Genomic DNA, 576,716 nt, shown 5'->3' with positions numbered 1-576,716 from the left:
TGGCCCGGCCCACTCCACACCTAGGACACTTATTATCAACCCTTTTCCCCCAAGAAAATAACTTTGCTGGTGTACAATAAAGATTAAATATGGTCTTATATAACTGAGCTTTCAAGTTAGAGGATATGAAGATTTCAGCAGATAAATCTAAGCTCCTATAGATGTCTACATCCTGATTATTCAGTTTTGCTGCCCATAATGTCTCATTATTTTCTAAATCGTCCGGCAATGCCGCTAGTAAAAGCCTATATAAGCCTTGAATCCTACAGGAATCCCTTCCAATCTGATCCATCAGAGGAATCCTCTCAATCATCACTCTTGGTCTATAAGCCATAAGGATCTTAATCTGTATGAATTTAAAAAAATGATTAGGGGAAATGCCGAACTGATGTTGTAATTCAGGAAATTCGGGTTGCTGTTTTCCCCCATAAAAGTCTCCATTAGTAATAACCCCTTTATTTTCCCACTCCTCCCCGTAATATCATAGGCATCTCTCGGAATAACCAATACATGCCACAGGGGAGTGTATTGCATAACCCTAGGGATTCCCCTAACCTTTAATACCTGTTTCGAGATATCCCCCAAAAAATTTAAATTTTAAACCGGACTTTCTTGTAATAACTTTGTTCTATTTATTTCAATAGAAGCCCAGAGGCCTCACCTCCTATTACCAGCTCAAACACTGTTGGAATTCCCTCGCTCATACCCTCATCACCATTCCTGTCTATTTTCAGTAAAAAGGCTATTTGATACAGCAAGGTGGCCCAGTAATATAACGTAATATTTGGAGCAGCCAACCCTCCTTGATCCTGCATCAATGTTAGAAACTTCATAGACCTCCTCACCTTCCCATATTGCCATATAAAATTAGAAAACATAGAGTTAAGTATGTGATCCTCCACAGCTAACGGGATTGACCTAAATAAATATAAAAATTTGGGCAAAATAGTCATTTTCAAAATGTTTCCCCTTCCAATAATCGATAAGTGCAGTCCATTAACCCTCTTCAGTTCTGAAGCTATAGTTTTAATAAGTGGATCAAAATTCAATTTAATAATATTATCCACTCTTGCCGTAATACGCACTCCTAAATAGACTGCCTATTCGGCTCGCCTTACATCATCAAAATCAACATTATCTGTACACACAACAATGGTTTTCTCTCTATTCAGACGGTATCCAGATAACATACCAAACTCCTCAGTTATACAGTTAGTTTCATCTAGGGCCTCTTAGGGTCTGATGTTAAGATAGCCACGTCATCGGCATAGGCCAGTATTTTAGTTTGGTATCCCCTTGTGCATATTGGTTTAATTTTATGTGCCTGTAAAAGCTTCTCCACTAATGGGTTAATGTATAACGTGAATAAGATGGGTGAGCAGGGACATCCTTGACGGATTCCCCTTGATATAAAAACCTCGCCTGACTCTCTTCCCATCACTTGTATCCGAGCTTTTGGATTTCGATACATAGCTTTGATTGCTCTAATAAATCCCTGACCAAACGCCTTTAACTCTAGAATCCCCCATACAAATTCCCAGTTCACACGATTGAATGCCTTCTTGGCGTCAAGAAGGATCATGGCCATCTGTCCCCCGTCTCGGATACAATATCAAATAATGAGAGTGCTCTCCGGATGTGGTCTGTTGTTTCTCTACCTGGTATATAACTGTGTTGCCACGGGGAGACCAGATGGCCAATGACTCTTCCCAGCCGAGAAGCTAACACCTTAGAATATATTTTTGTGTTTGTTTAATTAAGGATATTGGTCTATAAGACCCTGGGTTATCTGGGGTCTTACCCTTTTTTGGAAAAATTACAATCCTGGTCTCTCTCCATGACTCTGGGGTATTCCCATTGTACTGAATACCTCTAAAAAGATCTAATAAGAGTGGTATTATTGTCATCCCCAGAACTTTATAAACCTCAAGGGGTATTGCATCGGGGCCTGTGGCCTTTCCTGATGCCATGCTCTGTAAGGCCAATAAAATCTCATCCTGTAAGATTCTGATTCTAGCTCTCACTTTCTAAAGCCTCTCCTAGATCCCCTGCTGTCGCCATCCGGGTAATATCACTCAATGTCATCCTTTCCTCCCTACCCCCTTCTTCAGAATACAGTCTTTGATAATAATGTTGAAAAGTCTGGGCTATATCATCCGGATCCGTACGTACCACTCCTCCCACATGTATAGCTAAAATTTGGTTCTGAGCTGACTTTTGTCTAGTGCGAAGGGCTAGTCTCTTCCCAACTGATTCTCCACTCTCGTACAAACTACTCCGACGTGACTGAAATTCCTTTGCTGTTTTCTGTGCTAGCCACCCGTTAATTTCCGCATTACGAGCCGATATCTGTCCCTCCTTTTGTGTTGTCTCCTTCCCCTGCTTGATAAATAGAGAATGCTCTGCCATTTTGAGTTTGCACATTAGCTCTTGATTTTCCCCAAATGCAGCGCTCGTGCTTTGGCCACATAGCTAATCGTTTCTCCCCTCAAACCCGCCTTGAATGCATCCCAGACAACTATTCTCGAGGTGCTATATCTATTGATATGGAAGTAGTCAACTGTCCATTTTTTAATATGCTCAATATAATCTATATTAACCAGCAATTTTTTTATCAAAAGACCATCTCCCCCTCTCTTTTGTAAAGGCCGGAATTTCCACCCCCAAAAAATAGTCAATTCTAACATACTTTTTATGAGGGAATGAATAATATGTACTTCCTGCATCTGAAGATGTATTTTTAGCCAGCCACATATCCACTAAACCATGGCTCCTATTAAGTGAGGTTAATGCCCTATAGACCCTTGGTATCCGTCCCTGGTACCCCCCTTGATGTTTATGCCCGGCTGTGAATCGAAAGTGATGTTTAAGTCCCCACACACAATTAGTGGCGTCGGCCATGTTGCTAATTCCAGCTCAAGATCTTCAAAAATCTGAGGATCATCATAATTTGACCCATAGATTGAACATATAGTGAAGTCCATCCCAAACTCAACTATTGCCCATCTGCCCAATGGATCAGCTAACATCTGCTTGGGGTGGCCCAAAGATGTTTTAGCTAGAATAGCTACACCTCGGATGTTTGACGTTTGAGATGTAGATGTCAATAGGTAATAGCCCTGAATTGTAATCAAGTGTCTTTTATCCCAGGGGAGATGGGTCTCCTGCAGGCATACAATGTCAAATGAATGCAGCTTTACCAACTCCCCCAATTTACCCCTCTTAATTGGATCATTCAGCCCTGCTATATTAATCGAGCAAATGTTCACCCTCCCCATCTAAATTTGATTTTAACCGTTCCTTGCTCGACAAACAGTTCTTTATTTTTCTCTTCATCCATTTTTTTTGCCACTATGCCATTCACATAGCGCATTCTCTGGGTTACATACATACTTTTTAATTGCCTACTTATTTCACCTTCTACTCTGGGTATGTTTCTTTTTTTGCAATTTACCCCCACCCCCCTCCACCTTCCTGACCCCCCACCCACCACCCCATCCCCTTCGAGAGACACTCAGACATAGGTCTGTGTGTGATGGATGCCTCGCACATAACTAAGAGCCATAGGTAATCTACAATTTTACTTGACAAATGCTGTGTAATTACCATACCCCTTTAATGTTTTAACTATATTAACTGTGCTAAAAAAGAGAAAGGGGGACTAAAAGAAAATACCCCTGAAAAAAAAAAGGGAAAAGAGAAAGATAGAAAAAAAAAAAGGACACCAGGTTCTATTCTCTTATGCTCCCGCTCACCCTGATGTGGGTATCACACTCAATCCTAACAGTGAACAAAAAGTGTTATTACTGGCTAAACCTGAATTATCTACTGATATTTTTGGGTCATTTTCGGAAGTTTTTAGTGACAATTTGGGATTTGAAAAAAAATTTGAACACAAGATCATTTTAAAAAGGTGTGCAGTACCTTTTGTGTCTAAAGTTAGGAGGGTTACTCACATGTTGATGGAACCATTAGAACGTGAAATTAGTAAGCTTCTGGAGAGAGGGGTTATCGAGGAGATAGAGGGTTCTGAATGGTTAGCTCCAGTGGTTTTGGCACCAAAGGATGGAGGAAAGGAAATTCGTCTGTGTGCGGATTTGAGAGGTTTGAATAGATATATCTGGGTTGATAGGCAACCTTTGTCGAATATCACTGAGATTTTGTCGCTTATTAAAGATGCTAAGATTTTTAGTGTAATGGATTTGTCCTCTGTTTACCACCAGGTTAAGTTACATCCAGAGTCTAGGCATTTAACATCATTTTTCACACCGGTGGGACCTTTCCAATTTTTAAGGATGCCTTTTGGACTTGCTTCCGCCACTGCATGTTTTCAGAGAATAATAAAACAGGTTTTACAAGGGTTGGATAAAGTCCTATTTTTTTCAGGATGACATTTTGGTATATGGCAAAGATCTTTGTGAACATGAAGAAATTCTATGGAAGGTGTTAGAGAGATTACGATCTTCAGGATTGGTCATTAAAAAAGAGAAGTGTAAATTCAGAGTGATGTCTGTGACTTATCTTGGTCACACAATCTCCAGTGAAGGGATTAGTCCCAAGTTGAAGTTAGCCAAAAGCATAATTGAAGCTCCTAAACCTACTAACAAAGACCAATTACATTCCTTTCTTGGCTTAGTTGAATGAATGTTGCTCTAAGTTTATACAACTTTGATGTAAACAGGATTCTCAGGTTGTTGATGGTGACTTGAAAGTGATAGCATTTGCTTCAAGAGCTTTGAGGGGAGCAGAGGAGAGGTATTCGTTCATCGAAAGGGAACCATTGGCAGTATTTTGGGCAATCCTTCATTTCAAATTTTTTTTGTGGGGAATACCTTTTGTTGTGCGATCGGATCACAAACCGCTTTCTAAAATTTTCACCTCTAGGGATATTGACAATTTTTCCCAAGAATTTCTCGTTGGGTGGATGGGTTGTCCAATTATAATTTTTATGTTGAATTTGTCCCTGGGTCCAAGAATTGTATGGCAGACTGTATGTCCAGGTTGCCAATTCAATCTGATTTCAACAAGTCAGAAAATGTTGCGATAAGTTGGGTTTGTGAATCTGCAGTCGAGGATAAGGAGTGGACTGTTGCATGTGATAATGATCCTGATTTTACTATTTTGAAAGTATTTATTGTCAATGGCTGGCCAGAGACAAATTCATTGTCCACAGATGTGTCCAACTATTTCTGTGTGAAAGACAAATTGAGCATTCTTGATGATAACATTTTGAGAGGTAAACGTTTAGTTGCTCCTTGTGATCTGAGGTCAAAAATTGGTAATTTAGCTCATGAAGGGCATTTGTGGAGAAACAAAACTAAAGCTAGACTTCGTGAGTGGTATTGGTGGCCAAGGATGGACCATGATGTGGAATGTGTGGTTACGGAATGTTGGCAATGTGCCAATAATGATAAATCTAAAAAAACATTTTCTGCACCAATTTCTCCTGTGAGTATACCTGATGAACCTTGGACTAAATTAGGTATCGATATTGCTGGCCCTTTTGAGTTACTCAATCATTATGAACGTTTTGTTATTCTACTTGTAGACTATACTTCCAAATGGGTAGTAACAAAATGTGTTCCATTAGTTAATTCTAGAGTTGTTATAGAATTTTTGAAAGATGAATTTTCAAGGGAAGGTGTTCCTAAGACCTTGATAAGTGATAATGGTGCACAATTTGTTTCGGATGAAATTAAACAATTTCTTTCAAGTTTAGCTATTATTCATCTCAAAACTGCTCTGTATTCACCACAGGCTAATGGATTAGCAGAGAGCATGAATAAAATTATGAAAGGTTGTGCTCAGAGAGCAATTCTAAACAAGGTGTCTTTGAAAACTAGAGAAACTTTGAGAAAAAGAGAAACTTTGTGGGCACATAGAGTGACACCTAATAGTGTGACGTGTGTGTCACCATTTGCACTGCTCAGAGGCAGGAAACCTCATTGCAAATTAAATCCAGTTTGGATGAAATCTGATATTTCCATACGTGACCAACCAACTCTTTCTGAATTGGCTGCAAAAAGAAGAGATTATCAGAATAAATATAATTATTTTGGGGGTAACACTCTACTAAGCAGGTTGTGTGGAATGTTGGTGATACTGTTCTTGTCCGCAAATCAGGTATTATCAGAAAAGGGCATTCGAGGTTCATGGGTCCTTTTGTATTTTCGGTGTTCAAGAAGAATGTAGTAATTTTGGATTCAGGTGATATTTGGAATACTTCTCGTTTAGTAAAAGTCACAAATAAACACTCTCGACTTTCACAGCGAGTTGCTATCAAATATCATGATAATATTTCTTTGAACTGAAGTTCTGACACAATTTTGAGAAAACCAAGATGGCATGATGATTATTTAATGTAAACTCATTGATCAATTTGTGTGAGTGTTCTAGCTACTAAATTCTTATAAACAACTGTTTTTGTTAATATTGCATATATAGATGCATTGTTTATTTTTTCCATTTATTAATACATAGGGAAGGAGATGTGTTATGGTTAGTAAAGCCTTTAATGATGTAGGTATGTTCTACATTCCAACACTGAATGTATTCTCATCGAATGCGATTTGGCAGTTGGAGCTAGGTAGAGGTCCGTGAGGGTTGTGAATTTAACTCTCTTGAAATAAACTGGATTTAAACCAACCAGAGTCTGGAGAATTCTCTTCTTAACATTTTATTGCCCTTAAGCCCGATCCTCAACATTTATTAACCATCTTACCTTGATTGAGTCTACATCTCTGCCACTTAATCAGTACAAAAGCGTGTGTTGCCCCCCAGAACTACCAGCTCTCAAAAAAGCAAATGCCACATTTCTCCCAACCCTTATACTTAAGTTTCTTCTTATGCTGTACCTTACATCATCCACATTCTTCCTTTCCTTTATTTAACCTATCGATAACCAAACCTAGAACTTAATCAGGCACTGGCCTCAAGTCAACATTACCTAATGTCCACTCTGCTCAACAACCCAGAAACAATATTTGTTGTACTAATAATGATTTAGAAAGAGGGTGCGGTGTGGGTTAGGAGTAAGGTACAGGAAGGGCAAAGCCCCTGAAATGATTATGCATCAATATTTGTCCAAAAAACATTCACGTTGTTAGCTTAATTAGTTATAGTGCATATAAAATCAAATAAATTGTACTGGTTAAATTAATGCACTACATTTTCAGGTTCACCATAACTTTACAGTTTGGTTACATTTTAAATACACATTAACAAACGTTTAACTCCATCAATTTACTTTTAAAATGTTTTCATTTGAATAAATATTTTTATTCTATTTTATTTTACATTATTTTATACTGATTTAGCACACTTGGACCATATCAGTATGCAAGTGGTGATGGATTACATAATAGCAAGTACTATAAATAATGCAAAACAAATCTAGAGCTGCAGAATTACATACTTCAGTGGCCTTATGTAGAAGAATAGAATCTACATTGTGCAACTATACAAACGTGTGACTTCAGCAGGTACTACAATTGAGGCGCTTTTCATACACTCATTAGATAAGCCTGCTGCTTCCATCATAGGCCACCCGGTTCAGAAGGAAGACCCATCAAACAAGGCCATAAGGGGCATAGCCGCTCAGCTGCATCTCACAACATCAAGGCAACTGTGATGGCCATCTGCTGACTGGGGGAGTAGATAGTGCCAGCAATGGTACCAGTCACCTACCAGTCAACAGTCATAGACACCACACCTTCCGCAGGCAACCAAGCCACACTACCCCCGCTCAGTTCCTTCTACACACTCCCACAGACCTCTTACTCCATAAGCTTCCGGGTGGTGTGGAATAAACCTAGGATGACAATTAAAAGAAGTCTGGAGAATTTGGAGGGGTGTTTTTTTTTTTATTAGAATGGGGTGGGTCTGTTCTGGTTGGTGTGAGGGATGTGTTTAATAGGGTTGACAGAGGTGTGGAGCCTGTTGCCGGTGGTTTAGGTGGGATGAGTAGTGTCAGCCACATGATAAAAGGTCACTGTATGTATCTGAAGATCATGCACACATGCCTCAAAATCACAGCAGCAAGCAGTAGCTTTTTGACCCTTGCCTTAGCATCCTTGATAAGTATGCTTGTACATTGAAGTTACTTTTGTGACACAGATGCAGGTCACTCTCCGTACACTACACAGTCCAGCTGTGACTTATAACAAGAAGGTACTATGCACAACAAGGGAATAGAGGGTTGTTTCACAAGAAAGGGGGAACTACCCAGCAACCAACCCCACTCCTTACCATATCAGTCAATTTCCAAGGATTTCCAGTTCCTCAACACCCTACCAAAGGATACCATAGAGGGCGGAGGTCAGGAAGAAAGTCTCACTAAAATTATATTTCAAAGTTATTCGGAATGCAATTGCCTAGGCCTGCAGTTATCAACCTCTGGTCCGGAGACCTGATGGGGTCTGCAACTGCTTAAAAAATATATACTAACAGATAAATATACTACATTTAATTAAAGAAGCAAAATGTACATTGACATTTTTTTAAATGTTCTATATATGTGTAGGAATTTGAAACTAAAAATTAAGTTTGTATCCTCAGATTCATTCTTGAGGGCAGTGCAGGTGCATCAAACAGAATAGAGTATGGACTATAGATGGCCTCAATTTAAGTTAGAAATGCACAACCCTCCCTTTTAAATGAAAATGTTGATCTTTTTATATTTATCTGTGAATAATTAAAGAACGTCTTCAATTATTTGTTTGATAATTGCTTGTTGCTGTACTTTTGTATATTATTTTGCGAATCAAAACATTAAAATTGCTTATGCCAGGGTCTTCAGCTTCAAGTAATAACTCATTAGTGTTCCCCAGATTCCAATAATGATATGGGTTGGGTCGTAAGCTCTGCTCCGCCAGCGGTGTTTGCTCAGTTTTGTCCACTCCACGCTCCACTTGGACCACAGAGTTTGGCAAAAACTCTGGCAACCGCCGCATGGCAGAGTTTTTCCTGCATGCAGCTTAAGGACATTAAGTAGCTGAGCAAGAAGAAACAAGAGCTAGACCACTGCCCGGAGCGACCGCTTGCATTGAGAAATTTGCACCTCACAATGCAAAAACTGCCGCTCGACTAGAAAATCTATTCAAGTGGCAGACAGAAGTGGTGCCATCTGGCATGTAGCATTGTGCTATTTTAGCTCATTCTACAAGACGGGACAAGCTCCTGGTGCAAAAAGTCAGTGCTAGCAACACGATGGACCAGAACTCTGCGGCTCGCAGAACTCTGCGAAATCTCGTGAAATTTTTATGTAACTCAGCGGAAGTACGCAGGATAAAACTCAGCCAGTTCCGCCCACCCCTAATAATGAGTCAATGAAGTCACAGGGTTCCAGTAGGGAATACATGGCAGTCTACAGTAGTCAAAAAACCGCTGGCCTAGTCTACATCCCACAATAGCTATAAAAAGTAACAGTGTTCACTACTTTTATTTGTTGCTGATGCATTTATGTACAGAATTAGTTTGTGTGTGTGACCTAAATAAAGTGCTTTTCTTTGAAAAGGATGATACACACTGCACATTCCATTATTAATTTGTCTTTGTTGGTGTTAGGAACAATAACACTTTATGTATCATCTACTGTCAACCTAGGAGAGGATTCTTTAATGGGGCCAAAGTAGATGGGTAATGGTTCCACTGCAGCTAGGCCATGATTTGTACATATGTTCTCCTAAATTCTATGCCTCCACTGCATTCTTCTACTTTTGGCACCTTTTGAGATATATATGAATTGGTGTAGAATCCTGCAAGATGTGTCATTCTGTGTGCCCAGTCTAAGATGGTGGATGACTCAATGAGACTCTGCTGTTTGAACATTTCCTTGCTTACAAGTTGCTATTATTAACTTGAATTGATGAATGGGTTGTGAAGTCAATAACCTTCCTTCTAATGGTCTTATGAACATGGACAATAGGTTGTGCTGTTAGTAACCTTTCCATTTATTTAATCTACCTGTTAAAAAGAATATGGTACATTGCAATGGGGTGTTACATTGCGTGCTTTTACAACGCGGTTGTTACAACAACCGCTTTTTAGTATGCGATGCATTTACATCGCAAATCATTACAACGACTTGAACTGGGGGCACGCTGGTTTTAGGAATAGTATTAATTACTATTCCTAATCCAGTTTGCGCAACAGCAGGGTAGGTGTTGGAATTCATTTCCAATGCCTCAGTGCCCCCTAGTGCAAGTAGTTGTAATGACTTGCAATGTAAATGCATCACGTACTAACAACGTGGTCATTGTAATGACCGCGTTGTAATGGTACAGCGATCTAATGACAGCATTGTAAATGCTGTTTCCCGTTAAAAACAACTGCTTGCTATACATATCCTTTACATTATCAAGTAGCAGACACATGTAAAAGTACATACTACACATTAAAAAAACTGAGAGACATTTTTGGATTGAGATTGATTCTTGCATTATATACTATTGGGAAAATATGTATATCTATATAGAGCATACTTAGCTACAGAGTAGTTGCCCAGTTCATAAGATATAGAATTACCCAATATTTCAAGAGATAAATAATGAGATAGGTTTCTAAGTAAATGTTGTCCAGTTTGCCTTTTAGGACCTTGTATCTTACAGAAAATTAGTGGAAGAAGCCACATCAGGTCCAGTTTAGAATTCCAAGGATCACATTTCTCTTCCTATTCTTCTTCCACCATGTCCTCAGGATTTTGCTTTGAAATAGCAGAGTCTATAGAGCAAAGTGGGTGATAAGGAGGAGAATTGAAGTCCTGATATTCCTGCAAAGGAATTGTGACTCTAACATTTGGTGTATCGAGTTCTGAGTCTCTTCCGCCACACCCTGAGTAAGCCTCGTACTGAATGAATTCACTACCTTGATGGTCTAGTGCTAAAGGGTTATACTTTGTGCTCATGTTTTTCTAAAGGGGTGTACTTGGGTCTACTTTTTTGGCTCAATTGCAAGTTAAGGCCTCAGTGCACCAGTAATAAAAGACTCTGAATAGAACAATCAGAGCCAAGTAATCCTTGTCTGTCCTGGAACCCCTTGTAAAATGTTCATTTTGAGGATGTCCTTTGTGAGGATACACCCAATTCAGGCCTCCATTCTTCTGTAATCAATGTTGGAAATCTGACCATACCTGTGGCCCTCCTTCATGATGTGCTACTGGAGTCCCCTACCATTAAAAATAGCTGTGTATTTCCTTCCCCATTTGAAGTCACACCTACTTAGTAGTTATAGAATAGATGGCACAATATACCACTGTTTCCCGAACAAGAACAGCAGACAACTTCCAAATACCAGTGAGTTGCTTCAAGGGGTTCACTCAAAAGATCAATTGGCCTTTCTAATATAAGGAAGTTGCCATTGGAAACAAGGTTTGTTATTTTGAGTGAGGAAGATGAATTAGCAAAATAATCCTTCAAAATAAAACAAGACTAAGGACCTGATTTAAATTTCAGCGGACATGTACTACGTCACAACAGTGACAGTTATGCAGTTCGCCGAAATATAAATCCTGGATTATCCTATGGGATTCACATTTGGACGAAAGGTTCCTCCATCAACATGTGACAGATATCCCATTTGCAGATATATAAATCTCATAATATCCTACGGGATTTATATTTTGGCAGACAGGTTACTCCATCACGCTGTAATGGAGTTACCGTTCGCCGACATCTAAATCAGGCCCTACGTGGCAAACAGAGGCCAGCATAAATCAATACAGTACTCTTAAAACCGTGATAGATACAATGTCACGCATCCAGTATTGTGCTATTGCAAAAGCAGTCCAAATACTAAGTGTATATGAGTTATATATAAATTATTGGCAAAGCAGAGATTATTACAAAGCGTTGTACAAGAGAGGATATTTTGGAAAATGGATTCTAAATTAATGGAACTAGATTAGGAAAATAAAAGAAACAATGGCCAACCTGCCCTGAGTCTTTTCAGCATTAGTATGTATCATGAGTAGGGTAGGAGGGGAAGTTGGGTGAGATCTATTTATGGTGGAAAAGAATACTTTAAATAGGTCTCACACTTGGGTGGAAGAGGATTAGAAAATCAATCAACATGTGTGAAGGGGAAATAGAGAAACGTTGGGAGCGGTATTAAGAAACACCCCATGGGCATGACACACCTGCCATGGAAGGCGGATGACAATTATGTTAACACAATTTTTAGCAGTCCCCAGATAATAAAGTTAGCTACTTAGGCTAGAAAAGAAAAGTGGGTGGACACCTAACATTCAAAATCTTTTATAATAGACAAAAGTGATACTGAATAAAAAGAGTGTCACTGCAGTCTGTTATTTTTCACGGAGCAGAAGTGTGCTGAAGGTGCCTTGCAGAAGAGAAGACCTGTTGAGTAAAACAAGAAAAGAGCAAAATTTGAGAGTTAAGGCAAATGAGGTGAGTGAGGTCTCAGAGTGAGGAGCAAATGCTGGCCTAAGTGCTAGATTGACTAATGTTCTATATAGAGCCATCCCAGATAACTAGCTGCAAATACCTTGAATAATTGATCGAGATATGTACGACTCACCAATGTGCGACTCGCAAATTGCGTCGCATTTGCGACTCACAAATTAGGATGTAGAACAGTGTCTCTGACACTGTTTGCTATTCCTAATGTGGTCCCAAATGGCATGCCTCATTAATATTAAAGAGGCAGGCACAATTTGATACCCAATTAGTAATAGCTAGCACTCACATGTATGGTGCAACCATTCTGTGGCTGCTTTTAAATAAAGCAAACACAAGGAGATGATGGACAGAGCACTGAAACTTTTCAGACACTCACCTCCAGTCACAGATCTGGTTTGACTCCATCATTGTTCTTTAGCTCACTTTGTCACCGCAGTTCAGACACAGCTATATGCAAATCAGTCTTGACCCTGTGCCTCATGGGAACAGTGCAGCCCGAACTGCCAAGCCATGTCTTTCCTGGACCGGAAACAAGCATCCTGGGACCGGATTCGGGGTAACACCCCTCTTCAGCCAGGTTAGCTTGAAGCCAGTGGCAAAGTGAGCAAGGGACCCACATCTGGGCATACTGTGTAAACATAGGCCAACAAAGCAAACACAAGGAGATGAAGGATGGAGCGCTGAAACTTTTCAGACACTCACCCCCAGTTGTTGTGTTTCGAGTTAGACACCCGTGCATAGGTTTTTCCGAATCATGCCTTTATACAGGCACAACTAACATTGCCCTTATTTAGGCATAGTATCCCAGTCCTTATTTAGGCATCAGCCACGTCACAACGACTTCTTAGAAACCAGACCCTTAAGCCATTGGGACTTTCCCTGCTTGGATTATTGATTTCTCCAAGAACTCATTTATTATGCATGAACAACTATTCCTTAGGGGTTCATTCATGACTTCTTCCTCTGCCCGACTTTACGTCAATGCTAGCATTCCTAGGCACCTTCCAGGTATAAATATACCTTCACTTACCATGGCAAACCATGGCTTAGCTACACAGCTCGATACAGCTCGCCACTGCAAGTTCGGAAGGAATTCGAGTCCCCGCCTGACGGACTGACCAGAGAATCCAGCTTCCAGTGTCTTGACTCCCTTCGCGGGGTGTTAGGGATTGAGATCCGTAAAGAGATTCCCACCTCTCTCATTCTAAGGTATGGAGCAGACTAGAACCTAGAGGGACTCTTGGCATACAAAAGCAATACAAACTATAGCATACCTTACTATTGAAAACAGCACTTACTTCTTACCTCGTACTACACTTAGGTTAGGTACACTGGGGTAGAACTATTTAGAAGCACTAGACTAGTATTCACATTTTAGCCTGTGTTATTTATGTATGTTTATATGAATATATGTTATACCTAAAAGACAATGCTTATTGCAGTATAATTTCTTCTTACTGCTTACGCTGTACGTATTATATTTCACATACTGTCTTGCGATTGTAACAGCTCATGTCTCTTGCACGAGAAATAAGACTGTTCAATAAATCCTTTTATTGAAAAGCCTGTCTATCTATTTCTGTGTAAACTCTGAAGAAACTAAGCATGCACGATTGACTGAGTGAAATTGTTATCTATTGTTTCCACGATTCTGAGAACTGTTCCGATCATAAGGGAAACAAAGTTGTTATGTTTATACGGTTGTCAGAAACTACTCCCTTCTTGTTTATTAGAGAAGTTTCCAGTGACCTCTGAGTTAGCTGGCACACAAAGTAATGAAGTTTAATGTACTCGATAGAGGCATACTGACCTCAGTCTTATGCAAAAACTATAGTGTATATTATTCCAATGCGCAGAGCCTAGCACTACATGGTGTCCAACGGTTTGGTAAGGCACTCATTTAACGCTAGATACTGAAGTAACTCAGTCGTGATTTTCTCAGAGACCCCTACTCATAATATTCCATAAGACGTCTGGAGTGGGCAGGGTTAATATCCGCCATAGCTAAGTAGGACGAAAATCCTATGTATTAGCTGTTTGGTTTGTTCAACGTTGAAGGATACAGTGTTCCAAAATATTGTGCACCTTATCTTTGTTTCCTTGCAACTTGTTCTGCATTTTTCATTAAACAATGTCCCAAACAGGGATATTAATACCCTAACCTGTGAGAATGTGACTAACCCAGTCACAACAGCTTTTAATCATACAGGTTTTAATGAAACCGATGAGGGTGTTATAAATATCCATCCATATTTAAGGAAAGCCATCACTCTAAAACGTATAAAACATGGCCTAACACCAAGAGGTGGTAGAGCGGTTTTCGTGATAGAGGCACATGAATCTTTTCAGACAGAAGTATTCTATCCATGGATAGTAGTCCCAGAATCAAATCCAGTAATAAAAGTGTTTCACTTCTACAAAGAAGATGAACCACCTGAGGAATATATTCCTTTCGAGGATGTTGAAATTCCACTCACAAACCAGGAGCATAATCTCTGGTTTAAAGGCGCCCTATAACATTACAATCCCATCACCAGGCTCGGTCCACTAGGTAGACCAGGAGCAACATGGCCGATTCTATCCGGCTACATACCTCATCCTGACATTGAAGCAATGTCAGACAAGGAATTACTTAATCAAAAACAAAAATGTATAGAATTACACAGTTAAACCACAACTGTCTGGAGTTCCTGAAAAGGACTCTATTACACACAATCCTACATCTTCTAAAAAGAAGTGGGAAAATAACACACAACATTCAAAAGAGAAACGTTCTCAATCACGAGGTAGGTCTCCTTAAAAGGAGCACTCTGAAAAGAGGTATAACCTCAGGAATAGGGATATTTCGAAAAAACCTGACAGGTATCAAGATAGTGATACACATTCCTCTCATACCTTTCAGATATCGTCACAGACATCCAAAAGAAGAGGACGGTCAGATCACAAAGAAGAAAGCGTGAAGTCCAAAGACATTCAAAACGTTCAGAAAAACAAACCAAAGCCTCAATTCTCCAAGAAGAAGGTAGCAGGTCTGAAGATCAGACATGCCGAGAATTCTGAGAACACAACTCAAGAACGGAGAATGGGCTCAGACAATGCTGGACAGTGCAGCAGAAGTAACAATAGCTCGCCAGAACCTGAAGGAACTTCAGGAGACAGTGGACTTGAATGAGTACATACAAGTAGAGGCTGTAGACACCAGGGTTAGTTCTCCACAAACGTTATATGAAATAACACTCCGGATGGAGGAAGACATACCAAGAAAAGTGAAAGCACTCTTTTGCGAGAGACTTTCAAAGGGTTATGATATACTTCTAGCAGAACAGGACTGGCCACCAGAATTTGTCAGGGAGTGCCCACATGGGGAAGACATCTTATGCCAGCCTTCTCCAACCATGTTCCGGTACATTTCAATTATACCTATGCCAGGAAATGGGCAGTTGCCCAAGCCCCAGCATTATATACAAATCATGTAGGATAGGAAGAGGACTCACCTCACCACAAGATCCAGTTAAAAAATCAACCTACTGCACAAAGGCAGTATCCAATTAAGCGGGAAGCTAAAAAACAGGTCAGGGTAATCTTAGATCAACTTGAATACCAAGGGGTGATTGAAACATGCACCTCCTCAATGAACAATACTTTGTTCCCTGTTCCCAAACCTGACAACACACATCGTCTAGTTTTGGATTACAGACACCTGAACACTTGTTCAAAGACATTTGCAGTGCAAAATGCACATAGTACAGCATTAATGAATAACATTGTGCGTAAAAAAATATAAAATCACATTAGACAATTCAAATGGGTTCTTTGTTAAAACATAGCACCTGAAAGTAGGTATTTGACAGCTTTCTCAATAATGGGGACACATCATCACTTTTGTCGAATCCCACTAGGGTTCTAGAACAGCCCAGGGTTATTCTCAGCAAGAGTAACAGAGTTACTACAAATTTATGATGACGAGGTATTCTCATATGTCGATTACATCTATCTGACAAGAGTAACAGAGTTACTACATTTATGATGACAAGGCATTGTCATATGTTGATTACATCTATCTGACAGACGATGACCTGGATAGGCACTTGAACAGGGTGAATACCATTATACTGGGGTTCACCTCAGAGGGCTACAAATTCAATTTCAAGAAATCAAGAATTGCTCACCTCAATGTCCTTTTTCTAGGATATGAGCTTTCAAGTGAAGGTAAAAGCCTGGCAGCTAACTTTTTTGAAAAGTGTGCGCTGCTCCAACCTTCAAAAACGCTAAAAAACTTACAGTCGATTCTAGGTTTCCTAAATTTTGGAAGAACTTACATTCTAAATTACGCAGAAAGGGTTAAACCTTTCTATGAATTAATCAAACCCGATTTCAAAATTGGACACAGGAACACACAGATATCATGCGTTCACTTCAAGCTGACATGTTAGCAACAAATCGCTTACAAACACGCGCAAACGTATGCAAGTTAGTGATCCGAATCATTCTAGGTCAATGCGAATTCACCTACTTAACTTTTAATGAAGGTGAGAAAGTAGAAATGAGCTTTACATCAACAGAAAAAATTCTGACAGCAGTTCAAACCGCTGTACCAAAAGAAAGAGCTCTAGCTCATGGGGAAAGGCATAATTGTTGTGACTCCAGTACCAGCCTTAGAGGCAGTTACCAAAGCGAGCATTCCAAATGCAAAAGCTTCACATCCAAGATGGATACAATGGGTTAATTCTCTTGCTGCAACAGTTGTTGATTATGTTTTTGATCCTTATTTAAAAACACAAGCATTCCCGTAATACGAACACGAGTGTTCTCTGCCCACTAAGATTCTCCCTCTTGATCAGTACAAATTTATAATTTATAGTGACGGATCTGCACAACCCGCTAGGGGGAGTAAACAAGCTTACAGTGCAGCATGCGCGATCGGTAAAGGTCATATGCGCGATGGTAAATTCCGACCGATGGTCACAAAAACACAATCCCTAGGAGATTGTACAGCTCAGCAAACTGAACTACAAGCATTCAAATTGGCACTTGAAAATGTGGATTGCGAATTCCCCACACTTATTGTGTGCGATTATTTTTACTGTGTTCAATCATATAATGAATATTTACAGAATTGGCTTCAAAATGGTTTCAAAGATGCAAAAGGTGGCACAATCAAGCATAAAACGCTTTGGGAAAAAGTAGTTCAGTTGCGAAAAGGACTACAAAACACTCACGTGATACACACGCTGAGTCATCAATGTGATGACGTTCACGTTGCAGGGAATTCATTGGCTGATGAAGCCGCGAAGGGGGCTGTGCAAATGGCTACCGTAGCTGGCGAGTCCCAGGGCGGCAAACCTTTTCTTTCGAGGCCGTGAGGGCAACGGCCAGGCAGCCAAATCCACCAGCGCTTTCCCCAGCCATGAGGGGAACGGCCGCGCTGACACCCGCGACCCGGACTACTATTCCCAGCTACCCCAGGGGACCGGCGCACCGCTGACGCTCCCGCTGCGCCAGGAGGCGCCTCAAGAGAGCGGAGCATCGAGCGTCCCCTGCGAGTCCCAGGACGGCGAACCTTTTCTTCTCGAGGCCGTGAGGGCAACGGCCAGGCAGCCAAATCCACCAGCGCTTTCCCCAGCCGTGAGGGGAATGGCCACGCTGACACCCGCGACCCGGATTACTATTCCCAGCTACCCCAGGGGACCGGCGCACTGCTGACGCTCCCGCTGCGCCAGGAGGCGCCTCAAGAGAGCGGAACATCTCCCGCCCCACGGGACGCACGCGGGCGGTTGCTGGGCTAAGCCCGGGCAAAGGGCGGGCCGTCTGTGGCCGTCCGGGGCAGGAGGAGGCAGGGCTGGGCCATTCCCCCCTCATTTTGTCATCCAAGGTACTGTGCACTCATTGCTTCTTGTCCCAGATTCATTTGTTTTATCAATGGGGAAAAGGAAAACCACAGAGGACGCGAACGAGGCTGTTGGTGGGGTGGCTAAGGGAGGGAAAAAAGCCAAGAGGCCGAAGGTTAAGACTCAGAAAAAGCATCTGCCTCATGCGGGTAGCAGTTGTGTCATGGACCAGGTTGATAGATTGGTGCAAGACTGTGAGGACCTATTGACTTCTGCTCCGGACACAAATGAGATGGTTTCAGAGGGTGGGAGTAATGCGTCTATCAGTGTAGGAAAGGCCCAAAAGAGGGGCATAGCGGTCATTCCAGAAATGTTTTTGAGTAAACCTAGTGCAGGGAGCATGACCAAACCTGTGATTTCTGAGGAGGGGGGCCTTAATCCAGTCCTAGATCAGCCCCATTCAGCTCCTGCTCGTAGTCCCGACGATGTAATTACTTTGCCATGCAGTAATAGGTTCTCAATTCTGGCCCAAATAGAAACCCGCTATCCCGAAACCAGTTCAGAAGGGCTTATGACAGTTCCTCCCCTAAACGAAGGTGTACTCCATGTGCCCGGTTCTTCTGAGGCTCATCGGCAAATGGAGATTAATGCTAATCCATTGGCCGAAGTTGTAAAGCACCTCTGTGACCTGGTTGAAGGAATGCAGGCCAAAATTGAGCGGTTGACAGATGTGGTAAATAGCTTGAGGGCAGATCCAGGCTCAGGATATTGTTCAAAAGGTTTTGTAATGACTCAATCCTCTGGCTCAAATTAATTGCAGGTGGGAGATCGTATCAAGACTATTCCTGCCCTCCCAACTCCTACGGGTGTTTTTCAACCTCGAAGCACCCCTCTTAGTGAGCTGGTTAGATCAGGAAGAGGAGTTCCCCATACTAATCATGAATGTAAAGGGAGTGGTGTAGTAATCTCAGGAAGTAAGCCAGCTGGGAAAGTGGGCCGTGTTTATACTACTACAGCGAGACCTGTTGAACAAAAACCAGCAATATCCCAACAGGCCACCAAACCAGTTCCGCCTAGTACGTATGCTGCCCATTGTAATTCCAACCCAAATAAGCCACCTATGGTGTACCTGGTTAATACACCCAAGTTGAGTCTAGGCAGCGGCCACAAATCCACTGAATCTCTAATCAACAGAGCTATTCTTTGGATTAGGTATGTCAGAGGCTCTAGGTCTGTCATTAGGGAGGATATCAGCAGTGCCGAGAGGCTTAGCTTCCCGGGGGATATATATAACTGTATTGGATTAACTTTCAAAAATCCTAGGTTGGTAGGAGACTTAATCAACCTAGAATTCAGAACATGCTCCCCGGATCATTCCAGGATCCAACTGAGATCCACCCCCCCCCAGATCTGGCTGACTAAAAATCTAAAGTGTACTGTGGCCAATCCCGGGGCGAGCTCTAATTTGGATTGTAATGATTGACTATTGCCAGAAGTTGTACAAGTGGAAGATAGAGTTGCAATTAATAGTGAAAAATCTGCCCCAGGTAGAACTACCCTTCCAGGTATCTCGTTTCCTTTACCACTTTTATCATTTTCTATGCCCTCCTCGCCGATCATACCATTTAATATTCTAGATATAACACTAAATGATGCCTCTGTATCTGACTCTGGGAACCCAGGATCAATCATCTCGTGGAATATAGCTGGCCTGAAATCTAAATTAGACTCTCCGGAATGGGCAACATTCATCAGTAAGTATGAAATATGCCTATTCCAGGAGACTTGGTTGCTGGATACATTGCACTTTTCTGGCTATCTGAATTATAGTATCCCAGCCGACAAGAGAGGGAGAGGCCGCCCGTCTGGAGGCCTGTCAATATGGGTCAGGCAGGACCTTGATGTTATAATCAAGCCCCTGCCTACTAATCATAAGGATTTACAGATTTTGAGGAGCGAGTCCCCTAACAAGAAGCCCGTCTATATCTATAATCTGTACGCCCGAAGTACTGGGGGGAAGAAATCTGAAGTACTAGCCCTCCTGGAAGACCTGATAGAACGACACTCGCCCAATGCTAACATAATTATTGGAGGAGATTTTAATGTAACCTTTGAGCCTCTTTCATGTGACAACTGGAACATATCCGATGAAGAAGACAGGGAATGGGGTGTACCCAAACTTGATCTGGAGCCAATTAAAAGGTGGACAGAAATAGTGACTCAAATCAACTCAATCTGTCTAAACAAAGGCTTAAGATCAACTAATGGTAGAACCGCTGGAGATAAACTAGGGGCCAACACGTTCAGGAGTGGGCCACGTCAGAGTAGAATAGACTATATCCTGGTCAGTCTGGGTCTATGGCGATATCTTAAAGATATATCAATTGTTGATAGGGTTGAAAGTGATCACAATCCCCTATGTATGACGCTGACTTACAGGTAAATGTGCCTGCCAGCGACGGAGGGGAGGTGGGTACTAACTCTCCCATTGATATCGCCATTTCAAATGATATGCGCCACGTCCGTTAGTCAAAGGTTTCGACTATTGAGGAGAATATTAATTTTATATCAATCAAGCTAGCTCAAGCAACAAGTGATTTGGGTGTAATATCCAAAGAGGGCCTACTGGCTCCTGCATTAGAAAAGGGCACTAGGATCCATGAGTTTTTCTTTGAAGAGTTAAGAAGTTTATTTGTTAGGCCTTCTAAACCAAATGGACCACGCATCCCCCAGCCACCACGAAGGAATTCAGGGCATTGTAGGCAGGTCCGCTTAGAACTGGGTATTGCTATTAAAAGCGTATCAAGCGGGAATATTCGTCTCGCAAGGGCCTCGTATAAGAGTGCTGTCTCTAGATCCAAACGTGCCTGGGACAAACAGAGATGGCAAGACCTAAAGGAGGCCGGATCTAAGAAAGATTCGCGTAGGTTCTGGAACGTTTTCAAATGGGGAAGTGAGGGCAACCCGGATAAGCCACAGAACTGGGTCCCCCAAGACTAATGGGTAGCCTACTTCAAACCGCAATATGCAAAGGGTGAGGCTCTAAATCCAATCATGGAGTTACCATTCATACCTTTTTTGGAAGATCCATTCACCCTTGGAGATGTGTATCGTGCCCTAGACCTAGTCATCTCTGGTAGAGCGCCAGGTATTGATGGCATACCAGCGGACTTATTTCTGCAGGACAAGGAATCCTGGGATACATACATACTCCTCTTGGCTAATGTGGTTGCGAGGGGCGCTCCCATTCCTTATTCTTGGAACGGGGCCAAAATTATTCCTGTATCTAAAAAAGGGGATAAATCCTTACCGGGTAATTATCGGCCCATCAGCCTAATTGATACCATCCAAAAAATCTTTGGCAGGCTGCTCCTCAACAAAGTATTGGAGTGGGAGCAGGAACAGAACATCTTATCCCATTTGCAGGCTGGCTTCGGAATTTCAATCAGCACAGTCGACCAGGTCTTGCATTTTGCTATGCTGTACTGGAAGACTGTGGTGATTGGAAGGGGTAGTCTATATGCTGCCTTTATTGATCTTAGAGCAGCATTTGACCTGGTTCCCCGCTCGACTTTATGGAGTGTTCTTAATGATATGGGCATGCATGGGCCCCTACTTTCTCTGATCAAGAAACTCCATGAGGAGAATTTTGCTCACATCAGGTGGGGTAGTCCTGGCAATGTCACAACCCAGTTCCCTGTAGAAACCGGAGTGCGCTAAGGCTGTGTTTTGGCGCCAACCCTTTTCTCTATGTACATTAATGACGTGGCCAAGCTACTGATTGACTCTAATGTTGATGCGCCCTCCCTTGCATGAGCCAAAGTCCCCATTTTAATGTTTGCTGACGATTGACTGATAGTATCCAAAACCCCGAGTGGGTTGCAAAGGGCTTTGGTGGTTTTTTAAACGTTTTGTACCGCTCGAGGTTTGGAAGTAAACGTTTTAAAATCTAAGTTCATGTCTTTTAACGCGTCAAAATCTTTTAAGGGCACTGTAAGAATGAATGAATTACCTCTTGAGAAGGTCCAGGCTTTTAGCTATCTGGGAGTTTATATCCAGCACGACCTAACGTGGAAACACCAGGTTGAACTGGCTACCTTAAAACACCGCCAGCTCGCAGGAGCTCTAAGCTTGGAACACTCAAGGTCCCTTACTAAGCCGATAGCCCCTGTTTTATCAGTTTATAACGGTAAAGTAGTCAGTTCTGCTCTCTATGGAGTAGAAATATGAGAGTCTGAAGATTTAAGGGGGATTACAGCCTCTGAAAATCGTTTTTTAAGGAACCTAATTAAATTACCTCAGAGCACCCCTATGAGCCCTTTATTTTACGATTTGGGTCTGTGCCCAATAGCCCTTATCGCGTCTTTGCGCCCAGTTTTATACTGGAGGCGGCTTTAGGCCACGCCCGAATTGGAAGTATATACTAGGGGTTTGCTGGATGTAATAAAAAGCGATACTTCCCAAAAAATCAAGTGGTTAGGACACATCCGGGGTGCATTAAGGGATCTAGGTCTTGGGGAACTGTGGGATGATTCAGGAAATGTTAGGTTTCCTTCGAAGAAGGTTCTCAAAGACCTGTACTGGAAGTCTGTGGCTTTGAAAACTTTTAGGAACTCAGCTCCCCTTTCCCTGACTGGCATGTTCCTGGACTTCAAAGACGGGTCAAATTTTGAAGCCTTCTGGGATGTTATCCCAAAACCCCTAGACAGGAAGCTTTACTTCCAACTGAGAATTGGAAGTTTACCAGTAAGGGCGTTCACTAACAGGTGGACTAGTGGGGGCATGACTGCTTGTCCAGCCTGTTCGGCCACCATGGAAACTATTAGCCATCTATTGTTTGAGTGCCCTGTGTATCTAGCTCCCCGAAGGATCTGGTTACGCCCAGTGTGTAGGTTACTGGGCACAAGGAGCGGGCTCCTTGCTGTTAGATTAATCCGTACCTGTGTTCACACGCCTCTATACATAACTGTGGCCAAATATTTAGGCTGGGCATGGACAATTCGGAAGAGACTGTTGGAAGCTTAAATTTTAACTTTGGGGCGAAAAAAACTTTCTGATTCTGACTTCATATTGGCAGTCGTACCAATGATGTTTTTTAATGAAATTGTAAATTTTATCACTATTTATTATATTTTTAAGGACAAATTTTATATGTACTATATGCTTTTATGACATTCGTCGAATAAAGCTTGCTTGATTTGATTTGGCTACCGTAGCTGTGATCACACGTTCAAAAATGAGAATAGATAGTGAAATATTATTGGCTGTCAATCCTTCAAGCAAAGGTAGCGGTGCAGCGTTACCTAAAAAGTTACCACTCAAATACTCGTATATAATTGATGCAAACAACGTTTTGTTTGCTAGAATCCCTGGAGTGGGGGATAGGGTAATTCCAAACATGGAACATAGATTAGGACCAAACATAGCAGCACATAAAGGGATAGCCTCTGCCCATGCAGGTGTTTCCGTCACAGTATCATTATTACAACAGAGATATTGGTGGCCCGGCATTAGGAAACAGACCAAAAACTACGTTTTGGAATGTAAAATAGGCCAGAAGATGAAAGCCTCAACAGTGAAATGCTCTGCGTAGACGCCCCTGTTCATTTCAGATAAACCATTAGCGTGTATTTACCTGGACCACTGCGGTGCCTCGCAAAGGGATGGTAACAATAAATATATCATGGTCACAGTGGATTCGTGCTCAAGGTTCCTATGGATGTGGCCTCAGTGCTCGGCTGATGCTCGAACTGTTATAAAATATTTGCAAGTCTTTATCGGCACATATGCATAGGCACACTACACTCTGACGAGGGCCCTGTATTTAGCTCTCGAGCTTACAAAGAAGCCATGGCCACTTTGGGCATGGCATTGTGGTACTCCTCTCCATTCCATCCTGAAGGAATTTCTGTTGTGGAAAGGAAAAACCGGGACATAAAGTGGCCTATAACAGCTAGAGTATTAGGTTTGGGTGGTGGGTGGATCAAACATCTTTAGGGGGTCCAAAGCTCATTAAACAATTTGGCAAGAAGTTCTCTAGGGGGTGTCACTCCGTATGAGGTCCTGTTTGGGACAAGAATGTGGGTCTCAGATCTCGATTACAAAGGCACAGTGGTGGAAAATAAACCTTTTGACATCAAAGATCGTTTGGCTGTTTTACAGGACTTAAATGAAGTAAGATCGAAACAAAACAACGTGTTCCTGAAACCAACCACCACTGAGGAAAATCCAGCCGTCCAGCAAGGCCTGTCTGGATCTCAAAGCTTGGGGATCTAGTCAGAGAGAAGATCGCGGATAAGAAGGAATTTGGGCCTTCTTACAGACAACCAGTACCTGTCCTAGCCATCCACGGATCAAGAACAGTACTTCTGCCGCCCCTTGCTGGAAAAAAGGAGAAAAGATTTGTGTCCATCGACCTCATCAAACCACACTATGTGGCCAATACAAAGCAGTAGGCCATGTGGACTCCGACCAAGTAGCAGACGCACTCCTCTAGCTACTATCCAAGAGGTTCAAAATGAAAGACTTGTCACCTTCGAAGAGTAAGAAGTGAGAAATTAAGGACTGAGCAACAATGCTATGGAATTTATTCCTCTTGAAACCCAAATAACAGTTCGTCCTGATACACCTGTCTACACCAATGTAACACGTGATCAACTGGTTCCAGCGATTTCAATGAATCCTGATGCAATTCCAACTATTGACAGAACTGCCTCTGGTTATTTAATTAATTTTGATATGTTTTCTGAGGATCCCAGCGAACCTGAACCAACGCCAGCACAAAGAACTTTCAAAGAACAAGCAAAAGACTATTTTCATCTCCTGAAAAAGGCTTGTTTCTGAAATACTTTTCTTTCTGCTTTGGCTAGTTTTAGTATTGACTATGAGTATGCTGATAAATGGAAGATATATTTAAATGGACACAGCAAGTAAAAAAGTGAACTTACTTCTGAAACCACACAAATTATCCCATCGTGAAGCAAGAGACTTGTCATCAGTTAACATCACAGCCGTTCCTATAAAAGATGGTATAGTTTGGGACAAAACTGAATATGGCATATTCGGGCTGTCTGAACTTTTGAAGAGTCCACACTTATTTAAAATTTCATAAAGTGACTCTATTTCCTCTAGTACCTTTTCTGATGATTGGGACTTCGAGACTGTTAATAACCTGATGTCTGATCTAGAAAAATCAGCAGCATTCTCTAATCATGATTATTTAGTGGGTTCATCAGACTATGAACAGCGTTCTTGTTACAACCACTATGGTCATCATTTATTGCATAAATCTGCAACACTCAGAAATGTATTTATGTATAACCAATGGGAACATTGTCCTACACCACCAAAGGGTAGCTCAAAAACATTTGCAATGAAGTTTCCATATTTTTCAGGGTTCAACATATCCAATCCAGAAACGTTTTATTTAAAAAATGTGAACAAAACAGGAATGAAAAATATGTTAACCAACACAAAACAGATTTATTTTGCAGCCCTTATTACCCAATTGTCTAGACAGGGTTTCAACTTTTGTAAAGACACAATTGACACAAAATCTGCCTGGGGTACAAAAGATTGGCAAGTGCAGGGATTAGAAGCTTTCTTTAGAGTCTGTCCAACAAAAGTCTTGCCTTGGGTTAGCCAAGATCAAAGACATGAACACTCCGTCCATACCTGCACCTGCAAGTAATAGCACTACACAGGGGGACGTACATACTATTTTACATCACAACAGATCAGATCATGAATGGGAAAAATGGTTGCTCTGGCCCACAGACACAAACATCTGTCAAGAACGATTCCTGAACAAAACAAAGGGTTTCACTATCAATAGGCCAGACCCTCACTATGTTCAAAGACAGCATCCAGGGGTAGTAACAACATACAGTGTAGGAAAAATGTGCCTTGTTTGGCTCGAGAAATGTACACTAGAGGATGTAAAACGACACTTATCTTTACTTAAAGAAGGCGCAGACCTTAGGGATTTCTTGCTAGGTCCAAGAAAACCACGTCACAAACGTTTCATATATGCCAGTATCTATGTTGCTTATAATGAAATATGGAAGATAACACAAGCAGACGCTGCAGGAAGAATACAAGTAATTGATCGCATTAATTTTGAGAAATCTCTTGCTGTAGTCGACAATGGGTTAACGACTCTGTCATCCAGGATATATTCATTGGGCAACATTGTATCCTCTGCCATAGACATTATGGAACAAGATTTGGTCATGTGCGACAAGGCCAGTCTCAACTACGTTCTATTAGACTGAACACTACAAAACTTGCGTGCAGGTTATCTGCCATGGCTTTTTATCAACACAACATCTTTGTTTTCAGAATTCAATCTCACTGATAAACAGATCGAACTAGCACAAAGGAGAGCAAAGTATACAGTGCTGAGCATTGACAAACACATAGGGCCTCATTACGACGTCAGTTGCAAAGCATTCCGACCAACTCTTTGTCGCAACCTGTTCCGACCGACTCGGGTTCGCCGAGTCCGACCGACTGATTACAATGTTTCTGAAAAACGTTTGGTCGAACTCCCATTGACTTCAATGGAAGCCTGTGTTCTGACCGACAACACAGCCTCCCATTACAAAAAGGGGGTGGTTGCGGAAAACCCTGCACCTATGGTGCCTGCTACATTGTGCATGGATGTAGAGAGGGGTCCCATGGGTGGCCCCACGGACCCCAACCCAAGGCCTCCGGGTGAAGGAGGACCTGCTACGGGTCCCCAAAGTCAGTTTCCAACAGCTGTTCTGTGTTGGACAAACCGATTCGGAAAGGCTGCCCGAATCCGATATCATAATACGTCAGTGGGAAACGCGGTCCGTGGAGCTGTACGATTCAGCTCCAACTGACTCAGAGTCTCCAAATCGAATTGGAAACGAGTTGGAAGTACCTAATGATTGCCTTCTATCGTAACTGGTTGTTCGGAAATGTTTCCAAGTTGGTCAGAAACATGGGTTCCGACACGGGTTAGGTAAATCCGAATGCCATTCAGAGCCTTTCCGACAGTTATCGTAATGAGGCCCATAGTCTTAAGATTAACAACAGGCACACATGGCTGTAGTGAAATGAATGGACTGCAAAGTGCTCTCCGTCATAGCGTTAGCAACATATCACACTACTTCGTGATGCAGCTGAAGCACATCGATAGTTAAGATATGCCTGACTTAGCCCAGCCCATTTTGGAAACAAGCCCTCCAAAATTCCAGAAACCCATCTCCTTCCACCAATGAAAATGGGAGGAGGTCACTCTCCATAATGTTCGCCATTTGGACTAAATAGACAAGATTATGGGTTTGGTGGTAAGATGCATCCCTTTTAAAAATAGCCATGATAGTGATTTTTTTTACAAAGCTGACAATACACTTAATGTGATTTCTGTGGAGGTGAGTTGCTTGAAAGCTTTGAGGTGACTACAATAACCTAGTTTCCATTGGGCAAGCAGAGTTTGATGTTGGTGCTGAATTCACATTAAAAGTGGCAGGGCTCCTTCTCCTGACTATGACATCTTCATCATTATCAAAACCTTCTTCTATCAGATCACATTCTTCACGCTCATGAACAGCCATCTTTTAAGCAGCTGTTCCAATAGAATTGGATGTTTGCATTTCATGAGTACATTGCCCCCTCTACCATGATGTCTGCCTTTCCTCATGCAACACACTAAATTGCAGCAAACTGTGCAATCTGCAATATGTTGCTCTTGTAGCCTTACTGCAAAGAAACCCATGACCGAATTGGAGGCCTTCCTTACATCACCAAGTCCAGAAGAACTTCTGGTGGCGCTGGACTGGGTTGGCTTTTGCATTGGAATGGTTAGGACTATGGTGGGGAATGTTGATAAGGTGGAGGATGGAGGTGGTGGTGGTACAGGGCCTGGTTCATCTTGCTCACTGCCAGCTATGCTTTCTGAAACTTTCTTTGAACGTGTCTCCCTTGGCAGGGATCAGGAGTCCACGCCATCACATTCATCAAAAAGGATGCTTGGAGAAGATATTGGAGTTGGCCTTCATTTCCTTAGAGGAGGAGGATGTGAATATGATATGTTTGGTGAAAAAGCAGGCACCACATCCTGCTATGCTGTTGCACCACACCATGCAATGCTGCAAGCCCAACCTTCCTGCTCTGCTCCTACCTCAGGAAGACCCAGTATATGAAGGATCCTGTTCCTGTTCAGTTCTCCCGATTTGGTGGACTCAGCCTTGGCTGCCGTCACTGCAACAAAGCAAGACTGATTTGGTTTTGGTGATGGTGTTAGTACCATTGGTCCAGGGATGATACAAATGATGTCCTCCCCAGAAGAGGGTGGTGAAAGCACAAAATGTTGTGCACATTGTTGGAAAAAGGTGGAGAGACTGATTCCAGTAGTCTTTCCAGTTGTAGTGAGAGATTTCTACTTTCTGTATACTTTCTTGGCAGCATCTTAGAGGGTGTCATCTCCTTGACTTCATGTCAGTTAACTCTTAGGAGAGAGGTCTCCAAACACCAGCGTCAGCTAATTCACATACTTGTCTCTGTCTTAGTTTGGTCCAAATTGCAAGGAATATGAAGTAAAAAGGAGGACTATCAGTCATGATCATTCTAGTGAATGCAATGCAAGTCACCATAACATATAAATACTGATGGCCTGATTTTGGAGATGGTGCCATCATCACAACTGCAATGAAGTTCCCTCTCCTCCAAACTTAAGGACTGCCCGCTGCCTGATTTAAAATTTGGTGTACCTTTAATTGTCAGAAACTACCCCGCCTCCAAAGCCAACATACTTCTCTGATGGCCCGAAGGAATGATTTGAAATGGGCAGTCAAAAAGCCAGATTACACTGCCCATCACTGCCAGGTAAAACCTGTTGATAAGGGGCAGTGAAAACTGTAAAATGACCCTCACACCATGAGAGAAAACTCTGATTGTGTGGGAGTAATTTGTTTTTCTATTTTCAAGAACAAAATCTCGCTAAGTGCACTAAGTTAGACAAAAATCAATGAAAAGCTGATATTACAGAAATGTTCAAAAACCTTCAACACTAAAACTGCCTTTATGCTGACAGTTGACACAATGAGTCAGGCATAACATGGCTACAAAACCCAAAAGACCTATGTTAAAGAGAAAACAATAAAAAAAATACCCAGACCCGGATTTGCTAAAAAGTAACACCACAAAGAGCAGAAACTAAAGTGCTGAATAGCGTGAAAGGAAAAGAGCATAACGGTGTCATATCTACTAAGGTGCGGTGCTGTTTTCCTCTCTTACTGCGCTGGCACACTTTTTGCTTGCCATGTACAAATGCACATGCCCTCACAAGATGATTCGTGTTCTGTAGTGAATCGTTTTTGTACCGGAATGGGACACTTACGGTACAAAAACTACCCTTTAGCACTTATTACAAAGCAGCGGAGAAATGAAAACCATATATATATATATATATATATATATATATATATATATATATATATATATATATATATATATATATATATTCCCTCGCGCTATGCCTCGTCGCAGGGGGAGCTCGTTTACATAAATATGTATATATATTACCTATTGGGGGTCGCCAGTAGGTAGTTATAGTTAGGACCACGTTTCCATAGGAAGTGCATTTTTTGTTTTGCTTATAACTTTGGCGTCGTTTGATGAATCCTCATGAAATTTTTCAAACTAATTCTTTGTTCATATCAGCTCCTATGTTGAACTTTTTGGGGTGATTCATCAAGGGGGGCCAAGAAAACAGAGGGGTCTCAAAACATGTTTTCTGCATGCAATTTTCATAGGAAACTTTAGACACAGCTACAGGTCGAACGGGTGAACGGCATTACCCCAAATTTGGCAGGGAGAAGGGTTTGGTCTAGAAAGCACGCTTTTGTTTATTTGGTGTATATTCGTTCAGTAGTTTGGGAGAAATATCAAAATTTACAGATATCAATATTTGGGAATTCTGCCATCTGATTGGCTGAGGCGTTACAAGCACGAGCTTGCTGCTTATTGGCTGGAAACGGTTGCAACTAGGAAGTGTTGGCAGCCATTTTGTGTTTCCGTTGAAGCGAATAAGGAGAAAAAAGGGTGAAAAAAGTAGGAAAGAGGAGGATAAGAGCGCTGTGAGCTCGGTGGGGTGGTTAGGGTGTGCTATACAGGGAGTGTGAAGCGAAGTATTTACTCCTACCGGTGTGAAAGTGCTGTTTTGCCCAGAGTGAGATGATGCTGAGATGAGGTGCCGGTACACTTGGGGATGAAAGCGTGCGCCTAAACCGTGAGCTAAGTGCTGTAAACTGATGTGCTCTGGGTGCTGTAGCATACTGGCCGAAGCAAAGTATTTACCCCTACCAGTGTGAAAGTGCTGTTTTGCCCAGACTGAGATGGTGCTGAGGTGAGGTGCCGGTACACTCCGGGATGAAAGCGTGCGCCTAAACCATGAGCTGAGTGGTGTAAACTGATGTGCTCTGGGCGCTGTAGCATACTGGCCGAAGCGAAGTATTTACCCCAACTGGTGTGAAAGTGCTGGTTTGCCCACAGTGAGATGGTGCTGAGATGAGGTGCTGGTATACTCGGGGATGAAAGCGTGCACCTAAACCGTGAGCTGAGTGCTGTAAACTGATGTGCTCTTGGCGCTGTAGCATACTGGCCCCTGTAGCATAGCTGTGCAGGTGGTGTTAGTATGTGTTTAGAGTATAGCAGGAGTGCGAAGCAAACTACTCACTGGTACCGGTCTGAAGACTCGGGGATGGAACCGTGAGCCTAAGTCGTGAGCTGATTGCTGTAAAGTGATGTGCTGTGGGCGCTGTAGGATACTGGCCACTGTAGCATACCTTTGTAAGTACTGTTAGTATGCGTTTATGCTATACAGGGAGTGGGAAGCGAACTACTCACCACTACTGGTCTGAAGAATCGAATGCAGTGTTTTAGCAAGCAGGAATAAAGAAATAATCATGAAGAATATAATGCAGAATGTTGCAATGCCACAGAAGAGAAATGGTGAAATCAGGTGTGTCTAAGAAAGTGGCTGTGTGTAATAAAGCAATGGAGTTTGAAAGTTATATAAAAAGTATCTTTATTTAAGTGCCCTAAATGGACCCACTGGTGCAAGAGCTAAGGCATCCAGCTGAGGCAAACTTTAACCGCTTCTGCAGTATTCACACGTAAGCTCCTGCATCAGGCAATTCCACATTACAAGTTACAATTCCATGTGACATAAACAATACCTATTAGACTTGAATGACTCTAAATTCTATAATGAAAATAAAGATAGGATACGATTACCACATGTATCCCTTAAGAAAACAAACAAAAAAAAATTATACAATGTATTCATCAAACTTCTTAGGTACCCTGGTACTCCTTTTTTGTAACACAAAATTATCAAGAGTAGAACAGTCAGCAAAATCTATTGTATAGTAGATTTATTCTGGTGCATGTCAGAATTGGTAATAGTTCTACCCACATCGGAACTTTGAGGAGGAACACAAACATTGCGCTTCTGAGAAGCACATTCGGTACCCTTCTGGTCAAACCATACATTATTGTCTTCAGCTCTTTTAAAAAAAAACATTCTTGTGCAAAGAGCTAAGGCATCGAGCTGAGGCAAACTCCAACCGCTTCTGCTGTATTCAAATCGAAGCTCCTGCGTCAGTGAATTACACATTACATGTTACAGTTCCATGTGACATAAACAATAGCTATTAGACATGAATGACTAAATTCTATATTGAAAATAAAGGTAGGATACGATTACCACACTGTGCCAACCAGTTCATAAACAATGTTGTGTTTTTTTATCTTGATCACCAGCTTGTGAGCAGAGCCTGAGACTGAGTAAATTTGTGTGAAAGGGCTTCATGGATAACAGGCAGGCAGAGAGACGTGTGCACAAAGAATAGACATGGTTTTAAAATGGATGTTGGGTTTAGGCTAATTTTATCAAGTAAATAGTGTATTTGCATAGGCCATACATCACCCATCGCTGGTTAGACTGGAGACGAAAGGGGCAATAATGAAAACAGAGTTCAAATACCTGAGCATACTTAGAACGTTATTATATGAAAGTAGTTCAATTGAAGTGTAATAAAAAAAATTAAAGTAAAAAAAGTTGGAAAAGATCAATCCAAGAATAACGTGAATTTCTTACAAGTCTTGGAGATTGCAGTCTGGAAGTTCTTCAGCAGCTTGAGATGCGTAATGTTCCAAGAGGTCATTGTTGCCATCGTGTGAGAAAAGCGAAGCGCTTCACTTGATATCCTCGAAGCTACAGTAATGTTCCTTGAATGCTGGAGCGGCAATTTGAATTGGCAGGCAATCTGCGATGTTGTCAAAGGTCGCACGTTGCAGGAGATCTTTCGCAGCTGCGCAGAAATCCCATTCCGCCACAATACCTTTTTGCGTTGCATCTGTCATTGCTCCACTGCCTGAACAATCAAGTTCATGGTTTTCAAGATACTCCATTACCGCTGGAAATTGGGAGCGATTGTTGGGATGTTGGCAAGGCATAGATCCAATCACCAGTCAAATGGGCAAGTTTTGCAATATAAAGATGGTTGCACACAGATTGCATATGTGTAAATAAATGTCATGTTGTAACTGGCTCCGATAATAGAGGCAGGCAGCCGAAAAGTTGCTCCATTTTTTCACGGTATTGATGTAGCTTCGCATAGAATCATAGTCTGTCGGACATGGTTGTTACCACAGGGGGCACAGCCATTTTTTACAAACAAAAATAGTAGTAGGATGGCCGCAAAGAGAGCGAGAATTATGGGCATTCTTCCTGTTATTCTAGAGATGATCGAATGAATGAGGTCTGGTATTATACCAAAAACAGTTTCAAAGCCTGTGACAAGGCCGGAGGAGACTGAGTTAAAAAAGTGTGCCAGACCTTGAGTGTGAGATGTGTTGAAAATTGTGTAACAATTCACAAAGTGTAATGGGAGGTTCGTATTTAAAAGGGACTGTATTTTACTTGAAGTTCGTGCTATCTGCAGTCAATAAATTTCTTTTGCAGAAGTGAGGGACACTTCTGTTCTGAACAAAAGCGCTTTCAGTTTGGTTAGTTTAATGAAATCTGTTTTCAAAGTAGGGATTGAAGGCCAAGTTCAAGTTTGGGAGTTACTTTGTGCGGGTGGGAATAGACATTTCCACAGGAAGTTCCTCGGTTTGAAACAGTAAGGACATACGGTATGCCAGCTCACATTCCGTAGTAGTGCATGTTATTGAGAAGCAGATAACTGCGGTTAAAAAGCTGTGTGAATGTTGGTCTGATTGTGGGAGTTGGCGTGCTTTTAAGGAAGCACGCAAGATTGGGTGCGCTAGCTTAGAAGTGCTGTGCACTTGGACATTGTTGGATAGTAATGAATGACTGCCATTGTGGTCGCACTTGTCACCTGTGAGAAAAACTTCTGTATCCTCTTTAAAACAGCGATATGTAAATGGGAGAAACCACTGCTTGTGAATAAACGTGCTACCTTGTATAATCACAAACAACATGACACCTAGCAGACACAACAACACTATGTACTGTGGGAGCCGTGGCTAGCCATGTACACAAACCAAACATGGCATGGCACCTCTGTCACACATTTCAGAATGCGGGGAGCGATGGGAGCAAAGTGTGTGCGAAGGTGGCAAGTGATTCTCGATTATAAAAGTATACAATGCAAAGTGTTGAGGGGATGTGCCGGACAGACTTGAGTATGCAGAGCACAGACATGTACATGTCAACATACACTGATGGTCTATTGAGTGAAGTAGACAGTGGACGCAACCATGATAGTACGGTCAGTAGCGAAAATTACGGAAACATAGCGCATATGTGCCCCCTCCAACCCCCCAAATCTTTAGCATAGTGGGCTGGCTCGGCGTACGCAAGGCTAGCGTAGGGGTATGAATAAAAAGCACGTTTCTCTGGGTGTGGTTTTGTTCCAGAATGGTGAACGTGTCTGCCAGGTCTGCACAGGTTACACCGCCACGAGGTTGACCCCATGAGCGAAGGTGGCTGCGTAAATAATGCTCTCAGCCTGCTGGTAATCAGAAACCGTCATGACCGCTGTGACGCATATATGCCGCACAGTTCACCTTTCGACACCGCCGTATGTGAAAGAGGGCCCACCACGTGCCGGCGGAAGCTAATAGGCCATGGTCTGCGAGCTCAGAAGGCTCCTGAAATCAACGCTGGCTACCGCGACACAGGCACACAGCGCTCAGACTGAGGCCCAGCAGCGTGGAGTGCTCTGTATACTACTAACACAGTAGTCGAACAGGTACCAATAGTGGAACAGTGTCTTGATCCCACAATGGACGATGTTAGAACTGCATCTGAGAGTTGAGATGAAGGTACTCCCTTCGACCAGGTGCAACCTACTCTGGGTCCCAACAGTGGAACGGTGTCTTGATCCCACAATGGACGATGTCCGATATTACTTGCTGCTTGGTTTTAGACAACTCCCTTAGTTGAGGTACATCAGACTCTGTGCTTCCGTAGCTAACTGCTGCACATGATTGTTGTGCTTAGTTGATACCAGTCGGTGGAATACACCGGGGTACAGCAGATCCGAACAGTGAAACGGGGTCTTGATTCTATGATTGAAGATGTCAGAAGTCTGTGATTATTTCAGGTGCAACCAACTCTGTGCTTTTGAATCCAACGGCACGTGGCTGTGACGCGTTAATGACCACTGCCTCTGGTCTACACTGTGGTCAGCAGGGCTCACAATTCAGATCGAGTGGTGATTGTTTAATTACAGAATCCAGTAGTCAAGTAACTACAACGTCTATTGAAATATACACAATATCCTTTTAGTATACTTGCTTGAAGAACTTTTTTTAGATGAGTTATAGGTTTAGTAAAATGACCAAATACTTCTTGGTAGTGGAAAAGAACACTGAATAACAATCAACACTGTGGACAGCAGAGATCACAATTCAAATTGTTTTGATTTATTTATTGCAGAGTTTTCTGTAATTTATGTTGTTGTATTTTGTGAAGAGGAAGTGAGAAAACGTGTTCATGGATGTCTGTGTGACTACTGCCTTCAATTTACACTTCAGAAAGCAGTGTTCACAATTCAGATGGAGTCCCTATTGTAGATGACGCAGTCCTGTAGGAAAAGACATTGCTCCAGTGCGCTCTGTCCGCACCATGCATACGCATCATTGCAGGCTTCGCACATGCTTTTTGTTGCTTCTTGTATGACAAACTGGGCAGCTCAAGTCCACGTTACGTGGCTGTGGGCCCTTGCTGACCGCTCTCTCTGGCCTACACTGCAGACAGCAGTGTTCACAATTCAGATTGAGTCGCTATTGCAGATGATGCAGTGTTGATGGCAACAGACATTGCTCCTAGTACGGCCCGCCCGCAGCACGTATCATCGCTGGCTGTGCACATGCTGAATGCTTTTGATGTGGCTATCTGAGTGCACTAGCACTGATGGACCCTTTATGATACAATCTTTTTGTGCATTATTTCAGATCTATTGCTTGTGTCTCAGTATACCACAAGTTGTGGTTCTTTTACGATAGAATTTTTACTATATTGTTTCCCATCTACAGTCCCTACCTTACTGAAGCACAAACTATTGACTCTTTTATTATTGAATCTCTGTGTGTGATCCAATGATTACTGTTGTAGTTGATGCTAGCAGCAACCATTCTCTAAGGGCTGGTTTACACTCACCCCACATGCATCCAGCACGTGCCTGTACCCACTTCCACTATCTATCTGTGTCCGTGTGTTCATTATCTATGCATGATACTGCCACTGTCCACATTACAGTGTGCTGTGGACAGCTTATGCAACCATGTTACCTCTGGCAGTGGGAAAAACTTCGGTTATGTAACTTTTAGGTGCATGGCTATCGCAGTTGGAAGGCTATTTACAGACCATGAATTTTGATGAAGATGATGGTTGCATGTTGTGTGTAGTGTAAGATATGTGTACATAGCAAAATGTTTTCAAAAAAGCTCTCTAAGCAGAAGAGGTGTGTCTCATCAAATACTGTAGAGAGAATGACTAAAATGGGTGGCGTTTTCCAACTGCTACAATGGGAAATGTTATGAACTAATCAAATGCTTTTTTTTAAGGTCACATGTCAATCGCGCACCCAGCGTAGAAGGAGACCGCACCCGACGTGATTTTGAGAAAATATACTTACTATAATATAAGTTTATTACAGTTAGAAATATATAAATGTTTAAAATATTTTAGATTATTGCTTGCTCTCATATACACTGTAAAGTTATTTAGATATAGTTTTGAGACATTAAAAAAAATGAGGGAATGGCGTACCCAGCGTGACACCATATGTCTATGATGTAACATAGGGCCTGGCAGCGTGCACTTGTCGCATACGCAACGCGCAGCGGGCGTGACCCCATACGTACATGACGTAACGCGCAGCTTGGTACTGCGTACCCGTCGCATACCAAAGTAGCAGCTGGCGCGACCTCATAAATATATGTTGTTACGCAGGACGTGGTGCCACAAACCCGTTAGATACGAAATGCACATCATTTACAAGTTTAGCAGTATGGCGGATAGGATTCGCGTGCTGATGTAGCTTGGTAGACTACTGGTACGGGACTCTAGTTTTCTCAAAAAAATAAAAAGAATGATATACATTTTTTTTTAATATATAAAACATTAAATCATTTTTAAAGTTAAAAAAGGATAATAGAGTTCCAAAATATTATTAAAAACATTAGAAAAAATATAGGTTTTATAAATATTAAAATATGAAATTAACATTTAAAAAACCTTGGAAATTCACTGAAAAAACATAGGTTTTACAGACGTCATAGTTAGGAAATAGCATTTAAAAAACCTTAGAAAATCACTGAAAAAAACATAGGTTTCAGGGTTGTTATAGTTAGTTGGACATTTCAGTCATAGAAAACCATAGAAATTCCCCTGTTATAGTTAGTTGAGCTAACTATAATGCGTGCCCCCGCAATGCACTGCTGATGATATCACATATTACATCATTCATGACATGGTCAGTGACATCACTGATGACATCACTGATGATATCTCAAATGACATCACTGATGACATCATCCATGTGACAATCTGATGCACCTCATCAGACCCTAATATAACACTTGATACACCCACTCTAAAATACAGACTATAATTTTCGAAACCATGAACACACCAATACCAGTTAGTACATATCCACTAACTAATTCCTAGGTCTACACACACATCCATTCATTCACCCATACAGTCACTCATAGATACAGTCTTCCATCAATACAGTATTATCATATCCAGTCACATATTTATACAGACACTCAGACACCGCCTCTCATTCATAGATTTATTCACACACCTAGTCAGTAATGGAAAAATGAATCACACTTTTATTTACTCACCTGTACAGTTATACACATACCACATCACTTATTTAAACGTATACTAACACATACTTACACTCTAATACAATAACTAATACAATCACTCACTGATCCATACAGGCACTCTCACAATCACTTACTCTCACATATAGTCATTTATACAGTCCAACACTCATATATACTGCCTTTCACACATGCAGTTACTCACACATGTACCACTGAGACATCCATTCACTCACCAAGACACTCATACATACACTCACCCAGCCATAAAGCCCTTCACAGATACAGACTTGAACACATATACCCATTGAATTATCCACTCACACATCTATGCACAGTCACCCACCCCACCCACCCACACAGACACTCCGACACCCATACAGGTACTTAGACAAGCAATCAATAGCTCATATTGATCCTCATTTAGCTGCTAACCAAACCATGCAACTGCTTACCCACCAACTGACAACCTAAACTGTGTGAATGTCTGTATCAGTCGCTAACACATGCATTAAGCAAGACACAATTAATCACTCACTTATACAGTCAGTCACACACCTACTTAATCATACACCCATTCATTCTTCAATACCTTGGCATATATATATATAAAACATATTTACATTTTAAAGAAACACACATTCACTGGATGATGTCATCAGTGATATCCTCAGTGATGTCATTAGCGATGTCACTGACCAAGTCATGAATGATTTATATTGGACGTCATCAGTAGTGCATTGCAGGGGCACGAGTTATAGTTAGCTCAACTAACTATTACAGGGGAATTTCTATGGTTTTCAATGAGTGAAATGTCCAACTAACTATAACGTCCCTGAAACCTATGGTGTTTTCAGTGAGTATATATATAATAATAATAATATCCACATTTGTAAAGCGCACAATCACCCGTTAGGGTCTCTAGGCGCTGGGGGCCGTCGGGAAGATTAAGCAAGCTATTGCCCAGAGTCACATGGTGCTGGGCTAATCTGCCGCCGGTGCCGGGGATCGAACCGTGATCCACAGATTCCGGAGTCAGTCGCCCTGGCCGCGGCGCCACACCTCTTCCACATATACTATACTATATATATACTATGTGAAGAGAAAATATAAAAAATAAATAAGTGTACCTGAGATAACAATTTCTGGTTTGCCTGAGTTCTTGGGATTGGAACTTTGAAGCTGGTCGGAGTGACGGGAGGTGAGGTTCCATACACATACAAACACACATTCCACCAACTCGGCTCCACTTACAGTGCGCTTGACATGGTTGGTGTCGGCGTTCCGGGCAGAACCATGCCCTGTAATTATTTCTTACCAAGAGGTTTTACGCCGCACTTCAGGAGTTGATTATGCAGTAAGATTTATTTAGTGGCCATCCATTGCCCCACAGCACACCATCACCAACGTGTTCCGACGAACAAGTCTTGATCATGGTTAAGTGAATCCCTCTCTAGTTTCTCCATTTATACAAAATTCCCACTTGGCTCACCCAGAAGCATTGTGAAATATGTCGTTTCAAAGACCGTGATATATTAAAAACGAATTGTACAGATTATACATCTTATACAAATGTTACCACTTACCTTGCTTCATACATACAGCTGGTGTGAATTATTCTCATACCCAATTATATGTCAGTGTCTGACATCAGATGTCAGATGTATATGTTAGAAGTTCTCATATGACTTTCTTGGACTGAGTGCTATAGTTTTATGTCAGGCTAGGTGTCAGGGTGTGTTGATGTTTCACTTTACTTATAACCATGTCTGTTTTCTCTGAGAATACATTTCCTACTATTCTTAATAAAGGGAGAGGTTAATCCTACTTACTTCTCCATAATATCCTCTCTTCTCAGAGTTTGTGAGCGCAATTTGCTCCTTACTCGATCTTATTATGTGGTTGTAAGGTATCAATTTAGCTTCTGTTGGGCTAAGTGCCCCCATCCCATTCTGCCCTTATTGGGGGATCAAGGGAGTGGTTGGAACAACGCACTTTTTTATAACATCCACTCTTCTCAGAATTTTCATTCGTGAGCTCAGTTTGCTTCTTGATCTGTCTTATTGTATGGTTATGAGGTGTCAATTTAATGTGCTGGGCTAGGTGCCACCTCCCATTCAACCACTGTTTAACCTGATTTTTGAGGGGTTCTCCCCTGTATTTTCAAACCAGTTAATTTTCATATGTTTCACACCATCAATATCTGGCTCATGTATTGACAACAGCTAACCAAGGTAATACCATATTTACAATTAATATTGGATCAAATGGTTTAATAAGTTCCAATTTCTTTGTATTCATAGGTGTGTATGAAGTTCTTCGTCCTCGTTTAGTCCATATTGATACATAGCACTGAATCTTATGATGAGATGAGATTCTAACCATATCAATCTCAAAGTTCTGTTGCCTCCTCTTGTATTTCTGGGCATGCTGGCTATTCCATAGTATCTCTTGCTGTTGTCAGTCATACCCAGGAAGTATTTCCAAATGTTTTTCATTGCATAGTTCATGTCCTTATTCTGTACTGTTGTACATATGTTCCAATATTCTCTTCTTTAAGGGTCAGATAGTACTGCCCATGTGTAAGAAAGTGGCTCTGTATATACCGGACCAAAGTAAGGTACAGTGTGCACAGAGTCCACAGTCCCCAGAGGACCGGCAGAGGCTAAAGTTTGATATAGTCGTAACAAGAGAGGAAGGGAACGGATTCAACGCTCCTACTCCCCTCGGAAGAAATCAAAGAAACAACTAAGGAGCGTCATGCCAAAGGCAAAAAATGAGCAAGCATGTACTAGTAACCCACGTTCAGGATCACCTGTGTGGAAAACCTCTTTAGGTTATTCAGAAGGCCCTCACTCACCAACCTGGTTGGTGACATGCTTCATCATGTCACCAACCAACGCAAGCCACAACCGCAACAACGCCACCCACCACCACCCTCCGCACCTGGACCCCGATCAGCACCGAAGACACCATCCGCACAATGAACTCCATCCATTCCGGATCTCCGACTGACCCCTGCCCTCACCACGTCTTCAACAAGGCCGACGCTGTCATCGCACCCCACCTGCGGGACATCATCAACACCTCCTTCGACACCGCCACCTTCCCTGAGAGCTGGAAGCACGCCGAACTCAGCGCTCTACTAAAGAAACCAACAGCGGACCCCACCGACCTCAAGAACTACCGTCCCATCTCGCTCCTCCCGTTCCCGGCCAAAGTCATCGAGAAGACCGTCAACAAACAGCTGGCCGCCTTCCTCGAGACGAATGGATCCCTCGACCCCTCACAGTCGGGCTTCCGAGCGAACCACAGCACCGAGACCGCCCTCATCGCTGCCACCGATGACTTACGAACTCTGATGGACAACGGAGAAACAGCGGCCCTCATCCTCCTGGACCTCTCCGCGGCTTTCGACACTGTCTGCCACCGCACCCTAGTACAGCGCCTCGGCAACATCGGAATCCAGGACAAGGCTCTGGAATGGATCAGCTCCTTCCTCGACGGAAGAACACAGAGAGTCCGCCTACCACCGTACAAGTCAGAAGCCACCAAAGTCATTTGCGGCGTCCCTCAAGGATCCTCACTGAGCCCCACCCTCTTCAACGTCTACATGAGCCCCCTCACGGCCATCGCACGCCAACACAACCTCAACATAATCTCCTACGCCGACGACACCCAGCTGATCCTCTCCCTGATCCTCTCCCTGACCAACGACCCCGCCACCGCCAGAGCCAACCTGCACGAAGGGATGAGAGAGGTAGCCGAATGGATGACGACCAGCCGCCTGAAACTGAACTCGGACAAGACGGAGGTCCTCATCCTGGGCTCCTCGCCCTCCGCCTGGGACGACTCCTGGTGGCCCCCCGCCCTGGGCACCGCACCTAAACCAACGGACCACGCACGCAACCTGGGCTTCATCCTGGACTCCTCCCTCTCCATGACCAGACAAGTAAACGCCGTCTCCTCGTCTTGCTTCAACATCCTGCGCATGCTACGTAAGATCTTCCGGTGGATCCCCACCGAGACGAGGAAGACGGTCACCCAGGCCCTCGTCACCAGCCGACTGGACTACGGCAACGCCCTCTACGCCGGAACCACCGCCAAGCTCCAGAAGAGACTCCAGCGGATCCAGAACGCCTCGGCCAGACTCATCCTCGACATCCCCCGACGCAGCCACATCTCCGGACACCTGAGAGATCTGCATTGGCTCCCGGTCAACAAGAGAATCACCTTCCGTCTCCTCACCCACGCGCACAAAGCCCTACACGACCAAGGCCCGAGCTACCTCAACAACCGGATCAACTTCTACACTCCCAAGCGCCTCCTCAGATCAACCAGCCACGCCCTCGCCGCCGTCCCCCGCATCCGAAGAGCGACAACAGGAGGAAGGTCCTTCTCCTACCTGGCCGCCAATACCTGGAACTCACTCCCAACCGACCTGCGCCTGACCCAAGACCACCTCTCCTTCAGGAAGAAGCTCAAGACCTGGCTGTTCGAGCAGTAGCGGCACCCCCCCCCCCCACCCAGCGCCTTGAGACCCAACGGGTGAGTAGTGCGCTCTACAAATGACCTGATTGATTGATTGATTGATCATTGGGCCCCACCAGGAGTGGCCGAGTGCCACCCTGGTGTGCTGCAACGCCAGGTTACTGCGGAGCTGTTTTTTTGGATGTGTGCAATGTGAATAGAGTGATATAAAAATATCCAAATTGTGTCAAAAAAAGTTTTATTCGTTTTGCCAATTGGATATGTGTGTGTAATACTTTATTCGATATATTCATATCATAAAAGTACAAACATTTCTAAACATCAAACCAGATTTAAAAGAGTATTACATCCATTTGAACATAACAAGAATAAAATGCTATGTACAATTAAAAAGCCCAGTTAAAAATGCATTCACAATAATATTAATATGGCTGGATATAGAAAGGAGGTTTAGATTTTGTTATCATTTAACAGTCTTGTGCGTATAAACCAAGCACTTGCATGGTACTTTGCAACCCCACAAACAATGAACAAGGATGTGTATAAAAGATGTGTAGGGTGAAGGACCTAAATTAGAAGTCCAGATTTACCCATTGTGAGGTCAACATGTTTCAGCCTATGTGAAGGTAATTATCCAGGCATTCGTCAGGACCAGTGAGAAAAAAAGTGTGGTGAAGGACCTCGGCGGTATGGGTGCACTAAGGCCTACCCTAACCTGGGATCACTAGTGTTAAAAAGGAATTATCCTATGTAAAAACACTGTATCAAGATTCCGTCGCAATGAAGTGGAACTGAGTTTATCTTAACACACAAAGACATACACAATGACATACAACAGACAGGACAAGGAAAAAACAAAAGACAGTTTAGATATATCCATATCCATTGTTGAAGAATAACATGCTCAAGTGCTCGAAATGTGTGCTCATAGCCATACCAATCGCACGAGTGAGTAGGTAATGCTGACATCGTGCGCATACGGGAATAGCTTTAGACCTGTGACTGTTGAAGGGAACGAGTTCCCTGCAAAAGTATTGTAGCGTGGCTATAAAAAATCACGTAGAATGGCGTAAGTATGCCCACATAATGCTAATAATTAACATGTGTCATGAATAATACAAACGACGGTCAGGCATGATGCCTCAGTGTTATTGGGCAAAATAGGCTAATTAAAAAAGGGCAAAACCATCCTTACTGGGGGCGCTAATGTTACAAGCACCATGGGTCTCGGGAGGGGGGGTGGTAGCGAAAATGGCACACCCTATGAAAAAAAGAGTTTACAAATTCAATGCGAGGAAAATAGCAAAAAAAGGGGAGAACAAAGTACTTATCTCAGAAGAGCCGCACTCACGCCCTTGAAGCTAGGCACCCGCTTAGCACCTGCGTATCCCTCGTTATACTGGACACCGTAGAACAACGCACTCGCGGTGTTCAGTGTAAATAAAGGGTAGGACGCCGCCTCTGTCAGCGAGTGGGTCACGGGCGTGGGGTGTGTTCGATATAACCTTACTCTCTAAAGTGGTGGCTTGGTGGAGCAGTAAGGCAGTATCAGAGGACAGTGCAAAGCATTTGTTGTACACACTCAGTCAGCAAATGGTCTCACACACTCAAGAACTGAACTCTAGGCCAATTGTTTGTATAAAAAATATATAGTTGTTTTATTTTAGAACTAACAAGGTATCAAAATATACTTTCTCAGAATGAGATACTTTAGTTAAGTACTTTTCAAATAGGCAATAGACTTTTGAATACAATAGTTACAGTTGTTGCAATAGGCAACACAATTTCAAACACCATGTTACATTGAGCTCAATGGGAATTTCTAGCTGAATGCAATTAATTACTTTAAGGATTACTTTTCTTACGACAGGACTGGATCCTAGATTCAGTCCGGGGACATCTCCTGTAAACAGTTGAGTAAAAGCGTTTTGGTTACAGTTGTGATTTTTAAGGAATATTATTGTATAAAAAGTTGACACTTGGAAAAATGTTCACATAGAATCACCAATGTTATCCTATGGGAGGAAATTCACTTAGCAGGTAAGTAGTCTTAACGTTACTTTTTCTTACTCAGTGTTGGATCCTGGATCCAGCACTGGTGCATCTCTTGTAAACAATTGAAAGAATGTGTTTATGTCATATAGGTGATTTTTAAGGAATATTTATAAGTTTGGAAATTGGACACAGAAGATTTTCTTGTGGAAACCAAACAATAGATTCCTAGGGAGGAAAATTGAGTTAACAGTAAATCACGGTTATAATTTCTTTTCAGGTTCAGTGCTGGGCTGAAAGATACAGCACTGGGATATCTCCTGATAACAGGTGAGTAATTCAGAATTCAATATTCGGCTGATTTTAGATGAATATTTTAAAGTTTCAAAACTCCACACTTAGAAGAATTGCCAAGTAAAACCAGTCAATGTTAACCTATGGAAGAAAAGTGAGTTATCGGCTTTTGGGTAAATACTCGACTGGCAGAGTTAAGGTTCTGGGCATAGACTCAGGGGTCTCCCAAGGTCAGGTAGGTACCGTTGGTACACCCTCTGCGGCTCAGGGGCAGCCGGGTGCAGAGAGAGTTATGCCCAATGTTAGCCTATGGGTAGCAGGGGGCCTTTGGTTGGTGGCTGCTGGCAAGCAGGCCACGTGGCTGTGGGAGCTGGGCTCCTGGTCCTCTACCCCCTTTTGTACCACTTTTGGCCGCCATAAGTGTGGCAGGGTATGCTCAGACGTGAGTCCCTTGCTCACTTTGCCACTGGATTCAAGCAAGCCGGGCTGAAGAAGGCTGTAATGCCAGAAACCGGTCCTCGGAAGCTTGTTTCCGGTCCAGGGAAGGCATGGCTTGGCAGTTCGGGCTGGACTGTTTCCATGAGGCACAGGGTCAGACTGATTTGCATATAGCCATGTCTGAACTGGGGTGGCAGAGTGGGCTAAAGAACGTGATGGATTCAACCCAGATCTTTTGACTGTGTGTGAGTGTTTGATTGGTTTGGATGCTCTGTCCATCACCACCCCCTTTTGTACCGCTTTTGGCCGCCATAAGTGTGGCCGGGTATGCTCAGACGTGAGTCCCTTTCTCACTTTGCCACTGGATTCAAGCAAGCCAGGCCGAAGACGGCTGTAATGCCAGAAGCCGGTCCTCGGAAGCTTGTTTCCGGTCCAGGGAAGGCATGGCTTGGCAGTTCGGGCTGGACTGTTCCCATGAGGCACAGGGTCAGACTGATTTGCATATAGCCATGTCTGAACTGGGGTGGCAGAGTGGGCTTAAGAATGGTGATGGATTCAACCCAGATCTTTTGACTGGGTGTGAGTGTTTGATTGGTTCAGATGCTCTGTCCATCACCACCCCCTTTTGTACCGCTTTCGGGCGCCATAAGTGTGGCAGGGTATGCTCAGACGTGAGTCCCTTGCTCACTTTGCCACTGGATTCAAGCAAGCCGGGCTGAAGACGGCTGTAATGCCAGAAACCGGTCCTCGGAAGCTTCTTTCCGGTCCAGGGAAGGCATGGCTTGGCAGTTCGGGCTGGACTGTTCCCATGAGGCACAGGGTCAGACTGATTTGCAGATAGCCATGTCTGAACTGGGGTGGCAGAGTGGGCTAAAGAACGGTGATGGATTCAACCCAGATCTTTTGACTGGGTGTGAGTGTTTGATTGGTTCGGATGCTCTGTCCATCACCACCCCCTTTTGTACCGCTTTTGGCCGCCATAAGTGTGGCTGGGTATGCTCAGACGTGAGTCCCTTGCTCACTTTGCCACTGGATTCAAGCAAGCCGGGCTGAAGACGGCTGTAATGCCAGAAACCGGTCCTCGGAAGCTTGTTTCCGGTCCAGGGAAGGCATGGCTTAGCAGTTCGGGCTGCACTGTTCCCATGAGGCACAGGGTCAGACTGATTTGCATATAGCCATGTCTGAACTGGGGTGGCAGAGTGGGCTAAAGAACGGTGATGGATTCAACCCAGATCTTTTGATTGGGTGTGAGTGTTTGATTGGTTCGGATGCTCTGTCCATCACCCCCCCTTTTGTACCGCGGGCTGAAGGATACAGCACTGGGATCTCTCCTGATAACAGGTGAGTAATTCAGAATTCAATATTCAGCTGATTTTAGATGAATATTTTAAAGTTTCAAAACTCCACACTTAGAAGAATTGCCAAGTAAAACCAGTCAATGTTAACCTATAGAAGAAAAGTGAGTTATCGGCTTTTGTGTAAATACTCGACTGGCAGAGTTAAGGTTCTGGGCCTAGACTCAGGGGTCTCCCAAGGTCAGGTAGGTACCGTTGGTACACAATCTGCGGCTCAGGGGCAGCCGGGTGCAGAGAGAGTTAAGCCCAATGTTAGCCTATGGGCGGCAGGGGGCCTTTGGTTGGTGGCTGCTGGCAAGCAGGCCACGTGGCTGTGGGAACTGGGCTCCTGGTCACTTGCTCAGGGCAAATGAGGAAGTAGATTAGGACAAAGGTTGCACTCCCAGGGGCACTCGGGCGGCTGGGTGAAGGGTGCTTTTGAGCTGTCGGGCGCTCAATGTTATTCAACGGGAGTCTTGGAAGTTGAACAAAGGCTGCAGGCTCGGGGACGGAGATTCTTCAGGTGCGACCACCACTTCGAGAGGTAGGTCGGGATCTTGGAGGATAGGTAGGTACCGAGGAATTGGGCTCAGGGGGCCGTGTGGCGCCGGGTGCAGGGTATCTTACCCTCAGCTGGACGCAGTTGGAGGGGTTCCTGTTTGTGAGGCTGCAGGCGTCGTCTGAGTCATCAAGGAGGGTCCTTGTGTACTGGATTCGTGGTCACAATCGCTGGGGGGGATGTCCTCTGGGTCTTTGTCCACTTAGGCACAGGCCGGGCTGGGCGGGTGCAGAGTGTGCTGGATTTGCGGTTCCTGGCTGGCACCAGGGGTGCTGCTGTTCGAGCAGAACCACTGCTCATGGGAGTCCCAGTCTTTTTAGATGAGCAAGGCAGGCAGGTCCTCCAGTGTTTTCGAGGTTGCTGTCCGCAGGAGACGCTGGGGTTTAGCAGTAGCAGGTTCAAGGATCAACAGGCCGGTAGGGCTAGGGCCAAGTCAGTTGGCATCGTCCTCTTGTTAGCAGCTGCACGGCAGGTCGTCCTTCTTCTTGTTCTTCTTTCTTGTTTCAAATCGGGATCTGCTGAAAGAATACCACTAAATACTAAATGTAGGGGCGTTTCAGGTAGGGTAACAGAAGGGACCTGTCCTGGGGTGAGTACACCCCCTATCCTGCTCCTCTCCTGTGGGAGGGGGGCAGGAGCCTATCTCTGATTGGGCAGGGCTCCCCATCCTCAAGATGGCGGGAGCCCGGAGTTATGCTTCACCTCGCCTCTCCCACCTGAGAGGTGGGGTTGGCAGAGGCTGGCACATCCCCTTCCCTTCCTTTGTTTTTCCCCCACGTCTTCCCGCCAGAGTGGGGGGTCAGAATCGGTGGGGGCCAGTTGCTGAGTACAGCAAGTGGCCTGGAGAAGCTCACAAAGGCAGCATGCCTTTGAAGCTCCCCCTGCCCATCCTGGGGGAGGAGACCTAGCAACCTCATCCCAGGATGTGCATTGTTGCAGGCCTAGGTGAGCGGATGGCCCTCTACCCAGGAGTCCAGGAACATGTGTGCTGTGGGGCAGCCTAGGCAGACTCTCAGTCAGGACACTGGTAGTTGGTTAGGTTTCAGGGGGCATCTCTAAGATGCCCTCTTTAGAGCCTTTTACATTAAATCCCACACTGGCATCAGTGTGGGATTTTATTCACCAAAGTTGGTGCCCGGGTCATGGACTCTGCTTATTTCTTTCCTTCTTTGATGTCAGTTGGTTTGTATCCCCTTTGTAGGAATTTCCGTTCTGTTTCTAGTTACTATTCATTCATATCACAGCAGTTGCGTTTCATTCTAATGAAATCTCCATAAGGAATAAAAAAATTAGAGACTTCAGGTGGAAGCTGGACGCATGTAGTATGCTATTGGTAGATGTTGGTTTCCGATAGACAGTTGTTTGTATTTTTCTTGAATGTAGATCTTCATGTCCAGGAATTATACTGCTGTTGTACTTGTATTGCAGGTGAATGATATTTCACTGAGTTTAATCCCAAATCATGGTTAATGGATGTGCATAGACACATAACATTGATTGTGAATAATAAATAGCCTTCCTACCATCCTGCATCTAAAAGGATCCTCAAGAAGTCCCCTGTATCTTTCACGTAGGAGCCTAATGATGTCACCAATGGAACTAAGAAGTGATCAACATATGTGGATACGTTTTACCGAGAGAGACCCACAAATGGATATCATGGGTCTCCCTGGAGGGGTGTCCAATGTCTTGTGTACTTTTTTGGGGGCAGTATATTGTTGGAATAATCAAACTTTCATTCCTTAAAAATCTTGCTTCTTCCTCACTCAACAGGTCCTTCGCTTGCCATCTTTTTATATTGTCATTAAGGGTCACTGGGAGCTCATTTATAGGGTGCTGACTCAATCTCATATAGTTGGTTGCCAGATATATTTGTCTTATTACCTCCTTCATGTATTGTGATTTATTCATGATTACTATAGCCCCCCCTTTATCTGCCAGTTTTATTTTGATCATTTCATTCTCCATTAGATCCTGCAGCGCTTTGCGCTCCTCCAAAGTTAGGTTTGGTAAATGTAGACCCGCAAGGTTGTGCCGGGGAAGACAGGCACTGCCAATACAAAGAGCGCCATTCGCTCAGTTGGGACCAAAACGGCATAGATATATATGTATATATATATATATATATTCACTGAAAAAACCATAGGTTTCAGGCCTTATATAGTTAGGAATTAGCATTAAAAAACCTTTGAAATTCACTGAAAAAACCATAGGTTTCAGGCCTTATATAGATAGGAATTAACATTTAAAAAACCTTGCAAATTCACTGAAAAAACCATAGGTTTCAGGCCTTATATAGTTAGGAATTAGCATTTAAAAAACCTTTGAAATTAACTCCAAAAACTATCATTTTTAGGGGTGTTATAGTTAGCTGGACATTTCACTCATACAAAACCATTGAAATTGCTCCTATATAGTTAGTTGTACTAACTATATTTCGCGCACCCGCAATCCACTGCTGATGATGTCACATATTACATCATTCATGACATGGTCAGTGACATCACTGATGACATCTCAAATGACATAACTGATGACATCACTGATGACATCATCCACGTGACAATCACATACACCTTTTCATACACTAGTAAAATCTTTCATCACTCTTTGTAAAATACAGAATATCATATTTGAATCCATTGACACAGCAATACAAGTATCTAAAAATCTACTAAGAGATTCCTAGATTTTAACACACATCTAATCACTTACCTGTAGATTCACTCATACATGCTGCCAATGAACAATAGAACACTTTCAAAAATACTTATACACCTATATCGACATTACACACCAGCACACAACCTATTCACATATGAAGTTATGCTACTCATTTATGTATTCAATGGATCATACTTACATACTTACTTAGCTACACAGTTATACAAACACCAGTACATCTATTCATTTAGATAGTAAGTCATACTTAGTGTATTATAAAATCAATATTATAAGTATACAGTTTTCCATATAGTCATTCACAAAATCATTGAGTGTTATGTATACTTATTTATATACAACAACTGACACATACACTGCCTTTTATTTTTCTAGTTTGTTGGACATTTACCATTGAGAAATATATTTGCTCATCACCACACCCATAAAGATATTCACTCACCCAAACAACTGTTAGAACATGTAGTTTTAACTTCATATATCTTATATCATATATCTTATATATTCATATATCTTATATCATATATCTTCATATATCTACTGAATCAACTATTCACACTTCTTTGGGCAGTCCCCCCCCTCCCCCCCCACCGAACCACACACTCATTCACTCTCCCATACAAATACTCAGTTAACTAAACAATAACTAAAATAGACTTTCACATAGCTAGTAACCAACTGGAGAACCAGTTTACACAACAACTGACAAAGTGATACAGATATTCACGCAGTTTAATCACTATCCACTATATTTAGTGAGACACTATAAATTGGCAAAGTAAACAGTCAATTACACTGCTACTAAATCCTCATCCAAAAATATATATTTTTTATGTATCCACTCATTCTTCAATGCAAATTGCTATATATATATATAATGCATATTTAAATAACGAAGCAAACCACATTCACTTATGAGTGAAATGTCAAGCTACTATAAAACCCCTAAAAATTATAGTTTTTTGAGTGAATTTCATAGGTTTTTTAAATGCTAATTCCTAACTATATAAGGCCCGAAACCTATGGTTTTTTCAGTGAATTTGCAAGGTTTTTTAAATGTTAATTCCTAACTATATAAGGCCAGAAACCTATGGTTTTTTCAGTGAATTTCAAAGGTTTTTTTTAAATGCTAATTCCTAACTATATAAGGCCTGAAACCTATAGTTTTTTCAGTGAATTTGCAAGGTTTTTTAAATGCTAATTCCTAACTATAACGTGTGTGAAACCTATGGTTTTTTCAGTGAATTTGCAAGGTTTTTTAAATGCTAATTCCTAACTATAACGTGTGCAAAACCTATGGATTTTTCAGTGAATTTGCAAGGTTTTTTAAACACTAATTTCTAACTATATGTGGTCTGAAACATATGTTTTTTTCAGTGAATTTCAAAAGTTTTTAACATGGTCATTATAGTATCAATTTTTATTATTGCATATATATTTATTTTTCACAAACTGCCTTTGTATATTATAATGGATTGACTATATCCAGTAATATGCAGTGGCACAACAACTTTTTATGATTTGCTTAAAGTTGAACAGTATAGTCTACAACTTCAAACAACAAATAGCAGTCATAGTTGTTATTTACCTTTTTTTCTGGGGTTTTTCAGCGTGCGCGCACCATGCGTGCACCCGCAATTTGTTTAAAAAAAAAATGTTGGGCCTGCAGGGGTCCTTCAGAGTCAGGGAGTGTCTTCACTGCCTCTTTTACCACGCTCTCCACCATTGTTTTTTACTCACTTTTGCCTTGGGGTGCTTGCACCATGCGCGCACCTCGCGTTTTAAAAAAATATATATATTTTTGTTTTGGGCCTTTAGGGCTCCTTCAGTGACCCTCTGAGAAGGCCTAGGAGGTCAGGGAGTCTCTTAACTGCCTCCTTTACCACGTTCTCCATTATTTTAAGACAGACCCTATCCTCAGGAAGATATAGTCTAAAGAGGACCTGCTATCGATCCAGCCTGGTGGTAAGTCCCAAATCTGTATCACCCTCTACCCCAGGACGTATGTAAACAATATAGTATGTCCCTCCTGACTATTTTCTTCCAATCTCCTAAATTATGAGAACCCCTCATTAAAATTAAACTCTAATAAGCAGCAACAAGCCCGCCCCTTCAGGTGTATCCTCGTTAACACAAAGTCATTAATAAAAAACTGTGACAAATTTAAAGACCTCATTGACCGATACAATATTGACCTAGCGTTTGTAACATAAAAATGGTCAAATGCTTCGGCAGGACCTGACTTAGCCATAGCCACTCCACCTGGCTATACAATTCATAGACATGATCACATTAATCACAGAGGCGGAGGTATTTGTCTTTCTCACAACTCTGAATGCAAAGTGTTTGCTTTCAAGATAAAGGGAGACAATAGTTGTTATTTACCGTTTTTTTATTTGTGATTTTTTTCAGCGTGCACGCACCGTGCGCGCACCCGCAATTTTCGTTTTAAAACAAAAACATTTTTGGGGCCTTCAGGGGTCCTTCAGGGACCCCCTGAAAAGGCCTAGGGGGTCAGGGAGTGTCTTCACTGCCTCTTTTACCACGTTCTCAACTATTGTTTTTTTCTCACTTTTTCCTTGGGGTTCTTGCACCGTGCGCGGGCTTTTTTTTAATAAAAAAACCTTTTTTTGGCCTTTAGAGGTCTTTCAGGGACCCTCTGAGAAGGCCTACGGGGTCAGGGAGTCTCTTCACTGCCTCCTTTACCACGTTCTTCACTATTGTTTTTAACACACTTTTGCTTCGGGGTGCGTGCACCGTGCGCGCACCTTGCGATTTTTTAATGAAAAAAATGTTGGGGTTTTTTGCCCATCGGAGTCTTTCAGGGACCCCCTGAGAAATCCTAGGGGGTCAGGGAGTGTCTGCCCTGCCGTCCTTTTGTGTTTTGAAACTTTTTGTGAAATCGGGCAAAACGCCATTTTGAAGCGGCGTGCGTGCACCGTGCGTGCATGCGTGCGGGCACGTTGCGCGCACGTAAAATCATGTGACTTGAAAATACCACTTTTGATTGCTTCATAGCAGTTACTGTACTAGAATCTTCAAACACCCCACCCACTTCCCTCACTATCTCTTTCACTTTGTTAGGAGAAGGACCTCCTCAGACATCCTCCATTCAACTCTTAACATGGCAGAAGACTCATCATCGGACAGTGATGTGCAAACCTTAGTTGTGGAGCCACCAAAGGACAAAAAGAAAATATTGTTTATTTGGCAATTCTTCACAATTCCAGAGGGGCAAACAAAGGTGAATGCCCCCAAAGTCACCTGTGTGCTCTGTGGGTCTGTTTTGTTGAGAGGAGACCCGGTAAAAAAATATACAGCTTTAGCATCTATACATTGATTAGGCACATCAAGAAAGTGCATCCTATCAGCTATGCTCGTGCGGCAACCAGAGCTAAAGCTATGGAGCTTCCACCTGCTGTGCCGAGCACATCTTCAGGAGTTCAATCTCCTACTTCTCGACAACTGGACATAAATACCAATTTTTTAAAAGTGCACATTTCGTGCAATGACTGCAATAAAATCATTTGTTATGGAGAACAAAGTGTCAACCTAATTGACATTAGGATTGCAGAACATAAATGCACCTAAACTTTTTTATTTTAATTTTGTTGCAGTTATACCATTTTTTGTTACCTGTTTACTGTTTTTGTTTAAAAAAAAAACAAAAAAAATATAAAATTGTTTACAAACTAAAAAAGTGAACAAAAAAGACAAAAAAACAGTTCTTTTCAGAACTAACCTCACTTCTCAAAGAAGAGCTATATCTTATATATACTGTGTCACACTTTTTTTGAATGAAAGTGTAGAGTATAAATGAATGACTGAAATGACTGAGTGAAAAGGAGGAAAGGACTAATGGAATGAGTGAGGGAAGGGTAGTATGGTGAGTGAGAAAAGGGGAGTGAAAGAGTGACTAAAGCAAGGAGACTAAGGGTAGGGAAGTGAGGTAAGTGGAAAGAAAGAGTAAGGGAAGAGCAGTAAGAAAAACAAAAGTGAGAGATGAGGAGTGAGAAAAGGGGAGCATGGAATAGAGACAGAGAAGGTAAGTAAGGGATGGAAAGGAAGAAGTAGAGCAGAGTGAAGGGAGTAAAAATAAGAGAAGTAGAGTGACGGAGAGAAAAGGGGTATGAGAGTGAGGGAAGGGGGTAATGGAAAGTGGGAGATGGGGAGTGAGGGAGAGAGAAGTGGAGTGAGGGGATGGAGGAACTTAGAAAGGGGGAGTGAGAGAAGGGGAGTAAATAATGGAGTGACAGACGGAGAGCGAGGGGGTGTGAGAAAAAGGGAACGGGAAAGTGAAAGGGTGAAAAATACAGACAAGAGGAAGGGGAGTGGAAAAGGGTAGTGACGGTGAGTGAAAGACAGTGACACTTAGGGAAGGTGTATGAGGGTGAGGAAAGGAGAAAAAGAGAGAAGGAAAGAGATTAAAAGAGAGAAAAGGGGACTGAGGGATAAAGTAGGAGTGAAGGGAAAAAAAGAGAGAGACAGGAAGAGTGAAGGAGAGAGAGAGTGAGAAACAAAGAGAGGGAAAGTGAGTGACTGAGAGGTAGTAAGGCGGATAGACTGAGTATGATAGAGGGAGAGAGGGAGACACAAATAGAGTGAAGGAGAATGGAAGAGTAAAAAAACGTAATCAACTGACTCAGATGTGCAGTTTATTGAAGAGCAGCCACGTAGTAAGAAGACCAAGCGTGAGTGAGACAGAGGGAGATAGGGAGAGAAAAATGAATGAAAAAAAGTGAGTGAGGGAGTAAACGAAAGGGAGTAAGTAAGATGGAGTTATGGTGTGATGAAAGAGGAGTAAAGGAAGGAAAATGAGAGAACGGGAGTGACAGAAGCAGAGTGAGGGGGTGTAAGGAAAAAGGAGTGGGAAAGTAAAGTGGTGAAAAACACAGACAGGATGAAGTGCAGAGAGAGAAAGTGAATGATGGTAAGTAAACAACAGTGATAGTTAGGGAAGTAGTAAGTGGAAAGATGAGTGAGGGAGAAGGAACACAATTAAGAGACAGGGAATGTGACTGAGGAATAGAATAGGAGTGATAGAAAGAGAGAGGATAGGACTTTAAGGGTATAGGAGAGAGAAGGATAGAGTGAGAGACAGGGAGAGGGAGAGCAAAGAACTGAGAAGGAGTGAGCCAGAGAGACTGAGTGACACAGAGAGAAACAGGGAAAGAAAAATGGATGACAGAAGGAATAAGTGAAGGGGAGTAAGGGTAAGGGAGTGAGTTAAGGGGATTGAACAAGTAAGGGAAGGGCAGTAAGGAAAGGAGAGTGAGGGAGGCGGAGTGAGAGAAGTGGAGCAGGGGCGGAGACAGGCAAGGGGAGTAAAGGACGTAGAGGGGGAAATAGAGTAGAGTAAGGTGAGTGAAGGTAAGAGAAGTGGAGTGATGGCGAGTGAACGGGTATGAGGATGATAAAAAGTAGGTAAGTGAAAGTGAGAAGTGGGGAGTGAGGTAGAGAGAAATTGAGTGAGGGAATGGAGGGACTTAGGAAAGCGTAGTGAGGGAAGGGGACTGAGGATTTAAATGAGTGAAGAAAAGTGAGGTAGAGTGAGGGAATGAGAGTGGAAAAGACAAGAGGGGTGAGATAGAGACAGGAGAAAATGTAGTGGGGAAAAGGGAGTGACGGTGAGTAAACAGCAATGACAGTTAGGGAAAGGGTATAAGGGTGAGGGAAGGAAAATGAAGGAGAAAGAGAAGGAGAGCAAGTGAGTGAGAGGGAGTGAGGCGGTTAGACTGAGTGACACAGAAGAAGAGAGGGAGAGAAAAATGGAGTGAAGGGGAGTGGGGAAGTAAACAAATGGGAGTTAGCAAAAGTGAATGAGGAAAGTGAAGTAAGGGAAGAGGATTGACAGATGGAGTGGGGGAAAGAGAGTAAGAGGGAGTGAGAGAATAGAAACAGCTGAAAGAGAATAGGAGTGATGCTCAGAGATGAGAATATGAAGTAGGAGAAGATGAGTGAGAGTTAGTGAAGGGCAGTGACAGGGAGGGAAAAATAAGCATATTAAGAGAGAGGAAACAGTAGTGAGTGAGAGAGAAGGATTTATGGAAAGAGAGAGGAAAGAAAAGAAAGAGTGGTGGAGAGATAGGGAGACAGTGAGAGAGACAAACAGAGGGAGAGTGAAGAAGTGTGAAGGAGTAAATCAGTTATACTGACTGAGACAGAGGAAGAGACTTAGAGACAGATGAAGGAAAGGAGAATGAGGGAGAAAATAAAGGAAGGAGAGTGAGCAAAAGGGAGTGAAATAGTGAGAGAAGGGGAGTGAGTGAAGGTCAGTGATGGAAGATGTAATAGAAAGAGAGTAAGGGGGGAGTCACAACAGATTGAGCGATACAGCAACAGAAAATAATGATTGAAGAAGATAGGAAAGAAAAGTGAGAGACAGACAGTGGAAAGACAGAGTTATACAAGGTCAGTTATGGTGAGAGAAGAGTACTTTTGGTGAGAAAAGGAGTGTAGAGTTGAATGAAGAGCACTAATCACAATGAGAAAAGGTGAGTAACATGAGTATAGGAAGGTTAGTAAGAGAGAGATTAAAGAATGGGAAAGACACAAAGAAAAGTAAGTGAGTGATGAAAAAGTATTTTTTGTTTGTCAAACTTACCTTAAAAATAATAACAACTTTATAGTATATTTTAAAAAAAATTATACTATCTGTGGAAGAAAAGAAAAAAATTTGTTATAATATATATTTCGGAATAGAAAAAAAAGTAGAAGTCAAAGAAACAGAAACGGAAAGTGAGGAAGGGTGAGGGAGAGAGAAAGAGAGAGAGAAAGTGAGAGAGAAAGAGAGGGAGAGCAAGTGACTTACAGGAAATGAAGTAATTAGACTGAGTGAAACAAAGGGAAAGAGAGAGAAATGAAGTGAAAGAAGTGAGACACTAAAGGAAAGGGAGTTAGCAAACGTAAATGAGGAAAGAGGAGTAAGGGAAAGGGACTGACGGATGGAGTGAGGGAAAGAGAGTGAGAGGGAGTACGAAAAGTGGAGTGAATGAAAGAGACTGAGGGAAATTATGAAGAAAAATCAGTAAGGAGAGGGAACGAATTAAGGAAGAGAATTGAGCTAAAGGGAGTGAGGGAGTGAGAAAAATGGAGTGAGTGAAGATCAGTGAGGGTTAATGTTATGGAAAGAGAGTAAGGAGGGAGTGAGAAGAGACTAAATGATACAGTAACACAAAGGTAGTGATGTAGGAACATAGGAAGGAGAAGTGAGACAGACATGGGAAAGAGGGAGTTGGACAAGGTGAGTGACGGAAAAGAGAGAGTACTGAGTCACAGAAAGACTATAAAAGTGAATGAAGAGAAGGAGAGTAAAATGAGTAGAGGAAGAAGAGTAAGGAGAGATTAAAGAATAGGAAAGAAAGAAACACAAGTAAGAGAGTGAAGAAAAAGTATTTTCTGTTTGTTATACTTTCTTTATAAATAATGACAACTTAATAGAATTCTTTTGTTATAAATATAGTTATAAATATAGTATATGTGGAAGACAAGAAAAAAACGAGTTACAATATATTTTTCATAATACATAAGAAAGTAGAAGTGAAAAAAAAACAGAAAGGGAAAGAAAGGAGGGGTGAGGGAGAAACACAGAGGAAGAAAGGAACTGAGTAATGGACTGAAAGGAGTAAAAGACTAAAGGAATGAGAGATACTAAAATGGATTGAGGAAACGAGATTAATGGAAGGGAATTGACGGAATAGGTGCAAGAGAATAGGAATGAGAGTAATGCAGAGAGAAGAGAACATGAAGTAGAGGAAGAAGATTGAGTGAAGGGCAGGGATAGTGAGGGAAGGGATATAAGACTGTAGGAAGGGGAGTGATGGAAAAAGAAGCATATTAAAAGAAAGGAAAAAGAAGTAAGTGAGAGAGAAGGATTTATGTAAAGAGACAGAAAACAAAAGGAAGACTAGTCGAGAGAAAAGGAGACAGTAAAAGAGAGAAACAGAGGGAAAGTGACGGACTGTGAAGTAGTAAATCAGTAATACTGACTGATACTGAAAAACAGACTTAGACACAAATAGAGAAAACGGCAGTGAGCGAAAGGGAGTGAGGAAGTGAAAGAAGTGGAGTGAGTGAAGGTCACTCAGTGATCATATGAAAGAAAGAGAATAAGGGATCAGTGACAAGAGACTAATCGATACAGCAAGACAAGGGTAGTGATGGAGGAAGATAGGAAAGAGAAGTAAGGAACAGAAAGAGGAAAGAGGGAGTTGGACAAGATGAGTGAGGGTGAAAGAAGAGTACTAATGGTGAGAGAAGCAGAATAAAGGTGAATGAACGGGAGTAAGTAGAATGAGGGAAGAGGAGTAAGATGAGGGAAAGTAAAAAAGTAAGTGATACAGTGAAGAAAGGATAGAGAGAAATAGAAGTAAAAAAGTAATGAAAAAGTATGTTTTTGTTTGTTGTACTTACCTAATATATAATATCTGTGGAAGAGAAGAAACAATTGAGTTATAATATATTTTTCACAATACAAAATAGAAAATAATTTGTACAATATATTATATATTTTATTTTGCTGTTCTCAAAATATATTGAATTTCACTAAAAACAGTGAGTTCAATACAACTCATCATATGACAGCGGGCAAAAAAACACAATCAAAAAAATTGTGTTTAAAAAACCCATTCAACATTTTCATTGACAATGTAACAATTAGAAAAAAAATATCTTAAATGTCTTTTTCAAACAGCAATTTCTGATGTGAGTAAAGAATGTGAAAAACATTCACAAAGTAAAAAAACAATACTACTTCTTTCTTATTCACTCTAAATAAAGTAACGTCCAAACATATGCTAATAATATTAACCCGAAATAGTCATTTGTTTGTGATACTATTCCTCATGGCCAAATAGTATCTGCAAAATCCTTCGTTCGGAAGGTACTTAATAGTACTCTTAAGCATCCGTCTACCGATCTTCTGAAACAAAAGCACCCACATCTTTTGGACCATCTAACAATGGTTATATCTCCACCCGATAGTATTTATCATGAACATAGAACCTTAAACAAAATAGCATTCTATCAGAACCTCAACATCATCTGGTATGCTGATCACACTCTGCTCATCCTTTATTTCACCAAGGAGCTGTATACCATTAAAAGAACCCTCTACAAGGGAATAAAAAATGTCACCAACATCTCCAACAACTACAACAAATCTAAAACACCACTGCCTCACTCATGATCAACATTTCCTGTAATACTCATATTACTCACCGCCCACCCCAGCCGCAGCGCGCCCGGAGGCGCTTAAAAGAACGGAAGCTCCCTTGGAGGAGCGGAGACAGCATTTCTTGGATAAGGGGCAGAGCGGACTCACCTTCTTTTCGCCGCCAGCAAGCTTTCTGGGACCCTGACGCTGCCTGTTTCCCCCGCAGCTGCTGCTTGTTACACCGCATGGCTTGGAGGGGGGAAACTACAGCTCCCAGCAGGCTCAGCGGTCAGCACCGCCCACCCCAGCCGCAACGCGCCCGAAGGCACTTACAACAACGGAAGCTCCCTTGGAGGAGCGGAGAAAGCATTTCTTGGATAAGGGGCAAAGCGGACTCACCTTCTTTTCGCCGCCAGCATTCTTTCTGGGACCCTGACGCTGCCTGTTTCCCCCGCAGCCGCTGCTTGTGACTCCGCACGGCTTGGAGGGGGGAAACTACAGCTCCCAGCAGGCTCAGCGGTCAGCACCGCCCACCCCAGCCGCAGCGCGTCCGGAGGCACTTAAAACAACGGAAGCTCCCCCAGCGTCGCGGACGCGCGCGCGGTCGGCGCCGGGCAAAGGGCGGGCAGTCTGTGGCAGTCCGGGGCAGAACGAGGCAGGGCTGGGCCAGGGACTTCGGCTAACAGACATCGAGGCGGCCCTCTACTCTACATATATAAAGTGAGACTTTTCAGTATACCTGGGTTGTGTTTGACTGCAGTGACATTCATAAATACGTGTGCTACTAAGTGACAGTTGTGGGTATAGCGTACATTGTGTAATTCATGAGAGCCTAATTTGATCATCCATATTGTAGTACGACCAGTTCCTAAATATGTCTAAACACATCGCTCCACCTGCCCTTGGAACTATGGACAGCTACTTAGTTAAGGTGGTCAACAAAATTAACAGCGAAAGGCGACAGTCATTGGGACTAAGCAGTAACCCTTTACCTTCATTTACGTGCTCTTCCCCCGCTGTACTGGTGCAGGGCGACTGTAGCAATCCCAATAACCTCGACGCTTCTGATAGGGAATTGCCTGAGCAGTTTACCTCCACTCAAGTTGAGAATGTTTCTATAGACTCTATGGCACAGCACCCTCCAAACCCCTGTGTCCAGAGCGGTTAGAGCATGTAGAAAACAGCAGACTAAACGCGGGGGCACCCGTACCATCAGAAAAAAAGTAGTCACACCCCATAAAAATCCAGAAAAGGAAGATGATGCATTAGTGGAAGCTGGCACTGTAAAACTGGACGATGAACAACTCAAACATTTGGTTAGCATCATTGATTTAAAGATCAAGGGTATTATTAAACCTTTAGTGGCAAAACTTGACCGGATGTCTCTGGAGGTTAATAGATTGGGTGGACTTTTGAATAAGTATATGGATGCAGCAGGCAGCTTAACTGCCCCAAATAAGAAAAGCAGTGAAATTCAGGATGTACCCCCTGGGTCTGTTGTTAGTGTTATAGAGAAACCGGTACCCTTAGTGACTTCTCAGGGCATAGCACCAAGTATTCCTACCTTGGTGTCAAAAGTCACTGGAGCCACCCTGGGAGAGAAACAGGGTCCTCGGGGCCCAGTAGGGAGATTAAGCCCGCAGACACAGCTCCCTAAGAGAGAATTACCATTACACCTACCAGTAGAGGCATGCCCCTATACGATAATCCTTTCAAATGTCCCCAAAATCAAGGGTGGTCAAAATGAACATTGGACCTCACTAAGAAACAAAACCCTCCATTATCTGTCAAGTAAAACAGTCTTGGGTGAACACTTGGACAATAATTTTAAGATGATTCGAAGGGTGCCATGGGTGGGTAAGACTAAGAAAAGTTTAGAGGGTGACTGTGTTGTCATAAGCTTTAGATCCCCCAGGCTGGTTGATGACATATTGAGACAGGCTGGGTCTGCCAGAATTTAGAATGAGTATGTAAATGTACTCCCATTAGGCTTCTTTTATCCCCCGTATCAGAGTAGACAAATGCACAGTGATTCTTTTAAAGTGAGAGGCGCCAACGACTTTTCGGTTCCAGTTTTCAACAGATTTGATATTTTTTCAAATCTGGGAGAAAACGAATGACTAGGGACTCAAAAAGCTACTATTACCCCTGTTATTCCAGTTATTCCAGCTAGTGCCCCTAATGTAGTCACAACGGCAAGAGTTCAAGGGCCCCGGGGAACATCCATAAAGCTGGTAACTTGGAACATTGCTGGCCTTAAAAATAAAATAGATGATCCAGCATGGAGAGAATGCATTAGTGTGGGTGATATTATAGGATTGCAAGAAACTTGGGATATAGATAACATTCTGAGTATGGATGGCTATTCGTGCTATTTTACCCCTGCGGTTCAATCTAGAATGGGGAGACCGAAGGGTGGCCTGGTTATTTTAATCTCAGCTACCATTCCTGGTACCCACACCCAACTAGATACTGGTTCACGCTATAGCATGGCAGTACAAATCTCTTTGAATGGAGTGGGAACAATTTTAATTGTTAATTTTTATAATTCATTTGATAGAGTCACCACGACCGATCATCTGGCCACACAAAATTTCTTTTTGGCAGAATACAAGGAGGTCAATAAAAATCAATGCTTCATCATAGTTATGGGAGATTTCAATATTCATAGTTGCTCGGATAAATGTCTGTCATTAGACCTATTAGGTCCTGTAGAGCGGGGGACACTCATTTTGAACATTCTGCACAGGGAGGTCTCCTTGAAACAATTTTGGCAGATAATGGTCTGATGCTTCCACCCATGTTGGATGAGGAGATACCTACCATTAAGGGGAATGGTCGTCAATCAGTTATTGACTATATCTTCATTAGTCATAAATCATAAGGTGGGGAGAAGGAAAAAAGAGTTGGATCCAACCACTTTCCTTGGAACGTAATATTATGAATCAATTGTGCGGGAGGTTGGATCACTTGTCCTGCTAACCTAGGTTTTCAGGTTGCTGGGATGTCCCTTGGTAAAAAACCCTCATACACGTGAGTGGGTATTGTTGTTGGTAGCGGAATATCTTCGTTCTCCGCTATTGCTCTCTCGTGTCTGCATAATCACGGGGTTAGTTGGTATGCATCCTCCGCCAGGAGGTAGTAACCCGAGGTTAAAAGCAGTAGTGTCCAGTGACAAGTGGTGAATGTGAAGTTAAAATAACTCGGACAGCCAGAGTGAATATTTATTATTCCGGATTTGAGTTAGTGGTGAAAATATAAACAGATATGCGTAGGGAGAATTATTAGGGTTCTCACGCTATCAATTTTCGTAAAGTTAAAAGGTCGACTAGTTTCAGCCCTAGTTGCCTGGGAGGTCGGTGGGCTTTCTTCAGGACCGGGTGATGTATGTGTGGCAAAGCGACACATTAGTCCTTTGCTGGTTGAAGGTCAATGTTGTGCCTGTGAATATAAACAATAAGGGTGACCTCGGTGAGGGTGATGGGACTATTATACAGTACGTACTGTGCAATTAAAAACGATCAATACTTGTTCGCTTACAAATTACTGCTGGCAGTTGCCACATACTCCTGTACCTGGTAACTAGTCTGTAGTTTTGTCATGCCTTGTTTGTTATTTAAAACCGGGTCTTTAAATTGCTAGAGTCGCAGAGGGTTAACACACGGTTCATTTTTACGTTTTAAGTGCCGATTATATCTACGAGGTGTCTATGGTAGCATACATGTGTGGTTATTCTGTGACATTCATTCGATACTTTCACATACCTCCGCGCACTCCGATATGCGCTTCCACGGGTTACAGGGAATTTGGGGGAAAAGGGCTCTTTCTAAAAATAGTAATAATGAGGGGTAACAGATTAGTTTATGGGGGTGTACTTATCTGTAGGCGCCATTAGAGCTCCGTTCACGATGTTACCTTTAGCTCCACGCTTCTCGCACAACTTGTGCTGACTCTGCCGTCCTGTACCCGGTAGAGTTAGTTTACTTCCGGGATTATTTATTCATCTCTTGTAAGTATAGAGCTGGAAAAAAGACTCTGCTACTCTCTCCTGCGTTAGTGGGTATGTTTAAGGAGAAAATATTCAAGGAGAAAATATTTGTCGGCAATTCCCATCAATAAATTTAAATTAATCGCATAAGTTCTCTTCATGTCATGAAGTTCTTTAGTTCAAAACGGTCGACGTTTGACTTCAGTACTATGTATGGATTCATCTGTTCATGCTGGCCCATGGAATATTATCGTTCAGACCTTGCACATCAGTCCCTAGTGTGTGTACCCACCTCTGTTCTTTTTCGAACAGTATTCGTTCCGCATTGTGGTCCTTGATTTTTAAGGTTTCGAGAATAATCCATTGCAGATCATTCACTGTATGACCTTGTTCTAGATAATGTGTTGCCATCTTAGTTGTTGTCTTACGACATTTGACATTGCTGCGGTGCTCGCAGATTCTCTGTTTTGCTTTTCGGCATGTCATGCCTATGTAATTGAGATTACACGGACATGTGATCATGTAAATTGCATGGCTTGTATTGCAATTGGTTCCTCAATGTCCATTTTAGGTGCGGGAGGAGTTGTATTTCTTTTGTTGGTCTGGTTAATGGGCAGACCGAGCATGAACCGCATGGGAAATGTCCTGAGATGGGCCGGAGATTCCAAAGGGCACTTTGATTCTGTGATGTAGTCAGTCTAGGTCTGGTGTGGACTAGGAGGTCTTTCAGATTTCTGGTTTGCTTATTGGCAAATCGCGGTTTGGGCCAGGAGATGCTCGCAGAAGTCAAGATGCGCCAGTGTTTGTTTATTATTTTCTTTATTTTGTTTGAGGCTGGGCTGTATGTTGTGACGCATGTGAGCAGATCTTCTTCAGTGGCCCTGTTGGTTGTTTCTAACAATGCCTCCCGATTTTGGTTTCTGGCTCTCTTTTTACATTTATTGATCACCTTTTTGGGTATTGTCGTGCCTCCAGTTTCTTATAGAGGTCATTTGCTTGTGCCTTATAGTCATTGGTCTTCCTGCAGTTCCTCCGTATATGGAGAAACTGACTGTACGGCAGATTCTCCCTCAGGGGACGTGGATGGTAACTGTTAAAGGATAAGAGACTGTTCTTTGCAGTAGGTTTAAAGAAAGTTCTGGTATGAAGGTGGTCATGCTCAACGTAGATGGTTATGTCCAGAAAGTCTAGGTTTTTCTTATCCGCAGTGTATGTAAATTTTAACCATTCATCCTGTGCGTTCAGCCATGCGTGGAAATTTGACAGACTCTCCATGTCGCCTTCCCAAATGAGGAGTATGTCGTCTATATAACGCTTCCAGAAATGGATTTGATGTTGGTAAGGGTTATCTATGTTGTTGATGACCATTTTCTCGAAGTTGCTGACATGGAGCCCTGCCACGCTTGGGGCAAATGTACTGCCCATTGAGGTCCCATGGATTTGTCTGTACAAGGTTGTCTCATATTCGAAATAATTTTCGGTCAGTGCAAGTCTGCAGCACTCCAGGACAAAGTGGCGGGGGGTTTTGAAATGCCAATCCATGTTGAAAAGTAGGTTCTCTAGGGTATTCAATGTCTTCTCTTGTGGCAAACTTGTGTAGAGACTTTCTACATCAATCCCTACAAGGATCATGGTACTTTCCGAGTAGGTTACTTGTGTTAAGTGATTTAGAAGGTCTCTAGTATCCTTCAAGTAGGTTGGAATTTTTTGTACGAGGGGTTTCAAATACTCGTCGGCAAATTGAGAAAGAGGTTCCAGGACGGACCCTATGCCGGAAACAATGGGTCTGCCTGGTGGTGGGAGACGCGCTTTGTGCGTCTTAGGTAGAGAGTAGAAATAAGGTGTTCTGGGTGTCTTGGTCACCAGGAACTCACCCTCTTTTTTTGAAATCCAACCGTTGATTTCGGCTTCCTCTACCATCAAGGCAACTGTTCGTTGTAGCCTTGGTGTTGGGTGAGTTGTTATGATCTGGTAGAATTTCTGGTCTGCTAAGAGATCCTGGCATTGTTTATGATACCCTTCTTTCGTGAGGAGAACTACCCCTCCCCCTTTGTCTGCCAGTTTGATCACGATTTCATCATCGTTCTTCAATTCGTACAGGGCTTTTTGTTCTGCCTTAGTCATGTTCTGGAAAGGTTTTTCTGTTTGTTCGCCCAAGTTGTCTAGTTCCTTCATTACAGCCTGCTCGAATGTTATGATTTCTATTGGTACTTGAGAGTTCATGGGACAGAATTTCGATTTGTGCCTAAGTGATGTATCACCATCTGCTATTGGTTGTACTTGGTCCTAGAAAAAGGCTTTTAGTTTCAATTTTCGGCAGAATTCCGATATTTCACATTTTGTCCTAAAAGTGTCTAGACTGGGTGTAGGTACATAGCCCAAGCCTTTGTTCAGGACTTGTATTTGGTCTTGGGATAGTGCTTTTTCTGTTAAGTTGACAATGAGGGAGTTGTGCTCGGTCCTGCCTTCGCTTTTGTGACACTCCTGGTCTCTACCTGTCTTGTCTGGTCTGACCATGTTACCCCTCTTCGTCTTTGTTTCTGGAGTGCACGCCCCCCCTAAAAAAGGAGGTCATTGGTTGAAATTTTGTCCTGATTTTTGCTGAGGCTGGTGTGTCATTGGAGGTGGCCCATGGAAAAAGGGATTCATCCACCCTTGGAAGTGGGAGTTGAATTGTTGAAAAGGGATTCCCGGTGGGCCCATCTGGTAGTGTGGCCACATCTGGCGTCCTCTACGGTTTCCCCTTCTGTTCTGATTTCCCCTCCTAGTGAAGTTGGGGTATTCATCCCCACTTGAGTCATTACTGTCTCTTGACGAGCCATTGTTGGTACCGTAATTGGAGGCATTGTAATTTCTCTTAAAATCTTTGCTACTATACGGGTGGATCCGTTCAATAGAGAATTATTTTAGTTCTTTGGCTAGTTTCTGTAATTTAGACTGTGTGAGGAACTCTTGTGTGTCACTCATCTCTTTGTTTATTTCGTCCAGCTTTTTTTAAAGACTGTGATATATACCATATTATTTAGTTGGGATTCAATCACTTGTATCTTAATAGTTAGTTCATCTGTGAGTCTAGTGGCCGTTTTGATGATGAGTACTAGGTAATCTCTGGTGCATTTCCACGATATTGCAGACCAGTCTTTGCGGAATGCTAGATCTTTGAGAAAAATGTGTGGTGAATTGGTCACCCAGAGGCCTCTCGGTGCCGCATTGACCCTCAGGTACTCTGTCATGATTATCCCATGCACTGCTGTTCTGACCTGTTCTTTCTTTAGTTCAGATAGTTTGTCCCATTCATCGGTGTTAGCCAGGGTTTGAGTCAGGTTACTGTCTGCCAATAAAGGTGGTCTTGCAAATATTGCGTCAATTTCTTCTATAGAGTAGCTGAGGCCGAGGTTTATTATTATTTATTATATTATTATTGGGACATTTGTAGAGCGCTGCGTTACGCACACCGGCGTGTCCACGCGCTGAAAGAGGAAGAGGCAGCAGGCAGGGATCACAAAGACAGAGCCGACCATTATTTTGTGAAGAGGAATGCTTTCAGTCTCGCTCGGAACCTGGCTTCCTCCGGCTCCAAGCGCAGGTCCACTGGTAGTTTGTTCCAGTTATTGGCCGCCAAGCATCTGAAGGACCTGCCTCCCATACGGGCTTTCTTGACTCTAGGGATCCTAAGGAGACCGGCCCCTGCGGATCGAAGCGCACGTGTTGGTTGATACACTTCGATCAGTTTATTCAGAGGGCCGGGTGCCCTGCCATTCAAAATTCGATGACAGGTACAGAGGGCTTTAAACTCCACTCTTCTCCTTACAGGGAGCCAGTGTAGCTTCTGAAGCGCCACCTTAGAAGGCGCCCTTTTGGGCAGCCTAAGAATCAAACGAGCTGCCGCATTCTGCAGCACTTGCAGGCGTGCCATGCTTTTCTCCGAAGCCCCCAGGTACAGCAGGTTCCCATAATCCAACCTAGCTGTCACCAGGGCATGAACCAGGGTTTAACGGGCGCTAATCGGGAGCAGGTCGAGGACCTTTCTCAACTTCTTCAAAATCCCGAAGCAGACTCCTACCACCCGATTAATCTGGGGGCCAAAAGTAAGATCCGCATCAAACCACACCCCGAGATTGCGTGCCTCTTGACAGGGGGTCGGGGTTGGTCCAAGACAAGGAGGCCACCATGCCGACGACCAAGCAGACTGGGCTCTCCCCACCACCAGCACCTCTGTCTTGTTGCCATTAAGCTTCAAACAATTGATAGCCATCCACTCGGCAAGATCTTTCATGCACGAGCGGAAGCCATCGGCAGCAAGACAGGGCGCGTGCGATAGGGAGATCACCAGCTGCGTATCATCGGCATACGAGACCAATTGGAGACCATGACTCTCCACAATCGAGGCAACCGGCGCGACATACATATTAAAAAGGGTCGGGCTCAATGACGAGCCCTGCGGTACGCCTTGGCCCAAGGGAACCCCCTTTGAATAGCAGTCTCCCTGCCTAACTCGGAAGCTTCTCCCCATGAGGAAGTCCTGGATCCATCTCAGCGCGGTGCCAGAGATGCCACCTCTGTTCAGACACTGTAGCAGGATGTTATGAGCTACAGTGTCGAACGCCGCGCTGAGGTCCAACAAGATCAGGGCCATAGTTTGGCCTGCATCCACCCCCTCCCTCAGATGTTCCGTTGCCATAAGGAGGGCAGACTCGGTGGAATGGCGTGGCCTGAAGCCAAACTGTGTCGCGTGGAGCAATCCCGTCTCTTCCACGTGCTTCATAATTTGAGAATTAACCACCTTTTCTGCCACTTTGGACAGAAACGGCAGGAGGGAGATGGGCCTCAGATTCTCTAATACCTCGAAGCCTAGGTGGGGTTTCTTTCGGAGCGGGAGCACCACCGCCTGTTTCCATCCCTCAGGGAGCTTCCCCGCACTGAAGGAGATGTCCAGGACATGCCTCATATAAGGTTCCAAAACTTCAAGGCTTTCCGCCAGGCGTTTGGGAGACACTGGGTCCCACGGGGACCCTGATTTAACAGAGCGGCACACCACTACTAAGTCCTCAGGTGGAGGGGTGTAGAAGTTAGTGAGGTGCCCTGCCGACTCCGTGTCCGCAAAGGCTGCTGCGAGGTCAATCCCTGTTGTCGGGTTGGGGAAAGTCGAGTAGATCTTCTCGACTTTAGTTGAAAAATATTCGGCAATACGGTCACAAGACTCCGTAGAGGAACTCTCCGGCTCAGTAGATGATTTTACCGTGGTCAAAGACTTGTAAATACCGAAGAGTTCTTTGGCCGAATTCTTCGACCCCAGGATTTGTCCAGCATAGTAGGCCGCCTTAGACTTTTTGATCAGCCTATGGTGCAGGCGCCTTTTTTCCAAGAACAATTCTCTGGCCTGATTGTCATACGCCACCCTCCATGCTCTTTCAGCTCGCCTACAGTCTGCCTTTGTTAACCTCAGTTCACTACTATACCATGGGGCAGAGCGTTCTTTCCGAGCACCCATGGCAGTGCGGCAGAGAGGGGCTGTCTGGTCAAGCGCTTCAATAATGCGCTGATTCAGATTTAAGACCACTGTTTCAATGTCTTCGCCACCCGGCTGGCCACCCTTACTTAAAGCTTGGTTGAAATCTTTCACCGAGAATTTGGCCCACTTCCTCCTGAGATAGTTGGGGGGTGCCTGACTAGCTTTGTTGGATTTTAAGCTCTGTATGGAGAATGCCACCAGAAAGTGGTCTGTCCAAGGGATAGGCTCTATACCGGACACCTCCACACCTCCCCAGTTAGCATAAACTGGGTCCAGCAGGTGTCCCTGGCGGTGCGTGGGGTCCGATAGCTTCAATTCAAGTTGAAGAGCTAGCATATCCCGGCAGAAGTCCTTAGCCCTTGTATCCTCAGGGCAATTTAAGTGAATGTTCAGGTCTCCTAAAAGGAGGAATTTATCCCTGCGTAGGGTGGCCTCCATAAGATTTTCAAGCAGGCTCTCTCTGAACTTAGTACAGGCCCCTGGCGGCCGATATATCAGGCAGCCTTTAATCGTTGTGCCCCCGTTGATTTGGATCGTTAAAACTCCCGCCTCACTCTCCACAATCATCATGCGCTCCAAACAACAGCCCAAAGTATTCCTAAAAATAATAGCAATCCCCCCTCCCACCCCCTCAGGCCTATCCTGCCTAACCCAAGAATAGTTCTCCGGCGTGGCCTCAATAATATCTGAGTCGGAAAACTGGTCTAACCAAGTTTCCGTAAGAAACATTAGGTCAAACTTTTTATCAAGGATCATCTCATAGACATCAAGTCTATGTTTGCGTAATGATCTTACATTAAGGAGGCCACAAGAAAGTGCTTGCTCCGTAGTGTCCCGCAACAAGGTAGAAAAGCAGTAGCCGCATTGAGGACAATCCCTATCATCACTCGTCATACCATGCATGCATTTGGATTTAGTGCGCGGTCGGAAGCCAAGGAGCTGCTCCTTAGACCAGCGGATCTTACGACCAGGGGTCGTCACCCTAGCCCGCAACCGGCCGCGGACGGGCGCAGACGGGCTCGACTTTGGCGACACTTCGGCGCGCCTTCGTCGCGCCCGCTGCGCACGTCCGCTGCGCTCCCGGTATGACATCCTCCTTTTAAAGCCCTCAGCCCGTCTGTCTCACCGCGACTAGACCGCTAACCGGCCACTCGCAGGCGGAAACGGAAGTGACTGTCTCTCACCTCCACGCCCTCCGCTCAACGGTGCTAGCCACCCTGTCGGACCGAGGCGTGGAGGAGGGAAGACAAGACTGCCATGGTTGTGTTGGTTACAGGTACTCTATGATGTGTTATTAAAATACCTATCGAAATAGTGTACGGGAAGCTCCCACTGCTGTTCGCAGCTAATTACTCATAAATCATAAGGTGGGGAGAAGGAAAAAAGAGTTGGATCCAACCACTTTCCTTTACAACGTAATATTATGAATCAATCAAATCAAATCAAATCAACTTTATTCGGTTTTTCATAATAATAGAAATACCATAAAAGTTCATACAATACATTTTACACATTTACTCAATTTATAAAAACAGTTAAAAGACAGAGATTAATTATTTCTGTTCTGTTAAAAAAAAGACAAAGAAGATAAAGTAACAGTTTATATAAAAAGGACAATTCCTAGGGTCTTGGCTATGACACATCATTTTTATACTAAGTTCATCAAATCTTGATTAAGCCAATATTAGGGCTCATCAGTATCAAAAATGTAAGCGATGGCGTATGCAAAATTTAAGAAAGCGTGCAATCGCTTTTGCTATTAGTTCGTTTTCAAGATATTGAAGCGCCAAGTATGCTGGGCGGCATTGACGTAGACCCCAGTTTTTTAATATGGGCAATAACCAGTGCTTCCGAGGTGCAATAAAAAATTTACAAAATAATATTGTATGTATAGTTGATTGTTTTGACAGGGAATCACAAGGGCATGGTGATAGTTTTGATGACCAATCATTCTGAATGGGAAAGGAAACCATTAGGTGGAACATGTTAAACCTAAAACGTGTCAGCAGCAGTTTTTGGAATTGGGTTAGTCTGTACGTCAGATAAGGTTCTAGAGAGAACACAGTTTGTACTAATAGACCCTGTTGAACAGAAGGTTTCTGTATCTCTTTTAACAGACGTACCTGACGCAGATGTACAAGGCATGCTTTCTTTAAATCTGCCTTTGAGATATCATTTAAGGATAATGGCTCTGTGAAAATTTTTTCGTATCCCAAGTCTGTTAGAAGGGCTTTAACGTAGGCTAGCCATTTTATCCTTCTGCAATGATCAAGTGTCTGAATGTCTTGTACAATTGATCTTGTTAGCTGACATTGTTCAGTTACCCAGATTCTACGCCACAACATTACTGGCTGGGCTTTTATAATGTCTTCTAAATAATCTAGGCCCAACTCTAAGTGGCAGGCATATGTTGAAGAATTTTTCGGCACTCCAAGTAAATATCTTAAGAAAGAATTTTCTATTTTTTGTAGTTCATTCAGATTTACGAGGCCCCATATCCCTGCCCCGTAAGTGGCGATACTGACACATTTGGCATTGTATATTTTTAGCATTTCTGGCAGTGGTTTCTGGCCCAGTTTTTGTGCAAAGGATCTTAATGCCGTGGTTGCTCTTAAAAAGATAATTTCCTGGCATTAATCGCTGCCTTCCACCTAAAGTTTTCGTCGATTACAATTCCCAGATATTGGTATATTGGTGTTCTTTCCAGTGCTTCACCTTTCACAAATAGTCTTTTGAGTTTTGCACTTTTTCTCCCCGCGTGCATAGTAAAAGTTTTTTTTACATTTAGGGTTAGATTTAAACTCAACATGAAGTCACAATGTTTGTCCAGTGCTCGCTGTAATTCCACAGAAGTTCTGGCTAAAATGACCGCGTCGTTGGCATATAACAAGGCAGGTATCTGTCGACGACCAACTGAGGGGAGATCTTTACTTCCTTCCAGCATGGCGGCCTCAAGTCCATTTGTATAAAGGGTGAATAAAAAGGGGGCCAGGACGCATCCCTGTCTGACCCCCTTTTCCACTCTAAAACTTTCTGTGAGTTGGCCCTTGGTCCCAAATCTCACTCTACCTGTTTTTCCGGTGTATAGTTCCCGAAGGAAGTCCACGATGGGAGGGTCAACTCCCATTGTTAGAATGATTTTCCACAGCCTCGAGTGTATAACACAATCGAAGGCTGCGGACAAATCTACGTACACCATATGGAGTGCTGTCCCCTTAGCCTCCACATACTTTCCTGCCAGTAAAGACAGGTTTAATGCTTGGTCCACAGTACCTAGCCCTTCTCGGAATCCATACTGTATTTTCGATATAATGTTCTTCATAGCTGATCACTCCTGTAGTCTCTCGAGAATGATCCGACCGGCGACCTTCCCGAGAGAGTCCAGGAGTGAAATGGGCCTATAACAAGTCGGGCAGTTTCGGTCCCCCTTTTTGAAAATCGGGACAAGTGTCGATGTTTTCCATGATTTTAGCAGGCCCTCTTCTACGGTAGCATTTAAGACATTCGTCAGGAGCGGGGACCAGAGATCTTCCTCATATTTAAAAATGTCAACAGGAACCCCGTCCGGCCCTGGGGCTTTGCCTGTTTTCGAGGACTTTAATGCTTTTTTTACCTCATCGTGTGAGAAGTGCAAATTTAGTGGATAGGTGATTTGATTCAATGAATCTATATAATCAATGCCTTGTTGTTTCCCTATACTAAAAACTTTAGAGAAGTGATTTACCCATTCATTGTTAGTAATTGCGATATCAATGGATGGTAGATCCTCTTTGTCTGTAAGATATGGGGACCTTACTATTTGCCAAAACTCTGCGCTGTCTTTAAGTTCCGAACTTTTCCTAAGACGCTCCCATAATTCAGTTTTTATCTCTTGTTTTCTAGCTTTTAGAGCTAGAGCGTATTCTTTTCTCATGGTGGTGACCTCCCCTCTGTCTCTTTTATCCCTCCCTAATGCTTTCTTTAACCTTGAGTATGCTTTAGCGCAGGCTGGACTAAACCAGCCTTTCTTCACCTGATTTTTTTGTTTGTGGGTTCTGGTGAGTGCCTTCTTTATATTTTGTGAAATTGCGTTGAAGCTAGTTATGACATCTCTACATTTTGTCTCACACTCTAGACAAGTTAAGATGTCTGCTTTGCATTCAATAACTATTTCTGCAGTTGTGACTTTTTTATCAATGTTTCCCCATTTTAAGGTGTAACCATTCAAAGATCCTAGCTCAAGATTTTGTTGGTCTAATATTGTCATTATGTCGGGTTCTCTTTGGTTTTTTGAATCACGCAGGGCAATGATAATTGGGAAGTGGTCGCTTAGCGGGTTTTTAACTACTTCAAATAGTTCAATATTTGGGCCTTTGTGTGCTGAGATCAGAACGTAGTCTATCAGACTCGTTAACCCCCTACCGTTAAATGTTGGTGTGAAGGGTACTCGGGAGGACCTCAGTTCATTTGCAAAGCCCAGTTCTAATTCTGTTATGACCTCGTTCATTTTTTCGCCCTCAATCGAATGTATGAAGTGAGTTATTCTGTTACCATCATCCTCCTCAATTCCACACTTATCAGTGTTATTATTTCCGCATAGGTGGAAGTTAAAGTCGCCGCCCCAGAGTATTATGCATGATTTATTGACATATTGCGCCTTAAGGTCTTGGAGGACTAGGGAAATCTCTGAGAGAAGGTTGGTCAGGTCATCTGCTTTCACATTGTTATAGAAGTTTACTATAACATATATCCTCTGTTTATTTCTCTTTAGTATGATTATTTGATAGTTCTCTTTTAATTTCAGAGGTAAAATTTCCTCATTGCATAATGTATTTGCAATGTAGATGGCTAGACCACCACTACTTCTTCCAGATGGAGATTTTTTAGCTGCAGAAAAGAAGGTCTTATATCCTATTATATGTATTGGATCGATAGTCCAAGTTTCCTGGAGGCAGATAATACTGCTCGTGTTAACTTGGCTCAGGAAGTTGGAGTTCGTTGATTTAGCCAACAGACCGGCTATATTCCAAAATGTCAGATGTATTAGGGAGGTGGGTGGATTATAACTAGAGGGGATAGGTTTTGTTGCTAATTTCTCTGCTAAGGCAGTATCAATTTTTATTTGTAATGGATTAGCCACATTGACCGATCCAGTTCGCATAGAAGCAATGAGAGTGTATTTGTCAGAAACAGTTACTATGTCCTTTTCCTCTCTATCTAGGATGTTATCTGTAGCCTGCCCCTCTGAAGTCGATGTATGGATAGTAGTCCCTTTGGACTGGTCGATCTTTTGTCAATCATTAAAGTCCAGAGTAGACAGTGCATTAAACCTATTTTGGATTGGGATGCTATAGGAGTTACCTGGTGCAGCAGCGACTTGGTGCGAACGAGCATCCATGTATTCTTTATGCGGGTTTGTAGACAGATAAGGATGAGTCGTAAAGTTTAAGTGAGTTTGAACTTGATGTCTTTGTACAGGAACACTCGGATAAGTGAATTTAGGATACTGTTGTAAAAAGGGAGAGTTGCTTTCTGTCATCTGGTAATGATCAAAAAAAGGAGTAGCTAAATTGGATCCCATATTCGATTGAGTAGTGATCAGGTGCCTGTAAAAATAGCCCAACGGAAGGAGGGTGGTATTAAATTCCAAAACCGAAGGTTAGGGGGCCCTTGCCAGTGTTTTTTCAGCCCATTGTGGATTCTTGAAACTTATAGTTATACAGTCCCCCTCGAATTTTTTTTCAGGGGGCCTATCCATCCTACTCTCTGGGCATGATTTATTTCTCCTGAGCATTCCATCGGGAAGTTACAGTTTGCTATCAACCAATGCAGGATCTTATTTTTCAAAGAGGAAGAATTTTCCTCCTGGTCATATCTAAGTGTAGGAACGTTAACCAGGACCAGCACATAAGCACCACATTCAGGCGGCAAATTGATTCGTGAAGGAATCTGTCTTGAATTATACGGCGGATCGTGTAACAGCCGAGATTTTTGGAAAGTTGGAAAAATGTCACTTGGTTGGTTAGATGTCTTTGTCACTCCATGGGGTGCTGCTTTCTTCTTCCCTGCATTTGTAGTTGTATCCTGGGTGTTAATGGTTATGCTCGGGTAGATCTGCTTTCTACAGCGTGGTTATTTGTGGAACTTTCTCTGCTTGCAGAAACAACTGTTTTTGATTTTGTTGCAGTATCTACAAGCGGAATAGCTTTCAGTTTGGAAATTATAGATTTGCTGGTGATTGTTTTTGGGCCAGTATTACTTATTATGATGTCGCTAGGAGCTTTTTTATTAAAGGCAATAAGTTCTACTAGTTGTTTTTCAATTCGGGCCAGTCTAGATTCAATTGGTGACATAAAGATGGCCAGAAGATCGCCAACTCTTTCAATTAATTGGTCATTTACTGTAGATGCGTCAGGGTTAGCCGCGCACGCCTGAATGTTCCCCTGGGTATCTTCAGTTATTGTCCCTGTGTGTATGGTTATTCCATTGTCAATAGGATGTTTGATTATGTCTTTACTGAGTTTTGCTTTTGTTATATTGCGTTGTTTTGCAGCAAAAGGGATAGATTTCGTTGTTTGCTGCGTCCGTTTTCATATGGCGCCCTCTTGCCTGGATCTTGCGTGCGACACATTATGTTCTTCTACAGTTTCCGGAGTGTGATCTATATTTAGTTCTGGTGTCTTTTCTAGATCATCACTTGCATCCGAGTCACAGTAAATTAAAGAATCCGTTGCCGATAAATTGATCTCATTAGGAATAGTGTGGAGATCAGGTCGAATTTCTCGGGGGCAACCTGCTTGTAGATCATTATGTTTTACTGGAGTTTTGGCTAATAAGATGCTCCCGAGAGAGGAGCGTTTGGCATTTAATAAGTCTTGGGAGACCCTACGCTTAGCAAATTCTAGGTCTTGTGAGACTCTACGCTCAAGGAGCGAGATACTGAGGTCAATTGCCTCGTTTGTTCTTGTTATGAAGCTATCAATAGGGCCGATCACGGATGCACCGGCCGCAGCTGTCTTGCTTCTACTTCCCCTGGTGGACATTCTAGTATGCATGTAGATACTCTGAATGTAAAATGAGTTCGCTTAATTTCAAAGGTGTTAGGGCGAAATAATACAATACTGAAATACTGGTAGCCCTATACTGATGTTTTCAGCTAATCCATACTGCCAAGGTACAAAGTCAGGTAACCTACTTAATGTTAGGATGATGATGTTAGGGGAGTGCCCCCGACCCGACCTCCTCGACCTCTGAGGGCCTCAGAGGGCCCGCCCTTTGCCCGGGCTTCACCCAGCGTCCCGCGAGATGGGTCTGATGCAGTTTTAAAGCTCCGCCTGGCGCTCCCAGGTGACACGGATCACCGCAAGGGCTTCTGGGGGACGTAGTTCGCCCCTCGCCAGTCTCCTCTCGGCAGCCCCGCTCTAGCTGGAAAAGAGCAGCCGGGCAGCGGGTGACAGGCGGGCGGGTCCGCGGTATCAGCTAGGGGTCTGCAAGAGGTTCAGCAATAAGTTCGTGGCCACAGTAGAACAGCAGCAACAGGGCAATAAGAGTTCCCCCACTCGATGGGTCCGATGCAGTTTTAAAGCGCCGCCTGGCGCTCCCAGGTGACACGGATCACCGCAAGGGCTTCTGGGGGATGTAGTTCGCCCCTCGCCAGTCTCCTCTCGGCGGCCCCGCTCTAGCTGGAAAAGAGCAGCCGGGCAGCGGGAGACAGGCGGGCGGGTCCGCGGTATCAGCTAGGGGTCTGCAAGAGGTTCAGCAATAAGTTGGTGGCCACAGTAGAACAGCAGCAACAGGGCAATAAGAGTTCCCCCACTCGATGGGTCTGATGCAGTTTTAAAGCGCTGCCTGGCGCTCCCAGGTGACACGGATCACCGCAAGGGCTTCTGGGGGATGTAGTTCGCCCCTCGTCAGTCTCCTCTCGGCGGCCCCGCTCTAGCTGGAAAAGAGCAGCCAGGCAGCGGGAGACAGGCGGGCGGGTCCGCGGTATCAGCTAGGGGTCTGCAAGAGGTTAAGCAATAAGTTTGTGGCTACAGTAGAACAGCAGCAACAGGGCAATAAGTTAGTTGGTATGCATCCTCCGCCAGGAGGTAGTAACCCCAGGTTAAAATGTTAACTTCACATTCACCACTTGTCACTGGACACTACTGCTTTTAACCTCGGGTTACTACCTGCTGGCGGAGGATGCATACCAACTAACCCCGTGATTATGCAGACACGAGAGTGAAATAGCGGAGAACCAAGATATACCGCTACCAACAACAATACCCACTCACGTGTATGAGGGTTTTTTACCAAGGGACATCCCAGCAACCTGAAAACCCAGGTTAGCAGGACAAGTGATCCAACCCCCCGCACAATTGATTCATAATATATCTTCATTAGTTCAACACTGGGGGACAAGCTACATGGATACTCACCAGTGTGGTCACATTTTAGTCACCATAACCCAGTTGTCCTCAGTGTTTCGGGCCTGATCATAAAGCCTATGATAGCTCAAAATAGAACGGACAAATCAGATATTCGCCCGACTGATCAGGCCCGTAGACTTAGATGGAGCAGAGTCATACATGGAGACTTTCATACCAACTTAATAACGAAGGTAGGATCTGAGTTGGATGCGTGTTTGAATTTGGAAGCAGGGAATGAGGAGGTTTTAGAGGCCTACTCAATAATTTGCACCCAGGTCTCAGCAGACCTTAGATGTACAGGGAAAGTAAAGGATCCCGCTGAGTTGGGGTGGTTTGATCGAAACTGTTCATCAGCCAACCAAAAATTAAAAGCCGCCCTGAATTGTAAACCAGTGAACAAGGCCACTGTGGCCCTATTAAGAAAAAGGTACAACAAAGCACTGGATACTAGAAGACGGGAGATTAGGGAGGCGGCCTGGGAAGAATTGACCTCCGTAGACATGCTCAGGAATAGTGCTAAATTCTGGGCTGTCGTAAATAAACCCTTTTTCCATGACCCTTGTAATGACCAATTAGATTGTGATATTCAGGAACAGGCGTGGTCTTCCCATTTTAAGTCAGTCTTTGACGGGGAACATCTTGGGGAGGTGACTACACCTATCCCCATTTTAGATCCCTATACTTTAACGGTCACTGAGTTAGAGGTGGCAGACGCCATCGGGAAGATGACGAGTAATAAGGCTCTGGGTCACGATGGCGTTCCTGCGGACCTCTTTAAATCAGATGTCAAGACTTGGTCCATAGTCTTAACAAATGTTTTCAATAGGGTCTGTATGGCAGGTATACCGGACACCTGGTCTAAATCTGTTATCGTACCCATTTCTAAGAAAGGAAATAGAGGGGATCCCAGTTGTTATCGCCCTATCTCCCTCATTGATTCTGCAGTGAAGTAGTGTTAGGGCGAGTGGTCCTAGGTAAAGTAACATCTTGGCTGGAGGACACAGATACCCTCTCATGCCTACAATATGGGTTCAGGAAAGGACGAGGCACTATAGACCAATGCCTCAACCTTCAACTATTAATCGGAAAATACACCATTGCCAAAAGGGGCACGCTGTATTTAGCGTTTATGGATCTTTCCTCGGCCTTTGACCGAGTGAATAGGTCCAAACTCTGGGGACTGCTCCTTAAGCTTGGCATTGATAAAAACATTGTATATTTTCTTGCTGATCTACATAGGGACCTTACGGCCACAGTTAGGTATGATAGTTTAGGCAATAGTACGGGCAAGATTGGGATCATCAACGGGGTTAGACAGGGGTGTATCCTAGCCCCTCTACTTTTTACCCTCTACATTAACGACCTAGGTGCGTGTAAAGATATACCAAAGGCTGGCAAGTTTTCTATTCCGGCATTACTCTATGCTGATGATGCCACTTTAATAGCATGCACAGCAGTGGGGTTGCAATGTCTTTTAAATCTATTTGCCAATTTTATGAAAGCGCTGGATCTAAGTGTAAATTTTTCAAAATCGCATGTTATGATTGTGGGCAGTAAACCCAAAAGAATTAAGACTATGAACTGTGAAGGGAATGTTTTATCTAGGGTCACAAGATTTCCTTACCTGGGGGTTATTCTCGACGATAAGTCGACCTGGTTGCCCCAATTAGTTGCCAAACGTAATGTCTTTGCTAGGTCCATTCTGGCTGTCCTGGATTTCGCACGCAAGTTGGGGGTGAAGCCAATACAGGCAGTGTTGAAAACTTATGACGCCAAATGCACCCCAATAGCGATGTACGGAGCTGACCTGTGGGGGTTTAAAAACGTAAAGGCCTTGCAGGTGGCAGAGGACAAGTTTCTGAAATCTATGCCATGCGTCCACCAGTCAACACCTGGTTACATTGTTCACCAAGAGTGTGTGGTAGAATATTTAGAAGACCGCATAGCTTTAGCCCCGCTATTGAAATGGATTTCAATATGGTTGAACCCTGAATTAGAGCTGAATCATGAGATCCTCAGGGATTGTTTAGCCCTTGAGTATGGCAACTCCATCCCCTGGTTGAACTATGTCAAAAAAATAGCAATTAAACTGGGTCGTCCAGAATTGTTTAACCACCCAAATAAGTTATTGAAGGGGGACGTGAAATGGGCTAAAGACACACACAAACAGTTGGTATATCTAGCTAGAGAAGAAAAGAATTATGTAAACCAACAGTAAGGGCTCACCAGCTGTTAATAACCACCAGTGGTATAGAACCCTATTTGAGAATCGTCAATAATATGAACCATCGATACCTATTGACTAAGTTTAGATTGAACAAATTCCACATTCTCCTTACAGAACGCCCAGGTTGGACTAAGGAGCTGGAATTGGAGATTTGTTCCTGTGACGGATTCTCTATTAACCCCTCCCATGCTCCTGACGGAACCGTTCCGTCACGAGCCTCGGGTGGGCTGTGCTGGTGACGGAACGGTTCCGTCACGGCCCCACCGCCGCGCCTGCGATGCGCTGATTTCGCGCCTGCGTGGTGCGTTCTATTGAGCGGGCGGGGCCGTGACGGAACCGTTCCGTCACAAGCACAGCTCACCTGCGTGCCGTGACGGAGCAGTACCGTCACGAGCACGGGACCGCCACGCCGCCGCCCCGCCCCCTTAGCGCTGCGGCGGAATAGCTGCCGCAGTGAACGGGTTAAAGACACTGCGCACTTTATTTTTTTCTGTAAGCATCTGTGCCCCATTCGTAAAAAATTCATTATTCCTCTTATGGTGGATAAGGGCTTTAGACAAGTTAAACCTGCCCTTTTGTATCTACAGCTATTGTCTAATACCTGGGAGATTTTCAACATAGCGAATTTTTTAACAATAGCAATGAGACTGAGGAGAAAAATTAACTGGGCACATTGTACATAGCGGTATATTACTGAACTGAGCAGCGCTTCATTGTTTTTAAAAAATTGTTTATTGTATTTGTATTACTCTTTTTATCAATATTTATAACACATGTTTTTATAAATATTTATACGTAATTTTAGTGGATGGACTGTAAAACTAATCTATTGTAATTTCTTAATAATTGTCTTGACTTTGATGCATTATGTAGTATACTTTTATGGTTTTTGTTATGAACCGAATAAAGTGTTTTTGACTGACTGACTGAGTCCAGCCTTTTGCACATTTTAAGTAAGCTGTATAATGTCCTGATGTTGTAGAAGAACCATCATAGAAAGTAATTGCTACAGTTACAAAAGTTCTTCCTGAAATTGATATTTGAGAAGCCACAAACTTTTTAATTAAAGTTGTCAATTTTGTTCCATCAGGTCTGCATCGTTGGAGCATTACAATTACATACTGTCCATATCTTTGTATAAATAATGTTGATAACATTTCTGAGTTACATTGGGTACAAACCATGTTTTGATTTACTTCTCTAACTAGATTATTAAAAGTCACTGATTTGCAGTCTGGTAATGTCAAATATATAAATCTTTCTGTGTCTATTTGAGTACTACTTGAAAACGAACAATTATTACAGTCATGTTGCCATTTATAAGAAGCAACGAATATATATTCAATATTTATACCTTCATCTTCCAATACAACAAGCATATACATAAGAAATTCCTGACAATCTTGCTGAATATTCTGTGAAAATTGATTTACTTCAGAACATATGTCTAAAACATTTCGAATATCAGAAACACTTTCTATTTTTGTTTTATCACTTCTACATTTCTCAAAGACAAAATTCAACAAACAACAAAATCTTTGATCCCGATTATCAACAATCTGTTGCTGTAAAGTTTGAAGAAAAAAAACAACATTAACCACTACATTAGCGTAGCAGTTGACACCAGTACTGTTTTCAAACTGAAATCCAACAACCTCTTCAATACTATCCTTTTTCTTTTTCGTTGCAATTACTGGTTCTAGTTTTTTTCTTTTTTCTACAACCACACTACAATTTTTCTCCAATCTTCTTTTCCGACGTACCACAACCTTTTCAAATAAAGGATATTGAGGTAAATTTGGAGCATAATCTCTTCTTAACCTATTATACTCTTTCACACAATTCAGATCTGCACTATTCTTTGTCTCATCAAAATCAATCAAGTATAATCCAGATAAAGTTCTGACTCGGGATAAACCCACATATGCCATACCCTCTTTGAACACAGTGCTTCCAATATTCACCAAAGCACTATCTACACTCAAACCTTGTGATTTATGAATAGTCACCGCATATGCCAAACAAACAGGAAACTGTTTTCGGCGGACATATAAATCTTTTACTAGCAAAAATCGAGTCGAACAACGACTCAATTGTACTTCTTCAATATCATCAAATTTGATTTTCATAATTTCAATCTCATCTCTATTTGGGTAATTCACAAAACCAACAACATGTCCCATTGCTCCATTTACTAAATCTCTTTCCACATGTAAATTACGTAGTAAAATTATCCGACAATTTAAACATACATATAGATTCTTTTCTAAACCAGCCGTTTTAGATATTGATTTCTCTAAAGAATTCAATTTTGACTTTAACTTTTCTGACAAAATAATAGTAGCTCCTTCATGCTCCATTCTGTCAATAGCTTCCAATTTTATAATTTCTTGATTTTCTAACTTCAACATTTTTTCATTGAAGATTGCACATTCTTGCAGAGTTGGCATTAAGCATATCACTGATTTATTTTCAGCAATTTTTCTATATATATTCTCTGCACCAACATTTTCCTTTGGAAACAAACTGGAAAGTAATCATGCCTGTAGAGCTTCTTTGCCATGTTCACTTAGTTTTCCAATTCTTATATCTTGAAGCATACTTTTATAATCAGCATCCTTGGCCTGTCGCATATTTTGAGTGAGTTCTGTATATTTAAAATATACCCATATACTTACATTTCCAATGCTTTCTAGGCACTTTCTGATATCGTCATGTGTAACAGTTTTAAACACTGGTTGTCCTTTCACAGGTGTTAGCTGTAGTAGATCTCCAAAAACAATGATGTGTTTTCCTCCAAACAACACATCATACTGTTTTAAGAATTTGTTGCATTCTTAAATGCACAAAGGCAATCATTGAATTTGATACCATGCTTACCTCATCAATAATGAGAAGTTTAATTTTTTTCAGGACTCTGGAAACTTCACAACAAGCTTCTCAGGATAGCTTGTGGTATTTATTTTCGTGCTCTACTGGCAGCATCAACAAACAATGTAAAGTAATCCCTTTAATGTTATGTGCTGCCAACCCATTTGGAGCGGTAACAACACAAGAGAGTGATGACTCTGTTCTTTTCTGTAGATAAGATGCAATTCCTTTAATTAGAACACTTTTTCCAGTTCCTGCTTGTCCACTCACATACAGTCGGACAGGTTGAAATGATGTACATGAACACTCTTTTTTCTCATGAAGTAAAGCATGCTCAATCTGCTCTGTCACTTCATCATATATTTCTTTTTGCTGAACATTTAGTTGTTTTTCCAATTCTTCTAAGTTTATTACATCCTCCTGAGTTTGTTCCATTGCTCTTTCCACCTCATCCATGGCAGTGGCTGCTTCATTTTGGATAATTGGTCCTCCTAATGGATCCTGACTCAACGAAGCAGAACTTTGACTGTCTTGAGAACTGTCTCTAGCAATCTCTGCTGCAATTGTAGCTTCTTGCTGTATTTCCTCGTTCAACATTTCTAGTTAATTGGTGAAAACAGCACATTCTATAGTATTTTTGGATGCGTTGAATGGATCTTCATAACTGAGAAAATCTCCAAGTAGTTCCTCTTCTGTACGCCATGGTTTAAAGAGTTGCAAAAGAGCTAAATAGTAAAATTCCCTTTTGTCAGAAGTTTCGCAACTCAGTTTTCGATGATTAATCAAATGTCCTTTTCTTCGTTTCACCAGACAACCTTCAGATCCAATCACAACATATACTCCTTTATTGATATCTTCTGTAATGTTCTTCTTAAAAGTATAGCTTTGCAGTACTTCATAGAGACAAACATTCTCAAGATGATTACTTCTAGTTGGATAGTATGTATCCAACATATTTGTCTTCAAAATATCTGTACTGATTGGTTCTCTCTCTGCTAAATACTCACTTTCTTGTACAGATTTCAAACCTCGCTTTCGTGTTCTTGCAAGACCTAAACTCACACAAATGATTGTTCTAGATTTGGCATATAGACTTGCAGATGATAAGCGATCTGAACATTCATATGCTCCGATTTCTCGATGAGACAACATCTTCAAACTGTTGCTGTACAATTTCTTGCTTAAGCTCTTTTCATGAGAAATTTCTTCCCACATTTCCTTTAGTTCTGTCTTTTCAGATTTCGTAATGTAAGAAGTTACATATCGAGCCACAGCAATGGAGTTATCTGCAACATATTAAATAGCCATGTTTGCATTCCACATGGACAAAATGACTGGGTTATAGTCATTTATGTACTTTGACTCTTCATTTCAAGTTATAGGTATTTTTCGGTGATTTTCGTGTCACAGTATGTCGCAAAGATGCCATAAAATTGTTCACTTTTCCTTTTGAAGTCACTGGTCGTGGAAATCCAAAACAACATTTTGTGTAAAACTTGTCTTTTGATTTGTACTTTCGACAACAGTATTTTCCACAACGATGTGTTTGAAACCGCAAGACTTGATGTTTTCAATTCTTTTGTTCTGTGTTTTTTGGAACAGCACATGTAGAATAATGTTCAATAAAAACTCATCACTGTGTCATCCAAATCTGTTCCAAATTTGGGGGCATCTTTGATCCATAGCAGCATATGTATGTGAGGAGCACCTCTTGCTTGATACTCCTTTCTACAAAAGAAATCCAGAACCTCTCCAAGAGGAGGATTTGTTTGGTTTGTTATAAAAGACATCATAGCTACAGATCTATGATTGAAATACCTGCATATATTAACTGGATCCAAAGAGCACAATTCTCCAGGTGTCTTGTATTCTATATTTTCTATGTTTGCATTTGCCTCTCGAAGAAATTGAAGTAAATCTTCCCAAGCATACTCAGCACAGCTTAGAGTAAGGAACCATGTAGGAGTTCCTAAGTTTCTTAGCATACATTTCCATTCCCCATGACGATGGTACCAATACTCGTTAGTCCCACGCTGACATGCCAGGAGATTAATTAGCTGAGATTCCAAAACACTGTCTTTCTCTTGGAATTTATTTATAAAGTCCCTTGCAGAAACATTCTGCAGATGTACTCCACTTTTTAGTATGAGGTTCACTGCATAAGAAAGTCCAGACAAATCACTCTCAAACAGAATGAGAAACAAATATGGAATACATTGTCGGAATCTTGGATCTTCTGCATACAATCTTGATGTGCGGTATTCAGATGCTGGTATCTGCACAGGTCGGTCATCATATCGTCCACCTCAACCTGTTGGAAATAACTAAGGAAAACAACGAGCTTCCAAGCTTTCTTCCCATACACTAATAGGACTTCCTTTTGCTTCTTCCATTTGGAATAACTCAATAGCATTCCCCATTACTTCTTTGGAATGCAGTGGATGAACACTATAATGTTCATAAATTTGTTCACTTCTGGACACATCCACTTTTTCAATTTGTCCAGCTGACAAATCACTGTCTTCTTCTATAGTTGTTTCCTCTTCTTCTACATATACATTTTTGTAGTATTGATTGTTTTTTACCAAATACAACGTTGCCTTTTTGACTTTCCTAACATCCACTAACTCTTGCCAGATTTTCTTACTCTTTGTAGGTACGCCATTAACTAGAATAACTAGAGGTTCCTCTTCCACATTTTCAACATCAATTTTTTCAATATTTTTCTTTAAATTTAGAGGCAAATATACAACTCTTCCCTTTAATCCTCTCTGTAAATCTGAAGGAGGCAATTTCCCTGTCTTAGGCTCCATACGAACAATAGCCTGAAATGGATGCACACATTGAATCAGAATAGACTCATAAATGTTTAAATCCATCAGTTCAGAAGGAATATTTACCAACTCAAGATTATTATGTACAGCTCTAGCTGGCATTTTGTTTTCATTTAATTTATTATAACAATATTTACAAACTTGTTGATCGGAACCCAAATCAAAACAATTCTCTACCAACAAATAAGTTGCAAATATCTTCCACTCATTATTATTCTCCTTTTCACTTTTTAAATATAGATCAACTAAGCTGGTCTGATTTTTATAATGAATTCTTCTACAACAAATACAAGAAAAATTGGGCCTTTCTCCTGAAATGACCTTAAACCTTGTAATTTCTTGTTCATAATTTTCTGTACTAAAACATTGTACAATTTCTTCCACATTTCCTTCTATTACTGTATCAGATTCTGCACTGCCCTCTTTTTCACAAAAGTAACTAACCTCAATTTCTTCACAAATGTTCTTTACATCTAATACAGATCCATGTAAAATTGCACTGTTTAACTGTTTTAGCTTAAGTGCTGGACTTTTTGCAGAATACATCCTTCTCACTAACTTCCTCACTTCAGTATGATGCACTGCTACCATCCTAAAATGGTGAAAAACACTCTGGCATACTTTTTTTAGAAAGACAAGCCAGAGAATGACCTTGCAAACCTGTGTTTTCTCTCACTTGGCAGGGGTCTAATTCTTGCAACATCTTAATATTCTGCTTAATACTTTTCTTAGTATACTTACGTAAGAAATTGCAGAAAAAATCAATTGAATCCTGTCGTACACTACAAATACTACCACAGTTCCAAGTGTACCCTGGACCCTTAGAACGTCTCCCTAAAACTTCATCAGCTAACACCTCTTCTGAATTCCTTGGGACAATTTTCTCTTTTTCAATCGGACAACCATCCTTCACCTCATATGCTCGACCACTGGTGTCAACTGCATGCAACAAATCATTAGTGTGAAAGTAAGCCTCTTCATTAAAAAATGGCTCAGAACTTGAACTATGCTTCCATTCTCCAGAAAAAACATGACAAAAATTAGTTCTATTAATTACTCTTTTCCACTTACTTTTCGCTTCCAAAAGATTAATTGCCTTGTCTAGTGTACGAAGTCTATTGATTATTAAAATAAAGCTGTTTTCCTTTTAGAAGTCTTTCCACTTTTCAATAAATGTAATACTACTCTGTTATAAAACATTCTCTTACGAATTTCAACAAACTGATTTCTGCGTATATTACTAAAGCCATTTTCATCGCCAGACACTTTTGCAACATTTTTCTTTTTTAAGTCCTTCTTCTTTCCTCTTACAGATGTTTTGTTAATCTTTTCCACTTTATCCACATTTCTTTTTCTTGTAGTTAATTTCCTAATAAAATCCTTTGTTGTCTTACCAGGAGCATTCTTCTTTTTCTCTGTACAATGTTGTTTAGATACATCTTGCAATTGTGTTGTCTTGGAAAAGTAAGCCTGTTTATATTTTCTTCTTTTCGCATCCTTGGTAGGCATCTTGGTTTTTCTTTCTGTAGATAATAAAAATCTATTATGAAGAAAAAAAAACATGTTATAGACCACTACTAACATACTACATAGCAATTAGAACAACTATATGATATAAACACTGATTCACTTCATAAGTAAGTTGAAGGTACAGCAACAGTGTCGGAGCAGAGTAGCAAATCATGCAGTGAGTGCTGTTTTTGAGTTTATAGCAGTGCAGTGGTGTTTTAAAATTGTAGGGTAATTTGCTAAGTATGGTGTTTCAGGGTTCAGTACAGTAGTGTTTAGGCAGTGTAGAGAGTCATGGTGGGATAGATATTTCTGACTTTAGAGCCATACAGTCGTGCTTCGGCAGTGTATGGTATCATGCAAGGGCTAGGATTATAAAGCACTGCATGTCCTAAAGTCTAACTCACTCCATGAGTACATGTAGTCACATGTCTTAAAACACATACACCGAGGAAGTGAAATGATTACTACATGCTACGGAGAGAGTTGCTATGGCATTTCTACAACACAGCCAGAATCTTCAGTACACAGCATGGAGACTATTTGCAAATTAAGAGCCCTAACAGACATACTGCATAGCAGTTTCTACTACTACATACCGTAAACCCTAACACACTTCATCAGAACATGTATTCCCATATTTTTTAAACACATCAACGATCCAAATTATTACATTAGTACAAAAAGACTCACTCGAATAATTTTTAATTATAAATTATAAATGTATTCATCAAGCTTTTCGTATTCCAATAAAACCTCCAACATCACTTCATCCGGTATTTCATTTTGATTTTCCTCAATTTCAAAATTTTGATCTTCAAATACAATATCTTCCACTGCTTCCAGAAATTCACTGTCCAACGTCTCATCAAAGAAATCTGTATTTTCTTTATTAATTTCCTCTGCAAAAGGACCATTAACTCCTTTATTAGTTCATTTGAGATGTCAAAATTTAAAGCAAAGTTCTCCTGATGCTGTTCCATTGCACCAATATGATAATTGTGTTGCACCTTGCAAAAAATATAAACACTTAATTATATCATTTTCACTAATAGATAATAGTACATGTATTCACATATTTTTAAACACACTAACTACACAAATTATTCTGCCACATTCCTCTTAAATAAAAGTATACTCACACTGTAAAATGATTACTACAATGAAAGGGAATCTTGCTGGAAATATTCTTTCAGAGTTTACAACACAGCAGTTGTGTTGCAAAAGTGTACAATATTTTTCTAGGAATCGAGTTTCAGGATTTAGGCCAATGAAGTGAATTTAAAGCAGTGTAGTGAGTCAAGGTGTGACTGAGAATGTACAAATGAAATTCACTGAAATGATTACTACATGCTACAGACACAGTTGCTTTTGCATTTCAACAGCACACCAAGCATCTAAATTGCACAGCATAAACACAATTTGAAAATTAAGAGGCCTGAAACACATACTGCATAGGACTTTCTACAACTACATCACCTCTGTGTCTCTACTTCAACTATTTCCCCCTCTCTCTGCACCATCTTTTCTCAGACTGCACCATCTGTCCCTCTGCCTGCAGCCCTACACCATCTATCCTCTAATTGTAACAGTTTACTCTCTGCCTGCATTATCTAATTTTCTGTCTGCACCAACCCTCTCTCACTACCTGCACCCTCTCATATTCATCTACAGAGTCCTATTATGATATGCCTGCTGGTATATATTACGCAGTGCTACCATATTAAGGGGCTCATTAGGATGGCGGACGGAAGTGCGTCCGCAGCCCTGGAGTAAGCGGAAAATGCCTTTTCCGTGTCCGCCTGCCGCGGACACTCCGTCCGCCATATCAGGATAGGAAAGAGTGTCAAAATTCCGTCCGCGACGGAAGAGCACGCACTGCCGCCCAACTACACCCGACCACGCGGCGGACGTAACCAATCCAGAGACTCCGCCGTACGGACTGACGTCTACGACCGTCCCCCGAATCAAGATGGCAGAAAATACACATAAAACCGCTGCGGAAAAACAACCTGTCTGAACACGGCGGATTCCCCACAGCGAAGCTACCATACATAGCAGAGATACCCACCGCAAGCTGCTCGCCACCATGGACCCAGCGCTACACGCTTTCCCGATACTCTTCGCGATCCACCACGTCCAAGTCTTGGCCCACTATCGACGACGCCGCAGGTAAGGCACAAACCAATCGCTGTCTGGAGGGGAATACCTGCAAGGGTCGTGACGTTGGGGAGGGGAGTGTCATGTTACCAAAACCACGGATCACAAGCAAATAAAAATACACAATTATAGTACGCAAGCAGGAATGACTACGACAAACCACGACACATGTTGACTACCTTTATTACACATAATAGGGGTTTAATCACAGTGTATGCGTGAGCATGGGCAAAGTGGGCATCAGAGCATGAACATCAGAGGCAGCACATCAGAGGCCAGAATGCAGTATCAGAGCATCAACAGGGCATTGTGCCCAACAGAGCAGGTACATCAGAGGCAGTAAACAAGAGGGCAGAATGCAGTATCAGAGCATCAACAGGGCATTGTGCCCAACAGAGCAGGTACTTGCAAAAAACAACAAGTGATGGACTGAATGTGGATCAATGTCACACACTCCCCCAGTCAAAAGATCTGGGCCCAAATCCATCGTTTTTTTGCACTCCACACCACCCTGGGTCAGATAATGGCTTTATGCAAATCAGCTCTGACCCTGTTGCCCCATGGGAACAGTCCAGTCCGAACTACAACAGCCATATCTTTCCCAGACCGGAATCAAGCATCCGAGGACCGGACCGGTTTCGAGGTAACACCTCTCTTCAGCCCGGCTAGCTTGACTCCAAGTGGTGTGGAGTGCCTGGGACCCACGTCTGGGCATCCCCAGCGCACTTAGGGCGGCAATTGCAAAAAACAACAAGTGATGGACTGAATGTGGATCAATGTCACACACTCCCCCAGTCAAAAGATCTGGGCCCAAATCCATCGTTTTTTTGCACTCCACACCACCCTGGGTCAGATAATGGCTTTATGCAAATCAGCTCTGACCCTGTTGCCCCATGGGAACAGTCCAGTCCGAACTACAACAGCCATATCTTTCCCAGACCGGAATCAAGCATCCGAGGACCGGACCGGTTTCGAGGTAACACCTCTCTTCAGCCCGGCTAGCTTGACTCCAAGTGGTGTGGAGTGCCTGGGACCCACGTCTGGGCATCCCCAGCGCACTTAGGGCGGCAATTGCAAAAAACAACAAGTGATGGACTGAATGTGGATCAATGTCACACACTCCCCCAGTCAAAAGATCTGGGCCCAAATCCATCGTTTTTTTGCACTCCACACCACCCTGGGTCAGATAATGGCTTTATGCAAATCAGCTCTGACCCTGTTGCCCCATGGGAACAGTCCAGTCCGAACTACAACAGCCATATCTTTCCCAGACCGGAATCAAGCATCCGAGGACCGGACCGGTTTCGAGGTAACACCTCTCTTCAGCCCGGCTAGCTTGACTCCAAGTGGTGTGGAGTGCCTGGGACCCACGTCTGGGCATCCCCAGCGCACTTAGGGCGGCAATTGCAAAAAACAACAAGTGATGGACTGAATGTGGATCAATGTCACACACTCCCCCAGTCAAAAGATCTGGGCCCAAATCCATCGTTTTTTTGCACTCCACACCACCCTGGGTCAGATAATGGCTTTATGCAAATCAGCTCTGACCCTGTTGCCCCATGGGAACAGTCCAGTCCGAACTACAACAGCCATATCTTTCCCAGACCGGAATCAAGCATCCGAGGACCGGACCGGTTTCGAGGTAACACCTCTCTTCAGCCCGGCTAGCTTGACTCCAAGTGGTGTGGAGTGCCTGGGACCCACGTCTGGGCATCCCCAGCGCACTTAGGGCGGCAATTGCAAAAAACAACAAGTGATGGACTGAATGTGGATCAATGTCACACACTCCCCCAGTCAAAAGATCTGGGCCCAAATCCATCGTTTTTTTGCACTCCACACCACCCTGGGTCAGATAATGGCTTTATGCAAATCAGCTCTGACCCTGTTGCCCCATGGGAACAGTCCAGTCCGAACTACAACAGCCATATCTTTCCCAGACCGGAATCAAGCATCCGAGGACCGGACCGGTTTCGAGGTAACACCTCTCTTCAGCCCGGCTAGCTTGACTCCAAGTGGTGTGGAGTGCCTGGGACCCACGTCTGGGCATCCCCAGCGCACTTAGGGCGGCAATTGCAAAAAACAACAAGTGATGGACTGAATGTGGATCAATGTCACACACTCCCCCAGTCAAAAGATCTGGGCCCAAATCCATCGTTTTTTTGCACTCCACACCACCCTGGGTCAGATAATGGCTTTATGCAAATCAGCTCTGACCCTGTTGCCCCATGGGAACAGTCCAGTCCGAACTACAACAGCCATATCTTTCCCAGACCGGAATCAAGCATCCGAGGACCGGACCGGTTTCGAGGTAACACCTCTCTTCAGCCCGGCTAGCTTGACTCCAAGTGGTGTGGAGTGCCTGGGACCCACGTCTGGGCATCCCCAGCGCACTTAGGGCGGCAATTGCAAAAAACAACAAGTGATGGACTGAATGTGGATCAATGTCACACACTCCCCCAGTCAAAAGATCTGGGCCCAAATCCATCGTTTTTTTGCACTCCACACCACCCTGGGTCAGATAATGGCTTTATGCAAATCAGCTCTGACCCTGTTGCCCCATGGGAACAGTCCAGTCCGAACTACAACAGCCATATCTTTCCCAGACCGGAATCAAGCATCCGAGGACCGGACCGGTTTCGAGGTAACACCTCTCTTCAGCCCGGCTAGCTTGACTCCAAGTGGTGTGGAGTGCCTGGGACCCACGTCTGGGCATCCCCAGCGCACTTAGGGCGGCAATTGCAAAAAACAACAAGTGATGGACTGAATGTGGATCAATGTCACACACTCCCCCAGTCAAAAGATCTGGGCCCAAATCCATCGTTTTTTTGCACTCCACACCACCCTGGGTCAGATAATGGCTTTATGCAAATCAGCTCTGACCCTGTTGCCCCATGGGAACAGTCCAGTCCGAACTACAACAGCCATATCTTTCCCAGACCGGAATCAAGCATCCGAGGACCGGACCGGTTTCGAGGTAACACCTCTCTTCAGCCCGGCTAGCTTGACTCCAAGTGGTGTGGAGTGCCTGGGACCCACGTCTGGGCATCCCCAGCGCACTTAGGGCGGCAATTGCAAAAAACAACAAGTGATGGACTGAATGTGGATCAATGTCACACACTCCCCCAGTCAAAAGATCTGGGCCCAAATCCATCGTTTTTTTGCACTCCACACCACCCTGGGTCAGATAATGGCTTTATGCAAATCAGCTCTGACCCTGTTGCCCCATGGGAACAGTCCAGTCCGAACTACAACAGCCATATCTTTCCCAGACCGGAATCAAGCATCCGAGGACCGGACCGGTTTCGAGGTAACACCTCTCTTCAGCCCGGCTAGCTTGACTCCGAATGGTGTGGAGTGCCTGGGACCCACGTCTGGGCATCCCCAGCGCACTTAGGGCGGCAATTGCAAAAAACAACAAGTGATGGACTGAATGTGGATCAATGTCACACACTCCCCCAGTCAAAAGATCTGGGCCCAAATCCATCGTTTTTTTGCACTCCACACCACCCTGGGTCAGATAATGGCTTTATGCAAATCAGCTCTGACCCTGTTGCCCCATGGGAACAGTCCAGTCCGAACTACAACAGCCATATCTTTCCCAGACCGGAATCAAGCATCCGAGGACCGGACCGGTTTCGAGGTAACACCTCTCTTCAGCCCGGCTAGCTTGACTCCAAGTGGTGTGGAGTGCCTGGGACCCACGTCTGGGCATCCCCAGCGCACTTAGGGCGGCAATTGCAAAAAACAACAAGTGATGGACTGAATGTGGATCAATGTCACACACTCCCCCAGTCAAAAGATCTGGGCCCAAATCCATCGTTTTTTTGCACTCCACACCACCCTGGGTCAGATAATGGCTTTATGCAAATATGCTCTGACCCTGTTGCCCCATGGGAACAGTCCAGTCCGAACTACAACAGCCATATCTTTCCCAGACCGGAATCAAGCATCCGAGGACCGGACCGGTTTCGAGGTAACACCTCTCTTCAGCCCGGCTAGCTTGACTCCAAGTGGTGTGGAGTGCCTGGGACCCACGTCTGGGCATCCCCAGCGCACTTAGGGCGGCAATTGCAAAAAACAACAAGTGATGGACTGAATGTGGATCAATGTCACACACTCCCCCAGTCAAAAGATCTGGGCCCAAATCCATCGTTTTTTTGCACTCCACACCACCAGACGTGGGTCCCAGGCACTCCACACCACTTGGAGTCAAGCTAGCCGGGCTGAAGAGAGGTGTTACCTCGAAACCGGTCCGGTCCTCGGATGCTTGATTCCGTTCTGGGAAGGACATGGCTTTTGTAGTTCGGACTGGACTGTTCCCATGGGGCAACAGGGTCAGAGCTGATTTGCATATCGCCATTGTCTAACCCAGGGTGGTGTGGAGTGCAAAAAAACGATGGATTTGGGCCCAGATCTTTTGACTGGGGGAGTGTGTGACATTGATCCACATTCAGTCCATCACTTGTTGTTTTTGCAATTGCCGCCCTAAGTGCGCTGGGGATGCCCAGACGTGGGTCCCAGGCACTCCACACCACTTGGAGTCAAGCTAGCCGGGCTGAAGAGAGGTGTTACCTCGAAACCGGTCCGGTCCTCGGATGCTTGATTCCGTTCTGGGAAGGACATGGCTTTTGTAGTTCGGACTGGACTGTTCCCATGGGGCAACAGGGTCAGAGCTGATTTGCATATCGCCATTGTCTAACCCAGGGTGGTGTGGAGTGCAAAAAAACGATGGATTTGGGCCCAGATCTTTTGACTGGGGGAGTGTGTGACATTGATCCACATTCAGTCCATCACTTGTTGTTTTTGCAATTGCCGCCCCAAGTGCGCTGGGGATGCCCAGACGTGGGTCCCAGGCACTCCACACCACTTGGAGTCAAGCTAGCCGGGCTGAAGAGAGGTGTTACCTCGAAACCGGTCCGGTCCTCGGATGCTTGATTCCGTTCTGGGAAGGACATGGCTTTTGTAGTTCGGACTGGACTGTTCCCATGGGGCAACAGGGTCAGAGCTGATTTGCATATCGCCATTGTCTAACCCAGGGTGGTGTGGAGTGCAAAAAAACGATGGATTTGGGCCCAGATCTTTTGACTGGGGGAGTGTGTGACATTGATCCACATTCAGTCCATCACTTGTTGTTTTTGCAATTGCCGCCCTAAGTGCGCTGGGGATGCCCAGACGTGGGTCCCAGGCACTCCACACCACTTGGAGTCAAGCTAGCCGGGCTGAAGAGAGGTGTTACCTCGAAACCGGTCCGGTCCTCGGATGCTTGATTCCGTTCTGGGAAGGACATGGCTTTTGTAGTTCGGACTGGACTGTTCCCATGGGGCAACAGGGTCAGAGCTGATTTGCATATCGCCATTGTCTAACCCAGGGTGGTGTGGAGTGCAAAAAAACGATGGATTTGGGCCCAGATCTTTTGACTGGGGGAGTGTGTGACATTGATCCACATTCAGTCCATCACTTGTTGTTTTTGCAATTGCCGCCCTAAGTGCGCTGGGGATGCCCAGACGTGGGTCCCAGGCACTCCACACCACTTGGAGTCAAGCTAGCCGGGCTGAAGAGAGGTGTTACCTCGAAACCGGTCCGGTCCTCGGATGCTTGATTCCGTTCTGGGAAGGACATGGCTTTTGTAGTTCGGACTGGACTGTTCCCATGGGGCAACAGGGTCAGAGCTGATTTGCATATCGCCATTGTCTAACCCAGGGTGGTGTGGAGTGCAAAAAAACGATGGATTTGGGCCCAGATCTTTTGACTGGGGGAGTGTGTGACATTGATCCACATTCAGTCCATCACTTGTTGTTTTTGCAATTGCCGCCCTAAGTGCGCTGGGGATGCCCAGACGTGGGTCCCAGGCACTCCACACCACTTGGAGTCAAGCTAGCCGGGCTGAAGAGAGGTGTTACCTCGAAACCGGTCCGGTCCTCGGATGCTTGATTCCGTTCTGGGAAGGACATGGCTTTTGTAGTTCGGACTGGACTGTTCCCATGAGGCAACAGGGTCAGAGCTGATTTGCATATCGCCATTGTCTAACCCAGGGTGGTGTGGAGTGCAAAAAAACGATGGATTTGGGCCCAGATCTTTTGACTGGGGGAGTGTGTGACATTGATCCACATTCAGTCCATCACTTGTTGTTTTTGCAATTGCCGCCCTAAGTGCGCTGGGGATGCCCAGACGTGGGTCCCAGGCACTCCACACCACTTGGAGTCAAGCTAGCCGGGCTGAAGAGAGGTGTTACCTCGAAACCGGTCCGGTCCTCGGATGCTTGATTCCGTTCTGGGAAGGACATGGCTTTTGTAGTTCGGACTGGACTGTTCCCATGGGGCAACAGGGTCAGAGCTGATTTGCATATCGCCATTGTCTAACCCAGGGTGGTGTGGAGTGCAAAAAAACGATGGATTTGGGCCCAGATCTTTTGACTGGGGGAGTGTGTGACATTGATCCACATTCAGTCCATCACTTGTTGTTTTTGCAATTGCCGCCCTAAGTGCGCTGGGGATGCCCAGACGTGGGTCCCAGGCACTCCACACCACTTGGAGTCAAGCTAGCCGGGCTGAAGAGAGGTGTTACCTCGAAACCGGTCCGGTCCTCGGATGCTTGATTCCGTTCTGGGAAGGACATGGCTTTTGTAGTTCGGACTGGACTGTTCCCATGGGGCAACAGGGTCAGAGCTGATTTGCATATATCGCCATTGTCTAACCCAGGGTGGTGTGGAGTGCAAAAAAACGATGGATTTGGGCCCAGATCTTTTGACTGGGGGAGTGTGTGACATTGATCCACATTCAGTCCATCACTTGTTGTTTTTGCAATTGCCGCCCTAAGTGCGCTGGGGATGCCCAGACGTGGGTCCCAGGCACTCCACACCACTTGGAGTCAAGCTAGCCGGGCTGAAGAGAGGTGTTACCTCGAAACCGGTCCGGTCCTCGGATGCTTGATTCCGTTCTGGGAAGGACATGGCTTTTGTAGTTCGGACTGGACTGTTCCCATGGGGCAACAGGGTCAGAGCTGATTTGCATATCGCCATTGTCTAACCCAGGGTGGTGTGGAGTGCAAAAAAACGATGGATTTGGGCCCAGATCTTTTGACTGGGGGAGTGTGTGACATTGATCCACATTCAGTCCATCACTTGTTGTTTTTGCAATTGCCGCCCTAAGTGCGCTGGGGATGCCCAGACGTGGGTCCCAGGCACTCCACACCACTTGGAGTCAAGCTAGCCGGGCTGAAGAGAGGTGTTACCTCGAAACCGGTCCGGTCCTCGGATGCTTGATTCCGTTCTGGGAAGGACATGGCTTTTGTAGTTCGGACTGGACTGTTCCTATGGGGCAACAGGGTCAGAGCTGATTTGCATATCGCCATTGTCTAACCCAGGGTGGTGTGGAGTGCAAAAAAACGATGGATTTGGGCCCAGATCTTTTGACTGGGGGAGTGTGTGACATTGATCCACATTCAGTCCATCACTTGTTGTTTTTGCAATTGCCGCTCTAAGTGCGCTGGGGATGCCCAGACGTGGGTCCCAGGCACTCCACACCACTTGGAGTCAAGCTAGCCGGGCTGAAGAGAGGTGTTACCTCGAAACCGGTCCGGTCCTCGGATGCTTGATTCCGTTCTGGGAAGGACATGGCTTTTGTAGTTCGGACTGGACTGTTCCCATGGGGCAACAGGGTCAGAGCTGATTTGCATATCGCCATTGTCTAACCCAGGGTGGTGTGGAGTGCAAAAAAACGATGGATTTGGGCCCAGATCTTTTGACTGGGGGAGTGTGTGACATTGATCCACATTCAGTCCATCACTTGTTGTTTTTGCAACAGAGCAGGTACATCAGAGTCAGCACGTGAGAGGGCAGAATGCAGTATCAGAGCATCAACAGGGCATTGTGCCCAACAGAGCAGGTACATCAGAGGCAGTAAACGAGAGGGCAGAATGCGGTATCAGAGCATCAACAGGGCATTGTGCCCAACAGAGCAGGTACATCAGAGGCAGTAAACGAGAGGGCAGAATGCAGTATCAGAGCATCAACAGGGCATTGTGCCCAACAGAGCAGGTACATCAGAGGCAGTAAACGAGAGGGCAGAATGCAGTATCAGAGCATCAACAGGGCATTGTGCCCAACAGAGCAGGTACATCAGAGTCAGCACATCAGAGGGCAGAATGCAGTATCAGAGCATCAACAGGGCATTGTGCCCAACAGAGCAGGTACATCAGAGGCAGCACGTGAGAGGGCACAATGCAGTGAACAGCACCTCACATCACAGAATCAGGTGGACTGCGTGAACTACCTGCCTCTGACACACTGCCAGCACCAGAAACAGGAGTGTGAGACACAGCCACAGCCCGAGTGACTGACACATGGGCCACAGACCCAGACACACTGCCAGCACCAGAAACAGGAATGTGAGACACAGCCACAGCCCGAGTGACAGACACATGGGCCACAGACCCAGACACACTGCCAGCACCAGAAACAGGAGTATGAGACACAGCCACAGCCCGAGTGACTGACACATGGGCCACAGACCCAGACACACTGCCAGCACCAGAAACAGGAGTGTGAGACGCAGCCACAGCTCGAGTGACTCACACATGAGCCATAGACCCAGATACACTGCCAGCACCTGAAACAGGAATGTGAGACACAGCCACAGATGTAGTGACTGACACGTGAGCCACAGACCCAGACACACTGCCAGCACCAGAAACAGGAGTGTGAGACACAGCCACAGATCTACTGACTGACACATGAGCCATAGACCCAGATACACTGCCAGCACCTGAAACAGGAGAGGGCACAACTGAGACTGTGCTACTACATGATGCATGACAGCAAACAACAGACACAGTGCCACTATCTGATACATGAGAGTCTACTGCACCAGCGCCACTGGGAACACAGAAATGATGAGCCATAGGGCTGTATGGGCCAGGAGGCAGGGTGGCCCTTGGAGCTGGGGATAGCTGTACTTGAGCGACATCGGGGTGGGCAGGTGTCAATGGTGTGTGTCTGCGTTTCTTAGGGATATGTGAGTGCACCCTGGACAGGACAGGACTGGCAAGTGGTGGGGACTCTAAAGAATTATCACCCACCATAGGTGGAGCATCTGCTGCCGGGGGTCGGCTTTCTGGGGACGTGCTGGAGCCTGCTTGTCGTTTGCTGTGTGCCTGCCACCTGGACTCAGAATCATGTGTAATGGGGGATGCAACAACAGGGGACTCCCTCCTCTGCTTCTGATGGGCCTGGATGGGAGTGGAGGTATGGGGGGACTCCCCCGCGGAGACATCTGTTTTCCGTTCCTTCGACAACATCAGCCTCAGTGCAGCCAGGGGTGATGTATGCCTGTCCTTGATTGCGCCAGTGTCCATGGTAGAAGCCTTGTCCCTAGGATGTGTCTTATCCGTAGGAGGAGTGTTGGCTCTGGACTTTCCCTGTGCCCTGAACGATGCCCTGTTCCTGGCAGCAGACTTGTCGTCTGTGGTGTACCTGTCTCCAGAAGACACCTTCTCCCTGTGTGTGTCCCTGCCCTTGGGAGATGGCCCTTGCTCTGTTGTGTGCCTGCCCTTGGGACTCTCCCTGCTCTTTTGAGGTGCCTTTGTCCTCTGACTGTCCTTGTCCTTGGGAGTGGCCCCTTCCTTAGTATCGTCCTTGTCCTTGGGAGTGTCCCTGCTCCTTTGAGGTGCCGTTGTCCTCTGACTGTCCCTGTCCTTGGGAGTGGCCCCTTCCTTAGTATCGTCCTTGTCCTTGGGAGTGTCCCTGCTCCTTTGAGGTGCCTTTGTCCTCTGACTGTCCCTGTCCTTGGGAGTGGCCCCTTCCTTAGTATCGTCCTTGTCCTTGGGAGTGGCCCTGCTCCTTTGAGGTGCCTTTGTCCTCTGACTGTCCTTGTCCAAGGGAGTGTCCATGGACTTGGGAGTATCCCTTGCCTTGGGAGTACCTTTTGTGTGGAATGCCTGTGTAGCATGTGAAGGCATGTCCCCCAACACCACTTGTGGATCCTGTGTGTGTACTCCAGTGTATCTGACGTTGTCTTTGTGAACAGATTTTGCTGACCTAGGGGATGGTGTCTGTGCCCTCCGTGCCCTGACGTGCTGTCTGACGCTGCTTCTAGTGCAATAACCTGTATTAGAGTCCTGGTCAGAATATTCACTCCCCCCCGAGACCTCCAGTGGTGTAGATGGGGAAACAGAAGTAGGACCCTGTCCATGCGACTGTACAATGGCAGACGACACACTGCTTGCCAATGACTGAACTGTCCTGTGTAGACCAGCAAGATCACCATGCATCCCTTCCATGAATGCCACCACCTACCCCAACTTCCTATCATGGTCTTGGAATTCATTTGTCATATTGGTCTGCCCCACACACAGCTGTCGAAGCAGATCAACAGCCTCAGCACAAAGAGCATTTTGGGTCACCGTGGCAGGGGCAGCGGTGCCTGCACCGAACGCCACTCTGCTCCCCCTACTCCTGCGTGCACGAACAGTACATGGTGCAGTTGGCGGCAGTGTGGGCCCTGTGTGCTGTGTCCCGACCGAAGGTGTTGATTGCCCACTCCCAGTCCGTGACAACAGTGCTGGCTCACCAACACGCTCAGTAGATGAGGACGATGGTGTCTCCACATACGAGTCCTCAGGGACGGTCCTGTCCCCCTCTCCGGCGCTGCCCTCCTCTGTGTCAGTCTGCGTGTGCGCGAAGTCTGATCCGGATGCATTGCCTCCACTCATCTCCGCCGTCTGTGGCTGAGTGCCCTCTGCCAAAGCTGATATGCACAGAAAAGAGGTGTAAGTCATGGGCACACTCACGTACAGAAGGACAAGGAATCCCTAATTCCATTGCTGACAAAGTTCTTCTAGCCCCCATCCTGCACACGGCCCACCTCTACCAGTCATCCTCACATGACATCAGCGTTGTTGGCCGTGACACATGTACAGCATGTGGACAGGGCAGGAGCATGTACATCTGCACACATGTCTTGCCATGGGGCCACGGGCCACTACGGCATGTGCTCAAACACTCAACTACTAAGCAAGTGGCGTGTCAACATGCCGGACCTGGATGTCAAATTACACTCACCCAATGGCACCAACATGGCATCGCTGGGATACATACGCACCACGGAAGTCACTACTGTGCCTGGGCACCAATACATGCATTGCACTCCCAAGTAACATACACAGACAGTCTGCTCACCACTAGTTTGCTGTTGATCCACACTCAGCCGTTCGGACAGGTCAGGATGCGTCACAGCAATGATACGGTGCATGAGAGGGGTCATGGGGGGTCGGGCCAGACGTGGCGTCCTTGGAATCATCCCCAGTGTCACTTCCGCTACATTCTTGCTCAGCCTGGAAATGTCATCCCAGCATTTGTGGCAGTGTGTATGTCGTCTATTGCACACCCCCAATGCCCGTACATCACGTGCTATGCTCCTCCACACGTCCTTGCAAAGGTGCAGCTTGACCTACCATGATGGGAGACAAAAGGGTGCAAGTCAGTGGACAGTTGGCCTGTAACACAGATAGGGGCAACACGTATCTGTCAGCAGCCATGCACATTCCGACAAATATGTCGGGCCCACAGTACACTGCTAAGATTGCAGAAGCCAGGAGTCATTGACCACCTTATGCACACCAACATGTCCCACACTGCACTTACCACCTGTCCGGGTGCACCGTAGAGCTGTCCAAAGTTGCGGAGCACACCGTCCACGAGGACATCAAGCTCCGCGGCGGTGAAGGGACGAGACCGGATCTCTTTGACTCTGGACATGGCAAGATCACGGAGTATGGCACTAGAGCAGCAGTCGGTGGTCAGCTCAGCAGCAGCAGGTCGAGGTGATGGTCACAGGCAGCAGTCGGTGGTCAGCTCAGCAGCAGCAGGTCGAGGTGATGGTCACAGGCAGCAGTCGGTGGTCAGCTCAGCAGCAGCAGGTCGAGGTGAACAGCCAGCACTGGTTCCCAGGGTAGGATGTGTGCTTTTTGACATCACACATATATAGGGCCCTGAGCACATGTCAGTGGTATACGTCGCCAACAATTGGTCAGCCCTGGATGCGTGTTTGTAAAAGGGCCAATGACTGGCCCTGGAGTGGCGGTGCACTGCTTCCGCTACTTTCGATTGGCCATACGCGGCCAGCGTTCCCTCTCCCCATTGGCTGCATGTGCACGGACCGTCACGGTCACACATCGGCAAGGGCATGTGCAAGCTTCCGGGACGGATGTTTCTTTTGCAACAATGTTCTATCACTGGCGCCACTGACGTAGATTGATGGAGCTTGTTGCCTAATTGTCTCCTCATCTGCAGCCACGAAGGACGTATCCTGGTTCCATTACACCCACAGCAAAGGTGATGGCGGCACTACACTTTTTTGCTACTGGCACCTTTCAGTACACAGTTGGACATGCCGGGGGGATGTCACAGTCCATGTTCAGCATGGTACTTCGGGATGTTCTAAAAGCTATGATGCTGTACAAGGATGACTACATCCATTTTCCACGGCCGGCAGAGTTGCCAGCAGTCAAAGCAGACTTCTATGCACTGGGCCAGATACCACACTTAGTGGGTTCCATTGATGGCACACATATCGCTCTCATTCCACCACGGGCACGTGAGCAGGTTTATAGGAATCGGAAGCACTTCCATTCGCTGAACGTGCATGTGGTGTGCAAGATTTCCAGGCTCCGCACATGACGCCCACATCATGCGGAGCAGCATTGTCCCCCAACTGATGGCAAATCTGCATCCCGGTCATGCGTGGCTTGTTGGTGAGTATGCTGTGGGGACTTTAGTGATTTGTGTGTGGCATGGGGTACCCACCAATTCTGGTTGTGATATTTGTGTCTGTCATCCCCCTACATAGGCGACTCGGCGTACCCAAACCGGCCCTGGCTCCTGAGTCCCATACGTAATCCTACTACAGCGGGTGAAATGCGCTACAATGATGCACATGGAAGGACACGTAGAGTGGTGGAACGTACTTTTGGACTGCTAAAGTCTAGGTTTCGGTGCCTGGATAAGACCGGAGGGGCCCTGCCTTACTCACCAGGCAAAGTATGCAGGATCGTGATTGCCTGCTGCATGCTCCACAACCTGGCCGTGCGCAATGACATTGAACTGCTCTTGGACCCTGAAGACCAACAAGTTCCTCGGCCTCCCATCCCACCCATGTCGACTGATGAGGATAGTGGTGAGGAGGAAGGTGTGGACCAGAGGCGCCAGCTCATTGATCGCTACTTCCCTTGAATGTGAGTAACTACCTCTTGTGCCGGTTGACAATGGCTTATGTATGTTTGCTGGTGTTGTGTGGATGTGGTGTGCATCAGCTGGGTGTTCTGCTATGTGATGATTGCATAGGTGTGTGTTCATTTATTTGGACATGCAAGTCTCCATGATGTGTGTCCTCTCATCCAATGATTTTGTGTTGAGTGTGGTTTGTGGAATGTTGCTGTGCTGTGTGTTGTGATGGGTGTGCATATGTTTCTTGACATGTGTTTGCTGTCTCTGAATTTCCCTAGGTCACTCCTGCAGCGGCATGATTTTGTACGACTTGGATCCCTGCACCTGGTTACGTCTGTTTCTGAGGCAATCATGTGATTAAACATGGAGGCAACACATCATTTAGTGTGTAAGTGGTATTTATTTACAGGTTGTGCATTGGTGCTGGTGAATATTTACAAGTAAGTGTGGGGTGGGGGAGTGTGAGTTGAAGGTAATGGCAGATGAAATGTCCGTGCTGACACCACATTGGGTGATGTCAGGCTAGTCCAGCAGACCTGTGCCAATGATTGGCTATGTGGGACAGGATAGTTGCCAGGGTGAATGGCTGGCTCAGGCAGTGTCAGAGTCATTGTCGGCCCCTCTTGGTGCGTGTGGATGGAGCACCCCCACTGCTCTCACCCACTTCCAGCCTCGGACGGCCCCTCCGTCTTTGAGGTGGAACGGAGTCAGCTGGGGGGGCAGGTTGCTGAGGGGCCACATCCGTCGCCAGGGGCACAGGTGGCGGTGGTGTTGCTGGCCGTGGCGTCTGGACACTTGGTTGAGGGGGGGTGGGGTTGTTGTGGGCTATCCATTCCCTCCACATTGTTGTCTGCTGGCCCATGATGTCCACTATCTGGCCAAGGCTGCCCGCAATGTCCCGCAACATGTTTGTGTTGTCCACCGAGTCCTGGTGGGCATGATCTGCCTGTTCCTGGCTACGGTCGTAGGAAGCCTGGCACCTGGCTAGGGCTTCAAGTGACTCTGCCACAGGATGGGGTGGGTGGCCTTCCTCAGCGCGACGGTGTGTGGATCTCCTGATTGGCTGATGTGGCCTCTCCTCTCTCCTGTCTGGCCACTCTCCCTGCTTGGGTGGGAGGCCGATGGCCCTGCGTCGTGCGGTGGGTTAGGCAGGGTGGCACAGGCAGGAGTGGTGGTACTGGTGGTGGTGGTGGTGGTGGTGGTGGTGGTGAGTCTGCAGCTCACTGTGGCCGGTGTAGCAGGAGTTACACAGGCGACGGTTGTAGGGGCCGGGATTTCCTGTGAGCCAGATGGCCCTGGCAGTCTGCTTGGGCCCGCACCATCCTCCGCCCCGGAGCTGGCTGTGGCATCTTCCCCAGAGAGTCTGGTATGGGTGTGAGGCGAGTCTTGCGGCCGGTTGCTGGTTCCACCAGTCAGATTACGATCACCTGAGGGACAAGATTGTGCAGATCAGTACTGTGGACATTAGATGTTCATATCAATTTGATTACATTTCAGTGTCCTGTCGCACACACCCCACCCACCTCTCACACACACCCTGTGGACATGGGGGCCTGTTGGGAGTTGTAGTGGTGAGCTCTCACACACCCCACCCACCACCACCGCCCTCCCTGTGGACATGGGGGCCTGTTGGGAGTTGTAGTGGTGAGCTCTCACACACCCCACCCACCACCACCGCCCTCCCTGTGGACATGGGGGCCTGTTGGGAGTTGTAGTGCTGTGCTCTCACACACCCCAGCCACCTCTCACACACACCCTGTGGACATGGGGGCCTGTTGGGAGTTGTAGTGCTGTGCTCTCACACACCCCACCCACCTCTCACACACACCCTGTGGACATGGGGGCCTGTTGGGAGTTGTAGTGCTGTGCTCTCACACACCCCACCCACCTCTCACACACACCCTGTGGACATGGGGGCCTGTTGGGAGTTGTAGTGGTGAGCTCTCACACACCCCACACACCTCTCACACACACCCTGTGCACATGGGGGCCTGTTGGGAGTTGTAGTGCTGGTCTCTCACACACCCCACACAACTCTCACACACACCCTGTGGACATGGGGGCCTGTTGGGAGTTGTAGTGGTGAGCTCTCACACACCCCACCCACCTCTCACACACACCCTGTGGACATGGGGGCCTGTTGGGAGTTGTAGTGGTGAGCACTCACACACCCCACCCACCACCACCACCCTCCCTGTGGACATGGGGGCCTGTTGGGAGTTGTAGTGCTGTGCTCTCACACACCCCACCCACCTCTCACACACACCCTGTGGACACGGGGGCCTGTTGGGAGTTGTAGTGCTGGTCTCACACACCCCACCCACCACCACCGCCCTCCCTGTGGACATGGGGGCCTGTTGGGAGTTGTAGTGCTGTGCTCTCACACACCCCACACACCTCTCACACACACCCTGTGGACATGGGGGCCTGTTGGGAGTTGTAGTGCTGGTCTCTCACACACCCCACCCACCACCACCACCCTCCCTGTGGACATGGGGGCCTGTTGGGAGTTGTAGTGGTGAGCTCTCACACACCCCACCCACCACCACCACCCTCCCTATGGACATGGGGGCCTGTTGGGAGTTGTAGTGCTGTGCTCTCACACACCCCACCTACCTCTCACACACACCCTGTGGACATGGGGGCCTGTTGGGAGTTGTAGTGCTGGTCTCACACACCCCACCCACCACCACCGCCCTCCCTGTGGACATGGGGGCCTGTTGGGAGTTGTAGTGCTGTGCTCTCACACACCCCACCCACCTCTCACACACACCCTGTGGACATGGGGGCCTGTTGGGAGTTGTAGTGCTGGTCTCTCACATACCCCACCAACCACCACTGCCCTCCCTGTGGACATGGGGGCCTGTTGGGAGTTGTAGTGCTGTGCTCTCACACACCCCACCCACCTCTCACACACACCCTGTGGACATGGGGGCCTGTTGGGAGTTGTAGTGCTGGTCTCTCACACACCCCACCCACCACCACCGCCCTCCCTGTGGACATGGGGGCCTGTTGGGAGTTGTAGTGGTGAGCTCTCACACACCCCACCCACCACCACCGCCCTCCTTGTGGACATGGGGGCCTGTTGGTAGCCATTTACATTTTGGTGAGTATGTGGCCCACGTGCATGGGTTGGGGCCTGGGAGATGTGTCTTCTCTGTTGTGTGAGGCTGACCATGTTGTTCTGATCGTGGTGCTTGGTTAGTACTTACCGGCCTCTTCTCCTTCCTCAAGTCCTTCCAGGCTCTCTGGGTGCAGTATGCCCAGCACCTTTTCCTCCCAATCAGTGTAGGGTATGGGCTCCGGGGGTGTGCCGCCGCCAGTGTGATTAGCTCTCACATTGGTTTTGGCACGGATGCCTTTTACCCTGGTTTTCAGGTCATGCCACCGCCTCTGTATCTCGTGCTTTGTCCTTGGCACGGTCCCTGGCGCATTCACCCGACTGACGATCCTGTCCCACATGTGATTTTTTTGCGCCACGGTGGTCTGCTGGACTAGGGCCCCGAATATGTGGGGCTCAACACGGATAATTTCATCCACCATTACCTTCAACTCCGTCTCCGTGAATTTAGGTTTTTTTTTAGTGCCATGGTGTGTGGTGCTCAGGGTGTGGGTTGAGTGAGTTGGGGGGTGCAGGTGTGTGTTGTGTGGTGTGTAGGAATGGTGTGGTGGGTGTTTGTGTGGTGGGTGTGGTAGGGTGGTGGTTGAGTGTCTTCAATTGGTGTATGCTGTCGCTCGTATTGGGCCTCTTGCTAGCAGCTATGCTGTGATGCAAAGGATTGTGGTAGTGGGTGTGTGTCATTTTTTAGTCGTGTCTCAATGGTTGTTGGCAGTCAGGTGGTAGGTGGGTGTGTTGACTAGTGTGCATTATTGGGTACATGGGGGGTGTCATTGTGGCTTGTGATTGGTGTTGGTGTTTCAGGTGGGGGGTAGTCCTTTTTCGTGTGTTAGCAATTTACTTCCGTCACACTTTTTGACATTGGTTTGATGGTAGGGATGTTGTTCGTGTTGGGCTTCCGCTGTGATGCACTGTTTCTCGTTGCATTCTTTCCGCCGCAGACGTGGATGGTGGTGCGTACCGGGGTACAGGCGGCGTTATCCTAATCGCGGACACGGAGCCTTCGCAGGTATGGCGGTGGAGGTGGCTGTTCCCGCGTTCATGTGCGTCCGCGGCGGACGGGGTTTGGTCGGTTCCGTCCGCTTGCGGCGGGCTCTGGTGTACTCCGTCCGCCGCGGTCCGGAGTATCTTGCCCGCTTCCTTGGCGGACGGGACACGTTTCCGTCCACAATCCTAATTGGCCTCTAAATCTTTCCCTTCACTGCCTGTAGTGTCACACCATGTCTGAGTCTGCTTGCACTATCTGTGTCTCTGCTTGAACCATGTCACCCTCTCTCTGCACCATCTTTCCTGTGACTGCACCATCTGTCCCTCTGCCTGCAGCCCTACACCATCTATCCTCTGATTGTACCAGTTTAATCTCTGTCTGCATTATCTTATTTTTTGTCTGCACCAACCCTCTCTCACTGCCTGCACCCTCTCATCTACATCTGCACAGGCCTATTAAGATATGGCTGATGGTGTGTATTACACAGCACTACCATGTTAAATCCTTTCCTTCTCTGCCTGTAGTCTCATACCCCCTGCATGTACCATGTCATCACTGTCTTCACTATTTCCCCCTATGTGCTAAATTAGACTCTGCATGTAACATTTCTCAAACTGTTTCCAGCATTTCTTCTCTGTTGGACCATTCTATCCTCTGTGTGTACCATGTCTGTGTCTGCGTGCACTATCTGTGTCTCTGCTTGAACCATTTCACCCTCTCTCTGCACCATCTTTTCTATGACTGCACCATCTCTCCCTCTGCCTGCAGTCCTACACAATCTACCCTCTGTATGTACCATGCCTGTGTCTGCTTGCACTATCTGTCCCTCTGCCTGCAGCCCTACACCATCTATCCTCTGTGTGTACCATGTCTGTGTCTGCTTCCACTATGTATATCTTTGCTTGAACCATCTCATCCTCTGTCTGCACCATCTTTTCTGTGACTGCACCATCTGTCCCTCTGCCTGCAGCCCTACACCATCTATCCTCTCTATGTACCATGTCTGTGTCTGCTTGCACTATCGCTCCCTTTGCCTACAGCCCTCCATCTTCTATCCTCTATGTGTACCATGTCTGTCTCTGCTTGCACTATCTGTGTCTCTGCTTGAACCATCTCACCCTCCCTCTGCACCATCTTTTCTATGACTGCACCGTCTGTCCCTCTGCCTGCAGCCCTACACCATCTATCCTCTGTGTGTACCATGTCTGCCTCTGCTTGCACTATCTGTGTCTGTGCTTGAACCATCTCACCCTCTCTCTGCACCATCTTTTCCAATTTACAGCACTATTTCTATACCACCATTTAATCAAAACACTGCAGTTGTGTTGCAAGAGTTTTGAATATTTTTCTAGGAATGGAGTTTCAGGGTTTAGGACAATGAAGTGAACGTAAACCAGTGTAGTGAGTTAAAGTGAGACTGAGAATGTACAAATCAAATTCACAGAAATAATCACTATATGCTACAGACACAGTTGATTTAGCATCTCAACAGCACACCCAGCATCTAAATTGCACAGCTTACACACAATTGGAAAATTAAGAGGCCTGAAACACATACTGCATAGGACTTTCTACACCAACATCATCTAAACCATGACTCAGGTCATGATTTAGGTGATTTAGCACACAGAGGGAGACAAAGTACAAACAGAAACAAAATGGTACATACAGAGGGTGCGAGACTAGAGGCAGAGAAGGAAAAGATTTAGCATGTAAGCGCTGTCTAACACACACCAGCAGCCATATCATAATAGGCCTCTGCGGATGCACATGAAAGGGTGCAGGCAGTGGGAGAGGGTTGGTGCAGACAGAAAATGAGATACTGCAGGCAGTGAGTAAACTGGTACAATCAAAGGATAGATGATGCAGGGCTACAGGCAGAGGAAGAGATGGTGCAGTCACAGAAAAGGTGGTGCGGAGAAAGGGTAAGATGGTTCAAGCAGAGACACGGACAGTGCAAGCAGACACAGACATGGTACACAGAGGATAAAATGGTACAACAGAGTAGAAATACAGGAAACAGTAAAAGAAATGTTACATGCAGAGACTAATTGGAGCACAGAGAGGGAGAGATAGAGAAGACACAGATCATACGAAACACACAGAGAGTGCGAGACTACAGGCAGAGAAGGAAAAGATTTAACATGTAAGCACTGTCTAACACACACCAGCAGCCATATCGTAATAGGCCTCTACAGAAGCACATCAGAGGATGCAGGCAGTGGGAGAGGGTTGGTGCAGACAGAAAATGAGATAAGCAGAGAGAGCCAGACTGTGAGGAGAGACAGGGGAGATTATACAAAAAGGTGCAAATATAATTCTTTAATTTACACAGACACTCAGTGTGATCCTGGACAAAAACTTTAAAACCATGCATTTCACCAAAATACATTTACCACACGAAAAACCTTTAAGAGACAGAACAGTATCCCTTTCAATTCAGTAAAATGAGTACTACAATGAAAGGGAGTCTTACTGGGAATATTTTTTTAGGATTTACAACTCTGCAGTTGTGTTGCAAGAGTTTTGAATATTTTTCTAGGAATGGAGTTTCAGGGTTTAGGACAATGAAGTGAACTTAAACCAGTGTAGTGAGTTAAGGTGAGACTGAGAATGTACGAATCAAATTCACTGAAATAATTACTACATGCTACAGACACAGTTGTTTTAGCATCTCAACAGCACACCCAGCATCTAAATTGCACAGCTTACACACAATTGAAAAATTAAGAGGCCTGAAACACATACTGAATAGGACTTTCTACAACTACATCACCTAAACCATGACTCAGTTCATGATTTAGGTGATTTAGCACACAGAGGGAGACAAAGTACAAGCAGAGACAAAATGGTACACACAGAGTGTGCGAGATTACAGGCAGAGAAGGTAAAGATTTAACATGTAAGCGCTGTCTAACACACACCAGCAGCCATATCATAATAGGTCTCTGCAGATGCACATGAAAGGGTGCAGGCAGTGGGAGAGGGTTGGTGCAGACAGAAAATGAGATACTGCAGGCAGAGAGTAAACTGGTACAATCAAAGGATAGATGATGCAGGGCTACAGGCAGAGGAAGAGATGGTGCAGTCACAGAAAAGGTGGTGCAGAGAAAGGGTGAGATGGTTCAAGCAGAGACACAGACAGTGCAAGCAGACACAGACATGGTACACACAGAGGATACAATGGTACAACAGAGAATACAGGAAACAGTAAATGAAATATTACATGCAGAGACTAATTGCAGCACAGAGAGGGAGAGATAATGAAGACAGAGGTAAAACGAAACACACAGAGAGTGCGAGACTACAGGCAGAGAAGGAAAAGATTTAACATGTAAACGCTGTCTAACACACACCAGCAGCCATTTCATAATAGGCCACTACAGAAGCACATCAGAGGATGCAGGCAGTGGGAGAGGGTTGGTGCAGACAGAAAATGAGATAAGCAGAGAGAGGCAGACTGTGAGGAGAGACAGGGGAGATTATACAAAAAGGTGAAAATATAATTCTTTAATTTACACAGACACTCAGTGTGATTCTGGACAAAAACTTTAAAACCATACATTTTACCAAAACACATTTACCACACGAAAAAGTTTAAGAGACAGAACACAGCCTATCTATTTCTGAACTACAATACAGTGCAGAAATCTGAGTCATTTTCAAAATACATTTCCAATTTACAGCATTACTTTTTTGACAGCATTACATCCAAACATGAGACTCACACTGTGACCTTAGGCACATAACAGAAATCCTTGCAATTCAGTTAAATGATTACTACAGTGAAAGGGGGGAGGAGGGGACCTTCCTAGTAGTGATGTATAAAGAGAGCAAAGGTGAAGGAAACAGAAAGAGAGAGAAAATTAGAGGGAAGAAATAAACAAAAGGAAGTAAATCAGATGGAGAGAAGCAGTTAGAAAACAGGAGTGAAATAAAGGGATATGAGGGTAAGAAAAGGAGAGTGAGAGAAAAAAAAGCATATTAAGAAAAAGGAAAAAGGTGTAAGTAAAACAAAAGGATTTATAGAGAAACTGAAGAAGGAAAAAGAATAGTGTTGGAAAGAAAGGAACACAGTGAGGAAGAGTGCAAGAGCAGGAGCGTGACTAACTTCCACATTGCAACTCATTTTTATAATTAACTTAAAATGCACCATATATATCCCCTCACAAATTAATAACTCACCTTTAAAAATGCTTTTGAAGATTAAGAACAGTTTCAATCGCACACCAGATTTTCTTAAGCGGAATCTCTGAAATGTACCCCAGACACTGCAACCACAAATGGCCCTGATTCCCTCTCATTAAACACACATATCTCTGTACATGCCCAATGAAATTTCTTCCCACACAAATTCAAAACCAAACTAACATTTTAATTGGTTGTACATTTCAACACTTTCAAACTCACATAATGTTCAACCTTCCCCCACTGCTCTCTCTGCCTGTTACCATAGTAACTCTCCATACACCACCTAACTGAAGTCAAAAGGTGAAAAGTTCATCTCTCAATGTTGCAAACCAAAGCAGCAAGTGTGTTTGACTTCTCAATATTCCAGCTTATCCTGTGCAATGTTATTTTCAATGACTTTTTCTAAACCATTAGTATTATTCCTTTTAGAAATCAGTAGTATGCACCCTAGTTTTCAATGTTAAATAATCAGAAACCACCAATCATTTCTTGTTTTTCAAGTGCACTGAATCTCAACCACATTTTTTTCTAAACTCCTATTTTTCAAACTGCCATTTCATCTGCAGAGCCCATCTGAGTACAACCAGATCTGCCTTCAAGATTCTTCAAGTATGGATTGAAGGACATAGCTATATTTTCTGGAGTGAAAGGTATGCAGCAAATAGATGCTTTCTCAACCTTGATTTACCAAATGTGGATATTATGTGGATTGGCCAGAGAGGATTGAGATGTCACCAATTGATGCCATTGGTAAAATCCTTTTTGCATCTCCCACACCCTGGCCTCATAATTGTACACTGTGGTGGCAATGACCTAGGCACTTTGACTGGGGTAGGTCTGGAAAGGCTTTTAAAGGACACCTTTCGGCAATTGATGTCACTTTTTCCACAAACTGCCTTGGTATATTCTAATATATGCCAAAGGCAAAAATGGAACTGGTCCAGCCAATATTGTCCAGAGATTGAGAAAGCAAGGAAACATGTGAATAAGTCTATTTCTGCTTTCCTCAGAGACTATGGTATGGGTTCTATATATCACAACAACTTGCGTTACAACATGCAAGGCATCTATAGGAGAGATGGTGTACATTTCACAGATGAGGGGAATAGAGTCCTCTTTTTAAACTTTAGACTCTGCATCGGTACTTACTTATAGGTACAAAAAACACTCAGTGAACACAACGGCTCTTTTTAGGGCCAACCAACATCTAAACACTCTAACTTGTTATTTAACTGTATTTTTTTTTTGTTTTCTTTCTGACGTGCGCGCACCTCGCAATTTTTGTAAAACAAAATGTTTTTTTGCCCTTCGGGGTCCTTCAGGGACCCCCCTCAGAAGGCCTAGGGGGTCAGGAAGACTCTACCCTGCCTCCTTTTCACGTTCTCCACTTTTATTTGTCACTCTCTTTTAAAACTACGCCAAATGGCGGCTATAGGGTGCGAGCACCGTGCGCGCACCTCCCGATTTAAAAAATAAATAAATAAATAAAGTTTGGCCTTCAGGGGTCCTTCAGGGACCCCTGAGAAAGCCTAGGGGGTCAGGAAGACTCTACCCTGCCTCCTTTACCACGTTCTCCGCTTTCGTTGTTCACTCTCTTCTGAAACTACACAAATTGGCGGCTATAGGGTGCGAGCACCGTGCGCGCACCTCGCCATTAAAAAAAAAAAAATTTAGGGCCTTCAGGGGTCCTTCAGGGACCCCCTGAGAAAGCCTAGGGGGTCAGGGAGACTCTACCCTGCCCCCTTTTCATGTTATCCACTTTTCTTTTCAAGTTATTTGTGCCTCGCTGATGCGCGCACGGTGCGCGCACGTCAAGACATGTGACTTGAACAAAAAGTCATGTGACTCTAAAACAACACTTTTAATTGGTTTACAATAGTTTCTTTTGCAACTATTGAAAGACCCCACCCATTTCCCTCACTTTGCCTTTGTTGAGAGCAACACCTCCACTGACATTCTGCTTGCTTTTGGACCCTGTTTCCTGGTGAAAATGTCTGCTGCTGCTCCTCCTTCATCGTCTGACTCAGACATTGACCTTGTGTCTGAGCAGCCACCTCAGAAGAAAGTAAAGGAGAGTGTCGTTTGGCAATTTTTTACGTATCCTCAAGGACAAAAAAAAGTAAATGCGGCGAAAGTCACATGCAGGATCTGCGAAACCACATTGAGCAGAGGGAATCCCTCAAAGCATTATAGCTTTGGAATTGCCAGCCTCACCCGCCACATGGAAAAAATGCACCCCAACAACTATGCACGGGCGTGCACAAGGGATCTTGCAGGAAATCGTGGATCTGCTGGCCCCAGCACATCAACTGTAACACCGGGTACATCTTCTGGTGCATCCTCATCTCTGGTGCCCAACATCCAGCCAGAGTTTGCCAACGTGAAAATTGTATGAAAAAAAATGTAATGAGCTCCTTTGCTATGGGGAGCACAGCATTGAACTCATCGTGCGGAAGAAGCAGGCACACTGCTGCTCAACCCAGCAGTAATTTTTCCCCATTTTTTTGCTCCTATTATTATTATGCGTTCGCTGACCCCTCATGGCCTGAACCACAGTGAGGAACTGTATATTTATTTATAAGGGACAATGTTTGTGAAAGTCTGATTCAAAAGAAGTTTAAAAGACTATAGCCCCTTTTAATTAGTTTTAGTGGCTTAAACTGAAAAACATGTTAACCCTTTTTTAGGATCCAAAAGGAACTATTTTGTTATTCACACTTTACACATGTATACAAAAAACAAAATGAAAGTAATGAAAATGATGGGATAAGAATGTAATGATTTTTTATTAGCCATGATCTGCAACTCCACTGGAGGAAGGACATTTTGACAGGTCATGTTTCTTATATATCCACTAGAGGACAGTATTTTTTGGACTGATAATATACTTTGATAAAATAATTTGTTGCGAATAAGTGCTAAAGCAGAAAGTTATGCATTGTATAGAAAATCATAAATATGAAATGATAAGGGTGACTCGATAACATCTTCAACATGTGAATATTGGAAATATTTAAGGTAATAATGCACACTACAACTACCATAATGCCCTCCTAAACAAAACAGGAAATGATGTTGAGTAAGGTTTAAAACTGTGTTGGAGGACGCAAGGTCAGTTGAGACCGAAACGTTGGTGGTTTGTTTGCTTGCTAAAAGAAAAAGTTTGTTTAATAAATATCTGCAAGACAGAACTAAGGAAAACAGAGTGCGACCTAATTTATTCGTCTTTGGGGAAGTGTGTGTAAAATATATATATATATATATATATATATATATATATATATATATATATATATTACCTACTGGCGGTCGCCAGTAGGTATATATAGTTAGGATTTTTTCTCTATGGGTTTTTTGAAAATTCTATGTCTAATAACTTTGGCGTTTGTGGACGGAATCGGCTGAAATTTTCAGGAAAATGGCACATTTTGTTTCTGAGCAGCCCTTGAAAATTTGGGGGGGGTTCGTCCAGTGGGGGCCGAGAAAAAAGGGGGGTCCCAAAACGTGTTTTTAACATTGAGTTTTCCATAGGGCGGTTGGCCTCACTTTTAGCCCGAACGGCTGAATGGATTTGCACGAAACTTGGCAAAATTGTAGGGACTGGTAGCCCGATGTGCCTTTTGTAGGTCTCAATATATGTGCTCCAGTGGATTTTGAGAAATTAACGTTTAAAAAAAGATATATATCTGTAACAGCGGACCGGGCAGCGTCCCAGGACGCGTACTTTTCGCGCAACGGAGCTTTGTGAAGCGAAGCTGATTGGTTCTCCGGCGTCTGTCAACATTCCAAACAGTCCGTAGCGGCCGCCATCTTGTCTCTCGGTAGGATCGAGAGACAAGAGGAGGTCAAAACAAAGGGGGAAATAACTATAAGGGGGCATAGTAGATCCTCGCTGACCCCCTAGGTTTGATGTGGAGGTTTTAAAAGGGCCCCGCGGGGCAAAAAAAAATAATAATAATAATAATCGAACGGCTGAATGGATTTGCACGAAACTTGGCAAAATTGTAGGGACTGGTAGCCCGATGTGCCTTTGCTAGGTCTCAATATATGTGCTTCAGTGGATTTTGAGAAATTAACGTTCAAAAAAAGATATATATCTGTAACAGCGCACCGCTTCGCGTACTTTTCGCGTTACGGAGCTTTGCGAAACGAAGCTGATTGGCTCTCCGGTGTCTGTAAACATTCCAAACAGTACGTAGCGGCCGCCATCTTGTCTCTCGGTAGGATCGAGAGACAAGAGGAGGCCAAAGCGAAGGGGCAAATGACCATAAGGGGGCATAGTAGATCCTCGCTGACCCCCTAGGTTTGATGTGGAGGTTTTAAAAGGGCCCCGCGGGGCAAAAAAAATAATAATAATAATAATCGAACGACTGATGACCATAAGGGGGCATAGTAGATCCTCGCTGACCCCCTAGGTTTGATGTGGAGGTTTTAAAAGGGCCCCGCGGGGCAAAAAAAAATAATAATAATAATAATCGAACGGCTGAATGGATTTGCACGAAACTTGGTAAAATATTAGGGACTGGTAGCCCGATGTGCCTTTGCTATGTCTCAATATATGTGCTTCAGTGCATTTTGAGAAATTAACGTTCAAAAACAAGATATATATCTGTAACAGCGCTCCGCTTCGCGGAGATAAAATTATATGTGTATTACCTAGCTGTTGCTAACACCAGTTAGCGACGGCTAGTAGGAGATAGCGACCATCTTGGGTCCCACTTTGCATGTGAGTGATATTTATCACTAATGACATGCAAAGTGGGCATGCCAAGATGTTAGCGACTGGAAACAGTCGCTAACATCGCTATCTCCTATTATCAACTTTTGGAAATATTCGAGATAAGCGCGAATATCTCCAAAAAGTAACAGCTGCCCTGAGCAGTTCTTAGCCATGTTATCCAATGGGAGGTGGATAACATGGCTAAGAGCATTAGCTCGGTAATGCATGAATATCGCGGAGTTTTCAGCGACATTAATGCATTGCGCTCGTTTTTTATCGTATTTGCGATAAACCTTGATAATAGCAAGGTTTATCTGCGATAATTTCTGACGGTAAAAAAATCGTTGCTAAGCATCGTTAGGGATAAATATCGCTTAACCTTGGTAATATGCCCCAACGTCTGTTAACGTTCGATTCGAAGGAAATCAGGAATTGTTGAAAAACATTGTGTGCGCCATCTTGTCTTTTTTCAAATGCCACACTTTTGTCGTGCACGGCAGCCATTTTAGATGCCTTGACCAGATCCACTCTGTGAACGCTGTCGATCCTTAGCATGGCTCCCCACCCTCGCAAGCATCTCCCCCAGGCAGTGGTCACCCCCGCTCTCTGTTTTATGCATGGGTAATAAACCTCCCCCCATCTGCGCTGTTCTTCCCTGAGAATCACACCCTGTGCCCGCCCGACACCTCCCTTTCGCCCTATTCACTACCGCACCCTCTGACACTCCTTTTCCTCTGTGTCCGATTGTCCAGGCCGGTCCTAGGCTATCAGCTAGCCCTGCAGATGTAGTTTATGGCCACAGCTGTAAAGAATCACCCGTCTTCAAAGGAGTTATAGTAGATCAAGGCCCACACTCGATGAGATCCGTCACAGCAGAAGCGTTGCTATTATCTGAAAACCATTCTGTATTGTGATTGGGGAGGGGACCGAGCGTGAAGCGGAAGATTCCAGGGATGACTCTTTGTACATCAAAGTTTTTACAATTATGTGTCACATTAAAAATATATAGCACTCCGACAAAGTAGTAAGATTATAAAACTTTAATAATTTATAAATATATACAAGAAAACAAAAATAGTAATAACATATAAACATTTTTAGAGAAAAACAACGAAGTAGCGGTCGGCTGTGCGAATAGTCCCAACGCAGCACAACGTCCAGATTTCCGGCGTGGGGCGTCGCGGGGGGTGGGTGATCAGTAGCAAACTGTTGTGCGAATAGTTCCAAGGCAGCAGAACGCGCCGAAATCTAGATGACACAAAAGTGATGTCTAGTAAGTTGCCACCCAGCAAATAACGGCGTGGGGCGTCGCGGGGGGTGGGTCATCAGTAGCAAACTGTTGTGCGAATAGTTCCAAGGCAGCAGAACGATGGCACCAAGGTGATGTCCAGTAAGTTGCCGCACTGGTTTTGGTATCCTACAATGCTGCTCCGAATAACGGCGTGGGGCGCCCCGGGGGAGGCGGCGTGAACGGGCCTCTCCAGGTGGAGTCTCGTCTGTTGTAGTGGGGCGCCCCTTTACCGTTTCAGTTGCCATTCCGTCCGCTTTTGGTCCACTGTGTCAAAATCCGCCATTCAGCTGAGTTGCGCCCACTCTTGCGGTGCAGCGATAGGCGGCTGTCACAGGACTCTCAAAATGGCGGCAGGCTGTTTCCTTTTTGGGCCTGGTCCACTGAAATGGCCCTGGGACACCTTGGAAATCGGACGCTTGTCTGCTAGGTCTTGGACCCCATTCTCGAAAGCGTCCCCTCCGCCTTGAGAATTCATCAAAAGTTTTGGGGGCCCCGACTCCTGCAGGCTTCTGGTGGGGAGCGGCTGCCATGATTGCTCGCGGAATGACCACGACGGAGCCACGAGATGGTGGTGCTTTCATGCTGACGCCAGCTTCAGTCTGAAACATCCAGAAACAAGGTGGGGCTTTCATCGTTTGGGGGAAAAAAAAAGTTTTCATCCAATGAAAAGTGTTGTTTTTAGGTCATATGATCAAGCCTTCCATCATTAGGAAACCAAAAGTAAAATGAACCAATGAAAAGTTTTATAAACAAGTCACATGACCTGTTATGCGGCATAGGGTATAAAATGCGGAGAAAATACGTTGGCACGTGAGGCGGCGTCAGTAGCGGACCGATGTGCGAATAGGCCGAAGGCAATACAACGCGCCAAGATCCGGATGGCATCGAGGTGGTGTCATAGTTGAGAGTTCTGAGCAGCGGTTGTAACACTGTCTGAAGCTTATTTGCAGCTGCTGCAGCTTCACTACGCGCCAAGATCCGGATGGCACCGAGGTGGTGTGTAGGAAGTTGCCGCACTGGTGTGGCCATCCTACAATGCTGAAAGTCGGCGTGGGGCGCCCCGTTGGCCTGTGAGTTTGCGTCAGTAGCGGACCGATGTGCGAATAGGCCGAAGGCAGCACAACGCGCCAAGATCCGGATGGCACCGAGGTGGTGTCTAGTAAGTTGTCGCACTTCTGTGGCCATCCTACAATGTTGAAAGTCGGCGTGGGGCGCCCCGTTGGCCTGTGAGATGGTGTCAGTAGCGGACTGATGTGTGAATGGGGCCAAAGGCAGCGCAACAATATTTTCTACTATATTTCCGGTGTAGAAGAGACCACAAGGCGCTGAGATGCCAAGATCCGGATGGCACCGAGGTGGTGTCTTGCAAGTTGTGGTACTGGTGTGGCCATCCTACAATGCTGAAAGTCGGCGTGGGGCGCCCCGTTGGCCTGTGAGATGGCGTCAGTAGCGGACCGATGTGCGAATAGGCCGAAGGCAGCACAACAATATTTTCTGACTGACACCACAAGGCGCTGAGATGCCAAGATCCGGATGGCACCGAGGTGATGTCTAAGTTGCGGACTGATGTGCGAATGGGGCCAAAGGCAGCGTAACAATATTTTTTGTATGGAAGATACCACTAGGCGTTGAGATGCCAAGATTCGGATGGCACTGAGGTGATGTCTAGCAAGTTGGTGTGGTCATCCTACAATGCTGAAACTCGGCGTGGGTCACCCCATTAGCCTGTGAGATGGCGTCAGTAGCGGACCGATGTGCGAATAGGCCGAAGGCAGCACAACGCGCCAAGATCCGGATGTCACCGTGGTGGTTTCATAGTTGAGAGGCACTTCATCTGCAGTGGGGCGCCGAGATCCGGATGGCACCGAGGTGATGTCTAGCAAGTTGCTGTACTGGTGTGGTCATCCTACAATGCTGAAACTCGGCGTGGGTCGCCCCATTAGCCTGTGAGATGGCGTCAGTAGCGGACCGATGTGCGAATAGGCCGAAGGCAGCACAACGCGCCAAGATCCGGATGTCACCGTGGTGGTTTCATAGTTGAGAGGCACTTCATCTGCAGTGGGGCGCCGAGATCCGGATGGCACCGAGGTGATGTCTAGCAAGTTGCTGTACTGGTGTGGTCATCCTACAATGCTGAAACTCGGCGTGGGTCGCCCCATTAGCCTGTGAGATGGCGTCAGTAGCGGACCGATGTGCGAATAGGCCGAAGGCAGCACAACGCGCCAAGATCCGGATGTCACCGTGGTGGTTTCATAGTTGAGAGGCACTTCATCTGCAGTGGGGCGCCGAGATCCGGATGGCACCGAGGTGATGTCTAGCAAGTTGCTGTACTGGTGTGGTCATCCTACAATGCTGAAACTCGGCGTGGGTCGCCCCATTAGCCTGTGAGATGGCGTCAGTAGCGGACCGATGTGCGAATAGGCCGAAGGCAGCACAACGCGCCAAGATCCGGATGTCACCGTGGTGGTTTCATAGTTGAGAGGCACTTCATCTGCAGTGGGGCGCCGAGATCCGGATGGCACCGAGGTGATGTCTAGCAAGTTGCTGTACTTGTGTGGTCATCCTACAATGCTGAAACTCGGCGTGGGTCGCCCCATTAGCCTGTGAGATAGCAGTTCTTTGGATTTGGGCCTGGCTCGTCTGCTGTAGTGGGGCGCCCCTTTACCGTTTCAGTTGCCATTCAGCTGAGTTTCGGCTGCTCTTGATGCTACAGCGACAGGCGGCTGCAACAGGACTCTCAAAATGGCGGCCTGTTCTTTGGATTTGGGCCTGGTCCACTAAAATGGCCCTGGGACACCTTAGAACTCGGACGCTCGATTTTTTTTTCCTTTCCTGTACATGCAAAAAAAGGTAAATGCCCGGTACGTTACACGCTTCATCTGCCACGATGAACTCTCTAGAGGAACCGAAAAAAAATATAGTTGTGGTAACTATACCATGCATTGTCATATGGAGAGGTGGCACCAATTAATTATAGTGCTGCATAAAAGAGATTTGGAGGAGAACCCCTGACCTGCTAGTACATTCATCAAAGAAGTGGCACTGAGAGCTTCAGAGGCAAGGGAAACGGTCCCAAATATTTAGAAGAACTTTGGAAAGATTAAAATAACATGTTTAGATTGTGGCAAATTTATTTCATGTGGACATCTGAGTGTTACTCTAATAAATATAGTATATGAACATCATCATAGTCGATGGTTGGTAGAGACATTTTGACTATATCCTGGACCTGCCCGTCCTCGCCCAAAATGGCGCCAGAATAAATGGGACTCGTAACTCCTTGTTGTGTACTGGTTGCAGAACCTTGAAATCACGAGATACGTATGCAGTTTTGAAGCACATGGCGGGCGGGGACGAGAATTGATTGAATATTTCGACATCCCTATTGATATTAAGTTCTGATGTGTTATTGATTACTGTACTGTTGAAAGTTCGAATTAACGTCACCCATGGTACTTGCCCGCAAATGTATATCTAGATAATTTTATTGTAACTGGCCCTGTCGTATTTTAATTATAAAATGTACGTCCACCGATTCCGTAACTGTTAGACACCTTAGTTCTTGCAACCTAATGGCCCGCCCGTTACGTTCCTCTACAGTGTAAATGTCTATTTATCATATACGATTACAGTTTGCTCCGTGGCCGGCCCACGTGGTTATAGGCTCGTATTTGTATAATGAAATTTTCACAATAAAGGTTTTTAAAAGAAAACATGGTAGTAGTATATACATTGGTAAAGTTTTTAATAATAGTCACTGTTTTAGAATCATTAAAAGGCAAGTGAAATAAAGCAGACCAATTACATGAAGGGTAAAAGGTATAATACGAAGGAACGCAGTAAAGATAAATGGTCAAGGGCTGTTGTGTTTTCTATTCCTGCAACATAAAGTGATCGATAAGAATCTCATATTCAGGCGTATCGGCGACTAAGACAGCAGGTCGACCCTCTTTTGCTCAACGGCTCCGTCATGGGACGAAGAAACGCTCTTTTTCTCGAAAAAAGAATATATTTTACTTGCAGGACAGTTGTAAAATTTCCGGGAAAGTACATTAGCCTGGAACATTATAACATATATTTAAGAAAAAATAATGTTCGGAAGTAATGAAAAGCGTAATTTTTAGGTCATATGACCAAGCCTTTCATCATTACAATAAGAAAAGTAAAATGAACCAATGAAAAGTTTTATTAACAAGTCACATGACTTGTTATGCTTACGTTACGCGCTGCGCGCCCCGGATGACTTCCGGATGCGCTAACGCGGCGCGTCATATGACGCATTACGCGACAACGCAGGTACAGAATATAGTCAAAATGTCTCCACCAACCAGCGGTCGGAACACAACCCCTTTCAGCAGGCTAAATAGTTCTGTTAAATGACAACAGAAGGGACAGGCAACAAGAACCATCAGTCAAAGAGGGGAGGGCTAGTTCTTCTCTACCGGGTTACATTGGGGCGCTACCGGAACTGATCGAATTGGTAGTCTACAGTGTTTCTGGATGTTTCAGACTGAAGCTGGGGTTAGCATGAGAGCAGCACCATTTCGTAGCTCCGTCGTGGTCATTCCGCAACCAATCATGGCAGCCGTTCTTTATCGTTATTTTGGGCGGGGTGGGTGGCGGAGCAGAGCTGTTTTGCAGCCATCATTGTGTGGAGTTCAGTTCATCTCACTAGTTTTGTATTTGTCATGAGGGGTTGTTCCTAATGTTTCTATTTTAGCGAGGTCAAAAAGAGATCCCATTAGTGGCCTACTGATTTTGCTCGATTCCTTTTCTTTTTTTTTACATGATTTTTCGTTATCTGCAAAGACTAAACAGAGTATTGCGACTCTGTGTTTGTTTGTAAATAGAGAATGAACCAAAGAGAACTAATTCTAAAACAGTAAATACTTGGATAACAATGAATCAAATGGAGAGAGAAGCAGGCACGACGGATTACAATGGGGGCAAAGACCTGCGTTAACTACCTTTCACTATCTGCAAAGAGAGAGTACTCCTAATAGAAATGAGGGGGGGGGGCACCATTCAAAGCAGATCAGTGTGCATAAACACGAAAATGTTTTCACTTACCACGTACTTGACATTCGACAGCTTATGATATTTGCTATTAAAAAACCATTGAAATTCACTGAAAAAACCATAGGTTATAGACCATATATAGTTAGGAATTAGCATTTACAAAACCTTGAAAATTCACTGAAAAAACCATAGGTTATAGACCATATATAGTTAGGAATTAGCATTTAAAAAACCTTATTTTACTCACACAAAACCATTGAAATTCCATATATAGTTAGTTGCACTAACTATATATCGCGCACCTGCAATCCACTGCTGATGATGTCACATATTACATCATTCATGACATGGTCAGTGACATCACTGATGACATCACTGATGACATCTCAAATGACATCACTGATGACATCACTGATGACAACATCCAGTGACTGTATGTTTCTGTAAAGTTAAAATGTGTCTTACATATTGAAGAATGAGTGGAAGTATAAGTGTCTGGACAAAGGATTTAGTAGGTGCATGACTGAATGCATGAGTGAGTGATTAAATGTGTCTCACTGAGTGCATGGGTTAGTGACTAAAGTGTCTTAATTTGTGCATCATTATGTCTGTTGTTCTGTAAACTGCTGCATGTTTTGATCAGTAGCTATATGATTAACTATATGGGTTATTGATTGATTGCCCAAGTATTTGCATGGGAGACTGAGTGTGTGTGTGGCTGGATGGGAGGTGTGTGACTCTGTACAGATCAATGTGTACTTGTATCAATGATTGTATAAGAGAGTAAGTATGTGTTAGTATATGGTTGAAAACGTAAGGTGCTCTATGTTTAACTGTATAGAGTAGAAAATGGAAGTGTGATTGATTCTTTACAGGACTGACTAGGTGTGTGAGTAACTCCATGGATGAGTGGCAGAGTGTGAGTGTCTGTATAGGTGTATGAGTGCATATGATTGTGTTGTAAACATGAGTGATTGTATGTATGAATGATTGTATGGGTGAATGAGTGAATGTGTGTGTAGACGTAGGAATCAGTGAGTACGTATGTAGTAACTAGTATTGGTGTGTCAATGGTTTCAAAAATTATACTCTGTTTTTAACACTGGGTGAAACAGAGGTTATATTAAAATGTGAGGAGATGCATTGTATTGTCACATGAATGATATCATCAGTGATGTGATCATTGATGTCAAGTGAGATGTCATCAGTGATGTCATTTGAGATGTCATCAGTGATGTCATCAGTGATGTCACTGACCATGTCATGAATGATGTAATATGTGACATCATCAGCAGTGGATTGCAGGTGCGCGATATATAGTTAGTGCAACTAACTATATATGGAATTTCAATGGTTTTGTGTGAGTAAAATAAGGTTTTTTAAATGCTAATTCCTAACTATATATGGTCTATAACCTATGGTTTTTTCAGTGAATTTTCAAGGTTTTGTAAATGCTAATTCCTAACTATATATGGTCTATAACCTATGGTTTTTTCAGTGAATATATATATATATATATATATATATATATATATATATATATATGAGCAGAATCCTCTCTGAAGCAAAGAAGGAGAGAGACCACACAGGGGAGTCTGCGGAGGATGATCTTTATTTGCCAAATTAAACCAAATGTCAGGGCGGATGCATTTCGGCATGGGTTTGCCTTCGTCAGCGCCAAATGGTTTCACAGGAGGCAGACAGTGTGAACGGTTTAAATACCTTTCCTCCTCCTGCTCGATGAAAAGGTAGCTCCTTTTTATATATATATATATGGAGAAAAAAATATCCAAAATATCTGTGAGTTTCTACAAGGTCATGACATACACTGCTGTTGTGTAGTTCCTACATTACCCATGCAGGACTTGCGCGTTTGGATAAAATAAACTGTGGGATTAGTGGCAGACTGGTTCCGTGCACCCCCACTGAGAATGTTAGCCTGTTTGCATTAGCTAGCTCACAGTGCCACTAGGATCTCCTCTTATTGGGGAGAGAAAAGTTTCTGGCAACCTCAGAACATGACAACCCTGATCCCAGTCACTTGTGTTCACTTATTCGGTCTCAAAGAGTTACACAGAAGAAACAGTTGTTCATGTTACAATAAGGATTTATTGCACAGTTGTTCTTCTCGTGTAAAATAGATGTGCTGCGACAATTGTTAGACAGTCGTAGATGTATATGATTGGCAGTACAGTGAATATAAAAGGATAGTACAGTTCTACGATCTTGCAATAATCATGGATACATACATGAATATAAAATGCATGATAAAAGTGTGCGTACTCCTACGATGCCTATCTAGCTGTACCTAAGTGTCCCTAGCATGTGAGTAGGTGTGAAGCCAGGAATCCCTCCCGGATTTAGTCTAACCCCATTACCTGAAGTTAGAGAGTGTGGGACCCCGTCCTGGTCTCGAGTTGGACACCCTGAAAAGGATGTGTTAGACCATTGTCAGCTGGAGCGTGCATGCAGGAGCCTCAGTGTCTCTGGTTAGTGTGTTGGCCTGGAAGTCTCGGTTCCCTCTACCAACCCTAGCAAGATGTGCTATATTTGTACAGAAAGTATCTAGGGTTTCTTTGTCCCTTGTTTCTTGTATTAGCCATTGTTAGACTTGAGGATGGCGTATGAGATGAACCTTGTATGTAGATAATATGCAGGTGGTGTGTAGCCCCTGCCTGGATTCCAAGAACCCTCATGAATATTCATTCATACTGTTTGAGTCCATTGATGAAGTTATTGGACGCTGTTGTTCAGGAAAACCCCTACTTATGCACACAGGACTAGAACTAGGTAAAGGTTCAATCCGAAAGGCTTGTTACTGTGTAGTATAAGGGAGAAAATGTAGGTGAAGGTGTATGATATTACTCAGGCCTATATTAGGGTACCTATATGAAACATAACACCGCTTTTAAAAGTTTAAGAAAATTGTTAATAATCAACCATCAGATACACACACACTAGTTTCACAAGATGGTGGATGAGGACATGGTTAGACAAGGAAGGAGAATGCATGCAGAAAAGAGAAAATAGCTGCCTAACAGATGCACACTGGTTTTACAAAATGGTGGTTGGGCATATAGCAATGGGCGTCTGCCATTGAGCTCCTCACGCCACCCAGAGCAAACAAACACTTGCAGCACTGCAGGGCAAGGATATATCCAAAATGTGCCTAGACCTACACAAAGACCCCTACACCACAGGAAAGCAACAGCGAGAAAGAAAATAAAAACAATTAAAATTCAAAATGAAACAGCACAGTAACATCAAAACGAACAAAAAACAATTAAAATACATTTATAAAATGCCATAAACAGGCTGGGGCAACAATTATCCTAGACACATATTTTACTGAAAAACACATCAACCAGCAATCAGACATGCACACACAAAATGGTGGAGAGAAAATGGCAAGAGAAAAAGAGAAGCTGAGAAAAAAGGAAAATGGCTAGTTGCCTGCACTTGGAGCCCGCCCTTCAACCACCACCAGGCACACTCTGGAAAATGTACTATAACAGTGGCTTGATTCTAAGGCCATCCACATGTTCCTTACGCCTTTCTAGCACAGCAGGAGCTAGAATGTGTAAAATTCATAAACTATCTGAGAAAAACATTGAAGGTCTATTGCAGTCTAGACCCTAAACATACCCAGGGCTCCACCACCAGAAACGCCCATTGCCCGTCTCCTCATGTTCCTTAATCACTACATTTGCCTGCCCTGTATTCCCAATTTCAGATTTCAGGCCCTGCAGCCAAAAATATACACAATAGAAAACAAATCAAAAAAGAAGAAAAATATGGTGTGTCTTTTCTTCCCCAATCATCAGCATATCAGAAAAATGTTTTAGACAAGTGCTGAACGCAATTTGATTAATGATTTTCCCCAAAAATGTAAAACATCCAAGAGTGGGTAATGGGACAGAAATTGTAGACAGAGAATGGTCTGGCAAAATAAACCTATTGTTAGGCCCAAACTCCCTTTTTAGTACATAGAAGTCATTCCTAGGGAAGGCCCTCCACAGCCCAGTGGGCTGGGCACAGTGTATTTAAAAGGTTGGGCATGTAAATTTAAGTTTTACATATCCTGGTAGTGAAAAATTCCTAAATTCGTTTTTTCACTACTGAGAGGCCTTCCGCTCCTATAGGAAATCATTGGGTTCCCTTATTACATACAATAGGTGGTGACTATCAATTGGTAGCAAGTAGTGCTACAGCGGAACTCCAAAAATCATTTCTAATCAGCACTTACCATTTCCCTGAAACCTCCGAACACACACTCATTTGTCAGTGGGGCCCATAACACTGCACATTTACTCTGTTCACTTAATTTGGCTTCAAGAATTTTGGTGAAAACACAAAGGAGTAATGCTGTAACATTTGGTGGAGTGTCTAAACCTATTTAATCAGTTACTATTTACACCTACAGTTTTATACACTTTACCATGGTTTAATCAAAACATGAATTTTTATTCAGACACACCACCATAGTGGCAATGGATCTGCTAGAAAGAAAAGTAGGCGTGGGAAAATCACAAGGCCAGCTTTAACATTCCATTTTCCCAATTTTATTAAAAGCAAAACTTTAATATGTCTGACACTTAGGCATTGATTAATTCTTTATTAAGTAAAAATCTGAATCTTTATTTTAAAATGATCATTTTATTCAGAGCTCAGGAAACAGTCATTTATTTAGAAGTCAGTTAAAAATTTAGCAAAGAACAGATAGTTCCAAATTCATTCTCTCCTAACATCCCTAACTAACACCCTCATCTTATCCTTCAGTCCTGCAAAGCAAACAAGAAATATTATCAAAGTATCTTACATCCAGGAATCGATCTGCAATCCGACAGCACTTCGAGAGGAAATCGAAAGAGCGACTACCTCTAAGCAAAATCAGGGGTTTTTATACACAAATTTCCTAACTTAATCTATCTAAAAAGTATCTAACATCACCAATTCGGGTTCTGATTGGACAATTTGGGGTGGGTGAGCATATCCTCACCATTACAACATCATATTCATGGTGAATCAGTGAAATCATAATGGGTTATTGTTTAAGACAGTCTTTGGCCTGGTCACTTCCTTGACTCGCAACGTTGACTTGCTTTCCCACGTTTGGAACACTCGACTGTCCATATTTTGGCAATCATCCTGACTTCAGGGCAAAGCAGGCTTGAACTTCCCATCCGAGTAGAGGCAGCTTACTCTCGCTGGCATGCTTTCGGCACGCATACGCAGTCCAGTACTTGCTCACAGTTAGCCAGAGAGACCATATTTCATAGGCCTCAGAGGCCATTTTTGGAACTATCATAGAAACAAATACAAATTCATGTTAAATATGGAACTAAAGCCCTTCTGTTTACCTCCCACCATACTAATGTTTCCCTATTAGTTATTACCTAGCAGGTAAGCCACATAAATGCGTTTCATACTTACATATCCGATGACTTTTAGCACAATAACGTGTACAATAAGCACATTCACATTGCATTTATTTATTTTTAACCTGTGCATTAGTTCACAACACAATAACAACACAAATTAGTTAGTTATATTGCTTCATGCAGGCAAAATTAGTATTCCCACATGCTCATGTATGTGCATCTTATACTATTGTTGATTAATACACCACAACACACCATTAGTGAATGTTAATGTTATGGAACATTGACTTCACAAGGGGTACACAAAATTTTGTTTTGCCACCTTGCTCCCTCAAATCCCTCATCTGGTGATTTTATCACCAAATATCTCTAAACATTTTGGAAAATTTAGCAGAACATGTTTTAAATTCCTCATTTTAGTACCATCTACACTCTAGTATCTTTCTCTTTTGAATCCTTAAAAATCTTCTCTCTGATTTCTTCCATTTCTATTTCATTCTTTTCTCTTTCCCTGGCATTTCGGTCTTGAATTGTCTTCTTTATTGCCTTTCTAAAATCTCTCCTTCCTTTGCATATACAGCATAATCTTATCAGGTAAATCACTATTACTAAAATTGTTATTGAATTAGTATTTTACCTATAATTGAACTACCTATTTCTTGGAACCAATGCTTAATTGCTGACACCTTCAACCTCCAGTGGTTCAATTTCTTTATGTAAATCTGTAATATTTATAATATACTTTTTAAGATTCTGACTTGTATCTGGGATATAAGTACAACAATGTTGCACTTTTAAAATCCCACAGACTCCTCGCTCTTTTGCTAAAATTATATCAAGGGCAAGTCGATTTTGCATTACCATAGCTCTCATAGCAACCATTTCAGTATTAACCATCAGGAATCCTCCTGCGGTGTCTGTTGACAATCGATCAATTATTGTGGACAATTTTCTGATTCTATTTGCATTAAACGAAATTCCCACTGCTGGGATCAGTGCTCCAAATACATCACCTATTATTTCTAATACACTCTCTCTTCTTTTTCGACTTAAGACTTTACCTATCTCATGCTTTCCATTAGTACCTCTATCTACATGAACATTTTTAGGAAAGACCAAGCCCACGTAACAGGTCCCATACCAGTGGTTAGACAACCTATAGTAATCTCTATTCCCACAAATAAAATAAATTCCCGGAAAAACAGGATCATCTCCTCCTTTAAATCCCCAACCCCCTATAATTCTATAGGTGTCTTTGCAATGACTTGCACCCACAAAATAATTGCCATACATTGAATTATCTCTTCTAATACAAAATTTCCCTAACATTGACGTATCTATGTTTATGGCTACATTCACATTTTTATCCTCAAGATTCTCATCATCAAATGTCCAGTATTTAGATTTTGCATGTATCATTTTCTCATTTCTTTTGTAAACAATCCTTCTTTCCTCAACCATATTAAAAAATGCTTTCTCTTCAATTCTCATTTTACATGTCAGGTTATTGTTAAAAGCATACTCATGTGTCAGCTCATCTAATTCTATGATATGATATGATATGATAAAAAGGATTTGTATAGCGCTCGTTCACCAACGGTTTCTTGGCGCTAGGATAGATAGATATTTCGTCTACATTGGAATAATGATATTCCAATTTCCCAGTCTGATAAAACAAACTTGCAATTACACTACAAGTCACTCCATATGTGAGAGGAAGGTGGTGATAGATCACCCCTTCTGACACTGATGCTGGCAATTTTACACAAACATAACAATCATCAACATTCATAGTTTTAATATACTCAAGAAACAACTTTTAAAATGTATTCTTTGTGTAGTCACTAATTGACCTATCTTGATGCAACTCTGGTTTGTACACATGAGTCTCATGAACTTTTTCTTTCTCACTTGGCTTATTTAGACTCACATTTGGTTTCAATTTCGTTAGACTATCTTGAAAAGGAATAACAATAGCTAAAATTACCCATAATATTATCAACAATCCCATACATATTGAGCAACATCTACACCATTTTCTAAAAATAGAACATTTTGTCTTGTGGTTACTGATTGCCATATTTCTCTAACACAATTTATTCGACCTTATGTCACCTACAAGTTGTACACCACTCAATTCACTAACAAGTTTTCTTCGACCTTGTGTCAATCCTATTCTAAATTATACTATAGTTAAGTTTTTCTAACAAGTTTTCTTCAACCTTATGTCAACTCTAACCTCTTCTATATTTACATATCCATCTCACAGGACTTCAGAATTTTTACTTAATATCATATACTTTGAGCACCTATCTCTTTTCTCTTAGTTGACTTCTTTACTCACTTTTTCCAATTGTCTTTGGGTTGTACAAGTTTTCCTGACTGCTATTAACTTCATCAATGGGTGGTAGGACAATATATGTCCACTCAGGTGATTTATACCTCTGGTTTGGTCGTCTTACTCTTTTTGGTCTTTGGACAATTTCTATTTTCTTACCCAAGGTTTCTTTCTGACTAGTGATCTTGTTCACTTGCTCTTCTGGCTCTTTAGTTTTGTTCACTAATTTAAATCTCAATCCACCAGTTTCTTTAGGCCAATTGTCCCCTTTGCAGACTTTCTTAGTCTTTGGCTCTACTGTATTAGGCTCCACTCTCCAAGCTCTTTTTCTTGAGCTTTTTCTGAATGGAGTTTCATCTGCACTGTCATCAGTTTCACTTTCAGTATCTTCAACTGTATAATTGATTATGATTTTCACAATGTCTTTGTCTTCATCAGACTCAGCTTTCTCTTCTGTTACTCTGTTAGGAACACCTTCATAACTGGTACTTGGAATCTCATCCTTATCGTGAGTTACTTCCTCTTCCCCAGTTTCAGGATTTCCGTTCCTGCTTTCAGAGTTTTCAGATTGCTCTTCAGTTTCCTCCTCTTTGTCTTCACTTTCTTTTGCGTCTTTACTGGTGTCTGTCTTTACCAATTCTCGATCTTCAGATTGATCTTCTGAATCTGGTTTTTCCACAACCTCCCTTTCACCTTCACCTTCAGATGCAGAACTGGCTTCTGATACTTCCAGATGTCGACGTTCCTGTCGATCTTCAGTATCTGGAGTTTTTTCTGGTTCAGCTTCAGAGTCAGAGTCAGTTGTACTTTCACCGTCGTATGGGTATTCAGGTGCAGGCACACAAATGGTGTGGCTGGTATGCACCCACCTCTTCAATCCAGCACACTTGACTGCAGTAGTGCTGACCAAGATAACGTGTCGTGGTTTCTGCCACCAAGGTACCAAGCATTTTCTCCTGCGATGCACTTTCACTCGAACCCAGTCTCCAGGGACTAGATCATGAGCTGGATTTTTCTCTTTGGAATTTGACTCAGTTCCCACCTGGTGGAGCACAGAAGTTACCACATCAGACAGATTTTTGCAGTAATCCAGTATGATGTCATCATTAGTTGTCAACAACTTATCAACAGGTACGGTACATAGGCCTGCCTCATCACCCTGCCCATCAGAATCTCATGTGGACTTAGTCCAGTTTTCCTGTCAGGTATGCTTCTTAGTGTGATTAAGACAAGCGGCAAGGCATCGGGCCACTTAAGTCCTGTTGCCAGACACATTTTTGCAATTCTGTTTTTAATTGTTCCATTCACCTGTTCCACTACTCCTGAAGCCTCAGGTCTGTAAGCACAATGCAGCTTCTGGCGAATGTCCAGAGCTTCACAAATCATCTGCATAAGTTCATTTTGGAAATGAGGGCCTCGGTCTGACTCAATCGTCACCGGGAACCCGAAACGTGGTATTATCTCACGTAAAAACACTTTAGGAACAGGCAACCCATCGTTTCTTCTCGTGGGGAAAGCTTCCACCCAATCGGGAGAACAAACAGATTATTACAAGAATGCATCTAAGTCTGTTGCATGGAGGCAGCTCAACAAAATCCATCTGAACCCTTGTAAATGGGCCACCCTCCCATACTATGGTTCCCAAACTTACAACAGTTCTCCTGTTTGGATTGAATTGCTGACATACCAAACATCTTTGGCACAGACTTTCGACAATCATTCTGAATTTAGGATTATACCAAGTCTGTCTGGAAAGACGAATCATAGCATCTCTACCAATGTGGGCCTGACCATGGTACATTCAGGCCATGTCTGAGATCATGCTATCGGGCATTACTGGTCTTTCATCTTTGTAAACCCAAATTTCATCTTCCTCTCTTTGTCTGCATCCTGATTTTAGCCAAATATCTTTTTCCTCTGCTTCTGCCTCTTCCTGTATCTGTTTCACTTCCTGCCAAGTCTCAACTACAGTGGTTAGCATTAAAGGACTGGGAACATGTTCTTTTAACTTTTCTCGATTGATTGAAATTTGATTTTTAGCACAATGCTTTGCAATTGCATCTACGTAATTGTTTCCACGGGTAATGTAATCCTCACTCTTTTTATGGGCTGAACATTTTACAACTGCTATTTTCTCAGGTAGATGAATCACATCTATTAGTGTTTTCACAAATTCATCATTTCAAATAGATGTTCCTGCAGAGGTCAAATAACCTCTTTGGGACCAGAGCTGTCCATAATCATGAACAACACATAACCATATTGACTATCAGTCACTATGGTTACTGTCACCTCTTTTCCCAACTCACTTGCTCGTATCAAAGCAATCAACTCCGCTACTTGAGCAGAATGAATTCCTTTCAGACAAGATGCTTCCAACACTTCTGCCACTGTACAAACAGCATATGCAGCACTTAGAACACCACTCTCTGTTCTCAGGCATGATCCATCCACAAACATCACAAAATCTGATTCAGGTAAAGGTTTATCTCTGATATCTGGTCGGGGCTTTGTACAATATTCCAGAACATCCAAACATTTGTGATCAAGCTCACCTTTTACTTCTGCTTCAATGGTATCAGGTAACAATGTAGAAGGATTAACATTTACACATCTGGTTACTGTCACATTCTCAGCTCCCAAAATTATTTTCTCATATCGGGTCATTCTGCTGTTGGTCATATATTGTCAGGCTCCACCTTCCGTTATCTTCAGGATTGCGCTGATGCTATATGGGCTCCACCTCTCGACGGCCCCAGAGTCCGAAGTAATGAACACACAGACTGCCGGGATAGTCGAGCGAGGGAAGGAAAGGAAGGGGACAGCAGGGAGGGAGACCTGAAATGACAACTAAAGGTACAAAGAACACACATTAAGTATTCATATATATATATGTGGACTATTTATGTCCCTCCCTCACTTTATGACATATATCATGCCAACACTCCTACCTGTAAAGGAAAATAATGATGCCTCAAAATATAGGAAGAGATTAGGATGATATCAGGGGTTTACCAACTGTAAAGGGAAACAAAAGAACACATTGGAACCTTTGAATCTATGCCTACTGTGTCATTCTATTCGACAGATTCTTCAACATACCAAACACAGCCTGTGTTATCTTCTGTAGTTAGCTAAATCTCACCGATAATTCACCCTCTATGTCTCTTTTCTGTGATTGGATTTAAATGAAAAGGTTGTGGAGAAACATCACACATAAACAGCAGACATGATTAATAACTCATTAAGACGTCTGCTTCCCTGGGAAGTTACTGAAGTTCAAACGTGTCCCGCAGCCACTCGCGAGGACTACGTCTTCAATTATTCCAAGGAAAGATCCAAGAAGCAGTTTGAGCCCAAACCGCCCTTTGTGCTGAGACTACAACTGCACCACAAGAGACCATAAGTCTAGTCTCCTCAAACAGGGAAGTTGTTTGTACTTTGATATTTTCCCCGCATCAAGACGGTGGAAATGCCAGACTCAGGCCAACGGGGAAAATGTGCGTTCTCCGCCGAGAAAGCCCAATGATCAAAATGCAAACTGTTACTACACCCAGATGAGCCAGATCCACGCTCGCGAAGTGCTCCGATCGGCACCACAGAGTAAAGTGTACCCAACCCAAAACGGGGTACAGCTGCATCATAACAAGAGACCTTACTGTCTTCCCGATAAATGCCAACAGTGCAGCCTCACCAGCTGTGACGTGCTTCACGGGCATGCTGGGAAATGTAGTCTTTGTTGCCATACACCTCCGTGCACAGCGCAAGGAAAGTCAGCACGTGTTGCAGGCTCAAGTTGTGACAGTACATCCCCCCTCACAAAGGGTTCCGATCGGCAGCCGGCTTATCAGGATATAAGCGGTGGAACCTAGCCACCAACCAAGGAGCATGCACCGCCCCCGCTTGCTCCCTAGAGTTTTCCTCCGGGCCATAACCCTTCCAGGAAAGCAGATACTGCAACCGCCCCCTCATCAGCTTAGAGTCCAGTACACTCTGAACTTCATACTCCTGGTCCTGCTGTACCCAAATAGGCATAGGAGCACGTCCTACCGGGCTATGGGAGGGCTTCAAGAGGGACACATGAAAAACTGGGTGTATCCTGAGGTACGCTGGCAAGCGCAACTTCACGGCCACCGGGCCAACATGTTTCATGACACGATAAGGCCCTATGAACCTGGGGTTAAATACACTGTGCTTCTTGAACCTGATGTGTTTTGTAGATAACCACACCAGATCACCCTTTTTATACACAGGACAAGGCCAATGGTGTTTATCTGCCTGTGTTTTGTACCTAACCTTGGCTTGTAGTAGGTTCCCACATGTGGCAAGAAGAATCTTGCGGACACGCAACAACCTCTCCTTGACGTCCGGCAACCTGGCGTTAGAACTCAGGAGCAACAGTGGGTTGAATCTAGGATGGTGTCCATAGGAACAGAAAAAGGGAGCGTGGAGTGTGGAGGAATGTTGTGTGCTATTGTAAGCAATTTCCGCCACCCATAACCAGTCCACCCATGCCTCAGTGTTGTCTTGTACGTAACAACGCAAGAACTGCTTAAGCATCTGGTTTAGCCTCTCTGTCTGTCCGTCTGTTTGGGGGTAAAAACTAGTTGAAAGGGAAGAAGTTATCTGTAGTGCAGAACACCATGTTTTCCAAAAACGCGCCGTGAATTGGGCCCCTCGGTCTGACACTATAACCCTTGGGAGTCCATGTAAATGGACTATGTTTACCAAAAGGATGTGTGCTAACTACCCCGCCGTGGGAACCTGGTTGCATGCTATGAAGTGGTCCATTTTCGTAAGATAGTCTATAACCATGACTATAGCTGTTTTCCCTTGGTCTTTGGGGAGTCCGACTATGAAATCCACAGAAAACCTTTCCCATGGATTTTCCGGAGTAGGCATAGGTTGCAACAACCCTTGGGGTTGTTGTCGATCGGATTTCATCTGGGCACATGTAGCACATTCTTTCACCCATTGACGTAAGTCAGGACGGATGGAGGGCCACCAGAACTGTCTTATCGCCTTTTCCAGTGTTTTAGCATATCCCATGTGACTAGCACAAGGTGAGTCGCGACACCAGGAAAAGACGGCTCTTCGTAATGGTTTAGTAGGTACTAGCACTTGGGATCTTTTCACGGGTATTCCTTGTTTCATCTCTCATTCTTTATGATGTCTAAACAAGGTTCTCTATACACATGTTTGTACTCCTATTTTCACACCCAGCACGAAATCCCCTGTTTGTGTAACACACAAGACCTTTGCGGGTTCGATGATAGCTCTGTTTGGTGTCACAGCGTGCATAGTCGGGTTTTCCTGTCGCGTCAAAGCATCCGCCTTCTTGTTATTCACACCTGGCCGATAGGTGACTATGAACCGGAATTCCTCAAAGGACAGCATCCATAGTAATTGACGCGGGGTAAGATGACGAGCTGCTCTCATAAATTGCAAGTTACGATGGTCTGTATAGACCGTCACATGGTGCTTCGCTCCCAAGAGCCAATGCCTCCATTCCAGGAATGCATCCCTGATAGCCAGAAGCTCCTTCTCGGCGATTGTATAATTTGTTTCAGCAGGATACAACTTCCGAGACATAAATGCTATCGGATGTAGGTGTCCCGTGTTTTCGTGTCTTTGGGACAGGACTGCTCCTAGAGCAACTTCGGAGGCGTCAGCTTCCACTAAGAAAGGTAACTCGGGGTTGGCGTGTGTGAGGACCGGAGCTGTAGAGAACGCTGTTTTCAATTGATCGAATGCTCCCTGTGTAGTTTGGTCCCACACAAAGAGAGTGTTTTTCCGTGTGAGCCGGGTTAACGGCGTCACCATAGCGGAGAACCCCGAATGAACCGCCTGTAAAAGTTGGCGAAACCCAACAGGCTTTGTATATCTTTGACGTTGCAGAGACGAGGCCACTCCTTCACTGCCTTGACTTTTCTTTCTACCATGACCTGACCCGACAGTGTGAGCATCACTCCCAAGAATTCTACCATGGTGACATGAAACTCACACTTGGTGATCTTGCAGTACAGATGGTTGTCTTGTACTGCCTGTAAAACCTGGCTCACATGTCCCACGTGTTCTTCAGTCGTGGAGGAATATATCAAAATGTCGTCAATATAAACCACTACGTATAGGTCAAGATGGTCCCTCAATACTTCGATTAGGAAGAATTGAAATGCGGCCGGGGCATTACAAAGCCCAAAGGGCATTACCATTTATACGAAAAGCCCATAATGCGTTTTAAAGGCCGTCTTCCACTCATTGCCCTGACGTATACAAACAAGGTGATAGGCGCCCCGTAGATCAAGCTTGGTGTATATTTTAGCCACACGTACTTGTTCCAATAGTACAGGAATTAGTGGCAATGGATATTGGTTCTTCACCGTAATGGTATTGAGAGCTCTGTAGTCGATGCAGCATCTTTTCTCACCGTTTGCCTTCGGGATGAAAAACAGAGGGGATGCCGCCGGGGATCGTGAAGGTCGTATGTACCCCGCCGCAAGGTATTTATCCAGATATGCACGCAGGATTTCATTCTCAGGCACAGTAAGGGCACAGATCCGTCCTTTAGGGTCCACCGCTCCAGGGAGAAGGTCTATTCTGCAGTAATATTCCCTATGAGGCGGGAGGACCTCTGCCTGCGTATCACTGAACACTGCTTCGTACTTCTTATAGACAGTCGGCAGGGCTACCTCGTTTTCTGCAGCAGTAGCAACATGTTGTATCAAGGCTAACTTCCGGGAGGAACTACCTAGTTTCTGGTTGCAATGATCCATACAATATGGAGATGTAAATTGTATGGTTCTGGAGGTCCAATGTATGGAGGGTTCATGTTTTTGTAACCACGGAAGACCCAGTATGACTCTGTATTGTGGTGCATTAATGATGTTGACCGACAGCCGCTCATGATGATAGCCATCATAGGTAAGGTCGTACTCAGGGGTGTTGTATTTAATGGGTCCTGCTTCTAGTTCCTTCCCGTCTACTGCGTACAAGGTATCCGGTTGACTCTTGGTGATAAGGAGCACTCCTAAACATATAGCTTCATTAAAATCCATGAAGCATCCTGTGGCTCCAGAATCCACCATGGCGCTTATGTTTTTTTCTTCGGGGTTTATAAGCATAGACATTTCAAGGAACAGGTGGTTCGCCTTCTTTATACAACCCGGAGTTATTGAAGGGATGATGTTCTTGCTTGAGGGTTCCCCTTCACCCGCCTTCAAGCTTTGGAGTTTTCCGCCCTTTTATCTGTGATTCCCGCTGCTACTTGTTCGTTTCTAAACCTTCCTGGCTTAGGCTTCACGGGACAGTCACGTAGGTAGTGCCCTTTCTTGCCACAATAAAGGCACAAACCTTGTTTTCGACGGTGATCCCTTTCACTCAGTGTCAATGAGGCCCTCATGGCTCCTATTTCCATGGGTTCGTGTGACGTTGCTGGCTTCCCCCCTTGCCCAGTACGTTCATATGGCTGGACAGAACGGTCTCTTTTTTGTGGTCTCCTTTCAGCTCCTTCATCCTGTGATAAAGGCGTTAGGTAAGTTTGATGAGAGCGGAACAGGTGCGAGGCTGGGAGTCAATGTGTGCCAACACGTCCTTCAATTCGTCGGTGAGACCCCGATAAAAGATAGCAGACTGTTTGGACTCAGGCCAATCGGTTTCCGCCACCAATCGGCGAAAGCTATTGAGGTATGTTACCAGATCAAAAGTACCTTGTCTCAGTTCCAATAGATCACTATCAGCCGAAAATGTTTCTGCTCTCCAGTCAAATGTTTTCTCAAATTCTACACGGAATTCATCCCAATCGTAAAGCAAAGGGTCATCACGTCTAACTACAGGAACTGCCCATTGTACTGCCTCACCCCCTAAATATGAAATCAAAAAAGCCACTCTGGCCTGGTTTGTAGTGAACATTTTGGGTTTACACATGAAATGCAGTAACACCTGGGTCATGAAGACCTGTACTTTTTTGTTACCCCCGTAAAACCTCTCAGGGGGAGCCAACGGTTGTTGAGTGGGCATCTCAACGACTACAGAAGTGGAAGGGGAGGATTCCCTCCTGCATTGAAGGGATTGCCCTGCATCCTATCTACCCTGGCCTGTAGCTGCGCGGTTTCTACTCTCGATGCGGCGACCTCTTGTCTAGAGGCTGCTAACTCCGTTTGCACCAACGCCAGAGCTGCCATTACGTCTTCTAAGGTAGCAATTTGTATATCACAGCGCAATCAGGAAGAGAAAGCAATCTTGGGCTGATTATTCTGTCAGGCTCCACCTTCCGTTATCTTCAGGATTGCGCTGATGCTATATGGGCTCCATCTCTCGACGGCCCCAGAGTCTGAAGTAATGAACACACAGACTGCCGGGATAGTCGAGCGAGGGAAGGAAAGGAAGGGGACAGCAGGGAGGGAGATCTGAAATGACAACCAAAGGTACAAAGAACACACAATAAGTATTCATATATATATATGGACTATTTATGTCCCTCCCTCACTTTATGACATATATAATGCCCACACTCCTACCTGTAAAGGAAAATAATGATGCCTCAAAATATAGGAGGAGATTAGGATGATATCAGGGGTTTACCAACTGTAAAGGGAAACAAAAGAACACATTGGAACCTTTGAATCTATGCCTACTGTGTCATTCTATGCGCCAGATTCTTTAACATACCAAACACAGCCTGTGTTATCTTCTGTAGTTAGCTAAATCCCACCGATAATTCACCCTCTATGTCTCTTTCCTGTGATTGGATTTAAATGAAAAGGTTGTGGAGAAACATCACACATAAACAACAGACATGATTAATAACTCATTAAGACGTCTGCTTCCCTGGGAAGTTACTGAAGTTCAAACGTGACCCGCAGCCACTCGGGAGGACTACGTCTTCAATCAAATCAAATCAAATCAAATCAAGCTTTATTCGGGTGTAAGTAACAACATCCATAAAAGCACAGTATAATATGTGAACAAAATTTCTAATAAAACACTTTTTAAAAATGACCATGGATAAAAACAGTTAAAAGCATAATAAAAAAAATATTCACAGTTATGCAGTTTTGTGCCGCAAACGATTTACAATAATTAACAATCAGGGAACGCCGCTAGCATGGAAGGGGATCAGCCCTTATTCAATCCAAATTCTGCCTATGTTTAATAACTAACTTCAGGAATGTTGCTACCAATCTTGCAAAGGGTTCAGCGTCTAGGAACTGCAGGGCAAGATAAGCTGGGCGGCACCTTCGTAGGCCCATGACCTTAAGAATTGGCAAGAGGCAATGGTATCTCAGTTCCTGATAAAATCTGCAGAACAATATAATGTGCATTGTCAATTGGGTAGAGCTGTCATCACAAGGACAAGTCTGAAGAGGTTTTTTCCAGATGTTGGTTTTTGGGAAAGTAACCAAATGATGGAAAATATTCAGTCTGAACCTGATTAACAAGAATCTTTCATAGCCCATAAAATTATAAGTTAAGTAGGGCTGGACAGTAAATGATGATTGAATCTGCAGTGAGTGCTGGACCGTGACTTTTGAGGTGAGCCAGGCAGATCTTTTTAAACTTCCTCCTCGAGATAGTAGCTATTAAAGTTGGTGAGCTGTAATACTGGATCATGCCAAGGTCGCTAAAGAATTTTCTTATATAGGCGATCCAACCAATCTTCAGTGCCATATCTAGGGAAAGACAGTCCTCTAAGATTTCCCGGCAAAGGGTTGTCTCATTTGAGGTCCATATGCGGTGCCACAGGAGAAGGGGTTGAATCCGAATCAGGTCTAATAGATAGGGCATGCCCACTTCCAAGTGACAGGCATAGGTAGAGGTACCCTGAGGCCCTGCCAGAAGGAATCGTAGAAAAGTGTTTTCCACCTTTTGGACCTCCACGATCCTGGCATGACCCCAGACTCCCGCCCCATAAAGTGCACTAGATGCACATTTAGCCCTGTAGATTTCTAACAGTTCTACCGTGGGCCGCCTGCCCAGTTTATCTAACAGTTCTACCGTGGGCCGCCTGCCCAGTCTTCGATCATTCCAAGAAAAGATCCAAGAAGCAGTTTGAGCCCAAACCGCCCTTTGTACTGAGACTACAACTGCCCCACAAGAGACCATAAGTCTAGTCTCCTCAAACAGGGAAGTTGTTTGTACTTTGATATTTTCCCCGCATCAAGACGGCGGAAATGCCAGACTCGGCCAACAGGCAAAATGTGCGTTCTCCGCCGAGAAAGCCCAATGATCAAAATGCAAACTGTTACTACACCCAGACGAGCCAGATCCATGCTCGCGAAGTGCTCCGATCGGCACCACAGAGTAAAGTGTACCCAACCCAAAACGAGGTAGAGCTGAATCGTAACAAGAGACCTTACCGTCTTCCCGATAAATGCCAACAGTGCAGTCTCATCAGCAGGAATAATCGGCAGCGATGGTTTCCCCGGCCAAGACTTTATTTCCTGCTTCTGCGTGACTCACGCTGCGGGCACGACTTGCTTCACGGGCATGCTGGGAAATGTAGTCTTTGTGTAGTCTTTGTTGCCATACACCTCCGTGCACAGCGCAAGGAAAGTCAGCACGTGTTGCAGGCTTGAGTTGTGACATATATTGTGTTTTAGCTCTAGTGAGGAGAATTTCCACAGAATGAGGTACATACACCCTCACAGGAAATCCCATCACTATTCCTTCACTTTGTTCAAGACTTACACTAGTTGCTGCTACTGCTTTGAGACAACCAGGCAAAGCTTTTGCAACAGGGTCCAAAACAGCTGAGAAAAACGCAATTGGTTTTCTCAGTTGTCCATGTCTTTGAACCAACACTGACAATGCACATCCTTCTCGCTCACTGCAGTACAGTTCAAATTCCTTCTCATAATCAGGCATTCCTAAAGCTGGTGCTTCGCACAGTTTAGTTTTTAGCTGTTCAACTGCTTCCATCTCTGTTTTGGTCAGAACAATGGGGTCTCTGATATCTGCCTTTGTCAGTCTCTGTAATGGTTTTGCAATCAATGAAAATCCACTAATCCACTGTCTATAATAACCTACCATTCCCAAGAACATTCTCACCTGTCTTTGAGTTTTAGGTGGCTGCATTCCTTGTATCATTTTGATTCTTTCTGTTGTGACTTGCCTGATTCCCTTAGCAATCTTGTGACCTAAGTATTGTACTTCATTTTGACAAAACTGCAATTTTGATGGAGACACTTTATGTCCCTCTTCGGCCAAATGATTCAACAATGCTACAGTGTCAGTTACACATGCATCCTTTGTTTTCGATGCAACCAAAACAACATCAGTGTACTGTACTAACACAGACTCTACAGGCATGCTCAGGTTTTCTAACGATTTCTTTAGTAGCTAATTAAAAATCGATGGACTCTCAGTGTACCCTTGCGGAATTCTATACCATGCTGGGATACGATTTTGGAATCGGACGCAAAAATTGGTTGGCTTTCTGGATGCAATGGAACAGTAAAGAACGCATTGCACAGGTCAATCACAGTGTACCATTCTGCATCATGAGGAATTTGGTACAGAATCACTGCCGGATTTGGAACAATCGGACAACATGGGACAACAATTTTATTAACCTTTCTAAGGTCCTGCACAATTCTAAATGTTCCGTTAGGCTTTTTCAATCCCATAATTGGTGAATTACAAGGACTGCTTTCTATTTCTCTCAGTATTCCCTGCTCAATCATTTTGTCAATCACTGGAGTTATTCCTTCAATTACTTCTGTAGTCATCTTATACTGAGGGACAATTTGGGTAACTCGCACCTTCTTTTACTGTAACTTTTACAGGATCAACACCTTTCATTAAACCAATATCTTTTCCAGTGAAATCCCATACTCCTTCTTTCACTGCCTCTTTCAATTCAACAGGAATCTTTTCTTTGTGAAAAACTGGAAATAGATTATCCTGCTCTGACTCAATCATGAGCATTGTCATTTTATACAAACTATCCTCATATGGAGTTTGCAATTCTATGCCATCCGGTGAACAGTATATGGCACAGTTCATCTTGCACAATATATCCCTACCTAACAAATTAACAGGACTGCTATCGCACACCACAAATCGATGCATATCTTTGAAAGTTCCAATTTCTTTTTCAACTGGGTTTGTCAAGGGAGTTTTTATCTGTCTGTTAGCTACACCTACAACTTGGATGAAGATTTTGAACTTCCACTGATCTAACAGTAGAACGGGCAGCACCAGTGTCCACTAAGAAAGTTATTTCCACATCATTCACCTTTCCGCTCACAAATGGACCAGACTGATCTACCTCAAGAGTAGCTCCAAGCACAAACTCTTCTTCCTCTCTCAGGCAACGTCAGAAACTTTCATCCGGCTCACTGCCATCCTCCTCTTGTAACCAATACTGAGGACACGCATTCACTCTCTGCGGTCTTTTTACCTGTTCACCTCCGCTGAATCCTGTCTCTGCACTGTACCTCTGCTGGTTTACACTGTATGGCAGTGGCGGTTGCGGCACCTGACTCTGCTGATTTGCTATCTGCTGTTGTTGCGGTTGCTGTTGATTTACCTCAAACTGCACCTGCGGATTCAATGATGTATTTTCCTCATTAAGTCTTGGCGGACATTTACACTCTTTCTTCCAATGCCCTCACTTGCCGCGATTGAAACATGGGAATTTCTTCTTCAAATCATCAATATTTCCCATTCATTTAGGTTTACCCTTAAAACTTCCTTGATTCCCTACATTCTTGCTCTCCATTTGCGCTACTTGTTGTTCCGCCACCTTCACTTGTGCCCACATGGCTTTCTCTTTCAGCTTTTTCTGTTTTGCATCAATTTCTTCACTGCACTATTTTCCCTGTCTCAGTACTTTATCTACTGAGCTTGACTGCCATCCTATCATGCTGTGTCTGATCATGTCTGAAATTTCTGGTCTCAAACCATATACAAATCTATATATGAAGTGACTCATATCCTTTTCATTCAGCTCCTCATAACCACTATACTGTTTGAAAACTAACAACAATCTTTCATAGAATGAATGTACAGTTTCTTTCGGCTCTTGTGGGGTCCTGTCTATTTTCACGTATTCAGTTTCCTTTGGTGGTATTTTATTTTTCAGCCACACTTTCATTTGTTCGTACTTTCTCATTACATCTGGTGATGGAGCTCCTGTTACTTTGTCTCTGGGAAACTCTACTCTTGGCCAATCTACAGATATTTTGCATTCTGTCCATAGGTCTGCTGGCACCACTATGTCAAACAATCCATCCAAATAAATCCATAAAACCTTTGACACTTTTACAAATCTGTCTACCTGTTGATACCATTCCACTGGTTTCTCTCTCAGCCTAGGGAAATCATTTGTAAATGATAATATATCTTGTCTGCTCCAAGGAACATGTACATATCCTCCTCCAGGTATCTCTCTCATGAGAAACTCAGTTGCCACTGTCTCTTTTTCCCTGATTGGAAAAGATAATGTGGATTTATCACTGATTTCTTCTTTCTTCTTTGCCCACTTAATCCTCCATTTACTTACATCTCCCCATTTTCGCAACAGCACAATCAAATCTTTTATTTGCACTAATCTCCCAGCAGTATTCATGTTCTCAATGTCTCTTTCTGCAAAATCTACTCAATATGTTTTCTGCAATGATTTTATTTTTGAAAATTCTATTCCATTTTCACTTGCCACTTCTTCCAACTGATCATACATTTTTTGGCCTTCCATGTTATGCTTTTACATAAAAACATGAGCTCATCATCCTGATATATTTTTAGTCTGTCTGTTCCAATAGTTCCAATTTTTAATTCTTCCATGTCTACTTTTAATTTGGCCAGATCCAGCACCTTTGATTCCTGCTCTTTTAATTTTAAGGTTTTAATCCAATCACTCAATTCTTTATCTGATGGTCCTACAGGTGTTTGTGTTAAATCTATTTTATCTACACTTCTCTCTGGGGTTGCAGAGTCAGATTCTGCTCCTGTCGGGTATCTACAGGACAAACTTTGATTAAAAGTCAATTCTGGTGGATTTACATTTACATTCCGCCTTATTTCTGACAAATCAGGATAAATATTCTCTTTTACTTTCTGCAGACTCTGTTGTAATGGAATTGTTAAGCTCGGCTCTTTTATTCTTTGATTTTCAAATACTGGTATCACAGGTCCTATTATTAATGGGAGGTAAACATCACTTACAACGAAACTTTTACAACGCACTACCATTACAACGCGGTCATTACAGCGCAAACTATTACAATGCATTGCTCTGGGGGGCACTCTAGGATAGGGAATAGGTTAATTTACTTTCCAATAACCTTCCCTAGTGTCCACGGGGACTGGAGTTGGAATAGTAAATTAAACTATTCACTATTCAGCACCCAAAAGCGCTATGCGTTGTAATGGTATGCAATGTAAAAACCGCGTTGTAAAGGCAGGCGTTGTAATAGCCTGCGTTGTAACGTCATACATCCTTACTGGGACAGTTACGGCTTCCATATTTTTAGTAAGGTTTTAAATCAGTTCATGTGCAGAACATTTATAATCAGAAATATCTGGCTGTACATCATTTTACCTTTCAGCACTTGGCACAGTTGTATGTGAGTTATTACTTTGTACAGGAGTACCTGTAATTCTAGCTTCTCCTATCGGTGTACTTGGGACATATCTTGTTTCTACTCTCTCAGGGAAATCTCAGAAATTTGATGGTTGTTTCAGAGTTTCACTAACTCTCTCATCTGCTATTGGAGCATTTGGGGTAGTCCATAAAGAACCTGGTTGATATGGTGGCGGTCTCCTATTTAATATTTCTTCTAAAACAGCATCCTCTGATTCACTTTCACCATAACTTTGATTCCCTATCTCTGTGTTATTTTTCTTTTCTGTACATTTCTGTCCCTCATATTCTTTGACCAATCTGACTGGATACATGCCATCACACATGTTACCATTTCTCCATCTACGCATTCTACTCTCATGTGTTTCTCCCCACAAATCTCGACCTCTACCTCTTGGTCTGATATGTCTGGTTAACCTCTCGCTTTCCAATTCATGCATCTCGTCTTCCCATTCAACTAATGCCTCAAATTGAGTCGGTCTAGGTCTCGGTTCAAGCTTCATCATTCTGTCTCTCAAATTTCTCAAAATTGCCATATCAAAAGATCCTCCTTCTGGAAAAGCTAACACACCATCATCCTTTTTATACCATACCCAATTCTCCAACCAAACACACATATGGTAACCATATTTTTACCACATCAGAGAAGCAGGCGTTTTTGGCGGAGGAAGTATTTTTCCCTCTGTCGTAACTACTTCTTTATCTTTTACGAACATATTTTTCAACTTTTTAAACCATGAAGGTTTCTTCTTGTCTTCGTCATAATAGTAGTAAGCCATTTTGAACAAATCTTCTGTTTTCAAAAAGATCACGTACTATTCTATTGGTGTTTCCGTAACACCAACCTATCACAGCGCAGTTTGCACTAATGTACCAATTAGAACACGATACAGCAACATAGTGCTTAACGAATAGCTCTTGCTGCTTTTCGTGATGCACCAATCAGCCTCTACTCCGTCTTGGTCACAAGGACCAATCCCAGCGCGACACTTTTGACGTCACCAGCGCTCCGGCTTCTGCAGCGCTAGCTGACCCCTCCTTTACAGGGTTTTTTCAAGAAGCCGTATTTACAAGATATTTTACAAAATCAGTTAGTAACTTACACAAAACAATACCATTTGCCTGTTTCGCTAATAAAGTGATAGATTTCTCAATCATACAATTATTCTGTAACTGGAGTAGACAACGCTTGCCTCCTCAGAATTTTAGACTCGTCGATAAAGTAGCACTACTCTCTACCTTACCCTTCTATCGGGCAATAACGAACTCGTTTCTTCAGGAAAGCACATACAGAGATCTTTTTCACCTCCTTAGAGACAATCCCAGAGTTTCACCAGAACGCGTATTGCAATTTCATTTACACACGTTCATATAGAAATCCCTATTCCTATATACACGAACTCTGTATCACCAGTAGGCAGCGCTTACCTCTAGCCCACCTCAGAATTCCTCTTTCGTTAGTAAAGTAGACGCCACTCCTTTACTCTTCTATCAAGCTCGGGCTAAGTCCTACTACTCTCCCAGCAGTAAGTTTTATTCAGGATACGCAATGATCCCTGTGCTTGAAGGCTAAGATTTCATAGACTGTCCTCACTATACATTTATCCTTTCACACCTAATGTCCCTAAACAGTGATATGCAACAATACCACCGCAGTATACAACGATACTCCTTTTTTGAAACAGATCAATGCGCTGTGCGACTTTACTTGCCACACTTCCTCTGCCTGCAGACAAAGGCACTAGCTTCACGCAACACTTGGAAGCCCTTTCTGAACTACATATAACATAATACGAACTCAACAGATGTTAGTCATAATTCTGTACATCAAATTCTATATAATATTTTATACATAACCCTAGCTACTTTCCTTAGCAACCACTACTCTGCTACCAAGATAGAACTCCAAAAATCATTTCTAATCAGCACTTACCATTTCCCTGAAACCTCCGAACACACACTCATTCGTCATTGGGGCCCATAACACTGCACATTTACTCTGTTCACTTAATTTGGCTTCAAGGATTTTGGTGAAAACACAAAGGAGTAATGCTTTAACATTTGGTGGAGTGTCTAAACCTATTTAATCAGTTACTATTTACACCTACAGTTTTATACACTTTACCATGGTTTAATCAAAACATGAATTTTTATTCAGACACACCACCATAGTGGCAATGGATCTGCTAGAAAGAAAATTAGGCGTAGGAAAATCACAAGACCAGCTTTAATATTCCATTTTCACAATTTTATTAAAAGTAAAACTTTAATATGTCTGACACTTAGGCATTGATTAATTTTTTATTAAGTAAAAATCTTAATCTTTATTTTGAAATGATCATTTTATTCAGAGCTCAGGAAACAGTCATTTATTTAGAAGTCAGTTAAAAATTTAGCAATGAACAGATAGTTCCAAATTCATTCTCTCCTAACATCCCTTACTAACACCCTCATCCTATCCTTCTGTCCTGCAAAGCAAACAAGAAAAATAATCAAAGTATCTTACATCCAGGAATCGATCTGCAATCCGACAGCACTTCGAGAGGAAATCAAAAGAGCGACTACCTCTAAGCAAAATCAGGGGTTTTTATACACTAATTTCCTAACTTAATCTATCTAAAAAGTATCTAACATCACCAATTCGGGTTCTGATTGGACAATTTGGGGTGGGTGAGCATATCCTCACCATTACAACATCATATTCACGGTGAATCAGCGAAATCATAATGGGTTATTGTTTAAGACAGTCTTTGGCCTGGTCACTTCCTTGACTCGCAACGTTGACTTGCTTTCCCACGTTTGGAACACTCGACTGTCCATATTTTGGCAATCATCCTGACTTCAGGGAAAAGCAGCCTTAAACTTCCCATCCGAGTACAGGCAGCTCACTCTCGCTGGCAGGCTTTGGGCACGCATGTGCAGTCCAGCACTTGCTCACAGTTAGCCAGAGCGACCATATTTCATAGGCCTCAGAGGCCATTTTTGGAACTATCATAGACACAAACACAAATTCATGTTAAATATGGAACTAAAGCCCTTCTGTTTACCTCCCACCATACTAATGTTTCCCTATTAGTTATTACCTAGCAGGTAAGCCACATAAATGTGTTTCATACTTACATATCCAACGACTTTTAGCACAATAACGTGTACAATAGGCACATTCACATTGCATTTATTTATTTTTAAGCTGTGCATTAGTTCACAACACAATAACAACACAAATTAGTTAATTATATTGCTTCATGCAGGCAAAATTAGTATTCCCACATGTTCATGTATGTGTATCCTATACTATTGTTGATTTATACACCACAACACACCATTAGTGAATGTTAATGTTATGAAACATTGACTACACAAGGGGTACACAAAATTTTGTTTTGCCACCTTGCTCCATCAGTAGGAATGGTGCATTTGGTGTCTAACAAACTGTACTTTAAACCCCTCTTTAAAGGTACAGTCAGATTTTAAGAAGCAGTTCTGGAAATGCCACTTTTAGAAACTGAAGCAGAGAACCCTGGATGTATATCCAAGGGCTCCAAGTGCACTACTATGAAGTCGCTTAATCCTGAGCATACATAAAGTTACATGTATCTAAATATATATATATGTAATCGATTTAGATATATATTATCAAAAAGAGTCAATTGTGAACTCAATCAACTGCAGTTCAAAGCATATTCTTCAAAACACTCCAAAATGATCAAGCATGGAGAGTGACGAGTAGTGTAATCTGCTTTAATTCAGTCGAATTGCAGATACTCTTCAATGAGAAACACGATGATTTGATGAGCAATTCAAATCGGCAAGATTCATTTTTCCCAATGCATTTCGGGCTATGTAAAACCCTTCTTCAGGGGGTTCTAAAACATGAATAATATGCTTGTCACAAAAAATATGCATGTCTGAACAGCATTGATAAACAATGGAAAGTAACAAAAAATAGTATATAGTAAAGGGCTCAAAAGAGTGAAATAAGAAACGAAGTGGTGCTGAATGTGACTACTTCGAAAATGCGAAAGCATTGTGATGAAGAGTGTAATAAGAAGCGAAGTGGCACTGAAAGTGACTACTTCGAAAACGCGAAAGCATTGTGATGAAGACAGATTAGCAACGGTGGAAAAAAGGAAAGAAGAAAACCATCGATCAAAAGTCTCCCATCGTGTGAAACAGTTGCCGGCAGAATCTAAAAACTTGATGTAAAAACGCAGTAAATGTACCTGCACGTAGCAGCCAAAATAGACCATAAAAAAGATTGTATAAACTCAAAAGCAAAGCGACGGTCTTCTGTCAAAAGGAACAACAGATCCAAATAAGCTTCAAAGATAGCGTGAAACCCAACACCGTGACCAACTGAAATTAGTGAAAGCGTACCTTTCGTACTGTCTGAGAAAACAAAACACGGGGGGAAACATGCCTGTAGGATAAGAAACCATGGGATCACAAATTCCTAAGCATAATATTAATAACTAAGTAAAAATCAGAAACAAAATGCAACCTGGTTCTTATCAGTGCAAAAATATATAGACTTCCATACAGCCTTGGAACCGAATTTTGTGACATAATACCCGTGTTTCAGTCGAGTGTGCAGTTCAGCAAATTTTAAACGCAAGAACGCGATGTGCATGCCCTACGTGAAAGGTAGACATGGAAATGGAAAGAGAACTGTGAAAATAGACGCAGAAATAGAAGAAAGGCAGTGGCAATGCCGAAAAGGAGAAACTACTATGTGGCTCAACTGGAAGGGCAAAGTGTATTAAATGAGGACAAAGTAGGGAAAAATAAATAAAGAAGGGTTTACAATAAAACAGCAAGAGTGTTTATGAATAAAATTAATACTCAAAAATCTCGAAAATCTGCCTGCCTATACAAAACCATTGCCCAAGGAACTACTTATACAAAACTGACATAAAGAGCGCTTGGTGTATGCAATGCGAGGGCCAACCAAAATTACAAAATATATACAAAAGCAGACTCATAATGAGAATTATGGTAATAAATAAACATTGACCGTGAGTAAAATGATACTGTGAAATAAATGTAATAAAATCTGATACTGATTTACAAGAAACAAGACAATTCGAACTTGTCGTTCAACACTCTCGGGTGGAGGGTTTTCAAAAACCAAATCAAATGGGTTTCAGACTGCAATAGAAATCGATTCACATCTGTCTCTGGTCATGGTTTAATGATTTCTACTACGTTAAATCTAAGTTGCGCTATCGAATGATTATGTTCTAGCCAATATTGTGACTATGGTGAAGTTAAGGTTCTGGTCCGTATTCTACTCTTATGTTCTGTGATCCGGGTCCGTAAAGACCTCTCAGTTTTTCCAACATAATAAAGACCACATGGGCCTTTCATGACATAAATAACATGTGAGCTATTGCAATTGGCTGTAAAGTTAAATACTATATCCTTGCCTGATCTAGGATGAGAGATGTGTTTACCCACTATTACATTGTTGCAATAAGAACAATTTAAACACATGGTCATGCCCTTGTGAATACCCTTTATGGTAGGTGAGGGTCATGCCATAATTTCCTTTAGGTTGCGGGAACGTTTGTACACAAACAAAGGGGCATTCGAAAATAAACCCTGAAAATCAGATTCGGATTGGAGTAGTTCCCATCGGTTTAACACTATCTTCTTGATCAAGTGTGAATGAGAAGAAAATGTAGAAACACACACTTCTCTGGGTATGGTTTTCTTATTTGTGGACTTCCTCAGCAAAACACTTCTTTCAACCTGCTGTGCACATGCCTCAACATGATTTACTATGTCAAGAGGATAGCCCCTGGCCAAAAATTGTACTTTGTAAGCCTGTGTTGTCTTGGCACTTAGAACAGGATCTGACGTGATTTGTCTGATTCTAGTGAACTAAGAATACGGAAGATGACGTTTGAGAAACCAGGGATGAAAACTCTGATACAACAAAGCATTGTTTTTATCAGTGCTTTTCCTGAATACACTGGTAGTAATCTGGGAGCCGTTACGTTCTATACAAACGTCCAGGTAAGAAACAGTCTGGGAATCTATAACTGATGTGAACTGGATTTTGGGGTTCTTGTTGTTTAACTCCTTAACCATGCTCTCAAGATCGCTGCATCTGCCATGCTAAATGATCAAAATGTCATCAACGATATGTAATAAATTTGCTCATCCAGTTAGTGTTTGACAAAATGTGTTCAGTTTCAAATGTCATCGTATAAATGTTGGCATAGCTAGGAGCCCCAGAAAAACCTATATAGGTTCCATTAGATTGAAGATAAAAACGATCCTTCCATTTGAAGTAACTGTGGAATAAACAAAAATGCAAAAGTTCAAGCAAAAAGATTTTGTTTGCCCCAGGTACCTCATTTTGCAGTAGGGCCCACTCAATGGCATCTATGCCTTCCATATGAGGGATCGAGGTGTATAAGGCCACCACGTCCACTGTACAAAACCATATCTACAAAACCACATCCGGAATCTGAACCCCATTTAAAATCTGTAGCAAATGAGTCGTGTCTTGAAGATAGGAGTAACTAGCTTGGACTATAAATTGGAAAAAAGTATCTAAATACTGCCCTTTTTTCCACTGTTGCTAATCTGTCTTCATCACAATGCTTTCGTGTTTTCGAAGTAGTCACATTCAGTGCTACTTTGTTTCTTTTTTCACTCTTCATCACAAAGCTTTTGTGTTTTCAAAGTAGTCACATTCAGCGCCACTCTGTTTCTTATTTCACTCTTTTGAGCCCTTTACTATTTACTATTTTTCATTACTTTCCATCGTTTATCGTGTATGAGTCAATGCTTTACATAGCCCGAAATGCATTGGAAAAAATGAGTCTTGCCAGTTTGAATTGCTGATCAAAAGTATCATTGTGTTCCTCATTGAAGAGTATAGGCAATTCGACTGAATTAAAGCAGATTACACTACTCGTCACTCTCCACGCTTGATCATTTTGGAGTGTTTTGAAGCATATGGTTTGAACTGCAGTTGATTAAGTTCACGATTGACTCTTTTTGATTATATATATAAATCGATAACATATATATATTTGGATACATTCAACTTTATGTACGCTCAGGGTTAAGCAACTTCATAGTAGTGCACTTAGAGCCCTTGGGTATCCATGCAGGTTTCTCTGTTTACATTTGTATCAGGAGGCCGAAAGAGCCCCCAACCAGGTGCACACTTTCATTTTGATAAATTTGTAATAAATTGATTATTTTGGTTGAAATAGTTTTTACATTGAGTGCATTCTAGCTGTATTTCTTTTGTTCTTGTAACTTTTAGAAAGTTGTTATTTTCTTGTCTTAAACATTTGGTGCCTGCAGCCGGTATCCTGAGTCACATGACTAGGCGTAGGTTGCAGTTGTTTTTTGTGTGTTGCTCCCAGACAGTGAGGCAAAGGGTGAATATGTGTTGGTAGAATGGGCCATCTCCGACATGATGAGGGGGAGGATGTATTCTACCACACTTGAACTTCACAAAGCCTCTGCCTAAGTACACTCGCAAAGGGTTTGTGCCCCCAATCAAGCTGGTGCCGGAAGAGGGATACAGGAAATTCCAGACACCTCTACAACCCTTTCCTACTTCAAAGCTGGCGCCAGTTATAAAAATTGGACCCTCATACCCAACTCTTCAGTACACCTCTGGACATGCGGAAGACTCAGAAGGACTGCTGTGCCGCTCTGCAATAAGGACTGCTGCTCTGCTGCCCTGCTGCCCTGCCACCTGAGGGAGAAGGACTGGACCTGCATCTTGAACCCTGGACCAACAGAGTGACTCCAAGGGCTAGCTGGAATACCTCCTGATCAGAGCCTCAGGGATACAAAAGGCTCCCACCACCTTGAACCTAACTCCTGGATTCTGCCCTGCTCTAGGTTTCACTCTCTAAGTGGTGCCAATCCAACCCTGGACCCTTGGAAGTGGGCCTGAAGGTGCTCTGCCAGCCTAGCTGTGTTCTCTCGGTCAGAACGATGCAGCGTGATGCATCACCTTTTAGCCCCACATCAGAACTCCCATAGCGAGAGGCATCCCCAAAGCAGGACTCCACTGCTCCTTAGAACCACCACTGTGAAACACATTCTCGACATAGGACCTCACATCCCAGCCCCGCAGCTCCTTGGAACCACTGCTGCGAGAAGCATCCTTGACGCAGGACCCCGCAGCCGCTGCTGCATGACTCATCCTTGTGGTAGGACCTCACAATTCTTCACAACCTTGACTTAGGGTACTTTGTTCAGCGGGCCTAACCTGGTCTCAGTATCTGGCCTGCAATCTATCAAGGTTGGCCTGAATTTGTGACTTTGTTCTGGCCCGGTGCAACCAGATAACCATAGTTGGATTGTTTTGCTTCTAGGCACTATTTTCACATAAACCTTTAAAATTGCAAATCTCCGGTTCTGCCCATTGGACTTTTTTTTAATTTTGGTCTCAAACAATTAAATAAATATCCCTCTATGTTTCTAGATTGATGTGTGATTTTTCTTGTGTTGTGTTTTTACTTTTACTCTTTGCCGTGGTGCATAAACACTTTACACATGGCCTCTAAGTTAAGCCTAACTGCTTCTGTGCCAAGCTACTAGAGGGTTAAGCCTGTGTTTCACCTTGACAGGAATTGTGGCTGCTGCTAGGTAGGGTGTCAATCACCCTCCCGCTCAGTCAGTAAGCCAATGTCCTACAGTCGCCCAATGACAGGATATTTAGAACAAGTGTACTAGTAAATGCTAATCATCCATTTATTATTACACCACTGAGGTGAAATTCCATGTTGCCTCAGTGTAGAATATTTGACAAACGAAAACACATCCTGCTGCCCCAAAGATTGCATGTTAGAAGTACTTTATAACAAAGAATAACACTGCTGATAGTAGGTCTCTTCAATGTGATTTTATTTTACTGCACAAATTTAGACATTTTCATCCTGATTTTGTTTTCGTGTAAATAATGCACATGAAACTACAGCATGACAGAACTGTAGATGCATATATGCATCGAGTAATATGCTTTTTTATTAGCATTCTTGCCCCTTCCCACGCTCATGTTATTATGTCGATAAATAGTTTATTCCACTAGGCACATCTGGATATCTATATTATGTAACAGGCTCCACGTAACGCACCCTAACACTCTGGGGAACAAGCAACGCGGCATATTCTCGTTTGGCTGTGGCCCTTGGAGGCAAGTTTTGAAACCTCTGGGCTGTGGTGCCCCGTCACTTTACCCACCTCCCCGAAATGAATTGCAGCAGGCAATAGAGAGAGAAAGAGAGGGGGGGCAGGAAGATAAAGACAAAGCAATTACAGAGGTAGAAGAGAGACAGGAGAGAAGGAGACAGAAAGCCAGGATAGTTGAAGATAGCTCGAGGAGAAGAAGGGAGGAGGCCGATTTGAGCATTTTTGCCTGGGCTGGTTTAGGTTCCCCAGTCCAGTCCTGGGAATACGTGTGATATATAGAGCTGCAACATAAATAAATACTATACATTCAGTGCTAAACGAAGAGCTGAAGGGATTTACACCAAATAACAAAAAGTATGCTTTCTGAGTAAAGTCCTGACGTTTTTTCCATATTTAGTGTAATTCCATTCGGAGTTCTTTATCGGAAAGCAAACATTCAAGTGGGGATTAACATGAGAAATCATACTTTTGGGACCCCACCCTCCTTCTTGGCCCCCACATCGCAGTTCGACACAAAACTTTCCATTAGGGAGCGAAAGAGGATAAAAAACAAATCGTTAAACGTTGTTGCTGGTTCATCAACCAGCACCAAAGTTACTAAAGAAACAAAGAATGCCTTTCCTATGGAAACTTTGACTTAACTTTAACTACACAGTGGCGCCTGCCACTGTAGAATACATATTTATAAATATGTTTGTGTCTGTGTGTGTTCTAGCCCCTCTGTATTTATCAGGAGAGCCTATGTGCGTGCCTACCTCAACGCCTGTGTTCCTGTTCTGTGTGAATGACTCCACATAATAGCCCAGGTTTAAGAGTTATTCATTAATAGGATGGAATATAAAGTGTTTCCCAGGATGTGGACATAACTTTAATCCATCTAACCAGTGGGAGAGAGAGAGGCCACTTGAGCTGGGAATAAGAGGCAGACAAAAGCCTCTTTTAACTGGGCCGAAAATCTGTTCAGACAAAAAACACAAACAAACCAATAAGTAGGGCCCTTGTTTTTAGCAAGAACTGCTCTGATCCTCCGCGGGGCGCTGTGGAGAACGAGAAGCCTTCTCGCCCCAGCAACGGGAAGGCCTCGGCGGGATATTTGCTTACCCGATAGAAGCAATCATAGCGTGGAGAAGGTACGAGCTTGTGCCTACTAACTTTCGGTTCTTTTCTCTTCCTCTCGCAAAGATTAGCTTAAGACTCCAAACGGCATAGGAGCTGGGGCCCAAGTGGTTGCTGGGACAACAGGCTGTTGAAAAAGGTAGCATGTCTAAGAAAGATGGACTGTATTGCTGGCATGATCCTGCCCAGCCTGGCTTTTCTGATTGCACATTTCTGCTTACTGCCCAGCCCATAGCAGCATAAACTGAGCGTCTGCAGGCCCTGTGGTTCAAGGGGGTCACCCGGTCACTGTGGCTTCCCTGGGCGCCATGCTCACTCCACTTTCTTTGTAAGACTGCATTGTGGCCAGTCTGCGAGATAATTAAAGGGCTCCTCTCCAAATGTGGCAGGTGTTTGTTGCATTACAATATGCGGGTACCAGAATGAAATGAATCCCTAAGGTGAGAATGACTTTACTTTAAAAAAACATTCTGGCTCCTTTAAGCCTCTCTGTGGTTATAAGCGATCAGATATTGCTAGTTATAGTGTGTACTTTCTACCATCCCTGCCTAAAGTTCTAATTTATCAAATTCTGGGGTAAATCACTCCATGGAGGACGGTGATTGGAGTGTAATCTGTGCTGGATGCAAGGACGGGCTCTTCCTAGAGAAGAAGGCTGACACTGGATCTTGATTTAGGCTCTAACTAACCTTGGCAGTGCAAGCCCCACCCAAGCATTGAGAAGTCCTATCCCCTCGGAGGACCAACTACCTCCTGTATTGATGAATGGGGTGCAGGGTTCTGAGCAGGGGCACATCGAACAGTCATAATTCAAAAGGCACCTGAAACAGGAAAATAACACTAGAGTAGTCTAGCATGTGCCCATCTGCCCAATAGTTCTTTCATGTCAGAAAGATGTATCTACTCTCTCTGTCTTCTTCAACTAAAAGGAAAGTGGGGGATATGTATAGGAAGTGGTGGAGCGCGGCATTAGCCTCCTTTGCTTATAGCAGCGCTACGCCACTTCTGAAATGCAAGGCCGCACCATATTTACAAGAATGTGGTGCAGTCCTGTGTATCCCCCTGCGATTGTGATAAGTTTAGCAACTTAGCGTCAACGCAGGCACCCTTGCACTAGGTGTCCACAAGCAGAGGAGGGTTGTTTATGTGTAGGAGGGTGTCACTTCTGCGCATAAACAATCCTAAAATGCCATTCTGTCACTTTCGTGTGTGCTAAAAATGACAAAATGGCATTTTTTAAAGGTTTGCTTATGTACAGGAAGGTGCTTTCCTGTACATAAACAAACCATGGCATCACACATCGAAAAAGCAAAAACGAGGAGAAATAATGCATTTCTCCTTGTTTTGCCAACTTAAGACCAGGATTTACCTGGTCTTAATTTTGGCGCTGCCTCCGATGTATACCACCCTTGTGCATATGGGGCAGCGTCAAAATGAATGGGTGTTGGGGTGGAACGCCCACCGCAACACCCACTGCCTACTCCTTTCACGCCCACCATAGCGTGAAAGGGGCCTTATGTACAAGGCAGCGTTAGGCCACGTGCCTTGTACATAAGCCGAAGACCCTATCGCCACCACAACATCAGTAAAAGTGACATTAAACAATACCCTGAGATTTGGGGCCCGTACCTCCTTATTCTCTTTAATGCCATCTTGGGAGGTATGGAGATCCCCTGTACTTGGCTGGGAGCAGAGATAGTGCCAATCTACAAAAAGGGTTCTCCTCTTCTCCCAGCCAACTACAGGCCGATCAGCCTCATAGATGTTCCCCAAAAACTCTTCTCTCGTCTTCTTTTGGACCACCTCCTTGATTGGATGGAGGCAAATGAAATCCTGAGTCCCCTCCAGGCTGGCTTCAGAAAAAACACGTCCACCATGGACCAGATCTTCCACCTCATCCTCCTGTATTGGAAAACGGTGAGGATTGAGGGGGGGGGAGGCTATACATGGTGTTCGTGGATCTGAGGTCAGCCTTTGACTTGGTCCCTCGTAAACAATTATGGGAGGTCCTAAAGGAGTTGGGTGTTCCAACCCAACTGTTGAACGCCATAATTAGGCTCCATGATGGCAACTATGCGCAGGTCAGGTGCGGGAGGGATGGAGCGCTGTCGTCAAGGTTTCCTGTTCTCAGAGGGGTAAGGCAGGGTTGCGTCCTGGCGCCAACCCTGTTTTGCCTCTTTGTCAACAGCGTTATATCTCACCTTGACAATGTCAAAGACAATGACGCTCCTTTTCTGGCAGGCAGGAGGGTGCCAGCTATTATGTTTGCTGACGACACCCTCCTGCTCTCCAAAACCCCAATGGGGATTCAAAGAATCTTAGATGGATTTGGTCTTTTCTGTAGACAACATGGTCTAGAGATCAACACAGAGAAGACCAAGTTCATGATCTTTAACCCTTCCCCAAAAACCAGACCTAATCCCACTCTGGGTACAGCCAGCCTGGAAAGGGTCACAACCTTCCAATATTTGGGGGTAAAACTACATGAGAATCTATCCTGGGACCCCCAAATAGTAAGATCCCGGCTAAAGTTGTCCCAACTATCTGGTGCAATTTTGAAGGTTGTAAACACTTCAACCTTCAAACCCATAAGTCCAGCACTGGAAATATACAAAACGCAAGCCAAAGCGGCCGCATCTTATGGCTGTGAGCTATGGGGGTACAGAGCAGGTCCAGATCTCGTCAGAGTGGAAAACAACTTTCTCAGACGTCTTCTGGCCCTCCCCCGTGGCACACCTTTGTTTCCCCTAAGACTGGACGTAGGTTTACCCTCTATCGCTGCTGAGCTGGAGTCTAAGCCATTAAGATTCTGGCACAGGCTCTGGTCCACCAGTGAGCTTGCTCACTATAGGAGTGATCGTATCCATGTAATGGACTTGAACCAGCGAGATAGAATTCCCTGGCTGGCTTTTGTCAAGAAAGAACTGTATAGTTTAAAATTGCCTGAGCTTTGGGAGGCTCCAGTACTAGGCTGCCAAAGGCTATCCCGTAAATGATTAGTCCAAATTCACAAGGAAAAAAGCCTCGATCTCCTCCTGACCGCATCCAACAACGGCACCCTAACAGAACGTTTCTTGCAATCCAAAAACTCATATGAATTTGAAGGTTTTATGGACATTATCTTTCCCATTCTAGCCAGGAAACTGTTTATACAGTGGAGGATTGGCACTTTGCCTATTGAAACCTTCACCTGCAAATGGCTACAGCGGGACGATAAAACCTGTCCAGGTTGTAATTCCCATGATGAGGAAGAAACCGATCTTTTCTTCTTTTGTCCTGCATACCATAGACCAAGGAAACACTGGTTGGTCCCCCTTTGTAGGAACCTGGGATTCAGGAGCCATATATATGCTTACAGAGTATTAAGAACTAGAACCCTGCCCCACATTGTCTTTGCAGTGGCGAAATTTATTATGGCTATGTGGCAGATTAGGAAAAAATTGCTAAATGCACAAACACCAAAAATATGAATTTGTTCCTATAATTATGGATTGTGCTTTTTAATCAAGTCATGAAACATTTTTCCTAACTATGAATTGTTTTTCTAATCTTTATCATGTCTGGAACAACCTGGTAATCAATTTTATGCAATGTGTTTTTATAATCGCATCCTCTTTTTAACATGGTTGTATAAATGTATATGCTATGCATCTTTTATGGTCTAAAATGACCGAAATAAAGAATTTTTGGATTGGATTGGATTGGACATTGTGGTCGCGATATGGGCTTGTACATATGCCCCTGTGTTTGCTTATGTGACAGACCCCTTGCAATTAATGATAATAAAATAATTCCACTCTACTTACCTTTTGGGGATGAAAAGTCGACTATATCACCGCCCTATGCCAGTTTGAGCAACGGTGCTTGCTTCACTGTGATAGTGTATTGCAAACAATGGCCTTTTACATGTCTCCATGAATATTGTATAGCCGAGTGAAGCCGGCTCCAATTGTAATGTATTTGATGTCACTACCTTTCTCTTTCACTCCTCCAATCCTTAGAAAGCGCACCCTACTATTTCACCTTTCTTTCCCCCACTTCGTGGGGCACTTGATATTATTCTGATGCTCAATATGATGCTCAATATGATTAAATAATATTGAACGCTTTATTGTGTTGTGTAATTTGAATTAATGCCGGCTGGCATTTAATTACATGTTTTTTTAATTGTAAGACTGGGAATATACTCTTTCTGTACTGTATTCTCCCCAGGTCCCAGGGCTTGTCTAAGTTTACCCTTTTGTGTAACCTAGCCCTCAAATTGAGGCAGCTACCCTGACGCTGAGTGAAAGCAAGACAATCTGCTTGTGAGCCACTCGGGGTCACTTGCGCTCTATCTTGCCTTGTATTGCAGCATTTATATAGCCCTTACTATCCCTGCATGAGGTGCTGAAACTCTTGCCTTCATGGGTAGCATGTTACACTCCTTGGAGTGTGTTATTGGAAGAGTGTTGTATTTGTTTTGATCCTATATGTGAAGAGTGTTTCCATGTTGTGTATGATAACCACAGAGGAATGGTTATTGTGTTATGGGGCACAGAGGATAGCAGTGTGATGGATCAAAAAGTGTGAGAGAGGGGCACACACTTTATGGTTTCAGCAAACTGGAAGCTTGGAGCAGCTCTACAGGTCCCTTTTTGGTGTTTCTTATGATCATAGTCCACATAACGGTTCCTTCATTGAAATGTTCATTCTGAGATATTTTATTTAAAATGTATGATCATGAGCAGGCATTGGTTGGAGGGAGGTAGGGTCGTGAGATCTGCTGGGATGGACTTTGTTAATATCATAGCATATATGATCGCCATTGTGAAGGGTCAAGAAGTTGTTATAGTATCCAGCTAGTTGGGAACCACAGTGGTTAACTAAATTAAAATTCTTCTTTGGACAGAAACATGTTGCAGATTACTTCAGTTTTTAAAGCCTATTCAGTCGGTGATGAGTGGTTATTGCTGTGGAATGGTACACTACTGGGTGATGGACGTGACCCTCAGCAGTTTTATCTTATGTGAGTGAAGAGTGTCAAGCAGTATATGGGAATTATGATGCGGCATGTACGAACTACATTTGGCTACCCGATCACTGACCGTTATGGTATTAATGTTAGTTTACAGCATGAGAATTATATATTGTATCGTAAAGTAGTTGCATTCATATAGTGCCTCGTACTCTTGACAAGGTGTTAAAGCCCTTTATGCTGGGCAGCACGTTTCTCCAATGTTAGTGTTTTTTGTGTGATTATTGTTTGAACATGAGGTCTCTACTTTGAAGTCTGGCCTATCACGCGTTGCTGCCTGGATGCACGACCATCTGCTCAAGCTCAACGGTGATAAGACCGAGGTTGTTATTTTGGGCAAAAATAAAGATCTGTGGGGCCCTCGACATTGGCCCTGCGACATGGGTCCTCTGTCGAATCCAACCCCCGTAGCCCGCAACCTCGGCTTTCTTATTGACGATAAGCTCTCAATGAGACAGCAGGTAACAAAGGTCGCTGCAATCTGTTTCTCCATCTTAAGATGGTTGCAGAAGATCTTATGGATGTTACCTTGCTCTACTCGGAGAACTGTCGTCCAGGCTCTTGTGATCTCCCGCATCGACTATGGAATGTGCTTTATCTTGGGGCCGATAAGGCCACAATAAACAAACTCCAGGTGGTGCAAAATTCATCAGCTCGTTTATTGTGAAATGTACCCCGGAGATCTTCTGCAGCCAAGGCTCTGTGTGACCTTCATTGGCTTAAGGTCCCGAACCGCGTACAATTTAAAACCTTATGTCTTCTTTTTAAAATTCGGCAGGGCTCTGCTCCTAAATACCTGCAGAACTTGGTTCAAGTCTATGAGCCTGTTCGTACTTTAAGATCCTCCACCAGTGGCAATCTCTTGGTCCCTAGAATTAAATTGGCAAAAATGGGCGGCCGCTCGTTTTCCTATCTTGGTCCAAGGATGTGGAATGCTCTTCCGCCGGCTCTGAAGGCCGAGACTGATCTCCTCTTATTTCGGAAAAAATTAAAGACTCTTTTGTTTAATTGATCCGTCTGCACTGTTTGTTCTGTTTGGGCTTTTTGCTTGCTTTCTTCTCTTGTCTGTCCCTGGCGCCGGGAAACCCATTGAGGGTAGCTGTGCGCAATACAAGTTTAGATAAATAAAAAATAAAAAATAACATGGCCTGATATGAAAATAGGCTGCAACATGGACTGCATGTTGGTTGTAAATTAACAATGTTCATAGATTCTTTCATCTTTCCATTCAAAAAGCCCTTACATTTCAAGGGGGTGGTGTATTAAAATGTTGAAATTACATTAGGAAATAGGGATACGAATTGCTTCCAATAACGGTGGTAAATGAGGATTTGAAATATGGGAACGAGAGGTCTCTGATGTGTTCCAGCCTTCTAGAAAGTTACAACACACTCCAGCTCCAAGCATCTGCTGCATTTTAGGTCAGTAATGGCAGTACTACAAGTGGGGCAGTTGGCTTATTGCACAAAACACAGTGAGGCAGTTGTCAAACTGGTGATAAAAGATATAACCTGAATCAGCAGGCGATACAATTTAAAGTACTTCAGTGAACACCCACTAACAAAAGAGGGGCAATAGGACGCACTCTGGTAACCCGGTTAAATGGTCACGACACCAGCACCTAGGACTCTGCACCAGACTATACAGTGACGGGCTAGCCATGCACAATGATGTCCAATGTCAACACAATGGCTTATAAATTATCATCCTCACTGAAACTTGGTTAAATCCCTTTTCCACTCTTATTTTAGACCTCCTAGTACCTCCCACTCACAACATAATTAGGGTAGACAGAGCTCTGAAGTTGGGTGGGGGCCTAGCCTGTACTCATGGAAACAAACTCTCAATCTCTCACTTGGAGACCTCTAAGCCTTCCTCCTGTGAATACCTCCGTCTCAGCATCTCAAGTATGAACCTACTGCTTTGTAAACCTCACACCTTCTACCACCCCTCAGGAGACAATCGACCCTTCTTCGAGCAACTAATGGAAATCATCTCTGTCAATGTTGATTCAGCCATGACCCAAATCTTCCTTGGTGATTTTAACCTTCACTGGTCTAACCCCAACGACCTCACAGTATCTTGCCTTAAATCATTCTTAAATTATCAAGAACTGACTCAACACTGTGACCAACCAACTCATATTAAAGGAGAAACTAGACCTCATTTTCTCAAAAAGGGAAGACCATCACCTTGGACCCCATTACCCCGTTTGACTGGTCCGACCACCACTGCATCCTCTTTTATATTAACAAGGAGGTGTCGATGAGGAAGGCTCAACCAACGAAATCAAAAATATATGGAAAAGGGACCTCAGATCAATAAACTCTGGTGAACTAGCTGCCCAATGTTAATCGGTCCTCACCTCCCAAGCTGACTTGATTGAGGTGCAATCACTCACCAACTCCTACAATTCAACCATCCCCAACATCATGGATGACATTGCTCCAATCCAACAAAAAAATGGTTCAACAAAAATATCCAAACCCTGGTATAATGGTATAATGACACCTTAAACACGAAATGCCGCAACCTTAGGGCAGTTGAATGTTCCTGGCGACCCAATCCCTCCTCGGACCAACTAAAACTCCTAAGAGAGGCTAGGAACCTCTAAAATAAACATATTTAGATCGCTAAGACTGCTACTTCAGACACCAACTGGATCAAGCGGCAAACTGCCCCAAGTATCTTTTCGAATTGGTCAAACAGCAATCAGTAGTACGTCCAAACCACTCTGACCCAGGTGGCAGCCCACCGTCTTGCAACAAGCTTGCTGCTTTCTTCACTGAGAAAGCTAGACTCATCTCCATTGACCTCGCCTCTAAGAAGGCCCTACTACCTTCCCCCAGGGCCGTATCACCCCTTGACCTCTTAGAAAAGCGCAGATCTACTAGCCTGATCACCAAGAACAATGCGTCATGGGGTACCTTTACCCCATTCAGTGAAAAAGACATCAACAAGATCCTTCAGAATATCAATCCATCCAATCACTTCAGTAACCCGTTGCCCCCGGCCATCTTAAAAAAAATCAAGAATATACTCATCTCCTCCTAGACAAGGATTGTAAACGCTTCTATTTCACAAGGCACGGTTCTCGATTGCCTAAAAGCAGCCCAGGTATCACCTATACTAAAACAATGCAGGCAGACAAAGCTGATCTCAATAACGTCCGCCCTATCTCCAACATCCCCACCCTAGCGAAACTCATAGAAAAATGCGTACAATCCCAACTGTGCTCACATAGAGAATTACCAACTCCTTGACCAGCATCAATCCGGCTTTCGGAAGGGGCACAGCACCGAATCTGCGCTCACTCACGTTATGGACAACATTTTAAAAATGCTTGACCAAAACGAATCCTGCCTCCTGATCCTCCTTGACCTTTTCTCCACATTCGACACAGTTAATCATGACAACCTCCTTGCCATTTTGAAAAACAGGATGGGCTTTTCTGGTCAGGTGCTACAATTGTCTCGTCCTTCCTTCACCACAGATCTCAAAGAGTCACTCTCTCTCCCAGCACTCTATAGTTCTCATGGGGGCTCCCCAAGGGTCCCCCCTATCTCCTATCCTCTTCAACCTGTTCTTGGCACCTTTAGCTAACTCATTAAACTCCACTAACATTCTCTTCAATATGTATGTGGACGATACGCAACTCTATTTGAAAATCTCTTCTCCGGAAAACATAATCTCACACAACACTACCCTAACGTCTACTCAAAACTGGTTAACTGAGAATCATCTCCTGCTCAACACCTCCAAAACGGAATTCCTGCTCATGTCCCCTCCGAAGCACATCCCCAAGCTAGACCTATGGCTGAGTCACCTCACTGCCTTCAACTGCACTCCTCTTATCATAGACTCAGCCAAATCTCTCAGAGTCACCATGGACAAGCACCTAAATATGAAAAATAATATCAGCAAGGTGTGTAAGGGAGCAAACCACTTGATGAAGACACTCAGAAATATCAAACCTGTCCTTCCACAAAATGATTTCAAGAAGGTGGTCCAAGCGCTTGTCTTGCCAAGGCTTAACTATGGCAGCGCTACTCTCTGTGGCCTTCCCAAATACACCTGGCTCCACTAAGGGCATCACTGAACACAGCGGCTAGACTGCTTACAGGCACCAAACGAAATGAGCACATATCCCCAGTCCTAAAATCTCTTAAATGGTTGCCCTACGAAGCACAAATTCAGTTAAAGATTGTTGTTCTAGCGCACAAAGCTCTTCACTTCAATACTCCCTGGTACCTTGCGCAAACACTTGAGCTATCTTGTGGTGCAAGAGCCTCAAGAAGGGCCAATACTTTCCTCTTGAAACCACTCATCCATAGCAAAAAGAGAACTTGTCACAGAGCCTTCTCCGGCGCTGCCCCAAAGATATAGAACTCTCTTTCACCGGAAGTACGCAGACTCTCCTCAACGGCTTCATTCTAGAATCCTCTCTCTCAATGTCCAGACAAGTCAACGCCGTATCGTCCTCCTGCTTCAACGTCCTTCGCATCCTCAAAAAGATCTTCCGCTGGATCCCCCTCGAAACAAGAAAGACTGTCACCCATGCACTGGTCACAAGTCGACTGGACTATGGCAACACTCTCTACGCCGGAATTACAACAAAATTGCAGAAAAATCTCCAGCGCATCCAAAACGCATCAGCGAGACTCATATTAGGCATCCCGCGCCAAGAGCACATCACCGGACACTTAAAAAACCTCCACTGGCTTCCCGTCAACAAAAGAATCACTTTCCGCCTTCTTACCCACGCACACAAGGCCCTCTATAATCTAGGACCAGAATGCCTCAACTCCCGACTGTCCTTCTACTATCCCACCCGCCAACTTAGATCATCCAGTCAAGCCCTCGCCGCAGTCCCGCGCATCCGAAAAACCACCATGGGCGGCTGATCCTTCTCCTTCCTGGCTGCCAAGACCTGGAACTCACTCCCCACCCACATCCGCCTTACTCAGAATCACTTCTCCTTCAGAAAAGAATTGAAAACTTGGCTTTTCGATAAACAATGAACCCTTCCCTCTAGCGCCTTGAGACCCTCTGGGTGAGTAGTGCGCTATATAAATGCCCGAACTTGAACTTGAACGACAGTATTGAAATTGGAAGCCACAATATTCCTTATGAATACATTCTTACCCTAATTGGGCTAGGCTCATCTGCTCCAAGACACTGTTTCCCACGTCCATTGTACCATCATTTGTTACTGCTCCTCTTTACCGCATACTGTGACCCCGTTCATTGCTCGCTTAGCACCTTCGAGTCTCATGACGAGCTCAGCTCATCATGAGCCACGGTGCTCGTGTGCTCATGACGAGCTGAGTTCGTCATGACCGTTAGAACGCTCGCATTCTGGGCAAATTCCCCTGCTGTGCGAGCGTTCAAAAGAAACGGGCGTGGTCATGACGAGCTCAGCTCGTCATGAGCACTCGACCACCGTGGCTCATGACGAGCTGAGCTCGTCATGAGCACGGGGGTGCTACGCGCCCCCCCCACCCCCCAGCACAGCAGGGGAATTTGCCCAGCTGAAAATGGGTTAATCCTGTTTATTGTATTACCCTCCATGGTACAATTGTCCTAGAATCTGCGATGAATCCTGTTTTTTGTCTTTTTTACTTCTACTTGTTGCCGATTTTGCACTTATGTCCTTCCTTCCCACCTAATGTAAAGCGCTCTGATATCCTTTGGGATCTTGTTTGCGCTATATAAAACTTTATAATTGAAATAATAGAATAAGCTGGAGTCTCATGCTCCACAGTCCTGGTTTGTAGCCTGTTAGAGAGAAATCCATTGAACAAACACTAAGAACAGCAAGTTGACAATACAATATGGATTTTTTCACAATATTGTAGTAAGGATCAGTCACTACAGGAGAGATCAGTTCACTTCAAAGGAGATGCAACTTGATGTCTCTCCCTTTTGCTAAGAATCAGCTCTATTTATTCTTCCAAACCACTGAGGAAAAGGTCACAAGTTGACAACTGACGTATGCAGAGTTCACACACGACAAACAAGATAGTATCAGTAGATGTAGCAATTTCTCAGAAATAGAAGCACATGTAGGTGGGCCTAGACTCACGTGATGAGCGTGGAACCCCCCTGTGGGTTTCGGTTCTTCAGAATCTAAGCAGAACAAAGATATCTTTGAGGAAGCAGACTCTCATGTGATTGGTGCATTCTGGCCCGTCTCTCTAGCAGATGGACCTTGTGGTAATCTATTTTGTATACTTAAACGCTACTGGTTTCCTGAGTCTGAAGGAAGATATGATCTACGCTTCATGCAGAAGCTTAATTTGCTACCCGCAAGCCATTTCCTGACCTTGCAGTCTATTTCATGACATTTGAACGAACTTTGTGACCTGATAAATTCAGCTAAACACATTGGGCCCCATTAGGATGGCGGGCTGATCGCCAACGCCAGGCTGACGGTAGCCACCGCCGGCCTGGCGGGGGCGATCCTCCCGCCATCTGTGCCCGGAATGACCCCCGCCATATCATCATGGCTGGGGGGTCCGCGGCGGACGGAAAAGGGTTCTACATGGTGGCGGTGTCTATCAGACACTGCGAGCCATATTAGAATGGTCATTTTCCATTGCCGCCACGGAAAGGCATGCGGAGTCTGCTTTGGAGACCCGTTGCGGGCCCCCATGGACTCCGGGGGGTGGGGGGGGTGCACATGGGGAGTACCTATGGTACCCCCCTGCCTTTCAAAGAACAAAGTGGCAGGCACCGTGCGGTGCCTGTCACGTTTTGCTGTGAAATGCACAAGATGTATTTTTAGCATTGTGGCAATGTTAAAAATATGGGATGCGCCCGTCACTGTGGAGGGTGCATCCTAATTGCCCCCATGGGACCCCCGCCCTTATAGCGGGCGGTCCCTTGTACCATGAGGATGGCAGGCGGGCAAAGCCCTTGTCATCCTAATGGGGGCGATTGTCTTTTGTGGCATGGTATTTTTTAACTATTTCTCGCAAGAGGCATGGGGCCTAAAACTGCTTTTAATTTTAAACCTGTGCATGGGAGTTGCAGGCCTCAACTCTGTGTGTGTTTGGATATAATGTGTCCTATTTTTCCCTACATCAAACCTCAGGCAACTATATCCTGCTGGAAATTCCTGTTGACCGGGAAAAATATTGTAACTACTGGATTCACTAGCAGCAGATAGGCTTTTGGGGACTAGACTAAATTTGACGAGCGTAAGAAATGAAGGGCATTATACGATACAACAAAAGACCAGCACGACATAAATATTATTACAAAAGAATTAGAAAAGGGTACTCCAAGGATGGATGTTTGTCTCGAAATTAGGGTTGACATCAACCATTTAATAACATCTCAATAACAGTTAAGCAGATTTGCCCCCCAGTCATGACATAATGATAGATTTGCTAACAATGACTGTTTTATTAACAAATAGTAAGCCTACAAACTCAAATCAGTCAGATTAATCATAAATTAATAATCACCTGAGTATAGCGTAAAGGAATATAATCCAGACAAGTCAAACAGCAAATGTGAAGCCAAAATATTTAACGGCAGAGTAGGCAAATCATAAAACTCAGTTCCCCTGATGAAAAATACTGAACTAAAGTTCTGGCGAAATTCGGGAGATTCATAAGCAGCAGGTGTTAGCAAATATAATGGCTCAAAAAGAACCAAATGAAGGTTCCGATCAAGGAAAAAAGAAATGTGCTTGCTTGAGAGATTCAGTCTATGAGCAGAAATAAAAAGAGCATTAATTCTCATGAGTGGGAAAGAGAATTTGGTCTCTAAAAGTGAACAGATGCAAGACTAACAGTGTAACACATAAGTGCACAATTAAATCATGAAAATGCAACCAGAAGAACACTCCTATGGTTCAGACTGAGAAGGAGCCAAAAAAACTAAACATTAATTTAACTTTCGGTGTCAGTCTTCTTCTTTTAAGTTCAATAGAAGTTTATTAATCATAATATAAGGTAGCAATACATAATACAGCAAAAGAAGTATGTGGGAAACGGGGAGGGAAGGGGAAGCATAGGAAGAAAAATCAGAGTAAACTTTATAGGGAAGGAAACAACAACAAACTTATCATGGGCATTAATGAGTAAAAAGAAAGGGCATATTGATAAACAAGAAAGCAAATGCAAACGAGGATATGCAGGTAATAATGTTGGGAAAAAAAAGGAAATGGCAAGGGTATCAAGGGGGTTTGGAGACTTCCTGCTGAGCAGGTTGGGGACAGAATGAACAAGTTGTACAGTTATCTAAATACATCGTAACAGGAAGCCAGAGATCTGCACGTTTACCTGCCAACTGGGCAGGGAAAACAAAAGAAGTATCAAGCCTGTGATTGTGACATACATTATACCACCATGCGCTGAAAGAAATTTGAGAGGAAGTCTTCCAATTAATAGTAATCTGTTGAAACGCAACAGCTAGTAGCAAATTAACAATACGAAAATGGAGAGCAGTCCCAGCCCAACAAGGGGAAAGACTTCCCAAAAAGAGATGGGTAGGAGACAAGGGAATACAGGTATGGAAAATGATATTAATTTGAGCCCAGACCAGTAACCAAAAATCATGTACATGCTGGAAGAGAAATAACATATAAAACAGGATAGCATTAGGTGAGGAGCAACACCAACAAACATCTGGAGTGGTAGAGAATCGCTTGTTAAGGGCAGAAGGAGTGTGGAGCAGTCGATTGTAGATGAAAAAACATGGATTGCGTCAAGGACGCCGCCCTGGATGTTTTGCGAACCTTTGTCCAACTCTTGTCCCAAAAGGAAACTGGCCATGATGTGGAAAGGTCATGTTCCCATTGCTCCTCCACCTTAGACTTAGGCCTGATAAGTGTGTGTGCATGAAGGTGCCTGTAAAGAATAGAAGCTTTAGGAAAAGCTTGTAGGGTAGAATGAAGCTGGAGAGTAAGGTCAGGAGAAATAGGGGAAGAGGATGCCTGCATGAGTCTTGTGTAAACCTCCATAACCGCTGGTTTGAGTAGGAGGTATTTGGGAGCAAAGGAAGAGGGCAAATCAAATGTGGAACATAGGGTGTGGAAAGGCAGAAAGATGGAGTGTGAGAAGAGTTGCGAGATCCAGAGTAGTCCTTTGGACCTCCAAGAGCATCAGTAAAAGGGTTTACGACGGATTAAAAGGTACTTGTTATGCCAAATAGTGGATGAGAGAAAATCAGCAACAGTCGTAGGGGGGGGGGGGGGGATTAGAGGATAAGAGGAGTTTGACAGTAAATTTATGAATGGGAGTGGGAATCAAGGAGGGTTTGCGTGAAAAAGAGATATATTCAGCGAAGAAAAAAGGGGAGAGGAAGAGGCGCTCAACCTTAGTCCACAGAGTGCATGGGGAAGCAGGGTCTTGTAACCAAAAGGAAGCTTGACATAACAAGAAGGCCTTCTGGTAAGCTGGGAAGTCCGGAAAATTAACTCCACCTTCAGAAGCGGGGCGAATGAGCCTGGAAAGGAACATTCTGGGTCTTTTGTTATGCCATAAGAAGGAGGATAAGACCGATTTGATTTTTTTTTTTAATTTGGCTGGGATAGGGACAGGGATATTAGAGATTGTGTATAAAATAATGGGGGATAGCATCATCTTAATAGTGTCCAAACGACCCCACCAAGACAAGTAAAGAGGGTGCCACCTAGCTGTAAAATCAGATATTTTCTGAATGCCTTTAGTCAGGCATAGGGAGACGGTGTCAGGGATGGAAGGGGTGATGTGCAATCCTAAATACTTAATGTGGGAGGGACTCCAGGCAAAACTGGAGGCACTGAAATCAGGCTTAAAGGTGAACTTTGTCAGGGGTAAAATCTCACACTTATCATTGTTGAGCCTGTAACCAGAAATTGAGGAGTAGTTCCGCACCTCCTCTAGGAATGCAGGGATGGAGACAGTGGGATTCGAGATGAAAAGTAAAATATCATCGGCGTAGGCAGCTAGTTTAATGGAAGACTCCGTGGTCTGAAAGCCGTGGATGTTGGGGTTTTGGCAAAGTTTGGACAGGAAAGGTTCTAAAGCGAGATTGAAAAGGAAAGGTGAAAGGGGGCAGCCTTGGCGAACTCCTCTACCAAGGTCAAATTAGGGGGAGATTTGACCATTTGCATAAACTGCGGCCCGTGGATGAGAGTATAACAGTGAAACTAGGGAAATAAATGTACGGCCAAAGCCAAACCAGTCAAGAGTGTGAAAAAGATAGGGCCACTCGACCCTATCAAACGCCTTCTCGGCATCCAGGGCTATCGCTGCAAGGGAATGTTGAAGATGGGATGGGATGATTTCGACAGTATGTTAAATAAAAGTCTGGTGCTATGGGTGATATAACGACCTTTAACAAAACCAGAGTGCTCTTCGCCTAAGAGATCAGGAAGTAAATGATCTAGCCTAATCGCCAGTGACTATGGGAAGATTTTATAATCAATATTGACAAGGGAGATGGGTCTGTAGTTCTTACAATACTGCACATCTTTTCCGGGCTTGGGTATTAAACAAATGTGTGCGTCGGAAAAGGTCCCTGAGGAAGCACCTAATTCAACAAAAGTATTGAGAAGGAAGTGCAATTTGAGAATCAATAGCTTGGAGAAATGAAGATAGAACTCAACGGTAAAACCGTCTGATCCAGGAGCTTTATTGAGTTTGAGACGCTGGAGCACGATGAGCAATTCTTTCTGTGAGATGTCAATCTCCAAGGAGGAGAGATCGAGAGGGAAATGTTCAGGCTTTTGGATGGACGAGAAGAAATGTGTGAGAGAAGGAAGAGAGGGTTGGGTGTCAGAGGTGTAAAGAGTCTCATAAAAGCGGGAAAATGTAGCAAGGATATCGGTGTCTCTGTGCTGTAAGTGAGCATTGGTGTCAAAAACAGATTCAATATTCATCTAGTTGTGCTTGACCTTTAAGTAATTGGCAAGGATTTTCACAGCTTTATTCCTACCACCATAAAATTTAGCGCTGGACTTTAACAAATATAATGAAGCATCTTCAGTAGACATTCATTAAATTTAATCTTAGCAGTGACCAGAGCTGTCAGACTATCTTGGGAATGTGAAGTGAAATAGGCGTGTTCCAATCGCTTAATGTCATGGAGGAGATTTTTAGTGAATTGGCGAGCAGTCCTGCGTTTCTTTGCGGCATATCCAATAATGAATTGGCGAGCAGCTGCCTTGAAAGCGTCCCATACAGTATGTTTTGAAATGGGTGGAACATCATTAAACAAGAAAAAATCATCAAAAAAGGCAGTAAAGGAAGTGGAGAATTTGGGATCCAAAAGGAGGGAATTGTTGAAACACCATCTCTTGGGCCCATCAACCTTAGGGATCACATCAAGCCTGACTACAACCGGGGCATGATCCAAGAGTAAAATTGGACCAATTGCAGTGAGCGATTGAGCAAGATTATGGGAGACAAAAATGTAGTCAATCCGCGGTTGAGATCGATGAGACAGAGAGTAAAAGGTAAACTCCCGCAAGGTCGGATTGCAAAGTCGCCAAGAGTCAACAAGCTTATGTTGGGATATGGCTTGAGAAAAAAGTTTGTGTGGTTTAGTGGGAACATAGATGACGTCAGAATTCCTGTCAAGGAATGGATCCAGGGGTTGGTTACAATCCCCAGCAAGGATAAAATTGTCATCTATGAATTGGGTGCTGCGTGGAGAAAATTCAGCCCAAAAAAGGGGTTCACCATTGGTGGGACCGTAGACATTAAGAAGAGAGATTGGAACACCTCTAAGCGATAGTCTGACATGTGTCCATCTGCCAGTATCGGACTCTTGGGAAATGATTGTGAAAGGGAGAGATCTGCGGCATAGAATTGCAACCCCATTGTGTTTACCATCACCTTGCGAATAGACAACCTCACCCACCCAACCTCTTTTAAGCTTAGCAGACTCCACGTCAGAAAGATGGGTTTCCTGGAGAAACGCAATATCGACATTTAATTTGGCAAGGTGTGATAAAATGCGTTGACGCTTAATTGTGGAATTTATACCCTTGACATTCCATGAAATTATATTCAAGGACATAGTATGTACAATAATTCAATAAATACAGAGTAAATATAACAAGGAAAGCGACCAATGAATAAAAACAAATAAAGAGAAGAGAAATACGCAATGAAAAATGAGAGGAAAGAAAGAAGGAGAGAATGAACGAGAAAGAAATAGTTTGCAGGAAGAAAGAGTGAAGTAGAAAGTGGAAAGAAATTTACGAAGGTCAAAAGGAGAAGAGAGAGAAGACAAAGATAAAGACAACCTGAAAGAAAAATGTTATGGTTTCTGCACAGCCAAGGAAATTGAAACACAGGAGGAAGGGAAAGAAACAAAACAAAACAAAACAAGAAGAAGAAACAAGGGATGGACATACCTATAGGAGGAAGAAATGAGAAGAAGTCGGGGGGAAGGGACCACAGAGGTAAGGCAACACATCCAAGGTCGGCTAGGCAGGAAGCCGGGGAGACATCATCCGACGGGGAAGAAATCCTGTGGAGACAAGAAGGGGAGACACAAAGTTGATTACAAACCTACATCAAAAGAGAACAGAAAACAATTAAACTGTGCAACTAAGTACAAGTAAACAATCGAAGTACAATCGTGAAAAAGGGAAACAGAAACATGAGCAAACAGAAGCAGTGAAGAACAAGCAGAGTAACAGCTCAACCGGGACGAGATGAGGAAGGTCCAGAGGAGTCCATGGCGGTGGTTTTATTTGCATTGATGAAGCTCTGTAACCTCACCGGATCCTCATAAGTAGTCGTCTTGTTATTGTAGGTGACCTTAAACAAGCAGGGATGGTACAGGCCGTATCTAGCACCCATGGAACGAAGGTCATCTCTCATGCCAAGGAAGGCCTTCTGGCGATTTGCAGTTGCCTTAGCATAGTCCTGAGCAAAGAACAAGGAAGAGCCTGACCACGTTAATTTGGGGGAAGCCTTGGCTGCTGCAAGAACCTTTAAAAGGTCAGTATACTCCAAAAAGTAAAGGAGAACACCTCTTGGTCATTGTGATAAGGAAGTAGAAGCAGGTGGGCGACCCAGGCGATGAGCACGCTCAATATTAGGAGTCGTACCTTCTGGTAAGCGGAGTAACTTGGAGAGGAAGGATTTGAAGAATGTGATTGAGTCCGTGCCCTCAAGACCCTCTGCTAGGCCATAGATGCGGAGATTGTTGCGCCTGTTCCTATTTTGCAACTCCTCCACTTGCCTCTGGAGGGTATCCACCTGTGAGGTTAGATGAGAAACCTTGGTGCGAGTCTCTTGGAAGGAAGCAACGGACTGTTCAACCGAGGAAACTCTTATGTCGATTTGTGACCAACTGTCATTGAGAGCTTGAAGCTTGACATTAGTTTCCTCCATGAAAGGACGTAGAGACCCAATCTACTCCAAAAAGGGGCGGAAAGATCTAATCTCCTCCAACAAGAGTTCCATGGAGACAGGTGGAGGCTGCTTGAGTGGTGAAGGGGGATCCTTCTTTGGTCTCTTGATGGTGGATTTCCCCGATGGTGGTGGAGGAGGATCCATGATAGTATCCGAGCCAGATGAGGTGAGAGAGTATTCTAACTTGGAGAGAGCAGAAAACACTTTGGAATTTTTCACGAAGGCCACCTTTGCAGATGGTTTGGAGGGTGTGTGCAACATAGATTTAAGTCGCCCCATAAAAATCAGATGAGAATGGAGCAGCCTGCGCAACACGTATTATCCACGCGGTAGGATGGAATGATGCAATAAGGCGTGAGAAATCCGCAGAACAGGCTTCTGGAGAGAAGAGGGAGGCAACATTGGTGTGGAGAAGAAGCACGTGGTGAAAATGTCAGGCAAAGTTGAAAGTGGGCGTCAGACAGAGTAGAAGCTGAATAATCCAGATGAAAAAGAAGCTACTACATTGAGTTGGAGGGCTCCATCAATGGGTGCATGGTCAGAAGGAAATAAGCGCAATGAACTAAAAAAGCCGCTAAACATGGATGATCAGCAACCTTCAGGGTGAAACATATGCAGTGAACCATGAGGCATGCACAAAATCGAAGTTTTCATTCACCACGACATCTGCACGGTCAAAGACAGCATTAATTAAAGGCATTAGGCATAAAGCATTGACTGTTGATAAACATACTTAGGCGGTGCCCATTCAGAACAAAACAAATGAGTACAGTCAAAGGCATAGACTGGCCGGCAAAATGGTCAATAAAGCAATAGTAGCCCGTATGAAGCAGAAGCTAAAAGCCAGAGCATGACCAAGTAATGAGGGAAGAATAATGCGCCAATACTCCTCACCCTTGTAGTAAATAAGAATAGTTCAGAGTGAAGGTGGCAGAGCTGACGCGCGTCATAGTGCTGAAGGGCTGAGTATCAAAGCGCCACAAAAATAGGAGGCTTTTAGGCAATGTTCTGCAACAAGTATGAGGTGTGAAAGAAGGGAGGCAACCAGTAGCAATAATGAGCGCTCCTACGCCACTTCGCAGATGAAGCAAGAACTCACAGGAGATGTCGCAAAATGGAGGTCAGGAGGTGAAAAGATGTTGTCACCAGGCACATTAGAACAAAAGTGAGAAGGTAAATTACAGTCCACAGAAAGCCGTAAAGAGCCTCAACACAGCGTATTGGTTCCGATATGGAAGAAAAAGCAGTCACTGAGGGAACCGCATGAGGCAGCCGGGAAAGCTGGAAGCGCGTGGCGTCATGAAATGGCGGCCGCGTCGATACCTGAATCGTAGGAAGTCACTGCGGTGAAGTTCTCCGCGTTAAATCATGGCAGTGCGAAGACAGCGGTCTTGTTGGTCGCCAGGGGTGTTCCGGTGCATGAAGAGAGCCTTCCAGCAGGAAAAGACGGGTTGCAGATGGTAAATCTCCCGTGGCTTCCGCAGAGCCTCACACGGGTGCCGCCATTACCGTCAGGCGCCAAGCCACGCCCCCCCTTGTCAGTCTTCTTCTCATGGGTCATACAATGCAAGATTTCCCTTTGCCGAAGCTGTCATAGATATCAAACAAGAGACGATTCTGACAGCCACTCTGACATACAGGAGCTAAGACCTGCTGTATAAATCATTAAAAAGATACTCTAGATGGCTATCACACATTCAATGAATAAGCGATTGATACTTGGCTCCTGAAATAAGAAAAAGATTATGCACAGCGGGCAGAAACACATTTAATTTCAAATCAAGGCCTACTGCGGCTATTGCTAACTTAACGTGAACACACTCTATGGTAAAACCTTAATGCAAAAGGAACACAATCTAAGGTATGAAATTTCATATGAATATATGTAAGCAAAGATCATACGTATTATTCATTAGGGTGTCATTAAACGCAAATGAAAAATAATTTCACTACGTCACCAATTTCACAAAATCTTACTCTTTGAAGATCGCCATTATATTACTACTTTGCACACCCTTCAGCACTACAATAGGTGAGCTTCGGGGTGTCATCATCTGCAGAAGTGTTACAGGTCGCAATAAAAAAACACTTTGAATGGACTTGTAGGTGTTATCCTCATTTATGCTCAAATTCTAGATGAGCACAACAAAAGGACCCCTTGACACCCTCCATAGGCTGAGAGAAGCAGGGTTGGCTCTGTCCAAAGACATATATGAATTTCTAAAAAGCAGCATCAAATACTTTGTATATATATATATATATATACTCTTCGAAAGGGTTCAGCATAAATCAAAAAAAGGTTGAAGACTCAAAGAAAGCACCGGCACCCCATTTATTCCAAACTCGGCAACCCCTCCATGGCCAAAACATGAAGACACATGCAATGCCCTCAAGGCACCAACTTTGAAAGACACTCCTGGCATGAATTTGATCCACATGAAGATGTCATGTTGGGGGGCTCAATTTTGTCAGCTATTTTGAGTGTGGCCACCTGTTTTTGGTTATGTGAAGAGAATTGGAGTAAACTGTATGTGTGTATTACGGGAGGGAAATGACACCAGATTACCTCTACGTCCACATCATGACAAAACAATTTGGACAACAAGCTCTGCAATTTGTTTTGTCCTGACACGGGCACAAAGGCAATGAAGAGCCATCTGGGTGGATGCAATCAACACTAATTAAATGTAAGATGCACCACGATCTACATGTGTGTGTGTGTAGAAGGCTTTATTTCGATAAAATTTTATCTTAAAAGCATCACAATAAAAACAATCTCACAATACAAATTCCATAAAATAAAACAAATAAGGAATGGTCATACATAGTATAACATCCAGTTATAAAAATTTGGAAAACACATTAAGATTACAGTCTGATTAAACATTTTTATCATTTGTCTTAAGCCTTCTTGCTCTAATAATCCATACCCAGCTAAGAAATTTGGAGATGGCACAAGCGTATATTAGCCGAGTATCTGACATGAGGATTCGTAAGGCCATAGAGTGGGACCCGGTACCCATATTCCTGCACACTGGTTTCAGCCACCTAGATCTCGGAAGTTTATATGCAGTGCATTCAAATAAGATATGGGGCACTGTTTCCAAGATCAGCGGACAGAATGGGCATGAGCTAAGGGTACTTGGGGACACGCTCCAGCGTGCTGTAAACACCACGATCTACATATACTAAAGAATGTATCCTTATGAATAATAATCACCCCTGGGATGGATGAGGCATGCACCACTTACTTATGTGGGAAGGAGCTTTAATATGAAAAGTGATGCAAAGGCTTTTGAATGAAAATTATGGAGACCCTATTGAACTATTTGAACACTCTCACTCTCATGTTTTGAGGGTGTCTCCTTATCGTGTATTTCTCTTCTTGCCTTGATGAAGACCCATGTCAGCGATTTCTGATACAGGTTGTAGTCTTGGGGTCGAAACGTCAATGATCATATCACTCTGCACCATCGAAATCGACTGTTAGTGGAGGACTTTACTTGTGAACACAATGCCACAACGTTTTTGAACATTGTGCAGACAGTTTATTGTAAAATGCTCCAAACAACTATATATGACTGATCGCAGTAGCACACGCACCTTCCTTTGCACAAGCGCTATACACTCACGGAGCACCTTTTGTTAGTTTTAAAATGATCAAGGTACATATTCGGAAATACCTTTCTAAAGATGAGTTTCGTTTGTGTTTTTTGTATCAATAGTGTATCTGCATGCTGCTTTCCCAAGAGTGTTTCTTATAAGTATTTGTGTCAGGTATCTGTTTGAACGAGTGTAAACCTCTGAGGGATTATCTGGGGGCTAAGCAGAGCATGAAGCACAGGGACTCCACTCTCTAATCAGCCAAAGCACCACTCAAGCATTAGAGCTGTGAAGGCAGGAGGTGAGAGGTTTATTTCTGAGTGGGAGGTGCAGTTGGAGCTGGGTAGACTGGGGAGATGTAGGTGTTCTACATTCGGCCTCAGAATTACTTCCAGAGTGCATATTATTAAAAGTGTTTCACTGGACATCACTGGACATCTCTCTTCTTGTGCATGTTCTTGTGTTATGTGTTGGTAATTTTTTAGTGCAAAATCTACAATCGGAGTAGCATCTCTTTTACCGACTGCTATGCTAAATGATTACACACTCCTCATGAATGTTCTCTAGACCTCACACTGCATCAGGAATGCCACGCCGAGCTCATAAGAAAAACTTGGAAAACGTTTCTCAAGATCCATTGCTGCCAAGGTTTCCGATTGCTTATGTGTAACATTTTCATAATTTCAGTGTAATTATGAGTGACATTCAACGAATATAAGTGACACTTTCACGCACACAGAATCATGCAATGAAGACGAGGGAAACTTATAAATATCAGAAATGACACCCATTTCAGCAACGAGATGCATAGGATAACTGTTTGAGCTTTTTTTTAACTCGTTTAACTCTGCTCTTAACATTCACCCTGCTCAGTACACTTCAAGAAATAATGAAGCCTCCGCCTTTTCCGAACAGCTCCTTTCTTACAACTTTAGTGCCGCACATGATCACACGTGGACCCACTTAATGAGGTCACATGCGCACTATTCTACCGTGCCCAGGCCTCTCCTGAAGCCATATTGAAGATCAGAAAAATTACCATTTTCTGTTACCCAGGCCTCCAACCTTTCTAAAATGACTCTGCCCATGATCTTACAGGTGCAGTCAATTATAGATATTGGCCGGTAGCATTTGGGACCTGCCTTATCACCTTTTTTAAAGATGGGAACTATTGTCACGGATCTCCAGGAGTCGGGGGGGGGGGGTCCCTGAGCCACATAACAGCTTAAAATGTTTGTTAGCAGCGGGAGCCACAGGGTATGTTAGGTAAGAACAATTCCGCTGGAATACCGTCAGGGCCAGAGGCCTTATTCTTCACAGTCTGGGTTAAGGCCCTATCCACCTCATCAAGTGTGCCATGGTTATTGACCCATATTTAATATTAATGCAAAAAGCGGGATCATTACCATTTTTATAGAGCCCTGAAAAATCTTCAGGCATAATTGCCACATCAATTTTACCACTATTAGTACCATTAAAGTACTCCTGGTTAACAGTCTGTCAAAAAGGTTTGAAGTCTCCACATACAGTTGTTCCCAAGCTTCATGTCTAAGTTCAAGCTTGCGTTTCTCTAATGCCTGCTTATATTCAAGGCGCGTCTGTTTTACCTAAGATAAAATTTGGGGTTTTGCTATCAGTGTTTTAATTAATTTATTGTGGAAATAGGTGTAATCACCATTAAACCACCTTTTATCGCTCAGTAGGCCAGACCTGGTTTTCCTAATTAATGCAGCATTTATAGTCTCTATTATTGCCTCGAAAGATGTTACCATGACTGTGGGATTTATATTGTATTCCAGACAGTCTAGGACTTGGGTCAAATTTGTTGTTATTATTTGACATAAAACCCGGTCAGGATTTATAGGAGACCACTTCCGCATTAACCTCTTATTCTTATCATATATTAATGGTCCTGATCTGGCGGATGCAGTTTGATCCTCAATTTGGGTCACCAGCTCTAAAAATAAGGTGTAGTGATCACTATAAAAGATTTTATGAATTATAAAAACCAAGGTGTGAGGTTTAAAAGAATCAGTGAGGGCAATACATTCAATTAGAGTGCCTTGTCCTCTCCCAATGTATGTTACTAAGTAATTGCCTGCTGTATTAAAGAGATCTACAGTGAGGAAAAGAGAAAACTTCGACAATATTGTATGGGAGATATTCCAACATGGGTTACGGTTAACATGACAACTGCTGTCCATGACCCAGGCTACTAATTGGCAAGCGTCCTGTTTTGAGAGAGGGCATAAATTGCAATTAAAATTGCCTCCCCAAAGCACTACAAAATCCGTATTTAACTCCTCTATGTGGGTTGACAAAGCATATTCCAGCTCTTGGGCAATACTTGTATTTGTAACATTGAAGTTTTTATGATGAAAACGTACAAGTAGCAGTGTCAAGTTTTGCCTAAGGAAAATATTAATAATCTGGAAATGCGATAAATCAATCTTAATCCTTCCTATTCTGCCATTCATTGTCGTTGAAACAAGTGTCAATAATCCTTCTTTTGCATGATCGCCCGAAAAGCTTTGGCTGGAGTGTGGATAGTAAAAAAAACGTTTTTATGAACAGTATCTCGTGACCATGTTTCCTGGAGGCATACTATGCTGTAATTTTTTATAAAGGCAACCCATTCTTTGATTTCTAGTTTATGCAACAAGCCTGCTGTGTTCCAGAAAAGACTTCCACAGGTGGTCGTATTATTATGACAAATTGGGCCATCCACTGCAGAAGTCGAAAGAGGGACATAGCCGTCTTTGGGTGCCAACGCAATTAATGCCACGGGAAATTCCAGCTCTTCACCCAACATACTGTTTGATGATAATGCAATACTCTCTGTTGATACATAAGAAGTAGAGCTAACTGGGTTTAACATATCTAAGCCGCCAGATTAACATTAGGCTAGTAGGCTTTTCTTCTTGAAATATGACATTAGGGAGTGCTGGAAGAATCCTTGGTAGATTGACACTATCTTTCATGGTTATAATCGTGGATAAACAATTAACCTTTCATGACACCTGGGTATTGGGCAGTGTGTGTAATACGCCACAGTTAACCCCAAGCAAACCCCAAGGCGAGCGATGCAGTCAATCCACATAATCTAAAGGAGAAAAGCAGTTAAAAGTTGAAATAGTAAAAGGAGATGACATATTGACAGCTATAGGTTCAGGTCTAGGACCTCTATTTGTTTGTGGATTGTAAAAGTACCCCAGTGGAATTGCCTCAATGGGGCCCCACGCCTTGCCACTCCAGAAGAGCCTATCCATGAGTCAGTGGACTAGGGACCTGTCCCTAAAATTGACAACCCTACAATGGCCTAGTACTGTTTTTGCCTGAGAGCCCACCCATGAGACCCGTTCAACATTATTTATATTGTAATTCACTTCACTGCTACTTGACCAGTCCACAGCTTTAGCCAACCAATGAACAGTCTTATTCTTAAGCTGCTTCCAGTTCTCTACTTTATTATTTGACAAAGGTGGAACATTTTTAAGAATGATGACACATGGGGGCCGATTCTGATCCTGGATTTTTATTTTCCATACAAATAGGATTTGTATTTTTTTCCATACAAATTGTAAAAGTCCCTTCCAACCCGTGTAGTACGATTCGTATGGGAAAAATACATACAGATCGGCCCGATCCTTACAAATCGGATCGGGAAAAGCTGTACGACACGGACTTGTAAAAAAGACCATACAATTTGTAAAAAGGCTGTCCAACCCGTCAAGTACGATTGGTACCGGGTTGTCAGTATACGATTTGTATGGAAAATGGCCTGTATACGGGGAATGACTCATACCGGGCAACAAAGCGAACTCCTATACGCCTCGTACCCTGGTATGACTCGTTCTGGGGGTACGACTCATACCGGGGTACGGGTCGTATAGGGGTATGAGGCGTACAGGGGTCCCCCCCACATGCGAGGTGTGTGTATGGTGCGTACCCCAACATCGTGCATGTACAGAAAGTACGTACGCGATTTTTGGGGTACTGGTCGTGTACGCACCGTACTCGCACCGTACCCCAAAATCGCGTATGTACGCACCGTACCCCAAAATCGCGTACGTACGCACCGTACCCCAAAACCGCGTACTACGCACCGTACCCCAAAACCGTGTTTTTGGGGTACGGTGCGTACGCACGCTTTTTTGGGGTACGGTGCGCACATACGTGATTTTGGGGTACAGTGCGTACGTACGCGATTTTGGGGTACGGTGCGTACGTAGGCGATTTTGGGGTACGGTGCGTACGTACGCGATTTTGGGGTACGGTGAGTACATACGCGATTTTGGGGTACGGTGCGTTCATATGCGATTTTGGGGTACGGTGCTTGTACGGTGCGTACATGACCAGTACCCCTTCATCGTGTATGTACGCACCGTACCCCACTTTCCAAGCCATCCGTACGCACCGTACATACGCACCGTACCCCTGTATTCATGGGGTGTACAACACGTACATGAGGGGGTCTGTCTCGTACTGTTTTCGGGGCGTAAAAGGTTTTTCCAGCACTTTTTGGCTCTTGTAAAAAAAGAGCTGTATGGAGTGCCGTTTGTACGAATCGTACTTGCCGGGTTGTAAACTGCTGCCGGGAATACATGGGAACGTCGTGTACAGAGGAATCCGAATCGGAATCTCTTGTATATACAAGTTGTATGGGCTTTTTTACAATTTGTATGGAGTGCGTCTATTTGTACGGATCGTACTTCCTAGGTTGTAGGGGCCTCCTTACAAGTACGAGTTGTATGAGGAAAACACTCCATACCACGATTTGTACAGCGTTTTTCCAGGATCGGAATCGGCCCCATGGGGTGGCATCTGGCGGAAGGTGAAGAGATTTTTTTGCATTTTTTCATTACCACTTAAAATAGTGTTTTGTTGCCTCTCTTTAGAGGTGAACCCTCCAGTCTCCTTTTGCATTAATTTTGTACCTGACAGACCGTCACCCAGTGTTTGTACTTCGACTGTCTGCGGTGTTGTTGATTGCAATACAGTCTGAGTGGTGTTGATAGGGCAGTCTTTAACTGGGGGAACTAGATGAGAAGGCATTTCTCTTGATATACCCTGATTTGAATTAGAAGTAAAATTAGGCACGATGCCTGAGCCAGTGGTTAGCTTAGAAATACTTGAGCCAATTAGTATTTTTAAGGATGTGTCAATGCTGTTCAACACTCCCGTTAATGGTTCGAGTAGTGACTTGATGATGACCTCCAGTGTCTTCGTAAGATGTGTCAGTAAGACAGAATACCCTATGGACTTGGTGTTTTTAGGGCCCAGAACAGTATCTAAGACTGTCGTCCTTTTTGCTTTCCATGTAGGGGGCGCCAGGGTTTTCTTTCTTGTTGCCGGGGGCAATGTGTCCTTCTTATATTTACCACATGCCTTGGATTTTTTTGACGGCGGGGGCATAAGGTGTCTAGGAAACCCCCCTGATGTGTAACACTTGTATTAGCTACAATCTTGAGTATATCAGGATCAGTTGGTGCTAGTGCCCCCACAGCTTGATCAATACTCCTTGAACTTGCACCATCCACAATGCACTCCAACCCAAGGTCCTGCTCAGGGTCAAGCTCGGACAATGTGCCGCTATGTAAATCTCTTTGAGTGGGCCCCAGTCTCTCCTTCACAAACTCTATCTCACTTGTTATCGCCCCCATTGCTGTAGTCAAAAAACTAGTAATTGATGTTGTTAATGGGCGATCCTTTGCAGAGGGCATTACAGTTTTACGCTTTCCCATGCTCCTCACCTTAAGGTTAGCTAGTATCACCAGTACGATGTCCCTTCCCTTTTTGCATGAAGCCAGGAGAACTGGCCCAGCCTTGTCCGGTCTTGGACGGGCTCAGACGGGCCCGCCCTTAGCCCGGGCATCGCTCGGGCGCGCCCGCAGGCATCCCGCGCCGCGGGAGTCCCATGGACGATTTAAGCGCCTCCTGGCGCTTGAGTGGCGGCGCTAGCGGCACGCCGGCCACAATGTCCCCTGGGTCTCGTAGGCTCTGCGGGCTCTGGCAGCTGTTCAAAAAGGATAAACAGGATCCCGCACCGGGGTAGACCCATGTATGATTTAAGCGCTTCCTGGCGAGTGTGAGTGACGGCGCTAGCGGCACAGCGGGCGCGATGTCCCCTGGGTCTCGTAGCCTCTGCGTGCTACATGGAGAGGAGAGCTGTCGGAGCAATTCGTGTGTCCCGCAGCAGCAGCCGCCACTGTGCTTGCTTCTCGCTTCCACTGCAATATTCTGTGACAATGCATTTCAGTGAGGTGATGCGGAGCATCACACTGAAATGCTTTAGTCTAACGCCTGATGCGTGGTACTTGGCACAACTGAAGATGACACAATATCATCAAGTGATGAAATGGGGACCCAAAGCAATACTTAGTCACTAGCCCTCATTGCCATCCCCACACGTTATTCACATTCCTTTACAAGGCAAAGTAAAAAGGAGGAGTAAATTGTCTTGTGTGTGTGCATGCTAAAAAGTGCATTACTTTTCATGGAACAGGATTCTAGAGGGCACTGCCTCTTCTAAACTATGTTTATGTTTATAAATATTTTTATATTAACACAAATTATATTCGGTTTTGTAAAATTATTGCATCTGACATGGCCGCACAAATGTCCTTCTTAAGATTTTAAGTATTTTTGCTGGTGTATTCTTATAATGACCCTGAGCAATTCGAAATATTTAAAGGACATCTTGCTCTCCTCAAAATAAGTCTATAAAACAACATTTTTGTCAGCAATTTAGTGCTTTAAAACTCATCATTTTGCTATCTTTTAGGGCAAAATTCCTAATAGACTTCATCAAGGAGATGAGCTTTACTATGATGTTTCGGTGTACAGTATTGCAGTAGAACGTGTACAGCAATTCATCCCCCTATAAGCACCAAATTGCTTTGCAGATGAGTCACATGATGAGTCACATGGTATTCAGTTGATAGTGGTTCGTTGGAATAGGGTGTGTATGTGATGTGGATTATGTGAAGGCAATTTCCTTATTGTATCCGATGATCGGAATCGTGTGAGAACTATGGGGCCCATTATGATGTCGGGCGGATTGCCCCCGCCAGGCTGGCGGTAGCCACCGCCAGTCTGGCGGGGGCAATCCGCCCGACATCCACACTCGTTTTCCCCCTCACCATATTAGTATGGCGGGGGGACCTCGGCGGACGGAAAGACCGTCCCCCGCTTTTCCGCCCCGGTCGCTTTGCCCCCTGCGGGCCCCAAGAGTGAAGTATAGGTGGGGGGTGCACACAGGGGGTACCTGTGGTACCCCCCTTCATTTGCATTAACAAAGCAGCAGGCACTGCGCGGTGCCTGCCGCTTTGTTAATGCAAATGCTGAAATGCATTTTTAGTATTGTGGCGGGCGGTGCAGAGAGCACCGCCCGCCACAATGCTAAAAATGCAGGATGTGCCCGCCACTGTGGCGGGCACATCCTAATACCCCCCACGGGACCCCGCCCTTATGGCCGGCGGTCCCGAATTGCGACAGGATGGCGGGCGGACAAAGTCCGCCCGTCATCCTAATGACCCTCTATGTGTGCAAGTGAGAGATAACTGCCTGTGTTGTCGTATCACTGACAAAATATTGACCTAGAAAATATCGACCTACAGAAATATCGATGCTGAAATATCGAAGGCAAGAATATCGACATCATATCTACAACATGGTAAGTACAAAAATATTGAAATAAAAATATAAATGTTAAAAATATCGATGTTAAAAATATCGTTTTTTTTCTGTAAAAATATAAATGTAAAATAAAGTAAATACCACTAATAAATAAAATAAACATAGTTAAAAATATCTAACAAGGTTTAAAATTAATAAATAATACATATATAATAATAATACATTAATTAAACATATACAGAAAATATATAATATATACGTACTTAAGAATAAGTTTTAATAATTATTTTAATAATTTATAAATTAATAAAAAATAGTATAAATTACAAATACATTTACAAACATAAAACAAAAACATAAATACAAAGTAAATAATTATGTTTAATAAATTAAAAAAATTAAATATACTTTTAATATTTTTAAAATTAATTGTATACTACATTATCTAAAATTATACAAAAAATATTAAATAGCTAAATAAATAAGAATACTATTTAAAATCCATCAGTAAAAAAAAACAGTAATAAAAATTTTGGATAGCATAGAACTTAAAATTACCATTCCCACTCCAGAGAGCGCAACAGTAGAGAAACCATTGGATAGCGTAGGGGTAAAAATTACTATTCCAACTCCAGAGAGCGCAACAGTAGGGAAAGCGTTGGATAGCGTAGGGGTAAAAATTACTATTCCCACTCCAGAGAGTGCAACAGTAGGGAAAGCGTTGGATAGGGTAGGGGTAAAAATTACTATTCCCACACCAGAGAGTGCAACAGTAGGGAAAGCGTTGGATAGCGTAGGGGTAAAAATTACTATTCCCATTCCAGAGAGTGCAACAGTAGGGAAAGCGTTGGATAGCGTAGGGGAAAAAATTACTATTCCAACTCCAGAGAGTGCAACAGTAGGGAAAGCGTTGGATATCGTAGGGGTAAAAATTACTATTCCCACTCCAGAGAGTGCAACAGTAGGGAAAGCGTTGGTTAGCGTAGGGGTAAAAATGATTATTATAACTCCAGAGAGTGCAACAGTAGGGAAAGCGTTGGATAGCGTAGGGGTAAAAATTACTATTCCCACTCCAGAGAGTGCAACAGTAGGGAAAGCGTTGGATAGGGTAGGGGTAAAAATTACTATTCCCACTCCAGAGAGTGCAACAGTAGGGAAAGCGTTGGATAGCGTAGGGGTAAAAATTACTATTCCCACTCCAGAGAGTGCAACAGTAGGGAAAGCGTTGGATAGCGTAGGGGTAAAAATTACTATTCCAACTCCAGAGAGTGCAACAGAAGGGAAAGCATTGGATAGCGTAGGGGTAAAAATTACTATACCAACTCCAAAGAGTGCAACAGTAGGGAAAGCGTTGGATAGCATAGGGGTAAAAATTAATATTCCAACTCCAGTGAGTGCAACAGTAGGGAAAGTGTTGGATAGCGTCGGGGTAAAAATGATTATTATAACTCCAGAGAGTGCAACAGTAGGGAAAGCGTTGGATAGCGTAGGGGTAAAAATTACTATTCCCACTCCAGAGAGTGCAACAGTAGGGAAAGCGTTGGATAGTGTAGTGGTAAAAATTACTATTCCAACTCCAGAGAGTGCAACTGTAGGGAAAGCGTTGGATAGCGTAGGGGTAAAAAATACTATTCCAACTCCAGAGAGTGCAACAGTAGGGAAAGCGTTGGATAGCGTAAAAGTTAAATATAACATACTTATAAATAATTGTTGTAAATAAAATAATTAATACATTTTTAAATAACTCGACATCATTTGCAAATACCCATTAATAATTACTAAAAACATAATTACAATTGAATAATTAATTAACAATAAATTTACAATAAATACCTATAAATATTAATTAATAAATATTAATTACCAAATAATAAATATTGAACACTAAAATATTTTCCAAAACAAAAAACATATTAATAATTAAAAATTGATTAACAATTAAAAAATGGTAAACAATAAATTGATTTTTAAATCAACAAATATTTCTTATGAAAAATATTTACCAATTAATAAAATATAATTTCCAATTATTCAAAAGTTATTAACAATTAAAAATATGAATTACCAGTTAAAAAAAGTAATTACCAATTAAAAAGATGAATTGCCAATTAAAAAATGTAATTGCCAATTACAAACATTATTTACTAATTAAAAAAATTAATTACCAATTAAAATAATTAGTTACCAATTAATAATTAATTAAGAATAAAACAATTATCAATACCAATAAAACGAAAATCATTACTTAATTACAATTACATTACTTCCCATCCAATTCCCCTATAAACCCACAACCCGCTACAGAACTTAAACGAAACAATTCATTAAAATTCATTTTCAATTACTAAAAATTAATAATTAATTTACTATGATTAAATTACTTCCCACCCTATTCCCCTATTAACCCACAACCCGCTCCAGTACTAAAACATAAAATAAATTAAAAATAACATTATTAATATATAAAAAATAGTACACATATAATTTAAAACAAATTAAATACAAACATATAACACATACATATAAAATACATAATAAAATACATAACAACAAACAAATATCGATATTAGTAACATTGAAATTAGTAACATCGATATATTTGATATCGATATTACTAACTTCGATATTACTTACATCGATATAAAAAAAATCGATATTACTTACCTTAGGGTCGATATTCTGTCCAACGATATTCTTGACCTCGATATTCTTCACCTTCGATATTTCCAACTCGATATTACTGTAGGTCGATATTTAGGAATCGATATTTAGACTGTGCACCGTGTTGTCATGTCTACTATCCTTAAAAGAGACATGGTTCCTGCTGTAGGGTGGGTGTGATTGTGTGTCCTGTGTGAGCTATGCTCCTGGATGGCACAGGTTCTGTCTGAGGCGCAATCCTTCATCATCTGGTGGGGAACCACCAGGTTTTCACTGCCTTCCTGATTTCCAGGTTGCCTTCAATGTTTCTTGTCTTTGCCCCAAGAGTTCCATATTTTTATTGCCATTATACAGGAGGACACTCAAGTGATGCACGCATTCTTTTAGGGTAGTGAGTGCAGTTGAATGAGGTACTGGTCGAAAACAAAGGGTTCTGTTGTGTGAGTATCTTGCCGTTTTACTTAGATGAACAATGAGCCCTTTCAGAAAATGCCTGGAGAGCAAAGCAGAATACCTGAAGGTAGACTGTCTGAATGGCCAGTGAAACATGTGGAGGGTTGTTGTAATGTGGTCACGCTGCATTTTGGACTCTGTGCACTCTTCAGAGTAGGATGAGAATGGCCTCTAGGTAACATCCATTTGCGCAGCCTACACAAAACATGACAAGGGGGATGGTGGCCTGTTAATTCTGAAGGAAGCCTAGATAAAAATTAGTTTGTCAAAAGGTTTGTTTGATGTAGAAAGTCCCTCTTGTGATTTAGCATATCGGAAAGCTAGTGATAAACTGGATTCCATGGTCCATCCGCTGCGGTCGGACTTTAGTCCCATTTTCATCCTAATTGCTACGGAGGTTTCTCCGCGGTGCGGTCCGGAGTATCTTGGCCGCTTCCTTGGCGGACGGAACCAGTTTCCGTCCGCAATCCTAATCGGCCCCATAGTTTGCTTTCCCTATGTGCATCAATAATACAAAAGAATGCCTACCTTTCAATAGCTTTTCTAAAGACACTTTTCTTTTTCAAGTTCACATCAAATTAATGAGCAACAGTACTCGAAATCTGTAAAAAACATCATATTGATATGTGAGGTACTTATCCAATATTCCCTGTTATCAATCCATTCATTCTGTTTTAAAATACTATTATTTTACGAGTTAACACTTTGTTGAGACTCACAGCCTTCTTGGATGCTATCATCATTAATATGAAATCCACGTCAGGATCCTGTTCCTGATACAAATAAGTGAATCATCTAAGCATTCCTTATCCACTATAACAATCCCACTTGCAAGTCTTATATTGCATTCAAACAAATGAATTCTTACCTATGCTATATGTCTATTCAGCTGCAGGACCTCAACTTCCCCTTTTAATCTTCAAATGTATCCTATTCTGCACTCTGGGAAGACATGATATAAAGTCCAGCCATTGACTCCTGAATGATACTGCTCACCAACATATACCATTATGCCTCAAGGTGTAAACCTTAATGCAAAAGGAACACAATCTAATTATGAAATTTCACATGAATATATGTAAGCAAAGATCATACGTATTATTCATTAGGGTGTCATTAAACGCAAATGAAAAATAATTTCACTACGTCACTACAATAGGTTGAGCTTCGGGGTGTCATCATCTGCAGAAGTGTTACAGGTCGCAATAAGAAACACTTTGAATGGACTTGTAAGTGTTATCAAGCTGAGCTGGGATATCCTCATTTATGCTCAAATTTTAGATGAGCACAAGAAAAAGGACTCCTTGGCACCCTTCATAGGCTGAGAGAAGCAGGGTTAGCTCTGTCCAAAGACATATATGAATTTCTAAAAAGCAGCATCAAATACTTTGGATATATATATACTCTTCTAAAGGGTTCAGCATAAATCAAAAGAAGGTTGAAGACTCAAAGAAAGCACCGGCACCCCATTTATTCCAAACTCGGCAACCCCTCCATGGCCAAAACATGAAGACACATGCAATGCCCTCAAGGCACCAACTTTGAAAGACACTCCTGGCATGAATTTGATCCACATGAAGATGTCATGTTGGGGGGCTCAATTTTGTCAGCTATTTTGAGTGTGGCCACCTGTTTTTAGTTATGTGAAGAGAATTGGAGTAAACTGTATGTGTGTATTACGGGAGGGAAATGACACCAGATTGCCTCTACGTCTACATCATGACAAAACAATTTGGACGACAAGCTCTGCAATTTGTTTTGTCCTGACATGGGCACAAAGGCAATGAAGAGCCATCTGGGTGGATGCAATCAACAATAATTACATTTAAGATGCACCACGATCTCCATATACTAAAGAATGTATCCTTATGAATAATAATCACCCCTAGGATGGATGAGGCATGCACCACTTATTTATGTGGGAAAGAGCTTTGATCTGAAAAGTGATGCAAAGACTTTTGAATGAAAATTATGGAGACCCTATTGAACACTCTCACTTTCATGTTTTGAGGGTGTCTCCTTATCGTGTATTTCTCTTCTTGCCTTGATGAAGACCCATGTCAGTGATTTCAGATACAGGTTGTAGTCTTGGGGTCGAAACGTCAATGATCATATCACTCTGCACCATCGAAATCGACTGTTAGTGGAGGACTTTACTTGTGAACACAATGCCACAACGTTTTTGAACATTGTGCAGACAGTTTATTGTAAAATGCTCCAAACAACTATATATGACTGATCGCAGTAGCACACGCACCTTCCTTTGCACAAGCGCTATACACTCACGGAGCACCTTTTGTTAGTTTTAAAATGATCAAGGTACATATTCGGAAATACCTTTCTAAAGATGAGTTTCGTTTGTGTTTTTTGTATCAATAGTGTATCTGCATGCTGCTTTCCCAAGAGTGTTTCTTATAAGTATTTGTGTCAGGTATCTGTTTGAACGAGTGTAAACCTCTGAGGGATTATCTGGGGGCTAAGCAGAGCATGAAGCACAGGGACTCCACTCTCTAATCAGCCAAAGCACCACTCAAGCATTAGAGCTGTGAAGGCAGGAGGTGAGAGGTTTATTTCTGAGTGGGAGGTGCAGTTGGAGCTGGGTAGACTGGGAGATGTAGGTGTTCTACATTCGGCCTCAGAATTACTTCCAGAGTGCATATTATTAAAAGTGTTTCACTGGACATCACTGGACATCTCTCTTCTTGTGCATGTTCTTGTGTTATGTGTTGGTAATTTTTTAGTGCAAAATCTACAATCGGAGTAGCATCTCTTTTACCGACTGCTATGCTAAATGATTACACACTCCTCATGAATGTTCTCTAGACCTCACACTGCATCAGGAATGCCACGCCGAGCTCATAAGAAAAACTTGGAAAACGTTTCTCAAGATCCATTGCTGCCAAGGTTTCCGATTGCTTATGTGTAACATTTTCATAATTTCAGTGTAATTATGAGTGACATTCAACGAATATAAGTGACACTTTCACGCACACAGAATCATGCAATGAAGACGAGGGAAACTTATAAATATCAGAAATGACACCCATTTCAGCAACGAGATGCATAGGATAACTGTTTGAGCTTTTTTTTAACTCGTTTAACTCTGCTCTTAACATTCACCCTGCTCAGTACACTTCAAGAAATAATGAAGCCTCCGCCTTTTCCGAACACCTCCTTTCTTACAACTTTAGTGCCGCACATGATCACACGTGGACCCACTTAATGAGGTCACATGCGCACTATTCTACCGTGCCCAGGCCTCTCCTGAAGCCATATTGAAGATCAGAAAAATTACCATTTTCTGTTACCCAGGCCTCCAACCTTTCTAAAATGACTCTGCCCATGATCTTACAGGTGCAGTCAATTATAGATATTGGCCGGTAGCATTTGGGACCTGCCCTATCACCTTTTTTAAAGATGGGAACTATTGTCACGGATCTCCAGGAGTCGGGTGGGGGGGTCCCTGAGCCACATAACAGCTTAAAATGCAGAGAGCACCGCCCGGCACAATGCTAAAAATGCAGGATGTGCCCGCCACTGTGGCGGGCACATCCTAATACCCCCCACGGGACCCCCGCCCTTATGGCGGGCGGTCCCGAATTCCGACAGGATGGCGGGCGGACAAAGTCTGCCCGTCAACCTAATGACCCCCTATGTGTGCAAGTGAGAGATAACTGCCTGTGTTGTCATATCACTGACAAAATATCGACCTAGAAAATATCGACCTACAGAAATATCGATGCTGAAATATCGAAGGCAAGAATATCGGCATCCTATCTACAACATGATAAGTACAAAAATATCGAAATAAAAATATAGATGTTAAAAATATCGATGTTAAAAATATCATTTTTTTTCTGTAAAAATATAAACGTAAAATAAAGTAAATAACACTAATAAATAAAATAAACATAGTTAAAAATATCTAACAAGGTTTAAAATTAATAAATACATATATAATAATAATACATTAATTAAACATATACAGAAAATATATAATATATACGTACTTAACAATAAGTTTTAATAATTATTTTAATAATTTATACATTAATAAAAAATAGTATAAATTACAAATACATTGACAAACATAAAACAAAAACATAAATACAAAGTAAATAATTATGTTTAATAAATAAATAAAAAATATATACTTTTAATATTTTTAAAATTAATTATATACTACATTATCTAAAATTATACAAAAAATATTAAATAGCTAAATAAATAAGAATACTATTCAAAATCCATCAGTAAAAAAAAACAGTAATAAAAATTTTGGATAGCACAGAACTTAAAATTACCATTCCCACTCCAGAGAGCGCAACAGAAGGGAAAGCGTTGGATAGCGTAGGGGAAAAAATTACTATTCCAACTCCAGAGAGTGCAACAGTAGGGAAAGCGTTGGATCGCGTAGGGGTAAAAATTACTATTCCAACTCCAGAGAGTGCAACAGTAGGGAAAGCGTTGGATAGTGTAGGGGTAAAAATTACTATACCAACTCCAAAAAGTGCAACAGTAGGGAAAGCGTTGGATAGCATAGGGGTAAAAATTAATATTCCAACTCCAGAGAGTGCAACAGTACGGAAAGCGTTGGATAGTGTAGGGGTAAACATTACTATTCCCACTCCAGAGAGTGCAACAGTAGGGAAAGCGTGAATAGCGTAGGGGTAAAAATTACTATTCCCACTTCAGAGAGTGCAACAGTAGGGAAAGCGTTGGATAGCGTAGGGGTAAAAATTACTATTCCAACTCCAGAGAGTGCAACAATAGGGAAAGCGTTGGATAGCGTAGGGGTAAAAATTACTATTCCAACTCCAGAGAGTGCAACAGTAGGGAAAGCGTTGGATAGCGTAGAAGTTAAATATAACATACTTATAAATAATTGTTGTAAATAAAATTATTAATACATTTTTAAATAACTCTACATCATTTGCAAATACCCATTAATAATTACTAAAAACATAATTACAATTGAATAATTAATCAACAATAAATGTGCAATAAACACCAATAAATATTAATTAATAAATATTAATTACCAAATAATAAATATTGAACACTAAAATATTTTCCAAAACAAAAAACATATTAATAATTAAAAATTGATTAACAATTAAAAAATTGTAAACAATAAATTTATTTTTAAATCAAAAAATATTTTTTATGAAAAATAATTACCAATTAATAAAATATAATTTCCAATTATTCAAAAGTTATTAACAATTAAAAATATGAATTACCAGTTACAAAAAGTAATTACCAATTACAAAAATGAATTGCCAATTAAAAAATGTAATTGCCAATTACAAACATTATTTACCAATTAAAAAAATTAATTACCAATTAAAATAATTAGTTACCAATTAATAATTAATTAAGAATAAAACAATTATCAATACCAATAAAAAGAAAATCATTACTTAATTACAATTACATTACTTCCCACCCAATTCCCCTATAAACCCACAACACGCTACAGAACCTAAACGCAAAAATTAATTAAAATTAATTTTCAATTACTAAAAATTAATTATTAATTTACTATGATTAAATTACTTCCCACCCTATTCCCCTATTAACCCACAATCCGCTCCAGTACTAAAACATAAAATTAAATTAAAAATAACATTATTAATATATAATAAATAGTACACATAATTAAATACTTAACAAAAACATATAACACATACATATAAAATACATAATAAAATACATAACAACAAACAAATATCGATATTAGTAACATTGAAATCAGTAACATCGATATATTTGATATCGATATTACTAACTTCGATATTACTTACATCGATATAAAAAAAAAAATCGATATTACTTACCTTAGGGTCGATATTCTGTCCAACGATATTCTTGACCTCGATATTCTTCACCTTCGATATTTCCAACTCAATATTACTGTAGGTCGATATTTAGGAATCAATATTTAGACTGTGCACCGTGTTGTCATGTCTACTATCCTTAAAAGAGACATGGTTCCTGCTGAAGGGTGGGTGTGATTCTGTGTCCTGTGTGAGCTATGCTCCTGGATGGAACAGGTTCTGTCTGAGGCGCAATCCTTCATCATCTGGTGGGGAACCACCAGGTTTTCACTGCCTTCCTGTTTTCCAGGTTGCCTTCAATGTTTCTTGTCTTTGCCCCAAGAGTTCCATACTTTTATTGCCATTATACAGGAGGCCGCTCAAGTGATGCACGCATTCTTTTAGGGTAGTGAGTGCAGTTGATTGAGGTACTGGTCTAAAACAAAGGGTTCTGTGGTGTGAATATCTTGCCGTTTTACTTAGATAAACAATGAGCCCTTTCAGAAAATGCCTGGAGAGCAAAGCAGAATACCTGAAGGTAGACCAGTGTTCTTCAATCTGTGGGGCGTGCCCCCCTGGGGGGGCGCGACACCTTCCCAGGGGGGGCGCCACTCCACTTCAATCTGACCTTTGTGCCCTGTAATCGTCCGTCTGCCCGTGCAAGTCTTCTTGAAGCACTCCGGTATGTGGAAGGGGGAGGGAGGGGAGATCCATGGGGCAGGAGGTGCCCCTTCTTTTGTTATGTTTACTCTCCCAGGAGGGGGTTAATCACAGAGCTGACAGCTTCAGCTGCAGTGGGACACGCTTTTGGTTTTAGCAGAGGAGACCCCTCGCCTCCCACTGCACCTGAAGCATGTCAGCTCTGTGAATTAACCCCTTCCTGGGAGAGTTAGCTCTTCCCAGAACGGAGACAAAGTTTCCAGGGACATAATGCTCCTTTTGCTACCTCTTGTATTTGTTTGCTCATGATTGGCACTTTTGCCTCACGTAATTTAGCGTTTGCTTTTGTAATTTGTTCACTTGTAATGTTCTCATGTATCAGTTCTGTTCCTATTGTGAAGCGCTCTGACCCCTTCGGGTAAAGTCTGTGCTATATATAAACGCATAAATAAATAAATAAATAAGGGGTTGGGTGGGGGGGACTGAAAGAGGCAGCTCTATTCTACAGAGTCTTGCCCTCATGACCTCGAATCCTTTTTAAACACAATGTTGTAAATATCGTTTTTCAGTCATTAATTTTTAATGTGTTAAAGTCTATTACATACATTTTGCAGACAAAATGTGTTTATGCGTCATGCGACTTCCATATAAAAAGTTTATTTTAGATCAATACATGACCTCACATATGAGAAATAGAGGTGGTGACACATTATTTACAGTAATATTAGTGAACTGCTGTTGTGTTACATACTGAAAACACACATCACTGTCCCTGAATATCCGATGTACACACATTTAGTATTTGACCAAAGAAGGCATGAAAGAGCTGAGACTAGATCATAAAATCAAAGCTGGTCCGAACAGGGGCCCAAATAATGCATTTGGCCCACAGGCCCCAAAATCCTTAAAACGTCCCGGAAAGTTTATTTTAAAATTACACAGGCAGGCGCGCAAAATGCCAGCCAGCCATGTGTTTAAACAGCTTTCAAATTGCTAAATATGATTATAAATTAGAAGTATGTATTCATTTGTAATGTTAACGAGCTCTCGGTCCCCCTTCTTTTTGTTGATTCATTTGTAATGTGCCTTTTCTATCTTTGTTCCCTTTTATTATCAGTCATGGATCATTCATGCAGCTCTAGAAATCAGTTAAAAGTTCTTTCTATTTATATTTGCTGTTCAAAGTATGCACAGACAAGTGCTGAAAATACAGCTTTAGGTGACTGCTTATTTGTATACCATCTGTGACATCAAAATAATGAGCTGGCAACCGTAATCATAAGACTGGAAGTTTGTTGAGGGATCAGCACATTATTTATTTCCTCCACCCTGATTCCTGGTTACTGCCATAATATCAATAGTTAAACACATTTGAAACCCTACGCTGCCGTCAATAATATGCTGAGTTACTTCAAGTGTCTGGGAATGCACCCTGCATTCAGACCACTCACTCCTCATTCTCGCCCTTCACTTTCACTCTCACCCAGCACTCACACTGACCCCGATGCACTCACGCCATTCACCCACTTACCCTCCATTCACAGCGATCACAATGCACTCACACTGATCACTATGCACTCACACCATTCACCCTGCACTCACACTGATCACCATGTTCTCACACCATTCACCCACTTACCCTCCACTCACAGTGATCACTCTGCACTCACAATGCACTTGCACTTTTCACCCTGTACCTCAGCCTGCAGTCACACAAGCACACTACTCAACCTGCACTCATGACACTTCACTCACCTGTCCCCCTCACTGTTCAATCTGCAATCTCGCTCCAGTAAGCCCACCACTAACCATACATTCATTTGTCCCACTCTGCACTAACCCCCAATTTTATCTTGGAAAGTGGTGTATTGAGCTGTGTAATAAGCCTCTGTCATTTCACCACACCCACCTACTCACAAACCTGCAGTTTACTAAGCACTCCTATTGTATTGAATGTTATTCGCTGAATATGCCCAGAACGTCCGCGTGGCGGTCGAGTCCAGAAATGTCTGTCAGGTGGTGGGGGGCCCAACATCTAAAAAAAATCAGCTGGGGGGGCTCAACCTATAAAAGTTTGAAGACCTCTGAGGTAGACTATCTGAATGGCCAGTGAAACGTGTGGAGGGTTGTTGTAATGTGGTCACGCTGCATTTTGGACTCTGTGCACTCTTCAGAGTAGGATGAGAATGGCCTCTAGGTAACATCCATTTGCGCAGCCTACACAAAACATGACAAGGGGGATGGTGGCCTGTTAATTCTGAAGGAAGCCTAGATAAAAATTAGTTTGTCAAAAGGTTTGTTTGATGTAGAACGTCCCTCTTGTGATTTAGCATATCGGAAAGCTAGTGATAAGCTGGATTCCATGGCCACTTCCAAACTTGATGTTTCAGCTGTTTTCACTTTTAGTGGGCTGAGTTTCAGGAGCCAGATGGTTGTAGGCTGGAGGTTTTTCCATTCCTTGCAAATTAAGATTTCAAATGGTTACATTTAGGTGTTTTCCCATCATTCACCGGTTCATAGCTTGGAGGCCATAAATGACCATTGTCACTTGACAAAAATATGGTGGTTTGTGAACTGGTTAGAGCAGTTGGTGGGGAAGGAAAAGGCGTCCCTGGAGGAGATGCTCAGGAATCGATCCCACACATCGGAGACAACACCTGAATAACTCAGTAATATTGCAGGCCAAAGAGGACTCCAAGTCTGAGATGGAGACCAAGATTTGAGAGGCTGGGGTCAATATGACCCTGCTGAGGCAAGACCTCCGACTGGCTGTAGACCAAGTAACGTAAGTGGAGGGTTGAATCTCCGAACTGGAAGACACAATGCAGAGACTCTCCTCTGAAGTCGCCCACCTTGCTCAGTCCACCAAAACTCTTCACAACTGAGCAGAGGACACTCAAAACAGGGCTCATAATAATAATAATCCTTGGTTTGTCGGGTTCCCGGAGGGGACAGAGGGCTCATCACCAGACACATTTTTGCAGCAGTGGATCCAGTCCTGGCTGGACAATGCTCACCTTTCATCTTGCTTCATCACTGAAAGAGTCAACAGGTCAGTGGCTCAAAAGCCTCTGCCAGGAGTCCCCCATTGACCGATGATTGCCAATTGTTTTGAATACAGGGACAGAGATGTGTTCCTGAAAAAGGTGAAGGGTCACCTAGCGCATCAATCTCTCTGCCTTATGGCCTTCCTGGACTACACTCGCCATGTTCAATTCCATCAAAAAACATACAATCATGTGAAGCAGAATTTTTGAAACATGAACCTATCCTATATGCTCCTTTGTCACACACGGTCGCAGGTGCTTTATGATTCATGGTCATACTTCTTTGATACCCTGGAGAAGGCATGGGTCTGACTTACACAGCAGTGACGTCTCCGAGATGGCAGACAATTACTCCCTCAAAACTGGGGAGGTGGGGACAGGGGGGAACTACTGAGGGAAGATGTTGTAAACTATCCAGATGTTAAAAACAGGAGTCATTGGGCACCACCATTGATGACCAACAACTGCCGACAGGCCAGAGCCCGGGTGGCCATGCTGTACAACTGAATATTGCACACTAGCACTATCATACCCTACTGATGTAATTTTTATATACTGCTCCTCCTGCGGAGCAAAGATGGTTTCATTGTTTTCGCCTCCTAGTTACACCATTCAAGTATGATCTAATTTTAGTTTGGGATTTCGGGCAACAGATACTTCTTCGCTGAGTGAAATATATGGTGGGGAATTTGGGGAGGGGGCGGTGGTTTGTTTTCATTGTCGGGTTATTTTGTCCAATCTTATTGATCACCTGCTCTCACTATAGAGCTCACACTTCACACACCCTCTCAATGCACCCCATCATGGATTTCGCCACTGGGATTACTTTAGTAACATGGGATTCTATGCATCTTCCCCTGCCCCCATCACTATCGGCCACCACTGCCCCCATGCATGCCTTCACAATAAAGACATGGAACAATGATTGACTTCTAGGTCAAATTAAAAAGGGGGCGGTAATGCAGTTCACACACCGGCATGCCCCAGCGAGCCTAATACTCTAAGAGACTCACCTCCAGGGTACTAAGGGCCATATGAAAGAAATTTCCATTTTGCATTTCCTAAATATCGAATCCCAAGAAATCAATATTTAGGAAATGGAAAATTGACTGTACAAAAATAGTGATTCCCTAATAGCAATTCCTATAGAGTAGGAAATCTCTATTAAAGAAATGCTAATCATTTGTTCCTATGGGCCTAAAAAAGCCCATAGGTACGAATAGTTTTGCATTAAAATCGCACATTAGGAAATGCAAAACTAAGGGTGCCTATGGGCCCAAAGCCCCCTTTCATGCACCCCAAAAAAAGTGTTGCACATGTAAAGCGCACAAATGCCCTAGGGTCATGTGTGCTCTACATGGCACTTTAGAAATGCATTTTGGGTGCGTTTATTTTAAATTACACATGGTTACCATGGACCTGGAGTCGATGGTAATTGTATTTCTTAAATGCCCATTTCATATTTAGGAAATGCTTTGTACATTTGCTTAGGAGATCGCAAAGAGCAAATCCCTATTTGCGATTTCCTATTTAGGGAATCACAAAATGAAATTTCTACTGGGTACAAATTGTATTTTGTGATTCCCTATCTGCCTTTGTACATATGGAAAAGCAATTCAACATTTCTTAACGGACCACAATTGCGATTTGATCTGTTAAGAAATGCTAAATCCTTTCATACATATGGCCCTAACTGACCTCATGTACCGCAAATGTTATGACTAAGTGTTCCATTCTGGTTATTCCTGGGGTACGTGCTGCTTCACAAACCTTTGCCCCATGTTCTTTCCAGGATCTTCCAAGATGCATATGAAAGGTTTGTGAACCTTGAAGGCTCCTTGGAAGACACCTCCTGCAATCTGGTATGTGTGTATTTCCCACCTGAAATGCCCAGCCCACACTTGCAATCCTTACGGTGCTCATACTTGCCCTACCACATGGGGTGACGATCATAAGGGGACTTCAATGATATAATGACTGACCAAGACTGACACAGATCTACTAAAGCATCACAGAGGACGGGGAGTTGTTTGTCTTACTGGGCCACTGGATTGGGACTTAGTGACTTGTGAAGAATATGGAATCCTGGGCACTGAGGATATACACGTGCTTCAGCTGCACATGGTTTGCTGTCCAGCATTGACTACCTGTTACTTCTGGTCCCCGGCATCATGCACACAACTGGTTCAAACATGCTCCCAGTGACAGGGTACTTTGGAGCCACTCTAACGGGGGCAAGGACCATATGGAGTCTGAATGCATAGTTTCTTGAAGAAGAGCACTTTTCCTCTTACTTGGCCGAGGAACTAAAGTCATTTCTAGAAATGAAGAAGGACACTGTAGACTCACCTAGTGTGCTGTGAGGACCCTGCAAGGCATCCGTGTGAGCAATTCCCAATCTTATGTTTGAGGTAAGTTACGCGTTAGGCTGGTATGGATCACAGAGCTCAAAACATCCATATTGAATGTAGAGCACGGGCCACCAGATTAAACAAATGCAACATTGCCTGTTCCTAGACAAGGTCTCCCTGTGACTGTTATGCCTATAGGAGGCCCACAGATGCTGTCCACCCTCCAAAAGGCATTGTCTATGAATAAGGGACTAATCCTGTAAACTCCTCTATTGGTTAGCCACAAAAGACACAGAGAACAGAGCAGAGCTCAAAGTGTCCCATGAGGATGGTGTAACAGTGGAGGCAGCCACTGAGATAGCATCTGTCTTTGCACAAAATCATGAGGCCCTATATGGGGTACCACATCATAGCACAATACATTGCATTAGGAGAGTCCAACTGGCTCTGGCCAGTATTAAATCGCTAGGCAGTTCAGCAGCACTTATTTTTACCCATTTCAAGAAAACATTTGATATCCTGCTTGGTCGTTTCTAGGGGGCTTTGGCCCACAGTACTGAGCCCTTATCAGGGTCATGTATACAGCCCCACAGGCTCAGGTGAGAATAAATGGAGGGACACAGGACAGGGATGTCCCCTGTCCTCATCCTGTTTGCCCTAGCTATGAAGCCCCTGGCTGTCTAGGTGTGCTGCTATGAACACGTGTGGGGCTCTGACTGGGGATTGGCGACGGAGAACAGGATTGTCTAATACACGCACCATGCCCTCCTGTTCCTCTCCCAGTCTACCGTAATGGAGGCCTTCATTCAACACATCCTGAATACCTTGTCTCAGCCTTCATACTGAGGGTCAACTTTGATAAATCCTTTTTGGTCCCCCTGCATGGTAACCGACTAAATGAGAACTGGCACCCAGTGATACCCATACATCACTTAGTTTACTATACCTGGGAGTGCACATATCATGGGAACCTGAATTCAAATGGAGCCTGAATCTTCAGCTCTTGCTACGTAGCGTCCCAGTAGAACATTACCCGGTGGGACAAGCTGTCCCTTAATCTTATGGGCAATATTGCCCTATTGAAGATGAAGATACTCTCTCTGCTGCTTTGAGCCCTTCAAAACGTCCCCTTTCACATTCCACAGACCTGGTTTAACACCCTGGCTTCATTTGGTGGTGGTTCCTGTGGACAAATAAGCTCACCAGAGTCACCTTTGGTAAATGTGTCCACGCTGACTATGACAGAGGTCTTGTCATGGTGGATATTCGTCTATATTATTGGGCAGCACACATCCTGATAGTAAATTACTGGTTACACAGGGGCTGGAAATAGCCAGCATATTGGGGAGAAATAGCTATAATTGGTCTGGAGCTCATAACAAATATTCTGTATTGGGCACCAGTACCTGAACTTCTCCTGGAACCAACCAAAGAGGTGCTCTGAGCCTGAGGAGAGGCACTGCATTGCCAGGTTCAGATGAAGGCTTACATTGGAGACTCCCTTGTAGGTGGGCCGCCGGATGGTGCGAGCAGCAGGCATCGAGGGATTCCAAGAATTGGACCGGGTTGGCATTTTGCGCCTGGGATATGTATGGGACAAGGATCACTTTTGTTCCTTGCAGGACCTCCAGACTGAGTTCCACATGCATAAATCCCAATTCTTTTGATACTTACAACTCAGGCACACCCTTTCCAAATACCACAAAGACCTTGGGGACGTCCCGCGGTACAGTCCACCTGAGGTACGTGTACTTATGGGTGCTTTGGGGAAAGGTGGGATTTCAAAAAATCTAAAATGTAAAAAAACTCTGGTGACATACTTTCCTAACCAGATGAGCGGTAAACATCACTTACAACGAAACTTTTACAATGCACTACCATTACAACGCGGTCATTACAACGCAAACCATTACAACGCATTGCGCTGGGGGCGCTCTAGGATAGGGAATAGGTTAATTTACTATCCAATAACCTTCCCTAGTGTCCACGGGGACTGGAGTTGGAATAGTAAATTAAACTATTCACTATCCAGCACCCAAAAGCGCTATGCGTTGTAATGGTATGCGATGTAAAAACCGAGTTGTAAAGGCAGGCGTTGTAATAGCCTGCGTTGTAACGTCATACATCCCAGATGAGCACCTTGTCAGTCAAGTGGACAGACTAGGTGGGCCCCCTGGATGAGATGGACTGGTGGGATGCGAGTATGGCATTTAGACTAAATATCTCCCCAAGCGTAACTCACACCTTACTGCATCTGAATGGCACTGGTGTTTCCTTCACCTACATAACTTAGATTATCAGAGTCAATAGGGAATTTCTTCCACACAGTATGGCCTGTCCTTCCATACCTCAATACTGACCGCACATATTCTCCACACTCCACACAGTGGTGGGATTGCATATTGAGGTAAACCCAATGCTTGCTATATTGAGCATTCTAGAGGATATGGGGGCACTCCATGGGGATGGAACACTGGTGGGGAGGGGTATGTTGCTGGCCAAGAGAGATATAGCAAACACTGGAGTTCCCCTAACGCTCCCTCTATTGCGGTCTAGAGGAAAGATTTTACCTGGTGAGCGAAGAGCCAATATATACTACATGCAGGTGTTCCTACAAGTACGCCAAGATCTGGAGCAAATGATGGGCATTCCATGGTCTGGAGGGACACGGCTGAAAGGGGTGGATGATGTAGCTCCATATTTTACACCTGTCGGACTAATGGGGGAGGCGGTAAAGGAAGCTGGGTTTCTGTTGCAATAACCCCACCACTTTTTGCCAGACTACTGATGCACTTTGACTCTATGTGCCTTGGGTCCCTGCCAATCAGATTCCCAGGGCCGGTGTTCTTTCCCAAAACTGTACCTTGCACCCCCAATTGGCACCTCTCTAGCCACATATCAGCCCCTTGTAAAAGGTACCATGGGTACCAAGGGCACTGTGGCAAGTGGAGGCCTCTAAGGGTTGCAGCACTTACTGTGCCACCCTTAGAGGGCTCTTTTTTCCGCTGGGAAAGTTTTGTCCAAGAAAAGTGTAATAATTCTTTATTGCGTGAGTAACAAAAATCCTTGCACTTAAAACATTATTATCATGGATAAAAAACATTTCTCAAATTCGCCGAATAATAAACAACTGTGCATATAAAAAAAGTTTCGATGGTTACATGCCGCACTAGAACATTGATACCACATCTTCACATCTTTTATCGCAGTTGCTCATTAATCATGAAACGAATAACATATAATGGTCAAGTTCCAAGAAATATACATTAAAAACTATAGACATTACATAACATGATGAAAATAAGCAATAAAGTGCCTAAGTGCAAGAGCTGTTAACATTATGAACCATCATTAGTCATATAACAAATAACATATAATGGTCAGGCTCCCATAAGTATATATAAAAAACTATAGACATTACGTAACCTGGTGCATATAAGCTGTAAAATGCCTAAGTACAAGAGCTGTAATCATTATGTACCATCATGCAAATGAACAATAAAGTGCCCCTATGCTTTCATATAAAATTTAGAGCCTAATTACAGACGTTGCCCAAATACAGAATCATTAGGTCAAACTGCAAGAACTTTCAAAGTGCCAGTAGCCTAAAAACAACGTCCTAATATTTTCGGAACCATTAAGATGTCCCTTGACAATAGTTAAACACAAGGCGATTTAAACCACAGACACCAGCATTTATTCAGCTATTGTTAAAATTGTTATCAGTTGGCATAACAATGCATCCATTCACATGATTGACATAGAATAAGGGCCAGGTGGGCTGATCTTACACCATTCTTAAGAAATAGATGTTTTAATAGTGCACAATGTGTTGTAAGCAGTTTGGGACACACGCACACTATATATAATAAGGTTTCACACGACCACCCTCACAGTCTGCATTCTGAAGTTGGCCTTTGTTTTATCTAGAACGGTGTGCCCTCCTTAGTTGGGTATGTGCCAAATCTTAATTTGAAAAATGTTTCCTTAATATGAGCCAAGAAATAGGCCTTCAAAATAGGGCTGCATTGACAAGGAATGATGCGAGTTAATCGCAGACCAAGCATGTTTTTTGCAACTAAATCATTATGGGGCATATTATCAAGAACAGCGTTAAAAATTAGCGCCGGTTTAGCGGCACAAAACTGCAGCTAAAGCAGCGATAATGGGCTTGATAATATGCCCTTGGGAAGTCCAATAGAAGTCCATGCTCTGGTGTTATTTGTTATTTGACAGTCTTAGGTGGGGACCTGTGCGACCTGCTTTTAGTTGATTTACATAGGACCAGGATGTTTTTCTTACCAGAGCAAGACTAGCCTTGGTAATATTTTCTGGTTAAGCCATAGGTCTTCCAATCCAGTATTGTGAAGGACGTTTGATATATATGCAGACCAGGGTAAAATACAACACTTTTTGTTTTTCATAATGTCAAGTAGGGTATGTTTATAAGGACCAAGCTTCTCCTTGGACCAAACTCTGAACTAGTATTTTACTGATGCTAATGCGATGCAGTGCTCGATTCTAACAATCCCCAAGTCATCTTGCAATGCGTTTGTTGTTGTTCCTCTACCTAGATGCAACAGTTGTCGTAAAAAGATAGTCTCAGTGATTTGAATTGATGGAGTTTTTCTATGCGGTCAGATCTCAGAACATTATGTACAGACAACCCTAGCTTTCATTTGATATCGTTGATATGTCAGGATGGCTGAGCTTGTTGAACGGTATCCACATGATTTTGCGAATCTCAACACCTCACCTGATAGCTGGCCAAAACAGTTTTATTTTTCGATACCTGCGAAGCCGACAATGGTTTGTTTTTCAAACAAAGACCTAGATAGTTGTAGGTAGTCACATGATATAGTGGCTTATTGTAGCACCTAAAGGTTACTTTATAATTGTTTTTGATTAGGGAACATATACTTGGTTTTTCCAGCATTGATAGGCACATAAAGATTCAAAACTAGCCAAAATACATCAATATATGTGTTTGGATTATTAATACTGCATTGTCCATAAAGAGCAGTATTGTATTGGCTCTTTCTTTATTATTGGTATATCTAGATCAAAGTTTATTAGAGTTTTTACAACATCATTTATATATCAATTAAATAAAGTTAGTGATAACATGCAACCTTGCATGACAGCCCATCCTTTTGGGATCTCGGCAGTGAGGTTATCCCTTGTGCTGTATATCAACCGAATAGTAGAATCAGAATGCATTTCAACTAGAAAGCTTAATAACTTTGGGAGTGTGCCATGTTGCTTTAGAATTTGTCATAGAATGAAACGGTTCACCCTGTCAAATGTCGTTTGAAAATCCATAAAAACCAAGTATACCGAGTATAAGGAAGATTTAAAAAAGGGACATTTTAAGCAAATAAGGTTTCATCTCAGTACTTGGTTCACTGTGCTCTGGCCCATCCCGAAACCCACTTGATATGAAGGTAGTAGATCTTTTTCAACCAACTACTGATCTAGGCGAGATAACAACAATTTCCCAAAGATTTTTCCTACTCCATCGAGCAATGAGATTGGTCGATAATTCTCTGGGCGGTCTCTTTGCTCCTTTCTGTATAATGGGACAATTATTGCTTTTTTCCAAGATGACGGCTATATTCGTACTTTCAAGTCCTGAGGAAGACCCATTGTGATGTTTTTCATGCACACGTTGTTCAGAGGGTCGAAATGCTGACAACACGAATAGGTGCTCCGTACCAATACCTTACAAATCCACAGCCAAGAAATATGTCTGTCATATGTAGCACTTGTGTTTTTCTACGATATATAAGTAGAAATATACAGAGAAAGTATATATTTTGTGTCAATGTTGGTTGTTAATTTGTTTAGGAGTTTGCGTGTCACACGATCAGTGGGTAAGTCCCAGTTAATCAGAATAAAAATGATCTACTTTTAAAGAAATTGTGCATCCCTACTGACCCCGTGTTGCTATATAGCAATAATCTCCCAGGTTCAGTAGGACACTGGGTCACCTCATTAGAGATAATGCTGTTATTGGACAGCATTCGGTTTTTCAAGGCTATTGTCAGAGCTATTTTTAGTTTTAAGCACTCCGTGTCATACCAGTCCAGGATATGCATGGACTATTTTCTAGGTGGAACCTGCATGTTACATTTTATGACTACAGCCATCAGTGTCAATAGATTTTCAAATGCTTCCATGTAAAATGTTCTCGTTGTCGTGCTTATGTTGGTAGCCAAGGAATGCAGGGCCACCCATTTAGGACTAGAAGTGAATACCTTCTGATCACAAGTTTCAATGGAACCGAAGATGTTCTTTCAATTTGGTCTGAGAACCGAGGTTCTTTATCCATGCTTTTTGATGATCATAAAAGCTTTAGGGCAGGAGCGCTATAACTAAAAGTAGAGATTCATGGTTGTTTTCTATTCTTTCAAGCACTTTCATGTCAGAAACCAAGTACCATGCTTCAATGTGAAATGCCATATAGTCAGTTACGCTTTGTCTGTTTCTGGATCTAAATGTAGGTTTTGGAGGGTAATTGGAAGGTGTAAGACTATTCAGTGGGCGTAATCCCCTCTCAATTAAGGTTTCAAAGATAGATGTGCCTTTCCTTGTATGAGTGCAGAACTATTTGGATACTGGAGGTTTTGCCATTTGCTATCTTCATCTTTCAACGTTGTGTCCAACAATAGAGGGTGCAGCTCAGAATTAAAGTTGCTACATACTAACAAGCATCCTTTTTTAGAGGGCCAGTGTCCGTCGTTAGTATTTGTTTAGGAGCTCATTCTAGAATCTGCAAACCATAGTGCCATGATTTTTTCTTTAAATAGCCGTATATCTGATTTAACATGAGCCCAAGATCTCAGGAAGGAAATATACATTCAGAATGTTTAATGACCCCTCCTAGTTCCTTAGCTCCACAGTTGTATATTATCATTAGTTATTGTGTGGGTCACTTCTGTATTTGTAACAAAGACGGTTCCTTACTCAGATGATCAAGCCTCCAATGGGTCTGCCTTTTTGTGTTTTTCTTTTCAGGTATATAGTAATATAAATTTGTAGGCATACTGCTGTTCTAATTACTGGGGTGAGGGGACTGGTTTATCCTATAGACGATCCAAAAGTGGGAGCCTTTTTAATGGTGAGAGCTTCCAGGTTCAATTTGTAAGAAGTGATTGCTGTTCTATTTTTATCATTGAAGACGCTGGATGTTTATCTAAAGAACAACTAGACATATAGAATTTCATTTCGATGAGATCGGTTAGCCTTGAGAACGGTTGAAAAAATCCAGCTGCTGCTTTCCAAGTTCGATTTATTCTTCGACTTAGCCTTTGATTGTTTACTAGCGTATTTGATCTTGGTTACTCAAGAAAGACAAAACAAACCGGGGTTCTAAGGGCCAATACTGTGGCAGGCTATCTACAACTTCACAGAGATAAGTCGGTACCTAAGTCACAAATAAGCCAAAAAATAAATAACTCACAACAGAAGAAGAACGCTACAGTGATATGTGGTAGAAACCAAACTCGTATATCTGGATTGCCATCAACTTCTCGTCATGATCAGTATTATCATTTGGGCATCCAGCTAAAGAAATGGTGTGTCTCTTGATCATAGAGATCTCCATTCCTATGGTAATCGGATGTATCACGCCCACATTAACTTATGAAAACACAATGAGCAACTAAGTAGTTGACCACAGAGAAGATAAAGTGCAGTGCAAAACACGAAAATATGTGGTCGGTTAAAATAGGGTGATGTGGCACAAAATAGAATTTTTTTTATTAAGATATAGACACACCCCCTAGTTAAAAACAGAACAGTGCAAAGGGCAGTTTAAACAAATAGCTGCCAAAAAAGGGCCAACATGTTTCAGCCAATCGGGCAGGTAATCCCTAGGCTTTCTTCAGGGCCTCTGCTCTCACAATTGGCTATTGCATAACCACAAGATAATCCAAGCCATTGAACATGTAGGGCAAATCAAAAAAGTGAAACAAAATTCCTGCTATTAATCATGAATGAAATAACACACACATGGTTGGAATGAACCTGTTGTTTACTAATCCTCTGCATCAAGGAATGCAGATGGCATCTACAACAAATGAAATAAAATAAGGTTAAACATATAAATCGTCAGCGTTCTGCTTCCTTGTTAAGTTCGTATAGTGAAATATTAATAAATGCTAAAAACTTTCTTGTGCTCACCCAGCTTGACCGGGGACTGGACCTCACCTCATCTGGACCGTGCTCAGGATTTAGAGGCCCCGCTCTGTAAAAGGTAAGGTAGAAGAGGAAACTGTAGAATAGAGAAATTTAGAGCTGCATAATAATCAGTCCCTCCATTAACTCAATACTCTATTCCCCTCTTCACTAACTCTTCCTCTTCAGAGGGGAGTAAATAAAAGACAGCCGACTGGTACATCATCAAGCACCCAGTATATCACAGCAAAGCACTCAGTATTAAGACTTGCAGATGAACTCATAGTCTTGGATTAAAGGGAACCAGACCCCCACATAATATATGACAGTGAAGGTCTGTATACCCATATATCTTAAATGTCTCATTACAACCTGGCCTGCCTCTGAGGACAGTCTCCCACTCTGGCTTCATAAAGACCTCCAAAAATAAATTCTTCATATGGACACTGCCAAAACCACCTTTGGCTCTCAATTTACAAAACAACTATGCCAAATAGTCGATAATAGCCCCTGTAAGGCGTTCACTGTTAGTAAACTAGCAATACTGCTGTTAAGCTCCCCTGCAACCTACCTGTGAGTCGTTGCCTCGAGACTGTCCTGAGTCTTGGGGGAGGCAACAAACAGATCAGGAGGCTCGTGTAAATAGAGCACTGTGGGGACTATTTGCCTGCCACGCCCACTCTGTAAAAGTCCTTCATGAATAGCGTCCTTACTTTTCGCTGAGTGCGCCTGAAATGGTTTGAATGTCGCGGCCAGGGTAGACAGAGGTAATCTACCATCATCTTCTTGCTCGCAGTTTACAAGCAAACAAACTGACATACTTGGTGGGCGTCACCGCGATAGCGCCCATGTAAATGACTACAGAATGACGTCATAGGTGTGGCGTTTGTAGTTTTATTTTAAAAGACTGGATCGAGTGAGCCATTATTTGCCCACAGCGCTTAAGGAGCCTTCTCAAAAGAATGTAAAAATACCCAGACTTCACTCATTAACCAAAGGGCACCAACATGCTCAGTATGCTACACCGCGGTCTTTGCGGAAATAATGAACTACAAAATGACGTAATTTTACTGACGTTTATAGTTCAGACCCAAAAACCTTATTGAGTTATGCCGCGGTCTTCGAGGAAATAATGAACTACAAAATGATGTCATTTGTAGTTCATACCCGAAAATTTTATTGAGTTAATGCAAGCCACATTCTAAAAGGGGAGAATAAACTTCTAAGAATAGTGGGCTAGATGTAGGTAATTGGAAATTACCGATTTGAAAATACCGAATTTTACTGATTCGGTATTTTTGAATCGGTAATTGCTATGTAGATAAAAATTCGGTAAAAAATACCGAATCGGTAATATTCGGTATTTACCGAATCAGTACGGAGGCCCACAGGAATGAATGTCAATTACCGAATCGATAAATACCGATTCGGTAAAATAGGGAAATAGTCAAGGGTGGCAGGGTGTCACTTTGACACCTTGTTTCACCCCCGAATAGTGCTGGTGTGCACATGTGGCATACATACATGCCCTAAGGGCATGTATGTCTGTCACATGGCACAGGAGTAAATGCACAGATTTGCATTTACTGAGGAATTCCTTATTTACCACCAACCAATAGTTGGTGGTAAATAACGAATCCTTAAAGCACAAAAGCACTCTTTCAAGTGCCTCCTACATCTCATTTACCGATTCGGTAAATACCGAATTGGTAAATGATGATTCGGTAAATACTGAATCGTTAAATGATGATTCGGTAAATACCGAATCAGTAAATATACCACCTACATAGGAAAAGCCTATTCCCGGTCGGTAACCGTCGATTTCGGCTGTTACCGACCGGTAATAGCCTACCTACATCTGGCCCAGTGTATGTACTAAGTAAATGACTACACAGTTATGGATCCCTTATTTGGCAAGTAAAAGTAGGACCAAGTTATTCTCCGCTCAGCCATGCAGCAGTGGGACCCAAACATGGCATAAAGCAAGGGGGCTAGATATTCTACGCTCAGCACGGCAGCAATTGGACTAGAATGTGGCATGTGTCGCTGCTATTCGATAGTTCAATCAGTTGAACTTTCTCAAATAGTCATATTCAAAATAACAGATCATGTATGCCCCCGAAGGTCGCGAGGCAGGAGACGGAACCCACAACCACAGGACCATTGGGATGACCAAACGGGCCCTCCGGAAATGTTTTTGTAGCTCTCTGTGTGGACGAGGTCATCACAGCATCATGGCTCCGCACGCGGCTCCGCATGAAGTCAGCAGAGCCATAAGAAAGCCACGTTGGCGTGATGATGTCAGTTCCACCCACTTTTTTCTGTGCCATAGAGGCAAAACGGATGGACCGACATAGAGACAATGTATACATAGTATACAGAATTCACACAAATACACTCAGTGTATAATGAAAGAAAAAACTTGCATTTCAACAAGACAATAATAAATAGACAGAGGTAACAAAGTCTCGAATACACATAATACGTCAAAACAATGTGAAACCTCAGCTTTTATGGTATAAAAGGGTGGACAAATGGGGAGAAGGGTGCATCAGTGAGGAATCCACAGGCAGATACTGTATCCACCAGAAAAAGTCTTACCGAAGGTAAGTAACTTGTTCTTCTGATGGATACATCTGCCTGTGGATTCCTCACCTTATGAATAGAATCCCACAGTAGTACCTCTCCCGGAGGAGGGTCTCCACCCTCCTATACCAAAAACGTCATGCAAAGCAGTGCATGCAAAATGGCCATCCCTCCTCACTTCGGAATCTAAGCAGTAATGCTTCACAAAAGTGTGGAGGGAGGCCCAAGTTGCGGCCTTAAAGATGTCCAAAACAGGAACACCTCTAGACAATGCAGAAGTAGACAATTTAGACCTGGTGGAATGAGCACAAATGCCTACAGGAAGCTCCTTACCAGCCAGGGAGTAGCATATCTTGATGCACAAGATGATCCACCGTGACAAAGTGCGCTTGTGCACCGCCTTGCCCTTCATTCGACCGCATATCCAACAAAGAGCTGGTCATCCTGGTGGAAGTCCTTTGTCATTTCCAAATAGAAGCTAATCACCCTCTTTGGATCTAAACAATGTAGTCTCTCCTCCTCTTTGGATGGGTGAGGGGGAGGATAGAAAGTAGGAAGGGTAATGGATTGATCTAGGTGAAAGGGAGTCACCACCTTAGGCAGAAAAGCAGCCCTGGTCCTGAGTACCATCCTTTCAGCGTGTATGGTCAGAAGAGGCGGCTTTGAACTCAAAGTCTGGAGTTCACTCACCCTCCTGGCTGAGGTGATAGCCACCAGGAAGACTGTTTTAAAAGTTAAAAGTCTTAAAGGACAACTATGCATAGGTTTGAATTTCAAACCCATTAAAAAAGTTAACACCAAATTCAAGACCCACTGAGGCATAATAAAAGGAGTGGGAGGAAACATGTTTGTCAGCCCCTTAATAAATCTTAAGACTATAGGAGACTTAAATAAAGAAGGCTGATCGGGTAAACACAAAAATGCGGACCAAGCCGACAAATACCCTTTTACAGTGGCCACAGCAAAACCCTGCTGGGCCAAATGAAGAGAAAAACAAAGAACATCAGACTGATGAGCTTTTAAGGGATCAATAGATTTCTCTCCGCACCAGTTAACAAATTTAGACCACCTGTACGAATAGATAGACTTGGTGGAGTGTCGTCTGGCCAATAATATAACATCCACCACGTCAAGCGGGAGAGAAAAAAAACTCACGTTGCCCCGTTCAATCTCCAGGCATGACGATGCAGGCTCTGGAGATGGGGGTGTAGAACTTGCCCCTCCATCTGGGAGAGGAGGTCTGCCCTGAGAGGGAGACAGAGCAGAGGGTACGACGAGAGGCGAAGAAGATCTGTGTACCACACCATGCTTGGCCAATCTGGGGCGATCAATATAACTTGGGCCTAGTCTTGGCGAATCTTCTTCAGAACCCGAGGCTTCAAGGGTATGGGAGGAAACACATAAAGGAGTTGTGTGCTCCAACTCAACTGAAACGCGTCCCCCAACGCTCCCTGCCTCGGAAACATGAGACTGCAGAATGACAGGCAATGCGCGTTATCGAAAGTGGCAAACAGGTCCACCCGAGATGTCGCCCAAGTCTGATAGATGTGCCGAACCACCTCTGGATGAAGCCTCCACTCGTGGTCATCAGAGAACTGCTGACTGAGACTGTCGGCACACATGTTCAGCACCCCGCCAGATGATTTGCCATCAGGCAAATCTGATGGTCCTGAGCCCAGGATCAGAGCCGCAACGCCTCTCTGCAGAGACGGTACGACCCTACTCCTCCCTGCTTGTTGACGTACCACATCGCTGCAGTGTTGTGCGTCAGGATTTAAATCGACTGACCGCTAAGGGAAGGGAGAAAGGCCTTGAGCGCCAAACGTATCGCCCGCAATTCCAAAAAATTGATATGAAACAACCTTTCCTCTGGAGACCAAAGACCTTTGATCTCCATATCCCCAAAATGTGCACCCCACCCTAAGGTAGAGGTATCCGTTATCACTGTGGCCACCAAAGGAGGAAGATGGAAGTGTTTTCCATGAGACAGATTGCCCTCCACACTCCACCAAGACAGATCCACTGCAGCTTCTCTGGAGATCCTCACAGACTCCTTGAGATCTCCGTTGTGCTGATACCACTGCCTGCGGAGACACCACTGAAGCACCCTCATGTGCCAGTGTGCATGGTTGACCAACAGAATGCAGGAAGCAAACAGGCCGAGCAGTCGAAGGACCTTCAGAACTAGAACAACCGCTCCATTGTAAAACAGGGGAATCATTTCCTGTATGTCGAGAATCCTTTGAAGAGGAGGGAATGCTCGAGACACAGTGGTATCCAGTACTGCCCCTATGAACATGTTGTGCTGTGAGGGCATCAGGTAAGACTTGGGTACATTTATTGAAAAAACGAATTTGTACAACAGCTGGGATGTTACCTGCAGATGACGAGACACCAAATCTGGAGACTCTGCCTTCAGAAACCAGTCATCCAGGTATGGGAAAACTGGAATTCCTGACCTTCTGAGATGGGCTGCCACCACTGCCATCACCTTGGTGAAGACTCGAGGTGCAGTAGTAAGACCAAATGGAAGGACCGCAAACTGGTAGTGTTGCAACCCAACCGTGAAACAGAGATACTTCCTGTGCGACTTCAGGATTAGGATGTGGAAATACGCATCCTGCAAGTCGATGGACACCATCCAGTCCTCTTGTTGCAGCACCTGAAGAACCTGCGCTAGGGTGAGCATCTTGAATATCCCATGTTTGAGAAACAGATTCAAGATTCTGAGGTCCAGGATGAGACATAACCTGTCATCCTTCTTGGGGATGAGGAAATACCGGGAGTAGCATCCCTGACCCCTTTCCTGCTCCGGAACCACCTCTATCGCACCTTTCTGTAATAGGGTAAAAACCTCCTTCTGAAGGAGTAGCAAATGATCCTCCGTGCAAAACCCCGACAAGGAGGGTAAGGAGGAGGGAATTCCCTGAGGAGAAGGGCGTACCCATTTTCCACAAGATATAGAACCCGAATGTCCGAAGTTATTAATTTCCAATCTTGTAGGAAATAGGTAAGCTGGCCTCCCACAGGCCCCACATGATCCAGGATGGCGGATCTAGGGATGCTTTCCTGCATTACCGGGAGGGGGAGGAGAGGTAGAAGAGGAGAAAGAAGAGGGATGTTGTCCATCCCCACGAAGGCGACCTCTGCCTTTACCTCTGTAGGATTTTAACAAAGGGTTTTGCTGCTGCTGTTGTTGTTGGTGAGGCTGACGGGAACGAAAGGAAGATTTCCCAAAACCACTGAATCTTCTGTAACCATACCCCCTCGACAGAGACTGTAAAACCAGGGATTTTGCTGTGGCTTTACTGTCCTTAAACCTCTGCAACGCCAAGTCATCTTTTTCCCGAAAGAGCTTAGAATCATCAAAGGGAAGATCCAAAAGAGCAGCTGGCACATCAGACGAAAATCCTGAAGATCGTAACCATGCATGCCTCCTAGTCGCAACAGACGAACCCATCACCCTTTCCACCGAATCGGCAGTGTTCAGACCCGACTGGATTACTTGGCGAGCAGCCGCCTGAGAGTCCGACAAGACCTCACTCAAATTGTTCTGATCCTCCTCCGATAGCTTAGGGAGAATCTGCTTGGCAGAGTCCATAAGGGCGTGAATATATCTGCCCAACAAACAAGTTGCGTTGGTGGACTTCAAAGCCATACTGGCCGATGAAAAAACTTTCTTTGCAGACTGCTCAAGCTTTTTTGAATCTCTGTCAGCCGTGCCTGAGAATTAGGAACCCACAGACTGCTTTGAGCATGAAGCTTGAACCACCAAATTTTGAGGTGACCGGTGAGACGAAAGAAAATCAGGGTCCCGTGGAGCGGGACTATATCTTCTAGAAACAGATCTAGAAACTGCAGGAGCAGAAAGAGGATTACTCCAGACTTCTAATATCGGCTCCGTTAAGGCATCATTCATTTATTTATTTATTTATTTGAAAGATTTATAGAGCGCGGACAAGACCCTTGCGGGTATCAGAGCACTTTACAGTCAATGCTTATAAATATATCAAACATTAAAATTAAGCAGGACCATAAGAATAACATCAGAAAGCTTACCAGAAAGGTAAAAGAGGCTCCACTACAGAATAAGGAGAATGAAGAACCTCTGTCAGAAGATTAGGCTTATATTCAGCCATAGGAAGTTGCAAATCCAACAGTTCAGCTGCCTTCTTGATGACAACATGATAAGGAGCTTCATCCTTAGAAGGTGAAGCTTTCGGCATTGCAATATCCACTTCTGAAGAGACATCCAAACCACTTGCCTTACACAAGTCTTCCAAAAAGTCCTCAGACTCATATATTTCACCTTCCTCCATGTCACCAGCACGGTATCGCTCCTCTTCAATCCGCCTTTGAGCTTCTCTCCTAGAGCGCATCTTCAGCAGCGGCGTCGGCGGCACCAACAACGGCTTTGAAGGAAGCTCCGTGACAGCGACCCGTGTCAAACGAACCTTGGAAGAGGTGATGCCAGACACCTCTTCCAAGGCGTCAACACCCTTGTCTAATGTTGCGTATCACCTTTGGAACGTCCACAGTTTTTCCAGAAGAGGTATGCAGTCTCTTGATAATCCTTGGTTAGGGTTTGACTGTAAGTTCTCTTTTACCACTTCTTTAACTGCGGCCATCCTGCGATCAATGGTCACTTTAGAGATTGTAAATTGCTTACTAAGTTCTAGTTGAACATCAAGTTTTGAGGACTTCAGTGTGATTGCATCAGTGATTGTATCCAAGCTTTTGCACATAACATTCATGATCATCAATTTCATTGAACTGATGATAGATCTTTTGAGTTTTGATCTGCAAGAGGTACAGCCATATCAAAATCCTCGTATATCTGTTGTCCTTTATTGGATAGATCAGAGTCGTTAAGTATTAAGCTGTCCCATTGTGACCCTGTCCCTCTGCTTCCTTACCTAAGCTGCATATTTGGTGTAGTGGAGGAGTACAAAGACTGGACACTACAGTCAAAGAAATAATTTAAATGTTTAACTTATGGACTAGAACCAGGTGGCATCTGTAAGGGGGATTCTTTGATGTGTTCCAGTTGGCAACTTCTCAATAGATTTTCCATATCGAGGTTCAGTCCTGCAGCTGGTAGTAAAATAGGCGGCTTTAGGGATGCTGCATTGACTTCAAGATTCTCCAAGAAGCTGGTTGCTTTTAGTTCCAAGCCTGCCCTATGTTGCAATAAAAGGTCAAGCGAAGTTTTTCATAAGAACTGGTCTTCAGTTGCCTGTGTTGGAGCTTGTTTCTAATCCCTTGCGGCCAGATATGATGTCATTTGTGATAAGCCAGAGGGGTATTCTGACCCTGGTTCTTTTGATGCAATTTTTTGCCACAGTGAACTCTCAGATTGATAGGCTCGGTGGTCCTGATGTAATAAAGCTGACGAGTTGACATAACTCTTACTATAATAGTTTGGTATAGTGTTTACTGAAGCAGGGCTCTTGTGGTAGATGGTAAATGGAACCGTGGCACCGATTTTGTTGGTCCAGCTCTATTTGGACCTTTTTTTATGCAAGGCCTCTTAACATATGCTAATTCCAAAAGCGAATCCAATGGCGAGGTAATGCCCAATTCCCATTTCCCCATTTTTGGGATTTTGTTCTGCATTGATCCTGGAATATCACAAGGTACCATTTGTGTGACATCAGTAAACAGTGCATTTGGGAGCTCAGAGTTAACCTCCAGGTGGTGAGTTGTCAGACAAGGTATATCAATCTTTGCTTTTTTAGTCTTAAGTTTAGCCCTGGTTTCACACATTTTTATCTACTCAAGAGAGGAAGTCGCAGAGGATAATGCAGAGAAGTAACTAGTTTATAATGGTAAAAGTTTCCAATGTATTGCTCTACATCCAGCACGAACTAGGAGCACGCTGACACACCAGATACCCCAAGCCACACCTAACCTAGCTGGGCCACCTCCGTGAATACTAGAGCCTGCCTTGTGCTACAGACCCTAAGCCACAGATCTCCTTCCAGTCGCAAAGTCCCTTGCCGGGAAGCCCTACATCAGAGTAGCTGCTCACTCTCCCCTCGTCAATTGGGACTTCTCCAGCTGGCCACTCTGGCGGCGTCTCTACGAGCAGGAAGCCGATATTTGAGAATGATCTCCTTTCCTGTACATGCCACGACACCCGTAACCAGGCGCTCACTCCTTGAGCAACCCGGTTGGTATCTGATGTGAACACACAGTCTCAATCTCACTTATCACTTGTTGCTTTTGTCACTAATCACTAGAAATACCCCAAATAGAACAACTACTTAATACTTTATGCTCCCACTCATAGAGCGTTTAAGGATAATTAACCAGAGTCTAGGGAAGTTGCAACGGGCAACACTGGAAAACACACTAAAATTGGAAAGTCTCTCAGCTAGGTCACAAAAGGGGGGCACACAGTTCTCAAACACACTTTCTCCATCATGCCCGGCCCCCAACCCTTTTGAGGCTAAGCAAAGGACCACAACTGCTAAAGAACATGGGCTAAAAGAAGGAAGAGTCACTACATCAGGGGGTTCTGGTAACACATACATGGGAGGAGTGGCCAGCAAACATCAGTCAGATAACATCTCAGCAGCCATTCCAACCAGACGCATAGCTAACCCCAATGAAGTATCTAAAAATGTGGTTAAACCTCTGGTTATTGATTTACCCCCGGAATCCACACCGCTGGTACTGGTCTTGGGAAACGCCCCACCCCTCTCCGATGGCACCAAAGAGGACTTTCAACAACTTAAAAACAAGGTTACCCATTGGTTGCACTGTAACACCAGGGAGGGCCCTCTGGCCACGCATGATATCATTATGGTTCGCCGTGTGTCTTGGATAGGCAGCTCACGTGAATCCAGAAACGGCAATTGCATAGTGGTAAACTTCAACAATCCAACTACAGCGGAAATGATCCTTAGAGATGTGGTGAGAGGGGGGTAACCAGAGGGCAGGGGATAGTGATACTGCCCCTAGGTTTCTTTTACAGGGCACCAACACATCTTCAACCCAATATCAGGACCGGGGGCTATTATGATAGGACACCATACTTCAGGGGGCAACAGAAAATGGGGCTACCAATGTTAACATCATCAAGGGTGCCCTGTTGGGGTGGGTATGGGCTCCCTTCACCATTCGAGGCTCCTAATCGTTTTGCAGCCCTTTCAGGCCTCAGTGAATGTGACTGACTACATGGAGACCATTTAACCCATAAACCTCATATTAAAAACATCGTATTTATTTGTAGCTGCCCATTAACTAACACAACGCCTGAGCTTGCACATCCAGTAGATGCACCAGAAGAACCTGCTTATATTCAATCAGACGGGGTTAAGAAAGATAATTACCCCGTTACACCCCTGCCTGACTTATCAGGAGAGGCCACGCAGGATATTATTGAGATACCCCAAAATCATAATGTTCTTAGCTGGAACATAGCGGGGTTAGCAGGGAAAGCCATAGATCCCCTTTTGGTCCAGTTTGTTAGCAAATTCGCGCTTATTTGCCTGCAAGAAACGTGGCTGGTGAATTGTGAAGTCTCACTGGCAGGGTATAGAGCTTTTCTTGTCCCAGCGACTAGAGCTACGAGTGGCAGAGCCAAGGGAGGCCTTGCTATCTTTGCATCATTGGCTTTACGTTGCAGTATTAAGACCGTCCCTACGGCCAACAGAAACATTCAGGCCATTTCCCTGGGTCAGAAGGACAGATCCCTCCTGGTGATTAACTTTTATAACACCATTAATAAGGAAGAGGGTTGTGGGCTAGCAAAACTGAACAGTTTTGTCAAACAAGAATGTGGCTTCCATAAGAAGAATTTGCTTATCGTAGGTGATTTCAACACTCAACCGTGTGATGACCCAAAGTTGAATGCCAGGGTGAAACTGGGATGTCCCCTGATAACGGGTCTCCACTTTGAGCACACCATACAGGGTAATGTTCTAAATGCTTTGCTCATTGACCATGACTTATTCTCTGCAATGAGCTTTGTTGCCCCATTTAGTAACCTTAGGGAGCCCACGTTTAAGGGTCGAGGCTGCGGGACTTTTATAGACCACATATTAATATCCAGATCCATTTTACCCCTTCTTCAGGGTTTTTCCATCATTCCAAGTTCATATAGTGATCATAATCCCGTTTGTGTGACCTTAGGAGGGTGTCTAATGAAGATCAAAGACAAAGTACGCAGCAGTATCAGCTTACAACCCACAGAGGGAGGGCGTCGTATTAAGTGGAGTCAGGTAATCTCATCTACCTTCCATGACTCCCTGTTGGCCGCCTGCGAGGCAGAATTTAGTTGTTGCCACAATTACGAATCTTCACCGGCAGGCATCCTAAAATCATTTGAAGGCATCGCGTCCAAAGTAAGTGGCATGTTACTTGCCCACGGCAAGACCAGTATGCCTCGCGGACCAAAATGGTTCTGTCGCCTCTGCTCTAAAGCAGCGAGTGATCTAAAGGCTGGGCTGAAAAAAATACCTAGAGACAGAGCCCTAATTTGTACCCTTAGGAAAAACTATATACTTGCTCTGGCTAATCGCAAGGCGGTAGTCAAAGAGGAATTATGGAGGGAGCTCTTAAATCCTGTGACCCTATCCAGTAGTTCCAGATTTTGGAGCACCATTAACCGATCACGTTTTTAGCGGAAGGGGTCAGAGAAGTGGTCTCCAATATAACTGAGAATGAATGGGTGTCGCACTTTGCAGAAATATTCAAAAAAACATCGAGCCAGATAGATCCTTCTGTTAAGCCCACGGACAAGGAAATACTGATGTTTTCCGTGAATGAAATTGAGGAGGGTGTTTCTAACTTGGCCAATAAAAAAGCACCAGGCACGGATGGTATCCCCCAGACCTTTTTAAATCTAAACCCTAGTTTTGGGCCGAGATCCTGAGTGCCGTGGGTAATGCTGCAGCCAAAGGAGGATGCCCTGCCTCCTGGGGCGTTTCGGCGATCGTCCCTGTACATAAAAAAGGGGATCGAAACAGCACGCTTAATTACAGGCCAATCTCTTTGATTGACTCTGTTGCTAAGGTCATTGGGGGGGCAATCTTAAAAATATTGTTTACCAGGGCGGAGGATAATAACATCATCTCAGATATCCAGTATGGGTTCGCCCAGGACTCTCTACCATGGCCCAGTGTTTAAACCTCTTTTCCATCATAGGGAAATACACCATGGCCCGCTGTGGTTCCGTCTACAAGGCCTTCATGGACCTCTCATCCGCCTTTGATAGTGTTAATCGTGGTAGGCTGTGGTGGTCCATGGAGGCCCTGGGGGTGGAGCGCGCCCTGGTCGACTTCTTGAGGGACCTTCACAGAGACACTAAGGCCAACATTAGATTTTCCAATGACCTGAGGGTATCTAGGAACTTTGTCATCGAAAGGGGGGTTAGGCAGGAGTGCATATTAGCCCCCTTCCTTTTTAACTTATACATTAATGACTTGGAAGGTTCCTTGCTAGAAACCGGGGCCGATTTCCCGTACGTAGGAAAGCGAGGTCTGCCCGTCCTGCTTTATGCGGACGACGCAGTGCTCTTGGCACAAACCCCCAACGGGCTCAAAACCCTACCTGACGCTTTTCACGATTTTATGGACAAGCGCGATCTGTCCATAAATAACACCAAATCTTATGTGATGCATATGTAGGGCCGTGTCTGAAAAAAGAGTATCCCTTTATGGTAAACGGGGTGCCATATTGCACAACATTCTCCTACCTGGGTGTTCTGTTAGATCATCGGCTTAACTGGGCTGCACTCTTAAACAAAAAAAAGGGTCAGGTAACTAGGGCAAATGCAGCACTTTTTGGCTTTGCTGCCAAAATGGGCAATCGTCCAGTGGCAGCGATGCTAAAAATGTATCGGGCCAAGTGCATATCCATAGCATGTTATGGTAGCGAACTATGGGGATATTGTGGCCCAGAGGGTCTTCAAGTGACAGAAAATAACTTTTTAAAACAACTACTGAGCGTCCCAAAGGGGACCACGAACTTGTCTGTCCATGAAGAAACCGGCACGCCCTATTTAAGTGATACTTTGGCTTTACGGCCGCTCAATTTTTGGTTGCAATACTGGCTCAACAAGCACTTAAACCTCACCCATAATATACTTAAAGAGGCCCTGAGTCTTGATCATATGTTAAATATCCCCTGGTTCAAATATCTAAAAAAACTTTTTATGAGCTGGGACGCTTGGACTTGTTTTTAAATCCTGAAGGTATTAATAGTTTGGACGTCGAGCTCGTAAAGCACTCCTTCACACAAATTAGGAAAATGGAAAGAGAAGAGGAAGAACTATTGAAACCTAGTGTGAGGACACATCTGATACTTAAAACCACCTTAGATATAGAGCCGTATCTATTGTGGCAGTTGCCTGCATATGAGCGATTTATATTAACCAGGTTCAGATTTAACCTCCTTCACCTTTTATTGGCAGTTCCAAGGGGCAGTCATAAAGGGAGTGTGCTGGCACCTTGTGGCTGCGACTCTAAGTCTCCACAGGATTTGCTCCACTTCATGTTTTTTTGTAAATATTATGAAATGCCCATGATTATTTATTTGAAACCTCTTTTAAAAAAGTTAAATTTTGTACAAGTACGTCCCGCCTTGTTTTATTTGCAATTGCTTCAACCTGACTGTATCCCGTTTGTGGCCGGTTTCTTGAAATGTGCAATGAACTACAGAAAATGTTTGGACTTTTAAAATAATTGTGTTTTAACGGATTTTTGATGGTCATCCTGGCTTCCTCCCCGTTTTCGTATCTCTGCTGCCTCTAAATTGTTCTTATCACTGTCAAACATTGTAATAAATTCACTGCTTTTAAAGTCAATGAATGTGTTATATTTTAAATTGTTACTTTTATGGTTTCTATGAAAGAATGCCGAATAAAGTATTTGAACATTTAATCACTAGTCACTTGTGTTACTAGACTACTCTTGCTGCCACCGATTTGGTTAGTTTCTGCCTCCCTGCCTTTGCAGCCTTTCCTTGTTTTTACCTGTCTTTTACTTTGTCTATTGCTTATCAATGGACTAATCTCCCCTTCCCCCACACAGCATGATGACAAAGTCAATCAAAGTGTCTTGCACCGAGCAGGAAGCAGTCTGCAGAAACGTAGGAAAAGTTACCAGCGGGGTGCATGGCGGCTGCATGAAGGTCTAGCTGAATGCTCTCAAAACCTCCCCCTCTGGCTGCAGGCTGAAACTGCGAGCTGGCTCTCACCTTGGGTCAAACAGAGTTTGCTGTGTTTGCCTGTTCCCCATTCATCCTCAGGGTGAACCCCAATGGCAAGCATTCATGCGTGTCCACGTGCTTGAGCTAGGTCAGAGTAATAGGTGCGGAACAAGGGCACCCCAAAGGACAAGGGATGTGGTGAGCAGCAGGGGCCCTTTGGGGTGTAAAGCCATAGACTTCTGTTAGGCCCACGGACAAGGAAATACTGATGTTTTCCATGAATGAAATTGAGGAGGGTGTTTCTAACTTGGCCAATAAAAAAGCACCAGGCCCGGATTGTATCCCCCCGGACCTTTTTAAATCTAAACCCTAGTTTTGGGCCGAGATCCTGAGTGCCGTGGGTAATGCTGCAGCCAAAGGAGGATGCCCTGCCTCCTGGGGCGTTTCGACGATCGTCCCTGTACATAAAAAAGGGGATCGAAACAGCACGCTTAATTACAGGCCAATCTCTTTGATTGACTCTGTTGTTAAGGTCATTGGGGGGGCAATCTTAAAAAGGTTGTTTACCAGGGCGGAGGATAATAACATCATCTCAGATATCCAGTATGGGTTCGCCCAGGACACTCTACCATTGCCCAGTGTTTAAACCTCTATTCCATCATAGGGAAGTACACCAATACCCGCTGTGGTTCCGTCTACATGGTCTTCATGGACCTCTCATCCGCCTTTGATAGTGTTAATCGTGGTAGGCTGTGGTGGTCCATGGAGGCCCTGGGGGTGGAGCGCGCCCTGGTCGACTTCTTGAGGGACCTTCACAGAGACACTAAGGCCAACATTAGATATTCCAATGACCTGAAGGTATCTAGGAACTTTGACATCGAAAGGGGGGTTAGGCAGGGGTGCATATTAGCCCCCTTCCTTTTTAACTTATACATTAATGACTTGGAAGGTTCCTTGCTAGAAACCGGGGCCGATTTCCCGTACGTAGGAAAGCGAGGTCTGCCCGTCCTGCTATATGCAGACGACGCAGTGCTCTTGGCACAAACCCCCAAAGGGCTCAAAACCCTACCCGACGCGTTTCACGATGTTATGGACAAGCGCGATCTGTCCATAAATAACACCAAATCTTATGTGATGCATATGTAGGGCCGTGTCTGAAAAAAGAGTATCCCTTTATGGTAAACGGGGTGCCATAGTGCACAACATTCTCCTACCTGGGTGTTCTGTTAGATCATCGGCTTAACTGGGCTGCACTCTTAAACAAAAAAAAGGGTCAGGTAACTAGGGCAAATGCGGCACTTTTTGGCTTTGCTGCCAAAATGGGCAATCGTCCAGTGGCAGCGATGCTAAAAATGTATCGGGCCAAGTGCATATCCATAGCATGTTATGGTAGCGAACTATGGGGATATTGTGGCCCAGAGGGTCTTCAAGTGACAGAAAATAACTTTTTAAAACAACTACTGAGCGTCCCAAAGGGGACCACAAACTTGTCTGTCCATGAAGAAACCGGCACGCCCTATTTAAGTGATACTTTGGCTTTACGGCCGCTCAATTTGTGGTTGCAATGCTGGCTCAACAAGCACTTAAACCTCACCCATAATATACTTAAAGAGGCCCTGAGTCTTGATCATATGTTAAATATCCCCTGGTTCAAATATCTAAAAAAACGTTTTTATGAGCTGGGACGCTTGGACTTGTTTTTAAATCCTGAAGGTATTAATAGTTTAGACGTCGAGCTCGTAAAGCACTCCTTCACACAAATTAGGAAATGGAAAGAGAAGAGGAAGGACTATTGAAACCTAGTGTGAGGACACATCTGATACTTAAAACCACCTTAGATATAGAGCCGTATTTATTGTGGCGGTTGCCTGCATATGAGCGATTTCTATTAACCAGGTTCAGATTTAACCTCCTTCACCTTTTTTTGGCAGTTCCATGGGGCAGTCATAAAGGGAGTGTGCTGGCATCCTGTGGCTGCGACTCTAAGTCTCCGAAGGATTTGCTCCACTTCATGTTTTTTTGTAAATATTATGAAATGCCCAGGATTATTAAATTTTGTACAAGTACGTCCCGCCTTGTTTTATTTGCCATTGCTTAAACCTGACTGTATCCCGTTTGTGGCCGGTTTCTTGAAATGTGCAATGAACTACAGAAAATGTTTGGACTTTTAAAATAATTGTGTTTTAACGGATTTTTGATGGTCATCCTGGCTTCCTCCCCGTTTTCGTATCTCTGCTGCCTCTAAATTGTTCTTATCACTGTCAAACATTGTAATAAATTCACTGCTTTTAAAGTCATTGAATGTGTTATATTTTCAATTGTTACTTTTATGGTTTCTATGAAAGAATGCCGAATAAAGTATTTGAACATTTAATCACTAGTCACTTGTGTTACTAGACTACTCTTGCTGCCACCGATTTGGTTAGTTTCTGCCTCACTGCTTTGCAGCCTTTCCTTGTTTTTACCTGTCTTTTACTTTGTCTATTGCTTATCAATGGACTAATCTCCCCTTCCCCCACACAGCATGATGACAAAGTCAATCAAAGTGTCTTGCACCGAGCAGGAAGCAGTCTGCAGAAAGGTAGGAAAAGTTACCAGCGGGCTGCATGGCGGCTGCATGAAGGTCTAGCTGAATGCTCTCAAAACCTCCCCCGCTGGCTGCAGGCTGAAACTGCGAGCTGGCTCTCACCTTGGGTCAAACAGAGTTTGCTGTGTTTGCCTGCTCCCCATTCATCCTCAGGGTGAACCCTAATGGCAAGCATTCATGCGTGTCCACGTGCTTGAGCTAGGTCAGAGTAATAGGTGCGGAACAAGGGCAGCCCAAAGGACAAGGGATGTGGTGAGCAGCAGGGGCCCTTTGGGGTGTAAAGCCATAGAGTGCTGGGAGGACTGGAGCTCACCTTGACTCGGCAGCTCAGTGGCTACTGCTGAGAAGAACCCCCCATCTGCTGCTGCCCCAGCTCACCTCTCATTGGTTCACTCACACACTCGCAGCCTCGTGGGGCCTGAATGAAGCAACAACACGCTGCACGTTGTGGGCATTTCTATTCAAAGCAATCGGTAGCTGCTGCTGCCTCTGCCTACTCCTTCTGTTTTGTTTAGTTGATGCTTCCTCCAGTATGGGGGTGATTTGTACATTTTTACCAGGGCCGATTTAGGTTTCCAGTTTGCACATCCTATGCCTCCTCCTCTTCCCCTCATTGACTGAGATTGATACAAAGTCTTCCAACATCACACAGTGAGGGAGAAGTTGTGAACATACCCTGTCTCTGTTGTCTTTCACTGCAGGTTCTTGTCCCATCAACCCTAATGTTGGAAATGAGTCTGCCTGTGTCTGCACATGTGTAGTGTTTAGAATCATCGGAGTGTCAATGTGTCTATGTGATGGAGTGAATGTGTGTTTGCGTGTGTGTGTATAGGTATGTTTACCTGGAGTGTCTTGCATCATGAATTGGCATTCATATCAATTTGGAGACATTGTCACATTCATTGCTGTAGCGTTCTAGTGGTTCCCCCAGGTCTCGGCTGAGACCGGAAGGACTTGCACACTATGTATCACCTTCTGGCCAGGCGTGGCCAGAAGGCTATAAATAAAAGGGCCGGAGTCGCTCGGGACTTCCGGTCCGACTAGCCCACCACTGAGTGTCCATTGCCTCCGCTATTGTATTATCTGCCATCCCGATCCCCTACACTGGCGACGAGGGTAGGATGCACGATAAACGCCACGAGAAACAGAGAAGAAGTACCTGAGGCGGGCGACAAGGCGTCACAGAAAAGTCAGAGAATCGGCGCAGGGTGAAGCGTCCGACACCGCAGGCCCAGCGCAAGGTGAGGCGTTCAACAACGCAAGCAACAGCACCGGTTAGCAGCGTGAGGCGAGAGCTGCGTAGGGGCACCGGTACGGCAAGCGACGGGGAGAAGCGAGCGCCAGCAACAGGCCTGCCTGCAGGAAGGACCGACTGTCAGCTGGGAAGAGGCTCGCATGCGCAGAAGCGGCAAGGCCAGCCCGGGGAAGCGGAATAGCGCGAGCGAATGCGCAGAAGGCCCAACGAAAAAAAAAGGTCAATCAAGCACCTAAGGAGCGAGTGTGAGACAGCTCAGAGGCGCATTAGAAATAAATAAACCCACTGCACACGCGAGAAGGGACAGAAAACAAGCACTGGCAAGCAGGAAAAGGGGAAATGATGATATAAGACACAATACAAGGACACAAACGACAGCGAAGCAGCGCCACAGGGCAGAGCAAAGATAAGAGGCGGTTCCCCACAAACAAGCACTGGCAAAACCAAGAGAGCTGGCAAAGCAAAGAGAGTAGCAACAAACATTCCCGCAGTAAACCTCCAAACGCCAGACGCCACAAAGGAAACGATAAAGAACCAAGCACCCCACAATGTCGAACCCGCCAAATGACGCAGCAGCAGGACAGCAACAAGCAATACCCCCAGCACAACCAGCAGGGCCACCAACGTTTCAGTCAGCACATTCACAAATACAAGCACTACCACCATTTAGCGAGCTGATTGATCCCGCGACAGCGGCCCCAAGATGGGCAGTGTGGGTTGGGCAACTGAACAACTATTTTGTAGCCACCAGAGAGAAGGATAATGAGGTCAAGAGATCGCTGCTGTTACATTTTGGAGGGACTGAAATTTACAAACTATTCGCACATCTCCCAAATACCGGAGCAGCCAACGACTATGACGCCGCAGTTCGAGCGCTAAATGCGCAGTTTGATCCTCAGCTCAATCCACACTATGAGCGATTTAAATTCCGTCAGTCAAGGCAAAGAGAAGGGGAAACGATGGATGCGTTCCATGCGCGTCTGAGAGAATTGGTGAGCACATGTACAGAAGACGACCAGACAAAGGAAGTAACTGCGTAGCTCATTCAAGGATGCCGGAACAAGACACTAAGGACGTTGATAGTGCGTCAACCACGCATCACTCTAGATGAAATACTAATCCTTGCTCGATCGCACGAGCTATCAGATGCCCGATCCACAGCGAGGGAGGCCGTCCTTAATCCTCATGCAGACGCGGGAACCAGCATAAAAACCAAGAGGGTGGACGCCGCCCGCACCCCCGGTAGGAGCAGGCGAGGAAGATGGCTGACCAGAACGCCGCGACGGCCACCATGTGGCTATTGTGGACGGGAAGAACAGAACCAAGATGGCTGCCCTGTGCGAGGTAAGACTTGCTCCAAGTGCAGAGTGCCAAACCACTTCGCAAGTGTATGCCGAGGAGGCTTCCGCGGAAGAAACCAATCAGGAAGGAAGACAGTCACTGGAGCAGTCAGGCAACTAGCCCTCGACGAAGTTCAATCATCATGACCCACAACGACACGACATCACCAACACACCCGCCTAGACGATTCCTCAACGGAAGAGGATGACAAATGCTACTTCGTATCCTTCACAAACGACTTGAAGAGGAGGCGGAGACCCCAAACAAAATGCCAAATCCAGATTGATGGCTCGTCAGTGACTGGAGTAATAGATACTGGCGCCACAGTAAATGTGATGGGCATCCAGCACTACAAGAACCTTAACCCTAAGCCACGACTAGTGCCATCCAAGATTCGAATCCTAACGTATGGAAGCCAAAAGCCCCTTCCTCTACGAGGCAAGATGGTGGTACAGGTCAAATCAGAAGACCGAGAAGTCACCACAACATTTCACGTCGTCGACAAAGAAGCCGATCTGCTCGTCGGGAGCCACACCGCAGAAGATCTCAACCTCATAGCGTTTGCCAACGCCGTCAAAGTACTCCAGACTGAGGACATCCTGCAGCTATTTCCATCACTGTTTGAAGGGCTAGAAACGATCAAACGACAGCCCGTAATTTTGCGCATTGACAAAGCCATTCAACCTATTGCACTGAGGCACCGGAGGATTCCGTTCCACTTGAGAACAGCAGTCGAACAAGAACTAGCCCAACTAGAGAAACAAGGGGTCATCGAAAAAGTGACAGGCCCGACACCATGGGTGTCCCCCATGGTGATAGCAGAGAAACCCCGACAGCCAGGAAAAATAAGAATCTGCATAGACGTGCGAATGCCCAACAAGGCGATAAAGAGGGAGAGACACATCACACCCACAGTCGATGATATCCTAGCGGACTTGAACAGAGCCCAGTGGTTCTCCAAACTAGACCTGAACGCCGGGTACCAACAACTTAGGCTGGCTGAAGAAAGTAGATACATAACAACATTCTCAACGCATCTGCGCCTCAGAAGGTACAAGAGGTTAAATTTCGGAATATCCTCAGCTGCCGAAATATTCCAAAACACCATAAAAGAAGTACTGTCAGGGTTGCAGGGCATGCTAAACGTCAGCGACGATATATTAATACACTCCAAAACCAGCGAGGAACACCATCGGCGACTGAAAGCCACGCTCCAAAGACTAGCCGAACACGGGGTAACACTGCACAAGGACAAATGTAAGTTCTTTCAAAAGTCGATAGAATTCTTTGGCTACATGTTCAACTCAGATGGAGTCAAAATAGACCCCAGAAAGTCCCATGCAATCAGACACGTCCCTGCCCTTACGACGGCATCTGAAGTGAGGAGTTTCTTGGACATGGCCCAATACTGTGCAAGTTTCATCCCGAATTTAGCCACAATCGCTGAGCCCCTACGGAATCTGACGAAGAAGGAGGGTCCATGGACATGGACCAGCACAGAAGAAGAAGCGTTCACCAAGGTCAAGACAGCACTACTGGACGGGACCATCATGGCTTATTTTGACATGTCAAGACACACCGAAATATTGGTGGATGCCAGCCCTGTCGGACTGGGATCCCTGCTCACACAAGAGACAGAACCAGGGGTGTGGGCTCCATTGGCATTCGCGAGCAAGGCGCTCACCGCGACTGAGGCGCGGTATTCCCAAATTGAAAGGGAGGCCCTGGCTGTGAAATGGGCCTGTAACCATTTTCACCTTTATATCACTGGACACCCGTTTCGAATGGTGACAGACCACCAGCCGCTAATACCTTTGCTTAGAGGCACAGCCCCTCATCCACCACCGCGAATTGAGCGATGGGCCATTCAAATACAGCAATATCAAATGGACCTCGTATACAGGCCCGGGGCGAAGAACCCTGCTGATTTCTTATCTCGACACCCAGCCACAGATGCAGCACTAGAGAAAGAACAAGACAGACAAACTGAGTTTGTTTTTGTATTTTATATATATCACAATGGGCATGTCCCCAAGCCCTGTCAGCGGAAATAATTGTGGCCCACTATGCCAATGACGTGGTCCTCCAAAGAGTCATGGACGCAATACGAACAGGATCCTGGGAAGGTTTCTGACGAGATGTCCAAGGGTGGAGTGAAGCAGACCGGCTGTGTTTGGGTCAATTCTGGAAAGTACACAACGAACCTAGCATCGCACAAAATGGGCTCATCCTGAGAGGACCTCGAGTTGTAATTCCGCTAGCGCTGCAAGACCAAGCAACAACGCTAGCCCATGAAGGACACCACGGCACCCGGAGAATGAAAGCCAGAATGCGTGAAAAGGTATGGTTCCCCAACCTTGAGAACAGTGTCGATACAGTAGTGCAGAACTGCCGAGCGTGTCAGCTGACCAGTGTTGCGGAGGTTCCAGCACCCGTCATCACTGAAGACCCCGCACCATCCCCATGGTCGTGGGATAGTTTGGACTTTGGTAGCTTCCCGGATGTGAGAGTTACAGTAGTACTAATGGACAGCTACACGAAATATCCCATTGTGGACCTGGCACAGTCCACTAGCTTTGCGAACATCCAACCAGTCTTGAGCAAGACCTTCGCCATGTTTGGAATCCCGCAAATCCTCAAAACGGACAATGGTCCTCCATTTCAAGGAAGTGATTTCAAGGAATTCCTGCAAGGACTGGGGGTGAGACATCATCGCATCACACCACAGTGGCCCCAGGCCAACGGAGAGGTGGAGTGGTTTATGAGGACTATTAGCAAGACTCTGCGAATAGCCACAGTAGAAGGAACGAACCCCGAGGAGGCACTCCAACACTTCCTCAGAGAATACAGGAGTACACCCCACAGCACGACTCAGAGATCCCCCTGGTCACTCATGCTAGCGGGACCAAGGCGTGATCTGCTCCCCATGGCCGAGAACTGGGTGCCTGACCCATACCTCCCAGAAGACGCTCAAGCACGACGGAGGAGAACCAACGACAGGGTGAGCCGGAGAAGGAGAGCCCAAGACCGAACATTAATTCCTGGAGATTCCGTACTCATTCGAGCGAGAAGACCAGGCGGTAAATTCCGTACCCCATATGAAGCGGTGCCATGGACAATCAAAGCAACAAAAGGCACAGCCGTAACAGCGCAGCGTAATGGAGAAGAAGTGACGAGAAATGTCTTGTGGTTTAAACGAATACCATCTACACCTCTCACTACAGAGCAAGCTGGCGAATCACCGGCAGGAGACAGTACTGCAAGTGGGTAAGAAGAATTTCATCACTCCGATCCACCAACAATCACTCCTGTGACGGTGCCACCATCACCACTCTCACCACAGAGAGCCATCCCGGGAGCATACACCAATGAGGGGAAGACAACAGTATAACCTCAGACCTAACCCCAGGCCTAGCCAGAGACTAGCAGATTTCGCATGTTAATTGTTTTGCCTTTATTTGTTCAAAAGACCAACTTGGGAAGGAATGTAGCATTCTAGTGGTTCCCCCAGGTCTCGGTTGAGACCGGAAGGACTTGCACACTATGTATCACCTTCTGGCCAGGCGTGGCCAGAAGGCTATAAATAAATGGGCCGGAGTCGCTCGGTACTTCCGGTCCGATTAGCCCACCACTGAGTGTCCGTGTGATTTGTACATTGCCCCCCTCTATTGTATTATCTGCCATCCTGATCCCCTACAATTGCCATATTTTGGATACCTGAGATACATTACAGCACTGGTTGGCAGATGTGTGCTATCTTAGGGAGCATTGTTGCATATGAGGATCCCAGTGGACAATTATCTGCCACATGGAGTAATCTGGGCACATGGTCTTGTTAACTGGGATATGATGATGGATACCTGGATACTGTTGCGTTGCTACCCTAAATGGGAACATGGTGGCATAGACTTGCATGAAGGTGATACCTTGGCAAATGTTGCCATTGATTTGTATATGATGGGGAGACCTTGCCAACTGATGGTATGGTAAATGACTACCACTTCAGGGGGTACTTGAATACATGATGGAAATGATTGTTCCATAATGGGCAAAACTAACAACATGATGGCCAAGTAAAGGCATGAACATGTTTACTTAAAATAAAATAATTTAATTATGCACCAAAATTAATGTATTTCTTGTACACTGAATGGTGATGGGTGGGGACAAAATAGATGTGTTTACTAAAAATTAAAGCTGTTACTTGGGGAACAAGTAGAAACTGTTAACAAATGACAAACTGGTGCCTTAAGCATAGGAAACAATGAGTATGTTTAAAAAAAATGGCAAACTGATATTTTGTGGGAAAACGTTGTGCGACTAAATATTCTTGAGTGATATTGTGAGTGATAATTTTTGAACTGTTGATATGTAGATGCTTACTGTGGTCGTTAGGGCATGGTTGCAGAGCACATTTTCATGCTGATGTGGTGGTTGCATGGGAAATGTGCAGGCATTTCATGAGCTATATTTATTGTTTTTTGGCATGCTGTCAGGAAATTAACCCAGTAAGATTGGAGTAACCTAGCAGTGCTCTTTGAGCCCTTAAGATCTGTCTAATCTACGTAATATATTTGCTTCCTAAAGACTTACCACTGACCCCTGCAAGAGGTCGAGTTTGCATCCCTCACTCTGTGCAATTTAGCTTTGGTAGTAAAACCCCCATCTTTGAAACGTTCCCTCCCAGCACCGCTGAGGGTGATTACTCTAGTACAATTCAATTGCTATGACTAGCAGCATATTAAGACATGTTTGTCACACCTTTCGTCAACATATCATTGAGGTTTTCTGATCTTTTTAAGATTTTTTACTCTCCGAATATGATAAAGACATCACACCGACGAGTCCCACACAGGATGAAATAAAAAAGTTATTGAAAACACGGGGTTCTGCATCACTATCATTTATGCTTGTGTCTTAATCAAGGACTGTGTAGTGCACATGTAAGTGCTTACTTCTCACTATGCAAGCACAGCACCACCCTGTGCCAGTGGAGACATGGATTGATGACTCCAGGAATCCCAGCACACCCTCAGTTGGTAGAACAATTCACTGGATTGAATGCCAACTGCAGAGATCTGTGTGTAATCTGTGGGAGTTCCCAGCTGAACTCTTTGACTGGTCTTTCATCCATGGTAGTTTATTAAAAGGAGTAGCGCTGAGATGGGCAAAAATATTACTTAGGTTTTATTACGAGTAGTCTAGTCATTGCGATATTGGTGGTATCTGCAGTTACCACACATATTGCAATTACGAGTTTTGGGATCAATATCAGCAATATCAGCAAGTCAAACTTACCGATTTGTATCAGGGAAAAAATGCCTGGTATTTACTGGGGCATACAGATTTTGCCAGTGGTCGAAGTGGGTGAAAAAAGTAGGGAAACTGCTGGCGGAGAACCAGAGGGCGGGAATAATCTGAGGAATGGATCAGTGAGCGGCATGGCCAGAAAGAGCAAAACATCCAAATTTATAGTATTTGTTTGGCATTTCTCTGATCAGTTGCAGCTTAGTACCGTACTTAATTCAACAAATGGATACACATGTTTATTTAAGGTTTAATATGGTTAATGACATTTAAATACATTCACAAAGTGGGATATTTTTCCAATCACAAAATGTCCCAAACGCATTTGAAAGTGGAATCACAAGCCATTTGTCTATGAGCCATGCAGTTTCTGTCATCAGCATTTCTCCTCCCTTTTTCCACAAAAGCAGTTCAAACATGAATGGCAAAATATCTTAGTCTGCAAATGTTTCCACATAATTATGCCTCTACCATATTTGTCACTATACATCATCAACTGCTTAATCTGATGATTTTAACAAATAAATTGTAGTTCAGACGGATTAAAGGTTACTTAAAAATGTGATGTGTGTTGCTGGAAAGTGGAGGGCCCTTTGCAAAGGTTGACTGGTCACCTTTCTCACTGCTGCATTTGCATATTACACTAGTACTAATAAGTCAAAATTTTTGCAGAGATGAGTAAAAATTTCAAAATAATATAGTTACTGAAAATGTACAGCATTACGCTGCAGACTTACTTTTGCTGCAAAATGTAGTCAACTATGCGACTTCATTTTGTCTTGAATTAATGCTTAAATCCAGTGGCCCCAAAGCAGACAGTACATGATAAAAGTGCTTGTGCATGAAGCAGAGAGGCTGTGACGGGGGCATAACAATAGCCGCCGCAGCCAATGCGGTGCGGGGGGCCAAGATCCAGGGGAATCCCTCTGCCACTATGCACGGGTGGCTGACCCACATCTGAGAGCTCCTGCCTGGGTCCAGAGGGTGGGGGGCCCTGTCTTTGACCATAACAGGGGGCACCCTCAAGTTTTGTTACACCACTGGACTGTGAAGTTTGCAAACTTAGTTTGGTGTGTGAGCGAATCCTGCATTGCCAATCCTTGGTAAGTTCCACTACTACTGCTGAAACAAGGCCAAAGGAGGTACCAATGAGTGAGACGGGCTGGCCTCAAGGGTCCTGTGACCTCAGTGACAGAGTCACTGTCGCTGTAGGGTGTGCTACTTCATAGGCCTGCTCACCAAACTGGAGGTGAACTTCAGTATGGATTGTAGTGGACAGGCCTTCAAGGTTAACCCACACTTGCTGTTGAAAATGGCAATGTATATGCACATAAGCGGCGTTCATTTGTGTTCACTGTACCCCTTGTTGTAAGCAGAACGGATATCGCTAAACACTGACTGTGTTATCCCGGTAGCATAGACCCATGCACACACGTACACGACAGCCATTTTAGGCACCATGGCCTCTCTGCCCGTTTGTTCCCGGCACCCTTCCCCGCGCGCACTGCTCATGCATTGGCCATAAGACCCTCTCCCTCTGCGTGACCCTACCCTAGAAGTAACCCTCCTGCTTGACCCACACCCCCCATTTCCTCCCAAGAACACCCTTCCCCTCAGCTGACGAGCCCCCCCCCCCCAGCTGCACTTGGCCTTTCGACCCGGTCCCAAGTCCTAAGACCAAGTCTCGTGGATGTACACCCCCCCCCTTTTCCTGCCCAGCATAACAAAACCGTGATACACCAGCCGAAGTCCCCGATCTTATCGCCTGCCCAACCTTTGATCTGATCATCCCCTCCTGCCCTCGTGTCCTGTAGGAATGTCCGGCTGAGAGATCACAATCTCTTGTTACATTCAGGAGGGGAGGATGACATCTGAGCGACTGGTATGGGAATAGGCCTGAAGCTGGGATTCCAAGCATGCCTTTTCCTACTTCAAAGCGTCTTTATTGTAATAAGGAATGTTTGTGCATCATAAACATGTGTATAAAAGACGAAGCCTCAGAGAAACTGGTGTGTAGGAAGGAGAGAGCACCTCCTGAAGACACTATGCGAGTGTCCGAAATGACAGGCTCTCCTCATGAGAAATAAAACTCTGTTCTTGTTTTCCTGCTTCCAGCGCCCGTCTCTTTATTTGGTAATTGTTCAAGATGGGAACTAAGAGGCGTCCTGCGCCAGCAGCCTGGGCATCAGGTGTGTTATGGGCTGACTTTTCCACAATTGGCGTCCCAACGCGGGGTCCATCAGCGACATAAGGTCCGGTAAGAGAGGTCCAGACGATGGGGTGAACATCTAAACGATTGGAGTATACCTGCCTTGAGAGGGCCCTCGTCCGGCTGCCGATTGAATGAACTTCACCGATTCCGAACGGACCTCTCTCAAGTGACCTACTGTCCTGACTGGAATCCCACAGGAATGCTGCGGTAAAAACATGGAGAAAGAGAACGATTGGGCGCTGGAAAAGGGAAGGCGAAGAATTGCCCACACGGTCCGGTCCGGGTAAGGTTAAGTAGGACGTCTTTACGTCCGATTGGTAGGATGGCTTTATCCATCTGATTGATTGATTGATTGTACTTGAAGTATTGGTTCTCTTTGAGACATTTTCTATTTGCAAACAGCGATGAATAGGAACGTTCCCCTCTCTTTGCAAATAGTTAAGGATAGGTAATGCAGACGTTTGTCCCCCATTGTAATCCGTCATGCCTATCTTTCTCCCCACTGATTGTTTGTTATCGATTTTTATCGATTATTGCTCTTTGAGATATTCCCTGTCTACAAACAGGGAAGAATAGAAATATTCTGCCCCCTTTGCAGATAGTGAAGGATAGGTAATGCAGATTTTTGTCTCCGTTGTAATCCGTCATGCCTGTTTTTCTCCCCACTGATTGATTGATTGTCTGGACATTTATTGTTCAAGGAATAGTTCTTTTGAAGCATTTTCTGTTTGCAAATAACGTAGAAAAGAAATATTCTGTCTAATCTTTGCAAGTAGTGAAGGGTAGGTAATGCGGACCTTTGTCCCCCGTTGTAATCTCTCGGGCCTATCTACTCCCCACTGATTGGTAAACTAGTTCCACCCGGACCATTTATTAGAGGTAGGTCATCTGGCTCGACCGGAGGGCACCCCTAATAAAAAAGGACATATGCAACAATAACGAAGTAATCACCGTATCCTGTTAACAGAAACTTTAGCATGAAACACGCTAGGAAAAAAAAGGGAAGAAAGAAATAAGAAAGCAAAATCAGTAGGCCACTGATGAGTTTTTTTGATTTCACTACAAATAGGAAAACGTTAGAAATAGCTCACGATAAAACACATGATTTCGCTAGAAATAAGAAATGTTAGAAATAAGCCCGTAATAGGAAACATGAAAATGGTGAAAGAAGCCAAGCTTGACATCGCAATGGCCACGAGGCAACCAGGCTTCGCCACCCCTCACTGCTCCAAACATGTCTGTCCCACCGCCTGCCACGCCCCAATAACGGTAACATGAGATAGATACAAATCAGCAGATACCTACCCCCTTTCTGGAAACTTCCGAAGTGCAACAGGTCCGCGGCTACGCCCATCCGGAAGACGAGATCTTCGGCACGTGTAGGGCGGGTCCTGCTGCCAGCCGTCGGCCGGAGGTCGTCGCGTAAGGTGGGCCAGAAGAGGAGCCGAGGCCGACGGGATCAGGGCGTCCCCTCTTCTTTCTTCAATAATGGCTGCGACATCACGGGGGGGATGTCTTGCTCATGCCACCGACCCCTCCCCCCTCGCATCTCCTGGTCCAGCCACGGCTTGGTAGAAGCTCCCCGTTCGGCCCTGAAGCGGCGCCTTGCAGGCCAACGGGGGGGGGGTGTCTTGCCTATGCCCCCGACCCCCCCCCTCTCCTCGCCTGGTCCGGCCATCATGAATATTAGCGCCGAGAAAAACGGCGTGGGGTGCGCTGGGAGGGAGAGGCGGCGCGAATGAGCCTCTCCCACCTCCCCAGGTGGAGGCCCCCAGCGGCACCCCCAACGCTCCACTCACCCGACGAGGGTTCGTCCACTCGTAAAATGGCGGTCGACCCTACAGGAGCGGGCCCGGCGTGAAGAGATGGCCCGGTTGCTTGTTGATTTAGAAATGAGTCCCACAATCAAAAGTGTTCTCCTCGACTTTGAAGATTCTATAGGAGCCACGGGGGCCCCCGACCCCCGCAGACACCCCCGATGGGGAATGACTGCCATGATTACCCGCGGAACGATGAAAATGTAGCCGCGAGACGTCGGCGCTCCCATGCTGACGCCAGCCTCAGTTCGAATGACTAAAATCCTGCAGACTACAGTTCGGATCAGTTCCTGTGAAAACCCAGTATGACCCAGTAGGAAACAATTGTTGCCTCCCTCCCCCTTTGACTGATGGTTCATACTGCCGATCCTTTCTGTTGCCCTTTAACTGAACTTTTGGACTGCCGAAAGAGGCTCTAGGCCAACCACGAGTTGGTGGAGATTTTGACTATGCCTAGATCTGCCTGGCCGCTCCCAAAATGGCGCTGGTACAAATGAAACTTTCAACTCCTTGTTGTACCCCGATTGCTCAGCCTTGGTGTCATGAAATATGTATGCAGTTTTTAAACACAATGAATTGATATGGGATGGGTACTGATTATGTGTTCGGACAATGAATTGACATGAGATGGGTACTGATTGAACATTCGGACAATGAATTGTTGTAAAGTTTTGGCGCATCATGATTATTGAAAGTTCGAATTTCAACACTTATGATACTCGCTCACACTGAAGTTTCGATATGATTTTATTGCACCTGTCGCACTTTTTATTATGAAATCAACGACCACCGACTCCATTAGGTTTTCCACTAATAAGTATCCCCACATGTCCAGTTCTGGCCGGCCCACGGGGTTGTAGGCCCGTATTTATGCACCGACATTTTTATTAACGATTTTTGGAAAAAGCAAACGTAGTTGTCACGCGTAAATTGGTAAGTTTCGAATAAATGACCACTATTTCCGATATAACTAGATTACAGGTGAAATGGCTCAGCTCGACTAGTTAAGGGTTAAAAAGTATAGTACGCAGAAATATTGCAAATATGAACGGTCCAGGTTTTTGTTGTATGTGTTTTTCATTTTTGTACAGCCTAAAGCAACCGCTAAAGATCCTCGTATTTAGCCTATACTTTATATGCTACCTGTATCAGGAAAGTTGTTTTAAAATGCCCCTAAGTCACCCCGAAGGAGTGCCACCTGACCCCCCTGCACACGATCCGTAATACCACACTTGGGCGACCTATGCTATCCACAGGCTTCCGATAAATCATCTCTCCCACACTAAATGGTCCACCTGGGCTTAAACACCAAGTTGGCAGGGACTGCGTCCAGTGGAGATAGCCCGAGTATGTAGTAAGTAAAAGCCTTTTCGGGTTTATGCGCGCTAATGTGTTTTTTAAATGCTGCCCCCGCCCCCCTTCTTTTTCCCTCTTTCTGCAGGTCACATCGGAAGAAAATGGTGATCTAGCGGACGAAGAGATGGGAAAAAGGGGTGCGATTATGGTGCTTACACACGACGAGCGAACAATGGCTATTTCTCTCCCTGAACTTAGCGCTTGGGAGGACAGCCTGAAGCGGAAACTACAAAATATGACTTCGCTTGGCACCCCGAATAATACAACCAAGAATGACGTGCACTAATGAATAAATTCCCACGTTTGACTAAATAGGGAAAGTTTAAGGAATATTCCGAGGTGAGGTTTACCCAAGTACCCTCCGCTCGGAGGACTAGGAATGTTGCCAGTGTTTAAAATCTACTACCTCCTTTTGCACCCTCATAGACATGAAACTCAAAGCTGCCCCATTGTTCTCCCAACTGACACTCACTGTTGCCTCAGCCTGGAAACACCCTAGCCCGACCAGGTTAGATCTTGACCAATTGCCAAAGGCGTAAGTGTGTGCAACCAAAGCCACCAGTGAAGGCAGCCGACGATAAAAGAGAGGAAAAAGGTAAAAAGAGCTTAGGATGTGCAGCATACAGGAAGAGATCATTTTGGCCAATAACTGTTCTATGTTTTGTCTTGGATTTTTGTATATAATACCAATAACTGTTCTATGTTTTGTCTTGGATTTTTGTATATAATACATGTACTGTCTCCCCCCGTCTGAGTTTGTGTGTACGTAATGTATGATCTACGTCGTCCCTCTGCCTGTGTTTCCGTATTACTTGACCCCTGCTGTTCTGTGTTGTGTGCGCACTAAATGACCTATTATTGTACACGTTTCTCTCTTTCTCTCTCTCTCTCTCTCTCTCTCTCTCTCTCTCTCCATGTCATACGTGTACCGAATGGTTCGTTTAGAGTGCGGACTCTCTCTCTCTCTCTCTCTCTCTCTCTCTCTCTCTCCATGTCATACGTGTACCGAATGGTTCGTTTAGAGTGCGGACTCTCTCTCTCTCTGAGGATCCCCCTGTTCCCTCCTCCCTTGTGTGGTAACGTTGTGCCCCACCGGCACAAACCTAATTGGGTCTCTTCGAACACAAAGGTGTTCGGCAAAATTGACAGGAACCAAAACGATTGTAACTTGCCATATTACTACCTCTCCTTTCTGCAAAACGATAGAACCCGAGTTGGTAATGAAAGAAAGGACAGGTAAGACGACTGATGTCCCCTAATCTGGCCTTTTTATAGGGGGACTATAACGTCAATGGTCTTCTGTGTTTTTCAGTTCGTTAGAAATGCAATCCCCAATGCCCAGATTGCCTCACCCCTCTGCACTTAAGTACGGATGTCCAAAGCGTCCTCGCTTCTCCCGATTGACCCCAGCTCCCTGTCCAAAGCGTCCTCGCTTCAGCCCGATTGACCCCAGCTCCCTGTCCAAAGTGTCCTCGCTTCTCCCGATTGACCCCAGCTCCATATCAGCTATCCCCGAAGCGTAATTGATGACCTTGATTAGCCGTCGCTCCCCAAGAAAAGCATGTTTAACCTCTGCCCCCCTCTCATGATGATAACCCCCCTGCTTGCAAGAGTTTGCCGACCCCGAAGGGAAATGTAAGATTGTCAGTACTTGGGTTAAAGAAAAGGGCGAGTCTCTACCTAAGGACTCGATTTCGAGTTTGATAGAATACACTGTCGATAAGAGTCCGATTTCTCTCCACGTACGTCACGAATGAACGCCAAATAGGCTTACGAATACAGTGGAAATGCCCTCCTACATACTCCATAAGTGATGACTTCTGACTGTGACTGATGAACCTATCCCCCACCTACTTAGGATTGGGGACGGAATTGAGATGTATAAATGTCTTCTCCTGCCAGTTTTTCTAAAACTTGTTTTGTACCCATTCAAAGATACAATCACCGGAGGAGAGGAGATGGACGTGACGCACAGCCTGGCCACAGATCATGTAGCACGTGTGACCGCGACCAAAGGTGGAGTCGCAGAGCAACGAGACGCGGGACGAGGCACCACTCTCAAACTCGGCAGATGAAGGAACGAAGGGCTGCCTTGAAGCCCTCGATTTGCTGACCCACTCGTGCCTGAAGTCCCCGTCCCTTTTGAGCCCGACTGATGGGCCTGCCTGCTCGTCGTCCTTTGCTCCTTTGGTCTCTTGGTGTGTTCAAAGATCTGATCCCACTCCGCCCTCTCTTCCCTCGATTATTCAACAACATCACCCTTTTCGCATAACTTTTGACTCAGAAAAGAAGAGCAGCATTTAGATAGAATAAGGTTTTGCCACGGAAGAAGAAAGACACGCAGGTGCCCAGCATGAGGCACCCCTAAGAAGATCAGTTAGGAAACAGGACTGTGATCTAACAGCAGAGGACTGATCGCACCCTGCAACGCGTAAGGATGAATCCGAGCTGGACCTATAGCTCCACCGCCGGTGCTCAACAGCGCCAACGAAAGAAGACGGACTCTGTTAAAAAGACATTGTGACGAAGACCCCCCTTTCCTGAACTTTCTACCCACCCCTTGACTAATTGCTTGTATCGAACTGAATTCCTCCCTCAACCATTTTGTATTGCTTTCAAAAATGTTTCATCGGTCACTCATGTATTTAGTTTTCCAAAAGTCTCTTATAGCACTGACAAGACCCGAAGGTATCAGAGCACTTTTTACTGTATGTTGATGTCACCGGAGAGAAAGTCAGAACCTGATTCTATAATGTGTCGGAACCTTTTTCTTGATTGACCCCGACTAAGTATAATGCCGATCTCTAGACTTGTATGAATAACCCAACAAATGTAAAATCATATGTACCGCATTCCGCCAATCGTATCGACTGTATAGAAATGAACTAGCTTATGTAAAAAAGCGGCGACTGTTGAAAATGGCAATGTATATGCACATAAGCGGCGTTCATTTGTGTTCACTGTACCCCTTGTTGTAAGCAGAACGGATATCGCTAAACACTGACTGTGTTATCCCGGCAGCATAGACCCATGCACACACGTACACGACAGCCATTTTAGGCACCATGGCCTCTCTGCCCGTTTGTTCCCGGCACCCCTCCCCGCACGCACTGCTCATGCATCGGCCATAAGACCCTCTCCCTCTGCGTGACCCTGCCCTAGAAGTAACCCTCCTGCTTGACCCACACCCCCCATTTCCTCCCAAAAATACCCTTCCCCTCAGCTGACGAGCCCCCCCCCCCCAGCTGCACTTGGCCTTTCGACCCGGTCCCAAGTCCTAAGACCAAGCCTCGTGGATGTACACCCCCCCCTTTTCCTGCCCAGCATAACAAAACCGTGATACACCAGCCGAAGTCCCCGATCTTATCGCCTGCCCAACCTTTGATCTGATCATCCCCTCCTGCCCTCATGTCCTGTAGGAATGTCCGGCTGAGAGATCACAATCTCTTGTTACATTCAGGAGGGGAGGATGACATATGAGCGACTGGTATGGGAATAGGCCTGAAGCTGGGATTCCAAGCATGCCTTTTCCTACTTCAAAGCGTCTTTATTGTAATAAGGAATGTTTGTGCATCATAAACATGTGTATAAAAGACGAAGCCTCAGAGAAACTGGTGTGTAGGAAGGATAGAGCACCTCCTGAAGACACTATGCGAGTGTCCGAAATGACAGGCTCTCCTCATGAGAAATAAAACTCTGTTCTTGTTTTCCTGCTTCCAGCGCCGTCTCTTTATTTGGTAATTGTTCAAGATGGGAACTAAGAGGCGTCCTGCGCCAGCAGCCTGGGCATCAGGTGTGTTATGGGCTGACTTTTCCACAATTTGCCACCACTAGGGTCCACCTGCTGGTGCTTACAGACCATAGGATCTAAGGTGTAGTGGGGCCTTTTAAGGTCTAGCATGGGAATGTGCTCCCTCAGGAGAGCGGTCTGGTGGACTGGTCATGAAGGCTGAACCTGGTTACCCAGTTCCAAATTCGGCAGCTCTGCTGCCCCACTGAGAGAAATTTGCACTGCCTTCAGCTACAACCCAATGTTGCCTGCTATAAACACCTGCTTGCGACTCAATTCAAATTATGCACCAGACAAGAGTAATATCCTGCCTGGAAAAAAATTGAATAAAGTAATAATATCCTGCAAAAAGCAAACGCTCATAGGGAATGCAAGATTAAGTAAAGCATGTGAAGTGTAAGCAAGTTACCTTAACGCTTTTGCACTCATTATTCAGAAATCAATGAGTGTCTTTGCCTGAAAAGTTAAGGGCATGACTACATGGCCGGCAGGGACCCATTGCAATGTCCTTTGCTTATATCCTTACAAAACATAAGCGGTATGGTTTAAAAAGACCACATCCATACACACAGAACCACTGTACACATTTTGTGAACTAAAATAATGAAATCACTGATAAGGATCACTGTTGGACTTGGCTCTTTTTGGCTAAAGTTCCTTAAACTTTTTGTCTTCCTTCTAGAACTTTTACTGACATTATGTTGCCGACTTAGATGCTTTGGACCCTTTGCCACTGCTGATCAGTGTCAAAGTGCAAGTGCTCTCTGTATAAAGTGCTATTGTAATTGGTTGTCCATAACTGGTATGTTTGCCTTACTAGTAAAGTCCCTAGTAATGTGCACTATGCGTGCCAGGGCTGGTAATGCAAATGCTTCTAGTGGGCCTGCAGCACTAATTGTGCCACCCACACAAGTAGCCCTAAGAAGAGATCTCAGGCCTGCCACTGCAGTGCCTGCGCGCAGTTTGTTAACTGCCCTGTTGTCCTGCCAAGTGCACCCACTTGCCAGGCCTTAACTTCCCTTTTTATGCACATCAGACAACCCTATAGTAGGCCCAATGTACCCCCCTGGGCAGGGTGCAGTGTATGTGAAAGGTAGGAGGACATGTACTGAGGTGTGTACCATGTCCTGACAGTGAAATACTGTCAAATTCATTTTCACTGTTGCAAAGCCATCTTGCCTATAGGACAGAATGGGGAATGCTGTGTCCCATGTTTCCAGTATATCTTCCAATAGGCATAAGATGGAGAGATGGAGTTTAGTGTGCCACAAATCAGAATTTAATAACACATCTTTTTGTGAAGAAGGTTTTTGAATTGTGTGCTTAGAAACCACGCTTTTAGAAGTGGCTGGTTTTTTGTCTTAAACCATCCTGTGTGCCTCTGCCTCTTTGTGTCTGCCAAAGAACAGCTGAAGAGACTGAAGAGAAGGACTGCAGGGGTTATCTAAGAGTGTGTCCCTCCTTTCCCTGAGTAGATGCAAGGGTCCCTATTTGGACTAAGGTACCTACCTCAGCCAACTACAGACCCCCAGTTCTAACAATCACATTAAGCATTTTCCATTCCATTCATCAACCAGTTATTGCAGTACCTCAAGGAATGGTGCACTTCCCCATCCGGGGAAAAATGTTGTTCAAAGAAATACTATGTAAATAAAAGGCTATTCCCTTGGTTAAACCACACTAATGGCAGTTGTCTATCTCCTTTGGAGTTATTTCAGTGGGGGGCAGCGAGTTGCACGTTGGAGCGCACTATGACCAGGAGCCACTGGCAAATAGCAGTGGGCGTTTTGTCGCTCCACGGGCAGGAGACAAAGCACGGAGTCTCTCGTCTGTTTCGTCAGGACATAGATTGCCAGTTCAGTGACATCATCTGGGGAGCCCGGAGAGGCAACATATAAAACATCGCGTGGTAAGGGATCAGATTATTTTTCTCTCCACTGCACACCAGTCAACATACCGCATGAACCACCGACTCCCTGAGGAAGGAGGGATTTGAAGAATTTCTTGCAGCAGAAAATGGGGGCTTCCCAAAATTTTGACTGATTTACTGAACTTACACCTTGAAGGGGTGCTATTTTGTGTAGGCACTGGGCAGTCAGGAGGGTGGCCTGGCCTGCTGGTGCTCCTGGACCTCTCTAACCTACCCTGGGATGCCTTGAGGTGAACATTTTCAGGGTTTTGCCTGGTGACGGGTACCCCGGCAGGGACGGAGTGCTATGTGGTACCCTGGTGTATGTGGAACTATGGGTATTGCCCATACCTCTGAATAATGGAGGAGAAGTTGCCACTAAGTTATGCCCTAGATGCCATTGGTTGAGGGAGTGGGCAATGGATATCGAAATGGAGCCTGCTGGCACTTTTGCATTCTGAAGTGTTTCCAACTGTTTTATTGCTTGCACAATCTATTAGCTGGTTTTGCTGATCTTACATCCTGTATTCTCATAAAAATAATGTATGTGACCAATCTTATGTCCTGTATTCTCATAACAATAATGTATGCCTAACTATGGTTATTATTGCTCACTGATGCTATGTCACGATGTGAATAAAAGGCTACGCCCTTGATTAAACGACACTAATGACAGTTGTCTATCTCCTTGGGAGCTGTTTCAGTGGAGGGGAGTGCAGAGAGTTGAACGTTAGAGCGCTATATGTGTTTGGATGTGAGCTAAACCAATCTGGCCACTTTGTGACCACTCTGCCTTGCTTTATTTAGCTATTTTCATATTTTGAACCCTTTTTTCTCTTTTTCCAGAGGCTGCACTTTGGAATACAAAATGTCAGAAAAAGAAATTTCCAGCAAAAGTGTTTCTTTCTTTTTTGATCCATTTCACAGGGGGAACAAATGAACGAAAGGAGAGGAAAGAGAGGGTAAGCACTGTTTCTTTTTTAATTTTAGGAGAATTTTATTGAGCAATTTTACAAAAAACGAAGACTAGAGAAAAAGAGCCATCAGAGAATACAAGGGTCTAATTTAAGATATACAGTTCAAGTGTGTAACATCCTGGAGGGTTGATCGTGACTTTAGGGTCTAAGTTACAAAGCAAAATCCAGGAAACGGATGAGAAATAACTGTACACAACATATGAAGATTCAAGAAAGCCAAAGATGTGTGAGATGGCGTAAAACAAAAAGAGTAAATGAAAGGAGAAAGGAGGAGCACTAGTAGGTATATTGACAGAGCACTTGTAACAGTTTGTAAAATACATTAAGGTCATAGCATATACGAGTGCCGGTGCGTTCCACGTCGTAAGATCCAATCAGACCAAGGGTTCAACCCAGTGTTCTGAAAGGAGTTGGTATCAGTTTTAAGTATCTCTGATAAGCACTGTTTCTTGAAGTCACGGTTATTATTCAGCAAGTGAGGAGGAGTATGACAGGGACAGAGGGAAGATGAGGAAGAGGTAGAAAGAGACAGGGAGAGGAGGGGCAGCTGACCATGGCAGGGCAGGAGAAGAGGACACTGTTCTTGTCTTCTCTGGGCAAGATGGGACAGAGTCCTTTTCCTTCTCATCCCACCCCACCCGTCCCCGAACGGCCACAAACCACAGAGCCTTATCTATAGGCCTTGGCTGTTTCTGCCATCCTGGGATGCATTTTTAAAATAGAGAAGTAGATGAACGGATTTATTCAATTGAAAAATAGGGGCACGCCGAGCCCCGCCAATCCCGCCCGCTTCGACCAAAGGATTTTGGTGCAGTAGGCACCAAAATCCACGTTATTCCCCCAAAACTCATAATTGGATGGTATTTATCACACCCAATATATTCCGACCCCGCAGAGTCGATGTTATCAGATGCAATAAATATCACACCAATTACTTGCCAATCATAAGAGGGCCTTATTGTTTAGGTGTGCTATATCAATTGTTGACGCATCATACATTTACCCAGCGAAATATAACTCCATTTTCAAGAGAGCTGCTTGGGCCTTAAGCTGTTAACCTGCCTCCCCACCTGGTAGGTACTTCTGCCATCACAGAGAGAAGAATAAACGTAGGCCTCGATATCTGATGATCAAATTCGTTATATAGTAATCTCGGTGGTTTACCAAAGCTTTTATTCGGTCTTCCCTAAAATAGGGGGTAACGCTGGTCCCTGCAGCCCATGCGATACAGAGGGGCCCCCACCCTCGACGGTGTCCCATTCAGCCTCAAGACTATATCTCTGATATATGGGAATCTCAGCCCCCCCAAACATTCTGCCTCGGCCCCATGACTTTGTGTTTCGCCAGTGCCAGAAAGAGGCCCTCTCTGTGGCAGACCACCAGAGAGGAGCGGGCCACTGTGTACGTGCGAGTCTCAACATCCGCCTGTCCCGTGGACAGTCAAGACAGCGGAGCTCCTGTATTCGGAGAAGAAACTCTAAGAGCTTGGGAGACAGTCATCTCCGATGAGTCCTGGCTGGGTGCCCCCTCGCTAAAGGTCAGGTGGAATAGCCTGTAATTGCACTAAGCCTCGGTGAATACGGATTAGGGCTCCAGTTCTCACAGCACAAACAAAACCACAAAAAAACAGGGGGAGCCTTGGGGGAAGAGGCGAAAAGAAACACAACGTAGTCCTACATAATGGCCTTGGAATCAAGGGGGCCGAGGGCAGCGTGCGTTTTCCCTGGTAATAAACGTGGAGAGTGGCCTTGCTGTGATGGCGTGAAGCGCAGAACAAGCGGTTTACTGTCATGAATGGCCTCCTCCTCGCGCACACGTCTCCCCCTTATTAATCCAGGGACCCGCTTCATTTCCTTTTTTAATTACAGCGGCTTCCACTTTTAAGAGCTCCCATGGAAAAAAAAGAACAGTCCCCTTAGAAGTGCATGTTTGAAAGGACTCCCCACCCTCTACCTTCTGGAAGTTATTGCTGTTTAAAGAAAGTTCTTTTTTTATGTTAGCCATTTATATAACTCACACCACAACCAGTACGATTGAGGGAGGGGTTATTAATACAACTTGGGGGAGAGGAAGGGTGCAAAATTGCGTTTAAAAAAATCATGAAATTAGAAAAACGTAAAAACATCTATTCAAAGTATGTTTCGAAGGCTGCAAACACATCAAATGCCTATTTTGTGTGAACTTTTATTTGCAAACACGTTTTTTGCTTTTTTGTTTGCTGGAAACCTTTTTTTCAAAATATTTTTCTGTGGTGACACTGTAACAGTTGTTCTCATACTTTGCAGTTTCACAAGTGTTATAAATGTCAGCTTGATGAAGCTTTGCCAGTAGAATTTCAATTTTGTGGCCCAACACAATTGTAATTGGCGTATCAATCGAATAAAGGTCACAGGCTGAATCACCCTGGAGCGATTAAAACCTTCTATCTCCACGACTCACAAAGAGGACAGCAGGAGGCCCTCTACCCCTTGAGTTTGTCACCCAAAATATACAAGACCGTTTTTGAGACAATATACAGCATAAATAATGGACAGTGCAAAAATATTGAAAGTAACAGAGGAGGGAACTGAACAAAATAAGAACAAGGCCGAAAGGCTAGTTACGTTATTATGTTCGGAATCTCTAAAGTGACTTGCAGTAGCCTTTTATAGGGGTAGTTTATTAATTCAGGGGCATGTTAGAGCAACCACTCTTCTCCGACACTCAATACTTGATCTGTTGTTTACTCACACGCAAGGTGGGACTGTTGTAGGCAAGTATCATGCATGTTGAACTTTCATCATGAAATTAAACTAGTACACTACTAGTTATTTGTTGCAAGCACGTTTTTAAGCAGATAAACATCACTGATTTGAAAACTTGCTTTGCGGGGTAAATTGGCTAGCAACCGGTAGGTAGGTCCTTGGTGCTCTTCACTGATCTCCAACACTGCAACAATAAATACGCTATCACTAAGGTCTCCATGTTAGCTAGTTTTAATGAAAAGAAAGTTGCGAAAAGGAGCAAAAATGGCTATCATAATTTTATTTTTTACATGCAATGTTGATGTTCTGAGGAGGGGTTCATTTTCACAGTGACTGATGGCAGCAGACATTGTGACATCAAGAGAAAGTTGTACTTACTTATTACAGCAGGCTGGTCATGTCTCCTCCGTATTACAGGCTAATAGTGATGTCACAGCTGGCACGTAACAAACTGTGGGGCATATTCTGAAGGACCTATCGCCGAGTTATCAGCACTTTATCACAACCAAAGTCACGATAAATTTATCGCCCCATTCACAAGCTGGTCCAAACAGCCGATATCACCAGTTTTCCTGCGACTGCAGCCGCAAGAAACATCGCCACAGATGACCACGGCAACTAATGCCAATGAGATGCAGAGTAGGCATTACCGAGCAAAAACCCGCATCAACACCACTTGGCAACATTCTCAATGACAAGCCAGATCTGCGATAAGATCCCAAAACAGGTGATAAGGCACGTCAGCAGCAGGAAATTAACACATGCTCTGACCTGGTGCAAAGCTGGATGACAACCTGCAGCATAAAGGGAGCACCCACACCTGAAAAACAGCAGATGCCATGGAGCTACTAATCATGCAGCTCGAAGCCCCAACAGGGCACAACACCCACCGCCACCAACCCCAGGACCGCCACCCGCCCCCGGACCCCCAACCCCAGACCGCCACAGAGGCAGCGCAGACATAGACAGAAGACCTTCAGGAAATGCACCAGCCTCATAGACTCAAGACCAGAGTATGTCATTGCCCACTACAGGCTCAAAAGGACAACCATCCTCTGCATACTGAACATCATTCCCCACAGGCTGACAGTACCAACACAGCGGACAACCAACATCCCTCTACAGACAAAGCTGCTGGCTGTGCTGCACCTGTTGGCCTCTGGTACATTCCACCCAACAACTACCAGAGGCGGAGGAGTCTTACAGCCAGCCCTATCCAAGTTCCTCAAACCTGTCCTGGATGTCATCATCAGCTTGGTACCCCAGTACCTATACTTCCCCCACACTGCTCAGGAACAGCTGGAGACCAAGCAAGGCTTCTACCCCATAGCTGGATTCCCCCACGTGTTGGGGGCAATTGACTGAACACATCTCCTAATTGTACCCCCTGCCGACACTGCACACAATTACCGCAACAGAAAGCACACGCATTCCATCAATGTGCAGGCAATAGTGGACCACCGGGGACTCTTCACCAATGTCATCGCCAACTATCCAGGCAGTGTGCATGATTCATACATCTTCCGACAGTCCATCAACCAGCGCTTCCAGGATGGTACCTACGGAAATGCAGTGCTCGTTGGTAAGTACCAAATGAACACACCACACACCTCCAATCCACAATCATGCAACTCACAACTCTGGCAATGCACACGTTACAAAATCACATACAACATGCCAAACAACATGCCCACCCACCAGACACAACAGCACAACTTACTGTGGCAACCTGGGCTAGCCATGTACATGAGCCACCAACGTCATTGCACATCAGCCACACACCAACTGAATGTGGAGGTAGGTGGCAAGCAGGCATGTGCGAAGGAGGCAAGGGACCCATGAAGGAGAATGCACACATTGCCAAGTGTGGCGTGGATGTACAGGACAGACTGCAGTATGCAGACCACAGACATATCCATGTCAACATATAATGCAGGTGTTGGTAGTGTTGTGGACAGTGGACGCAACCATGTCACCCCAGCCAGTGGGGAAGATCATGGAAATGTAGCTTGTTACGTCCCCCCTGCAAGCGTGTGCGGAGTGGGCTTACCCAGCGTACCCCAGGCTAACATAGGGGTGTGAATATAAAGCATGTAGCCCTGGGCGTGGTTCCCTTCCAGAATGGCCAACGTGTCTGCCAGGGCGGCGCCTCTTACCCCGCCACGAGGCAGACGCTGTGTGTGGCATTGCCTGCGATCCTGCGCTCCTGCCACAGCCCGGGCCGCTGCTCCCCGAACCAGTATCGTCTGTCCCGGGGCATCCAGGCCTCACTGCTCACCTGCCGACCCAGGCGTGTCTCCAAGAGTGCCCACCAAGTGCCTGAACGATTCAGAAAAGGGGGTGGTGATGGACAGAGCATCTGAATTAAGCAGAACACTCATACCCAGTCAAAAGATCAGGGCTTGATCCATCACCTTTTTTTAGCTCACTGCACCATCCCAGTTCAGAACCTGGCTACATGCAAAATAGTCTGTCCCTGACCCAGTGCATCATGGGAACAGGGCAGACCAAACTACAAAGCCAATTCTTTACTGGAAAGGAAACAAGCTTCCGGGGACCGGTCTCTGGCATTACAGCCGTCTTCGGCCCGGCTTTTTCGAATCCTGATGGTGCAGTGAGCAAGGGACTCACATCTGAGCATACCCTTCCACGCTTGTGGTGGCCAAAACGATTCAGAAAAGGGGGTGGTGATGGACAGAGCATCTAAATTAAGCAGAACACTCATACCCAGTCAAAAGATCAGGGCTTGATCCATCACCGTTTTTTAGCTCACTGCACCATCCCAGTTCAGAACCTGGCTACATGCAAAATAGTCTGTCCCTGGCCCAGTGCATCATGGGAACAGGGCCGACCAAACTACAAAGCCAATTCTTTACTGGAAAGGAAACAAGCTTCCGGGGACCGGTTTCTGGCATTACAGCCGTCTTCGGCCCGGCTTGCTTGAATCCTGATGGTGCAGTGAGCAAGGGACTCACATCTGAGCATACCCTTCCACGCTTGTGGTGGCCAAACGATTCAGAAAAGGGGGTGGTGATGGACAGAGCATCTGAATTAAGCAGAACACTCATACCCAGTCAAAAGATCAGGGCTTGATCCATCACCGTTTTTTAGCTCACTGCACCATCCCAGTTCAGAACCTGGCTACATGCAAAATAGTCTGTCCCTGGCCCAGTGCATCATGGGAACAGGGCAGACCAAACTACAAAGCCAATTCTTTACTGGAAAGGAAACAAGCTTCCGGGGACCGGTTTCTGGCATTACAGCCGTCTTCGGCCCGGCTTGCTTGAATCCTGATGGTGCAGTGAGCAAGGGACTCACATCTGAGCATACCCTTCCACGCTTGTGGTGGCCAAAACGATTCAGAAAAGGGGGTGGTGATGGACAGAGCATCTGAATTAAGCAGAACACTCATACCCAGTCAAAAGATCAGGGCTTGATCCATCACCATTTTTTAGCTCACTGCACCATCCCAGTTCAGAACCTGGCTACATGCAAAATAGTCTGTCCCTGGCCCAGTGCCTCATGGGAACAGGGCAGACCAAACTACAAAGCCAATTCTTTACTGGAAAGGAAACAAGCTTCCGGGGACCGGTTTCTGGCATTACAGCCGTCTTCGGCCCGGCTTGCTTGAATCCTGATGGTGCAGTGAGCAAGGGACTCACATCTGAGCATACCCTTCCACGCTTGTGGTGGCCAAAACGATTCAGAAAAGGGTGTGGTGATGGACAGAGCATCTGAATTAAGCAGAACACTCATACCCAGTCAAAAGATCAGGGCTTGATCCATCACCGTTTTTTAGCTCACTGCACCATCCCAGTTCAGAACCTGGCTACATGCAAAATAGTCTGTCCCTGGCCCAGTGCATCATGGGAACAGGGCAGACCAAACTACAAAGCCAATTCTTTACTGGAAAGGAAACAAGCTTCCGGGGACCGGTTTCTGGCATTACAGCCGTCTTCGGCCCGGCTTGCTTGAATCCTGATGGTGCAGTGAGCAAGGGACTCACATCTGAGCATACCCTTCCACGCTTGTGGTGGCCAAAACGATTCAGAAAAGGGGGTGGTGATGGACAGAGCATCTGAATTAAGCAGAACACTCATACCCAGTCAAAAGATCAGGGCTTGATCCATCACCGTTTTTTAGCTCACTGCACCATCCCAGTTCAGAACCTGGCTACATGCAAAATAGTCTGTCCCTGGCCCAGTGCATCATGGGAACAGGGCAGACCAAACTACAAAGACAATTCTTTACTGGAAAGGAAACAAGCTTCCGGGGACCAGTTTCTGGCATTACAGCTGTCTTCGGCCCGGCTTGCTTGAATCCTGATGGTGCAGTGAGCAAGGGACTCACATCTGAGCATACCCTTCCACGCTTATGGTGGCCAAAACGATTCAGAAAAGGTGGTGGTGATGGACAGAGCATCTGAATTAAGCAGAACACTCATACCCAGTCAAAAGATCAGGGCTTGATCCATCACCATTTTTTAGCTCACTGCACCATCCCAGTTCAGAACCTGGCTACATGCAAAATAGTCTGTCCCTGGCCCAGTGCATCATGGGAACAGGGCAGACCAAACTACAAAGCCAATTTTTTACTGGAAAGGAAACAAGTGCCTGTGCTAGATCCAAACCAGAGGCACGTGACCGTGGCAACCTCCTCAGACCATCGCGGCCTCTGCGAGCAAGGCCCGCAGTACTCCTTTCCTGTTTACGCACTCCACCGGCATACACAGCGGACAAGTAGGTTACACATTTGGAACTGAGTCTTGATTACACAATGGCAGAGTACATATTCATGGCATCGTTTAAATCCCTGTACTCCCTTTGATGTGGTGCCACCAACTCTGTGCATAGCATTCCAACCACACATGTCTGTGGGCCCTTGTGGACTTCTGCCTTAGGCCTCCACACCAGTCCAGTAGGCCTCAGACAAATCCAATCTAGTCCATCCCAGGCAGGACACGGCATCGTCGCAGGGTGCACACGCGCTCAGCTCTTGTGCCTCCACCTCCGTCAACCGGGAATCTTCTCCACATGTCATTTCAACGCCATCTATTAGAGATCCAGGAGGAGCTGGCTGCACAGCGGTTGCCCCACGCTGACCTCTTCCTCCGGCACACACTGATGTTGAGTAGGACACAGAATTGGAACTGGGTCTTGATTTGTTCATTGCAGAGTTTATATCATTGTACAGGCCTCATCGCAGACTGCATCCCTTTCCAGCTCTGGTGCCACTGACTCTGTGCCACGGGAGTCATGGGCACTCTCCCGTTATGTTATGTTTAACTCTTTTATATAGCGCTCGAATCACCGGGGGGCATCTCGGCACTTTACTCAGAGTAACCCGACGGGTGGACAGCACAGGGGTAGAGAGAATCAGAACAAGAATGCTTTTAACTGTTTTCTAAAGACCAGGTATGAGGATATTACTCGCAAGTATGCTGGGAGACTATTCCAATATTTGGGGGCAAGATAGGAAAAGGCCATTCCCCCAGACCTATGGCGTCTAATGCGGGGCACCTGGAGCAGCTGCAGCGTGCTGGATCTCAAAAGGCGGTTTGGGGTGTATATTTTTAGTTTCTTTTGGAGATACAGGGGACCCTGGCCCTGAAGAGCACAGAAAGTAAGACAGCAGATTTTAAAGAAGGCTCTCTGTTTTATCGGCGGCCAGTGTAATTTTCTCAATAAAGGGCGTGAGGCGGAGCCTGCCGGCATGTTAAGGACCAGCCTGGCCGCCGTGTTTTGGATTACCTGTAATTTCGTCAGAGAGGTAGTTCCAACCTCTGCCAATAAGGCATTCCCGTAATCCATGCGGTTCATAACTAAGGCTTGGGTAAGGGTTTTGCGATGGTCCATGGGGATGAAAGGTAAGATTCTTCGAAGTACCCTGAGCCTATAGTAACAGGCACCCGAAACTGAAACTACATGATCTTGCATGGATAGCGTATAGTTTAACTTTATCCCCAAGTTGTTAACACATTGCTTGGGCATTGGTGACAGGCCTAGTTGTAACGGCCACCAGTCATCCGTCTATACCGCTGCGACTTTCCCTAGGAGCATGACTTCAGTTTTTCCCAGGTTTAACTGTAGACGATTGTCGGTCATCCAGTTAGATATTGCGGCAATTCCAGAGACAAAGCGGAGTCTGTCTGCTTCCAGGTTATGGCTGATGTTAAATAGCAGCTGGGTGTCGTCTGCGTACGAGACTACTTCGAACCCCAGGGCTTCCACCACCTTGGCCAGAGGGGCCATATAGATATTAAAAAGGGTGGGACTAAGACAGGAGCCCTGGGGGACGCCCTTGTCTAATGATGTTTTCCTTGCTTGGTGGGGGCCCATAATGACCGTTTGTGAGCAGTCAGTCAGAAAATGTTGTAACCATTTAAGAGCTGGGCCACCAATGCCGAAGAAGCTTAGCTTCTCCGCGAGCCTTGTATGAGAGATGGTATCAAAGGCCGCGGAGAGGTCAAGCAGAATCAGAATAGCTGAGCCACCCAGATCCACCGTTGTTCTCAGGGAGTCCGTCACTGCTAGTAGGGCCGTTTCTGTACTATAGCCCTGCCGGAATCCGGACTGTGAAGGGTCCAGAATACCGTTTGCTTCCAAGTAGCAATTTAACTGCTTATTAATCATACTTTCCAGTATCTTTCCCAAAAGAGGGAGCAAGGATATTGGGCGGTAGTTGCCCAGCTCCAAGGGGTTTGCCGTGGTTTTTTTAAAAATGGGGCGAACAAACGCTTCTTTCCAAGGTGTGGGAATCACCCCTTCCCTAATAGAGCAATTAAAACAATTTTGCACCATTGGGGCCAAAATATGGGAGAGGAGTGACATAATCTTAGGAGGGCAGAGATCTACCGGGGAGCCTGACTTGGCAGACTCTAGAGCTCTTTGTGTCTCAACTAAGGAGATGGGTCTAAAACTTTCGAGAGAGCAGTCGACCCTTGCCATGGCTGCAGTTGGATTCGAAGTACTGGGTGGATCTGCTAAGTTGGCTTGAGGAAAATTGCAATAGATTTTTTTCTTTTCTTCTGAAAAAATCCGGCCAAAGAATTGCATAGGTCTTTGGACTCGATGGTGGGTTGCATACATACCGCCGGTTCGAAAAAGCATTTTACAATGTCAAATAGAGCTTTGGCAGAATTATCTGAGTTCTTAATTTGATTTCCAATGTATAGGCATCGTGCTGCCTTAGGTTTTGGTGATAGGTCGTCAGGGCTGATTTGAAAAGTTGTTTGGACTGAACGGTTTTATGACGTCTCCACTGTCTTTCCAGTCTTTTACAGGAAGACTTTTCCTGACTTAGTTCGGGAGTAAACCACTTGGCTGACGGTCGATTTCGGGTGGAGCTGGGTTTTCGTTTAATGGGAATAATAACATCCAACGCCTTCCTAATTCCGTCATTAAATCTTACCAACATTAAATCTACGCCCTGTTCATCTGTCTGAGGGATTGACTGGAACACTGCCTCAAAGGCTTGTGGGGAAAGTTTATTCCAAGGTCTCTGCACAATTGTGCGACTTCCGATAGGTAGGCAGTTAGGACCTTGCAGGGGCGGGGGAGATGTAAACTTAATCAAAGAATGATCAGTCCATACAAGGGGCAAACGGAGGATCGTACTCGAATGCATTGATGTTAGTGAAAATTAAATCAAGCGTATGGCCCCCATTATGGGTTGGGCCTAGTATTCTTTGCGGAAGCCCGAGCTGTTCCATATCCATAAGAAGTTTATTCACCTCTGGTAGAGAGCCCAGCTCCCCATGAAAATTAAAGTCCCCTAAAACCAGGAACTTGTTAACCGCAAGGACATGGGTGGCTATCAGGTCTATTAATCTGTCTGTAAAACCGTTTTTTGAGCCCGGCGGCGGATATACTAAGGCTCCTGACCAGCTCTTAGACGCTGAGAATATCACTTTAAAGATACCAATTTGAACTTTGTTGGCATCTTAGTCTATGTGCTTGGGGTTGTCTTCATCATGTAGCTGATACTGACATGGTGGGAAAAAGGAAAAGGAAACTGTAGCATTCAACTCCGCCATAATGGCTGTTCCTGCTTGCTTCTGCCCTCTGCATCATGCCCTGGATGGACACCTTCCACTGTCCCCCGTAACAATCCTCTACATTCTCCTTGGACATCAACAAGGACCCGCTCAGCTCTCGTGGCTCTATATCACTGCACCGCAAGTCGCTGTCCCTTGCGGGTGTGCCTGTGCCAGCCGCAGTGCATCCAGGGCCACTAACTCTGTGCAGCTCAAGTCATGGACTCTTGCTGTTTGTACTTTGAACTTCTGATTGTCTGATCACTGTTGTAGTTCTTGCCAGCACCAACTAAACCCTGAGGGGTTGCTTACACTACCCAACACCCATCCACCATAGGCGTCATTGGACGTGTGACCCTGGCAATAAAACGTGCCGGGCGCAAGTGCCCGTAGCCAGTTCCACAAATCATCTCAGTGTGCCTGTGTGGTCATTATGTATGCATGAGGGCCCCGGGCCACACGAAATCACATTGTGCTGTGTACAGCGTGCAAAACATTGTCACCTCAGGCAGTGGAGTGGACCTGGGACATGTGGCTGTGTCGGACCCCCGTGTGAGCGTAAGTGAGTGGACCGGCGTACGGTAGTACAGCGTAGGGGTGTGATCATTGGACATGTGGCTCTGGGCATGGTTGAGTTTAGGCCTTGACAAAGAGGTAACTGATGTGTGTGTCTCTGGTATAGTGTCTGCGCCACCCATCACACAATGTGCAATGTTGCTATGTAGCATGCCCACGAGTGCGACCTCGTCCAAGGGGTACATGAGGGTGCGCAAGCCCGCCCGGGTTCCGGGATCACACATGACAACTGTTGTGTGTGTCGCTATTTCTGCAACGTAAGCCAAAGGTCTACCCTCAACCGCAGGGCGAGTTCAGCCAGGCATGAACTCTACAGCTGTGTCTGCCCTATCCTTACCATAGGCCTACACACACGTGGCCGCACTCCTTCAGCGCACAACATCACTGTGTTGTTGTCAGGCTTGTGGACATGCGCAGACGGGCATGACAATGGTGTGCTGTAGGGGTGCAAGTGATGCAATGCACTGCACACACTAGTGAATAGGCTCAGGGGGAGGGAGGAGCAGCAGTGAGGCTAGGTAATACTCATTGATGCCGCTCATTTGCAACAAGCAGTACATGTCATACAGTCACACATATCCACACCAATGAACCAGTGAGCCTGCCAACACATCATGCAGAACCAACTATTGACTTATGTCTCTCTGTACTGTCACAGGTGACCAAGGATATGCACTCTGTGTGTGGATGGTGACATCCCTCTGAGCCCCGAACACACAGGCCCAGAGGCAGTACAGTGCAGTCCACAAACACACCAGGGGCCTTGTGGAATGCACATTTGGCATGTTGAAGTCGCGTTTCAGGTGCCTGGACGTCACAGGTGGAAGGCTCCTCTACAGCCCAGACATCATGTGCAAGATGATTGTTGTATGTTGTGTGTTGCACAACATAGGTGTGCGCAGCTAGGAACCATGGATACCAGTTCCAGAGGCACCGGACGATGATGATGAAGATGAGGCAGGTGGACCACACCCCACTGCAGATGCAGCAGGAATGGCCCGCAGGGACACCATCATTGTAAATTTCTTCAGATGAGCATGCCACATTGTGACATACCTTGGCAATCATGGGACAGTATAGAATAACCACAGGCACAGCATGTCCAAATAAATGCATGGCTGGTTTTTGCTGATCTTTTTATCGCGATTGGCGTCATCGCCACTTTTCTTTTGTGTTTCGCATTTTTGTGGCGTCGCGTTAATTTTAGCACGTTCATTTGACACGTTATCATGGGTCTATTGCATGGTGCCACTGGCTTGAGAATACCACGTTAACACAGAGTTATTTTCCCGCAATAGACTGCGTTGTGAAGAGTTGCGTTAAGCTACTTTTTCAGTAGTTATCACATGTTCTTGAGAATATCCCCCAGTATTTTTCTCGTAATTTCTGTTTTCAGGAACTTCCTCCTGTATGGATTATCCTGCTTTATGGTGCAATCCTGTCCCTGCTCGCTACAAAAATCACATTTCAAAACAATGCACTGACTAAAAGTATCTGTGGTCCAGCATGCCCATTTTCGGGCCAAGGGTATTAGAGCCGGCACCTCAGGCAGAGGTCAACAAAGGCTGGTTTATTATAGTTGGGAATTGCCATTTTGCGCCGGTCCAGGGTCGGACTGTGATAGAAAATAGGCCCTGGAATCAAAAGTTTCCCTCATTAGTGAATTTGAAAGCAAAAAAAGGTGGCCCATGTTCGAAAAATGGGCCAATTTTGAATTTGTAAATACATGGCATATACGTGTATTGCAAGGTATTGAAAACTGCATGAATTTGAGCTTGCTACAGGCAATGTTTGATTTAATATCAGTCAAAGAATCAGCAAAAAGCCAGCACAGCAGACCACAAAACAAGTCCACAAACAGCCTGCACACTGACCTGTCATGTCAGTCAATGAGGCATGCCTGACTGCCCTACAAGCCTGTCCGATCCTGACAATTTCTGGGTAATAATACGAGGATTTTCCTGCCAAGACCACATTTCATCCTTGCTATGTAGCTGGCTGTAAATAAATACTAGTCATCTGATACCACAAAACCCCATCCTTGTTTCAAGACCACTTTCTTACATAGTGCATACTAACCTTACAGGTAAAAGGAAGTTTTCTTAGGTCCCAGTGATTAGGTTCTTTCCCACCGTCCTTCCATCCTCGCCATCAGCCTGGAGGTTAGATACCACACAACTATTTAAAAAGGGTTGCTGAGCATCGGTCCACAATGGGCAGGGGTCATGATAGATTTTTAGGCTATGTAAATCATTACATCTAGATTCCTTGCATGTTGTGTGGATAGCTGGAAAATAAGGCGTGGTGTGATCCTTTGTTGGCCAACGAGGAATAGCCATGGTTTACAACATTTTGGGTCTGGGTGTTCAGAGGGAACTGTGGATGTCCTACACATGAATGAATGAATGAATCAATCAATCAATCAATCAATCAGGATTTATAAAGTGTGGCAAATCACACGTGAGGGTCTCAAGGTGCTGTGGAGGCAACAGAGGGACCCTCACTCCTATGCCTGTAGTGGACTATATCTGATATTAAATGATGGTAGTCATGGTGGCAGGGACTCTTACTTTGAGATGGCTGTCATGGGAGGAAATCCTTATGGAGAAGAAGTCTTTTGCAAGAATTTCCCGAGTGGCAAGGTGGCATAGGTGGGTAGGGGGAACTCTCCCCAGATGAATGGTGCATTGAAAGTACTCACCTTTCAAGTGCCCCTGGCATGATGGTAGTCTTTACCTGCACTCCAATTTGCTGTTAGAGAAAGATCACCATATGTTGGGGGCTTTGTTTCAAAGTGATGACACCAATGAACTGGTGATGGGCCAGGAACCCTAGATTTCTGCACCATCTTCAGAGGTGCCACCACCTATTCATAATGGTTCTAAAGGAGCGGGAGGATGTTCCACTATCAGGCACCCATCAGCCTTGAAAGATGGCATTTAAATATCCGGAACAGTGGACATAATTTCCGCTGATTTTAGGCACTGTCTGCTTAGAGTGCCATTGATTGGATCCTAAATTTTGGCAACTATGATGTGTTTGGAGAATAAGGGCCATATGTATGAAGCAAATTCGCATTCGCAAATGCGAATTAGCAAAATGATATGTATGAAGTAAAATCTGGTGCAAAATAAGGAATCGCAAAATTTGCAATTCCTTATTTTGCAATTGCATTTAAGGAATCGATTCCTTAAATGCAATGTATGAAGCCAAAAAAATTAGCAAAATGCCCGTAAGGAATCGCAAATTACCACCAACTTCTAGTTGGTGGTAAGTTGCGATTTCTTTGAAAAATGCACATTTCAGCATTTTTCAAAGTGCTTAGGGCATGTATGTGCGCCACATGTGCATCCATGCATATTTCAGGGGTGCAACAGGGGGTCCTTTGAACACCCCTGCACCCTTGAAATTATTCTCAATTTGCGATTTTCAAATTGCGTATCGCAAAATTGAGAATACCTTCCCATTCATTCCTATGGGCTTCCTGGCCCATATAAATGAATGGGAAAGTATTCCTTAATTGCGATTCGCAATTTGCTAATCTCAATTAAGGAATAATAAGAATTCGCTAAAAAAAGCGAATTTGTACATACATACCAATTTGCGAATCTGAAATAGCGATTTCTTAAAAATCGCTATTTCAGAATCACAAATCGGTACCTTCATACATATGGCCCTAAGTGGCCTACTCATAAAAATGTTGTGCACATATCAGGGACGAAGGATGACAGTGGCATTGATTGCAAGTGCCACCAACAGATCCCAGTTCTCAGAGGCTGGATGCAGACATTTAGGCTCACAGATAAAACTTAGATCATCTGACAGTATGCACTGGGTGGCCAGATTTTCCAGTCGCAAGCTTAGTAATAGAGTGAGGAAAATAAAACTTCCAGGGGAAGGGGGTGACCAGTAGGTGCACTGGAAGACGCACTTACATTTTAAAAACATTTCCCACCTTTAATGCACGTATGATTCTACTGCAGAAATGTTGTATGAAATGTGCATATAGGGTGGGATAGTTCACCATTATCACCCATATTTTTAGGCAATGTAGCCATACGAAATTCTCCATATAGAAATATATTTTCTTGATGACTTCCTAGTTATTTTAAGATCTGGTGCTAAGTGTTTTTTTTCTATGTATTAAAGTAAAACACACTATTATAATTCAAATAAATATTTTCATTTTACAACTGATAACATTTTTGTGAATATAAGTTTGGTGTGTTCGCGTTGTCTCTCATTCGCTCCCCAGGATCTGCCCTTTCATTGCTTTGCCACTTTCTACCAATGTCTTTGAACGGCTGCTTCTTGTTCCCACCATTTAATCTCAAGTGTCTCCCACTCTTGTTTAGAGACCGAAAGGAAAGTGGGTTGGGAACCAAAGGATGTGGCACATTATGGTGTAGACAATGTCTGGAGTGGGAAAAGCGGATGGGTCTAGTGAAGGGACAAAATAAAGTGAGCCTTGATAGACCCATTGAGTGCAATCTGAAGAAGCTGTAGTGCATTTGGTTGTATTGGCCAGTTTACAAAGCCCCTTAGCTTGAAGCAACTTTAATTAGCCAAAGAGGACAAAGCTCCACAAAGAGTAGTCTGTTGCTGCCTTCCATATGAACATGTCATTTACTATGTGGTGTTGAGTTAGAGACCGTTTGTGCTATATCTGACGAGAAAAAGTTGGTTTACGTCAAAGTGCAGCAGCACGTACATCAAAGTTCTCCAATAGTGGTGAATAGTGGCAGGCAACTGGGATGAGAACAATGGGGAGGACTTGGTCCATTTAAAGAGCACTGCCTGTTGTATGCATATGCTCAGTTATTTGTGCCAATTCTACACATTTCCAAGTTAAAGAGTTATTATTTGCAGTGGCCATGACACTCCATCCACTCGACTGTCAATTTGAGTTATAATTGTTAGTCAATCATCCCCTTGCCCAGCCTTTTCAACAGCCTATGCAAAGCCCTGACTCTCTGGTTAAAAGTGGGATAGGCTCCCAAAAATAATCGAAAGGTGCAAAACGCGCTGGTTCTGAGGACTTTTGGCTGGATCCTGTAAACATGGTATATGACAAGCCACACAATGCATGGATCCTTCTCATTGCTAACATGGCACATCTAGGCAGGCGTCAGTTCGGGTTTCAACAGTCATAGTGCTTTACCTTTTGTTTTACCAAATAAAGAAACAAGTTAGCCAGTTTTATAAGTTAACTGTGCCCCAGCAGTGCCTCATGATGCAATAGAAAGACAACAGTAAATAATATCTTGCTCCCTATCCGTTCTACACTAGCTTTCAATTGCGCCTTTACAGCCCTTTCGTCTTCTCACACCTACCCATTCTTTGGATCACTTCATCATTTGATGCCTCCAAATGATGTGCAGCTGGATCCGAACCTTCCCATTGTTTTGGCTGCCTCTGATTACATTGACATGTAGCCCAAAAACACCCAAGTGCGCAGTGCAACCAGGAAGGTACCTGGGCCATGAAGATATACAAGGAAACTGAGAAAGGGCTTAATTCTTCCAATACTTCTTAGATGGAGGAAGCCACATAGGGCAAAAGCAACTGTTGTGTTGCCAGTAAAAAAACAAATTCTTCTCGTATTGAGTAGGGATGGGCTAGGTTAATACTCTTCACTTTTCTTCTCCTTCACCCACCTCCACAGAGTCAGTTTTTTAATGGTTTTAGTGTCAGACAGTTCTGAGCCATTCGATGATTATCAATTAGTTTGAAAGGTTGTACTCTTCCTTTCTCACTTGGTCCTGGCATGAATAGCAGCTGTGTATAATCTGCATAATTATTAAAGGACACACAACGGCTCTTAATTAGAATCATATATACATTCAAAAGAGGCGGCAACAGTGCTGACGGTGGTACTTCGGGTTATAATATGAGGATCTTGGTGCAAGAAGGAGGCAGCAAGATAATATGAATTCCAGGGCTCAATAATTCTAAGAACAGGCGCGTCTTCACCAAGATATTTCAATCTGTACAAAATGGACCATTTCTTTTTTTTTTAAACTTCTTTTTATTAAACAATTGTCAGCAGCAACATGCATTTCAGTATAAACAACTGAAACATTTAATATTTCTGATACGAGGCTTGACAAGCAATAATCAAGAATTGCAGCATTCCTATATAATGTTTTTCACTCGAGTTGGTCAAAATGAGCACTGACAATCGAGCTGGCATCCAAGACACAGTACTTGTAAAAGGCCCTGTGAGTGGACAAAGTGGCTACTTTGTAGTGCATCTCTGGGAAAGCTCCTTTGGGAGGCTGTTGATGTTGCCTAGGCCCAAAAAGCACAAGCAGCATGTTGAGAAAGAGTTCAACTTTAGAAACTGTTGTACGTCTAATAATTTCGCTAGACTGATTCCATGCCCACCGTTCGGATATGTTGGCCGACGCCCTGCTAGCTCACAGTTCACTGTCTGTACCCTTAACTCTATAGGGTAATACATGAATGTGCAACCTCAGAACATGACAACCCTGACTCAACCAAGGAAATTTTGGTAACAGATCTAGAACCCTTTTGCTTAGCTACTTACGCATACCCAAAGAGATACAAAAGAAATACACAGTAAAGCGTCCCTGTAGGGTGATCTAACTCCCCGTTACCTGTGGATAAGTGTCATCAAGCCACCTGCCTTGGTATAGAACTGGACAGCATCCCTCGCATGAGGTAAACAGGAATCAGCTGAGCTGGAATTCTGACATGGATTGACTTCTCAGTGCCAGCAAAATGGTCATCTGTCTAAACAAAGCTTGATGTCGTATATATAATAACGGGAAAAAAAACAATGAGAGAGAAAGGGTATTCTGCAAGGGAATACTCATGGTCCCCTTAAATGATATCGCCAAACATTAGGAGGAGTATACCCAGGAGGCACCTCAATGCCTCCGTGGTATAAAACGAGGTGCACAACAAGGACAGATTAGTCCTTTCTTAGAAGACCCCTCACTCACCAACCTAGTTGGTGACATGCTTCATCATCGGGGTCCCACCCAGATAGCTGAATGCCATCCGGGTGTGCTACGACACCTGATTATAGTGAAGTGGGTCTTTTTCTTTTTCGGGTGCAGGTGAGTGAAAAAAGAAATGAAAAGACCTGCATCGGCACCCCAACGAACCTCCTCGGGGCGCCGATGCGGGTCTTGGATTAGGCACAGCAGTCTTCTTCTGTTCTACACGCAATCATGTAAGGAACAAGCTCCCTGACCCTGGCACCCATGAGGCATGCTATGCTAGCGCCGCAAGTTTTACCTTTCTAGAATTGAAGAAAGGATACCCTACTGTGAGTACATGGTGGGGTCTCATAGTGACCATGGGGAGGGTACACCTTAGTGTGTGTAGACCGCCCTGGTCACAGTCACTGGTCCTGACAAAAAACCTGGAAATTCCTCTATCAGGTTGAAACATGTAGACAACCTTTTATTTTCACTTCATTTCACAACTTGATACCTTAGGTCAATCTAACCACACATGGTATCTCATGAATTTTTCTAACATTGCCCAGTTGCTCCATAATAAAAAGTTTTTGTCTGAGAGAGTTATAACTGGTCAATTTTTAAATCACCTTTTTTCACTCACCTGCACCCGGGAAAGAAAAAAACCCACTCCACTGTAATCAGGTGTCGTAGCACACCCGGATGTCATTCGGCTATCTGGGTGGGACCCCGATGATGAAGCATGTCACCAACTAGGTTGGTGAGTGAGGGGTCTTCTGAGAAAGGACTAATCTGTCCTTGTTGTGCACCTCGTTCTATACCACAGAGGCATTGAGGTGCCTCCTGGATGTACTCCTCCTAATGTTTGGCGGTATATATAATAACATCACCCATATTACCATGCCACAACACAAGTCAGGCCGCTATTATTAATTCTATTGTGATAGCTCTGTAATCGAACAGCCAAAACAAATAACATCTTGCGTGGTGAAGCTAGCCCTTGTACAGAATGTTCAAGGTGTTGTGATAGAGTGCATATAAAGTGGTAGTGTAAGCAAAACTTAGTTTGAAGAATATTATCCAGCATGTGCACGCAAATGAATGTGTATCAAATGTCAGCGTTTAGGGAGAGAAGGCAACTTAAGAATGTGAGCATGTAAAATGGCGTATCTTTACCGGGACTAGAGTAATCACTTGACAATACAAAGTACAAGTTTAGTCATCTGTACATAAATAACAATTTTGTATGTCTCCTTAAGCATCCAAATGAAGTTTGCCATAGAAAAGTAGAGGTTATTACATGTAGTGACTCCAGAAATTATATTTGTTAGATCTGGGGGTCTTTAGTTGGCAATGGTATTCACCTTTGTCCAAATAAGGACCCTTACTTCTAAGTCTGGATAAGGGGATTACACTCCTTAATAAACCCTGCTCACCCCCTTGGTAGACTGGCCCGAGCAGACAGGCTTATTTCAGAGGCAGTGTGTTAAGCATTTGTGAATATACACAGTAATACAGTGAAAACACTACAGATGGACACAACACAGGTTTATAAAAAGAAGTATTCTTTACATAGACTTAACACAAGACCACAAACGACAAAAATCCACAATACTACACTTAAGATTGCTCTAAAGATGATAAAAGTTACTTAGTTCAAGTTGATGATAAATGCGACAAAGTTCTCAACAAAGTACCTGGAAGGGTAACGGCAGAGTAAACAAAAGGCTCGCAAAAGGGTAGATGCGTTGGTTCCGTGATGCAGGGGAAATGATACATCGTGCCTCAATGTTCGCGCAGAGTAGGGGATGCGTCGTGATCCTTAGCGGTGCGGGGTTGCTGCATAGATTCTCGGCCTGCGGGCCCGTTGGGGTGCGCAAGATGGCGCCTTGATGTGATGCGATGATCCGGTTGCGATGCGAGAAGAAGGCACCCTTGATGCGACGATGCAATGATGCTGCAATGATGATGCGCTAGGCGCCCTGGCAGCCTTGCAATGACTCTTTACTTTGGAGCCACGACAGACCCTGCGACATGCTTCTCCGGTGATGCGATGGTGACTCTCTCGATGGCGTCACGCTTCTTCGGTGATGCGACAGCAGGCAGCTTCGATGAACACACGCTTCCAGAGAGATGCGGCAAAGGCTCGCTTTTCCAGCGATGCGACGATTTCAGCTGCGGCGGCGACACACTTCCTCTCGATGCGCAGCTCTTCCAGCTCCCAGCGACATGCAAATGTCTGGAGTTGAGAATTCCCAGCAAGGAAATTCAGGGGGGAGCTGGAGATGAAGTCTTTTGTCCCTGACACTTCAGTAGGAGGCAAGCACAGTTCAAGCCCTTGGAGATTATTCTGTAGATGATGAAAGTCCTTAAAAAGTTCCTTCTCCTTTCCTTGGCAATGAAGCAACCACTGCAGGCCAACCCAGCAAACAGCACACTGGCAGAGGGGCAGTCAAACTCCTGCAGCTTCCTTGGTTCTTCTCCTTGGCAAAAGATTTCTTGTTCCAGAAGTGATCTCATTTCTTGGAATCAGGGTCCCAATATTTATACCCCAAAATCCTTTGTTCTCTGAAGGCAGAGAGGCCTCTGCCGGGGGCGTGGCTAGCAGCCGAGCATGGCGGCAGCCTAGAAGGCGAGCTCCGAGAGTAGGGCGGCCTCTCGAGCAATCCGATCAGTTATCTGTGGAAAGTTCAGGTCTCTGACGGAGAGACCCGAGGCCCAGGACCGGGTGATACGTGCGACGGGAACTCCGGTGCATATCCGAGACCGGACGGTGAAACGGCAGCCGAGTGCGCCAGTGGCCAGCGGACAGATCGGAGGCCAGGGACTCGAGTGATCAAAGGAGCCGGCCGGAAGTGACACCAGGCCAGGAAGGAATCGCCGGAAGCGCCCGATGACCGAGAGGGGACGGTCGCGGCGCCCGACACACTCGAAATACTAGCAGCGGAGGTGCGTGCATGTGGTGGACCCCCACTCCCCAGGCAAGACGAAAAGGCGGCAGCACGGGCTCGGGGCACCAACACCGAGCCGCAGACAGTGAGAAGTGGACAACGAGGCTGGGGAAGAGGCGCTAACGCCATTGCCCGAGTGAGCGGCTGCGGTGGAGTGAGGCTCCTGATTGCATCAGCGGAACGGCGATGCAGGGGAGTGGCGGTGAGGGACCAGTGGCCGCGTTTGCGGTAGGAAGACCCGGGCGCGTCCCCCCCCCTCCATGAGTGCTGCTGACATCGCGGGCACCGTCTCGCAACTGCCGTAACTCGCTATCAAGTCGGAGACAGTAGTGGGACCGCATAACCCTCAAAAGGGCCGGCTACCTCACATGAGACACAGCAGTAGACGCACTGAATTAAAGAAGCAGTGAAAGGTGCCGTAGAGGGGGACACAGTTGCACTACAATAAGCAGATACCTGACAAACCAACAGAACGGTAAATATAAGTAAATAAACACGGAAGGGGAGCCACTAATCAACACTTCGGACCGCAACCTCGATAGAGGAGGTGACGAAGAGGGCCGCCGTAGGGAGCGCCCAGGTCCGATACACCACGGATCTGAAGTGGAGCCTCAGGCAATAATTGAGCAGGGCCAGCCGCCTGGCGGAAGTGGATGAGACGTGGGTGGAGCTACCACCTACCACGACACGACCCACCTAGGTGCCGGGGTGTGCCGAGCGGTACTGGAAAGCAGCGGTCCAAGAGGATACAAAGCCCCGCTCCGAAGTGGGCCCCGAATCAGTTGAACTACCACGGTGTGAGTGGACCTATAATTGCAAATATCATGGCTGGTAAAGGACCTAAAGGCGGCACGACACAGACTCGTATTGAAAGATATACCTGCGACAAGAGTGCCTCTTCCCCCACGGATGGTAAAGGGCAGGCCGCGAGGTCGGCAGATGTAGGTGGAGGGAAGAAAGCGACGTTGGAAGATGTGATGCGGGCACTGGCGCAGGTACAAACCATGGTGGGATCCATCTCTACCGAGATAACCCTTATCAGAGCGGATCTCCTTAAAATGTCCGAGAAGGTGGGGTCGTTGGAACTAGTCACGAAATCACTGGTAGGAGATGTGTCAGACTTGCAGACGGCGATGGAGAAAATGGCGGTCGAAAATAAATTGCTGAAAGAAAAACTGGACGACCAGGAAGGGCGCTCTAGGAGAAACAACATAAGAATCCTTGGGGTTCCGGAATCGGAGGGTACTAGAGCAACTGACCTCTTCGTGGAAGATCTGATCAAAACGAAGCTCCAGCCTAAGGGTCTGTCGACCTTCTTCTCAGTAGAGAGGGCGCATAGAGTGCCGGGGGGCCGGCCGAAAACAGGAGCAACTCCAAGACCTATATTGGCGAGACTCTAACTTTCGCGACAGAGATGCCATCCTGCAAGCAGCGAGGGTGTCCCCTCCAGTTAAGATCCAAAACGCTAACATTGCCTTTTTCCCGGATTATACGGCGGAAGTGGCCCCCCGTCGACGGACGTTTTAGGATGTAAAAAAGGAACTGCGGGCGAGAGAGATCCAGTACTCTATGTGTTTCCCGGCCAAACTACGAGTAGTGGCGGACAACAGGACGTGGTTTTTTGATAATCCGGATGTGGCTCAGGACTGGTTGGAGGGTTGGAGGCCAACATCGCAGCCCCGCCGCTCGAGTAGGAAACCAGGGGATTGACACACGGATGAGCGCACGAACTCCCAGAGGTCGGAACATGAAGAAGAAAGGCGCTCCCCAGCGAGAGACAGCGTTATCGGTGACATACAGACAGAGGAACAATAGTCCGGTGGACACTGAGCACTTCTTGAGGGTGGAACTTGCCGCGTGGGCAGCCATGGACACTGGGCTCCGAAGAGGGTAAGAGGGGTCACTAACTCTTGGGTGTCCTTCGCCCCCAACAAGCAAGTATATTGTGTGTAGGTGTGGGGTGGGGTAGGCACTCTGCTAAATTGGGGTGGCGGGCAGTTCTAAGTCCGTGTAGCAGGGAGGCAGGGAGGGGGGAGTTCAGGGGAGGGCATTTTTGGGATTGTTCAGTTTTTTGACTCAAGGGAACATGACACGACACACTGTTACCATCACTAGGAATCATAGACATGAGAAGGCAAACTGTGACTCTTTGTTTGGGCCGTACGCCTTCTGTGCACTCCAGGCTGGCCGCAACACACCGTACTGTGAAGGGGTGTTTCGGCCCCGGGTAGACCCATCCACGTCCCGAAAGGTAAAGCTACACAAAGTTCTAAATGGCAACTCGACAGCAGGCTGACGCCTTAGAAGGGGGACATCAAATAACTCCAGTAACTCCACTGCAAATCATGTCCTGGAATGTCAGAGGATTGGGTGACAAGATTAAGCGGGGACTGGTAATGCAAGGTATCAAGAGGGTGAGTCCGACGCTGGTTCTTCTCCAAGAAACACACCTAACGGGTACTGCCAGACAAGCATTGGATAGGCGGGGTTACCAGATGATGGCACACTCGGAGTTTACCTCCGGAACGCGTGGGGCGGGCATATTATTGCAGAGATCCTCACAGTTCATACCTCAGACCACCAAAGTAGATGACCAGGGCCGCTTCGCGGTAGTGCATGGACAGTGGGAGGGTAGGCGGCTGACTGTAGTGTCGGTGTATGTTCCGCCGGCACTGCATGCGGTTGCTTTGCCCGACTTGGGGAGGTTCTTACTGGAGCTCCCGGAGGGCGATTTGATCGTGGGAGGGGATTTTAATGCAGTGATACATAATGCACAGGATAGATTCCCGACTAGAGCACAGGCACCTGGTCCCTCCCGGTTCGGTGACTTCCTGGAAGCACAGGGTTTGATTGATATTTGGCGACATATGCACCCAGCTGAGCGGCAGTATACCTACTACTCCGCTACACATAATAGCTTGTCCAGGATTGATTATTTTTTCACCCTGGGCACTGGCCTCCTCACGATAGATGGGGTGCAGATCGGACCAAGAGGTATCTCGGACCACTCACCATTGACATTAACCTTATCCTGTCAGGAAAGGACCCGTAGAAGAGTATACCCGATATATCCTGGGTATCTCAAGGTTCCGTCCGTTAGTAAAGAGTTGAAAAAGTTGACCCGACACTACTTTGCGGAAAATCTGAACTCGGTTGACTCCCCATCGATCCTGTGGGAAGCCTATAAAACGGTCCTGAGGGGACAGGCCATTTCGGCCATATCAGGCCACAAACGCGCGCAAAGGAGGGACTTAGTGGAGCTTGAGCTGGAACTTAACAGAGCAAACGCGGCCCATATGGCGGCCCTATCGGACGATACGTTGCACTCCCTTCAGTTGAGCCAACGACTCTATGATGACCACCTGAGATGCCATACGGTGGCGGATGTCGCGGCGACCGCGCATAGAGTGTACGATATCGGAGATAAGGCAAGTAAACTTTTGGCTTGGCTAGACAGGAAGAAGGGGGCAACAGAACTATATTGCAAATAGCTGATGTGACTGGAACAATGCATATACGCCCGGAAGAAATTGTAGACATACTAGCAGATCATTTCCATGGGGTGTACTCCCCAGCGGTCGAAGTAACAGAGGAAATGGCGAAAGAGGCTCTCCGCGGTGTTCCGACACCGACCCTGTCGACAGACGCAGTAGAAGAACTCGACTCTGACTTGACGATTGAAGAGATTCAGTCGGCCATTGTAGCAACACGAACGGGCAAGGCTCTTGGGCCAAACGGGATACCAATTGAATGGTATAAAATAATGTCGGAATCACTAAGTGAGCCCTTGCTAGCGATGTATGAGGAGAGTCGGGAAGAGGGAATCCTGCCCCTCGATCAACGAATGGCGACTATAGTGGTAATCCCGAAGCCCGGTAAACCGCCTAGTGACTGCACGACCGATTTCGCTTCTTAACACTGAGGCTAAAATACTAGCAAAAGTGTTAGCGACTAGACTGATGCCCTACCTGGGGCAGTTGATCCATCCTGACCAGTCCGGCTTTATGCCGCATAGGAGTACTGCACTCAACCTCCGTAGAGTGCATGGAGCGCTGGCACGAGCGCCTTTGCTGACAGAACCAACGGTTATACTGTCCCTAGATGCCAAAATGGCATTCGACATGGTGGAGTGGCAGTACTTATTCGCGGTCCTGGCCCACATGGGGTTCTGCCCCAAATTCATCTCCTGGGTGCGGCTGCTATACACCAGCCCCGTGGCACGTGTGGTGGCGAACGGACATACCTCACGTGAAATATCACTGGCGAGGGAAACTAGGCAGGGATGCCCACTTTCACCTCTATTATTTGCATTGACTCTGGAGCCGTTGGCTGTTACCATTAGAAAGACCCCGCTACTGAAGGGGATCAACTGGAACGACAATTGGGAAGACAGAGTCTCCCTATATGCAGACGACATGCTGATTTACCTGACAGACCCAGAGAGAGGGGTCCCTAGCCTATTGGGGATATGCGATACTCACGGACGAGCGTCCGGATATACTATAAATTGGGCGAAATCGGTCCTTTACGAACTAAAGGGCCCTTCTCCGACTCTCCCTGACACCTGCCCCTTGACGGTGGCGACAACCTCCTTCAAATACCTAGGGATCTACGTCACCCAAGACGTTACTGAATTCTTTGCGAGCAATCTGCAACCTCCCCTCACTCGGCTGAGAAGCAATGTTAGACACTGGATGGCCCTTCCGTTGACGATGCTGGGCAGAGCAGCATTATTTAAAATGATGGCGCTGCCACGTTTCCTGTATGTGCTCGAAAACACACCGACTCTGATACCTCCAAGCTATTTCCAAAAAGTGACAGCTGCGATTACGGGCTTGCTATGGGGAGACGGCCCAGCTCGCATTGCACACTTAAAACTTAACAGGAGTTGGTACGATGGTGGAATCGCCCTGCCAAATATGCAGTTGTATTATTGGGCAGCACAGCTCAAAATTGTTAATCAGTGGCTGCATGCCCCACAGGATGATCCGGCTTATCTCGCAGACAGGGCACAATTGGGCACGCATAGTCTGCTGGCGCCGCTGTATCACAAGGGATCCGCGGCAAAATTAATGGGACCCACCAAACACACGGTAATGTTGTGGCATAGGGCACAGGTGAAACTGAAATGGGGGGGAGTCATCACGAAGTTAACACCGTTATGGGACACAAAGGCTCTGGGACAGTTACGACAGACTAAAGGGTTCACCCAGTGGGATAATATAGGGATCTCCACGGTGGGGGACATGTGGTCGAGAGAAGGGGTAGTCCCGTTTTCTTATCTTCAGCAGCACTACGACCTAGGTCCCACAGAAACATACCGATATGTTCAAATCAGACACGCCCTGATGGCAGCAATACCGGCAGGCACAACGGTCCCGGAATCCTCTCCGCTTGAGGATCGCCTGCTCACCGATTTTATGCAGGAGGGCGCCACCTCCCTTACTTATCGTAAACTGCTAAATAACCTGCCAGACCCGCTAGAAAAGTTGAGAGAAAAATGGGTTGCAGAGATAGGAGAAATGGATGAAACGGAATGGAATGCAGCCATGGCGTCCCCGCGCGAGGCGGGCATTTCGGCTAGGTTCCGTCTGGTGCAGCTAAAAATCTTGCATAGGATATATTACACAAGGACTACATTACACAGATTACACAGGGCACCACACCCACACTGTCTCAGGGGCTGTGGGGCAGAGGGCAACTTCATACATACCATCTGGGAATGCCCGTCCCTTGTGGGCTTCTGGCGACAGGTGATGCGTACCATCTCGCAAACACTAGAATCTCTCTGTCGCCTGACCCCCGTGTGTGCCTGCTAAATGTATGGGGCGCTAATGATCTAACGCATTATGGTAGACTGTGGGCCACTGTGGGTATTATGACAGCAAAATGAGACATTGCACATAAGTGGGGGGTAGCAGAGGTACCAACCTTGTCACAATGGTGCAGGAACATGGACACACTTATGGTGACAGAGCGGGCGGTTTATAAAATGAGAGCGAACCCTCGAAAATGGAATGCGGTATGGCAGCCTTGGAACACCTACAGGGGGGACCTATGTGAACCTCTAGAGGAAGAGGATATTGATAGCTCAGAGGACGAGATGGATGACAGTTAACTGCCTAGGACCACTGACTAATGATGAGGATGATAGGATGGGTGAGTCCGGGACGTAAAATAGATTAATAGTGTGGGTCGAACTGGGGATGGGGGTGGATGGGTTTATTGTATAGGAATTTGTACATGTTGCAGTGGAAAACAGAATACGGACGACAGGAGATGTTGTTTATTGAACTACTGAGTCATAAGTTAAGGTTATGTTAATATAAATACAAAAGCAAGATGACATCCAGTTTGGAAGATAAAGAGGATTGTCAGTTGGTCGTATATAATATTGATTACGCTGCCGGACTGCTGGTTGTCGGCTAAATAGCTGTGTATTCTTATATCCAGCAAGGGGGGTGAATGATCCAGCCGGCCCCAGGGTTGTAGGCGCACTACTGTATTTTACCGACATTATCAATAAAGTCTTGCAATTAAAAAAAAAAAAAAAAGAGATGCCTCTGCCTAGTTCAAACCAGTTCCTGAGCACTTTGTTTACATGACTCTCTCCTTCCTTTCACTGTGCAGGGCAGAGACATCAGCCGCCCCACAGGAGGTGGAGCCAGCACAGGGGAGGGAAGGCACAGCTCTGGAGCACTTTGTTGACAATATTCCTTCTCTCCTTTCACAGTGCAGGGCAGAGACATCAGACAAGCCACAGGATGTGGAGTCAGCATTGTAGAGGGAAGACCCAGCCCTATTCAGGTCCCAGGTGCAACTCCTCTCTCCCATCTAGATGCAGATCTCTCTATTCACCACTGGGCTGCCCCAGCCTGTCTCCTGGAATCTCCCAGCCCTGTCACTCACAAACCCAGACAAGGAATACATAACCTAGCAGAGGCAGGCCTGGACAGTTAGGCAAGAAAATACCTACTTTCTAAAAGTGGTATTTTCAAACACAGAATATTAAAACCATCTTTACTAAAAAATGTATTTTATCATTCTGAGTTCAGGCATATTAAATTCGAATTTCTACCATATTCCCTGAGTCACTTAGAATTATAAGAATGTAATAATCTAACTGGCCATTCTAGCCTATGGAGAACAGGTAGCCTTGCAATAGTGAAAAACCAAAATGGTTGTAATTCACTATTAGGACATGCTACAGCCACCAGGGCATGTCCTACCTTATACTTACAATGCGCTCTGCCCTTGGGCCTACCATAGGGGTGTCTGATATGAAGTAAAGGGAAGGTTTGGGGACTGGCAAGTGGGTGCACTTGCCAAGTCGACATGGCAGTCCTAGACTGCACACAGGCCTTGCAATGGCAGGCCTGAGATGGCAGGCATGAGACACACTTTACAAGCTGCTTCTGTGGGTGGCACAACCAGTGCTGCAAGCCCACCAGCAGCATTTGATTTACAAGCCCTGGACACACATGGTGAACTGTACTAGGGGCTGACAGGTAAATCAAATAACCCAATCAGGGAATCACCAATTAGTACATCAATTTAACATAGGGAGCACTTGCACTGTGGCACTGAATAGCAGTGGCACAGTGCCCAAAGCATATAACCAGCAAAAACATATCAAAACAGAGGAGGCAATCCGTCTAAAATGGAAGGGAGACTCACGCCAATGATGCCAGGTCTAACAATATTCCTATTTCTCCTCACCCATTTGATGTCAGGCCCCAAACGAAGAATCAGAACTCATTTACACAGTAAAGCTATCTTTCTTAGGTAAACAAAAGCAAGTGCAGGCCTCTCATGTCCAGGTCGTCCAGGTCACACTTGCCTCACATGCCTCCTTGCTTCTGGTGCCTCAATCTTACTCTCCATCTACACCCAAGGGACAGATCAACAGATAGTAGAGTTGAGAACTTGGACACATGGTGTAAACTAAACTGTAGACTATGAGAGTCACATTGATAAGTAACTTGCAGTTACTGGTATGTCCAAAGCCTTGTCCTTCATACTTGTGTGAAGATTATAAGTTAACCAAAAGCCCTCTGAAGGCCTAGCCAAACAGCTTGTGGTTTAAGCCTAAAAAAACACCACCTGATTGAGAGTTCATGTCGAATGCTCATTGTAGGCAAAAGGTAGTTGAGTGCTGTCATAGATGCTGCCTTGTGTATGACATCCAGATGTGGCACTAAAAGACCACAATAACCACATGCACATGAATGCCCATAAGAGAAGGAAGACAATTGCACTGAATAATATCTCAAGAAATTGCACAATGTACTGACCGATAACATTTGTAATTCACAAACTACCTAACTTAGGTCTCCTGGCAAAGGCTTTGCTAAAGTATTGCAGCCCTATGAGCCTAAAGAGACTTCCTGGATGATGAATTGTATTGTATTACAGCATTTATATTGCACCTACAACCCTACGTGGGGCGCCAATGCGCTTGCCTACATGAGTAGCATGCTACACCATGTAGGTAGTGTCGTTGGAAGCATTTTGTTTTTGTGTTGATCCTATGTGGGAAGTGTTTCCATTTTGTGAGTGATGACCACCTAGGTGCGGTTATCGTGTTTTGGGATTCAGTGCATAGCCGTGTGTGGTATGATGAAGTGCAAGAGATAGATGCGCAGTTTTTGGGTTTTCAGTATGCTGTTAGCTTTGAACGGCTCTGTAGGTCCATTTATGGTATTTCATATGATATAGTCTGCCTAGCTAGTGGCTGCACTGGTTTGTCCAGTCGCATATTTTGTGTATAATTTGGTCTTGAGCAGGCATGGTTGGAGGGAGAAGTGAAGAGATTTGTAGGGACTGGCATTTAAGCAATTACCTATGTGTACAACAAAAATTATATATTTTTAAACACTTGTTTTACATTAAATAAAACATCGCTTTGTGGTTTTTGTGGCAACTAGTCTTATACTGTCTGCATTACAATTTTTGAAATCTTGGCTTGTATATTAACAGTTCCCTCTCAGTCGCTGGATGTGACCTCGTAGCACTATAAACACACAAGTGACAATTTCGCAATGCACCAAGCAAGATTTAATTCAGTTTCTCTCTAGGTACACACACTTTCTAAATGTACTTTAAAATGCACCATTTAACACTCTTTTTTCAAACTTTTCTGTAGAGGAACCTCCTAAATAACTAGTGGGGCCGTAACACTCACCCCCAACACAGTCAACGGGAGAGCCAGGTGTTGGAGGGAAGATGGAACACAGACAATGGGAGGCTGGGGGAGCAAAAGGGAACAAGGACAATGGGTGGTGGGAGGGGAAAAAGCATCCAAGGCAAGTGGGCGGGAAATAAGAAACATGGACAAAGCGAGATGGGAGTGGAAGAAGCTACACAGACAAAGGGGGGATGGTGTGGGATGGGAAGAAGCTACATGGTCAATGGAGAGGACGGGAAAAAGCAACATAGACAAGGGTGGGAGGGGTAAGAAGCAACACGAACAAAGGAGGGGTGGACTGGGAAGAAGCAACACTGACCACAGTGTTTGTGAGGGGGTGTGACACAGACAATGCGTGGGGGTGGGAGGGGAAAAAGCAACATGATTATTATTATTAATGAGTTTTGTATCGCGCGTGGTTACCCTTGGGCATCCCAGCGCTTATCCAGAGAGAGCAACCCTAGCAGAGACAACTCATTAAGCAGGGAACAGGTAAGTCTTTAAAAGTTTACGAAATCGTAGGATGCCAGTTTCAGAACGCAGGGCAAGCGGAAGGGAATTCCATAGAACTGCCACATTGACGGAGAATCTTCTACCGCCAGTCCTGGCCATTTTTACTCTCGCGACTTGCAGGAGATGTTGGTGGTCTGAGATGATCAAGAACATAAGCAAGAAGATCTAACAAGAAGACAAGGGAAGAAGAAATAAAAATAGTACATACTCCACATGAAAGATGATAAAGTGAAGCGGCACAAGCTGACAATTAGGAGGCAAAAAATAAGAGTGACATTGAAGCCAGCAAATGGTAAGCAATTGCTGGGCTCCAAACCCCTAGTTGTATACAATATCTCTTGCAGGAAACAGAACATGCGTTGTCTTAGATGAGACCTAAAAATGACCTGATTCACTGTAATTCTACTCCTTTAACGCTGACACTGTAGAGTCAAGAGAGGATGGAAGGATCAACCCTGCTGAAGTCACTGACATGCTTATAAGACTAAGAAACAGACAAACCTACATTCCACTTCCATCCATAAATAATTCTAAATGGCAGTGATAAATAATTACACTTTATGAAAGGGTGTTGAAAAGAACTTTCTGTATCCTAGACAAATGGTTCTAATAGCCATTTCATCAGCTTTTAAAGTACATAGATTTGAAGCTATGGGTTCTAGCATTCTCTGGAACTAACAAGTGGCGACCTACTGACAGGAACACGTGAACTGAGAAATCCCTTGACTTATACTGACTTTATCTTGAGAACAGAAGGCTTTGTATAGAAGAGAATGCCACCAGGGGCCAAAGGCCAGACTGGGAGGAATTTCTCCCATGTAAACCATGTTTACCTTGGGATGCACTAACTACCTCATCATCTTGGCGAAGACTCTGGGCAATGAGCTTAACTTAAAAGGCCTCATTAAACCTGGGATCCCTTGTATGAAGGTGTAAAATACGAATATAAAAACGAATTTAGTGAAATCTTGTGATCACAGCTGTTTCCAAACTGCTGGCCTGCATGGATCTTTCAGAGTGTGCACTTTCTGCCTTTTTAGTGTTTACATTCCACTAGACATGCATTATTACAGGGGCACCAGCATTTGCTAGGTTAACCTTGATTCTTAAATCCTTGTCTAGGTTACCTCTTTGGCTAAAATGCCAATTGGGTTATTGGTTCAAGAAGAAAAGAAAAGAAAAATCCTTAACTTCACTTCCCCAGTGTTTCGTTGTTGAGGGTGAAGCCTCCGGTTCACATCACAGCAAACATCTCTTGGCTTAGCAACAGATCCACCTCAATGGAAATGACAAACTACAGCGAAGGAGGAGGAACTACTTTTAATACCACTCTCCCTAAAGTCCTCAGAGCTCAGATTTTCAAAGCGTATGTCTAAGTAGGCATGCAAGAGTATTCGCTGGGCCTCAAGGGTGGGTCACATATGAATCCATGAAAGATTCCAAGATTGGGGAAATGCAATTACCGGTAAGTACTTTTCTGGTCCAGCATTGGATCTTTCAAGGACTCACATGCTTGAATCGGAAAAGTGAGCAGGACATAAAATAACAGGATGGAGTGAAAGATTGCTCCCTTTATTGAATAAGGCTGTGCAGGTCTGCCTGTCACACAGCATATACTCTCGACCATGCCATACAAAAAATGTGTTTCATAAGTGAGTGGCAACTTTTTCAGGTAGCCATTCTTCAGATATTGATCAAAGGGGCTCTGTACACAGAACCACGGTTGCTGCTACACCTCTGGTAGAGCGTGCCTGATGGGGACCAATGTGCCTTATTCTGTCAATTGAATTGAAGCTGCATTACATCTTGCTAAACCCTGTTTAGACTAGGGTTTTCCTTTCTTTGGGTTATCATCTGTTCCAAAAATTGGTCAAAATCGATTTAAGGATCTGTTCCTGTGATGTAGAATCTTAGACACCTCTTAATGCGTATGGAATGAAGGACAGTCTCTGCTGCATTTAGAGTGTAATGGAATAAAGACTTGTGAACTACTAGCTCTTTGAGGTGGAAATCAGACAGTTGTTTGGAGTAAAAGTAAAAGTTGAGTTGATTCAAATAATGATCTTGTTCGTAGAAAAGTTCATGCATATCTCTTAAATAGTAAGAACTTGTAGTTCGCTGATTCTCCAGGCACATGTTAAAGCGAACAGTAATGCAATCTTCTAAAATCCATACTTTAAATATGCCCTGCGAATTGGCTTGATTGGTCATTACAGGGGCTGGGACAAACCTGTATTGAGAGCTCCCAGTTTTTTCACCAGTGGAAATGTTCTAAAAAATCCTTAGATAAAGTCTTTGCCCAGCCTGGATGACAGTTGTGAGGGTGTGGAACCTGAACGATATCTGAAGAGAGCTACAAGATGAATCCTTATGGATGAGAAAAGCCCTGATTCCGCATATAACAGATACAAAACTATTGATGAGATTGTGCATGGATTTATAGTAGAGTACGCATTTTCAGGTTTTAAAGTCTTTATTTCGATTTTTACATCATAAAAGACAATTAAAAAACAATAAAATAGGATACAGTTCTAAGTTTAAGAACATCATAATTACATGATACAAATCATCATTAAAAGGGAATTAAACAATGTAATAAAGACCATTTATACAAAAACCCATTAAGAATTAAGATGCCTGTAGCTGTTTTGCTCTAATAACCCATGCCCACCCCAGGAATTTAGCAACACCTACAACCACCGGTGGTGGTACGTAGCGCCCACAGCGCCTCAAGACTCCCTCGCACTTTGAGAAGGAGGCAGATGGGCATAATCCATTTGTTTCTAGGTGCATAATAGGCGGGGCAAGCAAATAGAAAGTGACCAATACTCTCATTATGGTTGGTACACCAAGGGCAACGGTCGTTCGAATGGGCAGACCATTTCTTAGTGAAAGACCTTAGAGGCAGAGACCCGACTCAGAACTCATAATACAGTTTTTTGTCTAATGGTTTGGTTATGAGGTCCCAGTAGTTCTCAAAGGAATGGTCTAGTTTATGAGACAGGAATCTCCCAGTTAAACTGGTGGCATCTGAGCTTATAACAGACTCCTGTCGAACACAGGCCCAGTATAATGCTTTGTAGTCTTGCTTGGAGGGAAAGGAAGTAGACTGCGGAGAGACCCACAGCTGGTTACAGCCCATGTCTTCTAAGATTGTTTTTACTTCACGCAGCCAGGGTATATTATTCGACCCCCGAATCGATCTCACTTCCTCTAATTCCCTAGCAAAGAGACTTAGATCTGGAGATGTCCAAATGCGTCTCCACAGGGCTACTAACCGATATCGGGCCATCTCGTTGATTGGGGCACAGCCCATATCCAAACAAAGTGGTTTAGTCGGAGTGGATTGGGGAAGTCCAACCAACTTTCGCAAAAATGTATTTTGAGCCCTAACCAGAGTTGATAGGTCCATAAACCCCCAAAGATCAGCGCCGTATAGAATTGCGGTGCTAATCTTAGCTTCATAGATCCTGAGGGCGGGCTTAACCCGTTTGGTTAGGGACCTTTTTTGCTCCTGCAAAAGACAGCCAGTAAGACGTGCAAATCTTTAAAAAAGTGTGTCAACCTGTGGTTTCCAGCTGAGGCGGTGATCCAAGGTTACTCCTAGATTGGTCATGGCCTCTACTTGTTCTAGATTTACTCCGTTCATGCTCACATGACTTTTAATTGGACGACTTTTATTGTACATCAAGCTGGAAACAATTTCACTTTATAAGTTTGTAGGTGGTGAACACTCTTGCCTGAGTTAAAACGTTTGTACAGTCTGCCACAAAGCCTAGATTGGAGTCATTCTTGTCTTCATGAGGACGACTGTCAAGCAGAATAAATGTAGACCTGGCTGGAGGATTTGGCCTTAATGGCGTGACAGCAGAAACTGACTGGTGCCCAGAGGAATATAATCAATGATGGACAATTGGAGAAATCCGTGAACTGAATGGTCTAGGCCACTCTGGAACCATTTGACATTCATTGACTATGATTTTGGGAACGGCCGAGGGTTGAATAGTAACAGCAGAAATCCATTAAGTATATATTCCTCTCATCTTCATTAAAAATCATCTCGACCTGGAGTAGTTGCCAATGGGTGCTGGCAAAGTACAAACGTTTTCTGTTGTTTTTTACAGCAAACGGATAGAATTGGGGTTTTCCCCGTTTCGTTAATATTTTGTTTACAATTGACTGGTTCACTTCCCATTTGTGGCTTTTTCCCACTGACTTGTTGTGTGTATCTGCCCACTCGCTGCTGCAGTCCAGTAGATATTCCACCTTGAGTGAGATATCATATTGAATTGCCCATGTTAATAAGAGCTGGACCTCTGTGGACAGTGCTTGAGAGTGTATTACTCCCTTTTTATGTTAAACATGAATGTTGTGTCAACCTTAATAATTTGAACTGATGAGTTCCGGATCCTAGAAAGGAACAAATGGAGGCTCAATTCGATGACTCTGAGGTTTTGCATATTTATATGAGGATGATAATCTGCTAGGCTCAATAGTCCTCTCAGTGAAAGCTACTGAAGGTATGCTCCCCAACCTTCCAGGGATGAATCTAGGGTCATATGAAGGAGCATGGTTGTGGTGCAAACGAAGACTTACTACAATGTTGCATTTGATGGTCTACAATTGCAGAGACTACTTTAATAATGCTGAGCCTTTACTGTTATTAAAGAAACTTTCAGACAGTATCAATTAAGCATCCAAGTTCTCCAGTAAAGGCCTTACATGTGGATGGAAATTGAGAGCTGACATAATGCAAGAGGACATCGTTCTGATTATAGATTTCTATGCAAGAACTATTGTGCGTGTATGCTCTGAAATCTTAGGAAGTCTTTATCAAGTATAGGATGCGTTCCTGTGAAGGGAAGGCCTCTCCTTTCCTGGTATTTAGCAGATCTGACAGAAGATCTGTTCAGAATGCTTCCTCAATATCAGAAATCTTGGAGTTCATGCTCTCTGGGGATCATGCCCATTTTTGAAGGGATATGATCACATTTCTCAGACGCCATGATACAAGCTTGCTATGGGCTAGCCTCGGAGACTGCAGCACATAACCTGTGGTGCCTGGGGAGGTAAAGGAGGGTCGATTTCATAGGGTAACATAGATCAACACTTCCAGGATACGGCGGAACCAGCCAGAACAATCCACAAATACTCTAACTTTTTAGAATAGCTGGAGTGTTCTGGACACTTCGGAGTCAGTTCTTAAAGCTGTATGCTCTACTCCTTTCAAACAGTTTGCACTGCTTGAATTTCCTGCATCTCTTTTTTTTGCTCCCCTTCAGTTCCCTAGGATGGTTAGGGTAGCTTAAGTCAACCCTTTTCTCCACAGATACTGACCTTTGCTTGCTACCTTTCCAGAATTCCTGATCCAACTTGAAACACTCCAAGTCCCCTAGGATCTTGGCATTTCTAGTACTGGCGGTGGACCTTCATATTTGATTTCCCAGCTGTATCCTGGTTATCTGGGGACTAGTCACAGCCTCTCCACTTTCATCCCCCGGTAAGCCATTCTACTGTTACTCACAAGACACTGTACCCTGTTGTACACCAGTATATTTGGATTAGGGGTACCTTGTCTTATAGGATTCCAGGGGTTACCAGTAAGCCCATTGCAGACCGAGCCCTTGGCACATGCATTTCATCAGCCTCTGTTCACTTTTTTGTGTACTTTAGTGTGTCCTCCTAAGTGAGATGGGTATGCCCAGATGTTGGTACCCTGCACACTGTGTCACTATAACCAAGCTATACCTGGCTGATGAGCTCTAACTAGGGTAAAAACGGTCCTGGGTTGCTTGTGTTTCGGTTCAGGGAAAACCTGAATTGGCAGTTTGGGCTGGACTGTTCCTATTGGAGCAGGGTCAAGACTGATTTGTATATAACTGGGTCCAAACTGAGGTGGCATAATGTGCAGAAAACGATGGACTGAGGTGTGGCCCAGATTAATTACAAGTGTTTAAGATTAATTCAAGCATTCCATCTATCCCTTTTTTTAATCCCACTTGGAGGAAGACAAAAATGGCTACCTTACCGCCCTGTCAATATACCATAAAAATATCAGACTGGCACGGAAAAACCATATTGCCGCACAACTAACCGAGGCGGGCAACTCCTCCAAGGTGTTGTACCGGATCTTACAATCCTTTACTAAACCAATGGCCTGTGAGAGTCTTGACTTGTCCTCACAACAACTATATGATGACACCTCTCTATTTTTTCCTAATAAAATAGAGATGATCTATGATAAAATCATCAAGACAAACAATCCTATGCGCTGCCCCTCTGTGTCACCGCAGAGCTCTAAGGCCACTGACTCCATCTTGCTTACGACATTTCCGGCAGCTAGTCTAAGCGATCTAGAGACATTAATTGGCCAAATTAAGACAGGATCCCCTTCAGACCTTATTCCTGCCAGAGTTGTTCCCTCCTTGGGCAAGTCTCTCGGCCCTTTGGTCCAGTCCTTGGTTAACCTCTCCCTTTCGGAGGGTCAGGTACCACGGGAGTGGAAGAAAGCTCTGGTGAGACCCATTCGTAAAAACTCCACCATCCCTTGGACTGATTTATCAAACCTCCGACCCATATCTCTCCTCCCGCACCTGAGCAAGATAACTGAAAAACACGTTAACACTCATCTGTCGAACTTTATTGAACTAACTGGCGGCTTGGATTATTCCCAGTCTGGATTCAGGCCCAACTTTGGCACAGAATCAGCGCTCCTCTCTGTGACCGATACCATCAGAATGGCGCAGGATAAGGGGAACCCTATGATTCTGGTGCTGTTGGACCTGTCTGCAGCATTCGACACGATATCGCACGACATCTTGCTCAGTCGCCTGAAGGAGGTGGGGATTGGGGACACGGTACTGTCCTGGATGAGGAGCTTTTTATCTGTCCGCACACAGAGTGTTAGTATGGGCTCTTTCCGTTCTGCACCTGTGGAGCTCACCAAGGGGGTGCCACAGGGCTCATGTTTGAGCCCAACACATTTCAACATATAAGTGGCCCCCCTGGCGGGCCTTATGAGATCTCATGGATTCAACTCTGTGTCATACGCTGATGACACTCCGCTTCTCTTCCCTTTCCAGACACTGACCACGACAGTCCAACAGTCCTTCTCAGAGGGTATGAGGGCTGTATCTCAATGGATGGCTTCAAATTTCCTGCAGTGTAACGTAGGGAAAACGGAGGTAATGCTCTTTGGGGAGGCTACACTCCTGTGGACCCCGGACTGGTGGCCATTAGACCTCGGCCCCATCCCCAGCCCTAAGCAGGTAGTGAAGAACTTGGGTGTCCGATGGACAAGGTCTGTCCCTAAAAGAACATGTCAATCAAACAGCTAGATCCTGCATCCACGTAATTGGACTACTCAGAAGAGTCTTTCCATTACTACCAGACTCCTCCAGAAAAACCCTTGTTCAGGCCCTGGTGCTCAGTCACCTGGACTACTGTGATGGGCTACTAATATCAGCGAACGATAGTTTGATCAGTAGGCTCCAGGTGGTGCAAAACACCGCTGCAAGGTTAGTTTTGAATGCTCCTCCTAGATCTCCCTCACGCCCCCTACTGAACCAGCTTCACTGGCTGCCGATTCAACAACGAGTCAAGTTCAAAACCTGTTGTATCATCCACAAGGGTATACACAACCTGGGGCCCAAGTACTTGGCGGAGAAGTTTGTTCCTTACAACCCAATACGTGTTCTACGCTCCAGTAATCAGTCTCTACTTCAAATCCCCCCTATTAGAAGGGCGAGACTGGGCGGAAAGACCCTCTCCTACCTGGGCCCTTGCCTTTGGAACAAACTGTCGGCCTCCCTCAGGCTTTGTACTAATCATCTGGCATTTAGGAAATTGTTGAAAACTTTCTTGTTTCAAATGTAGCTCCTTTTCTAGATCTTAAGAGCATTACTTTCTACCTGCTAGGTGAACCAAGCGCAGAGATACTCCTTCGGGAGTCGATTCCAGCGCTACATAAGCCTATAAATAAATAAATAATAAATACTTCAGTGTGTTACCCTAAGTGGGACGGGTATGCCCAGACATATGTCCTGTGCACAGTATGTCACAGGAACCAAGTTATACCTGACCGATGAGCCCTAACTAGAGGGAAACCAGTCCTGGATTGTTTGTGGTCCGGTTCAAAGAGGACCTGGCCTGGCAGCTCGGGCTGCACTGTTCCCATTGGAGCAGGGTTAGACTGATTTGCTTATGGCTGGGTCCAAACTGAGGTTGCATGGTGTGCAAAATAAAAATGGACTGGGGTGTGGCCTAAGTAAATACCAGTGGCTGAGATTAATTTAAGCATTCGATCCATCACTTGCATGCAATGTTGCCTCTAATTTTCTTTTTGTTTGTGTGGTAATGAAGGTTCTTTGTGCAGTGCAGCTAAGATTACGTACACCGAAGACATGCATTGTTATACTATGCAAGTGTACAAGCTATGAAAATTTGTGGTTTAGATAGCAGAAAGAGGGAGATATTCCTTAAATCCTCCCCATTTGATTTACAGATCTTTCTACAATGTGTCTCCTTTTTTCATTGTTCTGCTTCCTTCCTGTCTACACTGTGTTTCCTTGCCTTTACACAACTTGCAGTATTCTACTGCTTCGCTCATGTTTCTGATTTTCTGTGCATCTCGTTTCCCACTACTCTCCTCCTCTGTCTTGCCCACTACCTGTTTCCTATCTGCATTCTTTCCTTCTCCTTTTACATGACTTTTACTAGTCTTCTTGTCTTAAATGTCGTCCCCTCTTCAGTTCTCTCTGTTTAAATGCCTCCCACTATCGTGCTACTTTGTCTTACACACTGTACCCTGAACCATTTGCATCATCTATAGGCAATCCTGCAAATTCAGAGCATGAATGCCATTGTGCACAAAAATATGTTCAGGAGAGGGACTATTCAAACTCTGCTCTCATTCAGGGCTTGGCTTCTTAGCTGGGAGAGGGCAACTGTAATGTTGTACCCAAGGCTTCAGAAGTAGGCAGCTTAAAGGCATCAATGCTAAAGATCTGTAATTCTGACTCAAGAAAACGGTGAGCATCAATTTGAAGGTATTGGGAAAGGCTGCGTGTGCCAGGACTGCCTACACCAATTGGTACAGCTGCTGAAAGGTTTGCCAGTGTAGTTTCCCCCAGGACTACAAGGTGCACCCTGGCTAATGGGAGATGCGGTGAAGGCAATATCTGCTTGCTCCATGTTGCTGTTGCTGAGAGTCCACACTTGTATGCCCACTTCTACTGGGCATTTGAAGAACTTACACATTCACCCCAACAGGTTCCCATATGAACCCAGTGCTCCACCCACACAGCTCCATGGAAAAGGAGCACTGACAAATGTGCCTAGTTGTTTTGCTTTGTAATGTAGCATTCATATAGCATTCTTACCCATGAAAAGGCTGCAAATTGCTCAGATTTTCAACAGGATTCCCTTTTGAAGTGCATAGTTAAATAAAACATCAAAAGTAGTATGGCCTAGCTGTTGAGTAAAATGTGTCAGAATTTTGGAATATTGGCTTCGCTGTGCATAGTATTGTATTGTATTGTATTGTATATTGGATTTGTAGAGCGCCTTTTCACCCAGGGGTCTCTAAGCGCTTAGCAGAGGGTGGACACAGTGCTGTTAGGGAGCAAGCTAGATGGTGCCCCATGTCTCCTGAAACAGCACGGTTTTTAGCTTTCTCCTGAAGGGCAGCAGACTTGTTTCTTTGCGCAAGCTCTCTGGCAGTTTATTCCATGCACTGGGAATTGTATAGGAGAAAGTGAAGCCTAAAGTGCTATATATCAGTCACAGTGTGTTAGATGAGCCTCCTCGCTCTCTAAAGACTAAAATACATTGTTAAGATTTGTAAATAAACCTACAGAAGCCTCTTCCCCTGTCCTTGGTTAAAGAAAAAAAAACATGACGCTCATTCATAACCTGAGACTGCTCAAAAATAAATGTAACATTTGAAGCTGAACACGTTCCACTTAGTGTATAGCTTTCAGCCAAAGGGTTGATTGAATAGAATAAGACATGAAGGACCTGTTTCCCTTGCTGCCATTCATGACCTCTGTACTCTGGTACCAGCTGTGCTGCAAAGAGCGAGACCAGCTTTCAAATTGGTCCTGGACTTTGAAGGCATGTAACAGCGTGCGCGCTGGCACTGACTTTGTGTGCCCTGGAAGAGAGAAGGCTGCACGCGCAGACGCACAGTTTACAGGGAACCATTCTTGTCTGTATAATTGTGTTCTTGAGGTCAGCAGGTTGAGATGCCTAGAGAGTTTTCCTCATCAATTCCTCTTTTACCCTAGGACAGTGACTTCAGATTCTGGAATTCATTACAGATCTTATTTGATTGAAAGGGAAAGAAGTGAGGTTAGCATCGGAGTCCTTGGCCTAAATTTCAGTTAAATCCTGACACTTAAACTGTGTTCTCCGCTTTGCTAGCAAATTGCCACAACAAGGAAACATTTGTTGGCCATGACAGCCATCTAATTAGGGCAATATTTAATAGTCATTATGATGCAGGTAAGCTGACAATGAAACCATACACTTTGTGAAGATGAAGAGGAGGACTTGAGACCAAAAGGGCAGAATCTGATGCTTTTAATGGCATCAGGCTACTTGGAAATTAAAATATTTTCTTATCTTCAGATGAATAGGGAAATGATTGAATGGATCCTGCAAATCCAATGATGTCACACATTCTCCTTTGTGTAATAGTAGATGAATCTCTTGAAGGGGGAGCATCTGGAATGATTGATTTTTGATGAACTTGTTCAGGCGATAAACATCCAAAATTGGTTGCATTCTTCAGACGTTTTTTCACAAGGAAGACTCTTGAATATAACCTTTTGGTTTGTTTGTATTTGGGGACAGGTTTCAGAACCCCTTTCCATAACACTGAAAGAATCTGTCTTCAATTGTCGACGATGTTGACGAAGTTCAATCTGAGGCAATATAGTATGCTGTCCCGGTGAGAACTCTAAGGCATTTCCCACTGAATTTGATCTAAAAGCCAATTGTCAAACTTGTTGTTTGCCCATTCTCCGAGTAATGGAAACATGTCAGGTTATCTTCTCTGTGTTTGTATTGTGCTCTATCACCCATTAGTGTATCCTGGTGCTTCCCAGGTATGCGAGGTTAGTCCAGTGAGGGGGACTTAATAGAAGGTCATACCATGCTTTAGGCGAAATGTATGAGAAGGCTGGACCACAGGACCTGCTTCTGTGGATTTGTGTGACGCGTGCTAGTAAGAGTTTGGCTGAGAAAAAAAGTGCTTGGAGGGTTGGAAGACATGTTTTGCAGCTGATCAGATAGGCTGGGTCTGAGTTGTGTAGTGCTTTGCATGTGTGGTTGAGGAGCATTAATTGTGTGCACTAGTGTATCGTGAGCGACCGTAGCTCCTTGGTGTGGTGTGATATGTGCCCTGCATTGAAGATTGAGAACGCGTCTCGTATTCTGGATGGCCTGCAGCTTCTTTGCAAGTTGCTTGGTAACTATAGAGCATAGAGAGAGCACCCATAGTCCAGCCTGCTGGTTTTGAGGGCTTGGGTGATGTTTTTTCTTGTCCTATTTGACAGAACTTAGTACTTCTTTCTCAGCATTGTTAGGGTATGGAAACATGAAATGGTGGCTGCATTGACATAGGCAGACGCAACCAGTTTGCTGCCAATGATAATCCCAAGGTTTCTTGATTGTGTGCTGCAGGTAGGAGATGGTCCAAGGTCTGTAGGACACAAGGTAGAGTCCCATGACGAGGCATCCTTTCCGAAGCTCACCACTTCTACCTCGTCGGTGCTGGGCTTGAGACAGTTAGACGTCATCCAGGTAGCCACTTCAGTCATTCAGGTGGTGAAGTTGTTCTTTGTGCCTAGGGATTTGTCCAAGAGGGACGGTATCAGTTGTGTGTCCTTGGCATAGTATAGTATGTTGATGTTGTGAGTGTGGAGGACGTCAGCCAGTGGGTTATTTAGATGTTTAAAAGTGTGGGGATGAGAGTAGCCTTGAGGTACTTGGTACATGAGTTCCCACACTTCCGAGGAACAAAGTGCCAAGCTGACTGAGTTCTCCTGGTTGGAAAGGTGCAGATCCATTGGAGGGCAGGACCTTGAACGTCAGTCTCATTCAGCGATCTGACCAGGATAGGGTGGGACACCATGTCAAAGGCAGATTAAAGGTCCAGTAGGATAAGGGTTGCGGTTTCTCCTCTGTCCAGAATCTGCAGGGTGCTGTTTAATGTGGCAAAAGGTCGGTCTCCATGCTATGGTTAGGTACAAAGCCTGACTGCGTGGTGCTGAGGAGCTGGTAGTTGGGGAGGTGGTCGGTGAGGAATCGGTTGATGGCTTTTCCTAAGACCTTGACTGGGTACAGAAGGCGTGAGACATTAGGTCGGTAGTTTGTGGCTTTGGTTGAGTTTGGTGAGCGCTTCTTTCGGAGAGCGTTGACAGCTGTGCACTTCTGTGATTACTGTAGTGACGCAGGAGGTGTTGAGGATGAGGGGTTAGGGCTGTGCTGTGGCAGATGAAATCTTTGTTGACGCCATGGTGGGGACAGAGGTCTGATGGGGAAATTGAGTGGATGGTTTTCATGATGGTGGCTGTTTTATCTGTAGTGATGGTGTTCAAAGAGGTCATGGTGTGTTCTCCATTCGAGATCTGTAGACATGTGCTGGGGTCAGGTTGATGGTCGAAGCTTTTGTAATGATTGTGATTTTGCTACTGAAGAAATTCGAGAGGTCATTGCACAGTTCTTGAGATGGGGTGAAGTTGCTGGTGGTGGCCGAGTGCATGGTGAAATCTTTGATAACCAATACGATCTCTATGCTGCTGTTGGAGCTGGCATCGATGCTGTCTGCTAGGGTCTTCCACTTGGTTTCCTGGATTTGCTCGTGGTAGAATCTTAGTGCAGATTTGCAAGTTCCTTTAACTGTGTTTTTGGGGCTTATTGTCCACCTGTGTTCTAGCTGTTTGCAATGTTATTTGGTCGTTCTGAGTTTTTCTGTGTATCAGCTGGCCTGGGTTCATGTTCCTGCCAGTTGTTATTGTTTGTGGGGGGCAATCGTGATGGTGCCGGTGGAGATCCAGGTATTGAATTTCTTGATGTCACTTGGTAGGTTGCCTGTGTGCTCCAGGGGGTCTCGAAGCAGCCGGAAGCCCAGTCCTTCTCTGCCACATTTTTCCAGCATCGTCGAGGTGTGCCTGTGGTGGGTGCTCTTCAGTTGTACGGGATGTTAACTTTGAAACCAATGATGGCGTGGTCGATCCAGGTCACCGTGTGGTTTAACAATTATGACATCGCTGAATTATGTAATGACGGGGTCCAAAATGTGTCCAGTGGCATAGTTGGGATGAGATGCAAGCTGGGTGAGCCCAAGGTTTCAGAAATTCTGAAGCAGCGCAACTGAGTTTGTGTCTATGAGGTTCTCTAGGCTAGGAGAAAGCTGGGGTCTCCTCGGAGAATGTAGACGCTGGGCTCGATCATTAGTGGGGTATTTAAGTCTGCAATGTTGTTGTTGAAGTTCGTGGACAGGCCTGTAGGACTGTAGACCAGGGTGCCATGCACTGTGAAGTTGGCTGTGATTCTGACCTTAAAGGGAGGTGATCTAGTTGGTTTTGTTTTCTGCAAAGGTGGCGCAAAAGATGGTTATTTTATAAATTAGTCCTCCTTTGGGTTAGTGGTCGTGCCTTATGTTCTTGTATCCAGTGGGGTTTGCTGTGGCAATTTCCGGTGCCGAATCTAGGGTTTGCCATTTTTCCATGAGGAAAAGAAGTCTGGACTGGAGTCGTTCAGCAGGTGTCAGATCTCCTTGGGGTATTTTCTGAGTGGGCGGTGGTGAGGAGCGTGCTTGACAGTGAGAGGTGCGTCTAGTTTAAGTGTGCTGGAAAGGTTTGGGTGCTGTTGGTGTGTTTGTGCTGGGTGACTGAGTGGCGAGTGTGGGTGTGGGATGCAGTTGAAATGGCAGTGGGAGCAGAGGAAGGCTCCTTCTGTGTTGTGTGGTGCAGTAGCAGTGCAGTGAGCAGTGTCAGGGGTTGAGGGTGTGGAGGAGTGCAAGTGGGTATTGATGGGTCGGGAAGGTACACTGTTTCTGGTGCCAGGCGTAAGAGGATGGGTCGGGATGGTAGTGTTACTGGTGCCGGGTGTAATCCAGGTGCAGACAGAGACCAACTTCCTTGCCTTTGGCTGCGGCCGTCATTACATAGGAGGTGTTAGGGGCACAGGAGAGCGGAGAAAGGGCCAGCAGCGGGGTGAGGAGAAAAAAGGGCAGGAGACAGCAGGCGCAGGTCACAACAGTGGAAACTCAGACAAGTAGAGAAATGGAGGCAAACAAATGGCAAAACAGGTCAAAATGGTGAGAAAGAATGGCAAAAACAATGGCACAAAATTTGAAAAACTGTGACAAAAAATGACTCAAAACAAATAAAAAGAGTGACAAATATAAGCAAAAAGATGGTCACACTTGAGGACAGCAGAGACAGAGCAAAGGAGACAGTGGATAAGGACAGATACAAGAATAAAGGTCACGAGAAAAGGTGTAGTTGCAAGAGAGCGGATGAAAGAGAGTGCGAGAGGAGCGAGGCATGGGCCTTGAGGAGCTGGATCTCGGTCCAAAATGGCTGTGACCGGTCGGAGGAGTGGTCACAGGTTAGTCTGGGGCAGGGGGGCTAGGGCTAACCACCTGTTTGACCCTCACATGAAAGGGAACGAAAGAAGAGAAGCTGTCAGACATGGTGGGTCGTTCTGGCCCCTAGTATCTTGTTATTTCCAATGTCCGCTTCCATGTTCCTTAAACGCTCTAAGTTGCTGAGATGTGAGAATACATAATCATTGTAAATTGTTATGGTTAATTGTATTTATTTATATATTCCTATATATTTAGTTGTTGTTTTTATACATATAAATATGCACATCACCGTGTGCTGTTTTTAATTGAGGTGAACTGACTTTAGTCTCAATTATGCTTCGTAAGTTTCATGGCCTTATGAGGACTAGAAGCCATTGTATTTAGGGCAGTACATATGTTCATTTGTGCAAACCGTGAGGAGAAAATAAACTTGGGGATGTATATATGATTGATATCTTCTCCTCAAAGACGCCTCGCCCTTCCTACAGGAGAGGAACCTGCCACCTGCTCATTTGACATGGTTTTACTGAAAGTAACATGTTTCTGTCATGTGACTGGATTTTACAGGCTTATACTGATAGGAATTATATATATACACTGTACTAGATTTGGTGTATTTTAGCATTACGTTTCAACTGACCCTTTTCTAGTGAAAGTTCTGGTCAGTTGAAATGGCAATTGTCTTGATTATTTGCTGTTCTGCTTGATATTTTTGCATTGAACGTCTGTTAAATGCAGGACATACCCATCATTTTTTTTATTGTTAACAGAGGGATAGTAAGGCCTTCTGTGATATGGCTGTTATGCTGAAAAAAAACTACTGCATGTCCTTGTAACCCATTAAAAGGTTGTGATCATTGGGCCTGCGTGATATACCCAATAACCTGGCTATCTCAGTGTTTGATGTGGTGGCCAAAACTAGACCTTCCATTAAAATGCAGCTTTGAACTTCTTGATGACAAAGGACTTCACATTTGGCAATCATCACTTCCCATTACCATGAGGAAATAAGCAGCATGGACAGAAGTGGCTGTAAAGATGTCACTTACTTGCCAACGCTTTTGAAAGAACAATGGTTCAAGGTAGGCCTTAAGAGATCCTTAGTGGGGAATAGAACAGAAAAGCGAGTACTTAATAAGTCGCTAGGGAGCAGAGGTAGTAGGTACAGGTAGGAGTATTTTATTTTACTCTTTTTTCTCAAGGATATACATAAATAATTATACTGTATTGCAGGTGCTCAAGTGAATAGTATGGTGCAGGACGTGACATAAGTGATAAAAGTGAACGGACTGTCACACAACAACAACAAGGATAAAAACACAACAATTATGTACAAATAGGGCGAGTGAAATTCCTTGGGTAGGTCGACGGCGTTTCGATCTATATAGCTTTAGATCATCATCAGGACAGATGAGCCTCCTGAAACTATAAGAATTTCAATTATGATCTGTTTCCTACATGTATGCTTAACTGGCATTCCTACATGTGTGCTTTAACTTGCAGATAATTTTGTGCTCCCGGTACAATAGAAATAATTTTTATTATCATAATTGAAATTCTTTTATCACTTATGTCACGTCCTGCACCATACTATTCACTTGAGCACCTGCAATACAGTATAATTATTTATGTATATCCTTGAGAAAAAAGAGTAAAATAAAATACTCCTACCTGTACCTACTACCTCTCCTCCCTAGCGACTTATTAAGTACTCGCTTTTCTGTTCTATTCCCCACTAAGGATCTCTTAAGGCCTACCTTGAACCATTGTTCTTTCAAAAGCATTTCGTTACCCCAGGTTCTACTGTATGGGGTCCCCTTGTTTTTAACAAACACTTACTTGCCAACAGCATCCACGTAACCTCCCTGCATGGTTTTGTCGTGTTACTGGAACATTTCTGTGCTGCTTCAACCACCTCAGAATTTACTTTAGGATAGCTGGTTAAGCAGACTACAGTGTTTATGAAGCTTTATATATTATATATCCAGCCAAGGCACAGTAGCTGGGAGAGAGAAGCGGGTGACTGCTTCAATTTCTTTCCCCCTTGCCAAATGTGATCTACTATTGATATTGGTTTAGGTGACCTTCCAGGTGGATATCTAAAGTCTTGGAGAAAGCACACATTTTCCAAATTAGTAAAGGACTGCAATCTAGTTATGTCGTCCAGGTGAGAGTCCACTGGTGTAGGTTCTGCTTCCTCAAGTCGGTATGTAATATAAATTGTCCCATCCCTGTTGATCATGAGGTTGTGTTGCCTCTAAAAGTTCTAACTCTTCCTATTTAGCCACATAGTCACTCCCTCTATGTTCAACAATTTGAGGAGTAGACAACATTGGCGTGGCAATGGATGCAGAGATAATAGTTGTTGTAGAGGAACAATTAGCATCTATTCTCTTTTGCAGTTTCACATTATGTGAACATGGCTGGAGTGCATTAGAATGCTTTACAAGAGAACCAAGTTCCGTTGCATAATTTTACAGACACAGGGAGATTAAGTAATTTACCCAGATTTACGGGATATTACGTGAGGCCAAGATTTGAATCTGGTCCCCCAGTTCCAAGGTCATCCACTGCAGCCATAGACCACATCTGCTCCCTATCGCTATGTGCGTGAAACTTGGGCTTGAGGAGCGTATTGAAACCTTGCATAATTATTCATCATCATGGACTGGCTATCTCAGTGTTTGATGTGGTGGCCAAAACTAGACCTTCCATTAAAATGCAGCTTTGAACTTCTTGATGACAAAGGACTTCACATTTGGCAATCATCACTTCCCATTACCATGAGGAAATAAGCAGCATGGACAGAAGTGGCTGTAAAGATGTCACTTACTTGCCAACGCTTTTGAAAGAACAATGGTTCAAGGTAGGCCTTAAGAGATCCTTAGTGGGGAATAGAACAGAAAAGCGAGTACTTAATAAGTCGCTAGGGAGCAGAGGTAGTAGGTACAGGTAGGAGTATTTTATTTTACTCTTTTTTCTCAAGGATATACATAAATAATTATACTGTATTGCAGGTGCTCAAGTGAATAGTATGGTGCAGGACGTGACATAAGTGATAAAAGTGAACGGACTGTCACACAACAACAACAAGGATAAAAACACAACAATTATGTACAAATAGGGCGAGTGAAATTCCTTGGGTAGGTCGACGGCGTTTCGATCTATATAGCTTTAGATCATCATCAGGACAGATGAGCCTCCTGAAACTATAAGAATTTCAATTATGATCTGTTTCCTACATGTATGCTTAACTGGCATTCCTACATGTGTGCTTTAACTTGCAGATAATTTTGTGCTCCCGGTACAATAGAAATAATTTTTATTATCATAATTGAAATTCTTTTATCACTTATGTCACGTCCTGCACCATACTATTCACTTGAGCACCTGCAATACAGTATAATTATTTATGTATATCCTTGAGAAAAAAGAGTAAAATAAAATACTCCTACCTGTACCTACTACCTCTGCTCCCTAGCGACTTATTAAGTACTCGCTTTTCTGTTCTATTCCCCACTAAGGATCTCTTAAGGCCTACCTTGAACCATTGTTCTTTCAAAAGCATTTCGTTACCCCAGGTTCTACTGTATGGGGTCCCCTTGTTTTTAACAAACACTTACTTGCCAACAGCATCCACGTAACCTCCCTGCATGGTTTTGTCGTGTTACTGGAACATTTCTGTGCTGCTTCAACCACCTCAGAATTTACTTTAGGATAGCTGGTTAAGCAGACTACAGTGTTTATGAAGCTTTATATATTATATATCCAGCCAAGGCACAGTAGCTGGGAGAGAGGCGGGTGACTGCTTCAATTTCTTTCCCCCTTGCCAAATGTGATCTACTATTGATATTGGTTTAGGTGACCTTCCAGGTGGATATCTAAAGTCTTGGAGAAAGCACACATTTTCCAAATTAGTAAAGGACTGCAATCTAGTTATGTCGTCCAGGTGAGAGTCCACTGGTGTAGGTTCTGCTTCCTCAAGTCGGTATGTAATATAAATTGTCCCATCCCTGTTGATCATGAGGTTGTGTTGCCTCTAAAAGTTCTAACTCTTCCTATTTAGCCACATAGTCACTCCCTCTATGTTCAACAATTTGAGGAGTAGACAACATTGGCGTGGCAATGGATGCAGAGATAATAGTTGTTGTAGAGGAACAATTAGCATCTATTCTCTTTTGCAGTTTCACATTATGTGAACATGGCTGGAGTGCATTAGAATGCTTTACAAGAGAACCAAGTTCCGTTGCATAATTTTACAGACACAGGGAGATTAAGTAATTTACCCAGATTTACGGGATATTACGTGAGGCCAAGATTTGAATCTGGTCCCCCAGTTCCAAGGTCATCCACTGCAGCCATAGACCACATCTGCTCCCTATCGCTATGTGCGTGAAACTTGGGCTTGAGGAGCGTATTGAAACCTTGCATAATTATTCATCATCATGGACTGAAGATCAAATACAAAATCCATAGTCATTTGCATCACAGGAGTTTCTTTTTAAGCAGGGCTCATCAAACATAGGCCATAATATTAATCATAATGTCAATCACAGTGAGACCTACGATAAAGCCATCAGTGGCTTTGTTCATCTTTATGATAAGTTGGTTCTTGGCATTCAGCATCACAAGAATCACCCATTTCAGGATCGCCATCATCGTCCTAGATATCCTGGCACTTTACATGGAGATCACCCAGACTGTAAAGAAGTCCAAAAAGGAAAATGATCAACATCACCTCCCTTCATATCAGTCCCTGAGTTCCTCATAGGAAGTGTAGATGGCACTTTTATGGGCGATAGATGGGCTTATAACTGGTGCTTTGATACTCTAGTAGGTGAAGTATGTGTCCTCAAACAGAGTTTTTTGGTCAACTACAAAAAGATTTTGTTGAAAGGATGCTCGTCGACGGGCTGTGGTCAAAGGGATGGTCAACAACAGATCCTTTGTCAATGTTCATGGCATCGATGGAAGTATCAACGTAGCCATCAACAGTGCTATCACGAAGGAAGTTATCCTAGTTTAAGTGGTCGACAGTGTGGTTCATGTTGTCAAAGTCTTCGTATACAGTATAGTTTCGTTGATGTGGGAAACAGGTTTCTCCATTGAATATTTGTTTTTAGATGAAGGAATCTGGGAACATTTAGATCATGCTGAAGGCTTCATCAATGATTTTGTCAACGATATTTTAGACAAGCAAATTTCTGAGAAAAAATCATGTTAGACATTTTGTCTTTTTTAATCTCAGCTCTGTAGGATTTAGATTATCCATATGTTAAGATTATTAAAACACTGATTGCATTTTATGTACCCTCTTTGAGGGTGATGGTGTGGATTCTGACAGAACTTTGTTTTCTTGTCAGCTATAAGGATTAAACTTTTGCTGTCTTGCAAGGTTTTGGTGAATAATATCCAACACATTTTGCACTCCTGTGGCCAATGTTGTGGATGTAGGCAATAAATATATCTTCAATGGGATCATCAGTGTAAAAACACTTTTTGCCGCGGGCTGCAGAGTTACTGAAGTGCCTGGCATTACGAAGAAAAAACAGCTCCAGGCCCACGAGTCAGGGAATTTTAAACATTGAAGTAATAAAGATTTTCATACATCATAACTCTTTACAAGCTTTGTCTTTGGAATTATCTACCATTGTGTGGAAGGTGAGATCTGAGCACCTGCATTTATTTCTCGTCAACCTTTGTTGTTTATTGTTCATTTACAGCTGTCTATTTCTACATTTTTTAAAAATTCTGATTCACAAATTCATTGCGACGCTACTGAACAGCAGCCAGGCCTGGGACTTTTTATGGATCTCAATAAAATAAAATATAAGCATGTATTATCGTGGGTCACTGGCTGCTGGAACTGCAAGGGGATTGGATGTTGGAAAACATGTATTTCATCACTTTTATGTGGGACCCAGACCTTTTTAGAGCTGGTGGGCTTCCATGATTTATATATATATATATATATATATATGAATTTAAATCTATACTATTGAGCAATATCATTGAAAAGCTTACACTTGACATTCCTAGAGATATTTTCCCATGCACAGAATCATGTATAGATAGGGGAGAAGTTGAAATAACCAAAAACGTACTGTATAGTAATGTCATGTGCTCTTACACAATAATGGAAGAAAGGTGAATTTTCAATTCTCCGCATCGCTTAGCCAGATCAGGCGATGTAAGGATAGAAACACAGACAACCATCATTAACCAACAAGGTGGGACCAACCAAACTTATATGTTTTTGTTGCCCTCGCTGACAACAGAATGAGGACGCAGAGTCAGATCTATAGATGGATGCCTATGCCTAAACAAGACTTTAGGAAGTGTCCTTTCTAAAAAGGTTCAGGACATCTCCGGAGTTGGGCATACTGCATTGGTCACATTCAAAAAGCTTAGGGTGAGTACCAACAACTCTATCAAGAATGGCCTGATGCATACAAATATTCAGGACAACACCACCTGTATAGACATGTAGTATATGTGCATGGAGAAATCTGTGCAGATGGGCCGCACACCTGATAGATGGAACAGTTACTCACTAGTAACAATAGTTAACATGAGTATATTATTTGGAATAAATATGAATATAACTTTATTTAACCTCTTTATAACCCAATTCAAGTCACTATCTTGTATAATCCCATGTTTGCCTTTGTCACCTTTGATTTTTTTAATATAGCACGAATGCTAATACTTGAATTTTCACAGTCAGTCAGTCAAACCACTTTATTCGATTAATTAAAATCATAAAAGTACATATACAAAACACAAGACTATACAATACAAATGGGCAATACATAAATGTAAACAATTTCTACACAAAAATATAGATATTTTAAGGCTAAAAAGAAATATCAGATAAAAAGGATTACGTGATGTTAAAATTCAAAGAAGTTCATAGTTCAATCAACATAGGGAATCTTTCGCTCCTGAGACGAACAGCAGCAACAAGAAAACTGGCGATGTTAAAAATGTTCCAGGTATTATCTAACAGTTGAAGCTACATTAGGGCTGGTCTAACCTGTAAAAAGCTCTTTCCTCTCAGGAGCGGAATTAAAAACTTTTTCCTGATGTCAGTATAAAAATCGCAAAACAATATAAAGTGCATGGTATCCTGATTTGAAAAACTGTCACAGTTGCACGGGGCTGTGCCTTCAGGTTTACATCAATCTGAGAAATTACCCAGTGAAAAGTGGATCAGGTTAAAGTGAAACCTGGTCAGAAGCCAGCGATGGAAGGGCTTTGTCACAATTCTTAAGTAGGGCTCTAATGATGGCGATGAAATTATTAAATAATGAGCCCTTACCAAAGGTTTTCTTATTTCCTGATCCTCCCGTTCTAGCCCCAATATATTCAAGAACTGCAAATTTACCCATTTTAGGTCAGTTTTCTTGATCCCTTCAGGGGCATTATAAATGTCTGGACACCCTAGTTTAATGAACATGCCCTTAACATATGACAACCACTGGATGTTACTAGCTTTATCTAAAACAACACAATCCCTTAAAATCTGGTGGTTCAACGTTAGTTCTGGGTTAAGCCAGGTTTTTATCCAACAAACCAAGGGGGCCAGACTCACCAAGTCAATCACATAACCCATCCCCAGTTCCTGGTGGATAGCGAAAGTTATGGTTGATTGGGGGACAGACAAGAGGGAGAGGAAACATTTATTTTCTGCCATCTGGACCCCTGCCGCTTGCTTGTACACCCAGATAGCTGCACCGTACGTGGCGATAGCCAAACATTTCGACTTGTAAATGGCAAGAATTGCCTCACAGGGCCTGGCTCCCAGTCGCCGTGCAAAACCAAGTAGCGCTGACGATGATCTCACTACTGCATTCTTTTTGGCTTTGAGCTGGGGGACCCATGAGCATCTATCATCAAATACAACCCCCAAATATGTAAAAACTGTCAGTCTGGTCACCTCAGTCCCATTACAATGAAAGGTTTTAGCTATGTTCTTTCGTTGACCCATAGTCAAGACGTGGGATTTAGAAATAATGACCACCAAATCCAGGGAATTCATAAAGGTCCCAAATGCATCAAGGAGTCTCTGGAGACCTAGCGGGTTTCGTGCTAGTAGCATTGCATTGTCCACATTTAGGAGGACCGGAATGGTCCTCTATACCTACGCGCGGGATGTCCAGACGAGCCTTATCCAGAGTTTTATCTAGGGCATTAATATATAGTGTAAAGAGTAAAGGGGCCAATATCCAGCCTTGGCGAACACCTCTGCCAGACTTAAAATGTTGTGTGCATTTGCCCTCCTGAGTGACCCTAACAGCCGCATAAAGATCCCGATGTAGGTCAGCTAAAAAAGAAACCAAACGGGGATCAATCCCTATATCAAGTAAAATGGACCATAGCCTTAATCTGTTCACGAAATCGAAAGCTGACGATAAATCCATAAAGCCCATATATATGGAGCCCTAGGAGGCTACAGTATATCTATTTATCAGTAAGTATAGATTGAGGCACTGGTCCATAGTACTTCTACCTGCTCTAAAACCATACTGAAGATTGGATAAAACCCATTTTCATTTACACAATCAGTGATTTTGACCAAAATCACCTTACCTAAGATTTTAACGGCAGAGTCTATCAGTGAAATGGGCATGTAGCACCTAGGGTCACCTCTCTGCCCCTTTTTAAAAAATGGAATAATAGTGGACTGGGACCATGAAACAGGGAACCCCTGGACAACTGTGGAATTAAAAACATTAGTTAAAATTTTAGCCCAGAGTTTGGCATCACCCTTATAGAGGTCGACAGGGACACCATCAGGGCCAGGTGCCTTATTACTAGATGAATCTATTATTGCCCTCTCAATGTCTTCCTCTTTAAAGGCCAACATAGGTAGGTTGTTACTAGTGTCTAAAACTGAAAAAGACTCATGTAGCTCGTTGACCCGTAAATGCCCTCGAAATGAGATAGCCACTGGTCTTCTGAGATGTTGTTTTCCAGGCTACCATTCTCCTGCCCCGAAAAAAGTGGGTCTATTAACAATGGCCCAAAACTTTTTTTTTTTAAATTTTCAGAGTCAAAAGATGGAAATGACCACGGCAAACTTAAATACTCATTGTGTAATTATACTTCTCCTGCATGTAAGTCCTTTGCTTCTGTTGGTTAGCAGGCTGCAAGTTTTTGAGTATGAGGATCAAACTGAAGAATATGTTTATATGCTTGGGTGTAGGTTGGATAATGTGGGCTTCACTCCCACGGCCAAAGGCCAGACAATTTCAATAATAGACGTATACTGACTTCCCCCTAGCCTTCATCGGATTTTGCCCAATAGGACAATAGTAGAAAACCTGCCAAAACCTGAGAAGGGTCTATTGGATAGTTCTCAACACTATGTCACATAGTGTCGTGTCAGGTCATGATCATCTTCTGGTTTCTTTCAGGGTTCACATTCAGTTTGATATGTAAGATGGCCACATGCCTTGTCTTAGTAAGCCAGCCTGGGGTAAAGAGGTACTATAAGTGAAGTTTGTTCATGGGTGATCAAAACCATTTCTGTATTGATGTCCATGTCACAGGAAATCAAACGTTTAAAGAAAATTCTTCCACACACATATCAAAAATGAAATCTACCAACGAGTCCACAGAGAGAAAATTGGAGAAGTCTATGAATTTATTTTTTTAATCACAAACTGGTCATGGTGAGATGTTATTCATGCTGTTTTGATTTCCACCAGGGTTCTGTGAGTGAGAATTCATTTATATGAAGTTTGAACATGACCATTTACAGTGTCTGCACATGTATCTCTTTGACATCAGAGGTGTTCTGCTGCCATTCTTTGTGTAGAATATTTAGGGGGTTGGTCTGTTTTACATTTGAAGGTCATAACATACTGTGCAGTATCCTGTGCCCCCCGCTTTCTGTATGCAGTACACTGTTATCTGGCTGAAATCGATAGCATGAAGTAGCTTATAGACTAACTTGCTATAAGTGCCAAAAGGTGGATGTGCAGAAATCTCCCTTTAGGTGACCACTGTTGCTGCTGACATCCTGTATAACAAACTCAGTTTTTGCTAATGTCTGAGCTATTCAATTAATGCCAGGAAATTAAGCTCAATAAAAAAGGTAAAACTCAATCAGCATGACAGGTAAACACACAGATAATACATATGTTGTTGTTAATTTATTTATTCGCTTTGCTACTCAACCTTCATATATAAATAAACATATATAGACAGACCAAAATATAAATGTCGATTGTAGCATATTCACCATTACGAAATATCCAATTGTACGCAGACAGTGGATGTAATATAATTCATACACTAAAATGGTATTCAAAATATTTATCACAGGGAAAAGTGTGCATTTGTTGTCGTTTGGTCTTATATGTGACCATCCAATGATTTTGTGCATCTGATGTCAAGAACACTTAACATAATATAAAACCGACATTCCAAGGCTCTGCAAGTACCACCGAGGTAAATGGCCATTAACAAGAATGGGCAGTACAACGATTTATTCCGTTTGTGGACTTAGTATGATGTAACTAGAGTTTACCTACATCGAGATGAATTAGCATAGTCACCGATTCTAAAGCAGTCTTCTTTGTGATGGATGGAATCAAAGATGGCGGATAACTGTGGGTACTCATTGGAGCTTCCCAACCAAACAAGCTGAGAAGATGTCCTGGACCTCATCTCTTGACAAAAGTGATAATACTAGCAACAATAAGTGGTTTGGAAAAAATCCACCGTACACTACCAGAGGTAACACTGGTGCACGAGACAGTAGAATGCAAATAGAAGTCATGTGCAAATGATGTAATGGGCTGGCGTTCTAACAAATCTGCATGGTTGGGCACCACATAAGGATTAAAATTAACATAAAACACGAACTTCTAGTTACAGACCACTAAGCATTATTAGAACTCAGCTAAATTAGAGCTCGCATGCACCTGACTGATATAAACGAATTCTTTAGTACAACCAGATTAAAATTACATGATGTTGTGTAAGGGAGTACATTACTGAGTGATTACCCAAAACCTGGAATGTACATTCTCTAAAGACGGTTTGTCTTGACTGCTATTTAGGATGCTCGTCAACCTCTTCATGGTCCGACTGGAGCTCCCAAACATACAAGCGAAGGCATACATATTGTCAGAACAGACCACAGCAGCACTCGTAAGCATATACAGAGGTTAGGGTCCCAGCAGCTGAATGCACAGTATTGAAAAAGATGGGCAAGTGACCTTTTATCTAAACTGCAACAAACAAGCTACTGCTCTTACGACCAGAGTTCCCACTCATACAGGTTCTGTGGCTTGAGGCAAAGTACAGAATGCTGGTCATGAATGAGCGACAGAGCTGTTCAGTAACTGTGTTTTGGATGGTTCTCACCAGCACCATCATGGGTTGGAGCATGGGCTACTGAAAGAAGAGCTGAACTGCACAGAGGACTGCAAGAGCTAGAAAAAAAGACTCAACAGCAGGAAGCTGCGGGGTGGGACCAATGGCGCTGCAGAGTGTGGTGCTAACCGGAACAGGAGGTAATCAGCAGCTCTGAAAGAGGGTGCTCAACTGTGATACTAAGAACGAGGAAAGTAACACCAGTGTTGTGAGGGAGTGAAGTGGCTGGCACTTGAGCTGAACTTTAAAGGGCAGAGGCATAGGCAATGGAGGGGGGCAATGCTGTATAAGCATAATGAAGCCTAAGAAGTTAATACCATACCATGGAGGCAAAGGGAGGCTTGTGAGGGGTGGAAGCAAACAAAAGTGAGAGCAAGCAACAGCCAGGTAGTCGATGGCAAGGAGTGAAGGAAAGGCAAGCATACTACAAACACTCAATTTAATTTAAATAGTTTCACATTCGGCAGCCTAGACTGGCCACCCTGCTCTTAGTTTTCATATTCACCTACCTAAAGAAATATCACACCCCAAAACACAAACATAACTAGTGTTCCGAAGGGGCATGTCTTCCAGTTAAAATCTCTACAGCTACAACAAATCAGCAGCAACTCTTGTTGTCCTTCAGACAAACTTATAAGCCACTCTTCCTCTTAGCTCCACATCTTCTCCATCACCTAGTGACAGGAGCCGTTTCTACACCAACATCTGGATTCCTGCTACCCACACGTAGCACGTCTACTCCAGACTCCTAAGGGAGGTTGGAGCTCAATTATTTACTGACTATGTGGGCCATGGTTCCGGATACTGTGTGTGTTCTCGTCTTCATTAACTCATTCAATCTGCAACAAATCCATCAATGTTCGATGTCCAGATCTGAGACATGGTACAGAGGTTCTCACTTGGGACCAGGATTACAGTGGAAAGTCATCTCATGCAGAACTCCACATGTGGTCTGGTCGAACATGCTGTACGCAGATGCAGCCAAGGAAGGGCAGTCCATTGTTGGGTGGTGATCGGGGCACTTTCTACCCACTCGGGAGTCCACCATCCAACTGCTTCAGTCACAAGCACTTCTCCATCCTCACTACCTGCCCATGAGGAATACAAACACAGCTGGTGAGAAATGGTAGAGATGGCAACCTCACAAAGTACACTGTCCTTTTTTCTCCACACCGACAGTGTGACATTGGCCTTACACATGTCTGGTAAATGAGTCCTTGGAAGGATTAAGCACCAGGACTTCCAACAGAATATCCCATACACAGAAGACCAGGTGCCTGGTTAGGAAAAAAGAGAACAAGAGATGAAGTAATAACAGTGTATTAAAGTTTAATTAGAGACATCATGAGGAATGAATACAAACAAGACACCTCTAAACCACAAATGTGCTCTGTAAAGCAATTCTTTTTTACAGACTGTAGTGTACAGAACATGAGCACACAACGCACAACACGTACATGAAGGCCTTGGTGAAACTTGAGTCATTTCTGCAAAGGAAATGCCTAAAAAAGTCACGGAATGCCGGTACGACATGTAGCGCTATGACTTAGTATGATCTACTTCCTTCAGAAAATGGGACCAAATCACGCCTAAGACAAACAGTAATCACTTGTGTTGAGCTTAAACAAAATGTCACCCAGGCTTAAACACTTATAGCAAGTTCAATGTCAAGGAGGAATACGGTATGAAAAAAGCTACATGGCTGTATCTGCAGTTGTCAGGGTTGATATGTTTTATAAATTCACGTGCTTAAATTATTAGCGGTCTCCACTCAGGGATTCCATGTATGTGGTATTTGTATGACTAAATAATTGCAGAGCCCCGTGGAAGGGGAGGAGGGTGATTTACACGTGAATAAATTACAAATATCAAAGCTGGGGAACAGTAATTTACAAATATGTAACATTTTCTTCTTCAGTGTTGGATATTTCATATGTTCACAAGCTTCAATAAACACAAAGAAGTAACAGAACAGTAATAGTGGCATGCAGGGATAAGGCTTACCTTAAGCAAAACAGGTTACAAAGTGTTACCTACCCACTCGCAATAGCATGGTGGCATGTTCGTCAAAGCAGTAATACTATGAGAAATAAGTATTGTTGTTCATGCTGACACTTTGTAGGTGTTTTCAAGGGCACTCTGGCAAACCGAGTGATTGTAGGTGCCATGCCTCTAGCAGAGACAGCGATGACCCCAGCAGAGAGCAGGCTACCCACACGAGTGCCAGCTCTAGTAACACAAAAAAGCAATCCATACAAAAAAGCTTTGCTTTAAGACATGGGAGCCTTGCTTTGCAGGGATTTGTCCTTGCTTTTTTTTTTAAGCAGCAGAGTTTGTCTGATTTAGGGAAGCCTCACCCAAGTAGAGTTTTAAACATCTTTTAACGTCCGAAGGGTTCAACAGCAATTCTGCTACAGTGCATGGCGGCACGAAAAGAGAAAACAAATCGATATTCGCTTTACCTTCAAAAACGTACATCAGGAATGAATTTTGAATGAGTTCTGAGAGACATCCTGCTGTTTAAGAAACACATCAAAGTTGTTTGAAAGCGGGAACGCTTTAATCTTACTAAATTGCCTGGCAGTGGTGATGGCGAACATGTACATTTTCTAAAAAAGATGTTGAATTGAAACCCTATGAACAAGTTCAAAAGGATTAGAGATATTAGGTTCTATCATGGGCAAGCATAGTAGAGTGTGGAAACGTTCAGAAATGTTCCTTCACACGTTCCTTTACTATTCTAGAACGTAAAGACAGACGTTTAGATCTTCTGAAACATTTTAAAATGGCAGCCATATGTACCCGAGAGAAGGATATATAATCCCCGATTTGGTTAGATGGAAAAGAAAGGCATAAATTGGTGTGGAGACATTAGGGGCCAGATGTACGACCTTTCCATTTTGTGAGTCGCAAATTGCATGGTTTTGCAACTCACAATTTGAGACTCGCAAAATGGAATGTACCACAGTGTCTCAGACACTGTCATTCCCAATTGTAAAGAATTGTCCGCACACGAGGCTTGTGTAGTAAATTATTTTATTTGAGTAAATACACCAACACAGGCTGCGCGCAGCGGAGCGCCAGGAATGCTGCAGCTCTGCTTGTCATCAGCTGTCCAACTATCAAAACAAACTGACTGCTGGTGACAAGGGTGGTGGTACACTGTCCTCACGGGGACACATGAACGGCGTAAGAACAAACGGTGTCCTCGAAGGGACACACAAGGCAAACATAACACATCCTCCTCCTTTGGAAAGAGTCCTCACGGGGGACACATGAACGGCGTAACAACAAACGGTGTCCTCGAAGGGACACACAAGGCAAACATAACACATCCTCCTCCTTTGCAAAGAGAAAAAGAAGGAAAGGAAGGAGGACACAAGAAAAGAAAGGAAGCACGAATAGCGAGAGAGAAAGTGAGAATGGGAGAGAGAGAGAGAGAGAAAAAGAGAGAGGGAATTAACGAATGGCATAAAACATGTGGTAGCGGCGTGAGTGGGGTTACTCACAAATGTAATCCGCCAGTTTGACGGGAGGTAGCAACCTCCTGCCTGCTCTGCTAGTAGTGGTGGGATGCGAGGTGTCATGCACAAGTGTGGCAGGTAGTTGCCTCCGGGTCTGTTCACAGTGTTTCCATCAGGTAAAACACGCACGGGTGCGATGGCGGGCTGCACGGCTGTGTTGGGTAAGCAGGCATCGGTGGTGCAGGATTCAAAATCAGAGTCATCGTCAGATAAACCTGTGGATTTACATCTGCCATTCCTGGTCGCGGGAGACTCACTGGAATCATTACAGGGCTTCCCGTTGGTGGGCTCCTTCAACGTTTTATTGTAGAAGGAGAGGGCAGAGAAGTGTCACACTTTGCCGTCGCTCAAGAGAACGGAATTGCAGAACACTTCGCGTACAGTTAAAGGTGGGGAGTACCTATCTTGACCTTTGCCTATGTGCCCACTTTTCTTGACCTTGACAGAGTCCCCGATGTTGAGCTCAACAGGTTTGCAGCCATGTTTTAGGTCGTATTTGGCCTTAATACTGGATTGAACCCGTATCAAGCTCTCCTTAATCAGGTTGGCTGACCAGTGTGTTCTTTTCGTGGCCAGGGTCCAACCCACATTATCTTTGGACAACAGTGTCCTTCCCCGCATAAGCTCAAATGGGCTGTGGCCAGTGGAGCCCATGGGTGTTTTGCGATATGCCCAGATCGTTTTAAGAATTTCTTGTCTCCAACTCAGGCCGTTGCTGCAGGCCAGTTGTACTATGCCCTTGAGTACTCTGTTAAAGCGTTCAACGGCACCGTTGCCCACTGGGTGGTAAACAGAGGTAGTTTTGTGTTCAATTTGGTTCCTCATCATATAAGCCTTGAACACTTCTAACATGAATTGAGGTCAATTTCTGCTTTCTTAACAATCTTGAGTGCGAGCCACTTGGAAAAAATGGTCTATGACTACAATGATATACCATTGCTCCATATGCTCTAATATGGGACCCATTATGTCCACCCCATCCTCTCCCAGGGCATACAGGGGCACGGAATGGGGTGAAGTGGTGGTCAGAAGGTGATCTGCGTTTTGTCTGAATTAACACATAGGGTGCAATCTCTGACCATCCTCTCTACTGCCAAACTAATGCCAGGCCACCAATAGCTGTTTTTGACCCTGCTCTTAGTTTTCCCTATGCCTATATGTCCTTTGTGGCACAAGTTCAGTATTTTCCCCCTGAGACTACTGGGAGGGATGGCTCTACCCCCTCTTAATAGCTGACCATTTTTGAGTGAAAGATCATCCTTGACCTCCCAGAAGTGTCGCAGGGGCTCGGATAACTTGCCCTTACATGACCACCCATTATTTAGCATTTTCACCACTTGTTTTAAGTCTTTGTCCTTGTCCAGCTCACTCAACCATACGTCCTTAGAAATACCATCAATTTAACCATCTATGGTGGCTATGCATGACTTATCTGCCTACTTCTGTTTGTCAGTGTCCTTAAGCTCAACTGGCACTCTGCTTAAGAAGTCTGCTACAACATTCTATATGCCTGGCACATATTGAATGTCGTAATCATAGTCAAACAGGCGCACTGATAATATTGCCAGCCTTGGCGACGCCGTGTACAGCCCCTTTGTCGTGAACACTTTAGTTAGGGGTTTGTGGTCGGTGCACAGCGTGACTTTGTTTCACCAAATGAATTGTCTGAAATGTTCCAGAGCCCATACGCACGCATGTACTTCATGCTCAATGACTGAGAATTTCTCCTCTGCGGTGGTCAAGACACGCGATGCAAAAGCTATCGTACACTCCACCCTTTTTGTCTTTTTGGGTGAGTACAGCTCCTATCCCTTTGGAACTTGCATCTGTAGTGACAAATTTCTCTAGAGACGGGTCAAAACCTTGCAATGGTAAGGCGGAGCACATTTCTTCTTTTAATGTACAGAACGCTTGTTGACTCACCTCCCTCCATTGGAACTTGTTTTTCAACTTAAGAAGTTGTCTCAATTCGAATGTCTTGCTTGAAAAGTTTTTTACAAACTACGCATAAAACTCAGCTAGACCCAAAAAGGATCTTCACTCATCCTTGTTGCTTGGCACAGGTGAATTCTTAATTGCATGTAGGAGTTATTTTTTAGGTTTTATACCCACTCCTGTGATTTCATGACCTAGATAGTTCACTGAATTACATGCAAATGTGCACTTCTTGTGCTCTGCTGTTAACCCCTCGGCATCCAGGATATCTAGAACTTGCTTTACTTTCGTATCATGCTCCTTCTCGGTCTTTCTTACCCATTAAAAGGATAGCATCTTGGAACACAAGAATTCCAGAGACTTCTTTGAAGGCGTGATGCATTAGCCTCTAGAACATCATCGCAGCTGAAGCCAAACCGAATGGTACCCTGGTAAACCTGAAACATCCAAAGGGCGTGATGAAGGTAGTAAGGTGTTTGCTGTCGCGATGCAGGGGTACCTGGTGGTAGGCTGACTTCAAATCGGTTGTAGAAAACCACTTAACCCCCTTGGTGCTGGTCAACATCTCGTTTATCCTTGGGAGAGGAAATTGTTCAACGACTATGTTGCTGTTGAGGTCGCGCAGATCGATGCACAACCTCAATTTTCCATTGGGACGTTTGGACACGACCAATGGTGCAACCCACTCCTAGGCCTCTACTCGTTCCATGGTGCCATCTTCAAGCAGCTTGCTCATCTTTGATAGAGAACGGTAGATTTCTTGCTTTGTGTACGACTGGAATCTGGATTTACATGGATTCTATGTTGGTACCCCTTCAGTGCACCTATGTTACCGCTAAAAACCCTCGGGTATTTGTGCAGCATGGATTTGCCATAGTCATCCTTGCTTTGAACTGCCAAAACAGGATCAGACTTGCTGGGGTCGAGTATGATTCCTAGATTACCCTGGTCCATCCTCCCTAGCACTGATGGTCCAACCGCAGCCACATACAGTTTTCCAGTGGATTGCCTTCCCTTGAACTCGAAAACTAGCTTCCTGAAACCACATACATCAATTGGTTCACCTGTGAAGGACCTGATGATGATGCCTGGTCTTTCGAGTTGTCCACCAATCCTAGGCTTGAACTTTTCCTCCCACACTTTGTTGGTGACTATTGTGTATGGCGAACCTGAGTCAGCTACAATACTGATCTCGACCCCCCCCCCCCCCCCCAATGGTCATGTTGCAGACTGGCTTCTTCTTCTTAAGCATGCTGTCGTCATTGATCTTGTTGATCTGATCTTCCTCTATGCTCAGCACAAACATGTTAACATCTTCCTCTCCTGATGTGTCTTGGTATTCTGCTGCCTCCTCATCCACAACTTTGACTGAGCATGCATATTTTTTACGGCATGCTTTTTGAAAATGTCCAAATACTTCACAGTATGAACACTTTACGCTGCGAGCTGGGCATTTCATGTCATCTGCCATGTGGGTAGTGCTTCCACACCTGTAGCAACGCCTCTTGTTGCCCTCAAAAGGTTTGTTGTAAGTACTTTTTGATCCTTTGTTGCTCCACGTTTGTTTGGGATTACGTCTGAATTCTGTTCCTTTATTTACAGTCTCCCCCTCCTTCTTTTCTTTGCTTTCATTTAGAACTGCTTTGGCGCAAAGACGTGTAAGATGTGCTATCCTCGCAATGTCAATGATGTTCTGTAGGGGGTATTCACCTTTGGCCCACAAATTGTCCTGTATGTTGGAATTTGACCCTTGCATGACAATTTGGTCCCTCATGAATTTATCGTGCAGACCTCCAAAACGGAAATTGATAGCAAGGTTTTTTAGTGCTGACACATAGTCTTCAATGGACTCATCCTTCCCTTGCTTCCTGTGGAAGAATTTATACATGTCCACACCTACGCAAACTGTAGGTTTGTAGTAGGTGTTAAGGTCGTCAATTGCATTTAAAAATACATCACCCTCATTCTCCCCTCTGGCTTTCTTATTTATTTTATTGAATACTTTAATACCACCAGCACCTAGACAGGGTAGCAACATTTTGTATGTCTTTTCTGCTTTAAAACTTCGAGATATAGTTTATGAAATATTCCGTCCATTCCTCCCACTTGAGGAATGGTTCACCACCTGTGGGCAGGAATGCTTGAGGGGGTGGTAAGGTCCACAAATACCCAGAAGCCATTTTTTGGTAGGTTAATGTTTTATCTTAAGTACTGTTGTGACTATGTTGCATAAGTATGTTCCAATTGTAAATAGTTCCTGAGGAGGTTTCAGTTGAATGCTTTGCTACTGTTTATTATGCTACCGCCCTTTATTATTTAGGCAAAGCTCTGCTTGGTAACTTTCACTATATAATGTGCTCACCTTTATTGACAGTTCCTCAGATACTTTTCTGTGAGCTGAATAGTACTTAAAGAGTTGCAAGTGTGTTGCTCCTCCTGTGCTCCGGTCAAATTTGTTTACTTTCCTTTTTTTCTGTTGAAGCCTAAGATGGAGACACGTTTACGTGTGGCTGCGTCATTAAATAGGCTGAAACGCTGATTTCTGGTGATTTAAGATGGCCGCCGGTGCGTAACATCAGCACGCTTATCTTATCACCTGTTACAACACCTGCCGCTTCTTACGCACACTCAGCTGACAGTTGATGCCGGTGGTTGATTCTGTTGAACTGTCACACTGAGTCGTTGGTTCTTCACCCAAGACCGATTAACTTCCAGTCGTTTTTCATATGTAGTAAGTTTGTGGTATTACTCAACGGTTGACATCCTGTCACACTTTCATTCCGTTCCTTTACCACAAAGAGTTATGACACTTTTCAATCTTCAATAATTATCATTCAGTTCTCATGCATCGCGTTGGACTTTTCAATATTTCATTGTCCTTTTTCTCTTATTTGACTATTGCTGACTGACCTTTAAAAAAAAAAAAGTATTTTTCTTCTTCTGTATTCAGCTTTGGCAGCATAGTATTTTGCTAAATTCTTTCTTTTTTTTCCTCTGATGAAGTGCCAATAGAACTTGCTTCTGGTGGGTCCGCGTGCTGGTGCTCGTCGCCAATTCTGTAAAGAATTGGCCGCACACGAGGCTTGTGTAGTACATTCTTTTATTCAAGTAAATACACCAACACAGGCTCCACGTAGCGGGGCGCAAGGAATGCTACAGCTCTGCTTGTCATCAGCTGTCCAACTGTCAAAACAAACTGACAGCTGGTGACAAGGGTGGTGGTACACTGTCCTCACGGGGACACATGAACAGCGTAACAACAAACGGTGTCCTCGCAGGGACACACAAGGCAAACATAACACCAATGGGGTCGCAAACAACCTGCCTCATTAATATTCATGAGGCAGGTCGCAATTTGTGACCCCATTGGGAATGGCCAGCACTTAGAGGGATGGTGGCCTGCTGGGTTCAGCAGACCACCATGTCTGTGACTGCTTTTTAAATAAAGCAGTTTAAAAAAAAATGCAGCCTGTTTTCCTTAAAGGAAAACGGGATGCATTTAAAAAAGAAAAATGAAACGATTCTGTTTAATTTATTAAGAGTAGGTAGTGGTCCGTGGGGCCACAGCCTGCTCTTAACAAATATTTTTGTTGCCAGTCACAAAGGGGGAGGGGTCCTCTGAGGACCCCTTTCCATCTAAGAGTGGCTTACCACCTTTTTGAAGTAGGTGGTAAACTGCGCATTTTTTGCGACTGCAATTGTGGTCGCAAAACAATCGTACATAGAAGTGCGATTCGCGGTTAGGAAGGGAAGGAGAGAGCGCTTGTGTTACAAGGGCGTTGGGACTCTAGCCACCACTGCAGTGTTTCTTTTAATTAAGGTGATTCCCCACTACCTGTTGACATTGCATGTTTAGTTTGCTTCATAGAAAAACTTCATTGTGGTCGCAGGAGCACATGCAGCCTATGGGCACCTTGAGTTTTCTAACTAACAAGGCTTGAGTGGAATGAACAGAAGTGGCAAGAAGCATACCTTGTGATTCCTACGGAGCGAAAAACAGACCTTGCCTATGACTGGCAGAGGGGCATCTAGAAAGAATATGTTTCTTGATGGACACAGAATGATTTTTGTGTAATGTACAACGAGATCTAAACTCTTCGCTAAACTCGAGCAGGTTTGGGCAGTGCTGATGGACATGAATGTTGTGCAAGATCCTAAGTGCATAAAGATAAAATACTTATTTTTTTATTTCTTACACTTATTTGCTCCAGTCTGCTGATGTTCAGGCTGCAGGTGTGCACCGAGCCACCGGAGGTGGTGAGCTTGTCAGGCAGATAGGCAGGGGTTCCGGTTGTGATGACATTGTAGATGATGCAACTGATTCTGAAGACTGTGCATGGTGGCCAGGAGAGCTCCATCAGGGACGGGGGAAGTGGTCCTATTTCTTCATGATGAGGCATCCTTCAGAATACAGGATGCCCCTAAAGGAGCCTAAAATGGAAGAGGGGGTCTAAGAGGCTTTGAAACGGGGCGTTCCTACTATTCAGATGACAACGCCAAAGAAACGTCAATCATAGATGTGGTAAACTGCTAGACCCTGTCTTCACTGGTGCAACACCGATGCCACAGAGTTGGTGAAAATGCAGAGAACTGATTTCCATAGGAAAGGCAGTTCTTGAACTGGTAATGCTGTCCATATATCATAAAGTGGAGGTATTCTCTGTGCTGGGAGTGTACAAGGAAATATGAAAATAGGTACACTAAATCAATGGAAACAAGAAGTCACCTTTTTGACGAAAGGATGGAAATCCCGAAGGATGACCTTACAGAAGCGAAGTTTCTACAAGGTCCAGTAAAAGTGGCATTCTCTCGATTTCTTCAGTACTTAGAAAGAACCTGGAATAAAAATCCTGATGTTTCTGTGCTCTGGTTCCAATATCTATGGAGCATTTCAGGAGAACTTCAAAATCTAATCTTTCAATTCCTGTAGGTGTTTGTGGAACTTTTAATTTGGAGACTGTTGGTGTAGTTTTGTATTGCTTTTACGGTGTGCCAATGAATATTTAGCTTCCACTTGTTCCATGTTATGTTATGCCAGTTTAACAGGTTATTATGGATCATGCCTTCCAATTACATAGTTGAGTGGGAAGCAGAACGATCAAATGAAAGGGGTTAGTTTGTTCTAGTGCTGAAAGAGAGAGGACTGCTCCCCTCGTCAACTTTGCTGGATTTGCTGTTCTAACCTCTTTGCTGTTTTTTAGGTAAGTTGAAAGAGATCTGTTATGGTGGTATGATAAAAAAAAACTCCCATTGATGGGTGTGCATGCTGTAGATAGACTAACCCGGACAACACTGAAGAGTATTCTGTAGTTGTTGTGTTAATCTTGATAACTTGCAAGGTGTTGTCCCCTAAGAGGTCATCATCATCATCAACAGACATGTAATTAATTTCTCTTTGGAAATCAGGACGAATAAAGAGCTCTTCTGTTGGACATAATATCTTAGAAAATTCACATTAAGCATCTCCCAAATTTTCGATTCAAAGAGTCCATGAACACTTTAATCAGTGCCAATAGAGTAAATTGAACCTCCTTCATAATGGTTCTGACATGAACCATACCCTCTCCTAGTAAATTCTCATCGAAGAGAGATATTGTGGCACAGCTGCTACTGGTATGTCAACAAAATATGGTGAGGTTGAAATCTTGAATGTAGTGGCATCCAGGCCGTTGACACAATCGCTGGTTGCGACACACCTTCATTATCTGATAGTGCAGTGTGAAGGTAGGATGAATTTCTGGATATATATAGTATAGACGATACTTTGCTGTGGAGCAGTAGCTCTAAACTAAACATACTGCCTGTCATCTCTGTGATGTGGGTAAAGAGGTGTTTTGTGATAGCACTTCCTGCACTTACAAAATCTATGGCATAAAGCCTTTACTTATAATTCCCCAAAAATATAACAGGTGTTTAAATCCATAGCCCCAGTGGCTCTGTGGTTATCTTGAACGTCATCATGCCTGAAGAGAAAGCCAGTCCTTTTTTCGAATATGGCAGGGTCTTATTCCTTATACAAGTCCTAACCCTTTTGCTGTAAAGTCTCATAACCTGATTTGCAAGAGAAGAAAAGTTTGAAAAGCGATAATGCATAAAATATCAAAAAGACTGATGCACATGACGGTAGGACAACCAAAGAGGTTTACCGACGAGATGTGACACAGCCTACTACTGATCAGATCAGATCCAGCAGTATGAAAAGAGATGCAAAACCACTTCAGGTGCTGTCGGGCCCGACACAGTCAATTGGTTAGGAGCCAATGATTGCATCGCAATTGAGAATACAATTGGTGGTGGCAGTTGATGAGTGAGGAACTGATGTTGAAACAACTAGGGTGCCACTGGTGGTGACAGTATAGGTGGGGTTACCATCAACGATGGAGACACAGATCAGACTAATGGCAGTGGTGCCGCAGACTGATGGTGTGCAACAGTCAATGACATGGCAATTGATGCTGTTGACGCATAAAGTCAGTTTAGCAGCCAACAAGACAGTCGTCTGTCTCAGTTAGTTTTTTTTTATAGAAAGTTTGGAAGCAGATGACATTGACTCTTAGATGGAGGTTTATGTGCTCGACTTCAAGTCACAGCTGAAGGGTAAAGCAAAACGAGCGTCACTGATTTTGACCCAGAAGAGGGTGGCGGATCAGTAGTCTGAACCTTATGGGAAGGCTCAGACTGACGTCTCCACTTTAGAAGACTGTGAGGAAGACTCATATTTGCGCTCTTGATGTCATTTTTATGCTTTTGGGGAAGGAATTAATACACAGGCAGTCTTTTCCTCTAGAATGCTTAAGGCTAAAAGCCCTTTAGGTCCTTTAGACTTTTTGCCTGAAATGTGACATAAATGTAACTCACAGTGGGGTCGTAATCTGGGCATAGACATAAAATGACTAGGCTGTGCTGCTGATCAGTTAAGATTTTCTTTGAGGTGGAATTGGATGGTTCAGTCTTCAATTTTCAAAAAGAAAAAAAGTTCTGGCAGAACTATTCCCTCCCTGCAAATGAGGTTTAGGTAGCCTTTTTTTTATATATAGCGCAAACTTGACCCGAATCGGGTATCAGAGCGCTTTACATTGCACCAGTTACGTTACATGAGGAGACACATCATTTTTATTAGGCACAGGGAGATTAAGTGATTTGCCCAGAATCACAGGATATTCAGAGTCATTGCTGAGACTCGAACCCAGTTCCCCAGATTCGAGGTCGACCGCCCTAGCTGTTAGGCCAACTCCTCTACCCAAGAAAGAAAGAAACTTGAAAAAAAGGCAAAAAACCTATCTACTTGCCTTCCATAACACTTTTTTCTGGTCGATATTCTAATTGCAGATTCCCCACACTGTGAATCTCCAAAGGCACCAGAATGGATCCGGAAAACGCTTTGCAATAACTCCCACAGACCAGAATATGGCATAAATCGCCTCAGTCACGGCTCTGTTCCGCCTCCTGACATGATGACATGGAGCAGCAGGTATGTACCGCTGATGGCTGTTTCATGAATTTTCCCCTTCTTTGCTTCTTAGAAGCACACAAAAATGAAATCATACACTCAATGGTTTCTTGTGTGGTCGATGTAAAAGTTCAATGCCTTCTTTTAGGTCAACCCAATGGAGACTAAAATGTTGGCCTACATACATCTGCCACACAGGAACAGCTCCAATGATCCTTGGCATCGGAAAGCTTTTGCTTCAATACATATGAGGACAAACTAAATTATTATGATTTGAACATTTGCTGTTTCTGGGTGGCAGATATATGCAGACCAACTTGTTATTCACCCCAAGAAGGCTTCCACGTATTAATTATCAATGGGAGGGAGGTGGCTCCCCCTTTATCCTGATGAAGACCCATGTTTGAGTTACTGGATGGGTGGAAATGTCGATTAACAAATTGGTTAACTGAACTTTATTATAATTTCATAAAACTGAACACAAATCTTGACTTTTTTTGGTTGAATCACTACACTACGCTGTCACCACCGTTACCAGAATATTGTTCTTTTTTAAGAAACACTGACAGCTTTGAACTTTTGTCACTTGCCACTCTCACTGTGCCATTTCTTCAAGCACCAGTTACATTGTTTTTTTGTATATTGGTTATCATCATGAAGTAATTAAAAAGCCCATTCTAATATACTGAAGAATATCAGTTGTTTTTGGCATATGAGCTTAAGAGGAAAATATTTCTCCCAGGGGAACCATTGTTTCTCTATGAATATATACCCAGATTTGCACTGATACCAGGTTGCCCCATAATAATATTTACTTATTAGTATGTAAGGAAGTCTTGACCTCCGGTATGAAGACCACTCTGGTCCTCAGTACTAGTTTGCACAAAAAAAAGTGGTGCAGCATGGTTGCACCAAAGCTCCAGTTGTTTGCTCAGTTAATGTTCTGACATAATCACCAAGTCATAACCCGCAATGAGGACGATAGTCTTTAGATTAAAGAATCATAAAGAACAGCTGTGATATGGCTTGAAAAGCATACACATGAGCAACATTAAGAACAAGTGGAGGACGCATATGCTTCAGACCCATAGCGCACAGAGTTCCCCACTATGCCTGCCCATGCCCTGTAGTCATAAAGGGACACTGGCAGATGGGATGAGAGAAGCACACTAATAATAATAATAATAATAATAATCCACATTTGTAAAGCGCACAATCACCCGTAAGGGTCTCTAGGCGCTGGGGGCCGTCGGGAAGATTAAGCAAGCTATTGCCGAGAGTCACATGGTGCTGGGCTAATCTGCCGCCGGAGCCGGGGATCGAACAGTGATCCCCAGATTCCAGCGTCAGTCGCCCTGGCCGCGGCGCCACACCTCTCCCTAGCCTCACACTAGCGGCCTCGTGCATGGCCTAAGGTTTCCTAGAGAAGGAATCGATCTTACCGAATGAGAGGAGGCAGTGGGGACACCGCTCAAGCTTTAGACAGCTGAGATGGGGTCATACGTTGTTATGAAGAGTGACCATTGAACAAGCAGGGATCAAGGAGATTATAAAGGACGAAGATTTTCAATTTCACACAATTCTATTTTGAAACTTGTTTGTATGATGAAGTGGACCTTCTGTATAGTATATACATGGCCGAATTAAGTAAATATAATGGAAAATTAATATAGAAAAGGGGGAAAAAACAAAGTACAGATCGTAGTGTGACATAAGAAACAACTTGGGGTTGGAATATAGGAGTTAATCTTTATATGGAACATTTGACATCGGGATGCTTAAACAATGACTGTTGATCAGTAAACACAGAAAGGCTGTAAAGGCTGATAAATAACATTTCAACATGCCCATCACAGATCCTTGCTGGGCTAAGAAAATAACACACATCTGAAAGTTTGGCTTGGAAGGGTTCGGTGTTTCAGGCCTCACACTATGCAACAAATGTGTCCTTGTGTATATTTTATGAAAGGTCACCTGGTCACAAGGATGATACCAACCATTGCAGGTAGCAAGTCAAAAGTATTCAATTGCCACCGCTCAATTTCCATGGATTGGGACGTATGTTGTGGAGACTGTGATGCAGAACCATGACCCGTTGCTTAGACAGGAATTCCGAACGAAGTGGTAGATCGATCTGGAGGTGAATGCTCAGGCTCCGTAGTGCTGGATACCACACCTTCATGGCCCAGTCAGAGGCGATTAAGATGTCTTGGGCGTCGTCTGCCCGGATATTCCACAGAACTCAAGGGAGAGATATTGATCAAAAATTGTACAACAGACCTTTATTCAAGTGGTCGAAGTGTATCAAAATGCCCATACTGTTGGACTGTAGTATGGGCATTTGGAAATAAGTGTCCAGCACTCCAGAAATACCATCCAGACTACTAGTTCTACAGCTGAAAGTGCCTCAGCCAAGGTCGGCATTTTGAACTTGTTCTTCCACAAAAGTCATTAAAGGCGAGGATATCCAAGAGGGGTTGAGACCTCAGTCCGTCACTGGAACGAGGAAACAGAGCAAATAGCATCATTCCCCCTTCTCCGAGTCTGGCACCTTCTCAATGGTACCTTAGGACAAAAGAAGAATGACTTCCTGCATCAGGATTGTGGAGTGCTCCGCTGAAAATCACTCAGGGTGTAAGAGGAAGATAGGGTGGGGAAGAAATGAAAGGCGGGAGTAACCCCTTTCAACAATTTGTAAGACCTATCTATCTGTCATGATAGATCTCACCAGGGAAGGAAATGCTGTATTCTGGCTCCTATGCACCAGGCGTGGGGCTGTAAGGACAAACTAAATTAAATGACTTGCAAGCCTCTGCAACAGAAGAGAAAGAGTTAGCGGAATGCTGCCCCCCTCAGCTGGATCAAAGCTTTCTGGCTGTTGCCACCCTCTAGGCCTCGAAAGGGCTGTGTAGGTTTCTGCAGTACATGTTTGGAAGGCTGGAGCCCCTAAAGTTCTGGTATTGGTGGGAAAATTGTTTAGCTGGTAATAATAGACCCAAGGAACTAGCATTTGGTTGTTAGAAATGGGATCTCTGATTGGCTAAGGCTTGGGCCAAAGCCAGGCAGAGACCACCACTCCAGTCAGGGCAAGGGAGTTGCACGCCAAAGATAACCAATGCTCACCCCCTTGGTAGCTTGGCACAAGCAGTCAGGCTTATCCCGGAGGCAATGTGTAAAGTGTTTGCGCAACACACACACACAACAGCAACACACTGGGCACACCACAAAAGGAACTCCACACAAGGTTATATATAAAAAATAGCCTTTGCATTACGATAAACACATTAGATCATAATCACACAATTTACACTGTGCCAACTGGCACTGGGCAGTATCTACAGGGGATTATATACACCTGACAGGGCCAATTGGGCCACTGTCAGAACAATCATAAATCATTAATTGTAAATGTAGCACAAATAATAAATGTAGAGCACAACCAGTAACTACTGGTAAAAGTTAGGAACTTAGCATGAGGTTCTGCAATGTAAACCACCCTAGGCAATAATCATCACATTAGGCGTAACTCACACAGTGAAACATAACCTCACTAGCATAAACCATAATACGAAAAACAACCTCCTAATCATAAAACACATTCAGAGGTATAAAACAGGACACAAAGGCATTGTGCAGTCAACATCACATTTAGGCATAAATACGGTGTGCCACAAGCGGGGGCACAACACCTGACAACTGGCCCCAGGCCAACTGGCCTTACACTGGGCTCCAATGCCCCATGTCCAGACAGCCAGGGCTCGAGGGGGACCTCTCAAATGACCCCCTGGCTGCCTCAGCAGCAAACACCAAGTGCGCAATTGCGCCAGCCTAAACGTTGCAGCTGGCCACTAATTGCTGGGCAGCTGAGCGGGTAGAAATGTGGGCACTGGCACTCCTGCGCCCTTAGTCCTTCACTGGGACTCGTCCTAACAAATTGCGCACACGTTGCAGCTGCCCACTGCTAACCGGGGCAGCTGGAGAAAAATGAGCCTTTGCACCACTGTGCCTTGTGAGCCCCACTGAGCTCTTTACCCCAATACAGTCACGTTGCAGCTTCCCACTGCCCAATTGGGGCAGCTGGAGAAGAATGCGTGGGCCCACCTGGGGTCCTTTTAGAGCAACCACAGGGGGGGGAGGGCGGCACCAACAATGTGCCCCGACACACCCCCAAGCCAAAAGTAGAATACTGGGCCCCACTCACCGGCAGTCTCCTCGCGCTGCTCCAGGGCTCCGGTCTTCCTCTGTTGATGCCTCGGGCATCCACACGGCGCTGTGGAGCCCCCCCCCTTAACTGGGGGCTCCCTTCTCGCAATGACGTTGAGGCCACGGGAGGGCACCGGCAATATGCCCCGGTAAGCCCGCCTCTCCTCAGCTCTGGGGACGCCTCCCCAGGTGCAGTCTCGCCGGGGAGCTCTCCTGACTGCACCGGGACGTCCTGGGAGGCAGGGAGGCTTCCGTCCTCCCTTTCTCCACCGTCACTTCCTCACGCGGCCCCGCCCACAACCAAGCAGGGCCGCCTGGCTTCCGGGTCGCTACGGCAGCGGCCCGGCAACGTCTGTACCACTCCTGCTGGTGATCCTTCTCTGGGCTTGGCGGCGATGCGGGGTGGGCACCCGCTCGTAACCTAAATAATCAAGGCGTGGCAGGCACCCGCCAAAACCGTGGGGTGGGCACCCGCTTCCTTCAAGTATCCAGGGAGCAGGATGGGCACCTGCTCTTTCTCCTTCCCAAACCGTGGGGTGCGCACCCACCTCTGTCGCAAAGGTATAATGTGGGGTAGGCTCCCGTGCAGCACAGGCCAAATGGGGCTGGGCACCCGCTCCTCTCACGCCCTGGGGGGAATCCCCATGTTGGGTTTCCCTCTGGGACAATCGCAGTCCCAGCACTGCCAAGCCTCGCGCTCCTCTCTCCCCTGGAGAAATCCAAACAACAGCGCTCCCAGGCGCTAGAGGCCACAAAGTCCCTGGCAAGTCTAGAAGGAAGAGTCCTTAGTGCTGGGGAGACGCCAGCAAAGCGCAGCCAGGCAGGCCAGCACACAGGGACCCTCAGGAGGCAGCAGCTGGGTCCCACGGCGGTTCCTCCTGGCAGGGTGTCCCCTCAAGAACACAAGCACAACCACTTCATGGGGTCACAGCTCCTACATTTATATACCCCTTTCCCTTTGGCACACAGCACAGGGCTGGGGGAAAACAAGATGCAACTGGTTTGGGGGGAGCTTTGGAGCACTTTGCTGTGCTCAGCTCCTCTCTCCATTGTCAGGTGGGGGCTAGGTGCTCAGAAGCACCACAGGGGGCGGAGCCAGCATTGTGGAGGGAAGGTACAGCCCTATTCAGGTCCCAGGTGCAACTCCTCACTCCCATCTACATGCAGATCTCCCTATTCACCACCGGGCAGACCCACCCTGGCTCCTGGAGCCAAGCACACAATCCAGCCCCTGTCAATCACAAGCCAGACATGCATTCCACATCAGGCAGGCAGACACACAAAAGAGCCAACTTCTAAAAGTGGCACTTCTCCCCCAGTCACAATAAATCTGCGCACACCATTGCGCAGCATTTATTCTCACGAGTTCGCACATACCAAACTCGCCCCTGCACTCCTCTCACACTAGGAATTACCATGGACACATATCTCCCATGCATTCCTATGGGAGGGCAGGCCAATATCACCACACGCACTCAGATTGCACACATACTTTTTTTTTTTTTTATTTATTTTTTTTTAGTTTCAAACAAACCTTTATTGGTAGTTCACAAAATACACAGCCCTGCGCCTACAACCATTGTGGCTGGCAGCATCGTATTATGTCAAACTGTTCTCGTACTCAAAAAGTGCTAAAAAAATACAAATTAACACAGCAAGTCGCCTACAACCTTTTCAGGCCGGCAGCGTCATAATAAGGAATTTATAGACGTGTCTTTCTGGAAATCAACAGATCACAACATTCAAAAATAAGTGAGACAAAAAGAGAACAAAGGGAAGGCCACCCAGTCCTCAGGGAAGTTATATAGCCCCATCACATTACACTCTCCGTCATCTTCCAACTGACTCTCCTACTCCACCGCTCATACAGATAGGTAAACTCACTCCTCACCAGGGCTCGAGACGGGGTACCACGCGGGTGGAGGGCGTTCTCCCACTTATTTTACCGGGGGGACACCGTCCCCCCTGTCAAACAGCTGGACTTCACTCTTTGGCCTCTCTGGGACGAAGAGCTGGGCACCTTTCGTGACGTCACTTCCTGTCGTGACGTCACTTCCAGTGACAGCGTCCCCCCACTTCTTTTTTTACGACTTGTGCCCTGCTCCTCACGTCTCCTGTCGCAATTATTAACTATGCAACATTTGGGGACATGCACCTCGCATTCTGTACATACTGCACTTAAAGCCAGCAAGAGGCATCTTGCAATAAAGAGTGCATAACCTTGTTCCTATTATCGCGCTAATCATCCCCGCCGTGAGTTGTCGATTGTATGTAAGTCATCAGCGGCGACCATATGTCCCTGGGCCTGGACGAGACAGGCAACAATTCAGCATACAGGGCAGATTGTTCCTGGCAGCCAGTCCAGTCCTTAAACTTAGGTGCCCTCCCCCTGCTCCACCTACAGGCCACACGCCTCTTTGCCATTAGCAATGCCAGCGCCGTGTAATGGCGATGCGCCGGTGGGTTATGTTTGACGTAATTCAATAAGGCAACTACAGGTGTGGCTTCTATAGTTATACCAGTCATGCATTGCAAAGCTGTATACACCTGCCCCCAATATTCGTGTATTACCGGACAAGTCCAGGATAGGTGCAAAAAATCAACCTGAGGGGCATGGCATCTATCACACCTATCGTCATCTCGTAGTTGGTACTTGTGTAGGCTGACTGGGGTGTAGTATAGTCTATGGAGGTATTTATAGTGTATAATCCTCAACCTGCTGCTGGCCAAGATTCTTTCAGTTTGCGAGCAGCAGAATTCCCATTGCTCGTCTGTTATGGGGGTGCCAGGTGCTGCCTCCCATTTTGAGCGGGACGGTGTAGCCTCCGTTTTCTGTTGAGTGCGTATGTTGCGATAGAGCAGGGATACCAGGCGTCTCGGCGATGGCTGTTGTATCAATGTCTGCAGTGGTGCAAGTAGCGGAGGCTCTTCCGGAAAGTTGTCATGCAGGGATCTAACCCCTTGTTTAAGGCGGATGTATAAGAAGGCATCAAGAGGCGTGCACTGCGCATTATGAAACATGCTGTCAGAGGTACGGAACGACCCATTCTCGTACAAGTCTCCCCAATTTTTAATGGATGTGCGATCTTACAGCTTGTGAAATGGGGCCTCCTGCAAGAGGGGCATGTCTGGATGATATACTAGAGGCAGTAGTGGCGAGTATGGTATAGAGGTCTCAAATTGGCGCGCTATACGCTGCCATGCCGTGACCGTGGCATTTACTGTTATCTGAGTGCGTTCTCTGGCAGTTATTGCCATGTATATAGCGCCTTCTATTGGTATTGGATGAACAAGCCAATGTTCTGCTGCTAGCAGCGGCATATATTTGGGCTGGTGTATCCAAAAATATAGATAGTGCGCCTAGGCACAAATATAATATTGTTCAAAATCAGGGACATCGAAGCCCCCTGTCGAGTATGGTCTAATTAATACCGCCCATTGCAGTCTCGCCTGTCTACCACCCCACACTAACCGAATCATCTCAGTTCTAAGGGCCTTGAAGAAGTGACATCCTGGGAAAAAGGGGATATTCAAGAACAGGTATAAAAGCTGAGGTAAGATCACCATTTTGATCAGGGACGCCCTGCCTGCCATGGATAACGGGAGTCTAATCATTTTGGTAACTCTATCTATGATACGAGTGAGTGCCACCCCTTAGTTGAGCCGCATGAGCTCCTCCTTATTTCTGGTAATGCCGATCCCCAAATAACGGAATTCGTCCGTACACCACTCCAGGGGGAAATCTAACGGAAATCGCCCCACAGAGTCAGTCAGGGGGAAAATGCAGGACTTCCCCCAGTTGATTTGCACTCCGGAAAGGTGGCCAAAAACAATATACTCTCGCAAGAGTGTATTCAGATTGTTCTGCGGGTCTTTTACATACAGGGTGATGTCATCCGCATACATGGAGACAAGGATCTGCCGCATGTTGCATTGCAAGGCCATAGCGTTGTGACGCTGGCGCAGACGCGCAGCAAGGGGTTCCGTGGCCAAGGCAAACAAGAGAGGGGACAGAGGGCAGCCCTGGCGTGTCCCTCTCGTGATGGAGAATCTCGATGAGATCCGGCCGTTGACCAGCACCCTGGCCTCCAGCTGATAATACAAAAGGCGAATCCATGACAGGAAGAGAGGTGGAAACCCCATACGACCCATAATTGCAAAAATATAATGCCATTCGACAGAGTCGAAGGCTTTAGTCACATCTAAGAAAATCGCCGCTAAGGGCAGCTCAGGGGCCACATTATTCATAATGGTAAAGAGAGTACGCAGATTATGGGAAGTAGCTCTTCCGGGGACAAACCCGGATTGATCCGGGAGTATGAGGTGTACCAGCAGTAAAGTTAGCCGTTTAGCAATTAATTTCGCCAGAATCTTAGCGTCACAATTGAGCAATGATAGCGGCCTATAGGACCCGCAGATGCGGGCCGGTTTGTCTGGTTTTAGCAGGGATATGATGAGGGCCTCCCTCATTGACGGAGGGAGAGAACCAACCTCCAGAGACTCCTCATAGACTTTGCGCAGGATAGGGGCCATTATGTCAATATACGTTTTGTAAAATTTAACAGGGATGCCATCCATCCCTGTGGCCTTACCTGATTGCATTTCCATTATGGCCTCGTGCACTTCATCCAATTCGAACGGTGCGCTCAAGAATTGACGATGCACATCACTGAGCTATCCTAGGGCCCCATCCCCTAAGTACTCATCAAGCTGTATATTCGGGGTACCAGAAGTGGTATATAATTCTTCGTAATGCCTAGTGAACACTGTCAGTATACCGGCCGTGTCGCAGCAGCGTGTCCCATCAGCCCTTTCCAGTTCTACGACATGATTGGAGTAACGCGGTATTCGGACTATATCTGCCAGCGTTTTGCCCGGCCGTTCCCCTTCGCCGTATCTTCGAGCTCGCCAGTGTTTACCCCTAAAGTGCATCTCCCTCTGTGCTTCCTCTGTATATTTTGTGAGTTTGGCCCTGAATTTCTCCTGTGTTTCCTGATCTGGAGCATGTTTTAGCTGCTCTTCTAGACTTTTTAGGTCTCGTTCTATCTGGTCGAGTGTGTTCATAATATCTCGGAGTACTCCCGCACCTTTGGAGATACAATATCCTCTCAGTGTGACCTTAAAGGCCTCCCAAATGGTTTCCACCTCTTGCACTGAGCCTCTGTTGCGTTCAAAGAAACTTAATATTTCTTCGCGCAGTTCTTCTTGGAAGACTGTGTCCGTTAGCATCTTGGGATTCAATCGCCACGCACTATGCGGTGGTCTGAAATCCGCTGAGGACAGCGCTAATCTGACAGGAGAATGATCAGAGTATGTACGGGGTAAGTGCTGTGCTGAGCAAACGGCAGGCCCAAGTCCTCGAGAAACGAACCAATAATCTAGCCTTGCCCAAGTGGCTGAGTGAGCTGTGAAATGTGTGCCTTCCCGTGTAGAGGGGTGTACGTGCCTCCATGCGTCTAGAAGGTGATGATCCGCTATGATCTCCCTGAGCAGTGCGCCAGCCCTAGTGTGATGATGCGGAGCGGGGTGCGATCTATCGGCAGTCGGAGCACACGTGACATTGAAATCCCCACCCCAAATAATGTGATTCGACCCAATAGCGGTAATCGCCTCCCATAAGGTGAAGTAGAAATCTGGGTCATCCACATTGGGACCATAGCAACACACCAGGGTAACTGATTCCGTGCCTAAACGCCCCCATAGTATTCAGTATCTGCCCCCATCATCACTCCTTGAGCCCACCAGTGAGAAGGGTACCTGTTTCCTAATTAGAATGGCAGTGCCTCTAGCATAACTGGAGTAAGAGGAAAATACCTTGTGTGCCGCCCACCTGGAAGCGAATATGTTTGATTGTTGCGGTAGAAAATGGGTTTCTTGGAACATTGCTATATGCGTGTTGTGTCTGTCCAGATATGCAAGCACCTGCCGCTTCTTTCGAGGATCCCCCAACCCCCTAACGTTCCATGTAATAATGTTTAGTTGTGTACCGCAGTGGTTCCCAAACTTTTTTGACCCGTGGCTCCCTTGACCTAATTGGCAGTGGGCCGTGGCTCCCCATCATTTTTTTAACGGCACACCGGGGTGCCGCAGCGCACACTGTGAACCACCGCAGTAGACCTTTGTACTCTCTACCATTCCTATGTGACTCTTAGAGTTTATCCATTTGTATCTCTTCCTTGAGTGACTTTACAACCTGTGCATTTGCAATTTTTTATATTTGTCTCATCCCTGTGGGACTTTACTACTTGTACATTTGCAATTTATTTCTGTTTATATCTCTTCCCTGTATGACTTTATAATTTGTACATTTGCAATTTTTTACTGCTTGTATCTTTTATGTAACACATGTAATCCTAAATCCTTATGTATCACAACTGGTTCTTATGTAAAGCGCTCTGACACCTCACAGTAATGCTCCTTCCTTGCGAATAAAAACAATTGAGTACCCTTCCCTCAAAAAGTATTTGCCACAAAGAAATATTTGTAAGCTATCCGTTTCTTTGTACACTTGCTATCACATTTATTCGAGGCTGTCCACCTTTATTCCATACATCCAAACAACCTTTGCTGTTTTGACAGCTTTCTCCCACTCTATTTTCTGCCGTGCTGTCAGCCACAAGAACGTGTTCGAAGCTATTTCTGCCTACAATTCATGCAATTCCGATTTATGACACAAGACGCACCCGGCTGGAACTCCGAAGGAAACCATATACAGACGCCGCCACACTCCACGAAAGGGAAAGTAAAATGGAAAGCACCAGAGCTTTGTGTAACTTGTATTTACCATGAACAAAAACGTTCATTCAGGAACAAAGACTACTGCTTTAAACTCTGAAACAAACCATAGAGCAATGTCCACAGCACTCTCCGTAATCGCACCGAGCTCTTAATTGAGCCATTTAAATGCAGAGGGTGAGGGCTGGGATCACCTTCAGCACAAAGGAGCGAAATCCTGGGCATCGCCGCGGCGCCCCTGGCTTCTCATCACGGCGCACCAGGGCGCCGCGGCGCACACTTTGGGAACCACCGGTGTACCGGTATCCTGAGCCACGTGACCACCTCGGAGAAGCAATGAAATAAATCTGTGTCTTTTTTTTTTTTGTGGCATAAGGTGTATATCCGTAATAAGCAAATACATATACAATTCATTGATCCAAATGCAAAAATACAAAATTCTTAATATGCAATAAATTAGTTGGTATTGATCAGTAGTGTAAGACAAGGATAGTCAAGGCTCGAAAAGAAAAAAACTGTTCATACAAGCATTAATAGCATGGCTCACAATTTGATAAAAAGCTGTGCTCCCTCCATTTCTTCAGGGGTGCCCAGATATTTCTGCCCAGTTCCTGAGATTTCTTACCCTTAAATTCGTATAGGCATGACTCTATGTTATGTATGCCCAGTAACCTGGAGAGCCACATCTGGAAGGTCGGGCGGTGGTATCCTTTCACCCTGCAGAAATAAGGATTCGCAGTACCGCAACTGAAATAAACACCAGGGCTTGGGTATCCCTCCCAACCTTAAGTTTGTCATCCGTCCCTATTAGGACCAGGGTAGGGGACAGATCGATGTTAAGACCTAGCAGCCCCCCCAAAACAGATTTATCTCCCTACGAATTAAGGCAAGATTGGGACAATGATAGAACATATGCAAAAGGTCTGCAGGACCGGTGTTGCATTTAGGACATCTGTCATCTTCTCTTACCCCCCATCCATACAGTTTCGCAGGAGTGTGGTAGAGATTAAACAGTCTTATAATGTTGGGCCCTCAGGTTGGAAGACCGAAATACTCTCTTATTAAGGAGTAGGGCCAAGTCTAGATCGACATCAGGGTCCCCCAGCTTCTGCGCCAATGTAACTTCTGTTTTCTCCAGATCATCTCGGAGGCCGAGCAGCAGATGATTGTAGGCTATACTTATCTTTTTACCCCCCCTAATTAAATAATCAACCATTTGGTTACCTGGAGGCAGCATGATCCTTGGTCTAAATGCTAATAGTGTTTGAACAATTTAACCATATAAAAACCATTGATTTTGAGGGATACCAAATTTCTGCTGTATCTCCTCAAAACTAAGGAGGACGTCACCTGCCATAATGTCACCCAGGCAACTTACCCTGCGCTCCCTCCAAACCAAGCAGTTCATATTCTGGCCCAGATGAGGGAAGAGGCTGGATTTCCAAAGATTAGTGTTGACATTAATTCTAGGGATATTTAAGATTTTACCAATGGCCTTCCAAGTCCCCCAAGCCCCTTCAATAATCTTATACCTGGCTTTCCTATAGTACCTTCTATCAACTTCACACATCAGCAGCCCAAAAGCCTTCCTCCCCAACAATAGCTCAAAAATAGAGGGGGGGGCCCTGATTCTCTATTTGACTTTCCAAAGGTAAAGAATCAAATTGGAGCAATATATTCATTTGTGTAAGGAGGCAGGTCCAATGATAGAGTCTGAGGTTCGGCATAGCCAAGCCTCCTCTAGCCAGTGGTAATGATAGATGGTTAATCGAGCGCCTGATCTTGCCATACTGCCAGACAAACCTTACGAAGGTGGCTTCAATTTTCCTGATCAGACTTTCTCCTAGTAGCAATGGGATAGCCCTGAATAGATAAAGTATTTTGGGGAACATAGTCATTTTTAGGACATTCACCCTACCGATCAGTGAGAGGTGAAGCACGTCAATTCTTTTAAAATCAGTTTCAATTGAATCAATAAGGGGTGGGTAATTGTCTGCGATAATCTTCTCCACCGAGGCATTCACCCTCACCCCAATATACACGGCTGAATCTACAAACCTATGGTCCGTCTTAATGATGTTTTTAGTGCAAATAATCTGGATTTTCCCTTCATTCAGCCGGTAACCAGATCTATACCCGAATTCCTTAGCCAGTTGTATCAGGGCAGGCATAGCTTGGTGAGGATCCGCAGTTGTTATTGCCAGATCATCAGCATAAGCAAGCAATTTAGTGGTAAAGCCGTTAAACACAACCGGACTAATCTGACGGGAGGCCAGAATTTTTTGTATAAGGGGATCTTTATATAGAGAAAACAGAATCGGGGAGCAGGGGCAACCCTGACGCGTCCCCCTCTTAATTGCTATTTCATCTGAGCGCTGGCCCACAACGAGGACCTGGGCCACCGGATTAACAAACATAGCTTTAATAGCCCTCAGACATTTGCTACCAAAGCCTCTGCCAGCCAGGATGACCCAAAGAAAATTCCAGACCTCGCGGTCGAACGCTTTCTACGCGTCGAGGAGGATCATGGCCATCTCCCCCCCCCCCCCGTGGCACCATGGGCATAAAATAGCGCTATTGCCCGTCTGGTATGATCCGTCGTGCCTCTGCCCGGCACGTACCCATGCTGCCACTGGGAGACGAGACGACCAATGACCCCCCCAGTCTTTAGCCCAGACCTTAGAGTATAATTTGGTGTCCGCGTTGATTAGCGAAATTGGGCGATAAGGCCCTGGCACCTCCTTGGGTTACCCTTTCTTATGAAATATGATGATGTTAGTCTCCTTCCAAGAGTCCGGTATTATGCCTCACCACAAGATGCCATTAAACAAATCGAGCAAGATTGGGGCGATCTCCTTTTCTAAGCATTTGTAAACCTCCAAGGTGATTCCGTCGGGACATGCAGCCTTGCCTGGGGCTAGTTCCCGTAGGGCATTAGTTATTTCAATAAGAGCCAGGTCTCTATCACGATATTCTCTGCACTGTTCATCTAAGCCGGGACCACCGTCCTCGAAATCCGAGCTTTGCTCATACGTCACCCCCTCCTCATCATACACTTTTTGGTAAAAGTTGTTAAAATCCCTTAGAATATCTTTAGGCTCAGTATACTCGATGCCATCTTCCTGTATATTGGAGATTAGATTCTTGGTCCTCTCTTGTCTTATGCGCAGTGCCAGTGCTCTTCCCGCCTGCTTCCCTGTTTCGTAGCATCTACCCCTGGAGGCCTGGTACTCGCTGGTTTCTTTCCGTGTAACTATTATCTGAATATCTGCTTTAATGGTGGTAATTCTCTTTAAAGACTCCTGTCCATCAGCCCCCAGTCCAATGTCCTTAATATGCTGCTCTTCAGCTACCGCTAAAGCTTCCATGAGATTCTCAATCTCTCTCTTATCCTCTCTCCTCAGCCTAGCTGAACAGCTTATCGTTTCCTCCCCTTAGGGAGGCTTTGAATGCTTCCCAAACACTGTTGCGGGACGTGCTGTATTGGTTAGCGTCGTAAAACTCACCCGCCCATTTACTAAGATGTTCCACAAATCTAACGTCTGTTAATAATTTCCTTTCGAAAGTCCAGCTAGTATGCTTTCTCGCTGCGTTAGCTGCTTCACAAAACAACATCAGGGGGTTATGATCCGAAATTGACTTTGGTAGTTTCTTAATATGAACCTTATTTATCTCTGCGGAGGAGATCAGGAAATAGTCAAGCTTAGTATATCTCTGTTTAGGGCTAGAAAAATAGGTGTAGCCAGGATCTAACGGCTCCTTAGCCCCCCGGACATCCTTAAGCCCATGAGATTTCATCAGGGCGTCCAGTGCGCGAAACACTCTGGGTTTCCGCCCTGAATAACCATCTGACCTATTCCAGTCGACTGAAATATTTAGGTCCCCACAGACTATGATGGGGTTTGGCCAGTTGGCTAGCTCTCCTTCCAGAAAATCATAAACTTCTGGGTCGTCCTGATTAGACCCCTAGACTACACAGAGGGTATAGCCTGAGTTGAGCTCCACTATTGCCCATCTCCCTGCACTATCAGCCTTGTGTCGCTTGGCCCCCCCTAACAAGCGTCTGCCAGGACGGCAACCCCCCTAAATGTCGAGGTTTGGGTTGAACAGGCCAGAAGCTCATACCCCATGATATTCATCAGATTCCTTTTTGCCCATGGGAGATGGGTCTCTTGTAGGCAAAGAATGTCGATATTATTATATTTGATAAAATGTCCCACCCTTTGGCGTTTCCTCCAATCATTTAGCCCACCCACGTTAGCTGTACAAATTTTAATGTTTGGCATATCATTGAGCTAAACTTTCCCGGCAAACCTGGACTATGACAAAAATTTTCAATGAAACCAACAAACCAATATTAATTACCTCAAAACACCTTATCATCTCATTTTTTGCTTTTTTCCCCCATTACCCCCCAACCTCTCCTCCCTGAACCCCCTCCCCTCCTTCCCTTCCCTCCCCCCTTGCCTGCCCCCTATCCCCCCACCCCCTCACTCGTGAGGCGCTCAGACCTAGTCTGTGCATATGATGGTCACAGTTAGAGCAGTGAAGAAGAAAAACAAACCATTCAATGTCAGTATCATATAACCCCTTACATCCTCCTAACTAACTATACTCCGAAGTTGTCCGACCAATCGAACCTTTTACATGACGCTTCAATAACCTAAGCAGGAAAACCCGACATTATAAATATCTTCTACCCCTGAGAATCCAAATACTCTTTAGCTTTAATTTCCGAGGCAAAATAAATTGTTCTTCCTTCATTAATTATTTTTAATTGGGGCGGGTTGATCAAATATGCCTGCATCTTTTTCTCCTGGAATGGTTGGATTAGCTGCCTGAGTCTCCAACAACTCTCCACAGTTGCATGGCAGAAATCCGGACTTACAAAGAATGCAACCCCTTCGATGATCCTCTTTGCGTCCGGTCTTGCCTTTTCCGCAATTCCCTGCCTCAGCACAAAATTGCCCAGGAAAATTAATACTGCCCTAGGTTTATCACCTTCCTTTGCGTTTCTATTCATCTTGAACGGGGTGCGATGCGCACGCTGGATTTCTCCCGCCCAGTTCCAACTTGAGAGCTCCGGAAACGCCTGCTCGAATAGCTTGATGATGTAGGCTCTCACATCGGGGCCTTCTGCTCCCTCAGGCACCCCAAGAATCCGGAGGTTGTTTCGCCTGAGCCAGTTTTCCATGTGCTCCAGTTTCCACTGGATGTCCACGACTTTGGAGCTTTGGGCTTCGACCTTGCTGGTTGCAGCCGCCGCCTCCGGCTCCCTAGAGACTACTCTCTCCTCGAGGTTAGTGACCCGGTCTCCCAGGTTGATACAGGCCTTGGAGAGTTTCCTGACGACACCCTGCATCTTCCTTACCGCAGCTTGAGACTTACGGCTATCCTGCCGGGTTTCCTCTCTGTGGGCGAGAATCTCCTGATGAATAGCTTCCAGGAGCGACATCTGAGCAGCTGCCCCACCGGGGCTCCCCTGCAAGGGCATTGCTGACGAGTGATCCCAACTGAGCTCTCGTTGAGGGGGCTCCCGTCCTTTAGGCCCCATTTGAGATTTGACTGCGGTTGCCGGGGACCCATGCTCAGGGTCGCTGTCCGAGTCAAGATTACTGTCCCTCAGACAGGAGCTATGGTCTTCTTCGTCATCTTCTGACCACTCTCCTCCCTCTGACACGGAGTAAAAGCATTCACTCGGGTCTTTTTCTTTCTCTTTCTCCTTTCGTTCGTCGGATTCTGGGGGGACCACAATATCATCCACATCCCGTTCCCGGAACACTTAGCCTCCAACCTTAATCGCCTCACTGTCAGCCTGATCACGTTCCTGCCCTTCTTGGTCTCCTGCCTTAGTTGCAGCTGAGTCCATGCTCATTACGGTGCCCTGCTTAACACATGCGGGCGCCTCGGCTTCATAATCCCCTAGTTCCTGCAGCCTTTGATCGCTAGCAGTCGCATTTCCCGCAATGATAATAGTATTTAGCTCTGTGCTCCCTGAATTGGCACCATCGACCACATCTGCTATTGTCCGGAGGTTGCTACGGATCTCTGGAGGAACTGCTACTTTATTTCTTTCTTCTGCGATACTCTATGCTGCTGTACTCGGGGGTAAGGGGAGATTTGCCGTTTCTGGCATGCTTGAGGGGGTTACATTGACCCCTGCCTCTGGCTCCGCCCGGCCTCCCTCGCCCGGTAGCGCTGTGAGCTTCAACCCTTTCTCTCTGCCAGTCTTGGTGAAGACATCAGCAATTGGGGCGGTAGCTGTAGCCTGTCTAGTCCTAGCAGCAATCTGCTTCCTTACCGGGGGTGTTTGCATTTTTTGGCAGCCGTCAACCTCACCCGGTATTGTCTCAGCTCCGGTCTTCTTTTTCTTTTCGGCCGCTGATTTTCCTCCTGTGTTAACCTTGGGAGCCATTCCTCCCCGTCGCCTCTCCGTCCCGCTAAGCCAGAGCCTCTTGGAGCTGAAATCCCCGCCGCTTCGTGCTGACTCCACCAGAAGCGCCGCTCTACGCGGAGTTTCACATGCGCCCCGCACCTTTGCTTTGGGATGGGCGCGGAAACCAGCAGAGAGAACGGCGGCGGTCCGCGTCAGTTCCCGCAACAGCCGTACTGCAGAGCCGCGGCAGGTGAGCAAAGAGAGCATTTGTATCGCCAACAAGTTGCTCGGTTCAGATTTTATGCTTCATAGTAACAGGGTCAGATATCTTCGAAGTGGGAGTGGGACATCCCCGCCGTTTTCACTGGGGGTAGAGCCCGATCTCCACTGCTCCGCTGTGCATGGCCACAACTAAGCGGCCGCCATCTTGCATCTCCAGGAAATAAATCTGTTTCGATGCTTCTTGCCTGCCTATCCCAGGTCATTTTTCTGTTGAATCTGACTCGCTGTGCATCTAGCATCACTACAACTCTCTCCAGTAAGGTACCTTGTCTCACCCCACGGCCGTACATTCCTCCCAAGTTGTGAACAGTCATTCCCCAGACATCCGCACTCCCCAGTCCCCCCACCCACTGTAGCATCCCCAACCTGCCAGTAGTATATTCCCACCCCACCCTCCCTGAACAGTTTCCCAACCAAAGACGCAAACTCGTCCCCACCCACTGAAGCAACCCCAACTCGCCAGCATAGTGAACCTTCCCGCCCCTCCATGTCCATCCCATCAAACCAATACAAAGAAAAAAAAACGCCGGCTCTTGTGGCCAGGCGCTGTAAGGGGAACACCCTATGGAGGTCATCTAGGCGGCAGCACGATCCACCCCACACTCTCGGAGCCCGCTTTGAGACACCCGGCCACTCCTGTGAGTAATTGGGGGGCCCAGCGAGACAACCATCAGCAGTCCGGAGGGGGAGCCCCCCATTAGTACTAATACATAGTCCCTTCAGCCTTTATCCCAATATGTGTCAAACGTACTTACAGGATCGATGCATCTACGATTCTAGCATAGTGTGGAGCATCTTACTGTTCTTCTGCCGCTGCCCCCTCTATCGGTGACCGTCGATCCTCATTTTCTCTCTCCGCCGACTGAGCTGTGCGCCGAAGGTGCTTAAGGCACTCGTCCACATGCTGCGGCTTAGTAAAGAAGTATTGGCGACCTTGATGGGTCACTCTCAGCCTTGCTGGGTATAAGAGGGCATAATCAATTTGGGCTTTTCGTAATTTTGCCTTGACGTCCAGGAATTTCCTCCGCTCCTCTTGCACTATCGATGTGAAGTCTGAGAATATCGTGAAGGAGTTACCTTCATAAGATAGTGTCTGTTTGCCTCGGGCTGCCCTCAGTGCAACATCTCGGTCCATGTAGTTTAGCAACTTAGCAATTATGGGCCTCGGGGTCGCCCCCGGTTTGGGTCTAGGTCCCAACGACCTGTGCGCTCGCTCCACAATGAATTGGGAGGAGAAGGCCTCAGCACCCACCGCAGCCAGTAGAAGCCGCTCGACGTACTCTTCCATTCGACTAGTGTCTGTGGATTCCGGAATCCCTAAAATACGTATGTTGTTTCTTCGACTCCTCGCTTCCAAATCTTCATTCTTGGCAGCTATGACGCGGAGTAAGTTTTCCATTCGAGCAAGCTGCAAGTTATGCCGTGCCACCACATCGTCGGAATCCGATATGCGCCTCTCCGCTTCTGTTAGTCGCTCCTCGTGAACATCCATTTTGTGGACAACAGCATCCATGCGGGAGGAGAGCCTGTCGACCTTTATCTGCAATTGTCGCAAACCCCTGGTGCACTTCTCGTAGAATGTCCTGCATTTCTGTGGATTGTGCCACCGTGGCATCGGCCGATTTGTTGGTAGCCTGGGCCGAAGGTTGGTCCTGCCCTGTCCGGACGGTACGCCGGGGCGCCTCAAAGCTGAGCTTAGGCTGTTTTGCATCATTCTTGCCCATAATGGTGTAGAGATGGTCCTGTGTGTCCAGTGCAGGGAATGACAGCCAACTGCTTTTAGTCTCCGAAATGAGGTGGCAGCTCCAGTTCGAAGATGCGGGCCCCGAGCCCAAGGCCCTGTAGCGCTGCCCCTTGTCAAACAGTGCATAAGGCCAGCTGCCGCTGCTCCGGAAGCTCCACGTGGTGCATGGTCGAGGGGTCAGGCAGATACCAATAGCAGCCCCACGTCCCTCGCAGTCCCCCCAGGCACACGAGATCTGGCAGTAGGGGCCCCATAGGGCCAGCAGGGTTTCAGACAGGAGTCTCGTGTGGGGCGTGCGTGAGCTATGCGTGCAGTCCCCCGCCGTGTCCGAGCAGACTCAGAGTAGGGGCATCCCCAGCATATCCATGGGGTCAGCTTCAAATTATCGCCACCTGCCACTCCCCGCACCGTAGTGAGGGCGCAGTGTCAAGAAGGAGGGGGGGGCATCCGCTCGCACCACCAAGGCCCCTGCCGCCCCCCGGGCCACGCAAGGGAAACCGGCAGCACCCACTCTCCTCACCGCATTTGCGTGCGTGATCCTCTTCGGCCTCCGCCCCCTATCCGGGTACGGGGGGAGCCCTCTCCGTGTATGTGGCACTAGCTGTCCGCCACCAATTGGGCACCCGAGGTTGGAAGGCCGCCCCGTGCCACAGCTCCTTATCCTGCCTGTGCGGCCTGTTCGATCCCTCCACGCCGCGATCTCCCGTAGTCAGCAGGGCCGGCCGGATCTCATGCCGCGCTCCGCTATTAGCCGCCGTACACCACACCAAGGAAACAGCAGGGGCTCCGCTGCACCGATCTCCCTGAAACTTGCACACTAGGGTCCGAGTGCCCTAGAAAGGGATCGCTGTTGCTGGGGGCCTCCGGACTGCCATTTGAACAGGATAATTGTCGGATTTTAAACGCCGGGCGGTGAGAGCCTCACGTAGTGGCGGCCATTCACCAGTGCGCCACCTAGCGCCTCCGATTGCGCACGCACTTTACACTGGGACACAGTGCTAAAGTGCGCAGAAGTCAAAAACTACTAGCATCAGGTCACATTTAAAAGCAAAAAGTTTAGGGGTGAACCTGCCAAAAGGGCCAAGTCCAACAGTGGTCCAGCTGCTTTTAGAGTTCTAGCGCAAATCGTCCTTTTCAGCAAATAATCTAGAGCCATCAAAGTCAATGTCCATTATTGATACTTGCATGTCTGGGATACTGGAAGCCGGTGCTTGTCACTTAAACACAGGCTGACTGACCAGAGGGAATAAGCATGACTTGAACAAAGTCACCTTAAGGGCATCTGTGAGGACTTAATTGAAAGGCAGTAATGGCTCAGATGAAGCAGACCCTGGTTGAAGAATCTGTCAACATATTTTTCGTGTCTCATGATATGCCACATGGCCTTTTAGAAAATCACTATCTGCTGCAGGATCAATGACAGCCTGGGAGAATATGTGGTGTTCTGTAACGCATTGCAGGGTGGAGTTGGATTTGGGACACCGAAGGCGTGTGATCTTTAACTTGACACCCTTGTGACTTCTTGCTAGACTTTGAGTGGAAGGATGCAGTAGAGTTCAGCTTGGCAGTCTTGCGCTTATATCTAGACTTCGACTTACTGGAAAACTTTGACTGGGAAATGTACTTTATGCCAGAGCGGCTTTGAGACTGGGACCGTGATTGGGCCTGTGACTTGAAGCGAGAGCTGTGCTTCAATCATGCCTACTTCTTATGTTCAACCACATAGGGCTTCTCCTCCCACTCTCCAATCATCTTTGGTTGCATAAGGGCCCACAACAAACACAATTCATGGAGATCTGTGACTGATATCTGCTTCCTGTGGTCTTGCCACGTCTTCAACCCTGTCATTTTCATGCGGGTCAGTAGGGGGCATGTCCTAGCATAATGTTCTAGAAATTTGGAAGTCATTGGAAAACTGAAAATCTCGCAGCAGAGCTCCAGATCCAAGATAGCCGAAACAAAGGTGGTGAGCAGGGGTGGTGCAGCTTCACTCCTTTATTTCCAGGGTGGTATGGAGCCATCACAGAGCTGCTTGATACTACTTACCAGCAAGTAGGAGTACTGCTATGAAAATCTCATGATCAAGTCTGGCACCTGAGGATATTCTAAAGGAATCTCATTGCAGTATAATAAAGCGGTAACAAGGGAACGCTAAAGGCGTTTTCAAAAACGCAACACAGCAGGTGACTGAAACAAAGAAAGGCTCAGTAGCAAGTCCTCTCGAAGCACAATGCTGAGTTTCAGGAGCCCCCAGTACCAAAACCTTTGCGCTTAGTCTGAGCTAACAAAATTAGCTGACCTTGATCGCTTCTCACCATCAGAGCTTGTGGCAAGGGGGGTGATGCCCAGCTGAGCATCAGAGGCAAAAGGGGCTGAAGCCAATTGGGATGAGCCGACACCCAGGAAAGACCAGACAGCAGATGTCTGGCGGAATCCCCCAACCAATTTGTGGGGTACAAAGGTGCACTGGAGCAATCCAGAACTAATTTGAAAAGTTGGACATTGGTCTCCTTGATTGCAGCAAGCTGCTATGGAGGTGATGATGACCCAGGGATCTTAGGGAGCATTGGTTCCACAACTGGAAGAGTCTCAAAGCCAGGGTGGAACCTGTGAGGCTTCACCCTGGAGCAGAAGTATCAGGGAGACCAAAAGCCTTGGATGCTTTAATTCTTTTTGGACTTGTTTTTGGACTTCATCCCAAACTTTCTGAAGATTGTGAACAGGAACGAACTTTCGACTTGGAGCAGGACCAACCCTGCTCTTGTATTTGTTGTCGTAAGGTTTAGATTGCTGTTCCCTAATGTTCTTTGCATGCGTCAGGGAGCATTTGTCACTGGACTTGGAGTTCTGTTTAGTGCCTAGACACCAAAGGCAGACCCTATGCGGATCTGTAACCAACATCTGCTTGCGACACATGTAGCACTGATTAAACACTGTCTTCTTGGGAGGAGAAACCCCTGCACACTATCAGAAGTTTGAAAACACGTTGGTAAAAAGAAACAAAAATGGTACGAACGGAGGACTGAATGTGGTTCGACGGGTGCTTTAGGGAGGTTTCTAAGGAGAAGAATTAAAACCTGGCTTGTGTGCCAAGGACTAGGTTTGTAACATAAAAAATAAACACGGGACTAGCACATTTAGTCTTATAATGCTGGTAAAAACTTAAGGATCTGTTTTACATTGAGTCCTGTGAAGACACCCTCTATTGGGGGCCCTATGCAAAATGGTATGGCAATTATCTTATATACTATCTTTGCAGATACCGCACTTTTACATTTGAATTCAGACAATCAGTACTACAATCTGAAATACCACCTTCCTTAAATTAGAGTTTACCACCTACCTGTTAATCAAGGGTTGCTGCAGGGACTCTAGAACCAACTCCCAGCTGTCCCGACACTTCTGCACCCCCAGGACCTCCACCAACAAGTCTATAAGCAGAAAAGATATTGTGAAAAAACGACAGATTCACAGAAATATTCTGTAATGAAGAAAGAAATTAGCTTCCTCGTCTTGGAGAGTAAGCATCAATGGAAGCCTTTCCATTAACATGTCCTATTTACAAAGTGCACACTTACAGATGAAAAATTACTCCTTAGCACAACAAGCAAACATTATTACATTAAGATGTGAACTGTTTCTTTAACAATGGGAGGCAGCCTGCCTCTTTATCATCTGTCTGAACAAAACCAGCACAATATGCACAAAAAGTGCTAAGAACAATTTCAAACCTAACATTCTCCCCCAAAACCTAGAAACTCTCATAGCAGATTGGTATTGCTTTTGATAAAAGATGTGCCAAAAAGACAAACTTTTATTCACTATTGATACCTGCCTTTGGTAGAATTTGTTTCACTTAGGCGACCCTACTTGTCCTTCTAATATATACTATTGTAGCCACTTCTCCTAGAGAGATGTACCTCTGCCCAAGACTAAGGATAATCCTCTACAACATTAAGGTGATGATACACACAATGCAGAGGAATCAGAAGGCCTTTGATATCACTTTCACTCAGCTTTAGTCTTGTCTCTAGCGACTTGCCCTCAGCAGTCACTGCCCCTCCTAAGTTGAGAGTCTAGTACTGCATGAGCTGTGCTTGCTGACTGGGCTATCTGGAACAATTCCTTGCTTGCCCTAGTGACCACTGACAATGAAGAGTACTCTGGAGCTCATTAGTTGCTCAGAATGTTGGGAGACCTGCAATAAACTGCTGCACCATTAAGCTACGAAGAAATGGAGTTTGGCCACGACATTAGCAGCCTTCATTTCACTCAACACTCCTATCAATACCAGAGCCTGACACCATTGTAAACATTTTTTTCAAGACTATGCTTCTCAACACCAGATTAGCAGAAAAGCCCATCATAACAGAGAAAAAACTAAAAATATTCTGCCCACATCCTTGCTATCCGTCACTGAATCGTTGTCACTTCCCCAACGCAATCATCTCCCATGTGGATACTTCAAACTCCTTAAAACCAAGGGTTGCAGTGAAGAAGTGACATTGATTTTCCATGAAACCATCCAATTTGAGAGAGCTGGCCCACATCATAAGCTGATAAAACACGTATCTCTGAAGTGCATTGTAACAGCCTTCACTGCTACCTGTGCAATAAATACAACAGCATTCACAAAAAGCCTAAAACGTCTGCCCCTGTAATGATGAAACTACAACTAAACATCTCAAAAGGGCCCACATTCCTTGGCTGTTTGGACATCTGGGCCAACCACCTCTATAAACAATATGCTCGAGAAGGACTGGTGACACGGACAACCTTAGAATTTCCAAATTAAGAAAACACCGCTCATGATGTTGGCTTGAACTGGACAACATATACTCTGAGATGACTAACCTCTTCATCTGATCGAGCCTTCTTCAACTTGTTCACTCATGGTGAACACAACACCTAGGCCTGACATACAATATATAAATCTAGAAACTTGAAAATCAGCAACGATAATATTCTCTTCTCAACCATCAATGACACCCCAAACTCCCTGTCCTACCTCACCATCCGTCACACTCCCTTCTGCTAGAGTGATCCCCATCAAACTCCTCTAGTAATCAATATGAAAAAAACATATTCCACAGCCTTTGCCATGTCTTTTCCTAGGTCTTTCACCAAACACTACATATCTGTGGCTGACAACTCTAGTAAGGTCTTTTCTATGTGTATCTCTCACCTGCAACCTACAATCTAACCTCAGTCAATATGGCACTTTTAAAGGACTGTACATTCCAGTGTCAGTCTTATTCTGAGACAAGTCCAGCACTATCTAGAATTTCTCTCCATGCTTTCACCAATACTTAGTCCTTTTGGAGCGAGGTTGACCACCCTGCAGTTTTCTAGGACTTCTACTTGGTCCAAGAAGAAGCAACTTTTAGGCTCCTCAACAACCACTCCCTTTGGAATATACTGACAAATTAGCATTTGTGTTATCCCCTCAATCCTCTTATTAGATAATCAATGCTATGCACAAAGGGAAACGTCTCCGAGAGCCTAACATACCATTAACCCCCCCAATGCTCAAAAAGTCTAAGGCTGACTTAGATGGCAAGTCCTATTATAGGACTGATGAGCCTCCATTCAAAATACTTCAAGTAATGGTACACTAACAGACTCTTCGTGTATTAAGAACAAAACCTCTTCATCAAGCTTCAGAATTCCATCATTGGAAGTGAACAGAGCGATAATTATGAACATGAGAAGAAACCTGCTCAAAGTCTTGGACCAAGAACAGGTCTTCACTCTGAACCTTTTAGCCCTTTTAGCCCCATTCGACACCATTGACCACAGAATACCTCTGGCTTCATATGTAATAAGCGGAAATACAGTCCGTTGGGTCACCTCTGTTTCAGCCAAAATGACTCAACAAGTCTAAGTGGTATTTACAGTTGTCTCCTTTCACCATCTTCCTCAATGTCAGGCATTGGTCCATCCACTATTCAAGGTCAACAAAAGGCTTTTAGATGGCATCTTCAGGAACTGCAACCGGGGTTGCCAAATGTTTGGCAACTATATCCACATTCAAGTAATTACTTCTAGTAAGGTATCATTAGCAAATCATGAACATTTGCTTCTGCCCAAGAAATATGCAACAGAATAGGTTCTTCCTAAAGTCTGCAAAGATTGAATTCTTGCTCCAGTACTTCGGAGACCCAGCTTCATTGCTACTCCAACACCCTCCTTCCTTGATTTCTCCCATAACTTCTATCCAAAATGCCCAGAATCAACAGTCACTTTGAGAATTACCTTTCCTTTATAACTCAGCCAAATTGTGTTTTCCATTCTACATGGAATCCTGTTTGTGCTGCAACTGCCACATTTACAATGTATTGCTGGTGTCCTCTTGGTGAGGCTTGCCTCACAAATCCACCTGCAACTGGCAGACAACTAGTTTGTATTGTAAAATTTGAATACTGCTTGATACTCCTGGCAAGTTTGCAAAGTCGCCAATTTGCATCAGTATATGGGTGCCCTTCCAGAGTCTATTCTTCAAAGAGATTTGTTTAAGAATGTCTTATGTGGAGAATGTTGTAGAGGTGCGTGAAGGTTCAGATAAATGTTCAAAACATGGTCCAATGCAACACCTAAGCATGTCATATTGTAAAAGGTATTGGATTTTTTTTTTATTACAAAGTTGAAAACAGTCATATTGTTATTGTTTTCTGGAATTTGTATTGCTTTCCAGATTTGGAGATTGTTGTCAATTCTCCTGGATTACAAAGTTTAGTGAATGAATGGAGAAAGATGTTCCATCCATTCAGAAATCTGGACCAGGGTGGTGAAGCATTTTGAAAGCCAAAGATAGATCAAGTAAGATGGGGGCAGCTTCTTCAGTAGCCTGTGGTAGTTTTGAGGTCATTTCAGGTTGCAATCAGTGCCACGTGTAGGTTGGAATTCCTTATGACAGCATGAGAGCAGGTTGTGTTCTGCAAATGTTAATACTTGTTTGAATCAAGATTAGCTATTGGTCAGTAGTTCTTTTGCTCAGTGGGATCCAGTTCACGTTTTTATCATAAGTTCGATGCCTGTCATTTTGAGCTCACTTAGGAAGATTCACCTTGCAAAAGAATGATTGATTAATGCCCTGGTTGGGATGACCATAGCGTTTTTGAAAAAGATATCCTTGAATATATAAACGGGGCAGGCATCCACATATAAGTCACATTCATTAGGTGATTTTTCCCAGTGTTTTAACCTCTTCCATGCTCATGACGAGCTCAGCTCGTCATGCAGTACACTGCTCGTGTGCTCATGACGAGCTGAGCTATAGGGATCTGCAGAGTTCAGCACCAGGGGGGAATTACTGTAGCATAGAAGGTGTTAAAGCTCTTGCTGCCTCACCAAAAAGCAAAGTGTTGAATGTAAACCCTTTTGTTTTTTTCGACTAGGACTCGAATTAGGTGGTGCTTGCCACCTATTGACATGGATGGTACCATACATTCAGCCAGGCACCAAAGTTCAAAAATCCAAAACAGATTCACCATCTGCCTAGTGATAAACATTTTAGGATTAGAACTTACATGTACAAGGTATATCCCTTTGTAAATCCCTACTGCCACACCTTTCTCTCAGGGTAGACCTGCTAAAATTCTGGGGAAAGCCTTACGAGCCTACAATCTAATAGGCCTTTAAGCATTTGTGTTGTGAGGTCTGTGGCATCGCTCCCTGCCCATGCTTTGTATCCCTCATTTAACTAGAACTACAAAGTGGCCTCTTGGCTGAAAAGCCACCATGTAAACACAACAAATGAAATTTGTATTTGTATTGGTTATTTATAGAGCGCAACTATCGCTCCGGAAGGAGCATCTTGGCGCTAGTAAAACAAAGTGCATACAATTGCGGGTATTGGGTTAGATGGCTGTCATTACGTACTCATCTGGAAGACTGAAGATCCAGGTTTTCAGATGTTTCCTGAACTGTTTTTCTTGAGTAAGCAGTCTAAGGTGTTTGGGCATCGCATTCCAGGCCTTGGAGGATAAGAAGGTTAGGGTCTTACCCCCCTTTGTTTTGAGGTTGAATTTGGTCAGTTTAATGAGGTTTTCTCCTGCTGATCGTAATGTCCTAGTTGGAGTGTAATGGGGGAAACGTTTAGTAAGATACTTCGGGCCGACGCCATTGAAAGCTCGAAAGGCAACAATCAAGATTTTGAATAAGATCCTCTTGTGGAGGGGTAGCCAATGTAAGGTTTTTAGGGCAGCTGACGCTGAGGATCTTCTTGGCAATTTAAGGACCAGTATGGCTGCCGCGTGTTGTACACTTTGGAGTTTTTTTAGTGTAGTTTTCTTAACGCCAGCCATCAGGCCATTGCAATAATCCAAACGTGCTAGGATTAGGGCTACAGTGACGGCTTTTCGTGAGTCAATGGGCAGGAAGTCAAAGAATTTCTTTAGGGATTTAATGATGCTAAAGCAACTTCCTGCGACATTCCTCACGTGTTGGTCAAATGAAAGCTCAGTGTCAAATAAAACCCCTAAGTTTCTTGCTGATGTCACAGTTTGTGGGGGAACAGGAGAGTCTTCAGGCCACCATTTGCTGGGACAGAAATATTGGGACTTTCCCATAGGAAGAATCTCTGTTTTACTGACATTGCATTTAAGATGGTTTTTGTCCATCCAGAGAAACACATCCTTCAAACAGTTCTTAAGGTTAAGCTCAGCATTGGTAGAGTTCTTCTCCAGAGGAACAATGAGCTGAGTATCATCGGCATACGATGTTACCAGTATGCCGTATGATTCAATGAGGGAAATGAGAGGGACCATGTAAATATTGAACAGGAGTGGGCTCAGAATAGAGCCCTGGGGAACTCCTGACATGATCTTTTTTTCCTTAGATAGGAAAGGGCCTAGAGCGATAGTTTGTGATCTCTCCGTCAGAAAAGAGGTAATCCATGACAGTACTACCCCTGAGATTCCGATATCTCTAAGTCTCCCTATCAGTATTGTATGGGAGATGGTGTCGAACGCCGCTGTGAGGTCTAATAGGATTAGGACGGCGTTCTTTCCTTGGTCCTGCAGGATTTTTATGGAGTCGGAGAGTTCGATCAAGGCTGTTTCTGTGGAGTGGCTAGGTCTAAAACCCGATTGTTGAGGGTGCAAAATATTGTTGGTCTCCACGTACCTTTTTAGTTCTTTATGTACCATCTGTTCTGTAATCTTGCCCAGAACTGGGAGAAGTGATATTGGGCGTAAGTTGGCCAGCTCTGTGGGGGGTTTGTTGGGTTTCTTCATTAGTGGTTTTACGACTGCCTGTTTCCATTGGCGAGGGACTATGCCTGTATTAAGAGAGGTATTTACAATATTGTTTATCAAAGGGTTGACCACTTCTATTGCCTGATGGAGAATTCGTGGGGGGCACGAATCAGAAGGGGCACCTGATTTGCAGGCGAGAATTACTTCCCTGGTGAGGTCGAGCGATACTGGTGTGAAGGTGTTAAGATTATCAGTTATATTTGCTCCTTGGTGAGAGGGAGTTAAGGGCTGGTCGACTTTAGGAATTGGGAAATCTTTTTGTATAAGATCGATCTTTTCCACAAAGAAGTCTGCAATTTGGTTGCAGAGCTCTAAAGAGGGTGGAATTTCTGGCTGTAGGAATTTTGGGTGCGTAAAGGTCTTTACGATGGAAAATAATGTTTTTTGTTTTTGTTTTGCTTCCCTTATAGCATTAGTGTAGTAATCCTTCTTAGCAATTTTAATAGAGGCTAGGTATATTTTCCTCTGTTGTACATAAAGGATTCTGTGGGCAGAATCATAGGTTTTGCGCCAGTTGCGTTCCCCTTTCTTGCATGCTAAGTGGAGCTCTGCTAGTTCTGGTGTAAACCAGGGGGCACTCTTCTTTCCTCTTTTTTCCATTTTGCGGGGATGTTTTGGTGGAACACGTTGTGTGATCTCTTGCTGCATCCAGTCATGGAAGTGTATTGAGTCTAGTTCTACATTGCCAGACAGGTTAGGAGTCTGATTCTGTATTATGGGTCGAAGTTTAAAACTGTCTTCGACCTTAGTCCAGTTTATACTATTTACTGCCTGTTGATTCAATTTTGATGAGTTAGAGGGGCGTGTAATTTTGATGTTAAAGGGTATCAGACTATGATCTGTCCAAATGCAAATATAAGCTTCCATTTAATTCCTAGGTCTCACCCTTGACTCCCCAAAAGGTTCCTCTGGCTCACTCACACACTGCTGAACCAATGCTGCATATTATGTTTTGCACACACTTTGAAACACTCAACCTGTGGGCCTCAAAAATACTTTGACTCTGATCACTACTTGAAGGATTTGCGCTCCCCATTATTTTCCACAGTAAAAAAACTTTCTGTGATCCCTCCAGCTCTTCAGTAACAAGCGATCTTGTGTTAGATTGATAAACGCTCAAAAGATCTACATGACCTTAGCTCTAGCCAATATGCCTGAAAGACTCTACCAAATTCTCCCATGTGCACCAGGAAGAGATTGTCAGTGTGTGGAAAAGTAAATTTTGCCATGTTCTGTGTCCCTACGTGTTCCCCATCTTATGCTATATGTGCATGATTAATATGCATATGTATTCCCCATGATCGATTAAAGACGCAATTACAGTTGTGTCCATCTCTAGTATGCCAGTTTCCAGTTCTCGTGAAAGCTACGAGCATCAGGCCTATGTAAAGTTACGTTGCCACGTTTCTCAGTGTGCTCGTTATTTCATTGTAAAAATCCCCGTTTCTAGGCCTCAAAAGGGCCCGGACTCAGATTCAGCTCCTGTCTCCTGAACCCTCTCTGAGGAGCGATACAGCCCCCACCTGTATCCCTGACCCTTCACTTACTTCCTGCCTCACAGTGCCCGGCTCGGCCTGGCTCTGCCTGCCAGTCTGCCAAGAGTATGTTATGATTCTAGTTATCAGTCCAGCTCTCCTTCCCTGCATTCCTAAGCTACTGAATCGCATCAATAGTTTCAGTCATCGTCTAGCCTTTACGTCTCCATGTAAGAGAAATACTGTATTTATGGTCATTTAATATTCCTCAACACACACTACATGTAGAATAATGCATGCACCAGTCTTAGTGTCTGTTAGCCTTTGCCCTGATAACTTTTGGATTCTATCAACATGTTCTCTAAACATCAGATACTAGATAGTGTTTAGGTACATGTCGCTCTGACTCTCCAGACTTTCGTCTCTCCTTCTAGCTCAGAAGTCATAGCCCCCAGCTTCTCCCTAGTAACACGTCATTGCCAGCTTGCGCGCACCACTAGGTTAGAGATCCCGGCTCCTTCGGTAGCCCCCTCCATGTTTCCGCCCCATTTGTGACATATTCCGTTACGTTTACATCACATGTCTATGTATACGCCCTGTTCACGCCTCTTGTTACACCTACTTTCTGCCTTATCTTTCGCGACTGCTACAGGCCATGCCCACTGCTACGCCTATTGTATTGAACCTCATGTATTTTGTTTAAGTATATATATGCTTGTGTCCTGTTATTAAAAGTTGTGCAGCGCTGCCATCCTATTCCCGTGCAGGTTGTCCTGTTCCTGTCCTTTATGCTGTATTAAACCTGCAAACTCCAGCTACCTCGAATCTTGACTCTTATTTATTGAGCTATCTGTTATTGTATGTCTAGTCAAAAATAGAGGTATTATTTATTTATTTACCACATAATGGCGCCCGAACAGGGACTTGACCTTTCCCCACGCGCCGGAGAAGCCACGCAGGCCCCCTGATCCTCTGCAGCCGTGACGGAACCATACCGTGCACGTGCAGATATTTCTGCTTCAAGTATCCCTCAGGCCCACGGAGGAGACGGAGGTTGCGGTCCAGCGTCCAGACGAGGCGGTGGAGGAACGCGGCGAGTCCCGACCAGAGCCCAAGCCGAGAGTCCAAGGTCCGAGGTATCCGGAGGCCCACCTGTAACTGAAGTCCGAAGTTCGTCCGTCCGTCGTCGTAGCACTCCAGTCCAGTCCGAGGCCTTCCGTTCTTGCTGCCCGGTGAGTACCGTTGCTGGGGTAGTATCTAGACAGGGTCAATTGCATTGTCTCTGGTCCGTGGGTTTGGGTACACAGATCCAACACGAAGTGTCCACTTAGGTGGATGCGGGTCCTGACGTGTCTCTTTATGAGACCGGTAAGTTTCGTACTGTTTCAGCAGTGCATCTAGTTTCTGTTCTAGTCCGTTCTGTTCTCGAGAAATTCATGTATTCTGTTTTTGGTGTTCCAGGTAGTATTTTGTCCGAACTGTTATTTTTAAATGTCATTCATGTATTTCAATGTCGTGGTATGAAAGTGGTGTATCTTCAGTAATTATCGTGTTCGTTGTGTATCGTATTGTGTCTAGATTACAGCCCAGTCATGCCATTGTTCTCAAAATTACGTCAGTTAAGAACTAGAAAAGGTCTGTTAGAAGAAGCAGTTCCTGTCCCGCCTAGGGACAGTCCAGGTCATTTTATGTATCAAAAGCATGGCATAAGTGCCATATTGTATCTAGATTTATGGATGGAGTACACCAAAAAGTTAGAAGAAAAGTATAGATGGCCCGTATCGGGTACATGGGATGCCGAGTGCATCATGCGAGTAGAAGAAGCATTATGGAAAAAGAAAGCCAGACAGTCACAGAAAGATGCCATCGAGTTATGGCGCAAAGAATCTCATAAAAGAACCGAAAAAGAAATCAGAAAGTCAGAATTAAGTAGAGAATCCTCAGAAAGAGCTCAAGAAAGGGAATTAATCGAAATAGGTGAACGAGTTAAAACCGAACAGTCAGACAGACAGAGGAATGCCCTTATTAAGGGTATGTATCCTCTTCTTGCCGAGGGCTTGCCAAAAGCAACCCCGGAGGCATCCAGTAATTTCCCGCCACCTTTAGTTCCGACCAAGCTACGTCACAAACCGACCGCAGCTGATATTTTTCTCTCGTCCTATTTGGACGACACAGTCCCAGAATATGCAAATCCTGTTCCACCAGCTCCTGTAAATAATGTAATTCATGGTCCTCCAGTCACCGGGGCACCTGTTGCAGTACCTGTTACGGTACCCCCGGTCCAGCCCGTAGTACAAATTCCCGCCACATCAGTCACTCTGCCAGCACGAAGAGTATCAGTCGACAATTCCAGCTTAGGGGCCGCGGGAGGAGGTCCTCCTGGTACCCCGCCGCCAAGTAGACGTCTAGGGCCAGTCGAGTTACATGAACGTGCGTTACAGCGTACGCCTAAATATCAGTCCATTGCAGAAATCAGGCGAGCTCTTACTGAATGCTGTTATGATCCAGTCCCAGGCGAGGATAGTATGGTTATATATTCCGTACGTATAAGGCAGGTGTCCGAGTATTTGGTCACCCTACCGAATATGAAAGAAGATCTAGACAGAATGTATCGTTTCATTCGTACAGGACAAGATCCAGAAAGTATTGGTGAAGTCATGTCTCACAGAAAATCTGAGATCCAGTTCATGTTATTAAAGTTTCTGATCAATTGTTTAATACGGGAACAAGATTCCCCGACTAAAGATCCGACCGAAATGAAAGTTCTGACAAGGTGGAGTGATAATATAGCCGAGGGTAAGCACAAGACACTCAATAGTATAGAGAGTATGTACAAGAAAATACGTAAAGAAATAATAAGGTTACACGAACAACGTAAAGAAGCTCTAGGAAGCGAGAAAGAAAATTACTCTTCTACTGAAGAGGTGGAAGACGAGAATACCGCCAGAATAGCGTATGTAGGTAAATCTAGATTTCCAGACCGACATTTACGCCTAGAACACAAGAAAACTGTTCCTCTTCCAGCACCAGAACAAGGTTCTCTAGAACAAGTATTTCAAGCTACCGATCACATTCTGAAATCACGAATCGGTTATAGTGAGTTAAGTACCATGCATGAACAAGAACTAGCCCGATCAGCAGTCCGATGGATTACTGATTCTACCACTTTTCCAGACGAAATAGTGGCACAAATGTTTCTGAAACTGCCCCCAGCCGAGCAGCGACTGGTGGGTATGTATATGATCCAGCACCTCATTACACTGTATGAGGGTCAACATTCTGATCCAGGTCCGTTACATGATATCCTGAACGAGTTACTCCAGTATAGATGGAAAGGTTTAGGTACCGATTTAATTAGTGTCATTCTAGAACAGCGCCACAAATATAGAACGTTTTTGAACCCACATTTTGTTCATGTCTCACCTCCAGAAAGTAAACCGTTTTACATAGACAGACAGCATCCGTTACGAGAAGTACACCCAGTTAGGACAGCGGGTGGTGAAATGCAACGAGTATTTGTTTACACCCCAGTTACAAAGATGGAACTCTTAGAGATGAAGAAATTAATTCCCTGTCACGACAAAGATCCAGCAGGGTTCCACCGAGAATTAAAAGACATGCTCCGTATGGGAGAATACACGTATCCAGATATTAATAAAATGCTAAAAGTCCTGTTGCCTGCGGGCATATACGAAAAACTCAAGGAAAAAGATTGGGAGGTGGGAGAGAAAAAGATCGATTGGACAGCTCTAGAAGCTGAAGATAAGATACGTGTACCAGGTACCGGTCTTGGAGACAAATGTAAAGAATTACCAGAATTATTGATACAAGTTTTGCCTAGGTTATTAGCCACGAAAAAGGAAGACTGGGATGCAATCTCAGCATGCAAACAGAAACCAGACGAAGATACTAGTGATTTTTATTCTAGATTCGAGAAATGTTTTATCATTAACAGTGGTTTGAGGACAGGTAGCGAGTCATACCCTCATCTTTTTGTTACTAAACTAGTCGAGAATTCAAGCCCACCAGTTAAAAATCGAGTTTTGAAAGTCGAAAGTACTTGGCAAGCTAGTACCCCGTCCCAGATGCTCCAAATGCTCCAGTATCACCAGAATAGAATCGGGGAAGAGCAAGAACACGAAAGGAGACGTATGAAAGACACGAAAATGAAAGTACTAGTTGCACAATCTGTTCCACAAGACAGTCAGAAGAGGGGTCCGAATCAAGCCAGTCATCCTGCAGCTCCCGTTAAAGGGACATGCAACTATTGTAAACAGCCAGGTCATTTCATAAACGAATGTGCAGTTCTGAAACACAACATAGCCACGGGTAAAACTAAAGAAAGACCACGTCCGCCTAGACAAGAGCAAGTTTCACAGACTTCTCAGTCACCACAGAATGCAAAACAGACAGTTCCAGCACCGCAGCCTATAGCTGCAACACAGCATGTCACACAGCAGATGTACCAGTATGCACAGACAGAGTATCCAGAGTATCAAGCGTATTCATGAAACAGCCTAGAGAGGGAGGTAGGCTTGCCTCTCATCGAGATTCCTGTAGATCAAGAAGGTCCCTATGTTCACAGCCAAGTATTAGGGAAAGACAGAAAGTTTTTGATTGATACAGGGGCAAGTAGGACGACTATTAGTCACGACGAGGTTCCAGGGGCTCCGCTCTCAGGCTCTAGAAATGTTTCCCTTGGATTTTCAGGAAAGCCTATTGTAAACGAGATATCAAAGCCAGTTACTCTAGAAGTTGGTCCATTGTCCCGAACTACTGATCTATTACTTACGAAGTCATGCCCAGAAAATTTGTTAGGCATTAAGACATTGAAAGAATTAGGTGCAGTTATTTGTTGTTCCCCAGAGGGAATACGTTTGTTTTTACGTGACTTCAAGGGTCACTATGTTTTACGAGATTTTGATCCAAGATTGTCTAATGTTCCGCAGCATCTATGGGCGCAAGGTCCAACTGATGTTGGTTTTATGCAAATCACACCCCATCGTGTGACTCTCAAGCAAGGTGTAGTGTTACCACGAATCAGACAGTACAGATTGCCACCTGAGGCTGTCGCAGCCTTATCCAAAATTATTGACGAGCTCATTGCTCAAGGAGTAGTTGTAGAAACTGACTCCAATGTATGTAATTCTCCTATCATTCCAGTCATGAAACGTACTGATCCAAATGCACCCCCAGTATATCGATTAGTGATTGACCTTCGAGAACTCAATAAATGTATCATTCCCCAGTACCCAGTTGTTCCAGATATCTCATCTCTGTTGACAGCTATTGATCCTGAGGCAATATTCTTTACCGTAATCGACCTCAAGAATGCATTTTTCAGTGTCCCCATTCATCCAGACAGCCAGTACCTTTTCGGATTCTGTTTAAATGGAAGGAGCTATATATTCACACGAGCTCCTCAAGGTTTCACAGAAAGTCCTAGTATTTACAGTCAAGCACTTAAGAGACAACTAGACAATATTCACATGCCAACTGACACTGCCCTGCTCCAATATGTCGATGATCTACTGATCACAGCCCGTTCTGAACGTGCTTGCGAGCGAGCATCACTTACAGTTCTGTACTTCCTAGCCGAGATGGGGCACAAGGTGTCCCCTTCAAAGCTTCAATTCTGTGTCCAGCAAGTGATCTACTTAGGCCACTTACTGTCCAAGTGGGGTAGGCAGTTGACACCCGACCGTATCCAGTTAATAGCGAGTCTTCCTCAGCCCAAGACCCAGAAGGAGGTACGTGCTTTTATCGGCCTCACTTCTTATTGCCGACAATGGATTCCTCAGTATGCATTTCTAGCCAAACCACTGATACAGTTAACGACACAGGAGGCAGCCGTATCGACTGTTCTCCCTTGGACATCTGAACATACACTTGCTTTTAATGAATTAAAGAAAGCCTTATGCCAAGCTCCTGTTCTAGCAACACCGAACTACAGTAAGCCTTTTACGCTTTTTGTCACAGAACGTAATGGTACAGCATTATCTGTTCTCACACAAGATCAAGCAGGACAATACAAGCCCTGTGCTTATTTTTCGAGCACACTAGATCCAGTAGCCCAGGCTCTGCCTGCGTGCCTCAAGTCAGTTGCAGCCACAGCACTAGCTATTAGACAAAGTGATTCCATAGTGTTAGGACATTCCCTGACAGTACAAGTTCCACACTCCGTGGAAGTTCTTTTAAACCGAACACAGACTCAGCACTTGACAATTGCACGTTTAACAGGTTATGAATTGACACTGTTCCAGCCACACATAGAAATCAGACGCTGCAACGTTCTAAATCCTGCTACACTGTTACCGTCAGTTACTTCAAATCCTGCCACACATGATTGTGTGGAAGTAGTTAACACTATGACAAAGCCAAGACAAGATCTGACAGATATTCCGTTACCAGATCCCGACCTGACACTTTATGTGGATGGTTCATGTATGAGAACAAGTACAGGAGAACTAGTAACCGCGTATGCAGTGACTACTGACACTGAAGTTATTGAAACACACCGTATTGACACCCTGTCTGCTCAGGCAGCAGAGCTAGTTGCTCTGACTCAAGCCTGCATACATGCCAAGAACCTGAAAGTTAATATTTACACAGATTCACGCTACGCATTCGGAGTCGTACACGACTTTGGAGTGCTCTGGCAAGAGAGAGGTTTCATGACTTCTCATGGAACCAAGATTCAGCATGGTCTCCTTATCCAAGCTCTGTTAGATGCAATACATTTACCAACAGCTATCGCTATCATGAAGTGCAAAGCACATACGAAAGTCACTGACATTATTTCCCAAGGTAATGATCTAGCAGATCGAACAGCCAAGCTTACAGCCCAGACTCCAGACATTCCAGTTAACGCAACACTGACACACACTCCAGATCCGACTACATGTATGACAGTTAAGGACCCTACTCAAGATGTCATAGATATCCAGACACATGCTACTCCTGAAGAAATTAAGAAATGGTCCGAACAAGGAGGGGTCCAGACAGATCAGGGATGGGTGACGAAGGGAAAGGCCACATGGTTTCTCCCCAACTCTATGGTTCAAGTCATTATCAATACCGCACATAGTCCAGCACACTTAGGAGAAAAAGCCATGATAGACAGTATCCAGAACATTTGGTTTAACAAGCATTTACGAGCTGCAGCCAAGCAGGAAGTCCGTACCTGTATGATATGTTGCCAGTTCAATCCAGGTAAAAGTGTCCCGGTGGAACAAGGTGGGTTCCAACCCCCTGACCACCCTTTTGAAGTCCTCCAGATGGATTATATTCAGATGGAGCGATGTCGAGGTTTCAAGTATGTCCTTGTAGTTGTATGCGCTTTGTCCAGGTGGACAGAAGCATATCCAGTCCCAGATTATACAGCCGCGACCACTGCCAAGCAGTTGGTTCGTGAATTCCTCCCCCGCTATGGACTCCCTAGGGTCGTGTATTCTGATAACGGCCAGCCATTCTCATCTGAACTCATGAAGCACGTTTCCCTTTTACTAGGGTACCAGTGGAAGTTCCATTGTGTACGCCATCCTGAAGCAGCAGGTCTCGTAGAGAGACATAACCAGACCCTAAAAATCCGCATCGCCAAAGTTTGTAAAGAGAAAGGTGTAGACTGGCTAGTAGCTCTGCCAGTCGCCCTATTTTATATGCGCATGGTCGCACATTCCAGATCAGGTCTGTCCCCTTATGAGGTCGTATTCGGCCGCCCCCCGAATATGTGGGGTACACCTAGACCCCGAAGTATTACAGATGTATCCAGTAATATGCTGACAGATTACCTAGCTTCCTTGATGTCTGCCCTACACTCTTGTCGTTCACAGGTTGCCGCCGCATTTCCAGACAATACCGAGGTGAAACCGCATGAAATCGTTCCAGGAAGTCTAGTGCTTGTCCGGAATTTCGATCGTTCAAGTCCGCTGGAGCCTCGCTGGAAGGAGCCGAAGTTAGTCCTTTTGACCACCCGCACTGCCGTCAAGTTGGAAGGCAGGAAGGGGTGGGTGCACCTGTCGCATGTCAAGAAATTTCACGGACTCCGACTAAAAACTGTTTCCAAGAACATTTCCAAGGATTGTCAAGATTTTAAAGACTGCCAAGATACTATTATCAAGGACTGTCCCGCTATTGACTCTGATTCAAAGGATTCCCTGTTAGAGAAAACTCCACAGCAGGAGTATAAAAGTAAGCTCCGGTCTAGTAAAATAAGGCAGCCAGTTTAATTGTCTAAGTCCCCCTGGGTGAAACGGTTAGACAGGTATCTGACATGTATGAGATAGATCCCCATAGTGAGAGAGTTAGTCAAAACTCTATCCGATGTATCGTTTTTCTAAGTTTTATATTGTTTTTGAGTTTAATGATTACCTGTACAAGTTATGCATTTCATTTATGTTTTCCAATTTCTCATGTAAATAAGTTTTCTAATGCTACAGTAGAGCATACGTTTAGTGATCTGCCTCCTCACGAACTATCCTATCGTCTTGCTATGCGCAACAATACATTTATCCGTATGTTACATTATTCACACCAGACCAGCAATGCCACTAATTGTTGGGTGTGTGGTCGACTCCCCCCTTTCCAGACACCGAAGGGAGTTCTGCCACTGTTTCCTTATCCGTTTTCACATAATGGTTCATGTGGAGCCTGGTCCATGTTAACGTCATCTTCAAATGATATGTCCCTTCTGAACAGTACATGTTTTCCAGACAAGCAAGGTCTTCCCCACAGAACAGGGTTAGATCTAGAAAATGAAGTTTATAATTTGGGTAATTATTCTTAGAATTTCATGGTTCTGAATGTTCAGTCTGATCCTACTCCAGACTTACCTGCTATTTCAGTACTACCAGTCAAAGGCGAATTATGTGTCAGAAATAATGGTTCCGCACATGTAGGACATAGTGATTGTACTACTATTGTCAAGTATAGTGACAGTGGGAAATCTATTTTCAAAGCTTCACGTCATTCTTATTTTGTTTGTGGTCAGACCGCATATGTTCGTCTGCCCCTCGATTGGGAGGGAACCTGTTACATTGCCTTCCTACTGCCACCAGTTTTCCTAGCCCCGTCCGATTATCACAGAAACACACATCTAGTACACATTAGACATAGAAGGGAGATCGAGTCCCCGATTGTCGATCAAACTGAAACTGCTCTAGAACAGTATACAGATTTCAATAAAGGATTCTTCTTCTTTATAGGACCTATCCAGAATAGTAAGTTAATACGTAGGTTAACAAGAACCCTTGAAGCAGTAGTGAATGAGACTGCCTCTGCTCTAGGTAATTTAACCGAAGAGCAATCTGCTATGAGATTTGTCGTGCTCCAAAATCGTCTCGTTCTTGACGTCATACTGGCCGATAGAGGAGGAGCATGTAGAGTCATCGGATCTAGTTGCTGCATTTTCATTCCTAATAACGCGCCGTCTGTTTATTCAGCTATAACCAGACTTCATAAAATTGCCCATCAGTTACACCAGAATCCAGGCACCTGGACATGGTCCGGTTGGTTCTGGAGTATAATTTCTGTCTGGGGATGGAAAGTATTGTCATTTCTAGGTATTGCAGTAGCGATCATATTCAGTTGCTGCCTCTGTATACAATGTGGCCCTGCGATTTGCGGCATTTGTGCTACCTCTTGTATTCCTAGTCCCAAGTCCCGTCCTAGATCCCGTTCCAAGAAATTTCGAGACGAGCAAATGATACTGTATGAAATGATAGATGGTATCATGAATATTGATGTTTCCTGATGGAAACGTAGTGACAAGGAGGGAATGTGGAAAAGTACATTTTGCCATGTTCTGTGTCCCTACGTGTTCCCCATCTTATGCTATATGTGCATGATTAATATGCATATGTATTCCCCATGATCGATTAAAGACGCAATTACAGTTGTGTCCATCTCTAGTATGCCAGTTTCCAGTTCTCGTGAAAGCTACGAGCATCAGGCCTATGTAAAGTTACGTTGCCACGTTTCTCAGTGTGCTCGTTATTTCATTGTAAAAATCCCCGTTTCTAGGCCTCAAAAGGGCCCGGACTCAGATTCAGCTCCTGTCTCCTGAACCCTCTCTGAGGAGCGATACAGCCCCCACCTGTATCCCTGACCCTTCACTTACTTCCTGCCTCACAGTGCCCGGCTCGGCCTGGCTCTGCCTGCCAGTCTGCCAAGAGTATGTTATGATTCTAGTTATCAGTCCAGCTCTCCTTCCCTGCATTCCTAAGCTACTGAATCGCATCAATAGTTTCAGTCATCGTCTAGCCTTTACGTCTCCATGTAAGAGGAATACTGTATTTATGGTCATTTAATATTCCTCAACACACACTACATGTAGAATAATGCATGCACCAGTCTTAGTGTCTGTTAGCCTTTGCCCTGATAACTTTTGGATTCTATCAACATGTTCTCTAAACATCAGATACTAGATAGTGTTTAGGTACATGTCGCTCTGACTCTCCAGACTTTCGTCTCTCCTTCTAGCTCAGAAGTCATAGCCCCCAGCTTCTCCCTAGTAACACGTCATTGCCAGCTTGCGCGCACCACTAGGTTAGAGATCCCGGCTCCTTCGGTAGCCCCCTCCATGTTTCCGCCCCATTTGTGACATATTCCGTTACGTTTACATCACATGTCTATGTATACGCCCTGTTCACGCCTCTTGTTACACCTACTTTCTGCCTTATCTTTCGCGACTGCTACAGGCCATGCCCACTGCTACGCCTATTGTATTGAACCTCATGTATTTTGTTTAAGTATATATATGCTTGTGTCCTGTTATTAAAAGTTGTGCAGCGCTGCCATCCTATTCCCGTGCAGGTTGTCCTGTTCCTGTCCTTTATGCTGTATTAAACCTGCAAACTCCAGCTACCTCGAATCTTGACTCTTATTTATTGAGCTATCTGTTATTGTATGTCTAGTCAAAAATAGAGGTATTATTTATTTATTTACCACAAGTGTCTTCCCTATTGGTTTCCACTGCTACTCCCACCATGGGAACAAAGGTCAACACCCCTAGCTTTGCCTCCACAAAGTCCCATAATATCACCCGCTGATGATAAACACAAAGTATAGCTGTAGCAAAGTCCCCTGTTCGAGGCATGTGTGCTGTAGAAACACATGCTTTGTACCTAGTGTTCAGTACAGAGAATTACAAGTTGTTTTTGTTCGAAGAAGTATCTTCAAATCACAAGGTTGTGTGATCCTGCACATGGGCATTGACTCCAATGTTAGATTGTGTTTTTTTCCGCCAAAAGGTTTGGATGTAATCTTTCACGCTCCAGTTCGGGATTCTTTTAGGGTCACTTCGGTACGCTAATAAATCCTTCAATCGGCGATATTGTCTCGATCGCGTAGTTACTCTTGCGTTCCAATCAAATAACAATTTGTGCATCGGGTTCTTCGACTCGCTTCCAGGGCCTACAGGCCACGCCCGGCTGGGTCTCTAACTTCAACAGTTTCAATCGGAGAATGAGCTGCTAAAGGAACGCACTCGGTCCCGTTTCTGTCTGAAGTGCCATTCCATATACCCTCACACCATCCAACATTCCATTTGCAACTTTTGCCCTTCGCCCGATCATCAAGAGGACACATGTGAGGCCTGCAAATCATTTTGATCCAAAAAGACACTTCGGGATCGACATGCCCATCACCAAAAAATGCATCGCAAACAAGCAGACGACTCATCAGACATCTTCGGTTGACAGGTGGAGGCATCAGCAGCACAAGAGGAATCCTTATCCATCCACGATTCCGATTTAGACATAGAACAAGATTCTGACAGTCTTGAGTCAGCCCAAAAACATTGCACCGTGAGTACAATTACCCCCGATCCAAAGACCAAAAATTAGGCTCCGGATGAAAAAACTGCTCACGGTCTGCCACTGCAGAAAAGCGATGGCGTGCACTGACATACAAACCTGAAAGACCCGCCTTCGGGCTCCGCTCTGAAATTTCAGTTTACAGCAGGGGCCTCCACCTCCTCAAAGTCTAATTCAGCAGTAACTCACTAAACCTTCACTTTGGTTCCGAAAGACAAGGGCCACGGTGCTTCTGTTCCAAGAAACCAGCACCGACACCAAAACATTCTTCCACTCTAAAATGTTATACTTTCGGACCGAAAACTCCACCTGAACCAATCCTCGATGTTATACAGAAAATACTCGATCTGAAGCAAAAAACTCTGTAAATTAAACCCTGAACTAAAAACATTATTCTTCAGCCAGCAAAGTCTCAATCCTAAAAGACAGTTGGCTTTTGAAGAGGCTACAGACATTCCTATACAGCCTCTCACAAAGAAGAATATGGACATTGCTACTAACCCTTTACACATTTCCATTCCTACTTCACCAACACCACCCCCAGCATCCACTTCACCACCTCTTTCACCAAAACAATCTGAAGCAGGCAACTTGTCACCTCACTCACCCATCATAGATGAGGATAATAACATAACAGAAGACACACATCCTGGAGGTGCTTGGGATGCTTATGACATACAGCCACAGCCCGACCTTTATCCCACACGCTCATCACCACCAAATGATGCTTCTGCCTATCAAGACCTAATAGCCAGAGTTGCAGCATTTCATCAAGTGACTTTACATAAAGGATGACTTCCTTTTCGAAAATCTCTCTAAAGCTCAAGGGGGGGGGGTCACAATATTTACCATTCCTTAAGAGAATGCTATGTCATGCAGACAACATTTTAAAAGTCCCTGTAAAGGCATGAATAATGACACCATGAATTGACAAGAATTATAAGCCAGCACCATCTGATCCTATATACATTAGAGGACACTTAACCCCAGACTACCAGGTAGTGGCCAGTGCATGGAAAAGGGCAAACTGCCAAACAACTGGGGATGCACCTCCCCCAGAAATGGAGTCATAACGTACTGATGACTCGAGAAAACAGGTAGCAGCAATGTCTGGTAATCATTGGCGTATTGCCAACTGCCAAGCTCTTTTAGCTTGTTACAACAGGGCTCACTGGGGTAAAATGGAGGGGCGCCTCCGATATCTCCCAGAAGAATACAGAAAAAGGGGGTATGAGATAGTCAATAAGGGGAAGTTAATCATCAATAACTCCATGATATGCTCACTAGATTCTGCGGACACTACAACTAGAAGCACAAACACTAGTATCTTTTGCATGGACATGATTGGCTCCATGACTCTGGATTTAAACTTGAAGGGCAGCAGGCAATTCTTAATCTCCCCTTTGACGAGGAGCACCTCTTTGGCCCCAGGTAGATACAGCACTTGAAAACATGAAAAAGGGCACTGATGTCGCAAAATCAATGGGGCCCCTACAAACTCCCGCCTACTGTGGTTCCTTTTGCCATCCCAATTTCAAACACGGTGCTAGGTCTACCTCCACAGGGTCCTTCTCTAAAAATCAAGGACAATCGGCCACTGCTAAAACCTATCACAGGGGAGCATACAGAGGAAATAATTTTAAAGGACGTGGTCATGGAAATAATATCCGGACCGCAAATACAAACATCAAACAATGACTTCCTAACCATTCTCCCTGACCAGTTACCACCTGTCGGGGAACGTCTTCAACATTTTTTACTGACATGGAAATCCATCTCAACAGACCAATGGGTGTTGGACATTATCCAACATGGTTACTGTCTCGAGCTCATCACAACTCCTCCAAATATTCCACCTCACAAACCCAGACTATCCATGCAATATCAACCTCTACTCAAACAGGAGATATCAGCTCTCTTGCTCAAAGGAGCTTTAGAACCAGTTCAAATACAATATCAAGGAATAGGGGTATATTCATTATACTTCCTCATTCCCAAAAAAGATGGGTCACTTCAACTCATTCTCGACCTCAGATGTCTCAATCACTATATCAATCAGAATACTTCCACACGGTAACTCTATATGAAGAGATACCACTATTACAAAAAGCTTTAGACCTAGAGGACACCCAACTTCCATATACCAATCCAGCCCTCACGCAGAAAATACCTACAGTTTGTCTTTCACAGAAAACATTATCAATTCAAAGTTCTTCCCCTTTGAGTCACCAACGCAGCATGGGTATTCACAAAATGTCTAGAGTAGTGGCAGCACATCTGCACATGGAAAACATCCATGTGTTTCCCTTTTTGGATCATTGGCTAATAAAAGCAAACAGCTCCCGCTTTTACAAACAGCATACAGAACAGACAGTCGCCCTACTTCATCAACTAAGGTTTACTGTCAATCTACAAAAATCGCAACTACAACCATCTCCAATACAACCGTATTTAGGAGCCATACTCAAAGCTCACTTGGGATTAAAATACCCAAATACAGAGGGTATACACAACTTTGTAGCACTAATCCAACACCTTCAAATTGGTACCCAAGTCAAAGTGAAAATACTCATGTGACTTTTGGGCATGATGGCATCCTGCATCTCAATAGTCCACCATGTCAGGTTACATATGAGTCAGCCAACAGAGAATGTTCACAAGGAACTCATTTGAACAATAGATGGATAGACTAAGGTAAGTTCACAGGGACATATGGGTTACTCTTGTTCTTTTTTTAAATAGGTTACATATGAGACTACTGCAAGAATGCCTCTCACGTAAATGGACAGTCACTGGGTCAACTACAAGATCTAGTGTTGGTAGAAAGCCGTACACATCACTCTCTGCAGTGGTGGAATCCACAAAACCTGTCAAAGGAGTGGCCATTTCTCGACCCAGTGCCCAGAGCCATTCTCACAGCAGATGCTTCCCTGATATGTTGGGGAGCTCACCAACAAGATCTTACAATTCAGGATGTATGGGACTCAAAACACAGAGGTCTCCATATCAACTACCTAGAGCTTCAAGCTGTTAACCTAAAACTGAAGTGTTCCTATCTCATTACTACACAAAGGTGTCCTGATCTGAACAGACAACGTGACAACAATGTACTATCTACAAAAACAGGGGTGGGGGGGAGGGCTCTCTCTCTACAATTATCACGCTTTGCCCAAAAGATATGGCGCTTAGCAATACATCACAACATTCATCTCCTGGCAGTACCAGGGACAAGCAATCAAGTTACAGACCTTCTCAGCAGGACGCAGCAACAAGTCCACGAATGGGAACTTCACCCCAAAGTTCTCCTACCATGCTTTCAAAAATGGGGGTTTCCACAAACAGACCTGTTTGCAACCCCAGAAAACACAAAATGCCCAAACTTTGCATCCAGGTTCCCACACCCTCTATCCAAGGGCAATGCTCTATGGACGAATTGGTCAGGGATATTTGCCTATGCTTATATAGCTCTCCCACTACTTCTGTTAGTGGTCCGAAAGCTCAGGCTGATCTTCCTCACCCTAGTGCTCATAGCTCCAACATGGGCTCAACAACAGTGGTTTACCACACTGCTGGAACTCTCCCTAGTCCCACACAAGAAGCTTCCCCTCAAACAGAACATTCTCACACAGAACCATGGCAAACTAAGACATCCCAATCCCAAGGAAATGAACTTTGCAGTAAGGCTCCTGATGTTATAGAATGTGGGTACTTAAACTTACCACAACAATGCATGGCTAGCCTTAAATACGCTTGTAAGCATACCACTAGACAATGCTATGTTGCAATTTGGAAACAATGTGTTCTACACTGCCAGCATCAAAGTATTAACCCAAGAGATGCACAAATACTAGAATCCTTTCTTATTTGTTGCATCTTCAAACCACAGGTCTAGCCAACACTTCAATACGATTACACCTAGCTGCAATTGCAGCCTACTTGCAGAACAGACAACATTTATCTTTGTTCATGTTATTTAAGCGATTATGTAAGGACTTAAACGAATCATTCTCTCTAGACTTCCACCTGCACCAGCATGGAATCTAAATGTTGTGTTAACAAAGCTCATGGGTCCTTCATCTGAGCCGCTACATTCTTGCCAAATCCAATATTTTTCATGGAAAGTGACCTTTTTAATCCCTATCACTTCACAATGTGTCAGTGAGCTCCAGGCATAACCTTATAGAGATAAAGTAGTGCTCAGAAAAAACTCAAGGTTCCTCCTAAAATAGTCTCACTTTTTCACATGAATCAATCAATAGAGTTACCTGTCTTCTTCCTACAACCTGACCTTTGCAGAAAGGGATCTACATACTTTAGATGTTAAAAGAGCTTTAATGTATTACTAGCAGCCCGTCCCGAAGTTGTCCGGGTAGGCTTTGCGAGAGTACTCAGCAGCATCGCAGCTCCTCCCCGCCGCAAAAAAACCCAATCGTAAACTTCTCACCAACATCACGCATTTTAAAATCTGTGCAAAATGTAGTTTATGTGAAAGTAGAGCAGAAACATCGTCACAAACCACGTCCATTCAGGATATTGAGTTCAGCCAGTACTGCGTGACAGAAAACACGTGCACACAACACACAGCTACGATTTCCGTGAGCCACGGCCCACTGGCTTCTTCGGATCCTAAATTTGCTCCATGAGAACCCCACATATTTCCCAGTTGCCTGTCATACTGCGGTGTGCATATGATCGGATGGAGGGAGCCGGGCTGCCTCCTGGGCAGACAGTGTGTGTTTGATTACAGCCTGTCAAGTTCACACCGTGGGCTTAAATAATGCCTTTTTGAAACCCAAGTCCCCTCAAGTTACACCCTAAAGGAGCTCAGGTGTACCAGCTATTGGACAATGTGCAGCCTGCAGGCTGCTGCAGCGATTGACTCCACATCCTCATAACGCATGGGTTTCCTTTCAAACATTTAGCGCGACAGTACTGACCTGCATCGCCGCTCCTCCCCCACCAGCATCGCCGCTCCTCCCCGCGGTGGGCACTCCAGCTATTGGAAAATGTGCAGCCTGCAGCCCGCTGCAGCGAATGACTCCACAGCCTCATAACGCATGGGTTTCCTTTCAAACATTTAGCGCGGCAGTACTGACCAGCATCGCCGCTCCTCCCCGCCGCTCCTCCCCGCGCTGGGCACTCCATCAGCTGGGCACTTGTGTCGGTCCCGCGCTCCTTCCAGCGCTCTGTCCGGACACCTAACGCCACGTTTACGTAACGCCACGCCCACACGCCATTGCGCCTCTGGAACGCCGCGTGCATATCACTGTATGCATACGCCCGGACTACTTTTCCCCTAATGTTCTTTCCACCCCCCTAAATGTATATGGTGTGGTGCTGTATAGCCTATGTCCATCTCCTGGACCTCCCCTTTCCAAAGCTGTATTGGGTGTTGTGATTGGTGGTGTACTTTTCGAGTTTACCCGCCTCAAAGGTTCCCAGTTCTCGCTTTATAATAGTAGTATAGTATAGAAGATATCAACAGAACAAAAACGTTTAGAAAGACTAAGCAATCATTCATTGCTTTTGCATCTCCTCATATTTGAAATGCTATTTCTAAAACTGGGATCACAAACTAGACAGCAAACCTTGCTATGCTAAAGCTAAAAGACAGTTACCTGTTCCCTCTTAAGCTCACTCAACTTTTAAAATAGGGGCTTCTATGGCATTTTTAGGGAACGTTCCTACTGCTGACATTTGCAAAGCGGCAACATGGTCCACACCGCACACCTTCAGAAAACATTGCTGTGGATGTATTAGCACGTCAACAATCCAGTGTTGGCCAAGCAGTACTGTGGACTCTCTTTCAAACTACTGCAACCCCCGCAGGCTAGCCACCGCTTAGGGAGAGGGACTGCTTTACAGTTGATGCAAAGCATGTGTATCTACAGCACACATGCCGCAAACAGATTATGTTACTTACCCTGTCAGCATCTGTTCTTGGCAGGCAGTGCTGTAGATTCACATGTGCCGTCCCTCTTCCCCAGAAGCCTGTGCAGGTCACAGTTTATGTATTTTAATTCACACCATTTGCATGGACATCACATTAAGGATACTTGCAACAACTCCATTCTTACCCACCTGCGGCAAAACAATCAAACAATGGAGTCGATGCCCATGTGAAGTATCACTAATAGGAGGAGTCGCACAACCTTGTGACTCGAAGAAACTTCTTTGCACTAAAACAATTTGTAATCATCCAAGTCCAACACTAGATGACGGACGTATGGAAAGCATGTCAATCTATAGCACTACATGCAAAGAGCAAATTATTACAGGGTAACATAATCCTTTTGTAGTCACCCACCCCCACTTTTTGCTCCAATGCTGATTGTTATGATTATGAAAGTGCAACGGAGCCCGCTGCCCAGAACCCAGTGTAAGCGCTCTCTTCTTAAAACTGATATATGTGAATTGGTAAACCTAAATGGCAAGTACTTTAATCCCCTTATAAGTCCCTAGTATATGGTACCAGTGGTACCTAGGGCATAGGTGTTAAAGGGGTCACGAGGGCCTGACACACTGCTTGTGCCACCCTGAGTGACAAAAGTCAACTACTGTGACGTCGAGAGGCTCCGAGCGCACTGCGCTTGTAAATATAACCTAAATTTCCTCTGTTCAATAACTCCTCTTATAAGTTGAGCGTGCAATCAAAACGGCGCCTCTTGCCTTAGGCGCCCCATAAATAATCCAAAGTTGTGCTTTCCTCTAGACAGGTGAAAGCATCCCTTGATGCACTGCTATAAGATCCTACTGGGGATTACCCAGCGTTCCTCAAAAGTTTCACACAAAGTTTTAACTGTTCATATTCTTTATTTTTTCAAGAAGTTCTTTCTTTTAATGCTTTAATCTTTGTTTAAACATCATAAATGTACATCTGTATTCATTAAGTCAGTCCAATGCATTTCGGTCGCTGTGACCTTCATCTGGGACCATATGAGCTGAAACAAGGCATAACAGTACTATGTATCAGTAATGAAATCATAACATAACAACACAACACATTCATGCATGTCCATAATACTGATTAACTAAAATGCAAAAATGTGATCATAAGTGATGTCACCCAAGTGTAAACATGCTCTGGTGCTACGTTGTGACAAGGAAAACGCCTATTAGGCACTCACTTAGTCTCCTCTTCGTACTACTTGTATTGCATACAAAGCTATATGAGAACATAAACAAGAACGAAATTATTGTAGGAAACCGCTTGTGCAAGAAGTTCCACTCCTATTACTATGTCAACCTGTTCGCATATCCAAGTTACTCACTTCATGAACGTGGAAAACACGTCTTCTCTGTGCTGTTCACTCTTCCAAAAAAAGATGCCGGCATTAGCGCGATGCCGGTCCAATTACTTGAACTTTATCAAAACCTTGCACAAGCCCTTCGGTGTTCCTCGCTCTCATTGGTCACGCCCCCGATCACGTGATCGGGACCGCAGCCAACGGGAGCGAGTCTATCCCTTCTGATGTTATACGATCATACGCGGGAAGAAAATAATGAAACTATCATTGGGGTATCATAAAGAAAGTAGTATACAAAGCGACTAATAAAACTATCACAAGAACGGAATACCCTGTGTCATACCTAAGGGATGTGCTTCTAAGAAAGTAAAATACATGTGACATTATGATTACACAGACCCCATTATGTGTTATTGTGACAAATGACTCGTCCACCCAACAGCATAGGAAAGGCAAAGCGCGCTTGCGTTCAAATGAACTTATTGACAATGTCTAAAGGTAGCATGTGAATTCAACGCGATCATTAAGCCCAAAAGGCTTGTGTGAGTTCAGCATATACATCCAACTGTTTTCTCTCTGGAGGAGAAATCTGTTATTGTCCCGTCCTTCAATTTTCTCAATCACTTCTAAAACTGTGAACTGTAACTGAGACACGTTGTGCTTCTCTTCCTTAAAATGAGCTGCTACGGATGACTTGACGTTACCAGTCCTGATGTTTGATTTGTGTTCGTTTAGTCTTGTCTTTAGCTTGCGGGTGGTTTTTCCTACATAAACCTTCCCGCAAGGACATTTCAACATGTAGATGGCATTAGCCGTGTCACAGGTCGCATTCACACGAAGCTTAATGTTGTGTCCTTTCATTGGATGTGTGATTGCACTTCCTCTGATGATGTTGTTGCAGTGCCCACATTGTAGGCAAGGTCTAGTACCTCGATATATCTCATCTTTCGGTTTCTTTTGTTTTAACAATTCTCCAAGATTTTTGCCTCTGGTGAAAGCAAAAATAGGTTGCTGTTCGAAACTTTTATCAAAGTCACTTTCGGCTCGCAGGATGTTCCAATGAGTTCGTATGATTTTCTTGTATTTATGGCTCATCGTTGAGTATTTAGATACTATGGTCATCCTTTCTTGCTTTGTTTTGACTCGAGTCTTCAATAATTCTGATCTAGAGATGCTTTGGACCTTGTCAATTGATTTGTCAATCAGGGTCGCTGGGTATCCTCTCTTACGAAATCTTTCGCCCATAGTTTCCAATGTGCTTTCCACTTTGTCAGTCTCACAGGTGATTCTTTTTGCTCTCATCATCTGGGATGTTGGTAGGTGAGTTTTTAACGAATCCTGATGAAAACTTTGAAAATGAACGGTGTTGTTTCTGTCAGTGGGTTTCCTATACATCTCCGTTTCTATCCTACCTTGGTGCAGATTCACTCGAACATCCAAAAACGTGATGGAAGATTTAGAGATTTCCCAGGTAAGTTCTATTCTCTCATTTTTTGAGTTCAGTTCAGTTAGTGCCAGTTGAAGTGATTCTTCGCTGTTCTTCCATATGATGAAGACATCATCAATGTAACGAACTAGCATTTTCAGGTTGCTAGTCCATGTGGGATTATTCAAGATGAAATGTTCCTCATACGCCTTCATGTATAGATTAGCATATACAGGGGCGGCGCAATTGCCCATTGAGGTTCCAACCAGTTGTTGGTACCACTTGTTGTTGACCTTGAAGTAGCTATGATAAAGCGTAAAGAAAGGATACCCAGCGACCCTGATTGACAAATCAATTGACAAGGTCCAAAGCATCTCTAGATCAGAACTATTGAAGACTCGAGTCAAAACAAAGCAAGAAAGGATGACCATAGTATCTAAATACTCAACGATGAGCCATAAATACAAGAAAATCATACGAACTCATTGGAACATCCTACGAGCCAAAAGTGACTTTGATAAAAGTTTCGAACAGCAACCTATTTTTGCTTTCACCAGAGGCAAAAATCTTGGAGAATTGTTAAAACAAAAGAAACCGAAAGATGAGATATATTGAGGTACTAGACCTTGCCTACAATGTGGGCACTGCAACAACATCATCAGAGGAAGTGCAATCACACATCCAATGAAAGGACACAACATTAAGCTTCGTGTGAATGCGACCTGTGACACGGCTAATGCCATCTACATGTTGAAATGTCCTTGCGGGAAGGTTTATGTAGGAAAAACCACCCGCAAGCTAAAGACAAGACTAAACGAACACAAATCAAACATCAGGACTGGTAAAGTCAAGTCATCCGTAGCAGCTCATTGTAAGGAAGAGAAGCACAACGTGTCTCAGTTACAGTTCACAGTTTTAGAAGTGATTGAGAAAATTGAAGGACGGGACAATAACAGATTTCTCCTCCAGAGAGAAAACAGTTGGATGTATATGCTGAACTCACACAAGCCTTTTGGGCTTAATGATCGCGTTGAATTCACATGCTACCTTTAGACATTGTCAATAAGTTCATTTGAACGCAAGCGCGCTTTGCCTTTCCTATGCTGTTGGGTAGACGAGTCATTTGTCACAATAACACATAATGGGGTCTGTGTAATCATAATGTCACATGTATTTTACTTTCTTAGAAGCACATCCCTTAGGTATGACACAGGTTATTCCGTTCTTGTGATAGTTTTATTAGTCGCTTTGTATACTACTTCCTATATGATACCCCAATGATAGTTTCATTATTTTCTTCCCGCGTATGATCGTATAACATCAGAAGGGATAGACTCGCTCCCGTTGGCTGCGGTCCCGATCACGTGATCGGGGGCGTGACCAATGAGAGCGAGGAACACCGAAGGGCTTGTGCAAGGTTTTGATAAAGTTCAAGTAATTGGACCGGCATCGCGCTAATGCCGGCATCTTTTTTTGGAAGAGTGAACAGCACAGAGAAGACGTGTTTTCCACGTTCATGAAGTGAGTAACTTGGATATGCGAACAGGTTGACATAGTAATAGGAGTGGAACTTCTTGCACAAGCGGTTTCCTACAATAATTTCGTTCTTGTTTATTTTCTCATATAGCGTTGTATGCAATACGAGTAGTACGAAGAGGAGACTAAGTGAGTGCCTAATAGGCGTTTTCCTTGTCACAACGTAGCACCAGAGCATGTTTACACTTGGGTGACATCACTTATGATCACATTTTTGCATTTTAGTTAATCAGTATTATGGACATGCATGAATGTGTTGTGTTGTTATGTTATGATTTCATTACTGATACATAGTACTGTTATGCCTTGTTTCAGCTCATATGGTCCCAGATGAAGGTCACAGCGACCTTAATGCATTGGACTGACTTAATGAATACAGATGTACATTTATGATGTTTAAACAAAGATTAAAGCATTAAAAGAAAGAACTTCTTGAAAAAATAAAGAATATGAACAGTTAAAACTTTGTGTGAAACTTTTGAGGAACGCTGGGTAATCCCCAGTAGGATCTTATAGCAGTGCATCAAGGGATGCTTTCACCTGTCTAGAGGAAAGCACAACTTTGGATTATTTATGGGGCGCCTAAGGCAAGAGGCGCCGCTTTGATTGCACGCTCAACTTATAAGAGGAGTTATTGAACAGAGGAAATGTAAGTTATATTTACAAGCGCAGTGCGCTCGGAGCCTCTCGACGTCACAGTTCTGTATCCTTCCCTTGCCACTGAGGCGAGCTGCACGCAAATCAAACGAAAGTTGGTCTATCACAATTATTTACAAAAATGCAATATGAAGAGATCTCAAAGAGCACAGAAGCCAGGGCAGACACGTTCGCTTTCCAGGAGGGAGAAGCCTCCAGGATTTATTCTTTAATCCAGGAAGGGATGACTCAGACGTCCTCAATTAGGACCAAGGCACAAAACCTGAAGCAGCTAATCTACATTTCCAAACGTCATGTGAATCAAAAACTACACGCGAGCACACTGATCCGTTATGATAAAGCGCAACGGATACCCAGGGGACTACGAATTGCCCTCAAACCCTCTCTCTGTAAGAATTCAAAGGCCTTTCAAGACAAGTGGTACGCCATTTTGAACAGATGTTCGTTGGATTTAATTTTACTGATTATTGAAGAGCTTTCACTTATCCTGATAGAATTAACGAAGGAGATGGATGAACTCACAGAGGAGCTTTCTAAAATGATGACAGCAGATGAATTAGATGCAGCCTTAAAGGATGCAAAAGAACAAATAGATCGTCACACCCAAGAAGTGAATGAACGAAAAATAAGAAAATTCAAACGAGATACACTCGATTACAAATTAGGGGAAGTGTACACATGGGCAGATGTGTACGCCCAGAGAAGGAGAAACCGCCCCCACACTCCATTCACCGACACCTCGTCATCAGGAAGAGATGCCACAAATCGACCACCGCCCAACAAAAACTATCCACCGAGAAAGGCACCACAGTCTGAACAAACGAGTATATTAACAGTTACAAAAGAGAGAGCAACAGCGGTAGAAAAACCGACAACTTCAGCAGTTATCAACATCACAGACGAGCATTTTTTAGGAGTAGGCCCAGACCTACAAGAAGATCCAGGTGGAGAAAAGGAGGCTCCAAACACAAGAAGTGTAACAACAAAGATAAAGGAGAAAGGGAAAAAAAAAACCACACCCAAGAGCACTTAGTGATCAACATATCCAAGTACAAGTTAACAACACAAGAACTAGCAGTTTTGGAAAAAGGTACTTCTTTTGTTCCGACAACTCCCACTAATTCACTCGAACTCGATATCAGCTTTTTCAAATTGATGCGCAAATTGAGGTTGCGCTATTTCTTTGATCACATAGTCGATAAACCCATCACAACGGAACATGATCAACTTAAAGGGTTACGAGCAAGAAGCACTTACATGGCTCCGATGAGCCACAAGACCTTAGATCTGTTTGAAACTTTGGTTAGGCAAGATCTGAGTAGGCTAAAATTTGATAAAAAGCCCAGAAGAAACCTCACGAACAAGGACTTGGATATCTTAAAAAAACTGGCACACAACAAGGACATTGTGTGCACCAAAGCAGACAAAGGCGGAGGCCTAGTTATAATGGATGCTAGCATGTACCAACAGAAGTTAGAAGAACATCTAGCTGACTCTAACACCTATGCTGAGTTAAATCTGAATCCTGCTCATGAATACGCCAAAAAATTGACAGAACTGGTTGTTCGAGCCAGGGAGAATGGTACCATCAATGATAAAACAAAAAACTTTTTGCTCAAAGAGAATCCCAGTAGCCCGGTTTTTTACATGATACCGAAGGTGCACAAGAACTTATGGGATCCCTCATTGCGCCCCATTGTATCTACGAGAAATAGCATTCATGAAACCACCGGTGAATTCATTGACAAATACATGCAACCGACAGTACAAAACATGACTACATACATCAAGGATTCCACAGACTTTTTAACGAGACTAAACCTCTTGGAAATAGGTGTGAATGAAGAATTACTACTATGTACAGCTGACGTAAAGTCTTTGTACACTTCAATACCCCACGGAGCTGGGATTGAAGCGATGGAGGAAGCAATCTTAACTACAGACTACAATGAACAAATGCAAGTCTTTTTGATGGAGTTGATAATCTTTACGCTTTATCATAGCTACTTCAAGGTCAACAACAAGTGGTACCAACAACTGGTTGGAACCTCAATGGGCAATTGCGCCGCCCCTGTATATGCTAATCTATACATGAAGGCGTATGAGGAACATTTCATCTTGAATAATCCCACATGGACTAGCAACCTGAAAATGCTAGTTCGTTACATTGATGATGTCTTCATCATATGGAAGAACAGCGAAGAATCACTTCAACTGGCACTAACTGAACTGAACTCAAAAAATGAGAGAATAGAACTTACCTGGGAAATCTCTAAATCTTCCATCACGTTTTTGGATGTTCGAGTGAATCTGCACCAAGGTAAGATAGAAACGGAGATGTATAGGAAACACACTGACAGAAACAACACCGTTCATTTTCAAAGTTTTCATCAGGATTCGTTACAAACTCACCTACCAACATCCCAGATGATGAGAGCAAAAAGAATCACCTCTGAGACTGACAAAGTGAAAAGCACATTGGAAACTATGGGCGAAAGATTTCGTAAGAGAGGATACCCAGCGACCCTGATTGACAAATCAATTGACAAGGTCCAAAGCATCTCTAGATCAGAACTATTGAAGACTCGAGTCAAAACAAAGCAAGAAAGGATGACCATAGTATCTAAATACTCAACGATGAGCCATAAATACAAGAAAATCATACAAACTCATTGGAACATCCTACGAGCCGAAAGTGACTTTGATAAAAGTTTCGAACAGCAACCTATTTTTGCTTTCACCGAAGGCAAAAATCTTGGAGAATTGTTAAAACAAAAGAAACCGAAAGATGAGATATATCGAGGTACTAGACCTTGCCTACAATGTGGGCACTGCAACAACATCATCAGAGGAAGTGCAATCACACATCCAATGAAAGGACACAACATTAAGCTTCGTGTGAATGCGACCTGTGACACGGCTAATGCCATCTACATGTTGAAATGTCCTTGCGGGAAGGTTTATGTAGGAAAAACCACCCGCAAGCTAAAGACAAGACTAAACGAACACAAATCAAACATCAGGACTGGTAACGTCAAGTCATCCGTACCAGCTCATTTTAAGGAAGAGAAGCACAACGTGTCTCAGTTACAGTTCACAGTTTTAGAAGTGATTGAGAAAATTGAAGGACGGGACAATAACAGATTTCTCCTCCAGAGAGAAAACAGTTGGATGTATATGCTGAACTCACACAAGCCTTTTGGGCTTAATGATCGCGTTGAATTCACATGCTACCTTTAGACATTGTCAATAAGTTCATTTGAACGCAAGCGCGCTTTGCCTTTCCTATGCTGTTGGGTGGACGAGTCATTTGTCACAATAACACATAATGGGGTCTGTGTAATCATAATGTCACATGTATTTTACTTTCTTAGAAGCACATCCCTTAGGTATGACACAGGTTATTCCGTTCTTGTGATAGTTTTATTAATCGCTTTGTATACTACTTTCTATATGATACCCCAATGATAGTTTCATTATTTTCTTCCCGCGTATGAACGTATAACATCAGAAGGGATAGACTCGCTCCCGTTGGCTGCGGTCCCGATCACGTGATCGGGGGCGTGACCAATGAGAGCGAGGAACACCGAAGGGCTTGTGCAAGGTTTTGATAAAGTTCAAGTAATTGGACCGGCATCGCGCTAATGCTGGCATCTTTTTTTGGAAGAGTGAACAGCACAGAGAAGACGTGTTTTCCACGTTCATGAAGTGAGTAACTTGGATATGCGAACAGGTTGACATAGTAATAGGAGTGGAACTTCTTGCACAAGCGGTTTCCTACAATAATTTCGTTCTTGTTTATTTTCTCATATAGCGTTGTATGCAATACGAGTAGTACGAAGAGGAGACTAAGTGAGTGCCTAATAGGCGTTTTCCTTGTCACAACATAGCACCAGAGCATGTTTACACTTGGGTGACATCACTTATGATCACATTTTTGCATTTTAGTTAATCAGTATTATGGACATGCATGAATGTGTTGTGTTGTTATGTTATGATTTCATTACTGATACATAGTACTGTTATGCCTTGTTTCAGCTCATATGGTCCCAGATGAAGGTCACAGCGACCGAAATGCATTGGACTGACTTAATGAATACAGATGTACATTTATGATGTTTAAACAAAGATTAAAGCATTAAAAGAAAGAACTTCTTGAAAAAATAAAGAATATGAACAGTTAAAACTTTGTGTGAAACTTTTGAGGAACGCTGGGTAAACCCCAGTAGGATCTTATAGCAGTGCATCAAGGGATGCTTTCACCTGTCTAGAGGAAAGCACAACTTTGAAAAGTCAACTACTGGCAGCAGACCTGCTATTGCAGACTGCAGGAGCAGTCCAAACTGCTCGAACTCGACTTTTCCCTCACCATGTGTGGCAAGGTCAAAGCACTATCTTTAATAAATGTTAATCACTGCTCAGGAAGGCCTCCTCGCCCCAGGAGGCAGGATTCATTATATTAAGGGGTCGAGAACATATAAGTGGAAACATATATGAGCTTATACTGGCCCTTTACCATTAAAGGGCACTGTCAGTGATAGACGGTCCATAGGATAACATGGGCTGTCACCCGGGCAAACCTGAGGTTCCAATCTGCATTATGGTACTGCCGAAATAAGTCATGTTTGTATCAAACAAAGTACCTCCTCACCCCTGCCATGAATCTAGTGCCAGAGGAACGGTGGCATGCACTGAGGTGGCTACTTTAGAGGTTGCATCCCTGACTGCCCCAACTTTGATGTCCTCTGGCTGCCAGACGGAACTTGCGGCTGCCAAGACAGGATTCTGACCCTCTACCAGGAGGCATGAACTCAACCAGGAGTCAGGAACAATGGCCTGGATGGGAAGGAGGTCACATCTCCCTCCCTGATAGGCTGGCTATTAAAGTGGCACATCAAAGCAGTGAGCTGCAAAAGCTGCACTGCCTGTGCTATGCAGCCAGGCTGACTACCCAAGGAATAAACAACGATCCCACTGCCCCCAAGCACATATACATCCGGACAGGTGGGAAACTTAGGTAGTCAGGAGGCGTAAACCCCCAGTAGATTATCCACACCTCAGAGTGGACTACATGGCTGTACAGCTGAGGAAGACTTCTGCCATTTTTAAAAGTGGTAGAATAGAAGATTCTGGGTGGAAAAGATGACCTATATCCCCGGATGTGGTCACTTCAGGGGGGATCATCCGCTGGGGCTAGTAGCCCATTGGCCACTTGCACCAGCAACCCTAACACCCCTATATCGAGGATTTAAGGACTACCAATGTTCTGCATCAAAGAGGAGAAAAGAAGAGACCAGAGTCTGTGACCACATGACTTGCACAAACCAAAAGAGGGAGACTCTGCACCTGTGGCAACACTCTTGGAACTACACAATCAATGCTCGTTCTAGGCTAAAGGCCAGTTCCCCAGACAGAGGGATCTCTTTGACGGCCAGAAGCAACTTCATACTCCCCTGGACTAGTGACACTAGTCCACTACAAACAGCAGGTAAAACAGTACTCCGGATCCGAAGAATCACTGGCCATCCGGCCCTCTGAGGGATCGCCCAAATCCAGATGGTCCACTGCATTGTGGAAACAGTAGTCCTACCCTCCTCGAAGTTTCAGGCAGCTACTGTACTTCAGAGGACCTCCAGATATTGAAGTAAGCATCTGATGTGTTTCCCGCTGTCAAGGCTTGGGGATGCCAGGCCAGCAACTGACCCCTTCACTGAACACTGCTTCAAGAGCCAGGAAACCCTTTTGGGTAGCTGTTGTACCTAGATATAAATTTAAATAACATAACATTACATAACAAGAGGGAACTTCAGCCAACTTTTGTCTGATGTCAGCAGCAGCCCCTGTGTAATATTTTGCATTGTGTTCCCCAGCAGCACTGTGTAACTGTAAAAGCAGCTTCCCTGTGGTTCCGCTCAGCACCACGAACAGCCAGGACAACTCTGCACCCGGGCTTCATGGGCAGGTAAAATTGAACTGACTGTCATGGCTTGGGCCTGGGACATGCTCCACCTTGACCTGCAAGTGACCGATTGTCACCAGTGGTTTTTACCATTGACCACAATGATACTGTTTTACTATATTATTTTGCAATGATTTTCTATTGTTTCTATAATCCATAACTTCAGTTCTATAGATCTGATTCCGTTAGTTTTGGCTTCGAAATTAAAGTAAAAATCTGCTATATTTTTATAAATTGGTTTTGGGTTTCTTTAGAGTCCTCTCAATTTCTTATTGTTCATGTTTGTACTTTGAAATGCTTAATAGATGTTCCTCTAGTAAAGCCTGACTGCTCTTTGCTACACTACCCGGGCTGAGCTCAGGATTTATGAGTGTGAATCCAAGGACCATTTTTTGGGTTTGTGATAGTATTACATGCGGAATCATGACCAGCCTCACCACGTAATACTTCACTTTCCTACAATGGCCACCTGCTTTGTATACCTAAAGACCTAATTGTGGGAAGAATCAGCATAATCCTACCAGCTAACACTCAAACAAACACTTCACCAGTGGTAAACATTACGTTGCTTTGTCAAAGTGAACTCACCTGGTAGAATTCCCATGAGGCTTTGCAGAGCCTGCCTCCTAGCAGCCACTTTCTGCTCCTGTGTTCTAACAGGACGGGGCACAGTACGGAGTGCGCCTCCTGGCCAAATTGACTGCTGCAAGAGACGCATGTAAATCACCCAGCGCTGGGTGCAAGTCAGATTCTCCATCTGTACTTCCAGCCACCTAGCGAAGAAAAGAAACAGGTGAGAGAGTTGTGGCCTGCTTATGATTGTCTTGAGGCTATGCTAATGTCATGACCACAGAATCAAGGTAAGACGGCAGATGAGGGATACTTTAAGCCTCTGCAAATGTGAAATGGATGTGTGTAAAAAAAATATGACTTTACCTGGATCTCTTAGGATCAAAGGTAGAGGAGGGAGCATATAAAATACAGGTGTGGGGGCTTTTGATGTGGTTTCCATGTAGCTGAAAAGAGCCTTCATCCTTCTGTTTTGAGTACTTAATTACAACACATTGGGATGGCCATAAGTAAACACACAACATAAGTGAATCTTGTTGAAATTGGCAGTCATAACTTAAGAGCTGTGTATAAGTTTAAAAAATGGCATAGGATTTACAAACCAGACATGCATTTTGTCAATTGTTGTACCTTTAGTCTATACAAAATGAGGCTTACCTTCTCTTCATTTGTACTGTAAATATTTATTTTGGCCCAAGGGCGGCTTGCACAGGGTTGCCTTAGTGTAGCCTCATGTACTTAGTATATTCCTTTCAGGATAGCTTTGTCTGAGACAGCTAGTTCAACTACTTCTGTAATGACTTTTGAAAACTTGCATTACAACTGTGTGTGCCTCACCTATTCTATGTGCTAATGCTGCTTGTGCTGTATCCCTTCAACATGGGAGCGGGCTTGCACTACTGCTGCTCCTGCCTTACCTGGTCTAGGAACATTGAATATGAATACTGTTGCTGCCTTTGTCCTACTTGTTTGGTGTGTCTGAAGAAAGCATGCAAAGCTGCTGCCTGTGGTTTCTCTTGTTGCAGTCTGTGTGGGAAGCTTACATGGCAGTTGTCTGTGAACGACACGGTGTGTGTTGCATGTACTTTTGCTTCTCATCCCATTTTAAGTAATGTACGTTTATACACCTGTTGCCCGTGCTATACTTGTTTTGGGGGTGTGAGGGTGGCATGTATACCCTGCTCATCATGGCTTGTGTTTTTAGAAGCATGCACTATGGAGTACTTGCTTTTTGAGTGCAAGAGAATGGTATACTGTGGCTACAGCTCAGTGGAAACATGTTACTCACTATGGTAACTATAGTGCACTTACCTCTTCAGCCCGTTGAATTCCCAAATAATTGGGATGAATTGGAACAGGTGTACTAACAATTTGGGGAAACAATGCAGAAGCTCAACAAAGCCAGTCAAAACCCTACTTCTAGGGAGCCACTCGAGAAGATGAAGGCTGTTGTATGACTGAAGAACTGAGATCAAAAATATATATCAAATTAATCACCAAGTTCCCACTCCTACTTTTGAGGTCCTTTAGTACTACGCATTCCGAAGCATAATATACAGGGGAGGAGGCAGATAAGAAGTACCATATCAATAAAGTCAAAACAATCTAGCAATAGTGGCTGACTCAAACATCTAAGATGTGATATGTGTACGAACATACCAACATGTCTCTAAGAAGTCAGTTGCCCCGCCTTGGTTCTAGATGTCAGATGCTAAAAGGAGCACCTTAAAAGGATAGCCCGAAAAGCACAGGGTGATCCAAATATTTAAAATAAAGGGAATCCTCTATGTCTAAGAATACACATTTGAAAAGAATGTTGAACAATACACAAATCTCAATAACAGCCTGACTAAACAAACTATTAAGCCAATGGAAACATATCCCTTTGAGGGAAATTACAATTATGAATACTTTTCTCTACAGTCCAAAGGCAAATCTGAAGCCACTTTCTCCTGTAATTTCCATCGTGCTGTTATTTGCTGCTTAAATGTTAAACATCAGGCAGCAGGCACAGAAACATTGGGAAACCAGATGCTCTGAAACCATGCATGCAAGGTCAGCTATTAGGTACAGTAATGGCAAACCGATCACCCTTTTTGGAAAAACGCCCTGCCTATCTGGTTCTTCCTGTCTATCTTTTACACTCATGTCAAAATTCAGCATATTGGCCCAACATAGTGAAACCAAGACCATTATTCAGCGAGTATTAAAACAAGCATTTACAATGCAATTATCTCGGCATTATTAAAGGTAGAGCTATTGGCACTCCTTATACATTTTTAATTTTTTTTAAAAATCATAAATAAATAGCATTGTCATTTATATTGCCAATAGCTTAATCGCTAAATAAATGGCATTGTCATTTACAATGCCAATAGCTTAATCGCTCGCATATGCATGACCTATTGCACTTACACCCACACAGAGCCACACACACACACATACAGAGCCACACACACACACAGAGTCATTCACATAGAGCCACCTACACAGAGCCACCCAGACATAGATCCACCTACAAAAAAAGCTATCTACACAGGAGGAAAAAGTAAGATGGGCAGAAAGAAAGACAAGAATGGAAGGGGAAAGGAAGAGTGAAAGAAGGAAGGAAACTTCGAAACAAAGAAGGAAGAAATGGTGAAGGGTGGAAGGATGGATGGACTTTAGAATAAACCAATTGGAGTGATGGATGGAGAAATGGAACGATGAGTAGCAGAGTAAATTGAGGATTGGTGGAAGGATAGGTGATGGGCTAGTGACTGGATCAATGGTTAAAAAGATAAATGGATGCATGCATATACCGACGAGTGGATGGACAATGAAGGAAGCATGCAAATGTGGATGAATAAAGGGTGAACGTGAGAACCGATGGATGGATGTGTGGGGAGACAGAGGGAAGGAGAGGGAGACCGACCGAGGGAGGGAGACAGAGAGAGCGGGAGACAGAGAGAGGAGGAGACAGAGGGAGGTAGACAGAGGGAGGGAGACAGAGGGAGGGAGGGAGAGAAACAGAGGGAGGGAGACAGAGGAACGGAGACAGAGATAGGGAGACAGAGGGATAGAAACAAAGGGAGACAGAGATAGGGAGACAAAGAGCGGGAGGCAGCGGGAGAGAGGGCGACAGACAGAGGGAGGGAGACAGACAGAGGGATTGAGACAGAGGGAGGAGGGTGACAAAGGGAGCAAAACAGACAGAGAGAGACAGAGTAACTTTCTAGATGCTGGACGGTTGCTGCTTCCGTAACACCTTCGCCTCCTCCAACCACATTATGGAACATTTCAATTTGAGGGGCACCCCTGATAAACCAATACTCACAGACGGTACCCCCTAATAGGCCCTGAAACGGACAGATGGGAGTGATCTGTGAATTACGCCATCCACCCACCTGTCCCTTGCATCTTTCATCACCTCCAAGCGCTGGGTAGAGGCACCTCCAGGAAGAAGGGTCGTGACAAGAGCAATCCCCGCACATGTCATCATCCATTCATTCACCCATTCGCTCTGCCGCACCTCTCTCCCTCCTCCCCGACGTACACCCACACCCTGCGACGCTCACCCCTCTCCAGACCCAGGGGCTCCGCCAAGGCTGCCATGTTCGTTCCAGCGGGATCACGTTCCCCGGTTGTGGATCTGTGAGAGTGCCAGGGTGAGGTGGTGTAAAGAGAGGGACGCTTGCGGCGAGACGAGGCAGGTGTTTCTCGGAGGTTGGAATGGAAAATGGACCACGAGTGTGAGGGGGAGGGGTGGCTACACTCGGGAGGGCAGGTCCCAATGTCAGGGGCAGGCTGTAGGCAGCCAAGAAGAAATGCGCCAAGCCTACACGTGGCGGCTGCCCACTAAGTGCTGGGCAGCTGAATCCAATGGGCAAGTCACGTGGGAGCCTCGCAGGCTCTGGCCAGGAACACTCGTGGCCCTGTAAGCCTCGTGGGCTCGAGCAACCTGCTGCCAACTGTGGGGGGAGCGGCCCGCTGCCAGCTGGGGTCGCTCTACCTCCCTAAATGCACCCTAGATCGTTGGAGTCCCTCGTGGGGGGACTCGAAATAAACAAATGTGCCCCGAGCCTCTCGGGCTCTAAAGAATTCAATGTCCCCGTCGTAGGAGTCTCCCACTGGGGACTCGGAACTCGCAATTGCCCGTGAGCCTAGTGGGCTCCAAGTAAACAAAATGCAGGTACCTCTTTAGCCGGGGGGGGGGGGGGCGGGCACCGGCAATGTGCCTTGACGTCACCCTCTGTACCAAACAACACCGGGCTCCACTCACCGGATGTCTGGGGGACGTCTCCTCCGGTCTGTCTCCTCTGGGGCGGCACTACTCTTTCCGGTGTGAGGCTGACGGAGGTCTCCTGCGCAGCCCGGTCCGTCACGCGCTAGGTAAGCTGCAGGCGGGGAGCGGGGCTCTTTTTACACAGGAGAGCCCCCGCTGGTGCTGATCTCTGGCCTGGTCCGCTCCTGAGACCGGAGCTGCCGCCTAGGGGAAGCGGAAAGGGAGCCCGCGAGGCTCTTCTATGTCCCAGCCGGCCCCGCCCACCGTCAGGCGCGGGCGCCGCCTCCTCTCACCCTCTCTTCTTGCGCTGCAAGGCGGGGTGGCACCCATGTGGGCACGAGAATTGGCACAAGTGCGACGTGGGCAGCCGCGATGAACGGAAAGCGCTCCCTAGCGCTTTGTGGAAATTAAAAGCGCTCCCAAGCGCTAGTGAAGCCCCCAGGAAAGCAAACAAGAAGAACGCAAAATGGCGGCCGCAACTCTGCAAATTTCGGATTCGGGGGCGTGTTTTGGCCGTTCTGAGTGACGTCACAGTCGAAAGAACGCAAAAAAACACGCCCCCGAATCCGAAAGAGATGGGGCTTTATTGGAGTGACGCCAGTCTCCTCCAATGGCTGGCCTCCGTTTAGGAAGCCAGCCAATGGAGGAGAGAGGCGGGTTCAAGCCCCCGTACTGAAACGGACTCAAAATCATTAAATCTCTTCCCGGAGACTGTGCAAGCGCAGCCTTCGGTCCTCGACCTAAAAACAGACAACTTGACAATGAGGTAGGATTTGGTTAGCAAGTATGAAGATGAGCCTGGCCTCATTTCAATGTCAACAATCTCAGCTAGAATGCACAGACTGCTTTCCAAACACAACAGCTGAAACTGAACGTTAGTGTGAGTGAAAATGAAACCATTCTTTAAAGAGCAAGAATTAGTAACTTCAGCTCTAACCAAAGATACCTTTAAAGAGAGTGTGGTTATTGGCTCAGCTGTGGAACACGTGCATCATTGGTCAGGGTAATACTGACGAGCTGAGTGAAGAATATACCCCTCTGCTGCAGGGTGTTTCAGCACACAAGATCTGGGACTCTGCTTTTTAGCAGACTACTCCTGCTTGCAAACAGACAGCCATGTTAAGCACACAAAGGGATAAGTACAAACAACCATTGGAAGCACTGTGCAGAGATGATGCCCTGTGATATAAAAAGAGTCAACTGTCCTGCAGCATTTCATTGGAGGAAAAGTAAATCCGGATGGATTGGACACATTGTGCTGAAACCAGGAGAGGCTAGCTTTGTTTCCCTGAAAGACCGAAATAGAAAAGCACCACCATAACTACGTTCGGGTGGTTCAAAAGCTATTAAATCAGACTAAATTAAGAAATCACATGGGTACATAAAAGGGGGGCACGTCATACTGTGCCAATGCCTTTACAAAATGGAGAACAAAGACAAGTTCACATTACGCACCCTGAATTAGCAGAAGATGCCCCCACAATGAAGACTATAAAGTTGTATTATTTATCTAACTGTCTTATGAAGAACTCCTAAATCAGTGGCTATTGGGATGCCCTGGATAGAACTAGAGTATCAAACACTGCAATAATAACACATTTGAATTGAGCTTGGAACTTCAACAATGTTTTGAGTGGTTGTAAGCAAAAGAGGCATAGAATAACAGTAGAGAAATTTTGAACTAAAGGTCAATTGCAGAGAAATTGCGAGATCCAACAGTGGAAACAACTGAGAAAGCATTAAAATTCTTGAAATCTTTAGTACAGTTGGGGCAGACAAAAAAATGAGTACAGGAATAGAGAAAATAGATGGATTTTAAAATGCTTTCATCAAGTAAAGGTGGAGTCACGCAGTGGGGTCTATCCTGATAGTTCGAGGCAAGGCGTGTCAGCAGTAGTCGCTGCACCAGAGAAGGCTGGGTCTGCACTAGGTATTTTTTGAAGCTGGTGGCCTTGATATGAAGAGACTTGAAAATTCAGAGACTCCTTATGCCGCTGGAGATGGGTAGCAGTTGAGATAGATAAGCACGGTTGTTAGCAGTGTGCAGAATTAAGAAGAGTATCAATATGATCTTCGCAATTATTTTTCAGAATTACCTTGCAAAACCATTATTACTGTGCAGAAATCTGGAATCAAGGTATGCTTTCTACAGTTCACAAGCATATAGTATGGCCTCCTACTGCAAGGAACTGCAAATATGCACAAGCATCATTAACTGTTCTAAAACGAGAAAATGACTGCAATGAAGAGAACCTGGATGGTTGTAGACCCTGCATATGCAGATCATTGACCTTACACTATCTACACATCCTTTAGGAGTCTGGAGGACACTGTTACCATGATCATCAACTATAGAAAACCTTTTGAAGCAACCACATATCTTTACAAATCAGAACGAGTGAGCTACACAAGTCAGTCGAAGGAGTATTTATTAATGCATACCTAATAGCAGGAAAGACCGTCTAACTAAACATTGTAAACCTGTCTAAAACATTTTTACAACAACTGCAGACCGTAAGCCAACAATACTTTATAGCCCAATGTCTGACCTACCTGCCCACTGGTAAAATTCTTGAGACTGTGGTTAAGTAACTACTCTTCGCAAACCTGGAATTCCCACTCGAATTTCTGCAGTGAAAACTCCTCAAAAGGCGAGGACAAAGTTGGAAGCGAGCCACCAATATTGCAAATGAAGGTGCACAAAGAAGGGAACTGATGTCAGTGCACAGGGGCGGCACTTATTTGATGCTCGTTACTTCTGAGGGAGAATGGAGCCCGCGCGGAGCCACATGAAGTCACCTACTGGCGTGCAGGATCATTGCTGTTAAATCTTCCAGATCCAGTCTGGTGCTTGGGGATATTTTAAGGTGAGAACTATGCAGTTAGAAGTATCCATCAGAATCAACCAGCGCAGAAAGAGGGGGTGATCTCTGCATACTCCCTCAGTACTTTCTTCCTTCGTTACCTCTTCATCTTGAGTGGAACTGTAAACATCCCAAGCGGCCTTGAAGCCTTGCCTCTGCAACCAAGAGTAACTAGACACACTAACTCTCTTTCAGTCATTAAGGACAAACTCAGATGCAGATAAGATGTTTCCCTACAATTATATTGATAAAACTCTATGCTTTGTAACTTAAATGAGGAAGAGAAAATGTAGTAGCCACTCACGCTGCAAGCAGCCATCGCCATCAGGACACGCTGTCCTCAGTATCTGTTAAGCTCCTTTGAGTAACGATGCTTCTTGAAGACTCATAGGTCGAAGCATATCTACAGACAACAGCATCTGAATGTAATTGCCTGTTTATGACTTGACAAAGGAGAAGCCTGATTTACAGTAGAAACATTAACTAAAGGCATCATTGTACGTACCCTTATTAGGTCTTGCCTAGTGTTGCAGCGCATGTGCTGCTCGCTCTGCGAGATCTATTGTCCTCGAGTTGATTTTGGAAGTGGAGTGAAAGCTCCACCCATCCTTTCTATTGGCCACCGTCATTCTTTATGGTAAACGCTAGCCTCCGATAGAAAGTGAGGCTTTATGGTGACCGCCCTGTCTCCTTTAGGCCCCGCCTACCCGGACTGGATCTTTTACTCGTCTGTTTCTCGTCATGCGCGCTGCATCTCTTCACTTCTCACCATGCGGTGGGCGGGTCGGCACTTCTTTGCAATGGTCGTCAGCACAGTTTTTCTTTCAGGTAGTGGTGTCTTATTCTGCAAGCAGCCCGCGATAAGAGTAACCTCTGGTTTTGTTCTCGTGTTGGCTACAAGCGTGCGGTGTGTCAGCGCGAGCGCGGTGCCCGCAGGCACGAGCTTTGGGCAGGCTAGAAACTAAACCTAGACAAGAACAGATCTCCCCTGTGATCCCGTGCCGCGGCCTCCACAGCCCATGGGAGGGCAGCTTTCAAGAGACGTCTTGTGGAAAACAAGTCTTCCCCCAGGACCCCGAACAGGCTCCTTTATAGCACAATGTCAGGCGAGGATTGTGCTGGCCAGAGAGAAATGAATTGATGGGCAGAGACAGGAAGCTACTAGTGCTTGCTAGAATGATGCACTGCCTGCAGCAGAGGACAGGTGTTGAGGCACCAGAGGGCTGACAACAGGCCTCTAGATTAATCACTTCCAAAACGGGATACACTCATGGCGTGCGTGTACAGAAAGTGCGCCACAAAACACCAGATCACAGCTTCTCAGAGGATCTAGAAGACATGCAGAAAATACATGTTAACGCGAGTATTATTACATGTTGTAAAGGCTTCTGAATTCGACTGGCTCGTTGCACTAACTATTTGTGTTTGGGAAGGCACCGTGCAAATAAATAAATTAATAAGTGATTGATTGATATCGGTGAAGACCAAAAAACATAAAACATACACATAGTCAAGCTCAATTCAAACGCATTTTCGAGCTTCCCGAAGTTGTGCTGTTCTCAAAAAGCCTCTATGGGTGTCAGTAGGAAATCACATTGTCCTTGAGAGTCAGTACTGTGCTCGCTGGTAAATCATGGATAGTTTTAATACAATTATTTCATCATTCTTAAACTGTAGATAAGTTAGACAAATGTGAATTAAACAAACGTTGCCCACTTTGTGCGAGAAACAAGTTCTGCATATTTCATGCAGCAGAATACACCAGAATGACGACAATTTGCAAAGGTACAAGTCTATAAGTTTGCATAGATTAAATAATGACCGCGAGGGCTACGATCCTGGTGGAAACTAAACCCACAAATAGTCGATTCCTAAATTCTAACATCTGACAATGTGTTATTAGAGGTTTGCCAATTGACTCACATTCTAATGTTTCAAGAAGGACATTAGTAACCCCGGGTAAAAAGCAGGAGAGAGTCTTCCTTGAATAATTTCTGCTGAGCTGTCACCCTTCATGCTGCCATGTTTTTAGGTCACATCTACTAGACAGGCTTACCAAAAACATACAGGGCCTACTCATTTCTCACCATTTGTTGGCTTTCTTGTCACTGATTTGCTTTTTATCCGTGCCTCAGTGTGTCAATCATGTGCGTGACCCACCCATGGAGCATAGCCTCTTCACCATCTCATTTGTTTGGCTGACTTCTATGCTTCTACTACTTGCTTATCAAGCACTATTTCTATGTTTTTGGAATAAGCACTCCATGGGAGTGCATGTGTTTTCCAGTCATCTCCTTCATCTTACTCTCCATCGACTGACTGAGTGCTTCTCCCTGTCCCCATCCATGTTGCGCTCGCTCTCATATGCTTTCCCTGTTGCTTTCTCACCTGTGTTCTTCTCTCTGCCCCCACCATATTGCACGGTCACCCACTGCTTCTCCTCCTTGCCATGGTTTTACTTCTTACTCCTGTGTTGCTCCTCCCCAACTGAGCTTAAAAATGCATTTTTTGTAATGTAGATACGTTTTCAATTACTGGCCCAGTCATAGCCCTCTTTTTAAAGTTTGTTTCTTTTGCCATGCTGCACAGCATCAAGGATGCTGTACAGCACGGCTAAAAACCACTGCAAAGGCAATAGGTCACAAAGGCAAGGCCTCTTGGCTTTGAAAATGCTTGTTGCAAATATTTCATAGAACAGCCAATTTCCAAGAGAAGCTGGTCCTCGCCCTTCCTAAAGAAGCACCTGCCAATCATCTAAGGTCCACAATCTCACATCCTATTGGCCACTCAATTTAGCACTGCTGAGATAAGGAATCTGGTTTGTTGGCTGCTTGTACATCTTTACAGAACTCCAAGGCTGCTTCACAGCGCTGCAGTAGGGTTGACAGTGACAGAAAATATGGTATGAAGTGGGAGTTGACTGCCCGTTTTACTACAGGATGAATTTCTGGCAATACCGATGATTTAACGCAGTCTACATCTGTAGAACCATGTATAAATATGTGTAGGAAAGGGAGGCAAAATCACCAGAAACAACTGAAAAATCATGATTTTTCTTAGACCAATTACAAAAACAATTGGAAAATTAAATGAAGTTACGCGCAGGAAGCAACTGGTGACCTCTGGGAACAAGAGCATGAGTTACATGTCAGCAACTAGAATAACAGAAAAATCATGCTGCAATCATGATATCAACCTGCTTGCATCTTCTCGGGCTGTTTTCGTGACCTCAAAAAAATTACAATTCAATTCACACCCATCATCTCTATTTTTACCCGTTCATCTCTAGACCCTCACATTTTTCACAGCTGAACGCCCCTCTCTTCAGCTCACCGATTCAATTGCCAGTTCCTCCTTCCAAACCTCTTTCCGTCCCTCCCCTTTGCCAATAGAGCTCTCTCCTTGACAACTTTGTCTCATCACCATATCACATTCTCCTGTCATCCTTTTCCCTTCAACTTGCCATTCTATTCCTGAAGCCGTACCTCATGCTAGTGTTCCAGACAGGCCCTGATTACTACTCGAACATCTTGCCTCTCTCTCCCTATGGTGCGAACTGTCTCTGCGTCCCCAGCTTATTCCCCTGAGCCATCCAAAGTATCATCTTCATACACAACCCTTCCTTCTTCTCTTCCTCACCTATGCTCCGTCCGCAAGTATGCTCCCAACCAGACAGTCACAAACTGTTCTTAGTGATTGTGCCTCCACTTCTTCAGCATCCTGCCTCGATATTCTAACTGTTCCAGGACACTGAAACCTTGATCTGTGTTTGATTATGCCTTCTATGATTTTCAACATTCTCTCAATCACTTCTCAGCCACCTTCTCCCATGAGGACCGTGCCCCACCTAGTCCATCACCCTACTAGATACCCGTTCTCCTTATCCCCTGACCCCACCACTACAGCCTTTCTCTCACTAAGGAAACCATCAACTAAAAACAATACACTACCACACAGAAGATTTCTAATCTGAAATCCAGCCTCTTCCTTAATTCTTTTCCCCTCTCCCTTCCGCTTGTTTATGGACCTCCTTACACTTTCTTCATTAACTGCTCCCCTTAATCTTGCTGGAACTCCTTTGGACGTTATCCTGTTTACTCAGACTGGCATACTATTGGTAAATCTGTCAGTGCCAGAAGGAATGTAGAAAAGGTCAGTGTTGGCAGATGATTTTTGGCTGTTTGTGGGCCTGTTTTATGGTCTAGCGGGCAGGTTTTTACTGTTTATTTGCGGATATTACCACTTACATTTCATGCAGCAAGCACAAATACATTCAGCCTCCCATGTTATGCCAAACATCTGTACAGCGGAGTCTTTATTGGCTCAAAACTGCGGCCATTCGCAAACGTGGGACTTTTTTTATGGGGATCCTTTTTAGGTCGAGCCTGGGCATCGCATGCGCTTCTCTGCAGCATGCTGTATTGGAGTATGGAATAGAAGCCCCGCCTACTCTTGGCCCACATCTGTCATTGGTTTGTGTCATTGCCCTTCGTAAATGCTGTGTCCCCTCCTTAGTACTGCTTTGTCTTCCTTTCTAACCTCCCATGAGGACTGGCCCTCCTACTTTGGTTGTTACATGGTACGTCTTTTGTAGTCTGTAAGCACTATTTTCTTTAATGAGTTTCTCCTACTGCAGACACTACTTGCTTTCCAGTAAGATTCAGCATGCCATGTATGATTTCCCTTTCCGAGCAGCCCAGGGCAATGGCGGATGCTTCTTTGAATAGGTCTTGTATTTAGAAGAGTTTGAGCTATTGGCGTTGTAAATTACAATGCATTTTATTTATCTGTTAATTAGCAAAACAAATAAATAAAATGTATTGTTATTTACAATGCCAATAGCTTAAACTCTCGCAAATGCAAGACCTATTGCATTGCAAATGCTTGTTATCTGGAGAGAACAAACGATGATGATATAAATATCATCAATTATTCACCGTTTATTATTTAGATTTTTGGAACGCTCTTCTGGCTTTTCTAATCGCTGCGGATAAAAGATGTTGCTATTATGCTACTTTATGGTACTTAATCTGACCACCTTAGAAGGATGGAAGACTGGATGGGCCCAAATGGGATTCGGACACGGGATCTGCATATTTCAGTGGCCCCTACTCAACTCACTTGGCCATCCTAACATCATGTGGGCTGTACATGAAGCAGTTGATCCTTTGTGCCTGATCCAGATCTATCAAACTATGAAACGCACACAAATAATTTGATTAGACTTGTACTGCACTGTCGGTGGCATCTGTAACACCTAGTCTTCTTGTAAAGGACTGTGACTAGATTCACCATTCTGATTGCAGGCTTCGGTCTTGTTTAGTGGAAATAATTCTTGTCCTTTAAATCTTCCAGAGTGTTTGATCCAGATTAAATGGAACTCCGAGTCTGACCTTGCCATCTGAGGGCTGAAGCTTAAGGAGCTTTTGTGAAGCTATCGGAGGGACACCAAGTGAAAGGGAAGATGTAGGATTGAAAAAAAATCTTGATTGCTCCACCCTGGAATGTCCTGATGGAAGAATACATAATCTGAACCTAGTCACTCCTGTAAATTTCTATTTGCTTAGGCTAATAAATCGAGATGAGATGAGAAAAGGTCTTTGGACTCAGATGGGGCCAAGCTGCTCCCCATTCCCTTCCCCTACAAACCTGAAAAGGAGCAGCCCTCCTTATCACCCTCAATGTTTTGAGGCATAGTTTCATCTGATTGCACTGTCCTCTTTGAGGTCTACACCATTTTAAAAGGAAGACTCCCAGTCTAGTCAGAGGGTCTGGGAACCTTTTGAGTTTTTGATCTGCCTCACAAACTGAACCATGTTATGTCTAGGGGCCTAAAAGCCTAACTTTAAGGCCTTCTGCAGATATATAGTGCTAGCAAGACCAAACTCTTTCTTTGCACTTTGCAAGATTTATCAGTTGGCATAGTGCAGAGAGTCATTATACAGGGCTTTTAGTGGGATGAAAAAACTGGGGGGTCACCCATAGGGGCATGGTCGATGTAATTGAGGGCGTGGCTTAAAACACTTAAGCCAAAAATATGTACTTAGCATAGTGTGCTACTCCATTGGTATTTTGCTGCTTCTGTCCATTCACCCAGATATATATAACACAAGTAAAATTACACCTACAACAAGCCAGGACTATTGGCTTTGCCAATGGTTGTAAATTGCAGAAGATAAATAAGCAACAAATATGACTTTGTTGTATATAATTCTGAAAATGCTTTCGGTCTTATGGATGAGGTTGTGGCTAAGGCTAGAGCACCGACTTTAGAGCTGAGAAAGTTTGGGCTCAACATCCTGTGACTCAAAACATGAACATGGCATTGTGTAATGTAACTGGTGCTCATGTTTGCGCTATATAAAACTGAAAAATGGGTCTCTTTTAACTTACATCAAAAGTAGTGACGGGTTGTACTATTAAGCGCTTCTGTTTTTTTTCCCCTCCCATTCTGAAGGTAAAAATGGAGAGCCCGGTAGCAACCTGTCTCGGCACCTGCTTTTAAAACATGCCGGTAGGACCCCCCTCACTAAAAGCCCTGGCATTATTGCATTTCAAGTACCTTAAAAGGACAGTGTAGTATGTTTATCTAGGGACCTGTATCGATACTCCTATTTCTGACCCTTGTCCGGTTATAATTCACTAATATCCATACAACGGCACAGAATCCCGTTTTCAGATTAAGTCATAGCGCATGCTGTCACATTAAGCAAGCCCTACTCCTCCAGCCCCCTAGAAAGCATACCGAGTTCTCAAAACAAACCAAACCTCCAGCAGACCTAGGAAATCCCCCATAGCTATTGTTTTGATTTCATTCGAGAACTCCTGTAAAGAATGCAAGAACGACCAGTTCTTGTGACATCCTTACTGACGTATTATGTCCATCCTTACGTCAAACACGGCACCTTTCAGGTATAAATATACCAACGCTGCCCTAAGCAACGACACGGTGGTGATGAGCTTGGAGCAGCGCTACTTGCCGGAGAGCCCAGCTGATGCAGGAAGCCCACGGACGCTGCCCCTCCCTATTTGACGCGCTGAGAGAGACGCTGCCTTTTTTCCTGCCGAGAAATCCAGCTTCCAGCGTTTCCAGCCCACCTTCGCGGGTGACTGGGATATCGAGTCCTGAGAGAGAGATACCAGCCCTCCTGCCTTCTAAATCCCAGGTACTGAACTGACTAACCCCTTACAGAGAATTCTTGAGTCAGATTCTTGGCCAAACAAACTTAACTTAAACTGCTACTTACTTACTCCCTCCCACGTATTAGGCTTAGGTCAGGTACACCGGGGTAGGCGTAGTTAGAAGCACCAGTTGAGTACGATTAGTCAATGTATATATGTATGTATATCTTTTATCCATTTTAAAGTATCATATGGCTAAGAAACCATATCAATGCTTTTACAGTATTATTTTATAATCCTGCTTTTACTGTATGCACTTTACTTAACCTTAAGTATTGCAACTGTAGCGATTCATTTCTCTTGTATGAGAAAAAGAGACTGATCAATAAATAACACCTTTTATTGAACACGCCCATCTCTTCTTTGTCTACAAACTGGTGGAACTAAGTATGCACGTACTGACTGAGTAAAATAGCTGTCTTTTGTTTTCACACGACTCTGGATATATACTCTTGATCAGGGAGAGCAAAGTTGTCATGTTCTATGGTTGTCAGAAACTAAATCCCTTCTTGTCTATCCAGGGAGGTTAAACTCCTCCTCGCCTATTCGAGAAAGTTTCTAGTGAACTCTGAGCTAGATGGCACACAAAACTTAAGTCTAATATCGTCAGTAGAAGACCTAGTTAACCTCTGTCCTACGTCTATACTACTGAAGATATTATTCCAATGCGCAGAGCCTATTGGGATAATAGGAACTACACTACATGGCGCCCAACGGTTTGGTAAGGCGATAAAACTAACGCAAGGCATTAGAGTAACTCAGTCGTGCTTTTCCACACAGACCCTTTCTCCCATAAAACTCCAAAGACGTCAGGAGTGGGTCAAAGGTTAAATCCGACAAAACTTAGTAGGAGGAGACTCCTATGTATAGTTTTTGGTTTATTCAACGTTGAAGGATACACTGTTCCAAAACATTGTGCATCTAATCTTTGTTTCCGTGAAAACCTGATCTGCAACAAAAAACCTTCCTGTCAGTAAAATGTCTGACGGTGAAGGAGAGAGGGAGACAGCTAGATTAGCAGCTCAACTCCTAGCGGATGACACAAGTCTCCTACAGCAAGACCCGGATGCAATACTCATCCCGGTCAGCATAAGAAAAACTATAACTTTACAACTTATAGAAAATAGACTGACATCAAGAGGTGGTACAGTCATATTTGTAATTGAGGCACATGAATATCGGCAGACAGAGGTATTCTATTCATGGATAAACTTTCCAGCAGCAAACGCTGTAACAAAGGAGTTCCACTATTACAAAATAGAGGAACCACCGGATGAGTACACCCCTTTCGAGGAGGTGGAAATCCCACTCAAATACCAAGAGCACCTGCTCTGGTTTAAAGGCGCCCTAAAACATAATGATCACATCACCAGGCTCGGTCCACTAGGTAGACCAGGAGCAACGTGGCTGGTTCTAGCCAGCTACACACCACATCCAGACATTGAAAAAAATGTCAGTACCAGAACTATTAGCACAGTTAAAACAACTGATTAAAATACACAGACAATTAGTCCAATATGTAATGCGGACTTCAACAGTCCAAACAGCTATTAAAATTCCACAACTGACCCCTCATCAGGGGAACACAAATAAAATCACACCACAGAACATACAGTCCTGTCTAGGTAAAGTACCCATTAAAAGGGAACAAATTCCATTCTGGTTAGCACAAAAAATCACTCAAATAGAGGCAGTATTCCCGGATACTACCCCTACTGAGAAACACAGAATTCTGACTATCTGTCTTCCAATGGGGATCGCACCACATGTGGAGGACTGTGACACTTGGGGCACAGTCTTTGCTTCCATTTACACAAAAACACATGGTGTTCAGTCCATGGCGGTAACACCATATGTGCTAAGACAGATTCAAAATGAATACGGTCCAGAACCTGCTTTAACTCTGGGTATGAAATTACTGAAAGATTTCAAGCAGGTCTCAGCTTTATTGTTATCTAACATAAAAGGAGAAGCAGCATCTGTGGCGATCCGCCAGAAATTGAAAGAAACAGATATAGCAGAACAGCCATTTGAACTTGCCAGAATCATAGAAAAATCCTATGAAGAACTACGAAGAGATAGTTTGGGTGGAAAACCAGTGAAACCCCAACTAACTGAAAATCCTAAAAAGGTATTTATTAAAAACAATCTAAACACTCCAAAAAAGAGCTGGAATGGGAATAAACAATCCACTCCCAAAGAGAAGAAATTCCAGTCCAGAGGAAGGTCTCCTCGGCGGAGAGAAAGATCTCCAGACAAGGACACAAGTCTCCCCAGAGGGAGCCCTCTGAGAAAAAATACAACCTTAGAAATAGGGATAATTTGAAGAAACCTGATAGATATCAAGATATTGATACACGTCCATCTCGATCTTTTCAGACTTCCTCACAGAAATCGGAAAGAAGAGGACGGTCAGAACACAGGGAAGAGCACGTCAAGTCCAAAGACAAGGAACCTGCTCATCAAAATAAAAGTTTCCAATTTCCAAAGAAGAAGGTAGCCAGTATTAAAGTAATCAAACATGCCGAGGATCCTGAGGACACAGCTGAAAAACGGAGAGTGGGCTCAGACAATGCTAGACAGCGCAGCAGAAGTGAGCATAGCTCGCAAGATCCTGATGAATCATCTGGAGACAGTGGACACAAATGAGTACATTCAGGTGGAAACTGCAGATACCAGAGTTAGCAAACCTCATAAAATATATGAAATAACCTTACGTATAGAGGGAGATAAGACTAGGAAAATAAGGGGTCTATTTTGGGATAACCTCTCCAAAGGCTATGACATCCTTTTAGCTGAAAAAGACTGGCCACCAGAGTTTGTCAGGGAGTGCCCTCATGGCGAAGAAATGATTATGCCTGCCTTCTCAAATCACATTCCAATACATAAAAAATATACACTTGCAAGAAAGTGGGCAGTAGCCCAAGCTCCTGCATTATATAAAAACCACGTAGGATGGGATGAGGACTCACTCCCTCACAAAATCCAGTTAAAATCTCAACCAACTGCACAAAGACAGTACCCAATTAAGCAAGAAGCTAAAAAACAGGTCAGGGAGATCTTAGATCAACTTGAATACCAGGGGGTGATTGAAACATGCACCTCACAAATGAACAATCCTTTGTTTCCTGTCTCCAAACCAGATGATTCATATCGTCTAGTTTTGGACTACAGACACCTTAACTCATGCTGCAAAACGTTTGCAGTGCAAAACTCACACAGTGCCGCACTAATGAATAACATAGTGCGCAAAAAATACAAAACAACATTAGACATCTCTAATGGATTCTTTTGTCAAAATATAGCACCTGAAAGCAGATATTTGACCGCTTTCTCAATAAATGGCTCGCAGAAAAATTTCTGTTGTTTGCCCCAGGGGTTCAAGAACAGCCCAGGATTATTCTCAGCGAGAGTAACAGAGTTACTACAAATATATGATGACGAGGCATTATCTTATGTCGATGACATCTATCTAACAGATGATGACTTGGATACTCACTTGAAAAGAGTGAACACCATAATACTTGGGTTCGCAGCAGAGGGTTACAAATTCAACTTCAAAAAGTCAAGAATTGCCCATCTGACTGTCCTATTTTTAGGATATGAATTATCAAGTGAAGGCAAAAGCCTGGCTGACAATTTCCTGGAGAAATGTGCTGTAATCCAAGCACCAAGAACGCTGAAAAACTTACAATCAATTCCAGGTTTCCTGAATTTCGGAAGAACTTACATTATAAATTACGCAGAGTGGGTTAAACCTCTCTATGACTTAATAAGACCAGATTTTAAAAGAATCAATTGGACTCAAAAACACACAGAAATTTTGAGATCTTTACAAAGAGACATGTTAGTTAAAACAAAACTGCAAACACGCGATAACACACGCAACCTTGTGATTCGGGTCATCCCAGGAAGATGCGGATTCACATACCTAACCTCTAATGAGGGAGAAACGGTACCAATAGCATACAAATCACATTTGTACACAAAAGCTGAAATAAAATTTAGACCAACGGAAAAAATTCTAACCGCGGTACAGACTGCTGTAGCGAAAGAAAAATCCCTAGCACAAGGTAAATAATCATCGTTACACCAATACCAGCCCTAGAGGCGGTAACAAAGGCAAGCATTCCAAATGCTAAAGCATTACATCCGAGATGGATACAGTGGGTTAATTCTCTTGCTGCAACAGACGTGGTATACGAATTTGATCCTAATTTAAAAACACAAGAATTTCTCCAAAATGAATTTGAATGTACTCTGCCGACCGAAATCCTGCCTCTAGAACATTACGGCTGTATAATATATACGGACGGATCAACACAACCCGCAGTTGGGGGAAAACAAGCTTACAGTGCTGCGTGCGCGATTGTTAAAGGTCGTTGGCACAAAGGAAAATTTAAACCACTGGTCACTAAAACGCAATCACTAGGAGACTGTACAGCTCAGCGAGCTGAACTACTAGCATTTAAGATGGCGCTTGAAAATACGGATTGCGAATTCCCCACACTCATAGTGTGTGATTCATATTATTGCGTTCAGTCTTACAATGAATACTTGCAGATCTGGGTTCAAAACGGGTTTAAAGATGCAAAAGGTGGCACAATCAAGCATAAAACGCTTTGGGAACAGGTAGTTCTTTTACAAAAGGAACTACAAAAGACTCACGTGATACATACACTGAGTCATCAACGTGATGGCGTTCACGTTGTAGGGAATTCATTGGCTGATGAGGCAGCAAAGTCAGCTGTCCTAACGGCTTCCGTAGCTGCCATCACCCGGTCAAAAACAAAAATAGACAGCAAAATATTGCAGGCTGTCAGCGCTACAGGAAAAAATGCAATAAAAACACTCCTGAAAGGCTTTCTAGTAAAGTACTCATACATAACTGATGTGAATAACATTCCATTTGCTCGAATCCCTGGAGTGGGGATAGGGCAATTCCAAACATGGAATATAGGTTAGGACTCATTATAGAGGCACACGAAGGGCTTGCTTCTGTACATGCTGGCGTTTCAGCCACAGTATCGTTATTAAAACAGAGATACTGGTGGCCACAAATGAGAAGACAAACTAGGAACAATGTTCTAGAATATGAAATATGTCAAAAAATGAAAGTATCAACAATGAAACGACCAGCACAGACGCCCCTTCTAATCTCAGATAAACCATTAGCCTGTGTTTACCTGGACCACTGCGGTCCCTTACAAAGGGACGGTAACTATAAATATATCATGGTCGCAGTGGATTCATGCACGAGATTCATTTGGATGTGGCCCCAGCGCTCGGCTGACGCCAGAACTGTTATAAAAGATTTGCAAGTCTTTATCGGCACATACGCAATTGGCATGCTACATTCTGACCAGGGTCCTGCGTTTAGCTCTCGAGCTTACAAAGAGGCCATGAACAGCATGGGCATTGCATTGTGGTACTCTTGTCCCTTTCATCCTGAGGGAGACGGAATTGTGGAAAGAAAAAACCGTGACATAAAGCAATCTATAACGGCAAAGGTATTAGGTTCGGGAGCTGGGTGGGTCAAACATTTAATAAGTGTCCAACGTAGTCTTAACAATCTACCAAGAAATTCTCTGAAAGGTCTCAGTCCGTACGAACTATTGTTTGGGACTAGAATGTTAATCCAGGACCTCGACAGTCAAACTTCAGTGGTTAAAGAAAAATGCTTTGATATCAAAGATCGTTTGGCTATTTTACAGGACTTAAACGAAAAGAGAAAAGACCTGAGCAACATAAAGTTGAAGCAACAGCCAACAGCCACTGAAGAGAAACCACCTGTCCCAGCCAGGCCTGTCTGGATTCCAAAAACCGGGGGTCTGGTCAGAGAGAAGATTGCGGTAAAGAAGGAATTTGGGCCTTTTTACAGAAAAGCAGTACCTGTCTTGTCTGTCAACGGGACAAGATCAGTAGTATTACCGCCCCTTGCTGGTAAAAATGAGAACCGAGTTGTATCCATCGACCTGGTTAAACCACAATCATGTGGCCGATAACAAGTAGTAGGCCAAGTGGACTCCCAAGAAGTAGTAGAACACCAAAGTTTGCTACAAATACAGAGGTTCATACTGAGAGACTAATCACAATTGATAAACCTACAGTGAATCAACAAGGACTATGCAACAAAGCAATGAAACTTAAACCTCTTGAAACCCAAATCAAAAACTTACATCAAGAAACACCAGTCTACAATGATGTAACCACAGACTATGCTAATGGAACAAAGAAAATTCAAAAAGCAAAAAAGTATACAGAAGCAATTGAAACAATTGACAGAACAGCATCAGGCTACTTCATCAACTTCGATGATTTTTCTGAAGATCCGAGTGAACATGAGGAAGAACCAACAACAAAAACCTTTAAAAATAAAGTAAAAGAACTCTTTCATCAACTAAAAGAAACCTATCTGATTTCCCCATGGATTGAACTTTGGGTAGCACTAGGAGTATTCATCCTCATACTTTGACTCATCATGGTACTATGCTTGGGACATTTCATTGAGGGAAAATATGTTACAATGGACACAGCAAGTCAGAATATCAACTTGGTCCTGAAACCACACAAGTCTTCACACATCGAGAAAAGGGAACTTTCTTCAGTGAACTTCACAGCAAATCCTATACCAGGTGGTGTAGCATGGGACAAAACTGATTACGAAATCTATGGTCCGGTCGAGATCCTGAAGTATCCTCATCAATTCAAGATTTCATTGAGTGACTTTGTAAAACCAAGCACATTCGCTGATGATTGGGACTTTGAAAGTATTAATGATATGATGTCAGATCTAGTGATGTCAGCTAAATTTACAGGACATGATTATTTACAAGGTTCATCTAATTATGACCAGATGTATTGTTATAACCACTATGGTAACCATTTTCTGCATAAATCTGCTCAACCGAGAAATGTTTTAAATTACAACCAATGGGAACATTGTGCTACTCCACCAAAAGGCAGTTCAAAAACATTCTATGATAAATTTTCATACTTCTCAGGGTTTAACACAAGTGATGCAGAAACGTTTTATTTTAGACTGTTAAATAAGACAGGAATGAAAACCATGCTTACAAACACAAAATTGATCTATTCAGAGACATTTTTTGAAAAAATGAAAATGTTCGGTTTTGATTTCTGGAACAAAAATATTGAAACGAAAACAATCTGGGGTACAAAAAATTGGCAAGTGCAAGGTTTAGAATCATTATTTAGAGCCTGCATGATCCCAGAACAAATTATATTTTTGAATGATACAATTCAACAGACAACCTGTCTTGGCCTAGCCAAAATTAAAGACTTAAACAAACCGTCTATTCCAAAACCAACACCCGGCAGTAATAGCACTACAGATGTTGAGATAGACGTATCACATATTTTAAACCAAAACAGAACACATCCTGATTGGAAGAAATGGTTGATCTGGCCCACAGACACAAATAACTGTCAAGATAGATTCCTGAACAAACAACAGGGGTTCACATTGACCAGGCCAGACCCTAGATACTCCCAGAGACAACATCCAGGGATTGTAACTACTTACAGTGTAGGGAAACTCTGCCTCGAATGGCTACAAACATCCACACTGGCAGAAATTAAGCAACACTTGACTTTACTTAAAGAAGGTGCTGACTTGCGTGATTTCATTATGGGACCACGCAAACAGCGTCAAAAACGTTTCATAGCGGCCTCTATATATGCAGCTTACAATGAAGCTTGGAAAGTAACTCAAATTGAAACAGCAGAGAAAATACGGAAATTGACCGTGTTAATTTGGAAAAATCACTTTCTGTTGTGGACAATGGATTAATGACTCTGTCTTCCAGAATATATTCACTGGACAGTATTGTATCATCTGCAATCGATATAATAGAACAAGACTTACTGATGTTACAACACGGTCAGTCCCAATTGCGTTCTATTGTACAGCTTGGCTGGACGTTACAAAATCTGCGTTCAGGCTACGTGCCTTGGTGTTTAATCAACACAACGTCACTATTCACTATCTTTAACCTTACTGGTACACAAATCAGCTTGGCACAAAAGGGTGCAGAGTATACAATTCTGAGCATTGAAAAACTTGAGAGATTACCATTGACAATGTCAGAGCGACCTGTCATTGAATGGATAATACATGGGATAATAACTATTCCGATAACAACTTTCCAGTTTCGATACTGTCAAAAATATATACAGGCAGGCCAGTATGAAAGGTTGGGTAAAGGATACATTAAGTCAACATGGAACTTACCTTATACACACACATGTTACAGTGATAAGGGACAGAGTGTATTTCTTAGTGGTAACAATTGTGAAAAATCACTAAGTGGTATACTTCTGTGTCAGGGCATAAGTTTACATGGGGCCTGCGAGGGGACTTCAAATAACCTTTCATGCCACCAGCTCGGCACACCTGCAGCACGAATAGAACCATTCTTTAGACGGCTTTTTAACGGGAGCTATATTATAATTGTGGATCACAGATGTTGTGGCTTGCTGCCAGGAAAACCTTATCTAGTAAGCGTGACTTCCATGGTCATTTGCTGTGAGCGAGTATTGTTTCCGAATGACACTCCAGACAGGGAGGGAAAAATTTGGCCGAGTTTGAATATCTCTTCTATTCGCATTGATACTTTAAGCAGAATGAAGACTGTGCTCCTACAGACGCCAGTTCATCTGACGTCATCAAAAGAAACGTATGATCTCCAAGTTGCAAGGACAACGGGTGAGATACATGACTTGTTATCAACAAATTGCCCCCTACACTTCGTAGAAATGCTAAACAAAATCTTAAATATTTCTGATACAAATGGTATCGCGAGTGTATTTAAGACCGTTTTTTCGGGACTGTTAACCCCATTCAAAGCAGTCCCGGGTATTTTTCCAAATTTTAACCATTCCATCTTTGGCGGACTTCCTCTCCTGTTGGGACTCGTAGCAGGCATTTTATTTTTGCTACTCCTGCTTCGTTATGGCAAACCATGTCACAGACAAGACTCCAGCAACAATGGAAGAAACGATCCTAGCTATACGCTACCGGGACCGCATAACTAAAGTCCTTGGATTAGCCCGGCTAAGAGATCTAAATATGACCTGGTTTCTTTCGTTCAGACCCATATGGCAGAATTGTGTCTTACCTGTATTAAGATGCATGCTATGCGGCGAAGAATGCATGTTGGACACCTGTCTTACACTACAATCAGAAGTACCATTGGATGCAGATACTTTTTTGGGTCCAGTAAAGGCTCATGCATTGTGCTGTCCCCAGCGGCTACCTATCCTGATGACGGCATTCGTGGAGACTTCACCACTACGATTGAAGGGTAGTGAAGTACAGGATGAGAGCAGCATCAACCAGGTACGACTTTCTGTAAGCAGTACTGGTCTAAACATCACTGAAAGCGAACATGCGCATGACTGCATGGTAGCGACATTTTCCAACTTGGTCGAACTTTCACCAGAAGCGGTAGACTGTTTTTTCGAGAGTCTGTCTGAAATTATGTTTTCACCAGAACAGAGAGAATGACTTTAAGCAAGATTGCACACAGCGTTCCCTGAACTCTGAATTTGGGCATCAGCTTTAAAAACAAAGCTACTGACAATTTTTTTCCTTCTTCACTGAAAAACGAAAACGTTTTCCCAAACCCAAAATATTTACCTTTTGGCACTTATCTTCTGCTTAAAGTAGAACTATTCTTGGAGAACAGAGCTTCTATTTTTAGGAACTCTAGGGACAATACGTTACCTCAACCTCTAGCTTATGTACAAGTAATTGTATTTATATGTGATGAGATGGTCTCGCACCTTTTTTCTGTATTAAGAGCCATTTCATGTGTAATTTCGCAAATCATTCATGGTAAGATAAATTGTGCATCCTTTTTTGAATGATTACACTGCTTGAATGCATACAGTACCTATACTCATTTTTCGTGTATTTCGAATATGCCTATTTTCAAATGCATAATGTATTTTGGGGTGGTTCGGTATACACATGCACTATTAGTTATGTTTACTATTGCTTAGTTAGTTAATATGGACATGAATTCGTGGAGTGGGTGTAGTATGTTTATCTAGGGACCTGTATCGATACTCCTATTTCTGACCCTTGTCCGGTTATAATTCACTAATATCCATACAACGGCACAGAATGCCGTTTTCAGATTAAGTCATAGTGCATGCTGTCACATTAAGCAAGCCCTACTCCTCCAGCCCCCTAGAAAGCATACCGAGTTCTCAAAACAAACCAAACCTCCAGCAGACCTGGGAAATCCCCCATAGCTATTGTTTTGATTTCATTCGAGAACTCCTGTAAAGAATGCAAGAACGACCAGTTCTTGTGACATCCTTACTGACGTATTATGTCCATCCTTACGTCAAGCACGGCACCTTTCAGGTATAAATATACCAACGCTGCCCTAAGCAACGACACGGTGGTGATGAGCTTGGAGCAGCGCTACTTGCCGGAGAGCCCAGCTGATGCAGGAAGCCCACGGACGCTGCCCCTCCCTATTTGACGCGCTGAGAGAGACGCTGCCTTTTGATATTTGATATTTGATATTTATTGTTTTTTTGTAAAGCGCTTCTTTCGCTCCGGAGGGAGCATCTTGGCGCTAGGCCCACAGCAGATCTACTTGGATAGCATGGATCAGATAGCTGCGAGAACTGAGGAGTCAGATTGAGAGTAAATCCATGTCTTCAGGTATTTCCTGAAAAGGCTTTCTGAGGGGGCATGCCTAAGATTAGGGGGGAGGCGATTCCATGCCCTAACAGCAAGGAATGAAAAGGTCTTTCCACCCTTTGTTTTTAATTTGATTCGGGGTTCAGAGATGAAATTAGCGCCTGATGACCTCAAGGAGCGAGTTGGAGTATAACGCTGAAAGCGCTTGATTAGGTAAGCTGGACCCGTACACTTGTTAGCTTTGAAGACGGTGACTAAAAGCTTAAACAAGATTCTCTTGTGGAGGGGCAGCCAATGGAGTGCGTTAAGGGCTGCAGTGGCCGAAGACCTACGGGGGAGTTTCAGGACGAGCCTGGCCGCTGCGTGTTGAACAGTTTGTAATTTTTTTAGTGAGGACTTCTTAATGCCTGCTAGGAGGCCATTACAATAATCCAGCCGGGAAAGGATGAGCGCAACCGCGACTGATTTCCTGGCTGAAATGGGCAAAAAATTAAAAAATTTCTTTAGTTGCCTGATTAAGCTGAAGCAGCGCCCTGCGGTGATACGCACATGTTCATCGAAGCTGAGGGAAGCATCGAATTGAACTCCCAGATTGCGGGCTGACACAACCGCGCTAGGTGGTGCTTCGGAGTTATGAGGCCACCACTCTTTAGGGGAAAAGAGTGTACCTTTACCGAGGGGTATTATTTCGGTTTTGGCGCTGTTACATTTCAGATGATTCAGGTTGAGCCAGGAGAAGACTTCTGACAGGCAGTTTTGGAATCTGATGGCAGCGTCAGGGATTCTTTTGTCAATAGTGACGACGAGTTGAGTGTCGTCAGCATAGGATGTCACTAGAATCCCATGTGACTCAATCAACGTAAGGAGGGGGGCCATGTATACATTAAAAAAGAGAGGGCTCAGGATGGAACCCTGAGGCACACCTGAGGTAATGGGGCGTTCGCCGGAAAGATAAGGGCCTAAGGAAACCGTTTGAGAGCGGTTGGACAGAAATGAAATTATCCAAGCAAGCGCGGAGCCCGAGACACCAATCTCACGCATCCTATTGATAAGAATAGCATGAGAGATGGTGTCGAAGGCCGCGGTTAGGCCGAGCAAGATGAGGACAGCCTGCCTGCCCTCATCTTGCAGGAACTTGATGGAGTCAGACAACTCAATCAGAGCGGTTTCTGTGGAATGGCCGGGGCGGAAGCCGGATTGCTGTGGGTGCAAGATATGTAAATTTTCCACAAAGTGTTTTAGTTCCTCATGGACTAATTGCTCGGTAATTTTGCCTAGCACTGGGAGAAGGGAAATTGGGCGCATATTAGTCAAATCGGTGGGGGGTTTATTTTGCTTTTTCATAAGGGGCTTGACTATGGCCTCCTGCCGAGAAATCCAGCTTCCAGCGTTTCCAGCCCACCTTCGCGGGTGACTGGGATATCGAGTCCTGAGAGAGAGATACCAGCCCTCCTGCCTTCTAAATCCCAGGTACTGAACTGACTAACCCCTTACAGAGAATTCTTGAGTCAGATTCTTGGCCAAACAAACTTAACTTAAACTGCTACTTACTTACTCCCTCCCACATATTAGGCTTAGGTCAGGTACACCGGGGTAGGCGTAGTTAGAAGCACCAGTTGAGTACGATTAGTCAATGTATATATGTATGTATATCTTTTATCCATTTTAAAGTATCATATGGCTAAGAAACCATATCAATGCTTTTACAGTATTATTTTATAATCCTGCTTTTACTGTATGCACTTTTCTTAACCTTAAGTATTGCAACTGTAGCGATTCATTTCTCTTGTATGAGAAAAAGAGACTGATCAATAAATAACACCTTTTATTGAACACGCCCATCTCTTCTTTCTCTACAAACTGGTGGAACTAAGTATGCACTTACTGACTGAGTAAAATAGCTGTCTTTTGTTTTGACACGACTCTGGAGATATACTCTTGATCAGGGAGAGCAAAGTTGTCATGTTCTATGGTTGTCAGAAACTAAATCCCTTCTTGTCTATCCAGGGAGGTTAAACTCCTCCTCGCCTATTCGAGAAAGTTTCTAGTGAACTCTGAGCTAGCTGGCACACAAAACTTAAGTCTAATATCGTCAGTAGAAGACCTAGTTAACCTCTGTCCTACGTCTATACTACTGAAGATATTATTCCAATGCGCAGAGCCTATTGGGATAATAGGAACTACACTACAACAGCTGCTGTAAAGCAAAAAAAAATGTGGCATTTTGTTCTGCCATAGAGTCGTAAAGGGCATTGTGTGATCCACAGACCACTGCATGCTCACAATATGCTCACAGATGGCATTCACAGGGCAATGCTGCCCCCAATGGATAGCTGCCCTTGTGAAAATAATTAATTGACAAAGGGAGAAAGTAATCTTTCAAAGCTTTGGGAGTGTCACAAAATATTGAAGCATTTCCTTGCAAATCGCCTCTCTGTTGCCCCTTTTACTTGCGATCTGCAAGGATTCTCATTGCTAACACGCTGACCCGCAAAGACATTTGAGACTCACAACGTAATTTTAAATACTGCAAGATTCGATATTTCATCCCTAAAGAGCCTTCTACGTGGCACAGTACTGGTTCTTGCAAGAGAGAAAACAAAAACTTTAATACATCGAGACCAGGCTTAACTACATGAATAAAATCCACATCTTCCTCTCAGCTAAAGCTCGTATATTTTTTGTCAGTTCATTTCTTTTCTGATGAGGTTATCTACAGTGAGGGCTAAGCACAAGTTCAAAGGCACCTGCACTGGCGATAATGCGTACAGAAGAAAGACTCAATGTCACTCAGTGAGAGGTATCCCTAAACATCACAGCACCTTGAGTAAGGAAAACGTAAATCGAACTGCAGGAAGTGTGTCTTCCAATAGCAGACATCGTCAGGCGCTTGCAGGCTCAGGCTCCCTGCCCGCTGGCAGGATGCGCCACCCTGATAGTGAGAGATGATCTGATTACAAACATTCCCCGCCACAGCTCAGGCCGGTGTGTCGTCGGCTCGTGGCCTATAATTAGCATGGAGGGCAAGGCGGCGGTGACAGACGGGGCATTTAGCGAGGTCCAAAGGGGCACGTGGTTCTTATTTCCTAAGCATGACTTCAGTGCTCCTGACCAGCTCGCCTCACATATCATGTTATTGTCCTATCCCCTGTGTCTGAGGGTACGGATGCGTTCGAGGAATTGCCTAAAAGGGTGGGCCGTACGGAGCATCACGAATAGTTTCAGTAACTTGAGAGCCACTTTCAAGGCCCACTGGAAGCTCCGGGCTGGCGTTGAAATGCCAGCCAGGTTCGGTCATTGCCCTGCATGAAAAGCAGCAGCTCATGGGTACAGCAGGACAGTCGTTGAAGCAAAATAAAAGGCCAGTATTAATGCCGGGGCTTAGGGTGGTATTAAGGACGTATGCTCAAGTAGACCAATATCTGAATTGTTAGACATCCAAGAGAGTCTAATGTGATGCCAGCTCGGTGCATACAGGAGGATATTTGAAACGAGGCACAGTGCAATAAATTGGGCAGGCTGTTTAATAATGTTAACTCTTGTCTTGCCGTATAGAAATGTAAGTACAAAGAGCCCTAGTCGCATATACATTCGAAATCATATACTTGTATGTTTTACTTATAAGTTTACGTACAGATTGTCACATTTACGAAACTCTCAGAGAGTTTGAGGAGTACCACTGCAAAACAGTCAATTGCAGACTTTCAGGGGTTCATGCAACCGTAAGCAGTTACACATACGTAATAAACATTGTACAATAGCGTGAAAATATTTGCACTTGTTGACTATTTTTTTGCAGGTTATTATTTTTCCTCTTTGAAAAACAAATCCTTTCCTACACCCCCGCTAATTTAAGGGTCTTCCCTTCTCTATTCCCCCCTGGAAATGGACCTAAAACCAGCCTTGACCTGCTTAAATTGTAGATGGATTTAGGGTGAGATGAAGCCAAGTACCCACACATTTTTAGGAGTACACACAGTTTCCAGGGCATTGCCAATCTGGAACATATACTCCCTGTTCACAGCAGTTCTCCCATGAAATACCACACCATACCAGGGTTACATTATGTTTAAGTAAATACACTTATGAATAAAAAATTCCCAACTCTTGCATAAAAATTAGATTTTCACTTGCAAATAAAGCCCATTTGGAAACGTAAGTTGAACTCACTTACAAATGTCTATGTGACTCCAGCCCTAAACCTTTAAGCAGTACGTAGTCAACAAAGAGGCTGGCCTGCAAGTAAAAAAGTTCTTACCCTGAGACTATCTGTTTGTAGCACTCTAGAATCCCATGCTCTACATACTCATGCCATCTAGTGTTGGGGGTGGGCATTTGCAAACTGTTTTTCTCTTGAGAAGACTTCGAGATAGATAGATATAGATATATATATATATATATATATATATATACACATACAAACATTACATACTGGCGGTCGCCAGTAGGTAGTTTATCCATAGGAAAAGCGTTTTTTGATTTGCCGATATCTTTGACTCCGTTTGACGAATCTTCGCAACATTTTACAAACTAATCACCAGCTCAGGTCAGCTCCTGTCTTGAAAGTTTGGGGGTGATTTGTCAAGTGGGAGCCGAGAAAAGAGGGGGTCCCAAAACGCCTTTTCTCCATAGGAAATTTTGGAACAGGCTACAGCCTGAACTACTGAACGGAATTACACCACACTTGGCAAAAAGGTAGCTCTTGGTTCAGAAAGCAATCTTTTTGGTGTAAATCCGTTCAGTAGTACCTGAGGAATTAAAAAAATAAAAATATCGATATCCAAGCACCGAGGAGGAGCCGCAAATCCTCCTGAGCACGAGCTTCATTCTTATTGGCTGCCAACACTCCAAACCAGAATGTGTTGCAGCCATCTTGTGGCTCGGTACCAAGTCAGAAGAAAAAAGGATTAAAAAAAAGATTAAAAACAAGAAAAGGGAGCAGGGTAGAAACACTCTGACCTCCTAGGGCAGCTCAGGCCCCAAAAAAGCATTACAAAAAGAAGCAAAAGTCTGAATTTGCGCTGGGTGCACGAATCCGGCCGCAAAAATAAAAAAAAACGCTTCGTTATCCTTAAGACCCCGGGTGGGCCAGGTTCCAGGGGCAATATGCAGTTATGTAGCGGGGACCGCGGGGGCCCCAGCAGCCCCGGGGACTGCCACCCCCCCGGGCTAGAATGAAAAATGCGTGGGGGGCTCTAACACCCCCCACGCTGCCCCGGGGACCGACACCTCTCCGGGGCTTCCTTCTTTAAGGAGGGGGCCCCCCAAACCTCGGGGACCACCACCTTCCTGGAGACTTCTTCTTTAATGAGGGGGGTGCCTCGAGGGTACCCGCCCCCAAGCCCCAGAGACCACCACCTCCCCGAGGCTTTGTATTCGTTGGGAGGGGGCCTCCCTCCTGGAGTCCTCAATGGCCCTGGGTACCGCCACGCCCCAGGGCCAGCTCCTGCAATGTCCCGGGGTGCCCACCCCCGGTACATTGCCGTTTGCAAAGACAGGGCGGGAGCTGTGCATCTCCCACCCATTGCAAACACTGCTTTGCTTGTTGGAAGCGAGAGCCCCCCTCCTAAAAAAAAAACAGGTTGGCCAGGCCCCAGAGGATGGGGTCTCCGGAACAGATGTGGCCAAGGGAAGGGGGGCCACGCGGCCCCCCTAATGTACTATTTTATTTAAAAAATAAAATTTAAAAAACGAGGCAATGCCTTGGGGGATGGGGTCATTATAGGCCTTATGAGGGGGGCCACGTGGCCTCCCTCCAAATTAAAAATAAATGCTGGCCAGGTCCGGTTCCCGGGGCCAATAGCGGCCCAGGGAAGGGAGGCCACGCAAGCCCCTGCCCGTTTTTTAATAAAAAAAAAAACGCAGGCCCTGGGGGATGGGGTCCCCTGGGTCCAAAAAATACTAAAAGAAGGGGGGCACACAGCCCAGCTTCTAAAAAGATTTTTTTTTAAAGCAAGCCAGCATCTTGCCAGAGTCCCTACCCCCTCCCGGCACCACACTGCAAACACGCCCCTTGGCGTGTTCTAAGTTGGGGGATTAAGTCCCCTTCATTCCTGAGGGTCCCTGGTGGTTAACTAGCCCACCAGCTACCTCTAGTAAGCCCCTGACTATGGTTACTCCAGATTTTTTGCCTTGTGTTTAGCTGGTTTTCGACTTAGTTGGCCTGGGACTCTGCTAATCAGGGCCCCAGGCTATCTGCTCTCTCTTTAAAATGGACTCCATGTACCCTAGGTGCATAACTAAATTGGTATTGGACACCTTATCAGCCCCTGTACAGTGTACTATAGGTACACAGGGCATAGGTGCATCCAAGGCCTACCAGGGGCTGCAGCATATTTTTTGCCACCCCTGGCTGGCCATCCAAACTGACACAACTGGCTGATCACTCAGCTGGGGCAAGGTTGTGTAATCACCCCTTGCTTAGATGTAGTATAAGTATGTCTAAACCTATATCTGGACACATATGCACCTATAAGTCACTCCTATGGCAGGCCTTTACAATCCTGGAGGCAGAGTGCTTAGTTTTATGTGAGATGGTGCTCTAGCATGAGCTGAGCCTGTCTGCAGTGTTCGGAACCATTTCCTTACTGCTGTTCCAGGGTATTGCCATACCATATACTCTTAAGTGCATTATAATCCTCGCGGTTATTGCTAACATGTCGTGTAAGGTGTCATACACTTTGGAATACTACCCCCTCGCCAGTTCTGGTGACGGGGGTAGCATTCCACCCTTCTATAGGGAGAAGACATGTTACTTTACTTAAACGCAGTTAAACCTAACCAGAGCCTCAGCATCACAAAATGGATGCTGCTGCCCCGACACAAGTCTGCAGGGCCGGACTGACTACCGGGCAGTTTGGAATGCTGCCGAGCTGGGGGCTGATTTAATTGCAGTGGGGCTGATTTTGTTCATGGAGACCTGTGTGTGCTTCGAAATAATTAAAGCAAAACCAATTTTGTTTAGCACACGCAGGTCTCCATGAACGAAATCAGCCCCCAGCTCAGCAGCTTTCCAAACTGCCCGGTAGCCAGTCCGGCCCTGCAAGTCTGACCTCCTGCTGCTGACCGAAACTTGGCAGGGGAGGCCTGGACAAAGGGTTTCCTGTCACAGGGAGGTCTTACACCACCCCAGACAGGAGATAGTGGATTGGAGAAGGGAGGGTTGAAAGAAACTAGACACTGCCTGGGCCACACAAGGTGTCCCATGCAAAATCCAGTCAAACCGGTTTTGAGGCAATCCAGCCCCAGCTCTGGCACGAAAATGGACAAAGGGAAAGGGGTGTAACCACCCCCTTCCTGGGTCCCACCCATAGGAGGGACCTAGCAGGATATCCAGCCCCTTGATTTAGAATAAAGGTAGAAGCTGTGGCACTGCACATCAGATTATCCTGACTGAAACTTTGATACAGAACTCTGGACCCTTCGACATCCCACTCGACGTGGAAGACTGAAGAATCTCCCTTGTGGTCAAGGAGTGACCACCCTGTGCAAACAGGCACCATCCAGCGCATCACCGTTTGCTTTGTTGCAGTTCCCGCCGGAACTCGAGCGACAGAGATCGACAAGACCAGCTTCCCTCGACTTCTAACAGACCGATCCACAGTTCCAGCGAATCTGAGACCCGTGGAGGCGATGTGAAGCGTGGAGCCGGCCACCTTGGAAAAACTACGAAGTGCTGACCGTGCAGTTCCCGAGACTCCCTCGAAGCTGTGCATTGGGGTTTGAGAATCCCCAGCACCGAAGATCTCCCCTCCACACTCTCCGAGTGCTGCGTGGGGCCCTTTTGCATTTTTCTGCTCGACGCGTTGGTCCAGCCGCTTGCCCGTGGGCTAGTGGCCCCAATACCGATGATCCTTTGAATTTACACTGCTGGCCTGGTTGCTCCAGACTGGCCCTCGCTCCCCTGAAAAGGAGCAATCTATCTGACCTTGCTGGTCCGAACAAGAAGTGATCTTCCAATCCTGCGTGGGCTACACTTGCCAAGGCTTGTTAACTCCGATCCGGAAGCCGACACCTCCGACAGCCAGAGCCTTCGTGGGACAGCTCGTGATCCACTCCTGGACATGCTCGATGCCCCAGAGTCCACGTGGCAGCGGAGACAAGCTTCACAACATCACCTGATTGCTTCCCGACATTGCCTGGTTCGTTCCTGGTTCCTTCCTGGTCACTGGCTAGTGACCCAGACTCTGTCCCCTCTGCTTTCAGGTACTCTACATATTCGATCCAACCTTGGATCCAACCGGAGTCTTCTCTAAAGGCCGCCTGCAGCATCTTCATCTCCAGGCTCCACAGATCTACACGACGAAACCCGACACACTTTGGCACCTATGCACCCGCTTCCTGTGGGTGAGGTAACGATCTAATGCCGGTGCTCCTGTAGTGGTTTACACCTCTAGTGTCTAAGTTTAAAGTGTGGTAATTCTATTCCAGTTGGAAGACTCTTAAAACAGTAACTCGATAACTTTTACGCACCATTGACTTTGCATTGGTGCATGTGTGTGCTTTTAGCGCTGCACCCGATTCCCGCGGGCTACTCCCGTCCTAACTGCTGTTAGTCCAGTGTAGTCCCAGCGATTCCCAAGGCCCCAGGCCTTACCACAGTTCGAAAGGTGATACTTATACCACTTTTTTGATATATGGTTTGAGTGGCCACCGGCCCTATCCATAATTGTGCAACTTTCATATGTTATATTGTGCTTTTGTTTAAACGCTTGTGCTCCTATACTCATAAAGAGTTCAGGGGATCATTCTAGTAATAAATACATATATTTTTATAATATATAACTTGTGTGGTGTCCTTTCATTTGATATTACAGGATTGCATATGGTAAAACAGCTGGCTTCACATGCCCTCTTGAGTTAAGCCTTTAGGCTGCTTAGTCCATGCTACCATTAGGATAGCTTGCCTCTTTAAAGGTTGACTTACAACCACCACCATAAGGGATTGTTTGGACTGATACAAGGTACCCCCAGAATTGGAGACATCATACATCAGCCAACTTCTCACAGCCCCACACTCAGTGGGATTGTTAAGAGGTGGTCCGAGGCCATGCCCCTTCCTACACCACTCTGCAAAAGCACCTCTTGGATAACTGCTGGTGGGGTGATGACAAGTGGACTTTGTGAGAAGTTGGCCTGATATATGATGCTCACTAGTTCTAGTGATCACCTTGTATCAGTCCAAACAACCCTTATGGTGATTGGTTGTAAGTCAACCTTATAGACCAGCTATCCTAATGGTAGCATGGACAAAGCAGTCTTAGGCTAAACTCTTTTGGCATGTGAAGCCAGCTGTTTTACCACAATATAACCCCTTGAATACCAGATGAAAGGACACCACACAGGTTGTTATGAAAATAAACAGTATATTTATTAATAACAACACCTCTGAACTCTTTATGAGGTCAGAGGGCTAAGCACATGACAATCTCTTACGAAAAATACGACAAGTTGCACAGAATTACAATGGTGCCCTGGGGCACGACAAACCATATACTAAGTAAGTGGAATGTGAAAGTCGATAGAAGGAATGGAGCTGTCCAGAGGCTGTAGAATCGATGGGACCACGCTACACTAACTCTAGGTAAGTAATAGGAGGCCCACGGAACGCGTGTGCAGAGTGTGAACTCACACGCGAGATGCGTAACAACGTCTATGGACAGGACAATCCTGACTAGTTAGGACAACAACGACTGTGGAATTGGACACTAGGACAGTTAGACTACCCTTGAGCACCGAAATGCTCTCGTTACCTCACCCACGGGCTGCGGGTGCATAGGTGCCAAAGTGTGTCGGGTTCTCGCGTTGAAGTCACTGGAGCCTGAAAGAAAAGATGCTGCAGGCGACCAGGAGGAAGATGTCCGGTGCGATCCAAGGGTGGATCGGTGAAGAAGAGGACCTGAAAGCAGAGGGGACAGTGTTCAAAGTCACTAGCCAGTGACCGGTGTGGAACCAGGAAGGAACCAGATGCTGTTGTCGCGATCAGGTGAAGAGTGGACGCTTGACTCTGCAGCCACGTGGACCAGGAGGTGTCTTCGACGACCAGGATGGAGGCACGAGCTGTCCCACGCAGGCTCTCGCTGTCGGCGGTGTCGGATCCGGGATTGGAGTCAACAGGCCTTGGCAAAGGCAACCCATGCGGTGAGTGGAAAAGACCTCTGGTGCGGACTAGGAGAGTCCGGGGTGCCCCTCTTTTGGAAGGGAGCAAGGGCCAGTCTGGAGCAACCAGACCAGCAGCAAAGATTCAAAGGTTCGTCGTCTAGGAGGTCACTAGCCAGCCGGCAAGTGACCAGACAACGCGTCGAGCAGCAGACAAGCAGAAGGGCCCCACGCAGATCTCGTGGATGCTGGAGGGCTGATCTTCGGTGCAGGGGCTGCTCGGGGTTGGGGCTTCTCAGTCCCCAAAGCACTTGGTCGAGTTTACCTCGGGAGTTGTGCTGGAAGCGAAGTGCAGTTTCTTTCAAGATGGCCGGTCCCACGTGTCTCGTGTCACCCACGGATCTCAGCTGTGCTGCAGATTTAGGTTGAGGTCGGAGAGGTCTGGGAATCCGGGTCTCGTCGGGCTCTGAGGTCTGGATCCTGGAAGGAAGACGACAAAGGGAAGCCGCTGGACGCTTGATGGTGCCTGCAGTTGCAGGGTGGACACTCCTTGCCCACAAGGGAGATTTCTTCAGTCTTCTGTGGAGCAGAACGTCGAAGTCCAGAGTTTCTTCTTGTAGAGTAGTTCAGGATTAATCTAATTTGGAATGGGACCAGCTCCTACCTTTATCCTGCTAAAGGGGGCTGCACTACTGACTAGGTCCCTCCCCTGGGTGGGACCAGGAAGGGGGGTGGTTACACCCCCTCTCCTTTGTCCGGTTTCCCGCCAGAGCTGGGGCTGGAGTGCCCCAGCAACTGGTTTGAACCGGTGTATGCACAGGGCACCTTGTGTGCCCCAGGCATGTCTCATTCCTTTCAGGCCTATCCTACCCAATACACAAAATCCTGTCTTGGGTGGTGCTAGCACCTCCCAAGGCAGGAAATCCTTTGTCCAAGCCGCCCTCGCTGGAAGGACTCCCAGCAGCAGGAGGTCAGAGTTGTTTCTGTGGCGGCAGCATCCATTTTGTGATGCCAAGGCTCGAGTTAACTTTAACCGGGGTTCACAGTTACATACATGTCGTGTCCCTCTAGAAGGGTGGAATGCTACCCCCGTCACCAGAATTGGCGAGGGGGTAGTATTCCAATTCGTATGACACCTTACTCGACATGTTTTGATAATGTTATACCAGAGTTGGCATTTAACCGCGAGGTTGATACTGCACTTAAGAGTATATGGTATAGCGTTATCATGGAAACAGCCAAAGGACTTGGTTCCGAAAGCTGTAGACAGGCTCAGCTCATGCTAGGGCACCATCTCACATAATTCCAAGCACTCTGCCCTCAGGATTGATAAGGCCAGCCATAGGAGTGACTGATAGGAGGATATGTGTCCATTTTAGGGTTAGATATAGGTATACTATATCTACAGCAAAGGGTGTTTACACCACCTTGCCCCAGCTGTCGTGCAGCCAGTTGTGTCAGTTTTAGATGGCCAGCCAGGGGTGGCATAATACATGCTTCAGCCCCTGGTAGGCCCTGGGTACACCTATGCCCTGGATACCTAAGGTATACTGTACAGGGACTGATAAAGGTGGCCCAGTACCAATTGGTAAATGCACCTAAAGTACATGGTTGTCAATTTAGAGAGAGAACAGCTAGGCTGTGGGTCTGATTAGCAGGCCCACAGCCAGGGAAAGTCGTAAACCAGTGAAGCAAAAAGCAAAAATCTGGGGTGACCATAGGATTGCAGACCCCACTCTCCTACAGACTTCATCCCTCGAGCAGCAGTGCACCAGGCCGCGCGTGTGCAGAGTGGTGTAACAAGGGGGCGTGGCCTCGGACCACTCTCAGCAATCCAGCTGTGTGGGGCTTACTGGAGGTACCTGGTGGGCTAGTTGGCTCCCAGGGACCCTCAGGAGGCAAGGGGACTTCATCTCCCAACAAAGAGCGCTCCAGGAGGCGCGTTTCCAGAGTGGTGGAGAAAGGGGGCGTGGCCTGTGTCTACCTCTCAGCAATCCCAATGTGTGGGGCTTACTGGAGGTAAGAGGTAGGCTAGTTGGCCCCAAAAGACGCCCAGCAGCGAAGGTCACTTCAATGCCCATCCAAGAGCGCGCCAGGGAGCGTGTTTGCAGAGTGGTGGGCAATGAGGGCGTAGCCTGCTATGAGAACTTAGCAATCCTGCTGTGTGGGACTTACTGGAGGTACTAGGAGGGGTAGTTGGCCACCAAGGATGTCCTTGGGAGCCAACTACCCCTATTGTTACCTCACAGTAAGTCCCACACAGTGAGATTGCTAAGACGTCTTCTGAAGTAACACCCCCTTTCTCTACCACTCTGCAAACGCGCCTCCTGGCAGACTACTGGATGGGGGATGAAGTCCACTTTACTTCTGAGGAACTTTGGGGGCCAAGAAGCCCTCCTGGTACCTCCTGTAAGTCCTATGCAGCGGAATTCATGAGCGCTGGTCGGAGGCCCAGCACCCTTTCTCTACCACTCTGCAAACGCGACTACTAGTTAAAGAAGCATTTGCAATGTAATAGGTTTCACATTTGCAAGAGTTCGAGCTATTGGCGTAGTAAATGTAAACGTTTTTTTACCAATGTTTTTTGGTGTACAGTGGATGTACGTTGTGTGTAGTGGAATTATGTGGTATGTTGTGCAGTGAAATTATGTGAATAGAAAGTATGTGGTGTTTAGTGTATAGGAATTATGTGGAGTGGGATTATGTGTTTTGGAGAGTAATTAAGTGGTATTGTAGTCTGTGTTGTGGAGTGGTAACCTCAGGTTTAGTCTTCCTCATTTCCATAGAAGCTAAACTATAAACTCAATGAGACAAAAAAAAAAGAAGGAACCACTGAGGAGCACTTCTGGACCTAGTCGGAGGTATGAGAAGGGCCACTGGAATTATGTGACTGTTCGGCTGCACCAATTTTCACATAATTAAACATTTTCCGCATTTTCCTAATATTCCATCATCTGCTGCCTAATCTGCAGATTTAAACAAAAAATGCCTTGTTTCTAGCTCAAACAGCTAAAATGTTCCCAAAAATGTAGCGTCACGTTTTACAGCGAGGTTGAAGGCCCATTGCAAAGCTGGAATGGTCACATGTTACTTATTGCATAATGTGGGTGTTAAACTAGTACTAATGGTGCACAAACCTCTCTTCTTTCTGTGCCTTTCTTGCCTCTTTCTGCATTTCTCTTGCTTCTTTCTGCATCTTTCTTCAATCAATCAATCAATTGTGCATTTCTCTTGCCTGTTTCTACAGTTCCCTTGCCTCTTTCTGTACCTCTCTTGCTTCTTTCTGCACCTCACTTGCCTCTTTCTGCACCTCACTCTCTTCCTTCTGTACCGCTCTTGCCTCTTTCTGCACCTCTCTTGCCTCTTTCTGTCTCTCTTGCCTCTTTCTGCCCCTCAAGTGCCTCTTTCTGCACCTCTTTTGCCTCTTTCTGTACTTTTCTTGCCTCTTTCTGTGTCTCTCTTGCCTCTTTCTGCACCTCACTTGCCACTTTCTGCTCTTCTCTTGCCTTTCTGAACGTCACTCTCTTCTTTCTGCACCACTCTTGCCTCTTTCTGCACTTCACTTGATCTTTCTGCATCTCTCTTGCCTCTTTCTGCACCCGTCTTGTCTCTTTTAGCACCTCTGTTGCTTCTTTCTGCACTTCTCTTCCTTCTTTCTGCACCCTTCGTGCCTCTTTCAGCACCTCCGTTGCTTCTTTCTGCACTTCTCTTCCTTCTTTCTGCACCCCTCTTGCCTCTTTCTGTATCCCTCTTGCCTCTTTGTGCACCTTTACCACCTCTTGCCTCTTTTTGCACCTCTATTGGTTTGCACTGTTCTTGCTTCTTTCTGCATCTCTTTTTCAAATTTCTGCATCCCTATTGCCTCTTTCTGCACTCTCTTCCCTATTTCTCTACCTCTCTTGCTTCTTTCTGCACTTCTGCTTCTTTCTGTACCTATCTTGCAAATTTTTGTACCCTCTTACCTCTTTCTGCACCCCTGTTCCCTCTTTCTGCCCCTTTCTTGCCTGTTACTGCACCTCTCTTGCCTCTTTAGGCACCTCTGTTGCTTCTTCTGCACTTTTCTTGCTTCTTTCTGCACCCCTCTTGCCTCTTTGTATACCCCTTTTGCCTCTTTGTGCACCTCTCCTGCCCCTTCCTGCACCTCTCTTGCCTTTTTCTGCAGTTCTCTTGCCTCTTCCTGCATATCTTTTGCTTCTTTCTGCACCCTTCTACCCTTTTTTGCATCCCTGTTACCCTTTTCGGTTTTCGTGGCATTTTCTGCACCTCTCTTGCCTCTTTCTGCACCTCACTTGCCTCTTTCTGCACTTCTCTTCCTTCTTTCTGCACCTCTCTTGCCTCTTTCTGTACCCCTCTTTCCTCTTTCTGCACCTCTCGTGCCTCTGCACACCTGTTCCCTCTTTTTGCACCCCTTTTTGCCTGTTTCTGCAGCTCCCTTGCCTCTTTATGCAGTTCCCTAGCCTCCTGCTGCACCTCCATTGCCTCTTTTTGCACTTCTATTGCCTATTTCTGCACCTCTATTGCTTCTTTCTGCACCTATTGTCTCTTTCTGCACCCCTGTTGTCTCTTTCTGCACTTGTCTTCCCTTTCTGCACCTCTCTTGCTTCTTTCTGCACTTCTCCTGCTTCTTTATGCACCCTTCTTCTCTTTTTTGCAGCATCCCTCTTGCCTCTTTCTGCTGTTTCCTTGCAATTTTCTGCACCTCTTTTGCCTCTTTCTCCACCTCACTTGCCTCTTTCTGCTGTTTTCTTACCTCTTTCTGCACCTCACTTGCCTCTTTCTGCACTGCTCTTGCTTCTTTCTGCACCTCAGACTTAGAGGTAGTTTTAACCCCCTGCCCTATTATGTACTAGGGCCTTACAGGGGAGGTCATGCCAATCACAAGGGTACCCCAACCCATAGTGTACCCTAGTGTATGTAGATGTGTTCACTGTATTCTAAGTGTCTTTTAGCATAGCACTAGCTCTGGGCCTGGTTAGTCAGAGTCAGTTACCACCAGTGCCAGTGAGCAAAAAGTTGGGGGCCCAGGATGACTTTGCAACACGGCCTCTTTGTGCATCTCTGTTGGTTCTTTCTGCATATCTCTTGCTTCTTTCTGCACCTTTCTTCGTCTTTCTGGACTTCTGTTGCCTCTTTCTGCATTTCTCTTGCTTCTTTCTGCGCATTTCTTCCTCTTTCTGCATATGTCCTACCTATGTAGGCGTAGTTAGAAATTAGCATTTAAAAAACCTTTGAAATTCACTGAAAAACCATAGGTTTCAGGGACGGTATAGTAATTAATTAGCATTTAAAAAACCTTTGAAGATCACTGAAAAAATATAGGTTTTAGGGATGCTATAGTTAGAAATAAGCATTTAAAAAACCTTTGTAATTGACGGAAAAAACGATTGGTTTAAGAGACGTTATAGTTAGTTGGACATTTTAGTTACGCAAAACCAGAGAAATTCAGCAGTTATAGTTAGTTGAGGTAACTATAACTCGTGCCCCTGCAATGCTCCACTAATGACGTCACATATTACATCACTAATGACATGGCAGGGACACCTCTGATGACATCACTATGACATCTCAAATCACATCACTAATAACATCACTGATTACATCATCCACGTGATAATCTGATGCACCTCCTCACACCCTAATATAAACTGTGATACACCAATTCTAAAAAACGAACTACCATTTTCAAAACCAAAGACCAATCACTGATTCCTAGGTCTACACACACATCTACTCATTCACCCATACAGTTACTCATACATGCAGTCACTCATCAATACAGCACTATCATATGCACTCTTACACCTATACACTCAGACACCACCACTCACCCATAGAGTTACCCACACACATAGTCAGTCATGCAAAGAATCAATCACACTCCTTTACTCACATACACAATTATTCACACACCACCTCACTTATTCATACAGGTACTAATACATTCTTACTTTCTTATACAAACAGACACAAGCACACACTCATCCATATAGCGACTCTCACAATCACTCACTCTCACATATAGTCATTTATATAGTCAACACTCACATATACTGCCTTTCACATATGTAGTTACTCACATATGTACCACTGAGACATCTAAACACCAACGCACCCATACACCCATTCACCCAGCCCTTCACAGACTCACTCTTGAACCGATACACCCAGCGAATCGCCCACTCACACATCTATGCACAAAGTCACATACCCCCACCCACCCACACAGACACTCAGACACCCATATAGATACTCAGACAATCAATAACCCATATAGACACTCAAGTAGCTACTCACCAACCCATGCAGCTGCTTACACCAACTGACAGACTGATACAGACATTCACACAGCTTAGTCACTAACCATGCAATCAGTGAGATACGTTTAATCACTCACTTATACAGTCAGTCAAGCACCTGCTAAATCATCCATACAGACACTCATACCTCATACACCCACTCATTCTTCAATACACCTTGGCATATATATATATATATATATATATATATATATATATATATATATATATATATATATATATATATATATATATATATATATATTCCACTTGAGGACATTTAAAATTGAGAAGAAATGCATGACTCGTTTTCCAACTGTTTCTAGTCTGCTGTCATCGCTATGCCCGTGAGCAAGGAGCAGGCACTCCGAAACACGTAGGGCGGACGGATTTTACAAGCGATGTGATGTCCGGTTTCAATAAATAAGAAACACTGCTCAAGGTGCAGAGTTCGCCTCTTATTTCAAGTGTGTCCTCGCAGGGGGATACCTTTTACTGAGATATTTATATATAAAACATATTTAAACTTTTTAGAAACACTCAGTCACTGGATGATGTCATCAGTGATATCATTTGAGATATCATCAGTGATGTGATATGTGACGTCATCAGCAGTGCATTGCGGGGGCGTGAATTATAGTTACCTCAACTAACTCTAACGGCCAAATTTCTCTAGTTTTGTACGACTGAAATGTCCAACTAACTATAACGTCCCACAAACCTGTGTTTTTTTCAGTGAATATATATATATCTTGTGACTACTTTCTGAAGCCCAAAAAGTGCCAGGACAAAGACCCCACCTTAGATTGTTTTTCCCAATGGCTGAGTAATGTAAGTGGGCTGTGGTGAAGCAGGACAGTAAATGTATACTGTGCATTGTGAATAAATATATTATTTCCGATAAATAACATCTGGAACCTCTGTTGGCACCCAGGAGGTGGGGGGTGGGGGGGCATGTAGAACAACAGCACCAGAAGCTGCAAAGTGATAGTTACAGGGTACATTGCAACTTGCAGCATGTGTTACCGTAGATGACATGCTCTGCATAGACTATAAAGGAGTGAAATACCCGGAAAATATGTGAAACTAGTAAGCAGATGTTTGGAAAACAAAAAACTTCAAATAATACAAGGTGATCAACTAAAGCTTCCTGTCTCTCACAAGTGAAGGGTTTGTAGTAATGATCACCCGAGGTTGAGGGACAGAAGTGGCCTGTCCAGTAGCTATTTTTTGTCATTCGACTATTAGAGACGGTGCTGAACTCTGTCCTGCACAAACACTAGATTTTCTCATTGACCCACTGCTCGTAACGTTGCCTCGCTAGACACTCTTGTAATGGGTGCATGTGCTTTCTTGCATACATTAAAAGTGCTATGCATGAATCCAGCATCCCTAATAGTTCCAATACTGTTTTTACAATTAGAGGACGTTATGTCTGAAAAGAGATAGCAGCCTGTGAAATATAGGCTTTGCCTGTGATAGAGTTCAGTGCCACTTCCAGAAATGGTTACATTTGCTGTGGGCGGAGATGCAACATTTTTGCATTTACCATGAACCCTAGCTTGGATAGAAGCAACATTGCTGCCCGAGTGTGTGCTAGGCACTGCTGATGGCCGCCGCTCTTTATCAGCTAGTCATTCCAATATGAAAACACATGAATTGTATAGCGGCCAAGATGTGCTCCCACCACTACTAGACGTTTAGAAACACCCTTGGGCTGTTGTTGCCCCAAAGCGTAGAACTCAGAACTAGTAGTGTTGTCAACTTTCCCACGAATTAGAGGTTGCAGCGATGTGCCAGATGAATGGGGATATGGAAGCAAGCATCCTCCAGGTCAAGGGTTGTCACATGATCCCCTGTGCATAGAGGAGAAATGACATCCTGCAGAGTTTCCATTCTAAAGTGCTCTGAGAAGATGTATTGATTCAGTGTCTGATGTCGAGAATAAGCTGCAGGGTACCGTCTTTATTTGGGAATGAGAAAGAAGAGTACACTCCTTGACCTAACTGGTGTAGGGTTACAGGTTCCATGGCACCTTTGCTGAGAAGTGCTTGTGAGTGTCCTCTTGCAGCAGTTATTGAAGTTTCTGAAGAATGCATGCCAATTCACTGTTTTGCAGGTGAGGCACCCTTTCAAGAGCCACCTGAATCCTTTCCTCTACTGTTGCATCAGTATACACCTTGAGTATAGGTTTTCAGTGTTTGCCCCCTCTGGAAGGGTTGGTGCTGTTGAAAGATTGAGAATGTTGCTGTGGTTGCAACTTTTGCACGCCCTCGTTTGCCGTTTTCGAATTTCAGTCTTGGGAGATTTTTTTCTCAACCCTTGGTTTCAGAGCACTGACCTTCACAGGTTCTTTGACACAGTCACCAGGGCATGCCATCATGCCTTTCAGTATTGGTAAGAACTGAACTGATCTCTCGGTCTTTGAATGCCTCTAATAGAAAAATGGCCTCCTCTTCCATCACTTGCAGCTTGACCCTATGATGGTCAGCTGCCCTTCGTATTACGGTATTTTAGGTTGTGGTATAATCGGAAGCAAGGCCTTGACTGGGTATGGGTCCGACCTATTGACATCTTGAGGATCTACATTACAGTCCTCCTGTGGGTCATCTCCATCAAGAGATGACACTGTGTCATAGAAGGATTTTTGAGAATGAAATTGACTGTCACGGCACGGGTCAAGTCAAATCAAATTGAATACATTTATTTGAATTGAGCAAACAATTCATAAAAGAGAAAAGAATGTGCATCAAATCCAATGAACATCCCATTACAATCAGAATCAATCAGCAATTAAAAGCTATAATAAGAGTTCATCTGACTATTTCAGTCTTGAAGCTCCTGATAAAAAACAAGTTAAAAAGAAACACACATGGGAGGTGGATAAAGATTGTGGAGTGGTGCGGCTCACTGGTTAGAGGCGGTAGACCCGGGAGCAGAAGTCGGCCCGGGACCGGGGTTCAATTCCCGACGCGGCAGGGTCGTGGACTTGGGTCATCGGACTCGATAATTCTCGCTTCGGTGCTTACTCTAATCAGGGGTTCCACTCGGCAACTCTGGGCATTAGCTTGCCTAATCTCCACAACGGCCCCATTAATTCCGGGGATGCCTGGCTCCACCTTGGGGACTCCCAGCAGGGACCATCCCACAGGGAAAGCCATGACGGGTTCCCCAGAGTTATACAGCGCCAGGAAACCTATGGACGGGTAGCAGTGCGCTTTACAAGCTCAAATACATTTACATTTACATTTACATTGTACATATAATAAAGCAGGTCACATTTGTCTAAAAGTTAACGAGATCAAGAGGGGTTGAATATATTTAAAGCGAAGTCTATTAAATCTTGAAAAAATAAACACAATGTGCATGCGGCCTGAGTCAGTGTGGAAGGGATTAGAAGAATCCTGTGGGGACAGTGATGTGTGGTGAATGTAGGAGTGGTGTACTGTTTTTTAGGGGTTTTGTAACAGCTGGGTGCTGTGGCATGGCTATTGGCTTAATCCCTACTCCCCTTTGGTGTGAGGTAGTAGTTCTCCAATATCCATTTTTCAAAGCCAGTTTTCTTTTCTTTGAGGGAGTTCTGTGTATTGGCTCTGGCTTCTTTTGAGGAGGCCAAGCAAGGATCTCCCTCGATGGCGGGTATATATACAGTTTCAGCTGCTTAACATCAGGCACATCTGGGAGTTTAATGATAGGTGTGAACTCACTCAGCATCAAAGGCAGCGTTGAGATTTATTTCGGAAACAACTTCGAAGCTGATTTTAGTTCCAAGGGTGGATGGACGGTGCATTGGGATCGAATAGGAGTGGGTTGGTGTTGAGGCTTAGCGCCTTCAGATCATGACGTCTCCAGTGCTAAGCAGGATTGGTACTTGTAGCTGAACCCGAAGATGGATACCTCGAGTCAAGTATCAGAGCCTGATGCTAAACTCTAAGGGGAGCAGTGCTCAGCCTCTGGACAAGACTGTTTTCGAGGTTGAATTGCTGAAGGTCGAGCTTTGGTTGAGGTATGGCAGCTCCGGATGATATTGTCTTTGTCCTCTGCCCAGGTCTCTCTGTTATTCGTCTACATCAGAGCTCTCAGAGGAGATCATTTTGGTGCTCTGCTGTTCCTGGCTAAATTGTATGCCAGATAAATCTTCGCCCTCCTAGTTTCCTTCTGTTTCCTCGGAGCCTAAATCGGCTGGCATTTCAGAGGGGTCTCAACACTGCCTCTAGAAATTTGCTCAGCAACACTCCCTTCGATATCGAATTGTCCTCTTGTCCTTGAAACTCTTACAGACCAAGCCGTTCGGTTTACTTGTGGTCTCACTGGAGGCAAAGGTTGCAGACCTCATGTCTGGTTAACCAAAAGAATTTTGAATTACACTTCACCCACCTGCCAACTTGAAGAACAATTTCCCAGTCTAAGGAGGGGCGGGCCTTAAAGGGTCACCCTCTGTCGAAATCCCCTCCATCCGGCCTTACCGCTCTTACCGGGCCGCTGCTGAAATAATAAGATGATTATTTACAACAAGGGGTGGTGATGGACAGAGTCTCTGAATTAAGCAGAGTACTCTCACCCAGTCAAGAGATCAGGGCTAGATCCAACACCGTTTTTTAGCTCATTGCACCATCCCAGTTTCAGAACCTGGCTGTATGCAAATTAGTCTGTCCCTGGCCCAGTGCATCATGGGAACAGGGCAGACCAGACTACAAAAGCCAATTCTTACACTGGGAAGGAAACAAGCTTCCGGGGACCGGTTTCTGCCATTTCAGGCGTCTTCGGCCCGGCTTGCTTGAATCCTGATGGTGCAATGAGCAAGGGACTCACATCTGAGTATACCCTTCCACGCTTAGGGTGGACAAAATTATTTACAACAAGGGGTGGTGATGGACATAATAAGATGAACTTTTAATGTTCCAACACTGTACCAGGGCAAACTGGTGATTGGAATCAGAGGATCGCAGATGTAGTTCATTATTCCAGTAGGAGTTCGAGATGAACGTCTGAACCTGATGGAGGAAAACACCCTCAGAGGAAGAGTCTTTGTCATAGTCAGGGCTTTAAGTGGGATGAAAAAACTAGGGGGGTTGGTCTCTCAAAGGGGCGTTGCTTAAAAGAGCTACGCTAAAAACCTGTGCTTAGCATGGTGTGCCACCTGACTGGTATTTTGCTGTTTCTGTCACAGTAAGTAACATCACACCTACAACAAGCCGGGGCTATTGACTGTCAATAGTGTTTAGTTGCATAAGATAACTAAGCAACAAATATGGCTTTGTTCTACCTAGTCACTCACAATCTTATTGTTCCATTCTCTTTTTCACTTGAGAAGTTGAACCATGATGAGTATTATGTAGTATCCCTATCACAGTGTCAGCAATTTCATGATTGCAATATGTGCCACAGTTCCTGCGAAATGTTGCTTGTAACATGCGAAATGTTCAATAAAGGTTTTTGAAAAATTAAAAAAAAGATATGGCTTCGTTGTTTATATTATTGAAAATGCTACAGTTGTTAAATGGTGAGCCTCTGAAAGACCTACGAGTCTCTTCGAAGTTAACTCAAAGGCAGTAAAGGGTTTAAGATTGTTTTCTCACCGTGAGTGTGAGGGCAACTGCTTTTTAGAACCACGAGCAGGAGCAGGGCCCACTAAAAGCCTTGGTCCCTGTGCATTGCAAGCTTCAGTGAGGAGTCACGAGATTTCCCGAGACCAAAGACTACCTCGAAGAAATCAATTTGCAAGTTTGTGTCCAACCGTAGGTGGTTGTAGGATACCGAACATGCGATCTAAAGCAGCACATAATGCAATTGCTATGTTTGTGCATAAATACAACTGAGTAATCCTGAACAGTCTGCTCTGTACACTGCTAGTGCGGATACGTACAGGAAATTAATGTCCCTTGGAAACATGCTGTGTAGGATGTTGTATAAGCAAGACCAAGAGGGCTTGCGCAGGTTAGAGGTGTTTGAACTTCAATCAATCAATCAATCAATCAATCGAAGACATTTGTAGAGCGCACTACTTACCCGGAGGGTCTCAAGGCGCTTGGGGGGGGGGTGGGGCGCTGCTACTGCTCGAACAGCCAGGTCTTGAGCTTCTTCCTGAAGGAGAGGTGGTCTTGGGTCAGGCGCAGGTCGGTCGGGAGGGAGTTCCAGGTCTTGGCGGCCAGGTAGGAGAAGGACCTTCCTCCTGTTATCGCTCTTCGGATGCGGGGGACGGCGGGGAGGGCGTGGTTGGTCGATCGGAGGTGGCGTTTGGGGGCGTAGAAGTTGAGGCGGTTGTTGAGGTAGCTCGGGCCTTGGTCGTCTAGGGCTTTGTGTGCGTGGGTGAGGAGACGGAAGGTGATCCTCTTGTTGACGGGGAGCCAGTGCAGGTCTCTTAGATGTCCTGAGATGTGGCTGCGTCGGGGGATGTCGAGGATCAGTCTGGCTGAGGCGTTCTGGATCCGCTGGAGTCTCTTCTGGAGCTTGGCGGTGGTTCCGGCGTAGAGGGCGTTGCCGTAGTCCAGTCGGCTGGTGACGAGGGCCTGGGTGACCGTCTTCCTGGTCTCGGTGGGGATCCACCGGAAGATCTTCTGTAGCATGCGCAGGATGTTAAAGCAGGATGCGGAGACGGCGTTGACTTGTCTGGTCATGGAGAGGGAGGAGTCCAGGATGAAGCCCAGGTTGCCTGCATGGTCTGTCGGTTTGGGTGCGGTGCCCAGGGCGGGGGGCCACCAGGAGTCGTCCCAGGCGGAGGGCGAGGAGCCCAGGATGAGGACTTCCGTCTTGTCTGAGTTCAGTTTCAGGCGGCTGGTCGTCATCCACTCGGCTACTTCTTTCATCCCTTCGTGCAGGTTGGCTCTGGCGGCGGCGGGGTCGTTGGTCAGGGAGAGGATCAGCTGGGTGTCGTCGGCGTAGGAGATGATGTTGAGGTTGTGTTGGTGTGCGATGGCCGCGAGGGGGCTCATGTAGACGTTGAAGAGGGTGGGGCTCAGCGAGGATCCTTGAGGGACGCCGCAGATGACTTCGGTGGCCTCTGACTTGTACGGTGGTAGACGGACTCTCTGTGTTCTTCCGTCGAGGAAGGAGATGATCCATTCCAGTGCCTTCTCCTGGATTCCGACGTTGCTGAGGCGCTGCACTAGGGTGCGGTGGCAGACAGTGTCGAATGCCGCGGAGAGGTCTAGGAGGATGAGGGCCGCTGTTTCTCCGTTGTCCATCAGGGTTCGGATGTCATCGGTGGCGGCGATGAGGGCGGTCTCGGTGCTGTGGTTGGCACGGAAGCCAGACTGTGAGGGGTCGAGGGATCCATTCGTCTCGAGGAAGGCGGCCAGCTGTTTGTTGACGGTCTTCTCGATGACTTTGGCTGGAAACGGGAGGAGCGAGATGGGGCGGTAATTCTTGAGTTCGGTGGGGTCCGCTGTAGGTTTCTTGAGTAGGGCGCTGAGTTCGGCGTGCTTCCAGCTCTCCGGGAAGGTGGCGGTGTCGAAGGACGTGTTGATGATGTCCCGCAGGTGGGGTGCGATGACAGCGTCGGCCTTGTTGAAGACGTGGTGAGGGCAGGGGTCGGATGGGGATCCGGAGTGGATGGAGTTCATCATGCGCACGGTGTCTTCGGTGCAGATCGGAGTCCAGGCCCGGAGGGTGGTGGTGGGGGGCGGTGCTTATTTGTTTGACAAAAGATTATGTTAATTTAGCAAAGTTACGCTTTTGGCACAAGATGGGATTTTTGAGTGCCCTGCATGACTCTTCCCCACACTGATATATCTTGGTTAAAAAAAGAATTAAAAAATCGCACGAGATACATGCAGCGGACTGGTTAAGGCAGGACACATTTGTTGTAAGAATCAGACTCCCGCCGAAGTAAATTATACAAAATTATATGATGTGGAAATTTGAAAAATGTTGTGCAACTCCAGTTCCACAAACTCCCTCGAGTGCTAGAAATTCATCCAGGCTAGTGCGGATGGTGTGTCATACTTGAGGAACACAACGAATGGTATGGATATTGGGTTAGGTGTGACTACTAGCATTTTAAATGAAGGACTGGGCACAGATAATATAGGTTTATACATGAAAATGACAGCCTGGTATGGCCGGTATAGCTCCCAGCAGTAATGAACACTAGGCATTGGGCCCGCGGGCTGTTCTAGCATTTAGGATGTATTCTCTGTATGAAAGGGGACAGGCAGGGCTTTAAGTTGGATGAAAAAAACTGGGGGTTTCTCGAAGGGGCGTGGTCAATGTAATTAAGGGCGTGGCTTAAAAAACGTAAACTAAAAATCTGTGTTTAGCACAGTGTGCAGCCAGACTTGTATTTTGCTGTTCCTGTCATTGCGTCCAGATATACAATACATGTCGCATCATACCTACAACAAGTCAGAACTATAGGCTTTGTCAATGGTTGTTAGTTGCAAAAGATAAATAAGCAGCAACTGTGGCTTGTATATAATATGGAAAAAACTTCCACTTAAAGCCCCTGTGACACCAGGACAATGTTGCTGCTCCTGAGTTTCAAAAAGAGAAGGGAAATCCAAAGAGAAAATGACTCTCTTTAAAGGATTTACATTCCCCTACAGCGCTTACCTGGCACAACGTCATGCCGTAACTTCTCCACTAGTGAGAAGAGAGCAGTGTGAGCAGCGCACATCGATGCGCCGTCTGTCACTGCAGTCCGGAAAAGAAACAGACCGGCTGTGCCAGGGCACAAAACAGATCCTGATAGAGACACGTTTCAAGGCCCCCTTAAAAAAACTGCTGGTGCTCAGACCCAGTGAGACCCGGCCCACTTAAATCCCTGGGGACAGGGATCCAAGTTAAATCTGTTCGGAATTGGTTAGATGCGCACTTTAAGAAACAAAGCCATCCGAAGGGGAAGTGTCTGAGGCTGTGTTGTGAACACAACACGAACTGAGCCTCACGGTAATGTTATCCTTGGATATCGTCTTGGGGAGAGGATGTAGTCTTACGGCTAGAGCGGTGGACCTCGATACTGGGGAGCCGGGTTCGAGTCTCGGCAACGACGCTCAACATCCTGTGATCCTGGGCAAATCACTTAATTTTCCCGTGCCTAACAAAAAGAATGTGTCCATCTGTAACGAAACTGGTGCTCATGTAAACAGGGCTGGCTCTAGGGCGGTGCGACCAGTGCCACTGCACCGAGTGCTGACTCTTCGAAGGGGGCACCTTATTTGAAAGTATTTTATGGTTTTAAAAGCACGTGCTGCTGCATTGCTGGCCTCCGGCAATTTTCATATAACAATAAAAATGTAAAAATAACTCCAGTGATTAATGTTCTTCCTGAAGAGAGAAGGAGTTTTGTCTAGAGAAAGTTATACTCATTTTATGGTAGCACAGTGGGTTAATATCCCTGCTGCGAAGAATGTGTACCATGCACATCACAAAGTGCATATAGTTTAAATAGACCAGGGCTTTTGTCAGAGAGATCCTTTTGTTACTAGCAGTATAGATGTTAAAATCCTAACATGGAACAGGGAACCCCCAACCATATGGTTATGTTTCAAATTCTGAGTCTGTGCTTCTCCAGACCAAGCACTTTTAAACTATACTGCTGCCTATCAGTATGGATGACATGTGATTCACCTTGTAGTCTTCTGGCTTATGTAACATTTCCTGTACACTGATTTACACACATATGATTGATTGTGCCTGTGTAATGTGTGTGTGATGTAAAGTGCTCCGACACCCTAAACTGGTATAGGTGGCGCTATTTAACTAATCAAACATATCTGATAGAAAGTGGTCATGAAGACTTGAGGGGGCACTGTTTTAAAGGGTGGTAGTAAGGGAGTCCGTGGGGGACGTCAACAAACATTGTGGCACAGGGCGCCACCAGTGCTAAAGCCGGCCTGCATGTAAAGCGCTCTGATACCCGATGTCTCGGGTCTAGTTCGTGTTATATAAAACTCTGAAAAGGAAAAAAAATGTACAAGTGGTATCTGCGCTTGGACACCAGACACCTACGCGTTCTGTGACAAACAATACTGTATTTTATGTACACTATCAACTGGCCCTTAAGTGCAGTAAATGTGGTTATAGAGTTCAGGGTCGGAATGGGACAGAAAATAACCCCTAGCACCAAACTACAAGGGGCCCCATTAGCGAATAGGATAGCTAAAAACTACACCCATATTTGCAATTAGGGCAGTTTTGAACTAGTAAAGACACGTTGTATACGAGTTTTGCAAGGTAAGTGAGGCATTGGCGCTTGCTACAGAGGATTGCTTCAGTTAATATTAAGGAAATTAACAGTAAAAGCAGGCACACACACATCTAGAAACACGGGCCCACACACTGAACCATCAGACGAGCCTTACTCCAAAAGGGGAGATGATTTCTACATCCCCCATTGCCTAAATCTTTCAGTGTAATCACTTCCCAAGCTGGTCCAGGACTGCCCTCTGCTGCCTGACACTAGAACCGCACTCTCAAACCAGAGAACAACAAGCATTGCAATTAAAATAGGTCTGGCTTTAGTGCCACACAAGCACACTACTCACTCTGCAGCCACAAAGGCACACACCCTGCACCCAAACAGGCACACGATTTGTACTGCACTTACACAGGCGCAAAACTCATGGCACACTAACACGGGCACACTACTCACAGACATGCCCCTCCCCATGCACTCACACTGGCCTACCACTCACCCTGCACTCAGACAGCACTCTTCTCGCAACACATACAACTCACTCTGCTCAGAAAACAAACAGAAAGCCTGCCCGCAGACACATTACTCAACCTACATTCATAAACGGAAAGTGCTCACTTAACAACAAAACGGTTGTATAGAATTGCGAGACTTGCACAGAGGCGTCATATAGGTAGTCACAGTGGTAAAGAAGCTCAGGGGACCTTCTTGAGTAGTTCAGTTTCCAAAGTTTCCCAGATGTGACTGCACAGAGAGTTTTGTAGCAGAATTATGTTCAGAAAAAGGGGCTGTGCACAGATGGTAGGTCTAAGCAATACGTTGTGGTGCAGAGGCCCAACAGTCTGTTAGCATTCTACCGGCTCCTTGGATTGGGGTGTAAACCCAAGACCTGTCTAAAGCTGTCAGTAATTCGCTGAGCTACCCCCAGTATCCAATCAATTACTAAGGTGCAGTACTAGAGGCGGGCGAGCCAATAATTAACAGGGAGAGCCGGGAACAGCCAAGCCAATGGTCAGGCTTGGCTCTTAGAGCCTGTGGATGAACCTCGCCCAGAAAACGTTTGCTATGTAAATCATTCAACAAACACAAGGTAAAACGTCAAAAAGTCCCTTCCGTAACATGTGGCAGCGTTTACATTAATATATCACCTTAGAGCACTGCATTGAGAAGTATTTATTAAAAGGGACAGTTTTTAAACATGAACTTAAAACCATTTCTGCTCCCTTCCCCGCACCAGGGACAGTGCCACTAGTGAAGCAAGAGGCAAGACAGTTGCCATGTGAACCATGTATGTGGCCCAGATTATTATGGAGGAACCTTATAGTCTATTAAAACACATTAGGTTTTTGTACAGCTGGTAAACTGAATTCACGTATTTGAAAGTGCTTTTTAAACACGAATATGAAGAAAAAGGAGTTTTGGTGAAACATAAAAATTGCCCAAGATCAAATATTTTAAGTGGGCAAGTAGAGATTGATCCAGGTTTTCTGGTTTTGTTTTGCACAAATCACCCACTGAGTATCTATTCGTCACTCCTTTTTATGTCAATTATTTGTTTTAACCTCTATGCATTTTTCTACAGTTTTTATATAGCACAAACTCGACCCAAAGGTACTGAAGTGCTTTACATGAACACTAGTTATGTAACACAGATTCACATTAAGTTTTTTTTAAGCACTGGGACATTAAGAGATTTGCACAGAATCTTAAGCCAACGCCGAGACTCGAACCTGGTTCGACAGATCCTAAGTCGGCAGCTCTGTCTGTAATGCCACATGCTGGGAACAGGGAGGGTGTCTTGCCGAAGCCACATGGACGCTCGTTTTGTTACGGGCTCGGGGTTTCAACAGGACTTCAGGCAGAGCCATGTAATGATGCTCGTTTAGCCCCCCACACAATAGATCTGGAGCCTGTGGTGTGAGCAGGCTCACACCACATTTCTCTCCGCATTTCCATACAGGAGAACGCCGGGACGTCCGATGCCCTCAGGGGTTTTCTCCCGACTCGCGCTGTGCAGCGCGATCGGGAAAATGGCCGCCTCGCACGCTACGTCATCACGTAGCGTGCAACACTAGAGCGCAACTCTACATATCTCCTCCTTTTTGTACCACAACATAAATCACAGAGTCTCTACATGTGTCGAGCTATTTTCCTTCCTCCAGTTCATAGTCTCGAAATCTTGCAGGCCTCACAACCGCTCTTCCCACGCGTGTGCGCCTTACCGGGGTGGAGATCACTTCTCTGGAACAATTCTCGGCTGGGCTCTCCACCTTCCTCTCCGATGCACTCGGCCCTTCTCTCCGCGAGGTCTCTCTCTTTTCTCCTAGATGTTCTTCTGATCCGGAGAACTCACCGTCCCTCAGCTCTTCACTCTGTACTCCCGCTTCCATGCTACCTTCTCCTTCCAGGCTGCCGGGTTCGTTTCCCAGTGACCTCTGCTCCATTGCTGTTCTCTCTCTTTGTTCGGGCGCCCATTCCAGAATCTTACTGCATCGGGACATGCGATCTTGGGACCACACATTCCCGTCACTGAGCAATGCCGCTCTGTCGTAGACTTCCTTCACTTGTAGCGGTTGACTGTATTTGCTGTCTCCTTTTTTTCTAAGTACTGCCAGTTTAACTCTGACCCATTCCCCTCTTTCCAGGATTGTTTCTTTCACGTTCCTTCTCTTGTTATAGTGTTCCGTATAAATCCGCTGGGCCTTTTCTAGATTGTGCTGCACCACCGCCGGGGACCATTTACTTGTCACGGTCTTTTCCTTCCACGCTAGATTGTCCTTAGTGAAAGGGTCTCTACCCCTCAAGATCTGGAAGGAGCTGTACCCCGTGCTCGTAGGAGGGATGCGGTAGGCCCATATCATACTTTGTATTTCTTTCTCCCAGTCTTTTCCCATCGTGATGGCGGCTTGAATGGAACCCATTAGAACTCTGTTAAAACGCTCCACTTGTCCATTTCCTGCAGGGTGGTATATTGATGTAGGCTTGGTTTTGATGCCATTCCTCTCCATATACTTGTACCATTTCTCTGAGGTGAACTGTGGACGATTGTCACTTAGGATGGATCTGGGTATGCCCTCTCTGAGGAAAATAGAAGTGAGGAATCGAAGTACTGTGTCGGTGTCCATATCTTCTTGCCCATATACTTCTGGCCATTTCAAGTATCTGTCAATGACAACACATAGGTATTTCGGGGTGCCCTGGGTATCTAATATGGGTCCAAGAATGTCTATTGATATCTCCTCCCAGGGGTTTGTCAGATTTACCAACTTCCCTAAGGCAGGTCTCAGGGGTGTCATGGTCTTGTCTGCTCGTTGACACTGGTCGCATTCCCTCACATGTCTCTCTAATTGGATGTCCATTCCTGGCCACCAGTACATCTGCTTTGTCCTCTTTTTGGTCTTCACGATTCCTAGATGTCCTTCATGTAGTATCGCCAACAGGTGCGGTACTAGCGTGGTCGGGGTAACAACTTTGTCCCCTCTGTACATGAATGTGCCCTTGTCATCCAGGGACAATTCTTCGCGTACTTCATAAAACTTCTTGAGCGGTGTCCTTAGGTGCTTCTTTTCAGGCCATCCCCGAAGGATACATTCCTTTACATCTTGGATATCTTGGTCCTCTTCAGGTGCTTTCAACCACTCCCGGTTGCTAATGACCTTCTCCTGGTCTTCTGCCAGAGCCACCATCTCCTCACTCTCTTCTACGCCTTCAGGTGCTCTCTCCATGGCAGCAGCTCTACTGAGGTAGTCCGCTACCCTGTTCCTGTTTCCCGGGATGTATTCCACGTTGTATCTGTACTCTAGTAGTTTTAACGTCATCTTGGCTATTCGAGGGGTGGCGCTCGCATGCCCACTCGACGTGAGTACCTTCACAAGGGGTTTATGGTCAGTGCTGAGTTGGAACCTCGTGCCCCACAGGAACTGTCTGAATTTCCCCATGGCCATACCACGGCTAGCATCTCTTTCTCTATTGTGGTTCTGAAAATTCTGGATTCATGTAATCGTTCTGGACTCGAGAATTAAAACTTCGTCGAACCATGACGAATTTGGTATCAAAAGACCGAGAATGACGAGCACACCATGTACATATATTTTCAGCATATTCGAGTGATGATTTCACCTCGAAATCGTCATTTGCGTTCTGAACCCTTGGCTTCCATTTATGTGTTGCCCTTTACATAGGCCTTAATCCAGCCGAATTCAATTCCACAAGGACACGTACACCTTAATCGACTTTTCTATGACCTGTGCAAGTTGGAACCATTGCCCCAGGCCGAACTCGTTAGGTCAGTTCCCCTCCCAGTGGCCGAACAAGATAGCATCAAGGCTCAACATGCCATAAAACCATTTCAGCGCGCACACCTGCCGTATCTTGCTCCCATCTCTCTCTACTCTTTTTGCTTCACTTACTTTATGGTGGGGAGGTGCCTGTTTTATTGGGGGTCCACCGATATCTGATGAAATGTTGGGCCTTGCTGGGTGATTTGTTGTGGGCAGCACGACGTGAAATATGTACATGTCATCATGACTCTGCTTTTCCTTTGTAACCAAAACCTGTAAATGATATATTGCAAATTCGAAGAATGTTTGCCTGAAGCCGAATATTCTGTATAAAGAGAGAAGCCTGACTTTGTAAATTCGAGCAGTCTCCTACACTTCCCCGTGTGTTGTACTTCTAGGACACTTGTTACCTTGGTTGCAGCCAATAAATCGATCTTTGACTTCACCTACAAGACTCTGAGTTTCTGTGGTCTGGATCAGGAAGAACCCGAGGTCTCTGGGTGTACCCTGACACCGCTGGGTTACCGGTTCTGTGCCGGTTCTTAAAAACCCAGTACCTCAGCTGGCCCCCAACGTTTGGGGCGATTCCAGTGGTACCAGTCAGCCAGAGGATCGTGAGAAGCTTCGTGTGAAAATTCCGGAGGACGGCCAACCACCTCATCGACCCCTGCATGTCGACGTGGTCCGAAGGTCTTTGCTGCGAGGTTCCCCGCTTCCCGACGGCTACAAGGACTGCTGCCCTGGCTATCGCCCTGATTTGGACCCTTGAAGTTTGTAGAGCGAAACACTAAGACGAGTCTTCTGGTGATGTCATCGATATCTCAGTTAAGTATAAGTGGAGCGTCTCCCAGTCCTTAGTTGGTCTTAAATCTTGGGTATCCTTTGGGATAATAGTTGGTACTTGCAAGCGCCAAAACCGAAGGACTCGTGTTTTCACGAGAAAAATCGTAATCGATAATCCTTTGAAGTTTGGAACTAGACTAGAGAGCGAAGATGCCTAGTCTTAGACTTGGAAATTTGTTTTGTCTTGGTTGTAATAATAGGGACTCCCGATTGGAGGACTCATGTCCGGTTCCTCCGGTTGGAACTCCAACTTACGAGATATACGTGAAACATGGGGTAGGCCCCATCACATACAATGAAGTGTGGATCAAATACACAAGGAAAGATGGTGTTTTAAAATGGCCCCAATATGGTAGCTTTGATACCGAAATCTTAGATAACCTTGAAGTTAAACTGTTCAAAAAGAAAGCCTGGCCAGCGATGTTTGACTCTTTTCGCCTATGGCGTAAGGAGGCCAAACAGAAAGAAATCAAATTAGCTAAGAAAAATAAGAGAGAAGGAGGAATTTCAGTAATGCAAGCTGCTATGCAGTTTAAAGACAATGAAGAAGAGCAGATGAGTGAGCAGTTGCACAGGCAACGTAAAATGGCAGTAGACAAATGTTATCCAGTTTTGCCGTCTCTTCAGCAAGAGGCAGCAAAAGAGCGTGAAAAAGATCCATTAATGTCGCATTTATTAAATTCGCCACCCCCCTATGCGCAGAATGCAACGGCACCCCCGCAACCTTTAGTTGTGCAACCTGCGCCTCCTATTCCTCCGCAGCACTCACCAGCTGTTCTCCAGCTGGCTCCTGTCCCTATGGTGCAGCCTCCTCAAGGCCCACCGATCACACCTGTTTCACCTGTGCTTTCCACAATTTTACCTACTGTACTTTCTACTTCTCCTAATGCTCCCTCTACGATTTTGCCTAGTGCTCCTTCTATTTCTCCTGATGCCTCCTCTGCTATTGTCTCTGCCCCTGCCTTATCTCACCCCGTTTTTCCACCCGTTCTTCCTTCAGTTTCACCTTCCATTCGGCAGAAAATGGCCAGCACTGTCACTAACCTTTTCACACCTCTTTTCGGGTCGCCTACTACGACCCCTAAAATGGAACGAAGACAGTTGCGAAGTCGGCTGCCTGACTATCAAGAGAGAGACTCATTGAATCGTTTAGCACGGAAATGGGTTATGGACACTGTAAAGTATGATGTAGAGTCTGTCATGGAAGTCTTCCATCAATGGGAAGCACCGACACATAGATATGTTTTTGAACAAATGTGTGTTTTCCTTGGCGAGGATTTGGAAGACAATGATCTGAAATGCAACCCACAATAGTTGTGTCGTGTACGGTTTAAATTTGGAGAAGGCATGATTGTAGGTCCCGATGTAGAGAAAGCGGTTGAAATATTGTTATCATATCGGAGTAAGGGGAACAGTTCTGGTTCACAATCTGAGCCTAGTGCATCTAGTAGGAAAAAGGCGCAACAATATCCTATGAGAGAAGTTCCCCCACAATGGAGAGAGGGTGACACAACTGCTAACCCACCTATTCTGCCACACTTTCAGCGTGTATGGGTCCATGTCCCATGGAAACGAGCTGAAGTTTTAGCGCTCAAACAGACATTACCTGATCCGCGTAAAAATCCTGCAGGGTAATACAAAGAGTTGTCACAAACTGCTGGGTCATGTATAATGAATTTAGCCGATATTGATATGTTATTTGGGAATGTTGTTCCACAGCCTTTATGGGGTAAAATTCGTCATTTAGATCATGATCAGGAGTTAGGTGACTCATAGGCTAATATTGCTGCTGCAGATGCCCGACAAGTTGGTGGTGCTAAGCCTGAGCCTTTGATAGCAGAACTCCCTGGTAGAATAGTTGATTACATGAAAACGATAATGCCTGCAATACGTGTAAATTGGGATAAGTTATCTGCATGCAAGCAGAAGAAAGAAGAAACTGTTTCAGATTTCTTCAACAGGTTTGAAGAAACATTTGTCGACCACAGCGGTCAAGATATGACCACAGAAGGTGGTCAGAGATTATTCGTCGATAAATTCGTGCACAATCTGCTTCCAGAATTGTGTAAAAAGTTAAAGGATTCAGAAAGTTCTTGGGCAGTCTCATCTTCAGCGCAGATATTAGCTACTGCACAATATTACGAAAATAGAGACAAGGACGAGAAAGATAGAGTAGAAAAGAAAACTAAAGAGTTGAAAACGAAGGTTTTGTTACAGCAAGCATATCCGCCACATGGTGGTGGTGGTCAGAACAATGGTGGTCAGAATAACTATCAGAATAATTTCCAGCACCCTCAACAGTATCAGAGGAACTCGCAAAGAGCCGAGTACACTCAGCCACGTGTCCCTGTAGGCCCCAACCAGTGTTCATATTGCAAGGAAGAAGGTCATTTCAAGTATAGTTGTCCTATTTTGTTACAACGTGCAAATGGTGTTTCTGGTGTAAGAGGTCGTGGTGTTCAGCAAGCGCCTAGAGGTAGAGGACGTGGAAACGCCCCCCAGAACGCACGTCCCCTTCCACCACAAAATTCTATGAATAGGTTCGATCAGCAGAGCAACGCATCTGACAGGACAGCTCAATACTATGTCGATGATTACTATACAGAAGATGAGTATTTAGAGGGTAATGATTGCTAGGACAGTCAAAGACAAAGAGAGGGAGTTGTTTCAGTTCCAGTAGATCAGAGTGGACCTTACGTTGAGGTGATTACATCAGGTGTGTCAGAGCCTTTCTGTTGGATACTGGTGCTACAAAGAGTTCTATTATGCACTCCAAACTCCCTGGCGCACCTTTGTCTGGCGAAATGAACGTTTCTATAGGTTTTTCTGGCGCCCCAGTTAGAAATCCGATTTCTGACCCTTTGTCTCTTTCTGTTGGTCCTTGCGAATTCGAAGCACCCCTCATTCTGACAACAGGTTGTGGTGAAAACTTGCTAGGATTAGATTTGTTAAAAAGATTGTATGCGACTTTGTACTGTTCTCCTTCAGGAGTACAACTTACTTTAGGTAAGAAAGTGGTTTCTCCCATGTATTTGTCGAGAGATGCGCTTCCAGCAGAATTGTCGTTTCTTCCAGATATTATTTGGGCCACTGGTCCAAATGATGTGGGTCTTTTAGAAATTCCACCATATGTTGTAACATTGAAAGCCAACGTTAAAATGCCACGAATTCCCCAATACAAAATCTCGAGTGAAGGTGAAAAAGCTTTGCTAGCGATCGTTTATGAATTGATTGAAAAGGATGTGATTGAAGAAACACGAGGCAACGTTTGCAATAGTCCAGTTCTGCCTGTTTTAAAACGAACTGACCCTTCTCAGCCACCTGTGTACAGATTCATGATTGATCTTAGAGAGGTGAATAAAATAGTTGTGCCACAATTCCCAGTTGTCCCCGACATTACCACATTATTGACTATGATTCCAGCTTCTGCCTCCTGGTTCTCGGTGATTGACCTGAAGAATGCTTTCTTCAGCATCCCGATTGCTGAGGAGAGCAGGGATATTTTTTCCTTTACTTTAGGAGGTCGCAGCTTCCGCTTTAAACGCGCTCCTCAGGGCTACTGTGAAAGTCCATCAATATACAGTCAAGCTCTAAAAACACAGCTTGATACGATTGTTCTACCTAAAGGTGCTGCTCTTGTACAGTATGTGGATGATTTGCTCATTGCTGCAGACACTGAGGAAATTTGTAAAAATGTAAATGTAAATGTAAATGTACAGGAAATGTAAATGTAAATGTACAGGAATTTATATAGCGCAAATCACCAAGCGGTTTCTAAGCGCTTGCTTAGGGAACCCGTCCTGGTATTCCCCTGTGAGATAAGGGTATCCGCAAGGTGAAAGCCAGGCATCCCGCCGCGAGGGGCCGTTGTGGAGATTAAGCAAGCTATTGCCCAGAGTCGCAGAGTGTGAGCCTGTGAGTCGAGTAGGCACCGGAGCGAGAATTGTCGAGTCCGTGGACATTTTAGGACTCAAGACCCCGCCGAGCTGGGAATTGAACCCTGGTCCCGGGCTGACCTCTGCTTCCAGGTCTGCCTCCTCTAACCAGTGAGCCACACTTCTCCACGTTGCCACGTTGTCATTATTGCGTCATCTGTGTGATCTTCATCACAAGGTGTCACTTTCCAAACTGCAGTATTGCCGACAAGAAGTGACCTACTTAGGTCACCTCTTATCGAAGGAGGGAAGGAAACTGACCCCAGAAAGAATTCAGGCAATAGCGAAATTGAATGTGCCAAGAACGCAGAGAGAAGTGCGTGCTTTCTTGGGCATTACATCGTACTGTAGACAGTGGATTCCAAATTTTTCATTATTAGCCAAACCCTTGGTGGCATTAACGTGTAAAAATACACCCAATCCCATTCCTTGGTCTGAAGAGTGTCAGAAAAGTTTTCTCGAATTGCGCACAGCATTGTGTTCGGCTCCTGTGTTAGGTACCCCCGACTACAGTAAGCCTTTCACATTATATGTCCACGAGCAAGAGGGCTGTGCATTGTCTGTGTTGACTCAGTTGTTTGGAGGTAGGCAGCGTCCATGTGCCTATTTTTCGTCGACTTTGGATCTGGTAGCTAAAGCATTACCAAGTTGTTTAAGAGCCACAGCAGCAGCAGCTGTTTCTATTCGACAGTCTGCTGGTCTAGTAATGAATAATACACTAGTCGTGATGGTCCCACATGCAGTAGACACGTTGTTAAATAGAACCAAGACACAGCACTTAACTAGTGCTCGACTGTCCAGTTACGAATTGACATTACTAGCGAGTCATGTGCACATAAAAAGGTGCAGTACCTTAAACCTAGCTACATTGTTGCCAATTGCAGAAGAATCAGATGTTTCAGAACAACACGATTGTCTGCTCAGAACAGAGGAAGAGACGAAAGGGAGAGTAGATCTATCCGATACTCCTCTTGCTGAATGTGATGGTACATTGTGGGTGGATGGTTCATGCTTCAAGCTCCCGAGTGGTGATACGACTGCAGCATATGCCGTTACGACTTTACATACAATTGTTGAAGCTGCACGTGTGCCACATAATTCAGCTCAAGCGGCAGAATTGATTGCATTGTCCAAAGGAATGAAAGTGACTATCTACACTGATAGTCAGTATGCATTTGGAGTGGCTCACAGTTTTGGGCGATTGTGGAGAGAACGTGGTTTCCTGACGTCGCATAGAGCTAAGATTCAGCATGGTCAGTTGGTGAATGAGCTTCTTGAATCACTGACCCTGCCCCTGCAAATGGCGATTGTGAAATGTAGTGCTCACAAGAAGGTGACTGATGATGTTGGTCGTGGGAATGCATTTGCTGATGAGATCGCGAAAGAAACTGCAAAGAAGGTAATGAGCTGAATGTATGTTGCAGGCCCTGCAAAATGGACTGGTAATGTTGGAATGTGTGAAGACACAATAGAGAGTGTGAAGTCCATTCAAGCTGAGGCCACAGAGAAAGAGTTGAGCACGTGGAGAGAAAGTACGGGTAGAATGGATACAAATGGTTGCTGGATTGAATTATCAGAGCATCAGAGATGGTTGTTACCCGATGCATATGTGCTTGCAGTGGTTACAATGGCTCATGGAATGGCTCATATCAGCGTGAAAGGGATTTGCGAGTTGTTGGCCCCAGTATGGAAGAATTCAGGGATTCCCAAGTGTGCAGAGAATGTTGTCAAGAATTGCATGGTATGTCTGAAGCACAATCCTGGTAGGGGAACCCCAACTCCAGCTGGTCATTTTGCACCTCCTACGTATCCGTTCGAGGTTTTGCAGCTAGATTTCATTCACATGGAGAGGTGCAACAATTTAAAATACGTACTTGTCGTTGTTTGTGCCTTTTCAAGATGGGTAGAAGCCTATCCCCTAAAAGACAATACTGCCTTGTCCACAGCAAAAGCCCTTGTGAAAGAGTACTTCCCCAGGTTTGGAATGCCTAGAATGGTCTGGTCTGATAATGGAAGTGAATTTGTGGGTCGTGTGATGAAGAGAGTGTGTGAAGGGCTAGGTATTCGGCAGAAGTTCCACGCTGCAAATCACCCCCAATCAGCTGGATTAGTAGAATGTTACAATGGCACTTTAAAACTTAAACTGGCCAAAATCCAAGCGAGCACAGGTCTTAAATGGCCTGACGCTCTACCCTTAGCACTCCTGTCCACTAGAATGACTGTGCATTCATGAGTGAAACTTAGTCCATATGAGATAGTTTTTGGCCGGCCAGCCAACATATGGGGAGTGCCTAGACCCACTAAGTTCAGCGAGCTTGAACACCCTATTTTGCTTAATTATCTGTATGAATTGACGGCTAAATTGCGTGTTTTGCATCAACAGGTCCACAACACCCTGCCTCCGGTCTCTGAGACTCCGGGTCACGCCATTGACCCCGGTTCCTGGATTCTTGTCCGCAACTTTCAAAGAACGAAGAACGACCAGCCCAGGTGGACCGGGCCTCATCTCGTCCTTCTTTCTACAAGATCAGCCGTTCGGGTGGAGGGGAAGGCCAACTGGGTCCACGGGATCCATTGTAAGAAAATTCCTTTCCCTCTGCCCTATTACCAGTGGGTACAGAAGGGTGTCGCTGACCCAGAACCTGATACCGTGTCACATGCCGTCCCTTTTAATGACTTGCATGTAAAAAGAACTGACTCTGAGCGAGAAAGTGAAAACATTTTGCACAAGGCTGTGCCGCCACCCAATCGATTGAACACTACAGAGCCTGACCTTTTGTTCCAGGATCAGACATTACCTGGAAAACAACGATATAATTTGAGACCGAGGAAAACGAACTAATAAACACTTTCTTTTTGCAATTTGAGACCAAGATCCATGGACTAATAAATAGATATTTCTTTTTCCTCCCAAGTACTATTTTTGAAAGTGCAGCTCTCCCATCCAAGAAACTTGCTTAATTTTGTTTTTCGAACCGCCATCCGGGTTCCGCTGCTAGGGCCGCGGTTGATTAAAGTCTTTGGGGTGCAGCTGACGACGTTAGGTCGGTAGTTCTGGTTGGTCCAAGGGAGTTGCCTAGACTGACGGAAGCATCCCTTAGCAGAGGCAACCTACCACCGCGGGCAGCACTTTAGAGAGGATGGAGTTTCCCGATGTGGAGAGACCTGCCAAACGGACGAATTTTAAGCACGAATTGTGCAACGTGATGACAAGAAAAAGTTTTATAATATTGTGTATTTTGATGCTATTTAGTGTAATGATATTTTTGATAAGTTATGTTTTACTTTCCTTTCGTGTAACATTTGCACCCACTGCATCACCCATACCTCCTCCCACTGTTTCCTCTCATTCTTTCCACCCTCTGCCTGACCACGAATCAAATAGGAGATTGGAGTTCATCAATAACTCCTTTGTTCAGTTATTACACCAACACCAACGTATAATGAACATAACTAATTGTTGGGTGTGCGGTCTTATGCCTCACACAACGGATAAAGGTATCCCTTATCTGGTCCTGCCGTTCAGTCACAATGGTTCTGTATGGGCATATAGGACAATGTTCATATATGCACACGAAATCTACCCCCTGCGTTCTGTAACAGACAATCCTAGGAAAAGTGCTCTAGTCAAGGGTATAGTAGACATGATTAAGGAAGGTATTTCTTATGAGACTATCCCGAGAGATGAGACACTGGTATACATAGGATGGAACATGACTGGATATGGAGCTACTCTGAGTGAGAAACAGCAAGCTAAGAGATCGTCCCCAATTTGGATTGTACCCCATCAGGGTCATCTGTGTCTGCAAGGTAATGGCACGAATCCCAGGGCTCAGTTAGGGAAGAGTGTCTGTACTGAAACGTATGTTTTTGGATCTCTGACTTCCCCAGCGTTTTTAGCAGCTAAGGGTACCTATTTCATCTGCCACGATAGAGCCTATACATGGTTGCCCCCTGACTTTTCGGGCTCATGTTTTGTTTCCTTCCTGTTGCCTCCCACCTACACAGCAGCGGCAGACTACCACAGGACAAGGATAGTTAGAGGTGTTTTGAGTGAAGAAGACACTGCGGGTCAGGAATTTGGGGACTTTGCAAAGGGTTTTCTGCCGTTCTGGGGATCCATGGCTAACAGCAGGAACATAAGGCAATTGACAAGGGTAGTTGAGTCCACCGTGATTGAAACTGCTGGTGCCCTTAGTAATTTGACTGCTGAGCTCCAGTCGGATCGACTTATGACCCTTCAGAACAGGGTCGCTTTAGATGTCATACTTGCAGATCGGGGTGGGGTATGCAGATTGATCCAATCTAGTGGCTGTATCTTCATCCCTGATAACGCTCCAACAGTGTACCAGGCCATCTCCAAACTACATAAGATTTCCGAATCTATTCTTGTGGATAAAGGAGATTGGTCGTTAATGGGATGGTTCTGGGAACTGATATCTGCCTGGGGATGGAAAATTCTAATGGTCATTGGGATGGTCTTAGCCATTCTTTTCCTGTTCTGTCTATGCATACAGTGTGCTCCTGCAATATGTGGCCTTTGCGTCACATCATGTATAAGGAAGCCTGTATCAAGAGATGAACTGAGTACTAGAATGATGTTACAGCAACACCTCAATGACTTTAGGAATATAGATCTGGACTTGGATTAACATGAGGATAGATTAATTGCCTATGTAATGGCAAAAGGAGGGTTTGTGGTTCTGAAAATTCTGGATTCATGTAATCGTTCTGGACTCGAGAATTAAAACTTCGTCGAACCATGACGAATTTGGTATCAAAAGACCGAGAATGACGAGCACACCATGTACATATATTTTCAGCATATTCGAGTGATGATTTCACCTCGAAATCGTCATTTGCTTTCTGAACCCTTGGCTTCCATTTATGTGTTGCCCTTTACATAGGCCTTAATCCAGCCAAATTCAATTCCACAAGGACACGTACACCTTAATCAACTTTTCTATGACCTGTGCAAGTTGGAACCATTGCCCCAGGCCGAACTCGTTAGGTCAGTTCCCCTCCCAGTGGCCGAACAAGATAGCATCAAGGCTCAACAAGCCATAAAACCATTTCAGCGCGCACACCTGCCGTATCTTGCTCCCATCTGTCTCTACTCTTTTTGCTGCACTTACTTTATGGTGGGGAGGTGCCTGTTTTATTGGGGGTCCACCGATATCTGATGAAATGTTGGGCCTTGCTGGGTGATTTGTTGTGGGAAGCACGACGTGAAATATGTACATGTCATCATGACTCTGCTTTTCCTTTGTAACCAAAACCTGTAAATGATATATTGCAAATTCGAAGAATGTTTGCCTGAAGCCGAATATTCTGTATAAAGAGAGAAGCCTGACTTTGTAAATTCGAGCAGTCTCCTGAGAATATACTTCCCCGTGTGTTGTACTTCTAGGACACTTGTTACCTTGGTTGCAGCCAATAAATCGATCTTTGACTTCACCTAGAAGACTCTGAGTTTCTGTGGTCTGGATCAGGAAGAACCCGAGGTCTCTGGGTGTACCCTGACACCGCTGGGTTACCGGTTCTGTGCCGGTTCTTAAAAACCCAGTACCTCAGCATGACGCTGAATTTTTGTTCTGTGGGTGAGAGGGCCCTGGACGCAAAGCTGAGAGTTTTCATAGTTCCGTTCCTTCCTTCTTGCATGAGGACTGCTCCCAGTCCCTTATCGCTAGCATCCGTCGTTAGCACTGACAGTCCTTGGGGATCATATCCCTGCAGGGGTATGGCTTGGCTGATGTCGTTCCTTATGAGTTGCCTTAGGTGGTGCGTCTTTGTGGCAAAATGTTGTACGAATTTGCTGTAGTATTTAGCCATCCCTAAAAAGGATCTCACTTCGTCCTTGCTTGATGGTGGTGGCGCATCACAAATGGCTTTGACATTCGCTCTTTTCTGAGTGATGCAGAGTTCTCCTATCTCTTGTCCCAGGGAGGTGACTGAGGTCATTCCCAGCCGGCACTTCTCCCGCTCCGCGGTTAAGCCCTTTTCTTCTAGGACTCCCAGTACCAGGTCCAATTTCTTGTCATGATCTTTTAGGTCCTTCCCCATCACCAATATGTCGTCCTGGAAGTACTGCACTCCTTCGATGTCCTTGAAGAGGCGGTGCATTAGTTTCTGAAATACCGCCACCACCGATGCAAGTCCAAACAGCATTCTGCTGAATTGGTAACACCCAAAAGGTGTTATGAACGACGTTAGTCTCCGGCTCTCCGGGTGCAAGGTTATTTGGTGATATGCCGACATGAGATCAATGGCAGAGAACCATTTTACTCCCTTTGTCTTCGCCAACATTTCTTCGATGCGGGGTAGCGGGAATTTCCCGACGACAATGCACTTGTTTAGCTCTCTCAAGTCTACGCAGAGCCGGACCTTACCATTGGGTTTCATCGCTACCACTGGGGGCGCCAACCACTCTGCGCAGTTTATAGGTTAGATGATTTCATTTTCCTTCAATCTGCATAGCTCTTGTTGTACTGCTTCTCGTATCGCGATGGGGACATTTTGCACCTTGTGAGAAACCACCGGTCGGGAGTCTTCCTTGAGTTCTGTTCTACGTGTGAATTTCTCCAATTTGCCGATTTTTCCTCCAAACACCCTGGGGAAGTCTCTCTTCATTTTCTAGAAATCCGGCCAACGCTCGGGTGCCGTCATCAGTACTTGTGTGTCTCCTCCTGGATCCAGCTGTATGCCTAGGTCTCCTTGATCCATCCACCCTAAGACCGATGGCCCCTTCTCAGCCACATACAACTTGCACTCTGCACTCCGTCCATTGAATTCAAAGGTTAGCGCTCTGTATCCCACTATGGGGATCGGTTCTCCTGTGTACGTGACTGGTCTTATGTCCGGAGGTTCTAACCGAGGGCCTAGACTGGGTCTGAAGTTCTCATTCCACACTGCTCTTTGGACGATGGTATACGGGGACCCAGAGTCTACTACAATTCTGATCTGCACTCCTCCGATCGTCATGTCGCATTGAGGCTTGCGGGATTGTTGGCCGTCTATGCCCAGTACTTGGCCATCCACGCACAGTACTGTGTCCTCTTCTTCTTGCTCTTTACCTTATGCTTCTTCCAGATCTTGCTCTACATATTTCACAGTGTTACGACCAGACTTCCGGCGACATACTTTCTCGTAGTGTCCTATTATGCCGCAGAACATACACTTCGCCCGGAACGCCGGGCATCTTTTGTCGTAAGCCTCGTGGGCATGATAGCATCGGTAGAACGCGTTCTTGCCTCCTCTGTTCTGCTTCCCTTGTTGCGCCGGTTTCCCGGTCCATCTGTTGGGTCCTCTATTGCTTGCCGTCGGGGTTTTGCTCCTTCCTGCTGGTTCTTCATCATCTACTTTGTTCACCATGGGTCTCGGGACCTGTTCCCTCTTTGCTGCGTCGGCGCATCTTTTTGTCAGTTCAGCCTTTTTCACCATGGCGATCACCTCCTTTAGCGTGGCATCTCCACTCGCCCACAATTTGTCTTGCACAGTTTTGTTGGTGGTGTGCATGACTATCTGGTCCTTTATGAACTCATCATGCAGCGCGCCGAACTTGCATGCCGTCACCAGTTTCTTCAACGCAACTACATATTCGTCGATTGACTTGCCTGTTTCTTGCTTCCTCTGCTGGAAATTGTATCGGTCGATAGACGTGCACACCGCAGGTCGGTAGTGATTGTTCAGCTCTTCACTGGCATGCGCGAACACATCATCGTCTGCGGCTTGCCTAGGCATGGGTACTGGGTTCTGAAATACTCTAATCCCTTTGGGGCCCAAGTTGTGTAGGAGTATCCTCTTCTTTCTTTTACTTGGAAAAGCTTCTCCATGCTCATCTTCTAGGGCTTCAATGTATTTCATGATATACTCTCTCCAGTCCTCCCACTTCATCAGGGGCTCTCCCGGTTTGGGTAGGAACGGTATCGGCGTTGTCAGTGATGATGCCTGCGCACTCATTTCGGCGCGTCTTGCTGGTTCTATCTCCTGGCCTCTCGGGCTGCACGGCGCGCTTGCTTCCTCACCCTGCGCTGGTTGCAGTTGGGGACCCTCTGCGCCCCTTACGCTGTCTCTCCCTGGCTCCGCCAGGACCACCTCCTGGTTTAGAGTCTTCCCAGTTTGGCCTCTACCCTGGCGTTCCCACCAGCTCTTCTTCCCCCTTCTGTGTTGCAGGGGTCACTATGGGGCCGGTTCCTTTCTACCTTTTCCCGCTTCTCTGTGTCCTTTGTACGTGGTTATTGTGAGCTATGCTCTCATCTGTGTCCTCCTGTGCCTCTGCCACGCCCTCCTGCTGTACCGGTTTGCTTCTCCCTCGTGGCTCTGCCCGTGCTTCCTGTGTGGGTCTGGAGCCTCGTGGTACTGGGTTCTTCCTTCTTTCCTCGTTTTTTTTTCTCTGCCAGCCTCGTCGCCATTGTAATGATGCTCGTTTAGCCCCCCACACAATAAATCTGGAGCCTGTGGTGTGAGCAGAAGATTTCTTTAATTATACATTTCCATACAGGAGAGCGCCGGGACGTCCGATGCCCTCAGGGGTTTTCTCCCGACTCGCGCTGTGCAGCGCGATCGGGAAAATGGCCGCCTCGCCCGCTACGTCATCACGTAGCGTGCAACACTAGAGCGCGACTCTACAAGCCAGACTTCAGGCTCGAGCTTTCAGTGGCTCGGCCACCGGTACATGCTGATCCCAGCCATAGAGATAAACTCCTTTAGTGGCACTGCTGCTATGCAAGGGTTCTCACGTGAGTGTGTGTTACGCCACAAGGAGCACACACCCAGGGAAGAGTGATACAGGTTTCAGCCAGTACAGACTATTACATTAGTGTTCTACATACCCATGCCGAGTAATATATCCACTTTTAATTGTCAAGTTACATTCATGTATATAGATGCGCAAGTCACTGAAAGCTCAAGCCAGGCTCGAGTATGAAGCCTGGCCCTGGCTCTCCATAGCTCCTGTTGAATCTTCGAGCCCATGAGGAGGCGAGGTACCATGAGGCTGCCGCCTGCCTCCCTTCATCTGTTAGTAACAGGAGAGTTGAACGAGTGCAGGGGGCTACGAGACTACCTAGCAAATTATACACTGAAAAACCTATATGTAAATGTATTATTCGTCTTGCAACACTATATCCATTCCAGTCTCTATAACGTTGGCAGGTGTGATGATGAAGTAAAATCTCACTCATTTGTGGTACTATGGAGATTGACAGTACTGGAGCATGCAGATCGTACTGTAGGTCAGTACCCAGGTGTATTCGGATGTATGCGAGGTTAACAGGATAATTTCGTGTCAACCTCACATTTCAGGAAAATCTGATGTTCCAGTTACCTCGCAAAGCGTTTTCACAAAGTTTATTTTTTTAACTTTGAGTTTTGCGTTTTTAAGGTGCCTTTTATACAATCTATTGTGTTGCAAATACTCCCAGTATACCAAACTTGGGCGATCGCAGACCTACCTATGCTCATTTCAGACACTGCTTGGAGACCTAGACAGTAACATCATGGGTAAAGCACAAAGTAGTTACCTCTGGATCAGGGTCCCGAAGAGCAGCTGGATCAGCTTCTGGGCGTGGTCAGTGCACATCCAGTGCCACTGGTCCTTCATCAACAGCAGCAACACATCCAGGGCAGCGTCGGCCAGCACTGTGTCTTGCCCTGTTCGTGCGAAGGGAAGCAGGAGGCAGGTGAGAATGCGGAAGAGAGGGTGATTCCAGCGCACACAAGAATTCATCAACATTAGATAGAACGTGCAGACACCTTGCAATGGCGGCGCAGCGCATGCGCATTAGATCTCCATGTGCACAGACGGGGACAAAGCATTTCACGGCCACGACTTGGCAACCTTCTGGATTTACCACAGGGATTCAGAGTGCTTGCTCACCTGGGTGCTGACAAGGCAGAAAGAGTCAGGGTCTTTCAGTACTTGATTCAAGGCACAGAGCCTTGTACTCTTAGAACTAAATGGCACCACGAAGGGACGCACAGACAGTGAGTTTCACCACTATACCAGGAAGGGGCATTAGACTAGCAAAGGACTCGAGTCGGGGGCAGAGGCTCAACTAGAGCCAAATTTCGGGGGGGGGGGGGGTTGGCGGGGGGCGACTAAGGAACAAATTCGGGGGGGGGGGGCTGAATCTTTAAGCAACATGCAGAGTGGAGCTGTAGGGGCTCCTAGAAGGGGTGAGACAACAGCAAGGTCTCATTAACATGCAAATGGTCTTTTAAAGACCTGTGAAGTGCTCGGGTGCGGCTGTGTGTGTGCCCGGGAAGCTGTCTCATCCCAGTCTGCCGCACACCACAGGGGGGGAGGGGGAAGCGGGGGGGTTTGGGGGGCTGAAGCCCTTTGAGTCCAAAGGATGTTGCGCGTCTAGTCGAGGGTACACGCGGGTGGACGGCACCCCCAACTCTTTTCACAAGGTGGATGCCGTCCCCCCCCTGCTAAGAAGCTAGACCTCACAGAAATAAGCTGAACGTGTCCCGGTGTAATTTTCAGACACCGTGACACGTTCAGCACGTAACCTCATGAGGTCATTTGCATATTGTCAGTCCCCCCACTTCTTTTATAGGACTTGTGACCTGAAAAGGAGTGCAGGTTCACAGATCCCCATGACTGCATGGAATCCTGGACTGGGACAGCAACAGAAAACGTTTCACTGTGCTACTGGATGGCTCAGTTAAACTTTTATCTTTAATGTCAGGGTTACAAAATTATGGACAGAGACACAGGCATATAAGGTCTTCTCAGACTGCATGGCACTGGTATACATGGTGAAGGAACAAGCACACAGTTTCTAAGCACTGCATGACGAGCCGAAGAGGTAAGCATAAAGGGCCCTTCAAAACTGGCCTCTAACTGGGGTCAGAGGACTGGAACCAGAATACAGGTAATTAATTTGTTACATAGAGGCAGAAGGACACTGGCCTCCAATACCCCGTTTGTTCCGTGAACAGTTTCCCAGACTGAGACCGTGGGGCAAATACAATGATATGTAACTTTGTGCAGGGTTGGATTGGGATTAAAAATCGGCTCGGCCACACAAAACAAAAGTGACCCACATTTGAATATTGCCTTTACGTAAAACACTGCTTGGGCTAAATTTGATTAAAAAGGGGGGGGCGCAAAAAAAAGCACGGATTAGTTTATACTGGTGAAACACACTTGAAAACAAGTGAGGTCACTTCTGCTCAGGCCCCCTGCCCCCGCTCAAAATGTATATATTAATGGCCCAGCGCGAGAAAGGGAGTGAGAGTGACACCTCTGCCCGTTGATAAAAGGAGGCAGGGCTTTAAGTGGGATGAAAAACCTGGAGGGTCTCTCAAAGGGGGGTGGTCAATGTAAATAAGGGCGTGGCTTAAAACACGTAAGCTAAAAATCTGTGTTAAGCACAGTGTGCCGCCTGACTTGTATTTTGCTGTTTCTGTCATTGCGTTTAGATTTATGATACAACAAGCAGGGCTTTAAGTGGGGGGGGGTTGTGGGGGTCTGAGCACCCTCAATTTTTTGGGGGGAGGCCTCAAAACTAGTCTGTAGGGGGCTCTATTTTCGGGCCTCAAAGGCCAAAGGTAGCGTGACCAAACGTCACGGTTTTTGTTAGGTGTTTTGGGTGAGTATGTGCGCGCACTGCTTAAGGCGTGACGTCATTGTAGCAGGAAGGGAAATCCTTTGAAGAGAGACACTATCTCTCGGGATTTCCCTTCTCTTTGAACACGCAGCGCCACCTACGTCATTGTGCCAGCCATCGGCACAACAACAGCTGATTAGAACCGGCACGACCCTGCTTTTACGGCCTGCAGCAAGATTTCTCCAGCAACCAGTGTGACCCTGCTCTGCCTTAAAGCAAGCCAGGGACGAGGGTCTACAACAGAATCCAGCAGCAGTGAAAAGGAAACTTACCTTTGTGATGCCTTCCCAGCCCTACCAGCACCGTTGGGGCTCTGCCTCCGCATCAGAGCTGCCTCAGCCAGGATCCTTCTGAAGCCACACAACACTTGCCCTCCCAGCCTGCAAGCCTGCAAGTATTTTAATGGCCCTTTTTTAATCTCCTTCCCCGCAGCTTTCTCATTCTGCCGCAAAGCGCCATTCATCTTTTTCAAAACACTCTCACTGCCAATGCTGACTTGCTCTGTTTATTGATATATATATATATATATATATGCGGTGGTAAAGCATTCTCATAGAAATCACTGCGTATGCGTAGAAAAGATTGAACAGCCCTCTGAAGGCAAATATTGAGCGCCACTGGTTCCCCAGTCTCCCTGAGTCCGCACAGTTAACTGTCCCTTGTACTTTTCTGTCACCTCGCGAACGCGGAAAATCCACGCATGCCCTAGACAACTGGTATAAGCGGATATGAGGAGAGCGGTTGCTTTTAAATACAGACTACGAGCGACGCCCGGGCGTGGTAGGGAAATTAAAGGACCCTGTAGATGTTGGCAGTGGTGTCGCGTTCGGTGAAAATATCAATTGTGAAAAAAAGCGCCCTCTACAGGGTTAGGGTGTGAGGTGCGCGACAGTAATGTATATGCAGCAGAATGTATGTGTGCACTTAAAGGACGCTGCGCTATTATAATTTGCTGCTGTATTTTATTGTGGTATATGTAAGTATTTTACGTCCTTCTTGCAATATTACCCGCACCTGTGTTCTATAATATCAGTGCATTTGTAATTGGCTACAATATTAGTAATGGCATATTAGTACATTTTATAGTGATGGTTATATTGTACGTCGCTTATATTTAACAACGAGCCATGTATACTTTGATTGAAGGTTCTTCTAAAGCTCTAGCCTTACTATTTATTTGAAAATAGCTCTGGGCCCAAGGGCGTAACTACCAAACGTGACGTGACTGCAGGAACACCGGGGCCAGGGGAATTGATTAATGGGCCTCCCTTCACCCCAAATATGACCGTTTTTCAATACCAAACCAGATATATGGGGACAATATTTCCTTCCCTGCATTAGAGCCCACAACACTTGCTATCAACCTGCCTGGGCCACCTTATACTTAATAAATATACCTTTTTGCCTTTTTTATTATCCTTTGCTGGATGCAACTTCATGATTTTCTTAAGCACACAATTGTAGTTATCTTGATTTAGACCACTCCCCTACTTGGATAGGCCACACTCCTTTAAGAAATTTGCCACACCCCTTTTAGAGCACCCCCCCCCCCCAGTTTTTTTCCCCACTTAAAGCCCTGACAACAAGTGAGATCATACCTACAAGTCAGGACTATTGGCTTTGTCAATGGTTGCTAGTTGCATAAGATTAATAAGCAGTAACTATGGCTTGTATATCGCATTGAAAACACTTCCAAATAAAGCCCTGGTGACACCACAACAGTGTTGCTGCTCCTGAGATTCAAAAAGAGAAGGGAAATCCAGAGAGAAAATGACTCTCTTTAAAGGATTTTCCTTCCCCTACAACGCTCACCGCGCACATCGATGTGCCTGCTGTCACTGCATTCCGGCAACAACAAAAAAATGGACCGCCTGTGCCAAGGCACAAAACAGAGCCCGATAGAGACCCGTTTCCAGGCCCCCTTAAAAAAACTGCAGGTGCTCAGACCCGGCCCACTTAAAGCCCTGAAAGGAGGTAATGGACGCCTATTTGCCCCACTATTTTAGTCTGGGAAATTGTTCAGGAACAAACGGGGTATTGGAGGCAACAAGCCTGCATTGTCTTATGTGTGGAGACCCTGGTTCCAGTTAAATGGAGTCTGCTCCATTTTAAATATTTGTATGCAGACCTCAGCATCAAAGGGGGCTGAGTGGAAATAGTGATTTTCTGTTACTGGCTAGAGCAAAGCCAATGGTCCTGGTTCAGGGCAGGCACCCCTGTCTCTCGGGGATAGAGCCAGATACGAAAAGAGGGTTGAGTATCTGTGCCAGCTGGAGAAGCAACTCCAACTCTGCTGGAAGAACCTCCTACCGAAGCAGTTTTAAGAAGCTGTGGCGGGTTTCAGCTCTTTGTACATTACTTTGAACCTGTGCATTATCCTCACCAAGACTGAACTATGGTCTCTGGTGACCACACGCTCCCACGCTGGCTCTCTCCACTGGGCAGTTTGGAGTAGGCCTCCTCGCTGCATGACATACTAAGGTAATGCTCAAGGAGGGAGATATATAGAGAGCTTTAAGTACTGCTTTAGATCTGGCAAGATGGCTTAGTCAGTTAAATGCTCATCGCTAGCATCTGCTGTGACATTTAGGTCACAAGTTTGAATCCCTGCTAGGCACACTCAGCCTGATATCCTTTTAAGATTGCTAAACTGAGCAATGATGATATTGGTTTCTTACCCTGACTGCACAAATCACGTTCTGACACAGTATATAAAAAAGCAGCACAGCAGAACGTTATTAACTCGTTTGGCCATTTGCTGCATTGCTAAAGAGCTTGATGGATTAAAGGTAGAACTGGAGAAGCTACAACAGCACAGAATAGAGCAAATATTCTACTGCCACTTCACTACAAATGTCCTTATCTTGTAATTGCTGTGATGCTAGCACTCTATGTACCACTGCAAGAGCTGTACAATGAACATTCAAAAGTAAACGTTCCACATTCGGATTTTCCCAGCAGGCGGTCCATATTTGCTGATTTGTACTTGGCTTACTCCTCTCCCTGGAACGTCGATAACCCCTGGGTTTATTTTGATCTCAATATCCAAGGGTCCACATACTAGATTATTTTTTATTTTTTGTTACAGATTTATATAGCGCAAACTCGACCCAAAGGTATTGGAGCGCTTTACATGAGCACCAGTTACATTACACAGGACACATTCATTATTTGGTAGGCGAGGGGAGATTAACTGATTTTACCAGAATCACAGGATGCTGAGCCTACCCCAAGGCTCGAACCTGGTTCGGCTGCTCCAAAGCCATCAGCTCTGGCAGTTATTGCACCCTCTACCCAATTTTCACATTGTGAGGGAAATAACTCAATCGATGCGTTTGGTGCGGGGGCACAAGCTGGAATACTCTGAACCCCAGTACTTAAAAATCAGGGACACTCCTAATTAGGCCAGGAGAACTCTAGCCTAGATGAAATGAGGGATAGACGGAAATGTGCTCTGAAAGATAGAGAGGGCAGCAGCAAGTTTTTAGGTCTCGCCTAGTGTTGCAGTGCATGCGCTGCTCGCTCTGCGAGATCTATTGTAATCGAGGAGATTTCGGAAGTGGAGTGGAAGCTCCGCACATCATTCTCATTGGGTTGCGTCAGCGTTGATGCTAAACGCTTACCTCCCATTGGAAAGGAGGCTTTTAGGTTACCTCCCTTTCTCCTTTTGGGACGGCCCATCCAGACTCGATCGTGTACTCGCGGAGATTACAAGGTGGGCTTTATCTGGAGGGTGAGCACTATTTTCTTTTACTCGTCTTTGTTAAAGGCAGAAGCATGTTTATTGTTCCATCGCGCTCTCACTTAAAGTGAAAGTGCGATGCAATATAAACAAATGGCTGCCTTTCCGCAATATGAAAGCGCTTGTTTTTAGTAGCATTGATCCCAAGGGGACAAGGTATCCTCTTGCCCAGTGCTTGGCGCCCCCCTTGGGATCAATTAATTCCCCCAGGTAGGAAGCCCCACATTTTGAGAACCTCTTATTTAAGGGGACAGGCGTACGGTGTGCATGCAATGAGTGAAATGTTTCTGTGACATAACACAATGCGTGAAGTGATTTCACGCTCGTGCCACCTCTCCAGAAAGAACGTCTGGGTCCACCGGGCAGCGGGCTGAGGCAAATAGCCTGCGATGTTCTGAGGAAATGTACTGGGTCTTTGTCACACATCTCTGCAGTGAGGTAATAAAGGGATCCCCCCCACCCCGCCCCTCTCAATGTTGCACACAGACGCCTCAAGGCATGTTACAATCCACCTTTAGACAGCCTCTCTATGGAGACCAGGCCTTCTTCAGTGTTGGTGGCGGTGCGCGGGAAGGTGTCTGGCCGTTTCCTCAGTCACTTTGCAGTGATTCCTTGAATACTCCCAGTGTGCCAGGCAAGCCTGTATCTGAAATAACCACATCATGATCAACCGGTAATCAAATTCAAGGGGGAGGGAGCTGCCACCTGCTCTCCTCAGGGGCGGGGGCTGAGACCTCCTGTCACGGTCTAGTTTAACATCGAGGAAAAGAACAAGGGGGTGGGCGACCCCTGCATCTCTGAATGCAAATGTGAGGCTTGATTGCAGATCTGCACCTGATAACCGCACAGGGCCATTGTAGAATTATTGGTAAACCCTGCAGTAAATATGACTCTTTGTGCAATGTATCTAGCCAGGAAAAGCTTTTGCTCGTTTGGTGAGGGGGTGCAATTTAATCACGAACATGGTCTGTGGCCGTTGACAATTTATGAGGTTACATTTTTAATTCTGACGTATGCATTTGCTGTGTAAAATAGCATCGCCTAAAACAAAAAAGTTAAGCTGCCTGATAAGGTGCATCAAATATTATTTTTAAAAAGCCAGCCATGAGATACACATTCTCTGATCAAGCAGATCTACACATCAGCAGTTTACTGCAGGGCTGACAACAAACTATGCTTTGTGATGTATTACACACAGTGCTCTTACCACAGCAGGTGTGTGAGCTCCTTTGTGTGTGCACCTTAAAGGCGTTGGGCGCCGTGCTGTGTCTGGTGTTTACATGGGTGTGTGTAAGCCAATCAAAGGACCATTCATGTCCCCACTTCCTCGCAACAACACCTCACTATCTTCTGAACCCGTTAGCCTTTGTTTTGTTGAAAGTGGATATTTTTTAGGAGATTGCACTGTGAGCCAGGTATAAATCCCCGCACACTTCAATGGCATTGATCCTTTAACGGCTCTTCGCACTTTTTTTAGTGATGCGCAATTGTGAAAATGTTATTGTCAAGAAGTGAAGCACCTTCAGTTTGCACACTACCTCTTCGAGGCCCACGTGTCATACTGCGGAGGATGAATATGGGGGAGTTTGAGAGTTGTGTGGTGCAATCTAAGAAAACTGAAGGCATTCTAAGGTGTATTTTAGTGTAATCCGTCATGGTAACGCTATTGTGCACAAGTTCCCAGGCTGTTGCTGGACAATCCTCAATACGCTCATGGGGCATCTGAGAGTCCCATTAAATGGCTGCACATTTACAAGTGTCATTCAACAGCCCCGAGATTGGGATACCTCTCGATACGACCCCATACTGTACTTTGAAGAGTCACCTCGTGCATGGTGACTAGTACCAACACCTTTGCGATCACCCTGCATGTGACCCCTGCCGCCAAGAGCCCGCGCGTATTGGCGCCCAGACTGCCATGCAGACTGTGCCGCTCCAGACACTTGACGTAGTGTCTTACTCGGGTCAGCCTGATTACTTCACGCACTGTGACACTGGTCAGCCTGGGCACCGCACACACAGTTGATCCCGGCCACACTGCCCTGTGAGCCCCTGTGATACTGAGCACCTCAAGACCTGTAAACACCGGCCACACTGAGCAACTTACGCCCGGTAAACCCCAGCCACAATGAGCATCTCACGCACCATCACCTCCGGCTCCGTGATCCCGCACCGCAATCTTGTGAACCTCTGCCACAGTTAGCACCTCAGCCCTGTGAACACCGGTCACACTGAGCACCCCACACACCCTCACCTCACGCTCCCTGACCACCTCACACCCCGTGACTCCCACAGTTCCTAGCACCTCGGGCACCATGACCCCCGCGCGGGAGGCATGCGCTGCTTCCCGGCCGGTCAGGGCTGGAGCGCCTGTGGCAGTGTCCGTCCCTCCAGAGCTGTCCACTTTGCTGAAGAGCACATCTCTGCTATAGGGTGACCAACCGTCCGTAAATTTCACGGACTGCCCGAAATTTGGGCCTCTTGTCCGTTGTCCGTGAGGGTTTCTTTCACGGACGCCTTTTGTCCGAAATTTCAGGCATTGGAGTGAGCTGCCCCCTGCAAGCAGTCTGAGAGTTCTGTAACTCTCACTCCAGGGGCCAGCTCGGCTCCTGCTGTGATCAATGGCCCGTAACCGCCCTCCCTGACGTAGTAAAAGACTGCTATCAGGCCCATTATCATTCTGTATGTCGGACTAATTATCACATACAGAATGATAATGGGCCTCTGCACAGTGACAGCATTTGCTGGGCCTCCTCCTGCCAGAGCCCAGGGCATGGCAAACTGCGTTTGTTTATGCCCCCTTAGCGTTTACACATCACATTCCCTGGGGATGATTGATCAGATCAGGTGTTTTTTCTAGGTCTGTACTCAAGCAAATAGTGCCCCCCCCCCAGTGTCTGTGTGCCCTTCCACTTTATTTAATCACCTCACTTGTATGATGGTGATTTAGGCTCCTAAAAGTATCAGCATGCATAGGTGTGAAAGTCAGCAGGCATGGATGTCGAAGTCTCCCACACGCAAAAGAACACCAGAGTGTCTGACACTCCCACTACAGCAAAATACAGAGATTGCAAGCGGTCATAGCAACTGGAAATCAGTCAGTGAAATGTCACAAGTGTATACACACACAAACACACACACTCTCTCTCTCAGGGAAAAGACTTAGAGAATACATATTTTAGTAGTGGTTTGTTTTCTTTTTTTCTATAGTAGGGCCTTTCCAAAATGAGAAAAATTTTGCTTTGTGACAGTTAATAAAAGAACATTTTATGGACCATTCAACGTAGTGCACATAATATGCATGTGAATTTAGATAGTTATAAGTGCAGTTTTGTGACTTTTGCTGGAGTCATGTGTAACCTGCGGGACTCTGTTTTGAATACCAATATGGATTTCTCAGCATTTCATCCTTCTGAAGTTGATGAAATGGAAGTCACTGGTTAGACAAATACAAATTCTTGCTATTTAGAATGCTTTATAATGGTACAATGTGGCTAAATATATTTTAAGACAGAATATATTATATCAAGCACTATCAGACACATTTGTATATTTGTTCAATAAAAAAATAAAAGTTTCAGTGTGAGTTGAAGGTAAAATTGAATGTAAACTGCAACACAAAAAAGAACAAGTCTCAAAAGTACTAAATCACATAATTGAAGATTTAAAACATCTTAGTATAAACAACTATTGTATCTATTTGTGATTACTGCAGGAAGTCTCTGCTTATTGATGAGTAATTCTGTATATCACTGTGTGTTTTTGTCACTATACAATGTATGTATGCCAATTCCTTTGAGGTAAATTTTTGTGTTGTAGCCTGCACAGATTTCACCCTGAACTCCTGTTAAAAACTATGCATTGAATTATCCCAGTGACCAAGGCCCTTGTAAGCAGTTGACCTTGAACACTGCGCCTGATCTTGGTAATCCGAGTAAAATGGTAATACCGCAGTCCAGAGATTAATACTGTGCACAAGCCTGAACAATACAGATCCTTACTTTAGCATTTGAAAAACAGAATGGGGCAGTCATTTTTACCCATGCTAATAGCATGAGGTACAGGCTCGTAATTATCCCTGTTGACAGAATCAGCTGCTAAATCTTAAATTCTAGATTGCCTGAGTCAAGTTTATCAGCCATTGATTCCCAAATCAATTAATAAACAATCCCAATAGTATGGCTGATAGTGAACCAGGCAGAGGTTTTCAGGTGGACGAGAGGAATGCTATCAGAGGAGGGGGGGTGGAGGCTCCTGTGCAAATGCACTGTTTTCACCTTTATTACTGTGAGGAGAAAATTTCAGAGGATCTGTTTCCCATCATTTCCTGGAAGTACTGTTACTCCCAATATCTCCAGAGTGGAATGGCTACCAAGAAGAATTTGAAGGTCCCCACAAATGTATATGCTTGTGGGTGTACCTAAAAAGTACTAAGGTGAATCACACCTTACAACACTCAATTCTCACACCTTAAGTGAGATTTACTATAGGGGTTTCTCTGCACTCTTGGTGGAGAAATAATCCACAGTAATAAATGCATAGCCACCTATCAGGAGTTCCTTTATGAATTCCTTTCAGGTGTAAAAAAGGTACATTTAGTCATAAACCTATGTTTATGACAGAATTTATCTTTTGAGAAAACAGCCCTATAAGTTTATATATATAGAGTATAAATACTCAACAATTAGGTATTATGGTTCCATAAAGGGATTCATAGAGTTGGAAATCTCAGTCCTTTGCATATATGTTTTTTAAACCTCTCGAGATTTGTGAAGTATGAAGCTGACAAAGCATTTCAAAATGATCCCTTTGTTGTACGGGGCCATAATTCTGTTTCTCAAATGCTAAAGTAAGGATCTGTATTGTTCAGGCTTGTGCACAGTATTAATCTCTGGACTGCGGTATTACCATCTTACTCGGATTACCAAGATCAGGCGCAGTGTTCAAGGTCAACTGCTTACAAGGGCCTTGGTCACTGGGATAATTCAATGCATAGTTTTTAACAGGAGTTCAGGGTGAAATCTGTGCAGGCTACAACACAAAAATTTACCTCAAAGTAATTGGCATACATACATTGTATAGTGACAAAAACACACAGTGATATACAGAATTACTCATCAATAAGCAGAGACTTCCTGCAGTAATCACAAATAGATACAATAGTTGTTTATACTAAGATGTTTTAAATCTTCAATTATGTGATTTAGTACTTTTGAGACTTGTTCTTTTTTGTGTTGCAGTTTACATTCAATTTTACCTTCAACTCACACTGAAACTTTTATTTTTTTATTGAACAAATATACAAATGTGTCTGATAGTGCTTGATATAATATATTCTGTCTTAAAAAATATTTAGCCACATTGTACCATTATAAAGAATTCTAAATAGCAAGAATGTGTATTTGTCTAACCAGTGACTTCCATTTCATCAACTTCAGAAGGATGAAATGCTGAGAAATCCATATTGGTATTCAAAACAGAGTCCCGCAGGTTACACATGACTCCAGCAAAAGTCATAAAACTGCACTTATAACTATCTAAATTCACATGCATATTATGTGCACTACGTGGAATGGTCCATAAAATATTCTTTTATTAACTGTCACAAAGCAACATTTTTCTCAATTTGGAAAGGCCCTACTATAGAAAAAAAAGAAAACAAACCACTACTAAAATATGTATTCTCTAAGTCTTTTCCCTGAGAGAGAGAGTGTGTGTGTTTGTGTGTGTATACACTTGTGACATTTCACTGCCAGATTCCCAGTTGCTATGACCGCTTGCAATCTATGGAGTGGTGTGGCTCACTGGTTAGAGGCGGCAGACCCGGAAGCAGAAGTCGGCCCGGGACCAGGGTTCGATTCCCGACGCGGCAGGGTCGTGGACCAGGGTCAGCAGACTCGATAATTCTCGCTTCGGTGCCCACTCTAACCAGGGGTCCCACTCGGCAACTCTGGGCATTAGCTTGCCTAATCTCCACAACGGCCCCCCCAACGCTGGGGATGCTTGGCTCCACCATGGGGATTCCCAGCAGGGACCATCCCACAGGGAAAGCCAGGACGGGTTCCCCAGCGGTATACAGCGCCGAGATGCCCCCCGGTGATTCGCGCGCTTTACAAAAATACATACATACATACATAATCACATCATTAAGGATGGGTGTGATTCAAAAGGAACGGCAAGATCATAATTTGTATTGCTGCATTTCTATGCATACTTACCTGATATTCAACTATGAAAGAGTGATTTGTAAATCTCACTAGAACTCTATAACTTTACGTTATGTACTTTTAACATCACATGTTTTTAAAACATTAAAATATGCCTAGAAAACACTACATGTCTCCACTTTAGTATACCACATTGCACTCATTTCTGGTCTTATTATTGGTTGATACTGTAATAAATAATAATATAGATAATAAAAAGAATTAATTAATCACTATGACATTATTTCTGTGAAATATGAGTTTTGAAATTGCTGCTGAAAGGATATTCAACTAATGATCCACAATCTAAAAACATTGCCTTTCACAAAGAGTATGGTCAGTTATGGTAACAGAGAACCTCCACCTTCGCAACCCATACATTTTAGTCATGCACTGTAGCCAAAAATATGTTCCCTACTATTATGTCTAGGCATGGCTATGCTTAGTTGACCTTGAGCATGGTCACTACCCTTGCCCTCTAACAAGTGTCATGAGCATCCAAACTGGTACTTCCTGCAGCAGTTCCCAGAGGGTATGGTTTGCAGCCATGCCTTATGCCCAGTACCGCTGCAAACAGTACAATTTGGGTACTGAGAAGGGCCAATGTTCTGTTCAATTAGGCCAAACATTAGTAAACATATGCATCTTTCACTTTGCAGACTTGTGAAAAGTGGGCCTATGTTGCCAGTGTCTAAAACAGCAGATCTTTTTTTGTGTGGAGTTTTATATAGCGCAACCTACGCCCTGGAGGTATCAGAGCGCTTTACATGAGCACCAGTTACGTTACAGATTGACACATTCATTTTAGTAGGCACAGGGAAATTAAGGGATTTGCCCAGAATGTTGAGCGTCCCTGCAGAAACTCGAACCCGGTTAACCAGCTCAGAGGTCGACCACCCTAGGCGCTTGGCTACCTTCTCTCCCCAATGCTCACAATCTTCTTGAATGCTTTTATTTTTTGCCTGCACCACATCCATCATCTTGGCTCACCCATGTTTCTTCATGGCCCTCCCAGAGTCAGAACCTTGGAGCCGGTTCCTACTCCTACAGAGAGGAGCTTAAGGTCAGAGGTCACCTGACAGGGCGGGTGGTTTGGGAGGACATTGTTATCTCGCAGCTCGGAAACACAACAATGAATCTGCCTGACCATGGAGAGAACCAGCCTGGGATCGTGAGTGCCTGGTGCCGAAGATCACACATGCAGTACAATCCCGGTGGCATCTGTTGGTACAAGCATCTCTGCGGGGCCGCAGAAGGCTGGCGCTGGTATGAGGTTAGACACCCTGGAAAGGGGGAAACATTGTGATGAGAGTGTGCACATGTTGTGCGAGAAAGATCAGTGACAGCATTTGCTGGGCCTCCTCCTGCCAGAGCCCAGAGCATGGCAAACTGCTTTTGTTTAGGGGCTCCTGTCACCTCACCAGGGCCCAAGCTCTGGGGAGGTGGAGGTTTCATTTTGGCGCATGTTACCCAGGTGCATCCACTGTTAGCCTCTTAAACTGTCACACAAGCAGTGATAATGGTACAAATACAATTGTCCTTTATTATTTATTTCTTTTTCTCCAATAGTGCAAAGTTTCTGCTTTTGTGCTGTTATTATTTTCATGTTTACCCTGGCCCCCCGAGCCCCTTTAGCGTTTACACATCACATTTCCTTGGGATCATTGATCAGATCAGGTGTTTTTTTTTCCAGTGGGGGAGAGGGGGCATGTAAGATTTGAGAAGCCTTCAGCTTTGATCGCTTTCGTAATTTTTTTTGGTTTTGAATATGCAAGCTCAGGTATTTAAGTTTCACTCCGGCACACTACAGAAGCAGTGCAAAGTTCTCTCAACCTAATATAAACTTATTTTGACTTGTACTTGTGTTGGTTGTCTATTTACTTATGTATTATTGCGCGACTTCCTCTGATGTGTCTGCAAAACGTACCCTTTGTCCCGAATTTTTGCCCTGAATTCTGACCTTCTGTCCTGAATCTTTGTCCTGAATTTTTACACTCACTGTCCTGAATTTACACCCACGCCAGTTGGTCACCCTACTCTGCTACCCAACCATGCCATGCACTGTATAGCATTGTAAATGACAATGCCTTTTATTTATGTTTTGAAAACGAAAACAACAATAAAAGGTATTGTTATTTACAATGTCAATAGCTGAAACTCCCGTTATTGCGAGACCTATTGTATTGCAAATGCTTGTTCTCTACTAGTTGCTGTCGGGTGTTACTCTGTTGCCATCTGCTGGCTGCAGACGGCCACAGCCTCAGAAGGACAAAATGTAATACAGTGATGCCTTGAGTAGGAATCTGAAATCTTGGACAACTGGAGGGGTGGTCAAAATCTGATAAAGTACAGTTTAACATTTAAAATGTATGTTATTAAACTTTGAGCTGAAGAATGAGAGAGGCGCACGGAGATTTACCATATATGACTTTGGCACTTGTATTCGTTACAGTTTTCTTCTGAAGGCTAACTGGAAAGACTCTTGCAGAAGCGATTTAGGGGACTTGTTAGCATTTAACACTAAACAAATCTGTTACTTGACGTGAAAGGTGGACGCCGAATTACACCTGAAAGAATTGTAGGTGGGTTCAGGATTAATTTGAGTGTGAACTTTACATTTCACTTTGAATCCTGGTGGGTGGATCTGAGGTGGACAAAACTGAATTAATAAAAACCACTGAAGCGGTGATTCAGTTTTCAATTTACTGTGCACCACTTAAAAGACCATTATTATAATTAACACCCTGCTTAGTAATATTCTCGCATGTCAAGTCAGAAGTTGTCACACTTGATCAGGTGGTTGCGAAGTGGCCTCAGCTTCTAAGCACTTTCGAATCGTGATGTTGCTTTTGTGTTTCTTGCCCTGAACTGCGCCCTCGGGGCAGCAGTGGGCGTGGAGAACACTGGAAGGCCAGAATTACTATTCTAACCCCAGTCCTCGAATATCTGGGGAAAGACCAACTTTCCCCTAAATATTCCAGAAGGCTTGTTTATTATTCCAACTCAAGATCTGGAATATTTTAGGGAAAGTTAAACATTCCCCAAGTATTTTTTCAGGAATTGTTGAAAATTGGTAATTTTGAATTGCAGAAAGTGCTGACATGAGGCTGCAGCTCTGGGCAGAAATCTAGGAATACCTCTAGTGTGAGAAATGTGGCCACCCGCTCGTTTTGGGTATCAGAATTAATAACTGATTGTGACATTTGTTCAGATAACGCAGATGGTTAACTCTCTAAAACTGTGCGGTAGACCAGAGTGCCACCATCTTATGGTGACACGACCAACCAAAAGCTCATAAAACATTGATAGGCAAACTGTCTTCCTAGATCTTGGGTGCAGTCCCAAAATGGATTAAAAACATTCCCCCACACACTAAGAACGAATAAAAAAAAGTCTGTCTTAGAGCACTGTCTATCCTCCACCGTTGGGCAGACCATCACCAGACTTTTGTTGGCTCGTGTGCATATTCCTTGTTCGTGCTGACGTTCAGAGGCCTCCACCTCAGTCGTGGCAGCACCTGTGTGTGACTGGACGCCACCCATCCCTTGCCCCTCTTCAGTGACAGTGATCATCAGGAGCCGGTGGTTGCATTAAAAATCACCCCATTCCTTCTTAGTTTCAGTTTCAGTTTATTTATTTTGCAGAGATACTTAAAACCAATTCAATATGTGTGTAAAATAGAACCATGTATAAAATATTAATTCACAATATTAACATTTCAGCATAATTAAATGGAACACTTCTGTTGCATTCAAGTTTAAAAGATAGAGATTTAAACATGCGAGAGCAGCTAGTATAAGTTGACCGGTCATTACTGTGATTGTTGCTCCCCCTGTAAAAGTAGATAATCCAAAGTCTCCTTTGCCCCAAAACAGCTTTAATGGCAGTTTGGCATTTTTGCTCTGGCCGCTTTAAGAAATCTGACTAGTCTGGTGTTCAATTGAGGAGATGCTGGGTCAAAGCAAGCCAAAACTGCTTGTCTCCTTGTCCGAATGCCTCTTTGGTTAAAGGGGATTTTTAGCAGTTGCCTCCTTTCTTGAAGCATCTCAGTACACAAGCATATACTGTGGATGATGTCGCCCTGACCATTTTTGCACAAACTGCAAACTGTAAAAGACTGCGCCCTTTTCCATGGTGGAAGATGCTGCGTACATGGTATCACTCCAAGTCGTAGCTTAAAAGCACAAGCATTTTATTTTCTGTGCTTTTGGGTAGCACAGGTTAAAATATTTTTGCGGGCTAGAGTATTGTAAGAATTCAGTGTCTTCCAGGCATATGTTCTGGATGAAGAAGCAGCTTTATCCTCCACCAGTGACTGTTTTTTCAACGACTTCCAGACTAGTTACTTCATAGTTAAGTGATGGCACTGTGCATTCCAAAGGGGCAATAAACCTGTATTTGCCAGTGCCTCCTGAAGATACGATCTTGCAGGTGACTTCTCCCTCTGTTGGAGATCTTGCCACATGAGGTGGTTTAGTGAATTGGGGGTTGATGTTCTGATTTTATTCCAACAGTTATTATATGCTCCATATCTGGCCCAGGTTTGCTTTAACAGGCCAAACTCCAGTCTAAGTTGCCCCGGGGAGGTGTAGTTCGGAAGGCTAAACATAACTCTGTATGCTTTTACAAGTGTTTTATCCAAAAGATTGGTATCTCTTCCTCGCAGCGCTTCGCTACCATAGGTGATTGTAGGTAGAATTTTGGCCCGTGCTACTGTTAGAAAAGGGCTCAGCGTGGGACCCAGTAGTTTGGCAGATAAACTTTTCATGGTTACGTCAAGGATCATCCCTTTCCTTTTGATCTCTTCTTGTTGGCAGGTATATGATCCTTCCTTGTCAAAGTAGATACCCAGATACTTATAGGACTCCGCTGATTCAATATGTATGCCACCTAGGTGCCATAGGTAGCTCTTATTCCGTTTGCTGTTGATTGTCATGGTCCTGGTTTTGTTTAAATTTATTGTCAGGCTGTTTTCTTCTGCATAGACCTGCAGACCGTTAAGAAGATGTTGCAAGCCAACTACCGTATGGCTTAGCAGGACTACGTCGTCCGCGTATAGTAAGTTGGACAAGGTGGTGTCCCCCAGTCAGGGCTCGTGGGAGTTACATGCGTTGAGTGTCTATGGTAAGTCCGCCATGAATAAGTTAAATAAAATGGGTGCCAATACGCAGCACTGTTTAAGTCCTTTCGTTGTTTTAATTTTTCCTTGAGAGATGAGTCCCTGATCCTAGTTTTACCTGTACCCAGGTATCGGTATGTAAAAGCATTATCATTGATAAAAAGGAGTTTGGAATGCCCCATCTGGCTAGCTTATTCCACAGTTTAGGTCTCTCCACGTTGTCAAATGCAGCGCTGAAGTCAATAAAACAGACATGCAGCTGTATTTTCTTCAATTTTGTTGTGTCCATTATCAGAGAGAGTGCCAGGATGTTGGAAATCGTGCCAGAGTTTTTTCGGAATCCTGTCTGATTTAGCGGGGTTATATCATTATTTTCTGCCCAGGTTGTTAATTCATCTAGAAGTGTTCCCACAAAATATTTAGCCTCATTATCGATCAGTGCAACTAACTGATAATTGCCTAGCAAGGCCTTGCTGCCATTTTTGTAGACCGAAATGATCGTTGAACCTTTCCATGAGTCTGGAATGGTGCCCAGTCGTCTTGCGTCCAGAAATAATGGGAGGAGTATTTTTGCCCATTCGTCTGGCCTTAATTTAAAGACTGCAGGCGGGATTCCATTCGGGCCCGGCGCGCCGTCCTTTCTTCCCTTCCTGATCTGTTTCTTGATTGTTAGATGCTCTGTGTTGTTTGACTTTTCCTCCTGATGATAGATTAAAACAGGAGGTTTGGATGAGTCCCTTGACATTGATCGGATAGCAGCGGAGCAGTCAGGGAAATTGTTGATGCCTCCTTCCCTACTTCCGGTGTTGGTATCATGTCTGGCCAAGTCTGCTCTGCTCCGGTTTGAGCAAGCTGTTGCTTTCACTGTTAAAATGGGAGGTTAGGTAACTTGCCCAGGTTTCCTCCAAAATGTGGAAATTAAGTCCCCTATGATGAGGGTGAATAATTGCGTTTACTGATTTCCAGAAGCAATCACTGACGTTATGCTTTAGATTGTACGAGTTTTGCCCAGAAGTCCTGTTCATAATTATTGTTGATGTTACATTTCTGCTTCTTTAGTTGAGTTCCTTGTTGCCGCAGGGATGAGAGGAGTGGTATATTCCCTGGATCTTGCTGCAGAGATCTCATGGAGCCATTTATCATTCTCTTAAGTGCTTTTATTTGCACTTTTTTGGCCTTGGTTGTCTTTTTCTCTTGTGCGAGCAGCGGAGAATTCCTCGTTTTTATGTCCGTAGCCTTCAAATTGCTGAGGTTGATGGTGAAGCATTCCCAGGTATATATCAGGTTCTTTTTGAACGGTTGGGCGAGTAAAAGATTTATTGCTGTATGTGTAAAGGACTCTATGCTTTCTGCCGTGTACTTGATCCTCTTGTAATTTAGCGTAAAACTTGAGCCAAAATGTGAAGCAGGATGGATGCAAGACGGAGCAGTTGCTGCTAGAATAGAGTCTTGTGGATGATGATCGCTGTCCCCCTTATCGCCCATTCTAAAACCTGTTACATATGTAAACAACGAGAGGCTGATAAACGTATAGTCTAAAAGCGAACTTGTTAGTTCAGTGTAGAAGCTTGCCACTGGAGGAATGTCGCCAGCTGTTCTTCCGCTGAGGGCCCTAAGATTTAGGTGTTCTAATTCTTCCAAAAGGAATCTGTTTTCCTTATTTATTTATTTAAAGAGTATTATATAGCGCTGGTTAGACCCGAAGGTATCAGAGCGCTTTCCAGAAGGTTCCACATAGTTGCAAACTTACATCAGTTACATATTATTATTAAAAAATGTTATAGAGCGCGTAGTCACCCTAAGGTATCCCAGCGCTGAAGATCCCTACTTCTGTGGGTTCGGCGTCGGAGAGGGGGAGGACAAGATTCAGAAGGGGAGGGTTAAAAATTACGGAAACAGATGGGCTTTGAGCCGTTTCCTGAATCGTAGGTAATTGGGTTCTTTTCTCAGGTCTCGGGGAAGAGCATTCCAGAGGCGTGCAGTATGGACCGAGAAGCGTCTTCCACCCGAGCGGGCTTTCTTGAATCTGGGCAGGATGATAAGGGATTCAGTGTCTGATCGAAGGGATCTGGAGGCTTTGTAGGGCTTTATGAATTTCCTAAGAATAGGAGGGCCTTGATTCTGCAGTAGCTTATGCGCTAGGCAAAGGACTTTGAAAATCACACGTTCCCTCACTGGGAGCCAGTGGAGGAGCTTCAGAGCAGGTTTGGATGAAGCTCTGGCCGGGGTGTTGGTGAGGATCCGGGCCGCCGCATTCTGGATTTTCTGAAGTTTATTTAAGGTTGCTTCAGGTGCGCCCAGGTAGACTGCATTACTGTAGTCGAGCCTGGAGAGTATGAGGCCTTGAACAAGAAGTCTTTGGGATATGGGTGGAAGTAGGGGCAGGATCTTTCTCATAGATTTCAGTAGTCCGAAGCAGGTACCGGCTACTTTTTTTGCCTGCGTGGTGAATGAAAGATCAGTTTCGATCCATACTCCCAGGCTTTTTACTTCCTGTTTTGGGTCAGATGGGCCAATGATACCAGTAAAAACATTTAAGGAGGATAGAAGAAATGTTAAACAATGTTAAACAATCATATTATTTGGATCTTGAGAGGATCGCTCCTAAAGAATGTGGAGGGGACAGAGAAATGATACTAAGAAAAGTGTGATCTAGATGCATCATTAAGCTCCAGACAAAAAATGCAGTGTGCATTAAAAAGGAAGAACTTGTGCATGCTAAATTATTGGATTCTGTTACCCTCATCTCATGTGTTTTAAAATGTATAACAGAGACTGCCTGCTTGCTAGTTAGTTAGAAATTGTCCTCCTTTAACACTGAGGTAATATCATAGGACTGTTTGCCAAAATTGTAAATTAGCTTAAACTTAAACCCTAAGGTGTATTACCGACCACATCAGTCCAGTGTGTCAAGAGTACCCACATCACTGGCATTTTCAAATTGGCATTGTATAGAATCCAATGCTATATACAGATTATGACTTTGAGGAAAACAATACAATGTGTTCTGCAATTCAATGTTTGGACACTTGATGTCATGTTTGTAGTCTAACATTTATTATGTGAATGGAATTTATAACTACATCAATTTTCTTTTATAACCAAGAACAAGCTATAAGTAATATCTCATTTGGGACATACACTCATGATACCCTCGTAAACCTGTTTTTGGTGATAGTACCATTGGGTGATGACATTTGAAACACATGCGAGCCATTATGATTGTGTAATAGTCATAGTGGACAAATTATTGTTATTATTAAAGTATTGTGGGACTGTAAGATACTTTATTCAAGATTAGACATTAACAAGGTTCCCAAACTTGACATTGTGTCTGCATGATTAGCACTTTTGATTTAGGAAGTTTGGTGATGACTGATGTAATTTAAATATTGATGTACTCCGTGAATCCCTGATGTGGTGGCATTGATGCGTGGAGTGATTGTCATGGTTAATTGCCATGCATATCAATTGTTAGGCCTCCCATACGTAAAGGTTCCTTGTGTTGGTATGTTGTAATTTAAGGATTGGAGACAAACGTTCTTTGCTTTAGATGATCCCAATAGGTATTGATTCAAGTCTCCCGAAAGTATAAGGTTTGGAATTTCGGCACTGCCTAAATTAAAAGTTATCTGATCGATTAGCTTTGCTGAGTCCCCTGCAGTCCATTTTGGGTGGGAGTATGCATTGAAAAGAGTTTCTTCGTCTTGTACCCCCACAAAGTAAAGAGTAGGTTTGACTGCTAAAGCTACATCTCTCTCCGGGCCAGTTACCACCGCTGTTGGTATGGATTTTGTTGAGATATAGGTTGCCAGCCCCTCTGAAGAGTGGCCCTTTTTGCTACTTCTAACGGCTGGACAGTCAAAGCAGCCTTCTTAGGCTTTTAGATGTTTCCTGAATGTTAACACATTTTGTAGAGGTCTTAGAGGCAGCGGCATTCGATTCCACAACAGAGAGGTAGCATGAACAAAATTCCTGCCACCCCAAAAGGGTTTAAAAATCTGAGGAACCTGCATAGTCTTGGCCGTAGCTGATTGTAGGCATCTTCTGGGAGAGAACCACAGCATTTGTTTCTTCAGGTACTCTGGACCTATTCCATGCAAGGTCTAGTGTGCAATACAGAGTGATTTAAAAGCCACTCTGTCTTTTATAGAAAGCCAATGAAGCTCCCTCAGACCCTTAGAAGCGGATTCATATTTTCAAATGTTTTTCAAAAGGTGGATTGCTGCAAACTGCAGCCTCTGGAGTTTCTTTAATAAATCTTGCTGCATTCCCAGATATACAGCATTGCAGTAATCCATCCGTAATAACACTAGAGGACAACCACAGTTGTCCAAAGATCAGACAAGATGAAAGGCAAAACTTTTTTCAGTATAACCGTCTTATCAGAGTTCGGTTTTAAACAGTGGTTATTCGTCCCGTTAACAAGCACTCTCATACAGTTATTAAACTCAAGAGCTACCTCTTCTACCTTACTGATGACAGAAACAACTATTTTGCGTATCATCCACATATGATATTGTATTAAAGCCAAATGACCTAATCAATACCAGTATTTGTAAAAAAAAAAAACCAGTATTTATAAAGCGCACAGCTACCTCCGAAATGTTGTCCCGGCGCTGGGAGTCGTTGGGAAGATTACGTAAGCTATTGCCCACAGTCACATGGTGCTGGGAAAACCTGACGCCGGCACCAGGGATCGAACCGTGAACCCTGTAATCCGGAGTCAGGCACCCTGGCCGCTGCACCACACCTCTTCCACAATTTAGCAAGCAGAGCCACATACATATCGAACATAGGGCTCAGTGAGGACTCTTGTGGGACCCCATACGGCAAGGAGAAGGAACTGGAGGTATAGTCTCCAAAGAAGAATGACTGCACTCTGTTACTAAGAAAAGACACCAAGAGATTAAGGGCTGCACCTCCAATATGAATCTCCACTAAATGCTGTTTCAGGACCCTGTAGCTAACCATGTCAAAGGTTGCAGATAGGTCCAAAAGGACCACTGCAATCTTTCCCCTATTATCCATGATGATACAGATCTCCTCAGTAGTCACCAGCAGTGCAGATAATGGGTGCTTTCCTAAAACCAAACTGTGTTCCATCTAAGATGATATTCTGCTCCAGAAATTCAGAGAAAACCGAGTTCAGGTGTCTCACCAGTATTTTAGGTGGTACTGGAAGCCTACAGATGGGACAATAATTATTTTCTTCATTTGGATTTAGGGATGGCTTTTTAACTAGAGGAAGAATTGACACTTTTTCCATTCTAAGGGAAAGCTCCCAACATTTAAGATGTTACTCAATAATGTTGTAAGGAGAGTAGCTAATGTGCCAGCCAGGTCCTGCAAGATTTTTGCGGGAGAGGGATCTGATGGAGCCCCTGACTAAGTCCGTTTTATTAACTCCACCACCTTTTGTATTGTGCGAGGAGGAAAGTTACAAAGAGCTGGGTGGCTGTCATTTGAGGTGGTAACACCAGAGACCGAGGAATCATCCAAGGGGTAAACACCAGGGAACGAGGAATCATCCCCATGACCTACCTTTAAGTTCATGTAGACTGCCTCCACTTTGTTCTTTAAAAATGTAGCTAGGTTATCACATACATTTTGCATAGGGACTAAGATATTAGCATAAGGGGGCATGAGAGCAGCTGGACTGTTCTAAAAAGCTCCTTAGAGGAGTTACTTCCTGATTTAATTTTTTCAATAAAGAATCGTTTTGTCAGCTTTTATCTCCAATATATAGTCTAAAATAAGACGATTATACTTAGACTTTTCAGCTGATGAGTTGCTTCTAGTGAAACTGACCTGTGCTGGGGAGGCTGCCACACTCCAACTCCTTCCTTCCACTGCTTTCTACTCCACGCAATTAATCGCGCCACCGCCTCGTGGCCAGTGTAGCCGCTAGTGAAACTGACCTGTGCCAGAGGAGTCAAGCCGTGCTGGGGAGGCTGCCGCACTCCAACTCCCGCCTTCCACTGCTTTCTACTCTGCGCCTTTCAGCACGCCACTGCCTCTAGGGATGCGTGCAGGGGCAAAGCCCGGGCCAAGTGCAGGCCCATCCACGCCAGTCGGAGACTGGGCTGAGCCCCTCCTCTAACACCTGGCCCACCAGAGAGAGATGGTTCATCTACTCACCCACTAGGTAGTGTTACCATTTTATTTATGATTGCACGGCACCTAAATTATATTTATATTTACAATGAGCAAGGGCTGCACTGACCGTATGGCGTGTGAAATTGCAGGGACGTTGGATGCCTTCATTACAAGGGCAGAGTCAATGCTTAGCTCCAAAATTGCGTAAACGGAGAGGCGTTTCATTAGACCCACTGATCTTGCAGAAACGCTCCTCTCTTGGCAATTATAGTACGCGCAGCACCCCGTTAATTCCTTCACAAATACCATCTGCAGCCCATTTGGCCCCAGATTTGGACGTGCTCACTGAGCCCTATGTTCGATATGTATGTGGCTCTGCTTGCTAAATTGTGGAAGAGGTGTGGTGCAGCGGCCAGGGTGCCTGACTCCGGATTACAGGGTTCACGGTTCGATCCCTGGTGCCGGCGTCAGGTTTTCCCAGCACCATGTGACTGTGGGCAATAGCTTACGTAATCTTCCCAACGACTCCCAGCGCCGGGACAACATTTCGGAGGTAGCTGTGCGCTTTATAAATACTGGTATTTTTTTTTTTACAAATACTGGTATTGATTAGGTCATTTGGCTTTAATACAATATCATATGTGGATGATACGCAAAATAGTTGTTTCTGTCATCAGTAAGGTAGAAGAGGTAGCTCTTGAGTTTAATAACTGTATGAGAGTGCTTGTTAACGGGACGAATAACCACTGTTTAAAACCGAACTCTGATAAGACGGTTATACTGAAAAAAGTTTTGCCTTTCATCTTGTCTGATCTTTGGACAACTGGCTCAACAAACCATAAAACCATTTCAGCGCGCACACCTGCCATATCTCGCTCACATCTATCTCCACTCCTTTGCTTCACTTACTTTATGGTGGGGAGGTGCCCGTTTTTTTATTAGGGGTCCAGTGATATCTGATGAAATGTTGGGCCTTGCCAAATGATTTGTTGAAGGCAGCGCAAAGTGAAATATGGACATGTCATCATGACTCTGCTTTTTCTTTGTACCAAAATATGTTAACGATTTACTTTACAACCAAGAATGTTTTGCCCGAGGCCCAAAATTGTGTATAAGAAGAGAAGCCTGACTTTGCAAAAGTGTGAAGTCTCCTGAGAATATACCCGTATTGTACTTCTAGGACACTTGTTACCTTGGTTGCAGCCAATAAACTAATCTTTGACTTCACCTAGAAGACTCCGAGTTTCTGTAGGTCTGGATCAGGAAGAACCCGAGGTCTCTGGGTGTTGATTCCCTGGCACCGCTGGGTTACCGGTTCTGTGCCGGTTCTTAAAAACCCAGTACCTCAGTTGGCGCCCAACGTTTGGGGCGATTCCAGTGGTACCAGTCAGCCTGAAGATCGTGAGGAGCTTCGTGTGGAAATTCCGGAGGACGGCCAACCACCTCATCGACCCCTGCATGTCGACGTGGTCCGAAGGTCTTTGCTGCGAGGTTCCCCGCTTCCCGACGGCTACAAGGACTGCTGCCCTGGCTATCGCCCTGATTTGGACCCTTGAAGTTTTTGGTAGAGCGAAACACTGAGACGAGTCTTCTGGTGACGTCATCGATATTTCAGTTAAGTATAAGTGGAGCGTCTCCCAGTCCTTAGTTGGACTTACTTTTGGGTATCTTTGGATACAAAGTTTTGTATTGGTACTTGCAAGCACCAAAACCGAAGGACTCGTGTATTCACGAGAAATATCGTAATCGATAATCCTTTGAAGTTTGGAACTAGACTAGAGAGCGAAGATGCCTAGTCTTAGACTTGGGAATTTGTTTTGTCTTGGTGGTAATAATAGGGACTCCCGATTGGAGGACTCATGTCCGGTTCCTCCAGTTGGAACTCCGACTTACGAACTGTATGTAAAACATGGGGTAGGCGCCATCACCTACAACGAAGTATGGATTAAATACACTAGGAAAGATGGTGTTCTAAAATGGCCCCAATATGGTAGTTTTGATTCTGAAATCTTAGACAACCTTGAAGTTAAACTCTTTAACAAGAAAGCCCGGCCGGCGATGTTTGACTCTTTCCGCTTATGGCGTAAAGAAGCCAAACAAAAAGAAATTAAATTAGCTAAGAAAAATAAGAGAGAAGGGGGACTTTCAGTAATGCAAGCTGCTGTGCAGTTTAAAGATAATGAAGAAGAGCAGATGAATGAGCAGTTGCACAGGCAACGTAAAATGGCAATAGATAAGTGTTATCCAGTTTTGCCGTCTCTTCAGCAAGAGGCAGCAAAAGAGCGTGAAAAAGACCCATTAATGTTGCATTTACTAAATTCACCCCCCCCTATGCGCAGAATGCCACAGCACCCCCGCAACCTTTAGTTGGGCAAACTACGCCTCCTGCTCCTCAACAGCACCCACCAGCTGTTCTTCAGCTGGCTCCTACTTCTTCGGTGCAGCCTCCTCCAGGCCCATCGACCACTTCTGTTTCACCTGTGTTTTCTACGATTTTGCCTACTGTACTTTTTACGCCTCCTAATGCTCCCTCTACGATTTTGCCTAGTGCACCCTCTATTTCCCCTGATACCTCTTCTGCTATCTCTACCCCCGCCTTATCTCACCCCGTTTTTCCATCTGTTTGTCCTTCAGTTTCACCTTCCATTCGGCAGAAAATGGCCAGCACTGTTACTAATCTTCTTTTACCTCTTTTCGGGTCGCCTACTACGACCCCTAACATGGGAAGAAGACAGTTGCGAAGTCAACTACCTGATTACCAAGAGAGAGATTCTCTGAATGGTTTAGCTCGGAAATGGGTCATGGACACTGCAAAATATGATGTACAGTCTGTCATGGAAGTCTTCCATCAATGGGAAACAGCGACACAGAGATATGTTTTCGAACAGATGTGTGTTTTCCTTTGCGAGGATTTAGAAGACAATGATCAGGAATGCATCCCACGAGAAATGTGTCGTGTACGATTTAGGTTCGGAGAAGGTATGATTGTAGGTCCAGATGTGGAGAAAGCAGTTGAAATGTTGTTATCATATCGGAGTAAGGGAAGCAGTTCTGGGTCACCATCTGACTCTAATACATCCAGTAGGAAAAAGGCGCGACAATACCCTATGAGAGAAGTTCCCCCACAATGGAGAGAGGGGGACACGACTGCTGTCCCACCTATTCTGCCACACTTTCAGCGTGTATGGGTACATGTCCCATGGAAGCGAGCTGAAGTTTTAACACTCAAACAAACATTACCAGATCCGCGTAAAAATCCTGCAGGGTACTATAAAGAGTTGTCACAAACTGCTGGGTCATGTATAATGAATCTAGCCGATATCGATATGTTATTTGGGAATGTTGTTCCACAGCCTTTATGGGGTAAAATTCGTCATATAGATCATGACCAGGAATTAGGTGACACATGGGCTAATATTACTGCTGCAGATGCCCGACAAGTTGGTGGTGCCAAGCCTGAGCCTTTGATAGCAGAACTCCCTGGTAAAATAGTAGATTACATGAAAACGATAATGCCTGCAATACGCGTAAATTGGGATAAGTTGTCTGCATGCACGCAAAAGAAAGAAGAAACTGTTTCAGATTTCTTCGCCAGGTTTGAAGAAACATTTGTTGACCACAGCGGTCAAGATATGACCACAGAAGGTGGTCAGAGATTATTTGTCGATAAATTCGTGCACAATCTGCTTCCAGAATTGTGTAAAAAATTAAAAGATTCAGAAAGTTCTTGGGCAGTCTCATCTTCAGCCCAGATATTGGCTACCGCACAATATTACGAGAATAGGGACAAAGATGAGAAAGATAAAGTAGAAAAGAAAACTAGAGAACTAAAAACGAAGGTTTTGCTACAGCAAGCCTATCCGCCACGTGGTGGTGGTAATCAAAATAATAATGGTCACAATCACTACCAAAATACTTTTCAGCAGCCTCAACAGTATCAGAGAAATTCACAAAAATTCGAGTATACTCCACCCCGTGTATTTGTAGGCCCCAACCAGTGTTTATATTGCAAACAAGAGGGTCATTACAAGTATAATTGTCCTGCCCTATCACAACGTGCAAATGGAGTTTCTGGTGTAAAAGGTCGTGGCAGTCAGCAAGCACCTAGAGGTAGAGGGAGTGGAAACGCCCCACAGGACGCAAGTCCCCTTCCACCACAAAACTTTATGAACAGGTTTGATCAGCAAAATAACGTATCTGACAGGACAGCTCAATACTATGTTGATGATTATTACACAGAAAATGAGCAGTGGGAGAATGATGATTGCTAGGACAGCCATAGACAAAGAGAGGGAGTTGTTTCAGTTCCAGTAGATCAGAGTGGACCTTACGTTGAGGTGATTACATCAGGTGTGTCAGAACCTTTTCTGTTGGATACTGGTGCTACAAAGAGTTCTATTATGCACTCCAAACTCCCTGGCGCACCTTTGTCTGGCGAAATGAACGTTTCTGTAGGTTTTTCTGGCGCCAAGTTAGAAATCCGATTTCTGACCCTTTATCTCTTTCTGTTGGTCCTTGTGAATTCGAAGCACCCCTTATTCTGACAACAGGTTGTGGTGAAAATTTGCTAGGATTGGATTTGTTAAAAAGATTGTATGCAACTTTGTACTGTTCTCCTTCAGGAGTGCAACTTACTTTAGGTAAGAAAGTAGTTTCTCCCATGTATTTGTCGAGAGATGCACTTCCAGCAGAATTATCACTTCTCCCAGATATTCTTTGGGCTACTGGTCCTAATGATGTTGGTCTTTTAGAAATTCCACCATATGTCGTAACATTGAAATCCAATGTTTAAAATGCCACGAATTCCTCAATACAAAATGTCTAATGAGGGTGAAAAAGCTTTGCTAGCAATTGTTTACGAATTAATTGAAAAGGATGTGATTGAAGAAACACGAGGCAATGTCTGCAATAGTCCTGTTCTGCCTGTTTTAAAACGAACTGACCCTTCTCAGCCACCTGTGTACAGATTCGTGATTGATCTTCGAGAAGTAAATAAGATAGTTGTGCCACAATTCCCATTTGTCCCCGACATTACCACATTATTGACTATGATTCCAGCTTCTGCTTCATGGTTTTCAGTGATTGACCTAAAGAATGCTTTCTTCAGCATCCCAATTGCTGAGGACAGCAGGGACATTTTTTCCTTCAGTTTAGGAGGTCGAAGCTTCCGCATTAAACGCGCTCCTCAAGGCTACTGTGAAAGCCCCTCAATATACAGTCAAGCTCTGAAAACTCAGCTTGACACGATTGTTTTGCCTTAAGGTGCCACTCTTGTACAGTATGTGGACGATTTGCTCATTGCTGCAGATACTGAGAAAATTTGTAAAGAGGCCACACTGACATTATTGCGTCATCTGTGTGATCTGCATCACAAGGTGTCACTTTCCAAGCTTCAATATTGCCGACAAGAAGTGACCTACTTAGGTCACCTCTTATCGAAGGAGGGAAGGAAACTGACCCCAGAAAGAATTCAGGCAATAGCAAAATTGAATGTGCCAAGAACACAGAGAGAAGTGCGTGCTTTCTTGGGCATTACATCGTACTGTAGACAGTGGATTCCAAATTTTTCGTTATTGGCCAAACCCTTGGTGGCATTAACGTGTAAAAATACACCCAATCCCATTCCTTGGTCTGAAGAGTGTCAGAAGAGTTTTCTCGAATTACGCACAGCATTATGTTCGGCTCCTGTGTTAGGTACCCCCAATTACAGTAAGCCTTTCACATTGTATGTCCACGAGAAGGAAGGCTGTGCATTGTCTGTGCTGACTCAGTTATTCGGAGATAGACAGCGGCCATGCGCCTACTTTTCTTCAACTTTGGATCCGGTAGCACAAGCATTGCCAAGTTGCTTATGGGCCACAGCAGCAGCAGCTGTTTCTATTCGACAGTCTGCAGGTCTAGAAATGAATAATACACTAATCGTGATGGTCCCGCATGCAGTAGACACATTGTTAAATAGAACCAAGACACAGCACTTAACTAGTGCTCGACTGTCCAGTTACGAATTAACGCTACTAGCGAGCCATGTGCACATAAAAAGGTGCAGTACCCTAAATCTAGCCACATTGTTACCAATTGCGGAGGAATCAGATGCTTTAGAACAACACGATTGTTTCCTCACAACAGAGGAAGAGACAAAAGGGAGAGTGGATTTATTTGACACTCTTCTTGCTGAATGTGATGGTACATTATGGGTAGATGGTTCATGCTTTAAACTCCCAAATGGTAACGTGACTACAGCATATGCTGTCACAACTTTGCACACAGTCGTTGAAACTGCGCGAATACCACATGGTTCAGCTCAAGCCGCAGAATTAGTCGCACTTACGAGAGCATGTGTGTTGTCTAAAGGAATGAGAGTGACTGTCTACACTGATAGTCAGTATGCGTTTGGAGTGGCTCACAGTTTTGGACGATTGTGGAGAGAACGTGGGTTCCTGACTTCGCATGGAGCTAAGATTCAGCATGGTCAGTTGGTGAATGAGCTTCTTGAATCACTGACCTTGCCCCTGCAAATGGCGATTGTGAAATGCAGTGCTCACAAGAAGGTGACTGATGATGTAGGTCGTGGAAATGCGTTTGCTGACGAGACCGCTAAAGAAACGGCAAAGAATGTGATGAGCCGAATGTATGTTGCAGGCCCTGAAAGATGGACTGGTGAGGTTGGAATATGTGAGGACACGATAGAAAGTGTGAAGTCCATCCAAGCTGAGGCCACAGAGAAAGAGTTGAGCATGTGGAGAGAGAGTACAGGAAGAATGGATGCAAATGGTTGTTGGGTTGAATTGACAGAGCATCAGAGATGGTTGTTACCCGATGCATATGTACTTGCAGTGGTTACAATGGCTCATGGAATGGCTCATATCAGCGCGAAAGGGATTTGCGAGGTGTTGGCCCCAGTATGGAAGAATTCAGGGATTCCCAAGTGTGCAGAGAATGTTGTCAAGAATTGCATGGTATGTCTGAAGCACAATCCTGGTAGGGGAACCCCAACTCCAGCTGGTCATTTTGCACCTCCTACGTATCCGTTCGAGGTTTTGCAGCTAGATTTCATACATATGGAGAGGTGCAACAACTTAAAATACGTGCTCGTTGTTGTTTGTGCCTTCTCAAGATGGGTAGAAGCCTATCCCCTAAAAGACAATACTGCCTTGTCCACAGCCAAAGCCCTTGTAAAAGAGTACTTCCCCAGGTTTGGAATGCCTAGAATGGTCTGGTCTGACAATGGAAGTGAATTTGTGGGTCGTGTGATGAAGAGAGTGTGTGAAGGGCTAGGCATTAGGCAGAAGTTCCACGCTGCAAATCACCCCCAATCAGCTGGATTAGTGGAATGTTACAATGGCACGCTAAAACTTAAATTGGCCAAAATCCAAGCGAGCACAGGTCTTAAATGGCCTGACGCTCTACCCTTAGCACTCCTATCCACCAGAATGACTGTGCATTCGCGAGTGAAACTCAGCCCTTACGAAATTGTCTTTGGCCGGCCAGCCAACATATGGGGAGTGCCTAGGCCCACGAAGTTCAGCGAGCTGCAACATCCTATTTTGCTTGATTACTTGTATGAATTGACGGCTAAATTGCGTGTTTTACATCAACAGGTCCACAACACCCTGCCTCCGGTCTCTGAGACTCCAGGTCACTCCATTGTCCCTGGATCCTGGATACTCGTGCGAAACTTTCAAAGGACAAAGAACGACCAGCCCAGGTGGACCGGGCCGCACCTCGTCCTTCTTTCCACGAGGTCAGCAGTTCGAGTGGAGGGGAAGGCCAACTGGATCCACGGGGTCCATTGCAAGAGAATCCCTTCACCTCCGCCACATGACCAGTGGGTCCAGAAAGGTGCCACTGACTCAGAACTTACAACTGTGCCACGTGTCATACCTGTCAGCGATGACCGTGTAAAAGAAACTAACCCTGAATGTGAAAGCGAGAACATATTTCAAGAGACTGTGCCACCACCAGAACAATTGAACTCTTTGGAACCTGAACTCCTGTTTCAGGACCAGACAGTACCAGGGAAAAGACGCTATAATTTGCGACCAAGAAAAACAGACTAATAAAAGTGATTCCTTTTTATAATTTGAGACCAAGACCTATGGACAACTGAAATTATCCTTTTTTTCCCCCCCAAGTACTATTTTTGAAAGTGCAGATCTCCCATCTAGGTAACTTGCTTATTTTTTGTTTTTTCGAACCGCCATCCGGGTTCCGCTGCTAGGGCCGCGGTTGATTAAAAGTCTTTTGGGTGCAGCTGACGACGTTAGGTCGGTAGTTCTGGTCAGTCCAAGGGAGTTGCCCTAGACTGACGGAAGCATCCTTTAGCAGAATCAACCTCTCACCGCGGGCAGCACTTTAGAGAGGATGGAGTTTCCTGATGTGGAGAGACCTGCCAGACAAATGAACTTTAAGCAGAGACTGTGTAACACGATGACAAAGAAAAGTTTTATAATATTGTGTATTTTTATGCTATCCAGCGTAATGATCTTTTTGATAAGTTATGTTTTATTCTCTTTCCATGTAACATTTGCGCCTACTGCATCACCCATACCTCCTCCTACTGTTTTCTCTCATTCTTTCCACCCTCTGCCTGACCACGAATCGAATAGGAGATTAGAGTTCATTAATAACTCCTTTGTTCAGTTATTACACCAACACCAACTAGTAATGAACACAACTAACTGTTGGGTGTGCGGTCTCATGCCTCACACAACGGATAGAGGTATCCCCTATTTGGTCCTGCCATTTAGTCACAATGGTTCAGTATGGGCATATAGGACAATGTTCATATATGCACGAGAAGTCCAACCCCTACGTTCTGTAAAAGACAACCTCAAGACTAGCGCTCTAGTCAAAGGTATAGTTGACATGATCAAGGAAGTAACTTCCTATGAAGATACTCCGGATGATGAGATACTTGCATATGTAGGTTGGAACGTGACCGGATATGGCACTACTTTAAGTGAGAAACAGCAAGCCAAAAGATCGTCCCCTATCTGGATCGTACCCCATCAAGGTCACCTGTGTCTGCAAGGTATTGGCAAGAATCCCAGAGCTCAGCTAGGGAAGAGTATCTGTACAGAAACGTACGTTTTTGGATCTCAGACTTCCCCTGCGTTTTTAGCCGCTAAGGGTACTTATTTCATCTGCCATGATAGAGCCTATACATGGTTGCACCCTGACTTCTCGGGCTCATGTTTTGTTTCATTCCTGTTGCCTCCCACCTACACAGCAGCGGCGAATTACCACCGGACAAGGGTAGTTAGAGGTGTTTTGAGTAAAGAAGACACTGCGGGTCAGGAATTTGGGGACTTTGCAAAGGGTTTTCTGCCGTTCTGGGGATCCATGGCTAACAGTAGAAACATAAGGCAATTAACAAGGGTAGTGGAGTCCACGGTGACTAAAACCGCTGGTGCCCTTAGTAACTTAACCGCTGAGCTCCAGTCGGATCGACTTATGACCCTTCAGAACCGGGTCGCTTTGGATGTTATACTTGCAGACCGAGGTGGAGTATGCAAATTGATCCAATCTAGTTGTTGCATTTTCATCCCAGATAATGCTCCAACAGTGTACAGGGCTGTTAGAAACGGGACCCCCGGCCGGCCAACGCTCACGCCAAGGTCAGTCAGGGATCACCATTTCTAAGTCAGGGCAAGGGAGTTACACACCAAGATAACCCCTGCTCACCCTCTAGGTAACGTGACGCGAACAGCAAGGCTAATCTCAGAGGTGATGTGTAAAGCGTTTGCGCGCGCACCCCAGCGACAACACCCTAGGCCCACCACAAAGGAAACTCCACACAAGGTTATATCAAAAATAGCCTTTGTATTATAATAATAAAAACACATTAGATAACACACACACTTTACAATGTGCAAACAGGCACGGGCAAGATTTACAAGGGATTATGTACAGGACAGGGTCACCTGGACCACTGTCAGGGGTATGCACTTTTTAGAAATAATACTTGTAGGTATAACACTTTAGCACATCAACATATAATGACTGTAACACAGAAATAGTAAATGTAGCATACAACCAGTAACTACTGGTAAAGGGAAAAGACCTCCTACGCCACCCTAAACACTGTAGGGAAATCACGCAGGGAACTAGGACCTTATCATCAGGACCTATGGAAGGAAAACCTATCACCTAAGCAAGTCACATTTAGCAAAGGGAAGGAAACCTAAAATAATCACCTAGGCAAGTCACATTTAGCAAAGGCAATAAAACATCAACATTCCTCTAAGCAGGTCACTTTTAGCAAAGGGGAATAAACCATAAACAATTACCTAAGCAGGTCACTTTTAGCAAAGGTAATATCAAACAATCCTCTAAGCAGGTCACTTTTAGCAAAAGGGGATAAAACATAAACAATTACCTAAGCAGGTCACTTTTAGCAAAGGTAATAACAAACAATTGCACATGAAACATTAAAACACATTCAGAGGTGCAGGTAGAACATTTGCGCAGGAATCACATAAGCAGTAACTCATAAATTGCGCAGGGTGCATGTAGCACACACTAGAATTGTCCCCCAGGCCAACTGGCCTCGCAAGGGTTGAAATACCCTGAGTCTCAATGTCAGGGAAGGCTGCGCAGGCAGCCAGAACACAAAGCCTAAACGTAGCAACTGTCCACTAAGTGCTGGACAGTTGTAAATACAGCTGGGCAACGTTGGAGCCTCGTGGGCTCAAGAACACAGGTGACTGGCACTAAAGAGCTTCAGCGCTCTTAAACAATTAAAATGCCCCTAGAGCCTCTCTCAGGGCTCTAAATAAACATGTGGGCGGGAGCCTCGCTGGCTCCAAGACCAACTGGCACCCCAGAGCCTCGGGGCTCTGCAATGACTAATGCCCCTCGCGTTGGAGTCCCTCGTGGACTCGGGGCAACTACGCACGTTGGAGCGGCCCGCTGCCTTTCGGGGCCGCTCTGTCACCTTCTCAATGCCTGGAGCCACTCGGGGCTCCAAGAAACAACTGGGGCGTCGGGGGAGTCTCCCACGGGGACTCGGAACAAATGCCCGGGTCGTTGGAGTCCCTCACGGGGGACTCAGAATCAAGGAAGGCCCCACGGGCCTCTCAGCGCTAACGGGGGGGGGGGGGCGGGCACCGGCAATGTGCCCCGACGTCCCCCCTCTCCTGGGCATGCACTCACCGGTCTCGTCGGGCCTGGAGGCAGTCTCCGCTGGACTTGGGGCTCTACGCTCCTCACGGGAGCTCTGCGAGCGCCGGCAGCCTTCCTCCTTCTCTCTCCAGTCAGGTCCCGGGCCGGCAGCCAATCAGAGCGCGGCCCGGGGAGTGATGTCACGGGATGTCCCGCAGTTCCGCCCCCGGCCTGCCTGGCTTCCTGGTCGCGGGCCGGGCGGCGGCGATGAACACGGGCAATGCCGGGTGGGCACCGGCTCTTAAATTATCAAATAAAACGGGGCAATGCCGGGTGGGCACCGGCCTCTAATTCACATATTAAGCGAGGTGGGCACTCGCTCGCCAAAAATCGGCAAATCTGATCTAATGCCGGGTGGGCACCGGCAATTTCAATAAAGTGCTCCCAAGGCACAGAGAATCGCGCTCAGCGCTAAGGGGGAAAATAAAGCGCTTCCAGGCGCTCTGGCCACAAGCAAAGTCCTTTTAGGCAGGCAGGGGGGCAAGGCAGGGCCAGAGCCAGCACACTGGGTCTCCAGGCAGGGAGACAAGCCAAGTGGCGGTTCTCTTGGCCCCAGCAGCAGCAACAGCCCCCTCTGGCAAGGATCCAAAAGTAGAACAAATTGTAAGGGGACACAGCCCCTTCTTATACTGTGAAATCCTTTGTCTTCAGGGTGCAGGGTGGGGGGAAACCAGTTGCAGCTGGCTTGGGAGTACCCTTGATGGCCCAACCACCCCTTTCATTCACTGGGGAGGCTTGGGTCGTTAGACAAACCACAGGGGGGCGGAGCCAGCATTGTGTGGGGAAAACCCCAGCCCATCAAGGACCCAGGTGCACTCCTCCCACGCATCACTCATGCTGATCTCACACTCACCACCGGGCAGACCTATCCAGACTTCCTGGAGCCTGGCATGCCAGCCAGCTCCAGCCAATCACGCTCCAGCACCCTCACTGCACACATACATCAATGTCCAGAAGTAGCACTTCCCTTCTAGACACATGCAAGCCGCACATACCATTGCGCAGCATTCATTCTCACGAGTTCACACATACTAAACTCGAGCCTGCACTCCCCACGCATCAGGAACTAACATGGACACACACATTCCCCATGCATTCCTATGGGAGGGCAGGCCAGCCATACTACACGCACGCACTTTACTCTGGGACACAGGGAAAAAGTGCGCAGAGACCCAAAAATCACTACCACAGGGTCACAAATAAAAGCAAAAAGATTAGGGGTGAACCTGCCCTAAGGCCCAAGTCCAACACAACCCCCTTCCAGCCAAAACGCAGGGCAGACCAATCACCACCGTGATGGACTTCCCTGCTTGGGGCGATAAAAGACGGACGCGGGCCCACAACTGCAGGGACACCCTCCTGTTTTACGCCACAGTGAACCACTAGGGTTCCTTCTAAAACTACTGTAGGGACTAACTGGGGTACCCCACTGGTACTCTCCAGCTGCCCTCGGCCAGGACCAGGCCCTAGGCCACCCAGGTACCACTGGATCCTGCCTACTCACAAAGTGGGGGGTAGTAACCCCTGGCACATAATAGCCATTCTCCACCCTTCCTGTCTGCAAGACAGGGCTAGACTGCCACTGGTTCTCCAGCCTAGGGTCTACAACCTTAGGTGGACCAGGAGTCTCAGGGAAGGCTCTCCTCCCCCTACCTCTTCTTCTCGGGTTCCTCCTCCTCCTGCGAGGGGTACCCTCTAAACACCATCCTCCCAACCTAGGGTTTAACCCCTCAGGTTGCACCGGGGTCAGAGGTGGGCTCTCCCACCCTCTGCACCCCCTTCCAGAGTCCTGCTCCCTCCCAACCGGGGCGGTACCTCTGGAAAAAGAACTGGTCAGGACACTGATTACAGTAGTCCCACCCTTCAGGTCAGGCGGATCCTGAACCTGGCCTTCCAACCTCTGGTCTAGAACCTTTGGTGGAACCAATGCCTGGCACTTCAGGACTTCTGGGGACTCACATACTATCCCCCAATCACTCCTTTCGCTGGACTCCTGTACCCTCCCTACTGGAGCGGTACTACCAGACTCTAGAACCATAGAAGCTCCGCTTAGAGATGCTCCAGGTCCTCTACACACTAGGAGATCTCCCTCAAGTGAACTAACAGGCAAGCCTAGGTTCCCATCCTGGTGTTCCCTAAAGAAACCATCCAGGCTCTGTGACAGGGCTTCGGGCGTCTGGGGACTCTCGGTCACACACTCACTCCCGCTCCACTGAGACAGGCAGTCAGCCCCTACACCCTCCTCACTAACCTGGGACCTAGCTGGGCTACTCTCACCCTCCTCCACCACACTGGGCTGGAGGACACCTGACCCACTATTGTTGGAATCACTCACTAGTGACTCTAAAAAACCTCTCGCACTTTCCCAGCGCTCTGCTTCCTTTGCAAGGTCCCAAGGACAAAAACATTTCAACTTCAGCAGGTGCTGGCGCAACTCTGGACACACAACACTGAGCAACTGCTCTTTGAGGAACATATTCACCACTTCGTCCACCTCATTGTCCGAGTTAGCCCTCAGCCAATCCCACATTGCATCAGAACAGTCATCCACAAAATACTCCCACCCCTGGTGAGGTGGTTTCCTAAGGTTCCTGAATTTCAACCTGTTCTCCTCCTCTTGGGAAACAGGTACCATACTCGGGGAACTGGGAGTGGGACTGTCTACACTAACACTTAAATAGCTGCCACCACTGGACTCAACCCTCCCTGGGGAATCCAGAAAATCAAAATTGCACTCAGGGGATAACCTATCCTCTAGGGTTACCTTCTCCCTGAACAAGGCGCTTTCAGCCTCTAGCTTGGCGTGTTCCAACCTGAGCTGTTCCATCGCTAGCTGATGCTCCCGCTCTTCCCTCCTATCCAACCACTCCTCTGGGGACAGGACAAGGGATGGGGTGCTGGTACTGACACTGGACCCAGCAAGGGACTCCCTATCTATGGGGTCCTCACTATCTGCTGGTGCCCAATCACTGTCATCCTCATTCACTTCACATTTTTCAGGGCTCCCCACAGACTCACCACCCTCATGGCGTGCGGCCCGGGCCCTCTCCTCACTGCGCTCAAGATCCCTTTGTACCTTACACCATTGGACCAGGTAGTTCCTAAGTTCGTACTTAGTATCTGACCCATCCACCCCTATGTCTCTCTCTCTACAGAATCCTTCCAACTCCTGCGTATTGTACCAAACTAGATCACTGAGATCAAAGACAAGCTCCATCTTGGCAGGACGTTCTCAAGAAGAGTTTGACACAGAGAACCTGGGGGTCTGAGCTTACACAGGAGTACACAATTAACACAATTCAGCAAGATTCCTATCTCAGAGAACTTGCACTCCACTGTCCAGTGTAACACACCACTCATTCACACACACCCTCCCCTCGGACCGGTAAGGCAGTTTCTACCACCCCTGATTTTCTCAACCTGACCACAAGTGACACAGGTACCAAACTCTGGGAGCAGGGCGGGGAACAGGGTACTGGACAAAATACAAAATGACGCCTTTCAGGAGAAGCAAAACTGAACTTCCCTAAAAAACAACAATCCCCAAAATGTGGTTATCTAAAATTGCAGAGTTTTGTAGTGTTGCCTGTCGCCACTGTGGTACAACGCAAACGCAAGTCCAATCCGCACCGCTTGCCACCAATGTTAGAAACGGGACCCCCGGCCGGCCAACGCTCACGCCAAGGTCAGTCAGGGATCACCATTTCTAAGTCAGGGCAAGGGAGTTACACACCAAGATAACCCCTGCTCACCCTCTAGGTAACGTGACGCGAGCAGCAAGGCTAATCTCAGAGGCGATGTGTAAAGCGTTTGCGCGCGCACCCCAGCGACAACACCCTAGGCCCACCACAAAGGAAACTCCACACAAGGTTATATCAAAAATAGCCTTTGTATTATAATAATAAAAACACATTAGATAACACACACACTTTACAATGTGCCAGCAGGCACGGGCAAGATTTACAAGGGATTATGTACAGGACAGGGCCACCTGGACCACTGTCAGGGGTATGCACTTTTTAGAAATAATACTTGTAGGTATAACACTTTAGCACATCAACATATAATGACTGTAACACAGAAATAGTAAATGTAGCATACAACCAGTAACTACTGGTAAAGGGAAAATACCTCCTACGCCACCCTAAACACTGTAGGGAAATCACGCAGGGAACTAGGACCTTATCATCAGGACCTATGGAAGGAAAACCTATCACCTAAGCAAGTCACATTTAGCAAAGGGAAGGAAACCTAAAATAATCACCTAGGCAAGTCACATTTAGCAAAGGCAATAAAACATCAACATTCCTCTAAGCAGGTCACTTTTAGCAAAGGGGAATAAACCATAAACAATTACCTAAGCAGGTCACTTTTAGCAAAGGTAATATCAAACAATCCTCTAAGCAGGTCCCTTTTAGCAAAAGGGGATAAAACATAAACAATTACCTAAGCAGGTCACTTTTAGCAAAGGTAATAACAAACAATTGCACATGAAACATTAAAACACATTCAGAGGTGCAGGTAGAACATTTGCGCAGGAATCACATAAGCAGTAACTCATAAATTGCGCAGGGTGCATGTAGCACACACTAGAATTGTCCCCCAGGCCAACTGGCCTCGCAAGGGTTGAAATACCCTGAGTCTCAATGTCAGGGAAGGCTGCGCAGGCAGCCAGAACACAAAGCCTAAACGTAGCAACTGTCCACTAAGTGCTGGACAGTTGTAAATACAGCTGGGCAACGTTGGAGCCTCGTGGGCTCAAGAACACAGGTGACTGGCACTAAAGAGCTTCAGCGCTCTTAAACAATTAAAATGCCCCTAGAGCCTCTCTCAGGGCTCTAAATAAACATGTGGGCGGGAGCCTCGCTGGCTCCAAGACCAACTGGCACCCCAGAGCCTCGGGGCTCTGCAATGACTAATGCCCCTCGCGTTGGAGTCCCTCGTGGACTCGGGGCAACTACGCACGTTGGAGCGGCCCGCTGCCTTTCGGGGCCGCTCTGTCACCTTCTCAATGCCTGGAGCCTCTCGGGGCTCCAAGAAACAACTGGGGCGTCGGGGGAGTCTCCCACGGGGACTCGGAACAAATGCCCGGGTCGTTGGAGTCCCTCACGGGGGACTCAGAATCAAGGAAGGCCCCACGGGCCTCTCAGCGCTAACGGGGGGGGCGGGCACCGGCAATGTGCCCCGACGTCCCCCCTCTCCTGGGCATGCACTCACCGGTCTCGTCGGGCCTGGAGGCAGTCTCCGCTGGACTTGGGGCTCTACGCTCCTCACGGGAGCTCCGCGAGCGCCGGCAGCCTTCCTCCTTCTCTCTCCAGTCAGGTCCCGGGCCGGCAGCCAATCAGAGCGCGGCCCGGGGAGTGATGTCACGGGATGTCCCGCAGTTCCGCCCCCGGCCTGCCTGGCTTCCTGGTCGCGGGCCGGGCGGCGGCGATGAACACGGGCAAAGCCAGGTGGGCACCGGCTCTTAAATTATCAAATAAAACGGGGCAATGCCGGGTGGGCACGGCCTCTAATTAACATATAAAGCGAGGTGGGCACTCGCTCGCCAAAAATCGGCAAATCTGATCTAATGCCGGGTGGGCACCGGCAATGTCAATAAAGCGCTCCCAAGGCACAGAGAAGCGCGCTCAGTGCTAAGGGGGAAAATAAAGCGCTTCCAGGCGCTCTGGCCACAAGCAAAGTCCTTTTAGGCAGGCAGGGGGGCAAGGCAGGGCCAGAGCCAGCACACTGGGTCTCCAGGCAGGGAGACAAGCCAAGTGGCGGTCCTCTTGGCCCCAGCAGCAGCAACAGCCCCCTCTGGCAAGGATCAAAAAGTAGAACAAATTGTAAGGGGACACAGCCCCTTCTTATACTGTGAAATCCTTTGTCTTCAGGGTGCAGGGTGGGGGGAAACCAGTTGCAGCTGGCTTGGGAGTACCCTTGATGGCCCAACCACCCCTTTCATTCACTGGGGAGGCTTGGGTCGTTAGACAAACCACAGGGGGGCGGAGCCAGCATTGTGTGGGGAAAACCCCAGCCCATCAAGGACCCAGGTGCACTCCTCCCACACATCACTCATGCTGATCTCACACTCACCACCGGGCAGACCCATCCAGACTTCCTGGAGCCTGGCATGCCAGCCAGCTCCAGCCAATCACGCTCCAGCACCCTCACTGCACACATACATCAATGTCCAGAAGTAGCACTTCCCTTCTAGACACATGCAAGCCGCACATACCATTGCGCAGCATTCATTCTCACGAGTTCACACATACTAAACTCGAGCCTGCACTCCCCACGCATCAGGAACTAACATGGACACACACATTCCCCATGCATTCCTATGGGAGGGCAGGCCAGCCATACTACACGCACGCACTTTACTCTGGGACACAGGGAAAAAGTACGCAGAGACCCAAAAATCACTACCACAGGGTCACAAATAAAAGCAAAAAGATTAGGGGTGAACCTGCCCTAAGGCCCAAGTCCAACAAGGGCCATCTCCAAACTGCATAAGATTTCCGAATCTATTCATGTGGATAAAGGAGATTGGTCGTTAATGGGATGGTTCTGGGAACTGATATCTGCCTGGGGATCGAAAATTCTTATGGTCATTGGGATGGTCTTAGCCATTCTTTTCCTGTTCTGTCTGTGCATACAGTGTGCTCCTGCAATATGTGGCCTCTGCGTTACATCATGTGTAAGGAAGCCTGTGTCAAGAGATGAACTAAGTACTAGAATGATGTTACAGCAACATCTCAATGACTTTAGGAATATAGATCTGGACTCAGACTAACATGAGAATAGATTAATTGCCTATGTAAGGGCAAAAGGAGGGTTTGTGGTTCTGAAAATCTGGATTCATATAATAGTTCTGGACTCGAGAATTAAAACTTCGTCGAAACATGACGAATTTGGTATCAAAAGACCGAGAATGACGAGTACATCATGTACACGTATTTTCAGCCTATTCGAGTGACGATTTCACCTCGAAATCGTCACTTACATTCTGACCCCTTCATTCCCATTTATGTGTTGCCCTTTACATAGGCCTTAATCCAGTTGAATTTGATTCCACAAGGACACGTACTCCTTAATCGACTTTTCCCTGACCTCAGTACAAGTTGGAACCATTGCCCCAGGCCGAACTCGTTAGGTCAGTTCCCTCCCAGTGGCCGAGCAAGATAGCATCTAGGCTCAACAAACCATAAAACCATTTCAGCGCGCACACCTGCCATATCTCGCTCACATCTATCTCCACTCCTTTGCTTCACTTACTTTATGGTGGGGAGGTGCCCGTTTTTATTAGGGGTCCAGTGATATCTGATGAAATGTTGGGCCTTGCCAAATGATTTGTTGAAGGCAGCGCAAAGTGAAATATGGACATGTCATCATGACTCTGCTTTTTCTTTGTACCAAAATATGTTAACGATTTACTTTACAACCAAGAATGTTTTGCCCGAGGCCCAAAATTGTGTATAAGAAGAGAAGCCTGACTTTGCAAAAGTGTGCAGTCTCCTGAGAATATACCCGTATTGTACTTCTAGGACACTTGTTACCTTGGTTGCAGCCAATAAACTAATCTTTGACTTCACCTAGAAGACTCCGAGTTTCTGTAGGTCTGGATCAGGAAGAACCCGAGGTCTCTGGGTGTTGATTCCCTGGCACCGCTGGGTTACCGGTTCTGTGCCGGTTCTTAAAAACCCAGTACCTCAGTAATCCCCATGAATACTCTTGTGGGAAGGGCCAACCCAAGCAACTCGATGGGTCATTAAGATATTTGTATGGTCTTGCACACTGAAATTAGAATTTCTAACCAACCAATGACACACCTTACTATGAAGCTCAGTAAGGAACTCTTAATAGGAATTTGACACCAGGGGAACACCTGCTAAAACAACAATGTATGGACAACATGCAGGTGGCAAGTTAATCACCGGTAATTGAGGATAACTTGTCAGAGACTGTGAGACCCTGGTAGTGTTAGTCAATACTTGAATAGGGCAGCAGAACTTGGAGCACTACTCATTTGAGCTGGAGTGTTCAAGGACTTGTCAGACTGCAGATGCATTACAGATCTCAGGCAGACATTAGCCTTTGTTGTTACTTGAGTACGGTGACTCACTAAAGCGGGAGGACAACTTTTAGCTGACACGTCAGCTATATTAACATTCTTATGCAAAGCCAGAGACCCTTCTGGAGGGGCTTTTGTTGCTCCAGGCTCATGGATAATACTTTCCCAACTACTGGTTCCAAACTATCTAATCTTTCTCTTAAAGGCTTCAAAATGTCAACATGGCGTCTTGCATAGCTCCCATATGATGTGTAGCACCGAAGCCTAACTTTGGAGTGAAAGAAGGAGATATCGAGTCTGCCAGTCGCGTGGATGCTTGCTTTAGCTGGTACCAGTAGCCAGTGGATGTACTGGTGATGAGGTAACTGAGATAACTTCGCTAGACTTAGGAACACCAATTCCACCTGGGCAGTTTCTCTGTGCTGGAGTTTCGGGGCTTGATCTAACCCCCTCTTGTTGGTCATTCGTTGCAACTTCTGTGTCTCATAAACTATGATCTGAAAGGTGGGACACTCCCGCCCCTGTGACAGACGCCTCTTGGTAAATCAATTTCCTTAGAGACTGCGCTCACCGCTCTCACCAAGGAGTCAATTGTGGTGGAATTACCTCCTAAGTTCACCTTAGTGTTAAAGGCTCTCTTTTTGCCCATTTTTCAGTTCCATTAACACAAGTTATTTTAAAGCATTATAAGGTATTGGGATTACCCCCAAACACTCCCTTTTCCTTGTGGACTCCTTAGATGAGATACGTTGTAGCCTATACTTCAAAAGGAGGTTACTTTACTCATTCCAATCAAAACTGCTTATTTCCGCAGTCGCATACTCTGTGAAAAACCTAGGGGGCCCCAGCCGCATCCGGCCGTGGAAGGGCGCAGTCAGGTTTGCCCTTGGCCTGGGCCATGCCCGGATACGCCTCACACTGCGGGACGCCTCACTGGAGTTTATGGCGCTCCAGCACCCGTGAACAGCGTTGCGCCCTCCTGACTGGGCCGGGAATGCTGGGGGGTGTAGTCTCGCTCTCCCCCAGCAGCACAAACACAAGAGGCAGGCATGAAGGCAAGGATCTCGCGCTGCAGGACGCCTCACTGAACTTAATGGCGCTCCCATGAACAGCGTTGCCAGCTCCTGGTCGGCCCGGGAATGCGGGAGGGGATGTAGTCTCTCTCTTTCCCACCAGCAGCACAAATACAACTAATTACAGGCACAAAGGTGAAGGTCCCGCGCTGCGGGACGCCTCACTGGACTTTTGCCGCTGACCGCGCGACCCGCAGGGGAGCATGGGCGGGGCAGCGCCCTAGTCCCACACGACAGGCGAGCTAAGCTCATATCGCGCCCCTCCCTGAGCCCATCTCCTTATCACGAGCCAATGGGGAGGGCTTACCGGGGAGGAGGGGCGCCCCCTCCGATATTTAGAACTGCAGCGCCAGTGCTCGGCCTCTCTCTCCGGCCAGGATTCTCCCTCGGCTCTGCGCTGTTCGCCGGTCGTCCCGCGTCGTCTGGTCGCCGTGCTACGTGGTATGTGCTGCCGTCTTGCCTCCCCCCGGCCTCGTCCCTGGGCATGACCAGGTTGTACGGGGCCCAGTGGTATTGGCCACGGGGGGGGGGGGGGGGGGGGGGGGTTGTGGTGGCGGGGCGATGTGCTGTGCTTATGGTAGCGGTGTGTGGGAAGGGGGAGAGAGAGCTAGCAGTGCCGCACGGGTCGCGTTGGACCTTTAAAACCGTGGCGTGATGGAGCGGGTTAGCCTGCACGGGAAACGTCCCGAGGGTCGCCCACCGAGGTAGCTGCTGTCCCGGGTTGGCGCCGAATTTTAGGCCGACATCACCAGCCCTTGGCTCTACCGTCTAACAATGGCGGCACGAAATAATGACGAAAAAATGGCGCGAAACCAAAGCCTTGCGAGGTTCGCCCATGAAATGTGCGATGTGGTTGCTCCAGATACATGAATTTACACTTTGCACATGTCGTCGGTGCGCAGCAGACGCTTCCGCGCGTCGACCAAGCGAGAGTCTCTGACAGGAGGATTCACCTTCGATAACTCGCGAGTATTCGGCTCGGTACTAGTGCCTCGAGCCGTTGTAACTGCCAGGGTTAGGCTTTATACAGAACGTTGATGTTGTTTTCGTGCAGTTCAAGCAGCGTTAGCGCGCCGGTGTTCTAAACAGGTCTTTACCCACCCACTGAACCACACTGCTAACGTAGCATGTAATTGGGAGACATTCACCCTTGACTTGTTTCTTGAGATCAACAAGCCAGAGGAGTGCCGGTGTTCTAGACGCCTTTGCTAGCTCACTGAAGCATAAGCCGAGCATGATCGGAAAAGGCGATGAGATCAGGTTGATTATACCTCACACAAGGTTGTGCTGCACTGTGCTAAGAGTATCACCTTGTACAGCGCATGCGATTTCATGGCAAAGCTATCCAAGAACATACAGCGAAGAATAACAGTTAAAATGTAGTTAGGACAACAGACAAGTATATAGATGTTTTCTCAAGAGTTCGTGAGTCACGAGGTTTGGAAATTAAAAGTAGTGTACAAGAGAGGGGAAGCCAGCGCAGCGAAAGCTATGCCACCTGTGCAGGCATTGCCTTTATCGCAACAAGCAGACTACCCGCGCGAGGCGATGACTACCCTTGTAGCATGTGAGGTGAGCTGAGCCGACCCCTAGTGAAGGTGCTTTCGGAAAACCTGCCCCACGCGCCCCAATCGACGCTGCTAGCAATGTCTTTATTACATTTAAAATAATTAATTATATGTAATTAGAAACAGCGCAGAGAGTCCACCGTGGCGGGGAGAGCGGTCTATAAGTAAAGTAGAACCACTCCAGAGGACACTCAGCAACAGGATAATAAATGTACAGGCAACGAATGATTAGTTAAAACAGAGAAGGAAAATGCAATATAGCAAAGTAATATGAACATGGAAAATGGGGACTAACTAGCGAATCGGAGCGATGAACAGCGAACGAGAGAGATGAGTATTGTGGAAGTGTTTAACGGGCTGTAAGGACTAGATTTCCCTACCACGCCGCTTTCGAGACGCGTGACTTGCCCCGCTTGACCGCTAACTCGCGCCACTACCGAGCTTCGAACCCGCACCGCCCTATGAGCTAATGTAACGTGCGATCCGGCATGGGCATCGCTACACCTGGGGTTATCACGGGCATTCCCTCTGGAGTGGTTCATTAAAGGTCTCTGGGCGGGCAAGGGCGGGCAGCTGCAGGGGCCGTACGCCATCTGGCTCATCGGCATAGGAGACTCGCGTCAAGTGCCGCAGAACCGCTAGAATATAAACCGGGGGGCACTAAATGCAATATAGGAGTGCGCCATCCCACGCTCAGATCCAGCACCGGGCACGTTTCGCAGAGGAGGCCCATTTATAATACCAACCTATGAGAAGCATGTAATCATGGGAATTAGAATACAGACTTGGGATGGGAGACTGCGCATGATCGATAAACTGCATAGGAATCCTGATGAAATGTCAGTGTTTATGAATAACTGCAAGCACGCGGTCTGAAATGGTGTTTAACCGTCACCAGCCTACAGATGGGCTACACTGCAACTATTGATACCAAACGGGTTGTAAACATACATCCAGGACCAGGCATAGAGGTTTGGTTCTCCCAAACTAGCAAACATTGCCAGCGTGGCGTTCTTCGTCAGGTGTCACAGTCTACCTCAGATACATTAACCTGTCCAAGTGTTATCGAAGGTCCGCTGCTCGGTTGTGAAAACGCCTGTCCTATTTAAAATTACCCTCCCTTTAAATGCAGTGGTCGAAAGGGATCAGTTGGAACGCCTCGAGCGCGCTTGATTAGATAGGGCGCTCGCGTTCCGGCTAAATGGTGCCCGACCAGGGCTCCCGAGAGAGGTCCAGGTCCGAGCGCCCTCCCCTCCACCACTTTAACCTGGTAAATAAGTGTTGTCCAGGGCCCTTGAGGCTATGCCCCCAGAATACATTAAATTTACATACAATCATAATGCAGCACCTATTGAAAGGCAAGCGGTTCTTTAAGACACGCTTGTAAGGCGGACCCTGGCTTTATCGATCGTTTTGAATTGCATAGTTAAATGCGCAACCATTATCGCTTCGTTATTTATAACATTGGAAACGTAATGTAGTACAGCGCCGTTTACGAAATGTCATGATACAAACCGCTGCAGCCATGTAACTTGTGTATTTCGGTGTTGTCTTACAGGTCGCGCTCATCGGGAGGTGGGTGCTGCTGGGTTTGCCAACTGGCATTAGCTGTAACACGTTAGGCAAAACTGAGACCACTAAATGCCATCATTTGATCCAGTGAATGAAGGAGGGCCCACCAGCACCCATTTTTTAGGGACTCACACTCAATTTTCCCCATCAAACTGTGACCCAGAGCAGGTAATTAGAAAGACACAAGAGAGAAAGGAGGAGGAGAGACAGTGACAAAGGAAGGATAAAGAAGAGCCTGCATGAGTGAGCTTCAGGGACAGGGACTGTCTGGTGGTGGTGGAGGGATAACGTGGGATAAGAGACTATACATCCGTGACATCCACCATCCCTGACTTTCCAAAGCACCAGACGAGGGCTACTGAGCAAACTTTGGGCCCTGGGACTATTCTTTTACAAATTAAACAGTGGAGTAATCAGTCATTGCACATTACGAAATAGAGGATGCCTGTGCTCATTTCTGCTGATAGCACCGCTAATCAACAGGCTTAACGGGATAAAGAAGGATTTTGCCAAATCCGGCAGTGTGGGTGTCTACACATTTAAATGGCTGTACAGGCAAATGGGTTCCCACCATCTTCCACTGATAGTTGATATTATGAGGTCTAGCTGGAAGGGCTCACACTGCTGAATATCCAGTTGGTCTAAATCTCATACAGGGAGTCATCCTAAGACTAAACAGGTCATGTAGGATTCCTGAGGGCAAGGGGGAGTCCTCTGGAGGGAACCGAAGAGAGAGCCCCATTAAGGGGGATGCTACATGAATTATCGTCATATTGCCCATTGACTTGAGGGAGAGTGGGAGATTGTATGTTAGAATATTGACCTACAGAAATATCACAGTCAGAATGTCAATTACTGTAATATATTTAAGTTGGGTACATGTAGGAAAATATAGATTACTACCCTTAATTCCACATAGATTATTTTCTACCATCTTTTGGTGCTAAGTGCCTACAAAGGATGGATGGAAAATGTTGGACCGAAGCATTGTTTGAGTCATTGGTGAAGCAAAGTGAGAAAATGACATTCTACGCTGGGTTGGGCTAAATTCAATTCCAACATCATGTTGAGGATTCCACTCTGATTATCTGAGTAACTCTCTGTTTAAGAGCATATGTAAAATTACTTGAAGTATTCACCTTGCCATCATTGTGATAAGCTAGAGAGACCTTTGCCCAACCTTAGATAACATCACACATAATTTAAAACCTGGCAGGGTTAATTCAGAGACAATGTACAAAGGATTATCTAATTTATTTAGCACGGTAACTCATCATGGAATGATTCTGTAGGGTATGTTGAAAAGGCGTACACACAGCATTTTCCCAGTACAAGCTATAACAGTTTTATCTGCACAGAAAAATTTCACATTAACCGCAATATTTCTTTATGAAATGATAAAGACAATCGATTTAATTGAAAGTACGTTTTATAAGGGGTGGAAAATATGTACTTCCGTATATTGGTTCATACAGCTTCAAGCCTGAACACGCTTTTAAGCACACAGACCTTATCCCTAGTGGGGAATTCCTCTGTGAAATACTACTGAAGGATGGGAGTGACAACCGGGAGGAATAAGTAGATTTAGGAAAGAAGGGTCACATTTTGTGAATACCTTGCATTAATTGTTAATCGGGCCAAACATAACCCGAACACTAGGTAACAAGTGCAATAAATGACATGTCAGCCCTACATCACTGTACAGCCAAAGCCAATACAGAACATTACACATAAATGGGATGGCTTTAGCACACATTCTCTAACGAATACAGGTATAACCTCCTAGCTTCAGGTTAACAGTTTAAAGCTTCATGTTCGCCTAGAAGAGAATTAGGGGTGCATAATGCTTGCTGCGGGGGTACAAGCGAAGTCTGGAAATAGGAACTTTACACCAATATTTCTGGGAATGAGTCCAAACTCACCACACATCAGAATGTGGACTCTTTAGCGGCTTGCCCCGCGGCAGACGAAAAGTGGAAGCAACTACTAGGTGGCTGCGTTCGTTCCAGACACTTGTTTCCTGGGAGCGGTGCAGATTAGGGGTCACATGCAGTTAGGAGCATGCGTGGTGTAGCAACTATGCTGCGGTACATGATTATGGAGACATGGTCGGGAATAACAATTTGCAATTTGACTGTTAAAATATATCTGCTAGGCTGTGCTTCAACTATTCCAAGCATTGCTGGCAGTGATTTGCCAGGAAATTCACTGTAATAATTAGTACAGCTACGGTGACACTTTCATAATCACACTACTTTACTGTCTTGGACAAATATCACTGGTTGTCCATTGCATCAGATACAATAATGCAAATAGTCACTGGCCGGTCCCCTGTATACTGTTTCCGAATGAAAACAGCTAACGTAGTGCATATTAAGCATAGGAAAGGTGAACAAATAGGATACTTTGGAAAACCCCCCTTATATTTGTCAGAGTGAGGAGAAGTAAGTAATTAGACCTCAGGTTAACTAAGTAATAGCTTCTGGAAAAGAGCTAAAAAAGCGATTTTCTGGGGTTAAATTTCAAAAATTTAGTCAAGGGGAGAAGCTAGGATTGGCCCAGGTTTTGTGGTTGGCTTTTATGTAATATTGCCCAGATGCTATGACACCCACCTCTGGGGAGCCTGGCGGTTAATTCAGGGTCACTTGCTTACTAAGGGCACCCTGCCTCGGAGGCCAAACCTTTACAGCTGACTGTTGCGTGTGGGTGATCGGCCATTCCTATGTTCCCAGGTTGGTACAATGGGCTACAAGCGAGAAATGGAACTTGGCTTTCGTGAGGACACAAATCCTGTGGTTGGGTGTTCCTGGAATGCAATGGGGTCACCTGAAACACAAGCTAGAGCAATGCAGGGTGGGGAGGGGGGTTCTCTCAATATCCCCATTATTCACCTGGGAGGGAAGGATCTGGTCACGCTGGGGAGGCGGGGTCGGCTAGGCAAGGAAGCTATTAGTAGCCGATCTAGGTTATGCAACGGAGAAGCATGGACCAAGCGAGGATGTGTGGCTCCTCTTGTAGATATGGACAGGTACTGCCAAACAGCTTAATTCATACTGCAGGGTTCACAGGAGGTGGATGGCCTTGGGCCAGGTACACTATTAAGCGGGCGCCCTGAGTCAGTGAATTAGGGGTTATTCAGGTCCTAAAGTGGCAAGATCCATGTTGTTGGTAACGAGTCCTGTGAAGAGTGAGATCTGCCCTTGTAGCTTAATCAAGTGCATGCAGGTTCAGATGGGACGTTACCATGCGATAACCGTGGTATCCATTATGTAATAAAGCAATTTGAGGCTCAAACTAGAACAGCACCCTGCGTACGGGGGGGCCCCACACAATACCCCCCACCTTTCATCTGGGAACGGGTTGGGAGCGGGCGAGCTCCTGTGGTCTGAGGTTTTCCTCGCAGGGCTAGATCACCGGTAGCGGTAGAACATTCCCGCAAAAGGGGTCGTCAGATCCATGCAGAAGTTCATGGGATGAGAGGCCTGGGTTTCAGTAGGCAAGTATCAATACGAAGTGAAAACGGAAGGGTACTATGATAAAGGTGCACTAAACAGCGACGGAAAGTGGCTAGGTGGGTGGGGGGCTCTGTCATCGACGTGGGCCTACTCCAGAGCTGTGGCGGAGTACAGGGCGATCTGGAAGCAGATGGACAGTAAGGGTACCTCTGCGGCAGAAGGGTACAGTAAGGGTACCTCTGCCTGGCACAGTAAGGGTGCCTGAGCCAAGGACCTGGAGCCGAAGGAGGTTCCGGGAAACCGCGACGGCGCCCCGTTAGTCCTTCGGGCGGTCGGGGGGCCTGAACCGACCGGGGGTGTGCCCCACCGCTCCGCCCTGACAGGGGGGCGGGAGTATAACGAAATGGTAATGTGCTGCACCGTCAGAGCATCGTCTCGCCGTGCAAGATGGCTCCTTAGGCATGCGGGTCAGCGAGGGGCTGCCTGCTTTGGATCGCCTGTAAGATGACCCACCATAACGTCATACCTGTGTTGTATGAAATAAACCTGCAGCAGTTCTTTCCCACAAATATGTCTCATGAGTTTCTTTGGGAAGTGTAAGTGTGTAATTGGCAAGCGGGGCGAGCGCATGGCAGTGTGGGCACTAATGGCACACCGGCTCCCGTGAACAGCGTCGCAGCCTCCGGGCCGGGAATGCTGGTGGATGTCTCTCAACCCCCGGCAGCACGAACACAACTTGCGGCAGGCACAAAAGCAAGGGGACATGTTGTCAATTAGCATCCTAGAATCTTTAGTATCCTCATGTCAAAAGGAAAATTTAAATATCCTAAGATAATTATAGTTAACATTTTGTATACAAGTTACCAAAAAGTCACTGAGGGCTTCAAGAAATTTCTCTCTAGGGCCAGGTGACCAGTAAATCAATAAACCATAAAACCTAGTGTATGATTTAATTTACAGTTGAATGCCAGAGCTTCAGCACTGTTCATAGCAAGGGGTTCAAATTATTATCAAGGCTCACTATATCTGGGTCTGAAAACGTATCAGCCCAGGTTTTATTTAAAAAACAGATGTCAGGAGTATACGAGTCCAGATAATCTAATAGTTCATATTTGTACTCGATAGCTGATTTTGTGTTCAGCAAAATACAATTTAGTTTAGTAGTCGAAATTGGCTGAGATATAAAAAAAGGTGGTCACTCCATTATCGAGTGGACTTATCTTGCACCAAAGTTCAAAGAGCAAGCATAGTGGCAGTTTGCACAGACATAAATGGTATTGACTAAATGGAAGTTAAAATGATTACATAGCAGAACCTTACCTCTAATGTTGAGTTGGAGAAGCGCCACTCTCACATATTTTAAAAAATGGTCAGGGGTGCAGGCCACGTCGGCTGCAGATGGGCTTGTTTTGGGTGCACCTTCGGCGCACCTGCTGAGCGAACACGGTCTCTGAGTCATTTTCAAGGCTGGCATTAGGCGTGGCCGGTGTGTAACCAATAGGAGGAGCACGAGTCAGCGCATACGGAGAGACAGTGACTGGGCAAACAAATAATGCAAACTGAGGTCCAGCAACCCCTAACACCTGATTAAGCCCCCCCTGAGCCAGTTGTATATCGGTAAAAATAATTGAAGCTAAAATAACAGTGCGAAAAGACAACACATAAAATTAAAATAATTGTGCAAAGCCCGTCTCACTCCACACTCCAGGAGCCATGCACCTCCTTAAAAAACCTCTCACATCTGTCTTCTTTGTTTCCTCTGGTTTAGTTCCTTAGTGTCGGGACACTTTTTGGAATCAGTACATTTAACAAATACAACGTCTAATTAAATTATCACAGGTTGTACATCAAGAACACAAGCTTCAAAATACAACCCTGGTGTAGTGTGAGCTCTAGAAATGAGATTGGCCGGTTAGGAATCCTCTGTTCCTTGTAATCCCGGTGGACAGGCAATGCTCACCAGCGTCGGGCGTGAATTGCAGAGGTTCTCCTAGTTCTGTGCTGTTCACATCTGTGCTCTCATCACAAGGCAAGGTACCATTCTTGTCCACTTCTCTTACAGGCAGGGTTAGGGGGCTGGTTTCCAGGAGCTTTTCCTGTTTCTGAAGAAACGATTCCATCCCAGTCAAGGAAACGCCATCCTGCTCCTGCAAAAGAAAGTCTACATTAAAGGAGGTCTAATGCTCAACTAGGGCAAGAGCCCCAACGGAGAGAGGCCCGATGTCTCCTGCACACCGCTGAATAGCAGCAGAAGGTAGTTTCCATCATAAGGCTGCCAGGAGAGATAGGCTATCAGAAGGCATACAGGATAGGTAGCCTCGAGCACAAAGCTTCCACAAGACAAAGCCTTTATGACGAAGGCCCCACTGAAAGTAATATTTGTCGCTCGGTTTGCAGCAGTGGCAGCTTATAATTTACAAAACCCTTGTGCTTAGAAAGGAAATCCTCCTACGAGTTCTTAAGCACAGCTGCATACAGAGTGAGAGCCTAATGTACATAATCCCTACACACAGTGTTACAGAGAGGAAGACCTCCTAGGTACTCGTGTGCGCAGCTGTACACTAAGTGATAGCCTATCGAATATATAGAACCCACTGTCTCTAGCCTCAAACAGTGGGGGGAGGGGGGAGATCGGTGGATGTAGAGGTGAAACATGATATATTCTGTATTGCCCACATACCACAAAGATCTATTTCTGAAGTCTATAACAGCAGGGTGAAATCACAAACCTCCCGCAAATATTCTCTACTGATGATCCCAAAACACTGATGTCTAGCGATACAATTTCGGAAGACTGCATTAGCTGAAAAATAATATGAACTTTTTGTGAAAAACGGTACTACAACAACCAAGATGCTATGGTAATGGTGCGGTTACATGCAAGCAATGCGTTCCTACCCACTTTCACTGAAATCACACCTCAAAGAGGAGAAGATACAAGATGATACAGAAAGGATTGGCCTCAGAGATCATTTTGTCATAGTAGTTTTGCACAGTGAAATTGGGTGTGATCCAGGCTGTCTTGCTCAGATCATCTACCCACAGTAGTATACAAGTAGTCAAGGCAGTCTGAGTCTCAAAGTTCCTATCCACAAATGAATAGCGAATGAAGGATTATTGTACAGCTCTTGTACACTGCAGTGAGGAGAGGGTTTGCGGTAGTATGTGTTACAGAGTTCCAATGCGAATTCAAATGCAGTGCAATAAAAAGCAAATGATCATACAAGTCACTCCTTTGTATGACTGGACAGAGTGACCATTACACAACTCTTATTCACTCCTGCACCAACTCTCAAGCATCAATCTGCTTTAATCTGGTTGCTTGAGTGTTTGTACTCCACTAGATGTGCCTATATCTCCCTGTTGAATTCTTCTAAGTCTGGTTCTCCATTGGACCCGTGCCCACTTCTATACTGAGTAAGTTGGCCTAGTTTACTATGTTACGATTTACCCAGCTTCTGAATGTTTGCTTAGCGGAAAGTAGGGTACCATTAGCATGGAAGAGGGTCTTAGTTACACCCTTACTTATAAAGCCCAATCTTGACCCTTTGTTATGGTCAAATTACAGGCCAATTTCTCTTTTGCCTACCGTGGCTAAGGTGCTGGAAAGGCATGTCAATCAGTAACTCGCATCTTTTGCGGAGCAGAATAGGATCTTGCATTCATCGTAATTAGGATTCAGGGCTGGTTACAGACTGAGTCAACTCTCCTTGGTGTCAGGTATACATTCAAGGTCAACTGGATTCAGGCAGTTAAATGGGCTGGGCTGTGGCACCTGTTTTCTGCAGCAGTGTTTTATGTTTTTGTATTGTCTCAATAAAATGCTTTAAACCTAAATTCAGGTTTAACAACCTGCATTGGAGTGGGGATGTGCCCGATCTCCACTCCAATGCAGGTTATTAAAAGTCTGGGAGTTTGGATATCTGATAAACTACTCATGAGACACCAGATAAATAAAGTTGAGGCAACATGCTTAGGTATTCTTAAGTGGCTGAAGAAGATCTTGGCATGTCTACTGGATTCGGCCAAACAAAACGGTAGTTTAGGCCTTAGTGATATCCAGTTTGGACTACGGTAATGTCTTGTATCTGGGTGTGACTAAATCTTTGCTCAAGCGGCTTCAAATTGTTCAAAATGTGGCACTTCGCATGCTTCTTCCTCCACCTAGGTTTACTTCAACAGGCAGTTTGCTTAATACTCGGCACTGTCTACCTATTGAGCAGCAGGTCCACATTAAGACCTTATGCTACATGCATAAGTGCCATATAAGTTCAAATACTGGGCCACTGTATTTAAGACCTTTGGTGTCTGCTTAGACTCCAAATTGCCCAGTGCGTTCAAGCCACTTGGATTTGGCACTGATTCCTAGGACCGGGAAGACCCGACAGGGCGGTCGATTTTTTGTGTATCTTTGTCTTAAATGTGGAATAACCTGCCACACTTGCTGCAAGTTTGTAATACGCTTACAGTATTTCAGAAGAAACGGAAGACTTGCTGTTAATATAATGTTTTCAGAAGAACTTGATGATTAAGCTGCTTCCATCTGCATAAAACGACTTAACAGATTGAGTACTTTGGTGAGGAGGCCAGTTCTGGGAAACTGGTCAGGGTAGCCATGCGTTTTACGAATCAAAATAACATAACATTACATAAAGCATCCATACCCTCACTTCACAAAATAGACTTAAACTCACCATGCCTTGGCTGGCATCAAGGCAAGAGGCAGCACAGCATACACTAAAGAAACATGTACCATTAGCTCTTTGCCAGTAGTGCACAAATTGAATAAAACAACCAGTCTTATGATGCATCTAGGTTTCTGGCAATCTTTCAACATTTTAAGATTACCATCAAAGAACAATGAAATTTGGCAGTGATGGTCCGGCACCTCATACATACCGAGCTCCCTTCATGGACGCTGTAGAGAACTTTTTCCTGTGCTTCTGCAGCGCTCAGAACTGGGGCAATTTTGCTGGATGGGAAACGAAGTCTGGATCTGGAAAAGAGCAACAGATTATGCCATGTTTTGCGAGTAGTACCAACTGATCTGGTATCACCCTAGAGAATACGAACATTCATATATTCTGATAAAAGGAAGTATATGTCTATTGAGAGACACTTTGTGAAAGACAATCGTATTATCAAAATGTTACGCTGTATTGAGTGTTTTCATGGTACTCTACAAGTGTTTCAATTGGTTGCCATGGAATATATGAGGAGCAAGACCAATTTAATTAGATATTAGCCAAAAATTACAAGTCCATGGGAAAACAGAAACTTCAACATCTTTTATGAAAATGCATGCCCTAAAATTCAGATGACCGAAATGTAGACCCTAAAATACAAATGGCAAAAATCTTGATGTTACATACATTTCTCCATCTGAAACAGGCAAGCTGTGTATCATTTCTACATCCAATCAATTTCACTCCCCCCATATCTTAGTACTAAGTCAATTAAATATTCTACTACCAGACATACAGGTGTTTGCAAGTCAGAAAAGAGCTTACATAAGCATTTACGAAAAGTTTGGTATTTTATTTTGTGTTTATGGTTTTGTTAGAAATTCTATGAAATCTATGTTTTCACATTATCACACAGCCACCTCTCAAATGCTTAACTGAATGAGCGGGCGTTTGAGGGATCTTGGTATTGCCAAATGGTAAATCATTCAACGGTCTGGATCGATTACCAGTAAGATACAATTGCTCTCCTGGTTCGTCGTAACCTTTCAGGAGGAAGGGAAGTAGGGATTTAGTGATGATCTGATTGCTCTCCCTCGGCATAGTGAATTTTTAACCCAATCCATCCTCTAAATACTGTATAAACATGTCTGCAAATGTTTCAGATTACCATTCCCATAATTCTAATAATAATTTATGTAACTGGATCAGATTTAAACACCCATTTAAAAGCAGTATAGGGACAAGGCTCCCAGCGCAGATAAACCAAGCCTGTTTCAGGACCTTCTACCCCACCAGAGGGTGTCGCAGCAGCATAGGCAGTTACAGGAGCCACGTGTCTACCTCCTCCTCCAATGGTGAGTGTTCGCTCTTCTTCCTAACTAATAATGGGGGGGCGGCTGGCAGTTTTCCTTTACAGGTGGGAGACTATCACGACGGATGAATGGATTCTCCAAACCGTCCCGGGTTTCAAATCGAGTTCTACGGCTTGCCTTGGCAAGCGGTGCGCCCTCAATCAATCCCTTTTTCCCTAGCAGTGTGTGATCTCATAGACAAAGGTCGAGGCCCTCCTCAACTGCTTTATAAGCAATATTTTCCTGGTCAAAAACAAGATCGGGTCAACGACCTTTAATAAACCTTCCAGAGATTTCAACGAGTGGCTGGAAGAGATCCATTTTTTGCAGGATGTTCTCCCGACACATGATTGGATGGCTCAGCTGGATCTGAAGGACGCGTACTTTACTGCTCCAATCTTTCAGCTCCACATCTGCTCCCTTCAGTTCCTCTAAAGGTGTTTAGCATACAAATTCATGACGCTCCCTTTCGGACTATCTTCAGCACCTTGGCACTTCACAAAGATCCTCAAACCAGTGGTGGAACTCCTGTGTGCAGGGGATGAGGATCATATTCTTCCTCGACGACATGCTGATTATTGGCCAGTGTCCCAAAAAGTTAGCCATTTAGCTGCAGACAACGTTACTCCTTTTACAGGATCTTGGGTTTCTAATCAACAAGAGCAAATCTCTTCTCTCTCTGTCAATCAGCATTGTTTCCTGGGCTTTGTGATAGAAAATGGCGAAGATCCAGCACAAACTGGATCAAGCCCTCACTAGGCCATACACTTCTCTCTGCCAGCTAGCTCGACTGGTGGGCCTTCGGTCATCGTGTTTCGAGGCCATCTTTCCAGACCCTCTACGTTATCGCAAGTTGCAACCCCTTAGGTTTACCATTTTCAGAAGGGCCTCACATACTCCAGTCGGTGCCTTTGTCCGAGGAAATGCGGTAGGAAATTGAGTACTGGCTGTCCCACATGGAGGTCTTGAATGGGCGAGAGTTCTTCGGATCCCACCCAGTTCTGGTCTTGAGTCAGATGCCAGCTAGTTAGGCTGGGACGTCAGATGTGGGATCTTTTCCACTGGAGGAAGTTGGTCACCAGACGAACAGAAGATGCACATCAACTACCTGGAACTCCTCGCAGAGTTCTTTGCAGTGTGATGCTGGACCAAAGACAGGATTCAGTTGTGCGTTCTCCTCAAGATGGACAATGTATCAGCTGTGTGGGGTACAACAACCATCTGAGGGGAGCAGATCCAAAGCCTGGTCACATCTGGCGAAAAACTTTTGACAGCACTGCCTGGACTATTACGTGTCCGTTACCGCCACATATCTTCCTGTCAAGGGAATAAGGTGGCATACTGGCCCTCTCGTCATCTCTACAACTTGAGTCTCTGGAAGCTGGACCGGGGGGTTTTCGCCAGGTTGCTGGACAGGTAGGGCCTCTTCTCAGTGGACATGCCTGCCTCACATCTGGACTGTCAGGTGATCCGGTTGTTCCGTTGGAGACCTGACCCCATGGCTTTGGCGACGGATGCCTTCCTTTAAGATTGGACAAAGGAGAAGAGTTATGCATTTCCCCCATTATCAATGATTACCAGGGTCTCGGCCCAGGGTAGGAGACAATCAGCAGAAGTGATATTGGTGACACCTTTCTGGAGGTCGCAAGTTTAGTTCCCAGTTCTGATGGAACTTTCTTGGGGTTCTCCCATGCTCTCCCCCGTTTCCGTCACTTCTTCTCGACTTGAATCACAGGCCTCACTGGTTGGTGACGGATGGTTCTCTACGCCTGCAGGTGTGATGGATTACAGGCAACCCTGGCAAATCCCTGGCCTTTCGAGACAGAGAGATCCTCTTGTCTAAAGCCTGGCCGGACAGCACCATTAAGAGGTATAGGTTGGCTTGGACAAGATGGATGGGTTGGTGTGTAAGAAGAGACTTGGATCGTCTGGTCGCGGATGTAGTTAAGATTGTACATTTTTTTGTCCAACCTCTCCTCAGAGGGTTTGGCTTATCGTTCCATTAATACCTATTGCTCTGCCATTTAGGCGAGCCACGTCCATATTGATGGAGCCCTGGTCGGTGAGCATCCCTTAATGCAAAGATTAGTAGGAGGCATTTGCCTTTCGCTGCCGCCGGAGCCTTGATATTCATCGCTTTGGGACGTTAATCAGGTCCTCAAACTTTTTGTCTTTTGGCACCCTAATAGATTCCATTTAAGGAAGGAGCTTTACGCCTTGTTGGCTATGTTGTTGTGCCTGATAACTTGTCATAGGGTATCCAATGCTTGGGCCATAGATGTGACAGGTAGAGTGTTTTCCAGTCTCGGGGTTTCCTTCAGGTCAGCAGACGTACTAAGTCCAATAGTCGGTTACCTCCTACCCAGCATTTGTGGATTCCCCTAGCATGTGCGTAGTGCAATGTCTGAAGGCATACAAGGAAATGACAGAGGAACTTCGGCCTCCAGGTGAGAAACAGCTCTTGACTGTGCTAAGAAAGCCACACAGAGTGGTTTCTTCTCCCGCGATTGCACAATGGTTGCGCTAGTTTATGCAGGAGGCTGGTACTGATGTACGAATGTTTGAGGCGCACTCATTGAGAGGGGCCATTGTAGTGAGGGCTGGGCCTTGTTGCGCACATTGCTATGTTAGCATAGGCTTATCAGAAGTTTTAACGCAAGTTTACCCGTTGCTGCTTTTGCACACAACACTGCATATAGCTGTTGTTGTAAGTTAAGCTGCGTGAATTACTTCACATGAGAAAGGCTTGTTTTCGGCATCCCTAGACCTACATCGCGACCCGTCTGCACAGTGAGTGCTAAAGCCTCCAAGGTTATCATAACAAGGTAGCTGTTGTTCGGGCTGATCGGCTCACGTTTTAGACATAACATACATGCAGCTGTAGCCAAGGGCGATTCTGGCGCCTTTAATATTGCACTGTAGGCATGATTTCAGTCACTTGGAAGAATCCCATTTTTGCAGATCCTGATGTGATTTACTCCTGCTGATCTTAGAGGTATGGGTCCCCCACACACGCCTAAGAGACCATCTATATTTTATAAAACATAGTTCCTAGCTAGGGAGGGTGTTACACTAGGCACTATAAGACCTGTTTTACCATCATTGTAATGTGATTTCTTCTTTTGTGTTTTATGGAATTGTAACAATGCTGATCATATATTTCTAATCATATGTCTGCTTATGTTAGCAAAGAGACTGCATCTCAGAGCACGTCGTTAAAATAAATATTTTAACCTTTCTCCTGTCTATTTTTACTCCTGTTGTGGACTGGTCTGAGAATAACAAACGAAAGAGTGTTCTTGCTTTCCACCATTCCTGAGTATAATCTAAGTCGCATGTTCTGGGTTGTCTAATCATTGGTTACTTTGCAATAGGACGAAGAGCTAATGTGACACTGATGCTAGTCTGTTAGGGTTTTTAGGTACTGAGGTGAGTTTTTTGGTCCACCACAATTCACTGAGGTCCTGGGTCTCTGTGCACAGTTCTGTGTCTGAGCAGAATCCCTGCAACACCATGGCTTCCAAAGCTTTTTGTCTGGGTGCCCGATTGGAGGATATCATAAATGGAGCGGATTGGTCCAATTATTCCACCTTTAAAAGGTTCTATTTCAAACCAGTGGTGGATGTGGCACTACTGGCGGTGAGTAAACTTTAAACAAGCATAATTCTCGCCTCCTGTTCTGACATAGAATGAAAAATGTCCTAGCTATCATGACGGAAAGTTTCAATTCTGTTAATAGCATGGAGGCGAGGATTATTCCACCCAGTGAGAAATTCTCGGATACTCCCTCCCCGTTATTGGTCACTAAAGGGTTGTGCTTAAATGTCTACATCACTGTCTCTAATGGCGTGTTCTGATATGGTTATATGATGGTTCAGGGTGGTTCTTCCATATGCTGTTTTTACTGATTTTTTTTGCTGATGTTATTAGAAGTATCAGTTCCAATTATCTCCTGATTCTTACCTTTATAGGAAATGACGGTACCAACCAGGATTCATGAGCAACAGATGAAAGTGGGATTCACCCAAAAAGCGGCAGCATAAACAGTGAAAATGAACTACATATGGACTGCCTTGGTTCTGAATGACTATTGACGTTTCTCATTTGATAACCGCCAAGGGTTTTGGGAATGTTTGTTTTTTTTGTATTAAAGTGGTGCTTAAACGGCTGCTGTGAATTTTACATGTGAAGCAAAGTAAAAGTTTTAGGCATAATCTTTGCCGCAGTGTCCTTAATAAAATTTAAACTTTCCGTCATGCTAGCTAGGGAATTTTTTCTTTTATGATTGAACTAAGAAACAATATGTGCAGCACTAACTTTGTGCATGGAGTTTGGTAGGGTGGAGAGCTTGAACACATTCCTGAGGAAGCTTTGTTTCTTACTTGCATGTCTTCTTGCCATCGATCTGAGGTTTCCCATCAGTCTCAGCCTCGCTCAGCTCCTCCGTGGGACTCTGTGGCTCTGAGCGGGGGAATGCCGTTTTCAGGGTGTCCACAATGGCATTCACCATCATCTGCAGAGATCGTGACAAATGGGGATCATTTTACAAAGCAAGGCAAGATTAAGACATCTATCTTACTGACAATAAGATTAAACACAAACTTTTATGATTGTTGTTTGTGATTGATTCTGTGGCTGATTACTGCAGTTAAACCAAAAGAGGAGGCAACAGGGACAGATAAAGGTCCAGCATGGAGGCCCCAACAAAGACTATATGTGAAGAGGGTATGCAATTTCTATCAAAAGGGGAATTTGAAGGCTGCCAAGAAGTCAGATCAAGGGATCTGCTACCTTAGGAGCAAGGGCCTTCACACACCCCAAGGGGTGACATCTGGCAGCTCCTCGTTGGGCCAGCGCTGATGAAATGCCATGATCTTCATTACAGTAATAGGGCATAAAACATGTTGACCTTCTTTTAAAATATCACTTTGTGCTGGATTGGATCATCATATCCATGTCTAGCCAGATCATATGTTTTTAACTATAACAAAAGAACCTAGTCATTAAATAGTATTTTGGGTTCTCCAAGTTATTTTTACTTCACATTTTTTGCCCAATGTACTCACCTTTCACACACCCCTACACGCCTCACTCTTCACGTCGGCCAAAACAAAAGAACTATGGCAAAAAGCCACTCTGCGGGGCCCGCTGGGCATTGCAGCACCTGCCCAATGAGGAGCTGTCCGAAGATGAAGCATGACACCCCTTGGGATGTATGAGGACCCTTGATCCCTACGGGAGCAGATCTCTTGATCTGCCCCCTTGGCAGCCTCCGACCTCCCCTTTCAATAGGAACTGCATACCATCTTTACATATAGGCTGAACACTTAAACCACTTTTTGTTTTTCATTTTGATGGTTTGGCCATTGTTCTTAATCGTCTTCAAATTTCTGCTATCCTAGGGAATCTACTCAGCTATGTTTAATTCTATAATGTGTGCTGGGTATTAACTAGAAAGTGACCCTCTTAATGCACCATGGCTGGTTTTACATATTAAGACATGTCTGAGCGTAATCTAGTCCTCACCAATTTCCAATACTAGAAAAGTCCAAGCCCATGTAACAACTAATGCAAGTATATTTCACTCTGGTATTATTGTGATAGACAAAACAAAATACAGCGAACGTGCAGTAGTAGTGTTGCGTAAAAAAGTGCACCGAGATTCAATAAAAGTTCGAAACCGCCTATGATAGCAATAGCTTAATGTAAACATTTCATGTAAGTTTAGCAGTCTCCTACATCAGGTGGGAGGCATTTTATGTCAGTACCTGAGGATTTAAATTATGCACAGTTTTCTTAACTTTATTGCTTAACAGCCCAAAAATATTCCTAAATTGAACAATCAAACCAAAAATAAAGGACCACATGTCCCATGAGTCCTTGTAATCATAAACTACCAATGTCCACTGATAAGAACTTCCATATTCCATATAAGACAATCCACAATATAAAAGCACTTCCTCTTTCTTTACTGCTCAGCAGCCAGATATGTGCTTTTCAGTCTAGATTGTTTTGTACTGTGGCACATGATGGTTTAAAACGTGGCATTTGCTGTGTGGAATAAGGATCTGTGCGAGGTCCTCACCACTCATTGGCATATTTAATTTACCTGTAAGTCCCTAATATGTGGTACAAGCAGTAAGGTTAAATGTCACTAGTGGAATGCAGCACCCATTGTGCCATTTGAGAGACTATGGATAGCATTTAAAAAAAATGCTGGTCCCTTGGAGGACGTGCTAGAGAACAGAGGTCCTGGGAATATCCCCAGAGCGGATGAAAGATTCTCTCAACTAGCAGACCATTATGGGGATGTGTCAGGCGATCTAGACCAGGATGACTCAAGCGAGGAGCTGGGTCAGAGTAGATCTTGGAGGCCTAAATGTTCCAGGATAAATAAAGTTTTAGATCCTCATGTAATTAAGGAAACTGCATGGCATGTTAGATCTGGAGGAAATCTAAAATCAGGACTCAGTGAAAATGGCCTCAGCGGCAAAGGTGGCCCAATCTGTGGGCACTAAATTGAGGAAGACTTTAAACAAAAAAGTGGAGAGCCATTTTAAAGATTAATGCCCCAAGTCATCACTGGATGGTAAAGTGGTACTGATCCACAGACATATGGGAAAATAGCTATATTAGTCACCAAATGCATTAAGGGCCCCAAAAAGGGTATTGATCGTTCCTTGAAGGCATGCTTGGATAACCTCCTGGGCATCGTGGGGCCTCTGACAAAGATTTTAGTATAGCCGAAAAGGACAAAGGGACTAACAACCACATTTTGCACATGTGCGCAAAGAGCAATATGCTTCCTAGGGAATGCGAACTGCAACTTATTTACATATAGATACCCTTTGATTAAGATACATCCCAAACTGGGAGAGTTATCTATCACAAAGGCAGAAACGGTAACAGATGGAAGTCTGTTTAGTGATTCTCTTTCTTAAAGAAAGTCGTAACCACCTTCTAATCCCTTGACAAATGCACACCCTGCATTCCATGTTCAACATGGATTCAGATAACAATTACGATATGATGCCCTGCAAGAGGCTGGTGGCCTTGACACTCAACTGAGTCCAGTGTCCTCTCACCCACAGCACTGCCACAGAGGAGAGTGCTTCTTATGCAATAGCTATGCTCAGGGAGGATGAAGTCCTTGACCTCCAACTCATAACGTCGGAGGTCAAGATCAAAGTATTTACAGAGAATCTTCAGCCGAGGTAGATATCTAATGAGTTCCTCTTATCATTTAAGAATTCCTTATTGACGCTCTGCTGGGGCAAGGGCAAAACCTTGCTATACACCCTGCTCCCACAGTTAACCACCAAACGGCATACCGCTACCTCCCTGGCCCAAAAATGCATTTTTTATCTCAGCAACCATCACCAGAAAGCATGGTGACCCTTACAGGTGAGGCATTGCGCTTTACAAGATCCCTGATTGATTGATTGATTGATTGATGGTGGTACAATCTGCTAGCAAGACTAATTCATACATATTCTTCAATAATAAGGAATTGAAATGGATGGAGATGCTCAGGAAGAGGGGTTTTTCACACACCAGCTTGGTGCTCAGGTTAGAGAATGCCATCTGTGGCTCATGTATTTTGGCACTCAGTGGCTCAAGTCCTCCCAGGAGTCCTTGCCCAGGCCATACAGGACGGTCTTGATGCAGCTAAGTTTGCAATTTGTTGTGGCTTGGACACCATTGATTCCGTCTGGTGGGCCATTGGCACCAAGGTCACTATTCCCAGCCATGCTTGGGGGCAGTCCACCGGCATTTTACGTGAAGTTCAGGCATACCTCATGGACCTGCTGTTCAATGGGACTTACCTGTTTGGTGACAAGGCAGAGTCCGCTCTCGAAGGATTCAAGGAGAGCAGGCCCACTGCACACTCGCTGCACTTCTCTGCCCCACACCGCCAGCCGTATCAGCCCTACAGTTCCCTTCATGGCTTCGGTAAAGGTACCCATACCATCAGCCCAGCAAACCCCAGCATGGTGCCCACCGGTTTTGTGGCTGTGGTGGCGACCGCCCCAGCGGTCAAGGTCAACAGGCCACCCATCTACTGCCTCCTCTGCAGCCCCACCTGCCAAGCCCCTATAGCATGCCCTTAGAAAGTAGAAGGCAGGATCCAAAAATTCTGGCTGGGTTGGCAGGCCATAAGATCAGACAGGTGGGTCCTGCATATTGTGTAGAAGGGCTAGGCCCTATCTTTCCTTTCTACACCATTTCCCCTTCCACCATCACCCCAGCAACTGACGGAGGAAATATTTTTCTGTTTTGTGGCAGCAAGTTTTAGTCCTTTTTAGCATGTGCTGCTTAGGAGGGCCTTTAGACGTCGCTCTGCTCAATTCCAAGCACACACTCATGATTGTGGTGGCATCCACCTTGCGGGAGCAAGCAGCAGCGCGCATGGTAATTGGCTATTGCTCGCTCCCGCAAGGCGGATGCCGCCACAAGCACGAATGTGCGTCAAAACAGTCATTAAGCAGAGCGCGGCACGCGTTTTATTTTTTAGGGGCCATTTGTTTTTCAAAATAATTGTTTGGTTTGTAACAAGGTGGTGGTCTGCACGGGAGGTGGGCAGAGGGTTTGATTTGTTTCTGCTGAGTATACACACCGACCTTCTGGGACTGAGTGCTGCGCCTCCTACGGAATTTAAAGACATATATTTAAATTAGACTTAGGGATCAGCCGGAACCATGCCACAAGTAGAGAAAACACACATACCCTTGCCCAAGACATTTGTATTTTTCATCAGATTATTTTCCTCCGTTCTGAGCTGGGACAGCAGTCATTTACTCCCATGCTTAAGACATTAAAACAAAGCATTTCTGTGCACGTTGCACCGAAGGAACCCTTGCGTCTGTGTTGGTATAAGGATGTAGCAGATTTTTTAAGGTCAGGCTAACATAAAACATGCTTAATAGGAATTGGTCAGTATAGGGTTCCTTCTGTAACTAGCATGGCTGGTATTATTCACACATAGGGGTTACATGACCACGCGAAGACGTTTTTCGAACTTTTTGTACTTGTTTTTATCTACGTCATTATAAGATTGATTCGAGGATGTACTTGAATTGGGAAAAATTCCATATAAAGACTGTAACAGTGTGTGTACGCTGCCCATGGTGTGCTCAGGGCACAGAGACACTGCTTTTCTTTACAACTAACTCTGGCGTGAAGGACAAGTTTACTAGCCAGGCATCTAAAACAGGCCAACAACAGCTCTCCCTGCTCACTGGGCATGTGCAGTGCTCAATTTGTTAAAAGATACGTACCTAGTCCTAAAGTTTGTCTTAGGAGCAAACCACTGGTCCAGCCAATTGCCAAGGTTCACAAATACCACTGCAGCTTAGTTTTCATTGCATCTTATGGCTCTTTCTTACACCACCCTACACTTCCATTCTCTTCACCTTGCCTTTGCAGGTTATTTTTCATCACTTCATTCTCTATTTGTCACTGTTGTCTTAACTCTGTCGTAAACCTTATTTCTCCCTTTTATTTCTCAATTCATTGCTGTAGGTCGAAGCCTGATGATGAAAACAAAGTCGTATTCCCCAAAAAAAGTTCTGGTACCCACCGTCTGCACCCACCGGTACAAATTAAGCACTGGCATTCACAATGTGTCTCAAAATGAGGTGAGTCTTTGAGCTCAAGCTCTCGTTTCACTATACTAACATTAAAGTAGTTTGTGTGTATAAACCGCAGTGGTTGCTACAGTCCCAATAACCCTGACAGCTAAGTGTACACTGAGTTGAAAGAGACGGGAGGGCGGTGTATGCGCTATGGAAGTCACCTCTCATCAGACGTGCGTAGGACACCAGTACGTTGAACAATATTTTCACCACGTTTTGCCAGAAAATACACATGATGTGTAATACACTATTTCAAGCCTGCACTGAGCTTGCAGTGCATCGTGGGAATTGGTATCCCTCTCTTGGCTAGATCTTAACAGTCGATATTGAGGGAAACCTCACGGCATGGAGACGGCAGCACATTTAGATTGAAGAGGAACCAACGTGTACATCTGTGGGTTAAATCCCACAAACATACAGCCCGGGGTAAAAAAGCGCACGTCGTTTAGATTTCAGTCCAATGTGTCTTTTTGGCAACATCAGAACACCGATTATTGTAAATCCCCCCATTCAAGCAATTATGTTCAACAGATGGTGATTTTCTTCTATTACTGCCTAACTAACGTTATGGTGTATAAACAGCAGAACTTGCTGCATACCTCGCATGGCACTTTGAAGATTATTGAAACATATGGTTCTGTCTTATTAATAAACACATATATTTGATATGCAATAAAATAATACGTACTTTCCCCCCTAGATATATATATATATATCACTTGCACTTCAGAATATACTGTAATGCCACTGGTTCGAACCGTTGTTATTGTTGTTTGTTCCTGACCCAATCCGTTGAAAACAACAAAATAAATCCCTGTGATTTTGTATTGCCTGGCTTGTAGTTGCAAGCCTCCCTGTGTAATTGTGGGACTACAAGTCCCATAATGCAATTTGTGTTTGGTGAAAGTCATGCCTGGTTGGTGTTCTTGCACATATTATGGTACACTTATCATCTTTGCATCTCATCAGTCCCACCTGACACTTTCCTTCTCCCACAAACTCTCTATCAACTCATTTCTGTTTTCCTCTACCTTTCACTCTTCCTCTGTCTTCCCCTCCCCATTAATTGACTCTTTCTTACTCACTGGATTTTCTCCTATAGCTCTTCAATCTCTTGTGGTACAGCACCCAGGATAATATGCTGCATAGCCAAACACTTATAAGGTCCCAAAGGCTATGCCAATGCTTGTTGCCAAAGGGGCTAAGGTGCCTGTGCCAGAAGAAGGGTGTGGTGGTTATTCCCACTACTTTATGGTGCCAACGAAGGATGGAGGTTGTCATTCAGTTTCAGAACTGCGCCCTCTCAACACCTTTCTCAGGAAGGAAAATTTCAAAAAGCTCACACTGGTCAGATCCTCTGCTCTCGACATTGGAGACTGGGTGGCAGCGTTGGATCCCCAAACACCTTTTGCCGTAGGCCTGTTTTGCGGGCCAATCAGCGCTACCTGTGGCTCATGGTGGGGTAGGACATTTCAAGCTTGTTGTGATCCCCTTGGTCTCATCGGTGTCCCTTGGGGATTCATGAAAGTAATGGAGATGGTAGCAGCACAGCTGCAGAGGTCAGTGTGTCAGTCTTTCCCTATCTCAACAACTGGCTGTTAAAGGCAGGCTCACCACAGGCACCTGTCAACTACCTACTGACTATGGAGAACCCCCGTTATTTTTGGAGTTCAACAAGCAGAAGTTACACCTGACCACTTACAGACCCTTCCCTTCTACATGCCTTTCCCTCAGGAAAGTAAGTTAACTACATTCAGGCTATGATCCAGATCGTTAAGCCTCGGTCCTGGATTTCAGTGAAGTCGACTCGGAGGCTGAGAGGACTGATGACCTCCTGCATGTTGATGGTTGTTGGGTCACTTTATCAAGTAAAACATCTTTAAAGGGGGCATTGCTGCATGGTGATGTATACATTAAAGAGGAAGGAATACGTTATAGTTGGAGTGAGCTGACTTCTTTTCATCAACGATTCACAAATATCCATGGTGAGGTTTTACATTTTCGTTAATTGTAGTGCTTTTTTATGAATGACAGCCATGCCTCTTCCAATTTTGTCCATACGATCTTTGTTTATGATGAGAAAATCAGGCGGGATGGCATGTGGGTGCAGAATCTTCAAAGAACTATGTTTCTCTAAGGTGAGGCCTGGTGTTGTTTCTGAGGGTAAGTCATACTAAATCGATTTTTGTGCATGAGCAGGCATTTTAGTTGTTGTGTTAATTTCTTACCAGTGTTTTCCTGTGGAACAGCCAGGTCTGCTACAGTGAAAACAGCATTTGAACGTTTCACTGTAAAGACATATTTAACATTAACATCCTATTTTTTATTTTTTTTTTATTTTTCCTCATTTACCGCCAATCTCGTCCTGAATACACACTCAAGAAGTCGATACCCTCACTCAGCAAGCTGAGAGGCGTAGGCAGCAATCGCCCACCGACTGGCATTAGACTTACTAGAGCATACACCCAGCACCCACCGAGATAACTCCATTCTCGCGAGCCTCTGAGGTTAGATTACCTTGTCTTGGGGCCCCCCGCCCATACTGGGAGTTCCAGACCTAGCCTTGGAGTATTCCGGCAGTATAATCATAGGACCGGAGGAGAGAAGAAAAAAAAAACTACCCCCTCAACTCAGCCATAATGGCTATATCTTGCACTATGTCGACCCCCAAATATCTCATTCTGGGGCTTATCTGGTGCTGAGACTGATTTTCGGGCTGGTTCCAAGTCATTATCTCGATTTTAGCAGCGTTGATCTCGTATCCCGACACTAGTCCAAAATCCTGGGCTTGACTAATGACAGCTGGAAATGCCTTATCTAGGTTGGCAGTATACATCAGAATATCATCGGTATACAGGGTTACCTTCCTCTCCCACTCTCCATACCTAAACGGCTGAATGTTAAGGTCCTATCTAAGTCGTTGAGCAAATGTCAAAGAGGAGAGGGGAGTCTAGTACCCCTAGATATATTGAAGGGTGCCATAGTACTGCCGTTTACCAGAAGTCTAGCCGAGGGGCACCTATACATAGATGCACTGTGCAGCAAAACTTCTCGCCAAGATTAAATTTCCCCAAGACCTCCGACAGGTATATCCAATTTACCCTGTCGAAGGCCTTGGTGGCATCCAAAGTCATGGCTGCCAAAGGGATGGAATATGTTGAAGCCAGATCTATAGCCCCGATTAGGTCATAAGTTAGATGCGATATCTGGCGACCTATCACAAAACCCTTTTGGTCTAAATGTATGATGTCCCCAGCCACTGCACCCAGTCGTGCTGCCAATATAGAAGTGAAATTTTATAGTCGGCATTCAATAACAAAATGGGTATATAAGACCCACAATTGAATGCCGGCTTCCCTGGTTTCAGGATCAATACTATAATGGCATTGTTCCATGAATGTGGTGGCAGCAGGCCTACTTGCAAAAGCTGATAAAGGGTTTAGTCATAAAGGGTATAACCTGATTCCCCAATACTTTATAAATCTCAGAAGGTAAGCCATCTAGTCCTACGGCCTTACTGTTCTTACTGTTGGAAATAGCATCCCTTACTTCCTCACAGGAGAAATCCCTGTTAAAATGTAGCTGTTGTTCTAAGCTAAGAGAGGGAAGCGAGATATCTTCCAGCCACCTCTGGGCCCCCTGACTGTCCACCCTACCATCCTCATGATAGATGGATTCAAAGAAGGTCCGAAAGGCGTCCAGGATTTCCTCGTCGGTGACTAAAGTACCCCTCTTGTTTCTGATCTCCTTAATATAACTCCTTGCTCGGTCTGATTTACTCTTCCAAGCAAGGAGTTTGCCTGCTCCTTCTCCATATTCGAAATGGGAGATCTTACTGGCCTCACACATTCAAATGAGCCTAATATTTAAAATATTTTCAAGCTCGGCTTTTAATCCAGTGAACTTATCTCGTTTTTTCTGTAGGATTTCAGGAGATACTGGAACTGAGAGGTCTACCTCTGCATTTTTCAGCCTGGTTTCAATGTCTAGGATCTCTTCCTTATACTTTTTATTCCTATAGCACAACCTATTAGTGATTTGTCCGCACAAGAAAGCTTTTAACGAATCCTAGACTGAGGTTATTGTGGCTGTGCCATCATTCAGCTCCAAAAACCATGCCGCTTTCTGTGAGAGAAAGAGGGCTTCTTCCTCCTCCAAAAGTATGGCTCGATTAAAGGACTATGTCCTACCAAGACTGGGTGTTTGGCACTTCAGAAACAAAAGGACACCAGAATGATCTGAGAGATGAGGTGCCAGATATGCTACGTTCTTAACCAGGCTCCTCAATGAGTAACTGACCAAAACAATGTCAATTCTTGACTGATGCCTGTATTTAAAATTTCGAAACGAGACCCCCATCAGCTGCCCTGATCTATTCCTCCAAATATCTGATAGAGTAAACTGTCTCATGGCCCCAAGCAAATATTCCTGGGATTTGGAAGAAACAACAGCCCTGCTGGTTGGAGTTTTATCTAATGCTGGGTTCAAAATGATGTTAAAATCCCCTGCCAGGACCATTGGCTCTGGGAAGTCCAAAAATTTGAAAAAATGGACTTCAAACTGGTAGGGTCATCATGATTGGGACCATAATAACCAATTAACGTTAACAAGGTATCCATTATTAAAGCTTTAACTATGACCCACCTCCCATTTGGATCTTTTATATGGGAGCAAATATGGGCCCTAGCTGATTTCTTAAAAATAATTGATACCCCTCTGATATTTGCTGACTGGTTTGTGCTAACATCAGAGCCCACCCAACTTTGAGATTTTAATAGAGAGGTTATTTCTACTTCCAATAAGTGTGTTTCCTGGAGAACAATGACCTGCGCAGAACAGTCCAGCAGATACTGCAAGATCTTATCCCTCCTTGGTCTAGTGCGCAGGCCATTGACAGAAATCATGGCGGCTCCCAATTCTCGACTCTATCGGAATGCCGGGGGTCAGATCCCAGCCCCCTCAACACCTGGGCGCTGGTCTTCCCATAATCCACACCCTTGATGCTAGCTCAAAAAATGGACATATCAAAAATGACGGAAATTGAGGCTTTTTTACATTTTATAATTCCCATTACCCCTCCCTCCATACCAACCATATCCCCAAACCCACCCACCCCCCACCCATGGAGAACCCTGCCCCCAATCATCCGGACAAGTCCAGATGGTTGCATCCTGAAGTTTCCTACCCACTCCTCCCCAAGAGGTGTGGCGCCGCGGCCAGGGCGACTGACGCTGGAATCTGGGGACCACGGTTCGATCCCCGGCTCCGGCGGCAGGTTAGCCCAGCACCATGTGACTCTGGGCAATAGCTCGCTTAATCTTCCCGACGGCCCCCAGCGCCTAGAGACCCTTACGGGTGATTGTGCGCTTTACAAATGTGGACTTTACTTTACTTTACTTTACTTTACTTTACCCAAACGTGCTGAGGAAAAAAAATAAGAAATAAGTAAATAAAGAGGAACCTAACTATACCTGAGCCTACGATAGGTATTTGCAAGATATATATCTGAGGTATAGATAAATAATAATTATATTAGGTTTCTCAACGCTGTGTTGAAATAGATGAGCTAACCATGAGGCCGTTGAAACAGAAAGAGGACCTTAGAACAAAGGCTAAAGGGTAAATGTATCTGTAGATTTGCTAGCAAATCTTCAGCCTCCTGTACTGATCTCACATTATGCATCTTGTTTTTAAACATAATCTTCAAAGAAGCCGGAAATTTAAGCTGGGCCACTGCTCCCAACTTTCTAAAACCCTCCAACTTCCTGCCCAGCTCCCACTGCCTGTCTAACGTGACCCGTGCCAGATCTGATCTAATCTGGAAAGGGAAGTTCTTGCCCTTCAGAGATTTGTATTTGAGGGATAAATTAAGTATCTTCTCCTTCACTGAGTAGGTGTGGAAATTAATGAGGATTTTCCTCGGCTTCGCATGGTTCGGGTTTCTTCTGAAGGGATCCCTATGAATTCTCTGAATGTCCCGATCCAATTCCTCATCTGAGATCCCTAGCTCGAGTGATTCTTCTAAAAGCTTGACCATAAAGAGCTTAAGATTATCGCCTTCGCTCCCCTCTGAAACATTCAAAATTCGCAGATTATTCCAGCGGGAATTATTCTCCAATATTTCCATCCTGTCCCGTAAAGCCCCATCTTCTCTTTTCAGGGCAACAAGCTCGACTTTCACAACTTCTAACTGCTCCGTTAGTGTCCCCACATTTAACGACTTTCACAACTTCTAACTGCTCCGTTAGTGTCCCCACATTTAACTCTAATGCTTCCGCCCTGGTATTTAGGAGGTCCACTTTTTTGTCCAGTGATTCACAGAAGCTCCTGATCTCCCCCTGATTTGCGGCTGAGACCTCAAAACCCTTTTTTTGGTCTACCGACAATGAGGCCATAAGCAGCTCCAGGGAAGAAAGCGAGTGGACTTCTGAAACTGGAGACTCTGGGTTCGGAGCTATAGCCCCGCTTTCCAAACTTTCTTCTGTAGAGACCTGGCTCTTACCAATAGATGGGTCCTGAGTATCTCCTGGGGAGGCAGAATGGGGTATCCAATTTACAACCTCTTCCCCTTCTTTCCCTACCTCCATTCTATTACCTCAACAGAGAGCTTCCCAAATCAGAAAGATCAATGTCCTCACCAGACGTGTGGCCTCCAGATTTAAACATTGCTAGTTTTAGGGCAAAATCAGCAAGTCGGGGTTCTGGTTCTCTTATAGCCTTCTCCTTTAACCTTCCAGCCTCTCCCTGTCTCGCCAAACACAAGACTTCCGGTAAAACCTTGAAGTAGGACCTCAGAGAAGGAGTAATCTTGGGCTTAGTGTCTGGTGGGAGACCATTAGACTTAGTTATTTTAGAGTTCTTATTTTTGACTTCCCCGGACAGGAAAGTAGAGATATCTTTCTTATGGATCTTCCCGTCCTTACCGGGCTTCAGCTTCGCCTTCCTTTTAACACAAATGTTGCTGATATTGTTATCACTGCTATTACCGTAATCTTCCCCAATGTCACTGTTCAAGGTGTTGCCAGAGATTGCAGCACTAGTTACCAAGCTGCCCTCCAAAACACTCAACTGCAGCTGCTCGATGGCCTTCTTGGCTTTCTTACCCCTTGTGTACCCTCCTCCTCCTCCCCTACTTCTTTTGTCCTTATCCCTCCTAGCACACTTATTAGTACCTATGGGGGGAGAAAACCAGAGATTGAGTCAAAAACTGGAGCCAAGATAGGGGAGTCCACACTGATTGAGGTAGATCCTACCTGTATTTGGTGAACGTCCACGACCCTCCGACCTCCACAGACCAGGGCAAAGCCTCCGAATCCACCTGCAGAAGTGCACCAGTCAATCCGGTTTCACAAGCACTTTCCTTAACAGAAAACCCTCGTTTTCTGTTATCTGCTCCAGATTGAATGCCGCTCCTCTGGTGCTGCCTCTAAGGAGACCGCGGGCCGCGACTCTCCGGCTACTCCTCAACTCCAGCGACACAGCTCCCCAGCTCGTCAGACCAGGAGAGACGGGGAGAGTAAGAGCCACAGAAGCTGTGCTCGAACAGCTCGGACCGGAGCCTGCTCCGCCCCCGCCAAAACACATCAATCACAGTCTTACTGCCGGTACACCATGATATGAAGTGAAAAACCCAGACCGGAATCCTGCAGCTGCCGTGGAAAAAGAAAAAGAAACAGACACCCCCGCTGATGACAGCCCCTCCCCCCCCCCCCGGGGAAACCACCGGAGGAAAAATACGCCGCGGCCGAAACAACCGGCTAACCGGCAGACCCAGAGCCAGGAACCTGGGCCCGGGACGAGGCCACCGCCTCTGCCACTGCCACCACCGCCCAGGCAAGCGGAGCCGTGAAAGAGACCCCTAAGGAGGATCCAACCAAATCCAAAAAGATCCCCAGAAAGGGAGGAACAATTCCCTTTACTCCGTTTAACTTGTGTCCTCAGCGCATTATATTCCTCTTTCTCATAGCGCGTAGACAGAGCGGGTGGAACCTTCAGGCGCAGCAGCAGCTCAGCACGCTGCCGCCATGTTCTGGGATGATTCAGGGGAGGGTCTGGACACGGGGGAGGTTACTCCCCTGTCCTTTGTCCAGTTTCGCACCAAAGTGGGCGCCAACGGCTCACAGGACTGGTTTGAATTGGACTATGCATGGGGGCACCAAGTGTGCCCCTCATCATGACAGAGTGGTGCTGGCAAGCACACCCATCCTGCCCCAATACACTTAATCCTGTCTGGGAGGTGGTCACACCTCCCTGTGACAGGATGCCTATTGTTCTGCCTTCCCCTGCTCGAGCTTGACTCAGCAGCAGGAGGGCAGAATTGTGTCTCTGGTCGGCAGCAACCATTTTGCGCTGCCCAAGTCTGGAAGACTGGTACCGGGGACATGGAGAGCCTAACAAAAGGACTATTCTAGTGCTTGGAATCAAACCCCACACCGTTTATGGTATGGGGGTATGATTCCAACAAGTTTGATACTCAACATGATACGATTCATTGCAGTCAGTTTTGAGATGGTCATCTCATAATTACGCGGTGCCCCTCTATATGGTATACGGCTGCTTCACTTACAACCCAGGAGAGTGGACTCCATAGGCTGTAGGGGTGTCCTGCTCATGCAGGGGAAACCTCACACTTGGAACCAAGCACCCTGTCTTCAAGATTGCAAAAAACCTGCTATAGGGGTGACTTGTAGGTTTTAAGTGCAGTGACCCTAGATATAGGAAACCTATATCTTTAGTAAGTGGTGCTAGCACCAGCTTACACAGCCTGCAATGGCCGGCCCGTAGTTACAGTTGGAACGTTCTCCCTTGGGTGGCCTAATACATGCTTCAACCAATGGAGGACCTCTGGGATACCTATGCCCTGGGTACCTTAGTACCATATACAGGGGACATGTACGGGTACCTCAGTATCCAATCTGGGATGTACCTAAGTACTGAACATAACAATTTAATGGAGAAAGCAGAGAGACTGGGGTCTGATTAGCAGGATCCAAGTCAGACTAGTCAAAAGCAGCTTAGCACCAGGCAAGAAGTGGGGGAAACTATGCAGAAAGATCTTACCTTCCCACACAAAGTCACTTACGAAGTCAATTAAAAACATGGCTGTTTCCTAGATAACTGCATTACCCCACATCCTGGCAACAGAACCCAGAAATCTGTTGCACACTCAAGCGCAATCCTCAGCTTGCAACCCACAGATTGGGAACAACCCAACTAGCACCCTGCTTTCGATATGCAGGTAAGCCAAGAAGGGCTTACTTATGGTTAGCTGTGGCTTTATATAGTTATATACTGCATATATAACAGTTATGGCCCACGGTAATACTAAGACCCTAATTTGGAGCAGTCAGCAGTAAATTATAATGCATAACTCTTAATTTAGGATAATACATATCTGCTACGAGTCTTCTCCATCACCAGCACTCTACATACAAAAATCACACATCACCAAATCAACAGTCATGCAATAACTGAAGAGATCTGTCACACACAGCTGGACAATTCAGGTAACTTTAATATAGTAGAAACCAAAGCACCAAGACGGTTGAGGCAATAATCCTGCACCTGTCACTTCAAGTGGCTTCACAATCTATGGATGGTGCTAAAAGTCAGGAAGTGCACCCCTTTCCACTTCCTATTGGGTTCGACCCCAAAAACAATCACAAAAGAAAATGGAATCAGCACCCATCAGTTATAAATCTTAATTCAAGTTCATTAAAACATCAAGAGTCCATGGTGATTTGAAAAAAGCAGGTCCAGATTTTTCTTATGGTCACAACAATTTCTTTTTATTGATAATTATGTTCAGTTGTTAAAATCCAAAGAATTCATTTAGCCAACGCGTTTCGTCTCAGGAGAGACTTCTTCGGGGCTCAATATTGTATGCACGTTGTTTATTCATAGCAAGGAGAAACTCTAGGACACAAATATAGTGCCAAGAGAATCAACTTAATATGATGAGGATAATGCAGACGGTGGCATCAACCAGGCAGGGTGGCCAGCAGCAATAATTTCGACGTCCTCCACCGCAACTCCAAAGTATCTGTACACTGATGGCTTATTTACATCTCACAATGGCCATCGGATCTTGTATGATGGTAACAATAGCCACTCTTCTCCCTCCATGACCCCTCAGGACCACAACTATACACAAAATCTCAAATTGGCAATCAAGTGCTATGACCAGCTAAGCTGACTATATCATAAGAAATACCATAAAGAGACTTGCAGAGCTGCTCAAAGCTACCAGCATGCTGAAAACCATAAAACGGCATGTCTGTCTCTCACACTTCATCATCCATCACACTTCTACACAATAATCGCACTTTGGTGGCCATCGCGCATGACATGGAAACACTTCCCACATAGAATCACAGCGAAGACAACATCCTTCCAATAACTCACCCAACATGGTGCAGCGAGCTACACATGTAAGGCAAGGGTTTCAACGCCCAATATAGGAATAGTAAGTGCTATCTAAATGCTGCAATACAATACATTATTACATTGAATAATGCTAACTTTGGTTATGAAACAGCTAGAAAAATAATACACAACTAAATTTAGATGTTATTAAAAAGCTAACTCAATGGTGAAGTCAGACCGTTGATAAATATTACGCCAAATGTACTTTTAGAAAGTTACCTGTGTCTATAGCCTCTGAAGCCTCGTTTGCATTTGTTCTTTTACTTTTGCTAGCAAGTATTGAGCATTTGGATAGAAGTGAATGGGTGTAAAATGCCTTCCAGGAGCAAACAAAAGGCTGATCTGAATAAGCAGAGATTGAATTGAATTGAAATTGAAAGTAAATTATTAAAATGTGGGTAAACCACAAGGTGTCTACGCGCCAGCACTTAAAAGAATTACTGAGATGAAAATGAGAAAAAGAACCATACACACCATTACTGTTGAGAAAAGAGGTAGGTTTTTAGTTGCTTATGAAAAGCTGCAAAGAATTAAAATTCACAATATGGGTAGGTGGCAAATGCCAGAGATTGGCTGTTGCCACTGAAAAAGCACGGCCACACCATCTGGCCTTTCGAAAACTGGAAATGTTCACCTTCCTCATAGATGAAGATCTCAACTGTCTCTTAAGGATGCACCAATTAAAAGCAGTTCTCTGGGGCAAAGGTGCCTGATGATGGAGTGCCATATAGACCATGCAAAGAGCTTTAAAAGACACACGCTTCCTGACAGGTAGTCATTGAAGGGCGCTCAAACCATTCCTAACTAACAGATGTTTAGGGATATCCACTACCAACTGGGCTGCCGCATTTTGGAAGGCCTGTCATTTATTGAGTGAGGACTTGTTGGTATTTAAATATAGAGCATTGCAACAATCCAGGCGTGATGTAATAAGCGCTATACTGACTGCTATTCTCAGTTCAGCAGGAATCAAGGGGAAGAGCTTCTTCAAAATCTTGATAATGAAGAAGCAGGAGCTTACGGTCCTGTTGACCTAATCATCAAAGTAAGATTGTTATCAAAAAAGCAACCCTAGAATTTTGCCGCAGTCACTAGGGTGGGGAAGGGGGTGCACGTCTCAGGCCACCAACGCTCAGACCACACTCAGTTTTGCCCCCCAAAGTCCAAAACCTCAGTCTTTTCGACGTTAAGTTTCAGACAGTTCTCCTTTATCCAGACGCAAATTTCCATCATACAAGACTTGAACGTGTTTGCCACCAATGACATATTATCAGATAAAGATACAAATATGTGGGTGTCGTCTGCTCAGGACAACACCTGGAAGTCATAGGATGGCAGCAATTTCGCCAAAGGGGGCCACAGAGATTAAACAATGTGGGACTTAGGGAAGACCACTGTGGGACTCCACAAGGGAGCTGGAAAGGATCTGCCCTAAAGTTCCCTCAGCTGACTGTTTAGGTCCTGCTCAGTAGAATGAATCCCTGAGAGATCCAGAGCTGTATCCATCAGCCCCGCTTCACACGCCGAGGAAAACGTTAGCTGACACCGCGGCAAGCCCCTTTGTTAGAAATGGGGGTCTCAAGTTGGCAATGGCTGGCCACTGTCCAAGTAGGGACCCTTCTTCATAAGTCAGAGTAAGGAGGCTACACCCTTTGATAACCCCTGCTCAACCCTGTGGTAAAGTATCACGAGCAGCTAGGCTTATCTCAGAGGCAGTGTGTAAAGTAATTATGATCATACACAGTGAGGAACAGTACAAAGGGACACCACACAAGTAGTTATAAAAAATAAGCATCTTTATATATAGACTTAACATAAGACCAATAACGTTAAAAAGCCACAATACGGAAAAATATGATTATTCTTGAAATGCTGTAAAAATAGTTCAGAGTGTGCAAATAGGAGTTCAGTTCAAGGCAGTGGTCTCTGCGACCCTTTTACTCACAAAGTACCTGGATTTCGTAGCAAAACTAACAAAATGTCGCAAACGAGCTGTAGCGATAATTTTCCTCACGCAAGGTCGGCGATGGGTTGAATCCTTGCTGTAAGGGAGGATGATGAGCCGGTCTGCGGATGCGTGCGGGACAAAGCAGCAAACTTCTTTCTTCACGCTAGGCCAGCGAGGCGTTGAATCCTTGCCGCAAGAGGGAATGATGCGCTGGACCTGTACCATGTGCGACCCTGTTGCGTTGTGAAGAAATGGTGCTCGCGAGGGAGCGACGATCCGGGTGCGATGCGATGAAAATGGAGGACGCACGGCGCCCGCACTGTGATACCGTGATGCGAGGATCTTGATGCGAGGATCTGGGGTTAGCGAGCACTCGAAAAGTCAGCAAACGTGCGATGCGATGATCTTTGGTTTGCGAGCGCTCGGCTGCAGCAGCTCAATGATTTTTCTTAAGCTCTTCAGCTGCGGCGGCTCGCAAATGGGCGTTAGCGACGATTTCAGCACTCTCTTCTCTGTAGTAGAACTAGAGGCCCTGGAACTCACAGGGGCCCTCACCTGCAGATAGAAATCCTCGCTGGGAGAAATCAGGAGGCTGGTGAGGGAGTCAGGTGTGCCTGTGACTCCAGCAGGAAGCTAGATCTCTTCTAGCCCTTGGGTGATTGCTTTAGCAAAAATAAAAGTTCTCTCAAAGTCCTTTTCCCTCTTCTTCCAAGGTCAGGGGGAACTACAGCAGGGCAATCCAAGAAATAGCACACAAGGACAGTCCTCTCCTGCAGATTCCTTCAGTGAAACGGACAAAGGTTCTTATTGACATCCAGGAGCAATACAAAAGTCAGGGGTTTGGGCACAGATATTTATACCCCAAAAGTCTTTGTTCTCAAAAGTCTCTAGTCACTGAACCCAGCCAGAACCAGTTCTGCTCAGGCCTGGAGCACTTTGTTTACCAGGCTGCATCCTTCCTTTCAGAAAGAGGGGGTCTGCCATTAGACGCACAGTAGGAGGTGGAGCCAGCATTCACCTTGCCAGGCACAGCCCTATTCAGGTCAAGGAGCTACCCCTCCCCTATACTCAATGCAGATCTCTCTATTCAACCCAGGTCTGTCTCAGCCTCCTTTCCCCTCTAAACACAGACAGTCAATACACATAACAGCAGAGCACACTTGAAGGCTTAGGCAAGAAAAGACCTACTTTCTAAAAGTGGTATTTTCAAACCCAGAATATTAAAACCAACTTTGCTAAAAGATGTATTTTATTATTCTGAGTTCAGGCATACTAAACTCGAATTTCTACCATGTTCCCTGAGTCAGTTAGGACTATAAGATGTAATAGTCAGACTGCCCATTCTAGCCTATCGAGAACAGATAGCCTTGCAGCAGTTAGAAACAAAATGGAGTGTAATTCACTACCAGGACATGCTACACATATCAAACCATGTCCTACCTTACACACACACACAATGCACCTACCATAGGGGTGACTGACATGATGCCAAGGGAAGGTTCAGGGGCTGAGAATTGTGGGCACTTCACAGCCAAGATGGCAGTTCTGGACTGCACACAGACACTGCAGTGGCAAGTCTGAGGTACCATTTACAAGCTGCTTCTGTGGGATGCGCAAACCAGCTCTGCAGGCCCACCGGCAGCATTTGGGTTACCAGCCCTCGGCACACACAGGCCACACTACTAGGGACTAACAGGTAACCCAAATAAGCCAATCAGGGATATACCAATTCACAGTTATATTTACACAGTGAGCATTCACGCTGTGGCACTGAATGGCAGTGGCACAGCGCCCAGAGCATCTAATACCAGCAAAAACAGAGGAGACAACAGCGAAACATGGAAGGGAGACCCAAGCCAATGTTGCTAGGTCTAACACCCTTCCTTTGTCTCCCCAGCTAGGCAGCCTCCAGCCTCCAATCACGGTGAGGCTATTTTTGACAATAAAGTGTCAATTCCTGCTGGAGTGACAAATCCTACTTTACAAGTCTGGTGGGGTTTTACACATAACACTTGGGGCACGCTTCAAGGAGGTAGAAGAGGATGCCAAACATTTCTTCTATATCCACAGTCTGTTGCTAGGAAAACCCTGTTGTATTGTCTCTAGGATTATTGGGGGTACAGTGGTGGTTTCAAACTGAATTTTTTTTTTGTAAAATTTTTATTTATGCAAGATTTGAAGTAGAAAAGTGAGGAAGAGCAAGAAGAAGAAGAGAGAGAGTGAGAATAAAGTAAAGGAACAAGCGACAATCCGCCACAAATCCCCACACAGGGGGTGCTGAAAACATTGCTGTAGAAACCAAAGTCCTGTACCAGAGGATGGCACACTTTGCTGTTAGACGCCCATGGTAATGTCCTTATTCGCCAACCAGCACCGATTGGGGGGTGCGTCAACTCCGTAGCAGGTGACCATAATTTCACAAGGGGAGGGGGGGTCCCCAACCAGAATCACAGTTATACAGGAGTGCCACGCAGGTCATCTCCACATGCAAGTATGTCGCAACTAAGAATAAACAACAACCCCACCCCAACACCCCTCAACTCCTCCAACCCCCCACCCCCCACCCTTCCCCCGGTGGCGGCGACCAGCATCCATTCATCACAACGTCATACATGTAAGCGGTTAAATTTGAAAGAGGTGTAATGCACGAAGCGCTGAAGGGCAGACCGCAGAAGGTAGACCTCGAGATAAGAATCTAACCAAGGGACCCCAGGTAAACATGAAATTTTTAAAATTCCCCAAAAATATATCTGACATTCTCTCCATACTCAACAGTCGCCACAATCGCGCGTGCCACAGCGAGATGGCCGGTGCAGATGGGTTCTTCCAGGCGGCTGCCAAGGTCAACTTGGCCGCCCCTAAACACAGCCATACCATGCGTTTATCAGCTTTAGTCTGGTGTTCCAGCAACGGGTCCCTAAGTCCCAATAGCACATATTCTATTGAATTTGGAATCGGGTAACTCAGCACATCCTTAATGTGGGACAGGATCTCGGACCAAAAAGGTCGGATGGTGGGGCAATCCCACCAAATGTGGCGGAAGTCACCCAACATACCGCAGCCCCGCCAGCACCTATCCGAGGTAGTCGGAAAGATCCGATGTAACTTAGATGGGTATAGATACCAGTCAAACAGAAGCTTAAAGTGAGCCTCCCTGAGATCTGTGGAATGATTATGTGCAGCCACATCCCGCCAGAGGCACCTCCACTCGTCAGAAATGTCCCTACCAAGGGTAGCCTCCCAGTGGTCCATGTAACGAGGGCGGGGGGAAACCGCGGTATCCAGTAACATCCCATAAATGAAGGAAATCGTTCCCTTCATCGTGGACGTGCGGAGAATAAAAGCCTCAAATTTCGTCAGTGGTCTAGTAGCGGCGTTCCCCACCGCCGTTGATGTCGCCCAGTGTAAGAGTTGAAGGTGTCGAAAGCGTTCAGTGGGCGGAACCCCATAATCTCGCATACAATTCTGAAAGGTGAGAGGTGTCGCCCCATGAAACAGGTGAGTAAGGGCTCGGCAACCACCCTCCCTCCAAACGTCAAAGGGTCCGTCATTCAAGGCTGGAGTGAAGGCCGGGTTGAAATGAATAGGGATAAATGGAGATGGGAAGGTAGTCCACCGGTCATCACCACTGAGTGTGTCCCAGACCTTTAACACCGTGCTGGTCGGAGTGCTAATATATGCATTCCTGGGTCGGTCAGCCTTGGGTTTCCAGGCCAGATCCCAAATGGATCTTCCGGCCACACACCGATCCATATGGAGCCAATGCTTTTCCGAAAGCTGTTGGGACCATTCCACCAGTATCCTCAATTGTGCCGCTTTATAGTACATGTGCACGTCCGGGAACCCCACTCCCCCCTCCGTTCGCGGACGGCGAAGCACTGCATAGGAAAGGCGTGCCCGGCCTCCTTGCCATACATACTTCAACATCAGAGTCTTAAGCCGACGGAAATAGTCTAACTCCACCGGTATGGGCAGCGCCTGGAAGAGATACAGAAGCTTCGGAAGGAGGACCATCTTGAGTGCGTGAATCCTACCCAGCCAAGAAATGTACTTCGGCTTCCACCTCTCAAGGTCTGCGCGTATCGCCGTCAACATCGGTGGAAAGTTGGCCGAAAATAGGGTGCCTAGGGTAGATGTCAGACGCACTCCCAGATACAGCAAGGAGGAAGTCGACCACGACAGGGGAGTAAGCGCTCGAAGTCGGAGCACCTCCTCGGGAGGAAGAGTCAAATTCAGAATATACGATTTGGCGAGGTTAACTTTGAAACCTGCCGCCATCTCAAAGTCAGAGAGCACCGCATGGACATAGGGCAGCGATAGCGCCGGATCTCTGAGCGAGAGTAGCACGTCATCCGCGAATAGCGAAATCTTATGTTGTTCACCCGAGAAGGGGAGGCCCAAGATATGTTCGTTCTCCCGAATCGCAAGAGCCAATGGTTCAATACTTAAAGCAAAGAGGAGTGGGGAGAGAGGACATCCCTGACGTGTTCCTCGCGAGTGACTGAAGCGCCCGGATCTATGGCCATTAACCATCACCCTAGACGTAGGAGTACTGTAATTAGCCTCAATCATTCTGATAAAGTGGGGTGAAAACCCAAAGGCCTCCAGGGTGCGATGTAGAAAACCCCAGTCAACGCGGTCAAAGGCTTTCTCCGCGTCGAGCCCCAATAACACCGCCGGGATATGGAATCTATTAGCCTTCTCGATCAGATGGATCACGCGTCTCAAGTTGTCATGAGTTTGCCGTCCTGTTATAAACCCGGACTGGTCCGGGTGCACCAGGGCCGGCATCAAGTCCTGCAGCCTCCCTGCGAATATAGATGAATATAACTTAGCGTCCAGGTTGAGGAGCGCTATCGGGCGATAAGAAGCGCACTTGGTATGATCTTTCCCCGGTTTGGGGAGAACGGTGATCAAGGCTTCGGCCATAGTCTCAGACGTTCTTCCCTCCGACGCCATGGTGTTAAAGAGGGAGACCAGATAGTCGCAGAGGTCCGACGCAAACGTCTTGTAAAACAGGGCAGTGTAGCCGTCTGGGCCCGGGGCCTTGTGAAGTTTCAAAGCCTTGATGGCGTCCAGTACTTCCTCTCTAGTGATGGGGGAACACAGCAAGTCATTCCATTCTCTGGAGACCTGAGGTATCGGGAGACCATTAAAAAAAGCGGACTGAGCCTCTGGGTCAAGGGAGTCGCCTGAATAGAGATCAGCGTAAAAGCGGCCAAAAAGAGCCGCCTTGTCTGCATCATTGTGCCGCACAGAACCCGCGTGGTCCCTTATGCCCCCAATGTAGTCCTTCTCGCGCTTATCGCGAAGTTGCCGGGCCAAGTGCCGCCCCACCTTGTTCCCTTGAGAGTAGGAGACGCGTCGGAGGCGTAGGAGGGTGAACTCAGCCCGGTTGTTATAGTGGGCCCTCAATTTCCCTCTTACCGTCGTCAGCGGTCGGAGGGTCACCCTTGACGGGTTTGATTTATGCGCCTGTTCCAAAAGAGCAAGCTCCGCTTCCAGGGCCTCACTCTCCTCCCTCCGAAGCCTATTGAGGTTGGCATTAAGGGCGAGGCAGGTGCCCCGCAAGGAGGCCTTGCATGCATCCCAAGTGACATATACCGAGGTATCAGAAGGCGGGTTAAGTGCCATGAAGTCTCCTATAGCCTTCCGCAGCTCCTTACAAGACACCTCATCCCGTATCAACGCCGCCGGGAAGTACCACTTCCGCCAACCGTCCCCTCCAACATGCCACTGCACCCCAAGAACCACCAGGCTATGGTCAGATACCGAGATCGGAAAAACACTGGATAATCGGACATCTCCCCTAAGAGCTTGACTAACAAAAACATGATCTATACGGGAGTAAGAACGATGGACAGAGGAAAAAAATGTATAGTCCCTAGTATGCGGGTGTAAGAAACGCCAGCTGTCCACCAGCCCCAAAGCCTCTATTTGTCGTTGCGTTTCATCCGAAAAAAAACCTGAGTCTGCCCTGCGTGCTCCCGAACTGTCCATGTCTCTGTCCCACACCATGTTAAAGTCCCCCAAGAGGAACAAGTGCCCCTCCACGAAGTGTCCTACCTTGTCCAGCAACTCCTGCAAAAACCCATTCTGTCCAGCATTAGGGGCATACACAACCACAAACGTACACTGTCGACCATACAATGACCCCTTCACCATTAGCCAACAACCCTCCTTGTCACCGCTCACCCCCAGAGGCTGAAAGTGAAGGGACGCTCTGAACAGGAGGGCCACCCCCCTATGTTTGGTGGATGCTGACGCCCTATAAATGAGGGGGAATTGTTTGTGTCGAAGTCTAAGTTCATCCTTCCTAGCTAAGTGGGTTTCCTGGAGGGCCACCACATCCAGATGGTGATCCAACAGGTACTTCCAGAGCTTTTGGCGCTTCTGCGGGGAGTTGAGACCTTTCACATTCCAGGTTCCTACACTAATAGGCATAGGGATGATGGGAGTCTCTGCTCTGCAAGCCTATCAGCGTGATCCGCTCCCACTCCCCGATCAGTGTCACCACTACTCCACATGCACCCAGGCCAGGCCCATCTCCAAGCATCCCCCACCAGCCCCCCCTCCACCCCTCTCCCCCCATCAGATCCGCACTCCCAAGCCTCACAGAGCCAGGCACGCATGACGTCCCGCAAAGCAGTCCACACTGATGACATCCGGGTAGAAACACCAATACAGGTGACCAGGCCAATGTCCCTCCCCGGGAAATAGCACACCGCCCATTCAATAGTTCCAGGTCTCCCATCACCAAGCAGCCAGTAATGATTAAGTAACCCGCAGTGAGGCATAAGGCAGAGATCGCTCCAAAGAGAGGGCCCCTGCAACAGACGCTAAGGAAGAACACCTCCCGGGCCAACGGTACATCGCACACACAGCTTTCGGACGCCACCACCGTCCCATCCCCCCCCACCCCAAACCCCAACACCCCCCCCCGCATCCCCCTTCCCCAGGACCTCCCACCCCCCGCCCCTCACCCATAAACAGAGCAACAATAGAAAATAACGGAAAGCACTGAACCTGTACAAAGTCCTCAACAGTTCACAGTTCGCAGGAACCCTTCCGGACTGGGAATGGGGAGGGGGCACCAACTTGGTGACCCCCAGGGCCACGGTCCGGGGTGTCTTCTCCAAAAGTAGAAACGCCCCCCCGGGACCTTAGGGCCAGAGCCCCTCCGGCGCCAAACTGCCATAGATCCGGGTTCACGCTGCTCCAGAGCCTTGCTGAGAATCAGCTAACGTGGCGGAGGCCACTGACGCCACCACATCGCCACGTTCTTGCATGCTAGCAGCGCTGTCCGGCCGCCGCCGGCTCGGGGACGCACCAACTCTATGCCAAGATGACGACCGATGCCGTCTCCCCGATGCGGAGGTACGCGCCTCCTGGGAAGGAGGGATGTCGTCCAGGCCCAGCAGGTCCTTAGCCGCCTGAAGAGAGCAAATCTGCTCCAGCCGGTTCTGCCAGCGGAATATGATACGGAAGGGGTGCCCCCACGAATAGGAGATGTTGCGTTCTCGCAGAAAGGCAGTCACCGGGCGGAATTCCCTTCTCTTCTGAAGTGTCGATGCCGCCAGATCCTGGTAAAGCTGTGGACGATGGTCCCTAAAGTGCAAGGAGGAGATGGCTCTGGCCTTCCGCAGGATGCGCTCCTTCACCTGAAAGTCGTGCACACAAACGAGGATGTCCGGAGGGGGCCCCCCTCCTCTCCTAGGCAAACCGACTCTATGCACCCTATCCATTCTTATGTCCTGCACATCCTCCTCGTCCAAGATCTGTAAGAACAGGGCCTGCACATAGCCACGCAGATCCCCATCTTCACCCTCCCAAGGGACCGCACGAATTCGGATGTTGTTCCTCCGTGACCGGTTCTCCAAATCCTCAGAGTGGGCCTGCAGATCCAGATTCTGTTCAGTGAGGCGGATGATGTCCTGCTGAAGCTGGTGCACGTCGTTTGCCACACTCAAATCATGGTCTTCCAGCGTTGCCACCCGTTCGCCGATGCCATCTACATCTCTCCGTACCTCACGTAAGTCCGACGCCAATTGAGCACGGAGCTCCGATATGTCCTCCTTGATGGAGGCGAATAGCTCAGCCATAAAGGCCTTGGTGGCGGGCGCCTCATCGTCCGACTGCCTAGACGATCCACTTGCCCCGGGAGAGGCCGGCTGTTGCGAGGATTTAGAGGTGCCATCTTTCCCCGGCTTCCCCTTACGCAGTGCGTTGGACATCCTGGAACTCCGGTAGTGGCGCGGGTCAAGGCAGTCCCCCTCACTCCAGGAACCAAAGGCGGAACACCGTGATGGGGTCTCCGGAACAGCGAGATACACCGCACCTCCCTTCAGCCAGGCCGCCCAGGGGTATGGCCTCCTCCTCGCCGCCCGGGAGACCAACAGAGTCCTCTCCGCAGGTGGGCCCCCTCACCAAAGCTCCTCCGAGGTGCTCTCCACACCAGGCAACGGGGGCGGGGGGAATCAGGCTCCACAGGACCCCGGTGTCAGAGCAAAGAAGAGGTGTCCAGCGCGGTTCAGGGCCTCATCCAAGAGCTAGCCCAGGTCTCAGAGGAGCGGGGGAGGTCAGAGTATCCTGTCCGACCCAGCTGAGTCACGATGCAGGCAGCAGTCCCCCAGTAAAGATGGCGTTGATGGAGCTTCCCGCCAAGAGGTGCCCCGGCAATAGTCAATGCTGCAGCTCAAGGGCGCAGGGCGCAGACAGCTCGGTTTCAGGCCACCGCCACTGCTGCTCGGGGGTCACCAGCCCGAATCCCCCGGCTCCGGCAGCTCCCCTCCGCACTCCCTCCGAGAGCCACGGTCCACCTCAAGCCGGAAGCCCAGAACAGATCAGCCGCCCGGGCCGTGAAGCGACGCAAGCAGCAGGCCTCAGTGTCTCTCTGGCCGTTAGAACCCCCGGTCTCCGTCTCCCAGCTCCCCCGGGGCACCCAACTCCTGCAGCTCGGCCTCAGATGGCAGGAGACCTGACCAGAAGCCCCTGTGGTCGCCGTGGCCCCCTCACCGCCAGGTTCCGCAGCGTCGCCAATTCAAGGCCAGGGTCCGTCTCCCAGTAGGCCGGCGCTCTACAGTCCGGGGGCCGCTACCCCCGTAACGCGGTGCTCAGGGCAGCAGACAGCACCGGGGCGCACCCCACCGCAGCAGGGCCGATCCCCCCGCCAGTAGCCGCGTGAAATGCCTCCTGCGCAGGCCACGAAAGGCCGCGCCCAGCCTCTCTCCTCACCCCGATAGTCCGAGGCGCTCTCCCCTCTCAGGCGGCCAGGCTCACCAGCTCTCTGCCTCCAATCGCTGCCAAGTGGCCCGGGCCGCCGAAGCACCTCCGCTGATGCGCTGTCGAGCCCGCAGGTAACAGAGGGGGCCGGGGCGGCTCGCAAAGCCGCGGCTCCGCTCCTCGTCCAGAGCGGGCGTCACCACAGTCGCGGGCCCGCCTCCTCCTCACGCAAGGCCGGCGGCTACAGGACCGAGATTCGCCTCTCCTCCCCCGGCCGAAGCAAGTCGACTGCAGCTCCACCGGCAGCGCCGGACCGCACCACCTGCTGTCAGCGGCCTCCGCTAGCCCTTCGAGGCTGGTCAGCGCCCCGGGGACAACGCTAAGCAATGCTAAGAAGGTCAGGCGCCGGAGGGACCCGAAAGTGCGTCTCACTCCGACGCCATCTTGGCCACGCCCCTCAAACTGAATTTTAATGCTAGATTTGGGAGGACACTAGGATTTCCACAGTACACTGCCCATACTCCCCTAGCCCTCAAGCCCACGTTTAGTGTGGCCAAAGACTTTCACCATCTTGAAAATGCCCAAAGTGAGAACGGTTGGCCCCAGGAACTTTGACTCCATTGGTAGGAGTGTGCCCAGGAATCACGAGCTTGAGACAAGCATTAATGTGACACATCCAGGAACCCACTTCAGAACACTCCTGGACCAGAAGAAAATCACAAGTGGACTGAACATGTTGTCTGCGACCTAAGAAGAGCCCTAAAGGACTGAACCTGTTCTCCTTTGGACAAAGATGTGGACTCCAATTGTAATAATGTTGGTCTTCTTTTAAAACCAGAGGGGCACAACAAGAGGCCTTCTCATAGCACTGCCCAGCTGCCCAGGCATCTGGGCCTTGACCGGACACTGCTGTTTGGCAACTGCTTGACACCCTGTGAGTCTCTAAGTACTTCCCGTGCGGTCCTGGGGTGCTTTAGAAATGTACTCCTGAGGTGGATAGGGACTTAAAGGACTAAAGCAGAGGTTCCCAAACTGTGCGCCGCGGCACCCTGGTGCACCATCAATACTAGCCTGGGGCACCACGAGCCTTAATGGGAATTTAGTGCTTTGAGGTTTGAAGGGGTTATTGAGGCGCGTGCATGACTGAAATGAAATGGCACAGCAACAGTTCTGAGATGGCAGCAACACAAAACTCATAATACTACCACAGGAAAGGACTGAGTGCCTGGAGCCGGCACACATAATCTGAATTCTAGGACTGGGAAAATCGCTCAGTCGTCTGCTCATCCGACGAAGCCACACGCATAGAAGCTGCTCATACACTTGCGAAGACAGTGACACTGCAGTACAGAAGATACCACAGCAGTGGTGTGCAAAGCACAGGCGGGCCCTCATCTCACGGCGCCAGTTGAAAGGAAGACATTGACCCTTGCCACATACCCTTCAGGCATCAGTGTAAGTAAGAAACTAAATCAGCCTGTGAACATAGCTGTATTCTTCACAGCTATAAAGTAGCTGCTTTGACGGCTTTGCTAGCAGGAACAGCTGCTCAGTTTAAGCCTTTAGGAGTAATTTTTATGTCAAAAGGCTTGAGTCACTTGTCTTATGAGGTCATTTAAATTCCGGTAACAAATGTTTGTAGGATAAAAAGGCAACATAGGACACTGAAACTTTGCTTCAATAACAGAAATAAGGAAGTGCGAGCTCTTTGAGGTGTGCACACAAGGTAGAGTTCAGGCAGAGTATAAATGCATTTCAATTGGGGCCAAGCAGAGAGTGGTCATATTTTACTCAAAGGCTACTAGCCTGTCTGGCGCACAGTAAGTAGAAGAAACTTTTTTTTTGTTGCAGTTTTAGTTTTTATTTTATATAGCGCGAACTCCACCCGAACATATTGTAGTACTTTACATGTGCACCAGTTGCGCTAAACAAGGATACATTCATTTTTTGATAGGCACAGGGATATTAAGTGATATGCCCAGGTAAGGAATGGAATATTGCTGTGCCTCCTTCAAACGTAATGCAATAACTATACTTTCCGTCAGCACGTAGTGATGGCACGACTCTGGTCAATCAGAGCAGCCAGTATTCAAATATGCCTCATAACCAATTGAGCGTACCGCAGTACCTTAACTGAGAAGACCACATTCCCAGGCGTACAAATAGAACATAATGAGGACATATACGAGACCACTTACAGATGGGCCATACGCTGAGTCAAGGTATGTGTGCAGCCACCTTTTACTTTCCAACTACTACTTGCTACATCACCCAGCGCTCATTCACCCAGACACTCGATGCACACTTCACCCAACACATGGACAGTGCTGGTGCTGTTGGGGTAATCGCTGCCAGACAGTCGTGGATAGGACCACATCAGCTATCTTAGGCTGTTTGAAAGACTTTTCAAATGTACAAATACAATTGTCAGACTCGCCGAATCCAACATAAACGGCATGTAAAGGATCAAACAAAATCTTTGTAATTTCTCTACCGAGCACAAATACATCTATCAATCTATCTAACCTACCCTCCCTTTCAGACACTACGACTAATAGGATGACATCCATGAATATAATACCTTCATCCGCCTCATCTCAATAATTTTCAGGGAGAAAAATGTAAGTCTCTGGAGGCCGGGCTTACACAACCCCCCTCCCCCCCCCCCCACCCACCCACCAAAAAAAAGTAACGTAATGGGGAGCCACGGCCAACGGCCAATGAGTCTAGGGAGCTGCTAGTCTAAAAAGTTTGGGAACCACTGGACTAAAGGTAGAAGGTACATTCCTTGACCAGGGCGAACCTGGTAGGTGTATCTGACCTCTGCTCCATCGGAGTCAGCATCAAATTGCACCAGTGACCATTGACTATCACTGGCACTTTATGCATTGTGGCACTATTACGACTTAACATTTTAAAAAATCATATCTGCAGTTCCCTTTGATTTTTGACATTTTTATATAATTTTATTTAATAAATTGTATGCTGTTTGTCGAATCCAGTTTGGGATTTCTTTGATTGTATTGCACTTCAACTTTCTTACTATTTTGGTAAATTCTTTACAGATTAACTTAAGTGAAGCCGGTCTGCGTTGTGCCATAGATACCAGTGGGTTGAGCTCAGACTCATTTAGTGAATTTAAGGGTTCACCTTGACATGGGGTGAGATTATTCATTGAAGTGGGTAGTCATACTCCACAAATAATAATCACATTTCTTACAGAGGCATAGTAGCAATAATAGTATTTTTAAACAAAATTGACTCTTCTGGTAGTAAACCCAAACATTTAAACTGGTATGGATCGTGGTGCTCAACTATTTGGACCTACTGCAGAGGTCGACTTCCTACACTGATCCTAGTTGCAGGTGGTACGGAGGTTAAATACACTGAGTCATATGGAGCACCCTGGTGTGCAGGAAGAGCTTCACAAACAAAAGATTCTTGAGTTTGGGCCTGGAGTGGGGTGGATTGCTACAGAGGAACAGGCAGTGGCAAAGTTAGAAAGCTGGGTAGTGGTGTATGCTACAAGCTTTATACAACTGCAAAATGTGACTTCAGTGCACTGCTGTTAAGCATTTTGGCTGTTGCATGCAAATCCCAGTTCCAACGGATTCAGTCTATCAGGGGCTCTAGAGACCACCTACTTAGAAAATAAGCCAAGCAAATGATAACCTTAATTGTTCTATGTACCTGTCATCTCTCTGACTACTCATGGTAATATACATTCTGATTAAGGAAAGATGTTGAGGTTGCATATGGAATCATTTCAGACAGTTCAGTGTCCACTTTTTTTGCACAGTGCATGCCAGCACAGACTTGGAGTGTGAGCCTGATCCGAGATACTATACACTAAAAAGGTAAATGACAGTATCGGTAGCGGCAAAAGCACATCATTTGTTGGGATAGACAAGTGTGATGACGCTTCAGGATAATATTGCTAGACAATACCCATGCTAATTAGGCTCTTTGGAGGACTTCTGGTAGCAGAAAAACTAGAAACTGAAGCATATGTAGGTAACAGATAGCAGAACGTTTGATAAAAAAACAAATTGGTGCAATGTTTATTACCTTTTAATATGACTATGTTGTTTTAACAATTGTTTTTATATTTCTTACTATGCAAGAAACTAAAAAACACTGTCATACCAAGTTATGATAACCTGTGCAAATCTTAACTCATATGTGCCAAACGCTTCTCATGACATCTTCACTGATGATATTCATAAGAACACTTTATGAACAGGACAATGCATCATATAGATCAGGGGTACTCATAGAATGGCCCGCAGGCCGCCAGCGGTCCGGCAAGCCTTCCTTGGCGGCCCATGGACCTTGCAGACATTGTACCCGTGATTTTTTTTTTATGTTAAAGAGTGTCACCAAACAACGCCACAGCAGCGCGACTGTGAGGCACTCTGCTCTATGGGGGCCGGGCGATTCACAAGCAAGCCTCATTAACAAGTAAATGGTCTTTTAAAGACCTGTGAAGTACTCGATGCGGCTGTGTGTGTGCCTGGGAAGCTGGGGAGAGGTGACAGAGGGTGAGGTGACAGAGGGTGACAGACAGAGGGCGATAGACAGAGGGAGACGGAGGGAGGAAGAAAGAGGGAGGGAGACAGAGCGAGGGAGACAGAGACAGACAGAGGGAGACAGACAGAGAGGGAGACAGAGAGAGAGAGATAGGGAGAGGGAGACAGATAGACGAGACAGAGGGAGAGAGAGAGGGAGGGAGACAGAGGGAGGAGGGCGACAGAGGGAGGGAGACAGATAGAGGGAGACGGAGGGAGGGAGACAGACAGAGGGAGACAGTTGGAGACAGACAGAGGGAGGGAGAGGGAGGGAGACAGAGAGAGAGGGAAACAGAGGGATACAGAGAGAGGGAGACAGACAGAGTGAGTTAGATAGAGAGAGGGAGAGAGAGAGAGAGGGAGAGAGGGAGAGAAAGAGAGAGGGAAACAGAGAGCGGTAGGGAGGGAGAGAGAGATAGAGAGGGGGAGGGAGGGAGGGAGAGAGAGAGAGAGAGAGAGAGAGAGAGAGAGAGAGAGAGAGAGAGAGAGAAAGAAAGAGAGAGAGAGAGAGAGAGAGAGAGAGAGAGAGAGAGAGAGAGAGAGAGAGAGAGAGAGAAAGATGTGTGTATGCCAAGTCTGGTGGCTCAGTGGTCGAAGGCGTCAGCTGCAGGGACCTGTGTTCAACCTCATGGTCACAGTTTTTTTTTGTTCTAGCCCCGCCCACCTCCCGCACTGACCCCGCTCCCACCGGGGTGGCCCTCAGCCACAAACCACACTGTAAATGTGGCCAAGAAAGAAAGTTTGTGAGTACCCATGATATAGATTATGTATACTAGCTCTTGTATGTGCATTATCCACTGCACATTGCCCTCTTCCAACCCTCATGTACAGATAACACACTAGGCACGGCCTGTGGCTGAACACAGGTTCTGCCTTTCGGCCAGTCAATGTCCCTACACTCTATCATCAGGTTTGCACGCCAGGTGAGCCTTTAGCTACAGCCCCATTACACATGAGCGGGTGAGCACAGAGATGCTCTTCAGTCGAAATGTTGAAATAACCCACTGTAAAATGCCATCGACTGAGTTTAGCTTTCCCATTAGTTTCTCAAAATCTTCAAAATACATAATATCCACAGAACTGATGCTGCATGTTCTCTTCAGTCCTGCATAGTGTGGACTAGGTGCTCGGTATGGCCTTTGGTTACAACATGAGACAATTGCCTATTGCATCCAAAGCTGAGGTCATATGTGTTCACATCAAAGGTGTCATCAATAACGCTGCAAACCTTATTTAGATGTCATCAGTGACGTCATATGAGGTCAGGAGCAGTTCATGGCAGATTTGCGAATTCTACTTTTTGCTGTTTTAAATGGCCCTATTTTCGGTTTTGCATGGTAATTGTAATACCACTTAAAATACATATTTTTAACAGGAATAGGATTTTATTATGCCATCATTTCCTTACCCATATCTACCACTCCGTGCATAAATGATAGCACTGATTGTATTTTTTTATAACAGACTTTGATTTTATACCAGGAAAATATGATTTGTAGAAAACCTGGAATATATTGATTGGCTGTGAATACATTCCTATCACTAACCAAGGCACGTTATTTTAATTATAAGTTAGTAATTCTTTGAACTGCACTCAGAAAGCTAGGGTAACAGACCCTTGTATTTGCACTCTTTGAAGCTGGAAAATGCTATGACATAACTGGGAATTTATTTTTAAGTAACCTATGCCCAGTGAGAATGAAACTCAGTCCTGAAAAGAAAAAAATTTAAAAAATAGTTTTGTCCCAGCAAGCTTCTATTTTTGAAAGCTGTATGTGACCCTTTTTTGATTTGGATATCTAGAGTAGCTCTTCGTCGCTTGTATTTAAAAAGTGCAATAGTGAATGTACAGATCCTACATAAGACAGCAGATACAGACTTTCAATTTTAACATGAACAGCATAACAAGCATTGGCAAAGCCAAGAGGTCTAGCCTATAAGACCTATTGGCATAATGTTTGGCCAACATGTACACTTTTTTTTTTTTTTAATCCTCATATTGCGAAAAAACTTTATGTATATGGAAAAATTTGGATTCTGCCTCTCAGGCTTTTGTACTGTCACTGCCCCATGTTCTCTCTTGTTCCGGGAGTTTTCCCTTGTCTTGCTTGGTCAGAGGAGTTCCTTTTTCCATTTACATTTAAACATATCTGTAATCGAAAGGAGGGGAGCTAGCCACCTTGGCTACTCTATGAGTATCATACTCATTTAACCAGATTATGCTTTCACTTTAATCATAGGACAGTGTGTTCTTCAGAGGTCAGATATTTTTCCATAATTTCCCAATATTTAAACCTCTTGCTAGTTTTTCCCCTTCTGTCTAGTTTATTTATCTTAATAGCTGAGTTCATCCACTCTCCATGTATCGGAGGGGATGGGCCAATCCACTTAATGCAGATCTCTCTTCTAGCGATCACCATTAATACAAAAAGAAGCTTTGCTTCCATTACCGTTAGTTTAACATTCTCTGTTGTGTTATCAATACCAAAGAGAATAAGGGTTGTACTTGTTCTTAAGGATGGGCAACTCCAGAACATATGGACGTCATCTGCCTTTTCTTCTCCACATTTAGGGCATTTTTTGATACCTGCGTTTTTGAATTTTGAAAGTTTTTTTGGTGTCCAATAGGCTCTATGCAAAGTGTAAAGATGATTCCTTTTCAATGCCGCTGATTTTAATGTTGACCAACATTTCTCTATTGAGTCTTCCCATATACTAGTTAGATCTTCTATAATCAGGTCTTTCCCCCAGATTTGAACTGCCGTCTGGGAACTTTCATCTTCTTCCATTATTAGAGACCAGTACCACTTGGCTATCTCCTTGTTTATGGGTAGAATTTTTATCATTTCTTTCTCTACAGTCTTGCTATCCTTGTCATGTGTTGGTATTGTCTTTGCCCAGCTGCTTAATTGATAAAACTTAAATTTTGATATTGATCCATTTGAGATCTTGTGCATTTCTTCCCATGAGATTAATGTTGACCAGTTTAGAAGTTGACCCCAGTATTTGATATTGTTTAGTTTTAAGGGGGTGGCCATGGCGTCTTTTAAGCAATCCGGTGTGCCAGGGGAGTTCCATATCGGTGCCATTGTACTGTAATAAGGGATATTTAGGATTGTTCTAATTTGTATCCAAAGTTTAACCGCTTCCTTTATTGTCTTTAACTTAATTTTCTTGAAATATTTTTGGTGACCAAATTTGAAGAGAAAGTGGTCCTCCGATTCGGTCATCGCTTTGAGGTGTTCCGGATAATACTGGTGTATTTTTAGGAGACATTGTGTGTTTTTAAATTGAAAGGCTCTATAGTATTCTGTTAGATCTGGACTTGCTATTCCTCCTTTCTCTTTTTTCCTCCTTAATTTTTTCCACGAAATTCTGGTTCCTTTGGAAGCCCATATAAAACTCGCGATATCTCCCTGCAGTTTTTTTAATGCGTCTTTCTTGAATTCCAGTGGAATATTATTGAACAAAAAGGTATATTTTGGGAGTATAGTCATTTTTATAATATTAGACCTTCCTATAAAACTTAGAGGTAGGCTAGACCATACTTTAAGTAATTTCCTTACATCCCGGGCTACACTATTTAGATTGTTTTGTGCAATTTTGTCTAAATCTTGATTTACGAAGATACCTAAGTATTTTATCTCTTGTTTTATGTTGGGGCAGTTTAGTTGTGTATTCCATGTCATTATTTCTGTTTTTGTATGGTTGACCAAATATCCTGACACTTGTCCAAAGTTATTTATAATTTTTTCGATTGCTGGTTTAGATTTTATATAATTGTTAGTAAATAGCATCAGATCGTCTGCATATAGTGCTAACTTTTTTACCCACCCTTGATATTTGAATGGAGTTATTTCCTTACAACTTCTAAGTTTGTTTGCCAAGGGTTCTATGTATAGATTAAAAAGTAGGGGTGAAAGTGGGCACCCCTGTCTAGTGCCTCTGCCAATTTTGATATTGCTCGTAAGGTTACCGTTAATCAGGATTTTTGATCTAGGGTTTTTGTAGATTTCTCCTACTGCGTGTCGAAAGGAGTCCCCTAGGTTATTTTTAATCATTATACTATTCAGGAATGCCCAGTTTACTCTATCGAATGCCTTTGCGGCATCGACAGCTAATAATGTGAGAGAGATGCGTTTTGACATGGCTATGTCTATAGCGCTAATGAGTTCGTGAGATAGTTCATGTAATTGTCTTCCTTTTGTGAAGCCCTTTTGGTCTAAATGTATGATTTTCGGTGTAAGCTTCCCCAGTCTTTTTGCCATTATTTTAGTAAATATTTTATAGTCTGCGTTGAGCAGAGATATCGGCCTATATGATTCACATTTTTTGGGGTCTTTTCCTGACTTTCAAATGATTGTTATTACTGCATCGTTCCATGTGTCTGGCATCTTTTCTTTGTGTTTAAAAGATAATTTTATCAGCTCTGTTATATGTGGAACCAGGGTTTCCAGTAGTGACAAGTACAACTCATTTGGCAATGCGTCTGGGCCTGCAGCTTTTCCTTTCTTCAGGGTTTTTATTATGTTTTTAACCTCTGTTGGTGAAATCTCCATATTTAGCTCGTTTTTCTCCTCTTCCGGTAATTTTAACATTGGCATGTCCCTTAGGTATTCCTCTATCTGTTCCTTAGATGGGTTAACATCTTCAGTATACAGTTCCGAGAAGAAGGTTTTAAATTCGCTTCTGATTTCTTCTTCCGCTGAGGTCAGGCTTATTTGATCTTGTTTCCTTAAGGTTTTTATCTTATTTCTTACTACATCGGTTTTTAGTTTCCATGCAAGCCATTTTCCGCATCCCTCACCATATTCATGGTTTGCTAGCTTCCCACTTTGTTCTTACCCTTTCTTCCAAAATATCACTTAGGGTATCCTTCTGCCTCTGTCTATCTTTTAACAAGCTTTCTTTCTTGTCGGGATCTTTTTCCACTAATATTTGAGTATCTAGGGTGTTTATAATTTTTTCTAAGTCTGTTATTTTCTGTTTCACTTTTTTTGATTTATGTGATCCAAGGTTAAGTAGCTTGCCCCTTAATACGGCCTTATACGTATCCCATACAATTTGTTTTGATGTTTCTGATTTATTGTTTTCAAAAAAGTTTTCAGTTTCTTCTTTGAGTGCTTGTATAATTTCCTGATCCAAAAACATGGCTCTTTCCACCGTAAACCTTTTATATGTGTGAGATACTTTGATTTGTAGTGTTAACTGTACGGCGGAGTGGTCTGATATGTGGGCTGGAATGTGGCTCAGGTTTGTTACACATTCAGAGAGGCTTCTTTCTATTAAGAAGAAATCAATTCTAGATCTGTGACCTAGTTTTTTATTATATAGTGTGAAGGGTTGGCTATTGTCTCCTTTTTCTTTCCATATATCTACAAGCTCTAAATCTCTCTTATAAAACCCGATCCACTCTCTCATTTTTGGCAGCTTAGGGAAATTGGAGTTTCTTCCTGGGGGAGATCTATCAGTTTTTGGGTCTAATATGAGATTGAAGTCTCCTCCTAGAATTATTGGAGTATTAGCTAGTAGCAGTTGCGTGTACAGTTTCTGTAAAGGTTCAGGGTCATCAAGGTTTGGGCCGTAGTATCCTGCTATTGTAAAAGCGGAGTTCCCTACTTTTATTCTTGCTATTGCCCACCTACCTTTACTGTCGACCTCTGATGATTCCATAATTGCATTTAGGGATTTTTTTAAAACTATGGCTACTTCTTTGATGTTGCATCCTTGATTTGTGCAAATATGCATATCCACCCATCCTTGGTTTTTCATTATCTGATCCCACTCCTCTTTCACTAGGTGTGTCTCCTGTAGAATCATTATTTCACTTTCAGATGCCTTAAGGTATTCCAGTATTTTATTCCTCCTACTTCTCGTTCTCATGCCATTAACATTCCAGCATAATAGTTTAACGCTTCTGCTGGTGTCCCTCATTAGTTTTTGTTTTTTTTAAATGCTTTTAACTTCAGCTTTTGTTTATCGGTTTTAGTGGCTTGGATAGTGAAATTTTGGTGTCCCATTTTTTTCCATTTTTTCTCAGTTCTGAGGATTATTTTTTGTTTTTTTTTCCCCATTTTGCTCCCCACCCATTTTTTCTTTTGTGAGTTTTTTTTACTTTTTTGATTTTGTGTTTCGCTCTTACCCTCCCCGAGGAAGCCTCCTTTTTCTTTTCTTGGGGCTTTCGTCTTGGCCCCTTTGGGCTCCTCAATCTAGACCTGGAGTGACTGTTTAAATACTCTGCGCCATCAACTAGTCGCGATTATTTACAAATATTTGTTGTGTTTTTTCCTTTCTTGATCTTAGCTGTTTTATCAACTTGTAGGATTTTCCATCCGGACACTGTCTCTCATTAAAATGAGCAGATTTTTCACTTCTTCCGGGTCTCTGATATTTCTCATCTTGTTGCGCCACATGATTCGTAGGGAGGGCGGAAATTTCATTTGTACTGTAGCCCCTAATGTTTGTAACTCTGGCATGAATTTTCCCAACTCCCATTGTCTGTCCTGAGATGCTTTGGACATATCAGATCTAATTCTGAAGGACCATGAGCCTTTACTTAAATTTCCTTTCTTCAAAGCCTCACCAAGAATCTTCTCTTTTATTGTATACGTCTTGAAATTTATAAGAATTTTCCTGGGTGTTTTTCTCTCCTTGGCTTTTCCAAACGGATCTCTATGGACTCTCTGTATGTCCTGTTCCAGAGTTTCTGCGTCACTCCATGGGAAGTGTTCCACCAAGAGATCTACAATAAATTTCTTTATATCGGTACCTTCTTCATTTTCTGGAACATTTAAAACTCTTATATTGTTTTTCCTTGCTTGATTTTCGAGAGATTCCAGTTTCTCGCTCATATGTTTCCCCTCTTGTCTCAGTGTGATTAGCTCTTTCCTATTGCTTTCCACCCTGCTGTTCAATCTGTTTACTTCACCCTCCACAGCAGTAACCCTCTCTCCTAGAGCATTTAATTTATAGTCCAATTTTTCACAGACTTCTTGAATCTTATCTTGTTTTGCTTCGGATATGGCGAATTTTTCTCTCATTTCGGTCCATATTTTCTCCAAAAACTCATCAGTGGTGCTTTTAGCTCCTGTTTTTCCCGCCCTCCCGGTTTCCTGACTCTTCTGCCTTTCAGTGTCTCTTTCCTTAGAGGTTTCCCACTCTTCTATTTCTTCTGTTGTTAAGACTGTTGTGCCGGTTATTGGGGTTATTTCCTCCATATCTTGGAGAGAGCAGAGGGTTCTGGACTCTTCAACTTGTTTTTCGGCTTGTTTTGTTTCTAAATCAATTTTATCTGTTGTTTTAGAGGGGGTATTAGAAGATATGTTAGAATTTTTACCCTGCGAGGTGGGGGAGGGGTTCTGCTTTGCGGGGTTGATCTTTCTTCACCTGTGATATGGCAAGCTCATGCCTATCCTCTAATAATCTAGGTTGGGTTATGTCGTCCTTTTTGTCGTATGCTTGTTGCTTCTGTACCTTAAAGAAGGTTCTCAATGAGGGTGTAATTTTTATTTTCGGAGTAGAGACTGCTTTATCTCCAAGTAATTTCCCCTTATCTGTTTGTTTTTTTTGGGGCTCGAGGAATGGTTTTTTAATTTTCTTTCGATTTACCTCCTTAGGAGTAATGTTCTTGGGGTATTGTTCTTGTCTAAGGAAGTTCTTGTTCCTAAGGCTATAACTTGAGACCACAGTTGTCAAATATTTCTTTTTTTCTTTACCGCTCTGTTTGGCTGGATTTTGTAGTTCCTCACTCTTTTGATGCAAGTCTATATTTTTGTTTTTGTCTTTGTCTTTATCCTCCCTGATTGCATCAATATTTCCGCTTGCTCCCCCCTCCTCTGATGGTATTTCACTCATGTGTTGCTTCGCTCTATTTGACAGCGCTGAGTCTCTTACCTTAAGCCCCCGAACATAAACACACTGTCTTTCGCCTGTTCGTTTTCTTTGAATATTAACCTCGAGAGGGGTTTTCTCCCAGGTCCTAATACGAGCTGGAAAGGGGCACCGCACACCTCCGCCGTTACTGCTGCTACCGCCGCTAATCCCCCGGAAGAGGAAACCGAGCCTTCCAGTCACCCTCCTGTGGGCCGCTCTTGCTCTTCCTGCCTCCGCCCAGACTCCGGGAAAGCCTGCGCTGCACTCCAAAACAGCCGCCGAAGCCTGCGCGCCACGCTCGCCGGACCCTTTTTGCGCTGGGAAAACTTCAAAAAGTGAGTGATAGACCATCCCGGTCTACCCGCGTTAATTCAGTTTTTTCCTAATGTCCACTCGTGAATGTCTGCTCGTATTCACGCAGAAACAGCATGATTATAGTTCCCGCATTTTCGGACTTGGATCTGCTGTTCCGCTGTTCGTTTAGTCTTGCAGAAAAACCATACGTATTGCTGGCGCCGTTTAAACCCCACTACATGCTGTCTGGTTCCAGGTCTCTTAGTTTGAGGACCTCTCCGACCGAGCGTCCTACTCGGCCGCCATCTTCCTCCAATCTCCGCCTTTGGGATAAGCTTGTCAGCTCATGCCTGGCCAACATGTACACTATCACGGCTGCTGTGCGCCATGACTTAGAAAATAAAAAGACCAGATGAGGCACATGCATGCGTTCAACACACATGCACGCACCTACAAAGAACATGGGTTTGTTTATTTATTTACCAATCTGAGATGAACTGGTAAATAAAAAAGTAGTGTGAAGGACTTTAATAAAATAGAGCTCGAAAGCCCTTAAAAAATGGTTCAGTGGCTTGCAAGAGCGGGTGGTGGTGAAGCAACACGGCGGGTGGGGAAAAGCAACAAGATGGAGAGAACACAGGCAAAGAAGAGCAACAGGCAACGTGGGGTGGCAGCAGCATTTGGCAAACTAGGGAAACATAGAGCAGAGGGAGCACAAGTACATGGGCGAGACAGCAACACAAGAATGAGTGGGGGGAGCGAAGCATATAAGCAGAGAGAGTGAGGGCTGATAAAAGCAGACGAGGGCGACAGCAGGAAAATACATGCCCTGTCATGAAGTGCTTAAACAAAAAGAAAAAAAAAGTTGATCTCTAAAAAGCAAGCAGAGGAAGAACAGAAGGCAGCCAGTTTGGTTAAAGAATCTCTCAGTCAAAGAGTTGGTTAAAAAGCCTCTGCTTCATGGGAGGAAGAACACAAGATTAACAAATAAAATCTAATAACAACCAGGCGGATGAAAGTGACAGAAAGCCATCAAATGGTAACCAATGTATGTTCTTGGTTAGCCAAGAAAATGTCTTTCGCAACAAGACAACATGCACTGCCTTGAAGGCTGGACCGAGAAAAAAAATATTTCAGGTGGGCAACAAAGCACACAAAAAGAGTGGTTATGGCCAGATTTGAGATCAAGAAGTGTAAAAAGTAAGAAGCTTAGATTTGTTAAAAGTAGAAATTAAAACTCATCTCTGGCCAAGTTAATGTTAGGGTTAGCATAACACTGGCGGTTTAATAAAACACATACAGCTTTGTCTGTGATGTGGCTGTCCCATTAGTGATTTGTGCAGTTGATTATACTGTCCTATCTTAATTACCAACAAAATGAAGCCCCACTTGCCAAACACACCACGGGATTCAGTTTATTTTTCACAGGCAGATTGGCATTTATACAGTACCCAACATTTTTCTATTTTGCCTCCATCTCCCATTGTACAATAGGTCTCAAATAAATAAAGGGTGTCTAACAATTTAAAAGATTTGCACTTTAAGATAGGACCTCTATCTATTCAAGTTGTCCGCTTCTACACACAACAGCACCCATGAAAAGGAAGGATAAAAGCATACAAACCCAGATAAATCAAAGAAATGTATAGAACATTACTGCTTAAGGATTGTCTCAAGGGGCTTTACATTTTACGTAAGCTTTTGTATCCACTGCAATTTTAGTCAGGCAGAATAGCTCAAATCCAGGTAAAAGACCTATAACAACACTAACACTGTTGGAGGGTCCTACCTTGTCAATCCGGGCCACCACAAATGGTTTCTTCACAAATGCAATCCTGGCATCCGTATTCAAGGCAAGGAACTCCTGTACTTCCTCACTGCTGGTGATCTCTGGAATCCCACAAAGCTGCTGCAAGGAGCAAAACCAGATATCTAGTTTAGCAGACTACAACGTGCCAGGGATGAGAAAGGTGTAGCACTAAGGATGAGCAAGGTATTACACAACCTGCAACGTGCCTACCTTTTTTCTCTGTGAAAATTTCCAAAACCAATGGTTCTAATCATAGCCCTCTATCTGTAGTGAAATGTTCATTTTCTGTACAGTGTGGCTGTGGAAGTTACTGCTAACACTTTTATTGCCCATCACTAACGTCCCTGAGGCTGGGACTGCAAACATCAGCAGCCAACAAGCCTTGGCTTGTACATACCTCTAGGAACCCCTGCCCTTGTCAAAGACTTCCTAAAAATACAAGGATCTAAAAAGAAATAGCAATGTTGTCATTTAAGATTATTGTTGAATCATGCTTACCTTTAAAAAGGACTCCAGAAGACTCTTCCGAGCTTCCACTTTATCACTGTCCATATTCCCAAATGGAAGATCTGGGAACAGCTTTTTTGGTCCTTTTATGTCTGTAACAAAAAATGAGAAACAGCTAAGAATATCATTGTCATGCACATAGAGTGCTATGGGTGACAATACTGTAAGACAAAGGGATCAGAGAGGTAGAAATCAGGGACATTTGAGAAAGAATGGCACAAGTTGTGGGTAGCTAAGAAAGTCACTTTAACCTCTGAAAGGCACTATCACAAGATGCAGACAGCAGCCAACAGAATTATTTGCACAAAATGATGAGAATATATAGGACACGGTCACATGATGTGTCGGGCAGAGAAAGGCACTTTCGTGGTGCAGAGGGAACAGTCAAGAGCAGTCAGAGGACACTCTGAGGTGAGAAAGATTTGGACTGTGGAGGAACAGACCTAACAAGTGGTGCACATGCAGAGTCCCGCCAATGGTGATAGTCCAATGTGTCATGTGCTTACTCACTTTTCAGAAACTTGCGCAGGTCTGGCTTTTCCTCTAGCCGAGTCTGCAGGTTTAGAAATTCACGGTAGCGTCGATTCACTGTGTGGTACGCCATTGGCTGCAGAGTGCCAAGGTTCTCATTATCCAGGGCTGTTTCATACTGGGGTGGGGGACGAAAAAGGTAAAGAAGTGTCACATCACTGAGATGATAGAAAGGTGCTAAATGCACAGCACAGCACAGCAAGGAAATAGAGTAATTGGACAATGCAGTAACGGAAGAGTCTCATCAAACAGCACATTCAAGAAAGGGTGTGAACCTTAAAATGTAATGCTAGGATCTGAGTTTAAAGGCAGGCATACCAAGCTATGAAAACATCACTACTGAATGGCTCAACTCTTAGAAAGTGATGTGGAGATTTAACCCAAATGTTCATGGGACCCGACACTTGAGGTTACGTAGTTTTTGGCCGCGCTTTGCTATAGCCGCCCTTTTGTGTTTAGTCGCCATTTTATGTTGCCTCACTCAGGCAGCACGGCTAACGCGGTAAAATGGTCTTTCTGCCGTTTTCAGCTGCTCCATGTTTTTCTCGCTAAAGAACAACCTTTGTCCTTGTGTGCGATACTGATGTCAGGGTCTGGCTGAGTTTGCAAAGCCATGTCTAGACTGATTAATCCATGACTTACTTCACTGTTTGGGTCCCACCATTCTTCTCTACCTTATCTTATTTAACTGGCCTTCACTATTCTCTTCGTGTGTTCTCTTGTTACATAGCCCTTCTTTTGAAGCATTCTACACATGTTTTGCCACCTGCAAATTGAATTACGGGCACTAGTGTTGATTAACCTGATGGGAGGAGAGCACACGGGGTCTGAAAGGAGGGTGTGTTTTAGACATCCGATAGCTTGTTTTCGAACTATTCCTATTTGTCAGTTTTGTGTATATTGGGAGTTGTCATTGTAAACTTATGTTGTATAATAGACTGTGCGCCACGGATTGAAGTAGCAGTCTCTTGAGAACCTACCTGTGTGGTACTTCTTAGATAACTGTGCTTAGCTGCAGCTAATAAAACTACTTTTCTACGCCTAACAGAGTGTCTCATGTCTCTGTCGGTCGAGGCAGGTGAACTCGGAGATCTTAGGCGTGCCCTGCACCGCCTGGCCCATAAGGTCAGGTTCTCCAATTGGCGGCCCAACGTGTGGGTGACTTCAGCGGTAGTAGTTTTGCCCGAGAGTCATGAGGAGCTTCACAAGAAAATTCTGGAGGATTTCGCGAACCACGTGAGCGACCCCTGCATGTCGAAGTGGACCGAAGGTCTTTTGAAGCGTGGCTACTCCTTCCCGACGGCTGCTGACGACTGCTGCCCTGACTGTCGCCCTGCCTTGGCCCTTTGGTGATGAGTGGTATCGCGAGACGATAGACGGACATCTGTTGGCGTGAGAAAAGCATTTAGTTAAGTATTTGTGGGTAGCGCCCACTCTCTTTGTTTTTTGTATTTTGTTATTCGATTAGCGCGCTAACCGAAGCCAAGGGGTAAGTACGTTTGTGCTGTGACTCTATTGTCTGAAAATCCCTTGACGTTTGTAAGGAAGTCCAGTTTGTTACGAAATGCCTGGATTTAGTAAATTCAATAAATTTTGTTGTTTTGGTTGTTCTAGGGATTCCCGGCTGGAGGACTCTTGTCCGATTCCTCCAGTTGGAACTCCTACTTATGAACTGTATTCGAAACATGGTCTGGGTCCTATTGTTTTTAATGAAATATGGATCCGTTACACTAAGAAGGATGGCGTTTTACAGTGGCCACAAAATGGTTCTTTTGAGCCCGATATATTAGATAATTTGGAAACGAAGCTATTCAAGAGGAAAGCCCGGCCGGCAATGTTTGACTCCTTTCGCCTATGGCGTAAGGAAGCCAAACAGAAAGAAATTAAGCAAATGAAGAAAGATAAGAAAGAGCAGAGTATGTCGATTCTACAGGCTGCCCAACAATTTAAAAATGACGAAGCTGATCAGGTGATTGAGGTGTCGGAAAAACAACATTTTTGACATTGTTGACATTACCTCCACCTTATGTGTTAGGTGCTAATGCACCGCCATTGCAGCCAGCTGTTAATCCAGCTGCTTTAGTTCCTGCACAGTTGCCTATTCCCGTGATTCCACCTCCGCCCCCTTTGCCAGCGACATCTGTACCCCAATCTCCTGTGCCTCAGCCTTCTCCATCTGTCGTTTCCTTTGCTACAGATTCTTCTTCTGTTTTAGAGAATACGTTGTCTCCTGTTTTAGTGTCAGATTCCCCTACAGCCCGACAACGTTTAGTCGATACTGTTTCAGGTATTTTGTCGCCTTTTCTTGGGCCTCTTTACTTTTCTCCTGCGTCGTCTAGGAGACAATCCCGTAGTCAGTTTCCGGATTTGGAAGAACGGACTAAATTAGATTCTCTTGCTTATAATTGGATCATGAGTCGTGTACAGTATAGTATACGTGATATTTTAGATACTTTCCTTCAATGGAACGCGCCCACACAGAGATACGTATTTAATGTTATGTGCAATACTCTGATTAAAGAATGGGGAGACGTAGATCTAGACTCACCTCCTCAGGATTTATTCGAAATACAGGATCAATTTGATAAGGGACTTATTGTGGGTCCTGCTGTAGAGCATGCTGTTCAGAAGCTTGTTACTTTTCGATCCACCTTTTTCTCTCAAAGTTCTCTTGAGCCTGATCCCGCGGTTCGTCGTAAGACGGCACAATATCCTATGCGAGAAGTTCCTCCGATCTGGAGAGATGAGGTTCCTCAAGCAGGTGCTAATCCAGGTGTTCCTGCTCATTTTCAGCGTATATGGGTACATGACCCTTGGAAAAGGTCAGAAGTATTGGCACTTAAACAGTCTTTACCGGACCCCCGTAAGAATCCTTCTGGGTATTATAAAGAGCTGTCTCAGACTGTTGACGCTTGTATTATGAATTTGGCAGATATTTACTTACTTATGGGAAATATAGGCCCACAAGCAATATGGACCAAGATTCGTAGGCAGGATCATGCTGCAGCCTTAGGTGGTGATTGGGCTGCCATTACAGCTGCGGATGCAGGACAAGTAGGTGGTGCCAAACCGGATGTCTTGATTACGGAATTACCTGGAAGAATAATAGATTTAATGAAAACTATGATGCCTGTCGTGCGCGTTAACTGGGATAAGTTAGCGGCGTGTAAGCAAAAGACGGATGAAAGCGTCTCCGACTTCTTTACTCGTTTCGAGGAGACTTTCATCGACCATAGTGGGCAAGACATGAGTACTGAAGGTGGACAGCGATTATTCGTAGACAAATTTGTTTTTAATTTACTTCCAGAATTATTGCATAAATTAAAACAATCAGAGAGTTTGTGGGCTGTCTCTTCCACTGCTCAGATATTGGCTCCTGCTCAATATTATGAGAATAGGGATAAGGAAGATAAGGAGAAAGCGGAGAAAAAGACTAAAGACTTAAAAACTAAAGTCCTTCTGCAACAGGCTTATCCCCCTCGTTCTGCGCAGCCCCAATTTCCACAGCCCCCACAGTTTCAGAGGTTGTTACAGAAGCCAGTACCCTCAGTTCCACGAGTTCCATTGGGCCCTAATCAATGTGCCTATTGTAAGGAAGATGGTCATTTTAAGAATACTTGTCCAATTTTATTACAGCGGTATGGTGGACCATTAGCACCACGGGGTTGTGGTGATTCTCGATCCATATCCAGAGGTAGGGGTCGTGGTGCGTCGATGCAGGAACGACGTCCCTCTCCCCCCCAGGATTCTACAAATTATTTTGATCAGCAGAATTCTCAATCTGCACAATACTACAATGATGACTATTGTTTCGATAATGAGGACGTTGATTTTCATACTAGCTAGGACAGCCATAGGCAAAGTAAGGGAGTCGTATCAGTTCCAGTAGATCAGGAAGGACCTTATGTTAATGTTATGGCATTAGGTGTTACAGAACCATTTCTCTTGGATACTGGTGCAATGAGAAGTTCCATAATGCATTCTACACTCCCTGGGGCACCTTTGTCTGGCTTAACCAATGTTTCTGGGGGATTCTCTGGCGCCCCAGTTTCAAATCCTATTTCTTGTCCTTTGCCCATTTCCATTGGTCCATACGATTTGGAAGCTCCACTCCTTTTAACGACAGGATGCGGTGAGAATTTATTGGGTTTGGACTTATTGAAACGTTTACATGCTACACTGTATTGTTCACCCTCTGGCGTGCACCTCACTTTGGGTGATAAACTAACTTTTCCGATGTATGTATCTAAAGAACAGCTACCACCCGAGTTGCGTTCACTTCCTGCTACACTTTGGGCTGTGGGTCCGAATGATGTTGGCTTATTGCAAATTCCACCATATGTGATTACTGTTAAAGATAATATTAAGATGCCACGAGTTCCTCAATATAAAATATCTAGTGATGGTGAGAGAGCTTTGTTGGCCATTGTTCATGATTTGGTTCAGAAGGGTGTGGTTGAAGAAACTAGAGGGAATGTTTGCAATAGCCCTGTTTTACCTATTCTCAAACGTGCTGATCCCTCTCAGCCACCCGTGTACCGTTTTGTAATTGATCTTCGAGAGGTCAACAAAATTGTTGTCCCTCAGTTCCCTGTTGTGCCAGATATAACAGCTTTGCTTACTATGATTCCTGCTTCAGCAGTCTGGTTCTCGGTTATTGATCTTAAAAATGCTTTCTTTAGCATTCCTATTGCTGAAGAAAATAGGGATCTCTTTGGCCTCTCTCTCGGAGGCCGAAGCTTCCGGTTTAAGCGTGCACCTCAGGGCTATTGTGAAAGTCCTTCTATATATAGTCAAGCTTTAAAGTCTCAGCTTGACACCTTTTCTTTACCCTCCGGTGCCACTTTTATCCAATATGTGGATGATTTGTTGATCGCTGCTGATTCGGAAAATGTTTGTAAAACTGCAACTGTATCGCTCTTACGACATTTGTCTGATTTACATCATAAAGTATCGTCTTCCAAGTTACAATATTGTCGACAAGAGGTTACCTATTTAGGTCATCTCTTGTCGAAGGAGGGAAGGCGATTGACTCCAGAACGTATTCATGCAATTGCACGGATGCCTGTACCGTCCACACAAAGAGAAGTGCGTGCTTTCTTAGGCATTACCTCTTACTGTAGACAGTGGATTCCAAATTTTTCCCTACTTGCTAAACCTCTGTTGGCACTTACACTTAAGGATACGCCCCAGCCTCTGCCTTGGACTGATGAATGTCAAAAGAGTTTTACAGATTTACGTACTGCCTTGTGTTCAGCTCCTGTGTTGGGTACTCCAGATTACAGTAAACATTTCACGCTCTATGTCCATGAAAGGGAAGGTTGCGCATTATCAGTATTGACGCAACAATTCGGCGACAAACAAAGGCCGTGTGCCTATTTTTCTGCAACATTAGATCCGGTAGCTAAGGCATTACCTAGTTGCCTTAGAGCAACAGCAGCAGCGGAAATTTCTATTTGTCAATCTGCTGTACAAGTGCTAGATCATACTCTTAATGTTATGATGCCACATGCAGTAGATACTCTTCTTAACAGGACGAAAACTCAGCACTTAACGAGTGCTCGCTTGTCTGGATATGAGTTGACACTTCTAGCTAGCCATATACACATAAAAAGATGTAATGTTCTGAATCCAGCAACATTGTTGCCTACTTTGGATGCGAACCATATACAAGATCAGCATGATTGTTTTCTTCGCACTGAAGAAGAAACAAAGGGTCGAATAGATCTGAAGGATACACCACTTGTGGATCCGGATGGGATCCTATGGGTAGATGGGTCTTGTTTCAAGCTTCCTAATGGTGAAACCACAGCTGCTTATGCAGTAACGACTTTGTACACAGTGGTAGAAACTGCACGCATTTCTCATAACTCAGCGCAAGCTGCAGAATTGATTGCGTTGACAAGAGCATGTGTATTGGCGAAAGGAAAAAGAGTGATTGTCTATACTGACAGTCAGTATGCATTTGGCGTTGCCCATAGTTTTGGTTGTTTGTGGAGGGAAAGAGGATTCTTTACCTCCCACGGCACCAAGATACAGCATGGTCAGTTGGTAACTGACCTTCTTGAATCACTTGCTTTGCCTACTCAAATAGCGATTGTAAAGTGCAGTGCACATAAAAAGATTACTGATGACGTCGGTCAAGGAAATGCATTTGCAGATGAAATAGCGAAGGAGACAGCGAGGAATGTTGAAAGTCGCATGTATGTTGCGGGCCCTGCTAGATGGGTCGCAGAAGCTGGTATGTGTGAAGACATAGTGGAAAGTGTGAAAGCGAATCAGAAGGAGGCCACTGAGAAAGAATTAAGTACATGGAGAGAAAGTACGGGAATGTTGATTAGTACGGGATGTTGGACGGAATTTTCAGAACATCAACGATAGTTGCTACCAGATGCGTATGTCCTGCCTGTAGTTACTATGGCCCATGGACCAGCCCATATTAATGCACGGGGTATATGTAAGCTTTTAGCTCCAGTATGGCAGAATAAGGGTATTCCTAAATGTGCAGAAAATGTGGTGAAACATTGCATTGTTTGTTTGATGCACAATCCAGGAAAGGGAACTCCAACTCCAGCAGGTCATTTTGCACCCCCTACGTACCCATTCGAGGTACTGCAAATAGACTATATCCATATGGAACGCTTCAATAATCTCAAGTACGTCCTGGTGGTGGTTTGTGCCTTTTCCAGATGGATAGAGGCCTACCCCCTAAAGGACAACACTGCCCTGTCCACTGCAAAAATACTTTTGAAAGAATTCTTCCAGAGATTTGGTTTGCCGCGCATTGTCTGGAGTGACAATGGAAGTGAATTTGTAGGTCAAATTATGCAAAAGGTGTGTGTGGGTCTAGGCATTAGATAGAAATTCCATGCGACAAACCATCCTCAGTCAGCAGGTCTGGTAGAGTGCTATAATGGCACTCTCAAACTTAAGTTAGCAAAGATTCAGGCCAGCACGGGCCTTTCTTGGCCTGATGCCTTGCCTTTGGCACTCCTTTCTACTAGAACAACTGTTCATTCTCGTTTGGGGCTTAGCCCATACGAGATTGTGTTCGGACGCCCAGCTAATGTCTGGGGAGTCCCCAGACCCAAAAAGTACTCAGATATTCCATACCCGCTGTTATTTGACTATTTGCATGATCTCACCACTAAATTGCATGTTATTCGTCAACAGGTCCAAAACGCTTTACTGGAGGCCTCCTCAGATCCCGGACACTCCATCCAGCCTGGGGATTGGGTGTGTCTGAAGAATTTCCAGAGGAAAAAGAACTTGGAACCTCGCTGGGGGCCGCCGAGACAAGTGTTACTCACAACTCGTACAGCTGTTAAGGTCCTGGGAAAGAATAACTGGATCCACGGCGTGCATTGCAAAAGGGTACCATTGCCTTTACCTTATGACCAGTGGGTCCGAGAAGGTATCGGTGATAGTGAGTGCGAGAAGGTACCCAGTTTCGTACCTTTCAGCAGTGCACGCCTGGATTGGACTAGCTCAGAGGAGGATGATGACGTCTTACAAGAAGCTGTACCTGTGCACCTGAGACTTAACACTACAGATCCTGAACATTTATTCAAGGACCAAACAACGCCTGGAAAGAGATGATACAATCTGAGAAAGAAATTGCCTAAAGACAATTAATTTTGGTTTCCTTTTATTTTGTTTATAAAGAAACGTTTTTTCCCTTGCCCATCAAGTTGCAGGGTCACGGTAGGAGTCTTGAGCTGTGACCTGAATAGTGACTAGGTCAACAGGACTTGCAGTGTCATAGGACGGCTAACAATCACAGCCAAGTGATTAAGGAAGATTATTGTGAGCAACGCCTTTAGAGTAATGGATAGTACAGATAAAGGAAGTGACATTAAAATGATGAAGAGAGCTCATTATAAGAAATTATTATTCGGTTGTTGTGGCGTAGCACTATGTGTTTTGGTATGTTTATGTAGTTTATTAGCATGCATAGGATGGTTTATTCACGTCCTACATTTGGTACCTGTTCCCGCTTCTGCCCCTCTAACTCCCTCTACTACTGTTTCTCCGCATAAATTTTACTCACTCCCAGACCACGAGCAAATGAGAAGAATGGAATATCTTAACAATTCGTTCATTCAACTGTTACACCAGCATCAATTGATAGTAAATGTTACTGATTGTTGGGTATGTGGTCTCATACCACATAATACACAAAGAGGGATGCCGTATCTAGTCCTCCCCTTCTCATACGAAGGTTCTGCTTGGGCCTATCTGGCTATGTTTTCCAATGCATACCAGAACTTACTTCGATACCCTTCTGGTGGATCCTATAATGGTGGAGTGGATTTCAGTCACAGTTCATTGATAAAGGGCATTGTAACGATGGCAAAGATTGCTGATGTTATCAAGATTCCTAAAGACGAGAAGAGAGCATACGATGGGTGGAATATAACTCGTTATACTCTCAGCCTCACTGACAAGCTCAAGCAACAGAGTTCTACGCCAATTTGGGTATTACCCCAAAGAGGTTGTTTGTGCTTGCAAATAAATGGCCAGAATACCAAAACTAAGCAAGAGAGGAGCAATTGCTCCCATACTTATGTCTATACTCCTTCTACCCCCGCACCATTAGTGGCATCGCAAGGTACATATTTTATCTGTCATGACAAAGCTTATACATGGCTTCCCCCATACTTCTCGGGGACGTGTTATATAGCTTTTCTCCTCCCTCCTACATATACTGCTCCTGCTGATTATCATAAAAAAGAGTTGCTAGAGGAGTTGTAGATTCGGAAGATACAACAGGGCAAGAAGGAGGGGATTTTCTGAAAGGGTTTCTTCCCTTTTGGGGTCCGATGGCCAATAGCAAAAATATCAGACAGTTGGTCCGCGTGGTTGATGCCACAATCAATGTAACTTCTGGAGCATTAAAGACTTTGACTGCTGAGCTTCAGGCGGATCGACTTATGACTTTACAGAATAGAATGGTTTTAGACATAATCCTTGCAGATAAAGGAGGAGTTTGTAAACTGATTGGGTCTAGTTGTTGCATTTATATTCCTGACAATGCCCCTACAGTATACCAAGCCATCTCTAAGCTACATGTCATCTCTGAGTCTATTCACCAAGATACTGGAGATTGGTCTGTGATGGGATGGTTTTGGGGACTACTGTCCACTTGGGGATGGAAAGTGCTAACTTTCCTTGGAATGATTTTAGCACTCGTCTTTTCTTGTTGTCTTTGTCTACAGTGTGGTCCAGCCATTTGTGAACTCTGTGCCACGATCTGTGTCTCCAAACCAGTAGCACAGCACACAGAACACATTAAGATGATGGTGCAACAACATCTCAGTGACCTCATGACCATTGATATTGACTCAGACTAACATGAGTTCCTTTGTGCATTGCCTGAGTATGGCAAAAGGAGGGTCTGAGGTTACGTAGTTTTCGGCCCCGCTTCGCTATAGCCGCCATTTTGTGTTTAGTCGCCATTTTATGTTGCCTCACTCAGGCAGCACGGCTAACGCGGTAAAATGGTCTTTCTGCCGTTTTCAGCTGCTCCATGTTTTTCTCGCTAAAGAACAACCTTTGTCCTTGTGTGCGATACTGATGTCAGGGTCTGGCCGAGTTCGCAAAGCCATGTCTAGACTGATTAATCCATGACTTACTCCACTGTTTGGGTCCCACCATTCTTCTCTACCTTATCTTATTTAACTGGCCTTCACTATTCTCTTCGTGTGTTCTCTTGTTACATAGCCCTTCTTTTGAAGCATTCTACACATGTTTTGCCACCTGCAAATTGAATTACGGGCACTAGTGTTGATTAACCTGATGGGAGGAGAGCACACGGGGTCTGAAAGGAGGGTGTGTTTTAGACATCCGATAGCTTGTTTTCGAACTATTCCTATTTGTCAGTTTTGTGTATATTGGGAGTTGTCATTGTAAACTTGTGTTGTATAATAGACTGTGCGCCACAGATTGAAGTAGCAGTCTCTTGAGAACCTACCTGTGTGGTACTTCTTAGATAACTGTGCTTAGCTGCAGCTAATAAAACTACTTTTCTACGCCTAACAGAGTGTCTCGTGTCTCTGTCGGTCGAGGCAGGTGAACTCGGAGATCTTAGGCGTGCCCTGCGCCGCCTGGCCTATAAGGTCAGGTTCTCCACACTGGAGGCCGCATGGCTGATAATTATATATATAGGAGTCTAACTCTGATACTCAGTGATAAAGGTACAAGGCAATCCTTGTTGTTCTCGTTGAAGGTTTGTGTAATAAGACCATTCACCTTTCTAAAGCTGTAGCACTGTCCAAGCACCTGACTGAGTGTTGAGGTTGAGTGTTGGGGTTTTCTTTTCAGTGTGGCCAAAAACAGAGCATCCTCTCAATGGATGGAGTTTATTCAGTAACAGAAAAGGTAGTTGTGTGCCCTTATGCCAAGATAAGAGATGGAATCGCACATCCAAAACACAAATTACAGTGTCAACACAGGAGAATCAAGTCAATACAAATAAGTAAATTTTATAGAGAGGTGCTATTTTACTCCTCCTGGTACCTACTACCCAAGAGGCACCAATCGTTGCAACCGAAAGGTTGCACACACAAACTTTTTGAAAACTAGGAGGAGATGAGCAGCACACCCTTATCGTTATATACACGGCCAATGTTAAAGCCTTAGACCCATTAAATCAATTTTTCATGTACTTGTTTTCTTTCAACACCAATTTTTCTTATATCTACTCCATATATTCAAACACAAAAGCAGAGTCCACATTAGTTGATATCTTCATATGATGTTTTTCTTTTTATTATTCTTTTTTTCCTCTTTATAGTATTCAATCCAGACAAGAACTTCCAATTTTGATAACACAGCCAACACGTGTTTTGTCTACCATAGACTTTGTCAAGGCTGGAATGTAATACATAAGACAGTTTCGGTAACAGAGAATTGAACAAGAATAATATTACATAAAGTTCAATCTTAGTTCATTGAAGACACAATGTTAACAATTGTTCTTTAAGATGAAATGTCAAGAAACAAAGTCAAGAAAAAAGATCCAAAAAAGAAATATTATCATATTAGGTGTTTAAGCATTGTGCAGAAAAAAGAAAATGCCAAGCACATAAATAGATCATAGTGGTGTATAGACAGAAAAGAACTTTCAAACAATTCCATAGAGGTAAGGCTGTTGTTTTACTTCCGTAGGTCCAACACCCACAGTTATGTGAAAAGAAGAAAGATTGTGATAGTTGGTATATCAAGTGGCTTGCTAGAAACGGAGCCTGATCTGAAGTAAGTAAGGACCACTCTAAAGCAGTTGACATGCATCATTAAAAGTTTATATATTACACCTACCATAAGGTGTGATACAGATAATCCAAACGAATTCCCGATGAATCTGGCGTAGTAAAGTTGTGCGGCTTTTCTTACTCCCTAAACAAATCTGTGTGGAGATTATTGAAAAGCCTATTATAAATGCTGATACAGACTATGGTTGGTCCTAGCATCCTGATAAAAAGAGAAATGCCTCAGTCAGGCCACAGAAAACAAACAAGAGTTATCCTGATCACTCACATTCAAATACTTAACTACTAATTCACAATGTCCTAAGCATTTCAAGACTTAATTTAAGCACTTGGTTGACCCCACATTATATGACATATTTGCCAGGCCTAATCATTATGTATTCTCTGCCAGTCATCATTAAGTCGTTGAAGATCGGCGATTGCAAGAACAACACAATCTGGACCCCTACAAAGTATACATATAGTCCAAATTACAACCAAAAAGGCCTACCGGTATTGACCTTATATATACACACCAGTGCGAGTATAGTTCTGGCGTGACGATTTATGTGACAACATAATGTCACTCGATAAACAAAATGTTCCATCTGGCAAATTTAAACAGTCTTAAACTAAGTGATTTTTGCAAATAGTCAAAAAAAGAACTTACTTTCAGCCTTATTATGCTCGTGACAGAAAATGGAGTAAAGAAGCCTTATACGTCGTCAGTTCTTTTGCTAAAATCCAAAAGTATTAATCTAAAATATAAGTAAGATGAATATAAGTATAGCGCAACGATCTTGTTATGCGCAAAATCCCATGCAATTGTACTTTATAGAACCTTTGAAAGGTTGTCTGACCAATTTAACCATATTATCTCATTCTGTAGGGAATATAAATATACTAGTCATTGAATAAACATCTTAGTAGTCCACATCATATATATTTAAACAATTTTAAACTCCAGTGAAAAATAAATTGTTTATAAATCTTTACCAAACAATCCAAAATATCAGGTTGTAGACAAATGAATACAGCTCTTCTAGTTTATATTCAATCTTGTAAGAACACATGTAACTCTTGTGTAATAAGGCTGTAAGTAGGTGTTTTTCTTCAAAAGCTGTATTAACTACTTACTATAAGATTATTTGATACTTATGAGACGGAACACTTTGTGCTATCGAGTGGCATATTTGCATACTTTGTAGGGGTCCGGATTGTGTTGTTCTTGCAATCGCCGATCTTCAACGACTTAATGATGACTGGCAGAGAATACATAATGATTAGGCCTGGCAAATATGTCATATAATGTGGGGTCAACCAAGTGCTTACAAATAGGCTGTATATAAACGAAGTCTTGAAATGCTTAGGACATTGTGAATTAGTAGTTAAGTATTTGAATGTGATGTGATCAGGATAACTCTTGTTTGTTTTCTGTGGCCTGACTGAGGCATTTCTCTTTAGGACCAACCATAGTCTGTATCAGCATTTATAATAGGCTTTTCAATAATCTCCACACAGATTCGTTTAGGGAGTAAGAAAAGCCGCACAACTTTACTACGCCAGATTCATAGGAAATTTGTTTGAATTATCTGTATCACACCTTATGGTAGGTGTCATATATAAACTTTTAATGATGCATGTCAACTGCTTTAGAGTGGTCCTTACTTACTTCAGATCAGGCTCCGTTTCTAGCAAGCCACTTGATATACCAACTTTCATAATCTTTCTTCTTTTCACATAACTGTGGGTGTTGGACCTACAGAAGTAAAGCAACAGCCTTACCTCTATGGAATTCTTTGGTAGTTATTTTCTGTCTATACACCACTATGATCTATTTATGTGCTTGGCATTTTCTTTTTTCTGCACAATGCTTAAACACCTAATATGATATTATTTCTTTTTTGGATCTTTTTTCTTGACTTTTTTTCTTGACATTTCATCTTAAAGAACAATTTTTAACATTGTGTCTTCAATGAACTAAGATTGAACTTCATGTAATATTATTCTTGTTCAATTCTCCGTTATCGAAACTGTCTTATGTATTACATTCCAGCCTTGACAAAGTCTATGGTAGACGAAACACGTGTTGGCGGTGTTATCAAAAGTGGAAGTTCTTGTCTGGATTGAATACTATAAAGAGGAAAAAAAGAATAATAAAAAGAAAAACATCATTTGAAGATATCAACTAATGTGGACTCTGCTTTTGTGTTTGAATATATGGAGTAGATATAAGAAAAATTGGTGTTGAAAGAAAATAAGTACATGAAAAATTGATTTCATGGGTCTAAGGCTTCTACATTGGCCGTGTATATAATGATAAGGGTGTGCTGCACATCTCCTCCTAGTTTTTCAATGGATGGAGTTTGCCCAATCACCCAGACGTGTTGATGATGATAGTCTCAAAAGTCAGTGGTTTGGCTTTTGAGTTATCTCAATGGCCTAGGAAAAATGTGTTAGCTCTAGACCATGGGTACTCATAGTACGGCCCGTGGGCCAGTGGCGGCCCGACAAGCCTTCCCTGGCGGCCCGCTGACCTTCCTGACATCGTACCCGTGTTGTATTTTAAAAAAAAAATGTAATCGTGTCTTCAAACACTGCTGGTTGCTGCAGCGCGAGTCTGAGAGACTCTGTTGCTCTGTGGGGGCCGGCCGCCGGGTGATTCCAATGATAGTGGAGCTGCAGGGGCCTAAGAAGAGGTTAAGTACAGCAAGGCCTCATTAACATACAAATGGTCTTTCTAAAGACCTGTGAAGTGCTCGGGTGGGGCTGTGTGTGCCAGGAGGCTGTCTCGGCCCAGGCTGACACACGCAGGGTGAGGTGAACACGCAGGGTAAGATGAAGAGGGTGACAAAGGGAGGTAGTGGGACGGAGGGAGAGGGTGAGGGAGGGAGGGAAAGGAGACAGAAAGAAACATCGGGGGCTTGACACCACCTATGTGTATCTCGCCTGCTGTCTCTAATGTTGTCATCAAGTGTTTATTTAATGACAGAGCTTACATCGAGATTACTTTACTCTCTATCTTAATTACAGTGATCAAATAGCAAGTGCTTGGCCAGAGCAGCAGCAAGTGCAGAATCCAGAAACACCGTCTGGTGTTCAAATCAAAAAGGTTTCTTAGTTACATAGACGCATTCCAAACTTGCCTGCAGTCAGTGCAGGTTGAAGCGCTGGTGCGCTTGTGTTCGAGTAATTATGTTATTGCTGGCAATTCCTGCAGTGCAGGAGTATTGGGACCACTCAGTCCAATGCAGGTAAGCAATTGAAACTGCCAAAGTATTGCGGTCCTTCAGACAAGCAGCGCTAGTGCTTAGGGCAGTGTCTTTAGAAACCACATTGTTTTTAAAACAGGCAACGTTTCTCAGTCCCAGCATCACAATGAACAAGATGCTGGCGCTCCCTTTTAGGGGAATTATGGTAATGCCAGCCCCTTACAGATACATGTGCTGGGGCACTGGGAGGGAGGAAAAGGGAGGGAGACAGAGGGAGAGGGAGGGAAAGGAATAGAGAGGGAGGCAGACAGACAGAGGGAAGGAGACAGACAGTGAGAGGGGGAGGGAGGGAGGGCGAGGGAGACAGACAGAAAGAGGGAGACAGACAGAAAGAGGGAGACAGACAGAGGGAGGGAGACAGACAGGGAGACAGACGGAGGGAGGAGGGTGACAGACGGAGGGAGACAGATGGGAGAAGGGAGACAGAGGGAGGGAGGGAGAGGGAGACAGAGGGAGGGTGACAGAAAGAGGGAGGGAGACAGACAGAGGGAGAAGGGAGACAGACGGAGGGAGACAGATGGAGGGAGAAGGGTGAGAGAGAGAGGGAGACAGGGAGGGAGACAGGCATATGGAGACAGAGGGAAGGAGACAGGCATATGGAGACAGAGGGAGGGAGGCAGAGGGTGACAGAGGGAGACAGACAGGTGGAGGGAGGGAAAGGGAGACAGACAGATGGAGGGAGGAAGAGGGAGACGGAGGGAGACAGAGAGAGATGGAGGGAGAAGGGAGACAGAGGGAGGGAGAAGGGAGGGTGACAGAAAGAGGGAGGGAGACAGACGGAGGGAGAGAGAGACAGACAGAGAGGGAGAGGGAAGGAGTGAGACAGTCGGAGTGAGAGGGAGAGAGAGGGAGTGAGACAGTCAGAGTGAGTGAGACAGCGGGAGACAGGGAGAGAGGAAGAGAGAGCTAGAGAGAGATAGAGATAAAGAAAGAGAGAGAGATGTGTGTGTGCCGGGTCTGGTGGCTCAGTGGACGAAGGCGTCCGTTGCAGGGACCTGTGATCAACCTCATGGTCACAGTTTTTTTTGTTGCTCTAGCCCTGCCCCCTCCCCCACTGACCCCGCCCCTACTGGTGCGGCCCTCAGACACAAACCACACTGTAAATTTGGCCCCCGAGAGAAAGTTTGTGAGTACCCATGCTCTAGACCAATGAGTCTATGACAAGCTTCTGGGCTTGTATTTAAGCTTAGTTGTAGAGCTATTAGCTGAACTGTAAATTATTTAGTAGTAAAGTCATCCCCCTGAGGTGATAGCTAGCTTGTGGGCTTTTTTGTCTTCCATTGCTCAGGTGTAAATTTGCTGGGATAGGGCAAATGACTTGATGAAACTCCAGCTTTCATAAGAGAGCATCACTCAGCAGTAGGGCGTGGTGTCCCGTGTTGTGGCTACAGTGACGGGTGGAAGAGTTACATTAGCTGGCTCCTTCGACACTGTACTAATTGCTCGCTCTCAACCACAATAGGCCATTGCAGTGGAATTATTTGACAAGACAACAAAGGGAAGACGCATTTTGTAAGCCGCCTATACCTAACAAAAGGGCTTCATTCAAATATATCTGCATAGTGGTACTGCAGGAAGATCCACAACTACAGGTTGGGAAAATAAAGTTTAAGATCGTGTGGTAGTACTACCAGCTAGGATAGGGGAGTACAGCCTAGCTATAAGAAGACTGGTTCGATGTAAAATGTTTAGAAAACCACAGTCTAAACGATCACTATATATATTTGTTGTATGGCAATTTATCGCAAATAGACATTCTGAAAATCTGGGATTAATGCAACCCTCATGTCTTCACATTTGGACGGCCCTGAGCTAAGGCATTTTCACAACATACCAAGCACAACCAAACAAAGCTGTGCATGATACACTGCACCACAGAATGAAGCAACTGAATGAAAAACATCATATAAATAAAAAAAGCTTAGTATTACCTTGATTGTATATAAAGTGTAGGGGTGGGAACCAGTTCCACTGTGTTCTCGGGCAGTGATAGTGCCAGTAATCCTTAAGTTCTGAATCACCACTGGTCCATCTGGGCTACTAAGGGGCACAAAGCTGAAGGCGTTAATGGGTACAATGGGAGAAGAGCTGAGTAGGGGTGCACTGGGCATGCCCTCCATGGGGCTCTGAGAAGGTGACACACACTTCTCCTTCTCCAAAGAGGTTGGGGGCTTCAGGGGGACATTCCCCATGTCTTCCACACTAGGTACCGAATAATGTTGTTTTGCTGCTTCTTCAGTGTCTAAGGTATTCACCAAGATCTCAGGGCAAGCACTCTGTGGGGTCAACAGGGCTGAAGCACCAGTTTGGGGTTGTTCCAACAGTCTGTTATCAGACTCAATATCATCCTCTGGGCCCAAGACCACCATGGAGGATTCCACTGGTGTTAGAGCATCCTGATAGCAATCTGTGGATAGCTCCTCTGAGCCTATTAGAACCAGAGAGTCTGAGTCTTTTCCCATATCTGACATAGGAGACTCTGGCTCTGAATCCTCACAGAGAAAGAGAAGGCTCAGAGTCTTGGATTGCAAGTAATGGGTTGGAATGACTCCGTCTTTAAGAGTCTGGATACTAGGTTCAACAGTGAGGTCAATGTAGTGTGATTCTTGACTGTCCACTGTCTCCTCCTGTACATCTTCTGTACCGTCCACCACATCATAGCTTGAAAGTTCAGCAACCTTGGGAGTCGGAAGGGCCTCGTCCTGTACAGATTCTACCTGCACTTTTAGAGGAAGAGACTTTGGAACAGGTGGCTGATCCACACGAGGTTCCTCCTCCTTGGCTTGTACCTTAATGGCTGCTTTGGCAAAAACATCTGTAAGAATTAAATTGATCCAATCAGGGTCGGACATCTTGCCAATTAAGGGGAGTAGAACATTACAGGTTATGAGTTCAACTACCACATAGCGGCCGGTTCTTGTTTCCAGATGAGGCTTGGGGACCAAGACGTCCAGTAGCAGATCCACAATTCCTCGGGCATAACTCACCTCCGTGGCTGAACTGCGAAGGGCTGGATGTGGGTGGCTGAGTTGTGTATACTCCTGCCAGAGCCGCGCAGGGCGCAATGCTGGGTCAGGGGGCCCAGTACTGTCTCGCCTGTCCACTGCCTCCTTGGCCTTCATGTAGCTTTGTAGGTGGCATCCACTCAAAACCAAAAACTTCCGGGTCAGCACAGTCTTATCCACCAGTCGCATTCTTCTCTTCAGCTCTGCAGCCAAGCACATCATGGCACTCCGCACCTCTTCCTCAAAACCCTTCTCACGGCTCAGTGTCCGGTACCATGATGAAACAAAGTCCTGGATAATCTTCTGAATGGTCAGGTGGATCTCCTTGTCCAGTTGGATCTCAGCATCTTGGCTCTGCTGGCAGGTTTGTGGAATGATGAACCGCTCCAAGTGGACATGGTTACGGGAGTCAAGGATTGCCTGCGATCCCATCTTACTTCCAAGGACAGCCATAACGCAAGTCAAGAAAATAAGCAGCCAGATGTTGACCAGTAAATGCAAGAATAGAAGACAGCTTAGCAATACCCCGACCAAAAGGAGCCTTCTGCTTCCGGTTACTTTGGTCATGAGCCAAAAAAATAAGCTGGCTCCCAAGTCTCCGGATGGCATCTCCTGCGGTCTGCTAGATTCCATTTCATGTAGCGTCACAGGTCCGTGAACTTGACAACATATTATCGAGGGGTAAAATGCTTCCTGCCACCACCAGCTGGGTACTACGGGAGCTCAGATAACTGGTTTATGCGGAGCTGCATCGGATTGGAGCACTGGAGTACGTGGATTGACGCGGACGCGACGCGCTGACGTCACACGCCAATTCGCCGGCGAGTCTGAGAGACACACCACTGAAACTACTTGTCCTGGTGTCTCGCGGCTCCCGGACCGGAGGTAGCCCCTGGTCCGATTTGGGACGAGGGACGGAGCTCAGGCCAGGAGTGGAGAATACTTTAGGAGCTTGGAGGAGCAGGGAGGGTGTGGGGGAGGACCTAGGGCAGCGGTTGTCGTCTCCCAGCAGGCGCGGGAGAAGCCAGTGTTCTAGCCGTTTGTACATCCCCGGCGTCAGAGGGATGAAATGTTTGCGTCTGTACCTCCCGGAAAGCGCTGTTCATGTATGGTTGTTCTTGCGCCTCATCGAAATCTGTTCTGGAATCCGTGAAGAGGCACAGTAATACTGTTTTAAGTAGTATGTTTAAATGTATTTTTGTAATAAAACAAAAGCAGATGTCGGTTTTAAAGTGTTATTTAAATGTGCACACAAGTTTTTTTTTTGCTTTGAATAATAACGTTAATGATACGTGTGTGTGTTTATATAATTATAAGTGTGGAAAATGAATGGCAAATTAAAATCCTGCAGGGCATAATCCGCATTCCATTTTTCAAAGGTTGATAAACTGAGTAGCATTAATTTGGGCAATAGAAACATCTTTTCAAAAGCACTTTATAAGTGTAGTATTAAGCACTGTGTAAAAATCCGAGCAGTTGTATTTTAAGGGCCAGAGCCGTGTACATTGTATTGTTGAGAGAAAGTTTGAAATTACTTAATCTCCATGACCCCAAAAACTAAAAAATGACAACTTTCTTTTTAATGTAATCTGCTACTCATGTAAATCATTCTAGTGTCAATTTAGTACAATGTAAAACTACAAAATATTAAGAAAATAGTCATAAGTATAAATCAGTATGGTACCACTGAGCGGTAGGAATATTGTGGCTCTCTGCAAATTCGGTAATTTTCCTCATACAAATATATGAAAAATGTGTAATTTATCCCTGCTTGCCATGTGGATGCTCTATTCCCCAGTGGTTCCAAAAGAATGTATGTGCTTTAGGAGTGTACATGCGTGATGATGTTTAATAGGGCACCCCCTCCCAGCTTTTAGGTCTTCCGTGCCGACAGCACTTTAGCTGCCCCTGCAATATATATTATTTACCATACGTGATTGTAGCTTGTCCATCGCTTACTTATGGACCGGATGCAAAAACAACAAGGTGATGGATGGAATGCTAGAATGAATCTCAGCCACTGGAAATCATCCTGGTTGCATCCCAATCCATCATTTGTTTTGCCTACAATGCTACAATGCTAGCAGTCTTGACCATACTCCCCATGGGAGCAGTTCATCCCGAACTGCCAGGCGAGGTCCTCCCTGGACCGTAAGCAAGCATTTTGGGACTGGTATTGGGGTATTAGCCCTCATCAGCTAGACTAACTTGAATTCAGTTGCACAGTGTATACAGGACCCACGTCTGCTCATACTCTTCACCCTTCCCTCTTAAGGGAACACTATGGCACTCCACTTCACCCTACTACTCTTTACAACACTCTCCACGACTTCACTGTACAACATTCTCCTCCACGCTATGCCATCCCACTACAAGACCCCCCAGGTAATCGTTTCTACAGCACAGCTCGCCGCTCCATTCCCCTCCCCTCTTTTCCACTCCAGTATACCCCACTCCACTTCAATCATCCATTCGGTAATCCACCAATCTACTCCACTCAAATGTATCCCAATCCATCATAATTTACCCCACTGTAGCCCACTCCACTTAACCCATCTAACACTGCACTCTACCCTCTCCAACTTGACTCCAATCAATCCCACTAAAATTCTGCCATGCTCCACTCCACCCTAATCTACAGACTCCAGTCTATCCCAATCTACTCTACTATAATCTACTTCACCATGCCCCACTCCACTCTCCAAACTAACCCAGTATACCCCACTTCTTTTTAAATCTACCATACTCTAATCCATCTAGTATACCACACTCCCAAGTACTCCACTCTGCCCCACTCTAATCTATCAAGGTCCACTCTTCCCAGTTTACCCCATTCTAGTCTACCTCCGTTCACTCTACCTCAATCTACCACACTCCTACCTACCGCAATCCACCCAAATTGACTTGTTTGAGACTTACAATGACAGGGAGTTTTCTCACTTGCAGCTATCATGTCTAGTAAAGCTGAGCTCTTGTCTCTACTTATAAATTGCTCCTGCTGTATGACAGTTCATCCCCACTGCATGTTTATATATTTCTTCATTTTGCAGCTCAGACTTTCAGGAATGTATTTCTTGCAGTTTCCCTTTTAGGGTTATGGTATATTACAAGCCTGGCTCTGTTTCCGGGTTTTGTTTATATAATAACCTATATAAATGGTAGGAGCCTTTTTTCTCCTTTGCTGTCCTTGCTGGTTGAGTTGAGGTCTTGTTATTTAGCAGGGCTTTCTCTTTTCCTTGCTGCCTCCTAGCACTGTTTTTTAGGCAGCAGTTTCCCTTTTCATTGCTCAACTCGGCCCCTTGACGCTTGTTATCAGTTAGGTCTTGGGTATGTGGGTCTTTCACACTCCTAACCTTGTGTTTTCACCAAAAGCGCAAAATATGAGCAGTAGGACGTGAGAAGAGGTCATCCGCCAGGATTGCATAGAGACCCTCTATAATGTCCTTAATACATTTCCAGGTCAGATATATACTGCAACAAGGGTCAGGTGCTATATTGCTGGGGGGCATCCAACACGAGTATAGGCTGTGAGCTGTCGATACTGCCAGTGTTGCGATTGAGGTATTCAGTGATCACGTTTGAGATCTGCAAAGGGGACCAAGACACTGTCCTGAACCAGGTCATTCACAAGATGAATCCCCTTGCTCATCTATTGAGACCAGTCAACCTCCTCAACCCCAATCTTAATATGCATGTTCCGCCATAGCTGCACCTTAAGATGGCGAATGGAAAGAATACTGAATTTAGGGGAGTGTAGGGTAATAGCCAATTGGCTACCTACCCTTTCATTCACTACACCCCCTATTTGACCATTTCCTGTGTGAAGTGGGCATAACCCTGTCCCAGAATTCCTAAGTTTGCCATCACTAAGATGGCCAACTTTGAAAAATCACCTCTGGTTCAGTTACCCCACCTTAGGGTTGGCACTAGCCTGGGAGTGGGCACGCCTCTCTGACGTGCTAATTTTCCTGCTACTCCAGGTCCCAAGGGGCACTGGACAAAGGGCGTCGGCTTCCTCTCCTGTAAGAGAAGCCAGATTCGCAAACCAAAGGCGCTGGGCTCTTCGAAAGCCCCTTTCTTTGCAATGCTAATCTGCAGGTCATCCTGTGGGAGGGGGTGAAACATGCTCTGCCCAAGCAGACTTGGTTTCTGGCCTCCTGAGATCAAAGGCCCTCACCTATAGGGGTGAGAAACTCATCTTTGGGTGTGCTGATAGGCGAAAACCAGCCAACCAGCACACCAGTTGCTGGTAGCAAATAGCTATCCTGCAAGGTCAACTGAGAGCACATAGAACTATTGGAGCTGAACGCTCCCACTTTTAGCGGTAAAGTAGACGGATGTGTGAACAAGATGTGTTCTTTGTCTGTTATCACCCCTTCTCTATGCCCTAGCAGTTTAACCATTGGCTATCTCCATCTGCTGCATTCCTGCCATTGTGGGCATCCCCTTTTGTGGCAGAGATCATAAGATTAGCTTGTTAGCGGATCATATCTTGCTTATTTTCTCTCAACCCGCTACCTCTCTACTGACTATAGTTAACAGCCATGCCGTATTTGAGGTGGTACCTATCTTTAAAATAACCATCACCACATCTTGCACTCTCCATCTAACTATACCCAAGCAGGACCTCCCTCCTCTGGAAGCCCTGGTGCTGTTACATTGGGCTCCCAACACAATTACATATTTGTGTGATAACCTAACTCCTATGCTCTACTCTTGGGTACAACTCCAGAGTGCCATCCTAGCATATCTCAGACGTAAAGAATAATACAAAAGGGTTGAGGCAAAAGAACTGCACCTATTAATATGAGTGGCTAGTTAGTACGAAGATGGTGCTCCAAAAACCAGGGAGTACAACCCTATTTACTCCCAATGCACAAAATACAGAAAATAATTTTGGGGGAATTAGCGCCCATCAAGAAAGTATCACATAAGTCCTTTTCACATTAGATCAGTTTCAAAGAGAGGTAAAATAGTGAACAGGTCCGGACTTCACTGATGATCGAAAAATGTTCTTTGTTATTTGATCTAAACATTAAAATTCAAATACACAGGTAATTTTCTTTTTAGCCAACGCGTTTCGTCTCGTATTTGAGACTTCTTCAGGGCTAAAGGTAAAACATAAACCTAGTAATTAATATAAAAAATATATACACATATACAAATAAAATCAGACATTATTTCATGATATGGGGGCATTTAAGACCATTCCGAGCTAGCTTTTGTATCAAATTTTTATCATATTCTCGCGGACCACATAATCAATAATTACAAATAGAGCCTACCAAGAAAGAGAGGAAAAGCATACTTCTAAAATAAATAACCCATTCAAAGGAATATCTTCCATAGGTAGCAATACCGAAAAGGAATTAGATTTTTTTGGGAAATTATGTCACAACCATTATTATAAGTGTGCACAAGGTATTCAAACAGCATATACAAATTCATTTAGAACATATATCACGAAATTAATATTATACATAATATAAGTTATTAAAACATACCTCAAAAAGGTCAACGTTAGATCAAGTTTGAAATGTTACTCATAATACGAAATATCAATGTATATCCATTTGAATTCTGAAGAAATAGTAACATAAAATACAATTCAGCTAAAATCATACCTAACATGATATGGAGAAGCACATAGATAATATCCAGTTGCAAAGTAACTCTCCAATAGGTATACAGAATCGCTATTTAAAATTTTCTTATAAGAGCAAACTATACAGAAAATACGTCATCATGCTGGCACAATAATTAGCATGTCGCGCAACAAATGCCAGACAGCCATCTTTTTAGTAAAGTTTGCTATCAACCAAACAATTCATATATATCTCAGACTTGTTTCATCATGAGTAGAGTTTCAAAGGCATCAATATAGTTCATAACAAGAATGTTGAGGCTTTTTCCTAATCTGTCTCAACATAAAAAATATTGTATTTTAAAATCTAGAATTTGTATAATCTCATAGGTTACATTATATATGTGTATAGCGCAATATGTAACACACAATCATTTAAAAAAATGATGACCATATGGTCAAATATATATAAAAAAAAAGTCAAAATATAGCCTCATTTTATGCAATCTAATGGACTAGAAATAATACTAGGCAATCCTTAAAATAAGTAAGAAAACAGGCGCAACTCTACTTAAATCCGCAAATGTAGATGGAGTAAAATCGTCCAAAAGCAGTTAAATGTACCTGTTCTATTCAAACAGCAACTGTTTAAACTGTGAAGAAAGGAAAAACGAGAAAAAAAGGAAAGCGTAAGTAGTTTAATGCTAGTGCATTGCCCACAAACTAAGATTACAAATAAACGTGCCAACGGCTATCAGAAAACAAGATATAATCTAAACCCCCGTCACGGATAATTAAACAAATGATATCACAACACCTCCAAGTAAAAGGAGACAAACTCTCTGCTAACTAGACTTCAACTCACCGATACCCGGCATGGTGACCAGCAAGAAGAGTAGCGTCCGCGGTCAGGTGGCAACAGACTTCGTATTGTGAACTTGCTCATTTTATAGCAGTGGTTAGTTGTGCAAGCCAAAACACCTATGTAGGGATGTGATAGAGGATGTCGTATTTTTTAACACGGGAAGTATATATGTAACTATGGTTACAGCCTCCAGGAAAGTGTGTCGGCCATTTTGTAACAGGAAACAACCAAGATGTAAATAGATCTATGATTGCAATTTAACGAGAAAAGAAATCGGCCATTTTGGAAAGGGAAAATTTTACCACAGTATAGACGCGTATCCCAAAAAGTTTTTTTAAAGAAATGATGTTATAAATCATAAAATGCGCCTCATAATGCAAAATTACTATCCCTTTTAAAAGGAAATATATTGAAAACATCAACATCAATATTGAAGCTTGACAAAGCATATCTCAGACGCTGTAAACCCCTCATTGTCTTTTGCCTGGGTTGCATCAATGTCCTAACAAGCATTGAAAATGCAATAGGTCTCGCCTTCATAATTAAGTTAAAGCCATTTGCTTTGCTAATGGTTTTGTATAGCAAAGCAAATGGCTTTAACTTAATTAAATGCGAGACCTATTGCATTTTTAATGCTTGTTATTTTTACACTTAGGAGCGAATTCATAGTAATTTAAAGCAATAATAATTACGTTATTTTGCTGTTTTATTATAGCGTTTGCTGCCAGAAGCGCTCACATGGGCATCACATCGGGGCGCCAGTCACGTTTTATTTGCACACGTCAGCTGTCGCGTCTTGCGGTTTGTTTTCACAGATCCTGCGGAATGCAGCATATGGACCTGGGAGTTTTGGGGTCTGGCATTGTAGAGAGCCTGGGGTGGTTTGCAGGAGAGGGTTTGGGGTCAATACCTCTCTTTGAAGATGGAATCGCACTGGTCCTTTCAGATTTAACTGCAACAGTTGGATAACGCGCAATTAATGATTAAAACTCCATTTATTGCAAGGGTGAGTGGGAACATTTCAAGAGGTCAAATGAGAACTGCCCTTTTAAAAAAAAAAAATATTTTGAGGCTTCCAGAGTGCATTTTTGCTGTTTTTCATGGTAATCCACATTAGAAAACGAAAATGTATAAACTTTTATAAGTATAAGCTGAATATATTTCCACCTGGCCCCTTTCTGTGGCACAGCTCTGAAAGCGTAATTAAAAAAAAAAAATATTTAATGTGTGCGTGCCAATTGTATGGTCGGATGTTTGTCACACACCACTTTGGGGAGGAGTCAGTTTAAAACCAAACTCGGGTGGGGGGTTGAAACAGAGCAACTGGTGCCGTCACACTGCATATGCTCAGAGATGCTGAACAAAGATTGGGCGGTGATTAAATGCGCAGGAAAATTCATGTGTGAAAGGGATTTGGAAAAACTTTAGGGATTTAATGAAAAACAAATGAACCCCCCCCCCCTCCCAAGAGCCCTCCACTCTTGCGCCCAAATCAAGGAAGCAATGAAGACAGGCTCAGTTAAGAGTGAACCTCAAGCTGAGCCATACTGAGGGGAGGTGAGACATTGCGATTTGTGATCAGGAGTGCAGCACTATAAAAGTTAGTGGGCGTGGCCTGAATTTATGTCACCTCCGTCTTGAAAATACCAGTGTGCAGTTATCTCACTCTTTACAGTATAGTTCCAACTTGTGATGCTTGTCACGGGTGAGGCCCGGGGCGTGAGCCTTGAGTGAGCTACCACTGGTGACGCTGAGCAGTGGCTGAGAACATCACAAGACCTTCCCACGAGTGCTGCAGGCTTATTTACCACTATTTCACTTTTAAATGAAGGGCGATTAAATGCAAATAGTGGGCATTTACATGCAAACAGGAGCCAACGTTTAAGTGAAAACAAGAGGCATTTGGGGGCTAATGAGTAGGTTCACTTCAGTCATTCTATTTACCTGCAAACGATAGGCAAAATGGCAGTATAACGTTTTAGGCTGAATTACCGATCTGCTTCTTGTGAAACACATTGGGATTTTCTGGGATCAGTTATTTTCTTTACAATTCTAGATAGACAGTTTTAGCCTTGAGGACACTTTTATGTAAAATGCGCTTAGAAGTTTAAGAGAAAGAAACTCCAGCAAAACGTTTCACGCCCGCTCCGCGCTGATTGGCTGAGGCGGGGTGGTGTAGCCACTGTTCGTAGTTGGCGCAGCGCTGCCATTGTCTGGCGCCCAAGAATGGATTGTAGCATTATTTTGTAGCTGCCGGGTGTGCGCACGAGGGCTGGAGCCTCGTGGTTTGTTGCACGAGACCTGCACCACAAACTTACCTCTTCGCTCGCACCTACCCGCCATGCTGCTCGACCCGCACGCACAGCCCTGCCGCGTGCAGTTCCACTACCGCTAGGAGGAGCCTAAGCTTGCAAAAAAGCATGGACACTGGTGACACATGGGCACGGGAGGGAGGGAGGGGGCGAGCATAGCAGACAACGTGCTCTCAAAGAGTGTCAGAGGCAGGGATCGGGGAGAGGAGGGACGGAGGGTCAGGGGGAGGGTCCTGGGGGCGTGCACTCACACGCCGTACAGGAAAAAGCATTTCCGTTGCTAGGACACCAATATGTAAAATGGCGTCAGGCTGTCCACAGTCATTATGGACACGCACATGCTGTTGTTTGCTATGGACACATGGCAAGAGCAGCCATGTTTATCCATGCAGACACGTGCATACAAGTCCTCTGCTGAATTGATTCCAAAAGGTGTTCTCCATGGCGAGAGCAGCGCATGCGCTGCTATCGCCAGGCGAGACCTAAAAAGGAATGTCCTCCCACCGGACTCATACTTTTTCTAGTCCCTGCCTATTCTGATCCCTCAAGATGATATCACATGCTTACAGCGGGACCTTCGCTCCTTTATCAAGAATGGGGAGTGGCCAAGGATCTGTAACTCTTCACTGATGAGGCCTATAGAAAGTGGTGGACTGGCCTGTCCTAATATCATCAAGCACTATTGCGATACATCTCTCAGTGGGTGGTCTGCTAGAGTGTGAAAAATGGGTTCCATATGGATCTGGCAGTGTCCTGCCGACCCTCTTGGTTCTAGCCTTGCTACGCAATCACGTTTGACTGTGCAGCACCTATAGGTTTATATATCTTTTTAGGTGGGGAGCACCTCTACAGTCTGTCTAGCTACACCCACTATTACAGTACTCAACATATGGGACAGATTAGGAATCGGGAGGGCGCTTACTACCTTCTTCACACGATTGCACTCTTGTGCTACTACCCAAATTATTACCTAGCTGAGAGGCCGAGGACTCTGGGAAATTAAGAGACCTCTTTGTGTAAGCCTCCATAAAATCATTTGAACAATGTAAGGCTGATTACCATCTCCCTGAAACGACGAGGCTTCAGTACTATCAGTTGCATCATTGAGTTTTGTACCCTCTAATTATTCTAGGGCTATCAGTTTGTATACTCAATTCGAAAAATTGGTGAGAGCATATGACGGTTCTAAGGGACTAATTTCCCATACATACTGGAACATTGAACACTCCTCATCTCCCCAAACACACACATTCAAACTTTACCACTACAGAGGGCATTTCATCTAAGCAATATGAAACCCTTTGGCGAGACACACCTAAAACTTACCACAGTTTATCCCACAGGGAAATTGCTTATAAAATCATGGGTCAGTGGTATTATACACCAGCTTACTTGTCCTGCATTTACCCCTCCATATCTTTCCTCTGCCATCAGTGTGGACTAGTAGTGGGATATACTTGCCACATCCGATGCTCATGCAGCCTCATTACCACATATTGCAAAGAGATCCTGGAACACAGTAAGGTCACCAAAGGGAATCCACTCCCTGCCTCTTATCTCAAAGTTACACTTGGTGTGCAACACCTTGCTTTAGAATCGATGAGCCACGCTGATTGGAAGCTTATTAGCCAGATACTGAGTGCTGCACACAGCTTATAGTAATGTAGTGGAAAAAGACAACTGCCCTCTCCATTGCTTTATGGTTCAGTCGCATGTGGGACGTGATGGCGATGGAACAGCTTTCTGACAATTTACCTTGCACAGAAGCTAAATTTATGTTTGGCACTCTCATATCCGATATCTCCCCTGCTTGAAATGCACCTGCTTCAACCTAGTAAAGCTCCGAGCATTCCAGCTTTTTAATAACTTTTCATCCATGCTTAGCTTTACTAGCAAGCCTCTGTCCTCCATCGCTATAAGCACCATCCCTACATGCACTATCACACAACTTTGCTCTTACTGTGGAATTGTTTGTTGACAACATTGACCTGAGAACCTAAGACCCTCCCCTTACTTAAAGGGAACAAAAGCTACTGTTAAATGGTCTTGCAGCTGTTGGCAACTATGACTTGGTGAAATGTGTTTGTTTGGATCTGCTCTGCAGACTTCAGCTGACACTTGCCAGTTGTCATACTGGCCTCTGTGTCTCATGGAGTCTCCCCCTTTGCCCATTAATGGTTACCCTTTGCCTCTACTTGGAAGTATTTGAAGGGTTCATAGCTTTTGGGGGCATTCCTCTCTCACCCAGGGAAACTAGAGTCACCACTGTCTGTCCCCAAAAGTAAATGCGACTACCTCTTACCTAAGAATTACTCTCAACAACTCTGGTGTCTGCCCATTTGGAGTCACCCTTGTCGTGCCCATATTTGCAGCGCTCTGTACATTGTTTTGCAACTCTTCCTGTCTTTTGGTCAAGGAACCCCTTTTTACGATCTGACTGGGACTGTTTACCACTCCTCCCTTGGGAATTATATTGGCGGTCGTTTGAGAAATCCTGCTTTTAGGTTGCTCTCCTCCCTCTTTTTTCTGTTGGAAACCATTACTACATATGTAGGTGTCACCACCCATATACCTTCTTGAACAATCATGTGGTAGCCCAGAGGTCCACCCCCTCTGCAAGCTTTCTGGGGTCAGTCAGCTTCCTGTCAACTAGATGTTGATGCAACAATGTAAAACTGTCGGGAACGGGGTTGTTATTGCTGCCCCCACACACTTTTTGCCTGGTATTTGATGCAACTGTTTATTTATTTATTTATTTATTTTATTTATTTAAGTGTTGTATAGCGCTAGCTAGACCCGAAGGTATCAGAGCGCTTCACAACGGATACAAATAAGCATCAACATAACAGGTAGGTCGAGCAGGGTAGGGAAAGTATGGGAAAGCATGGTAGCTAATAAAAGTCTATACAGTGTCAACATGAGGGCGACATGGCGAAGATCAAGGGAGAGTCATCAGGTTCTCGTTAGGACCAAAGAGATAGTGAACTATCAAAGTCAGACGGTGGTTCTCGTTACGATCCAGCCCGTTCAAGAAAGAAGGATTTGAATAGTGTCTTGAATTTCAGGAAGGAGGCGGTCATCCTGATGTGGGGGGGGGGTGGAGTTCCATATCTTAGGCGCATTTCCCGCAAAGGACCTGTTAGATCTTTTGCGTTTCTGTGATTTCAGAGGTATGAGTAGCAGCGTGTTGGAGCTTCTGAGGGTCCTGGACTGACCGGCTCGCTTGAGTTTATTGGCCAGATATTCCGGTTTACCTCTATGCAGGGCTTTGTGTGTGAGGCAGGCTGTGCGGAAGTTGGCTCGAAGGTTAATAGGAAGCCATTTCAGGTTCTTGAGAGCCGGGGTGATGTGCTCATATTTCTTAGTTCCCGTGACCATTCTAGCTGCTGCATTCAGGGTAGCAGTCAAAGGACCTAGATGAGATTTGGCTGTTCCAGTCAGAGTAGCAATGCCATAGTCAATCCTGGAGAGTACCAGTGCCTGAGTGGCCTGTTTCAGGTCTTTCAAGGGGAGGAAGGGTTTAATTTTGTAAAGAAGTTTCAGGTTAAGGAAAGCACTTTTGGCAGTTTTAGAGATGTGTTCTTTCATGTCCAGTTTTGGGTCCAGAGTGATCCCCAGTGATTTGACGGAGGTTGTGGGAACAAAAGGAACATTGAGGGCGTTTAAGGCTTTGAGCCATTCGAGTATTTGGGGATTTTCATTTTTGTTTGAGATGAGGAGCACTTCTGTCTTTTCTTCATTAAGTTTGAGGTGGTTGGATGAGAGCCAGTGTTGGACCTCTGTGAGTGTGTCATTTAGTCTGTGGATGTCTGCGATCGAAGTGGTTTCCAGGTAGAGTTGTGTGTCGTCCGCATAGAGGTGAAAGGGGATGTTGGAGTTTCTTAGAATTGTAGTGAGGGGCTCCATGTAGATGTTGAAAAGTTGTGGAGAGAGTACTGATCCCTGTGGGCTCCTCTAGTAATGGGGGGGGTCCGATTTGTAGCATTTAATTTTGATAATTTGAGTGCGGTTGTTGAGAAAGGAGGAAACTGAGACTGAAGTGTACTGGGTTCCTGCTAACCAGGTCCCCAGTACCAGGCTTCTTTCCGTAAAAATGTACAGTTGTTTCCCTCAATCAGCAAAACCTTTAGGCCCCTCTGTAAGTTCCTAGTAAGTGGTACCCCAGTACCTAGAGCCTGAGTTATTAAAGAGGGTCCCAGAGAGCCTGTTGTAGGTCTGGAACCGTTAGGAGTGCCACGCTTCCAAGAGGACCACCGCATTTGTAGTGCTGGAGGAGGGGGGGAATTGTCATCTTCTCTTATACATCTATACAGACATACACTAGCCCAATGAATCCCACTATAGAGGAAACATCGGACAACTCATGATTATTTTTTAAATTTTGGCCCATTGAATGGACATTCTCAGGATTGTCATCCTGAGCTTACCTGTGTAACAACGTACAACACAGCATCTAACCAAGTGTCTAACATCATCCACCGCAATTGGAAAATTATAAACTCTGGCACTAGGCAGTGGGAAAAGCCTCGCTTTGCTTATAAAAGAGCAACCAACTTGAGAGACCAGCTTGTGAGTACAAGACCGCGCCCCAAACTTCAAGATAAAGACAACACCATCACTAATGCATGGGGCCTGCCTAAGATCACTGGCCACCAACCCTGCAATAACTGCAGTGTATGCCACCTGACATCCCCTTCTAAAACACTGAGCTTGGAACCAGGCAAGACCTGGACACAACGACAGTTTACGAACTGTAACTCCTCAAACCTAGTATACCTCATCACCTGCAGATGTGGCCTCCGGTACGTTGGCATGACGACCAGGAAAGTGCGCACCAGAATGACAGAACACAGAAGCACCATAAGATGTGGGAAAAACATCAGTAAGCTTACAGACCACTTTCTGACCCACAACCACACACCAAATGACTTCACATGGACTGTCATTGAGAAATTTGACAACCTCAGGGATGAGAAACTCTTATTACAAAAGGAACAACGCTGGATTTACCGTCTTTCCACCCATACCAAAGGCCTTAATGATTCCATCCCGTGGAACAGTCTGGCCACATAGACACTCCTGCAAAACTCGTGATGTACCAGTGCCATCATGCTCCTACATGAACGTCCCCCTCCCTAGCCCATTCTTCTCCTTTAATGCCTGTCTCAATCGACAGCAACGTACTTTTGCTGACTGAGCCACATGAATGTAACTAATATAGCTAATTTTGCCATTTCATAGAACACCGGCAAATCTCAGATCTAGTTCTATTGAACTACTCGCTATCGCGCATGCGCAAGCCCAATACCGCTACTGCAGTCTACTGCGCATGCGCTATAGCAGTTTACCGCGCATGCGCTACAACAGTCTACCGCGCATGCGCTGCCAACGCGCACTACTCCTCCGCACATGCGCAGCCAGTCTCGGCATGAGACAGCGTTTACCGCGCACCCCTCCCTCTTTCTAACCTGAACAGGTGTACCGAGTTTACAAAACCATATAAATAGAAAACGAGGCGGCCCACTCAGCTCACACCGGGCGCCGCGGAAGGACGAATAGGTCCAAGGAGGAACCAGACCGAACTACTCGTGAGTAAAACCGCTTGTCCAACATCATGGGGTAAGCCAAAACTCTTCTTTCCTACAGGTTAGACAGCCTTGTGAACCTCATTTATCTCCACAGGGTCTCTTTCTCTGCCAGGCGACCCATGAGGCTTTTTACAGAGAAATAACAGAGTGAGGACCTAGAACTAGTACTTTCCTGTACCTCACCTTGTGATTTCGTTTTTTAGCCCACCACTACCCACCTACGGTTGTTTTTACAGTCTCACTAGCCTCATACAATCGCTATGAGCTCACCCTAGCCGGTTTTAAGTCGGACACCACCCTATGAGCCGGCCACCATGAGTTCTAAAAACTGCCAACCTAACATGACTCTCCCCTGTACGTC

General features: G+C 44.8%; 1 protein-coding gene across 1 annotated transcript; it reads right to left on the bottom strand.

The window, feature by feature from the left end:
- Nucleotides 1-297,954: 297,954 nt before the first annotated feature.
- SNX19 (sorting nexin 19) lies at nt 297,955-562,739 on the bottom strand. The gene is made up of 12 exons (XM_078681942.1): nt 560,933-562,739; nt 544,460-544,598; nt 543,941-544,041; nt 543,422-543,541; nt 502,051-502,181; nt 496,531-496,627; nt 493,592-493,778; nt 441,482-441,611; nt 371,401-371,585; nt 334,786-334,873; nt 300,390-300,470; nt 297,955-300,281 (listed from the first exon to the last, which is right to left on the bottom strand). The coding sequence occupies exons 1-12, from the start codon at nt 562,637-562,639 to the stop codon at nt 300,278-300,280; spliced, it is 2,970 nt and encodes a 989-aa protein (XP_078538068.1). The 5' UTR covers nt 562,640-562,739; the 3' UTR covers nt 297,955-300,277.
- Between the last annotated feature and the right edge of the window lie 13,977 nt (nt 562,740-576,716).

This window comes from Lissotriton helveticus, chromosome 3_1, assembly GCF_964261635.1.
Source record: "Lissotriton helveticus chromosome 3_1, aLisHel1.1, whole genome shotgun sequence".
Lineage (NCBI taxonomy): Eukaryota > Metazoa > Chordata > Amphibia > Caudata > Salamandridae > Lissotriton > Lissotriton helveticus.
This window is presented reverse-complemented; position numbering and strand designations above follow the sequence as displayed.

Bases quoted from the DNA above. Each gene is read 5' to 3' on its own strand.
- SNX19 (XM_078681942.1), bottom strand. From the start codon at position 562,639: ATGGAATCTAGCAGACCGCAGGAGATGCCATCCGGAGACTTGGGAGCC. The intron at 543,542-543,940 runs GTAAGCATGATT...TGCTCCTTGCAG, and splicing joins TTCTGGAGTCCTTTTTAAAG to CAGCTTTGTGGGATTCCAGA. The intron at 441,612-493,591 runs GTGAGCATTGCC...TCGCACGAACAG, and splicing joins GCAATTCACGCCCGACGCTG to GGCAAGACACAGTGCTGGCC.